The 576,716-nt window shown below is 36.6% G+C and overlaps 8 protein-coding genes, 2 long non-coding RNA genes, 1 other non-coding gene and 2 pseudogenes across 29 annotated transcripts; 8 read left to right on the top strand and 5 right to left on the bottom strand.

Moving 5' to 3' along the window:
* Positions 1 to 8,977: 8,977 nt before the first annotated feature.
* NLN (neurolysin) lies at positions 8,978 to 104,841 on the bottom strand. Of its 4 annotated transcripts, none has more exons than XM_070476754.1 (13): positions 104,648 to 104,840; positions 68,863 to 69,122; positions 64,779 to 64,927; positions 53,973 to 54,080; positions 52,414 to 52,516; positions 51,405 to 51,565; positions 47,439 to 47,574; positions 44,497 to 44,863; positions 35,654 to 35,801; positions 24,753 to 24,939; positions 24,100 to 24,228; positions 22,797 to 22,933; positions 8,978 to 10,926 (listed from the first exon to the last, which is right to left on the bottom strand). In XM_070476754.1, exons 1-13 carry the CDS (start codon positions 104,686 to 104,688, stop codon positions 10,792 to 10,794), a joined length of 2,061 nt encoding a protein of 686 aa, XP_070332855.1. In that variant the 5' UTR covers positions 104,689 to 104,840; the 3' UTR covers positions 8,978 to 10,791. The 4 variants fall into 4 exon arrangements, with proteins under 4 accessions (XP_070332855.1, XP_020766027.1, XP_070332857.1 ...); XM_020910368.2 differs by having other exon boundaries at positions 35,600 to 35,801; positions 104,648 to 104,839; XM_070476755.1 differs by lacking the exon at positions 8,978 to 10,926 and adding an exon at positions 15,440 to 15,988 and having other exon boundaries at positions 35,600 to 35,801; positions 104,648 to 104,841.
* On the top strand, positions 54,481 to 63,024 carry LOC139038277 (uncharacterized). Its single transcript, XR_011491256.1, has 2 exons — positions 54,481 to 54,807; positions 62,685 to 63,024. It is a non-coding gene; the product is annotated as an uncharacterized lncRNA (long non-coding RNA).
* A 68-nt stretch (positions 104,842 to 104,909) lies between the features above and the next one.
* SGTB (small glutamine rich tetratricopeptide repeat co-chaperone beta) lies at positions 104,910 to 153,207 on the top strand. The gene is made up of 11 exons (XM_020910367.2): positions 104,910 to 105,127; positions 106,270 to 106,389; positions 113,437 to 113,540; positions 116,482 to 116,551; positions 120,376 to 120,475; positions 141,026 to 141,130; positions 146,635 to 146,773; positions 146,870 to 146,932; positions 147,615 to 147,652; positions 148,487 to 148,570; positions 149,642 to 153,207. The coding sequence occupies exons 2-11, from the start codon at positions 106,290 to 106,292 to the stop codon at positions 149,751 to 149,753; spliced, it is 915 nt and encodes a 304-aa protein (XP_020766026.1). The 5' UTR covers positions 104,910 to 105,127; positions 106,270 to 106,289; the 3' UTR covers positions 149,754 to 153,207.
* On the bottom strand, positions 153,065 to 186,447 carry TRAPPC13 (trafficking protein particle complex subunit 13). 5 transcript variants are annotated; one of them, XM_020910362.2, is made up of 13 exons: positions 186,361 to 186,447; positions 176,990 to 177,058; positions 176,348 to 176,447; positions 174,644 to 174,728; positions 169,535 to 169,662; positions 166,613 to 166,685; positions 165,563 to 165,607; positions 162,275 to 162,292; positions 160,291 to 160,424; positions 158,852 to 159,050; positions 157,660 to 157,760; positions 154,814 to 154,964; positions 153,065 to 154,688 (listed from the first exon to the last, which is right to left on the bottom strand). In XM_020910362.2, the coding sequence occupies exons 1-13, from the start codon at positions 186,404 to 186,406 to the stop codon at positions 154,581 to 154,583; spliced, it is 1,257 nt and encodes a 418-aa protein (XP_020766021.1). In that variant the 5' UTR covers positions 186,407 to 186,447; the 3' UTR covers positions 153,065 to 154,580. The 5 variants fall into 5 exon arrangements, with proteins under 5 accessions (XP_020766021.1, XP_020766022.1, XP_020766025.1 ...); XM_020910363.2 differs by having other exon boundaries at positions 154,814 to 154,961; XM_020910366.2 differs by lacking the exon at positions 186,361 to 186,447 and adding an exon at positions 184,137 to 184,227.
* On the bottom strand, positions 181,248 to 186,447 carry SHLD3 (shieldin complex subunit 3). Its single transcript, XM_070476762.1, has 2 exons — positions 186,361 to 186,447; positions 181,248 to 182,730 (listed from the first exon to the last, which is right to left on the bottom strand). The coding sequence occupies exon 2, from the start codon at positions 182,611 to 182,613 to the stop codon at positions 181,855 to 181,857; it is 759 nt and encodes a 252-aa protein (XP_070332863.1). The 5' UTR covers positions 182,614 to 182,730; positions 186,361 to 186,447; the 3' UTR covers positions 181,248 to 181,854.
* Positions 186,448 to 187,095: 648 nt separating this feature from the next.
* On the top strand, positions 187,096 to 220,377 carry TRIM23 (tripartite motif containing 23). Of its 2 annotated transcripts, XM_020910360.2 has the most exons (11): positions 187,096 to 187,237; positions 193,824 to 193,986; positions 199,141 to 199,262; positions 201,209 to 201,487; positions 202,054 to 202,236; positions 205,057 to 205,272; positions 209,727 to 209,861; positions 212,944 to 213,073; positions 213,896 to 214,006; positions 215,264 to 215,388; positions 218,326 to 220,377. In XM_020910360.2, the coding sequence occupies exons 1-11, from the start codon at positions 187,157 to 187,159 to the stop codon at positions 218,503 to 218,505; spliced, it is 1,725 nt and encodes a 574-aa protein (XP_020766019.2). In that variant the 5' UTR covers positions 187,096 to 187,156; the 3' UTR covers positions 218,506 to 220,377. The 2 variants fall into 2 exon arrangements, with proteins under 2 accessions (XP_020766019.2, XP_070332858.1); XM_070476757.1 differs by lacking the exons at positions 187,096 to 187,237; positions 193,824 to 193,986; positions 199,141 to 199,262; positions 201,209 to 201,487; positions 202,054 to 202,236 and adding an exon at positions 203,003 to 203,149.
* A 2,506-nt stretch (positions 220,378 to 222,883) lies between these two features.
* On the bottom strand, positions 222,884 to 243,252 carry PPWD1 (peptidylprolyl isomerase domain and WD repeat containing 1). Of its 2 annotated transcripts, none has more exons than XM_020910351.2 (11): positions 243,029 to 243,252; positions 239,756 to 239,858; positions 238,814 to 238,914; positions 238,550 to 238,670; positions 235,410 to 235,857; positions 231,048 to 231,238; positions 230,018 to 230,207; positions 226,913 to 227,094; positions 225,635 to 225,716; positions 224,510 to 224,692; positions 222,884 to 223,186 (listed from the first exon to the last, which is right to left on the bottom strand). In XM_020910351.2, exons 1-11 carry the CDS (start codon positions 243,216 to 243,218, stop codon positions 223,043 to 223,045), a joined length of 1,935 nt encoding a protein of 644 aa, XP_020766010.1. In that variant the 5' UTR covers positions 243,219 to 243,252; the 3' UTR covers positions 222,884 to 223,042. The 2 variants fall into 2 exon arrangements, with proteins under 2 accessions (XP_020766010.1, XP_020766011.1); XM_020910352.2 differs by lacking the exon at positions 243,029 to 243,252 and adding an exon at positions 241,566 to 241,645.
* LOC139038276 (uncharacterized) lies at positions 227,028 to 228,453 on the top strand. Its single transcript, XR_011491255.1, has 2 exons — positions 227,028 to 227,114; positions 227,764 to 228,453. It is a non-coding gene; the product is annotated as an uncharacterized lncRNA (long non-coding RNA).
* A 75-nt stretch (positions 243,253 to 243,327) lies between the features above and the next one.
* CENPK (centromere protein K) lies at positions 243,328 to 274,988 on the top strand. Of its 5 annotated transcripts, none has more exons than XM_070476758.1 (11): positions 243,328 to 243,434; positions 248,034 to 248,185; positions 250,431 to 250,487; positions 254,890 to 254,962; positions 259,080 to 259,126; positions 263,449 to 263,531; positions 263,625 to 263,723; positions 264,051 to 264,177; positions 268,771 to 268,845; positions 270,406 to 270,459; positions 274,181 to 274,988. In XM_070476758.1, the coding sequence occupies exons 2-11, from the start codon at positions 248,069 to 248,071 to the stop codon at positions 274,337 to 274,339; spliced, it is 891 nt and encodes a 296-aa protein (XP_070332859.1). In that variant the 5' UTR covers positions 243,328 to 243,434; positions 248,034 to 248,068; the 3' UTR covers positions 274,340 to 274,988. The 5 variants fall into 5 exon arrangements, with proteins under 5 accessions (XP_070332859.1, XP_070332862.1, XP_020766013.2 ...); XM_070476761.1 differs by lacking the exon at positions 268,771 to 268,845 and adding an exon at positions 264,284 to 264,336 and having other exon boundaries at positions 274,181 to 274,266; XM_020910354.2 differs by lacking the exon at positions 268,771 to 268,845.
* Positions 274,989 to 277,598: 2,610 nt separating this feature from the next.
* LOC110148397 (WASH complex subunit 3 pseudogene) lies at positions 277,599 to 278,936 on the top strand (annotated as a pseudogene).
* A 103-nt stretch (positions 278,937 to 279,039) lies between these two features.
* Positions 279,040 to 279,111, bottom strand: TRNAW-CCA (transfer RNA tryptophan (anticodon CCA)). Its single transcript has one exon. It is a non-coding gene; the product is annotated as a tRNA-Trp (tRNA).
* A 2,413-nt stretch (positions 279,112 to 281,524) lies between these two features.
* ADAMTS6 (ADAM metallopeptidase with thrombospondin type 1 motif 6) lies at positions 281,525 to 569,726 on the top strand. Of its 6 annotated transcripts, none has more exons than XM_070476750.1 (25): positions 281,525 to 281,880; positions 295,241 to 295,613; positions 297,915 to 298,279; positions 309,874 to 310,042; positions 316,738 to 316,949; positions 317,385 to 317,468; positions 317,974 to 318,119; positions 395,677 to 395,720; positions 399,813 to 399,918; positions 421,856 to 422,002; positions 430,905 to 431,046; positions 456,507 to 456,614; positions 467,000 to 467,145; positions 469,279 to 469,342; positions 488,479 to 488,581; positions 494,989 to 495,122; positions 496,739 to 496,862; positions 497,367 to 497,447; positions 511,054 to 511,217; positions 511,633 to 511,771; positions 530,851 to 530,980; positions 539,925 to 540,129; positions 550,389 to 550,565; positions 553,218 to 553,374; positions 566,578 to 569,726. In XM_070476750.1, the coding sequence occupies exons 2-25, from the start codon at positions 295,517 to 295,519 to the stop codon at positions 566,685 to 566,687; spliced, it is 3,354 nt and encodes a 1,117-aa protein (XP_070332851.1). In that variant the 5' UTR covers positions 281,525 to 281,880; positions 295,241 to 295,516; the 3' UTR covers positions 566,688 to 569,726. The 6 variants fall into 6 exon arrangements, 5 of the variants coding, with proteins under 5 accessions (XP_070332851.1, XP_070332850.1, XP_070332852.1 ...); XM_070476749.1 differs by lacking the exon at positions 281,525 to 281,880 and adding an exon at positions 288,117 to 288,385; XR_011491254.1 differs by lacking the exons at positions 281,525 to 281,880; positions 553,218 to 553,374; positions 566,578 to 569,726 and adding exons at positions 288,117 to 288,385; positions 512,439 to 512,527 and having other exon boundaries at positions 550,389 to 550,475.
* On the top strand, positions 312,987 to 313,349 carry LOC110148398 (large ribosomal subunit protein eL38-like; annotated as a pseudogene).
* Positions 569,727 to 576,716: the final 6,990 nt, after the last annotated feature.

Below are 576,716 nucleotides of genomic sequence, written 5' to 3'. Positions count from 1 at the left end.
GTAGCTGTCTGGCTTTCCTAGAACAAGTATATAATCTTATTTAAAATTTAGTCGATGAGTTTTGAAAGAAGCCAAAGATTTATGCGCTCTCGCAGATTCTGTACAGACATCAAGGGAACTTCCCCAATCAGGGCCCCACTCCCCAAAGGAGGAAATATACTGGGGTGCATAAAGGCTTGATGAAGTGTGAGAAATTTCTCTCTTGCCACCTGATCCCAGTTGGAAATTCACTGGCTCGCTGTGCTGCTGACAGAACAAAACAGAGGATAATAGCCTCTGGCTGAAGATTTTATAATTGAAGCTGAGACAGAGTGGGCCATGTGCATGTTTAGAACAGTGATTTCATTGTGAATTATAACAGAAGTCCCACTTGTCAGTCACACAAACATTTAAGACCACAGAAAGGCATCTGATTTGAGACAGGGGATGACAAAATGGATCTTTTGGTTTTCTCTACTTTGCCCCGAATACAAAGGGACTGATGACGGCTTTGTTCTGGGATAAAGTCTTACATTCCTTTGGGGACCTACCCAATCATTAGTAGAGAAAGAAAATTCCTGTCTGGACTCACTCCTTCCATTTTCTAAAAGAAGTAAACTTTAGTCCTCATCAGCAATGGAGAAAGAAAGCAATTTAAATGATGTCACACCAGATATTTTGCTTTGTTTGCTGATCACTTTTCCTCAGTTATCTTTAGTGACTGCCTCAATGTTAAACAATTATTGTAAACATTATTTAAGAAATATGGCTACTTTGACAATATATCTCAACATTATTAACATGTCTCTACCCTCTGAGCAAGGAATTATACTTTTAAGAATTGGAGAGCTAAACTAACAGATTTGGAAAATGACATATTTACAGAGATAATCCTGGAAGCATTGTTTGTAACATCCAAACAGTGAAAATGACCAAATAGTTCATAGACAGGGAAATGATTAAATAAATTAATGCACATTTACACAAGGAAATAAGGTGTAAGTTGAAAGTCTAGTTCCGGTCCTTCTCATCAACCTGAAACTCTGAAGCATTTATAGTCCTTCACTGATCTAATGCTTAATTAGTTGTCATCCTCATATAAGGAGGTTACAAATACTGACAGTGAGGGACTAAAGAGTTGGGTGCTTTTCCTTTGGCTTTTATTGGTAGTAAATGAACATTAACGACACGGATGGAAGAAGGAAGGAAGGAATCTTGACTACTTTTGGACCTTCTCTAAATAGCTCAAAGGTCATCTTAGCCTGTCTTCCAGATTTATATGATGTAGCACTGCCTCTTTGGTATATAATATTTATCAGGTTAAGAAAAATCCCATACCATTCCTCTAATGGCTAGAGGTTTGATCACAATATGTAAAAATAGTTAAAGTAAACATTTTCATATATTGCTTATGAGTCCTTTAGACACAGAGTCTTAAAAACTGCTGGGTTTAACAGATAGTTACTCAGTTGTGTCTGATTCTTTGTGACCCGATGGACTGTAGCCCACCAGGCTCCTCTGTCCATGGAATTCTCCAGGCAAGATACTGGAGTGGGTTGCCATTTCCTACTCCAGGGGATCTTCGTGACCCAGGGATCAAACCTGGATCTCCTGCATTGCAGACAGTTTCTTTACCATCTGAGCCACCCCAGGTGAGAACACCGTTTAATCCCACTGGCAACAGGCAGGAAAGAGAGAGTCAATCATTATGTTAGAAAGAAATTTCTGGTGGTGGGTGGCTTTGCTGTTCAGTAGCCAAGTCGTAACCAACTCTTTTGCAACCCCATATACTGTAGCCCACCAGACTTCTGTCCATGGGATTTCCCAGGCAAGAATACTGGATGGTTGGCGTTTCCTTCTTCAGGGGATTTGCCCACACCAGGGATCAAACCTGAGTCTCCTGCTTTGGCAGGCAGTTCTTTACCACTGATCCACCTGGGATTTTGTGGCACAAAGATCTAACTGTATAATGAAATCAACCAGAGTTGGAGAAAAACATCAGAAAAGCTTTTAAACAGAACTTTCTTTTATAATTTTTCAACATATTATGAACTTAATTGCCTCCCTCATACATTGTAAGCAAATTGAGTTCAAGGTCGTCTGTCATTTTTGTATCCTCAGTACCAGGCACAGCACCTGATACATAATGGGTACTTTGCATCCTTCAAATTGAATCATAAAAACAAAAGTCTGAAAAAAAAATTAAGATAGTAGTTCTTAAAATTTTCTGATTACCGGAAGGGACACTTCCCCCAGAAAGTCTGCACTTATTCATGTATACAAGAATGTCAACATAATTTTAGGGCAATTGTGGACATGTGTTCTCTTCCTCGTTTTGTAGATCTTCTAATGAACTGGGGATTCTAGATTAAGACATTCTGAGGTTTAGAACATAATATAAAGTGGAGGAATCTTCAGAAACATTCTTCACTCCCTAAGTTTCCTTTTTTCAAACAGCATGCTTCTTCCATCTACTTCACACAGAAACTTTTTCAGGACACTATGGGAAGGGGTCTTTTCTTGTGGAAGATGCAAAAAAATTGATCTATGTCATTTTAGATTAATTTATAAATTAGATATTATATTTAGATATCTAGGTATAAATTAGATAATTTATAAATTAGATATCTAACTTATAAATTAGAGAGTAGAAAAAATGCTATAAGGATTTATAGCAAAAAGTAATCTCAAAGAAGATGTGTTTATTTAACAAATGTTTATGGACTATTCCCTATGAATCAAGAACTGTGGAAGACAGAGATAGAAACAATGACCCAAAGAGATGGCAATGAGGTGGAGTGCATGCATAATAAACTGAGTATTTGAGTTAGATTTTTTGCCTCTTTGTATGTTTGATGAAGAGCAGTGGGTGGAATGGACAGAGAGCAACTGTTAACTCTCTAAAGGAAGAAAAATAATTTTTATTCATTCTGTAAGAGGCTTTGGCTTTCTTATGGTCACATACGGCTCTTAACCTCCCATTCTCAGTTAACAGATTAACCACCAGGAAACAATAATGTCTAGATAAACATGGGCTGATCATGAATGAGGAGGAAGACAATGCTTCAACTATATCTCTGCAGTATAATGGAGCTGCAGTTATCTAAATGCCATTTCTAAGATCCAGCATTGTAAACGTTTCTTTCATCTCAGTGATGTTTTTCTGATGATTATTTGTTGCATCTTAAACTTTGAGGAAGAGATTTCAAAGTTGATCTGGCACGACTATCTACTCAAAGGAGCGATTCTCTCTTTAACACTATTGGTAGCCACAGGATTTGTTTGAACATTCATTAACAGCAGTAACATAATGTATTTGTAGTCAACAATAATCATTAGAAACTCATTCCTCATACTGAGCTAAAGTCTCATTAAAATTTTCAACTATTTCTCTAAAGCTTTGGCTTCTGAAGCAATGAAGAGTAACCTTATTCTCTCTTTCATACCCTTCAAGTATTTGAAAACAGTTATCACTTGTATGTGTGAATTCAACTCCAGACTGAATTTCCCTGATTCTTTTATGTAGTCTTCTTGAGAAGTCAAATCATCACCCTCCTGTTATTTATCCTTCCAAACTCTGTAATACGCACCCCAAATCTGCTTAAAATGTGACACCTCAATTGGAACACGATATTCTAACCGTGACTGATCTTAACATATTGGAGTCCAGTGGCACTATTTTTTGACCTGGACACACTCTCCCACTGACACCCTTTTATGAAGCTTTAGCTCTCGCCTCCTGTTCCCTCCCCAGGTGTGCAGTGCTGTGGGCTTATACTGGAATTTGGGCAGATAAAAATTCCAGGACATTTTTTCCAGAGTATACCACTATCCACTCAAGTTTGACATAGGCATGAAATGTGCCAAATTTTATCTTAAATTTGTCTCAGCAGTGAAATAGCTCTAAATCTTAATAATATCATATTTAACCACTCTAGTTCTGTTATCTGTAACTTTGATAATACCTTCTACAGAATATAGAAGCTTTCCTGGTGGATCAGATCATAAAGAGTCTGCCTGCAGTGCAGGATACTCAGGTTCCATCCCTGGGTCAGGAAGATCCCCTGGAGAAAGAAATGGCAACACACTCCAGTATTCTTGTCTGGAAAATCCCATGGACGGAGGAGCCTGGCAGGCTACAGTCCATGGGATCACAAAGCGTTGGACTCGACTGAGCAACTTCACTTTTCAATAGAATATAGAATACTTTCTATAGCATTCCTCATGGCTTCATCCAAAATTTCCTGCAGTTCAGTTCAGCTCAGTCACTCAGTTGTATCCTACTCTTTGCAACCCCATGAACTGCAGCACACCAGGCCTCCCTGTCCATCACCAACTTCTGGAGCTTGCTCAAACTCATGTCCATTGAGTCGGTGATGCCATCCAATCATCTCATCCTCTGTTGTCCCCTTCTCCTCCTGCCTTCAATCTTTCCCAGCATCAGGGTCTTTTCCAATGAGTCAGTTCTTCACATTAGGTGGCCAAAGTATTGGAGTTTCAGCTTCAGCATCAATCCTTCCAATGAACACCCAGGACTGATCTCCTTTAGGATGGACTGGTTGGATCTCCTTGCAGTCCAAGGGACTCTCAAGAGTCTTCTCCAACAACACAGTTCAAAAACATCAATTCTTCAGTGCTCAGCTTTCTTTATAGTCCAACTCTCACATCTATACATGACCACTGGAAAAACCATAACCTTGACTAGACTGACCTTTGTTGGCAAAGTAATGTCTCTGTTTTTTAACATACTGGCTAGGTTGGTCATAACTTTTCTTCCAAGGAGCAAGCGTCTTTTAATTTCATGGCTGCAGTCACCATCTGCAGTGATTTTGGAGCCTAAAAAGATAAAGTCTGTCACTGTTTCCATTGTTTCCCCATCCATTTGCCATGATTTCCCTCAATGTAATGTAAATTATTATTCAACTCATTCATTTTGTTTCAATAGCTAGGAATCCACCTGGTTAACAATTATCTTGTCATATCCTCCATCTTAGCCTTAAAGACATCAATAAACGTGTCAAGTGTCTTGTTGGATTCAATGAACACGTACCTTTAAAACATTCTAAGCCATACAGTTTCTTTGACAACAAATGCTGACATTTTATCATGGCAGTAAAATTTTAGGTGAGCCTTCAAGCTCTATGAAATAAGCAGCTAGAATGTCAACTCATATGGGCAGGAACAAAATAGCTTGTCATAGTCACTTTTTCCCTTTTCTTGTACACACATAGTGGACCTGATGCATTGGATCTATATTTTATCAGGAAAGGAAACTACAAGGTAAATGTAGTGAAATAAAAACTCAAGAATCATTCATTGGAGTGGATGTTTGAAGGGCTATTGTGTTCATTACCCCAACTTTTCAAAAAAAGTTTTTCTACAAAGTACCTGTTAATATAGCATTATTATGGCTCAGTTAACAAAGAATCTGCCTGCAATGCAGGAGACCTGCCTGAGTGCAGGAGACCTGGGTTCAATCTCTGGAGGGAGAAGACCCCCTGGAAAAGGATATGGCAACCCATTCTAGCACTCTTGTCTGAGAAATCCCATGGACAGAGGAGCCTGGGTGGGCTACAGTCCATGGGGTCACAAGAGTCAGACACTACTGAGCAATTAAACCACCATTGTGGTTATGCTGGAAAAGGCTACATTAACCTGGTATTTAGATTATATAACCTTTACTTTGATACAGTCAGTATTAGATAATGACTTAGGTGGATTTGTTTCTAGTGGAAATTTCTCCTTTAAAAATAATCTGATCACTCGCCATCTGAGATGGCCTATACCCATTCTTGAGATATCAAGAATCAGAGCTTTATTAGGTCCTAAACACAGGGCTCCCTCCCCCAGCCCCCACCTGTGGATGTGATGTTGGCTCTGGCTCTGTCCTGCTCTCTGTCCCTCCTCGTCCTCCTCTTGCCCCTGGCCATCCCTCAGGCATCTACATCAGTGAACACATATGCTTCCAACATCAGTTCAGTTCAGTTCAGTCGCTCAGTCAGTCGAACTCTTTGTGACCCCACGGACTGCAGGGGTCTGCGAGGCTTGCCTGTCCATCACCAACTCCTGGAGTCTACCCAAACCCATGTTCATTGAGTCAGTGATGCCATCCAGCCATCTCATCCTCTGTCATCCCCTTCTCCTCCTGCCCCTAATTCCTCCCAGCATCAGGGTCTTTTCCAATGAGTCAACTCTTTGCATGAGGTGGCCAAAGTATTGGAGTTTCAGCTTCAGCATCAGTCCTTCCAATGAACACTCAGGACTGATCTCCTTTAGGATGGACTGATTAGATCTCCTTGCAGTCCAAGGGACTCTCAAGAGTCTTCTCCAACACCACAGTTCAAAAGCATCAATTCTTCGGTGCTCAGGTTTCTTCACAGTCCAACTCTCACATCCATACATGACCACTGGAAAAATCATAGCCTTGACTAGACAAACTTTTATTGGCAAAGTAATGTTTCTCCTTTTTAATATGCTGTCTAGGTTGGTCATAACTTTTCTTCCAAGGAGTAAGCGTCTTTTAATTTCATGGCTGCAGTCACCATCTGCAGTGATTTTGGGGCCCAGAAAAATAAAGTCAGCCACTGTTTCCACTGTTTTCCCATCTATTTGCCATGAGGTGATGGGACCAGATGCCATGATCTTAGTTTTCTGAATGTTGAGCTTTAAGTCAACTTTTTCACTTTCCTCTTTCACTTTCATCAAGAGGCTCTTTAGTTCTTCTTCACTTTCTGCCATAATGGTGGTGTCATCTGCATATCTGAGGTTATTGATATTTCTCCCAGCAATCTTGATTCCAGCTTGTGCTTCATCCAGCCCAGCATTTCTCATGATGTACTCTGCATATAAGTTAAATAAGCAGGGTGACAATATACAGCCTTGACATATTCCTTTCCTATTTGGAACCAGTCTGTAGTTCCATGTCCAATTCTAACTGTTGCTTCCTGACCTGCATATGGGTTTCTCAGGAGGCAGGTCAGGTGGTCTGGTATTCCCATCTGTTTTAGAATTTTCCACAGTTTATTGTGATCCACACAGTCAAAGGCTTTGGCATAGTCAATAAAGCAGAAATAGATGTTTTTTGGAACTCTCCTGCTTTTTTGATGATCCAGCAGATGTTGGCAATTTGATCTCTGGTTCCTCTGCCTTTTCTAAAACCAGCTTGAACATCTGGAAGTTCATGGTTCACATATTGCTGAAGCGTGGCTTGGAGAATTTTGAGCATTACTTTACTAACATGTGAGATGAGTGCAGTTGTGGCACAGTTTGAGCATTCTTTGGCATTGCTTTTCTTTGGGATAGGAATGAAAACTGAAATTCTCCAGCCCTGTGGCCACTGCTGAGTTTTCCCAGTTTGCTGGCATGGTGAGTACAGCACTTTCATAGCATCATCGTTTAGGATTTGAAATAGCTCAACTGGAATTCCATCACCTCCACTATCTTTGTTCATAGTGATGCTTCCTAAGGCCCACTTGACTTCACATTCCAGGATGTCTGGCTCTAGGTGAGTGATCACACTATCGTGATTATCTGGGTCAGGAAGATCTTTTCTGTACCGTTCTTCTGTGTATTCTTGCCACCTCTTCTTAATATCTTCTGCTTCTGTTAGGTCCCTGCCATTTCTGTCCTTTATTGAGCCCATCTTTGCATGAAATGTTCCCTTGGTATCTCTAATTTTCTTGAAGAGATCTCTAGTCTTTCCCATTTTGTTGCTTTCCTGTTTCTTTGCACTGATCACTGAAGAAGGCTTTCTTATCTCTCCTTGCTATTCTTTGCGACTCTGCATTCAAACGGGTATATCTTTTCTTTTCTCCTTTGCTTTTCACTTCTCTTCTTTCACAGCTATTCGTAAGGCCTCCTCAGACAGCCATTTTGCTATTTTGCATTTCTTTTTCTTGGGGATGGTCTTGCTCCCTGTCTCCTGTACAATGTTAAAAACCTCTGTCCATAGTTCATCAGGCACTCTATCAGATCTAGTCCCTTGAATCTATTGTGGTCTAGTGGTTTTCCCTACTTTCATCACGTGCTTCTATAACTCGAGAGCCAATGTCTCCTCCGTCTGGAACTATGATGAGGTTCTACGAGCCATCACCTGCTACTTGCAGAGCTGTCAGCCTGTGAGAGAGGTGCTTTTTCTTACAAAACAGTGGAACCACACCTGTGAGCTGCAACCAGTGAAGCCAGGCTCCTGGGCATGCAAACTGGTCCTAGGACGTTCTCCAGAAGCTCAGAAACTGACCGCAATGGATGTTATGAAACTGATGGTGATGTGGTATGAAGGCGGGGAGTGGAGAATGATGACCCAGGATATCAAGCCCATCGGTTACATTCATCTGATTCTGCCCCACTCTCTCCAAATCATCCACATAGAGACCCATAGGTGAAACATAACCTGGACCATCTCTCAGGAATCCCACTACATTCAGAACGACGTGGAATACAGGGTTCGGTTAAGGTGCGCGGATCACAGCTGGGAGGACGCCCTGCTGCTGACGCTCAGGCAGAACCAGCAATGGATCTCCCTGGAGAATCTTGCTCCAGACACGGAATATGAGTTTCAGGTGCAGGCCAAGCCCCAGCTAGGCAGCCATGAGTTTTGGAGCCACTTGAGCCAGCCCCTGGCCTTCAGGACAGTCCCTCCAGTTGCTCTGAGACATGTGGGATCTTACAGGACTAGAGACTGAACTCGCGTCTCCTGCATCTGCAGGTGGATTCTCCACCTCTGAGCCACCAGGGAAGCTCCTTCCTATGGAATTTACGTTGCTATTGCATTTACTGTCTCTGCCCACCCAATATTGTGTGTGTGTGTGTGTGTGTGTGTGTGTGTGTGTGTGTGTGTATCACATCTTCTTTACCCATTCATCTGTTGGTAGACATTATGTTCTTTGATAGATTTTAAATATCAGATGTGAACCCTAAATAAAAATAATACCACAGTACTTCCATTTTCTTATGCATTTCAGTTTTAACATTAAAGTATAAAAGAAATGTCAATTCATTCTCTTGGATAATAATGTGATTTTATTGTGTGTAGACTTTCCCATACCAAATATTAGTTTTTCCACATGAAATAAGTTAAGATTTAAAATGATAAAAGTTATTGTTGTTAATGAGACACACTGGGCAATAGAAAAAGCTGAAGAGAGTTTTTGCCTGAAACTGGAAAACAGAACACTCTGGGGAAAAAAAGATATGAAAAAAGTACCATACGTTGCTAAGAAAAAAAAAAAAAAAAAAAAAGAACCAAAACAAAACAAAAACACCAGCTTTAAGGACCGGAGATGATGACACGGGATGAATATGGGGGTGAGAGGGCCAGGCAATTGTCTCAGAAGGGAGGGTGGGATTTCCTGTGATGTTTAGGGTACTTTGCTTGACAATAATAATCTGAATTTTCTTCTGTGTCACTACAGCTCTTGATTTTCCTGCTGTCTATAATTTGACTATGCAGCATAATATCTTTTTATTTAGCACAAAGTCCATTTGGATTAGAGAATGGAAAGGTTCTAATTTTGTTCCTGGCCAGCAAAGTCATACCTCAGTACACGCTGGGAAACAATTAGAAGTCCTATGCAGAATGCATACACTCCAAGTTAGTTTTTAATTAAAAAAAATTTTTATTATCCTATTTTGGTTTCCTCATTGAGTAGACTCCTAGAGGAAAAGTAAGTATGTAAGTTTCCTGGTTTGCAGAATTGGAATTTAGGCCCACAGTAAAGAGAGCTAAAGAGCTCCAAAGGCTCACTTAAAATCACCAGATAAAACAAGCCGTGGAGGAGCCTCCTCCCCATGGCTGAGTTGAAGTACACGTAACACTGGGAGCGGCCGTCCTCACAGACTCCTGTGCAGAATCCACTCATTTCCTGGGGTTTCTGGACTTTTTAGGCTTCAGTTCCGCTCTCTTCCTGCAGCACTTGAGATAGGTCTTTGTGACAATCTACCTGCCACTTCAGGTGAGGAGCCCAGTAAAGCAGGCAAAGACCTTGCTGTTTCTTAGAAACCCAAGAAGAGAAAAATAATCTTAGATCTGCTTTACTGTTCTAATTGGTAAACATGACAATCTTATATGCTGAAGTGGAAATGAACCTCTAAGCCAAGATCTCAAATTCTTTAACATGAAATATTAAAACTCATCGTATACATTAGGCCATTTCAGCTAAAACTCATTTTTTGGTACTCTCTGACTAGACATCAGACAGCAAAGACTAAACCAATTGGAGGAACATTAATCAAGTGTGGCAGAAAGTTGGAAATCATGAGGCCTGAAATACAAAGATACATGTATTACTGAGGCATAGTCCCCTGGCCCGGAGGTATGCAGGCAAAGAGGTCACACTTTACTGGAAGACAGAGAGTTAAAGTGGATGCAAAGCTCTGAGAAAATATTTATCAGAGGAATGTGATGATTCATTTATCAGCCGAGAAATCCCAAGTACAAAACTTTGAGATATAAGAAGGATCAAAGTAGATAATGTATATGATTCAATTAAAAAATTCTTAGCCCTCTTACATTATATTATCTAGATTATAATAGTAAAAAAATCAAATTGTATTCATATGAAACTTTTATAAAAAGAAATCACATCCATTTTTATGAAAGTTTATAGTACAATTATTTTCTAATGTATCTTTTCTTAGGTCACAGTATTTAGAATTCCATTTACATCTGTATAATTTTTCAAATTAAAAAACAAAGGAAGTTAATAGAAATCTACATTTTCATTTGCAAAACTCCCTTCAGTTTCCAGGCCAGTAACACGTGGTGATGTCGGCTTGTCGTCCAGACATGGACGGCTCCCAAAGAGCCCCAGTTCACTGAGCAGGCAGGCCTCGGCTCATTAGAAATGCTTTTTGGTTTGGCTCACGTGTCAAGAAATTTTGGAGCATGTCCATGCCGTCCAGAGATCCCCCAGGTTTCAGGATCAGGTTTCTGTATTTCATTCCAACCTAATAAAATAAAGCATGCCTAATAATTCATGGTTATAGCAATTTTCCAAATCTCCAGATGCAAAAGAGAGGAAAAAAAGGGACTTTAGCTTTACTCTGGATGTTCTCCTTCCCCTAGACTACAGCTTTGTAGTATTTATTTACTTTGGTAGCTAAGAGATCTGGAGCTTAGACCTCCGGTCTTTCACACTTCCCTTTATTACTGTCTTGTCTCCTTAGATCCACAGCAGCATGCTGACAGTATAAGCAAACAGACAAACAAACAAAAAATAGCCAAATGGAAGCTCGGACAGTCTTCTATTTGCTACCCCATCTAAAATGCGATTTCGAAAGGGTTAGCAAAACAGGAGTTCAATTAGGCTACAAACAGGGATTCTGTGTACCTGGAAACAGTAGCTCAGCTACCAGTGTCAAAACAGTTTCTGCCATAACTTTATGAAGGGCTCATAAAAAACACTCTTCTTCCTTATGGGTGGGGGTAAGGCCACAACCCATGTCCCATGGTGGAGGGTAGATAGTTTTGTGGGCTCAACACGAGGATGGAGGACCTTTGTAAATTTGCTGGGGACAAGGTCTAGAAGTTTAAAGCATACAACAGTTCCTCTGCCTTTATTTACACAAATACATAAGCAGACAAAGTGAAAGAAAACAACTGAAATTCAGTATCAGCATTTTTCAATATTTTCACTTCCTTTTCATTGTCCTTTTGAAATGCAAGACAATTCAATGAAGCTTATTTCTAAATCTATGTATAAAATAGCTCAGGGTTAAGACTCAAATTTATATCCATTATATCATTTGAACAGCGACTAATAGCCTCCCTGAGTACATAAATAGCTTGAGAATTTCCAGAAACAAAAGTAATCTCATTTTTGACTTATGACAATGATTCTGTTTGGTACAACCATCAGAGACGTCTAGTCAAACTGTTAAAGAAAATAAAATGTTGATGAGGGAAATCTACCAACTTAGATACAAAACTACTTAAAGGCCTACAAGGGTCACACACACAAAAAAATCTTTTCAGGTTTTGATTATAAACAGAAATCATCTGAAACTTATTAATGATCTATACGCACACAGCTAACTTCACAAATGAGTCTTAAACAGGAGTAAACAATTAGTGAAATGAAGTTACTTTCCATAAACTCTAGACAGCACTGTCCAGTAGAAATATAATGTGAGCCACATATATAACTTAAAATTTTCTAGTAATCAGATTTAAAAAGAGAAGAAAATAGGTAAAATTAATTTTAAAATTTACTTAAACCAGGAGGTCTATAATAGTATCCTTTCAACACGTATCAACTATTGGGATTTATTTTTTGTGGTATGTCTTCAAAATCTAGTGTGTTTTTTACATTTACAGCACATCTCAATTCTTCAAAAGCACCGGCCACATTTCAAGAGCTCAGTAGCTTTACAGGGCTGTGGCCTACTCTACAGGGCTGAGGCCTAGAATATGAGATGACTGACCCGTCGAGGGGCTTGTTAGACAATGTTCTAGTATGACACTGAAGAAGCAGTAGCAACCTTGTTGCCTTATTTACAGGTTTTGAATAAATTTTCTTAAAAAGGAGGGACCTGTAATCACTGATAATGGACTTCCTGAAAACCCTGGTAGTGACAGTTTAGAGTTAGGTTTAATTTTCTTTAGAAAGAAAAAAAAAAGAAGAGTGTCATTTCTGGTTTGTTCTGGAGCAATTAATTACTGTTTTAATAGTGATCTAGGACCTAAAACAGGAGTGTAACTAACTAAACCTTACCTAATCCACTGATTTAACGCTAGTCAAATCTGTCAAATTTAGACATGTTGGGCAATGAAAGAAAGGGAAGGGGCAAGCTGTATTGGGCTCAAGATCTCTGATCTGCTACTTTTTAGAATAATAAAGTCTGTAATAAGGATAGCCATCACTCGTGTTTTAGGTTCTAGATCACTATTAAAACAGTAATTAATTGCTGCAGACCAAGCAAGAAATGACAAATCTTTTAAACTGTCATTACCAGGGTTTTTATGAAGTCCATTATCAGTGTTTACAGGGCCCTCCTTTTTAAGAAAATTTATTCAAAACTTGTAAATAAGGCAAGAAGGTTGCTACCACTTCTTCAGTGTCATACTAGAACATTGTCTAACAAGCCCCTCTAAGGGTCACCTTATGTTCTAGGCCCCAGACCTATAGAGTTGCCAACAACACAAGAGACAGCTCTACACATGGACATCACCAGATGGTCAACACTGAAATCAGATTGATTACATTCTTTGTAGCCAAAGATGGAGAAGCTCTATACAGTCAGCAAAAACAGGACTGGGAGCTGACTGTGGCTCAGGTCATGAACTCCTTATTGTGAAATTCAGATGTAAATTGAAGAATGTAGGGAAAAACACTAGGCGATTCAGGTATGACCTAAATCAAATCCCTTACGATTCTACAGTGGAAGTGACAAATAGATTCATGGGATTAGATCTGATAAACAGAGTGCCTGAAGAATTATAGATGGAGGTCTGTGACATTGTACAAGAGGCAGTGATCAAAACCATCCCCAAGAAAAAGAAATGCAAAAAGGCAAAATGGTTGTCTGAGGAGGCCTTCCAAATAGCTGAGGAAAGAAGAGAAGCAAAAGGAAAAGGAGAAAAGGAAAGATATACCCATCTGAATGCAGGGCTCCAGAGAATAGCAAGGAGAGATGAGAGCCTTTTACAGTGGACAAGGCAAAGAAATAGAGGAAAACAATAGAATGGGAACGACTAGAGATCTCTTCAAGAAAACAAAAGATACCAAGAGAACATTTCATGCAAATAAAGGACAGAAATGGTATGGACCTAACAGAAAGAGAAAATATTAAGAAAATGTGGGAAATATACACAGAAGAACTATATAAAAAAGATCTTAATGAGCTGGATAACCATGATGGTGTGATCACTCACCCAGAGCTAGACCTCCTGGTGTGAAATCAAGTGGGCCTTGGAAGCATCAGTACAAACAAAGCTAGTGGAGGTGATGGAATTCCAGCTGAGTTATTTCAAATCCTAAAAGATGATGCTGTGAAAGTGCTGCACTCAATATGTCAGCAAATTTGGAAAACTCAGCAGTGGCCACAAGACTGGAAAAGGTCAGTTTTCATTCCAACCCCAAATAAGGGCAATGCCAAAGAATCTTTAAACTACCACACAATTGCATTCATTTCACATGCTAGAAAAGTAACGCTCAAAATACTTCAAGTTAGGCATCCGAAGTATGTGAACTGATAACTTTCAGATGTACAAGTTGGATTTAGAAAAGGCAGAGGAACCAGAGATCAAATTGCCAACATCCGTTGGATCAACAAAAAGCTAGTGAATTCCAGAAAAACATCTACTTCTGCTTAAAGCCTTTGACCGTGCCGATCACAACAAACTGTGGAAAATTCTTTAAGAGACAGGAATACCAGACCACCTTACCTGCCTCCTGTGAAACCTGTATGCAGGTCAAGAAGTAAAAGTTAGAACTGAACATGGGACAACAGACTGGTTCCAAATTGGGAAATGAGTATGTCAAGGCTGTATATTGTCACCCTGCTTATTTAACTTATATGCAGAAATGCGAAATGCTGGGCTGGGTGAAGCACAAGCTGGAATCAAGACTGCCAGGGGAAATATTAATAACCTCAGATATGCAGATGACACCATCCTTATGGAGGAAAGCAAAGAGGAATTAAAGAGCTTCTTGATGAAAGTGAAATAGGAGAGTGAAAAAACCTCAACATTCAAAAAACGAGGATCATGGCATCCGGTCCCATCACTTCATGGCAAATAGATGGAGAAACAATGCAAACGGTGACACTATTTTCTTGGGCTCCAAAATCACTTCGGATGGTGACTGCAATCTTGAAATTAAAAGATGTTTGCTCCTTGGAAGAAAAGAAATTATAAACCTAGACAGTGTATTTAAAAGGAAAGACATTACTTTGCCTATAAAGGTCCGTATGGTCAAAGCTATGGTTTTTCCAGTAGTCATGTACGGATGTGAGAGCTGAAAAATAAAAAAGGCTGAGCACCAAAGAATTGATGCCTTTGAACTGTGGTACTAGAGAAGACTCCTGAGAGTTCCCTGGACAGCAAAGAGATCAAACCAATCAATCCTAAAGGAAATCAACTCTGAATATTCACAGGAAGGACTGATGATGAAGCTGAAGCTCCAAAACTTTGGCCACCTGATGCGAGGAACTGACTCACTGGAAAAGAACCAGATGCTGGGAAAGACTGAAGGCATGGGAGAGGGGAACAGAGGATGAGGTGGTTGGATGGCATCACCGACTCAAAGGACGTGAGTCTGAGCAAACTCTGGGAGATGGTGAAGGACAGGGAAGCCTGGTGTGCTGCAGTCCATGGGGTCACAAAATGTTGGACACAACTGAGCAAGTGAACAACAACAAATCCGTAGGCGGGGGTTGGGGGGGGGAGGAAGGGCTGTTCTCCCTGGGTGAAGCAGTATAGGAACTTAGAAAATGTGAATTAAATTGATCTGAACATAAAAATAATTTAAGCCATTTATTATGGAAATATTTTCAATACATAGTAATCATCGAGACAAGAGGATAGTCAACCCTCTTGAACCTATCATGCAGCCTCAATTACTAGTATTTACCTGCAGAAATTCTTAATGCTCAAGATCTGAGAGTCTTTTTAAAGGGTGTATTTCATTGCACAGCTATAGGAAAAATAATGAAAATTTTAAAGTTAAAAAAAAATCGCCAAAATGTGGACGTCTGCCAGAACACTCCTGTTCTGCACCGAGAGCTGTAACTGCAGATAGTGAAGAACAGCGAGGCTGAGGGGGCTGCACACCGCTGTGAAGAGCCGGTTCTCATCTCCCTTGCCGGTAAGGTCACTGTACAGCTGGGCGCTGTTTAGTCTCACAGTACGTGGCTCAGAACAGCGCAGGTCCTCCCCTGCTTACAGCTCCACACAACTTGATTCAATTTCCTGAATTACAGAGCAATGGCCTCTTAATAGTTTCATTTCCTTGGCAATGAAGTTTGGAGAAGAGTTTAAGAGTCATTTTGGTAATAGGATCTTGCTTTTCTTTAAAAAAAAAAAAAACAACAGTTAAATGAATTTGTGTGTTAGGAAGGTACTGTTTCCCTGGGTGAGAGAACGCTGTCTGGGAGACAAATGCTACAGGTGGACAGAGTCTGTGGTGTGAGTGGTTCTCCTCTGTTTATATAATGGAGGCACCATAACTGTGAGCAAAGCAGGAAGAGAAGCTCTAAGACAACCACTAGAAACTTCCATGCTCGAAAAACCCTGCAGGAGGGTCTGTGCTGAGTAAGCGCTCCTATCAGTCACTCAGGGAAGGGAAAATCATCACTGGTCACCTTTGCGGTTTTTACTCCTGGAAGGTTAATATGTGTCTTTTGGCAACTGTGTAAATCCTCTGTAACACTGATGGTTTCTTTCTTTTTTTAAAAATATGTTCAGATTTCTTTATTTTTGCCTGCTCCCCACAGCAGGCAGGATCTTAGTTCTCCGAGTAGGGATCGAACCCATGTCCCCTGCAGTAGAAGCACAGAGTCTTAACAACTGGACCACCAGGCAAGTCCTCAACACTGATGTTTTTTAAGGCAAGATCAGGAGTTTTGGAGTCAGGCCCAGGTTAGAATCTTGGCTTCATCCTCAGCTATGTGGCCTTGGGCCTTAGTTCCCTTATCTGTAAGGTGGGAATATGCCTACCTCCCCCAGTATATGAGGAATCTGAGCAATGGTTTAGTACCTTACCTGCTCCCTAGAATCATTCCTGCTATATGGTGGTATTCAACAAACCTGACTCGTCATCTACCCCGCCTTTCATTTTCTTTCTCATACTGTCCCTAAGCTCAGTTACTCATGGACAGTCAGAGAAACAAATGCATTCCTGTTTCAGCATTTCCTTAAAATTGGTTCTGTCTCCTAATAAAGCTAGAAAAAAGCACAAGAGACTTCATCTCCACTATCAGTATAAAATATTATACTAAGTATACTAGCATACTGTAGTGTATGCTTCCCAGGTGATGCAGTGGTAAAGAATCCGCCTGCCAATGCAGGAGACACAGGACAGGGGGTTCAACCCCTGGGTCGGGGAGGCCCCCTGGAGTTGGAAATGGCAATTCATTCCAGTATTTTTACTCGAAAAATTCCATGGACAGAGGAGCCCGGTGGGCTACAGCCCATGGGGTCGCAAAGAGTCAGACATGACTGAGCATGCACACACAAGAATACTAAGCAGGAGAGACAAGGCACTCACTCTATGCAACAATCTTGTGTTAGCTGCTCAGCCATGTCTGACTCTTGGTGACCCCATGAACTGCAGCCCGCCAGGCTCTTCTGTCCATGGAATTCTCCAGGCAAGAACACTGGAGTGGGTAGCCGCTCCCTTCCCCAGGGGATCTTCCTGACCCAGGGATGGAACCCGGGTCTCCTTCATTGTAGGCAGCCTTTACCGTCTGAGCCGCCAAGGGAAGCCCTTCTGTGTTAGACGCCCAGTCGTGTCTGACTCTTTGTGACCCCATGGACGGCAGCCCGCCAGGCTCCTCTGTCCGTGGGATTCTCCAGGCAAGAACACTGCAGTGCGTTGCCATGCCCTTCTCCCTTTGTTTGAGCACTCATAATTATCTGAGTGAAGGACACCCACCGTCTACCAGTAACGAGCACACATACGTGGGACGCAGGCTGGGTCTCGCGCCACCCCTGGCGTCTCTGGAGGAGCACGCGCAGTCTGCCCGGCCTTCCAGCCCTCCCTTCCGCCTCCGTCCTGTAACTGAGTCTAGGCAGTAGAGTCAGGTGTCTCCTTCCTGCTCCGAGTAAGGGCATCAGGGCAGAGCGCGTCCGCCCAAGGACAAGCGACGCCAGTCAGGCGCCTAACAGGCTCACCAGCCCGCTTTTACAGTGCGTATTGAAACCTGTCCTTCCGTAGCTCATCTGTACACTTCTTCCCACAGCACTTCCTTTGTTTTCTATGAATGAGGGTGGGGAGGTTGTGAGTGGGAAAAAGAATGCCTTTGACGACAAAGAGGAAGGGGGGAGAAGGTGAAAGACTGGTGTTGGTAGTCAGAACAGGGTAGGAATCTCCCCTTGACTCAAAGAGGTCTTCTGGAGAACTTAAGTGAAGTTTCAATTTGTGAGGAGGGATGAGTAAATATTTACGGGGAGGGAGGAGACCTGGAGGAAAAAGGGCAGCCTGGTCAGTCCTGTGTATTAGGGGAACCGATGAGAGGAAGCAGGTTGGAGAGCTACCAGTTAGGTCCAGCAATATAAGTATTTTGATGCAGAGGACCAACACCAAAATGAATAAAACAGTTCCTATTACAAGAGCCTTATGATCCAGAAGGTGAGACAAAGAAATAGACAATTAGCAAGGCAGATTACTAGAGCTCTAACAGAAACACAAAGAAGGGCTGGAGGAACAGAAAAAGAAAGAAAAACTGCTTCCAGCTGGTTGGAATTCAAGGCTTAGAAGGTCTGGCGTTGTAAATATTCAAGAAGTAGGTTGAACATCAACCCCATTTCCTTTCTTTTTCCTTTAAATCTAGGCAGAATTTAACACTGTTAGAATAAGTTGAAGTGTAAGAAAAATTAGCTTTGGGGTGGTAGGTCAGAGAAGCTGAAACAGAATTTAATCCACTTGTAAGGCCCATCAGGAGAGCAAATTTCATGTTCTCTCCTAGCAACACATTTAAGCAGAAATTGGGCCTAGTCCCTGGAATACTTAGCTTTATAATACACTTTATCAGGTAATTTTTCTCTTTAGTTTTTTAGCTGCACCACACGGCATGTGGGATCTCAGTTCCCTGATCAGGGACCAAACCTGTGTCCCCTGCAGCGGAAGCATGGAGTCTTAACCACCGGACCACCAGGAAATTCCCTGTCACGTAATTCTTCTTCCTGTTTGGCCAAGATTCTTTGTTTCTCTGTCCATTATTGTATGCAAGATCTAGGTACTTCCTTATGGCATTGTGGACAGTTATACTCAACTATCTTTGACTTTCTCAGTATTCCCTTCTGCATGTGATACTTGGCTGTAATTCTTCTTCACTAATGGAAAAAAACCAAAGCTTAGCAATTACTCTAAATGCAGAAGAGGAGGAACATAATTCTAGCTTAACAATATAATTGCCTTTGAATCTGCATGTCTATTACTTTTTAGGAAATTTTCCCACAATGAAGCTGCATTATAAAAAGAAATGGCCCTTGTTAAAATGCCCTCATTCTTTCAACCCTACGATTAGCTGCTGGATTTTGAAACCATGTTTTGGAACCTTAAAGGGATCCTGAAAGAGCTCCTAGAGTTTGCTGGGAAACTGTTACTCCCAAGTAGCTCCCTCCATAGTTATTTAAGAGATGAATTGAAAAAGTAAAAGCTAAAGATATTTAAGAGGTGGGTTGAAAAAGTAAAAACTAAAGATACTGCTATATTTAACAAACTATACAGTTAAGATGTTATACCTAATTACTATGAAGATCAGAGAAAATTAGAGATAAAACCAGAGGTAGCAAACTTTCAGGCTATTTCAGGTAAGCAGCCAGTTCTAAACCTTTGATAGAGGCTATCAAACAACTGTACTATAAAATATTTGTTGCTAACACGTAGGGCACAGAAGACTGCAGGCTTATATTTGACCCCTCCTACTATTGTTTTCCCAGTGAGTAGCACAGTTTCTACAGTTCTGCTTGTTGAGATCTAAAATGGTTGTCAGACCCCAGGCTTTGCAGGATGGTAAGAGGTCAGAGGTAAGGCCTGGAGATGCTCTTCCGTTGATACTAATGACCATGAACAATAATGTCAATACATGATCTTTCAGCCCCCAGCCTCTCTAGAGCTTGGGGACTAAGAAAAGCAGGTACTGACTCCTTGATGGGCCATCCTGCTATTTTCTCAAAATGCTCCAAATATATGTACCAGGGAGGGTGAGGGGTCTTGAGACAACAAGATTGTGTGATATATTGTGCCTGCTCTGATATCCACAGCTTCAGATCAAATTCAGCACCTCTTCATCCCACAAGAATTCTTTCCCTTCATCATGACACAGTTGTAATAATGACAGAAGTTTCTGTAGAACAGGATTGTTATTCCAAAGTGTCAGTTTTTAAATAAATGGGTATTTGAATTGAAGAGCGTGAGGGTGGGTGCAGTGGATTCTTCTCAGCCTCTGGAGCCGGACTCACTATTGCTGTTCCAGCAGCGGGACAGGAAGCGACATGATGTTCCAGAGCATTTAACAGGAAGGAGAAAAGGAGGGATTAAAGCCAACTTCCTGGCATAAGTAATAATATATTGCACAGCTGAATCTAGAATTTCAAACTTAAAACAGGCTTTGACACCACAAGGCAACAACTCCAGGTCGTAGGGAATCTTGCTTCCTCCACGTTCAACCCTGCCCTTCTGTCTGAATTAAGAGCAGTCTGGCTGCCTGCCAAGCAGTGAAGCCTGAGAAGAAAGGAGGCACATAGAGGCGTGATGGCAGGGATCCCTCCTGCCGGAACTGCAAGTTCCTTGGGATCCACTGGAATCAGTCCTTTGACTGTTACTGTGACAGCCGAGAGAGGAGAGCAGACAGTGGAGGCTCCTGAGGTGTGGTCATGTGAGTGGAGCGGAGGCGACGTAGCACTTATGCCAGGAAGCCTCGCCAATGACTTAAGAGCTGGTGGAGGTCACAATTGTACTCTTACATACCTGGACCTTGTGTCTCTTTAAACACTGTTTTCTGACTTCTACAATAATTCATGCTCTATGTAAACATAAGGAAAAGCTCCATAAAAAGTACAGGAAAACACTGAGTAACCATAAACTTACCAAAGATAATAATGGAAAATATTTTGATGTACTTTTTTTCTAAATGCATATTTTAAAATCAGAATTCACATTCTATGGTGTAAAATATTTTATAACCTGATTTTGTCATTTTGTAAGATAATTTTATTAAACATTCCAGACACAAGAAAAAGCTTATTGAAACCGTATACCCCATGCCCAAGTTCACTCTTCTGTTCAGAGGATGGAAAGATCACTTCTGGTTTCAGTGATCTGGAAGACTTCATAAACGAGTGGCCGTTTGAATAGGGCCTTTATGAATGGCAGAGTTCTGGAGAGGCACAGACAAGGAAAGCATAGATTTTAGGTGGAAGAAGCAGAATGAATAAATTTGTGAAGGAGGAAAGACCCAAGGGGACACAGAAATCTGGCTGCCAGGCTGAGAGTTCTGGGAAGTACAGACGGGATCTGTTTGCTTAGCTGAGGGCTGTGACAAAGAGGAATACCAAGAGGCAGGAATAAAACAAGACAAAAGGTGGACGAGGGCCTTTGAGAGTTGGCAACTGGATCATCAGTGGTTACTCTGGAGGGGAGGGTAACAACTTTCCAATTCAGTTGCTGGAGGCCAAAGCCAGGAGGCAGAGGTGTGCAGAAACTGATTCTTACACCTAGACAGTAGGCTGTGAGAGGAAGGATGACTCAGTGGGGGCACTGAGATGATCAGTCAGTTTTTTTCCTGAGATGGTAAACCGGTGAGTCTTAGTATTACAGATCTGTCTTCTGAGACGGGAGGGAAGAAGTTAAATATTGAAGATGAAGGTACTCACTTTCAATGCTCTTAATGTCCTTAGTAGAGAGGACAGAGCATTTGCTGAGTGGGAGACAGGTGGTGGGGACCCCAATTAGAGAAGTGAGCAGGACTGTGGAGTTACGTTGGGGGTCCAGACAGCCGGACTCTGCAGTGGGGCATCAAATGGAGCCTCAGGATATTCTGCAGAAGGGGAATCTGAACCCCAAGGGTACCATCTCTAAATGAGATGGTAGAGGAATCCAGGATGGACACTGGCTGAAGGTCATGCAGAAGTCAGGGTATTTATGAGAATAGGCCAGTGGCTGATCGTTCTTTAAGTGGGGTTGCCAGGGGATGGAAGGAGACTTACAGGGACCTAAGAGCCTGGGTAGGACAGATGGAAGATGAAGGGATTGGAAAGGCTAGAGAAAAGAACGCAGGTGCCCTGAAGGTGCTGTTTTGGGGGCGAAGGGTGGCGAGAAGGGATGGTGGTCTACATCACATCTGTCATTTCAGAGCTCATGTGTAAGGCAGTATGCAATCCAGAAACACAAAGTTTTGAGAATAAGTCGGTTGAAATACACACAGAGAATCTGATTTTGACACTTTGTTCTTCTAATTTCTGCATCAAACAGAATGAAAAAAAACACTGGAAAATCATCAGCCCTGGAAATAATCTGACAGCTGAGTCTTCAACAAGAATGGAGACAGAGGGACTGCAACTCAGGAAGGCTTGGCTGGCAGCCACCTGGCAGTCAAGTCGCTGTTCACGGAAAGGAACGGCTCAGGTTAACAAAGCAGCTTAAAGTGCTCAGAGGCATTTAGGTTACACGCTCTGTGTTGTAGGTGGCGTGTGCCAGTCACAGAAAAAAGGGGGACTTCCACAGAAAACGTATAATGAAAGTGTGTAGAGTGTATCAAAACGTAGGCAGATCATTTATATCAGGAAGGAGTTTACCTTTCTTTCCCAGCCTATAAAACGAAAACACTGTACGGCACATGTCAAAACTAGCAGCTATAAATGCACAGATGCATAAACAAAGCTTTGAATTTTAATTATGCAATATAATGGAATGCTAATAAGAAGAAAATGCAGTAGGCTTTTTTTCCCCCCCCAAATTACAGAATTAATCACCTATACAAAGCAAATGTATGATGTATGATGATGTGAGAAGATGCTAGACTTTTAAAGTTAAAAGTTGTTACCAGATCTCTTACTCTCAAAATCTAGGTGTAAAAAATATTTCACACTAGGAGTTAAGGGGGATAGGGCAAGTATAGAAGTAAAAAAAGGAGGAAAAAAAACAATACAATACCTCAGGATTCATTATCCCTTCTTTTTTAAAACAGCTGTAAAACATGTCCGTGGAAAATACTTCACTCCAAAGATATCCATAATATTGGCCATCATACCCCCCAGCCAAATGTCCGAAAGTTGCTGGCATATTTGTGCCTTTAAAAAAAGATACATTTCAAACAATGTGATGTCAGAAGCTGAATATCAGGTTCTCAGCTAGCTAAGGCTTCCCTATGGGGAGTTGAGCTACAGGAGGAGACAGTGCTAGGTCCTCACTTCTAGTCACCTCTAGCACTCCCAGGGTTTATGGGTGTTTGTGGCCAAGATGTTTACAAACTTCTCTCCTCTGACAGCTCCACCTCAGAGATGGTTTCGGCCCTATGCTCTGGAATGCCTAACAATAGTTTCAGAGGCTTTGTCCACACCCAAGAGACAACTCAGTCCTTTCTTGTCCCTTAGACACCTATGTGTCTTATAAATATTCTAATAATATTGAGCCTTCTCTTTGTCACACCCATTTATATCTAAAATGGGTCAGAATGGTACTTACTTGAGGTTCATAATTACTGAAAAAGAACTCTTTACTTGCAAAGCTAAAAAAAGGTAGATTCAATCTACCTCCAGGGCCCAAAGTTTGCTGTTCAGTGTACTAGATCACAAAAGGAAGTGAGGGGCCTGGACAGACTCAGCGCTGTTGCGACCTTTATTATCACTAGAAAAGTGACTGCCTCAATTAGACAATAGCTTCTTTGATCGAAAAAAGTCACCTTTCCAACTATGTCTACATGCACAGCTACATGTTTGCTTGAAATAAATAAATATAAATGTAATGCCTGTGTCTGACCATCTCCCACCCACTCACATGAGTCTCATAAATCATATCAGGTTAGAAAATCAAACTGCCTGAACTGACCTCGGAAGCAGAATCAGACACAAGGCAGAAGTTTGCGCCTTCCTCTAAAATGTCCCTCGTGCCAGTGTCTTACTGAAATCCTACAGAAGTCACGGGGCACACAGGGAGGGCGGGGCCAGGCCATGCTCCCAAACTGAATGGCTTTCTCTGCCCTGGGTGGAGGCCAATTGCTCACGCCTGATTACACTAAAATGCTGCAGAGTTGGAGCCGCCTTCCCTTCAAGCACATTTGGACAGGATAACTCATAAGGACAAAAGTATGCTTATCTGAAAGTCATGGCCTGGTTTCAGAAATCAGAAATAAATTATATTAGGTAATCTGCCTGACACACTCTGCCTTCTCTAGCAGTGCTGAGCATACCCTGTGCTTCCCAGGAAGAAGGAACCTGCAGTGAGTATATTTACATACCTGGAGTAGCTGCAACACCTAAAATTTCTGTGCAGTATTTGGCATATTCACTTGCAGCATCCAGCGCAGTGTTGGTGTGGAGAGACTGATCAACTTTGCTCAAAACAATCTGGCGTAAGGTCAGGAGACCTAATAACATAAGAATGTTTCGGCAAGTTTGGGAGAAGAGAGAACTACATGTCCTAAAATCACAAGATCAGAGATTTCATGAACGGATTCTAACAGTATTCATTACAAGGTTGGAGCAAGCCACCTCATTCTATTTAAGATTTAAAAGGAAATGCATCTTTTTTTCTTGGATATAATTCCAGTGTTCAGTATTCCAACATGCTTAGTGGCCTTCCCAACTCATGTTAACACTCTGGGGTGCCACCATTACAAAAGAGGAAATAAATTCTATAGAAGAAGACGCCAGCCGGCCTCTTGCCTTCTGAGATGGCCTACACTCTGTCTGCGGAGTGTGTTTTTCTCACTGCTGTTCTCACTTTCTGACATGACCCCAGGCCCCGGAGCCACTCTTGCTTTTTGAAACGGTCCACATTCTGTCTATGGAAACTGTATTTCTCTAAATAAATCCACTTCTTACCTAAAAAAGATGCCACCAATTCTCCATGAAGCAATTCTAATTCATTTTCTAAAACGGTAAGTCATACCTGTGTTGACCAGTCTAGAAGCAACAAGCTTTTCAAGCAGATCATCTGTAATAGGGCTTCCATGTTTATAATGCTTAGATAGTCTTCGGAGGGAATCAGCGTCCCACACCCAGTTTTCAAGCATTTGTGATGGCACCTCTACGAAGTCAGTTTCCACATTTGTTCCACTAAATCGTGCAAAGTCAGTCTAGAAAGTAAACATAAAAATCTTTTTTAAAAAGCAGTGAATGAAAACTACATATATGATGATTTATAATCGACTCACCAAAACTTAAGTCAGAATCAGAGTCAACTTTGGATGAAGATGAGGATAACCTCAAATTTAAATGAAAATAAAACAAGTAGCCAAGCAGCCTGAAAAATAGTCCCCAAATATCTACATTAAAATAATATTTCATTCTTCTGAATCACAGACACACTTGAAACAATCATCAGGAAATCATAACTGAAAAAATTAGTGTAAGTTAAAAGAAACCTTAAGCATTGAAAGTAAAAATGTTTTAAAAGAATTTCCCAGGGACATCCCTGGTGGTCCAGTGATTTAGGACTCAGCGCTTTTACTACCAAGGGCGAAGGTTTAATCTCTGGTTGGGGAAACTAAGATTATGCAAGCTGAGCAGTTTGGCCAGAAAAAAAAGAGTTTCCCATTAAAATTGAAGAGATTCATTATCTAAGACAGTCTCTCCCTAGTTCCCCTTGCTATTTGCATATTTTTGTTTACTCAGTACATGCCTTTCTGGCGTATTTATCAATCTATTACTTAACTACTCAGGTTTTCATCAAAATCAGTTAAAGAGTTAAATTACAACATTATAGACTGATATCCCTTTCAGGTGTATGATGTTTGGTGCTTTAAGCTTTAAATAAGTTTTTCTAAAACAACCATATTGTAGAAAGCCTGAGTTGTACCTCTTAGATTGGGTAGAAGATGTTACCTTAAAACAAGAAGCCTCTACAGTATGAGTTAGCATCGTATAATAGTTGGTAAGTGAGGTGAGTTTAATGCAGCTATAAGAAAAACAAAGGATATACTCAGAAGTTACAGTACCCCTTGTAAAAATAAAGGACTTATTCTGAGGGTGTGGGTTAAGCATTAGAAAAAAAGTTTTATTTAAAAAAGGAAAGTTTAGTAAATTGTTGAATCAGATGTCAGGAAAGCTCTTAACCAGAAAGATGGGAATTCATTAGACAGGCTGGTGTTTTTCAGCCTTCACATCATCCAGAGAACTCACGTAAAATCGCTATTGGCAGAGGAATACTTAGCATTTACCCAACTGGGTCAGCTGCAGAATGGGAGTGATTCTATTATCTTCCTCTGAACCTCTGTCCTGCTTCCCTCTTTAGATGCTTCACATCCTGGTATTCTCTCCCTGACTTCATCATCCCCAGGGCTCTAAACGGAACGGAGGGAGAGGAGGGGGCGTCACCAGCGGAGGAGGCAGCAGATGGGCCATTCTGTTTTGGCCCAGGGCAGAGGCACAGATGTCAATGCCACCTCACATTCGGCCTCCCTCTCTTTATGCAAAAAAATGTTCTGCTTGACTTCCTATTATAACTGTGCTGATTCTAGATATGAAGAGCTTCAAATACTGATGGGCCAAGGGAAACTAAATTCACTAGGCAATGGAATTGGGTAACCTCTGTTTGAGGACATTCCAATAAAAAATTCTTACAGGGAAAAAGTCAAGGGCTCCAGAAAAACTGAATATTTTTGCCTCTTTCTTGTATATAATCTTCTAAAAATAACTACAGCCTACACTATAGAGAAAATAATTCTATACAATAATTATAATAGCCAACATCTATTGAGACTTTACTATGTTAGGTGTTTTGCTAGGCTTTTTCATGGATTATCTGATTTAAATTTCAAAACAACTGTATAATAATTGCAATCTCCATTTATGAGATGAGGAAATTGAGACATATTGAGATTAATGGTAGAACCTGGATATTAAACCAGGTGGTCTGAGTCAGAACTCCAATTTTAATCACAGATACTATAATATTCTCTTACAGAAAAAAATCAAAGGAAAAAAAAGTTAAATTATGATTTTACAAAATGGTGAAATCATTTTGGATCTAGTCTTATATCAAACTTGCCTTTATGTGAAGAGTAAAAGTGAAGTGTCAGTGTACTTCCTTAAAAACCCGATTTCCTCTAAGTACTGGAAGATTTTTCAAAGATCAAACATGACATTGAAGTGTAACAGCCAGCCTTTGTAACCATCTATCCTGGATTTGGGATTCTGTAATACTAACCGCATAACTTTCTAAAGATGGTATCTATAACTGCAAAATAAGTACTAACAGAGAAAATAAGGACAAAATTACACCATCAGATATTACTATACAGTATTTTGACAAAAAAATAAATAAATTTTGTACAGTCTGCATGTGTGAACATTTTTTGGTTAGTATTTGCTGGGAAGAGGGAAAATCTACCCCAAACAACAGTAAAATGTATGTGTATGTACGTGTTAGTGGTGGTGCCCCAGAATGTAGAAAAACATGAACAAATGAGTAAGTCGTGGGTTAAAATTAAAGAGAAGCAACGCCAGCTCCGTCATGCAGAGTAGAGAAGAGAGGGCTTATTCTATCTGAAGCCAGTTGGGGAAAGACCACAGCACATGAATGAACAGATCAACAATGTCTTCTAAAGAACAAAAGGAAATGTTTGCTAGGAGTAAAAGCTAAAAATAACTCTACTGCTTACTAATTTCCCGAAAGTCATGCTGTTTCTCTGTGTGCCCTTTGGGCAAGATCATTTAAATATTTTTCAAATGAGGAGGACAAAGAACTTATAAAATTCAAAAACTCAATTTCCCTGCAAATAGCTAAATTTGAAAAGGAAAGGAATCCACAGTCAGTCACTGTGTCCATTCACAAAGAAACCATGGGTAAGTCTTAGGAACCAGCAGCCTGTTGGGGGCCTGGTGAGCAAAACAGCCTGGCTTTGAGTGATGTTACTCTCTGACGACCAACAAATACCACTCCCACTACAGTTTTCAACTGTGGGTTCCAAAGAAGTGCTTTCTAGTTTTCAACATGAATAATTCAATGGTGTTGAATATAGACCTCAGGAGCATTATTGCTACAGGAAATACTTTAACAATAAAGCCTAGAAAACAAGGTAAACTTAGATTCCTATTTGGTTAGAAGTTTTTGAGAGGAAGAAAGCTGTCTAAAACTATGAGATGCTACAGACATTTGTTTCTCAATGGATATAACACAGTAAGACCTGGAGCAAAATTATATAAACTCAAGCTCAAAAAGTTATGTGAGCTTTTGTTATATTTAAGGACCAAATCTTATATAGGCTATTATTCTAATTAAGAGACTCACTCGTTGCTTTTAGCATTTACAAGTAAAGTGTTATTTTCATGAGGGCAAATCTCAACTCAAAGAAAAGGCAGCTGCTGAAATCAATAGGTGTACTCTGTTTAGGGAAAAGAACAGGGCTCAGAAGAGTGGACTTTGGCTGTCTGAGGTGATCCGCTAATGATTTCCTAGCAGTCATTCCATGTCCTGACCTGTCTGATCCAATCCTAAATCCAGGGATGATGAAGTTTAAGAAATAAGGCATTAAAAAAAGAAAAGTGCCACTGTCTCCTAGGCTTTGCCATAAACAGAGGGTTAAAGGTCACACTTTTAACTTCGCATATACCTAGCAATCATTGGTAATAATAACAGTAATAAAGAGAACCTGAATAACATGTTGTTAACTTTCACAACAGCCCTAGAGTTCCCCTGGTCAGTGTTACCATCATCATTTAAGACATATGAAACAACACATTATCTGGAGAAGTCTGTTTTTTGGGCTGTGTTGTGCAGCTTGTGAGATCTTAGTTCCCCGAATGGGGACAGAGCTCAGGTCCCAGCAGTGAGAGTGCCAAGTACCAGTCACTGCGCCCCCAGGAAACTCCCTACAAAAGTCACGAATACTGCACCTTAAGTTCACATATAAAGTTCTTCTTTGATGGCACTAGTGCTAAAGGATCTGCCTGCCAATGGAGGAGACATGGGTTCGATCCCTGGATGAACCTCTGGAGAAGGGAATGGCTATCCGCTCCAGTATTCTTGCTTGGAAAATTCCATGGATGGTGAGCCACAGTCCATGGGGTCGCAGAGAGTCGGACATGACTGAGCACTCTACTCCACTCAAACCCAACGCTAAGAACAACCTTATATGTATGAATCCCTCACTAACAACTGTACCTCCAAAATCCAGCACATGCTCAGAAAGTTGTGGATAGTCAATTAATCTTTGTGAAATAAATGAAGGTGTGAGGAGAATGTTTCTGTATGAAGCCCAAACCTGAAACAACCCTAAGAGATTTCTCTTGGTCTTATACTTGACCTGACCTCTTAGCTCCCAACCCAACATCACCTCTCCACTTTGTCTTCTTTCAATACTCAATCAGTAAATCAATATAAAATTTATATCACTTTACTTAATAATATTCTGATTTTAATTTTTTAATTGTTACATTTCATATCCTCACACTTTAGGCATTCAAGATACTATACCTTCTGAACCCCATTCTATCATATCTACTATAACATGTCAGACCCAATATATAATAACTGCTTCTAAGGAGTCGATAAAACATTTCTCTTTTAAACATATTTTTCTAATTATTTTTCAGAAATCACACACAGAAAACACAGTAAGGAAATTTTTTTAAAAAGTCTCCAAAGAGAAACAAATGATGTTGTATGGCATCACATTTGGTTCATGACGTCAGCATTTATTCTATGTACATATGTCTATGTGCTTGTGTATGTATAAACACACAAATATTCAAATAACAAAAATGGATCCTGAAAGAAACTGCTTCTAACACTGATGCTGGAAACTCTAATGGTGCAGGGTTGGGAGCAGGAAGCAGAGGCTAAAAGGTTGTTGATAGGTGTTCAGTGGACTTCAGGACCGAGACCAAAAAGGTCAACTTACACAAAGGGAAATGTGAAACTAGATAACCTCATCATTCCACACACATTTACAGGAGACGGATTTAGAGGGAATTCGATAGAAGAAACTCAGAAAGAAGAGGTCCATCCAATAGGAATACATACCTGGGAGCCCAAATGCAGACCCCATGACATAATGCTGTCTCCATCACAAGGATGGGGGTGCAAAGAATAGTTATAAGCAATAAAATAGAGGGATAAGGACCAGGGTGGTTAGATCCTGGGTGAACATTAACTTTCCTAAGTCTTAGTTTTTTCCACTTGAAAATGGGGGCAATATAGCCCATTCCAGTATTCTTGCCTGGAAAAATCCATGGACAGAGAAGCTTGGTGGACTGCAATCCATGGGGTTACATGACTGAGCCCGCATGCATGAGGCAGGTGGAGGGAGGTGGGTTGTTTGCAATAAACTAGTAGAACTTAAAAAAAAAAAGAAAAAGAAAATAGGGGCAATAATAGTATAGTAATAGAAGTAGACTGGTCAACCCACTTCTGAGAATATTGTATGTATAAAATTACAGAATGAATGTAAGGCCATGACTACAATGCCTGGCACATGGTCAGTGCTCAGTAAATCTTGGCCGCCATCACTCTTCCTGGCCTGCCCAGTATAGTCTTGGCTGGTCTGACCAAGCCTCTCCTTAGCTTCCTCCAAGCACCTATTCCTTGGTGTTAATGCTGAAGATAAATGGACCCAGATTTCCTTTCCACCTCTGCCAATACTCTAAATTGCTCAAACTGGGGAACTCCCTGGTCCAGTGGTTAGGACTCTACCCTCTCACTGCCAAGGGCCTGGGTTCAATCTTAGTCAGGGAACTAAGATCCTGTAAGCTGTACACACAACCCAAAAAAAAAAAAGATACTTTTAAAAAACAAATAAATGAATAAACAAAGTGCTCATTCTGCTCGAGCTCTAGGAACCAAACTTCTAAGTAGGCAGGAATCATTAAAACAAAACAAAAAGACAAATGTGATGGTTTCCAATCACCTTCCATAGATATTTACCCAATACCCATGGAGGGTAGGCATTTGTGAACTCTCTTAAATCTGAAGCGACAGTGCTTTTCTTCATGGCAATCTTTATAACCTTCTTAAATTATGACCTGTGTGCTACTTATTGATTTCAAAAGAGCTGAATTATATATAAGCATAGTTACAAGAACACTTCAGATATGTACGGCACTTTATTCTTTTCCAAGTACCTTTTCACACATTATTTAATCACATCAGCACTCCAGGGAAGTATATATGAGAATTGTTGTTGTTCCCATTTTATGAGTAACAAAAAAAGAGATAGCTCAAGGAGGTTGAAAGTGAAAATTTCTCAGTTGTGTCTGACTCTTTGTGACCCCATGGACTCCATGGAATTCTCCAGGCCAGAATTTTGGAGTGGGTAGCCTTTCCCTCCTCCAGGGGACCTTCCCAACCCAGGGATCGAACCCAGGTCTCCCGTATTGCAGGCGGATTCTTTACCAGCTGAGTCACCAGGGAAGCCCAAGAATACTGGAGTGGGTTGCCTGAAAAATGTGCCAAGAGTCAAACAGCCAGGCCCACAAATACATGAGTGATTTTTTAATCCAGTACTCTTTTTATAACAGTAGGGTGCTTCCTAACTGATATAGGCTATATTTATTTAAAATAGTAGTCTAATCCAAAATATTTAAAGCAAACAAAGTACTCTATTAGTTTTTAGATGAAATTGACAGATTATTTGAAATGTGAAGTTTTTCTTTCACTTTAATAAGGCTTTATTGTGATTCTTATGTGTTGCTTTAAAATAATGTCCTCTAACAGTTCAAAACTCATTATTGCTCTTAACGCACAACCAATACAGACAGCACAATGGAAGCTGTTAAGAAGCATTACTCTTCTTTTCTACAGAAGTTCAAAAGGCCAGCAATTACTGACAGCCCAAACCACAAAAAGGCCATGAAACAGGAACAGATACTAGAGATGCCACCTCCTGACTGCTATCGTCAAAATTATCTACCCTATAGTGTAAACACAAAGGTATGAGTGAAACTCATCTCCTGAATGATGAGAGAGTAGACACCTTGAACTAGTCCATCTACATGTTTGAAAACTGGATGTTCCTGCTGACTTATTTAAATATTACTATGACAAGCTCTAGCAAGCTCTTTTGGTCATCAAACTGGCAAACTGCCAGCCTGGAGAACTGAAACACTTGGCTGCCATATCTTAAAACCAATCTACTCAATATATATGGCAAATTAATAAATTCACTATATATTTCTCAGATAAGTCAGAAGTATTATTGCACACAAAAACTATTATACTGCTTTTTCATTGCCATCTACTTTAGGTCAGTACAAAAGGTTTTAAAATCATTATAAAGCAGCAAATATGTGGATCTCTGTGATTTTTAAGACAAAAGCAATGATCACTGGTTTCAAATACATTACTTTAAAAGATCTTAAAATATTATAGGACATTTGAAAGGATTAACAAACGAGATTTTTCAGTGATAATCTCATTAGGAGATGACCGAACAAGGGATTGTACTACATACACTATTCATCTGTATGACACATTTTATGTTCATGAAGGAGGTTAGGCAAAGTCTTTGAATATAGTCTACTGTTTCAAGAGATATTATTCACCATCAGTATACCAGTATATATACTGATTCATATATATTTGTTGTTGTTCACTTGCTAAGTTGTGTCTGACTCTTCGCGACCGCATGAAAGGCAGCACACCAGGCTCCTCTGTCCACCTCTAACTCTGAGAGTTTGCTCAAATACATGTCCATTGAGTCAATAATGCTATCTAACTATTTTATCCTCTGCCACCCCCTCCTCCTTTTGCCTTCAATCTTTCTCAGCTTCAGAGTCTTTTCCAATGAGTCGGCTCTTCACTGATTCATATATAGATAGTTGTCACATATAATTATATAGGTGCATACATAGTTCATTCATATATATGTATGTATATATATATATATGAAACATACATGTATTTCATTCATCAGTATATATATTGATCATCACTATATATACTATCATCAGTATATCAGTATACATATTGATTCATATATATTCATAAACATGTTCAGTCACATATATAATTATATATTCATATATAGTTCATCCATATAAGTGTATATATATTTCAGTCATGAGTCACAGAGCTTTAAAATGAAACAGTACCAAGAAATTTATTTTCCAGTACTAAAGTGGGTACTTCAAAGGATCAAAATTAATATAAGAAATAATGAGAATAACAGAATAGTAGAGAACTGCTTTGTGAATACATGATAAGCATATGATATTAAGGTTAAATGAGGGTCGTGTTTCAAAATAAGAACATGCATCAAAAACACAGAAAACCCTATTTGAGGATCAGTATTATTTTAATAAATGTGATTAAGACACCAAATGACTTCCTCATGAAATCATTAGCTGATAATTAACGTCCAAACAACGGAGGAAATAGTTCTTAACTTGGAATTCAGTATGACCTAGGCTTTAGGGGGTTAGCAGCCCTTTGAAATTCCATGTAAAAATTTGGTTGTGTAAATTTAGGTCCATTTTTCTTGAAGAGACTTCTATAGCTTAAATCAGATTTTCATAGGTTCTCAGATCCAAAGAAGATCTCCTGTTTATCTATGTACAAGTACATAACTGGATCTTAGATAATCTAAGTCACATAAGTCTGAAATTAAGAAAAATATTTGACTTTTCCAAATTATTCATAAAAATGTTTTAGAAAAATGGAATCTAGTTTTATTCTACTTAAAGGAAATGCCAGACACTGATGGAAAATAAATATTTCAGGAACCCTATTGCTGTGAAAATAAGACTTTAAAATTATCTAAGGAAGAAAATTTATGTTATTCTGAAAGCTTTATTTTCTTTGGATTAAATAGAGAGTAGAAATGGCTGTATTAGTATACCAGGATTTATTTATCTGAATAGATTCATATCCTATTCCCCTCTGCTTTTTAAAAATAGAACATGGAAGCACCAGGAAGTAAAGATAAAATGCTGAAGGAGTTAAATAGTTTTTTTTTTTCTTTTAACAAAAGTGATAGTCGTTTTCTGAAAAAGAATGGGTACATTTTTGGTTATTACAACAATTAGGGGCTACTCTAGGTGTGGGATGCTGGATGTCCAGCATTGAACTGCACATGTCAAGACAACATGCTATTTATAAGTCACCCAATCTATGGTATTCTGTTATATTAATAGCACTCTGAACCAAGACAAGTGGCTATACTACTCTTGGTCTTGAGTTGACAAAACCACTTATGTATCAGTCTGCAGTTTTTGCTGCAAGATTCAGGTTTATTCACATGTAACCTGAATTCTTCATTATGTCATACTACACTACCATGCCTAGGACTTGAAAAATGTAAACAAATGTTTTCTTTTATGTTCAGTGAGGATATTAAGGGGTTTTCCTGATGGCTCAATGGGTAAAGAATCTGCCTGCAATGCAGGAGACACAGGAGATGAGGGTTCGATCCTTGTTTGATCCAGGTCATGAAGATCCCCTGGAAAAGGAAATGGCAACCAATTCCAGTATTTCTGCCTGAAAATCCCATGGAAAGAAGAGCCTGGCGGGCCCAGAATTTGAAAAATATAAACAAAATGCTTTCGTTTATGTTTACTGAGGATATTACCTATATTTGAAAAAAAAAAATCTGTATAGAAAAGACAGTTTGGGAAAAACTAGAAAAATCCAAGTAAAGTGTTGAGTCTAACCACACCAAATTAGCTTCCTAGTTTTGGCAAATGTACTGTAAGATGTTAACAGTAAGGGAAACAAGGTGAGGAGTACTATCTTTGCAATTTTTCTCTAACTCTAAAACTATTCTAATAAAGAGTTTATTTCTAAAAAGTTCACCTTTAGAGATGAGTGGAGATTTCCAATTTGGAAAGCTGTCCCTCCATTTATGTAAATATCAATTTTAAAAACTGTTAGGTTGAACAACTGAACTAGATGTTTTCGTGTCAACAGTGGTTAAATATTAGCAAGTTCACATGGTTCATCCTAGAACAGTCTGGGCCTGGTTTACTGGACTATGTTATGAAGTTGAGAATAAATATACTTTTCATTTTTAGAAATAAAGAGAAATTAGTTGCAATCCATTGCACACACACATCTCTCTCTTGGTAAATTCCCCCCAGGGTTATACCATGTTATCTGTGATTTTAATTGACGCCTAGTAAAGGACGGTATAAGAAATTATTCATTATTTAAAAAGGAGTATAAAGTCTGGATGATTGAAAACCATTGAACTAAACAAAGCATTAATAAGCATAAGAGACAGATTACAGCACAGTTTATCTCTGAAGCTTACACCAAAGTCCTCTGAGGAAAAGATTTAAAAGGGAAAAAAAAAATTTGACACCCTTCCTTAACAATAGTTTTCTTTCTTTTTCCATAGGGTGGGGCTTCCAGGTGGCTCAGTGGTAAAGAAACCACCTGGCAATGCAGGAAACACCGGGGAGATGCAGGGTTTGAACCCTGGGTTGGGAAGATCCCCTGGAGAAGGAAATGGCAACCCACTGCAGTATTCTTGCCTGGAAAATTCCACAGACAAAGCCTGGCAGCCTGCAGTCCATGGGGTCGCAAGAGTCAGACACGACTGGGCACGCATGCACTCACGCCACAGGATGGGATTCAATGAAGCTCTTTCATCAGTGGCTGGATCTTGGAGTAAAAATATGTTGTGAAAGAGGACACAATCAGAAAAATGTGGTTTTGTATAGGCCTATGACATTTTTGAACATGTTCAGCTTCTGAGAAAAACATACTAAGAAACAAGTTGAGAAATCTGTGGGAAAAAAAATTCTGGAAAAGCAATTAGTAGGTTTACCATTAAAAAAACCAAACAAACAAGCACTCACCTGTGCACAAATCTGATGCATGACATGACCGAATTCATGGAAGTAAGTCCTCACCTCATCGTGTCTCAGGAGAGAGGGACGACCTGCTAGTGGCTGTGAGAAGTTCACCACGAGGGCAGCCACGGACATCATGCGGCTCCCGTCAGGCAGGAGGCATCCAGGCTGGAGACCAAAGCAGGCTGCGTGGTTATACTTCCCTTCCCTAAGGGACCAGAAGCATAGTTGGTGAGATTCACACACTCTTCTCTAGCAAGAACACTGGCATGGCCTCTCTCATTCTTTTGATAACAGAAGATGCTTTGAAACATTTAACTCACCTTTTATGAAGCAGGTCAACGTTCTGTCAAAATGAAACAATGAAAAACAAAAAACCCACTATCACTTGATATGAGGTATATTTCCAAGGTTTCTTGTGTTGAAATCTTAATGTAAGAATTAATATATACCTCAGATAGGGTATAGCTGAACGTCCAATTTATTTTAACACGCTCCTGCTTTTCATCTTCAAAGATGGAGTCATTAAACACTAAATAGCATTGAGGCAAATATGAGATAAAAGATACAGAGTTTGACTTACTAGGCACTTTTTCCTTAAAATTAAAATTGATTTAAAAAAACTGATAAAAACTAAAATCCAGATAGTAAAGTTGTTCTTTTATTCAATAAGGGGAGAATCAATACTCATAATTAAATGAGCTCCTTTTATAAACCAGACGGGCCTTTTTGGAAACAGAATGGTTTTAGTTAGTCTGGGAAAAAAAGCATAATTTATACTATAAAGTCATCTATGCTAGGACAATGTGAGATCTGTGATGATCTCTCCAGAAGCTAAGGGCTGTTAGACTTTGTTATAGGAATAGGTTTCCTCTTCTTTTCTTTGCTCAGAGCACTAAAATACATTTAAGTTTAGTTTGATGTTTTGATTTTTAAGTCTTTTTCTGTATTAATTTTTCTTGATGACTCATAACTTTTTTTCCTGCTGAAGTTATTCAGGTAAAACAAAAACAAACTAGTCTCTTTACAGCTTCCCATTAAGAAACAGCTTGATTAAGAATCAAGCTGAACAGGGCATTGATCCTATTCTTACAGCAACATGATGGACAACCTGCAAATCATGACTTTTCTTGAACCCATCATAAAGTGAAAGTTGAAGGGCAACCAACCTACAGTCTAAGACAGATGCCTCCAAGGATAGAGGGAAAGGAAGCAAACACTTATTTTTTTTTTTGCTTCTGTGTGTGTGTGTGTGTGTGTGTGTGTGTTTTAACCTGTAGACACCAGTAAGAGAATTTTTAACAAATTGATAAAGATTGATGGTGGATCAGCAAAAGTAGGGAACCACTAGGAGTTATTAGATAAGGGAAATTTTGCATCCATTTGCAAGGTCTTCTCCACAGATCTTACTGGGTACACACGAAAAAGTCAGGGGCAGGATGAGAGCGCTGAGAAAGAATCAGTGCTGACGCAGGCCTGGTGGAAGGGAGCCCTGCCCAGGTCTGTTTCATCTTTCTCCTAGAGAACATGAGTCTGGACCTTAAAGGCAAAAAACACTGTTGCCTTAAGAGCACTGCTAAAAACTCACTGCTACTGGGGGTTGGTAACAGAAAAACAAACAAACAAACAAAAAAAACTGTACTCTGAAGGAGGGGCAGGAAAACATCCTCGGCCCAGACCTACAGCTGAGGATGGGGCAGATTCACTGAATAGGCCCACTCCTAACACCCAGGGACCCAGAGCCTTCCTAAGACTGACCTTTAATCTGGACAACAGAAGCGACACTCCCCTAACAAGGCTAATAGGAATCCAGTAATAAGGAACAGCAGTCTACTACAAGGAGAGGAGCAAGCGCATGAAAAGAGACCTCTTTAAAGCACAGAACACATGGACAAACTCACATTGCGTGGGGAAAAGAGACTAAAAAAAAAACCTCTGGCAAATAAGCTCTCATCCTAAAAAAATACAGGAATCCGAGCTGAAGCTTTGGGTTCACTGAGGTTAACCATAGCAATAACAAGGCCCAATCTAGCTCCAGTACTAAATAGAATGAATCAGACACTCACATTAAAGGTCTAGCAAGTATGTGCCCACTGCTAGGTATAAAGACTATCTTAGTTTTTACTGTTTTATATAAGATATTTGACTTTAAAAAATTGTAAGGCATATGAAGACACAAGGAAAAAACACAATGTCAAGAGGCAAAAAGAGCAAGAAAAATAGATTCATATGACAAAAATGTTACAGCTATTAGAGTATTTAAAATAAATGGTTAAATGTTAAACATTCTTGAGGAAAAGGTAGACAGTCTGCACAGTCAGAAGGATAATTTTGGTAGAGAGCTGGAAACTATGAGAATACAATGAAAATGCTAGATGTGAAAAGCACAGTAATAAGGATGAAGAATGCCTGTGATAGTCTCATTGATGGACTTCTTACAGCCAAGGAAAGAATCACTAAATCCAAAGATAGGTCAAGAGAAATTACTAACATACAAACACACACACACACAAGAACAGAGAATCAAGACTTATAGGACAATATCAAATGACCTACTAAACATGCAACTGGACTTTCATAAGGAGGATAGAAGACAGAAGAAATATTTGAAGAATAGCTTAGAATCTTCCAAAATTAGGGGACTTCCTGGCGGTTCAGTGGTTAGGGCTCCACATTTTCACTGCCAAGGGCTTGGGTTCAATTCCCGGCTGGGGAACTAAGAGTCTGCAAGCTGTGCAGTATAGGCCAAAAAATCTAAACAAAACAAAAGAATAACTGAGAATTTTCCAAAATTAATGACACTAAGTCACAAATCCAGTAAGTTCAGAGAACACCAAGGAAGACAAACACAAAACAAAGAACCAGAAAAAAAAAAAAAAATCCTGTATTCCTAAGTGTATGAAACTGCTAAAAATGATGAACAAAGAGAAAATCTGGAAGGCAGTCAGAGGAAAAGAACACATTGCACGTAGTAGGACAAAGATAAGAATTACAGCCATCTCCTGTCAGAAGCTATGCAAGCCAGAAGACAATGGAATGCCATCTTTAAAGCACTAAACGAAAATACCTGTTAACACAGAATATTACTAAAGATAATAAGGAACATTATGTACTGATAAATGGGACAGTTCTCTAAGTGAATATAACAATTCTAAATATGCATATATCTAAAAGCAGAACTTCAAAATATATTAAGCAATTCAATATCCCATGATAAACCATAATAGAAAACAAAGAATGCACATATATATATAAAGAATGTGTATACATATATATATATATATATATATATATAATTGAATCACATTGTTGCACAGCAGAAATTAACACAACACTGTAAATCAACTATACTTCAATTTAAAAAAATACACAAAGCAAAAACTGATAGAACTGAAAGAAGAAACAGACAAGTCATTTAGAGGCTTCCTTTCTCAGTAATTAGCTGAACAGGCCAAGAGAAAATCAGCTGAGATACAAAAAACCTGAACAACATTATCTGTTATCTTCACCTAACTGGCATTTGTAGAACTCTCAACAACAGAAAAGAATACTCAAGTACACATGGAATATTCACCAAGACTAATTATATGCTGGACATAAATCAAAACAATTTAAAAGAACTGAAAAGATATAAAGTACACTCTCCAACAATAACAGAACCAAACCAGAAATAACAGAAGGCTATCTGGAAAATATCCAAATATTTGGAAATTAAAAATACACTTCTATAAATATAGTCAACTTCTTTTTGACAAAAGGGCAAAGGCTAGACAATTTTTTTCAACAAATGGTGCTGGAACAACTAGACATCCACATGCAAAAAAAATGAGTCTAGACACAGACCTTACACCCTTCACAAAAAATAACTCAAAAAATGGATCACAGACCTAAATGTAAAATGCAAAACTACGAAATTCCTAGAATACAACACAGAAGGAAATCTAGGAAATCTGGGTTTGGCAATGACTTTTTAGATGCAAGAAAGGCACAATCCATGAAAGAAAAAAAATTAATAAAGAGGATTTCACTGAAATGAAAATTTTCTGCTCTGAGAAAGACACTGTCAAGAAAATGATAAGATAGGCCATAGGCTAGGAGGAAATATTTACAAAAGAGATATCTGATAAAAGACTGTTACCACAAATATACAAAGAACTCTTAAAACTCATCAATAAGAAAATAAACAACCTGATTAAAAAATATACCAAAGACCTTAACAGACACCTCATCAAAGGAGACACAGAGATGGTAATTAAGTATATGAAAAGTTATTCCACATCATATGTCATCAGAGAAATGCAAATTAAAACAAGATACCACTACACACCTATTAAAATTACCAAAATCCAGAAAACCAACAACACCAAATGCTAACAGGATGTAGAACAACAGAAGCTCTCATTCATAGCTGGTGGTAATGCAAAATAGTACATCCATTCTGGCAGACAGTTTGGTAGTTTCTTACAAAACTAAACATAATCTTATCAAACAATATAGCAATTTCACTCTTTGGTATTTACCCAGAGGGACTGAAAATTTATATCCACACAAAAACCTGTACAAGGATGCTTAGATTAGAATTAGAGAGTCGCTTGGTCATGTCTGATTGTTTGAGACTCCATGGACCATACAGTCCATGGGATTCTCCAGGCCAGAATACTGGATTGGGTAGCTGTTCCCTTCTCCAGGGGATCTTCCTAACCTAGAGATCAAACCCAGGTCTCCCATATTGCAGCCAGATTCTTTACCAGCTGAGCCATCAGTGAAGCCCAAGAATACTGGAGTGGGTAGCCTATCCCTTCTCCAGCAGATCTTCCTGACCCAGGAATCAAACCGGGGTCTCCTGCATTGCAGGTGGATTCTTTACCCACTGAGCTACCAGGGAAGCCCTTTATGTTACAAGGATGCTTATGTCAGCTTCGTTCATAACTGCCAAAACTTGGGAGGCAATCAAGATGCCCTTTAGTAGATGAGTGAATAAACTGTGGTACATCCAGACAATGAAATATTATTTAGTGCTAAAAAGAAAAGAAATGAGCTATTAAGTCATGAAACACATGGAGGGACCTTAAATGCATAATGTTAAATGAAAGAAGCCAATCTGAAAAGGCTATATGATTCCATCTATATGATATTCCTGGAATAGGAAATGGCAGCCCACTCCAGTATTCTTGCCTGGAAAATCTCATGGACAGAGGAGCTTGACAGGCTAATGTCCATGGGTTTGCAAAGAATCAGACACTACCGAGTAACTAAGCACATATGACATTATTTCAGAAAAGGCAAAACTTCGGAGAAAGTAAAAACAGCAGTTGTTTCCAGGGATTGGTGTGACAGAGCAAGAAATGGATAGATAGAGCATAGAGGATTTTTAGGGCAGTGAAACTACTCTGTATGATACTCTGATGTTTTATAGACATTATATGCTTTTTCAAATCCAAAGAAAGTATAACATCAAGAGTGAACCCAAATATAATTTAGGTGATAATGATGTGTCAATGTAGGTTAATCAGTTGTTAGCAGATGTACCACTCTGGTGGGGGATGTTGATAATGGGGGAAACTATACCCGTGTGGGGGCAGGGAATATATGGGAAATGTCTGTCCTTTCTGGTCAGTTTTGTTGTGAATCTAGAAAGATAAAATAAAAGATAAAATCTATTTGAAATAAATAAGTAGAAGTAAGTCAACAACAACAAAAAGAATTTGATCAAGCCTGAGCTAGGAGCGAGCAGGGCAATGGGAAGGGAAGGCAGACAGAAGCGGAGAGGAAGGAAGAGAATCCATGGACATACACACCAGAAACCGTGCACTGAATTTCATAGCATTTTCAGCCAGCCAGTCTCTGGATGTTCAAAGGGCCCATCAGTGTTTCTACAATGATTTCATGTAGTTAGACTCCATTGTTTAAACAGGCAAACAGGTCTATAAATATTACTTTTAACAGGGAAAATGAACTAAAGTAATCTGAAAAGTGTTTATCCTGGTATACTTTATACCTTTTGGTCCATTATGAAAAGCCATAAAGACTGCTACTAATTTAAAAATCAGTGCCACCGAGGGGCTTTTAATCTTTCCTTTTAAAAAATAAACTTGATTCACTTAATTTCAGAGGTTTTCTTACTCCAAGATTACATCTTTACATTTTGTTTATAAAAGGACGGTGATTTAAAAAGATGCCCTTACCTGGCACTCTTATGTTGGAACTATTTGAGTTTTTGTTTCTTCTATTATTTGAGAATCTCAGGGTTTGATGAATTAAAATTGATATGTGATTTTTTTAAAAAAAGGAAATTAGTCTTTCCTAACCTACTACAAATATCCTCTTTTTGAGTCAAGTAGACAAAGAAAACAAGAAGCAAGCATGTCAGGTGACAGAAAGAGACTGTTAACTAGGTCATCACCCTCATGGAACATCACTCGAACATCACTCTCTGGTCCCCACAGGAGTGCTGGTAGCAATAACCAGATCTCCGAGTACAGAAGACGGCAGTTATATCTGGGACAAAGGAACAGCAGGATGGGCAGCAAGAACTGCTCCCTTTGGCCACAGAAGGCAAACTGAGGCACGGTTATCAGAGGCTATGATGTTGAAGGATTTCCCCTTGAAGAAATTCTTGGCCTCAAACTATATATCCTGACATCATTCAATTAAAAACAGACTTATCCACATCTGACATGGGTTTATCTTTAGATCATACCAGAAGTGAAAGAAAGTTCATAAAGCAGTCGGATAAGACAACTCTGCCTCCTGTCTGGCTGATGGGAGTTACCCAGCCCCTTCTTGAAGCCACCTCATCAGTAGATTATGAACTTGTATGTGTTGCTGATCTAGAGAGATGCTATTATTTACTCTGATTTAGGAAAATTGCAACAGTGTGGTTTTTGTTTTGGAAGGCAGCCCACAGAGAATAACCTAAATCCTTTCATGTCTGATGAAATACTGTGGAGTCCATAGTTATGACACGCTACAAAGATAATAATATTTTTAATTCTTACCATTGATTGAATAATCTAATGTACAGAACAATCCTGAAAAGGGAACATCATTCCCATATTACAGAGGTGGATAAAGAGACCCACAAAGGTTATGTCACTCAAGCATTCCACCTCAAGTCTGAATGATTGCCAAGATTTTCCTATTCCTTAATACTGTGCTGCCTTTCAGCCAGACTGAAGGGAGTGGTGACAGGTTTAAGAGTATTGGCAGAGTACCTGAAAAATAAACGCTCTGAGGTCAATTTTAAATTAAGAAATACAGAGACTTTCCTGGCAGTCCAGTGATTAGGACTCTGTGCTTCCACTATCGAGGGCCTGGGTTTGATTCATCAGCAAAAACATCTACTTTGGCTTTATTGACGACGCCAAAGCCTTTGACTGTGTGGATCACAATAAACTGTGGAAAATTCTTCAAGAGATGGGAATACCAGCCTCCTGAGAAATCTGTATGCAGGTCAAGAAGCAACAGTTAGAACTATACATGGAACAACAGACTGGATCCAAATTGGGAAAGGAGTATGTCAAGGCTGTATATTGTCACCCAGCTTATTTAACTTATATGCAGAGTACATCATGTGAAATGCCAGGCTGTATGAAGCACAAGCTGGAATCAAGATTGCCGGAAGAAATATCAATAACCTCAGATATGCAGATGACACCACCCTTATGGCAGAAAACAAAGAAGAGCTAAAGAGCCTCTTGATGAAAATGAGAGAGGAGAGTGAAAAAGTTGGCTTAAAACTCAACATTCAGAAAATGAAGATCATGGCATCTGTTCCCATCACCTCAAGGCAAATAGATGGGGAATCAATGGAAACAGTGAGAGACTTTATTTTCTTAGGCTCCAAAATCACTGTAGATGGTGAGTACAGCCATGAAATTGAAAGATACTTGCTTCTTGGAAGAAAAACTAGGACAAAACTAGATAGCATATTAAAAAGCAGAGACATTACTTTACCAACAAAGGTCTGTCTAGTCAAAGCTATGGCTTTTCCAGTAGTCATGTATGGATGTGAGAGTTGGACTATAAAGAAAGCTGAGCGCTAAAGAATTGATGCTTTTGAACTGTGGTGCTGGAGAAGACTCTTGAAAGTCCCTTGGACTGCAAGGAGATCCAGCAAGTGCATTCTAAAGGAAATCAGTCCTGAACATTCATTGGAAGGACTGATGCTGAAGCTGAAGCTCCAATGCTTTGGCCACCTGATGCGAAGAACCAACTCATTGGAGAAGACCTTGATGCTGGGAAAGATTGAAGGTGGGAGGAAAAGGGGACAACAGAGGATGAGATGGTTGGATGGTATCACCGACCTGACAGACATGAGTCTGAGTAGGCTCTGGGAGTTGGTGATGGACAGGGAAGCCTGGTGTGCTGCAGTCCATGGGGATGCAAAGAGTCAGACACGACTGAGCGACTGAACTGAACTGAACAGAGAACTAAGATACCGCAAGCCATGTGGCACAGTAAAAAAAAAAAAAAACCAAAACAACAGAATCTAATTATAAAAATAAATAAGTAAATTAAGAAATGCAGCACACAAACTAGATGATCATGATGGTGATGATGGAAGTAGCTCACACCTATCAAGCGCTTTTTGTGTTCTGAGCAGTCTTCTAAAATCTTTGCATATGATGAACCATTTCAGTCCTAATAACAACGTTACAAAGCAGGTATGATTGGTATTCCCATCCCATTCCCAAAGGACCTATAATACACATAAGGAAACTGAGGCAGAGAAAAATTAAGTAACTTGCCTAGTAAGTGATGGAGCTAGACATTCTGGCTTCAGAGCCCACATTTTTAATCCCTTTACTAGGAATCACGTATGAGAATTATGAAAGACAAGAGTCTCAATCTGGGTAGGAGGTGAATCTCTAAGGTCCCTTCACCACTGTGATCCTCAGTACCTTGGATAGAGGTCCAAGTAGAACTGTCCTAATACTTCTCCTGTAGCTTTATCCTTCACAGAGTAAAGAGTAACACTTTTATTCCAAACGTGAGCATCTGTCACTTGCTCAAATGAAAGTCCCAACAACTCCTGGTAGATGCTCAGTAAGCCTTCCGTGACCACTTCAATTGGGAAGTATTCCTTGAGAGTCTCCTGGTCTACCGAGTACTTGAGTTCCTCTGTCTGAGTCATGTAGTAGTGGAGGTCCCAGGCATTGATCTTCCCATCGTACTCAAAACCTCTCTCTTCACATTCCTTTTTCTTCAAGTTCAAGATGAACTCCCGCTCTGCTTCACCCAAGGGTTTTAACTTCTGGCTTAAATCATCTGTGAGGAAGAGGGAAAAGTTAGCAATCCGTTGCTCGTGGGAGCAAGCATAACCATACATACCACCAGTAGTTCAGCATGGTGCTTCCTCCTCCGTGACACTCAATACAGACAAATCAGGAGGAGGGAAAGAAGGAGAAGGAAAAAGAGGGAGGGAGAGAGGAAAGCAGGCTTTATTATGACAGCACTGCTGTTCTCTGCAGGGTAATTTATTTTATGGCTCTCTTTTTTGGGGGGGGCACCCCCCCAAATTAGGCCACAACTTCCTCACAGCATCAACAAAGCTGAAATTTATCTCACAGAACTCAACGAAGTGATAGTGAAACCAAATTACTCTTCATGAACATGATTATTTTTCAGTGAGGTCAGGCTCCTCTGTTCTGTTCCATGTGCCCAGCTGGGTCAACTCTGTGACCCCATGGACTATAGCCTGCAAGGCTACTCTGTTTATGGAATTTTCTAGGAAAGACATTGAAGTGGGTTGCCATGTCCTACTCCAGGGGATCTTCCCGACCCAGGAATCAAACCTGAGTCTCCTTGTGTCTCCCGCACTGCTGGCTCCTCAGAGCTAGGGAAGGCAAATCGGATGTGACCTATGATTGGAATTACTGGAAACTGCTCAGTTCCTCTGACAGTCATGCACTCAGTTAATAACTACTCCATTCCTATGCTGCTGATGCTGCTGCTGCTAAGTCGCTTCAGTCGTGTCCGACTCTGTGCCACCCCATAGACGGCAGCCCACCAGGCTCCCCCGTCCCTGGGATTCTCCAGGCAAGAACACTGGAGTGGGTTGCCATTTCCTTCTCCAAGGCATGAAAGTGAAAAGTGAAAGTGAAGTTGCTCAGTCGTGTCCGACTCTTCACGACCCCATGGACTGCAGCCCACCAGGCTCCTCCGTCCATGGGATTTTCCAGGCAAGAGTACTGGAGTGGTGTGCCGTTGCCTTCTCCACTATTCCTATGAAGAAGGTCTATTCAGACACAGGATTTCTACTTTTTAGGTGGACACTGCAATTTAATGTTGTGGTCAGTTTTTGACTATTTCACTGTATTTGGCTAAAGCAGTATGCTTTTATTATGTGTTTGGTCTCCACATTTCGTTACGTATGTAAGGTAAAAAGTGTTGGCTCTATAAGGGACGTGGATGTCTGGGAAGCATACCCATGATGAGTGAATGCAGAGGCTTGAGGAGGGCTGTGAGGTGAAAAGAGGAAACTCATGGAAGGTGCAGAGAGATGTCGTTCTGACTAGGCCTGTGAGAGAATCAGACAGGAATATGCCAATTTTAAAAAAGAGGGGAAACTGCTTTCAAAAATTAAGTTCATTAAGGAGATTGTTCAGTATGTACAGTCGTCAGCACTAAGGGAAACATTCTCGTCAAAGCTGTCAACTCCCTGAGCCATTTTCTTGTATAAAATACATCAGAACATATGGCAATCACCAGGTCACATTTCTATTGTTTCCACTCAGCGGAAAATTCATTAAGAAAAGAACCTCGTCTTAGTCTTTTCTATCATCCAACCATGCAGCATACACTCCGCTGGTGGCAGTTATTTTACAAATGTCTCATGAATGAATAGTGTAACAATGAATAGCTACCATTTATGGCACACCTGCTACATGTTATACCTGATGCCAGCATATACATTAGTAATTCAAGGTACTGCCATTGAGAACACAGAGGTCTAAGTTTCAGGCTGAACGCTGGTCTTGACACATTATTCATCGTCTCCAACTTAACTACGCTAATAAAATTATACACTGGTAGTTAGAAGTAAATAAAGTCTGAATGGGGTCAAAGAGAAAGTTGAAAAATAAATCATACTCTGGTAAACTCTGACTAGAGAAGATAAAAACAAAAATTAGTATCTTTCCAATGGGTATGTTATTCAACTATTTTCACTAAAATGAAAGAAAATCAGAGTGACTACTGGAATAGCGACACTGAGATTAAGAGGAGTAAGTATGACAGAGTGCCAGAGACTAAATGTCAAGGACATAAGAACTGTGGTTTTAAAAAGACTAATGAAAAAGTGATTTTAAATGAATGGGAAGACAGTTATTAAATAACAGTTTTGATGCCTATTATTTTATCTACTTTTATATATTAACAAGTGGCTTCTGGAACATAAAATATTCTTGTTCCTGTATGTTCTACTTTTCATTTTTGTCCTCTTTGTCAGCTTATTTCACACAAATTCATAAGCAGCCATGCTGTAACTAACAAACACCTAGTGATACTGAATAAAGCAAAAGGCTAATCTTCTTGTAGGTCTCTAGGTATCTTGCTAGGAATTAATACAGAAATCCCCATCAAGATACAGAGAGAATGAAGCAAGGACAAGGACTATAACCGAAATACAAACCACGAGTAACCCTTAGAACCAAGTACAGTATCTAATGCATAACAGGTGATCAATACATTTCTCTTGCATGAATGAAAAATAATATTTTCAAGGGCATGTTAGGTTTTGAGGCCCTCTGTCAAGTTGGTGCCGTGCAGCAAAATAGTCATTAGAAAAAAAAAAAAGAAGAAGAAACAGGAACATGTGAGAAATTAAGAAAAGAAGACTAACCGAGAAAGGTCGTTACATGCCTTGTACTCTGGGCAGTGTTCATCTCAAGGACAAAGTCAGCGTGTGTGCTATAGCCGAGCAGTGTGGCCACTTTGGCCCGCAGTGGGAGTAGCTGCTGCAGGATCACAGTGTTCTCCTGGTAACAAACAGCAATGGAAATCAAAATAAAGCTTAATAATTAAATGGATCCGAAGCACTAAAAAGAAGAGCTATTACGTTACTTTCAGGTTGGTAAGACTGTCAAATGTTTTTAGACATCTCAACTAGTAAGTTATTCCATTTCATTGTTATAGACTTTTTTTGGATTCATGATCCAGTTTTATTTCTGAAATTATAATTGACTTTTTAAATCTCAGGAGATAGCAATGAGGGTCCTAACAAAATTTTAGGTACTGTTAAGTTTATTTCCCTTTAAAAAAAGGGAAATAATGAGCATTGATGATGATGTAGAACATCTGGAACCTTTGTATATTGCTAATGAAAATGTAAAATGGTAAAGCTGCTATAAAAAACAGTATTATGATTTTTCAAAAAATTAAACAAAGAATTCCCATATGATTCAGTGATTCTACTTCTGGATATACATCCCAAAGAAATGGAAACAGAGACTCAAACAGATATTTGTATACCTGAGTTCACTGTGGCATTATTCATAATAGCCAAATGGTAGAAGCATCCTAAATGTCCATCAATAGATGAATGGATTAAAAAAATATAGTGCATATTACATATTATTCAGCCTTAACAGGGAAAGAAATTTTGACACATGCCAAATTATGGACACATCTAGAAGACATTGTGCTATGTGATGTAAGTTAGTTACAAAAGGATAATTACTGTATGATTCTACTTATATGCAGTTCCTAGAGTAGTTAAATTTATGGAGACCAGGAGTCGAATGATATATGCCAGGGGCTTGGTGGGTGGGGAGAGAGGGAAGTTTGTGTTCAATGGGTACAGAGTTTCAGTCGGGAAAGATGAAAAAGTTCTGGAGATATATGGCGATGGATGCACAATATGAATATACTTAATGCCACAGAACTCTATGCTTAAAAATGTTTTAGGGATTTTCTCAAATTATTACACATGTTTTACATATTTTATTTGTATTAAAATGCAAATAGTGATACTGCTTTATTGTTTTCTTAACAATAAAGGAAAAAATAATCTCCCAGAGAAAGGAAATAAATGTTGAGGTCAAAGAAAAACTGCTATTAAATCATCATTTATAGACATGTTTCTAAGGAAGATCACACTACCAAAATCTGGCTCCACCATTTACTTGTTGGCAAGTCACTCAATCTTCCTAAGCCTCAGTTTTCTCATCTGGCAGATGAACATAATAAAAGTAGCTACATTATAGAGTGATCATGAAGATTCAAGGGAGAATATAAATAAAGCACAGAGAAAAATGCCTGGTACAAATACCACATAATTATGCATAATTTTATAATTAATATTATTTTAAAACTAGAATGGAAACATGGATATGAGAAACACATAAGTTCTAAAGTTACCTAGTTTGAATCTGTCTTTCACCTTTTCCAGTCTCCTTAGACTGCCAGTTTTTCCCCAATACTATTCCCCCATTCTTCCTTTTAGTAGTAGAATTCTCTGAGCTTTTGGTGGGTACATGGTCACCTGTCTCCCTTTCCCAGCCCCTCTTAAAACTAGCTGTGGCCACGTGATACACAATGGGACAACAGAATATAAATGAGGTGATGAGTGAAATTTCTGGGTCATTATAGATCTCTGTCTTGCTAGCTGTGACCTGAAAGTGAGAACAATGACCTTGAAGCCACACACTAAGGACAGCAGAGCTATCTTCCAGCTCTGGACCACTCACCTTTGTACTGTTAGTTGCAAGAGATATAAACCTTTTTTAAAAAAGGTAGTAAAATACACCCAACACAAAATATACCATTTTAGCCAATTTTTAAGTGTACAATTCATGGCACCAATTACATTTATACTGTTGTGCAACCATTACCACTATTTGTTTCTAAGACGTTTCTAAACAGAAACTTGGTAACAATAATCTCCCAGTCTCCCTGGCCCCTGGTATCCACTAATCCTTCCCAAAGAAAAATAATTTTTATCTTATTTGAGTCACTGTGCTTTCAGCTGACTTTGTACATCGGTTTAACCTGTACCCTGACACCCACAGAGACTAAACATAGGAATAGAGTGCTGCTGTAACAGAAATGAAAAACCTACAGGAATGGAAGGTGAGGACACAGATGCTGTCATGTAGGAAACTGGTAATATTCAGTATACCATAGATAACATTTGTTAAAAAATTGTTGCTCACCATAACTTGGAAGGCAAACCAGTCACCTACCAAGTCTTAGCTCTGAGGGGATTGTTTGGGAAAACTAATAATGTTGGTGCAGGTTTGTTGGTATGTGCTGCTTTTGGAAAGATTACACAAGAGAGAAGAGCTCAAGTGAGAACTGGCCAGTTGGCAAAGACAGAGAGAAAAGAGTCCTGCTAAGAGAATTTTGCCCGTGGCCCCTGATCTGGGGCGTCAGATGACTGGAAAGGCAATTGCTCGGTCCTCCTGACACTCAGCGCTATTGAACTATGATTAGCGGTGAGGGTGCTGCCTTCCTCCTCAAGTCTATGGTTTTGGAGGTCCCTGAAGCAGACACTGTTAGATTGAGGACCAGAGGATGGACACTGTATAGAAGCCCACATACGAGAAAAAATTTGGAAGGTTTGGATATTGTTATTTCAACACGAATCTGGTTGTGCGCAAACAGAAAAGAAACCTATTAAGTTTCTGAGGGCATTTTATTACCAAATATAAGTTAGCCTGGCCTACAAAAATACCCCTCAGACTTCAAACTGGCATCAGTAGGAATGTACACCAGTAGTCATCTAGGATACAGTCATGGAGGATAATGGACAAGAAAGAATTCCCTGCAGGTGAAACCAGGGGCCACTGCATGCAACTGCTAAAGGAATTCTTGCTAGAAAGGAGACCCAAGTAAGTCCAACGGGCGATCCCGGGAAACTTCACAGAGCTCGAAATCCCTACAGTTTCTGCCAGACTGTTCCCGAGAATTGGTATGGGCCTGCTGTTTCCCACTCTTTCCTTTCTCAAATGGGAGTCTTTAGTGTGGTTTTCTGTTCCTATTCTACCACTGGGGCTGAGCGGGCCAGGCAAGCATTCCACCCTCTCACAGGCGGCCAGGTCATGAGAAGCTATAATTGGGGAGGACTGTATGCTGCTCAGAGATTCTGGTCTTTGAGCTAAAGGCAGTTAACTGGTTGGGATCTGACACATGGTCAATGGTTTCTGTGTGGGGGAAAGAAAAAAGGGTACTCATGATTATGTGGATAGCCAGAGAGGCAGACTGTTTGGTGGAGCTGGCTAGCTGACTCTTAGAATTCATTTCTAATTCTTCCTTTTTTCCTCTCAGTAATAGAGTGCCCTTTTTGTGATAGCTGACCAAATGGCTATCAACTGAAGATTCTACTTCCCAGCCTCCCCTGCAGTTGGATACCGTTATATGATGGAATTTAGGTCAATGGAATGTGAACAGAGTTGACGTGTCATTTTCAGGCCTTCTTAAAGATGCTTGCTCTGTATTTTATTTTCCCACTTCCCAACAGGCTTGAAAACGGTGACAAACTGGCCTTAGAAGTCACTTATTGACGAGAGTTATTCCACCAGCCCTGGACTGTTGACTTGGAAGAAGAATACGACCATTAGCTTCTGTAATCCATTCAATCTGTATTAGAACCGCTGAACCTGTGGCCACACTAAGAAGGTTGCCAAAAAACAAGCCAAAAGCTAAGTCTTGTAAGTCTGAGGATTTAGGAGGCATGACCTTCACACAAACATGTTTACGTGGAAAAATCGGAAGCCACTTCTGAGTTAACTTCAAGACTGGCGAACAGAGCAAACCCTTTTCTTAACATCTTCCATAAAAACAAAGGAAAGGCAAACATTTATAATACCTCTTTGCATCTTGTATTAAAAGCCATTTCCATCTTCCTTCTGGTTTCAGGTATACAACATTTCTTCATGACAGGAAAATAGTGTGGATATTTTAAAGTAATTTTATACTTGTCACCATCTGTCTTTTCTAAACTGTTAATGAAATCATCAGGAAGAGCACCTGCAAAAAATCATTTTCTCACACATCAGTTTTTCCACTCATGATTGGTTTATTTAGCACTGGCATGGTGCCTTTAAGAAGCTCCAGGGATTTTGTGGAGTAATTGAAATTCAAGTAAAATAATGACAATCCTTATAATATTGCTTTGATGTTACTGGAATGGGGTGGTGGTTAGAGGTCAGTGGCCTGGGAGATGGTAATTCAAAATATGAACAGGCCTCAATGCACTTGTACAGACGGCATTTTGATGAAGAGCAGGCAAAATTAAGCACCCCCTCCATCTCCCCGCGCAAATCCGTAACAAATAAGAAAAGGCTAGTTTAAGTGACAGGGGCTTCCCTGGTGCCTCAGTGATAAAGAATCTGCCTGCCAATGCAGGAGATGTGGGTTTGATTCCTGGGTCGGGGAGATCCATTGGAGAAGGAAATGGCAACCCACTCCAGTATTCTTGCCTGGGAAATCCTATGGACAGAGAAGCCTGGTGGGCTATAGTACGTGGAGTTGCAAAAGACTCAGACACAACTCAGTAACAAAATGCCAGTTTAAGTTACAATGCAGAGGACACTGTGAGGCAGAAAATTTTAAAAGTGCTGAAGGCTGTTAAACACCAGCATGAGTTGTCAAGCAAGATTATAAAATTTCTTCTAGACTGTCTCTACAAACAGTATATATTCTTGTGGCCTAAAAGTTAGGTGTGGTTTGCTTGTGTTTTTTCTACAAGGGGTGGTGGGTTCTGCAGAAGGTACATTTTTTTAAAGAATTCTTTTAACTTTGATTTGGTAAACTGTGGGGTGACATTATTTGTCTAAATTATGGACTTATTTTTAAAAAAAACAACAAAGTTTTACCAAGTTCAGCCTTGGAAAATACAAGGAAGGTATCATCCTCATTGAGGTTTTTGTTAAAGTCAATACATAGCTCACTCATTCTCTTCTTCATTGCTTTAATTTCCTGAAACAAAGATACAAATACAGGACAATAACAATAAAATGCAACTTTCATTCTTATCTCCATCAGTCAAGGAAGCTTCACTTTTATATGAAGACTAGGTTCTGTACCCAACTCTCAGGAAGTACTTTCTTAGAGATGTGCCTGATAACACAGTTTTCTGCAATTTTCTACATTGTGTCCATGAGAACCTGTATGTAATACGTACAGAAAGGTAATCCTGGTAATGTGTTAGACATCAGGTATGAATTTTTAAGAACTAAATACATCTAGGAGGTATAGTGAAAGCAGAGTCTGGCACATGGTACATGTACAGTAAGTAGCTGCTGAGTAAATGAATGGATCTCGTAGCCTATTGATAATGAATGCTTTTAATCGTTTCCAATCCAAAATTTTAATTTAGCAAATCAGTATTGGGTACTGAAGTAAATGAAGCGGTAAGAACTGAGTAATTAATTCCATGGTTCCTTAGGAAAACAGGCTATGTTTTAGTTTTATACAGCATTTGCAAATAAAGGTGATTTATGGGCCCTAACATTTGTATAAGAAGGACTAGATTGCAGGGGGGGGGGCGGGGGGGGGGGAGAAAGTACTAGGTGGGAGATCAAAGAAAGCAATAGGCAGGAAATCACAAGAAAACACATGAGATAATTTATTAACCTGTCCCACTCTTCTAAAAATTCTAGATTATAAAACTTACATAAACCACACAATTTCTCAAAGCATGCTTCTCACCAGTAGCATCAACATCACCTGGGAACTTGTTAGAAATGCCCACTCTGGAGACCCACATCATACCTGCTGAAGCACACACTCTCAAGAGGCGGGGTCCTGTATAATCAGAGCTTTAACAAGCCCTCCGGGTAATTAGGATGCACACTAAACTTGAGGCTGCTGACCTAACACATACTGTGCAGTATCCTCCTATCCTGAAGAATGAGTTAATTCTGTAGCTGAGTTTCTGAACCTGGAAGATCTCACTGGGTATTAGACAAAGGAGAATGTTTGAGAAGCTAATCTCTCCATTTTTATGGTGCGTATATTACTCAGAGGGTTTCATTCCAAAATGCTGGTTTTAAAACTTTCCATCATAAGGATTTTATTACCAGTGCCCTATCTCTGTATGCATAAAGGAATGACAATACAAGTTGACTATTAAGGCCTGAACTTGCTATCAGAGGATGTACAGCAGAATGGGGGGAGATAAACCCGGCACACATAAAGCAAATAAAATCCACACAGAATTAAAGAACAATTAAGTCATCAGCTGTTTCACAGTCAACACGAGGTTAATAGGAGTTGTGGAATTTAAAATCATTGACTACCAAATACATTGTAAATTCATTTGTATTATGAGTTATTTTCCATGTTACAAACATGTGTTTCCCAATTTCCTGTCTTTTCATTGCATTTTAAAAAATTTATTCTTTTGTTTTCTAATAAAAAGAAATAAACTCACATTTTGTACTTGTTCTGGAAGATGGAGCCCATTTCTTTTTCCCATTTTAACTGATTTTTCCAAGTATCGTCTTGCTTCAGGCTTTATCTTTTCCAGATCACAGGTTTCCTGAAATTAAACAGTGTGACAACCTCTTTCATTTCTGTTACAATAGTGTATGGGTAAATCATAAACTATGAGGCCAAAGTAAAATTTATTCATCATCTCTGGTGGGCTGTGAAAGCACACAGGTGATTATGAGGCAGCCCTTTTGGAAAACCTAAGTTCTTTTATGCTTTAGTGAGCTTCTTCTGCTCATTTAAAACAGAAAAAATGAAATAAAAAGCTAACCAGAACTTCCCTGCCTTGCATCAGAATCAAGTGTGCTGTACCACTTGAAAATATGATAATAGGAATATTTGCATAATCTCATTCTGAGTGTTCTTTATGACTGAGTGGTCTTTTTCACAAAACATCTTTCTTATCACAAAGCATCTGGATTTAATTTTCTATCGTTTGCTAACCTGGTTCCACTTGAGAGGCAAGAATAGAAATAATGGGCAAATTCCGCACAAGTGGAAGGTAGGACTCTCTTGCCAACATACCAAACTGGGACAGCTGGATAGAACACTAGCAAAAGGCTTCCAGCGCTTCAAAAATGCCTTACTATCGTTTGGCAAAAAAGATCAAGGGACCACGACAAGCTGCATGTGAACAAGTACCTGGGGAAAATGAGCTAGCACAGCACAAGGAGGAGAGCTAGACAGCACCTGTGAACCCGCACGCAGCAATGCACACACTGAAGAGGACCGAGCGCCCTGCAGACAGAGCGGAAAACTCCCCTGGCCGCAGCAAGGTAACAAACACACCAGATGTCTCTTTAACACATGGCTCATCTGGGTGGCTGGCTAGTTTCTGGTCCCTGGGAGGAAACAGGCTCCAGACAGACTCAGCAGGTGCAAAGGCTCCAGTGTGGCTGAGAGCTGACAAGGGCCTGTGATCTGGACGGCCTTAGCACCCTCTCAGCTTCAGAGAACGAAGACGGCTGCATTCTCTCTCCCTGAAAGACTTGGGCTGTTTACCTCAAGCTTTGTATTTTCCCACCTAATCATGTCTTTAAAATGCTCAGCTTTAGAGCCTGCATGTTGGACTGTTGGTAAAGAGCTCTTGCTGGAACACATCTGTAGTTTTTTACATTCTGTTGCCGCAGGCAAACAGAGTTGTACTTTAACCGAGGGTACGATTGGGGGTGGCCAGAAAGTTCATTCAGGTTTTCCTGTGAGATGGTATGAATCCAATCCAACCCAATACTTAATACAGCAACTTGGATCTCACTTTACCTACCAAAAAGCACTTTGTGCCATAGTACTAAAGTACTTATTGCGCATACATCACTCACAGTTTCCTCTGAGTTTGTTCTCAGTGGAGGCAGAGAACAGTGAGACTTCTTTTTCCACAATAATCCTTTCTGTGTCCCTGGAGAATTCCTGAGCCCGTTGGCACGAGTGGAGGTGGAGCCCCCCCAGCTGGTATCGGTACACACTGGGGTACCAGGAGCAGGTGGCTCGGGGGCAAGACCCCCGGAACGGCTAGGGGGATAGCCGAGCTGGGGGCTGATTCCCCCGAGATGGCCGGTCGTTCAAATTACAGTGTTCATGCGGATTTTTGATGAACGTGGGCGGCTGAGGCTGGCTTTAACAGTGCCAGGAAGTCTGTCCTGAGATGTGGGGCATGGCAACAAGAGTCTCCAGGCAGGAGGGCACCGTGGGTTGTAAGGCCGGGGAGAATCTAGGTGGCAGCTGTGTGCAGTGGAAGAGAGGAAAAAACAATCCCTGGTGAGAAGGGCCTGGCAAGGGCCAGGTACACGGTGAAGAACCCAAGGGGGCAGGCTGAGATCCAGGGCAGAGGGCCGTCCCATCTGGGCAGTGGTCAAGACAGAAGCAAGGCTCAGAGCTGGGCAGCCGCGTGGGTGCTCAGGTTCCTGGCATTCACCTGGTCACAGGTGGCCCTGAGCTTAGGACAGAGGCTCATCAGAGGCCTCGCCTGTGGATGTAAGCAGAATTCGTCCTCTCCTCCGGTGCTTGATCAGGAGGTGCCTCACACTCAGAGGGCTGGACTGGACATATCTGGTGGTTGCAGGGTGCTAGCTCAGAGAACCTGAAAGGGCACTCAGCACAGTCAACTCAAAACTCCAGATCTAAATTAGGTAACTACGTATCCTCCCCAAATAGGTAACCCACATGTCAACAGGTAGAATGATGTTCTGAGAAAAATCACTTCTGAATTAGGTATAATTAAAAACAACTAAACTACATGTACTGAAATATTTGACTTATCACCAAAATGACATTTAACAAAAGTCTGATTCGATTATAACCAGACACCCTTTGCCTTTCAGACTGAGGTCCTGGGAAATTTCCGGACGTCTCTGGTAGGAGTAAAGCACGTCTAAAATGTGCTTCGAAAGCACATTCCTATCCCAAAGCTGATCATAATAATATTCTCCCTTATAATCTCCAGGCAAGGTCAGAATTACTGCCCAAGGATTTTCTAAGAGGGAATCAGCAGACACTTCTGGACAGCTCTGATCCAGTTGTATCTTCCTTCCTGAAAAAGAATTTAATCTCCTTGAACCAGGTCTCAGGCCTCTTTGGTGTGGGCAGGCAGGGGCTAAAGTTCTCTGAAATCATTTTCAAATTTATATAATCTGACAGCAGGAGATCTTGCTTTATTATTTTTTTAAAAATGTATTATCTAAAAAATTTTTATTTTATATTGGAGTGGTAATTACAACAATGTAATAGTTTCAGGTGGTCAGCAAAGGGAGTCAGCCATACATACGCATGTATCCATTCTCAGGGGATCTTATTTTAAACTCTGTGGTAACAAGATTTAGTTTTTCCAACTTCCTCCTGTAACTAAGAACTTTTGTATACAAGTGTGAGCACACAAACACACATACTCTTACATGTATGCTTTTGGGCTTCCTTGGTGGCAAAGAATCTGCCTGCCAATGTAGGAGACATGGGTCTTGATCCCTTGGAAAAGGAAATGGAAACCCACTCCAGTATTCTTGTGAATACTGGAAATACCTGTGAAATCCCATGGACAGAGGACCCGGGTGGGCTACAGTCCATGGGGTTGCAAAAGAGTTGGATAAGACTTGACTTAATTAAATAACAAAATACTCACTTCACAGACAAGAAAACTGAGGTTAAATGATTTCCTCAATATCCCACAACTGATTAGCTGTAAAAGTGGGGATAGAAATAAATTCTTCTGTATTTGCAATGTCTTTCCCTTTCTTCCATGTTTCATTTTGGTTTCTTTTTTCAATCACTTTTACTTGCTGTCTTGGGGAAGCAACGGAAACAGTGAGAGACTTCATTTATATGGGCTCCAAAATCACTGCAGATGGTGAGTGCAGCCATGAAATTAAAAGACACTTGCTCCTTGGAAGGGAAGCTATGATCAACCTAGACAGCATATTAAAAAGCAGAGACATTACTTTGCCAACAAAGGTCTGTATGTCAAAAGTCAAAGCTGTGGTTTTTCCAGTAGTCATGTATGGATGTGAGAGTTGGACCATAAAGAAAGCTGAGTGACAAAGAATTGATGCTTTCGAACTGTGGTGGTGGAGAAGACTCTTGAGAGTCCCTTGGACTGCAAGGAGATCCAACCAGCCCATCCTAAATGAAATCAGTCATGAATATTCATTGGAGGGACTGATGCTGAAGCTGTAGCTCCAATGCTTTGGCTACTGGATGTGAAGAACTGACCCATTAGAAAAGACCCTGATGCTGGGAAAGACTGAAGGCAGGAGAAGCGGATGACAGAGGATGAGATGGTTGGATGGCATCACAGACTCATGGACATGAGTTTGAGCAAGCTCTGGGAGTTGGTGATGGGTCGACTGGGAAGCCTGGCATGCTGTAGTCCACAGCGTCACAAAGAGCCAGACAGGACTGAGCAACTGAACTGAACTGATACTCACTGTCAGATTTTTGCCCTACTAAGGTGAGGAGAGCGTTCTCAGGCAGCTGCCTGCACTCTGGGCAGGCGGGCTGCAGAAAGGCCTGCTTGCCAACTCCTATATGCTGTCAACAAGAGTCTGCATTTGTGTGGGCCACAGGCAGAGTGAGAAACTGCACTACATGAGGACACATTTATTTTTTTTTTAGACTTCCATTTATTTTTTTCCAGTTTTTTTTTTTTTAATATTTATGTATTTATTTGGCTGCTCCAGGTCTTAGCTGTAGTATGTGGGATCTAGTTCTCCGACCAGGGATCCAACCCTGGCCCCCTGAATTGGGAGCACAGAGTCCTAGCCACTGGACCACCAGGGAAGTTCCCATGAGGACACATTTTGACTGGGAATAGTTCTGTTCCATTCAACATCATTTATGGAGCTCCAATTAACAACAGGCACTAGGGAAACAAGACAGACTATCTCCTTGAAGCTCTTTGAGTCCCACAGAGGAAGAAAAGATACATCAGCAAACAATGTTAATCTGCAGTGAGTGAAAAGAAAGGTGAGTACTTGGGAAGCACAAGAGGACATTGGGCTAATGGAGAAACTAAGGCAAGGAAGTTGATGCTTTATTTTGGATCTATTGACTTTTAAGAGTCTGACAAAGGTCCAAGTTTCAGTAGTAGTATGACCAATGACTAGACTTGTACATTTCAAAATCAAGAAGGCGTGGTAAGCAGAGGGAATTACCACTGCCATGCTGAATTTTGGGCTGAGTTTTTCCTCTTTAAAATGTTTATTTGTATGTACACTCTTTCCTTTTTTTAAAATCATGGTTTTAAGATACTGGTTCTTGTATTTTAATTTGGAACCAAGTCTCCACAGTTGGTAGATCACATAATGCTTAAAAACATCTATACTTAATCCTGTGACCTATTCATTTACACTAACATTAAAACTTTCTTGTTGAAATCATTAATTGGCTAAAACAAACTGGCAAGACCAAAGCCCACAGCTCTGAAAAAAATATAAATAATATTATAATAGATAATTGCATTTCTCAATTTAGCATAATTCACTTAATTTCACTAAAGAATTCTTTTCCTATACTTCTTACTCAGCAGGCCACTATAATAAAATATTATACGCCTAGAGACATTGCACATTTTTCTCACCAATGTGGCTTTTTTTAATCTCTGCAGGCTTTTTAGCCAATGATTGAGAAGCCTTTGTCAGGACAGGGAAACACTAAGACTTGAGGCCATAGTTGCTGGCTTTTGATATTTGGACATTTTGTAGTTAAATGGATATGTTCATTTTTTTTTTCTTCTGATAGATATATAAGGATACATTAAATGTTATATTTCAATGTAATGTCTGAAATTTACAAATTATTATAACTACATATATATATTATGAAAACAAATTAAGTCCACCTTTAAACTTATGAAACAGAATATTAAAACACTGCTGCCTTTATCTGTGTAACAGGTAACCACTCTCTTGAATTTTGTGTTAAATATTTTCTACTAGTTTTACCACTTACATTTACATTGTTTAGATCTGCCCCAGTGGCTCAGCAGTTAAGAATCTTCCAGCAATGCTGGAGACTTGGGTTGGATTCCCAGGTCAGGAAGATCCCCTGAGGAAGGAAATGGCAACCCACTCTAGTATTCTTGCCTGGGAAATCCCATGGAAAAAAGAGCCTGGCAGGCTACAGTCCACGGGGTCACAGAAGTGTGGACACGACTTAGGAACTACACACTAAAATCCCACTAATACATTGCTTACTTTTGCTCCTTTTGGCCTTTTAAAATGGTATCTTGTTGTATGCAGTGTTATGTAGTTTCTTTTTTTCATTTGTTGTTACTAAGATTTTCCTCTGCCTTTTCTAAAGGCAGAACCAGAGATCAAACTGCCAACATCTGCTGGATCATTGAAAAAGCAAGAGAGTTCCAGAAAAACATCTATTTCTGCTTTATTGACTATGCCAAAGCCTTTGACTGTGTGAACCACAGCAAACTGTGGAAAATTCTTAAAGAGATGGGAATACCAGACCACCTGACCTCCCTCTTGAGAAATCTGTATTCAGGTCAGGAAGCAGCAATTATAACTGGACATGGAACAGACTGGTTCCAAATATGTAAAGTACATCAAGGCTATATCTTGTCACCCAGCTTATTTAACTTATATGCAGAGTATATCATGAGAAACACTGGGCTGGAGGAAGCACAAGCTGGAATCAAGATTGCTGGGAGAAATATCAATAACCTCAGATATGCAGATGACACCATCCTTATGGCAGAAAACAAAGAAGAACTAAAGAGCCTCTTGATGAAAGTGAGAGAGGAGAGTGAAAAAGTTGGCTTAAAACTCAACATACAGAAAACTAAGATCATGGCATCTGGTCCCATCACTTCATGGGAAATAGATGGGGAAACAGTGGAAACAGTGGCAGACTTTATTTTTTGGGGTTCTAAAATCACTGCAGATGGTGACTGCAGCCATGAAATTAAAAGACACTTGCTCCTTGGAAGAAAAGTTATGACCAATCTAGACAGCATATTAAAAAACAGAGACATTACTTTGTCAACAAAGGTCCGTCTAGTCAAGTTTTTCTAGTCATGGTTTTTCCAGTATGTATGTATGGATGTGAGAGTTGGATGGTGAAGAAAGCTGAGCACTGAAGAACTGATGCTTTTGAACTGTGGTGTTGGAGAAGACTCTTGAGAGTCCCTTGGACTGCAAGGAGATCCAACCAGTCCATCCTAGGGGAGATCAGTCCTGGGTGTTCATTGGAAGGACTGATGCTGAAGCTGAAACTCCAATACACTGGCCACCTGATTTGAAGAAATGACCCATTTGAAAAGGCCCTGATGTTGGGAAAGATTGAAGGCGGGAGGAGACGGGGATGACAGAGGATGAGATGGTTGGACAGCATCACCGACTCTATGGACATGAGTTTGAGTAAACTCCTGGAGTTGGTGATAGACAGGGAGGCCTGGTGTGCTGCAATCCATGGGGTCACAAAGAGTCAGACACAACTGAGAGGCTAAACTGAACTGAACTGAAGATTTAATCATGCTGTTGAATGTTGCTGTAGTTTATTTTCTTCACTAATATAAAACATTCTACTGTGAATATACTAGAGTGTATTGACCCATTTTCCTTTTGATGGAAATCTGAGTTGTTTCAGTGTTTTGCTATTATAGATAATGTTGTTATGAATACATGTTCAATTTCACCTGTGGACAAATGAAAACATATTTTTAGGTAAATACTGAACTGGGGATGGGGAGGGTATGCTACTTTACAGAGAATGTAAGATACAACTTCATAGGATTAGATTTTTTTCTGAATTAGTTATTACTATTATTTTAAAAATCAATTTACACATGTCTTAGCAGTGCACAAATATTCCCACTGATTCCTTTCTGCACAGATACTTGGCATTGTCAGACTCATTTTTGTCAATCTAGTTAGTGAAGAATCTTACTGCAGTCTTTATTTGAACTTCCCTGACTTAACGAGGTTACACATTTTTTTCTTGTTTAATTGCCATTTGTGTTTCATCTGAACCACCTTTTATGTCGTCTGCTCATTTTTCTATTGGGATGCTTGTCTTTTTTACTGATTAGAGTATCACTTTATATATCCTAAGTACAAATGCTTTGCTAGTTTCATGTTCTGCAAATTTCTTTCTTTAGTATTTCAGTTTTTTTTTTTTGTATCAGTGTCTTTTCACTTTATTAATAGAAGTTCTTTATTTGAATGTAGTCATGTTTATCAGACTTATAGTTAGCACTTTTGGTATCTTTTTTTAAGAAATACTTCCCGGCTCAGATGTCATAAAGGTTTATTTCCATATAAACTGCCAGAAACTTTAAAGTTTAGCTTTTTAAGACTTTAATCCATTAGGGATTGTTTTCCATTTGGTTGTGAGGAAGCAATATGATATTTTTTGCCCCACATGGATAGCTCATGTCCTTGCAACAATTACTGAAGGCCTGTTTTTTTAATTTGTCACCATTTCTCACTCTAGTTTCAGGAACATTTACTAAATATTTACTATACTTTGTACCAGGAACTCTGCCAAAGATGCAAAATAAAATCAAATGTGACACCTTTTTCCCTTGAGGGCTTTAACATAAAGTCTACATGACTTCTGGCAAGTATTTACCATCCACTTCCATGACTTGGAGAAGGAAAGGAAACCCACTCCAGTATTCTTGCCTGGGAAATCCCATGGAAGAGGAGCCTGGTGGTCTACAGTCTAGGGGGTCGCAAAGAGTTGGACATGACTGAAAGACTAACACTTTCACTTTCTTTCCATGACTCTTGGAAAGTTACCATTTCTGAGCCTTAGTTTCTCTACTTGTAAAAAGGGATACTTCACAAGATTGGTATGAGAGTTAAACTAGATAACTATATTGCTATATAACTGTAAAGCAGCATTACTAGCCATGGTTGGGAAGGAAGTTTGAAGACTACAGCATGCTGGTTAGTCTCACGCCCTACTATGATTTCAGTCATCCATTTAGTCAACAAATTGCTGATTTTAAAGGTTGTGAAATGAGACCGTGAATCAGATGATACTCCCTAGACTGTAATGCAGTGTCCCTTGAATCGGGAGATAGTCATGACTAGTCAGTCAACATGGTGCTGCAGAAGTGATGCTATGTGACTTCTGAGACAGGTCATAAAATGCAATGCAGCTTCTGTGCAGATTGCTGTAAAATCATGTTGAAGCCTTCTGTCTCCAGGAAAAGAAGTCCTGCCTGCTGCTGCCATGCTGGGAGGAAGTCCAGATTAGCCCACGTAGAGACACTACACGGAAGGGCCCAGAGGGGACATGAAGATAGAGGTATCTGGCTGGTCTACCTGCTCCGTCACCACGGCCTGAAATCTCATGCAAGACTCCAAGCCAGGGCTGCTCAACTGATACTTTCCTGAATTCCTGACCTATACAAACTATGAGAGAAGATAAAATGACTGCTACTATTTTTAGTCACTAAGTTTTAGAGTTACATGTTGTACATCAACAGATAACTAGAATGCTTACTGGGCACAGATTTTGCATTAAAGAACTGTGAAAGAAAGTAATTTCATGCTTCTATACATCAATCTTAAGTGAAAAATAACACAGGAGCTAAAATAGCATTTTATGTCTAACTAAGATAATACATTTGATTATTGGCTACATTGGTGGTACCTTGAGATTATTATTTAGAGCACCCTTGTTCAGGTAGAGCAAGCCCGAAATTGATGACTCTACATAAATTTAAAATCCTATTACTCAGTCTAATGAAGGCTTTAGGATTATATCATGGTTGCTCTATTTTCACTTAGAGGAAAATTAAAGGAGAAAATAAATAGAATATTTAGATACATCCAACTTTGTTAGCTATTAATGGTGTGAGATTTACCATCTATTCAAGTATCCAACTCAAGCAAAGAACTGAAACTGATAGTTCTAGATTTTTAAAAATACCAACTGAAAAATATTAATATTTGTCAAGGTAGGTACTTAAATTCACCAAATAAGGTCCAGTACATAAACAAGCACAATAGTTATTTAGTGGGATCAGAGGCCAATGCATACAAAATATAAAAGTTTAACAAAGAAATCTAAAGTGACAAGTCTCCCAGATCTTGATAATATTTATAAGAAATCAGAAAAGGTGGAAAAGTAACAAAAACAGTAGACTCAATTAATAACATTAAGATTGCAATACCTTTTTGAGGCTAGAAAATCCCAAATGAGAACTCAGAAATCAGGATAAAAAAATACTTAATCAAAGAAAACTAGAAATACTAGGGAAAATTTCTATAGTACATATATAATATCCAGATACAAAAGAAATTAGATTATTCTGGGATGAAATAAAAACCGGAAATTATAAGGGCCATGATTTGAATTGTATGGAATAACAACTGGAATCAAAAGTTGAAAAGAGAACAATTTAGTAAAAAAATAGTCATAGAGTTATTTTATGTTATTTTTGAAGTGCCAAAGATGAACAATTATGAGTCATCATAGATGAACACAAATTAAGGGTGAAAAATGTCTGACATGAAAAAATAGCACATATGTCTTACATGTCTAAATAAATTTTTGATTATACATGCCACAGTGAGGTACAAATAAAACGTTTGAAATAAAACGACTTTTTATTTCAATTCTTGTCATAATTTGCTAAAAAGAAAACAACCTTAGAGATACTGCATATGCAACATGCAAAATTAACAAAAATGCCTAGGATTGCAAAACCTTGGTTGTTTCCCAAACAAATTGCTGAGAACCATGAAAATGAAAATTCAAAGCAAAGACATGATGAAAATGCTAGGAAGCAAATCAACATTGGTGATGAAAAGAGTCAAAACACTCAAGGCAGACCCACCTAGAGATTTCATAATCCGTAATTTCTATGAGTCCTGAGAAATGTAAGAATGACAGAGAGGAATGGCTCCGGCACGCAGAATCAAACAGTAAGTCATCAGTTTTATGGCCAAAACCACATGATTATTTATAGACAACTCAACTCCATTTGAGGTGCAATTTTTTTAAAATTCAAAGAAGTTTTTTCATTAAACTATTAAAGTTCATGATAGTTAAAAAGTCTTAGATTTATACATGTACACTCTTTTATTATACTTGGTCTTAAAATTTTTAAATGAATATAATTAGTAGCTCAACTTAAACCTAAGTGGCATAATATAACACTATGTCGTGCCCTCTATTATAATAATTAGAAACAAAATCTAGGTGCATTCAAATACTTTTTATCACTGGTCAAATGCTTTTATGTCTTTATTGTTGGGTTTTTTCCTTTTAAAGGAATTGTAAGATCATTTACCTTTAAATGAACAATTCTCAGAAAGATATCTTGTCTCATGCTCATCTCAATATCAAAACGAGAAAGTCTTTTGTCTGCTTCTGTACTTGCAGCTCGTACTTCTTTGTCAGAGGAGACATGCTGGGGAAAGTCTAGCATGGTTCGTTCCACTGTTAATAGAGGAAAAAAACCACAGGGACCCATCAAGTCGGTATTAAGAAAAATACCTCATACATAGACGAATGATTATCCCAATATAAGTCTTTCATTATATATTTTCTCTAAAGGCTCCTCAGGCTTTTGAGAAACAGTGTCGAAAACAGGACTTCGCTATTCCAGGGGCATTGCTAAGAACAATAAGGGTGTATACTGAGTAATTAATGAAGTATGGTTAGAATGCAATTTATTAACTGGGAATGTAGGGGGAAAAAGATGTCCGTTTTTAAAAAAAAATTTTATTGGAGTATAGTTGACTTACAAAGTTGTGTTAGTTTCAGGAGTACAAAAAGGTGAATCAGTTATACATATAACCACTCTTTTTAGATTCTTTTCTCATACAGGCCATTACTTAGTATTAAGTAGAGCTCCCTGTGCTATACAGTAGGCTCTTCCTAGTATCTATTATATATATAGTACGTGTATACATCAATCACTCTTCAATTTAAAAGACATAGTTCTCATACTGAGGCATTTTATAGTCTGGGAGTTGGGGGTAGGCAACAGTACACGAAAAGGTAAACAATACCAGGACGGAGCAGCGTAGCTGTCAAATGAATGGGACAGGAGCTCAAAGGCAGCAATACCTAGGGCTGAGGCATTAAGCCATGCCCGTGGAGGAGGCTGGACCTTAGAGGGTGGGCCGGGCAGGAGGGAGCTCAGCTGGGGACTGCAGAAGTAGAGACGACAATCATGGGGGCTGGCAAAACAAGGCATGTTTAAGAAACAAGCAGGTGATTTAGAGGGATGGGTTTGTTTAGAAAAGGAGTTCTTAACCTTCACAATAGACTTTTAATTTGACCAAAGTCATGAACCCTCCCCCAAATGCAAGCATTCATACAAACATAAAAAGCTGCATATAATTTCAAATGATCCTCAGAAATCTCATATCCAATAAGCAGCTGAATACTGGGGCCCTTCCTGTTAAATATAGTGGTAATGTCTTCTGTTCTCACTTTCACATATCAAACTTGGTTGTTGGATTTTTCAAACATTTGTATTTTGACTTTCATTAGGCAAAAATCTGATGTCTTGAAATAATCCATACTACAGCCAAAAAAAAAAAAAAAAAAGAGAGAGTATCATTTACAGGGAAGTTGTGGCTAGGCTGTGACAATGAATATATTTTAATTTTATTCTTTAGCACTTTGAAGGTATTGTAAATAGGTAAAATTTACACATGTGATACATGGTAGACAGTAAAGCTACCCTTTACATACCAAGGAATTGTCCAGTTAAACAAGCTACCTTATGCATATCAGTCCTCTTAAAACATGGTTACAAAGAAAGCTATAAAAATGCCACAAGTATCTGAACAAATTCATAGTGTCTGTTTTTAAAAAGATTAAGTAATTATTATTTTATGATTTGACTGAATATATCATTTTTTATCCCTTGGTTAAAGAATGAATGGAACATATGATGTAGCATTTAATATTAATACATAGAGCATTTGTTTAAGTGAATTAACTAGAGAGTTATAATTTTTATTTATTTAATACTTTTTAAAGTTAGCTCAAAAAGATACTAAGAAGGAATCAAAATTGCTCAAGAGCTTAAATGAGCAGAATGAAATAAAGAGTCTGAAACTGGAAACATTCTTAAACAAACAATAATACTGAAAACCATTTCCTTCCTTACTTTCCTACAAAGACCTGGAGCCAGACTTAAGCTCTCACTTCCAAACTACAAACAATGCTGATGCCCAGTACCTGATGCTAGATAAAATGTGGTTTTAACAGCTATTGCAGGACGCTGAGAACATACACAGATAAGAGAAACTTTTAAAAAACCTATTCTGAAATTCAAACATTTTTATGATTAACCTATGAAAATAAATTCACAGGAGAGGGAGAACAAATATCACAAAACTAGTTATATTTAAAAGATGCATGATTTGGGCAGAAAAAGCAGAATTTAAGATCATTCTGTTTTAAAAGATTTCTTCTCCACCTATTTTTACATTTCTTAAATGCGTAAGCTGTTACCCTGGCACACCATCAGAGCCATAAGTGACTGAAAATGTGAGTGTGTGAACCAAGGACAAACCACTTACAGGGTAGAAGAGGAATATGAAACTGCCTGCTGAGAAAGTTCTGCTGAATGGGGACCAACTCCCTTCTTTCGACTAACTACAAGCCCAATCAGATCTTCTTTACTGAAGATTTTAAGCTCAAGGCTCATAGCAAAATTTAGTGGCCATTACTGAGAGTGAAAAAAAAAAAGTCACTGAGTTATGATTCTGTGTGACCCCACGGACTGTAGCCCAACAGACTCCTCTGTCTACGGAATTCAGGCAAGAATACTGGAGTGGGTAGCCATTCCCTTCTCCAGGGGATCTTCCTGACCCAGGGATGGAACCCTGTATTGTATGCAGATTCTTTACCATCTGACCCAACAGGCAGAAGAGGGTGGCAGAAGATGAGATGGTTAGATAGCATCACCAGCTCAATGCATATGAATTCGAGCAAGCTCTGGGAGATAGAGAAGGACAGGGAAGCCTGTGGTGCTGTAGTCCATGGGGTCGCAAAGAGTCAGACATGACTGAGCGACAACAGAAACAAGAGTGAAGAAGCCGGTAGTAAGCGGCAGAAACTGGAACAGAAATGCAGAGGGAAGAGAAAGTAGTCGAGTGCCTGTAGCTTAAGATTTTGGACAACCTTCCAAATTCCAGAATTCATACAAATGTTTATGATATTCAGTTATAGCCTATGTTCTTAGAAAGCCCAGTTACCACACAGTCAAGATTGTTTAGCCATAATTATCCTACAAAATTCTTTGCGATAATTGGCATGATTCTTCATTCCTTATCATTCAAAGGGTCTAACAGTTATATTGGGGGTTTCCCAGGTTGGGCAGTGGTAAAGAGTCCTCCAGCAATGCAGGAGATGCAAGAGGTGGGTTTGATCCCTGGGTCAAGAAGATCCCCTGGAGCAGGAAATGGCAACCTTTTCCAGTATTCTTGCCTGGAAAATTCCAGGGACAGAGGAGACTGGTGGGCTGCAGTCCATGGGGCTGCAAAGAGTCAGACATGACTGAGCAACTGAACACACAATAGTTAGATTATAAAAATAATATATTTTAAGTGTAGAAAATATGGAAAATAGAGAAAAGTATAAAGAGTAAATTAAAAATCAACTATAAACTGAGTACCCAAGATACTGGACATTATTAAAATTTGTTTTCTTTCTGTGTCCTTTTAATGTTACTAAATACTGCTCCTAACATGATTTTAATGCCTGTATACTGTTACAGAGGGTGAATGTATCATAATTTATTTAGCTATTCTACTAGTTGACACTTAGCAGTTAGTTGTTTTCAAGCTTTTGCTATGATAGAGTACCTGTTTATACATAAATTTATACATGATTTTTCCTGTATCTGATTATTTCTTAGATTATACCTAAATAGGGAATTAATTATTGGGCTAAGGTATGCACTTCTTAGGGCCTCCCTGATAGCTCAGTTGGTAAAGAATCTGCCTGCAATGCAGGAGACCCCAGTTCAATTCCTGGGTCAGAAAGATCCGCTGGAGAAGGGATAGGTTACCCACTCCAGTATTCTTGGGCTTCCTTTGTGGCTCAGCTGGTAAAGAATCCGCCCGCATGTCTTAAAAAGTTTTGATAGATATTGCTCTCCAGAAAGCAGCTCTAACAAGAGTGTATATTTTATAGCACCTCAGGCCACATAATAAAATTTTTTAACTTAGGTAATATAATTCTAAGCAATTATGAATCATTAATCATTTAAGTAATTACAAATCATTATGTAAAAATCAATGTCTTGTACAATTAGAAAATGAATTGTCGAGTCGGGAAGCATAAAATGGCTTATGATGCCCACAAAATGAAATATTGATATGCTTTTGCATCCTATGTATCCTACTCACCTATGTATTTCACTTCCACATCTGCTAGTGCCTGCAAACAGTTCTCGTAAGTTACCTCCTTAATGTCAAGCATTCCAATAGCATCGTACACCTGTTTGGTCTGCGAGATGAGCTCCTCAGTTCTTGTTTTGATTTGCTCTGGTGAAAGATCCCATCTTAAAACATTCCTACCAGCTGCCATATAGGAAGACATTGCCTGAAGGGGAGACATCTCTTCTCTTCCTAAAGTCATTCTGAATAAAACTCTGGAACCACCAACTCTAAAAAGAATCAGAAAAAGGATAAAAATTAGGCAATTTGTTGGTCCAAAGTCAACAGACAAATGTGTATTATTTAATTAAATTTTAAATTAGAAAGAATTTTTACTCAAATTGAGCAAATTTCTTTCAGGTGAATACATATTCATGAAACTAAATGCTCTTGTATTTACTGGTTTTCTTGACTAGTTACAGAGTTAATGGAATTTGGACTTTCCAAACACTGAACTACTTATGTAATTAAATCAGAGAGAGAAATAAAGTTAGGTGTCAAAGATATAATATTGATAATTGTCCTTTATAAATTAAACCAGTAGTCTTTCTTATTTAAACATTTTTTTTCTTGCTAATATTCACCTACTATATATGTAAACTCAATATTTTATATTCAGGAAGGAAGTATTTTCAAAATTCTCTTTATATTGAACAATTTAAAAAATGTATTACCAAAATTTCATGTAAATCAACTATGTTGATTTGAATTTATGACTTAAAAAATAAAATCTGGTATGGTATTATACTAAAAGATAAAGGGGGAAAAATTAAAAATTATACTAATCCTTTAGCCCCTTAAAATACTGAAACTAAAAATTGATGCCATATGCTTGCATATATAGTTATGTAATTCTAGAGCTTATAAGTAAAAATATTATGATAGCTAACATTTATTGTGTTTAGGTACTATACTGAATGCTTTCCAGTTAAAACTCACAATAACCCTATGAGATAGATATTGTGGTTATTTTTATTAGCCAAGGGGGTCACTAAAGCACAGAAAAGTTAAGTAACTTGCCCAAGGTCACACAGCTGGCGATATAGTGAGAGCTAGGATTAAAAACCAAGAAGTAGACAGCTGGAACCTACTCTCCTAACCACAATACTAAACTTAATTCCTATTATCTTACAAGACCCCCAAATGACCTTATGATGTAGACAGGACAATACTCCCCTTTAACAGATGATGCAGTTGAGGCTCAGAAAGGCTAAGTGACTGATTTAATGTCATTTGTTCAACAAATATTTATAAGCATACACTATGTCTACTCCTTGTTACAGGCACCAAAGATAAAAAGGCAAATTGACTGGGACCCTTCTATTTATAATATAAATAATTTATAATGTAGTGAAGACAAATTGATTAACAGGCAATTGTACTACATTGAGATGTGTTTTATAGGGTAAACAGGGAGAACTCTGAAATATCACAGAAGGAGCTTTTCTAGAAAGATTTTCTAAAAGGAACAGTGAGCAAGCCAAGATCTGAACAATGTATAGAAATTATCCAAAGGTAAAGACTGTAAGGAATGAAAAATCTGAAAAGCGTAAGTATGGACTAGAGAATGAACAGCCTTGGGAATCATTTAAGAGTTCAGACCTACTCTAAGGGTCACGACAAAGCCACTGAAGGGTTTTAATCAGGTGAGAGACGAGAAAAGATATGTGTTTTAAACAAATCCCTCAAATTATAATGAGTTGAAATGTTTAGAAAAGAGGGCTCATTCCAGAGGAAAGCTGTGATGGGAACTGGGGGATAATATTATGGAATACCTCACTAGGAAACAGGGGGAACTAGAGTGACTTAGAAGATATTCAGGAAGTTGAATCACTATGACTTGGTACTGAACGTATTTTAGGAAGAGGTGAGATGGTATCTAGCCTTCTCTCTTGAACGAGAGGGACGGACAGAGGCACCATTGCTAAAATAGGGAACTTAGACAAAGGAGGAGGCTCTCTGGTGGGACACAGAGAAATTTGGTTTTGGATGTGCCAAGTCTGAAGCAGCTGTGGTGCAAGTCAGCAAAATTCATTACTGTTGGATGTAATTGAAGCGACATGGGTGGTTGAACTGGCCCAAGGGAATCTGCAGAGGGAGAACAGACCAACCGGACTCTGACTCTAGTTTAATCATTGAAGTAGAAGGAAAGAAAACCAAGTAGGAAGGGTTCAAGGAATTGTGAAAAAGTGAACACTGAAAAAGGGAGGAGTGAATGACAGTATGAAATGTATGAATTTCAAGAAGACACAAAGTCTCTGTTGAATTCAGCAACAGGAATGTCACTGATGACTCTGGCGAGAGCAGTGTCAGCCGGGGGCAGGGGTGGAAGTCAGATTCCCACGACTGAGGGCGTGAAGAAGCGGAGAGCCTGCACTTCAGCAACTCTCCAGGGAGCTGGCTGTGAGAACAAGGAGACTGAGCGGTGTGAGTGTAAGGTGCTGAGACACAGAAAGGTACCTTATTAACACCGGAGAAGCCTTAGCCGTCTGACCCCTTAACCGTCTCTCCTAATAACTGATGTCTCCTATGTGAAACACACTGGTTGATGGTTACACTCAAGACTGGCAGACTATTTTCCAATGTATTTCCACATTTCTCCTTCAACCAGCTGAGTTATATATTCACCAAGAGTCAAGTTTATTTGTTACAAAACTGTTTATACTTATTATACTCATTTTCATGTAACTGAAGTATTTAACTGATTAAATGTGTGCCAAAAGAATGATCTGTTGTTTTGGTCAGCTATCTTGGGAATACTTTAAACATGACAGTTACTAAAAAGCCAACCAAAAACCTGCTGTTAGAGAAGATTTAAAACAGAATTAAAAAGATCCAGCAGGTTTCTTAACTCAGATCACTTATGTGTGTCTGGAGTGTTCCTGCTCCACTTTAAAGAGGCTGAAACTGGAAACGAAAAATAATGCATTTTTGGTAGAGTTTACTCAAGGACAGTGAGGAATGCTGATCAAGTGATTCACATTTAACAAAAAGGCCTTGCTCTTACATCAAAATATTTTTAAAATACTCATTTATGTTTTGTTTGAATATGTTATTTGAGAAATTTGTCATTTTTAATGATTCTGTGTGAAACCAGTTTTTTAAATTACTTATTAAATGACATCTGGGTTCAATCCCTGGTTTGTAAAGATCCCCTGGAGAAGGGAATGGCAACCCACTCCAGTATTCTTGCCTGGAAAATCCCATGGACAGAGGAGAGCCTGGGGGGCTACAGTCCATGGGGTCACAGAGAGTTGGACACGACTGAGCGACTTTCACTCACTCAGCCACTATTAAATGACATACGAAGTGGAACTTCCCTGGCGGTCCCATGGTTGAGACTATACTTCCACTGCAAGGAGCATGGGTTTGACCCCTGGTTGGGGAACTAAGATCCCACAAGCTGTATGGCTGGCCAAAAAAAAAAAGGGGGGACATATGGAGCAAGGTGCTAATGGAGGTAGGAAGAAGTGTCATGTGTCCCTGGGCAGAGCAGTTTGTATGATACAGGAAGAGAGACGATAGTCTCAGCAAAATCAATGAAACAGGTAATATGGAAGTAGTTAGGCTACAGTAGAAATGATAGATGTCTGAATTTAAGAAACCGAAGGTTAACCCTGACAAGGATATTTTCCTGGAACTGGATGGCTGATCTAAATGAGTTGAAGAGTGCAAAGAACCGACAGCTTGGTACTGGACAGACAGTCTTCGTGAACACTGGAGTCAGCAGTTTGAGGCTGGGCCTGGGAGCAGAAAGGAAGACTGAACCAGGAACTAAAATCATCAAAGAACTGGGGGGACCAACCAGGTGGGTGGGAGAGGACATCACAAGCAGGGTACTGTGAGCCTCAAAGGCATTTTTACGCTGCGGTGAAGAGGTGCTGGCCTATGAGCAGAGCTGGGGTAAGGAGGGAATCGGGAACAGAGAAGATATCAACCTTTCCTCCTTACTTTGTATGAGGTGTGGGAGAAAGAGGGATGTGGGGAAATACCTTCCTCAGAGCTAAATGGATTTCAATAAAGGTTAGGAAGAGAAAAGAGGATCCAGAGAATATGAAAAAATGGGGGAGTTTGCTTCCCATGGGACAAGGGTTCTGGAAATAACAAAGGATGAGCCCAATATGATCAATAGCTAAGCATGTGTTTTTTTTGTCCAGCTATTCACCTCTCCCCCATCTGATCATGCTTTCTTCCCAGGCCCCATGCATCCCTGACCCTCAGCACTGCTGTGAGAGAAAGTGGTCTCATTCCTCCTGAATGTAACTGAGCACGCTGCTGTCCTTGACCGCAGCTGACATCCATCTTAGAGAATGAGTGGAACCTGACTTAAACGATGAAACAAACATTGCGACTGGAAGAATAAAGGAAGGAAACCAAATATTTACTGACATCACTGATCCCTTAGAACAACTAATTCTGAAGTCTGACCTAGAGCTAGACTTTCCAGTTATGCAAGTCTATTGTTGAAAGCCAGTTTGATGTGGTTTTATGCTATTTGCCTCAAACAGGATCCTAGCTGAAAAGGGAATGAAAACTGATAAAGAAATGAGCAAAGAAAAAAACAGGAAGAAATGAGCAGAGAAAAAAACAAGACATACAGAGGTCAGAGTACAAGACCTTCCAAGCCTGGAGGGTCTCCCAGGCTTGGTGGTGGCCTAAAATAATAGGGAGGTGAAATGCGGTGTGTTGGCTGAAAATTTCCAAAATACATATTCCCACAATCCCTCATAGATACACAGAACTGAGGCCTTGAAGAAGGAGTGAGCCATGACCCTGATTGGTTGGACTTCCAAGGAAGTTGCAGGACAGATGAAGAGGCTGGCCATGGGATCATTGAGGTAAGGCATAATAAGAGGGACAATGATGAGTAAAACATAAGATTTCTACATCCCAATACCCTGCTTCTTTCACCACTCCTCTTAGTACAAACCAACTACTATGGACAAGTTTTCATTAATGCTAAATAGCTTTAAAAGAAAATTATGTCAAACATCTCACTGATATGATGACTTCCACTGGTTTTCATTTATTTCCTAACATTTATCAAAAGATGGAGTGTTTGGTCACAGCACACCTGATCTTAACTTGGTTAAACTGATGAAGATGTCAGCAGCTCTATCTTGGCTGAACGCTGATACCCATAGCCACCCTGTACGGCTTCTATGGCAACTAACAAGAAGCTACCTTAAAGTACTATGATTTCCTAAACGTAGATGCGGTAAGAAGAAAGCAACAGAGGTTAGAAATCATGATTTCATGGTCAACAGAACACATGACAATTTTAATCTTATGCCTTCCTTTCTCACCATCTGGGATTCTGTTGTAGTTCCATTCAGGCTTTATAATTCTTGTTACTGAAGAAAAGGAATGGGGACAGAAGGATTCCCTAATACTTCTAACTAAAACATTTCGACCTATTGAGGATTTTTCTCCCTGCATCGTGTCTGCTTTCTCTCTTCCACTGTTTTTTCGCTGAGTATCCCTTCTTTTCTCCTTTATTACGATTTCAGTCTCATTGGGTGCTGTGGATGCTGGTACACTGATCTGTTCCCTTCAGTCTCTGCAGCCCTGGGGACTGCACTTGGGAGGAAAACCAGTGCACCCGCAGTCTTTCTAGCAACTGTGCTTGTACCCTTGAGGATCTAGTGAGGATTTTTTATTGACTTTTTGCAACTCAGAGCTACAAAGTTTGAAAGCAGGCAACACACCATGATCTTGTCTTTCTCTACAGGAGTTATTACACGCAGTTATGTGAACACAAAAATCTAGATTAAATCCAAGATTCCTACAGTCTAATTAAACTCGAGCTTTCCTGCCCCCTCTCCACAAACTCCCAGGCTGTCTATTATTTCAGTCCCAACCACACCTTCATTTTCTCCTCTTTCTTTGAAGCACTTTCAACACACAGCTCTGAATTTCTAACCAAGAAATAATACAAAATACCATAGTAGAATTGACAGGAAGATGCATTTGCTGGGACTCTAGTATCCTGTGTCCAAAAATAAAATATTTAGGCAAAGAAAGCAAGCAGCACAGATTTTGATTGAGATTACCAGGCTAAAGAATTTTGTTTTGACAAATGAGCATGCCATTGTTACTGTGAGTTAATAATTGTCTGGAAAAGTTTAGCAAAATATTTTATGGAATGTACTTTCAGAAATGTTCTGATTGGGACTTCCCTGGTGGTCCAGTGGTTAAGAATTCACCTGTCAATGCAGGAACACGGGTCCCATCCCTGGTCCAGGAAGATCCCACATGCCACAGAGCAACTAAGTCCTCATGTCACAGCTAGAGAGAAAGGTCCATGCACTGCAACAAAAGATCGCGTGTGCTGCAACTAAGACCCAACAGAGCCAAAAAGAAATAAATATTATAAAGAAAGAAATACTCTAATTTACTGGGTTCATTTTCTTTCGAAGCATAGTTTAAAGGCCTCCATGTCCTTCCACAAGGTGTCCTTGACTGTGTCAGTTCATATAGATCTGAGCTTGTATCACCTTCTAGCTGTGGCATACATTTTAGACACTGAAGTAACTGTCATCCACTTGTTCAATTGGCTTGTGTTGTATGCTAAATCAGACTAGGACTTTTCTAGCACAATAACCATTGTACTTATCTGGTGTCACAACCCTACCATATTGCTGAGCGCACTGTAGATGCTTTATGTATTTGAAATGAGATGGTATTGATGCGGCTGAAACATTACCACAACACTATCTCCCTTCATTATCACAAATAAACATCCATACAGGAAAGTGTGTTTTATTAGGGCCAGGACTAGTGTGAAACTCCACTACGTAAAATGTCACAACTTCCATTTCCCAAGAATTTATATTTAATCCATGCTCCCATCCTTTCCCTATAGTGTTGCAGTCTACAGTTTGCATGGCATTTCCTGAAATTTGTCCCAATCCTTTAAAATACTTGGCAAGTATTTCCAGTATTTACCTTGGAACTAATGCTTCTCTACGAGCTATGAGGGCTGCATTTCATGAACCTCTCAACTGGAATTTCTGTGTCTCTTTTAGTTAGTTCTTCTCTGGTTATTTTGTCAGAACCATGCTGTTTCAACCTTGATTCCCGTTAGTCACAAAATTGTCTTTTTCAGTCACTGATCTAACTAAATCACCCCCGCCTTACAACTTAGAAGCCATAGCTCAAGTCCAGGTTCCTTTCAGCAGAGCATATGGGACTCCTTAATTTTGGATTTCAACAATGCCAAATCCCAGCCGTGCAACTCCCCAAGGCTCGCCTGTTCCTTTAGGCACCTAGCATTCTTCTACCTTGAAGCCTCGAGCCAAGCAGCACTTTATCCCCTACATCTATCTTTCTAACACAATAGCCACATGTGGTTATTTATAGTAAACAAAACAAAAAATTCAGTTCTTTAGTTGCACTAGGCACATTTCAACTGCTCAGTAGCCACCAAGGCAAGTGGCAACCATACTGGACAGTACAGACAGAATATTACCATCAGAGCAGATAGATCCACACGACAGTGCTGCGCTAGGTGATTGCCTTTCAGGAATGAGATGCATGCCTGTACCCTCCTATTGGTATCCTTTCTCTTTTCAACTCGCAAAGCAGTTCCCTGGTGTCTTCTTTGGAGGAAAGAAAGAACAGAGACAGTGAGGAAAGGAGGAGTCATTTACCAAGAAGTTTCTACGTGTCTGACTCTGCGACACCATGGACTGTACAGTCCATGAAATTCTCTGGGCCATAATACTGGAGTGGGTAGCCTTTCCCTTCTCCAGGGGATCTTCCCAACCCAGGGATTGAACCCAGGTCTTCCGCATTGCAGGCAGATTCGGGCTTCCCTCGTGGTTCAGCTGGTAAAGAATCCGCCTGCAATGCGGGAGACCTGGGTTTGATCCCTGGGTTGGGAAGATGTCCTGGAGAAGGGAAAGGCTACCCACTCCAGTATTCTGGCCTTGAGAATTCCATGGACAGTATAGCTCATGGGGTCACAAAGAGTCAGACACAAATGAGTGACTTTCACTTCCTATGTGTCAGGCAATGTTAAAAACACTTATTTAACTAACAACATTCTGAGAAATACGTCTGAGGAAGCACTATTTTCAAGAGCATTAGTGCAGAAGAAAAGACTTTATAGTTCTTTCCACAAGAAGCAGGCAGGGCCAAAAGACACCAAGAGTATAATTAAAATATAAAAAACACTTCCTATGAGATTGTTTGTGTATGTGTTACTCACTCAGTCGTGTCCGACTCTTTGTGACCCCATCGACTGTAGCCCACCTGTCTCCTCTGTCCATGGAATTCTCCAGGCAAGAATACTGGAGTAGGTTACCATTTCCTCCTCCAGGGGATCTTCTCGACCCAGGGATTGAACCCAGGTCTTCTGCACTGACAGGAGGATTCTTTACCACTGAGCCACCAGAGAAGCCCTTAGACCCATATATCTAATACCTGCTGGATAACTCCACCTGGATGTCAATGGTCACCTTGAATCCAGTATGTCTAAAATTAAAGAGACCAATCTTCCTTAGGTCCCACAACCAAACTTGTCTTCTTCTTGTACTCCTAACTAGTAAAAGGGGTACACTCAATGAAGATCACCAGTGTGCATCCAGTTGCCCAAGTCCAAAACCTCAGACTCTACAGATGTCTTCTGATCTACTTTCCAGACTGTCTGCAGATAATCTTCTTAAAAGGTAAGTTGGATCATGGGGCTCCTTCAGTGGCATAGTTCAGGATCAAGTTCTGACTTTACAGACTTCAGGATCAAGTTCAATCTGCTTAACATGCAAGGCCCCCTGGATCTGTCCCCTCTTCATGGCTTTCTCAACCATATTTCTGCCCTCAAATCTCAGCTCTAGGCATAAGCAACTACTTTCACATCTCCTAAAATTGTCAGGCTCTCTTCAGGCCTCTGCAGAGTTTTCCCTCTGCTTGGAACAACTTTCTTCTTCCTTACCTGAGGAGCAACACCTCTTCCATGTCTCATTTATCTTTCAGATCTCAGTTCAGACTTCATCTTCTCCAGGAAGGCTTCTTTGACCACCTCTAGCTGTTTTAGAATTTCTTTCTCTGTGCTCTTAATCTATTCTATGTGTCCAGTGAACAAAAGCATTCATCTCACCGAAGACTGTTCACCTACATACCCAGCTCTGTCATCCACAGACTCTGAGCAGACACTGGGTTTTAGTGATATCTGTAGACCCTGAACCTATCATAGTTTGTGGTACATGCACATTTTAACTGTGACAAGTTTACCCAAAATTTTTCTCTTAAAGTTATTTGGTTCATATTTTCCTTCTATCCACGTGTTTAATATAAAAGTAGTTCCATCTGAGAGTGTTTAACATCCATGGCGCACTATACAGATCCCTATTTTGCATTTAGGGACTACAGACCAGATAGAAGGGCTTCCCAGGTGGCGTGAGTGAGAAAGAACCACCTGCCAATTCAGGAGACACAAGAAACATGGGTTTGATCCCTGGATTGGGAAGATCCTCTGGAGGAGGGCATAGCAACCAACTCCAGTATTCTTGCCTGGAGAATCCCATGGACAGAAGAACCTGGTAGGCTACAGCTTCATGGGGTCGCTAAGTGTTGGACACAACTAAAGGAACTTACGTTGTTACGTGCACACACTCACGGAAACTAGACAGAATGGCAAATATTGGATACTCAACTATCCTGAATACTGCTAATAATTTTTCTTCTGAATGAATTGTTGCCACTAGGGAATCAGATTCAGGAGTAATATTCACCAGTTAGTTATTGAGCCTCCCAGTTTGCATACTTACATCAGGATTGCCAGGAGAAACATCAACAACCTCATATATGTAGATGATAACATTCTAATGGCCGAAAGCGAAGACAAACTAAAGAGCCTCTTGATGAGGGTGAAAGAGGAGAGTAAAAAAACTGGCTTGAAACTCAACATTCAAAAAATTAAGATCATGGCATCTGGTCCATCCCTTCATAGAAGGGGAAAAAGCGGAAGCGGTGACAGATTTTATTTTGTTGGGCTCCAAAATCACTATGGACAATGACCACAGCCATAAGAGACACTTCCTCTTTGGAATGAAAGCTATGACAAACCTAGACAGCATATTATAAAGCAGACACATCACTCTGCCAACAAAGGTCTGTATACTCAAAGTTACGGTTTTTCCAGTAGTCACGTATGGATGTGAGAGCTGGCTGAGTGCTCAAAAATCGATGCATTCAAATTGTGGTGCTGGTGAAAACTCTGAAGAGTCCCTTGGACAGAAAGAAGATCAAACCAGTCAATCCTCAAGGAAATCAACCCTTGAATATTCATTGGAAGGACTGATCCTGAAGCTCCAATACTTTGGCCACCTGATGCAAAGAGCTGACTCACTGGAAAAGACCCTGATGATGGGAAAGATTGAAGACAAAATGAGAAGGGGGCAGCAGAGGTTGAGATGGTTAGATGGCATCACTGACTCAATGGACATGAGTCTGAGCAAACTCTGGAAGATAGTGAAGGACAGGGAAGCCTGGCTGCTACAGTCCATGGGGTCACAAAGAGTCAGACATGACTTAGCGACTGAATGACAAGAAGCAGCAGCCCCTAACAAAGTTAAGCAACTGGTATTTGAGCCACTAGTGTTCCAGACAACAGCTTTTTCATTTTCAGACCTTTTAATTGGACTTAGGATCAAAATGTTTTATGAACAGAATGTTCTGGAATTAAATGCCTTAGGATAAGTCAACTTTAACAGCAAACAGAGAATCACATTCTTGGCCAAGACTGTTTCTTTTGATGGTTTTCAGTGGAATTAATGTCCAGAAAGACCATTCTGGCTTGCTTTTTCAGTTTACAGAAAATATAATTAAAATACAAAAAAATGGTACCTTCTATCTCCACTTATTCCCACTTTCTTTCTCTGAATTTTAAAGAAAGATGTGTCCCCTAAGTCATGGTCTTTGGCTTTTGAGTTCATGTAGTTTTCTCATGTACTGACTACACTGCCTTGTTTATCACTGATTCTTCCACCAAAAGAGCTCTGGCCATGTTGCTTTCTTCTTTCCTAGTCCTTCAAGTTTTCTGACCATTTCTTCTTAGTCTCCTTTGCTGGCTTCTCTTCCTGTAACCATTCAAAAAAGTTGGGTGTTTTCCATGAGTCCATCCAGATGTCAAACTGGGGCTCCAGACCCATAGATATCTAAAATGCAACACACTCAAAACATGATCTTTCTTCTAAATTCTGTCTCAGTTTACCACTCTTCACCTATGCTCCTAAGTTAGAAATTCTCAGTCTCAGTTTACCACTCTTCACCTATGCTCCTAAGTTAGAAACTGGTCACACATGTGAATAATGAGTATCATCATCACCCCTAATATTCATTGAAAGTCTATTAATATGCCAGGCACTATACCAAGAGCTTACATGCATTTTCTTATTTAATCCTCCCAACCAGCCAAGTCCATACCATTTCTGTCCTTTATTGAACCCATCTTTGCACGAAATGTTCCCTTGGTATCTCTAATTTTCTTCAAGAGATCTGTAGTCTTTCACATTCTGTTGTTTTCCTCTATTTCTTTTGCATTGATCGCTGAGGAACGCTTTCCTATCTCTCCTTGCTATTCTTTGAAACTCTGCATTCAAACTGGAATATCTTTTCTTTTCTCTTTTGCTTTTCGCTTCTTTTCACAGCTATTTGTAAGGCCTCCTCAGACAGCCATTTTGCTTTTTTGCATTTCTTTTCCATGGGGATGGTCTTGATCCTTGTCTCCTGTACAATGTCATGAACCTCAGTCCATAGTTCATCAGGCGCTCTGTCTATCAGATCTAGTCCCTTAAATCTATTTCTGACTTCCATTGTATAGTCATATGGGATTTGATTTAGGTCATACCTGAATAGCCTAAAGAAATGGCTTCAAGAAACTTAGAGATACCAAGGGAACATTTCATGCAAAGATGGGCTCAATAAAGGACAGAAATGGTATGGACCTAACAGAAGCAGAAGATACTAAGAATAGGTGGTAAGAATACACATAAGAACTATACAAAAAATATCTTCACAACCCAGATAATTGCAATGGTGTGATCACTCACCTAGGGCCAGACATCCTGGAGTGTGAAGTCAAGTGGGACTTTGGAAGCATCACTATGAACAAAGCTAGTGGAGGTGATGGAATTCCAGTTGAGCTATTTCAAATCCTAAAAGATGATGCTGTGAAAGTGCTGCACTCAATATGCCAGCAAATTTGGAAAACTCAGCAGTGGCCACAGGGCTGGAAAAGGTCAGTTTTCATCCCAACCCCAAAGAAAGACAATCCCAAAGAATGCTCAAACTACTGCACAATTGCACTCATCTCACACACTAGTAAAGTAATGCTCAAAATTCTCCAAGCCAGGCTTCAGCAATATGTGAACTTCCAGATGTTCAAGCTGGTTTTAGAAGAGGCAGAGGAACCAGAGATCAAATTGCCAACATCTGCTGGATCATCGAAAAAGAGAGTTCCAGAAAAACATCTATTTCTGCCTTAATGACTATGCCAAAGCCTTTGACTGTGTGGATCACAATAAACTGTGGAAAATTCTGAAAGAGATGGGAATACCAGACCACCTGACCTACCTTTTGAGAAATCTATATGCAGGTCAGGAAGCAATAGTTAGAACTGGACATGGAACAACAGACTGGTTCCAAGTAGGAAAAGGAGTACGTCAAGGCTGTATATTGTCACCCTGCTTATTTAACTTATATGCAGAGTACATCATGAGAAACACTGGGCTGGAAGAAGCACAAGCTGGAATCAAGATTGCTGGGAGAAAGATCAATAACCTCAGATATGCAGATAACACCACCCTTATGGCAGAAAGTGAAGAGGAACTAAAAGGCCTCTTGATGAAAGTGAAAGAGGAGAGTGAAAAAGTTGGCTTAAAGCTCAGCATTCAGAAAGCTAAGATCATGGCATCTGGTCCCATCACTTCATGGCAAATAGATGGGGAAACAGCAGAAACAGTGGCAGACTATTTTTTTGGACTCCAAGATCACTGTGGATGGTGATTGCAGCCATGAAATTAGATGCTTACTCCTTGGAAGGAAAGTTATGACGAACCTAGATAGCATATTAAAACGCAGAGACATTACTTTGCCAACAAAGGTCCGTCTAGTCAAGGCTATGGTTTTTCCAGTGGTCATGTATAGATGTGAGAGTTGGACTGTGAAGAAGGTTGAGCACTGAAGAATTGATGCTTTTGAACTGTGGTGTTGGAGAAGACCCTTGAGAGTCCCTTGGACTGCAAGGAGATCCAACCAGTCCATCCTAAAGGAGATCAGTCCTGGGTGTTCATTGGAAGGACTGATGATGAAGCTGAAACTCCAGTACTTTGGCCACCTCATGCGAAGAGTTGACTCATTGTAAAAGACCCTGATGCTGGGAGGGATTGGGGGCAGGAGGAGAAGGGGACGACAGAGGATGAGATGGCTGGATGGCATCACCAACTCTATGGACATGAGTGTGGGTAAACTCTGGGAGTTGGTGATGGACAGGGAGGACTGGCGTGCTGCGATTCATGGGGTCGCAAAGAGTTGGACATTACTGAGCGACTGAACTGACTGAACCAGCGAAGATGTAGGCATTATTAATGGAATTTTCCTGGGCAGAGAGAAATAGTGTGCTCAAGGTCACACAGCTGGTATGGAGCTGGAATTTAAACCCTAATTACAAAGCCCATGTTCTTAACTACTGTGCTATATTCATGTTGCACCTGAATCTTAGGGGAAAAAAATCAGATTTGTCACTATCTGCATCTCCCTGATTTTCCACCCTGATTGTAATGAGGAGAGAAGAAGGTAGGTAGCTAAAGCATATACACTGACATTACTTGTCTGATTTCTCTGTACCACTCTCTGAAGGGTTGCTGTCGGGACTGTGCAAGGGTGCCCCACTTCAGCTTTCATCCAGCTCTGAGAAACAGACCAAGCAGGCATGAGCACTTTTAGTTACCTATGTCTAAAGAGTTGTTGTTGTTGTTCTGTCACCCAGTCATGTCAGAGTCTTTGTGACCCCATGGACTGCAGCATGCCAGTCTCCTTGTCCCTTACCATCTCCCAGAGTTTGCCCAAGTTCAAGTTCATTGCATTGGTGATACCATCCAACCATCTCATCCTCTGATGCCCTCTTCTCCTTCTGCCTTCAACCTTTCCCAGAATCAGGGACTTTTCCAATGAGGTGTCTGTTTGCATCAGATGACAAAAATACTGGAGCTTCACCTTCAGCATCAGTCCTTCCAGTGAATATTCGGGATTGATCTCCCTTAAGACTGACTGGTTTGATTTCCTTGCTGTCTACAGTACTTTCAGGAGTCCTCCAGCATCACAGTTTGAAGGCATCAAAAGAGTAAAACAACTCAAACTGGGTCAAGCTGATGGCGACCCTTTGCACTCAGGCCTCACTTTTTCCAGAGTCCTTTGATTATTCTTAGGTAAGCAAGTATACCACTTGATGAAGTGTATGCCTAGCAAGTTCCAAATGCTTTCTTAAGGTACTCAGGCAAAACAATAATATACATTTCTTGAAGACAAGGTTCAGTTGAGGCATCCTATGCAATGAATGCTAGTTCTTTAATCCCTGGTGATTTCTCAGGTAAAGATACTGATTTGTTACCATCCTCTGTGAATATGCCTCCATTGGAGATTATATCTCTCACTCCCAAAAGGACTCATTATAAAGGGCTTTCCCAAGAAATAAATTATTTGATTTGCTCATTCCTTTAGTAAATACCGAGATTAGGAAGATGAATAAGATCACAGTTCCTGCCTTTCAGCTTATAGACTTGTGAAGAAGAGACACAGAGATAGATGAGAACATTAGGCAGCAAATTTTATACGAATAAAGTAATGGGGAATTTGTAAGACAGAACAAGTAACTCTACCTTGGAGAGATTCTTATATTTCTAAGCGTGCACACACACAAGGTTTTCCTCTTTTATATTCTTTGTATAAAATACTTTATTATTATTATTAGATGTCAGTAAACAGTTAATAGAATTTATACAGAATAGCTTGTGCTCAGTTGCTCCAGCCATGTCTGACTCTTTGCGATCCCATGGACTGTAGCTCAACAAGCTCCTCCGTCCATGGGATTTTCCAGGCAAGAATACTGGAGTGGGCTGCCATATCCTCCTCCCGGGGATCTTCCTGTTCCAGGGATCGAACCAGTGTCTCCTGCATTGCCAGTGGATTCTTTACCACTGAGCCCCTGGGGAAACCCCTAGAATAGCTTACTTTTATTTTATTTTGATTAGTATTTGTGGAAGGTCTTCTAAGTATATTCTAGGAAATGTTACTCACATTAGTTGCTTATAACTTCTAAATTCTAAGTTTAATGTTTTAGGGTCTATATGTCAACTGCATCTATAAAATCTGAATTGAAAATTTTAAAAATAAATGATACTTCTCCTGAAGAGTATTTTGGTCTTTTCTCTCTTTTTTTAAGTTCTGTTAGGAAAAAAGCACAAGTTTATAAATTAAGCTCCTCTATAGTACCTGGTAAATATTTGTTGAATGAACTAAAATCTGTGTGAATACTGAATGCCAGCCATAGGGTAGTTGGAGATCAACTAGGATGGCTGAGTGATCTGTTCTTCCCAGGCCAGGCCAAGAATGAAGAAAACATCCTCCTTCGCATTCCACTAGAAAGTAAGCTCTTTGAGAATGAAGACCATATCTTAGTTATCTTTTTACTTCTCGGCAAATGTGGAAGAATGTATCGGCACATAGCATATATGTTGCAACTGTTAAATCAAGTATAAGAAAGCAATAAAAATATCTAAATTAGCCTGCCTTATAATGATTATTAAATTCAGCCCCAGACACTAAGTAAATACATTGATAAAGCAATCAAGAGAAACTTCTTGGATAATAAAGTTGCTGAAGAAAAGTAATTAAAATAAGGGACATATCATAAAGATACTTTGAGTCATGGACAGATTATCTATGGGACATGCCAGTACACTTAGAAAGCAGTCTTACAATTCAACTGCTCTTGCTTCCACCTGCTGGCATAGGAAAGTAATTTTTAGATTGGGCAGAAAATGTTAAGCACCTCTAGAAAGAAACTATATGAAAAGTTTGAACTTTCAAAGTATTCTTGAAAAGGTAACAGTACGCTTCCTATAAACAGCCATTTACAAAAAAGTACACCATGAACTCAGCTACAAACATACTGAGTACAGAGCAGAATTATCCTAAACATGGAGATATTCCAGTGGTCTTTATTCTGAGTACTTCCAGTAGCTGATAAAGTCAAAAGCATTATCCATTTTCTCTCATTATGCCATCCCATTTTTATATTCACAAACATAGCACTTAAGTTTGATGACTAAAGTGACCAGGGAAACAATGATGGTTCAATCTCCATCTTACACAGTGAAAACACACTATTTGGAAACAGTACCACATATAATCTCAGTGTGTACAATTTTCTCTATCAACAAGGCTTAAGAGTAGACCTAATTATATTATATGAAGACTTCCCTGGGAATGAAGGATTCACTTCCAACTCTTTCTTAAAATGTTAGGAGCCATTTAGAAAAAAATGGAAAAAGTAATTTTATTTTAGATTTTGGAATGTAATGGAAGTAAATTTCTTATTTCCAAATTTCAATGCAAATAAATGAAAAAAGGACTCTTCAAAGTCATCTTTTCCAAGAAACAGGAATTTTAAAAAAAGTTTGAAAGAAATGGCTTAAGGTATTATGAAGCACTGTGATACTAGAGATGTTTCTAATATTTCTACTTTTAATAAACAGAACTTTAAGAAAAGGTTCCTATCACTAAGTTTTTATAGGATGAAATAGAAAAGTGGCAGATTCTGAAAAATAAGAAACATAATAGAATAATTGTAAAAATTGGCTTTCTTCTAGTTTCGTGTGGAGGACAGTGGTTTCCTAATTATAAATTTTAAATAAAGTTATTATAAATGGCCATGCAAAGACTTCTTTTCTTAAATCTTTTAACTGGCTTAAGAAAAGCCCCCTGAGACTCTGAAGCATCTAGAATAGAGTGCTGTGTCACAAATGAAATCAAGACTTCTTCAATAATTCATTAATAAAGGGTCTACCACATACATGGAAAACCACAACTCGAAAAGACATTCCATTTTTATTTTTCTCTAGGAGGATGAATAAATTGCTTCTGGCACATTTTATTGGTGTTTGGGGCATACTTTTCAGAATTGAAATCCTTAATAAATTACTCAGGAGAGAGATTTCTCTCCTCAGTACATTGCTTAGTACTTAGTCCATTTTTGGGGTCATCTACGTGTGGGTTTTGTTGAGTGAACAATGATGTCTAAATCCTCTTCCTAGGCCTGGGTAATAACTAGTTTGCTTTTCTTTTTAAAGACTGGTTCAACCACAAATGAATGTTCATTATTTTCACATGTGACAATGGTATTGTGATTATATATTTTTGAAAAAAGTTTATCTCAGAGCTACATGAAATACTTATGATCAAAGTAACATTGGGCATATATTTCAAAATAATTGGAGAGTGAAGAGGTACATGAAAAGAGTTTGGCCATGAGCTGACAATTAAAAAACATTTTTTTAATTGGAGGATAATTGCTTTACAATGTTGTGGTGGTTTCTGCTATACAACATGAATCAGCTCTAAGTGTACACATATCCCTCCCTCTTAGACCTCCCTCCCTCCCCCATCCCACGCCTTCAGGTCATCCAGAACACCAAGCTGAGTTCCCTGGGTTATACGGCAGCTTCCCAATACCTATCTATTTCACACACGGTAGTAAATATATTTCAATGCCGCTCTCAATTTATCCCCACTCTTCTTCCCCCACTGTGTCCACAAGTATGTTCTCTATGTCTGTGTCTGTATTCCTGCCCTGCAAACGGGTTCATCACTACCACTTTTCTATCTAGATTCTATATACAATGAGCTGACCATTTTAAAGCTATCCTAATTTCATGACTTTTAGTTATGACTGAAAATTTACACACTAAAAAGTAAAAAAAAAATAAATAAAAATAGCTCTAGTTGCTATTATAAACTCAGACATGTGATTTGAAAAACATGATAACTTAACATTAAAAAACCCACACAAGCTGACAAGCAGATTAAAAGGGATAATAAATGGAGTAAACCCCAAGAGGAAATTAAAGCACACATAAGAAGAAACTCGAGGCACTTCCCAGGTGGCACAATGGTAAAGAATCTGTCTGCCAATGTGGGAGATGCAAGAAATGCGGCTTATAATCCTTGGGTAGGGAAGACTCCCTGGAGAAGGAAATGGCAACCCCCTTCAGTATTCTTACTTGGAAAATTCCATGGACAGAGGAGCTTGGTGGGCTATAGTCCACAGGACCACAGAGAGTCAGACAGGCCTGAGTGACTGGGCATACACACACATAAGAAGAAACTAGAACACGAAATATATTTGACCAGAAAATGAAGATTCATAAATTCACAGTGGGAAGGGGCCTAAAAAATCAGCTGGTTCAAATTCTTGAATTCAGAACAAAGCTCAGTGATATTACATCAGGAAGTAATCATTGCAGATACAGCGAATGTTACATTATAAATGGATTATTAGAGAAGCTTCAAAGTGATACCGCTTCTTAGTGTATCTACAACTTAAGGCTGACAAGCTGGAGCACAAGTATTAGATGGCTGGCTTGCTACATCATCCAGTTAATGAATAAACCTCTAGTTGCTGTTTGGCCACTACCATCAGTAAAAACAACAATGTCAAACATTTACACAGCAGCCACTGCTTTACATACTTGAACTCATTTAATCTTTGAACAACACTGTGACAGAGACTCTATTATCTTCATTTTTAGAAATGAAACTGAGGCACAGGGAGGTCAAATCACTTGTCTAAGATCACTCATCCAAGGTAACTCCAGCATCAATGCTGTTAAATACATACCAGCAATCACACCAATCACTCTGGCAACTCGGCCATTCTCTTCAAGTTACCCATAGTTATTAACCCAACACCCATTACTTTTCTTGATTCCCTCCTGTCCTAATCGAGATAGGCAGAGACATAATCAGAGGACATGGTCCATGTGGCTCTATGTTGACCCATGCCATGTTCCAATTATCCTGCTGGTCTGGCCCTTCTTCTAGGGGGAATTCAAATGTCATTTACTTTTGTGAAAGTGAAAGTCGCTCATTCGTGTCCGACTCTTTGCGACTCCATGGACTATGCAATCCATGGAATTCTTCAGGCCAGAATACTGGAGTGGGTAGCTTCTCCCTTCTCCAGGGGATCTTCCCAACCCAAAAGCTACTCTTTAAAGCAGAGAAGAGTTTCCTCACCAATAAAATACAAAAAGGCAGGTTCTTAAAACATTTCCTAACAAAGATGAAAGTTGAGTTGCCAACCTTAGGTTCTTGAGCTTTGGAAGTCACACTGAAAGCAAAGGAAAGCGCCCACCTGAATATAATAGAAAGTCATTTATGTCCTTCTTAAGTCTCTAACTGTATCCATGCACTGTGCTGTTTTTTTATCCATTATCTCATTTAGTCATTATTCTACAGACGAAGAAACCAAGGCAGAGAAAGGTTGAGTTAGTCCTACCATAGTCACACAGCAAAGTAAGTAGCAGATCTGGGATGTGAACCAGGAAATCTCATTCCAGAGTCTGAAATCTTAACTATCAATATTTACTAAGCTGCCTCTTTCGACCTAAAACAGTTATATTATTGTGTGTAAGCCAAGCTGCTGCTTACCAATAGAATAATAGAGTTTCAGAACTGGAGGTCACCTAGACTCAATCTTTCTATAGCAGGCCCACAAGCCTTGGTGAAATGAGGGTGAGGGGAGAGAGAGAGTGTAAGATGACCATGTTGGTTTTGCCCGGATGTGGGTGACAGCTAGAGAGTTCGGGAAAAGTAGAGTTCCTTTCCTTTTCTTTTTTTGGGGGGGAGAGTGAGAAAGTTGGGGATGTGGGAGGTTCACTGACATTCAATTTTAGACATACTGAGTTAGTAATGCGGGTGAGATATCCATAGAGAGATGTGGAGTATGCATTTGGGGCTCAGGGGAAAGTGACCAGAGAGCTAGCTACTGAGGATAAAAGATGAATAAGGCCTCTGGCAAAAAAACATATTAGAATGAATGTAGCATATACTCATTGATCAGACATGTATCACACACAGATAACAATATAGTAAAAATGAAATTGTAGAATTACATACAAGATGGACAGAACACCAATACTCAACTCAGACTGGGGAGTCAGGGCAAGCTTCTTGTGGAGGGGGCATGAATAGGAATTATCCAGAAAAGGATGGGATGGCGTGTGTGAAGAAACACGGAATAGAGAATACAGCAAGCCTAGAACAAAGAATAGGATTAGCAAAGGCCCATTTTCAATCACTGGTTTAGCATATTACAAGAATTACAATCAATTTAGAAGTCAGAAATGGGAATTAGAAATGGGGTTGGAGAGGTTGATAGGCAAGATTCCACGGGTTTACTTATGTCATGCTGGAGACCTTAAACTTTGTATCAAAGGCAATGGGAAGCCTTTAGTGGGAAGGTGAGGTCTTTTTTTAATTTTTACTGAAGTATAGTTGAACTGCAATTATGTGTTAGTTTCTGGTATATAGTAACATTACTCAGTTGCATATATATTCTTTTTCATTATGGTATTACAGAATATTAAAGATATTAATAGTTCCCTGTGCTATACAAAAGGACCTTGTTGGTTATCCATTCTATATAAGAGACTGCATCTGCTAATCCCAAACTCCCATTCCTTCCCTCTCCCACGCCCCTCCCTCCTGGCAATCACGTCTGTTTGCGTCTGTGAGTCTGTTTCTGTTTTGTAGATAAGTTCATTTGTGTCAGATTTTAGATTTCACATATAAGTGATACCATATGGTATTTGTCTCTTTCTGACTTACTTCACTTAGTATGAAGCGTGGACCTCTAGGCCCATCCATGTAGCTGCATATGCCATTATTTCATTCTTTTTATGGATGGAATGTTCCACTGTATATACGTAACACATCTTTTTTTTAATCCATTCATCTGTTGATGGACATTTAGAGATGAATGGATAAAAAAAGATGTGTTACATATATACAATGGAATTATTACTCAGGTTGTTTCCATGTCTTGGTTATTGTAAACAGTGTTGCTATGAACACAGGTGTGCAAGTATAAGACCTATATTTTAGCTAGGTACTCTATCAGCTGTGGGGACTGTGAAAGTTCCATTTTAAGAGGCAAAGGAGAACCAGTTAGGAGGCTTCAATCCAGATAAACAACTAAGTTAAAGTGGTAGTAGCCATGGAAAAGGAAACAGTGGGTTCAAGAAATATTCAAGAGGTAAAACTGGCAGGACTTTATGAAAGACAGGATGTCATAGTTCCTAGTTTAGGTAGGTTTGGTGGGGACAGTAGCAAACTAACATAGCAAATTTACCCCTGAAAACAGAAAATACAAGGTCAGGTTTGGGGAAACATTACTAGGTAAGCTTCAGAAATGTTGATTTTTAAGTGCCTATGAGATACGAAAGGGTGTTAAAGCGTGGTGATCTGGCAATTGGATATATGAACCTAAAGGCAAGCACACAGCTACAGATGTCTTCAGATGTACAAATCTTTGAAGGGACTGGGGCCTCGCAGGACAGTATGCATATAAGAACACTGGGGAAGTCCGGAAAAAGTCGGGTAAGGAAGAGTGCATACCTGGTGGGCTGACGGAATGTTTCAGATGGAAATGTGTGTGGGAGAGACTCCAGCATGTACGTCTGCTCAAGGAAAGGTGTCCGAAAAGATTTACAGCAGAGAAAAGACTAGAGTTTGAGAGGCAGTGTCAGGAAAATAAAGCTTGAAAGAAATTTGAGGAATGTTCATAACAGAATAAAATTAGGAATTTGTTTCTCTGCAAATCAAGAAAGAACGAGTGGCCAACAGTGTAAATGTTACATGGAGACGGAGCAAAGGCAGGACTGAAAAGTTTGCACTGCATTTGGCAATAACACCCCAGACTTAGAGAGTCATCTGATTAGCAGTTCCTTCCTCTCTTGTTCTTCGGCAGCCACATCAAGCGACTGATTCACACTGAAACCGAAAAACAAGTCAAGGTTCTAAGTTTTTCCCATGGGCTGCTCTTACATCATCCTGCTCTCATACAGGTGATGTGTTTAGCTTACATATAAGATTTCATCTTGGATACTATTAAGAGTTTCCTCTTTAGAATGGTGTCCCAGGGACTTGAGATCCTCAGGAATTCTAATTTTTCACTACTAAGGTTTCACTAGTAGGTCTTTATATCCTGTTGAGTCACAGATAAAGCAGTTGTAACTTTCAATATCCATGAATATACACAGCCTTTGAATTACAAGGGCTAGATTTAAGATTCTCTGACTTATGATGGTGTGAAAAGCATTCCATAGAAACCATTCTTCAAACTCTGAATATTTACCTTTTCTCAGGCTAGTGCTACACGGGACGATAGTCATGGAGCTGGGCAGTAGGCTGCAGCCTCCAGTCAGCCATGTGATCACAAGGGTAAACAACCAATACACTTACAATCACTCTATACCCACACATCTGTTTTTCACCTTCAGTACAGTATTCAGTAAATTACACAAGACATTCAACACTTTATTATAAAATAGGCTTGTGCTAATGTAAGTGCTCTGAGAATGTTTAAGGGAGTCTAGGATGACGTGTAGATTAGGTGTATTAAAAGCATTCTGACTTTTCAGCTTACTATGCATTCATCATGACATGACCCTGCCATGAGTTGAAGATCGTAGTCAGTTCTTAATTATCTGGGTCCTTAGAACTACTTTTTTCTACCTTGAAAGGCGGGGAGAAAATGATAAGTTACTATGTACCATGGTATCAACCACTGTGCTAGCAGTTCTCATCTACACTAGTTCCTGCATGCCTTACAAAAATTATGAAAGGTAGTAAATGTTATCTTTATTTTAGGGTTGAAGAAACTGAGGCTTTGTGAGATTATACAAGCATCTAAAACCAGGTCTGCCTCCAAAGTCATGCTGTTTGCACATTTTTTTCGGGGGGGGAGGGGTAAATCTCCACACACTGAACTTTGTTCTTTTTCCAGCTTTACTGAGCTATAATTCCCGTATAACACAGTATAAGTTTAAGGTGCAGCAACATTCTTTTTCTTGGAGTCATTTCATTAGTTTTAGCATGTTTGCCTTAGATACTCAACTTACTGCAATGTGCCTGTTCCTACATTCTGGCAAATAGTCTTAGGGGAAGGGAACTCCCTCTCCCGGTCCTCCGATGTCCAGATCCTACCTTCAAGGACCAATTATGACTTTGTACTTTCTTTTATCCTGAAAGAAATCTCTCCGTCCCCTGAACTTCCATATCAACTTCTCTATTACTCTCCAGGGCACTTATCACCCTCTATCTTGAATTCTAATTATTTATGTATGTGCCTTATCACCCTTACAAGCTTGTATTGCCTTGGCCTTTTCAGTTCAGTTTGATTCAGTCACTCAGCTGTGTCCGACTGTTTGTGACCCCATGGACTGCAGCATGCCAGGCCTCCCTGTCCATCACCACCTCCCAGAGTTTACTCAAGCTCATGTCCGTTGAGTCAGTGACACCATCTGACCATCTCATCCTCTGTTGTCCCCTTCTCCTCCTGCCTTCAATCTTTCCCAGCATCAGGGTCTTTTCAAATAAGTCAGTTCTTCAAATCAGGAGGCCAAAGTATTGGAGTTTCAGCTTCAGGATCAGTCCTTCCAATGAATATTCAGGACTGATTTCATTTAGGATGGACTGGTTGAATCTCCTTGCAGTTCAAGGGACTTTCAAGAGTCTTCTCCAACACCATAGTTCAAAAGCATCAATTCTTCGGTGCTCAGCTTTCTTTGTAGTCCAACTCTCACAGCCATACATGACTACTGGAAAAACCATAGCTTTGACTAGACAGACCTTTGTTGGCAAAGTAATGTCTCTGCTTTTTAATATGCTGTCTAGGTTGATCATAACTTGGCCTTTTAAGAAAGATCAGAGTAAGAAATAGCCCATAAAAATCTACTTATACACATATATAATACATACATTATACTATTTAAGTATTCACTGCATTTACACAATTTCCCCTATATCATGCACATTTCACCACATGAAAATTGTATCTCACAAACAGTACCAGGAAAAACTCTGTTCCTGATCATTTTTAATGATATGTTTGTTTTTCCTTGTCTTTATTGCCAGGAAGCTCACATTACAATTCTGAGCCCAGTCAGAAGAACTAGACTGACCCTAATGTTTAAATTTTTTTTTTTTTGCCTAATACTCTTTTCCCTTTATTAATCTTAAGGTGTATTTTTTAGGCAAGTGATCATGAATTAAGTATGATAAAGTATAAATTAAGTATGACTGTATTAGCAAATACAGTCTAAGTACTTTGCAAATAGGACCTAAGTTTGTTACATCTACATTCCTAATGGTATGTAGCACAGTCCTGGCATAGAGTAACTGCATTCAGTTAATATTTGTGGTACGAGGGAATGAAGGTTTGAAAATTATATATAGGTTTCAATCGACCACATTCTACTATGTATCTCTTCTGTAACTTTATAATTTTTCAACGTCATTAAAAACATTTTTGATGAGCTGCTAAACACCTTACTGAGTAGCCTTGGGTCCTTTTTGCCATTCCGAGAAGGTTTATTCTGTCCTTACGTCCCTTCGGCTACCTCTGTGCAGTTATGGGAGCACAGCATTGACATTACACAGTCTAGATCTAGCGCAGCAGGAATGAGACGGGCTCCGGGACATGAACCCACATCCTGTCTCCTCCGCATTCTTCTGGGTACTTCGTCCACCAGGCAGGGCAAGTGCATGTTATTACCTTCCTGGTCTGAACAACAAGTAAGTATTTTGGCTTTTCTCAGGATTATGCTCTGCTTAATGTTATGAGTTTCCCCAGGCCCGAGCAGCTCCCAGGTCATAGAAGTCCAAAGAGTCTGGCTTCCCTGGCTTGGGCCAGTCAAGACCCACTCATGAGAAGTTCACTTTCTGTTCCTCGTCAGGCAGGTTGCTTCTGACCCACTACTGCAGAACCTGGTACCGTCTTCAACTTCTTCCATATCCAGGTTGACATATGTAGAATAAGCTTTGCTATTAATATATTAAAGTATATTAACATATACTGTGTGCTCACTCGCTCAGTGGTGTCTGACTCTTTGTGATCCTGTGAACCACAGCCCACCAGGCTCCTCAGTTCCTGGGATTTTCCAGGAAAGAATACTGGAGTGGCTTGCCATTTCTTCCTCTAGGGGATCTTCCCGGCCCAGGGACCCAACCTGTTTCTCCTGCACTGACAGGCAGATTCTTTACCACTGAGCCCCCTGGGAAGCCCGTATTAATACATATAGTATTCATTAATTAGACTGTTACTGCACAGAGCCATCAACTGGGTTTGTAAGGCACTGAGTCACTATTTGGATGTCCCCTGTGGTGACAAGAGAATATGACAAAGATCATGTCTTTTAATGTGTAGCTACTTTTCGGCCTCATAGTCAGCTGGTATGCACTCAAAATTCTCATGAGTCTGCTGGTCAGGTTAGCTTCCTGCTGCATACTACTCCACACTATAATTTTTTATTACACAACTAGATAATAGAAATTTCCTCTGGCAACTTCTTTTTTTTTTTTTTTTGCGTAAAGAAATTCACGGTGAGCTATTTCATAAAGAGTTTGAAATATTTACTTTCAAGCAACTCCTCCAGCTCAACTCCAGAAAAATAAATGACCCAATCAAAAAATGGGCCAAAGAACTAAACAGACATTTCTCCAAGGAAGACATACGGATGGCAAAAAAACACATGAAAAGATGCTCAACATCACTCATTATCAGAGAAATGCAAATCAAAACCACAATGAGGTACCATTACACACCAGTCAGGATGGCTGCTATCCAAAAGTCTACAAGCAATAAATGCTGGAGAGGGTGTGGAGAAAAGGGAACCCTCTTACACTGTTGGTGGGAATGCAAACTAGTACAGCCGCTATGGAAAACAGTGTGGAGATTTCTTAAAAAGCTGGAAATAGAACTGCCATATGACCCAGCAATACCACTTCTAGGCATACACACTGAGGAAACCAGATCCGAAAGAGACATGTGCACCCCAATGTTCATCGCAGCACTGTTTATAATTGCCAGGACATGGAAGCAACCTAGATGCTCATCAGCAGACGAATGGATGAGGAAGCTGTGGTACATATACACCATGGAATATTACTCAGCCATTAAAAAGAATTCATTTGAATCAGTTCTAATGAGATGGGTGAAACTGGAGCCCATTATACAGAGCGAAGTAAGCCAGAAAGATAAAGACCATTACAGTATACTAACACATATATATGGAATTTAGAAAGATGGTAACGATAACCCTATATGCAAAAAAAGAAAAAGAGACTCAGATGTATAGAACAGACTTGTGGACTCTGGGAGAAGGCGAGGGTGGGATGTTTCAAGAGAACAGCATCGAAACATGTATATTATCTAGGGTGAAACAGATCACCAGCCCAGGTTGGGTGCATGAGACAAGTGCTCGGGCCTGGTGCACTGGGAAGACCCAGAGGGATGGGGTGGAGAGGGAGGTGGGAGGGGGGACCGGGATGGGGAATACATATAAATCCATGGCTAATTCATTTCAATGTATGACAAAAACTACTGTAATGATGTAAAGTAATTAGCCTCCAACTAATAAAAATAAATGGAAAAAAAAATTTACTTTCTAGTAGAAGTTGTAACTGTCATTGTCGATTTAAAAATGCCAAATCTAGGCCTATGCTGCTGCTCCTGCTGCTGCTAAGTCGCTTCGGTCCTGTCTGACTCTGTGCGACCCCATGGATGGCAGCCCACCAGACTCCCCCGTCCCTGGGATTCTCCAGGCAAGAACACTGGAGTGGGGTGCCATTTCCTTTTCCAATGCATGAAAGTGAAAAGTGAAAGTAAAGTTGCTCAGTCATGTCCAACTCTTCGTGATCCCATGGATTGTAGCCTACCAGGCTCCTCCGTCCATGGGATTTTCTGGGCAAGAGTACTGGAGTGGGGTGTCATTTCCTTCTCCAATCTAGGCCTATATTCCTTAGATATCAGGAATGAATGCTGAATTTTAAGTCATTATCACTGATGACATATTTTCATCCATCCATTCACTAAATATATTTTTTAAGCAACTACTCTGAGAACACCATGAATTCTCTGGCTAAAATACTGAGTAAGAGAAGCCAGGAGAGCTAAGTCATGGTCAGACTGCATAGGGCTTTATAAACCATATGACTGAGTTTTGGTTTTATCCTAAGATTCATGGCAATCAAAAGAAGAATTTTAAGAGTGTGATGCATCACATTCACATTTCATAAAGATCTTGATTTTCATAAGGAAAGTATATAAATAAGAAGCAAAAACTGTGGCTAAGACTGATGATGAAGATTTGGATTATAGTGGTGGCACCTCAAATAAAGAAGAGAAAGAACTTGAAGACTTGGGAGTTGATAGGAAAGTTAGAGAGAAAAAGGCGAGGAACAAGTCTTTTGACTTGGGTAACTGGTGATATACATTGAGACAGAGGACAATGGCCAAAGAGAGGATTTATAGGAATGTTGTAAATATAGTTTAGGATAAAGTGGCATTGAGATTAAACAGTAATGTAGTAGATACTCAATAAATATTTGTAAAATGACTGAATAAACCTCCAAAAAAGCTGTCAAATTTGTAGTTGGAATCTAATATCATTCATCTTCTCTTTTACTTAAATAGTTAAGAGTTTCTTTATGTTGTGCCTTGGCAGAAAATGCCTATGAGAATCTGAATGCTGTATAAATGTATAATTTTCAGTGTTAGAATGATAAGATCTGACAATGTAGCTTTATAGTATATATGTCATCCATTGTGGCAAGCAGGTGTTACCTGAAAGCTATGATTATTTCAGTCCCCATAGCTCTGCCTATAATGTGAGGCAGAAAAAGAATTTTCTCCTGGTCTTTATGACAAATAAGATTAAGTATCAAAGATACCAGCTACGTGTGGCAAGAAATATGAGACTATCCTTTTGAATGCTAAGCAGGAGGTATACATAATCTCAGAGTAGGTGGAAAAGGACAGGGTCTTCGAAAGTAAGCTATGGTAAATCAGAAACCCATATTTAGTAAGCTGACCTTTCTCTTATACTTACTGTAGTTTCTGTGCTGATTTCCATTTTGGTTCACTTAATAATTAGAAAAAGTCTTTCCAAAAAAAAGGTCAGTCTTCATGACAGAGAAAGGGTTTAACTGTGAAAAATGAAACGTAAGAGTACTATAAGAAATGTAGGTAATCTAAAAAACTTCCAGCCTTGGGGTAGGACAGGGCTTTCTAGGCATGAGACCAAGACAGAAGTCATAAAGGAAAAAAGACTGATATGTCTTATTACAGTAAAAATGTAAACTTCTATAGGGCAAAAAAGCAAAAAGCAATAACAACCCACCCCGAAATTCAAAGACAAAAAAAAACTGTGACATCTAGAAGGGCTCTTACAAGTTATTAATCTCAGTTTAAAACCCCCAAAATACAACTAGGCAATTCACAAATATAAAAATAATATCTAATATTTGGGGGCTTTTGTGTGCCAATGTGGTAGTTTACTAAATGGCTAAAATGGCCCCATCCCTCTACATATTTATACCTTCCTATAATTTGAGTCTGCTGTTCCCTCCCATCAAAAGTCAGGATCTATTTTCCCATTGTTTGAATCTGAGATGGCTTTATGACTTGCTTTGGCCAGTCCAGTAAGCTGTGGCAGAGCTGACAGAATCCCAGTTCTAAGCCTAGGCCTCCGGAGGTCTTTATACAATCCTATGCTCATGGAAGCCTGCCCTGCCATGAAAGCAAGCCAGTTAGTCTCCTGGAGGATGAGAGATACTGTGGAAGGGAGCCAAGTGGCCTCAGCTTTGGCCACCCTAGATCCCCAAACATGTTAGAGAGCTTGGCCAAGATCAGCAGAACTGCCTACACAACCCGTGGCTGACTCGAGGTGCAGAATGAGCCCAGTCAGGGCCAGAAAAACTGCCCAACAAACATATGGATTTGTCAGCAAAAATAAATATTTATCCTGGTTCTCCACTGAGATTTAATTTGTTATATGCATTATTGGGGCCATAGTAATGGATTTAGCCTAACAATGTTCAAAGCCCTCTACATGTATTCTCTCTCAATCTAAAAAGGTGATGTGAATTAACAGAAAATAGATGCATATTGTTCTCTGGCCCTGGTTCCTGACACAGAGCTCCTAAAACACTTGTAAATCCCTAAGCTGGTAAGAGCTTCTTTTGTTCTAATATTCCATCTCTGACCCTGGTTCCTGATACAAGGCTCCTGAAGCCCTGGAGTCTTTTGTTCTCATGAGGGGACTCTGGATGGGCTCCGGGATGAGGGTTGGTCACTAGAAAGACCAAGCCATGATTTCAAGCTTGGAATTTTCAGCCCCAGGTCCCATTCTCTTGAGAAGGGAGAAGGACTGAAAAATGGAGTTAGTGACTGATCATGCCTACCTGATGGAAGATGCCATAAAACCCCTTCGGAGGCCTTCCACAAGTGAACACACCCACACTGCGGGGGGAGGACACCCCAGCTCCAAGGGGACGGAACCTCCTGGGCTTGGGATTCTTGAAGACCTTGCCTTATGCATCTCCTTCTCTGGTTGCTCATCTGTATCCTGAAAATGTCCTTTAATAAAGTGGCAAATGTGTTTCCCTGAATTCATTCTGTGAACCGCTCTAGCAAATTAATAAAACCCAAGGTGACTAAGCAACTTTCACTTCACTTCACTTTAGGAGACGGTTGCGGGAACCTCAGATTTACAGCCCATGGGTCAGAAGCAGAGGTGAGAACATGGATGTGCAACTACCTTCTGAGGAGGGCGGGAGCGGTCTTGTGGGACTGAGTCCTTGAGCTGTGGAATCTGACGCTATCTCCAGGTAGAAAGGGGCAGAACTGAGCTAAATTACTGGATACCTAGTTAAGAGAATTGCTCGTTGTGGTAAAATACCTCACACACATCGTGACCAGAAGCGTTGGGAGTGAACTGTTCTGTGGGAATAGTAGAGGAGACTCTCAGCAGAAGGGAGAACTAGGTCTTCTAGTCCAGCTGAGGACAATTTCCCCCTCTTGTCTCATCCCCTGCCCTCCTATCTGAAATGTATTCCATTCTAGTCACAATGGCCTCTTTGCTTTTTCAAACGTAGTATTTGAGGCACAGAAAGGCCTTCTCAGTGAGCCCTTTTCAGTCATCTCTGTAATTTTGGGGTGCCCTGTTTCTGGCTTTACTCTTGCTCTTTAAAAAAAAAATATTTATTTGATTTTATTCACTCATTGCTGCACGTGGGCCTTCTCTGAATGCACAGGATTCTCATTGCAGTGGCTTCTGGCTTCTCTTGTGGCGCACAGGCTCTCAGCGTGGGCTCAGGAGTGGAGGCAGACGGGCTTAGTTGGCACGTGGGATCTTTCTGGACCAGGGATTGAACCCATGTCCCCTGCACTGGCAGGCAGACTCCCAATCACTGGACCACCAGAAAGTCCCTACTCTTGTTCTTGGCACAATTCCCCATCTAACATACTCTATATTTTCCTTAGTAACGTCTTCTGCAAAGGTAAGCTCCATGAACACAAGGTATATTGGCTGCTGTGTTCACTGTTGTATCCTTAGACTGGAATCCTATCTGGCACACATTAGATGCTCAGTAAATATTTGGTGAGTGAAGAAACCAGCCAATCAATTCCCAATGAAGAGATGAAGAAAAAGATACAGAGAAGTTAAGCAGCTTTGCCTGCGATCACAGTGTTAGTGAGTGGCAGAGCCAGCATACAAATTGAAGCAACCTGGCTCCAGATGACTATAGCCTGTATAATCTAGTCTAGACTGCCTGGCCATAGGCATTCCTAATGCAGAGGCTTATGGATGTATTGTACAATATGTACTCAATAAACATCAACTTCCTTGGTTCTTCAGATTTTAATCTAGGTGCTTCTCCCTATGGAAGTTCTGTGTGTTGTGTGTTAGTCCCTCAGTCATGTCCGACTCTCTGCAACCCCACAGACTGTAGCCCACCAGGCTCCTCTGTCCATGAGATTCTCCAGGCAGGAATACTGGAGTGGGTTGCCATTTCCTTCTCCAGGAAAGTTCTGTGCTTTGTCTTAATCGAAGAGGTGACAGAACAAAAACAACAAAGATCAAAATAAATCTTCCAACTTTTAAAAATCCATTTTTATAAATAATTTCAGCCTAGCCTTTGATAATTGTTAACTATTAACCTTTCCTTTTATTAGTCAATTTTTCTTTTTCTAGCACCATTGCTCTAAAAATTTGGGGCATGTATATATTGGATTTGGGGGGAGAACTTCAATTTTATTTAATTATAATCAGATACATAAATATTGTTTAAGTTATAGATGGCTGTAATTTAATTTGTCTGACTTTCTAAGATTTCCCATATGAATAAATTCTCATATCAGAAAGCAAACAAATTTTATAATAAGTTTCCACTTATCAAATTGGTAAGGATAAAAAATACTAAAATGCTCAGTGTTGGCAAAGGTGTAGGAAACTAACATTGCACATTCTGCTGATAAAAGCATACTTTGGTAGAAATATTTTGGCGGAGAATATGTGGCAAGCACCAAAAACCTGAAGGACACGCATACCGTTTGATGTTCAAATTCCATCATTAAGAACTCTTGCTATGGAAATAATTAAGGACGTAAGAAAAATTTGATAGCTAGAATGTTGATCTAAGCACTGTTACTCATAGTATAAAGTTGGAAATAGTTGATATGTCCAAAAAGTAGAGTTTATTGGATTACCAAACCTCCCACAAATGAACTACATTATAGATATTTGTATTATGGAATGATGTTTATATTACAGAAAGATTATAGAATAAGTATTATATAATCTCATATTTGTAAAAATATGTCTGTATACAAAAAATATTTTAGAAGCTATTAATGACTGGTTCTTCTGGATAGGTGAATTGTGTATACTTTCTTTTGCTTATCAATAGATAGTTAGGTTAGATAGCATCACCAACTCAACGGATCTGAATTTGCACAAACTCCAGGAGATGGTGAAGGACAGGGGAGCCTGGTGTGCTACAGTTCATAGGGTCACAAAGAGTCAGATATGACTTAGTGACTGAACAACAACTACTACAGGGAACATGTATTGCTATCATAACTTTACAAATAAAGGTTCTTTGTTTAATGGAAAGATGAAATTAGCACTATCATAGCTATAATTTGGACTAAGCACTGTTGAATCATTTCTCTCATTTCTCTGACCATCTCAACAATCCCTTACTTTATAATATACATCAGATTTTGCTTGGCTCACATGCTCTGTCTGCAATCTGGCCTCCATGAGGGGAAATTCTCCTGGTTTAATTGCAATGACAACAAGAGCTGAAAGAAATCTTAGACATCATTTAACCTACTCCTTTTCATTTTACAAAATAAGAAATTCAAGAGAAATCCAAGAAATTGGGTGATTTAATTAAGGTCACAAGGTTAGATGAACAGCAACTACAATTCAATCTCCAGATTCCCAGTCTACTTATTCCCAAGAAATTGGCTAAAACCCCACATCAATGATCCTGGCTGCCATGCTGACTTTGGAAAGGGGGTCTGTAATAACTCTGGCTTCAGGAAAACCCAAGAGAAATCATAAGCCAGTTACCTAGTTACTCATGTAACACTAAATGAATTCCCAAGTGTCAGAGGGAACAGGAAAAAGATTAGGGGCACACAGAGGGCCTTCCATGTGGTCAAGTACTTACTCTTTAAGGAAGATACAGGTTTTGAAACAGAGATTCTGTTATTAAGTCACTTTTAAGAGCCTGGGGTTGATGACTACTGGACCATCATAGAGTACACTGATTAACTGCAATATATGCCCTTGAGTAACAAAACAGTTGGTACACTCATGGTAGATTGCTAGCTCCTAAAAAAGTAACAACTGTATGGCTTTTTAGGTTTATTTCCTTCCATGCATAAACAAAGAATCTGCATAACACGTATCAGTGGTTCTCAAAATGTGGTCTGCATTACTGGATGAGCATATGGGCAGTAGTTCTTGAGACCATTTTAAGGAGTACGTGAGGTTGAAAGAATTTCATAAAAATACTAAGACATTATCTGCCTTTTTCACTTGGTTGACATCTGCACTGATAGTGAAAAGCAATGGTAGATAAAACTCTAGGCACCTTAGAATATTAGAAAGATATGTGTAACACAGTGAGCCACAATTTTCCTAATGATAAGTGTCTGATATTACAAAATCATGTATAGGTTAAAGATTCATTCAAAGTGTAAGACAGACCCATGAATTTTAACGTAACAGTAAGAAAAAAAAGTACATTAATAGTTTCATAATTCACATGGCAACCACCCTTCAAAAACTACCACTTGTCAAACTGATGTGATATCAAAGAATATCCATGATTATCTAAAAAATTCTATTAAAATACTTCTCTTTTTACAACTACACATGGTGGGTTGGATTTTCTCAATTTTCTTAAACCAAAAAAAACCAATACAACAGAAAAAATGTGGAAGGAAGCAGATGTAAGAATCCAGCTATCTTCTATTAAGTCATACATTTGTTTTGCAAAAGTACAAAACAGTGCCACTCCTAGGATGGTTTTTATTTAAAAAAAAAAAAAAAAGCAGAACAGAAAATAAGTGTTGATGAAGATGCAAAAAAAACTGGAACTCCTATGCTTTGCCAAAGGAGTGTAAAAAGGTATAGCTACTGTGGAAAACAGTATGCTGGTTCCTCAAAAATTAAACATAAAATTACCATATGATTCAGTGATCCCCCTTCTAGGCACATATCCTGGAGAACTGAAAAGAGACACTGAAGCAGATACGTGCACACCAATGATCACAGCAGCATTATTCAAAACAGCTAGAAAGTAGGAACAACCCAACATCCGTGGATGGGTAACTGGACAAATAAAATCCGTACTCCAGAGTAATATTCAGCCTTAAAAAGGAAGGATATTCTGACACATGCTACAACATGGATGAAGTTTAAAGACACACTGCTGAGTGATATAAGCCACTCATAGAAGAACAGATATTCTAAGACTCCACTAGTATAAAGAACCTAAAATAGTCACATTCAAAGAGAGAGACAGAATAGTGATTGCCAGAGACTGGAAAAGGGGATAATGAAAAGTTATTGTTTAATCCCCATACAGAGTTTCAGTTTGGAATAATAAAGAAGTTCTGGAGATGAATAGTGGCGATGGTTACATAACAATGTGAATGCACTTAATGTCACTGAATTATGCACTTAAAGATGATTAAAATGGTAAATTTTATTTATATATTACCCCCCCCCCCCACACACACACAAACCCAAGGGGGGGGGAATCCATAATGTCACCCTTCTCAGTGATTTTTTTTTAGGAAACATTTTGGAAAATGGTTATTTTTTATTAAAAATCTTTGGCATGTAACAAATGTATTACTGTTAAAAAAAAAACTAATAAAACCTTTTAAATCTCCCTGGTTTCATTTCTAATACAGTAAATATGGAAAGATATAACCCATATAAACAGAAGTTCTTAGGTCTTCAGTAATTTTTGAGTGGTAAAGAGATCCTGAGATTAAAAAGTTTGAGAACTACTGTCTTATATGAAATTTATTCTTTCTTCTTACACCTGTGTTACATTTCCTCATTTGCTGGTATAGCTTCATTTGACAGCTCTACCACCTGCAGCCTGCAGACTAAAAGGACAGCTTGAAATATGGCCAAAACCATCACACGAACTCTTTATGATTGTTTTATGGTTCCCAATGCACCAAAACTATGAAGACTGAACAGCGTAAGATGAGTGACAACGTACAACAGAAAACTGTTAAAAAGCTTACACGCTGACTGCTATGTTCTAAAGTGGGTTTATAAGGATCTAGCGAGAAACACACATTTCCCTTTTTCTGTTGGTTCTTCACTCGGATTTCAGTTGAAAGCTAGATTTGGGAATGCGGGTGATAGTCGCATTGTTTCTGAAAACCACTCCATCTGTCTCAGCGGGGAAAAGAATTTTCATTCTCTCATTCACCATCTTGCTACTAGTCTATTGCAGAGGGGTGTGGTTAGGCGCTAAGCAGTCTATCCAAAACAGCGCTGAAGCTGCCCCAAACCGTGTCCAAGCAATCTTTTCCTCCATTTTGGGCCATGTCAATTTGCCCCGGCAAGAAGCAGAATGTTTTATATGGAAGAAGTAAATGAAAAGGAAATTAGAAAGCATGGACAGAAATAAGCAGCAAAATCACTGCGATTCCATTCCGCGTGGATGTTAAACGATGTGTGTGCCAACGATGCACACGAGGAGTAAATGAGAATTGTTATCTGAGTCTACAGCTGCCCTCACTTTTAACGACAGGTCTGCAGTTCCGGATGGGGGCGAATGTCCAACGATTTTATCCCCATCATCTTTCTGCACTCCTTCGGGCCGGGCCTGTGACCAGTCTGACTGCTTGCAGTCGAGGCAGTCCCAAACAAAGGGAATGGATGCCCTCCCGAGGGAGCAGAGGAAGGAAAGGTGGCCCCACGTTCCCGCGCCAGGTGTCCCTTGGGGTAGACCAAGAGGGCGGTGGGGAGGGAAGTTTCCAAGAGCGTCGTAGGGGTGCTGTTGTGAAAGACTGGGCCCGGGGCGCCCGGCACTGACCAGGCAGAAGACCCCCGCCCACGGTCAAGGTTAACCCGCGCACAGGAGGTACCTGTGGAGGCCTCGCACAGCCAAAAGGCACTGGACGATCATGGGAGAGCCGGGAGGCGACGGTGGCTGCGGGCGCGGTGTCCTCCGGTCTGGGGGTGGGGGTGGCGGGGCGCCTGGAAGCAGTGCGGTGGCCTAGCGCAGGAGGCAACCGTGGCGGCGGCTGCCAGCTGGGCCTGAACCCTCCCACGTGCGGCAGCCCCACGCTGGCGCCCACTTCAGCCCCGCCCCGGCCCCGCCCCGGCTCCGCCCCATGCGTCTCGCACCGCCCCAGGGGCGGTTCTGGCGAGACAGCGGCCGGGAGCCAGGCGCAGCGAGGAGTGGGCGGAGGGGCGGCGGCGGTCTGGGAGCCGGGGAAGTTTGGGCCACCTCTGGCGGCGGTGCTGCGCTCCCGAGCCAGGCTGAAGCCCGGAGAACCAGGGGCAGGCGGACACCCTTACGGACGCCCTCGGGCTGCTGCCACCGTTTCGCATCCTCTTCCCTGGTAAGGGGCTGCTCTCTGGGAAGGGTGCGTCTCTCGCCGCCCCAGTCCGGGCCTGCACGGCTCACCCGCAGCAAACGCTATTGAGGCTAAGGCCAGGCCCGGGTAACGAAGGGAGGGAGAAGGAGGTCTATGTGCTCCGGGGAAAGGAGCGGGGAGAAGCCTGGAGGAGGTTGGGCTTCTTCATTTTGCCTCGCGTCCCCTCTCCCCCTCCCCATTCTTTTTGCACCCTTCTGCCCTGGGTCCTTATTTAGGACTTGCAACCCCGTGGCCTATAGGCTGGGCTCTCTTTTAAAATAAGCACACGAGTAATAAACGTCTTCGCGGTGGGTACCACACCCTGGCTTTGAATTAGGGAACCTGGGGAGCAGATGGATGATGCGATTTAGTGGAAATAAGCCATTAATGCCGGCTGGCCCTGCGCCACTGTTTGGATGCGATAGTATTCCATGTGAATGAACATGACCCGGAGCGTTCAGTCTGTCCACGAGAGCACAGCTACTGCAGAGAGCATTGGTCGGCTTGTAGTATCCATCGACTTGGGCAGTGATTATCTGACATGTCTGTTGATTGAATAGAAATGGCATTTTTATTAAAAATGACCCTCAATGGTTGAACAACCTTTCACTAATGCATTTCCTCATCCCGTAACTGTCTCCACCTACGAAAGTAGGTGGACTGTAAATTATGCATACATTTGAAAAAAAATCTCATGCAATAAAGGAATATGCCCTGCGTGGATTGGCTTCTGAGTCAGCAGTATGAAATCTCCCTCAAAATAGTACTAAAGCCTTTTGGGGATTTCTGTATCTGTACCCCTATCCTTATCTGTATCTGTACCATATAAACTGTTAAGATATAGTGAACTGTTCAGTGAGAATGCAAGCTTATATTGTACATGTTTTGAGAAAAAATTTACTTTTGCAAGTTTTAGCATAACCTAGTATTCCTAGGTGTAAATGAAAATGTTATATATTACCATATCAATATTTTGTGCTCTCTTGACTTTAAAAGAAAGGAGTGAAAGTAATACAGGCTTTTGTTTTTGCTTTTTACCTTTAATATAATCTATGACCTTTGTGATTTATAATCTTCTTCACTACTTTAAAATTACTTAGTTCAGTGTTTTCCTTTTTCTAATCAAGGAAAAGTTTAAGCTTTAAACATGTCATCCATCAAGCACCTAGTTTATGCAGTTATTCGTTTCTTACGGGAACAAAGTCAGATGGATGCTTATACCTCAGATGAGCAAGAAAGTTTGGAAGGTAAGCACCTGTTTTCTGTGTTCATTTGTGTTATGATTATAAAGACTAAACTATCTATAAGTCTGACTGTATGATCTGTTGTTTCAAAATCAGAATATCTTGTTGATTTTTCAGGAAGAGAGATCTTATGTAAGGTTGTAATGTTTTCATTCTCTGAGGCTTTTTTTTTTTTTTCAGTTAACAACAAGATAAGAGGACTTTTGTTTATTTATTGAACAACTATTATGTGTCAGAACTATGCTATTCATATTATAGGGAAATTTTTCTCCATGGTAACTGTTAAGTTAGTTATTATCCCCATTCAACAGAGAAGTAAGTGAAACCTGATAGATTAAGTAATCTAACACAGCTAATATGTGACAAAGCTGAGATTTAAATCCTCGTTCTTACTCTGAAGATCCTCTCTTTTAATAGAAAAGCATCCAGTTTAGAATCAATATCTGAAAACACCTTAGTCATTATTAAAGCACTATGCAAAAGTCTAATAACTATTAATCTCTGACAACTTCCTACTGGGGGACTTGAAATAAGAGGATATCACCCTTGTTTTATGTTATCTTTAAATATTAGATTTGGTAATCTGTAAAGTTGAGCAGGACTTGGATGATAGCATCACATGTTTCCTTGACACCATCTTTTCTGCTTCATGCTTATGCATTAGAAAATTTAAATTCAGTATAACCATAAGAAGATAGAATTCTGCAGATGGGCTCATGAAGGTTCAGTGAGCCAGCTTTCTTGTGGCCTAAAGACTTAATTATTTCAATAAGATAGTACATTGGGGAGAATTTAATACATAACAGTAGAATTTGAATTTTCCATCTTGAGCTGTTTCTCCTATAAAGGGGGACACATCTATTAATTTCAACAAGTACTTCCCCTGTGAATATGCTTTAGGAGGTGGGGATGAAAATTGAACATGTGCTCTAAATCTGCTTGCAATCTGGTGAGATAATCTTTCCAGGTGGCAGTGAGAGAAGCTTGTGACTCGCAGTTGGAGATTGCAATCAGTCCATTAAGGTCTTTTTGTCCTCCTTGGATGTTAGACCGTGTGAAGATAAAGGGGACTGGTTATCTAAGGAAAATGTTGTTTATAGTTACTCTGTAGCAAACAGATAATAGAATCATTTAATTAAAGATGTTTGTTTTCTCATCAAAGGCAGTATAATACTTTCAAGGGCCTGAAAGAAAATCGAGAGTTTTTTAAAAACCAAGATGTTGTGTCCTATTTTGAGGGTAGTATTCAGCCAAAAATATGTGCCTTCAGCTGTGTGTTATATATGGCAGTCAGAAATGGTGCCAGTTGTTTTTGACCGACCCCTATTTTTGACTCAGTGAGTCTAATTTAATTGAACATAAAATCATGTGGTAATGTCTGCCCACCTTCTAGACATTTAAAAAAGCTCTCGGAGAGGAGCCTGAGTTCTCATACTAGCTTTACCACTCCAGGGAAGCTAGTATATTAGCATCAGCTTTGAACCTTGTCATCTGATTATGTCACCCACTCCTCTTAATTGTCATCTGCTGACATCTGCTTCATGTTTTGACTATCTGGCTCCTGCTCACTGTCTCTCTAACACTATCCTGTCTTAATTCTTGACGATTGTAATACATTCATTCATAATGCTTTCAGTTCTCTCCCACTAAGTTCCTTGACCTTCTCTACACCAAGTGATCTCACCACTCACTTGCTTGGTCATAACCTAGACCAGTGGTTCTCAGTTTGGGGTGATTTTATAGTATCTAGAGATATTTTGATTGTTGTGATGGGAGTGGGGATAGTGATATCTAGTTGGTAGAGGCCACAAATAAAGATACCACAGATGTTCAAGATGGACCCCAACAATAAAGAGTTGTCTAGTCCAAAATATCAGTTGCCAAGGTTGAGAAATTCTTCCCTAGGCCTTGTTATTGTTATTCTCCATAAACTCTGCCTTAAACGTTTCACTTCTGCTGCCTGTTTGTCCAACTCACTCCTTATAGAATTCATACTCCATCAGTTCTTTGACCCTACCAATACCTCCAAGCTGTTGATCCCTTACCTTTCCACACCCCTCTTTTTTTTTTTTTTTTTTTGCTTTCTTTTTTTCTTGGAATATAATTGCTTTACAATGTTGTGTTAGTTTCTGCTGTACAGCAGTGTGAATCGGCCGTATGTATATATCTCCACTCTCTTGAGCCTCCCTCCCACCCCCCCACCCCTCCCCTCTAGGTCATCACAGAGCACTGAGCTGAGTCCCTATGCTATATAGGCCCTCACTAGCTGTTTATTCTACACGTGGTAGTGTGTATATGTCACTGCTAGTCTCTGCTTGTTCCACCTTCTCCTTCCCCACCCCAGGTCACAAGTCCAATCTCTACAGCTGTGCCTCTATTCCTGCCCTGCAAATAGGTTCATCAGTAACATTTTTCTAGATTTCATATATGTGTGGTCATATATGATACTCGTTTTTCTCTTTCTGACTTACTTCACTCCCCCAGCTTAAAGTCCGTGGTTGATCATTATAATCACACTGGTGTACATGGCTCCCTTTCTTGCAAAACCCAGCCTTGTTTGAATCTGACCCTCCACCTACTCTTGCCCCTATCTCTGTGACTGTGTATAGATGGAATGGCACACAGCCTTACTGACTAGTCCTACTTTGAGTTCATGACCACAAGCCTCAAGGGAACCTTTAATGCCGCCCTCTGTTCCAAGTTCATTCACATTTGTGCTCTCCTTGATGAACTTTAACACTTTTCATGCCTTCTCAAAACCCCAAATCTTCTCCCTTGTACTCATTTTTTTGTTGATGTCCTTGCTTCTTACTCCATCAAGAAATTGAAGTAATAAGAAAATTCCAGAGACTCCCTCTGCTCCATCTACCTGCCACCAGCATCTATACACACATATTCTGTCTGCCTGTTACCATATACTATGGACTAAATATCTGTGTCCTCCCAAAATTCATATGTTGAGACCTAATGCCCAGTGTGATGGTATTAGGAAGTGGGGTCCTAGTGACTGGGATTAGTGCCGCCAGAGAGTTCCCTCTCTCCTTCTACCGTGTAAGGACAAAGTAAAAAGGTGCTGTCTGTGAACCAGAAAGCAGATCCTCACCAGATATTGAATCTCCTGGCATCTTGATCTTGAACTTCCCAATCTCCAGACTGATAAGCCACCCGGGTCTGTGGTATTCTGTCATAGAAGCCCAGAACACCATAGATGAACTATCCATTGTCCTTTCTAAATGAAACCCCTCTACCCACAGACTAGTTCTCATCCTGTCTCCCCTACTCCAGGCTCTCACTGTAGTTATTTTACCCTCCTTCACTTACATGAGCAAATTTTCAATCTCTTCTAGGTCATTTCCATCAGAATATAAACTTCCTCCCTTCTTAAAAAAATCAAAACCCAACTAATTACTCTTGCCAGACTACTACCCACCCCTCCCCCACTGAACTAGTGCCTGCTTTTTTTGTCTCCCTTTTGCTGGAAATTTTTTTGAAAGAATTGTCCATACTTGCTTGCTGCAATTCCTCTCCTCTCCTTTCTTAAACTCACCTCAGATAGGCCTTTGTCTCCATCTCTCCACTCACTGTTCTCATGAAGGTCATCAGTGATTTCTATGGTATGTAGTTCAAATGTTCAGTTTTCAGTCTTCATCTCACTTATTAGCAGTCTCTGATAAAGTTGATGATGGCTCCCTCATTCCCTCTCCCCCCTTATGCTTTATTCACTTGGCTTCCAGGATACCTCATACTCTTCTTGGTTTTCTTCTGATCTCATTGTTTGCTCTTTCTCTGTCTCCTTTGCTGATTCCTCTTTTCCCTGCCCTGGAATATACTAGGAATATACTGGTCACTCAGCTGGTAAAGAATCTGCCTGCAATGCAGGAGACCTGGCTTTGATCCCTGGATATATCCAGGGTCCAGTGCTTGATCCTCTTCTCTTCATTATGTGCGCTCACTTTGCTGGTGTTATAGTTCAGCCTCTTGGCTTTAACTATCCTTTTTTATATGTTGTTATCTGTCAAATGTATACCCTCAGGCCAGACCTTTCTTCTGAACTCCAGGCTTCTACATCCAACTGCCTACTAGCTCTCTTCATCTGTATGTCTAACAGGCATCTCAAGTTGAATATTTCCAAAACTGAACTCCTGATCCTCCCACCCAAAATCTGTTCTATTTCACAACTTCCCTAACTCAGTTCCCTAACTCCATCTTTTCAGTTCTTAGGCTAGAAGTTTTCTTATCATTGTGAACTCTTCTCTTTCTCTTAGACTCTGCATCTAATTATTCAATAAATCCTGTTGGCTGTCCCTTCCAAATATATCTTGACATTTTCCCACCTCCACCAATATTACCTATGGATAGAACTAAATACTTATTTACAGTGATGGCCTCTAACTAGTCTCTCTGCTTCTATATTTGCTGCTTCATTGACTCATCTTAATGCAGCCACCAGTGATCCTGTAAAACAGACTATGTCAGATCTATGTCAGTTCATAGACTCCTTCTCTTTCTCACTTGGCTTTAGTCAAATTAGCTTTCTCGCTCTGAATGCACCAAATCCTCTTTCCTAAGTCTTTTGCAGGACTTCTGTGGCGGTCCAGTGGTTAAGACTTTACCTTCCAATGCAGGGGGTGCGGGTTGATCCCTGGTTTGGAAGCTGGGATCCCGCATACCTCGGGGCCAAAAAACCAAAACATAAAACAGAAGCAATGTTGTAACTAATTCAACAAAGACTTTAAAATGGTCCATATCAAAATAAATATATAAAGACTTTTGTTACATCTGTTTTCTCTGCCTAGTATGTTCTTCCCCTAGATAACCGTAATATCCCCATCTCCAGGTCCTCTTTTCTGAATGAGGCCTTCGCTGAGCACTCCGTTAAATCTGGAACCTGCTTCCCGCCTCTGCCTTCTGCATTCCCATCCTTTTTGCCCTGTTGTACTTTTTATCATTTTTTGTTTACAGTCTTCTTCTCCATCTCCCAGTAGAATGACCGCCCCGAGAGGTTGGGAGTTTTTTTCTGTTCACTGATATATAAAAAGGGCCTTAAAAAGGACCTGACACATGGTAGGTGCTCAATAAATATTTGCTGAATTGAACTGATGAATTAAATCCAGTGATCCTGGGCATCCTAGTTAGTCTGTATCTTAATTTCTAATAGGTGGAGTTCTTTTCCCGCTTCATCTAATAGATGTGTCAAAAGAATCAGAATTGGTGATGGCAGGTGTTTGGCATATGGAAGCTTTAGTATAAGGTGCTTTATAGATGGGATGTGGTATCATTGAATAGAATTCTTTGCTTTTCCTTATCATCAGCAGCATCAGACTCTTACTGTTTGGTGTAAGAGTGGAGCAAACTTGTGTACAGAATTTCTCTAGATTTTTATGATTTATTCCTGAAAGGAGGACCATATGTAATAATCCCTGTTTCATAAATGAGAATGTTGAGGTAAAAGTGAGATAAATTGTTGTACCCAGGTTATTAGATTTTAATTTTCTGGATTAATAATGATAATGAGAGTCCTGAGTTCCAAGGCTGTGGTGGCTTTTTTTTTAACTAATCCATATGTCTCTCTAAATATGTGTTAGTGTTGAACACTAAACATTTTGGCAGCAAATTTACTTATTAAAACAACTGTGCTTACTTTAATGTGGAATCTAGAACAATCAAATGCGTAAAAGTGTAAAAACAGAGAGCGCGATGGTGGTTACCAGTGCTGGGGTAAGAGGAGATGGGGAAGTAATGGTCAAAGGGCACAACGTTTCAGCTATACTAAATAAATAAGTTCTGGAGATCTTTTCAGCATAGGGCCTATAGCTAACTGGATCGTACTTAAAATTTGGTAAGAGGGTCAGCCATAAAAAGGAACAAATTTGAGTGCGTTCTAGTAAGGTGGATGAACCCTATTGTGCAGAGTGAAGTAAGAAAGAGGAAAACAAATGTTGCGTATATATGAAACCTAGAAAAATGGTACTGCTGAATCTATTTGCAGGGAAGGAATAGAGACACAGACATGAACAGACTTGTGGACACAGCAGAGGAGGCAGGGGGGACAAATTGAGAGAGTAGCTTTGAAACATGTATATTACCATCTGTAAAATAGACAGCTAGTGGACAGTTGCTATATAACACAGGGAGCTCAACCTGGTGCTCTGTGACATCGGGGGCGGGATGGGGTCGGGGGTGGGAGGGAGCCTCAAGAGGGAGGGGACATGTGAATACTTTTGGCTGATTCATGTTGTATGGCAAAAACCAACACAATATTGTAAACCAAGTATCCTCTAATTAGAAATAAATTTTAAAAATTTGATAAGAGGGTAGATCTTATGTTAAGTGTTCTTAACACACACACACACACACACACACCAGTAAAGGGGACAAGCTCATTAAAATGTGCACTTTCTTACATGTCAATCATGTTTCAGTAGAGTGGTTTCAAAACAAACAATTGTGTTTGTCTGCCTCCTTCTATTAAGGGTAAGCTTCATCATGTGGATTGTGATTTTTGTGCTAACTGTTGTATCTCTGCCACCTTGTAAGGGCACCTTGCACATAGTAGGTGCTTGGTAAATTTGCATACCTGAGTGAGTTTTTAAAAGCCAAACTATCTTCACCTAAGTAAGTACATCAGGATAATATTTAGTGGTTCCTACATGCCAGAGACTATTTCTCTTACTATTTTTAATCAGATTGAGAATTCTATTTTTCACATTAAAAAAAGATAGTTTTTTAAAGTTTTATTTAAGATATTGGTAATGGGGAATATGTTAAGGACTTGCTTTGAAAAGAATATGATGTAATACACATATTGAGATATTATATTCTAGGTAACATTTTTCTTAAAGTGAAGAAAAAGAAGCCAAGTTGTCTTCCCTCAGTAGCTGGTCTATAAACAGAAATCTCTATGCAGCTGAACCATTTAGTTTTCCTTATGTTCTGTGATCAAAATGCTGAATTACCACAGATTGCAGAGTGCAGATTTCTACCAGAAAAAAAAATTGTTTCTATTTTTATATTGCTAATTTTTTTTTCACTATTAAACTTTATTTCAAGTTGCAATTCAGTGCTTGGAGACAGTTTTTAAAATCAGTGCAGAAGATACACATCTAGCAGTTTCACAGCCTTTGACAGAAATGTTCACAAATTCCTTCTGTAAGGTAAGCTCTCATCCTTTTCTCATTAGTATGGGATTATCTAAATGTGACTACAATATTATGTTGGATTGTTAATATTTGAGGGGCCAGGCTTAGGTAACTAACTTCTTCCTGGGTATAAGATAGTTGGTCCACATGGATGATTTGGGACCTAAAAATGTAACTTTTAATGTGCATTAGATTTTCATATTAGTAACTCTGCTCATCCTCTCACCTTCTTTTATGTTTAATGATATATATTAGTTGACTTCTTAAGTCTTTTGTAGTATTTGGGTGTTTTTAAATTTCTGACATCTGATTGAATGTTCCCCTAAAACGTGAAATACAAATTAAAAATAAAAATCTTAATGTTTAAGAAAAAACTATATAAAAAAGGCATCATCATTTTGAGACAGATTTTTATCAAATTTGGCTGTTAATGGGGCTCTTTAAACAGGCAAAGTTTCTGTGCTCTGTGTGCAAAACCAAGACTGAAATCCAAGGATGCTGCTCCCTGCTCCCTGGGATTGTTTATGTGGTCTCTGGTTTCTGACCTTTGCAGGAAATATGATAAGAATGAAAACTCTTAAGGTTGGTGAGTTTAGGGCCCCAGCAGGACCTCCCATGTGTTTTTTCATTACATTTTGGTGCCACGTGAATCTCTTTTAGTATTCTCACTGGGTATTCGAGCTTCAGTACAGATTGAGGAACTCAGGAGAGGAGCTGAAACATGCAGGATATCTTCAGCCTGGCAGGTACATTGCTGAGAATACCACACAAACTGTTTCTAGAATTCACTGGGAAGAGGTCCTTAGAGTTGCATTGAAAATGGTGATTTGGCAGTGAGCTGCTTCCTCCTTTTATACTTGGAAAAAGGATAACACAGTTACACGTTAATTCATCAAATAGATGAATCCCAATTATCTGAGAAGGTGTAAGGAGATAGTGGCATGTCTCCGTGGTGCTTTTCTTCTCTTCGGCTCGCTCTCCTCTGGGAGCCCTGTTTCAGAGGCTAGGCATGGCAGCGGCAGGGCTGACCTTACTCCAGCATGCAGGAGAGGCTTGTGCTTGAGACAGTGCTTGGGTTTGCTCACTCTTTTTGCTCCTGTCATCACTGACTAGTACTGAAGAGATCAAGACTTTTTTTCTTCCCCGGAAACTCAGATTGATTTTTACCCTCTGTTTGAATAGAGCTCTTTTTTTTTTTTTCTATTTCTGATTGGATTTACTTGTAAAATTTTGTTGCTTACTATTTTAAATATATAGTTTCTTAAAACTGGCTCCATAGTATATCTACATGGGGTTATTTATGGTATCAGTCCTTTCAGAGTCCTATTAACAGGTGTGACTTCATTGTGTAGGTGTCTGTTAGCAGATTATGGCAGAGAAAGTCTAAAACTTGTTTGAAGCAGCAGCGAGACTGTTATAATTAGAGAAATCACTGCTCTTCCAATTGTATTTGGTTGTTATGTTGGACAGTTTATTTTTAGGATACTGCTTTCCTCCCCAATTAACTTCATATACTAAATGGATTCTTTCCTTCTATATAAAGTAGACAACACTTGTCCTCACATTGTGGACTGCTCAAATGTTTTCATGAACATGAGAATTAATTTTCAAAGTTGTGAAACTTTGGCAATTTCATTAAAATCATTCAGAAGGATTTAGAAGACAGAATGGACTATAATCCATTTTTCAATATGCCATTTTTTGACCCCCCCCAAAGTCACTTTTCACACATAAACTACTTCGGCTTGTTAGGAGATCTGAAATGGAAGGAACTCTAAAAGCAAGTACTGCAGGGCAGCAATGCATCTTTGAACTGCACTTACATCCTGAGTAGCTGAACCAGTCCATTTTAAGTAGTGATCTCTACTTATTAATGTTCCTATTTGATTCTGTACTTTTTTTCCCTAATACTTTGCTTAGAAAAAATGATTGATAAAGATTAAAAAAAATAAGCACAACTTACATACCTTATAGTGATTTTGTACCTTTGAAGATTTGTGTATAATTAAAAAAGTGTATTTCCAGTGTTAGAGCTATCAAGTTTATTGCCATTTTACTCAAAGGTAATGGTGAATATATTTTAAATATGATACATAGGTATATTGACTCCAAATTATGCCTTTTTGAAAATTATAAACATTTATGAACTTCAGAGTCAAGTTTAAAAACAACACAATTTAAAAAGAATCTTACCAAACTGAGAAAATACATTATATTCCTATTACCACTCAAGACATTTCTAAATTTTTATTTAGTTTTCATAAGTACTTTGGTTTGAACTTTATTATTGCAAAAGAGGTTTGAGGATGATAGTAGGTGCTAAAAGCAGGAATCTTATACTGTTTTTCATCTTATGAGGAATTTATGACCATTGTTTTTAAAAGTTTAAACAATATGGAATGATATAAAAAAGACTGAAAATCTTACTTCCAAATATTCCTACTGTTAACTTTTCATGTGTACCTTACCATTCTTTGATTTTCAGCCAGCATGTGTATGAATATTTGTGTTTAAATAATAGGATCATATTATAAATGCTTTTTTGGTACCTGTGAATTTGACTTAGTGGGTTTTCTCTTGGAATATTAGCACTGTTTCTGAATTTTCACTAAACAATCCCTTGAACATATTTTTATTACTATTCTTTGTATATTGATTCCATTCTTTATTCATGAAGTAGGATTTCTAGATTTAGTGAAAGCAAGTAAAAACAATTGATTCATAGTTGTTCAGTTTTTTCTAGGAAAATTCCACATATTCATTTTTCTAATAAACGTATGTGAGGGGACTTTTTCCTTATTTCTTGTTAACACTGTTATTTAGATGGTAAATTTCGTGACATGAAATTATAGATGATGTACTAAATAATGGTTAAGTCATTATTGCTGTAACTTATAGTTCTCTGGGATGACTCTATGTAGCTAAATGAAGTACATTGTATTTTATTTAATTTCAGAATGACATTCTGCCTCTCTCAAACTCAGTGCCCGAAGATATGGGAAAAGCTGACCAATTAAAAGATGAAGGTAAATATTTCATAGAAAAATTACTTATTTAGTAAAAGTTTCTGCAGTGGTAGGGAAAGTGACTATGAACTGGTAAGATTCTGGTTTATACTGCCAAGACTGGATTGTCATAAGTCCTCCTGGCACTTGTGAAACAGGAATGAATGTGATAGGGAAGAAGCCTGGAAATACAGAATAGCTTGTGAACGATACAAGTATAGCTTGTTTCAAGAGAAGCAGATCTGTTGTGAGGAAAACTTGCAAAACAAATCACTTAAGGGGTGATTCTTGCACCTGCATTTGCTATGTGTACTCCAGGATCGCAAATTCTTTATGCTAAATAAAAGACATAAAATGGGTTTCAGTATCGTTTTTAAGTTTCCTGTATTTAGTGTTTTTGAGTTCTTTGACATGTGTTAATGTATGTATATGGCACTTAAGGGTTTATTAGCTAGCACATTTGATTACTATGTTATTAAATTTTCTAGTAGTGGCTCTAGAAAGCATGAATGTGAAAGTGTTAGTTGCTCAGTCATGTCTGACTGTTTGTAACCCCATGGATTGTAGCCTGCCAGGCTCCTTTGTCCATGGAATTCTCCAGGCAAGAATGCTGGAGTGGGTTGCCATTTCCTTCTCCAGAGGATTTTCCTGACCCAGGGATTGAACCTGCGTCTCCCACTTTGCAGGCGGGTTCTTAACCATCTGAGCCACGAGGGAAGTTATTGAAGCATGCTTGATTTTTATAAATAAGTCGGCACTGAGAATCTGGGTTCAATTTTTCCATCATGGTCAGTTATGTTAAGCTATAGAGGCAAGCCAGGCAGGCCTATAAGATTTGTAGTAAGGAGCTGTAGGGCAGATCCCTGATCTTCACCAGTGAATGAGCGTCAGAAAAGACCCTGTCCAATGGGCAGAGAGTTATTAGGGAATTTGTAATGTTCAGAAGCTGTACGAAAATGTTTTTATTTTCTGGCCTTTTTTTTTTAGTTCATACTCTGAATAGGACAGTTGAGTTTTTTTAAAAAATCAGTTGGTGTCTAAAAAGTAGATATGAAAAAGAATATGCTTTTCCCATTTTTCAAGCATGGTTCTCTCTATTAGGTCTATAAATTATACTCTATCAGTGTTTTTAATGGCTGCATAGTATTTCATGATACTGTGAGACCATGATTTACACACCTAGATAGATAATTTTTTAATCTTAAGTAACATTGTCTTTGTATCTTTGTCTATATTTACTTTCACTATTGTGTGATTATCTTCTTTGGATTACATTAGAAAGTGCTGTGTTCAGTTTTCAATTTTTTATTTTTCTCTAAGAAATCTTATTACTACAGTGACTTAAAATTTTAGAATTAGGACTTTCATAAATTACCCATAGAATAAAGTAACAGTCAAATCCTCATTCCTGTTTGAATTGCAGTGTTCCCCAAACACTGAGTTTAAACTATCTAGATACAAATGCATTTTGATATATTATTCTAATTGAAGCAATTTAATCTGATTTTTTTTTCTTTCACTTAGACTTTTGTAGTGTGTGAAATCCTCAGCGATGTATAATATTATATGCTTTGCTAAGCATTTTGCTTTTGTAGCTCTCTTGCTCTAGCTCTAGTCCTAAATGGCCAGTTGACGTTTTATTTTTTGTCCTCATATTTACTCCATCTGCATGGCAGAACCCCGGGAGTCTGCATTTCCTCGAGTTTATTTTGATACAATGAATGTTAGTAAGTTGAGGGTGGAAGGAGCTGCGGAGTGAGGCTCATTTACCATGGCACCATGGGTAGACTGAATTACTTAACTGCTTTCACCTCTAACCAAAAGCTCCTATCCTTTGCTTTTCCCTAGGACATGTCACATCTAGGACACATTACCCATAAAGTTAAAGCAGCTGTCATACAGATTTTGCTGTTCTTGTGAAAATAGATGGCTGTGGTAGATGGTCAAGCATAGTTATTCTAGGCTGCGTGTTATACTTACCTGTGTTAATCAAGGTTTCTAGCTAGCTAGTACCTTCCTGGAAGGTTGCTTTCAAATATTTTTGTGTGCTTTGCTTCTGAAAAGCTGCAATAAGATCAGACAAAACCAGTAAGTGTTCATTGCTGTCGTTCCCTGCCTTGTTTCAGAAGTAAAGACATATCTCAAAGGGTTGTCTTGAGGAATAAAGGGGACAGGAGAGCACTGTGTTTAAGTGTGCTGTGCAGTGCCCACTTATAGTTAGCTTCACAAATATCTGTGTCCCGAGTTTTTGTATATTGAATATTTTCTGACTTGAATCTTTTTATCATTAATATCACTATCTGTCTATCTAGACATAGATACATTTTATATCTATACACTTGATGTGGTTTATGGGAAAAGACATACTATAGGTTTTAATACAACCCAAGAGAGGTCATGGATACATGATCCATGTTGGACACAAAGATCCAACAAAAAAGAAAATCCACATAACCCAGAAAATTTAAATCTTTTACATGGAACAAGCTAATCTATTTAAGTACTGAGTAGTTAAAGTACTAATGTAGTAATTTCTTACCCAATCATAAAAACTATGTAATCCTTTTCTCTTCCTTAGAGGCTTTATACTCATTTCTTATGGAAGGTGGGATTTAATTTAATTTTTTGACTTTTAAAGAAAGCGTTAATGAGCTATAATTAACATACCACATGATATACTGTGACATATATTAATTCATTGGTTTCTAGTAGATTAACAGAGTTGTGTAGCCATCACCACAACTATAGAACATTTTTCTCATCCCTAAGAGAAATCATGTAGAAATCACTTTATATCCTTTTAGCGATCATTCTTTATATCCATTTCTGCTTCTTAATTTGCAGTAACTTCTGTATGATTTTAGATGTCTTTTCTTTAATCTTCCTGTTCTCTGCAAATTTACATTCTTCTACATACCATTAAGTATGTAATGATCTGTTAAAAAAAAAAGGCTAATAGGAGAGCTTCTAGTTTAGAGATAACTGGAAGTAGTAATACAGGCTTTTGTTATATAAATCCTTCCCTGTAATTCCAGTGTTTTAAATATTTCCATTTGAGCATTGGTTATTATAAGTGAGCATGCCGCTTTTTTTTTCTGTTTAATGGAATACAGAAGATAGCCACAGAAAAATCCCTTATTTTGCTGACAAGTTGTTAACGTAGCTAAATTGTTACTAGATGTATCTGCAGATACCCTTCCTGAAGCTCAGTATCCTGTGGGCTAGCTGTGGTATCTGAAATGCTGTCTTGCTAGAAATTAATCTCCCATAATCTCCTTTAAAAAAGAATATATCTCTGGAAAGGATAACACATAAAAAATATTATCTGCCAATAACATATTGACACAGTTAGTTTTTCTAGCTTACCTCCACAGCATGTTCGGAGGGCTTGCTCATTAGCAGTTGTATGTTTTGACAGGGCAGGAATGGAGGACCAGGTCCAGACTGAGATAGCGATTGTACTGGGTGGTCCAGCTGGAAGGGGGTTGGGCAGCTCCAAAAGGGAAGAGGGAGATGAAGATAAGGAAAGTGAGAAGAGATTAGATTTTGCCAAGAGATAATCATTACTGTAGCATTTACTCACTTATTGAAGTCTGTTTTTATAAGATAGTCAAACATTAATATTTTTGAATATTAATGTACTTCAAAATCATTCAAACATACTGAGGGCTAAGGAGTATCAGTTCTACAGTACTATATAAAATTTATCCCCAGTGTGACTGAAAAATCATGTTATTGTCCTTCGTATTACTGTAATTTTTTATGATTAAAATTTATCTTAAAATTTATCTTCCATTTTTTCCTGTATATTGCACTTACTGTACCTGTTGATTACTTTGTTTTAGGCAATAATCACATGAAAGAAGAAAATTATGCTGCTGCAGTGGATTGTTACACACAGGCGATAGAATTGGATCCAAATAATGCAGTTTATTATTGTAACAGGTAAACTGGCATGATTGTGGCAGGTTCACAGTTCTTAAACATTTACACTAATAGCTCTGAAGGAGTTTTTTAATAGCTCTGTAAAATTTGTTTTTTTATTTAGAAAACTTTGAAAGTTTAGAAATGTATAAAGTAAACTCATAAACTCATAATCTTACCACTTACAGGCAACTGCTGTTACTAATAACCTTTTGGCATATGTTGTATGGTGTAAGTGTAATCAATTTCAGGTTCATCTTTTATTTACTGGGCATATCACAAACATGTCCTTAGTTTATTTAAATCCTTCGTAAACATTATTTAAATAGATATGAATTAGTCGGCTGTTACTTCCTAATCTTTTTTATATTTCCAGTACCTTTCATTGTGGCTGGCAAACAAACAGGACTGTTTTTTGATAAATGGATGAATGTACCTTACTTTGCTTAACTCTTGACCTACTGATGGACATTGAAATTGTCCATTTTTTCCCAATACTATACAGCTGCAATGAACATCTTTATTTCTAAAATTATTTTCTGGACTTAAGATTTTCTAGACTCTGGATCTATCCTTGGAAATATACTTGGTTGGTCTAATGATATATAAAAGTATGGAAAATGTTAAAAAATTTGCTGATGCTAATTTCAAAATTATTTCAGCTTCTTTGAAAATATTTGAAAATTCTTTTCCACCCCTAGGATATATGAATGTGTCTGTTTTTATCACACCCTTATGAACACTGTGTATTTGAATTAGTATTTATTATTATTAACATAATAATACTCTTGTTTTAAGAGTGTTATTACTTATATTTAGTTACTGGTGAGGTTGGACATTTTTCAAATATTAGCCATTTGTGGGTTTCCCCCCCCCTCTAAATTATCTATTTGTATCTGTGGCAGGCCTCACGCTGTTTGACCTCAGATTTGTTTCTTTCCTCCCCTGTTCTTTCCTTTTCCATGAGGGTTTCACCACTGTGGTCTGCATTTCCTAGGACCCTCTCACACCTGGGTTTTGTCTGTGTTCAGTCAGCCATGCGAGGCACGGCAGGAAATGGAGGGCAGAAGGAAGGGAGAAGTTGGGTATTTCTTGCCCTCTTTTTCCATCAGGGTATTCATCCATCAGAGGCTGCTTCTCTTCCTTGTCTCCAGCTCCCACCTAAGATATCTGCCATGGCCCCAGCTTATACCAGCTGACATTGGGTTCTGGACTGTGCACTCTGTTCTGTCTTAGGGATGGTAGTGGCTTCCTGCTGTTGCTAATCTCTGGATTCCTGCACAACACCCTGTTAGGTATCTCAGCTCTTCTATTAGCTATGTAATGAATTCTCTGCACTAAATTATTCTGTTTTAGATATTAAAATTCCAGTAGAACATTCTGCAGTGATGGAAATGTTCTGTATCTGCATTGTCCAGTAGAGTAGCTACCGAGTACAGTAGCTATTGAGCACTGGGAATATGGCTAGTGCGATGGAGAAACTAAAATTTCAATGGTTCATTAATTTAAGATGAGTTTAAATTAATTTAAATTTAAATAGGCATATGTGACTGGTAGTTTGTGTTATGTAGTCTGGGCTTCCCTGGTGGCTCAGATGGTAAAAGAATCTGCCAGCAATGCAGGAGAACCAGATTTGAACCCTGCATTTAATTCAGATGACTATTATATCTACTGCTGTGGGCAAGAATCCTTTAAGAAATGGAGTAGCCCTCACAGTCAAAAAAAGAGTCCAAAATGCAGTACTTGGGTACAATCTGAAAAACAACAGAATGATCATGGTTCATTTCCAAGGCAAACCATTCAACATCAAAGTAATCCAAGTCTATGACCCAACCACTAAAGCTGAAGAAGCTGAACAGTTCTGTGAAGACTGACAAGACCTTATAGAAATAACACCTCCCACCCCCCGCCAAAAAAAAAAGATGTCCTTTCATCATAGGGGGCTGGGGTGCAAAAGTAAGAAGTCAATAGATACTTGGAATACTAGGCAGTTTTGGCCTTGGAGTACAAAATGAAGCAGAGCAAAGGCTAACAGAATTTTGCCAAGAGAACACACTGGTCATAGCAAACACCCTCTTCCAAAAACACAAGAGACAACTCTACACATAGTCAATACCAAATGGCCAATACCAAAATCAGATTGATTATAAATATTTGTAGCTGAAGATGGAGAAGCTCTATACAGTCAGCCAAAACAAGACCTGGAGCTGGCTGTGGCTCAGTTCATGAGCTCCTTGTTGTGAAATTCAGACTTAAATTGAAGATAGTAGGGAAAACCACTAGGCCTTTCAGGTATGACCTAAATCAAATCCCTTATGATTATACAGTGGAGGTGACAAATAGATTCAGGGGATTATATCTGATAGACAGAGTGCCTAAAGAACTATGAACGGAGGTTCATAACATTGTTTAGGAGGCGGTGACCAAAACCATCCATAAGAAGAAGAAATGCAAGAAGGCAAAGTGGCCGTCTGAGGAGGCCTTACAAATAGCTGAAAAAAGAAGTGAAAGGCAAAGGAGAAAGGGAAAGATATACCCAACTGAAAGCAGAGTTCTCAGAGAATAGCAAGGAGAGATCAGAAAGCCTTCTTAAGCTAACAATGCAAAGAAATAGAGGAAAGCAATAGAATGAGAAAGACTCAAGATCTATTCAAGAAAACTAGAGATACCAAGGGAACATTTCATGCAAAGATGGGCACAATAAAGGACAGAAATGGTAACGACCTAACAGAAGCAGAAGATATTAAGAAGATGTGGCAAGAATACACAAAAGAACTATACTAAAAAGTTCTTAATGACCCAGATAACCACGATGATGTGGTCACTCACCTAGAACCAGTCATCCTGGAGTGTGAAGTCAAGTGGGCCTTAGCAAGCATTACTATGAACAAAGCTAGTAGAGGTGATGGAATTCCAGTTGAGCTATTTCAAATCCTAAAAGATGATGCTGTGAAAGTGTTGCACTCAGTATACCAGCAAATTTGGAACACTCAGCAGTGGCCACAGGACTGGAAAAGGTCAGTTTTCATTCCAATCCCAAAGAAGGGCAACTCCAAAGAATGTTCAAACTACTGCACAGTTGCACTTATTTCACATGCTGGCAAGGTTATGCTCAAAATCCTATAAGCTAGGCTTCAGCAGTATATAAACTAAGAGCTTCCAGATATATAAGCTGGATTTAGAAAAGGCAGAGGAACCAGAGATCAAATTGCCAACATCACTTGGAACAGAAAAAGCAAGGGAATTCCAGAAAAACATCTGCTTCATTCATACACTAAAGCTTTTGCGTGAATCACAGCAAACTGTGGAAAATTCTTCAAGGGATGGGAATACCAGACCACCTTCCTTGTCTCCTGAGAAACCTGTATGCAGGTCAAGAAGCAGCAGTTAGAACCGGACATGAAACAACAGACTGGTTCAAAACTGGGAAATGACTACGTCAAGGTTGTATATTGTCACCCTGCTTATTTAACTTATATGTAGAGTACATCATGCGAAAAGCCAGGCTGGATGAATTATAGGCTGGGATCAAGATTGCTGGGAGAAATATCAATAACCTCAGATATGCAGATGACACCACTCTAATGGCAGAAAGTGAAGAGGAACTAGAGAGTCTCTTGATGAGGGTAAAAGAGGAGTGTGAAAAAGCTGGCTTAAAACTCAACATTCAAAAAATTAAGATCATGGCATCTGGTCCCATCACTTCATGGCAAATAGATGGGGAAAAAGTGAAAACAGTGGCAAATTTTATTTTCTTGGGCTCCAAAATCATTGCAGATGGTGACTGTAGCCATAAAATTAAAGAACGCTTGCACCTTGGAAGAAAAACTATGACAAAGCTAGACAGTGTGTTAAAATGCAGAGATATCACTTTGCCGACAAAGGTCCGATAATCAAAGCAACTACTTGTTTTTCCAGTAGTCATGTACAGATGTGAGAATTGGAGTATAAAGAAGGCTAACACCAAAGAATTGATGCTTTCCAATTGTGGTGCTGGAGAATACTCTTGGGAGTCCCTTGGACAGCAACAAGATCAAGCCATTCAATCCTAAAGGAAATCAACCCCAAATATTCATTGGAAGGACTGATGCTGAAGCTGAAGCTCCAGTATTTTGGCCACATGATGGGAAGAGCTGACTCATTGGATAGGACCTTGATGCTGGGAAAGATTGGAGGCAAAAGGAGGAGGCAGCAGATGGTTAGATAGCATCACCGACTTAACAGTCGTGAATTTGAGCAAACTTTGGAACATAGTGGAAGTTAGGGAAGCCTGACATGCCGTGGTCCTGGGGTCGCAGTCTGACAGAGCCTGGTGACTGAACAGCAGCCACACTGTGACTTCTGGCTGCCGTATTGGACACTGAGCTGTGTATTAGGGCTAAAACCTCTTTATCATAATTGCACAGCCTATTGTTTGCCTTTTAATGTTTTTCACATGTGAACGTTTTAAATATTTATATAGACATATTTGTTTTTCTTTTCTTTTGAATTCTATTACAGTGTTTTTAGGCTGACAACTCTGTTTACAGACTTGGCAGATAACTTCTAGTTTCTTATTTTTCCTTTACATTTAAATTTTATCATGCCAAGTCTATTTTGGTCACTGGTATAACCATTTGAATCAATTTGAAGCTTTTCATGACTGAGATTTATAAAAATTACCTTTTATTATTTAAGTACTTGGACTTGAAAGCAATCTTTATGTTAATTTGGCCCAATCTTTCATTGAGTTTTTTTTTTTTTTAAGTCATACTTAGTGTATTCTTACTCTTCTGAGATATCTGTTCTCCCCCACCTTTTCTCTTGTGGTTATTTCTGTTAGAAAATTCTTCCTTGCTGATGCTGATTTCGTTTTCCCTGTAGCTTCTGTAGCTTCTCTCAATTGACTTATTTTTATTCTAATGGCAGTTACAGAATAACTGTGATTCTTCTTTTTCATGACAGTACCCTTACATTTTTTAACTTTGTTACTATGCTCATTTGAGTTCTTTTCTCGACATCAAATGTTCATGGCTTCTTCAATTTTACCTCACATAGTTCAGCTTTAAATCTTGCACTTTTGCTCTAAACTTCTCCGGTTTACCTGTATCTATTACTCTGTACTTCCCAGAAGTTAACATATCCAGCATTGGCTTGACTTAAACAGTCTTCTAGGGTTCTCATTTAATCTACTTCCAGGTGATAGTTATATATTAGTGTTTTGTAGCATTCTTTATTAAATTTATCTTTTGCTTTTGGCTTATTGAATCCTGTCCTCCTTTTTCACACACTCTGTCCTGCCACTCAGTTGTATATTCGTTTGACAGGTTCTTGCCCAACACATGCTGTGCATCGGTGTTGTCTCAGGAGATAAAGTTGGTTGTTTGGACTCAAATACAGGATCTTATATTTTATCCCTATCGAATTTTATCTCATTCTAGTCTTCTATTTATATGTTCCTTAATTGTTTGGGATAATTTGTAATGTATCTGCTTTTGGTCCTAGCTTCATGTCATCCGCAGACTTGAGAAGAGCACCATATATTACATTGCATGAGTTACAGAGCCAGCTAGGGGAGCAGTCGTGGGGAAGTAGTTAAGAATAGGGGTTCTGACTCACACTCTTTGAATTCTACTTTCTGGCTCTTCCACTTACATATATGTGACCTTGAGCAAATTACCCTAACATCTTAGTTGCCCCATTGGTAGAATTGTGGATAATAGTATTTATCTTATCACATTGTTGTAGAGATTAAATAGTTAGTACATATGAACTGGTAGAATAGTGTCTAGTAAAGACTGTTGTACACAGCAATAGCTATTATCATTGTTGTTTATGTAATCTGGGGGTTTGCTTTAATCAGAATATGAAGAGAGAGCCAAATTTATCGGGATCCAAATATGTTGTCAGTTATTTTTCTCTGAGTCACCAGTCTGGTAGTAATCCTGTTAAAATAGAAAAGAAATTATGTTAGTCTTATAGGACTTGTTCTGAATTAATCTAGTGTTGTTGTTTTTTTTTCCCATTTTTTGGGGATCTCAAACATTTTTAGTGAAAATTTATGAAATTGAAAGTTTACAGTGAATATGCATATGTCCACACCAAGATTTTGCCACTAATATTTTAGTTTACTTGCTGTATCCCATTTATTCATTTATTTGTGCCTCTCTTATTTTTGATGCATTTCAAGGTAAACTGCAGCTATTGGTATACTTTCCCCTTAAATATTTTATATGCATATCATTAACTAGAGTTCAGGATTTTACATTCTTTTCTTTTGAGGTAAAATTTACATGCAATAAAAAGCACAAATCTTAACTATATGTTCACTGAGTATTGACAAGTGCATACACCTATGTAACTCAACACCCCTGTCATTATAGTGAAAATTACCCCAAGCCCAGGAAGTTCCACCTACCCTTCAGAGTCAGGTACCTAAAATACTCATTGGAGAAAACTATTTTTTTTCCATAGATAATATTTGTCTCTGTTAGAATCTCATAAAAAAAGGAACCATACCATACATACCCTTTTGTATGAGACCTCTTTTGATCAACATAGTGATTTTGGCATTCAGTCTCATTGTTGCGTGGTTCTTTCTTTTTAACTACTGAGTATTGATTCTTTGAATGCATCACAGGTTGTCTAGGCATTTTCCTTTTCACAGGCACCTGGGCCACCTTTAATCGTTGTTGGTGGTTTTGTATTGTCCAACATTTATAGTTGTTACCTTTGGGAGAGTTGGATCCATAAGGAATTTCATCTGGCCATACTGAAAGCCTACATTTTCTCTCTCCACAAAAAAAATTGCTTTACTGACCTGTTCTAATAATTCAGGTCAGAAAAATAGAAAATCCAAATAATTTGTGGAGAATTAATTCCCCAAACTCTACTTTGATGTTTGAATTTTATCCTTTGTAGTCAGATGACTGGACAAGTTTTCATTTAGCATATGAAATCTTCAAATAAATACATTTAATACTGTCACAGAACATTATGACCAGATATAAATGTTAACATAAAATAGATTATTTATAGAGCTCAGTAAGGCATGTACTCTTAACCATAAATATGGTGAATTGGAGGCAAAATAAAGAATTTATTTTTAATGAGATTATCATTTATTAATAGTCATTATGTCCACTAGTTCTGTAATAGGAGAAATTCTTGACAATTCCTATCTTGCATTTCATTTAATTATTGTTAAATTGAAATGAATAATTATGCTCCTATTTTGCATTTGAGTAGTATCTTCTTCCTTGAGAAACTCAGTAATAGTGTATGAAATTTAACATTAAATAATTAGAAAACTTTATTTGTATTTTATTAGAAATGTGAAAGCTTTAGGATTTTTTTAGACTCTGGTGGCTATAAATATCTCAGTAGCCTGTAGTCTTGCCAACTACTCCTTGCCATTTTTCTCAGCCAGCTGACTGCCAAAAGTTGGAAGCTCAGAATAGCAGATCTAAATCTTTCTTTTGATCTTCATTTTCACAGTTCATTATTAATCAAAATATTGTTTACATGTTAAACTTGCTAGGATGAACCAAAGTTTACTTTTTATAAAAATGATTTTTTTATATGTTTGAAAACAATCATTTGGTATATTTCTTAAGCATGTCTTTGTTTTCTAGACTTAATTGTCTATTTGGGGCCTTTTAGGATTCTAATGATGCTTAAGGCTCGGCTTGGATACCAGGAAAACATGAGTCCTTTCTTGAAAACTCATGATTTAGTTTTACTTTTTTTGTCTATGTTCCTAGCACTTACCATGATGTATAACACTTACACAGGTTTATCATATATGTTCCGCCTTGTAATTATACGCATGCATGCATGTTCAGTCGCTTCGGTTGTGTCCACCTCTTTGCGATTCTGTGGACTGTAGCCCACAAGGCTCCTCTGTCCATGGGATTCTCCAGGCAAGAATACTGGCATGGGTTGCCGTGCCCTCCTCCAGAGGATTTTCCCAACCCAGGGGTTGAACTAGCATCTCCTGTGTCTCCTGCATTGCAGGCGAATTCTTTACCACTGAGCCACCAGGGAAGCCCCAATTATGTGCATACTTGTTTACTTCAGCTGAGGGGCAGATATTCTATCTATTCATATTCCCTATAGTACTCAGCATTGTACCTCACAGAGTTTAGCCAGTTTTTGTCAGATGCATGGAAGACTGTAGAAGAAATATAAGGAATTTCCAGTAATGTTGAAGTGACCAGACACTTAGATTAACACTTGTATACATAAAACAGCAAATGATTTACAGGTCTAAAACATTTCCAAGTACTTTATAATATGAAATGGTATTTCATATGAAACTGGCTAGTTTTTTGTTTTCTATCCCTGAAGAGTACAGATCTTTCTCAGCTTGTGATGTTACATCCCAATAAACTTGGAAATGTCGTTAAGTTGAAGATGCATTTAATACACCTAATTTACTGACCCATTTTAGCCTGGTCTACCTTAAACATGCTCAGAACACTTATATCAGTCTCACAGTTGGGTAGAATCATCTAACACAAAGCCTATTTTATAGTAAAAGTGTTGAATGTCTTGTGTAATTTATTGAATACTGTACTGAAAGTGAAAAGCAGAATGGTTGCATGGGTACAGAATGGTTCTAAGTTTATCAGCTGTTTACTCTCATGATCACAGGGTTGACTGGGAGCTGAAGCTCCCTGTCACTACCCAGGGTCACGACGGAGTTTCATATCACATATCACTAGCCCAGGAAAGGATCAAAATTCAAAATTTGAAGTATGGTTTCTACTGTGTGGGTACTGCTTTTGCCGCACTGTAAAGTCAAAAATTGTAAGTTAAATCATTGTAAATCAGGGCCATCTGTATTCTTACAGGTCTTTTCATTTGTACAGCCTCATGGCTGAGTACATTACCTTACCCAGAGTCGTGTCATGTTTTGGGGATGGATACATGGTTGAATGACTGAAGCAATAAATGAAATTAAAATATTGGAAAAGAGAGCATGATGGAAAAAAGTCATCGGGAAGGACTGTCACGTGATAGGAATTTGAGTTGAAGGTGGATTTGATGGACAGGTAGAACAATGGTAAACAGAGGAGAGGGAAATGTATTTTATGTTGGAGAGCATGGTTTAACAGGAAAATTAGAAAGCATCAGGTTGTTGTACCGAGGAATGCTTAGAGACTGCATGAGCTCCCAGAAAGATGGAAACGGAGACCACATTGTTCCACATTTTGTTTTCTTCCACCTCCATAAGCAGCATGTAGTCATTAGGTTCTCTGGGGCTTGGAATTAAAAATATCAGGAAAGAGAAGGAGCGTGATGGAGAAAATTTATCTGGAAGGCCTCTCACTTGATGGGAATTTGAGTTAAGGTGGATTTGATGGTTTGTTGAACTTGGAGTTGAATCTCAGTTAAGCCACTAACTAGCTGTGTGACCTTGGGTAGCCTTACTAAACCGTTTTGAGCCTCAATATCCTCACTTGTAAAGTAGAGGTAATACTAACCATTTCATAGAGTAGTTGTGAGGAGTAATGATACGTATGTGTGTGTGTGTATATATATAGTTATAGTTCTAGGTTTTCAATATTTGTTTTTTTCAAAAACTGTAATTCCTAACTGTAAGAATAGGTTTTGCTATAACATATATGTATATATATAATATACAGTATGTGAAATGTTAGATACCTGTAAATTTTTTTCTGCCTGTTTTTTCCTATAAAAATCACAAGTTATATTCATGCTCTTGCTCTAACAAGGTAATGAAAGTGAGGGTGTCTGAAAACATGAGGACGCCAGCTGCTTTGTTCTGTTGGAGTTTCTTTAGTTATGCCCTGATAATCAGACAGCAGGGCCAGAGAGAGCAGACCACATTGTTATTCAGTTCAGACACTGATGTGTTTGGCTGCATCTCAGAAGAGTCAAATATAGCCTGATTTCTGTTTCCTTTCCTAGTTGCAGATTCAGATGCTTCTCCTCTTTCTTTTGTGAACTGCACAAATCTTTCATCTCAGCTTGCAGTTTGTGATCTAAAGCTCAAGCTATCAGGATTGAAATACAGTCACACTCATTCTTTCTGCCCACTCTTTCTTTCTGGGTCTGATTCTCTGTGCTTTATTCCCTGATACCAGTATCTGAAGGTAAGTATCAGGGAATCTTCCTCTTTGTTTTCTTTCTCTCTTTTTTTTTTCATTTATTAGTGGGAGGTTAATTACTTTACAATATTGTAGTGGTTTTTGCCATACATTGACATGAATCAGCCATGGATTTACTTGTGTTCCCCATCCTGAACCCCCCTCCCATCTCCCTCTGCATCCCATCCCTCTGGGTCTTCCCAGTGCACCAGCCCTGAACACTTGTCTCATGCATCCAACCTGGACTGGCGATCTGTTTCACACTTGATAATATACATGTTTCAATGCTGTTGTCTCAGATCATCCCACCCTCGCCTTCTCCCATACCTCTTTGTTTTTTTTTATCATACACCTCCCAAGTAGCTCATTTGCTCCTTCCTTCATTTGCATCCAGATTCTTAACTTTGGCTAAACTAGTACACTAGTAACTGCAGTTGGCTTCCCATTTCCATTCTCTACTCCAGTCTTCTGCCAAAAGGATTGTTCTAAAATATGAAATTAATCATCCACCTCTTGCTTTGTGTTCACTAGTTCCAGATTACCAACATGATCAAATTTGAGCTTCTCTGAATGACGCTTCAGATGTTTTATAGTATAGGCTCTCTCTTTTCTTTTAACTTTATTATCCTCACTTTTCTTACCCAATCCTTCTTTACTCTCTATGCACATGTAATGTGAAATTTACTGACTTCCTAAAAATGCCATCTTGGGATATTTCTTCATGCTTTTATGTGCTCTTCCTTGCAGAGAATACTTCCCACCTTATCTAATTGGTCAAATGCTACTCATCCTTCAAGACCCTGTTAGATGTTGCATATCTAGGGAAGACTTTTCTTAATTTCTTCTCTCCTCAACCTCTCCTTCTCTGCCATGGCCTATGGAGTGGTGCTGTCCAATATGGTAGCTCCAAGCCACATATGGCTATTCAAATATAAATTAATTACAATTAGTAAAATAAAATATTCAGTTCCTTAATTGCACAACATATTCAGATGTTCTTTAGACATACATGGCTAGGGATTTCTGTATTGGGCAGCACTTGTCAATTACAGAAAGTTCTATTGGACAGAAAGAAGTTCTGTTAATCATACCTTACTGTATAGGGTTAATCGTACCTTACTCTTTATTACCTCTTCCTTTGATATTTCCATTGTTGCACTTACCATATTGTTTATTTATTTACTTATCCATTTCCCTATTAGAGAGTGAATGTTTAGAGGGCAAAGATATATCCTCTTCAGTTCTGTATATTTGCTTTTGAGCTGTGTTAACATATTGTAGGTATTCAACAAAATTTTGAGTTGAATTGATTCAGTGAATTTTAGAAGGCAGAATTGCCTCTAGTTGAAGACTTCTAATGGTGAGACAGTGACACGGCAGCATATTGCATATATATATTTGTAAATAATACTTATTATATATACTGTTTTTATTTATGTTTATTAGTTTAGGTAAATGAATTTAAACCAATTTAAACTTACTTCTAATTAATGAACATCTATATATGTTTACCCTGGAGATAACAGTAGCTAATGTTTTGCCATGTTTGCTTCCTCTCTCTCTCTTTTTTTCTCTATAGATGTATATATACATACAGAAATTTCTTGCTGATCCTAAATTCTTCAGTTGTATTACAAAGAATAAGATATACTCTGTATAACTATCATGTCATTCACATGTAAGAAAATTAGCATTAATATTGAGATTTCTTCAGTTGTTCCCCAAACACCATCTACAGTTATGTTTTTGATTCAGAATCCAATCAAGAATCATGCATTGCTTTTTTTTTAAATATCACTTCAGTTTCTTTTAATCTGGAAAGTATCCCTGTCTTTTTTGATTATGTTTCATGACAGATTTTTTCAAAGAGTTAAGCCAGTGATCTTACAGAATGTATCATGTTCTCAATATGTGTGATTGCTTCCTCATGATTAAATTTAGGTCACATTTTGACATAAAGCCTACATAAATAATTATGTATACTATTCATTACATTATATTAAGAGACCCATAATTTCAAACAGTCCTGTTGATAGTGATTCTGAGTTTGATATCTTAAGGTGGTGACTACAATGCCTTTCTATTACTCTTCTTTTTTTTTTTTTAATTTTGACTGTGCCAGGTCTTAGTTGTGACATGTGGGATCTAGTTCCTTGACCAGGGATCGAATGTGGGTCCTCTGCATTGGAAGTGCAGAGTCTTAGCCACTTGCCTACCAGGGAAGTCCCTCTATTACTCTTTTATAATTAAAGATATGGGGTGCTTCCTCAAGATAGCTGAGTACGAAGATGCTGAACTCACCTCCTCCCAGTGGCATATGAAAATTAGAACTACTAACAGAGTGAATATATAAGAGGATGACCTGAACATTAGCAGAAAAGATATAAAGTAAAGATATAAAGAAGGAGGGGTGGAAATGTGATATAGGCACAATCCTAGGTCAATGACCCACATGCAGGAAAGATACTGTAATTGCAGAGACCCTCCCCAAGGAGTGAGGGGTCCAAGCCCCACCTTGGGCTCCCCAGCCCAGAGGTCCTGCACAAGCTAGGTGAGTCACCAGAAAGTCTGGCTTTGAAAACTAGCAGGGATTATATTCAGGAGAGCCAGAGCACTCCAGGAAAGAGAGGCTCTACTTTTAATGGGTGCAGGGAAAATCTAACAGTCTCCAAGTCCCAGTGCAGAGGCAGTTGTTTGAAGGGAGCTGGGTTAGACCCACTTGAACGATCTTGAAGAGCCTCTCAAGAATGAGCTAGGTAGAGATAGAAAATATGAACAGACCAATTACTAGTAATGGAATTGAATCAGTAATTAAAAACAACAACAAAACACTTCCCAACAAACAAAAGCCCAGGACCAGGTGACTTTTCAGGTGAATTGTATAGAATATTTAAAGAACAGTTGACACCTATCCTCAAAAATTTAAAGAGGAAGATATACTTCTAACTTATTTTATGAGGCCAGCATTGCCTTGATACCAAAACCAGACAAACGCACTACAGAGAAAGAAAATTATAGGCCAGTCTCACTGATGATATTAAGCACAGCACAGCACAGCACATCACTGAAGAACATAGATGCAAAAATTCTCAGCAAAATATTAGCTATTTGAATTCAGCAATACATTAAAAGAATCATACATCACAATCAAGTGGGTATCCCAGTGCAATAAGGATGGTTAAATATTTGCAAATCAATCAATGTGATATACCACTGAAGATAAAACTCAGCAAATTAAAGAATAAAAGTCATATGGCCATCTCAACAGATGCAGAAAGAGCTTTTGACAAAATTCAACATCCATTTATGATAAAAGCTTTCAACAAAGTGGGTATAGAGGGAACATACCTCAACATAATTAAGGCCATCTACCTGAACTGCCTCTTGAGAAACCTATATGCAGGTCAGGAAGCAACAGTTAGAACTGGACATGGAACAACAGACTGGTTCCAAGTAGGAAAAGGAGTACGTCAAGGCTGTATATTGTCACCCTGCTTGTTTAACTTATATGCAAAGTACATCATGAGAAACACTGAACTGGAAGAAGCACAAGCTGGAATCAAGATTGCCGGGAGAAATATCAATAATCTCAGATATGCAGATGACACCACCCTTATGGCAGAAAGTGAAGAGGAACTAAAAAGCCTCTTGATGAAAGTGAAAGGGGAGAGTGAAAAAGTTGGCTTAAAGCTCAACATTGAGAAAACTAAGATCATGGCATCTGGTCCCATCACTTCATGGCAAATAGATGGGGAAACAGTGGACACAGTGTCAGACTTTATTTTTGGGGGCTCCAAAATCACTGCAGATGGTGATTGCAGCCCTGAAATTAAAAGACACTTACTCCTTGGAAGGAAAGTTATGACCAATCTAGACAGCATATTAAAAAGCAGAGACATTACTTTGCCAACAAAGGTCCGTCTGGTTAAGGCTATGGTTTTTCCAGTGGTCATGTATGGATCTGAGAGTTGGACTGTGAAGAAAGCTGAGCGCCACAGAATTGATGCTTTTGAACTGTGGTGTTGGAGAAGACTCTTGAGAGTCCCTTGGACTGCAAGGAGATCCAGTCAGTCCATCCTAAAGGAGATCAGTCCTGGTTGTTCATTGGAAGGACTGATGCTGAAGCTGAAACTCCAATACTTTGGCCACCTCATGCGAAGAGTTGACTCATTGGAAAAGACCCTGATGCTGGGAGGGATTGGGGGCAGGAGGAGAAGGGGACAACAGAGCATAAGATGGCTGGATGGCATCACCGATTCAATGGACATGAGTTTGAGTAAACCCTGGGAGTTGGTGATGGACAGGGAAGCCTGGTGTGCTGTGATTCATGGGGTCGCAAAGAGGCGGGCATGACTGAGCACTGAACTGAACTGAACTGAACTGAACTGTGGCAAACCCATAGCCAGCATCATCTTTAGTGGTAAAAAGCTAAAATCAGTTCTTCTAAAATCAGGAACAAGACACCAAGGACTTGTTTATCTTACCACTTTTATTCAACATAGTTTTGGAAGTCTTAGCCAGAGCAATCAGACAAGAAAAAGAAATAATGGGAATCTGAATTATAAAGTAACAAGTAACACTGTCACTGTTTACAGATGACATGATACTGTATATAAAAAACCCTCAAGACACCACCAGAATCTACTGTAACTAATAAATGAATTCATTTAAGTTGAAGAATATGAAATTAAAATATAGAAATATGCTGCATTTTTATACACTATAGACAGACTAACAAAAAGAGAAATTAAGAAAACAATACCATTTACAGTTGCATTAAAAAAAAAAATAAAGAAGCCACCTGCAATGCAGGAGACCCAGGTTCAATCCTTGGGTCAAGAAGATCCCCTGGAGAAGGGAATAGCAACCCACTCCAGTATTTTTGCATAGAGAATTCCATGGACAGAGGATCCTAATAGGCTACAATTCACAGGGTCGCAAAGAGTCGGATACAACTGAAGTGGCTTAGTATGCAAAAAAGAATAAAATACTTAGAAATATTTCTAACTAAGAAGATAAAAGACCTATACTCAGAAAACTATAAGACACTGGTGAAAGAAATTGAAGATGACACTAACAGATGGAAAGATACACTGTGCTCATGGATTAGAAAAATTAATACTGTTAAAATGATCATTCTACTCAAGGCAATATACAGATTCAGTACAATCCCTATTAAAATAACAATGACAATTTCTACAGAAGTATAACAATTCCATAATTTGTATGGAAACACAAAAGACCCCAAATAGCCAAATCATTCTTGAGAAAAAAGAACAAATCTGGAGGCATCATGTTGCCTGTTTTCAAACTATTCTACGAAGTGAAAGTAATCAAAACAGTATGGTGTTGGCGCAAAACCAGACACAAATCAATGAAACAGAAAAGAGCCCAGAAGCAAGCCCACACTTAACATGGTCAGTTAATCTATAACAGAGGAAGTAAGAATACACAGTGAAGAAAAGACAGTCTCTTTAATATTGTATTGGGAAAACTGGATACCCACATGCAAAAGCATGAAACTGGACCAGTTTCTCACACTATGTGTGTGTTTAGTCACTCAGTTGTGTCCGACTCTTTGTGACCCCGTGGTTCCTCTGTCCATAAAATTCTCCAGGCAAGGATACTGGAGTGGGTTGCCATTCCCTTCTCCAGGGAGTCTTCCCAATATGGGGATCAAACCTGGGTCTCCTGCATTGTAGGCAGATTCTTTACCATCTGAGACACTAGGGAAGCCCCAAACAAAAGGTAATGTTTAAAAACAGAGACAATCTGCAAAAAATACCGGAGTTGGTTCTTGCAGTGTATGAATAGCAGAGACAAAGGTTGGGGGTGGGGCAGGGAGGAAGATTGGCAAGAAAAAAAGATTTTGTGAGATTAAAGGTGGGGGAGGAAGAAATCAGAAGTAAAACAGAGAACTACAGATACAGTCAGAACTTTTTAAAAACCTTAAGTGAATATAAGTATTATGAACCTTGGACAAAATGGGCAGTTTCCTAAAAGTTGTAGCTTACTAAATCTGACTCAAGAAGAAATAGCAATTTTTCATACTACATGCAAAAATAAACTCAAAATGAATCCAAGACTTTTTTTTTCCAATCCAAGACCTAAATGTAAGACTTGAAATCATGAAACTCCTCAAAGAAAACATGGGCGGTACACTCTTTGATATAAGTCTTAGCAATATTTTTTGGCATCTGTCTCTTCATGCTAGGGAGATAAAAGCAAAATAAACAAATGGGACTGTATTAAACTAAGCAGTTGTCATACAGCAGAGGATGTGACGGAAGTGACTTAGCATGCAAAAAGAGTAATTCTAACTGCTAAATGAAGAGGCAGCCTGCTGAATGGAAGAAGAGAGTTGCAAACTATGTTTATCAGATAATTGCTTACTGTACATAAAAAACTCATACCCAACCAAGTGAGCAGAGGACTGGAATAAATATTTTTTCTGAAGAAGTCACAGTTGGCCAGGAAACACATGAAAAGATACTCAACATCACTAATCATCATGTAAATGCAAATCAAAACCACAATGGTATTGAACGGCTATCAGCAAAAGTGAAGTGAAGTCGCTCAGTCGTGTCCGACTCTTTGAGACCCTGTGGACTGTAGCCCACCATGGGGTTCTCCCAGCAAGAATACTAGAGTGGGTTGCCAGTTCCTTCTCTAGTAGATCTTCCTGACCCAGGGATCAAACCCAGGTCTCCTGCATTGTGGGCAGACGCTTTAACCTCTGAGCCACCAGGGAAGCCCATGTGACAAGTATTGGTGAGGATGTATACAAGGGGGAATTCTCATGCACTGTTTGTGGGTGTGTAATTTGGTGTATCCACTCTGTAAAACAGTATGGAATTTTCTCAAAAAAATAAAAATAGAACTACTGTACAGTCCACCAGTTTCAGTTCTAGGTATTTATACGAAGAAAAGAAAAGCAGTAATTTGGGGAAATGAAGCCCAGTATTCATTGTATTAATAGCATTATATACAGTCCCCAAGATATGGAAGTAACCTAAGTGTCCATTGATAGATGAAGGGACAAAGAAGATATGGTTTTATATATATACAATGGAAATTATTCAGCCATAAATACTTCTAAATCTTGCCATTTGCAATGATGTGGCTAGATCTAGAGGGTATCAAATAAGTGCAATAAGTCAGAGAAAGACAAACATTCTATGATCTCACTTATATGTGGAATCTAAAAATCAAAACAAATAAGCAAACAATATGAGAATAGATTCATAGATATGGAGAACAAATGGGTGTTTGCCAGAGGGGAGTGGAATGGTGGGTTGGGTGAAATAGATGAAGGGAATTAAGAGGTGCAAACTTCCAATTATAAAATAAATAAGCCAGAGGATAAAATATACAGCATAAGGAATGTGGTATATAATTTTGTCATAACTTTGTACAGGGATGGTTGTATACTAGAATTATTGTGATCATTTCATAACAAATATAAATGTTGAATCACTATGTAGTTCACCTGAAACATAAAATTGTACATAATTATATTTCAGTTAAAAAAGGTAAAAACTATACGGTCAAATCATGTTAATATCCTGTTCACCAACAGTCTTTTACTCAATGTTTTGTTATCCATTCATGAACTGTCCCTGAATCATTATTACATAAATGGTTACAAAATAGTAATTTTCTAATTTTGTCTTTTCCTTTACCTATATTTCCTCATGTATTTCTATAAAGAAGAGTTTTCTTTCCTTTTCACCTTTTTCAGCTTCTCTCTCCGTCTTCTCAAAGTATCATATGGACTCATGAATTTTAAAAAATCCACTATTCAGTGTGTTCTAATAAATTACCTACTTATCATTTTGACCCTTAAATTATCCTATATTTGTCTAGTGGGAGCCTTTTAACTGGTTGTCCTTTTATATACCTTCATTTGTTTTTGAACACTTTCTTGCTTTCTGGGAGAACAAGGTATTCCAGATATGCCTTCTACTTTCTCTGTCCTTAAACCTGGGGTCAACTATTTCTGCAAGGAACTCCTTTTAGGGAAAATTGTGTATAGAAACCAAGATCTGATTGCAAGGCATGATAGCTTCTACTGAAGTGTTACTGCTTCAGGTCCTTTCAAAGGACAGAGCTAGAAAATAATATTTTTTGAAACGTCATCATTTTATCCAAATGTTCTCAGTTCACATCTAGTGTCACAGAGATTTTCCTTACCTTCCCTCATTTTGTATTTGTATCTCTCTCCAGAAGAGAGCCCTGCTTTCCAACAGCACCAGTGTACTTCCTGATAAGCTCTGTTCTTCAGCTGGTATTGGGTTTCCCAGGTGGTTCAGTGGTAAAGAATCTGCTTGCCAGTACGGGAGATGCAGGAGACGTAGGTTCCATCCCTGGGTCAGGAAGATCCCCTGGAGGAGGAAATGGCAACCTACTCCATTCTAGTGTTCTTGCCTAGAAAATCCCATGGACAGAGGAGCCTGGCGGGCTCGAGTCCATGGGTTGCAAAGAGCTGGACATGGCTGAGCACACACACATGCTGTCAACACACTCTGGCAGGCTCACTAAGGAAACTTCAGGATTTCTTTGCAGTCTACTTTTTGTTCATAGAATGCATCTTACTAAGGCTGTATACTCAGAATACTGTGTTTGAATTACTTGAATTCTTGCTTTTGATATATAGTTAGGGTTATTTGCTTCTGTTTTATTCTGTTTGAAGGTTTACTTTTTCATCCTTTTTGAAGTGTCATTCTCGTTTCTATCCCATCTACCCCATTGCCAACCATCCTCTAGAGGATGAGCATGAGGCTTTTAATATATGTCTGACTTCTGAGTCATGTAAACATGTTTTGTAAAATTGAACTAAAAAAGAATGTTAATAAATGATGACTTGGTAGCCTTAATAAGGTCCTTTGCCTTATTTCTATTGTTAATGTTTCTGTAACAGCTTTCTTTTGCTTGGTTTGTAGTTTACCTCATTGTCTTTTTCTATCCCTTTAACTTCAACTTGTGCGTGCTTATTTTGTAAGTGATATGTATACAGCTGGAGAAATTGATATTAATCTAGGCAGTTTTGTCCTTCCTTGTATTTTTGAATTTTTCCTGCTAGCTTTTATTTTGTTTTGTTCTCCCTCTCCCTCACTCTGTTTTCTCTTTTGCTTTCTATTGATTGTTAGTTTTACTTGATTTTCTCTAATTATTTGGAAGTGATAGCATTCTATATCTCTTCTTTTAATTTTTTTTTCAAATTTTATTTGTTTACTTTTGGCTGTGCTGGGTCTTCATTACTGCTAGGGCTTTTCTCTAATCCGGGAGAGCAGGGGCTAATCTTCAGTTGTGGCGCAGGAGCTCCTCACGCAGGCTTCAGTCGCTGTGGCTCTGGGGCGCTAGAGCTCAGGCTCAGAAGTTGGGGTGCACAGGTTCCCATGGCATGTGGGACCTTCCTGGATCAGGGATCGAACTTGCATCTCCTGCATTGGCAGGCAGATTCTTTACCACTGAGCCAGCAGGGAAGCCCTTAATGGTCATTTGTAATGGACATTCTTGTCATCCTGTTAGTTTTGTAGTGAGTATTCAGTCAAATCAACCATACCACTTTTTTACATGAACCACCAAAACAGGTTTGTTGAATCCTCTACTTTCATATTTATATTTTTAAACTCAAGCAAAGAAGATTATGTTTATTTTTTCAAATTTTACAATCTTAATTTGAGTAGTCTTATTCATGCAGTGTAAACAAAGGTTGATGGGAATCTGAACTCACCACAGCCTTTCTTTTATAGTCTGCTAGCCCTCAGCCCTGCTTCCCCACCAGAATATAATTATGATTATTGTTCTGTCCATTATGTCTAGAAAAGTAGATATGCATTAGCGTTCCCTTAACAGATAGATTAGTTGAGCGAATAAACTAGAAAGACAGTCTGGAGGAGAAGGTATGGGGTAATGGTTGGGATGGAGGGCAGGAGACCTTATGGAACCATTCAATCTGAAGGATGTGCAGTCCTTAATCGCTCTGAGATTCTATACTAAGTAGATTTAATACATTGCCATACTCATTCTACAGTCAGGTTTAGGCACATAGGTTAAGTTTCATTTTTCATCTTTGACTTGTAGATGATCTTAACCTCATGTGATCATTTAATAGCACAACACTCTGAGTGGCCATTCACAGCCATCACTCTGTATGCCTCCCAAGTAATCCCAAATGTCCTGCTGTTTTCAGTTTTCTGTTTGGACAAATTAGAAAGCAGGTAAACCAGTTGTAGGGTTCTCATATTTTATCTTTTCTATAGCAAAGCAAACTGGGGGAAGCAAAGTACATATTTTCTCTGAATTTTGTTTCTGAATTTTCACTTGATTATAGAATTATCTTAGTTTTATTTAGATATTTATTGGGAGTGGTATGCAAATTGGGACAAGGAAAATATAGTTTTATTAGCACCTGGAAATCTACATTAGTGCCATGAATGCTTCTTATGATAAAAATCTCTTCTCTTTCTCTTAGGGCTGCTGCTCAGAGTAAATTAGGTCACTACACAGATGCAATAAAGGATTGTGAAAAAGCAATAGCGATTGATTCAAAGTACAGCAAGGCCTATGGGAGAATGGGGTAAGTTATGGAGAATGTTCAAAGTACTACCAGGTAGTATCAGATATGCTGTTCTTAATGGCTTGGTTTTGAATTTCCTGCTTCATATGCACCCTCTGGACTAATAAGATAAATATAACATTGAGGGAGGAAATGACTGCAATTCTGTCTTGGAGGGGAGATGATTAGTGTATGATGAATGGGTGGTTGTTGGAGAAAATCATAACAACCATACTGAGTAGGCCTACTTCATATTCAAGGTTACAAATCTCAAGCACACAGTATTTTGGCGGCTAATCCTACTATACTTCTAAATTCACCTTACCCCTCTCTGAGTTGACTGTTTCATACATACTCTTTTCAAATTTTCACTGCATGTTCCAGGTCCTTGCAACCTTTTACTAAACTGATAAAATAGATGCATTTAGAAAAAAATTCACCTTCTTAACTTGCAAATCCACCAGTTTACCCACATGTGTATTTGCACAGATAGCCGTTTTTTCCTATTCAAATGGAAGGGGTATTATCTAAGACTAATGCATTCACTCATGCTTTAGATCTCATGTGTTTGGACCAAGGACTTTACATTTGTAATCTTCTCCTGTATCTCCTACAACACCAGTTTCCCCATGTCTAACAGTGATGATGACTACATGTGAAAAGATCATAAAAAACCATCTGTTAGAACCATCCTTTTACCCAGCTACATCATTCCTCTGTTCCTCTTTCTCTGCAGAGCCCCTCATAGTTGTCTGTACTTGCTGTCTGGTCTTCATCATCTCTTACTCTTTCAGCTCACTCCAGTAGGACATTTATCTGTATCACTCTGTTGAGAACTCTATTCAAGGTCACCAGTTGTCTGTATTTTTCCAAGGTCAGTATTCAGTTCTGTATTCTCATCCTACCCCATCTTTTAGTATGTGGCATGATTTTTTTTTTTTCTTTTTTTGCTGTACTGCACGGCTTGTGGGATCTCAGTTCCCCCACCAGGAATTGAACCCAGGCCAAGGCAGTGTTTAGCCCTAACCACTGGTCAATCAGGGAATTCCCAGGATTAACTTCTTTTTGAAATACTTCATTCTCTATACCTCTGGGACACCATGCTCTCTGGTTTTCCTTCTACTTCACTGGATGTTCTTTTTCAGTCGCTAATACTGGCTCTTCCTCCTCTGCCACCTCTAAATAATGATATGCTACAGGGCTCTTTCCTTTGCTGCTGCTCGCTCTCTGTCTATATTTTCTCTCTGATTTCATCCTGTCCCATGTTTTAAAATTTCATCTGTTGTCAATACTCTGTATTAATGGATCCAAATCTGTACTCAGTATGCTTTGTGGGCATCTGCTGAATGGCGAAAATCTTGTCACCTGATGTACAAGATCTCAGTTGAGGTCAGATAAGGCAGTGCTCAATCTTTTTTGTTTCAGCTCTCATGCTCTAAAATGAGTATCTTTTTCACAGTCTAGTTAGTGCTATATTTTTTGCATGTTTGTGTTTTTATTTACAGTGGCTGCCCAGACACAGGCTGAAGTGTTGTCTAGTGTTTCTGTGTGCAAGGAGGCTGTAGTGTGCCTCACCAAGAAGATACCTGAGTTAGATAAGCTTTGTTCAGGCATGAGTTAGTACAATTGACTGTGAATCAATTACATAAGGTTTCTTTAAACAGAAACACACATAAAAACAAGTTGTGTATTGATTGGTTGATGAAAATGTTGTGACCAGAGGCTCACAGGAACATAACATTACATTTCCCCTAGGAGCAATTGTTCAGTGTTTGCTAATTTAGTGTTTGCAGTGTCCTTGTAGCGCATAATTACTATAGATAATGAAAATCAACTGTATATGTTTATGAATCTCTTAAGTTATATGTCTAAACTCCATACTCATATAATCAGCTCTTTTTCATCTCCACTTAGATTTTTAATAAACATTTAAATGTAACATGTCCCAAACAGAACTCCTGTTCCCTTAAATCCTTCTCCTTTCAGTAAATATACTGTCATTCTACCTACCCATAACTTCGTTCAAAACCCTTGGAATCATCCTTCATTCCTATTATACCTGACACATCTAACCTATCAGGATGTCCTACGAATTCTAGTTTCCACATATTTTTTGAATTCAAGCATTGATTGCTGTCTTGTTTACAACTCTAGTCCAAATTGCCATCTCTTATCTAGGCTACTGCAGTAGCCTAACTCATTTCCCTGCGTTCACTCTACTCTCTCCACCCACGTCGATCCTCTGCAGAGAAGCCAGAGTGAGCTTTTTAAAGCATAAATCAAATCATGTCATTCTGTTGCAACCAGGATAAAATCCAGACTCCAAATCGTGGTTCCATAATACTCCCTGACATCATCTCTTCCCACACTTTGTTTTCGGTGCTCCCACCTGAGCCTTTGTCCTTTTCCTTAAGCATACTAAACTTGCATCATTCTCGGGGCCTTGGTGTTCATTGTTGCTTCTATTTAAAATGTTTCTCCTCTAATTTGCTTATGACTGCTTTCTTCTCATTGTTTAGTGCCCCTATTCATTCTCTTTAATATTATGTTTTTTTATTTGCATGTTTATTGCTTGTCCTCCCCTGATAGAATAAAATTTTCTTAAACCCAAGAACTTTACCATTTTCACTGAGGAATCTAAAATAGCGCCTGGTACATAGTACGATTCCAATAAGCATATATTGACTTAATTAATTGAGGATTGTGATAAAGTATCTTTCATGATTTGGAGAAAACTAATTAGGTTCAGAGATTTTCCTCTATGATTAGGCATTATATATTATCTAGATCAGAAGTCTGTGAGGTAAGTGAGTCAAGAAAGAATTGGAGTAATTTGTTAAAAATAAACTTAGAAAAAATAAAACCCTCAATACTCTCTCCATATACACCATTAGTTTTTAGTTCTGAAATAATTTTCCAGTAAATAAATCCTAATTAGGTAGAGGAAAACATTAAATTTAGTAATTAACTCTTTGACTTGTGCCTGGGATAATGTGTGTTATTTGAGGCATAAGGATTGCCAGTTTTATCTATTAAAAAACGAACATGTCTTATTCAAGAGTAGTTAGCTGACACGTCACAGCTTACTTTTTTAACTTTTTATGGTAAAGTGATATTTATTGTGGTTCAGTGTCTCTGTTAAGAAGGAAGAAAGTGGGCCGTAGTGAAGGACAAATTTAGTTTGGAGTTCTTGAAGTAGTTTTAGCATCATGCAGTTATATGACCACAGAACTGTTAGTCAGCTCACATTTTTGTGTAGCTTAATCATTCATAAAGCAAATTAGTTCACACAGTAAGCTTAAAAGTGGAAGGGTATGTAAGATTCATTTCTAATCATTACGTTTTTTAAAAATTTATTTTTAATGGAAGGATGATTGCTTTACAGTGTTGTTGGTTTCTGTGTACATCAACATGAATCAGCCACAGGCATACATGTGACCTCCCTCCCACCTGCCACCCACCCACCCCGCTAGAATGGCACAGAGCCCTGGTTTGGGTTCCCTGAATCGCACTGCAGATTCCCACTGGCTGTCTGTCTTACGTATGGTAGTGTATGTGTTTTCCTGCCGCTCTCTCCATTCGCCCCACTCTCTCCTTCCCCCACTCCTGCCATATTCACACGTCTGTTCTCTGCTTCTGTGGCTCCATTGCTCCCCTGCAAACAGGTTCATAAGTACCATCTTTGTAGATTCCTTATATATGTGTGAATATGATACCTGTTTTTCTCTTTCTGACTTACATCACTCTGTATAATAATTTCTTTTTAAAAAATAATTATTTTTATTGAAGTATAGTTGAGTCACACACGACTTAGCAACTAAACAATAGTTGATTTACAATGTTGTGTTCGTTTCAGGTGTATAGCAGTGATTCAGTTCAGTTCAGTTCAGTCGCTCAGTCGTGTCCGACTCTTTGTGACCCCATGAATCGCAGCATGCCAGGCCTCCCTGTTTGTGTCACCAGCTCCCAGAGTTTACCCAAACTCATGTCCATTGAGTCGGTGATGCCATCTAACTACTCATCTTCTGTCGTCCCCTCCTCTTCCTGCCTTCAATCTTTCCCAACATCAGGGTCTTTTCAAATGAGTCAGCTCTTCGCATCAGGTGGCCAAAGTATTGGAGTTTCAGCTTCAACATCAGTCCTTCCAATGAATATTCAGGACTTATTTCCTTTAGGATGGACTGGTTGGATCTCCTTGCAGTCCAAGGGACTCTCAGGAGTCTTCTCCAACACCACAGTTCAAAAGCATCAATTCTTCAGCACTCAGCTTTCTTTATAGTCCAACTCTCACATCCGTACATGACTGCTGGAAAAACCATAGCCTTGACTAGACGGACCTTTGTTGGCAAAGTAATGTCTCTGTTTTTTTTTTTTTTTTTAATTTTTTTTTAAACTAGAGCAATTGTCTCTGTTTTTTAATATGCTGTCTAGGTTGGTCATAACCTTCCTTCCAAGGAGTAAGCGTCTTTTAATTTCATGGCTGCAGTCACCATCTGCAGTGATTTTGGAGCCCCCCAAAATAAAGTCAGCCACTGTTTCCACTGTTTCCCTATCTATTTCCCATGAAGTGATGGGACCAGCTGCCATGATCTTAGTTTTCTCAATGTTGAGCTTTAAGCCAACTTTTTGACTCTCCTCTTTCACTTTCATCAAGAGGCTGTTTAGTTCTTCACTTTCTGCCATAAGGGTGGTGTCATCTGCATATCTGAGGTTATTGATATTTCTCCCAGCAATCTTGATTCCAGCTTGTGCTTCTTCCAGGCCAGCATTTCTCATGATGTACTCTGCATATAAGTTAAATAAGCAGGGTGACAATATACAACCTTGACATACTCCTTTTCCTATTTGGAACCAGTCTGTTGTTTCATGTCCAGTTATGTAGTTATATGTGATTCACTTATACATACATAAATATTTATTTTTTGTTGTTGCTCTATTTTGGTTTTTTGTTTTGGCCATGCTGCAAAGCTTGCAGAATCTTAGTTCCCTGACCAGGAATTAAACCCAGGCCCTCAGCAGTGAAACCACTGGGCCACTAGGGAATTCTAATCATTACGTTCTTGATTCATGTAGGACAACTGAGGTTGGCACAAAGCAGAATGGAGAGAATCCAGACTTACAGAATCTTGGAGTTAAAAAGAAGTGATACTCCTGTGAACCATACTATAGTTGATCCTTGAACAATGTGGATGTTAGGAATACTGACCCTCTGCGTTCAAGAACGTGCATGTAACTTAGTCAACTGTTGTATCCACAGTTCCTTCACATCTATGGTTCCTCTGTGTCTGCAGATATAACCAACCTCAGATTGTACAGTACTATATAGTATTTATTGTTGGAAAAAATTTATGTGTAAGTGGGTTTTTGCTATTCAAATCCATGCTGTTCAGGGGTCAACTGTACAATGAATAAATAAAGTGTGATCTGGACTCAAACTGAATACCAAGATAGACTTTGATGACATTTGTGGTGTCCTAATGTTCTTCAGTCATATAGCTTATACTCTCAAAATGTATTCTTTTCAGGCTGGCCCTCACTGCCATGAATAAATTTCAAGAAGCAGTTACAAGTTATCAGAAGGCATTAGATCTTGACCCTGAAAATGATTCCTATAAATCAAATCTGAAAATAGCAGAACAGAAGTTAAGAGAGGGATCTAGTCCTGTAAGTTACTAATGCCAAATAAGTGAAATATTTCATCATTCACAATTATCAAATTGTAGTGTTTAAGAGTAATTTTCAGATATAATTGTTTTACAGACAGGAACGGGACTGAGCTTTGACATGGCTAGCTTAATAAATAATCCAGCCTTCATTAGTATGGTGAGTATATTTCCTTTTCTGCTTTGCTGGCTCTATTTCCCTTTAGAACTATATAGTTCCAAAGTTTTTAGAAACAAGTAAGAGAGCTTTTGCGATGGCAGTGGTAGCAGTGGTGGTATGTTATCACTGAAGTTTTTAACCTACTCATGCACTGTTTTGTGAAAAAGCCATGGGTGAACTTCAGGAAGCCCATGGATTCCTTGGAACTGTAGATGAAACTTTGTATGCATATGGATATGTGCGTTTTTCTAGGGAGAGAATCATATTTTTCATGAGATTGGCAAAGGGATCTGCAGATCTACAGAAGGCTAAAAAAATACCCTCTTAGGTGAAAGTGACCCTAGGAAGGTATCTAGTATTTGAAGTCTGAGGATTTTGGCTATTGTGGTTTCCTAAGCTCTTTTGGCTTTATTTGTCTGATCAGTAGGAGGAAGTAAAGTGCTGCCAATATCCTTAGTTTATAGTGTTTGTAATCTCTTTATTGTGCAATGTAATGTTAATACCATTTTTCCTAGTACCTCCTCTTTTTTACATTTCCACTCACTTTGTATAGCACACCAAATCTCTGTAAAATGTTAGTATATACATGATCTAGCTTCTCTCTGCTTGAAAAAGAAAAGCTTTTTAAAAGATCCCTAAATATTAACTGCCTTTGATGAGAGATACCATTTTTCAATTCTAGGCAGCAAGTTTAATGCAGAATCCTCAAGTACAACAGCTGTAAGTATACAGAAAGAGTATATTACATTTCTCCCTTCCACTTGTCAGGCTCCTAGTTTGAGCACAGTAGCTCCAAAATGATACCTAATTGTCAGTCAATTGGCACTTAAAGTCACACTCATCTGGCCTACCCAATGTGGGTATATCTACCTGCTTTCCTTGGCTGGTATTCTGCCTGTTAAAAATATATGCCAACTCATTGAAAAAGACACATGTACCCCAATGTCTGTTGCAGCACTGTTTACAATACCTAGGACATGGAAGCAACCTAGATGTCCATCGACATATGAATGGATGAAGAAGTTGTGGTACACATATACAATGGAATATTAGTCAGACATAAAAAGGAATGCATTTGAGTCATTTCTAATGTTGTGGATGTACTTGGAGCGTGTTATACAGAGTGAAGTTAGAGAAAAAAAGCAAATGTTGTGTATTAACACATATATATGGAATCTAGAAAAATGGTACTAATGAACCTATTTGCAGCATAGCAATAGAGGCAGACACAGAGAAGAGACTTGTGGACCCAGTGGAAGAAGGAGAGAGTGGGATGAATGGAGGGAACAGCATGGGAACATATACATTACCATATGTAAATAGATAGCCAGTGGGAATTTGCAAACTCGGGTGCTCTGTGACAACATGGAGAGGTGGTATGGGGTGGGAGGTGGAGGGAGGTTCAAGAGGGAGGGGACATACGTATCCCTATGGCTGGTTTCATGCTGATGTGTGGCAGAGACCAACACAACATGGTAAAGCAATTATCCTCCAATTTAAAATATTTAAAAAAGAGAATATATGCCAATTTGATTTATCTCTTGCCTACTCTAGAATGTCAGGAATGATGACAAATGCTATTGGGGGGCCTGCTGCTGGTGTTGGGGGCCTAACTGACCTGTCTAGCCTCATCCAAGCGTAAGTTGTATTTAGAATAGAAATAGTTAAAAAACCAAAAAAGGTATTTTATGTTTTACAGTTTGAGTACTTTATGTTTTACCATTTGTCTCTAAGGTAAGGGGACCAAGGCTTTCTTTTTAAATTTTTATCTTTCACTGTTAGTTATCAATGACCTCATTAGTTATTAAATTTAGAAGTGGTTCATAAATTGAAATTTTCTGCCTGAAGGGCAGGTGTCCAGAAGATTGGATCCAAGAAAAACGTTTTAAGCAAATCAGATGACAAATATCTACTTAATGAGTTTTATGTACACATATGTATTTAAAAATCATATATTGCCTAGGATTTAGGATACTTTAATTCAGACTTTTGCAGTGCATGTCATTGCTAAAGGAACTCATTTTATTTTCTCATTATTTGAACACATTACTTCTACCTCCATCCAAGTTGCTTAGGCTACTGTGCTTTTTGAATCTGTGTGATGCTGTTACTGGAAATGTTACATGAAGTGACAGATATCATTTTTTGCTTGTGATCACAACTGTGTAAACCCACTTGCAATATGGCATTTTTAGAGTGATCTTTAAGTGGCATGATTTTAGTGATACCGAACACTTGCAATTGGGAGGTTCACACTCAGTAGTTTGGATTAAATCTCTGCCTTTAGAAAACTCAGTTCTGTTATGTGACTTCATAAGCATTCTCAAATAGGTGTGACACCTGCCATATGAGACTGACTTGATTACAAGAACAAATACCTTGCATTATATTTGCACACATATAATAAAAGGCATATTCTTTTTAGCCCTTTGTGTGTCTGTAGTTAGGCACTGGGTGAAGGAGGGGTGGATTTCACTCAATTCAGGAACTCACTTGTTAGCTTGGGTGTTTGATTTCTCATAAAGAACACTGCAGTGTATTCATGGTATATGGGGGTGCTGGTACACTTGCAGATAAGTCATGAATCTAAAACTTGTTTTTATAGAAAGCATTCCCTTTGGGTAGTATGCACATCGTTTGCAGCTCTTTTTGTGTTGGTATTGTGTGGTTGGAAATTCCCTAATTCATACTACTTTTTCTTTACTGCAGGGGACAGCAGTTTGCTCAGCAGATACAGCAACAGAATCCCGAACTCATAGAGCAACTTAGAAATCACATCCGGAGCAGGTCATTCAGCAGCAGCGCTGAAGAACACTCCTGACCCGACCGGGCCCCCAGCCAGAATGCAGTTGGTGATGGCCCGCAAGTGTCCGCTGTAGATAGTGGCCAAAACAAAAACAGATCTAACACATACTCTGTCTAGACAATAGGTGTATCACAAACAGATAACATAACATGACTGTGTTATGTTGACTTGACCATAACATGATTCCTTTGTAAGCAGGTGATCCGTAGCCTTGTTAAGTGCCAGTATAGCACTTAACTGGACACGGTTCCATTTTCAAATCTTCATTGTATTTGTATACTAGACTTAATAGCAGAGTATATTTATTGAACAGTAGGGCTGTTTACTGGTGAGTTCTCTAGCACCAAATTCCCAGAAGCAAACTTTTTGAAAGGGGAGATAACTAAGAGGAAAGGATTCTCATGCTGATTTAGGAGAAATATACTTGCCACTGAGTAGCGTCTTTGGAGAAGAAATTCGTTCCTGGGTTTAGCTTTGATAGTGCTATCAGTAGTGAAGATATGACAGGGGCCAGTACTGTCTTTAATGCTGCTTACTTTGTTGGGTGACAAAATCTTAAGAGCTGGTGGAAAGCAGTATTCGGTGTTGTTTAGGAAAGGAAAAAATAGATGCTGTGAATGTATAGAAAGTGAATGTAGGGTGCTCAGGTTCTTTGCATAGTTCTTAACTAATCTTGCCTACAGTTTGGTATAGATAACATTAGCATGGCCACTTATGCTAAGTACATAATAAAATACATTTAGAAATCCTTAATAATATTGGTTAGGTCAGTTGTATAACTATTCAATTCCACTCGCACAATTTATCTAGTGACCTTACCATGGAAACTTTCAAATATATCTACATTTAAATAAGCCAATAGCTTGGCACTTAAGGATTTCCTAAGTGGCATTTAATTATGTGCCTGCAGACACTGATTTTTTAAGCTTGTAATTATGTGACAGGTCACAAAAAGTATCTGTCATTAACACTTCTTGTTCATGCTCATCCTCTGCTTTAATTTGGCTTGGCATGTCACTTCTATGCTTCTTCTTAATTTGATGCAGCTTAACATAACAGGGGACTTGAAATATTGTACTGAAATTAGAATACATATTAGTTAGTGAAGAGAAGTGGCATTAAGTATTGGAATGTCTTTAACTAGAGTGATGGATGAGGCTGTTCTAATTCTAGTTGAAATTTCTTTGGCTTGTTAATTATAAAATTGGTAAAGCTGGTGGACACATAATGAATTTCACAAGTGTTGTGAAAGAAAACTGAAACAGCAATACAAAATTAAATCAGTAATACTGATGACTGATTTAATTTTGTATTACTATAACTCTTCATCTCAAAAGGCTAATTACTTGGTATCTTAAAATTTAAAAACCTACTTTCCCTTCTTTCCCTTTGTTGGATTAGAACAGTTCGATAATTTTACTGTAAGAATCAGCTTGGAATTCATTAAAAAATCCAGATTCAGGGGCATACTTTTCAACTTTATCAGGTCCTATATAATGAGGTCTGGGAATCACCATTCCACACAGCACACCAAGTGGTTCTGATGTAGGTCCCAAGGGCTCTTGTTGAAAGGGCTCTTGCTCTTGTTGAAAGCAACACTAGGTTAGAGATTTCTCCTCTTTTAGGTCAGCAAATATCTAAAATGCCTGGGCTCAGGATACAAGGAAGAGCTACATGAACCTACAGTTCTTTTCCAGGGAAAATTAGGACTTAAGCCTTCTGAATTGTCTCCTATATTGCACTTAAATGAACTTGGGTGCTGATCTAGTGGTTAAGACACCATACTTCCAATGCAGAGGATGCTGGTTCAATCCCTACTCAAGGAACTAAGATTCTGCCAGCCTACGGTGTGGGCAAAAAAAAAAAAAAAGTCAATTCTTGCTGGTGTTGCATAAGAAAAGGTTCCTAGCATAATTATCTTGAACGCATTACAGATGCTTTCAAATTGATAAAACTGGTAAGCCTCTGAGTAGGAAAATAAAGAGAATATTAATCAACAGTAAGAGAAGTGAAAGAAGGGATATCACTGCAGACCATGTAGACAATTAGATAATTAAACAATTAGATAATTAGAAAATACTATGATCAACTATAGGTCCATATCCATGAAACAGGCAAATTCTTTAAAGATACAAACTACCATAACTGACTGAAGAAATAAGGTACCTCCTGAAAACCACAGGCCCAGACAATTTCAATGGTGAATTCTACCAAACACTTAATATTAAATCTACACAATCTCTTCCAGCAGAAGAGGAAACACTTCCCAACTTCATTTTATTTTGCCAACTTTGATACCAACATCAGACATTATAAGCAAAAATACTTACAATGTCTTTACTAATATCTGTAGGTAAAGTAGCCATTCTTTTTACATGAAGGAATGTGAATTGGTTGTATTTCTTCCATTTCATGTTTCTCGTTTGTTTCTTTTCTAATGTATCTCCCATAACACATCTAGGTAATGTATCCACTTACCTGGATTTCCATTCTATTCAAGCCACTTTTGCTTTTTAAGTACTTTCATCACTTTGAAATTACTCCATTGCATGCTATTTCAAGAAGGTTTTGTGTAGCTGTATTGTGTTAGCTACTCTTAAAATTATAAAGAATGCTCCAAAAGTTATTTTGCTTGTCTGAAACAAGAGGGCATTAAAGTAAATCTTTATTTACATTCTACTTAGGAATGATTGATTTCCATTAACCACTTTTCATTATAGTAGCTGTAATTGTTATGATGCTATGTAAAATTTTTTATTGTTGTTCGGTCGCTAAGTCATGTCTGATTCTTTGTGAACCCATGGACTGTAACACGCCAGGTTCCTCTGTCCTTCACTATCTCTTGGAGTTTGCTCAACTTCATGTCCATTGAGTTGGTGATGTTATCTAACCATCTCATCCTTTGCTGCCCCCTTCGCCTTTTGCCTTCAATCTTTTCCAGCATCAGGGTCTTTTCCATTGTAAATGTAAAATTTACAATGTCCTTTGTATGCAAATGACATTTCTACTTAATGTACCAAATTGTTTATCTAATTTTTATAATATGGTTTACAGATCCTTTCTAAGATGACATTATGTAACCTTTACTTAGCGAAGGAACAATATGTGTCTAGGTTATTGCTTATAAAAAAGGGAGTCTTAGCAGAATCCCAAGTGACCATCATATGTTAGTTTTAAAATTTGAATGGAGTGAAACAGAAGGTTCAGTCATGAGAAGACACCTTGAAAGCTACTGAAGTATCCAGTGCAGGGGCTATAAAGTCTTATTTCATCATTTAATCAATTGTACTCATTTTGGAGAAAAGACTGTCTTTCGACAAAGACAATTTTACACTGCTTGCACTTTATTTTGCACGGACGTTTCATTAATTACCTCTTCAATTTAAGGGCAAATCTCATTCTGAAGACAGCTTTCATTTTGGACCAAACAATTTGTCATGGCAATAAATAATTATGCATTTAAGAAAAACCAATTTTTGTATTTGACTTAATGCATTTACATTTAAGCAGTTATATACACATGCTTGAATTTCAACTTGTTTTTATTTAACAGCGTTAGTTTTTGTTTTGTTTCAAAATACTGAAACTTTTATTACATCCATGTTGCAAAGTTGTTTATAGTCTTAATTTCCTCACTGTTTTGTATATGACGTAAGTAAATTAATGTGATTACATGCAGAAACAGTTTTGTAATAATAATACATGATGGAGAGTTCAAAATCAAGTATCAGAAGCTGGAAATCCTTTAAGTATGCCCTTAAAAAAAAAGTGGTTTATTTTTCAATGGGAAAAAAACAGGACTTTCTTGGCTTAGAATTAGAAAATGATCAGGCTTCTTAGCTTAGAGTTATCAGAGTAATTGACAGTTTAAGAAATAAAACAAATTCTGATCTGCTTTTAGTAACTGAAAGTTAGATGTGTGTGTATGCACACAAAAATACAGATGCCAATATGATAATTTTTAAAACAACTAGAAAAATTCATACTGTGTTAGCAAATACAAGATTATATGAGGACCACCCCAGTTGTTTTAAACTTATTTTGTTGACTGAGGAAAAAAGCTGGGGTTAACGAAAATACTTCTAAATAAAGTATGATGAGAATTCTAAAGTTTTAAGAAACAACTGTATCTTCTAGATTGAAGTCAGCAAACTATGGCCTGCAGGTCAGATCTGACCAGCTGCTTGTTTTTGTAAATGCTGTGGTACAATTTTTGCCTAAAGTGAAAGTCGCTCAGGCGTTTCCGACCCTTTGCAACCCCATGGACTGTAGCCTGCCAGGCCCCTTTGTCCATTGAGTTCTCCAGGAAGAATACGGGTGTGGGTAGCCAGTCCCTTCTCCAGGGGATCTTCCTGACCCAGGGATTGAACCTGGGTCCCCTGCACTGCAGGCAGACTCTTTACCGTCTGAGTCACTAGAGCCTGCTGGCCGCTTCTGTATTAGAACCGCAGAGTAATTTCAGCAGAAACCTCCTGGCCTGCAAGGTCTAAAATATGAAGTGTCTGGTCCTCTACATGAAAAGTTTACTGACCATTGTTCAAGATACCTGCTAGGGACACATGGCCTCAAATATAGAGCTTCTGGAGAACAAAGTCCAGTGGTCATTTAAAGTGAAACAAAATCACATGTGTGTAGAAAATATACAAATGTTCATTTGGAATATAACTCACAAGATAAAATCAGTAGATGGTTCTTTTCAAAACAAATATTTAATATTTTAACTTTTATAGGAAAGAAATTTAAATAACATACTTATTTTTACTGTTGATCATTTTACAAAGGTGGCAAAAATGCAGAAAATTCTGGGCAACTCAATGAAAAGTGTAACATTGGACATTTTCTTCAACTTTCCACTTTAATGGCCGAAGATACCACACAGACTTGTGCGATGTCATCATATTCGTATGTTCTCTTTAAGAATGTGTCTGTTAGTCTTAAGCCAGAGACGCTCTATTGAGAGAAAAATATAGAAACAAGTTTTCATTCATTGGTAATGACCAGAGAAAGAATGGATATAATAAATGACTGTGGGTTAATAGCCCCTAAATACTGAAATTACTGAAAAGAGAGCATACTTGCAGTCCTTGTACTGAAGACAGTAGTGTGAGGGCAAGGCAGAGAGAGGAACTTGGATGGAGCTTTCCAAGTTGTCTTCCTGAAATGCCACACCAGTGGATAGAATTGGTATTGCACATTTCCAAAACTAGATCCATTGTTCTTTCACTGCTGGAGGAATCAGAAAAATAGGAATAAATCTTGTTCCTTTCACAAAGGGATACTGCAATATTTCTAAATCACATTTCGAAAACAAGATCCATCGTTCTTTCATTGCTGGAGGAATCAGAAAAACAGGAATAAATCTTGTTCACAAAGGGATACTGCAATGTTTCTAAAGCACTATTGCCAGTGACTTTCTTTTCATGGTATCCAGCTGCAAACCAGGAACAGAAATGAAAATCCATCATATCGTTTTTATTTCACTTGAGACAGAATCAGGAAAATGAAAGATGGTTTTGGTCTGGAGTTTACAGTAGCACTAAGACTAATCTGCCTGTCTGGATGCAGGCCTTCTGGTTCTGTTACTGAACACTGGCTCCCTGACGCTCATCTGTTAAAAATAGTTTGGCCTTCTCTGGGAGACTTCCAGACATCTGTGTCTAATTTTGTTGCTATGTATCCTTCCAATTTCTGTTAGATGCTCTGTAGGAAAGAGAATGAAAAACTGAGGCTGGTCCAGTGCTTTTTCTATTTAATCTATGTTCCTTTACCATGCAGTGTTTGCTCAGTCACTTCAGCTGTGCCCGACTCTTTGTGACCCTATAGACTGTAGCTCACCAAGCTTCTCTGTCCATGGGATTCTCCAGGCAAAAATACTGGAGTGGGTTGCTGTGCCCTCCTCCAGGAGGTCTTCCCTACACAGGGATCAAACCCGTGTCTCCTGCACTGCAGGAAGATTCTTTACCCACTGAGTCACCTGGGAAGCCCTTACCACGTAGATAACATAGCAAATGACTGGCAAGATTTACAAGTAAAACTATTCAGGTATTCACTTGACATGAAAAAGACTGCTTCTCCTTATAATTGATACCACCAGTTCAATTAAACTTATTAAGTTAAAAAAACACTTTTAGTGAAAGTATGTGCATTGTTTTTAAAACAAAACAAAACCAAAAGTTTCATAATGAAAAATGGTCTGCTACTCTACCACCATGCTTGACTTGCTTTCAATTCTTTAAGCTCTTTTTCTCTCCTTAGCTGGCTCCACATTTAAAATACTCATTTAAAATTTAAATTTTAAACTTGAATTTTAGATGTATTGATTTAATGATCTTTAGCTTTTATGTGTCTCTGTCTCCCGTCTAAAATTTGAAATGTTCACTGTGTGCCCCAGACCAGTTTAGGTGCAATGCATGAATTTCCTCATTACATTTCACAAAAATCCAGTAAGAGTAGACTGCATGTATGTGTCTGTGTGTGTTGTGGGTTAAGGGTAATCCCATTTTTATAGATGAAGAAACTGAAGATCTAAGAAATAAGTGCTTTTTAGAAAACTTATTTGAATTACCAAAAGGTAAGTTAATACTCAAACTGTTATTTCTTTATTTATTATAGCACTTTGTCATTTGGTCAATAACTGATTTTTTATAACTCAAGAAACACAAAACAAATAATCCAAAAGCACACCCATAAAGGGTACATGTAGCACAAGGTCTTTATCCTGTGTGTGTTGTTTACTGAGCTCCTATGATGTGGCAGGCACTGCACTTATAATGCTGGTAAGACATGATCTCTTCTCTTAAATTATTTGCAATTCAATACAGAAGAGACTAGTGATCAATTATAGGAATGTATCAGTATCACAAAAAAACATATTACAATTTGCTATGATTATGTATGAGAAGGTCTGGGAAGCTTCACAGGGTAAGTAGGTATTTTGTAATTTTGAAGGATAAATACTTCTTATCTTCCTAATACCATAAAGTTGTAAGGGATATAGAATTATACATTCAGGCTATGATGATTTGGATTCATTACTGTGATATTATCAAAATGCTCCAATGGCAACTCACTCTAGTATTCTTTTTTTTTTCCATTTATTTTTATTAGTTGGAGGCTAATTACTTTACATCATTGCAGTGGTTTTTGTCATACATTGAAATGAATTAGCCATGGATTTACTCACTCTAGTATTCTTGCCTGGCAAGGCTAAGGTCCATAGGGCTGAAAATGACTTAGCATGAAAGCACGAAATAGTACTACAAGGAGTAGAGAAGTGATAGGACTGGGATTTAATCCTCATTTTTCTGGCCTCAAACCCTGTGCTTTTACCTCTCAATAGCCAGATTACACTCTTTATCAAAGTCCTGTTTTCCAGTCTGTGGCTATCCCTTCTATTAAATTCATAACTACTTTTTAGTTTCTTAATACTAAAGATACAGCTCAGGTATAAATATGGCTCAGAAAAATCTACCTTATTATAGTAAATCTATAATGCATTATTTGATAAGAACCTACTAGTTCATGTTTGGTAATCTGAAGTGTGAAAGGAGTGTAAATAATGAAATGAACACGGACCTTGAAGTCAAATACACTGGTTTCAAATTCTGATCCCATCTTTTCTAGCTCTCTGAGACTGAATAAGCCACAAGCTCTGAGTTAGCTTGCTCTTGCAAAGAATGTGAATAATTAACACCTACCTCACAGGTATGGAAATAAAATATTAAAAAATGCCTAATACAGTAGGACCTCTAAGATATGTAACATTAGCTACCAGATGAAGAACTTTACAGTATTCAATGGCAATGTCAGAGATGACTATATGGCAAGAGGAAACTTACAAGAAGATAGCATATTTAAAAGCTTTAAGAAGTCTCTCTTAGGTAAAAAGGAAAGGATATCCATCCACACATATTGGCATTACCTGCAGTTTGTTATTTTACAAGTAATATGAAAAGGTTCTTCTAGGTTTACAGTATCTGGGATTGCCTCCAAAGACAACCTAACATCTCCATAACCTGGAGCCTATGAGAAAAAGAAATACAGTTAACATGTATCTATTATAAAAACCTTTCCATTTTAAGAGAGTACTACAGTCCTACTATTAGCCATTCTAACTTCTTTTGCTGCTACTACTTGTAAAATAGCACTAGAGGCCCTGACTGTTTTTGTTATAATTACTCCATGTTTAGTAAAGTTGAAATGAATCTCACAGGCAAATAGGAAACCAATTTCAGGGGGTCTGATCTTAAGGGAAAGCTTCCAAAGATACTGTAGCTTATAGAAACATAACTCTGCATAGATAAGGTATTGCCTAAACAGGTAGAGGAAGACACTGAAATAACTGAAGAAGCAAATCACGTCTGTTTCACAAGATACACTGATATGGACAGACAGTAGAATCAAAATGCCATGGCAGGATGATAGCTAATGGCTATGTTTTAAACTAGGCCCAGTGGTAATCTCTCTTTTTTCAATTTTTACCTCAAATAGTAAAAGTAAATTTTAGAATGTATCTCAGCAGGTAATATTCAGTATAAATAGAGGATTCTATAGTATATTTCCACTAGCACAAGAAAAAGAAGGCTGGTCGCTATCCATACTCTCAGAGTAGAAATTAGATAAAAGATCCAACCAGGTTTATAAAATAATTTGAGTGGGACTCCCATGAGTTTCAGATGACTGACATTTTAAACATCTTTAAAGAAGGAATGAACTGAGTAGGTAAATGCAGTATAAATCTAAGAGTTCCAAGACATTGCAAAAAGAAAGAGATAACTCTAATATAGTGGAAGTCAGATGACAATGAGCATGAATTACTATAGGAGGAAACAACTGATATGCAGTTATTTTAATTTGCTTGGTAAAGTAAAAAAGTTCTTTACATGGTAGAAAATCATGTATGATGGATAAATTAATATCTGAACACTTCCCATTCATATCAATACCAATTTTCTACCTAGGTATCAGTGAAATTATTTCTTTCATTCTCTGGTAATATTAATTCCTTTTACAGTGCTCTGATTTTTAGTGACAGACCTAGAGAAATTTAACTTGTTCTAACTATCTGACCCCCAACACACCAAAACCCCCATCAATGTTTTTTCTAGACTCACCATTCTTTGAAGTTGGCTGGTCTGTAATCTTCCCCTTTCACCTAGATTTGTTTTCCATACTATATCCAATTTTCCAATTACCGTTACTCCCTTAATGATGCCTGCTTTTTCTGCAAACTCCTTCTTGGGTTTTAAGCAGTATAAGTACTGGCGTGTATCCATTGGCTGCAAATATGCTCTTGACCCAAATGTAGTTACACTGAGGGGTGAAGACAGAGATGGAAAAAATTCTCTAGAATCTTTTAAAAGAAAAACCATAGCTGTGATTGTTCCTTTGGATAGGACCTGAATGATCTACCATCCAAAGATCTAGAATACAACAGGTCAGTGGTTTCAATACAAATGAAAAGAACTTGAACTGAAAGGACTTACTTTTCTTTAATTTTTTTCAGTTGATTTGGAAAATCTTCAGATTCTTTACAATAGAATGCAATATATTACCTAAAGTATTGGACATACATCAACTAACTGAAAAAATGCAAGAGAATTCAGAACCTTAAATATCCTGTCCCTTTTCTCTAAAACTATGAAAGAAAATAAAGAAACATACCATTCTAAACTAAGTAATCATTTTCAAAATGAATAAAAGGATCAGGCCAAGAGGGGAAAATTATTGTTTTCCTCTGTGGGGGTATGAGAGGCTACAAACTTTACTGTATTCTAACATAATAAAAGTAAAATTTCCATTCTTGGTTAATAAAATCAGGTATTCCTCCAGCTATTACCTTCTTATCTATATTAATGTCAATCTTACATTTACTTATTCTTCTTTTTCTAAATTACTCATAGATGTCTATTTCATTTTTCTAAAACATTAAATCATCTATTTCTATGCTCGCTCCTTTTGATGTTGAGAGAATACATTGTGTTGAAACTCATTGTTCACTCTAACTTCTCCATCATTCCTTCCCATGCCTCAATTTTATCATTTGCAGGATAAAGGATGAAATGTCCCATATTTATCTCACTGAATTATTATGAAAATTGAAAGAATAAGTGCTCCAGGTACAAATGGTGAAGATCTTATTTTTATGTGAAGGGAGAGCTTGATGGGCCATGAGAGACTTTAAGGGCAGTGAAATTATTTTATAAGGTAAAGTCATGATGGCTCTGTCATTACATTTGTCAAAGCTCATAGAATGCACAACACAAAGAGTGAACATGAATGTAAACTGGATTTTAGTTAATAGTAAGTATCAATATTGATTCACTGATTGTAAAAAATGCACCAAGTTAAAATGTAAACAATATGCGACCCTGTAAGTGGGGAGGACATGTAAGAATGCTGCACTTTCTGATAAATTTTTCTGTAAATTTAAAAATTCTCTTATAAAATAAAGTCTATTAATTAAAAAAATCATAAATCACCCAAGAGTAACAATGATAGAAAAGTTCATGTCTTTTAAAATAAAAATAAACAGTTCACAATTCATATTTACCATTCTCCAGCTTGGTTGACTGAATTTAATTCTGCTACATTGTACATTATTGATGGCTCCAATGAAACCTTCTCCATAAACATGGGTGAGGTTGTAATATTCTGAATCTGGGCTTCAAGAAATACTTCATCAGTCTGAAAAAAAAAATCCACCAAAGGATGATGGTGTTTAAAGTATTTACCTCAACAACATCTGATTTATATGAAGAAAAACATTAACCATAAATGTGATTAGTTCATGCCTGCAAATCAAAGTTATCATAATTAATGCAAGAAAAGAAATCTTTATCCTAACATAATTAACAGGGGCAAAGTGAAGTGTTAGTCAACTGATAAGTTATCAAACAATGGATGGGGGATAACTATAATATTTTTTGTATTGACATCCAAAAATGTTTAACTGGAATTTCATTCACACATATCCTAAATTTTCTGGTAAGTCATTAAAATGTGAAAATGCAATCTAGGATAATGAATATACCTATGCACTTAGCATTTCAGAATTAGGTCTTTGTTATAATATTACAGCATAATTTAATTTTCATATTATTTCAAATTAGATAGTAAAGTGAATAATCTATTTTATAATCTTATAGGATTTAACTTTATAAAGCAATTATTGTAGTGTTCATTAGTGATTTCCCAGTTCATTAAGTGTTTATTTAGGGCAAAAAAAAAGTGAATTATACTTGAAATCTTTGAGTTTTTAAATCAAAGAAAAGGTACTTTGTAGTCTTACTGACAGATACAGCAGTATTTCAATCATGGGGTAATTTACATATGTACTTTTACATAATTTTTAAAATTCCCTAATTATGCTAAACATTCTTCCTTTTATGCTATTGTGTTATTTTGGGGGGCATATAAGCGCAGGATAACAGACAACTTGCCTCTTTTTTGATACAAATTTACATATAAAATGGTATACTAAGGATATTCTAGAATTACTTTATTCAAAAGTTTCATAGTAATATATATATGCAGAAATAAAACAAAATAAACTATGACCAAAAAATGTTGGCACTTAGCTTTTTTAACACTAAATCCAGAAAAATGGAAATTATTTGCAAAAATATAATGATGGAGTTATAATTTAATATATTATTATCTAAAACAAAACAGATTTTTTTTGTCCTGGGTACATGTGTCCTAATAAAATAGAAATACTATAATTTATCAGTTTAAAAGAAGGTACACATTCAAAGGCCTTTTGTTATTTTTTTCTCAAAAAAACAAAAAGTAAATATATCCCATCAATCCATTGCTTAAAAAAAAAATAACCAGAGACCCACATTTCAAATTTAAAAATTCAATTTCTGCATAAGTTTAGAAGAGCTTAGATAAAATGAAAGGAAAAACAAGCAGCATAATGGAAAATTAAGTTAGTTTGAACAGTTAGTATAGAGTTACTTGACATGTAAAAAATTAAGAATTCAGTGCTAAGGCAGTTTTTATTGTGTATATAATATGTTTTAAGCAAATGTTGCTTATATTAAACAGAAATTTGAAAATATGATTTTAACCAACTTGGGAAAATTTAATTTTCTTCAGTTTGCTGTTAAAGGGCCATCTTCACCTGACCCAGAATTAAGACTAAAACCAATGTGCATTTGAAGATGAATTTCAACTACACAGTTCATTCAAAGATGTGGAGGATCACAGGATATTTTATGTTAAGATGTTGATAATTCAAAGGCTATTTAAACAAGGCTAACAAGGCCTCTTAAAAAATATCTACAGAAAATCACACTAAAATAAGAATATAATTGTTTCAATATGACAATTTAATCTTTGATGTATATTTTCTCATAAATAAGACAATCAATATAAAAAGTACAAATTATATACATATTTTCAAAGTCATATAAGTATATTCACAACTAACTTTGTTTTTCCACTATGTTTGTATGGAGAGATTAATTAAGCAAAGTCAAAAAGTGGTAAGTAAGAAAAGCATATAAATTTATAATAAAAAATCAAATTACCACAGAACTGAGGTCACTCTAATGGAAAAATAAAAAGAAAAATTAGAAAAATCAGATTAAATGTTAAAGGAAAAGAATAACTTTAAAATAAAATGCATTTCTGCATTTTTAAAATTTACTAAACAAGACAGCATTAGTAAAACAAGGACGTAAACAGAAAGCAACACAAAGAAATATGACAAATCATTTTTCTAAAAAGGTGAAACTGCTAAGGTTAAATGAATAGAGAAGAACACTGCAGGTGGACACTTAAACAGGAGCAATAGTCAAGGGCATATCCTGGGGGAGAAAGGCATATCCCATGCCTTTCTAATTCTTTAAATTCTTACCCACTTTGTAATTCTTCATAGATTACTTAGGATGGGTATACAAATATCTGCCACATTCAGGACAGATACTGTATAGCTTCTTCTAAATTTATCTAATAATGGGATCTTACACTTCAGGGAATGCTGAACTAGACCATCAAACAATTGAGAGTTAACAGATTTCATAGTTCGTCTTCTTTTCATATATATATACATATAGCTAAAGTTACTTATTTCCCAAGGGCCATCTCAAATGTCAGCTCTTCATCAAACATCAAGCTGGAAATAATTTTTCACCTATGTTCCCAGAGTATAAGTACACTTGATGATCAGGGTGGGTGGGGGTGATTACACTGTGATATGAAGTCATATCAAGTGCTAAGTCACTTCAGTCATGTGACCCCATGTATTGCAGCCCACCAGGCTCCTCTGTCCATGAGATTTTCCAAGCGAGAATACTGGAATGGGTTGCCACTTCCTTCTCCAGGGGATCTTCCCCACCCAGGTGATTGAACCTGGGTCTCCTGCACTGCAGGCAGACTCTTTACCATCTGAGCCCCCAGGGAAGCACTGTTATGTCTCCTCCACTAAATCTAAGTGCTATGAGGATAGGGAAGATGTTCAGTTTATATTTATTTCTCTTCCATACCTGGCACAGAGCACTGTATTCAGCAGGTGACCAAAGGTTTGAAGCCTAGCTTCTTATGTCATTTTTTTTTTCCTAGCAAAGCTTTCTTATTTTAGAAGACTACAACAAAGTTTCTCACAAAGCTTGTTTTCCTTTTGGTGAAGCACATAGTATTAAAATTTTTAGATGCAGCATTTGTTTGCGACAAATGTGGGGCTAACAATAGTTGTCAGGTAAGGTCTATGGAATAGTGCAATAAACTATTGATACTAGTGTGCTTAACTAACTCCCAAATTTCCTAGTTGGGGTTAATAGAATCTGCCTTATGCTAAAGGCAGAACAGAATTAGTTTACCTAATAGGTAATACCAAATGTATTAGAAAGATCCTAAATGCTATTTGCTCACTTCTCATTTTTAAAGAAATGTCACTTTCAAAAGTTCAGAATTTTATGAAAATTTTTTAGCTGAAGTTGGTTGGCAAAGTCTACACTAAAGATTATGTCTATATTTAATGTTAATTGAAAAAGCAAAATTGTTACTATGATTATAAGAACAGAATATTATATATAAATGAAGAGAAGTATAAATGAAAGAGAAAACTGGTTAATGAAGAACCAATTACTTTTTGCTGTGGTAGAATTGTGGGTTTCTTCCTTTCTTCTTGGGGAGTATGTTACTTTTATGTTATTTATGGAATTATTAGCAATTTAAAAAAATTTGCAATTCACCCATAATATTGGTGTGATAAAACTACTTGACAAGTACCCTCATGTACCACTATATTTCAACAAAGAAAACTTAAAAATAGTTTAGTATGGGCTTTCCTAGGAACCGATTACAGGAAAAAAAGACCAACCTACATATTTGTTTTTAATTTTCCAAACTACTTTTTCTAATAAAATAGTTAGCAGTCTCCCCTCATACTATGAATGAAATCTTTCCCAGCAAAATAATAAATTAAGACTATTTAAGTACAGAGCTATACTGTAATTAATCAATGATATCTTGTTAATAATAAAAAAAGGTAGAACAAATATGTATTATCCTAATTCTCCTATCCCTCCCCACAAAGAAACATCAACTCTTTAAACATCTAATAATCTCCTTGATGAGACTGAATCCTCCCACCAAATACTGATATGTATACACTTCACTACATATTCAATGTTCCACTTGCAACTCTGGTTGGAATGCCTTCACTGCTCTGACACTACATTTCCAGCACCTATTACTTCTACACTCTGAGGCAGTTCTCTTTCTTTACTATGAAGCTTTCTTAAGACTACTCCAAAATCTCATTCCCAGAGTTCCTGTATCACATCTTTTTGTACCAGTCTTTCTAGTCTCACCATACACTATACTAGTAACTTTTTTATTTTATGCACTTTTTTCTTTTCTCCTGATAGGTTTTTACTTCAAGGTTAGGTTCCTTATCTTAGATGTTTTAGTATGCCCAGTTGTAGCACAAACTTTATAGTGAATAAAAACTCTGAGATGCTGATGGTAAAAATAATATTATCAAATTTGACATGAGACTACAAATTTCTTATCACCTGGTTTTGGGTAATAGACATAATTTGCATTTCAAAATGCTATATTTGAATATCTCTTGAGTTTATCATTATGATCTGAAACACATTATTTTACAGGGTAAGAGGCCCATTAGGAAATCTGTTTTTTCTGGAATTCTAGATACCAGAATAAAACAAAATTTTGTAAAAGAAATTCAAGCAATAAAACCTTTTCCTTATGACAAATTCTGTTCTATATCTTTTGTTAGAACAGAAGATAATCTTCTATTCTAAAAGTTACTCCTTTCTATATTTTTGCCAAATTTGTTTCTCCTAAGGAGACGTTCAAATCATTCACTAAACTTAGCAATCTCACACTGACTTTTCAGGACAAAGAATTTAATGTATTGAGTTCTACTTAATATTTTTCTATATAAATATTAAATATTTTTTGAAGGTTTAGATTTACTACTTCAATTTTTATAATATCACAACCACATTTATAAATATTTAACAGATTGCTAATGTTTTTAGACAGGAACAACAACTATTAAATGGAAGCACAGGGTCGTCATTTAATGAAAGGAGGTAAAAGCCTCAAAGTTAATGAGAATAAAAATCAAGGCATATTGATTCCATGTAAATTGAAAACAGCAGATTAAAAGAGATCTACAGTGAAATTAATCACTTGTGATTTAACTTTATGCTCATTTTCCACAAGTAATTTGTAGTCATATCAGCAATTTACTCTGATATGAAAAGAAATATAATACATGAGAATTTTAGTCAGGTAAGATCTTAATGTTGAACATGAAATCCCATTAAGTGCTCCACACTTACCTCTGCATTGTAAAATTTGGTTTTCACATCCAATGGTTTGAGAACCTAGTTGAATAAAGCATACCAATCAAAGAAGATTATTATCATTTGACCATTTATTTTGCTTATTTGTTTTAAATCTTGGGTTTAAGCTTGTCAAAGGCATTTTCCAATTTTAATTGTAACAGACTTTTCAAATGGGTATGCAATATTCTTGTAAAAACAAAAACAAACAAAAACAATCCCAAAGGAATTTTTAAAAAAAGCTACCATAATTTCTTGACTGGGTGACAATTACATGAGTTATATGGATTTGTCCTTCACAGTATTTGCTAAACTGAACACATATGTATGTATGTTTGTGTATTTTTCTCTATATCAAAATAAGCAATCAAACCTTTCATTTTCTTTTAAAAGGCATGCAAAATCTTAAAGAGATGAGTGATAACAAAAGCAATAACAACAAAGCAATAGCAATTTTTTTCTTCCTATCAACAGTACTTTTTCTTCCACATACAGAGGAATGAAAAATATATATAGTGTCATATCTAGATCTACATAACTGTATATGGTCATCTCATTTCCCTATCTATACACACAGATGTGTTAAAACAGTGGTTTTATTCTTTGATTATGGACTTTGAAAACTGCATATAAATAAAAACTTCTAACTGCAATTTCAGTGACTCATGATTTCTCTGAAGGAAGCTTGGTCCACTTAACCCAAATCAATAATCCTTCATTTAAATATGTCTTTAGAAATCTGATATTATTTACACTTATTTTGTCTGGATTTTCCAGTCATTTTATCCATCTTCTGGATTTTTGCCTTTTGTCAAGGCATGAAAACCAAACAATTTTTTTAAAAATAAAAACATTATACTGCCAATGATAATTTCTGTTTTTATTTAACTTAGTCTGACTTTAGGTTGCTAGTAACATGATAAATTCAAAAACATTAGGGTATTTGCTTTATTTGGAGTCTGTTTTTACTGCAGATAAATAGGTGTTAATTTCCTGGGGGCAGGGGTAAGGCATCTATACACAATTTACCACCATCAGATTTAATACCTGAAACTTGAAGAATTTTCTAAAATACATTTTTTCTCCACCCTGAGTTGTGTAACTCACTGCACACACCAAGCTGAAACAGAAAGATGTATTAATGATTTCTGAATCATTTTCAATTTTGTTTCTTAATAGTTAACCTACTACATTTCAACTCTATCAACAAATCTGGAAAATATACCAATGATGTGAAAGTGTAGTCAAATGAGCCTAGAGCAGGAAAAAAAGTTTCAGTACATATAGATATAATTCCATGAACAAGAAAGCTATGATTAGTAAAATAAGATACACCATTTTTAAAGCTGGAAGTCAGAAAGTGACTTTTTTTTCTTCAAAAAGTGAAGCATGATCCAAAATAAATACCAGGATAACTAAACAGTTGAATATTAAAAATAAGTTCACATAAACTAGCAGAAAATACAAATTTTTAAATAATTCCAAGATGAGGAAAGCCTTTTTAATATAAATCCAATGGAAAGGATAACCTCTACAAATTTACAAACTGGATAAATCAAAGACATGAAAACAAAATTTTAAAAAGGACAACATATTGGGATAAAAGGCTTCTAACAATATCAAGCTTTGTAGGCATAACGTTGATATCTCACTCAAAATAGGAGAAAAGAATATATATATAAATCACAGTAGCATGATTTACTAACAAAAATGTGAAAATATTTACCCTTACAAGTAGTCAAAGAAACAAATTACAAAAAAAAAAAAAAAAGAAACAAATTACAATAATGAGGTAAGATTTTTCCCCACCTTAGGATCTGGCAAAAATTCTTTCCAAGAAATAACAGGGTTGTTGAAGGTTTAGAGAAACTGACTCTCTTTCTACTGCTACTGGTTATAAAAATTGAGAAAACAATCCTTCAGGAAAGGAGTCTTAAAAATGTTTATACGCTCCTATAGTAAACCCATTTGAAGCAATCTATCACAGGAAATATTAAGGTGTTCATCACTGTGTTATTTATACACTGAACAGGTGGAAATAATCTAAAATTTAACATCAGAGTAAACAAATTACAGTACATGGTCCAAGAGTGTAGATAAAATCATTTTAAGAAAAATCTTTTCAAAAATTACTGACTCAAGTGGGAAACTGTTTTTGGTGCATTAAAAAAGATTAAGCCATAGATAATTTTATCAAAATTTTATAAAATATTATTTACTTATACATATCTGTTATATATGCACATAAAAAGACTGAAGTATACCAGTATTTTAATAGTGGTTATGCTAGGTGGTGACATTATAGGTAATTTAATTTCTCTCTTATATCTATCTGTACCTAGTACTAAACTAGGTGCTAGGGATTTAGAGTTGATCAAAACTCAATACCTGCTCTCCTAGTGCTCTCGGTTGGAAACAAAGTACAGATTTTGAAGCTAGATTTGAGCTCCATGCCGTTATTTACCAGCTATTTAATTCTACAAGAGTCTCGTTTTCTGTAAAATGGGGATTTTACACATTTATTATCGTTCAAATAAACTCAATTTCAACAAATGTTGACCATTATTTCTCTGCTAAATTCTGAGGATACAGCCGACTTTGTGCAGTTCATACTTTGATCACCAGGCACTCAGTGAGTGATTTCAAGTACAAAAGACATAGAATATTTGAAGAAGTAGAATTAAACTAAACAAAATGACACAGGTAAGAGAAGGATACATTTCAAGTTGTGGAGGAATTCAGAGGTAAAAGAATCCAACATAACTGCAGTGTAAAGCTGTGATGTGTAAAGTATGTGTAAAGTATGATGAAAGGTGGACTAGAGTATTTGGTAAGGATTAGGTATGGAGAGCTCTGCAAAACCTATATAAAGTTAGAATTTCCTAAGGGTAATGGGAGCTCACTGAAGTGTCAGGTGACTGATTCAAGATCACATAGTTAAATAAAGGATCGAGCTAACATCTGAATTCCAGAAAATCTGACACCAAAGCTTATACCAACCACAGAATATATATTAGTGTTAGTTGCTCAGTCATGTCCAACTTTATGCGATCCCATGGATTGCCTCCTCTGTTCATGGGATTCTCCAGGCAAGCCAACTGGAGTGAATTGTCACTCCCTTCTCCAGAGGATCTTTCAGACCCAGGAATCGAACCTGGATCTCCTGCATTGCGGGCAGACTCTTTACGGTTTGATCCACCAAGGAAGCCCAGAATATATTTCAGAAAGTGCCTAAACAGAGCCTGTCACTAAAATGAATTAAACGATAGACAGTATCACATGAACTGCTTTAACACAAGAAAGAGAAACAGAAATGGTGATGTAACAAGAGATGGAGAGAGCTGCTGAGAGGTAATTAACAAGAATAGGACTTTGTGAATCAACTATATGTGGGAGTGTTAAGGCATATAGAGAAGTCTAAAATTACTTTAGGTGGCTCTGAAATGTTCATTTTCACCTCTCAGACAAAGAAAAACAGAGCATTCACATTCAAATACCTATACAGGCCAAGGATACAGACTTTGACATTTCTTTTTCCCTCATAGTTTGTTTTATTTTGGTTCACTACTTTTGAACTCTCAGGATAGAGTGTATTTATATAGTTAAACCCAGAACTGAAAAGCTGTGAATTTAAAAATAAACGTTATTAACATCAGTTGTTAGCATTCCAAAAGAGTAAACATACTTTTAGAGTACCACCTGGGTTTTAAAGGTTTGCAGCATGGATTTTTATTTTTCAGTCAGATTGCAGATGCAAAAATAAAACTACAGATAAATGAAGAGTTTCTTTTCCCTTACACAATAAATATTTTGTTTAAAGTCTGTTTCTGGCAAACATATAAACATGGCACATAAAACTCCTTCTGAAGTAGTATTTCAGGCTTGATAATAAGTGGAAATAAAGCAAAAATTTCAAATAAAGGCTTTTATAAGTAAAAGCCTTTGAAATGTAGTAAAATTAATTCTTACATGTGTGTTCCAATTTCCTTTACTTCATGGTGTATGACATCATCAATACAACAATCGGGTTTAAGTTCGGCCACTGCAGCGTTAGAGGCTGAAAGATTCAAACGCTGAGAACTTGTCTGAAGATCAGCCTTGAAAGAAAGAGAGAATAAAATACAAGTGAACTTGGTTACCTACAGGCTGTGGGTGAGCATGGGTAGAAGGAACAGGGGAACAGGAACAAAGCAGTAGGGATGAAAGGAGAGCGACACTTCTCTGTACACATCTCTCTGTATAGATGTCACATTTCTCTGATGCTTAGAAAAGAGTAATGGTTCAGACAAATGCACACCTGAAAATAAATAAAATCAGCCATGAAGTTGGGGGAAATCCAAAATGGAATCCATACAGCATCAAATGAACTTGACTCTACTGCAAATGAATACAACCACACCAAGAGTAAAGGAAAAGTAAGAACCAATTAAGTTTGGCAAACAAAAACTAAAAACAAAAAGAATGGCACGCAAATGTTTTACTCTTGAACATCTGCTTTTTGGCAGGGGTACCTGTAGATTAGCAATTCTAAAACTTTTATTTGTATACCAGGATTAAACAAAAAATATACACATTATGGGTAGCAAGAGACAGGTTTCTGATCTTTGGAGACAAAAAAGTACAAATAAGAATAGTGAGAAGGCTACAATGACACCTTTGGTACTGGACTGGAATTTGGGGCATCCATATGAACCTATGGTTTTAAAATTTATATATATACAGATGGATATTACAGGAACATATACAGATGTGTACACATGTGTTAGTATATAGCACTAAAAGGTAAACAGTCATTCAAAACAACATTAGATGTCAGAAACCAACTGATTTGTAGAAGTAGAGATCAACATTCAAGTCCTCAACTAAGAAAGAACCAACTTCTCTAACTTAGCAACCTGCCTCCACTAAGTTACTTTCCACCATATTCCCTGCTAATTTCTTTTGTAACATTTATTACCATCTATAATTACCTTATGATTTTTTGTCCACCTGTTTCCTTCCATCTCCCCTACCAAAAATGTAAGGTCTATTGAGGTGGGAACCTCTTGTCTTCTCTTCTTCACTGCTATAACAGTGAACTGGTGCCTGGCACACAGTAAGTAATTAATAAATGTTTGTCAAATAATTAAATTATGATAAAACTTCAAGGCAAATGTCAAGAAAAATACAGATAAAGCAAAGGTCATATTAAGTCACAGGGAGTGGAAGTGGTTTTGTCTTTAAGAGCTAAGACTTTTAAAAGATTTTGTTTAAAAAAATTCAGTTAAGGTTTTGGCTGTAAATTCTAACCAAACATTCTTAATGCAGGCACTTCAAAGTGGGATATTTATTATATCCCTCTCTTTTGTTATTATATTCAGTTACTAAACAGTAATAGTAGCTCACATTTATTGGGCCCCTACCATGTGCAAGGCCCCGTTCTAAGCACATTACTCATTTGATGCCTGCTACAAGCTTCAACAGTATGTGAACTGAGACCTTTCCGATGTACAAGCTGGATTTAGAAAAGGCAGAGGAAACAGAGATCAAATTGCCAACATCCGCTGGACATAAAAAAAGCAAGGGAATGCCAGAAAAACATTTACATCTGCTTCACTGACTATGCTAAAGCCTTTGACCGTGTGGATCACAACAAACTGGAAAATTCTTAAAGAGATGGGAATACCAGACCACCTGATCTGCCTCCTGAGAAATCTGTATGCATGTCAAGAAGCAACAGTTAGAACCAGACATGGAACAACAGACTGGTTCAAAATTGGAAAAGGAGTACATCAAGGTGTATACTGTCACCCTGTTTATTTAACTTATATGCAGAGTGCATCATGTGAAATGCCAGGCTAGAGCAATCACAAGATGGAATCAAGATTGCTGTGAAAAATGTCAACAACATCAGATATGCAGATGATACCACCCTAATGGCAGAAAGTGAAGAGAAACTAAAGAGTCTCTTGCTTAAGGTGAAAGAAGAAAGTAAAAAAGCTGGCTAAGTGTACAAATCACTGATGGCATGTGGTAAGGATGTGCTTTCACACTTGTTACCATGTATTAAAATTTGCAAAGTGTAGATTATACAGCTAATCAGGTACGTACCAGGCACTGATGTGCTAATACACTGATCAGGTTTATGCAACAAGCTTTAGTTGTGTTCTTGTTAATCCTCTAACGTTGTTGGTTTCTAGTTTGTAATTAATGACACAGTTGATATTCACTATTAGTTATAGCAACATACTGTGACTTTTAATTAGACAGTCATGCAGATTTATTGCTCTAAGAATGAAATTCTGTCTTTTGACACCATAGTGCCCTTTCTATGGTTTTTTTTAAAACTTAATATTCTTCTTGGCCTTATCCTATTTAAATCCCTATGCAATTAATGTTTTATATCTGCATTGTTTTTTTTAAAAATAGATGTTATATAAGTGATTCTCATATGTAGCACCTATATTGCTTTTCCAATAAAAAAAAACATTAGAAAAAAAAAAAAAGCTGGCTTAAAACTCAACATTCTAAAAACTACAATCATGGCATCTGGTCCCATTACTTCATGGCAAACAGATGGGGAAAAAATGGAAACAGTGGCAGATTTTATTTTCTTGGGCTCCAAAATCACTGCAGATGGTGACTGTAGCCATGAAATTAAAAAGATGCTTACTTCTTGGAAGAAAAGTTATGACAAACCTAGACAGCATATTAAAAAAGCAGAGACATCAGTTTGTTGACAAAGGTCTGTACCATCAAAGCTATGGTTTTTCTAGTAGTCATGTACAGATGTGAGAGTTGGATCATGAAGAAGGCTGAATGCAGAAGAATTGATGCTTTCAAGCTGTGGTACTGGAGAAGACTCTTCAGAGTCCCTTGGACAGCAAGATCAAACCAATCAATCCTGAAGGAAATCAACCCTGAATATTCATTTAGGAAGAACTGATGACTGAAGCTGAAGCACCAATACTTTGGCCACCTGATGCAAAGAGCTGACTCACTGGAAAAGACCCTGATGATGGGAAAGATCGTGGGCAGGAGGAAAAGGTGGCAACAGACAATGAGATGTTTGGATCGCATCACTGAATCAACAGACATGCTAATGCTGCTGCTAAGTCGCTTCAGTCATGTCCAACTCTGTGCGACCCCATAGACGGCTGCCCACCAGGCCCTGCCGTCCCTGGGATTTTCCAGGCAAGAACACTGGAGTCGGTTGCCATTTCCTTCTCCAATGCATGAAAGTGAAAAGTGAAAGTGAAGTCGCTCAGTCGTGTCCGACTCCTCGTGACCCCACAGACTGCAGCCCACCAGGCTCCTCTGTCCATGGGATTCTCCAGGCAAGAATACTGGAGCGGGGTGCCATTGCCTTCTCCATCAACGGACATGAATTTGAGCAAATTCCAAAAGGTAGTGTAGGACACAGAAGCCTGGCGTCCTGCAGTCCTTGGGTCGTTGCAAATAGTGGGACACAAGTTAGTGACTGAATAAACCCTGAAGCATGTAATTGTACCATCCCTGTTTTACATACAAGTGAAAAAACACAGAAAGAACAACTCCCCATAGGTTATACAACTAATAAGAAATGAAACTTAAATCCAGAATTCTTTAACATTTTAGGCATTAAAGAAGGAGGAGGGAAAGAAAAGAAAACAGTCAAACCCATGGGCTTTCTGTCCAATTTGTTTCCCTATGTATTATCTGTTAAACATTAATCATAACTACAGTATGTATTTTATATATATAGGTAAACACTTTCACCTTTTTCCTTTTCCATGTTATAACTGCTGCACTTAACATTTATTTCCTAATTACCATCAGGACTTTTCCAGGAATTGGAGATAAAGCAGTGAACAAAAGAGACCAAAATCTCTGTTCCTATGGAATTTAAATGTTTGGGGAAGATAATACAGAGTAAAGGAGGAATGGCTGGCTGGCTTGAGGAAGGGGAATACAATTACAGGGTAGGTTTCATGCTCCAAATTGGTTTTTGGATGAACAGGATTTAAAAAGGGATGTTTTCTCTTCTTTACCACTATAACACAGAGCCTGGCACACAGTATGCAATTAATAAGTGTTTGTCAAATAATGAATGAAATTATGATAAAACTTCAAGGCAAATGTCAAGAAAAATACAGAGAAAGCAAAGATCACATTAAGTCATGGGGCGTGGCAGTGGTTTTGTCTGTAAGAGTTAAGACTTTTAAAAAGATTTTGTTTAAAAAAAAAAATCAGCAAGCTTTCTGCAGTAAATTCTAACCTAATATTTCTTAATTCAGGGACTTCAAAGTGGGGTATGTATTAGTATTGTCTCTTTTGTTATTATAAATGCCATGTGAATACAGATTTGACAATGAATTTTTTTCTTTTTCATGCTCTTTCTCTTTGTGAATATATCCAAGGTGTTTAACTGAGCTAGCATATTCTATCTCTTGATTCTCAAAACTGTAAGATTCTTCTAACTGGCTTATTTCCTACAAACCAGCCCATACAATGCTTTTGTGTCAGCCTTCCAACACGAACCTCTGCTCAAAAGTCTCCACTGATTGCACACTGTCTTACCTCAGCCTTAGTCTGGCTTTTAAGATGCTCACTTACTGTATGGTTACTGCCGATCTATCTGTACAACCTTACTTGCTCTTACTAAGTGAATTCTGTTCACTGCTGCAAGAACACATTACATATTCCTATGTTTCTGCTTCCAATCACCATGCCCCTCTTCTGTCTTGTCTTGGAAACCCTGCCATTCTGTCAGCACCCTGTGCTCCCCCTCCTTCAACAGCCCTCCCCGAATGATGCGATCTCCAGTGATGGTCTTTCCTCTTTCAAACTTTATTACGTTAATCATAAATCATTAACAGAAATTTAAGTGCTAATTACCTTTGGTATATTTTCTCATCCAAGCTATCACAAACTTTGAGGATAAAGAATAATGATTCTATGCATAGCATATCTTATAACTTAGGGTGTTCAATTAATGCTTGCTGTTAATAACAATTAAAAAGTCAGTATCAAACATGTATTTTAATGAAGTCTCAAAATATAAGAATAGAAATTAAAAAGTAAAAAAAAAAAATTATCCCCAAAAAGAATGCCACTTACTTTAACCAATATATCTTTTACAACTTGATTGCTATCATTATGGACGCTGATATAACTGGAAAAGGTCTCTCCCAAAAATATATTCCTGTGAAATAAAATAAATTTTTACACAGAAATCCATTCAAGTTTTATCACAAATATTCTAATTATGCACCACTGAGAATATCAAAGGAGAAGTTACTTAAGGATAGTAATCCCTTCATGGATTACAGCCTTGTCATGGCAGAGTGGCTTCCATAACTCAGGTGAAATACTATTTCAATATTTCTTCATTTACACTAGGCTGCTCACTCATTATCTAGTGCAATTCAAAATACAGATTTAATCTATAAAGCATAACTTGACTCTCAACTACTGCCCAAACTAACAGCCCTCCTAAAAATAAGTCACTGAAATCAGATCCACGTTAAAAGTCTTAAGATTTGTTAATAAGGAGGCTACAAAAGGCAATATTTGAAATAACTTATGCCCTGAATCTAGAAGGGATCGAGTTATTGATCTCAGAGTAGTTTTACCAATTTATTTTATTTTTCTAACTTATTCTAATTAAAATGACTAGTGGCATTACTTTATAAGTAGTGACTTTATAGGAGCTTATAAGCTCAGTCATGTCCAACTCTTTGCGACCCCATGTCCTACGCAGTCCATGGAAGTCTCCAGGCCAGGATACTGGAGTGGGGAGTCGTTCCCTTCTCCAGGGGATCTTCCCAACCCCGGGATCAAAGCCAGGTCTCCTCCAATGCAGGTGGACTCTTTACCAGCTGAGCCACAGGGAAGCCCAAGAGTGTTGGAGTGGGCGGCCTATGCCTTTTCCAGTGGATCTTCCCGACCCAGGAACTGAACAGGGGTCTCCTGCGTTGCAGGCAGATTCTTTACCAGCTGAGCTACCAGGGAAGCCTCAGTATATATTATATATAATGCATATTAACATATAAATGTATGTAGGTTTATATACAAATATTTTAATATGAACATTTTTTACATGAATATATTTCTAAGCTCTCAAGACACTAATCAATGACCAAATTCTATAAACCTTTAAAAATTATCTTGGTTGCAAAAAGAGTGGAACCAAGGGCTTTTACCTCAGTAATAATCTAAAATAAGAGAATAACAAAGAGCAAGAGAAGGAATAAAACATTTAGAGTTCCTAATAAGCTGACAAGTCCAATAACTTATGTTGGTAAAGGGCCGTGAAGGTGAAGAAAAGAGCTGATTTTGGAAGACACTGAGATGGAACCCTTTAAAATGAAAGGAATACACGGGCATTTAAAAAGCTCTATAGGCTTGTCTACTGGCTCAGTTGGTAAAGAATCTGCCTGCAATGCAGGAGATGCAGGCTCAATCCCTGGGTAGGGAAGATATCCTGGAGAAGGAAATGGCAACCCACTCCAATAATTTTGCCTGGAAAATCCCATGAACAGAGGAGCCTAGAGCCACAGTCCATGGGGTCACAAACTGGACTTAGCAACTAAACCACCACCACCAAAGAAGAAAGTTAAAATTCTACCACCTTAGAATCCACTATTAATACTTTGGTATGCATTTATTAAAAAAAAAAAAAAAACCAGAATCACATAGTACAATTTCAACCAATTAAATGTATCATGAGCATTTTTCCATCCTTTAGTTATCTTTTGAAAACATGATTTGTGATGGCTTCAGAGTGCTACTGTATTTCAAATGTGAGCATACGATTCTTACCCAAAATTCTGTGGTAAGGTCAACATTTCTCCCAACATTAAAATTTCTGCACCATTTACAGTTGAAGGATCATCTCTCATAAGTTGGTTAAAGAGATCTCCTGTAGAAAGAGAAAAACATCAAATTCTAACATTGACCTTGTAAATAACTTATTTATGTGAAGAAATCGTTTTGAGAGATATTTTAAAAAATAATCTCACAGCAAAAATTATATTTAAAAAAACCTAATTTCTAATCTTCATTACAACAATGCACACCAAAAAATTCTGTTTCTACAGAAAATGAACACTTTACGGACAAAGGAAAATGTAGGTCATGAGATATAAAATACAGAAGCTCCAATAATTTTAAACAAAGGGAATGCTAACATACATTGATGGAACATGTGAGGATAAACAAATTTTAATAGCATTAATACAAGAAATGTGTTTTTACTAAAACTAAAAGTGTCTGTTGCCATGGGATATCAATAGTATCTTGATTTATAGATTATGAGTGAGACTTACTGCTCAGATGGCCATATTTACATGCATAAAAACAAGCAATGAAGGATACAGCAGTCAATGTAAGATTGGCAAGGCTAGGCTTATTCCCAAGGTAATGCAACTCTTTCCTAGGTACAAGAAGAATAAAGTGTCATACCAGGTAAGTCTTTCTCTTCACATGTTACTGGAATATTGGTGAATAAAGTAGGCTTGGTCAACCGCATTACTGTCAATTAGAAAAGTAGGGAAAAAAAGAAAGAAAGTATTAATATTTTATTCCAGTGTTCCCAAGTTGAATCTATGATATTAATCAATTTTATACTACAGTAAAATATAATCTAAATACTACCTAAACTTAGTATAATATTATTTCCCAAGATTACTATACAGCAATAATTCACTCAAAATGTTAATATGTAACAAGAAGAATTTTATATATGACAAAAACAATTTTGCTTTTACTTACAATCTAAAGAATTATAAAAACCATATGCAAATGTAGTATGTCTCATTATACAAAAAGGAGAAAATAAAAGAACTTGAAAACTTCAGGTGCAATAGGAGGACAGACTTTAAAAAGAGCCTGAGTGGCTTCACTGTGAACAATGCCAACAAATTATCACTAACCAACATTAGTCTGACAGGGAAAAACGTTAGGATGTGCCATTTTGAATATGAAACAACACTTTTACGCCAAAAGGATTTTTGTAAACTTTATCCATGTGTTATAATCATGGATCACTGAGGTTCAGTAAGTAGCCCTTTAAGTAATATTAATTCTCTGTAAACATTATGAAAGTATCAGTAAATGTGTAGGTTTATAGAATTCCAACCAAAACTAGTATTTGTCTGTGGAAAATAACAAAACGTATCTAAAGTTTATCTAGAAAAACAAAAGTAAGCTATAGAAATTCATAGGAAACAATGAGAAAAAAATGGACATAATAGCAAAACATGTGAGTCCATAATCAACTAATAGGCTTATTAACATAAGACTATACAGATATGTTAGAAAATTTTAAGAAGCCAAACCAATCAATACTAATAGTATTAGGAAACTGGCTCACTATCTGGGAAAAATGAAATTTAGTTTACATTTTAAATATCAAATACTGTTATGTATCAAATAATAGACAAAAATTAAGTAATAGAGAACCAGAAAAAGTGAAAATTTATTACACCTAATCTAGCAAGGATAGGACATTCTAATTAAAAAATCTTTTCAATTATTTCCAAAAGATTACTTTTCACCACATCAAAATAAAGACAAATATATAGAAGTAAAAATCATACAAACTCTATTACAGAAAATGAATCCTAGAACTTTTATTAAAATGTTCATTCAAATCTAAAACCCAAAACTTTATTGACCTAGGAGCTTCCCTGGTGGCTCAGTGGTGAAGAATTCAGCTGCCAAGGCAGGAGACATCGGTTCAATACCTGATCTGGGAAGATCCCATATTCCATGGAGTGACTAAGCCTATGTGCCACAACTACTGAGCCTGTGCTCTAGAGAACTGCAGCCACAACTACTGAGGCCGCCGCGCATCTCTCATAGCACCTTATATTTATCATGAACTATGTTTACTCACTTATTAGTTTATAGCACTCCTATTCAAACTCCTTGTAGTTTAAGCTCTTATGTATCATGTTCAGTTTCGTAGCCTTGCCACAGGTTCTTGCAGAATTAGCACCTCATGCCTAATCCTCACATAAGTGGTATTTTTGAAGATTTAACTTTCATGAATTGAGGCCATTAAACAATGTTATATTGAATAGATGGCTGCTGAGATAGTAAAAAAAAAAAAGCTAACCTTAAAATTTCTAAAGCCACTTGTGTAGTTGATATTTACTGAACATTTACTAGTGCCAGACTTCATGCTAAATACAATGTACTGACACATTTAATTCTCAAAACTATAAGGTTGAAATTATCATTATCCTCCTATAACAGATAAGGATGGTGCCTTGAGAAGGTAATTTATATATAAAAGATTATAAAGCAGATAGATGCCAGAACTAGACTCTGATGACTTCATTCTGCTCGAAAATAATTTTCCCTATTAGTAATTATAAGCCCAGGGTCATAAACCTGGAATGTCAAGCTTTATTAGAAACATCTCATGGGAATTCAAAGTCCATCTCTCTCTCAGAACATTAACGAGTTGCACATCAGTGACATGGAAAAGAAGTGAATGGGGAAGTGTTTCAAACCTCTTTCACTCTTACTTTTAACTAGGAAAACAGATTAAAACCTGAAGAGGATACAGGCATTTGATTTACATTTGATTAGGAAACTCAGATTTCAGCTAAAATTTTCCAAAAAAAAAAAAAACAACTTTTAAAAGTCTTCAATAAATTAAAATATTAAAAAAAGGTTGGCTTGATGTTATTAATTAATGAATGTGGCTAGTTCAACTTGCATATACATTCATCTTGGCCAGAACATTAAAAAAAATTATGTCGAATCCTTAGAATTCTTACCATATTTAGTTTTACTTGTCTAGTTCCTGAAGGCATTCAATTTTGTGAACCTTGGAATAATCTGGGATATTTTGAGCAGATTAAATAAGTGAATCATGCAGGAACACATCTGAGAAATTCATGTGATACCCTTCACATCTGTTTTCTTGGAATGAATTACATTCATTACATTGACAGAGAAAAATAAAATTATGGTATTGTTGCCTCTTTCCTAGAGAGTAAATGCTTTGGGATTCTCCGGGCCAGAATACTGTAGTGGGTAGCCGCTCCCTTCTCCAAGGGATTTTCCCAACCCAGAAATCGAACCAGGGTCTCCTGCACTGTAGGCAGATTCTTTCCCAGCTGAGCTAACAGGGAAGCCCTAAATGCTTTGGCATTTCACCAAATGCCCTCAGATCCGCCTTCCTGTACATGTTTTTGTTTCCTCAATTTATTCCCATTGATGACTTAACAGTGGAACCTACAAATATTGCTGAGCCGTACTATCAGTGCTAGAATCATCAGTCCCAAGGCTTTAAATACTCTTAAAAAGGCTTCAAAGATGTGGCAGTGCACTCTCAAACCTTTGTCTAGGAAGATGAGAAATGAATTGCTTCTTCCTTTAAGATGACATTATTTGCAGTAAAACTCATTTTCCCAGTTCTGATTCACCTTTTCATTGTTTCTCAAAAGGGAAGAAAGCAATTTATATAGAGTAAATTAGAGAAATTTACATCTGCCACATAAGACGAAGAAGCTCTTTTTAATGTGATTCTTGAATTAAAAAGCTGCTCATAAGAAGCTCGTAAGAAAATATTCCTAAGAATATTTCAGTTCTGTGTATTATCATTTTAAAATAATAACAATGTATTATAAAAGAAACACTGTGGTCTATGTAAGTGACCCTGTCTTATGATTACTTAACTTTTACCCCTTGATTAACAACCTAATGCTGTGTAAGACCTGAACAACAACAAAAATGTTTATGATTGCCTAATAACATTGTTGCTGCTGTTTAGTCACTAAGTCACGTCTGACCCTTTTGTGACTCCAAGGACTGTAGCCCACCAAGCTCCTCTGTCCATAGGATTTCCCAGGCAAGAATACTGGAATGTGTTGCCATTTCCTTCTCCAGGGGATCTTCCCGACCCAGGGATCGAACCCTGTTCTCAGTGGCAGTTTCTCTCCCACTGAGCCACCTGCAAAGATCGCTGGTAAAAATGAATAATTTCTGACTTTTCACCAGCAGTTTTGGCTGCAAAGATGACTAATGAAAGAGGAAGTAATTACTGAAGAAGTTATCTTGGAAACTCCCTCTATACCCGGTGATTTTTTTCATTTGAAGATTTTTGGAAGCATTCATGTACATGATGATTGTTTTCTACAGAGCAGTCTCCTTTGAGACAATAAAAAAGGTGCTAATAGTTGAAAAGAAAAAAGTGTTTGAACAGTGTGAAACCTAATTAGAAAAGATAACCTCTTCAGTTAAAAACTGGTAGACTTCTCAGGTTTTAAGGAACCTCAAGAGGCATGTTATGAGAAACCCTCCAAAGGACACATTTACCTTGCCAGGCACTTTGCCACAAGGCAAGCATGTTTTTGCCTTCCTAATGAATATAGTCTTACTGATTTTTTTACAGATAGACTTTAAATATTAATAATAGTGTCTATATGTTAGCTCTGTGAGGGCAGGGTCCATATTTGTCCCTTCTCCACTTTACTCTAGCACCTATTTCATGGTAGGCATTCAAATTTGTTAAATATACTTTCTAATAAAACTTTTATTATATAACCACTTTGGAGATTTTTATAAAATGATGTGTAAATCCATTAACATTTTGCTATGGGAAACCCACAGTGAGCCCAAGACCCAGAGAACTAGTGATCAGCATTACCAATATTAGACTGAATTATCTGTATTAAACAAAGAATAAATTGATCTCTTATCCATATTTGATACTTCACTTCAAAAAATGTTTATTGCCTTAAATATATATTACGGTCTTAGACAAATTATACATTTTGTACTTTTGTTTCAAAACAGCACATCAGCCATCGTCTATTACATATCTTTGGCCATAATAAGCAGAATATGGGCTGGTCTTTCAATCTGAATTACACTATGCCACATGAGTATCATTCCCAATAGAACTGGTTTCAGTTTTATTTTTTAAAAAAATCATTACACTCAGGCGAGTTAAGAAAAAAATCCTATAAAATTAGATTCTGGGAATTTACCAAAATCCAAACCATTCACTGTAATTCACAGGAATATCTAATTGAACTAGTGGAAAAGCAGTAACAGAACAAAAAGAGTAGAACATTTTACCTCTAAATTCAGTTTGAATAATAATTCATCACAATTCATTTAAAGGAAAGCTGCTCAAAGCAGAACCCAGAAAGTTCCTGACTTAATTGGAAAGCCTAGGAATGCACCTGATATTTACTTCTGGGACACAAATTGTATACATAACCACACACTTAAAAATTTATTCATCTGTTTCACTTCCTACTCGGTTCATTCAGAATATTCTTTTTTTGGATAATCACTGTAATTCATTACATACTAAAAACAACACCATATTTATGCACAAATAAATTAATTTTCCCAGTAAGAGCTAATCTTCCTTTAAGATGATTCCCCACATATTCACAGTACATAATATCACAGAACACCCATATCTGGCCTAAATGTCTCTGAATTGTAGCATTACAAGATGGAAGTTCATTGTGCCTGATAATTCGATTGAGTTTTGCCCAAACGTCTTCCAGAGTCTGGCTGTTACAAATAGTGTGATCTATTGTCCATCTTGCTCTATAAAATGAGTGCAAATTTAGTGCCTTTAGATTATCTTGCAATTTTTTAGACAAAGGAAAAACATTTTCAGTACAATTACTGCTGGGAAGTGATGATACACTCCAAGACCTTTTCTTGTGCCGTTTTTCTTTTTCTGCCTGTTTCTCCAGACTTCCAGAATTAGTCTGTTCATTCAGCGTGTATGATTGGATTAAGTGCTTCTTTCTTTTCAAATTGGGTTGAAACTCCAACAGATCTACTGTGCAATCATAACTCTGTGATTTAATACTACATTCTGAAATGGCTAAGTACTGTCTCACATCTTCAGCTGCCTCTTCAGAAATCCCAGGTGGTGATCTTTTAGGTTTGAGTGGAAGTCTGGACCCATCATGTGGAAACCAAGGAATAAATCTCAATAGCGGACGTGTAGGAAAGTCTTGAATTGCTTTCTCTGCAATTTTTGGCAGTTGCGTGGGATCACTCTCATATGGTCGATAATGTAATATTACTTCTGTAGTCATTCTGCAGTAATCCTTCTATTCTTAATGAAGAGAAAATTTCTTAGCTGAGCTCCTCAGAGCTAGAATGTAATTTATAATTACAAGACTCTCTCTTTCCAAATCAGAGGGAAACAGGACCTAAAGTGGAAGTATTACAAAGAATAAGATATAGCAGGGAGAGCCTATATACAGATAGGCAGGGAAAAAAAGAAAAAACAAAACCAATTCTAATATGATATTTTATCAAAGTGTTACTGGTAAATGTGAATGCAGTCCACAAAACTGGAAGCCCTTTCTCTCAAGAAAATAAGGAATCTGGATTACACACCCTTAACATCCTTTTAGCTTAAAACTTCTACTAATCAACATATTTAACTGAACAGATGTAACAGATTTGGAAGTACTGCTATTAACATATTAATATATAATCTTAACACTATAGCAAAAACAAAAGGTAAAATAAGATTTTTAAAATACTAGAGTCACATGAAGGTAATGAACAAAAGGCAATACTACTTAAAAATCTGAAATGTGAATTGAGGACAACAAAAATCACTGTAATTTTTAATCTACCTTGAAGAAAATGGATCCTCTCATACTTTAAAATTACATGAATTCTACCAAATAGAATACTTAAATGATTTTATTTCATTCTCAGAAGTAAACACTTGAAGTGGAAATGCAAATTAAAACATGAAAATGGTTTAACTTTGCATTTTAATCAGACTAGGAACTAGTTTCATGACAAAGTCTCATCTATATAATTGGGGCACTTAAGCAGTGTCAAAACCTTAGCAGCATGGCTCCTGAATTACAGTTGGGAGAATGAACAGGAAGGCTAGAGCCTCAGAGCCTTAGCTCCTCTTAGAACACAGAAGTCTTCAAGTTACACCAAATCAAGTCATCGAAAGTAAGTGCCAGTACACAACACACAGTTCAATAATGGAGCCTTCTCTGGATCTGCAAGTTAGACTTCCTAATTGGGCCCAAAGCTGCGAAAGTCATAATGCAGGCTCTTTTAAATCTTAGCTTCTGGAGTTAAAAACAAGAGGTTGGGGCTTCCCTGGTGGCTCAGTGGTAAAGAATCTGGCTGCTAATGCAGGAGACACAGGTTTGATTCCTGATCTGGAGGTCCCACGTGTGGTGGAGCAACTATGCTCCTATGGCACAACTCCCGAGCCTGCGCCCTGCAGCAAGAGAAACCACCACGGTGAGAAGCCCGCGCACTGTAATAAGAGGGCAGCCCCCGCCCGCCGCAACCAGGGGAAAGCCCGAGCAGCGATGAAGACCCAACCGTGTGTGCGCTTAGTCGCTCAGCTGTGTCCGACTCTTGCGACCCCACAGACCGTTGCCTGCCAGGCTCCTCTGTCCATGGGACTCTCCTAGCAAGAATACTGAAGTGGGTTGCCATTTCCTTCTCCACGGGACCTTCCCCACCCAGGAATCGAACCCGGGTCTCTTGTACTGCAGGCAGACTCTGTACCGACTGAGCTATGAGGGATGCCCTAGCACAACAATAAATAAATAAAAATTTAAAAACCAACAAAAAAGAGGTTGAATCATTTCTTCCAAAAATCATTAGAGAACTACGCGATGACGGTTCTCCCGTTGCCACGATGACTGTGAGTGGAGGCTCCCTGTCATGACGTCACAACACTCATTTGACCAATGTTCTGAAAAGTCAAAAGTAACCAATCTCATAATGATTCTTTTCCCTACTCTTAATGTTCACTGACTAACAGATTTGACAACTCTTAAATTTGAAATGACTGTGATCCTTAACATCCATTTTTAACATGGTTCTAAATATAGATAGCATATTCTTTCACAGACTTAACAATGCTTTCAGTTTTACTTCCTTTCATTTTTACATTCCAAGATATGGCATTGAGAATTCTTTCACTGTTGTCTGAGCTTATTCAGTGTTGTATTCCAGGGACACTGAAGTTGTGGGAACACGTTAATATTTTATAAATATATGAAAGCAAACTTGATATATTTGGCATTCAATGATTAGAACTTGTGAAAATTCTTGGATAATTAGGACAATGGAGAAAATGGGTCCAAAGAGCTTTAAGAAAGCTGAAACTAACAGTGACTTTCAAAGAACTTGTCCTTTCAGGTTGCCAAAATACTCCTTCTCAGGAACCTTCTGTTTTGGAAAATAAAAAATACCTGGCTGGGAAAGACTACTGTAGCAGCCTAAAATGACAATGGCAGTTAGCCTCCACATCACTGGAATTTAACTGTATATAATATCCTTGAATGTGTATAAAATGACATCTAGTAGCTAACAGAACTTCTCCAAATTCCCATCAAAATATTAAGGGAATGAGAGCATCTGAAAATGCTCTTTCCTTCATTTGGAGGCAACATGGAGTCTTCGAAAGATGAAGGTCTAATGTTGAAATAACCTCAATCACCTACCAGCTTTGTGATCTGGAAAAAGTTTAACTGGGAGTTAAGCAATATATATTCTACATATCTGATATAAGACTGAGATTAAAAAACATGACAATTTCTCTTCTTTCTTTCAGAAATAAGCCATTTTAGAACAGGCCATTTGCTCAGGCTAAGCTCACAGGTCTTACTGCTATTAGGTAACATTTCAAATTCTTAGTTCCATAGTCAGAGACAGTTCTGATGACCCCAACTATCAGTACATGCTTTTTGTACAAATGAAACTGATGAGCTCCTGGAATGTCTGATGCTTACAGCATAAGTGAGGGGGTAAGAATCCCTCAAAACGGATACCACAAGAAAGGTTAAGTGCACTTCAGCTGAATTCACATGTCTACCGAGCATCTTTTCAGTTCAGTCCAAGAAGATACTGGTAACCACAGAGTAGTGCGCCCAAGAAATAAGTCCATATGTGGCAGTAGAAAACAGATGAAATAAAGCTAAAGGCATTTCAAATAAAAGATCTCAGAGAACAATCTGAGATCCTCAGAACAATTCCTCAGAGATCTCAGGAATATTAGAGAAAGTATGTCATGCTGATTCTCCCTAAATAATAATCCAATCAAATCATCAAACTTACTCAAAACTGTATGCTGTACACAGAAAATGAAAATTGATACCAATTTTCCCATACACAATACCCTGAAGTAAACTGCAGTGAGTTTTAACGAACCTAGATTATATGTTGTAGTACTACGCATTTCTAAATGCTTGGCACAATACTAGACTAATTTCACAGGTAAAGCTGAAGCCTGGTAAATTTGTCACTGCCGAATGAAGAGACAAGAAACAGGAGGAAAAACCACTTTAGATACCGGCTATTAATCATCTCGGTTCACACACGGCTCTCCCCGGGTAGGGTGGGAACTTCAGCATCTGCGGCTAAAATCTGTTTGGTGGCTTCAGCAACATACAACAGGGTAAGTAATTTACCAGGTATCTATTTCATTCTAAGCGGAGTAGGAAATGGCAACCCACTCCATAATTCTTGCCTGGAAAATACCAAGGATAAAGAGCCTGGCGGGCTATAGTCTATGTAGTTGCAAAGAGTCGGACATGACTGGCTGACTTAGCACACATATTCCATTCCGTCGCAGGGAGGAAAGGGGGTCTCAAACCTAAAAAGCGAAGAAGAAAATAGCTTCCTATCGCTCCACGGCAAGAAACTGAACAGGAGGGCGAGCACTGACTGTTTTAAGAAAAACGAGGTCTACATCCCAGGGGCCAGGTCTACGTGCCAAAAGCTGCAAGAACCAGGAAGAAAAGGAGAGAAAACAGTGTAGAGGGAGCGGGTTCGCAAAAATTTACCTTTCAGGGCCAGTAGGTGCTCCTGTTTGGGGGGATTCACCTCCATTTTGACCGGCACTTTGAACCCACTGCCTACGGAGGCTGAAGAGGTTCACTTAGCTCGGAAGAAACCAGAAAGCGCACGTTCCGGAAGACAGGGCATCACATTCCCAATAGTTTCTTCTCTGCCGGTGGTGCCTTAAATTCTCTTCTTACCACGTCCTTTAGCGACTCAACGGCTTCTTTTTACCAAAGCCGTCTCTTGCCTCTTAGAGACTATACATAAAATACTTCTCTATTTTCCAGCCACAATCACACACCGCAACTTCAAGAAACCACTCCTCGGAGACAATACGCCGCCCAGCAAATACCTACATCTCCGAGTAAATGCTGTAGAATGCGGCATGCTGGGATTTGTAGTTTCAAAAGCCGCATGGCATGCAGGGAGATGCAGTCTCCTTTCGTCCAGTCCATTTTACAACTAGGGAGAAAAGATCGTTACTGGAGCAAGAATTTCACCCCCAAACCTTACTTCTGTTTTAGCCCTTATTTTTTGCTTTAATTTTACTCCTCCCATCAATCTGATGGAAGTCTGACGGAGACTGAAAATCTCCAGACTCTTTAATAAAACAACAAAGCTCCCATGCGCAAGCTTCTGCTGGCGTGAAAGGGTGCAAGGAAGCCGCCTCAGCTGCGCCCGGCGTCTTACTGCGCCTGTGCGCCAGCGGCAAGCGCCGAGGCTTCTGGGTAGGTGGCTTTACCCCGCCTCTCCTGTGAAGGCCTTCGCGGCTGCTTCAGTGGCGAGGCTCCTCCTAGGATGGCTGCTCAGGTTGTAAACAAGCCTGGAGCGGGACTAGACAGTGGTCGTCAGGGCAGCCGGGGGACGGCCGTGGTGAAGGTGAGGGACCTTGCGTGCTCTTTTCTCCGCCATCGGCCTCTCTTCGGTTCATCCCGGAGATGTGGCTTTTTTTTGGGCGGGTTGCGCGGACTCGGGTCCCTTTCGGCTTTACAAGCCTATGCTTCCCCTCCGGACCTTTATCCCTGCAGGCCTGAGGTTACCTGGCCTCCTGGTCATTCTAGTCTTCTGTAGTCGCCAACGGGGACTTTTGTGAAAAGGAGCCGATAGGCCTGTGAGAGTGACCTGGGCTGATCTTTCCCCAGGCCCTCTGTTTTTAGCTAAGACCAACAGGCATTAATAAGATTATTTTTATGAAATTGATCCATTATTATTGACTGATACTGTTTTAGATATTTTACCTCGTTAATATCTATTTATGAAGTAATTGTTGATTGTAGTTTTACAAGTGAGGAAACTCAGGTTTCGGTTAACACTGTCGCTGAGCCACAGTTGACTGCTCTGAGTTATTCTTTTCGTTACTGCACTACTTTGTAATCAGACCTCTGTTATTGGTTGACCTGCCCTCCTCTTTTGGTAGTACGGGTGTGTCAACAGCCCCGTTATTGCTCGGCAATATGAATTACCCTATGTTTGAAGTTTGAAACTCTGCCATATTTAAATGCTCTAAAATGGGTTTACCAAAAATTCAGTTGAAATAAGGTAGAATTCACTTTTCCGTATATAGATAGATCTGGAAGGGAGAACTGATTTTGATAACCTTCAGGATCCCCTGTAATCTCAGATAGTGGTAATTCTTATTCCTGGTTACATATTACTGAGGACTTTAAAAAAAAAAACCAAACGATTTAATCCCCCAGTTCTACTTAATCAGTATTTTTTTTTTGCATTCCTAGAATGCTTTTAATGTGCAGCTAGGGTTCAAAACCATTGGAGGAGGTATCTGAAGTTCTTTTAAGGTCTTGAGAAATAGGCACCTGTGGTTTTTCATCTAATGTTGGTTTCATATGACAGCGAATGATACATTTTTGCCTTCAACTGTATTATCGATCAGTATTGGTGGTTGTTGATTCATCTTTTAAATATTAATAAAGTTATTTTGAAGATACATAGCATATCAGAGATGTGAAGGTGCCCTCATTATTTGGCTTGTATGGTTGAGATTTTATTTATTGAATTGTGCTTTTTCTAAGTAGAGAATACCTGAAGATTATTTTGTGAAATAACTTGAATTAAGAAGTAATAGGAATAGATATTACTGCTGTGTCTGCTTTTGTTACCTTGTTTGCCTTAAAATCTGAAAAATATACCAAAACCTGACGTAACTCCAGTTTATTAACGCACAGAGTTTGATAAATTAGAGGCTCATTTTGTTAATTTTCATTTTTATATGTAAAATGTGACTGAGATGTGCAATAGGATAGTCCTTTCTGGCAAGATCCTCATTCTGTAATTTGTAAGACAAATTACAAATTAAATTTTCAAAAATCTCATGGCCATTGTTATAGATGAAAGCAAGAAGTGTTCATTGGAAGGGAAAGTTGAAATTTAGAATGCTAATGTTTGCATATGTAAAATGACTTCCTGCTTAATGAACAAGTTGATATTGATAGAGTTTTCTCGTTAAGAAAAACAGACCAAAATTGGGTATGAAATTATTTATGTTCACAAAAGAAGTGTGAGCTGCCTTAGTCCTGTGAAAATATGGCCTGCTTTATTAAAGTTTAATTTACATGTGATAAGTTTGAAGCCCTCTTCGGCGTATTGTGAAGTTTGTAAAACTAAGAGCTTTTTTCCTATCTAGGACTTAAATTCTTATGCTGTTAGCCACAATTCCTATTCATAAATACTGAAGAAAAAAATTTCTTACTCTCTTATTTACTGAGATGAGGCAGAATAGTCTAGTAACTGTGGTTTACTAATCAATGGAATTTTACTAGTGCTTTTTGAAAAAAACCTATGGTAGTAATGAGTGATGATGCTGTTAAAGATACAAGATAAGAATGAGAAAAGTAAAATTTTAATTTGGTTCTTTGGAGTTTATTGTCATATATAATTGTAATATATTATGGTGTCTCTGTAGTGAGAACATTTATTTAAAATGTTTCACTGACTTTGTAATATCTAATTTCTATTGTGAATGTCTTTTCTGTAATTTGATATTGAAGATTTTTTTCTTTTGTTCTTTTTTTAAGTGAAGATATTTAAGTGATACTTTTTTACTGACTAGTTAAAAAAATGCAGGATAATATGAAGTGTGTATATTGTATATATGTGTGTGTAAATATACATTAGTTGAGTTAGTTCAGCTACTCAGTCGTGTCCAACTCTTGTGACCCCATGAATCACAGCACGCCAGGCCTCCCTGTCCATCACCAACTCCCGGGGATTATTCAAACTCATGTCCATTGAGTCTGTGATGCCATCCAACCATCTCATCCTCCGTCGTCCCCTTCTCCTCCTGCCCCCGATGCATCCCAGCATCAGGGTCTTTTCCAGTGAGTCAACTCTTCGCATGAGGTGGCCAAAGTTTTGGAGTTTCAGCTTCAGCATCAGTCCTTCCAATGAACACCCAGGACTGATCTCCTTTAGGATGGACTGGTTGGATCTCCTTGCAGTCCAAGGGACTCGCAAGAGTCTTCTGCAACACCACAGTTCAAAAGCATCAATTTTTCGGCGCAGCCTTCTTCACGGTCCAACTCTCAGATCCATACATGACCACTGGAAAAACTATAGCCTTGACTAGATGGACCTTAGTTGGCAAAGTAATGTCTCTGCTTTTTAATATGCTATCTGGGTTAGTCATAACTTTCCTTCCAAGGAGTAAGCGTCTTTTAATTTCATGGCTGCAATCACCATCTGCAGTGATTTTGGAGCCCCAAAAAATAAAGTCTGCCACTGCTTCCACTGTTTCCCCATCTATTTGCCATGAAGTGATGGGACCAGATGCCATGATGTTAGTTTTCTGAATGTTGAGCTTTAAGCCAACTTTTTCACTCTCCCCTTTCACTTTCATCAAGAGGCTTTTTAGTTCCTCTTCACTTTCTGCCATAAGGGTGGTGTCATCTGCATATCTGAGATTATTGATATTTCCCCCGGCAATCTTGATTCCAGCGTGTGCTTCTTCCAGCCCAGCGTTTCTCATGATGTACTCTGCATATAAGTTAAATAAGCAGGGTGACAATATACAGCCTTGACGTACTCCTTTTCTTATTTGGAACCAGTCTATTGGTCCATGTCCAGTTCTAACTGTTGCTTCCTGACCTGCATATAGGTTTCTCAAGAGGCGGGTCAGGTGGTCTGGTATTCCCATTTCTTAGAATTTTCCAGTTTATTGTGATCCACACAGTCAAAGGCTTTGGCATAGTCAATAAAGCAGAAATAGATGTTTTTCTGGAACTCTCTTGCTTTTTTGATGATCCAGTGGATGTTGGCAATTTGATCTCTGGTTCCTCTGCCTTTTCTAAAACCAGCTTGAACATCTGGAAGTTCACGGTTCACATATTGCTGAAGCCTGGCTTGGAGAATTTTGAGCATTACTTTACTAGTGTATGAGATGAGTGCATTTGTGCAGTAGTTTGAGCATTCTTTGGGATTGCCTTTCTTTGGGATTTAAATGAAAACTAACCTTTTCCAGTCCTGTGACCACTGCTTAGTTTTCCCAGTTTGCTGGCATATTGAGTGCAGCACTTTCAGAGCATCCTCTTTTAGGATTTGGAATAGCTCAACTGGAATTCCATCACCTCCACTAGCTTTGTTTGTAGTGATGCTTTCTAAGGCCCACCTGACTTCACATTCTAGGATGTCTGGCTCTAGGTGAGTGATCACACCATCATGATTATCTGGGTTGTGAAGATCTTTTTTGTACAGTTCTTGTGTGTATTCTTGCCACCTCTTCTTAATATCTGCTGCTTCTGTTAGGTCCATACCATTTCTGTCCTTTATCGAACCCATCTTTGCATGAAATACTCCCTTGGTATCTCTAATTTTCTTGAAGAGATCTCTAGTCTTTCCCATTCTATTGTTTTTGCCTATTTCTTTGCATTGATCTCTGAGGAAGGCTTTTTTCTCTCTCCTTGCTATTCTTTGGAACTCTGCATTCAAACATACATATATATGTGATTTATGTGTAGTTATTCCCCAGCTGTTTCCATTCTTCAAAGAGAACTACAGTTCCAATGTAATGTTTCCTGTGTATCATGCCAGAAAGATAGTATGCTTGTAAAATAATATATATATAAATATATATTCTCTTTAGCTCCCCGAAGGTAGTATACTTGCAAAACAGTGTATATAAAAAATGTGCCTCTTTTATATCTTCTCCATCATGCAGAAGTTAAATATTTTATATGTCATTTTTCACTTTGCTTTATTGATATGGAATCATACTGTGTATACATAAAAAGTTTCCTAACTTTTCCTCCCTAGCCTGCATGTGTGCGTGCGTGCTCAGTCGTGTCCAACCCTGTGACTCTATGGACTGTAGCCCGTCAGGCTTCTCCTCCATGGGATTTTCCAGGCAAGAATACAGGAGTGGGTTGCTGTTTCCTCCCTCAGGGGATCTTTCCAAGCCAGGAATCGAACCTGCGTCTCCTGCGTTTCCTGCATTGCAGGTGGATTCTGTACTGCTGAGCCATCAGGAAATCTCCCCACTAGACTGCATAGTTTTGCAGTGTATGAATGTTGCTTAATTTATTTTCTGTGTATATTTACTTTGTTTTCAGTATTTTGCTAATGCAAAAGATGCTTGAAGGAATGATATATATTCTTATACATATGTGATACATTTATAGGGTAAATTCCTGAAAGTAGAATTACTAAGCTATTCATACTGTTGATAGGTTTTGTCAAATTGCCTTCCATGGGGGCTGTATCAGTCAATACACAGTTCACAGCAACTGGCAGTTTATCTACTCTCCCACACTTTCATCAGTAGAAAGTGTTACCCGCTTTTTAAAATATAATCTGAAAAAAGTATATTGGTATAGCTTCGACTGATTTCAAAATGTTTTGAGTGAGATTGGACATCTTTTCGTATAATTAAAGATCTGTTTTCATTGCCTTTTTCTGTGAACTATGTATTACATTTAAGCTTCTTCTGGACCATACTGGGATGCAAGCCAGTCATGAATTATCAGTTTATTTACAGTGAAAAACATTAGCATTTCATGTGCTGACTCCAACTTGATTGTAGAGTTAATATTAAAGTTTTACTGGATTAAGTCTGATTTTCACTCTGGGTTTTCTGTGTGTGTGTTTTTGTTTTTTTTTTTTTTTTAACCTTGTGGTATGTATTTGTTGGGGGGTGGTGGTTGGCTGAACTGTTTTAAAATTTTTATTTTGTTGGACTTTATTAACCTAAGCACATTGGTGCTTGGTATTTGGAATACCCTATTCCTGAGGGCTTTGATCTAACAGGGTAAAACAGGCTGGAAAGCCAATTAAAGTATTAAAAGTGTTTTGGGTATTGAAATTAACACTTATCCATGGTACATGGGAACCCTAAGGATAGTGTGTTTATCTAGAAATTTGTGTGTTTATTAATGTGAAAAAAGAATCCCTAGGAAAATGTCTGTTTAGCTGTTTCTTGAGTGTTAACATAAAGAAAGAAAACAGTTTGGTATGTGCTGTGAACTGCAGGTTGTTTGATACAGTTTGAGAATAGAATTTGAATGAGAAGAGAAGCAATAGAACAGCTGTGCTGCGTTAGGTCACAGATGGTGGTCCTGGAATTTGGGGTACGATCAAACAGTTCAGTGTGGGTATGTTTAAAAAATTTATTAAATTGTGAAAAACTTCAAATATGTTAAGAAATAACCTTCATTGATATAAATATAGTTTGTTGACTAATTATAAAACAAACTCATGGGCTGAAGAATTAGAATATGCCAATTCTTGTCACCCTTCTTTTTTTTTTTTATTGAAGTATGCCTTTTTTTTTTCTTTTTTACTTGAAGTATAGTTGATTTGTCATCTTTCCTATGACTGACTCCATGGACTTTCGTAAGTCAGGTACCTGTGATTGGAACTAGATAAACAAAAAACTTTCTAACCCAGGGACATTATTAATTGAGAACAAGGAATTGAAATTTAAGTCTAACTGCATTCTTACATTGTATGATGTAAGTGTATGTTAGAAGATACTTGAAAATTACTCATAGTCTTGTCTTAACAACTTCTTTATCATTTACAAGGTAAGTTGTCATCCTAGCACATTTATCAAATTATTTTTGTCCATATTAATGATGGGTTTTCTGAGAGTTAGTTAATTGCAGAGAAATTGTTTAAGAACCCACCTTTGGTAGAGTTACATACTGTTAGGGATTCACATATAATGAATCATGTCATAATTTTCAAAACTTAAGATGTTAACTTACAACATTATTTTGATCCCTGACACTTATCCTTCCAAGGAGATTTCACTGTGATGTAATTTTGGTGAGATCTGTCAGATGAAGTGACAAAAGATTATTTAAGATTTTACACCTAGACAGTTTTTTTTTTTCATGGAGGAATAAAGTAATTTAAGAAGATTGATTCATTAAATAAGATCAGACTTTTTTTTTAGCCTAAAATATTTATGCTTTGAAGTCATTTAAAGAGCACATATGTTCTTTCCCATTATTAGGTGCTGGAATGTGGAGTTTGTGAAGATGTCTTTTCTTTGCAAGGAGACAAAGTTCCTCGCCTTCTGCTTTGTGGCCACACAGTTTGTCACGACTGTCTCACTCGACTGCCTCTTCATGGAAGAGCAATCCGTTGCCCTTTTGATCGGCAAGTAACAGACCTAGGTAGGAAAAAAATACATATATATAATTGTTCATGTAATACAAATGTCATAGTAGACAATTTCTTCCTGCTTGATTTTAAAAATTATAAAATTCTGGGAGTTCCCTGGCAGTCCAGTGGTTAGGACTCTGTGCTTCTACTGCAGGGCGAATGGGGTCTTTTCCTGATCGGGAAACATGGTAACGTGTGGCCAAAACAATAAAAAGAAACATAAAATTCCAAGAAGGTTTCAGTTTCTTTTAAAACCAGTAGTCCTGAAGCTATAAACTAACCCACTCTTGGGGGCTAACTTTATTTCATCTTGTGGGATTTTTATATTCAGTACTTATAGATCAATAGTTTTAAGACACCTGAGAAAGTGATGCTAACCTTTTCCAATTTGCTGTAAAACAGGATTTACCTTAGACAAGAATAGGCCATTAAGGAAAATACAGATAAGTACTTGGAGTTTCAACATGTTATTTATTGATATCAGAGACAGAAGTATTTTTAGCATTTGATAACTACTAACTACTTCTTGTTCTCTGTTAAGATGTATTTAAAGGTCTGATGGATTTTCAGTTTTTTGCATACTTTTAAAACTTTGCTTTATAGTTTTCAAAATGAGTTATTACAAAAAAACAAAAAACACAATGAGTTATTACTATAGGATACCAGATTTGGAAATGACATTTATTAACATTTGAACAGTTATCTGACAACTGTAAATTCTGTGTTTATTTTTTTTAATGGTGGAATTTTCTCCAAAATTAATAGTTTAAGGTTGTCATTTATTTTTAGTTCAGTAGCACTGTTTAAGACTGTTCAGACTGTATATCACATGGAACACATTTGAAATAATTAAATCATCAGGAAAACAAGCAAGAGTGCTCCCATTTTTAGACCAGAAAGCTTTAAAATGCTAAGAAACATTGTTTTAAAATATTTTCTTATAAGGGTAGGATAGAATGGGTTTTTTAAGATTTTGGTAGACTTTGATCTAACTAAGTAGTATTCTCATTTGCCAGAAAACTAATATTAGACAGTGTTAGTATTATTATGGGTAGCATATAAGGTTCAGGGGGGAGATGTCTTTATTTTGACATTGTTTTTATTGTCCTTTTATTCTGTAATTTATATATATTATACCATCTTCTTTATATAAAACTGTATAGACATAGCAATACTTTGCAAATGTAAGATGGACCCTTTCTTCCTCTTGAAGGGCACTGTATACCACAGTGTGGGTTGTTACTACCCTCACTGTGATAAACTAGGAATTCGTGACAGATAATGGTTAGTGATAGCCTAGTTGAAATCAATCAAACGAATAACTTTGCCTTGAATGTAGGTTGTGATTTCTGTGTTCTTGTTCAGTGACTAAGTCATGTCCAGTTCTTTGTGACCCTATGGCACACCAGGCTTCCCTGTCCTTCACTATCTCCATGAGTTTTCAAACTCATGCCCATTGAGTTGGTGATGCCATCCAACCATCTCATCCTCTTTTGAGGATCCATCTCATCTTCATCAGCTTCTTATCTCATCCTTCTCCACCTCTGCTCAATCTTTCCCATCTTCTGGGTCTTTTCTGGTGAGTTGGATATTCACTTCAGCTGGACAAAGTATTGGGCCTTCGGTTTCAGCATTAGTCCTTCCAATGAATATTCAGGGTTGATTTCCCTTAGTATTGACTGGTTTGATCTCCTTGCTTTCCAAGGGACTCTCAAGAGTCTTCTCCAGCACCACAATTTGAAAGCATTAGTTCTTCAGCGCTCAGCCTTCTTTATGGTCCAGCTCTCACATCTGTACATGACTACTGGAAAAACCATAGCGTTGACTATATGAACCTTTGTCGGCAAAGTGATGTCTCTGCTTTTTGATACACTGTCTAGGTTCATCATCGCTTTTCTTCCAAGGAGCCACTGTCTTTTATTTTTTTTTTTCCATTTATTTTTATTAGTTGGAGGCTAATTACTTTACATCATTACAGTAGTTTTTGTTATACATTGAAATGAATTAGCCATGGATTTACATGTATTCCCCATCCCAGTCCCCCCTCCCACCTCCCTCTCCACCCGATCCCTCTGGGTCTTCCCAGTGCACCAGGCCCTAGCACTTGTCTCATGTACCCAACCTGGGCTGGTTATCTGTTTCACCCTAGATAATATAGATGTTTCAATGCTGTTCTCTTGAAACATCCCACCCTCGCCTTCTCCCAGAGTCCACAAGTCTGTTCTATACATCTGAGTCTCTTTTTCTGTTTTGCATATAGGGTTATCGTTACCATCTTTCTAAAGTCCATATATATGTGTTAGTATACTGTAATGGTCTTTATCTTTCTGGCTTACTTCTGCTCTGTATAATGGGCTCCAGTTTCATCCATCTCATTAGAACTGATTCAAATGAATTCTTTTTAATGGCTGAGTAATATTCCATGGTGTATATGTACCACAGCTTCCTCATCCATTCGTCTGCTGATGGGCATCTGGGTTGCTTCCATGTCCTGGCTATTATAAACAGTGCTGCGATGAACATGCCACTGTCTTTTAATTTCATGGCTGCAGTCACTGTCTGCAGTGATTTTGGAGCCTGAGAAAATAAAGTAGGTCACTGTTTCCACTTTTTTCTCCATCTGTATGCCATGAAGTGATGGGACTGGATGCCATGATCTTAGTTTTTTGAATGTAGAGTTTAAGCCAGCTTTTTCTCTCTCCTCTTTCACCCTCAAGAGGCTCTTTAGTTCCTTCTCGTTTTCTGCCATTAGAATGTTGTCATCCACACATCTGAGGTTGTTACTATTTCTCCTGGCAATCTTGATCCCAGCTTGTGATTCATCTAGTCTGGCATTTTGCATGATGTATAGTAATTACTATACCTTGTAGCTTAGAATTTTACTCTAATTCAAGCCTATGGAATATGTGTTAATGACCCTTGATATAGTTTGATGTCATTATTTTTTAATTTATGTTTAAAATCTATTATAGAAATTATATATATATATAAACTGCATAAAATTTGGAGAATCTATTAAAAAGTATAACAAAAATCATTTGTATTTCCTGCTTATAAAATCAAGTTACTGTTTTTTTTTCTTTTCCATTATGACTTATTACAGGATATTGAATAGAATTCTCTGTGCTATACAGTAGGACCTTGTCATTTATCCATTCTATATATAATAGTTTATATCTACTAATCCCAAACTCCCAAGCCATCCCTCCCTTCTACAACCCCAGTCCCCATGAAATGCTGTTAATGTGAAAGAATCAAAATTAGAATTCTTCTTTAGTATCAGTTGTTGTTTATCATAGTTGTTAGTACTGGTCAGCATTATTTATGGTTCTTCTCTTCTTTCCTCATGGTAAAATTACACCTCCCTGCTCTCTTATGATCAGGTAGGCAGAACTGTGTGATTTTCCTTAAACTAGTGAAATTATGAGTAGAAGTGAAATGTTAACTTCCAGGTAGAAGCTGTTAAGAATGGATTTATGATAGTTTGTAGTAAATCGTTTTTCCTGCTATAGTGAGGTGATACAGGTGGTTGGAGCCTCAGTGGCCTGTGTCCTTGATCATGGACAGTAGGGAACAGAATCTCTCGTGTCTTCACCAACCCCTGAGATGTTATATGAGCAGAAAGCAAATCTTTGTTGTTTTAAGTCATTGAGATATTAGATTTATTTTGATAGTCACAGAAAAATTAAGTCATATCTTAGGCAGTAGATAGATACTGTTTAAATACTACTAGGAGTTTATGTGTTTGTGTTTAATATATAATTAAAGTATTTGGATACTGTCAAGATAATACTTTTAAATAAAGGACTTAGTGTACTTCTTAATCTTTTATAAACAAAGTAGATAGAACTCAGTTTGAGGTAGAATATGTGTGAAAAATTAAATCAGTTGAGAAAGCCTTGGTAGGGTGGCAAGACAGGTGGAGATGCTGGGTAGAGGATGCATAAAGATACTTGGGAAAGGAGGTCACAGAAATCAGAGAGGAGGGTAAAGATATTTAGCCTAGTTTAAAAAAGTTTTTTGGAGAACCATAACTAGAAATGGCTTTTTTCCTTACCTTTTCTTCCAACTTTCCTTCTTCCTTCCTTTTTTTCTTCCTTCCCTTCCTCCCTTAGAAAAGAGGGGCCAAGAAGGACGGAAGCCTTGTAAACATTGACTTCATCGTTCTTTTTGTTTTTACAGTGAATATGTATTAGGTGGCAGCTTTGTGTCAGATGGTATTTGTTGTATAGAAGCTCAGCATAGCAGATATTCCTTCTAATTTCTGGAGGATCTATCTTTTATTTACAGTCTTAGGAAGAGTTTGTATTTGTGTGTGGCTTATGTGTGTGGCCACATATGCATGCACATATGTATGTTCACCTGGCCTTTTATGGTCAGTTCTGGGGAAGAAAGGCATTGGTCCTTATTCAGATGTGCCCTAAAGTCTTATCTACCTAAAAGGGAGTATCGTCAGACTTTAGTGTGAAACTCTGTGTATGTGTGTGAGAAGGAGTTTATATGTTTATTGATTACTCTTAGGGTTCTAGGTTAGATGAGGTGGGGAAAATGTCTTTAGCTGCTCTAGTTCCAGTTTAGAGATGGATTTATTTTAGGTTAAGTGTATCTTTCATACTGTGGTTTTCAAACATGCATCATATTTTATGACCATATTTGTGGTCATAAAATCAGTTAAATTTTCTGTGAGTAAGATTTTTTAAAAAGAAATAGGATAAAACTAATCAATGTGTTGCACACTGTGAGGGTGAATTTTGGTTTGTAAATCTTCTGTTTCAGTTGTGTATGTGTGTGTTATACTGTGTTGCAATGTAAAATGTATTTCTTACTGTAGGTTCTGTTAAAAATATTTAAAGCACTTGTTTTAGTATATATAGAAAAAAGTCAGTAAGGAAATAGGATTTATAAATTATTTTGAAGTTAAATTATAGAAAAAGAATAAGAGTTTTAAAAAATGTTTCTACTTAGAATGCTAAGGAGTTCTGTGTTTTAAAGAGAATATTAAGATTGCTGTTATAGAATTAACAGGAAATGGAGAAATTTTTAATTTTCAAAATTTAAACATTATTAATTATTGAACTGTGAGACATTGAAATTACTATCAGGATATGGGGTAAAATAAATAATATTCCATTTTGTTAGATTTAGTTTATATGTTTATATTCTAGGAGATTCAGGTGTCTGGGGACTGAAAAAAAATTTTGCTTTATTGGAGCTTTTGGAACGACTGCAGAATGGACATATTGGTCAGTATGGAGCTGCAGAAGAAGCCATTGGGATATCTGGAGAGGTATTGATTGAACTGTTGAAATATTTGTTATGACCATGAATTTTTTCTTTTAAAATATTTGCCATTATATGCCCAATATTACCTCACTTACCCTATAAAGTAGGATTCCAGAGACACAACTTTTCATTACATTATAGTTCTGAAGGCAACAGAATCCCCAACTGAACAGAAGCAAAACTGAAGCTTGAAATCTCTGAAAATACTATAGCAAACTGTGTTTTTGTATAAACTTGTTTCCTTATCATCAGTAGCTCTACATAGGGTAGAGTGGAAAGTGACAGAGTAGGGTTGTGGGTGAGCGCAGAGGGTATGTAGCCTACATTAAAGCAGAGGGTGCAGAAGCGGGTCGTTCAGCAGTTAAAGCACAGAGAGATAAAGAGGAGCGCAGTGAAAGGGACCTTTCAGCGTAGAGACTAAATGCCTTAGAGGTGGCCACTGCGCCTGCTGCTGCTGCTGCTGAGTCGCTTCAGCCGTGTCCGACCCTGTGCGACCGCATAGCCGGCAGCCCAGCAGGCCCCCCGTCCCTGGGATTCTCCAGGCAGGAGCACTGGAGTGGGTGCCGTTGCCCTCTCCGGTAGCTCCTGAGGGAGTTACTATTAAATATCTTCATGAAAAGCTGCGTTGTATGTAGATGTGCTCTCTTCATCTAGACAGGTTGGTGTCCAATAATTATTAGAAAGAAGACCATTAACACAAAATACATTTTTAGCATAAAATTTATCTACATAACTCATAGACTGTTCTGAATATAGGAATAGTTGTTTAGTAAATAGTTAATAATTTTGATGAACACCTTGAAAACCACATGTTTAGTATCAAGGAAAATGACAGATTGACTTTTTACTTCTCTTTTATTAGATCATGATTTCCTATATAAAGTGAATCAGTGAAAGTAATCTCAAACTGAAGCACTGTTTTCTAAAAATTTTGCAGTTCTTTCCCATGATTTATCTTTTACCTTTATTTTGAAAGACATTGAGGATTATCTAACATTGATCTTACAAATTTGTCAGCTCTAGAAAGCAGACATGACTCTTTAATTTTATACATATGCATTTCTCATAGTTGCAAATAAAGTTGTTTAACTTTGGATTCATTTTTTATTTACTGTGATACTTAATGACACCATTGGTATATTTTCTAATTTTTATTTCTACAGAAATACAGAGTATTTCTCAGGTTGGAGTCTAAGCATCTATGTTTTTAAAAGCTTCACTTGGTTATCTAAATAGTAAAATTTGTGCTTCTCTTTTTACCTGTGTTATGCTGACAAGCATATTGAAAGCAGGGGGAAGCACTTACTATCAGTCCTTCCAGTCTTAAATAGAGACTTGTTTCCACCCTCTGCTGTCCGTCTGTGTGTCAGGTGAGGCGATGTTGCAGTGGATGCCTTTGCACTGATAGTGAATCTAAAACAGTGGTTGTATTTTTGGCCTCAATTTCATAGCATATATTGATGATCAATTTTGGAAATAGCTTTCACTTACCTATAGAAGTGAGTAGTGAATGACCTTTTTATTTAATTATCAGTTTATTTATGTATATGTAAAGACTGTGGACTTTTATATTTCAAAATTTTGCATGTTATCATGATTGGGGTTTAGTTAAAAAATTTTTTAAATCAAAGTATAGTTAATTTATAATATTATGTTAGTTTCAAACATACATCAACATGATTTGGTTACCTATACACAGACACACACACACACACATATTCGTTTTCAGGTTTTTTTCCGTTATAGATTATTATAAGATACCGAGTGTAGTTCCCTGTGTTGTACAGTAGGTCCTTGTTTACCTGTTTTATATATAGTAGTGTGTAATTTATTTCTCCTCTCTCTCCCTTGGTATCTCCTTTGGTAACCCTAAGTTTATTTTCTGTGTCTCAGTCAGTTTCTGTTTAGTAAAGGGGTTCAGTTTTAATACATTACTTTTTTGTTTATCAGAGCATCATTCGTTGTGATGAAGATGAAGCTCATGTTGCATCTGTATATTGCACTGTATGTGCAACTCATTTGTGTTCAGAGTGTTCCCAAGTTACTCATTCTACAAAGACACTAGCAAAGCACAGGAGAGTGCCTCTAGCTGATAAACCTCATGAGAAGACCATGTGCTCTCAGCATCAAGTGCATGCCATTGAGTTTGTTTGCTTGGAAGATGGCTGTCAAACTAGCCCGCTCATGTGTTGTGTCTGCAAAGAATATGGAAAACACCAAGGTCACAAGGTATGAATGTAGTTAAACTTGATAACTTCACCTGCTTTACCAGCCTACTGTTTATTTTGACTGACTTGGTTCTTTATAGTAAAAGCAGAAACTGAAGAAGAGCTAAATGATAAATGAGTTGAGCTTGGTAGCATGAAAAGAGAGGTTTATTTTCTGAATGACTTATCAAAAATTTCAGAGTCCTCATGATTCATTCTTTATTGAAAATGGCTTTCTAGCAGGAAACAAAAAGTTCTTTTCTTTGTGTGCATGTTTTTGTAAAGCACTGCATTGTGTTGATAATGTATCTGTTGATGAACTAATGCTTGTGATCAAATTTTAGAGAAGATTTCTTGATTTCTTAGCAGTATATGGAATTCCAAATTTAAAATCATTTCTTTGAAGGATAAATAATTTTGGAATGAAGGCAGATTAGTATTTCTTCATGCTGTGATTTTGTAAATATGTTATAAAACCCACTTGCAACTAATGCTTTGTTTTTTTATTAATAGGAGCCAGTTAAGTAGCATTTTATATCATTAGTCAATACTGTGAGTTCTTTTCTATAATTATGTTGCACCTTATAGCATTCAGTATTGGAACCAGAAGCTAACCAGATCCGAGCATCAATTTTAGATATGGCTCATTGCATACGGACCTTCACTGAGGAAATTTCAGATTATTCCAGAAAATTAGTTGGAATCGTTCAGCACATTGAAGGAGGAGAACAAATAGTAGAAGATGGAATTGGAATGGCGCACACAGAACATGTATGGATTTTTTTCCTCCTTACCCTTTCTCCTTCTTACTTTTTCACCTTGTAGGATTTATTGAGCAATTCCATTGTACCAGTACTGCATTAGTCAGTGGAAATAAGTTTTTTGAAAAGTCTCTGTCTTTACGGAAATTTATAATCCATCATGGAAGAGTTTCAAGTGTGGTAACTGTTTACTTTGTGGGGGAAATGCAGGATGCCCTGGCAGTGTGCATAAAAACATCATTAACTTAGGTAAGTCTTGGAAGGCTTTCTAGAAGATGTGATGTCTAAACTGAGATTTGAAGGAATTTAGTCAGGGAGAAGAGTGAGGTGGGGAGAGAGCTGTTCCAGAGAGGGAAGCCTATGTTAAAATACCTGGAAGTGAGAATTGGACATATTGTAGAAACTTAACTAAGTTCACTGTGGTTGAAGCTTTGAATATTGGGGTGGCACATGGTAAGAAAAGATGTTGGAGAATTAAGGGCCAAATTGTGCAGCATCTTGTTAGCTGTGTTAAAGAGTTTGGACTTTATCTCACAGGCAGTGATGAGCCATTGAAGAATTGTCATAGGAATAACATAATCAAATTTGCATTAAGAAAGGTTGCTGTTTAATATAAAAAATGAATTGGAGGAACAACAAGATTGGAAGCAAGGAGACCTCTTGTGAGGTTGCTGAAAGTATCTACTTGAGAATTGTTTGTGGCCCATAATACTGCAGTATTGAGGATGGAGAGAAGCACATGGCTTTGAGATGTTAAAGAAGTAGAATAGGTAGGTCATAGTGATTGATTGATAATATTGATTGATAGGTAACTTGCAGGGTCAAGCATGATGCCTAGGTTTCCACCTTGCCCAGCCTGGCGGATGGTTGTGCTCTAAACGGGGAGGAAGAAGAATTTGGGAGGGGATGATGAGACCAAGGTGGTAAGTTTAATTTGGATGTTGAGTTTGTTGTATCTGTGAAATAAACAGAAATACCCCCAACCCCCCACAGCAAGGTGAAGAGTAAGTGGGTATTAGGAGGTGAGTGTGTCTAACTTCTAAGAGTTTGGCTATGAAGAGAAGGAAGGGACTTAAGCAGCAGTGGTAATTGCTTTTAAAAATTGAATTATAGAGGAGAAGCATTGGGCTTCCCAGGTGGCACTAGTGGTAAAGAACCCACTTGCCAGTGCAGGAGTCTTAAGAGATGTGGGCTCAATCCCTGGATGAGGAAGATCCCCTGGAAGAGGGCATGGCAACCCACTGCATTATTCTTGCCTGGAGAATTCCGTGGACAGAGGATCCTGGAGAGCTACAGTCCTGGTCACAAAGAGTTGGACATGACTGAAGCGACTTAACACACATGTGTAGAGAAGAAAGGGATATTTTCAGACAGGAATATAAAACACAGGGTCAAACAAAGTATAGTGGTTTTTTTTTGGTAATCAAAATTAAAGCCAAGTCATAGGGAATAATTGCTAGAATAATGTTCTGTCAAACTAGTAGCCAGTAGCCTCATGTGGATATTTAAGTTTAAATTATTTATCAATCCCAAGAAATACAAAATTTACTTTCTCAGTCTCACTAGCTACATTTGAAGTACATTTTATGTGTGTGTATCTAGTGGCTACCATATTGGTCAGCACAGATATAGAACATGTCTGTCATCACATAAAATTCTATTGGATATTGTTGTACTATGGTGGAAGTATTTATGCCCTTAGTAAATATTTATTGAACATATCTCAAGTGCTAAACACTAATCTAGCTAAGGAGACACCACTGTACAAGTCAAAAATATCACCTATGCGGAGTTTGCATTCTAATGTGGGAAGAGAGACAATATATAAATAAAATATGGCATAAGTATCTTATTAGGTGCTTTGGAGAAAAATCCAGAAAAGGTGGTATTTGAGGACAGGTTTCCTGAGAAGGGGCATTGAGCATTGACCTAAAGGAGCTGAGAAAAGGGAGCCATATTAATATTTGGGGAAAGAACATTCTAGATCAAGAACAGAGGCCCTGCAGTTGGAGTGTGTCTCGTGTTCTTAAGAAACTTCGTGGAGGCTGAGTGTAGCTAAAACAGAATGATTGATGGAAAGCATAGCTGGAATTGAGGTCAGAAAGGGCCTAATAGGCACTTGCTTTAATTTATTCCAGGAATGCTCTTCTTCAAAATGTTCGTGTGGTTCCCTCTTCCTACCTCCTTCAGATCTTAGCTCAGATGTCTTTTTCTCAGGGATTCTGTCATTGAACATCCCATATAAAGGACTTTGGCATTTACTCTGTATGGGAAACCACGGAGTGTTTTGAGCATAGTAATAATTAACATTCTGACTTAACATTGTAAAATGATCAGTCTGGCTTCTGGATGGAGAATACATTACAGGGAGCAGGGGTGGATCTAGTGAGCTGAGTTAGAAGGCTATTACAATGATCAAGTGAGAGATGACAATGGCTTTGATTAGGTTGGTAGCGGTAGGGATGGTGAGGCATGATCAGATTCTAGATATATTTTGAAGTCAGCAGAATTCAGTAAGAAACTAGTTGAGAGATAAAAAAGAGAAGTGTTAAGGGTGACTCCAGTTTTTTTAGCTTGAACAACCCGGAAGTTGTAGTTGCTGTTTATTGAGATAGAAAAAACTAGGTTTGCGGTTGAGGGAGACTTGTTTTTTTGAAATGTCATTTAAACAGTTGGATATCCAAAGGTTGTGTTTAAGGGGAAAAGTCTTCTGTGGAGATATACATTTTGGGATTTTTAAGGTTATATAGATGGTATTGAAATTTTCATTATTTCACATAAAAAATCTTTTTTAAGGTTACAGTTGCTGAAATTATTTTTATTGCCCAAGGTACCAGGTACTGCAGAGAATGCCCGATCGTGTGTCCGAGCTTATTTTTCTGATCTGCATGAAACTCTGTGTCGTCAAGAAGAAATGGCTCTAAGTGTTGTTGATGCTCATGTTCGAGAAAAATTGATTTGGCTCAGGCAGCAACAAGAAGATATGACTGTTTTGTTATCTCAGGTTTCAACAGCCTGTCTCCATTGTGAAAAGACTTTGCAACAGGTACATGGTTTAAAACATGGTTAGGACATGGTTTAAGAAGGAGAATTTGTAAGCTTAATCAAATCATTACTGGAAGTACATACTAGTCTATTTTATTAATTTAATAGATATTTTTATACTATTCCTGTATGTTACTGTGGGCTTTAATGTGGACTGTGCTTAGGACATGATCTCTAACCTTGAATTGCTCCAGTCAGCCATATCAATGCCCTCTCTTTTTAGTGTTCTCCCCACCATAAAACCATAGGTTCTAGAACCTGCTTAACTTCTTGTCATTCTTTATTCATCCCAAGTCCTTTAACCCTTTTTTTCCAAATGTATACTATTCTTTCAGCTTGGTGGGCTTATGTCTCCCTTTTTTAATATTGGAAATCTTTCTTCAAATGTTTATTGTTGTTTGAAGTTCCTTTTTCTTGCTGTTTTTGTTCATTGGTTTTTGGTGGGGGAGATGGGGAGTGCATCTGTAACACGAACTACCCATCTCTGCTCTAATTTATTGGTTCTTAACTTTGATGTCACAGAAAATCCATTTTTTTTTTGATGCATGATGTATTATAAGCAATTTGTTACCCATTTTGCAGATAATATGCTTTTAAAATGAATTAGACTTAAGGTTATTCTAACAAAAATGTCAGTCTTATTCATTACTGTTTTGGCTCTGCCTTCATAAATGTGCAAATTAAGACTTACTGTTGCCCTGGGAATATGCAGACCCTCTCATCTTTTGGTATATTGCTGATGATTGTGTTGATATCAAATCATTAGAGAGAGAAACTTTCTACCATTGTAGAGCTTTTTCTCTTAGAAATCTGATAGGCTAGGCTGTAAGCACATCAACCTTGCGTCCTTTAGTCCTTGTCACATTGAATTGTAATAATTGATGTTTTTGCCATCTATTAAGTTGTCTTCGTGCTCCAGTCCTGTTCTTCTGTCCTCTCCTTTGTGATGCTGAGATTGGAACGCTGAAAGCCTGCTCCGCCAGCTGGTTCCATGTTATTTTAGGCTCTGCCCGTAGGGGGCAGTAGAGGGAGGCTGAAAGGTGGACGTGATTTCCTGTGGGTTCCCGTTTGCTTGGGGTTCATGTGAATGTCGCTGCTTACACGAGGAGACCACTTTCCTTCGAGATCTGAGTTTCAGCTCCATGGGATCCCTCCTATAAGTGTCTAAGTTTTAATAATTCTAACATCTCTCCTTTATTCCCCCAGCCCTGAGAGTGGTAGCTATTTCTTACAGTTGTTTCCTCCATGAGACCTCCGAGCTCTTTTTACACTTTCAGTTGCCTTGTTAATTACTACACCTAGTTAACAGTTCTTCATATTAGTTTTTCTGTTCACATGATTGTTGGCGTTTTTGTCTCCTGATTTGAGTCTAATGATAGATTATGCACAATTGTCCTTCTGAATGTTGGCTGAATGTATCTTTGTATCTAAATTCTTTGTATCTGGATAGAAAGAGCTTAATATATACTTGTTCAGCTCAAGCTACACAGCAGAATTACAAACGGAGCATGTTCTAAATCATAGTTAAGTGACTACTTCAAAATATTTTTATATTTATTTAATTTAAAAGTATGCTCATGGCTACTGAAATATTCAGAAGTATTTTAGAGTTTCTGAAGCATTTTGTCAAAGTGACTGATAAATGTTAATGACAGCGTATTATCTCCCTGGGTTAATGCAAATGAAATTGGGGTCTTGGATTCATTCTTCATATGTACTTATTAGTTTCATTCTGATTTATGGCCACAGAACCCTAATCTCAGCCAGTAGTCTTAAAAGTTCCTGCCACAGAGATACCTTAACAGAGGAATGGATGGAACATCACATATTTATTACCAATTTTGATGATAAAATTTAATCATCCCTCCCCTCCAAAATAATTGATGCATCATGTAAGGCATGATGCCGCTTGGTTAGGATTTATTTATGAGGCAGACATTTTTTTTTTTTGTGCCTGCTATGTGCCATGTAAATGCTAGGTACATGGAATACGCCAATAAGCAAAATAGGCCAAAAGCCATAATTTTGTGGAGTTAGCATCTTAGCAAGAAGACAGTACAATAAGCCATAACCATTTCTAATAAGTAAATTATATAGTATGTTAAAAAGTGATAAGAGCTAAGGGAAAAGGAAAATGTGTGAAGGTACAGCAGATTGCATTTTGAAATAGGGTAAGCATCATTGAGAAAAGGTGAGATTTAATCAGACTCAAAAGGGAAGAAGGTGAAGGGAACTATCTCACACCTTAATGAGGAAGATTTTAGTAGAGGAAATGGTTAGTGCAAAAACCCTAGGGTGACATGTATTTGAGGAACAGCAAAAGAGGGCACTATGGCTGGAATAGATGGATAGTAATAAGCGATGGCAGAGAAGGCAGTGGCACCCCACTCCAGTACTCTTGCCCAGAAAATCCCATGGATGGAGGAGCTTGGTGGGCTGCAGTCCATGGGGTGCTAAGAGTTGGACATGACTGAGCAACTTCACTTTCACGCATTGGAGAAGGAAATGGCAACCCACTCCAGTGTTCTTGCCTGGAGAATCCCAGGGATGGGGGAGCCTGGTGGGCTGCCGTCTGTGGGGTCGCACAAAGTCGGACACGACTGAAGTGACTTAGCAGCAGCAGCACCAGCAGCAATAAGCGATGGAGAGAGTAATAGGAGCTGAAATGAGAGGAAATAGGGAATGATATATAAGGAGAGCCTTGTGGCCATTGGAAGGATTTCAGCTTTTACTGATTGAATTGGAGAAACCATTGTGAGGTTTTGAGCACAAGCATTCTTTAATCTTACTTAAAAGGATCTGGCTGATGTGAAAAGGGCAAAGAGAAGGGAAGGAGTTCAATAGTTAGGGACTATTGTGGCATTCCAAGTGAGAGAGAATGGTAGCTTGGATAGTAGGGGCTAGAAGTACCCAGATTTTGGAAATCCAGTAGGATTTGTGACAAATACATGTGAAAATGAGGAAGGAGAAGACAAGAGGGACTTCAGGGTTTTTGTTCTGGGGATTGGAACAGCCAGATTGCTGTCACCTCATATGAATATGGCTTCCCTTGTAGCTCAGTTGGTAAAGAATCTGCCTGCAATGCAGGAGACCCAGTTCGATTCCTGGGTTGGAAAGATCCCCTGGAGAAGGGAAAGGCTACCCATTCCAGTATTCTGGCCCAGAAAAGTCCATGGACTGTATAGTCCATGGGGTCGCAAAGAGTCGGACACTACTGAACGACTTTCACTTTCTTTCTTTTCATATGAATATACAACAGTGAGCAAAAACTGACAATGCTATTTCTTTCATGGAGTTTATATATTGTTGGAAAATCTATATCTTATGAAAAATACACTGGCATATGTATAGAATATTTCTGGAATAATATTTGAGCAACTGGAAGGAAAGAGCCTGGGACTCTAGAGTGAGACAGAGACATCACAGTTTGACCTTTAGTCCTTTGTTTTTGGAACCAATAAGTGTATCTTACATTATTTTGAAAAACTTTTATAGGAGTACTATATATATGTGTGTATATATATACACACATAGAAATATATACATACACGCTCAACTTGCTGTATTTTAGGACTGGACATTGCTATGTAACCAGCATTCAGATCCAGTAACAGGGCATTACCAGGACCCCAGAAGACCCTCAGACTCTCTTCTAATAACTACCTGCCTTTCCTCCTAAGGATAAACGACTGTCCTGATTTCTAATGTATACTTTTTTTTTGCCTGTTTTGATAATTAATAAAAGTTGGAATCATACAATAAGAACTCTTCATGTCATTTCTACCCTTATTTCGTGTGAAATTCATTTTGTCAAAATGTAATTGTAGTTCATTTTTATTGTGATAGTGTTGCGTTTGTGGACACAAAATTATTTATCTGTTCTTATGTTGATGGATGGGCTCTTAAATTATTTATTAATGTCTGACTATTGTTATCTTAGTCAAATTTACACATAAGTTAACTTTGAATGTTGTTGTTGAGTGTTCAACCCTTGTGACCCCATGGATTGTAGCATGCCTAGATCCTCTGTCCTCCACTGTTTCCCAGAGTTTGCTCAAATTCATGTCTGTTGAGTCAGTGATGCTGTCTAATCATCTCATCCTCAGCCATCCTCTTTTCCTTTTGCATTCAATCTTTCCCAGCATCAGGGCCTTTTCCTGTGAATTAACTCTTTGCATCAGGTGGCCAAAGTTTTGGAGCTTCAGCTTCAGCATGAGTCCTTCCAGTGAATATTCACAGTTGATTTCATTTAGGATTGACTGGTTTGATCTGCTTTCAGTCCAAGGGACTGTAAAGAGTCTTCTCCTCCAGCACCGCAATTCAAAAGCATCAAATCTTCAGCGGCTAACTTTGAATACTGTAATGTTAAATGAGCTTTTCTTGAGTTTTAGTGATATCTCTTTTTTTCTGATTTCTTTAAAAGGTTTATAAGAAATATCATCTTCTCCTTTCTAGGATGATTGTAGAGTTGTCTTGGCAAAACAAGAAATTACAAGGTTACTAGAAACGTTGCAAAAGCAGCAGCAGCAGTTTACAGAAGTTGCAGATCACGTTCAGTTGGACGCCAGCATCCCTGTCACCTTTACAAAGGTAATGTATTCTGTGCTTCATGTTTAGGTGTGGTTTTGAACAAATCATAATTGTTTTACCTTCCATGGCAATTAGCTTGAAGAGACAACTAAAAAATTAATGAACCATAGGATTAAAAAAGAAAACTTTATCAGTGGAAAATAGAAGGTGGTGTAATGAATCTTCTATACTCATCACCACCTACTGGAACAGTTAATAACTTTTTATTTCACCTACCCTTCTCCCAGTCTCTTTCTACCTACAATCTCCCAGGTTATTTTAAAACAAATCTCAACATATTTCATCCCAACATCAAATAATTCTTAAAATACAATAAAAATACCATTACCACACCTAAGAAATTAAATACATCTTTAATATTACCCATTATCGAATTATATTCAGATTTCCTAGATTGTTAAATAAATTTGTTTAGGTCTGAGACTGAATCCAACAAGGTATGTATTTGGCATTTTTTGATATGTTTTGGCCTCTTTTCAAGCGGATTCCCCCGAATTTAAAAAGGTACATGTGTTTCATTTTGCTCTCTATTTTTGAGTGGCTTTAAAATTGTTTTTAATCTTGTTTTATAATTATGTGAAGCATTCACATGGTCCAGAGTCGTATCTACAAAGCAAAGTACATTCAGTGAAGTCTAACTTAAATTCCTGGCCCCTCCACCCGTTTCTTCCCTTTGCCATAGAAAACTATTAAGAATTTTTCTTAGTTTTATTCATCATTAAAAAAAAAATAGAGAAATATGTTTGCATGTACTCTCCACCTATTTAAAGGTAGAGTACTGTACTCACTTCTCCACCTTGCGTTTTAACTTGAGGGCACATCCTAGAGGTCACTCCATAGCAGTATATAGTGACCTTTTCCATTTCTTTTTGCATCTAGAAGGTTCTTGATTGTGAGTATGTACTTTTTTTTTTATTATGGTAAAAAACAAATTTTTTTACCATCTTAACCATTTTTTAAGTGTATAGTTCAGTATTGTTAGGTATATTCACACTGTGTGAAACATTTTCAGAAATTTTTCATCTTGAAAAACTGAAACTATACCTTATAAGCAACCAATCCCTTCTTCCCTGCTTCTCCTCATATCTTGGTAACCACTGTTCTACTTTCTGTTTCTTTGAATTTGACTACTATAAATTTAGTGTATACGTGGATAGTATTTGTCTTTTTGTGACTGGGTTTATTTCACTTAGTATTATGTCCTCAGAGCTCACCTGTGTTGTAGTATGTGACAGAATATCCTTTTAAGTCTAAATAATATTTCATTGTTTGTATATGCCACATTTTGTGTATACATTCATCTATCAGTGGATATTTGGGTTACTTTACCTCTTGGTTATTGTGAATAGTGCTGCTGTGAACATGATTGTATAGACATCTCTTTCAGGCTTTGTTTCCAATTCTTTTGGATAAATAACCAGAAATGGGACTAATGGTTTATATAGTAGTTCTGTTTTTAATTTTCTGAGGAAATGTCATACTGTTTCCTTAGTGATTGCATCACATGATAGAAATCCCACCAAAAGTGCATGAGGATTCCAATTTCTCCACATTTTCACTTATTATTTTCTATTTGTTTGATTTGTTTTTGATAGTAGCTATCCTGATTGGTGTAAAGTGATATCTTATTGTGGTATTGATTTGCGTTTCTCTGATGATCAGTGATATTAAGCATCTTTTCATATGCTTCTTGGTCAGTTCTGTGGAGAATTTTTTACAAGTCCTTTTGCCTATTTTTCTGTTTCTGTCTTTTTGTTGTTGAGTTATAGGAGTTCTTTATGTATTCTGGATATGAACCCATTATCAGATACATGATTTGCAAGTATCTTCTCCCATTCTATAGTTTTCTTCTTCACTCTCTTGATTGTGTCCTCTGATTCACAAAAGCTTTTAACATTGATCTAGTCCCATCTATGTATTTTTGCTTCTGTTGTTTTTTATGTCATATCTAAGAAAATCATTGCCAAACCCAGTGTCATGAAGCTTTTCTGCTGTTCTACGAGTTTTATAGCTTTGGTTCTTATCTTTAGGGCTTTAATCTATTTATTTATAATCCAGATATTTAGAATTATTATATATTGTTTATAAACCTTCCATTTTTCCATTATATAATGAACTTGTCCCTTATAACAGTTTCTGACTTAAAAATCTATTTTATCTGATATTAGGATGGCCAGCCCTGCTTTCTTTTGGGTATGATTTGCATCCCAAAGAGATTTGCATCTTTACCATCCTTTCACTTTCAAACGTGTGTTTCCTTAGATATAAAGTGAGTCTCTTTTGTAAATAGCATATTTTTAGATCTTGGTTTTTCACCCATTAGGTCACACTATGTCTTTCAAGTGGAGAGTTACGTCTATTTATATTTAAAGTAATTATTGTTAAGTAAACCCTTACTGTTGTCATTTTGTTCATTTTCTGCCTAACTTGATAAGGTTTTTTTTTTGTTTCACCTTTCCTCATTCATTGCCTTTTGTGTTTTATTGATTTTTTTTTATAGTGTCATGGTTTGATTTCCTTCTCATTTCCTTTTGTTTATATTCTATGGATTTTGTGTGTGTGTGTGAGGTTATCATTGCAATTACATAAAATATCTTAGTTGTAACATTCTGTTTTAAATTGATAACAAATTAACTTCAATTGCATACAAAAATTCTATTTCTCCACAGCTCCACCCCCTGTACTTTATGTTATTGATGTCACAAATTATATCTTTATATACTTTATATATCTTTATTTTAATTAATATATTTAGCACAGCATGAAAAATCTTATTTAAAGAAGATTCAGTTGAGCTAGGAAATCTGGGAAAGATAAGTGTGTGTGTGTGTATTTTTTAGCTTACATAGTATGTAGTAAGTTTTACTAAGCCAAGATTTAACAAAACAGTGAGGATACATTTCCTCTTTCTAAATATCAGAATCAGGGTATTTTAATATGGGAATAGAACTCTGATTTTAATGAGTTGAGGAATGAGTAGGAGACAAAGTAATTAGCAAAGGTATTTTATAAATAAAAGTGTAAGTGCTAATACTTTTAACTCCATATCAAAATAAAAAGATTTGTTTTTTTAAAAATATAGGACAATAGAGTTCATATTGGACCCAAAATGGAAATTCGAGTTGTTACATTAGGATTGGATGGTGCTGGAAAAACTACTATTTTGTTTAAATTAAAACAGGATGAGTTCATGCAGCCTATTCCAACAATTGGTAAGTGTGCGTATTGCTTTTACCTTAATGAATATTTTATAGGAAAAAACCCTAACTTACAGATGAGTTCTCAGAGCCTTACTTTATGCCCATCTGATGTGGAGATTGGCTGTAAGACATCAGCATTTCAGAGGAAAAATGCAAGGTTCAGTGACTGTGGGATTGAAATGTGGATTGAGGAGGGATAGTAAGAAAGAACAGAATATTGGTGGGACAGTTGGAAGGAATAAAGAAAGTATTGATGACTCTGGCTGAAGATTAGGGATGAGGAGGTGGTGGTGTTGCAGAGCTGGTACTCGGCTGTCAAGGTCTTAAGGACTCTATTGGATTAGGGGGCTAACCCTGGTTAAAGGTATACATTTCCCCCATGTATGTTTATTACAAGTGGAGTTGGTTAGATAGTGCTGTATGAAGATGATTTGTAAGTCACAGTTACAAATCGGGCTGCCTGTTTTTGGTGTGTCACTCATAAGTCAGTTTTTTAATTTATTTTTTATTATTTTTTTTTCCATTTATTTTTTTTAGTTGGAGGCTAATTACTTTACAGTATTGTAGTGGTTTTTGCCATACATTGACATGAATCAGCCATGGATTTACATGTATTCCCCATCCCGGTCCCCCCTCCCACCTCCCTCTCCACCCGATTCCTCTGGGTCTTCCCAGTGCACCAGGCCCGAGCACTTGTCTCATGCATCCAGCTTGGGCTGGTGATCTCTTTCACCCTTGATAATATACATGTTTCAGTGCTGTTCTCTCAAAACATCCCACCCTCGCCTTCCCACAGTCAGTATTAAAGTAAGTTTTTTTTTTTTTTTAAAACAGGTTTTAATGTGGAAACTGTAGAATATAAAAATCTAAAGTTCACCATTTGGGATGTAGGTGGAAAACACAAATTAAGACCATTGTGGAAACATTATTACCTTAATACCCAAGGTAAGAGTGTAAAAATTACATCTTAATTTTTCAAATTTTTAGAATGTCAGTCCAGTTTTCAGTGCATTGATTTAGCTAATAAAACTGATATTTTAGCATTGATTAAATATATGACCATACTATTACATATTGGTAGCACGCCCCACACTATTAAGAAAATTAAGCTAGATAGACTGGGATATGTACTCTGGTATATTTCATGAAAAATGATAACAATATTTATCTTATACATGTAAGCAATTAAGGGTACTATCTTCTTGGTATTCTTAACAAAGAGTATTATTAGTGTTCATATGAGTATAATCATTGGCAGTAGTGTGGTATAGGGTAGAATTTGTGGTGTATAGTTCTATTGCTCTATTCAGTTCAATTCAACTCAACATTTATCCCATTATAATCTCTAAATAGCTCCACTCCTTTATTTTCATTCACAATTAGTTATCATCAGCAGAAGAACCCATAGTGGTTTGATTTTAACCAAACCCTGTTATGTGACATACATTCCACTTAGCATTTATTCACATAAATGAATTGTACATTTTGCCTCCTGTACCCCAGCATAAAGCTTTGTTCATGCTCCCTGTTCCATATATCGTCCTGTTTTCCAGCTGGAAGAAAGATCAGATAATTTTTACTTTGAAATTTTTGATATTAGGTTAGTATGAGCCAGTGATTAAGGGGAAGAAATGGAATTTTGAACATGAGGAATGGTTGAAAGCCTAGGATGTTTAGCTGCCATTAGATAGCTGGAAAGGTTTCAATAGACAATTCAGTAGATATTCATCAAGTTTCTGCTGTGTATTTTGAGTACAATTTATGGAAAGTGCTGTGCCAGGCACCTAAAGAGAATACCTTGGAGAGATAAAGTTGGTGACTTATTTATTTTTAAAAGACTATCTTTTGGTAAAGGAAGTAGAGTAATCAAAGTAAAGTAATCAAAGAAGGAGCATCAGTAGGTAGATCATGAGAAGTACATTTTCATTCATTAAGAGAAAAATATTAAATGATATGCAAAGCAATATGTGTTTGGTAGTGCAAATGTTGTAAATCCTGTTATTAATGAGGAAGAAATAGACCAAAAGTTAGGTGAACTGCTTGAGATCATATCATTAATTATTCCTAGGTGCTCCTATAATAGGCAGCCTTCCTGTGAAAATAAATGATGGTAGACTCACCATAATATAACATTAAAATATTTAGCCCACTTACTGAAATTGAACAAGCGACTAAATGAATATTTCTGTCTTTTTTTGATAGCTGTTGTGTTTGTTGTTGATAGCAGTCATAGAGACAGAGTTAGTGAAGCACACAGTGAACTTGCAAAGTTGTTAACGGAAAAAGAACTCCGAGATGCTTTACTCCTGATTTTTGCTAACAAACAGGTAATATATTTGTATTTCAGAATATTTATTTTAGCATTCCACATTATAAGGTAACTGTTAAGATTTTGAGAGAAATAACTCAGAAGATATAAAGTTTCTGCATTGTATTTTGAATGCAGTCTATATGGAAGGTGCTGTACTTGGTACCTTGGAGTATACAGAAAGAAATAAGGTAGTTGATACTCACCAGAAACTCCTATGTATTTAGGTTTGCCTGTTAAGTGTTTATTTCTGATACTGCTAAGTGCAGATTAATAAGAAGACTGCTAAGTGACTTCAGTAATATTAAAGTATTATGGAAAATTAGAGAGTAGTTCTAAAGGTTGTATTTTCTAAGATTTATAAAAAGTAGGATTTGAATTGAAATTATAGATAATACTTTGAATTAGTATGTGAAGCAAAGAACAACTACAGACAGAAAAAATAAAAACATGAATATTTTTAGAGCGCATCATGGAGACCAATATATGCCAGCAAATTTGAAAAATTCAGCAGTGACCACAGGACTGGAAAAGGTCAGTTTTCGTTCCAGTCCCAAAGAAAGGTTATGCCAGAGAATGTTCAAACTACATATGGTTGCATTCATTTCACATGCTAGCAAGGTAATGCTCAAAATCCTTCAGGCTAGGCTTCAACAGTATCGAGACTCGAGAACTTCCACATGTACAAGTGGGATTTAGAAAGGCAGAAGAACCAGAGATCAAATTGACAACATCCATTGGATCATAGAAAAAAGCAAAAGAATTCCAGAAAAATATCTACTTCTGCTTCACTGACTATGCTAAAGCCTTTGCTGTGTGAATCACAGTTAACTGTGGAAATTCTTAAAGAGCTGGGAATACCAGACCACCTTACCTGTCTCCTGAGAAACCTGTATCAGGACAAGAAGCAGCAGTTAGAACCAGACATGGAACAACAGACTGGTTCCAGATTGGGAAAGTAGTATGCCACACAGCTGTGTGTTGTCACATCATGCGAAATGCCGGGCTGAATGACTCAAACTAGAATCAAGATTGATGGGAGAAATATCAACAACCTCAGATATGCAGATGATACCACTCTAATGGCAGAAAGCAAAGAGGAACTAAAAAGCTTCTTGATGAGGATGAAAGAGAAGAATGAAAAAGCTGGTTTAAAACTCAACATTCAAAAAACTAAGATCATCACTTCATGGCAAATAGACAGGGAAAAAGTGGAAACAGTGACAAATTTTATTTTCCTGGGCTCCAGAATCACTGTGGACAATAACTGCAGCCACGAAATTTTATGCTTGCTCCTTGGAAGAAAAACTATGACAAACCTAGACGACTTAGTAAAGCAGAGATAGCACTTTCCTAACAAAGGTCCATATAGTCAAAGCTATGATTTTTTTCAGTAGTCATGTATGGATGTGAGAGTTGGACCATTAAGAATGCTGAGCACCAAAGAACTGATACTTTCAAACTGTGGCAGCTGAAGATTCTTAGATTTTGACACAGCTTCTAGGAGGATAAGAATGCTTTTCTTTAGAGTGATAAAGTGGCTTAGATGTCATAAGAAGGAAGAGTTGGGTAGACAGTAAGGATTTTCCCCTTAATTTAAAAAAATGGCAAGCTATTAAGAACTGATACACTTCACTTTATGATTAAAGATATGCAAATAAGGCAGAGTGAAATACCATTTCCCATTTATCATCTTGTTAAAGATGAAAATGTTTGATAATCCTCAGACATGGATACACTGCTGGTGTGGTTATTAATGTGAGATATTTTCTTGGAGGGCAATATGGCAGTACTTTGTCAAAGTACTGCACATAAAAAGTACTGTTTAGATGCATATACCCTTTTACCCTGTAATTCTCTAGTAATGTATTCTGTAGACAGATATCCTAAGGTTGTCTTAGAGATAATTTTGCAAGTGTATGTATTTAAAAACATGTTTACCTACATGTATATGCATATGTAATAGCACATAAGCACATATTTTCAATGTAAATATTCAGTATAGGACTGGTTAAGAAAATTATGTTACACCTACAGTAGAATGCAATACAGAAGTTAAAAATACTGGTGGAAAATTTTTTCTGCTTGTCCTGACAATGGAAAGGTATCTTTATTTTCAATATATGTGTTAAGAAAACAAACAAACAAAAAAAAACTAGAATGTGTCCTGTTCATTTACATGAGTGTGCATAGAAGTTTTCTGGGAAAATATGAAAGAAATTGTTACTGATGGCTGCTTCTGGGAAGAAGGGTATTCAGGGCTCTTTGGAGAGATTTTTGTTGTTGGCCTTGCTGCACAGCTTGCAGGATCTTAGTTCCCCTACTAGGGACTATACTTGGGTCCCTGGCAGTGAAAGCAGTGAGTCCTATCCACTGGACCGTCAGAGAATTTCCTGGGAGAGTTTAATAAACTCTTTATAAACCCTACATAAGAGCCATTTCTTATGATATACATGTATTAATTTCCTTTTAAGTAGATGCCTTATAATGACACGGGCAGTCTCTTTCATTCAGGGGGCACAGCCTTCATTGATTTCATTGCAAGACTATTGCATGGTGGTCCAGTGGTTAAGAATCTGGCTTGCAGCGCAGGGGATGCTGGTGTGCTCCCTGTTTGGGGAGTAAGATCCCCCATGCCTGAAGCAGCTAAAACCTTGTGCCACAGCTACAGTCCATGTGCTCCAGTGCAGCATCCCACGTGACAGAAGGATGATCCTGTGAGCTCATGCAGCCAAGTGTTTTTTTTTTAAAGACTGTTCTTTCAGACTGTTATAACCAAAACAATTCTTTTTCTGTTCTCGTTAATCTCTGAATAATTACTGAAAGTTGAATTTAGGTTTTAACTTTAGGCTTCTGTTAAAAGTGATATCAGCAGAACTGTATATAGCAATAATTACAAAAATGCTAATTTGCATAGACTTACGAAAAATTTTTTTGATGTATATATATCTTTTAGGATGTTGCTGGAGCTCTGTCAGTAGAAGAAATCACTGAGCTTCTTAGTCTCCATAAATTGTGCTGTGGCCGAAGCTGGTATATTCAGGGCTGTGATGCTCGAAGTGGTACAGGACTGTATGAAGGATTGGACTGGCTCTCACGCCAACTTGTGGCTGCTGGAGTATTGGACGTTGCCTGATTTTAAATGTAGCAGTTGTTTAAAGTTTTGTGGTTAAGAGTTATTTTGCACATAACATGATGTAAGAAATTCTACATCTGAAAGATAGTTAATTTACGATATATATATAGGAATCTTGGATTGGGAATTCAGTACAATATTGCTTTTAAAAACTCTGTAGTAAAATTTAAATAGCTGATTGAGCAGATTAAATTGGATTAAACAGGGACTTACTGGATATGCATTTTTTTAAAACATACATTTGTTAAGTTTTTCAGATTACGTGTGTACACACAGATTACTTAGCACACACACATGCATGTTCTACTTATTGTTGGTACTACTGGTATGAATAACTGGGATCCATTAGTATTCAATCCAGCATTGGGAGGTAAGTAGTCACAGTGAAAGAGCAGGTGAAGGTTTATTCATTCAAAGAAAGAATAGCCAACCAAGTGTCTAATGGACTCTCTGTATGAAGCAGGTGAAGCATGGCTTCTTAACTTGCCTTTTCATTGGATTTTGGCAGTATGCAGTAGCAAAAAAGGCAGTGACTTAATGAGATAAAATCCAAACTGCATCTTTGGGTAATAGGATTACTTTAATATTCAGTATAACAGAACATCTTTAATGCTAAGAACTATAAGCTATAGAAGATTAATATTTTATACAGTATTTGATTAAAGCTCTCTTAAAGCCTTTTGTATAAAACCCAGTAAGTTAGAATGAAATGTAATCCAACTAGGCCTGATGTTGTCAGGTCAGTACTACACTGAAGAACAATTAATAAAAAACTGTGAAAGTCAGTTATATTCTAGTTGATCTTCACTTATGAAAAGACTGATTTGCAGAGCTGAACCTGGATGTATTACTTCCAAGGTCAGAGTTCTAAATTCGTGCTTCTATTTTTCAATATAAAGTACTTAGTAGTGTGTTTTTTAAAAATAATATTGCATCTTTAAGGAGAATGACTATAGGTAAAATGTAGTAAGTTATACGCAGAAGCCAGTGTTGGTCTTACATAAAAGGTAGAGATCGAAGTAGATATTACCTCTACCTCAAGAGAAGTTATTTAAGCAGTGGAAATGATTACCTTAAAATGTTTTCCCAAAATAAGTGCATTTATTTAAACAATAAAATGTGATCAAGGATTTTCATGATAAGGCCTTAAGAGGTGGTTTGAGAGAAACATGTCTACGAAAGGAAAAGAAGAAATGTATAAAAAGTTTATTTCACATTTATTACAGGGTTGTGAGTAAAAAATTTAAAGTGTGTGCTCTTTACTGTTTTTCACTTTTTAAGGACATTCCCTTATTATGGCAGTCTAATTTTATATTTAAAAATACCTAGATTGGGTTTTATAGGTTTTTTTTTAATGCTCTTTATACTTTAGATGAAGTGCTTCCCAGAGGGCTCTTTGATAAAGAATCTACATGCCATCATAGGAGACACGGGTTCAGTACCTGGGTTGGGAAGATCCCCTGGAGATGGGAATGGCAGGCCACTCCAGTATTCTTGCCTGGAGAATCCCATGGACAGAGGAGCCTGGTGGGCTACTGTCCATGGAGTCACAGAGCCAGGTATGACTCAGCACATACTTTAGGATGAGGTTAAATCCTTACAATGGCTGATGACAAGATGTGACTTCTGGATGGCACTGTTTTGGTTGTCTTTTCAAATATATTTCATTTAAAAACAACGAAACTTTTAGAAAACAAAGCATTAAAAAAATCCATCAGTTATGGGCAGTGTGTAAGCAAGTAAATGTAATATCTCATTCTTTATTTTTCAAGAAAAGGTCATGCTGTTACTAGTTTGTGCATATAATACTTCTGAATTAAATTAATATTTGATTGCAATAACTGTGAAAAATAAAAAAACGTGTTACATTTGCCTGTGAGCCCTTGAACTGTTTTGTCTACTAGGTAATTCAAAAACAGTCTAACACTAATATGTAAACTTGCTTTCTTCTGTAAATTTATTTTACCAGTTTTGCTTGACTTTTAAATCACATTCCTAGCATATTTCTACAACACAATTTAAAAATTGTGCTTAGACCTGATTATAATGTATCTAGTAGTAGTATTTATTATTTTTTAAGAAGTTTTTTTCAGGCTCTTATTTCTATTTCTGGTTGTACTTTCACTAATTATTAGCAAGACTGCGCTAGTTCCCGCTGGGAAATGTCAAACTTGAGAGGTTTTAAATACAGTCTATTTGGATTTGCCTCCTGGCACTGAATTTCTGTATTAAGCTAAATACTATTGTATAGTTTACGTAAAGCAGGTTTTTCAAGTGTATAGTCTTGGTCTGTAATTCTGGAATGCTTTATAATCACCAGAAGCCATTATTTGCATTATACAAATCATCAGAATGGATAGCAATAAAATGTTAAGATCACTTTAAAGAAATCCTATCATCTTTCTAAAAATTCTTGAATCATCTATATAGTAGTATTGCTAGTAACCAATTAAAGTCATATTTGTGCTGTGGTTAAGAGAAACAAAACAAAATGGGATAGGGATTGACTTCAATGTCAAATTGAGATAGTTTATTAAAAGTTTAGAAATGTTATTCTTTATTTGCAACTTACGTCACATTTAAATATGTATTAAAACTGTAGTGTTTTTTAAAGGAGAGCTAAAATTCTGCACTGACTAAAGTGAAATAGTTGCTTTTAAAATTTTTAATTTAACCTGTTTCACACAGAGTATCATATTTTAAGTAACTGTTTTCAGAAAAGGCCTTGGAAAACCTAGTTATATCCTGAGCTAATATTGCTAAAAGAAAGACTTTTTATGTAACACTGAGATACTTCTCAATTTGCAAGGTGGTAATAAGGAAGAAAATAGCTGTACTTTTCCCTATAAAGAGTAATAAGTGAAAAGGGCTAATGAGTAAGCATCAGTATCTTGCTAATAGTTTACAACATGCTTTAAAATAGACATATGGCAATGTATATTTTTTAGGTCTACTGATTATGGTAAATTTGTGACATAGAATAGAAAAATTCATTAATCAAACATGATTTCCTCTCAAAGCAAAAATAATTGTATTTTGGGGAGGAGGCATCACCACCACCACTTGGTGGTAGTTATCACCCAAAGTTTAGGATTAAGCTTTTATGAATGAATTGATAGGTAAGTCTAAACACCTAAAATTAGGGGGAAAAGGTAAATGTCATAGTGGAAAGTCATTTTGTGTCCCAGTTTTAGTTCTTTTTAAAAGGAGGACACAGTATTAGAAGTTAAGGCATGTTCTTCCATCAGTTTGTGGTACAAAATGGGTAAAGGAAGTAATCCTGCTGATCAGTAGAAGGAAAAGTATAAGCTTAGATATGAGAATGTGAATTTCCTAAACAGGTCTGTTGAACATGTTCCTCCTGTAAGTTCCTAAGAGTTTGTTTGGAAAGTAGAAGCAGTCATTCTGAAGTTATGAAGTAATTTATGAGGGTGGGTGAAGAAATCAGTTTAAGACTTAAACTCACATTGTTCTAATTTCTACTAATCTCTCCCTTGTTAGATATTAACATTTTTACTCAATATGTAGTTTTCTTGATGATGTATTTTGTAAGATAAGAAGAGATAACTATAACCTGAAGACAAAAGTTGTTTGGCTACAATGATGTGAAAATAGTAAATGAACTATTATATAAAACCATGGACTCAGGTATTCATTTATTCTGATTCTTTTATTTGAAGAATATTTCATAATTATTCAGGAATTTAACACTTTTGACCAGAGGAACTTACTGTTTATTTAAATTTTGCTTACCACTTAGACTCTTGAGAGTCCCTTGGACTGCAAGGAGGTCAAACCTGTCAGTCCTAAAGGAAATCAGTCCTGAATTAGAAGGGCTGATGCTGAAGCTCCAATACTTTGGCCACCTGATGCAAAGAACTGACTCACTGGAAAAGACCCTGATGCCGGGAAAGATTGAAGGCAGGAGGAGAAAGGGACAACAGAGGATGAGATGGTTGGATGGTATCACTGACTCGATGGACATGAGTTTGAACAAGCTCCAGGAGTTGGTGATGGACAGGGAAGCCTGGCATGCTGCAGTCCACGGGATCGGAAAGAGTTGGACATAACTGAGTGACAGAACTGTGAGTGCTCAAAAGACAAAACTATTTGGTGTGAAAGACAAACCTTGTAAAAAATGAAATAGTATATCACCAAAGATGCCCTTTATTAAGATCTAAAGAAACATTTGAGGGCAGACTATTTGGCATGTTTTTAAAAAGCTGAGGAACAAATGCATACCATTCTCATTATTTAATATGTTTTTTAAGACTTGAGAAATTATGTATAAAGAGTGCTATTTGCTTGAGTTTTAGTCCATTTGAGTTTATCACCTCTTAGGATGAGAAATACTGCAAGAAAACTCAAGAGGCAGAGCTTTTAAAAAATAGCCTTTAATGAAAAATACACAAATATAATACTGAATCCCTGAAACATGATTTGTACATTCAGCAAATCTTGACCTTCCTTATGTAAAATAATCCTGTGTTTAATGTATGTGTATTTTTATTTATACAGACAATGAGACAAATCTATTTTACTTGACAGTAATATTTATGATGCTGACATCCTCATAGGGCTTATCTGTTTTGGGATTGACTTTGACATTGGAGATCCTTTGTACAACTTCCATTCCTTTAGTCACTCGTCCAAACACTGTGTGCTTATTATCAAGCCAAGGCTGTGTTGGAGGACAAATAGAAAATCTTGGTAAACCCTAAATTCTTAAATCACTTCCACTGGATGAGCAAATTACTTTAGGCATCATGTGCTCTGGCATCAGAGATAGGAGTTCAGACTATGGCTCTGCTACTTACTTGACCTTTGGCAAGTTCATCAGGTCTCACTGTTTCCTCATCTGTTTTTTAAAACTTGCTTCCCTGGTGGCTCAGAAGGTAAAGAATCTGCCTGCAATGCAGGAGACCCAGGCTTGATTCCTGGGTGGGGAAGATCCCCTGGAGAAGGAAATGGCAACCCACTCCGGTATTCCTGCCTGGAGAATCCCATGGATAGAGGAGCCTGATGGGCTACAGTCCATGGGGTTGCAAAGAGTCGGACATGACTGAGGGACTAACACTTTCACTTTCATAATAATACCTAGAAGTATTGTGAAGATTACATGAGATCATGTACCTGGCAGACAGTAGTTATAAATTGTTTTCTTTATTTAATTCTAAAAAATAAAAGAGTTTTTGTAATTTTGTAGAACTGCATAGCAATAGAGCTAGATATTCTTACATGTATTTCATGAAAGCTACAGTTTGATTAAAAAGAATTAAACTTTGGCTTCATTTTAAAATATAATTAAAAGATGTATTTTCACTTAGAAGCTTTTAAGAGCAGTTCCATGTTATAATAAAAAATAAAAAAGCTTAATGTTTAATATCTGCATCTTTTAGATCAAAGGGAGCTGGAAAATGCATTCTGATTTCAGAGATAGAAAAATGTGGGAAAAAATGTATTAAAATCGGGAATTCTTATACTCTAATCCTACTATTCTAAAGATGAGGAAACAAGCCCAGAGGTAGAATAATTTGTTAGTCCCTCAAATAGTGCAAAGCTGACTTAAACTCACGTGGCCTGAATTACAAAAGTATTGTTTATAAAGTAAAGTCTTATCTGTTAGGTAATTTTCCATTTTCCTTTCTAAATTGTTTTCATTTTTATATCCTAGCATATATAAATAATAAGAGAATAATAAAGCTCTCTTTTCCACTGAATTCACTCTCTTAGATCAAAACCCATGAATCTTTGGCTTACAGAAAATGCCTCCCAGGTGGCGCAAGTAGAAAAGAAACTGCCTGTCAATGCAGGAGAGATAAGAGACATGGGTTCGATCCCTGAGTTGGGACGATCCCCTGGAGGAAGCATGGCATCCCACTCCAGTACTCTTGACTGGAGAATCCCATGGACAGAGGAGCCTGGCAGGCTACAGTCCATCGAGCTGCAAAGAGTCAAACATGACTGAAGCGATTTAGCACACACACATGCATGTTCTACTTACTGTTGGTACTACTGTTATGAAAAACTGGGATCCGTTAGTATTCGATCCAGCATTGGCCATGCTGAGTGTATATGGTCTGTCATGTCGTAATGTTGAATGAAATTCATCTTCAAATTCTCCTCCCCATATACTTTCTCCTCCCATACCAGTACCTGTTGGATCTCCTGTCTGAATCATGAAGCCCTTAACAGAAAGTAGACAAAGTAATATTACACATATTACATATATGTATGCTTTGGAGTCATAGGTTTGTCAAGAGTGCTTTATATTGAATAAAATCTTAACAGTCATTCTATAAACTGATTTTAAAGTAAACCCTTGGTTATACTTTAATTTAGATTATATATTTTCATTGCATTACTGCCATCTTATCTCAATGATGGAAACAAAAATGTAAAAGTCTTTCCATTTATAGACAGGCACTATCTCACTCAATAATCTTTAATTAAAGCCAATTAATAGGGTAGGTAAGTTTTAGGATCTTGTTTAATGTGTTAGGTCTTATATAATTGGCTCACTCTTTTCTCTCCCCTTTCCCTAGACACTCTGAATGTCCTAGTCAGTCACTTCACCAATTCCTTCAGAACTCTGAAATCTAATTTTTCCATCTGACATTTCTTCTGCCATTTCTGACCTGCCAGTAATCAAGAACTACCTCACTGCTCCATACATTGCATGGAATGTTACTCAACAAAAACCTGGGCTGAATTCATTCTGTTCATCAGGTATTAGTGGTAGTTTTCACAGATAAACGGGCAGATAAAGTGGCAACATGGCTCTTCTAACACTTAATCTTCTAGATCTAGACCTTATCTAGCCACTAGAAACAGGTTACCTTGGCTGTTGATTTTATCTCAGCAAGACCCTTTACTCATTACCTGATCCTTTCCTTTAACTGCTGACAAAAGACTGCTGCAGTGTTTCTAAAAAGGCTACCATGCTACTGTCCCTATCCTTGATTTTATATCTGATTTTCATGATCATCCATTATTCTTTTGACTTCCATAGTCCATTTTTCCTATTCCTAATAAAGTGCTAAGTGTGAATGAGATTCCTTAGGTTCTAAACCTCTTGTTATACAATAACATACTTTTCCTTCAATCATATAAAATTTGCATAACTTACCTTAATTATGCGGTGAAATGTGTGTCCATTATAATAACCATTTCTGCTGTGAACGCAGAAATTTTCCACTGTCTTCGGGCACCTAGTGAGACATATATTAAAAATATGAAAATTTAATGGAGCATCTTAGGAAAGTTTTCTTTGTAGTTTGGCTTCCCAATGGTATTTTCAGAATCTTTTCAATGTTTCAGGACAGTCCTTTTTTTTCATAATTTCTTCTGATCTCAGCAGAAGCAAGAGCTGACAGGGCATATAGGCAGTAGCCTGTTCTTATAGTTTATATAATATACCATCTTTAGATCACAACTGCTTATTTTACTTCAATTTGAGAGTATTTAGGTTCCAAAGTCATTTAGTATTTTTTAAAAATATAACCATAGCACCATAACCCACTGTATATAGTCCTGGGAAAGGTAATTTTCTTATAAAAACAATGTTATAGGATGGTGACATTTCCTGACCAAGGACTTATTCACTGCTATGACAGCAACTAAATCTAATAAACTTTAAATGATAGTCACACACTCAGATACACTTTCTAAATAATATTAACTAATCTTATGAGATGATTTAATACTGTATATTATCATATAATAGCTCCCAACACTAAGAATGGCAGAGAGAATCAAGAGAATCTTGTACCAAGCACATCAGGGAACAGGATTAGTGGATGCATGGGTTCTCTACTTAAAATGAGATAGTCCAGGTGTCTAGAATTGCCTAGTTTTTTGTCCAGTGTCAAGATACGGTAAAATATTGGACATAAAACATCCATATCAAAATAACAAAAGTACTTTAAATCAAGGCACTGTAAAAGATGTCTTCTTTTGGATCAAGAATAACCAGTTGTATTGCATTGTATTTGGTACTGTATGTTCATTCTGCAAACTCAAATGTCAGGAAGGAAAAATAATTATCCTCCCCTTAAAGATTTGAGAGGAAAGCCAGTTATAACAAGTGAACCACAAAACCTATAGTTGGCATGTGTAGTTGATGGCAGCAGGAATATACATTTGTATGTCAGTCTATAGTTTACATTCAGCACTGTCATATCTACTATATTTTGTCCTCATAATAATAAACGTGTGAAATATGTGTATGTATGTATAAAATTTTCACATTTTCTAATGTAACAATTATCAGAGAGCTCAGGAAAGATGTTTTATCTAACACAGTTCAATTTCTCAAAATACCTTAAGTCGAAATAAGAAGTTGAAGTTCCTTCAAATATACACATTTACACTGGTATTTACTTACAACAACAGACACAGTACATACTCAACAGGGAAGAGTTTGATGTGAATGTCTCCCATGCTTGTGTGGATAATGGCGCTATCTGACACTCGTTTAGGTCCCTCAGCTTGAGTAGCTGCCATGACTTCTTCTTTAGAAGGTTTCTCATTAAAAACATCTCGGTCAGAATCTGCACTTTTTGTATCTTCTGGTTCTCGTTTAGTAAACTCAAGGAGGAAAATAAAAAGTAAGTAAATGAGTTAAATTTTTCATCTGGTTAAAATTTATGAACAAGAAAATTGCATTTATAATGAAGTATTTGAGGAAACTAAGAATTTACATTTATAGAATAAATGCTTATTTCAGGAATTGCTTCCAATCATAGGATGTGCAAGACAACTAAATTTCTACATTTGCCTAATGAGAAAATTCATATGATGAAGGTGAATGATTTCAAATGGAATTTAATATCTTTTTTGGTGAAAATTTTTTGGGGTACCCATTTAAAAAATAGGCAGTTTTTAGGTAGCTCTCTGCTTCTGCCTTCTAGTATGTCCTACGTAACCTGCCATCTATTGCTTGCTTTTCACAATTTAGATTGCCTGGGTTTGAATTGTAGTTTGCCACTTAGCTAATTACATGACTTTGGGGAAGTAAATTCATTACTTTCATCTTCTTACTCATAAAAGAGGATGATAATAATAAATACCTCAAAATGACACCTGATATGAAGATTAAATGAAGGATATAAAGTGTTTAGAGAATAGTGCCTAACACAGAAGGCAATATATACATCTTAGTAATTGTTATTACTATGAACAGGACCTGGTGCTGGTAGGATGAGGATTCAAAGATGAATCAGTAGTGGACCTTGACCTTCTCTTTTTTTTGGACAGAGTCCCATCTGATCTATCTAAACCTTGAAGCTTGGAAGAAAGGACGTACAGTACATTTTGAATGAAGCAGAAATCTCAGGATCCTCAAGTCTACAGAGAATTGAGAAAAAACTTTCAGTTGTTAAAATTCTGGACTTCTAAAGGCCTACTCTTTGACTCTCAGTAAGCAGAAATCTTTTCTCCCTAAGAAAGGTGATGCTAACTGAGCTCCAGAAAGGTCCATCTAGAGCCCATGCTCTGTTTGCCTAATGGTAGGCCCTGGTCTGCCTGGAGCAACTCCAGATGAGGGAACAACTAAGCCAGCACGTCACTGCTTTAACAGTATTCTCCAGTTCCCAGAGAATGGCATGTTTGTTCCACTGTTTAGTTATATGAATTTTTAAAATTATCTTGATTTAGTTCACATATAGAACTATTAAAGTTCAAATTTTATACAATTTTATGGTACTGGATTTCAAAAAAGGGATATAAAATTTGTATGTATGAATACCATTTTAGTTTTATTTAAGAATATGTACATCTAATAAATCATGAAAATGTTAGCAGTATAAATACTCAGTGAGTGACTTACTTTTTTATTTTTCTTTTTCTTCAGAATTTCTAAGGAACATGTGTGGTTTAATCAACAAACTGGGGAAAGACAATTTTTAAATAAAGTGGATGAAAATTAAATTTAGTGTATATTAAGAACTGTCTCTTATGATTTCTTTTCACCTTCAAAACAGTTAAATTATAGCTAATAACAAGAAAAAGTATTTTTCTTTAACATATATATTAATAAATCTTTAGCAGTGAATTTGAAAGTTTATAAGCAAAATTCTTATCTTAAAAGAATATATCCATTTTAGGCTAAAAGCTTGGCTGGAGTAGATAAATTGCTATTTCCCACATTTACCAAATGCTGGTAACCTTCAGAGCATCACAGCTGCTTGTAAATTGTCAGATCAATGAATGAGTATCCTATAATGGGTCAGACGATTCACCAAACTCTGTGGAGTTTGGTATGTGAAGAAAACACAGTGCTCTGTATTTATGGATTTTATATTATCTTGAGGAAGAGAGGACAGTGTCAGAGACCCCCTCCGACCCCCCCCCCCCCCCAAATCACCAAATTATTCCAAAAAGTGTGACATGTACACAAGCAGGCACACCTAATCCAGACTTGATGTCAGGAGAAGGCTTCCCAGCTGAGACCTGAAGTATGGAAAGGAACTGGGGAGAGGTTTGTGGCTGACAGAAGGAATAGCCTGGGCAAATACCAAGTAAAAATAACATCAAGTCCTGCAAGTGGGATCAAGTTCAGTATAGCCAATGAACTAAAAATGAAGAAAGATAAACTAGGAAAGTGGTTAATATAGACAGCTGGGGAGTCATTTAAGGATTTTAGGCAAAAAAATAATCACACCTGGTTTTAGAAAGTTGTTAAGCGTAAAAGACAGATACAGAGGCAGAGGTCTCTACACTTCAGATTTTTCTGCTTGACTAAACAAAATTAAAACAGTGTTACTCCTAGATAGCTTAGTAGTTTGATTTTGAGTCCAATCTTACTTAACATGGAAAGTACTTTTAATTTTTCCAGAAGAAAAATATCTCTCAGGAATGTACACCACAGTAGCATCATTACAATGGAATCAAAAGATGAAAAAAGATTTGTATCTAGAGAAGGAAATGTGCAAGTCATGTTGAAGAATAAAAGGTGAATAATACTAAAACAGAAGAATTTTTAAAAGTCCACAGGAAAAATAAATTTTGGATGCAATTATTACCACAGCCACTTACTTCCTATTGTCTTAGACAACACAAATAGTTGTAGAAGCTAGGTTGAAAACTAGTTCAAAACAGGATGTAAAACAGTACAGAAATACTTAAACCCTAGTTAAAGAGTCTACAATACTAATGTTATAAGATGGTATTCTGGTTGTTTAGAAAGTCTGCTATTATGGCCAACATTCTCTTCAGTTGAAAGTGAAAGTGAAGTGGCTCAGTCGTGTCCGACTCTTTGTGACCCTGTGGACTGTAGCCCACCAGGCTCCTCCGTCCATGGGATTCTCCAGGCAAGAATACTGGAGTAGGTTGCCATTTCCTTCTCCAGGGGATCTTCCCGACCCAGGGATTGAACCCAGGTCTCCCGAACTGCAGGCAGACGCTTTAACCTCTGAGCTACCAGGGAAAAGCACAAGCTAAAAAAATAAAACTCCAGTCAAGCTGGAAGAAACATTAAACACTATCTCCTGGTATTGATACTTCCACATACCATATAAAATCTATTCTTTTTGAAGGATGTACAGACTATTGTTGGATCAGCTTGAATATTCTGAAGAACTGGGTTTTCAGAAGCTTTCATTTCTATAGTAGTTGCAGCACGATGTTTTTTGGCTATTCCCTGGAACAAAGCCAATTGCATCACTCTAATATTTTCTTGCTTGCCTAAGATCCGCACACACCTGGAAAATACATATAATAAAATTATCAGGATTAACTCCAATTATACCAACTCTGCAGATAAAAGCTAGGAATCAACTATCTTTTATTTTTGTACAAAATAACCAGTAAAAGGTTTTTAAAAAGTATTTTTCTGCCTCTCCCACTCCCCCCAAAAAGTTATTTTCAATTGGTAGGTGTTTATAATTTTCAGATTAAAAAAATAAAATCATTCAGTTAAACAGTTTTAACCTATCCCTATCATTTTAATCTTTCTTCAAGCCTTCAAAGATTCTGTATTGCCAAGAACTACAATATAAATTTGTTTATATGTGAAAATAATGTACAGCACAAGATTTTTTTCCTTTAAATATACTGTAAGTTCTTTTCATTTACATTCAGTGATAGTATCTGATTATAGCAATTTTGTTCTAAGACCAAATGGGCTATTTGCACAAAAGGCTTATTGTGGTTTCATGCATTTTAACTTCTGATTTTATGTCTAGCAGGATGTAGTGCTGAATTCTGTGGTTAAGATATTTGGCAACATTTAACATGAAACAGGCTAATTTAAATCAATAAGCAAAAGACAGACTGAAACTTGTTAAAAAAAAAAACAACAACTTGAAACTATGCATATCTTTCTTCCATTTCTTTAACAAACATGAGTGGAAACTTTTTACATAAGATTATAAACAACCAAAAGACCACAGAAAAATCCAGTCAAAACATTTGGTTAAGTTTAGACATCTGGGACCATTCCACTTGTCTTGGAACAAACAAAACCCCCATTGTTTCCCCAAAGGAGGAAATGGTCCTTTAGAAGTAAATTTTTAAAAAGCATATGTGATATTAAAGCTTACCGGTTTGTTTCTACGTTTATAACTTTAATGCCCAGCATTGTTCCATACAGCACAAAGTGTCCAGTTTCATCAAAAACTATATTAATTAATCTTACTGCATCCACCTTCTCCAATTCACGTTCTACAGCCATCCGTCGACCGAATTCCATGTCTGGTAGCTGTTGCCTCATCTGCTGCAGTTCAGTAAACATCTAGGAAACAAACCATTTATTAACAAAAATAATGTTACATGATAAAGGGAAGGGGAATTTAAATAAAAGCAGAGTGTCCAATAATAGCCACTGACAGTTTATGTACTTATATATCTTCTTAAGGAGTACTCTAAACACTATAAGCAGGAACTGAATTAGAAAATTCAATCATAAAACATAGTATTTATATTAGCTGCTGCTGCTAAGTCACTTCAGTCGTGTTCGACCCTGTGCGACCCCATAGACAGCAGCCCACCAGGTTCCCCTGTCTGTGGGATTCTCAAGGCAAGAACACGAGTGGGTTATACTAGCTGGTTCTTCTAATTAAAAAAAAGTAAGAGTTAAGATACTGCTTTTTCTGCAGAAACAATATATCTGCTGCATTTTATAAGCCACAGATTAGCACTTTCCAATATAAACCATATATGTAATTTTGAATTTTTTAGTAGCTATGTTAAAGCAAAAATGAACATGAAATTAACCTTTTATTCAACCCAATATATCTAAAATATTATCAAAAGACATTAAGCAAAATCAATAATACAAAAAAGCGACATAAAGACATTAAAATATTGAGCAATATTTAAAAATTGAAATCTTTTTTCCTTCCTATATTAAGTCTTTGAAGTCCAGTATGTATTTTATACTTTTAGTCCAGCTCAATTTGGACTAGTCACATGCCAAGTGTTCAGCAACCCTATGTGGCTAGTGGCTATTAAGCTGCACAATGCAGATATGGACTGTGAGCTCTTGTTCCAGGATCATGGACCTGCCATTTAACAAGCACTCAAATTTTATTTTTTATGATTTCACTAATTTATAACAATTTCATATTTCAGAAAATGTTTCAAGTTATTTTGAAGCAACACTATATATTTAGATTATCATTAAGTAAATGTGACTTAGGATGGATGAATTTTATGAGTGCCCTTTAGTTTGGACATTTGGTTTACTTTTCTTTTGATATTTAATACACAACTTTCAAGATAAGGGTCATATCTCAGTTACTATGTACAATCACACTACCAGCCTCCCCAAAGATGTGATCTTTACATTCAGTTTTCCTGACATTTAGGGCATCAAACTGCAGAAATCAAAAGTGTCTCTCTATTGCAAATGAAAAGAAGTCAGTCAGGCTTATGTCCCACCTACTACTTTTTTTCATGCTTGCATTAACAAAACCTCTGGGTTTTCTAGATATGGAAAGAACAACAATATATGTAACTCCAAAAATGAAAAGGAGGTATACATGTTAGGGAACATTAGGGTTTCTTGCTGCCAGTCTCTGAACTGATATATTATTGCTTTATTCATTTGCCAGAAATAGCCTAGATGGTAGACTACATATTTGTAGTATGGGAGCCTTGATTATTTTTGCTAGAAAGAAGATTCATTTTCAAGAAATAGAGTTTATAGATGGTCATCTGCCCATGTAAAAGTAATAAATGCTAATTAACCTTTTAAGCACATCAATATCTTTTAAAAAATTAATTTCTTTTAATTGGAGGATAATTACTTTTCAATATTGTGGTTTCTGCCATACATTGACATCAATCAGCCATAGGTGTACATGTGTCCCCCCATCCTGAAACCCCCTCCCACCTTCCCATCCCATCCCTCTGGGTTGTCCCGGAGCACCAGCTTTGACGGCCTTGCTTCATGCATCAAATTTGAACTTGTATTTCACATATGGTAATATACATGTTTCAATGCGCTTCTCTCAAATCATCCCACCCTCACCTTCTCCCACATAGTCCAAAAGTCTTTACATCTGTGTCCCTTTTGCTGCCTTGCATATAGGATTGTTGTTACCGTCTTTCTAAATTCCATATATATGCATTAATATACTGTATTGGTGGTTTTTTTTTTTTTTACAATATTCTAGCTTTAACAGCTGCATCTCTGGTCATCTCATCATCTCTGTATGGCCATATGCAGTACTCCTGATTAATAAAATACCAAAAGATACAACTTTACACCATCCAATTAAATCTGTCTATTAAACTAGGACTCTTAACTAATTAGAACCCTTAACATGGAACTATGAGATCATTCACTAACTAATCACTAGCATTATTACTAAATTAATTGGCATTTGCACCAATTGCAAATGGCGCAAACTTTTTTTTTTTGGCAAACTCCCTCATCCTGAATCTCAACTTCTGTCCTATACTTTGCTACTGATCTTATCACACTAATCCTATAATTTCAACAAATATTAAAGACAACAATGAAATAGAGTGAATTCAACAGTTCATATATGTATATATGTTAAACAATTTATATCCAGAGAATAGATTTGTTTTCTTAAGGAATCTAGGAAGAGTTGCAAATTGTGAAGAGTTTTAAAATATTTAAGTTGAAGCCACTATTAAAGAAGAAAACATCAGAAGGTTTCTCCTTTTCCCAAAAGCATAATGGAAAACTATATTCTTCCAATAAGAAAATGAGTTATGAGGATAATTTGACTAGCATACAAACCTTCCCTTTTGTCTGGATTCCTGTTCTTTCAGGCAGCTAATTCACCTAACTTATTACCACATCACTAATAAGGTGACAGCATTTTTGAAGCACTTAATGCAAGGAATCTATTATAAATTGGTGACTACAAAGGCTATAGAATTGACACTGTTGTACAATAAACACTATTGTTACAAAGGTTTGACCCACAGACTTTTGGAGAATTCAACATACCAATAGCAGTTAGAGAACCACAAGATGGAAACATGATGAGACTCAAATATCCACAAAACCAATTATCTTTGCATGGATAAAAACTCATTCTACAGCTACATGCTCTAATAAATACTTCTTTTCTTCCCCCTGTTTTTTGGCTACGCCATAAGGCATTCAGGATCTTCATTCTCCAACCAGGGATTGAACCCATGCCCCCTGCAATGGAAGTGCTGTATTTTAACCACTGGACCACTAGCAAAGTCCCAATAAATTCTTGTTAGCAGTAATTACATGTCAGGTATCATTCTTAGTGCTGGAGATTCAATCACGAGCAAAACAGAGAGAAGACCATAAATGACACACAGTTTAATCTACTGGGGGGGTGGGTTGGTACACATTAATCAAATAATAAGACTAAATATTCTAAAAGAAAATAAATAGTGATACACTACCACATTAAAAATTATAAGTAGTCTGAGGCTGGAAGAATAGTGGAAGATCACTGGCGGAAATGATTCTTTGAGATTTGAAGGATGAGTTCAATAGGTAAGGGGAGGAATGAGGATTAATGGGACTAGGGGTCACTCCAAGCAGGACGGTCAGCATATGCAAAGGCGCTGTGGTGGGAGACGTAGTCAAGAAACTGAAAGAAGGCCTGATTGGGTACAGCAGAGGCAGGGAGGGAGGTGAATTAGAGTAGGTGGAAGTGGTAGTGAGGGGTACAATATGGTAGGCCACGATTTTGGTCTTGATCCTAAAAACAACAGGTAGTCACTGAAAGATTCAAAGGATGACATGATAAGATAATGTATTTTGAAAAGATTCCTCTGGGTGGAGCATGCATAACAGGTTAGGAAGAGGCTAGAATAGATACAGGGAGTAGGCCATGCAATAGGCCAGGCAACAGATTATAAGCTAGGGTAGTCACAGCTGTGCTAAAAGGAAATGTATGTATTTAAAGTATATGTAGAAAGTAAAATTGACAGGACTCATGAAGGATTAAATAGACGGGTAAGGAAAAAGTTAAAGATGACTCAGATTTCTGGCTTGTGCAAGCAGATACATGTTGGTGCCATTCATGAAGACGGCAAAAATAAATAAATTAAAAGGATAGGGCCAGGTCTGTTTATAATAGAAAGCTGGAGAAATAAAATTTTAAGTAGTCATACGGAAGACAGGAGTGAAGAGAATGAGAAGAGAAGGAGGCCCAGCGTGGATTTTAAGGATCTCAGAAGAATGAGCCTTCAAACAACAAAACTACAAAAACAGCCACTTAAGTGTAAGAAAAACTGGTTCAGAAAATATCACATCATAAACCTAGAGAAGAGAGTTTTGAAGAGTAACAATGCAAGACAGCAGACAGTCTCTTTAATGTGATAAGCAAATTAATCATCAATCTAAATGTCCATGTCTAGAAAAAAATCTTTTAAGAAATAGCATAAACTAAAGACATTTTCAGGAAAGTAAAATCTGATTAAATTTATATGGTACTTACACTTAGTGATTCATCAAAGACTCTCATGAGTTTTCCAGTTAAGAATCTGAAAATTCTAACTTTTCTGTCAGAACCAATAGTGGCTATTTTCTTCCCATCAGGTGAAAAACATATGCTGGTTGGATAAGCCTTGCATTTGGCAAATTCATATAAATCTGTGTCAGTTTTATATTCCCAGTTCACATTTTTGGGGAATTTATACTCATAAGGAGGACCAGTCCAGTATTCAATCATTCCAGATTTGTCAGAAGACACTACTGCTTTGTAAACTGGGTTTAGCCGTATCTGAGTAAGAGGTGATGTATGGAGTTTGTCAAAGATATGCAGTGGCTGGTTATCTCCTCGACCATCATAAATGAAAATTTTTCCTGTACTTTTCTCAGAAGCAGCAACTGAAGATATGGCATCCCCCGGGCAATAAATCCACTCACACTGTCCAGGGAAATACCTAAAATAGTAAAGAATTGAGGGGGATAAGAAGAGGCCAAAACAAGTTGTAAACATCCTTACTCATTCCCATCACCAAAAAATGTCCCCGCCAGTGATTTAGCCAATTTTAGATTCTTTGATCAAAAGTAGCAGCGAGATACAGAATGGGGAAGAATAGGAAAAGTTACTAATTTTTCTCTTTCTGATCTCATAAATGAATGATAATAACTTCTGAGGACTGATCAAACCACAAGAAGAGAACTCATACAGCAAGTATTTACAAGGAAACCGAACAGACCTGGTTCTTATATTGAGTCAATTTTTTTTTTTTTTTGGATCTCCATGTCTCTGTCTATGTATGTGCTATTCTAAGTCACTTCAGTTGTATCCGACTGGGATACAATGAACTGTGGCCTGCCAGGCTCCTCTCTCCATGGGATTCTCCAGGCAAGAATACTGGATTGGGTTGCCACGGCCAGGTCCTCCAGGGGATCTCTCCTACCCAGGGATCAGACATGGCATCTCTTATGTCTCCTGCATTGGCAGGCAGGTTCTTTACCATTAGCTCCACCTGGGAAGCCCCTGTCTATGTATAGCTTATTTTTAAATAGGTTAGCATGTTAGTATACTTTACAAATCCATTCTTGAAATATTTAAAATATTTTAGTCATGGTTTTGCTCAAAAGAAAAACATTCTGGTATCACTCTCTCATTATCAGTAGCTTGATCTTAACACTGTGAGCTTTTAACATGTTACCTGATAAAGTGTAAAAAACTGGACAGATGTAATCAACATACTAAACTTATGTATTCAATTGTGTGTTGTCTCCTTCAAAATCATCAGTCTGAGAAGTTACAGTTATTCCAATGACAGAGCTAACACTCAAAACTTTTTGAGGACTCTCAGAATTCCTATCAAATCTTAAAAGACACAGGTATAGCTTGGAGATGTTGCAGGTTTGGTTTCAGATCACAAAAATTGAAAATTGCAATAATGTGAGCCATATGGATTTTCTTTGTTTTCCTAGTGCACAATAAATGTTTGTTTACACTACCTGTATTTCTATTAAAGTGTGAAATCACATTATGTCTAAAAAATTACATGTATATATACATATCTTAATTTAAAAACTTTATTGCTTAAAAAATGCTAATTATCATATGAGGCTTCCATAAGTTGTAATCTTTTTGTAACAATAACATCAAAGATCATTGATCACTGTAACAAATATAATAATAATGAAAAATGAAATATTATGAGAATTACTAGATGTGAAATGACACAAACTGAGCAAATGCCATTGGAACAAATGGTGAGTACAGACTTGCTCCAAGCAGGGTTGCCACAAACTTGTTATTTAAAAAAAAAAAAAACCTGTGTGTGCAAAGTGCAACAAAACAAGATATGCCTGTTCTCTTTCAATACCCTCAAAGGTGGCAAATGTTCAATATTTATTTGATTAAAAATATAAAAACAGCTGAAGTCTGGGGGAAACAAAGCAGGGAATATGACACATGATCAATAGGTATTTCTATTTGTAGTCAAAAAATAAGTTTTTAATCATAAATAATGAGACTGACTTCTTTTAGTGGTTCATAAACTGGTTTTGAAGGAAATTCCCAAAAAGTACTGTCACATACTGAACTATGTAGTTCTAAACCCCACCTTCCTCCAGTTCACATGGTGAAGCCCTCATCCCCAAAGTTACTGTATCTGGAGAAAGGGTTTTAAAGAGGTAATTAAATGAGGTCAGAAAGGTGGGGCCCTAATCCAACAGGCCTTTGGCCTTCTAAGAAGTAGAAGAGCAAAATATTCCACTCTTTCCCCTGTACTTAATGAGGACAAAGTGTGAAACCCGGAAAAGTCCTCACCAGAAAACACACACTGCTGGAACACTGATTTTGGACTTTCCACCTCCAGAAGTTTTGGACTTTCCAATCTCCTCATTGGAAAAGACCCTGATGCTGGGAAAGAATGAAGGCAGGAGGAGAAGTGGATGACAGAGGATGAGATAGTTGGATGGCATCACTGACTTGATGGACATGAGTTTGAGTGTGCTCCAGGAGTTGGTGATGGACACGGAAGCCTGGCATGCTGCAGTCAATGGGGTTGCAAAGAGTCAGACAACTGAGCGACTGAACTGAACTGAACATCCAGAAGCGTGAGAAAAATATATTTCTGTTGCTTAAGCTACGCAGCCCATGGTCTTCTGTTTAATTTCGTTACTGCACAGTCTAACCATATAGTTTGGCTATCAATATACTCTAAAGTTTAAAATCACCAACAATTCCAAAAATGAGCATAAGCCTTATAAAAACACAATGCTATATTACTGAAATAAGCATTACAAGGAAGTTAATTTAAATGCCAGTAAATTAGACATGATGGATACTCATTAAATTATTAAGTAGTGTAAAATGGATATAATTAATCCTTGTTATGGTTCTACTTGGACATCTCTGTTGCAGTTAACGACAAAACTCACAGCAGAAGCCCACAAACAACATCATAACGAAGAGTCATAATACTTAATTTTCCCAAGCAAAATATAAAGGCACATTTTTTAATGGAATGGTAATATATTCTGTTTAGAAATACCTATGAAACGGTGAAGTTTAGTTCAAGAATTCTTTCATTACGTTTAAAATATATATAGATATATGTATATATATATATATATACACACACACACTTAAAAAAATAGACTTACCCAAGCTTCAGCATATTGATCATGTCAAAGTTCACTACATCAAACACCTTCATTGCTTTATCATCACCCACGGAACAGAATAAAGCTCCCTCAGAGCTAATTGCAATACTCTCAATAACTCCTATTTAAAGAAACCAAATCAAAACATTCTAGTAAACACCAAAGAAATGGATATAATTAAAAGGAAAAAAAATGTAAAAAGAAACTTTAATCAATACAGTTGAAATACAGCAAAAAAAAAAAAAAAAAAAGTGAAATTCTTACCTAGGTGACTACGAAAATGTTTAACAAATTCAATTCCCTCTTCTATTTTTTTCCAGAATTTAACATGTCCATCATGACTAGCAGTAATAATAAAGTCTGTCCTGCATATAAAATTGTAGAAGTTACTTTCTAAAACAGATGCAAAAATCACTTTGTGCCTATTTAAATTAAATATCTTTATATTCCTTTTATGGAATAATTTTGACCAAATATTAGCTCTTTTCCTAGTAGAAAGTTATCAGTTAATAAGGCAGCATATAGGACTAGCTTTCTATCACTCCAAGTTTCTTTGTTTAACCTAAGGCAGCAAACTATAACAGAAAGATTTTTGAAGATTTTATCGAAATCTAGTGTTTTGAAGTTTATACACACACATGCCTGTTTCCTTATCTATAAAAAGGAGATGGATACTACTTGTAAGACTGTTAAGATAAATGGGACAATTAATGAAAAAGCTTAAAATCTTTTAATGAAAAAGCCTTGACACAGGACCTAGACATAATATGAGCTCAGCAAAGAGTAGAGTATTACTATTCTTTCTACAAAACCCTATTCAGCCATTTTGAAGGTTCTGTGACATTTCCAGAATGTTTTGGATTGCATCATTTTCCCCATTTGTACTGAAAAGGCCAGCTACCAATTACTCCCAAATTATTAGCACACTCTCCTTCACGGCAGCTCTACTACTACCCAGATTATCCCCTACTGGCATTTGTCTCCAAAAGACATGTACACAAAGTAGGGAATTTGGTCTTAGAGAATGCATCTTTGGATGATATAGGAAAGAGCCTGTAGATCTTTATTTAATAAACTATTTAAAAACCTATGGAATAAAATAGAAATCCTCAATATCCTAAAGCTACTTCTACAATTCACCTCAAAACTGAAGTATTTTTTAAAAAAAACAACAAACTGCTCAGAAAAAAATACAGACAGACTTACTTGGTGCACACCACATGGGTGATAACATCTCTATGCATGTAACTGCGTTCATACATGGATGCACTGGGGAGATTATCAAGATAGACTTTTTCAAACTCTAGAACTAAGGGGAAAAAGTAAAGAAAAATATTTTTTAACAACTGGAACTAAATACTATTTTATATTTTCTTTTAGATTTTAACTTCTCTCAATTCATGCATCATGAAAAACATCCAGTGTCTGTTATGTCAGTTGTAACTTATTATTTCATGGTACTGAATAGAACCATTATTTATTTGGTCATGAATCATTCTCAGGTATTATACAGATGCTTAACTGTGTCCCAGAACTTAAGAATTGAGTGGCTCTGGCTTAACATACAAGTTCCATTAAAAGACAAAAATCTTAAGTTTCATGAAAATATCACAACCAACTTTCCAACCATGTAGATCCAATTATTACTGCTAATTTAAATAAGCAGTACGAGGTCAAAGGCCATCCAGAACATCCCAGTTTATCTTGAAGGCAATGATCGTCTTTGAAGTAACTGATACTCGGTTTGAGTAAATGTAATAAATGCTTGGATTTTTGGAGCTGAGAAAATCCTAGAGAATGTCCAGTTGAGTGCTTCTCAAACTTTTTCCAAGGGCAAAACATTTTTAAGAGTGGTAATCTGAGGAAATATTTCATGATATGAGCTATAAAAAATATACTAGTAAAAAAATGACATACTTGTACCTAAAAACAATCCAATGAAGGCCAAACATGCCCATAAAAAGTTCATAAATTAAGCATGATCGTTTCATGGCTTTTCATCTCTGCTATTTAGCAAGCTCAAAGTTGTGTCCAACAAATTACTTCTCTCTTCATTTTCAGTAACAGAACCTCCATTTTCATATGGGAGTACTGACATCCAGCTATAGTATCTTCCTCACCTTCTCTGAAGTTAGGAGTGACTAAGTACCAATGAAATAAAAGTGGAAGTGTTCAGCAACAGTCAAGAAGTCTCCCTCAAGAGTTGTGCTGTTCTTTCTTTCCCCAGTCTGACAGTTTGAAACTGGGAGATAACCATCAAGGACAAACATGAGGTCCATATCCTAGTGATGTTGGGGCAGAAAACCAGGAAGGAAGACCCTTTGGAGCCTCCACACCAATCCCAGACTGTCTACTTTAGGACTTTTATCTTTATTGTCATTTTTGGATTTTTTTCTTTATTTATTGTCCTTTGGATTTTTCTGTAATATATAGCTAAATTTAATCCTGATGCATATTCCTTTTGCTGTTTGTTAGTTCACTTGTTGAACAGATATTTACTGAAAACAAACTAGGTTCCAAGGGACATGGACATGAAGAGTTAACACTGTCTTGAGAAAACCATCATTGGTAAAGCCATATAATATATAACACATATACAGAGAGAGCACCATATAATATAAGGTAGAGCCATATAACCATTTATAGTATCTTTCTGAAAATGTGTACAAAAGTCCAATGTCCAAACAACATGTTAAAGGGGATGGTTTCATTTCTACTAAGTTTTAAACCCCTATCCTTTTAGATAAAATCTTCAGTGATATTTTTCTAATATTTTATACATGTTTTTGAATTTCAACTTTTTCTTCAAACTGAATACACTACTGATTAATTTGAATAAGCATCTCACTGTCTCAAGTGTATTAAGTTTATAAGCTTTTCGTTAATGCTAATATCAGCACTTTGATATTTTTGGACTTTTCCATTCCCACTCATTTCCACAAAAAAGGACCTGTATCAACTGCAAGAAAATAACTGTGAACCTACACAGAGTAATATTCATTCATTCAATACTTACTGAGTACTCGCTATATGGAAAGCACTGTACCAAGCACTGGAGGAAAATAGGCATGGTCTTTGCTCTTATATGCTTACAGTCTTAACAGTAAAGAGAAACATTCATCAGACAATCACATGAACAAACATACAATTTAAAAATGTAGCAAGTGCAATGAGGAAACAACTGTTATGGAAACATTTAACTTAAAACACTTAGCAGTAAAAAAGGTAACAGCACTTCAAGGGTGTTAAGGAACAATTTTCAAAAAGTAGCTTCTTCAAAATTTGGATACATAAAATTTTGCTGTATCTGTATCCAAATTGTACTCAAAATTTGGATACATGAAATTTTCACTCTGATAAATACATCTCATACTTAAGATCAATGTACTTTAGAAACTCAGCCCAGACTGGAAAAGTCATGTTTTCCAGAGAAAGTAACAGCTGAGCTAAAGGTTGAAAGACAGTAGGTTAAGTTAAGTGGGTGAGGAAAATTATTCCAGGTAGACCTTGTGACACCCACGTAGACATTCGCAGCTGTTAAAGGGCATGCCCCATTCTCTAGTGTTATATTATGGCTTGGACAAAGAATAAGGAGGATCAAGGATTTGGCCGAGGAAGTAATGGAAATGTGCTGAAGGACGAATCATATCAAGGGCATTACATGCTATATTAGGGAGTTTGGACATTGTTTTAAAAATAATGAGAAATCACTTAAAATTTTTAAGTTGGAAGAGTAATAAAGATTTGAGCTTTCATTAAGATCACATTTTAATGGTCTTATACGTTTAAGGAAAACATTCCAAAGAACCTGAAAAATAAGAACATTTTTATGTGACCCTTTCACCAACATCTCCCCCTTTTTTTGGATCACCCTTTTTATTTGATAAAATTTTATCACTATTACACGCTAGTGGCAAAATGCTTCAGGCCATGGTATCTCACGAGTATGGTTTGAAAACCACAGATCTTGGTTTTTGGGTGAAAAACTTGTAATCCAGGAAAGTTTTGTAATTGTCAGAAAACTCATTACTGGTGGAATCAGGAATTAAATTATTCTTATTTATTCCTTAAGACTCTAAATAGGCACCACCTTCCCAGGTGGCCAAATACACTACCACCACTCTTCAACTAAAAATCTTAAATAGAAACAGTTTTCTTTTCCACATCTGCTAAACGGGATTAAAACTTCCAACCTCATACCGCAGCTGTACGGATTAAATAAGCGGTGTCAAACACGTAAGTTATGGCAAGTTAGCTCTAGCCACTATTGTAACAAACCAGAGATTGTTAGGTACTATTAAAAAGAAGCTTTACTCTGTCCAAATCACTATTTCGGAGTAAAGAACGGCCAGAAGTGAGAAGACGACCCTCGACATAAATCCCCACAATCACACACCCTCCGTTTTGGGGTCTGGTTTGAACTCTCCCACTCGGAGGACACAGTATTTCATCTCGCCCTGTGCCTGTCTCTGTAGCTACCTTTCCTTTTCTTCGCCAATGTTGCCTCTACAGGTAAAGGCCCAACCCAGCGCTCTTCATTTTCTTCTTCGTTCTGATGAGGCACTGCCACTACCAGCTCTCGAGCGCTGAGTTCCGTATTTTCCGGTTCCTCCGGGTCCCGGCGCCTTCTTCTCCTCAGCTGTGAATCGCTACCACACTCGGCCGCCATGTTGTCCTAACCGTCAGAAAATGCGCGACACTCACAGCTGCTCGGCTACCAATCCCGAAGCAGCGGCGCGGCCTTCTCGTCAGCGGCCGAGCAAGTTCCAGATTGGGTGGAGTGGGTGGAAGCAGATCCACTCAGCAATCAGCGCGCGCGGGTTCTGGGCCATAGAGCCGCTTCTGGAGTAGGCTGAGGCCACCTGAGCTCTGAGGTGTGGAGGAGGTAAGCGTTTGACCCGGAGAGGGTTTTAACGGTTGAAACTTACTCCCGGGGTTGACAACTCCTAGGATATGGAGCTGCAGACCCCCACGGTGGGACCCTTTCCTCCGAGAAACCGGATCCCTGTCGTCCCACCAGGCCTGAGTCCCGTTCTTCTCCGGCTCTAGAATCTCACCTGTTAGGAGAGAAAGATATAAGGGTGGGGAATTTGAAAGAACTAGTTAACTTTCGGGCCTCCCTTCGGGTTTGCCAAACATCTTATTTCCTGAGCTTCTTGATTCTTTCACACACAGTCTGAAGAAGATAATGAGCGCTTGTTACTGTGGGGGTTGAGTGGGGAGGGAGGGACTGGGCAGAAATCCAGTCACGCCGAAGTGGCCCAGGCAGGACCATTTACCTTCTGGACTAGGTTTCCATCTCTTAGTGGATTTCTGGACTTAAGCTCTCTTATTTAAAAAGGAAAAAAAAATTTTTTTACTATGGTAAAAAAAACATATATACAAAATTTACCATAAAAATTGAGATATAATTGACATATATTAGTTTCAGGTGTACAGTGTAATGATTTAATATTTGTCTGTTGTATGTATTGGGAAATGATCACCACAGTAAGTCTAACATCCATTACTGTACATATTTTACAGAATGGTTTTTACCCCCTGTGGTGAGAACTTTTTAAGTCTACTCTCTTAGCAACTTTCATATATGCTTTCATATAGTATTATTTTCTGTAGTCACCGTGCTATACATTGTTCTCATGACTTACTTATTTTGTAACTGAGTTTGTACCTTTCAACCCTCTCCACCCATTTGCATGGCCCACCTGCCTGTCTTTGACAACCACCAATCTGTTTTTTTTTTTAATCTGTGAGCTTGTCCTTTTTATTATTATTTTTAGATACCACATGTAAGTGAGATCATGTGGTATGTCTTTCTCTGTCCGACTTATTTCACCTAGCATATGCCCTCAAGGTCCATTGGTGTTGCAGGTGAGGAGATTTCATTCTTCTTTATGGCGGAATAAAATTTACTGATATATGTCTGTCTGTATTATAAGGCATTTTCTTTATTCATCAGTCGATAGACACTTAGGTTGTCCTGGCTGTTGTAAATTATGCTGCCACAAACATGAGACTGCATATATATTTTTGAATTAATGTTTTCTCTTCCTTTGGATGAACACCCAGAAGTGGAATTGCTGGATCATATGGTAGTTTTGTCTTTACCTTTTTGAAGAACCTTTATAATATTTCCCATAGTGGCCACACCAATTTATGTTTTCACCAACAGTGAACAAGGAATTCCTTTTTCCCCACATCCTGGCCAACACTTGTTTCATAATTGCCACTCTAACATCTCATTGTGGTTTTTCTAAAAAAATTATTTTAATTGGAGGCTAATTACTTTATAATATTGTAATGGTTTTTGCCATACATCGACATGAATCAGCCACGGGCGCACATGTGTTCCCCATCCAGACCCCCCCTCCCACTTCCCTCCCCATCCCATCCCTCTGGGTCATCCCAGTGCACCAGCCCTGAGCACCCTGTCTCATGCATCAAACCTGGACTGGTGATCCACTTCACATATGATAATATACATGTTTCATCTGTACTCTCTCAGATCATCCCACCCTTGCCTTCTCCCACACAGTCCGAAAGACTGTTCTTCACATCTATGTCTCTTTCGCTGTCTCGCATATAGGGTAATCGGTACCATCTTTCTAAATTCCATATATATGCGTTAGTATACTGTATTGGCTTTTTTCTTTCTGACTTATTTCACTCTGTATAATAGGCTCCAGTTTCATCCACCTCATTAGAACTGATTCAAATGCATTCTTTTTAATGGCTGAGTAATATTCTATCATGTATATATACCACAGCTTTCTTATTCATTCGTCTGCCTTTGGGCATGTAGGTTGCTTCCATCTCCTGGCTGTTGTAAACAGTGCTGTGATGAACATTGGGGTACATGTGTCTCTTTCAATTCTGGTTTCCTCAGTGTATATGCCCAGCCGTGGGTTTGCTGGGTTGTATGGCAGTTCTATTTCCAGTTTTTTAAGGAATCTCCACACTGTTCTCCATAGTGGCTGTACTAGTTTGCATTCCCACCAAGAGTGTAGGAGGGTTCCTTTTTCTCTGCACCCTCTCCAGCATTTATTGTTTGTAGACTTTTTGATAGCAGCCATTCTGACTGGAGTGAGATGATACCTCATTGTGGTTTTGATTTGCATTTACTTGATAATAAGTACTTTTTCATGTAACTGTTGGTCATCTGTATGTCTTCTTTGGAACATTTTCATTTTTAAGTCACATTACTTTTTGGTATTGACTTGTCTGAGTTTTTTATGTATTTTGGATAGTAACCTCATATCAGATATATGATTTGCAAATATTTTCCTCCATTCAGTTAGTTGCCTTTTCATCCTGTTAGTGGTTTCCTTTGCTGTGCAGAGGCTTTATGGTTTAATATAGTCGTATTTGTTTATTTTTGCTTTTTTGCCAAACTCCCCAAATCATCACCAAGACCGATGACAAGGAAGTCGCCACTTATGTCTTCTTCTAGGAGTCTTAGAGTTTTGAGTGTTACATTCAAGTCTTTTAACCATTTTGAGTTAATTTTTGTGTGTGGTATAAAATAGTGGTCCAGTTTCATTCTTTTGTGTGTGGCTGTCTAGTTTTTCCAACACCATTATTGAGAAGACTCTCCCTGTCATGTATTCTTGGCTCATTTGTCATAAAATTAATTGACCTTATATGTGTGGGTTTATTTCAGGGCTCTTTATTCTGTTTTGTTGACCTATGTGTAAAATTTGCCATCTTAATCTTTTTTATCTAATAAATATAACTTGTCAAATGGTCTCCCTAAAACACTTCCTCCGGAAGCCCACTCAGAAGGCATCTGGGTGCCTGTTTCAAACCAGATAAATTGCTTCTTTGCTTTTACTTTGTGGTAGACCCCAGATGGGCTTTTCCTGGTAGCTCAGCAGTAAAGAATCCACCTGCAATGAAGGAGTCACAGTAGACATGGGTTTGATTCCTGGGTGGGAGAAGATCCCCTGGAGGAGGGCATGGCAGCCCACTCCAGTATTCTTGCCTGGAGAATCCCATGGACAGAGGAGCCTGGCGGGCTACAGCCCACAGGGTTGCAGAGTCAGACACAACTGAGGCAACTTAGCACGCACGCACACACAGACCCAAAATATGGGGAGATAATTGCCCATAGGGAATACTTCTTAAAGGGTCCCCCCTCTCCTAAACTTTAAATTCCCCCTGACTTCCCAGGTGACTCAGTGATAGAGAGTTTACCTGGTAATGCAGGAGATGTGGGTTGGATCCCTGGGTGGGGAAGATACCCTGGAGAAGGAAACGGTAACTCACTCCAGTACTCTTGCCTGGGAAATCCCACAGATAGAGGAGCCTGGTGGGCTGCAGTCCACAGGGTCTCGAAGAGTCGGACATGACTGAGTGACTTTACTTTCACTTTTCACTCTGGTGCATTGGAGAAAGAAATGGCAACCCACTCCAGTGTTCTTGCCTGGAGAATCCCAGGGACAGAGGAGCCTGGTAGGCTGCCGTCTCTGGAGTCACACAGAGTCGGACACGACTGAAGTGACTTAGCAGCAGCAAACTGGATTCTTAATCAGCATTATCTCATGTCTTGCTAATTTGGTTTCTTTGATCATCTTCCCCATCTTGGTAACTGGCAACTCCATCTTTCCAATTGCTTAGGCCCAAACTTTTAAAATAATAATTGATTCATCTTTTTCTTTGACACTCTATGAACAGACTGTTAGGAAATCCTTTTGGCTCTGTCTTGGAAATATATTTAGAATTGGACATTTTGTACCATCTCAATATTATCCTGGTCCCCATCTTACTTGGATCATTTCAGTAGCATCTTAACTGATTTGCCTACTTCTCTCCTTACCGGCTGTAGTTACTCAGAGTTACAGTGTTAAAATATAATTCAAATCTTATTATTCCTCTTTTCAAAACTCTGATCATTTCTCATTTCAGCCTATGTCCTTAAAATGACCTGTAAAACCCACATAATCTCATCCCTGTTATGTCTGTGACCTCATCTTGTTTTCTCTGCCTTACTCTGCTCTAATCACAGTGGCTTCTTTACTGCTTTAGGAAACAGCAGTCATGTTACTTCCCCAGGGCCTTTGTACTTTCAGTTCCCTCTGCCTGAAGCCTCTTCTCCTAAATATCCACGTGTCTTACTTCCTTCTCTCTGTATTTTTGCTAAGTTGTCTCATTGACCTTATATGACCACCTTGTGAAAAATCATGTTGCCCCTGTCTGAGCATTCCGTATGTTTCTTCCTTGTCTTGCTTTTCTTCATAGTACTTTAAACTATTTGATATATAACACATGGTATAGTTAATCTTTTATTGTATTTATAGTTTATATTTATTTATATTTGTTTTGATCTTTTTTGAGTTTATTTTGTTTTCCTCAAGTGAAATGTAAGCTCCTTGGTTGGAGGAATATTTGCCTGTTTTCTTCACTGTTACATCTTTAGCTTCTAGGTGAGTATCTGGCAGGTAGTGGGTATCAATGAATATTGTTAAATGGATATTTTTTACTTTAGTTTTTCTTACAAGGTTAACAAAAATCATAAGGCACATGTCAGTGAATCAGCAAGATTTAGATCCAGATAGTACTACAGATGTGGAAGATGTTGCTGATGCTGAAGAAGAACTTATTAAAAAATGTGAAGAAATGTGGAAAGATATGGAAGAAGTAAGTATCAAGACATAAAAGTGATATACTAATTAATTACTGTAAGGTTGAATTCTATTTCAGTTATAGACTTAAGAAAGAATTACACTGGTTTCTGAAAGCAATTATGCATGTGTGCAGTTGTGTCCGACTCTTTGTGACCCTATGGACTGTAGCCATATGTGACCCTCTGGACCTGTCAGGCTCCTCTGTCCATGAGATTTTCCAGACAAGAATACTGGAGTGGGTTGCCATGCCCTCCTCCAGGGGATCTTCATGACCCAGGGATCGAACCCGCATCTCCTGCATCATCTGTATTGGCAGGCAGATTCTTTACTGCTAAGCCACCAGGGAAGCCTGAAAGCTGTTATATTATATGATAACTACTTACATATTTTTTAGACTTATAAGCATTCATTTTAGAAATTTTATACTAGATGAGCTGTAGAAGGAGAAAAAATTATGGCAGTCCCTGCCCTCAAGGAGATTATCATCTAATGCAGGCAATCACAAATTATAATATGGTGGTAAAGTTTAAAGATTATACTTAAGAGGAGTACTAAGCCTAGCCTGAAAGTGTCAAAGATAGCTTTCTTAAAGAGGAAATAATACTGAATTCATTTCAAAAGGATAAATAGTTAGCCTGTGAAAGTGGGAGAGGTATACAAAGTTATACTTTGTTCTTTATAAGAACAAAATATATAAATGTTGGGAGAATTTAGAGAACTCTAAGTAGAATAGTATGACATTTAAATTAGGAGAAGAAGGATTTGTAGAGTGAGACTGGAGAGGTAATTAGGGGCAAGCACATGAAGGACTTTGTTGAATGAATATTATGGGGAACTATTAAAGGATTATAAACATGAAGTGGCATTATGAGATACCTTGTTTGAGGAAATAACTCTGGTGGTTTTGAAGAAGATGGAATGTAGAAAAGTGAGACTACAGAAGGAAAGAATATTCAGGAGGCTGTAGTAGTGGTCCTGTAAGAAGTACTAAAGCCAGAGTCTTGTCATTGCGAATAGAAGAATGGATTCAAGAGGTACTAAGAAGATTGGACTTAAAGGACCTGGAGGTTAATTGTTGTGAAATGGTGATGGGGAATTACAGATAGTTTTAGGTTCCTAGCTTGGGCCATTGAGTGGTTAGTGGTTTTTATTTTCCAAGATAGAGAATAGAAAGGGTAAGAAGACTTTATACTTAATGGAGTTTGAATGAAAATATGAATTAATTTATAAAATTTGATTGAATTATTTGTACATTTTCTGAGTTAATGAGATAGAATCACTCTGGTGCACTATAGTATACTGGTAAAAATTTGTTTTACTCAAAATAGTGTGATATATGATACAAGCCATAGACATTTTTTTTACATCTTATTCCCAGTAAAATTTTACATTAAGGCAGGTTAATGTTTTTTTATTTTTTTCCTTTTTAAAAAATTATTATTTTTTAAGCATATATCCTTGGTACTCTGTGATTACTGAATTTTTAAGGTACTTCGTGTTGCTTTTGAAATATTTTCAATATAGAATTTTGAATTTAAAAAGTAACATGAGACAAGTGCTTGGGCCTGGTCCACTGGGAAGACCCAGAGGAATCGGGTGGAGAGGGAGGTGGGAGGGGGGATCGGGATGGGGAATACATGTAACTCCATGGCTGATTCATGTCAGTGTATGACAAAACCCACTGCAATGTTGTGAAGTAATTAGCCTCCAACTAATAAAAATAAATGAAAAAAAAAAAGTAACAAAACATTTTTATGGAAAAGTATTGCAATTAGAAATAAGCACAATTAAAATTTAAGTTGCCCATATTTTTACTTAGATATAATCACTATTAACAATTGTGAATTCTTTTTTCAATAGCATAGTAGCAATGTCTCCTGATGATTTTATTTTCTTATGATTTTAATTGTCTTCTTGTTATCTTTCTGTAGTGCTTTCCCCCTTGTTCTATTATTTCCTATTTTTCCATTATCTAGTTTCTAATTCACCCTAGCTATTTTTGTTTTTTTTATGCTCATTTTTTCATTCTGTGTTGAGTCAAGAGTCCACTTGTACTTTTGTTGTGTTCATGTTGGGACCTGTTTGACTTCCTTCTTGATCCTCTTGCTTAGGAAGTAAGGATTTTAAAGATTGCTGTCATACATAAGATATTTGTATATTGTTTTAGAGGAATAGTACATTGATATAAAAGGATAGAGAAAAGAAATTGTCTATGGTATATACTGTGTGATTTGTTTTTCTTTACTTTTTAAATCAAGTGTCAAAACAAATTATCACTTACTGGAACTGAGACACTCACTGATTCAAATGCTCAGGTATGATTCCTTTTGTCCTTCCTAAAAGTAGAATACATTGTGTTTTAGGTACAAAATGTGTTTGTATTTATGCCAAGTATAACATTTTTGTTACTGCCTGTATACTTAATGATTTGGAAAATTTTCTCTTCTTTCTGATTTAAGAGAAATATTCTAAAAGCTTTTTGAATAATCTGTTATAAGTAAATTCTTTATTATTTATGTTTTAACAACTGTGCATGCATTCATTATGGAGTGAATTGCTCATTGGCTGCTATCGTGATACCTTGTTAAAAATTAGAACAAAGACTGTCCTATGTTGTGTTAGGTACACTAGCCACAGTTATTTACTTTCTGTGTGGAATTTTTAACTAATTTTACCCTAAGGTTCATAAAAGGATTAAACTATTCATCTGAATAATCAAAGACCTATGGAATTAGTTTAGAAATACACCAGTGGTTCAGTGCAACAGGTTAAAAATTTAAAGTGTGACAGAGATGACAGCACAATCTTTGGGAAAGGGATGAATTAGTTAGTAAAGAATAGTGGTACAACTAGATATTCATCTGGAGAAAATAAAATTGGACTTCTATGTTTTATTATAGAAACATAAGTTCTAGATGAATTGCTATGAAAACCTAAGAAAAGCTGGAGACTGTGCAGTCTTGGTAGAGACAAAAGAAAATGGCTTGGCTAATAATAGAAATCTAGACATGGTAAAAGAAAATTTAGATGCATTTGACCATATAAAAAGTTAAAAATGTTTTTATAATAAAAATTCTAAGAACAGTTAAATGTGCAAATAATTCCAATGAAAGTTCTCCAGAAATACTGGGAGCATGTCAAAAGACATTGGGACCTATTGAAGGCACTCAGCTGTCCATATTTGGTATCATGTGAGCATCAAAAAAAGGCTTCAGCTGTTTATAACAATATGAAAACATTAAAATCTATGAGCATAATGCTCCTAAGTAATAAATGAGAATGAGTGAGAAAGAGACAAGGAAAATGCTAGTTTGTCACTTTGAAAAGTGCTTATTACAGCAGATGTTTGAAAACTGGTCATAAAAAATCAAGTCATCTTTTGTAAAAAGGTTTGTATCCATCAATAAGTAAATAATGTTCTTTTGTACAGGGTAAAACTGAATTATATTTGGGAAATCATTGTACAATAAATAAATTATCTAGTTTCCTTGGGAAATGTGATGCTTTTCTTGTAGAAATTGAGACCTACTGAATCAGAATCACTAGTTAAGTTTCCTGAATGATTTTCAGGCAATAAGCCAAACATCAGTTTTGAGGGAAGTGCTTAGGTAGTGGTAAATAATCAGAATCCTGAGATAGTCAATAATAACATTATCCAAAGATTCCACAAAATGTCTTTTCCTATTGTATTGGGGGTCTCCAACATTCCTCCCAGGTTTTATGATTCTATACAATTATTCAGAGGGCTCAGTCTGTAGTCGTCATATTCATGACTGAGATAATTATTGCATTGAAATGATACAGAATAAAATCAGCAAAGGGAAAAGAAGCATGGGTTTAAGTCCAGAGGAAACCAGGCATGAGCTTTCAGGACCCTTTCCCAGTGGAGTCACAGAAGACATACTTAAATACCCCAGTGAGTTGTGATGAGTGTGAAACATTGTCTACCAGGGAAGCTTATTAGAGACTCAGTCCAAAGTTTTTTGTGGGAGGTAGTTAACATAGGCCAGAGAAAGCAATGGCACCCCATTCCAGTACTCTTGCCTGGAAAAATCCCATGAACAGAGGAGCCTGGCAGGCTGCAGTCCATGACGTCGCTAAGAGTTGGACATGACTGAGCGACTTCACTTTCACTTTTCACTTTCATGCACTGGAGAAGGAAATGGCAACCCACTCCAGTGTTCTTGCCTGGAGAATCCCAGGGACGGGGGAGCCTGGTGGGCTGCCGTCTATGGGGTCGCACAGGGTCGGACACGACTGAAGCGACTTAGCAGCAGCAGCAGTTACATAGGCACCCTTTAGCCTGTCAGTTATCAAAATACCAGACCCTTAGGAGGAAAGCAGGTGTTCAGTATAAATTGTATTTTCTCACAGTTTAGGCACAGAGAGCCACTCTTGTCAGATTGGTGGGAACCTACTTAAGATCCAGGCTCCTAGATGCCAGGGGCCAACCTTGCAAGCAGGCCTTTAAGGATAATTTCAGGCTTGCTTAGTTTATTCTTTCCAGCATATCTATTCATTTCAAACATTCAGTATTAAAGCTTAGTCCATTTTCTAAAGCAAGAAATTAAATGGGAAAATGGTAGGATTTCTCAAATTTTTTAAAAATCACTTTAGAAATACTACTTTTTTCTTTGTTAGAAAGGGTTTAATTTTATAGCAGTATCAGATATAATTTGCGTATTTGCCTTAGCTGGGCTTTAAAAGGTAAGAGCTGAGTTTCATCAGTATAGTATGAGGTTAAATTATATTTTTTAATAGGTTAAAAAAATGAATGTCGGTAACTTTATGTATTTTGATCTAATATTTTCAGGAAAAGTGATATAGAGTCCTTACCATTTTGATAGTTTTGCCTAGTTTAAATTTTACTTTTTAAGGATTTGTTATGCTTCTATAGTAATAATAATAATTAGCATTTATAAGTGACTTTATAGTTCTCAAAAACTTTTTTACATTCTTGTTTAATTATCTCTAAGAAAATTATGTTATACTCTTCTTTGGTAAAAATTTGTAATACCTATAGATGAATTTTTATATAATTAAGTAAATCTTTCAGAGACTAGGTTTTTCCATCTGACTATTCAACAGCCAGTGTTATGATTCAGAGTAGGGTCTTGAAGCTTCCTGATCTGTATTTTAAAAATTGATTAAACAAGAGTACTTGAGGGACTTCCTGGTGGGTCAGTGATTGGAATTCGCCTGCCAATGCAGGGGCTGTTAATTTAATCTGTGGTCTGGTCTATGGGTCCAGAACTAAAATCCCACCTGCTAGAGCGCAACTAGACCCTTGCACTGCAGCTGCTGAAGTTAGTGCACTGTCGAGCCCAACTGCTCAGCAACAAGAGCAGTTCCTGGTTCCTGCAGCTAGAGGAAGCCTCAGCAACAAAGAGCCCCTGCACCACGGCAAAGCACAGCCAAAAATAAATACATATGTTTTAATTATTAAAAAAAAAGAGTACTTGGTAACTTTTTAATATAGTTATTGCAGCAATATTTATTGCATTTTTAAAAATATATATATATTTTTTAAATTTTTGACTGTGTTGAGTCTTCTGCTGTGTGAGGGTTTTTCCCTAGTTGTGCAGAGCAGGGGCTGCTGTTTAGTTGCGATATGTGGGCCTCTTGTTGTGGTGGCTTCTCTTGTTGTGGAGCATGAGGCTGTAGGCACACTGGCTTCAGTAGGGGTGGCTTGAGAGCTCTAGAGCACAGGCTCAGTAGTTGTGACACATGGGCTTGGTTGTTCTGTGGCATGTGGGATCTTCCTTCACCAGGGTTAGAACCAGCATTCCCTTCATTGCAAGGCGAAGTCTTAACCACTGGACCACCAGGGAAGCCTCCCTATTGCATTTTTGAAATGTAAGTTTTTGATCTGTTTGGCTACCTATAAAAGTTATGTAGAAGAATAAAAATGTTCTGAAATTTAAGCATGTGTTAGTCACTCAGTTGCGTCTGACTCTTTGCAACCCTGTGGACTTTAGTCTACCAGGCTCCTATGTCCATGGGGTTTCCCAGGCAAAAATGCTGGAGTGGGTTGACATTTCCTTCTCCAGAAATTTAAGCATACATTGATGTTAATTTTATGGTCTAATCTGGTAACACATTTATCACATAGATTTGTAATTTATCAAGATTAAAATGATTGGAATCACCTAATATCAGAAACATTTATTTTAATTTATTTTTGGCTAAAGGGATATACAATTTACAAATTTTGGTATAGTAAAACTTTTTTTGTGTGTGAGTGTGTGATTTGTGGAATAAGTCTCATTTTATAATTGTTTTTATATATGTATTTAACTGCTCAGTTAAACTAGTTGCAGTTTTGCTAAAAGTGCATAGAAAGAGGAAAAAAGCATCTTTCAAGCAAATTTGTCTTTAAAAATTGGCAAGAAATAACTTTTTTTTTTAAAGAATATTACTTCAGAGAATAAACTTAATGTACTTAGTTGTTTTAGGTTGAATGCTGAAATTAGAAATGATCATTTTTAGGACTGTATTGCTGCTATAATGGCAATTTATAGGCTATAATTAATGTGACTTAAAGGAAAATTATGTTGGGAGTAATAATTTTTTATAGTTTAGATGGCTGTTACATTAGCCACTTATTTTAGGGACTTGTATTAAAGTATTAAGACTGTTTACACATTCATCTATGAATAGATATGAATATTCCATAGGAAATAACTTTGTTTTATTCTCTTCTTTTTTTTTAAATAGCTGTCATTATTAATTATGCAAGTGAAATGTTTGACTGCTGAACTTAGTCAGTGGCAGAAAGAAACTCCTGAAAGTAAGATTCTTATTTTTAGATTTATATTTTTATAAGCAAATTAATGTTGAATTAATTTAAGGATCACAAGAAGAATTCAAGATGTGTTTAACTTTCTTGAAATTGGTCTATATTCCATTGCTATAAGGAAGTCACCTTAGTTTTCTTTTTTTACACACAGAATTTCATACTTCTTTTTTTTTTTTTCATTTATTTTTATTAGTTGGAGACTAATTACTTCACAACATTGCAGTGGGTTTTGTCATACATTTCTTTATTATTATAGATGAGCATGTCTGCCTCACATTAGAATATAGTAATCTTGATTATGGAGACTTTATTATAGCCATCACTTTATCCTCATAGACACTATTTTATATGCTCAGTAGAAACCGTATTGTTTCCTAATGAATGAAACTTACATAGTGGAAGAGAGAAATTATTTTAGATACTTGCATTAAAAGCTACATAAATTTTATGTTGCCTTTTGATTTGTCCAACAGTATTTTTGCCTTTAGTTGAGAAACTGAAAATTACTTAGAAATCTGTGGTTATAATACCCAGCTAGGAGATATTTTTCTGTTATTAAAGATTGCATTCCTTTTAGTGGTATGTCTGTCTGTATTCAATCTTCCATATGGATTGTACTCTCTTTTTTCGTTTAGGTCTCCCTTCTGCTTTCTTCTACCCCTCTGTTTCCTTTCTAACTTTCTTTGTTTCCTCTCCATTTTCTTTCAGTTATCAGAATTCTTTTTTCTCATTCTCTTCCTAAACAATTTTATCTGCATTCTTGTTTTAAACTATTAGGTTGATGCAAAAGTAATAGCAGTTTTGCAGTGTTGAACCTTGCCATTTAATATTGGAATATAATCTTAAATAAATGTGGTTATGTTATACATTTAATGCACATTTCTAGCTTTATGGGTTTTTTTTGCTAATGGCATTACTTGCTGCTTATTTTACATTTATTTTAGACTAGAGAAATGGTGTTAGACAAAAAGGAAGTTCTAGTGGTTTTTCTTATATGAGTTCAGAATGGTGATGAAGCAGCGGAGATAACTTGCAGCATCAACAATGCATTTTTCTCAGGAACTGCTAATAAACGTATAGTGCAGTGGTGGTTCAAGAAGTTTAGCAAAGGAGATGAGAGCCTTGAAGATGAGGAGCACATGGCCAGCCATCAGAAGTTGACAACAACTAGTTGAAAGGATCATTGAAGCTGATCCTCTTACAACTACACAAGAAGTTGTGGAAGAACTCAACGTTGGCCATTCTATGGTTGTTCAGTATTTGAAGTAAATTGAAAAGGTGAAAAAGCTCGTTAAGTGAATACCTCATGAGCTGACTGAAAGTAAAAAAAAAAATCGTCATTCTAAGTATTTTCTTACTGTACACAACAATGAACCATTTCTCAATCGAATTGTGACATGTAATGAAAAGTTGATTTTATATGACAACCAGTGATGACCAGCTCAGTGGCTGGACCAACAAGAAGCCCCAAAGCACTTAAAGCCAAACTTGCCCAAAAAAGGTCATGGTCACTGGTGGTCTGCTGCTGGTCTAATCCACTGCAGCTTGCTGAGTCCTAGTGAAACTATTACATCTGAGAAGTATGCTCAGCAAATTGATGAGATGCACTGTGCACCTGCAACTGGCATTGGTCAACAGAAAGGGCCCAGTTCTTCTCTATAACAGCACCTGACTGCACAGCACACAGCCAGTGCTTCCAGAGTTGAATGAACTGGGCTATGATGCTTTGCCACATCCACCATATTCACCTGATTTCTTGCCAATGGACTACCACTTCTTCAAGCATCTTGACAACTTTTGCAGGGAAAATGCTTCCACAACCAGCAGGAGGCAGAAAATGCTTTCCAAGAGTGTCAAATCCTGAAGCCTGGATTTTTATGCTACAGGAGTAAACTTATTTCTCATTGGCAAAAATATATTGATTGTAATGGTTCCTATTTTGATTAATAAAGATATGTTTGAGCCTAGTTATAATGATTTAAAATTCACAGTCTGAAACTGCATTTACATTTGCTCAACCTAATATTATGTTCATGCCAATGTCCACCATTGTTTTATGTCTTCACTACTACCTAGTAGTCTTTTTAATTTCAGCACCTCTGATATGTATGTATATACAATTGTGATTTTAATTTACATTCAACCTTATATCTTGTTGCCTCCTCTAGCATTATATTGGGCATCTCAAAGACTGCTCATACTCTGCTATTAAAATGTTGGTGTTCAGTGCTTTTTGCTTCTTACTCTATATGCTATTTCAACATTATATTTTTATGCTCCTATTTTAATGTGATATATCTGTATTAATGACTTCTATATTAGTTTGTTAGTGCTGCCATAACAAAGTAGCATGACCGAGTTGCTTAAACAACAGAAGCTTTTTTCCCCCGTCACAATTCTGGAGGATAGAAGTCCAAGATCAAAGTGTTGGCAGGGTTGGTTTCTTCTGAGGCCTCTCTTCTTGACCAGTAGACTGCCTGCCATCTTCTTCCTATGTCTTCACATGGTCACCCATCTGTGTTCTAATCTCTTTGTATAAGCCATTAATAATGGAGTAGGGTCCACCCTGTTGACCTTATTTTAACTTAATTATGATCCAGCTCCAATGCAGTCATGTTTTGAGGTACTAGAACTTAGGACGTCAAAATATGAAATTTGGTGGAGTGGGAATGGATGGGAGGATAGGGAGAGGACACAAAATTTCCACAGTTTTCATGTCTGTATATCCATAGCAGACTTCTCTGTAACATCACACTTGTATATCTCTCTACCTTCCAGACGTCTTACAGTCTTACATAAAGACCTTGAACTGCTAGCACTGAACACACTGACTTGTTGGTCAAATACCCACCTTGCCTAAGTTTGTGAATCCCATAGGCTGCCACACTGGAAAGAGTTTTAAAATCTTTATAGTCTTAGAGCCTGCCATATTGGTTGAAATGTTTGTTTGAATATGAAGTGCTACTTTTAGTCACACTTGTCAAAAGGGACATTTTTAAACTTTATATTCTTAGAATCCTTTTCATTGTATAGCTATCCCAGGGCTGCCTATAGTTAGTCCTATTTAGTTATACAGGGCCTATGAATTACATAGCTCTTTTCTGTTAGAAAACCCTTTAGCATGGAAGAAAGCTTAGGAAGTTTCCCGTAGTGTATCATTTGAGAAATTTTAGTAACACTTCATTAGGAAAAGTAAATTAAGTATAAGAATTGAACTTTTGTAAGTATAAGGATTTGATTTTGTTATATGAAAATAGAATATTAATTTATAATCATCCTACTGGCAGAATTTTTAAAAGAGTTTAATAATATTTTTGCTGTTTCGTAGTCATTGCTTCCAGAAGATTAAAAAAAAAGAATCTAGCATCCTATTTTAAAATTCAAAATACACATTTTCTTCTGTGAAATTCACTTTCTGGGAATCTATCCCACAGAAATGAAAGAATCAATGTATAAGGACATAAATAAAAGAATGTTTCCTGCATCATTGTTTTTTGAGGCTAAACTCTAGACACAAAGTCAGTGCTCAATCAATAGTTAAATTGCTCAACACATTTGATGAACTTACCCTGTGGAATATTATGCAGTGATTTAGAATTATGAATTTGACTTACTCCTGATGAATGTACAGGATTTCCATGTGGGTTCAGTTGAGTGAAAATAAGAGTAATGTGTATGGTATGATCTCATTCTAGTAAAACTGGGAATGACAAAATTAATCATCCTTTGTTTGTATATGTACAAATATGCATAGACTGTATACATTGGATCTGTGTTTGTATGCATAGAATCATTTAACCAGAGAGAAATATTTAAGAAACACGCTGTAGAATATTGATTTTGTTTTTGATGGATTGGGAAAATAAGAGAAAAAGGCACTAAAAACAAAATGTGAAAATATGACATTTGTCTAATGTGATACATAATTTGGCTATATATGCAAAGGTGTTAAATAAAAATGTTTATAAAAACTGAACACATCTCATAAACATTCTATTGTATATAAATGAAAAGGGAAAGCAGTATCTTAGAAACTACAAAATCAAATTCTTAATTTTTGAGAGATAACTAAGCATATGTATAATTTTTGTTTGTTTTGTTACTGTAGTGATTCCCCTGAATGAAGAAATTCTGGTAACATTAGGAAAAGAAGAGGTAAGTCACTGAGTGAATTTGTAGTAATCCAGAATAGCTTATGACAGAAAGTATTTTGGATAAGTTCATGCCATAACGAGTGAGATGAAACCATTTTAAAATTGTATTAATTATGTTTTAGGATTCTTCAGATTTTTGAATTTTGAAATAAATATATAAACTTTACTTTTGTATTTAATTTTTGTTGATTAAACTTCATAATAAATGCTAAAAGTTTAAATATAAATGATTATACATAAACATCTGTCGTTAAAACCTAACATAAAGGTCAATAAAGATGTTTTTTAAAGCATCAGTTTATTAGATCAAAGTTTAGGAGGTAAGATAGAAGCAAACAAGAATTTTAAATAAAGTTATAGAGCATTGAAATAGATAAATATCTATATTCTTAGAGACAGAATCTGCTGAATAGAACTGAAGAAAGGCTTTGGATTTGAAGGAACCTGGTACTTGAAAATTCAGGGTTCAACTGTAGAGCTTAAAATAAGATTTCTTTAAAGTAAGAACAGACCTCTTGGCCTTTTCTCTCTCTCTTGCAATCAAGTGGCTAACTTTCACCCACACACCTGAAACTGGAGGTATGTTATATGGAGACATTAAACTATTGAGGCTTTGACCTCAGCACACCAGGTTTAATAAGGTTGGTATGAGGTCAAAAGTCAGAAAGTTCAAGTTAACATTTGTAATACTGTGTTGTAGAAGTACCAGCTCCTTCCCTTGATCTATCTACAGGGTTCCTTTGTTGTTGTTAAGTTGCCAAGTTGTGCCAGTCTCTGTAACCTCATGAACTGTACCATGCCAGGCCTTCCTGTTCTTCACTGTCTCCCTGAGTGCTCAAACTCTTGTCCATTGAATCATTGATGCCATCCAACCATTTCATCCTCTGTCACCCCCTGCGCCTCTTGTCCTCAATCTTTCCCAGCATCAGGGTCTTTTTCACTGAGTTGGCTCTTCACATCAGGTGGCCAAAATATTGGAGCTCCAGCTTCAGCATCAGTCCTTCCTACGACTATTCAGGGTTGATTTCCTTTAGGGGTCCTACAGTATGGTATAAAAGTAGCCTCAAACTATAGTTAAAATAACCTCTGGAAAGTGTAATGGCCCTAGAAAAAAGGTCTATAAGTATTAATACAGGGGGGTTCCCAGTGGAAAGCAGGATGGATGTTCATCAAATAGTAGTTTATGAATGGAGTTTGTTTTTGAGCTTTAAATGTGAATTACCAAATTTCATTCAACATAGTGTTGGAGTTCCTAGACTCAACAATCAGTCAAGAAAAAGAAATAGAAGGATGCTAAATTGGAAAGGAAGAAGTAAAACTATCACTGTAGATGACATGATATTATACATGGAAAATCCTAAAGACACTACTAGAAAACTACTAGAACACTTCAGTGTATTTGGTTAAGTTTCAGAATACAGAATTAATACAAAGAGATATATTACCTTTCTCTACACTAACAAGGAACTAATGTAGACATGTAAGACAGTCCAGAAAGAAACCCACACATTTTTGGTCATTTAATCTACAACAAAGGAGAGAAGAATTTACAATGGAGAAAAGACTGTCTCTTCAGTGAGTGGTGCTGGGACATCCATAAATTAAAAAAGTAAAACTAGAACATTCTCTATCACCATATACAAAGTAAACTCAAAACAGATTAAAGACAGAAAAGTAAGACCAGAAACCATCAATCTCCTAGAGGAAAATATGGATAGAACACTCTGACATAAATCGTAGCAATGTTTTTTTAGCTTTGTCTCCTAAGGTAAAGGAAATAAAAGCAACAGTAAACAAATAGGACCTTATTAAATTTAAAAGCTTTTGCACAGCAAAAGAAAACATCAACAAAATGAAAAGGCAACCTACTGAGTGGGAGAAAACATTACCAAATGCTATGATTGATAAGGGGTTAATATCCAACTTACATAAATGACTTATACAAGTCAACATCCCCCCCAAAAAAAACACCTAGGATTTCCCTAGCAGACCAGTGGTTAAGACTGCATTTCCACTGCATGGGGCCTGGGTTCAATCCCTGGTTGGGGAACTAAGATCCTGAATGCCACGTGGAAACAATCCCCCCAAAATTAAAAAAAAAAAAACAAGCTGATTAAAATGATAATACCTCCTGCTTGTCAGTATGACTTGTCAAAAAGAATACAAATAACAAATGGTGAGGACATGGAGAAAAGGGAACCCTCAGACACTCTTGGAAACATAAATTAGTGCATCCTCTGTGAAAAACAGTAAGGCAGTTTCTCAAAAATCTAGACTACCATATTACCCAGCAACTCCACTCCTGGGTATATATCTGAATAAAACAAAAATACTAATTCAGAAAGATACATGCACCTCATTGTTCGTCAGTTCAGTCACTCAGTCATGTCCGACTCTTAGTGACCCATGGACCACAGCACACCAGGCCTCCCTGTCCATCACCAACTCATGGAACTTACTCAAACTCATGTCCATCGAATCAGTGATGCTATCCAACTATCTCATTCTCTGTCGTCCCCTTCTCCCACCTTCAATCTTTCCCAGCATCAGGATCTTTGCAGATGAGTCAGTTCTTCACATCAGGTGGCCAACGTATTGGAGCTTCAGTATTACTCCTTCCAATGAATATTCAGGACTGATTTCCTTTAGGATGGACTGGTTGGATCTCCTTGCAGTCCAAGGGACTCTCAAGAGTCTTCTCCAACACCACAGTTCAAAAGCATCAATTCGTCGGTGCTCAGTCTTGTTTATGGTCCACCTCTCACATCCATCCATACATGACTACTGGAAAAACCATAGCTTTAACTAGACAGACCTTTGTTCGCAAGGTAATGTCTCTTGCTTTTTAATACGCTGTCTAGGTTGGTCATAGCTTTTCTTCCAAGGAGCAAGTGTCTTTTCATTTCATGGCTGCAGTCACCATCTACAGTGATTTTTGGAGCCCCAAAAAATAAAGTATGTCACTGTTTCCATTGTTTCCTCATCTATTTGCCATGAAGTAATGGGACCAGATGCCATGATCTTCATTTTCTGAATGTTGAGCGTTAAGCCATCTTTTTCACTCTCCTCTTTCACTTTCATCAAGAGGCTCTTTAGTTCTTTGCTTTCTGCCATAAGGGTGGTGTCATCTGCATATCTGGGGTTGTTGATATTTCTCCCGTCAATCTTGATTCCAGCTTGCGCTTCATTTAGCCTGGTGTTTCACGTGATGTACTCCACATATAAGTTAAATAAGCAGGGTGACAATATACAGCCTGACCACTCCCTTCCTGATTTGGAACCAGTCTGTTGTTCCATGTCCAGTTCTAACTGTTGCTTCTTGACCTGTATACAGATTTCTCAGGAGGCAGGTAAGGTGATCTGGTGTTCCCACCTCTTTAAGTGTTTTCCATAGTTTGTTGTGATCCATATAGCCAAAGGCTTTGGCATATTCAATAAAGCAGAAGTAGATGTTTTTCTGGAACTCTGTTGCTTTTTTGATGATCCAGATGTTCAAGCTGGATTTAGAGAGCTTTCTTTTTTCTTTTTCTCTTTTTTCTAATACAGGCTTTTAGTGGTGTAAATTCTTATCTGAATACTTCTTTTGCTTTATTCCAGAAACTTTAATCTTACTTTTATTTTCAAATAGTTCATCATAATTTCTTATTTTTCTGAGGATTGTGTTTTTGACCCATGGATTATTTGCAAGTTATTTTTAGCATCCAAATTTTCACATTTTTCAAATAAATTATTTGATTATTAATTTAAGTCCATTATTGGACCATATTTGATGTGCTATCAGTGTTGTCTATATCATACCTAAAAATGCCATCCCTGCTCCCCATTTCTGTACTCTTGCTTTGACCTATTTTTACAATATCGTATTTATCCCTTTCTGGAGTTTCAAGTTTGTTTCTTTGTTTGGATTCCCCTCTTTGTTCTGTTCACTTTTGCATCCCTGACTCCTTCAATAGTACCTAATGTTAACAATTGATCAAGAAATATTTGTTGAATGAGTGATACTCTTCTGTGTCTGTTTAGTATAGTCTCCTTAGAAAAGAGACCTAATATGCCTGGTTACTGAAAATTTTCCATAGAATTGCCTTTCAGTATGAAATTACAATTTATTGCTCAAAACCTCTTATATTTTTAAATTTAACAGTGCAGTATTACATAGAACTTAGTACCTGGTGTATATTTACCTTTCAAAGACTTTTTTGCTAGCCTTTTTTTGCTGTTGATTTCTGAATGTATATCCTAGTATGTAAATTTCACTATTGTTCAGACATATAACTATCTACAAGATTAAAGATTAAACAATTAATTTTATTTATTTTGTTCTAGTTCCAAAAATTGAGACATGATCTTGAATTGGTGCTATCTACTATTCAGTCAAATAATGAAAAATTAAAGGAAGACTTAGAAAGGTATATTTATAATTGCCATTAGTCTTTTATATATATTGAATTAGCATTAATGTTTATTTGACTATTGTTTGTTTTGCTTTTTCATGTTCAAAGGGAGCAAAAATGGTTGGATGAACAGCAACAGATACTGGAATCTCTTAATGTACTACAAAATGAATTGAAACAGCAGGTTGTGACATTTTCTGAATCAAGGTATTGATTTTGTGTTCTAGGTTTTCAAAATAGGAGAAATTATTTCCTTTTTTATGTTGTATGAAATGCATAGATGAAAAGCAGGTGAATTTTACCAGAAATTGTCTTACCCTGACTTTTACTAATTGCTAAAAGTTACATAATCTTTTATTAATAATTTGACTTTTAGTTTTCCTATGTTAAATAGACTATCTCATAAAGCTAGTTATTTGATTTGAGCAATGAAGATTGAATAGAGTATTTGATTAATTTTATGAATAACCAATTCTTTATATCTAAGTGTTTTATCAACAAATTAATTATCTTATTTAAAAAAAATCTTTCTAGAATTTTTAATGAGCTGAAAACAAAAATGCGTGATATAAAAGAATATAAGGAGAAACTCTTGGTTACCCTGGGTGAGTTTCTCGAAGACCATTTTCCTCTGCCTGATAGAAACGTTAAAAAGAAAAAGGTAAGTTGTAGAGAAGACATTCTTGTAGATATTCATATATGAAATTATTGTAGTAAGTTCAAATGTAAATTTTCTGATGAATTTTCTTGTTTAATACGCACTTCAGAGATATAAGCTTGCATCCCTGGTGGCTCAGATGGTAAAGCGTCTGTCTGCAATGTAGGCGACCTGGGTTCGATCCCTGGGTTGGGAAGATCCCCTGGAGAAGGAAATGGCAACCAACTCCAGTACTCTTGCCTGGAAAATCCCATGGATGGAGGAGCCTGGTAGGCTACAGTCCATGGGGTCGCAAAGAATTGGACATGGCTGAGTGGCTTCACTTTCTTTCTTTCTTTCTTTCTTTTCTTTTCAAAGATATAAACAAATAGGTACATGTACAGAAGTATTCCATCATCACGTTATGGTATTTATTGAAAAATTAGAAGCAATCTAGTTATTCAATAAACTATAAACATAATTTTTTTACATTGTATTCATATAGTGGAGAAAATGGAGATTTTAAAAATAATGTATTGAAAAAAAAATAATACTATCAAAGAAATTGATGAAATGCTAACAAATTTTTGTGAGAGGATAAAGCATATATGATTAAATTGTATACCAAAAAGTCTAATTGGTACCAAAAAGTGTAACATTGCTTTATGCCTGGGACTAAGATTGTAGGTGAGACTTGTTTTTGTTTTCATTTTCATTATTTTCCAAATTTTCTATAATAAACATATGTAACTTAAAATCAGAAGATACCTATAGCTGAGGTAAGTTATTGACTATTTTAATAGTAGTTTTGATGAAATAAAACTTTTTCACAGAAGCAAATAAATATTTCATTGAGTGACAGAAGGTTGGAAACAAGCACTTTAATTCATTTTTAAAAAGAAAAATGGGGTATAAATAATAAGAACTTGTGGGCGTAGGATAGGCATTGAAACTGGTTCCAGAATGATCTTCCTAAAAGTTACATATTTAATAATTTATTTAATCATATATTTAAAAATATACATATTTTAATCTTTTTAACATAAAACTTTTTTTTTTCCCAACATAAAACTTTTGATCCCACCCTCTGGGATGAAGTCTATAAACTCCTTAGAGTAATGAATTTGTATTCTGAATTTTGTCTATGTCTGTAGCCTCCTTTCCATCTTTATCCATCTCTTGTATGAGTCCATTCATCCATGCTGTTGGAGCATATGTACAGTTTGACCTGTCACTTTTTTGTGCCTTATACGTGCTATTCCCTCTGGTTACAAGAGATTTCGTATCTGATGAGGATAGTAAATTCCTTCTTAAAGCAACTCAAACATCTTTTGTATGAGGCACTGAATGAAGGTTAGGTGTCATCTTACTAGCATTTATTAGATGATTTTATAGTAACAATTTATGTCTCTCTCTTCACCTACCATGCTCTGTGAGCTGCTTGCTTTGTTTAATTCGTATTTGTATTTGTACTGTCTTTCATACCTAATTGTAGTACCTCTGAGTTCATGTTTCTTGAATTACTGTGCACATGCTAGGGAAAGGAGAAAGTTTTGTTTTCTTATAATCTGTGTTTGTTTATTCTTCTCTTTCTTCTTTGTAATTATCAGTAGGCTTTACATTTGTTATGGAATATTTTTCTGATTCTGTCTGTTATTATTTATACCCATTAGTCGTTTCTGAAATTGTTGACAGGCTTCTGTTAACCATTTCAGTTAATTAGGATCCATCACGTCTTAATGATCATAGTCTTTCATTTTTTCCCAGTTATTTTTATTAGCTGGAGGCTGATTGCTTCACAGTACCGTGGTGGTCTTGCCGCACACTGGCAGGAGTCAGCCGTGGAGCTGACGTGTCCCGTCCTGAGCCCCTTGGTGATCACAGTCGTAACTCGGTGGTTTATTTCTGATTCTAGCCTCCCTTTTTCCACCTGTTTTTTTGTTTGTTTTAAACCTCTTAAGGTTCTCCGCTAATAGAACCAGAGATTTGAGATATTCTTAAAAGGAAGCACATATTACCAGAAGTTATCATGAATTTGTTAAGTCATATTGGATAAGCTCAGTTTTTTTAAATGAAGTATATGAACTATTGATACATATTACAAAATGATAGGTTACTTTCTCTGTCAAGCTAGAAAAATGGATGTATTAGTGGTCTCAAGCTGCTATAACAAAATACCAAAGATTAGGTGGCTTAAACAAAAGAAATTTATTTTCTCACGGTTTTGGTGGCCAGACGTCTAAAGTGCCTTCAGTTTATTTAAAATGAGTAAATTGTATTATTTATTTTTAACTTTCCCAGTTTTATTGCATTTATATTTTGTTCTATACCATCATTCATGTATACATTTAGTCTTTATTGTACATTGTTAGATTCCATTCTTATTTTACCTTTGATTTTTGAAGTTTTAAGTTTAATCCATTATTTGCTATGATGGGTTTCTTTAACAATTAGTGTGTTCAAGAAGAATTCCTGGGTGTTTTATTTTTGAAATTTTAACTGCTGACATAGTTTGCTGTATAATTAGAGGCTTATCTTTGGCAGAGATTTAAAAAAATCAAAAGACTTGGTAGTGGGTTTCTCCATTTTTCTTAGATGGAAATGTGCTGTGGAGAAGTTGAGGCCAACCTGTAGATGTTTTTTGGCATGACTACTTACCTGAAAGATTCTTTATGTCTGATCTTCAGTAACTTAATGAGGATATGTCACCATGTTGATCATTCAGTATCAGTTTTGCTTTGATGATATATTGTTTCTTGGGGCAGATTTAGGTCACATTTCATTTCATGAAAATTTTATTATATTTTGTACTGCTTTTGTTGTTCAGTCGCTAGGTAGTGTCCGACTCTGTGTGACCTCATCTTCTCTATCCTTTACTATCTCTCTGAGTTTGCTCAAACTCATGTCCATTGAGTCGGTGATGCTGTCCAACCATCTCATCCTCTGTCACCACCTCCTCCTCTTGCTGTCAATCTTTGCCAGTATCAGCGTCTTTCCCAAAGAGTCGGGTCTTCAGGTGGCCAAAGTACTGGAGCTTCAGCTTCAGCATCAGTCCTTCTAATGCATATTCATGGTTAATTTCCCTTAGGATTGACTGGTTTTATTTCTTTGCTGTACTAGGGACTCTCAAAGGTCTTCTCCTGCACCACAGTTTGAAAGCATCAATTCTTTGTTTCTCAGACTTTTTTATGTTTCCATTCTCACGTCCATGCATAGCTACTAGAAAAACCATAGCTTTGACTATATGGATCTTTGTCAGCAAAGTGATGTCTCTGCTTTTTAATGTGCTGTCTGTGTTTGTCATAGTTTTTCCTCCAAGACGCAAGCATCTTTTAATTTCATGGCTGCAATCACCATCTGCAGTGATTTTGGAGCCCCAGAAATTAAATCTGTCACTGTTTCCAGTTTTCCCCCATTTATATGCCATGAAGTGATGGGATCAGATGCTGTGATCTTCATTTTTTGAATGTTGGGTTTTAAGCTGGCCTTTTCACTCTCTGCTTTCACATTCATTAGGAGGTTCTTTAGTTCGTCTTCGCTTTCTGCCATTAAAGTGGTATCCTCTGTATAACTGAGTTTGTTGATACTTCTCCCTGCAATCTTGATTCCAACTTGTGAATCTTCTAGCCCGACATTTAGCATGATGTACTTACTTTGCATATAAATTAAATAATCAGGGTGACAGTATACGGCCTTGACGTATTCCTTTCTCAGTAACATTGAACCAGTCCGCTGTTCCATATCCAGTTCTAACTGTTGCTTCTTGTCCTGCCACACAGGTTTCTTAGGACACAGGTAAGGTGGTCTGGCATTTCCATCTTTTTAAGAGTTTTCTACAGTTTGTTATGATTCACACAGTCAAAGGCTTTAGTGTAGTCAGTGAAGCAGAAATAGATTTTTTTAAAAATTCCTTGCTTTTTCTATGATCCAGTAGATCTTTGCAATTTGTTCTCTGTTTCCTCTGTCTTTTCTAAATCCATCTCATACACCTGGAAGTTCTCGGTTCACATACTGCTGAAGCCTAGCTTGAAGGATTTTGAGCATCGTCTTACTAGTATGTGAAATGAGAGCAGTTGTAACGTAATTTGAACTTTCTTTGGCATTACCATTCTTTGGGATTGAAATGAAAAGTTATCTTTTCCAGTTCTGTGGCCACCACTGAGTTTTCCAAATTTGCTGGCATATTGAGTGCAGCACTTTCATAGTATCATCTTTTAGGATCTGAAATAGCTTAGCTAGAATCCCATCATCTCCACTAGCTTTATTCATAGTAGTACTTCCTAAGGCTCATGAGACTTCACACTCCAGGATGTCTGGCTCTAGGTGAGTGACCACACCATTGTGGTTAGCTGGGTCATTAAGACCTTTTTTGTAAAGTTCTGTGTATTCTTGCCACCTCTTCTTAATCTCTTCTGTTTCCTTTAGGTTCTTGCTGTTTATGTACTTTATTATATGTTGTTATAACATTGCCTTTATTATTTAATTATATTGCCATTTCTGTCCTTTATTATATGCTTATCATATCTTGATGTTTAAACATTTTTTGTTTCATTATAATTTTTTTTCTCTGCATTTTCTTTGATTGTCTCAAACCTTTATATTTTTATCTGTGCCTAGCTGCTGCTTCAGAGAAGGCAATGGCACCCCACTCCAGTACTCTTGCATGGAAAATCCCATGGACGGAGGAGCCTGGTAGGCTGCAGTCCTTGGGGTCGCTAAGAGTCGGAAATAACTGAGTGACTTCACTTTCCCTTTTCACTTTTCTGCACTGGAGAAGGAAATGGCAACCCACTCCAGCGTTCTTGCCTGGAGAATCCCAGGGACAGGTGAGCCTGGTGGGCTGCCGTCTATGGGGTCGCACAGAGTCGGACACGACTGAAGCGACTTAGCAGCAGCAGCAGCAGCTGCTTCTTACTTCTTTATCAGTTTGGTAATTGTATTTGCTTTCATCACTAGTGAATCATATGCTGCTTTTTACCTCTCTTCCATTTAGTAAGGTATTAGGGGGACAGGAGATGATGATCTCCAGTTTTACCATCTTTACTAAGTAATCACATTTGTTTTTGTCAGGATTATTTTACTATTTCTTTTATATATTTGTATTTCTATAAGACCTTATAAGGACTCTGTGGTAATCTTTGACTGCTGTCAGGAAAGTACTGGATTTCACTATAGTAGGAAATGTAGGTAATTGAATATCTGAACTCAAAATCTCCTGGTTTCACTTAGTACACTGTCTTGGAAGATTTCCCATAGAACCTTATCCTATTGAATATTTTTAGCAGTAATTTGGATAGAAGTAGAGAACATAGTCATCAAAGTTTGTAAATGATATGAAACTGAAGAGGACTAGAGAGTAAATTTTTTGGATGATAAAATTAAAACTGTATTTTTTAATTGCCATGATAAAGTAGTATAGTCTGAATAAAATAGAACGATATTTAGTGGAAGTACATAAAATATCTTTCTTGGGTTTAAAACATTAAAGAATAAAGGAGACATATCTTAGCTAGATACAATGAAACTCTAGAATGGAACTGGAATGAGATCTATTCTCTGTCATTCCAGGAAAAAAAGAACTAGTGAGTTGAGTTAATATTAGGAACCATCAAGAACTGTGAAAAGATGAGCAAATCTCCCCAGGAAGCAAGTTTTCTGTCCTGAAACTGTATCATTTCTGTCCTGAAACTGTATCATTTCAGTCTAAAATGTCATTTGCTTGGCTATTTCGATTGGGGTGGTTCAAAAATTAGATTTTCCTTTATATGAGTATATATAATATGTGTAATATACTTTACCCATTATATATTTATAGATAGGTAGGTAGGTAGTCTGAATTGTATGTTTTAGTAATTACAAAAGATTTCCCTGTCTTAGAGAATGTTTCAGCTGTATTTTTATGAACCTTAATATTTAGTACAACAGGTTGTTTTCTTTCAGAATTCTTTTTTTATATATAAATTAATTAATTTATTTATTTTACTTTACAACATTGTATTGTTTTTGCCATACATTGACTTGAATCTGCCGTGGGTATACATGTGTTCCCCATCCTGAGCCCCCCTCCCACCTCCCTCCCCACAGAATTCTTTTAAAGTCATCTCATTTTAAATGTTTGGTTTTAGTGTATCTTGTATCATTGCAATCGAGAGATATTAATTTAAAAGATTTAAAAAATTTTTTAATAGTCTAATAGCTTGCCATTGTCAGAACTGAAATTTTAATTCCTTATTATTCACATTTCCCTCAAAGAAAGACATTCAAGAATCAACTGCACAGCTGATAACACTGCATGAAATGTTAGAGGTAAGTGTTTTGTGTAGTTGTTTTGTCTTCAAGATTTGTCTTGATTAGTGATTTATCGACAATTATACACAAACTTGGGGCTTCCCAGGTGGCTCAGTTGTAAAGAATCCACCTGCCAATGAAGGTATGAGTGTTTGATCCCTGAACAGGGATGATCCCGTGGAGGAGTAAGTGGCAACCCTCTCCAGTATTCTTGCCTGAAAAATTCCCATGGACAGAGGAGCCTGACCGGCCACAGTGTATGGGGATTGCAAAGAGTTGGATGCAACTGAGTGACTAAGTACAGGCACATACTCAGGTTTGAAAAAGAAAAAAAGGCTGCTTTAGTTTTTAAGGTATACACCAAATTTTATTACATATATTAATTTATCTTTAGTATAAAATTAGTTTCTATTTTCTGTGTAGTAAGAAAGAATATTTTTTAAGAGCAGATGAAACTAAAATCTTACCCTTAATTGTGTTCCAGATTATTACTTTAAGAAAATTTTTATATTGGGATGGGGAATACATGTAAATCCATGGCTGATTCGTGTCAATGTATGACAAAACCCACTGCAATATTGTGAGGTGATTAGCCTCCAACTAATAAAAATAAATGAAAAAAAAATTTTTATGATGTTATTTAGTATCTACACAGTGAAATCCTTTGCTGTTATGTAATCTATACATACTTTCTCTGCCTGACATTTACTTTTTTTTTTAAGGAATATCTTTGACCCTTAAAAAAAGTTTTTGAGCTTTGGCCAAGTTATCAACTTTATTAAATACTTTAGATCTTGATATGACGACCTATTGCAAATTGGGTGAACAGGAAGGTAGATGGTCTGTGAAGAGCTGTTTAACAATTAATGTGACTTTTTAAAATAATTGATAAGCTTAGAATAAAGTGATTTCAGAAAAGTTGCTTCATAGTAATTTTATGAAAAGTCTTTGTCTAGTTAAAGTCTTCATTTATCTAGCTAAGTGTTTTTGAATACTAAAGTCTTTAGCTAAGTGGTTATGGTACTTCTACTTTCCTGTTTACCCAATTTGCAATAGGTTGTCATATCAAGATCTGAAGTATTTAATATAGTTGATAATTTGGCCAAAGTTCAAAAACTTTTTTAAAGGGTCAAAGATATTTGTGGGGACAAAAAAAAAAAGTAAATGTCAGGCAGAGAAAGCATGTACCTTTGATACCTCAGGATATCTTAATATAGAATATTATTACTTTGAAAAGCAAAATACAGATTTTTTTATTTTTATTTTTTCCATTTATTTTTATTAGTTGGAGGCTAATTACCTTACAATATTGTAGTGGTTTTTGCCATACACTGACATGAATCAGCCATGGATTTACATGTGTTCCCCATCCCGATCCCCCCTCCTGCCTCCCTCTCCATCCCATCCCTCTGGGTCTTCCCAGTGCACCAGCCCTGAGCACTTGTCTCATGCAAATGAGGTACCATTACACGCCAGTCAGAATGACTGCTATCCAAAAGTCTACAAGCAATAAATGCTGGAGAGGGTGTGGAGAAAAGGGAACCCTCTTACACTCTTGGTGGGAATGCAAACTAGTACAGCCACTATGGAAAACAGTGTGGAGATTCCTTAAAAAACTGGAAATAGAACTGCCATATGACCCAGCAATCCCACTCCTGGGCATACATACCGAGGAAACCAGAACTGAAAGAGACACGTGTACCCCAGTGTTCATCACAGCACTGTTTATAATAGCCAGGACATGGAAGCAACCTAGATGCCCATCAACAGATTTTTTTAGATTGTAATTTGAGTCTTTCAGCATATTCCAGTTTGCTTCCAATTTATACTGAAACTAAAACTACTATTTCTCATGGATGACTTGATTTTTTTTAAAATAAAGATTGTCATATGTGTGGCAAGTATTGACAGTTAACTTGGAAATACATGTGTAATTTTTGAATAGTGCACTATGGGATACCATATAAAGCTTAGATTTAGGAGCCATTACATACCAAGGCTTGTATTATCAATGATAACTGTAAACTAAATTTATACTGCTGTTCAATGAAAAGTAAAATAATATATACATATTCACTTCAAAGTAGGATTTTTAACATTTAATTATTTCTGGCATTTAGTAGGATTTTGATTGATATTATTTTATATAGCAATGAAAAGTTAGATTTTAAATTATATTAAAATTTGAGCAAATTGCTCTAAAATGGGAATAATATCTTATTCTCTTATGATCATACCTAAAATAAATGAGACCAACAGCTTTTTTCTCTAGGATGTGGTTCTTGAAATAACTAAAATTAGGGAATTCCCTGGTGGCCTGGTGGTTAGCATTCTGGGTTTTCACTGCCACAGTCCATGTTCAGTCCCTGGTTGAGGGACTGAGATTCTGCACTGTCACAGCCAAAAAAAGAAGAATAATTAGCTAAAATTTATGACAGATGAAATTTTACTTTAAGAATTGGAATGTTAAACAAAAATTATGGTGCTGATATTATCATGAAATGTGATTGAGATGAGAACTTAGTAGTTTAATTATATTTCTATGACACTTTTACTGTTGTTAGCTGTTAAGTCGTGTCCAACTCTTTTATGACCCATGGACTATAGCCCGGCAGGCTCCTTTGTACATGGAATTTTCCAGCAAGAATACTGGAGTGGGTTGCCATTTTCTTCTTCAGGGGATCTTTCCAACCCAGGGATCGAACCCATGTCTCCTGCATTGCAGGCAGATTCTTTACTGCTATGATATAAATTTAATTTTTCCTTTTCTGTGTTTCTTAAAATAATATCTTAAAAAAAATAATATCTTTAAGTTAAAACTTTGGCATGGCAGTTCAAAGATATGGGTTGTAATCTATTATCTTTTACTAATTATGTACCCCTTGAGGAATCTTTTAACCCTTATGAATCCTGGTTTTGTAATTTTTGAAGGCACTTTGTGGGAACTGAGGAGGTAGAGTAATAATTGATACATATTTAACATTTTTCATTATATCTCATAGAATATTAATGTTTAAATATTTAATGTGTGTTTCTCACAACACTTTTCTAATGCCCCGAATCTGGGAAAGATGAATCATTCTCAGTGCATATTAGCATCTTTCTTGAGCTTATTTAACCACAGAACCCTGTTACTCCATGCTGAGAGTATTGCTAGGGAGACCAATTTCATGGAATGTGGTTCAAGAAATGTTAGTCTTATATAATTTACTACAGGTATTGAAAACTTCTCAATATCCTTAGTGAAGAGATCAAAGATGTTTGAGATAATTTGAAGGAAATAATGATGATAGAATTTTTGTTTTGAAGGTTTATCAGATGAATAAGTGGCTTTGAGTGGAGGGGGAAGATTGGTGTTTTCTATTTCCCTGAAATATTAAGATGTGTACAATTTTTTGAACTTTGTTTTTCAATTTGAAGAAATGGTTATAATCAAATTTCTAACATAAATTATTAATATTTAGAGAAGTGGGAGAATTGTAAATGCTTTTTAACACGTTTTTAGGAAATGTTTTAAAAATTCAGAGGCAAAGATTCATTTTAAAGCTATTTCCATTCAGTAATATTTGTAGTTTTTTAAAAAAGAGAATCAACTATTTAATACATAGAAATTATGATTAAACAATTATTCAAAGAGAAAAGAGATCAACATTCTTTGGTTTAAGAAAAAAACTGTTTTAATATATGTATCAATTTTTTTTTCCAAGTAAGATATATCTTGAATGATGTTTTTTCCTAGATTCTTTTAAATAGATTATTTGGTGTTCCACATGACCCATATGTCAAAATTAGTGATTCTTTTTGGCCACCTTATATTGAGCTGCTCCTGCGTAATGGAATTGCCTTGAGACATCCGGAAGATCCAACCCGAATAAGATTGGAAGCCTTCCATCAGTAAAAAGGTGGTGTTTTTTTCACACAGTACATAAAGAATCTTGTTGTTCAAGGGTAATGGAAACACTGAGAATTACTTGGATAAAGAGCGTTATTTGCTAACCAAAGCACATAATATAGTCCATTTTCCTTTCATGCTTAAAATGACTCATGCTGCCATCTACTATTCACTTAAAAATGATAGCTTCATAGTCAGTGCTTTGTGTTTTCAACTGAGTTGACAAGAATAAGTAAAAAACATTCTAGACTTAATCATTATAATACTTTAAATATACCTTACTTCTGCAGTATTCTTTGGAAAATTCTTTGTTAATTATATTCCTAATGTAATGTTTTTCTCTTAAAATATATGCCAGTTTATTTTATGCATTTCAAGTTCTATTTGGTGCTTACATCCTTTAAATTTATAAATTATGGTGAAAGGCCATAATTTGCTGGAGGTTAAAAAACTGACTTAGTATCTTAATGTATAATGTAGCATAATTTTTAAGTATATAGTACATCTGTTCCATGTATACTACAATATTTCTAGGTTTGTTAAAAATTGGAATATTAAAAAATAATGAATAAAGGTAGCATGAAAACTATTTTAATGTGTATTATATTACAAGTGATATATATATTAAACCTTTCTTGATTCTGTTAATTACTAATGATATTGTGTTCATAAAATTTTTTTAATCCTCTGTGACATTTTTGTAAATAAAATTCTCATTTAAAATTCTTTAGCTTTTTTGGGGATGTGGCATGATATTTTAATAAATAGACTTTATCATAGGTAGATAAGTGACAATATAATTAAATAAGTGACAATATAATTAAACTACATATATGTATAAGTATATACATATAACTAGAGAATTCCAAACACTTTTTATATCATTAGTTTTCAGAGTGGACTTGGTGTATATTTTTATTTTTTGAAATTGATTTCTACTGCATTATATTATTCAAGTTTATTTACCTTGAATACTAAATCTCTCTTAAAACAGGCAAAAACTTCCAAGTATACCGTGTCCCTTTTGTAGAAAATACAAATGCTGTTACATTTTAGAAAACTTGCAAGTTCTTTTTCAGGAAGCTGACATACAAAAATACCTTACTAGAATACTCTAGTTGAGATTCAGAGGAATGAGCAACTTAATATTCCTTGAAGTTACTAGAAAAAGGAAAATGGTGGTGGCAGAATAAGTTTGACAGTATTTCTACAGAGCAGATAATACTGTTGTTTGTGAACTTCTCTGTGTTGTGAATTACAAAAATCAATAGATAAAAGCAGTAAACAATTTGATGATTTATTTGATAAGTCTTGATTTCACATTTATTAAGTTGGATCTTTTTACCACAGCATCTTTTGTAAAATTTTTTTTATATAATTTAATTTATTTATTACTTTTGACTGTACTGAGTCTTCATTGCTGTGCGGCCTTTCACTTGTTGCAGCAAGCAAGGGCTCCTCTCTCGTTGTGGTGCACAGGCTTCTCATTGTGGTGGCTTCTCTTCTTGCCGAGCATGGGCTCTAGGGTGCATGGGCTTGTGTAAAGTTTTAAAGAAAACTATGATGATTGCATCCTACTTTTTAATTTGCTAATCCAGCCTTCTTATATAGCACAGTTTTTTGCCCACTTTTCATCTCAATCATAAACAAAGTAAATTACAGTAGAATTAGTCTTGATTTGTACCCCATCTAAGCTTACAGGCCTTGAAGGGGTTTTTTTGCTGTTGTTTTTGTGTGTGTGTATGGTTTTGAGTATGTTGGAGAAAATGTTTTAAGTTTTTGAGAACTTGTATGTAGGGGCCATCACTGTGGATCCCAGGAACATTAAGAGGGTAATGAGTATTATGAATAACTGTCCTCATAAATGTTATAAATTAGATGAACTGGACCAATTTTATGGAAGACACAACCTACTAAAATTCACACAAGGAAAAATCGCCACTTTGCATAAGCCTATATATTAAAGAAATTGAATCAATAATTATTAAACTTTAAAAACAGAAAACATCAGACCCAAATGGTTTCACTGGTGAATTCTGTCAAATATTTGAGAAGAAAATGATGACAGTTCTGTACAATCTGTTCCAAAAAATAGAAGCTTATTCTTTCTATGAGGCTGGCATTATCCTAATACCAAAACCAGACATTACATTATCCTAATACTAGAACCAAAGACTTTTTAAGAAAGGGCAACTACAGATATCTTTTATGAACACAGGCACAAATATCCTCAACAAAATAATCAAATTCAACAATATATTAAAAGAATTATGCACCACAGCCAAGTGGTATTTATTCCAAATATTCAAGACTGGTTCAACATTCAAATATCAATTAATGTAAACCATCATATTATCAAAATAGAAAATAGAAAAATCATACAATTACACCAGTAGGTTATTAAAAAGCTATGTGACAAAATCAAATACCTATTCATGGTGAAAGCTCTCAGCAAGCTAGAAATAGCAACTTCCTTAGCTTGATAAAGAGCATCCACCATCTTGTACATTATTACTTATTCTTTTAAAAAAAATTATAGCAAATGTACAGCTAACATGCTTAGTGGTGAGAAACCAAATGCTTTTTCTCTAAGATCAGGAACAGGGCAAGAATATGTCCTCTCACCAGTGCTATTCAGCATTGTACTGGAAGTTGAATAAATTTATATGGAAAGACAAAAGACCCAGAATATCTGCCATATTGAAGAAGAACAATGTGGAAGAACTGACAGCAACCTTAAGATTCATTGTAAATCTGTAGTAACCAATATTGTGAAGTTGGTGCAAAATCAGATAATGGATCACGGCAACAGAATAGAGAGCTCAGAAGCAGACCCATACAAATATGATCAGCTAATCTTTGACAAAGAGGAAAGTCAATCCAATGGAGAAAGCTCTGTCTTTTTCAACAAATGGTGATAGAACTGTACATGCATATGCAAAGAAAGAAAGCTGGGCACTGCTATAGTGACATTACACCTTTAAATTAACTCAAAATTAATCATAGACCTAAATATAAAATGCACAACTACAAAACTTCTAGAAAATAATATAAAATCTAGTGTGACTTTGAGTTTGGTGAAGACTTAAAAAATTTATAAACTGGATTTTATTAAAATTAAAATTTTTGTTCTGTTAAAAACAAAGTGTAGAAAATGTTTGCAGAACACATATACCAAAAAGATAAAAGATAGAACTCACCAAAATACAGAAAACTCAACAATAAGAACAAACATCCCAGTTAAAAAGAGGGCAGATTACCGGGTTGGGCGGGTCGGGCTGGGGAGGGGTTTGGGGGTGAGCCCTGGGTCCCCCACCTGTTGAGGAGATGGATGAGGATGGGCTCCCTCTCATGGGCTCAGGCATAGACCTGACTAAGGTGCCAGTTATTCAACAGAAAAGAACGGTGGCGTTTCTAAGCCAGTTTGTGGTGCACACTGTACAGTTCCTCAACCGCTTTTCTAGTTTGTGAGGAGAAACTAGCAGACCTTTCTCTTCGTATCCAGCAGATTGAAACAACTCCCAATGTTTTAGATGCAAAGTTATCATCTATCCCGGGCCTAGATGATGTCACATTTGAAGTACCTCCTGTAAATGTCACTAGGATCACAAATGGAACATACTCTGAAGCCACTTCAGAGCAATCACAGCAGAACAGTTTATAAGACTCTGGACCACAGGAAAGTGAAGTAACACCAGAAAGTATCTTAACTGTAGCCAAAGATCCAAGATATGCTAGATATCTCAAAATGGTTCAAGTGGGTGTTCCAGTGATGGCAATAAGAAACAAAATGATATCGGAAGGACTAGACACAGATCTTCTTGAGAGGCCAGATGCTCCAGTGCCTGATGGTGAAGGTGAAAAAAACAGAAGAAAGTTCAGATAATGAATCTTCTTTTAGTGACTAAGTTTAATTTTCATAACAATTACATATACATATGTGAGTGTACCTTTACATTCTATAAGAGAGCCTGAACTGTAATTAGTTATAACAACATCAAGTGGCTACAGATCTGCTACCAAGCTTCCTCTGTGTTAAAAAAAATAGAGCATTTATAATATATATTAAAAAAAAAGAGGGCAAAATGTCTAAACTGACACCTGTCCAAACAAGATAAACAGCAAGTAAGAAGAAAAGATTTCCACATTGTATGTCATCAAGAAAATGCAAATTGAAAAACAGTGAGATACCACTAAACACCCATCAGAATGACCACATGCTGACAGTGTGGAACAACAGAAACTCATTTATTGCTGGTGGGAATGCAAAATACAGTCATTTGGGAAAAAATGTACTAAGCATACTCTTACTATGCAGTCCACCGATTATGCTTCTTGGTATTTACCCAAATGAGTTGAAAACTTAACATTCACACAAAATCTTGCACACCAATTAGTTTAGCAGTCTTTTTCATGATTGTCGAAAATTGGAAGCAATCCAGGTGTTCTTCAGTAATTGAATGGACAAATCATGGGACAATGGATTACAATGGCTTATTCAGATATGAAAACAAATGAACTGTCAAGCCCCCAAAAAGGATGAAGGAAACTTAAATGCATATTCCCAAGTGAAAGAAAAGTGAAGTCACTCAGTTGTGTCCAACTCTTTGCAGCCCCGTGAACTGTAGCCTACCAGGCTCCTCTGTCCATGGGATTCTCCAGGCAAGAATACTGGAGTGGGTTGCCATTTCCTTCTCCAGGGGATCTTCCCAACCCAGGGATCGAACCCGGGTCTCCCGCATTGGAGGCAGATGCTTTAACCTCTGAGCCACCAGGGAAGCCTCTGAAAAGCCTACATACTGTATGATTCCAGCTGTCTGATATTCTGGAAAAGGCAAAAATATGAAGACAGTTGAAAGATGATTGATTGTGGTTTTAGGGGATTGTTAGTGGGTAGGGCAGGAGGGGTGGGATGAATAGGTGGATTACAGGTGATTTTCAGGGCATTGAAACTATTCTTTATGATAAGTCTATTGGTGGATACATAACATTATGCATTTATTAAAACCCATAGAACTATACAAAAAAATGAATCCTGATGTAAACTGGACTTTAGTTAATAATAATGTATCAATATTAATTCATCAGTTTTAACAAGTGTAACACCAAATATAAGATGTTAATGATAGTGGAAACTATGCGCAAAGGAAAGGAAGTATATGGGAACTGAGGAATTGGGGAAAGATTTTTCTTATTGATTTTAAAAAATAAACATGAAACGGTTTGTGGTGTTCTGGTGGATGTTATTACATCTGCATGAAATATCTATGAGTCTTTAGCCATTTTGTAACCATTTGGAGAGCTGCCATGGAAGAATCTGGCATATTTAGTGTGGCAGTATCTCAAAAAAGTAACAAATCCTGATGTTATTGAACCAGGTAATTGACCATAGAGCTGCGGTACTAGGGAGCATGATTTACAAGAAAATGCATTTTCCTTCTGAGGCAGATTTTGTTTGTTTTTTGAAACTGAAGGCATTCTACCAATGTAACCAAACCATCAAATGGAACTTTAACTTGCTGAAATTAATTTTATGAAACAGTCTGACAAAGACTTTAAAATGGGTATTTTGAGGTTGCTGGGAGAAATTAATTTACATTGTAATACAAAAATAGGAACAAATGAAACATCATTTGGTTATAAATAGGAATTAATTGTATGTCCCATATATGATTAAATATAATGACTTAAATACAGATTCTACAAGTAGGATAAACTCTTGATTGGATAGAGTTACAGATTGAATTAGTTAATTGAAAGATAATTTGAAGAATTCATCCAGAAAAATTTAAAAAAATTATGAAGAGCAGATAAAAAAGAACAAATTGAGGCACTTCGACATAGAAGTTCCTGCTGGAAAGAATAGTAGGAATGATAGATGAGCAATATTTGAATAGATAATAGCTGAAAACTTTTCTGCAGAAGAACTAAAAGCCTCAGAAAAATGTACACTGAATACTGTGCAGGATAAGCCACACTGTGAAACAGTTTATAAAGCTGTAAAATATCAAAGAAAAAGAATTTTCAAAGATACTAAAGAGAAAAGATAGTTTACAAAGACAAAAATAGCAATTACATCATTCATTTGCAAAAATAGAAGGGCTGAGGGGGTCTCTGTATGGTTTCTTTTATAAGAAGACTCATCCCGTTTATGAGTGTTTTATCCTCATGACCTAAGCATCTCCTCAAAGCCTCACCTCCTAATACAGTCACATCAGGCATTAGGATTTCCAGAAGTTGGGAGCAATCAACTGAATTGAATGTCGTTGGGAGTTCAAGTGAGAACTAAAAAATCGACCACAAAATTTGTCTGCATGTATGTCCAAAAAGGGCTTCCCTGGTGGCTCAGAGGGTAAAGCGTCTGCCTACAATGTGGGATACCTGGGTTCAATCCCTGGCTCGGGAAGATCCCCTGGAGAAGGAAATGGCAACGCACTCCAGTACTCTTACCTGGAAAATCCCATGGACTGAGAAGGCTGGTAGGCTACAGTCCACAGGTGGCAAAGAGTTGGACACGACTGAGCAACTTCACTTTCACTTTCATGTCCGAAAAAATCATTATTTAGGCTGCACTGAGTTATCTTGTTTGAAGCCCATCGTACTTACTCATTAAATTATGTAAATTATTGCAGTCCATCTGTAACTTTATTGAGGGGAAGAACCTTGCCTTTTATTTTTATACTCTTGCTCTCTGCACAGTGCTGAAGAGTAGGCAGTTGTTATTGGCATATCAGGGTCTTTGCTATTGTTGTTCAGTCGCTAAGTCATGTTGGACTCTGCGACCCCATGGAACTGCAGCACACCAGGCTTCCCTGTCCTTCACTATCTCCTAGAGTTTTGGTCAAACTCATGTCCATTGAGTCAGTGATGCTATCTAACCATCTCATCCTCTGTCATCCCCTTCTCTTGCCCCCAGTCTTTCCTGGCATCAAGGCCTTTGCTGTTAGCTCAGTGATATTCTTTGACTTTTTCTTCTCCTTTCTGAATAATAGATATTTGTATAATACAGTTAAAAATAATTGGTTATACACACACTTTTCTTAGCAAGTTAAAAAAAAATCCTGCAATTGATCTCATACTCAATAAGTTAAATAAAGAAAGAAAAGTTAAAGTGAAATTATTTTTTTGTCACTATCTGTAGTAAAAAGTTTTAGATATAAAGACTGACTGAAATTATAAAATAAAACACAATACATGAATTTTAGTGAGCTTTGCTCACCCATAATGTATCATTATATTGCTGATTGCAAATTTAAAATATTTTTGAAATTGCCAGGTAAATGCTAACAACAAATCACAGTAATCTTTTCCCCTTTTTTATAAAGTTGCATTTTTAAAAATTATATAGAGATTAAAATTAATACATACCCATGTACACTCAATACCCTGAATTAGTAGCTGTTAACATTTTGTGGTAATTCAAGTTGTTTTTCAAACAGAATTTTATAGATTAGCTGATGCTCACTTTGTACTCCTTAATTCTATCCTCTTTCTCTCCTAGGTAAGTATGATCCCTGAGATACTATGTTCTTCCTCTGCAGCCTTTGGTAAGTTTGAGATATATATTTAGTGTTAAAAATATTTATAATTAAAGCTTTATATACATATAGTCATATATCTACATCCTATCCCAATTTGAATCATAATGTATCTTATTGCAGTATTTCAACTTAATGTTATATAATTTATCCATGTTGATGTATGTGCCTTTAGTCCATCATTTAACTGCTATATAATACTCCAATGTAGAAATAGATTACAACTTTTTTTCCCCTATTGATAGCCATTTTGGTTATTTCATTTATTCACTGCTACAAATAATGTTCCCTTACTTATTATTGTGGATGCTCATCTGCAAGAATTTCTTAGGGTTATGTATTTAAAAATGAAATGGTTGGGTCAAAAATGCACGTCTTCTTCTGGATTAGATATTGCCAAATTTGCTCTTTGTGGTGTTTGCACTTAATTTACACTTTCATCAGCAATATATTAGATGTCACCTCACACCAGTCAGAATGACCATCATGAAAAAATCTACAAACAATAAATGCTAGAGAGTGTTGAGAAAAGGGAACCCTCCTACACTGTTGGTGAGAATGTAAATTAGTACAGCCACTATGGAGAACAGCCTGGAAGTTCCTTAACACTCTAAAAGTAGAGCTACCATATCATCCTGCAGTCCCACTCCTGGGCATATATCTGAAGAAAACTGTAATTCAGAAGGAATCATGCACCCCATTGTTTATTGCAGCACTATTTGCAATATTTAAGACACATAAGCAACCTAAATGTCTATTGACAGATGAATGGATAAAGAAAACATGGTGTGTGGGTGTGTGTGTGTATGTAAATACATATATACAATGGAATACTATTCAACCATTAAAAAGAATGAAATAATGCCATTCAAAGTAACATGAATGGATTTGGAGATTATTATACTAAGTGAAGTTAGATAGATGAAGAAAAATATCATACAGTATCATTTATATGTGGAATCTGAAAAAAGAGTTGCAAATGAACTTATTTATAAAACAGAAACAGGCTCACAGACATAGAGAAAGAACTTATATTTATCAAGGGAGAAGTGTAAGGGGGGAGGGATAGATTAGGAGTTTGGGATTGACATATATACACTGCTATTTAAAATAGATAACCAACAAGGATGAACTGTGTAGCATTAGGAACTCTGCTCAATATTCTGTAATAACCTAAATGGGAATAGAACTTGAAAAAGAATAGAGACATGTACATGTATAACTGAATCACCGGAAACTAACACAACATTGTTACTCAACTGTACTCCAGTATAAAATAAAACATTTTTAAAAATAATAAATAATTTTTTAAAAAGAGGAAAAAACCCCAAATATTATATGTCCAGTTTGCCCAGTCCTCCCAAACACTTGATATTATCAAATTGTAACATTTTTGTCACTCTGATGAAAGAAACATTTCCATTTCTATGATTGCTAGCAAGATTGAACATTTCATTACTCATTTATTGGTCCTCAGGTTTTTTTCTCCTGCTACTTTCCTGTTTATACCATTAAAAAATTTTTTGACCTGTCCCTTGTATACTCTTGCCTGGAAAATCCCATGGACAGAGGAGCCTGGTAGGCTACAAGTCCATGGGGTCACAAAGAGTTGGACACGACTGAGTTACTTCACTTTCACTTTCTATAGATTTGTGAGAGTTCTTTCAATATTCTTGATATTTATTATGCTTCAGTTATATTGTTAAAATTTTTCTCCCACTTTCTGGTTTATGCTTTTTAAAATGTTTTAAAATTTTTCATTAATAAGTTTAAACTTACCAATCTTTTCCTTTATTGCTTTGAACTTTTGCACATTACCTAAGAAATCCTAGAGTAGTCTTTCAAAGATTAGAAGATATTTATTTTAACTATGTCAAATTCAAATCCAGTCCTATTGAAAGAATAAAATGTTTTGTATAGAAAGTGTATGGAATCTGGTTTTAATGTCTGTGAGGTAAATTTAAAACTCATCATCTTTAGAGATAGTCACCTGCTTCAATTTAATAATTTCAAACAAACACAAAATCAGAATTCTTCATCTCATTTTTTTCTGAAAATACAAGAAAACACAGTAACTTTAAGACATGGCTTGATTTTTAACTAAAAAAATTTAATTTATATGCTAATAATACATTAATAAACTACCTTACAATTTTTATTACCCTTAAAATTCCCTTGGTCCTTCTTCTCTGACTCTCAATCTCTTCTACCTTTGTTTTTCAGTCTCTGAAATGAATACACACATGTGTGCAATATATGTGTGTAGGTGTACAAGTTTCTTCCTCTCCCATATTTCCATTCATTTCATCTTTGATTTCCTGAAAGTGTCCATTTATTTGCATTTAATTATATTTTTAAAACTGATAGCAGAGATATTTTTAGGTAGGGAGATTGCTATCTATTCCACTTTGCCCATAATCTTTATTTCTTTTCAAAATTTTAAAATTAATTTTTACTATTATTTTTTAAAGCCAATGTGTCTCCCACTGAGAAGTGAGTGCTTTGTATACACTCTTTTTATATTCCTTTCCACTATGGTTTATCACAGAATATTGAATATAGTTCCCTGTTCTATGTAGTATGACCTTGTTGTTTATCCATTCTACATATAATAGTTTGCATTTGCCAAACTCCCATTCCATCTCTCCTCTACCCCGATTCCTCCGTCATTTTAAAATGAAATGGTGAAAAGAGAAAGAAAGCTGGAGCAAAAACTTAACGTCTAAGAGTAGGGGATTGTTCGTTATAAAAATTAAAAAAAATTTTTAAAGAATTCCTGTTGCAACTTAAATTCAATTCAGGGTTTGATTTAAATTTGTTACATATAATTCAGCTAAAAAATAGTGTCTGGGTAGTGCACTAAAACATTTCCATGCTAATGGAAGTGGTATGTATAGTGTTAGGAGGGCAAAATATTATACAGTGTTTACATTGCACGATAAGGAAGGCATGTGCTCTTAGTCGCGTCCAGCTCTTTGGGACCTATGGGCTGTAGCCTCCCAGGCTCCTCTGTCCATGGGATTCTCGAGGCAAGAATACTAGAGTGGATAGCTATTCCAGTCTCCAGGGGATCTTCCTGACCCAGGGATTGAACCTGGGTCTCCTGCATTTCAGGCAAATTCTTTACCAGCCTAGCCAGCAGGGAGGCCTGATAAGAAATGAGGGGGATCCAACAGATTAAAAGTTACATGGTTACACTCGTAGCTTCTTTTTGTGAAAATACATTAGGATAACACTTTCATCAAGATATATTTATGTACTTTTATTTATGAATATTCTACTTCATTAAAAGTTCTTTAAAAAGAAGACATAAGAGATCAACCTCATGCAATGTATAGATCTGATTCCAATAAGTTTTTTTTTTTTTTTTAGATTTCTCCAATAAGTTTTTTAAGCCTTTATTTGCCATTGAGGAAATCTAGTACTTAATGAAATTAAGGGATTGGTGTTTTAAGTTAGTAGTGTAGTAGTGGCTATTTTTTTAGTCCTTATATTTTATATTTTAGAAATACAGTAAATATTTAATGAATGAAATGAGATGTTATCTGAGTTTGGCTTTAAGGTAATCTAGTGGGGTGGAACCAGTAATAGGAAAAGTGGACATGATTTGATACTTGTTAAAACTGGATAATGGATACATTGGGATTCATTGTACTATTTTTCTGCTTTTGAATGTGTGTGAATTTTCTGTCATATAGTGAAAATGTACACACACACACAGAGTTAAACTGAGAATTCATCATTTCTTATGCTGATAATTTTTTACCCTTATTCTTGCTATTTTTCTTAGGTCATTTGAAGGATAGGATGGGAATTTCTTGGAAATTTTTCATTACTCTGTTTAGACGCAGGATGGCACTCTTTGAATAAGTAATTAGCCAAAGTCCACCGCTCATTGAATAAGCTCCTTTCCTTTACAGTACTGATGTTTCCGAAGGCAGTTTGTCTTAGATGAGAGTAAAAACTTTCCAGTCAGCCTATAGACATGATTACTGCTCAAACCTTAACTTTAAATTTTCTCTGCTGGCTGTGTCCACTACCAGGTTTTGAAAAATTAAGGATAAGTTTCAACTACTATTTCAAAGGTGGTTTGATGCAAAGCCAGCTCTGTGCCCACTCTTATTTTTAGTATTTACATTTATTGCTAAGAGATTAGCCAACTTGTATTCAGCTCAGTTCGGTCGCTCAGTCGTGTCCAACTCTTTGCGACCCCACGTACTGCCAACTTGTATTTTTGATGCAAATATCTATCTATATATCTCCATATGAATCATCTTTATTTAAAACTGTCAGTTCCAACCTCAGGTCATGTTTCTACATTTTAAATGGAATTGAGCCAGACATAACTGATTGAGGTCAAGATGCAAACTATTGACTGTGGACAGATGCTTTCCCCTTTCAGTCCTCAAAGAAGAATAGAAATAACTGTATTCTTGGATGTTCTCAGTCTGATTCATGCCTTCTTTAGCCAACTATTCATGTATTCACCAGAAGTATTACACCTACTACCTCCGGTGTAGGAAGAAAAAAAAAAAAAAATCAAATGAGCAATAGTGTTAACAGAAGCTTGAAACTTAAGAGCTGGTATTCAGAAACGCCCTCCTCCCCATCACCTTCCCTCCGGTCCAATTCCCCTTTCTGGTTCTGGCCATCGGAAATTGACTTGGCATTAACAGCGAACTGGAATTTCGAGGCGTCAATTCCCAGCCTCCCTCCCCCACCCCCCACTCCCCTCCCCTCGGAAACTCTTAAACCTCTCCCTACCCTCCTCTTAACGGTAGAGACAGATAAATGATGCAGCAGATTACACCGCTGAAAGGCAACATTTGTCCTGAGCTATTCTCACATTTTTTTCCTGTTTCCGATTTGTGTGCCAGACTTTGTTTGCTTTCTTAGGACATGGAAAACATATTTGGGCATTTCACTCACAGTTTAATGCCAGTGGCTTTTCCCCAGCAAATGAAAGTGAAAGTGCTACGTTGTAGCCTTGTTTTATCCTTAAAGTGTGGACGGGCAGCTGGTGTGTATGGAGTTGGTGGGGGAGGGGTTGGATTAGGAAACTTGAAGAACCAGTTTTCAGGTTTTGTTTGTTTATCTTGAGATAGCAGGAGGGTATCTGTCCCCTCCCCCGACTCTGGGGTCTGATTTGGGATTTATTTTCATTGGGGCAGTCATTGAAGTTTCATTCAATATACTGTCTTAAAAAAATATATACTTGTAGCTTTCCCCGGTTGCACTTTAAAACACCATCCAGTCTCACCCTCATCTGGAAATAATGCAAGCTTCTCTCTCTTCCCCCGCTCTCTCTCCTCCCCCACTTTTTTTTTTTTCTTTTAAAGCCCCACATAACCTGAAGTCAGTAATCAGATGGAAAATGTGCTGGTCTTAGTTTATTTTAGTCTACTTTCCCTTTTGTTGGCAATTTTGCTTGTTGAGGTATATTAAGGGGGAGAAAAAGCTCACACACAGGCATTTTGTGCACTTGTAGCTACCGAGTCTTGAAATCTGCCACTGATTGATGTTTACTATCGTTTCCTCAGAGACACTGTTTATGTGAAACTTTTAACATTGTTGAGCGGACTTTAAAAAAAAAATACACGAAGGATACCAGAGATCTTAACAGTGACATTAGTTCATCTAAAGCCATTCATCCTCCCTCCCCCTTGCCTTTTCCAAGAAACTACTAATCACAAACCAAGCTAGAATTTCTAAAAAGAGGTTAGAGGAAGAGGAGGAAACGAGGCGGAGTGGGGAAGGGGATTGAGGTGAGAAGGGCCAGGATCTCTCTCATTCACGGGGTGGAAAAGTTGACATTGTCTACACCCTTCTGAATGGCTGGTAGTTGGTTACCCCGATTGTACCTCCACCTCCCCTCCCCCTCCACGTGACGGCCCAGGACACATGCGCACCCGACGCAGCCCGGCACATCTGCAGACTGACGTCAGTGTGCTCTGCCTCTGAGGAAAAGCTGCCAAAATTTTCTACTGCTGCAATTCAAGTTGGCTGGGGGCCGGTAGTGAGATCTAGGGCTACTTCAACAAAACTTTGCTGCCCTTCCTGCTCTTCTTGTCTTCTTTTCTCCTGATACCTTTTGATGCTCTTCACATGTTATTTGCATAGCAAAGGCACTAAGCTGTCCAGGAAGAGAGGGCACCACTTCCACCCCCAATAAGTCTTTTTTTTTTCTTCCTTCCTTTCTTTTTTTTTCTTTCCTTTTTTTTTTTTTTTGGAGGGAGGGGGTGCGGGAGAGAAAGGGGGTTTGCAAAGGCAGCATCTCAGGATGATAGCCTGGATGTATTGAAGGCATCTTTTTTTCTGCCAAATCGGAAAGTCCGTTCTCTAAAGCCCGGGTTAGCCAGACTATAGGGTTTTATTCTGGCTGCAGAATAACTAACTCAGTGCTGTGGCTTTGCAAAGGGGGGCAGAAAAAAAGAGGAGAGGGAGTACGTGAGTCGTCCAGTGCAATCTCTATTGTTTGAAACTTACTTTTTATCAGAATTTGAAGATGAAAACGGTAAGGAAGAGTTCACAATATTCAATGAAACCGGTTTTTTTAAAATTAAAACTTGTGCTTTGCTTGTCTTCCGAATAACGCGTAGAAAACTTTTTTCTGTGTGTGCTTTTTTTTTTTCTTTTTCTTTTTTTTTTTTTAATGGCAATGAGTGAGCTTGACTGAACTCATTTTACAGATAGAAATCTTTTAACTCCAGACTAGTCGGGGGTTGGAGAATTCTGGGTCTTGCAAATATTTTATGATGCACAAAGAAATATATGTTTATTATACAAATAGACATGTTTTGTGAATTATGACTTGATTATGATTTTTGTGGTCTTTGATCACCAAGTAGTAATTGGGAAAGTAATAATGATGTGATTTTAATCTGGTTTTCAGTTCTTAAAAAAAGACCTGCATTTTACAGTTTGAAGTCAGTGTCTTAAGTAGTCAGACAAGTGCATATTTTATGCCTGGGCTCAGAGGGCAGAATTAATGTGCTAGCTATAGTCCCGATGCTCTAGATATGTTAAGCTCTTAATAGGCTAATCAAAGAGATGGAAACGTGTGTTTTTGATTTACTTTTGGCCACTTGGGACATGGTAGGCTCATAACCTTCTGGAGCCTTGAATATCGGGATATGTCCGTGTGTATGGTATATGGGATCAAAGTTCAGAGACTGGAGAGGGGATTGTGCTGGAGGGGTTATTGGAAAGCTGCCTTCAGATAGTGTTTACTATAATTCCTGTCTTTGGTAATTTCTTTCCTTGTTGTAGTGGAAGCAGAGAGAGGGAGAGAGTGAGAAAGCGCACTGAGAGGGAACAAGAGAGTGAGTTTCTTACTCTTGTTTTTATTTGAGCTGCCGGTGCAACGCGTTTGGGCCAAGTGCCAACTGTCTGGGTCACACGCGTTTTATCCAAATAGATTTAGCGCTGCTGTCTGGAAATGGGCTGCTGAATGTTAACTTTAGGATCAACTCAACCAGGGCAGCTCAGACTGTTACCCTCTGTCTGGGTGAAGTGGGGTGGGGGTGGGGGGGTTGGAGGGGGGGCGAGAGTGAGCAGAATGACGGAGGAAAGGGGAAACTGAACTATTGCTTGGAACTTTTAAAAACACACTGGAGTGTGATTTTCAACATACTCTTATGTTCAAATTTCTCAGACAATTTTTTTTCTTTCCTTTTTTAGGTTATGTTGATTAGACTGAAACTTAGATGTGTGAATGACAGCTCTCAAAATTCATGACAGGAAAACAAATGTAACATAAGACTGGTGTAGTTGAAAGGAAATTGGGAAAATTAATTTTGGAGATGATTGTTTTCCTGTGTTTTGCCGAAGTGGTAGCTGCAGTTCCAGTTTATATTAATTTAGTGTTTATATGTGATCATTGGTATTTTAGATTTTTGAAGAATAGCTATAGAGGCAAATAAGCTGATTTCAAACAAATCAACTTCATTCAATTTCTTACAAATGGCAGCAAATGAAATCTGTGTTGTGGTATGAATAGTTTTGTGATTCTCAAGGGCAAAACTCTCTAACCTCAAGACTTGAAATACTTTAATACTTTTCATGTCTGAGCCATTGCATGTACGATTAATTATTATTCTTGTCTATTCTTACTACTTCCTCTTCATTTCCTTAGCAACCATTAGTAGTTGCTGGTGCTTTGGGATAGTCCTCTATAGTCCTCTATGCCAAATCTTATGCTGTGTGTGACTTTTGTGAGAGAATAAAGAGAGTTAACATATTAAGAGAGTTGATAGCACATTCTCTGGAACATTTCTGGGGAGAAGAGTAAAAGGTGGAAGAAGTGGATAGCTCTCTTGGTTCTACTAAAGGATTATCAACATTTTGAGCTAATGTCAAGAGAAAAAGGTGTTTCTGTTTTTCAGGAGAGAAGTTATAATACAGATAACATATTTAACTTGCCACCTGGAAAAAACAGTTGGGCACTATATGTAATTTGGGACTTGATTTTTATAGAATAATATTGTGTAATTTTGCTTTTGGCTCATTTGCTTTTCTTGTTAGGTAAGTTTTAAGTCTCCTTAACTACACCTTTCCTTGGAAAGCAGTCTCACAGAATTTATAAATGACCTGTAAACTTTTGTATTTCAAGCCTTAGCATATAATGGTGGTGGTTTTGTTGCTAAGTTGTGTCTGACTCTTGCTACCCCATGGACTGCAGCCCGCCAGGCTCCTCTGTCCATAGGATTTCCCAGGCAAGAATACTGGAGTGGGTCACCATTTCCTTCGCCAGGAATCATGCCGACCCAGGGATCGAATCCGTGTCTCCTGCATTGCAGGTGGATTCTTTACTAATTGAGTCACCAGGGTAGCTAAATATTTGTTGAATGAATAATTGGAAAATGAAATGAGAAATTAATTTTCGCATATAAAAAAGTAAGTACCTGAAGGAAGTGTAGTATTATTGCTTCCTCAGTGAAGACGAAATCAGCTTTAAAAATATAATCAGAATTAAGATGAATGAAAGAAGTCAAGAAGGATGTTATATGTGTTCTTTAGCTTCATAACGATAGTTCTTGAGAGGAAATTATTACCTTGGCTACTCCTAAATCATTTGAGTCGGAAGTACAGATGATAGAGGAAAAAGACAAGCAAGTACCCTTCAACCAGGGTGGACTAGTGAGGAAATCAGTAAAGTTTAAGTTGTTTAAAATCATTTCTCCTTAGTGTCGCTTTGATTGATGGAAGCAGGTAAATGATCCTTTAACTCTACTGATTGGTGCATTTGTCTTAGGGGAAAAAGTTATGTAAAATCAATGTAAAATGGAAGTTTTGATTCTGTTTTCAAATTTAAAGTAGTTGTAAGTCCAGTTATCATGACGTAAATTCTTTACTCTTCGCTCTAATAGATAATATGACCTAGTTGATTCCATCATCATATCCAACTGTTCCACATTCTTAAGGGATGGAGGAACATGAAACTCCTTGAAGGAAGGCCTTTGAAAAATGATGAGTCAGATATTGAGGAGAAGGGGACTAATATTTATTTAACTATTGAGGTGAAGCATGTGGACACTTTACATCATGTATAATCTAATCTCTCAGCAAGCCCTTGTAAGGTAGATATCATAATCATGTTATTATAGATGAGGAAACATCTATTAGAGTTAAGTAACTCACAGCTAAAACAGGACTCAAAACCTTTTGTATTTTCCACAGCATAATGCTTCTGCTGTCCAATGTAAGGACATTATGCTTTTTGGATAATTATGCACTATTTTAATATTAATCTGAATTTTGGAAACTATATCTGGAAAAGTTAGTACCTATACATATTTGCTTATGATGTCCAGATTAAATTCTCCAGTAGGTGTCAGAAAGTAAGTTCAGCTGTTCATTTTTATTGCATAGGTGACTAAGAGTGGTTAGATATATTAGTTGTTGTTGGCCTTAATTAAACTTGAGCCCACTAATTTACTTATTATTAAATTTCTTCATTGGCACTGGAAGCTTGAAAAATGTGAGGAGGGCAGGAATGAATGAGAATGGAGAAAGAGACTGAAATTTATTGAGTGCCTATGTGCCAGATACTGTAGCCAATGGTAGAACCAGGACTATAGCACTGGTTTGTTTATCTTCAAAACTTCTGCTCTTTCTATTATGCATCAGTGTTCTTTTTTACTACAAGTTCTTAAATCAAATGTTAGTGTACTTTTGGCCAGGTAATTCATACTGCTTTTTCTCTGAATGTTATACTTGCTTACTTAACTTGGGCACTTATAAGATAGTGGTAGTAATGGTAAAGTAGAGGTTAAAAAACTGTGAAGAGCAGGAAATTTCTCAAGGGGAAAAAACAGTTGTTTCCTAAACCTGGCTCATTATAAGTTTGTCAGTTTTAGAGCCTAGGAAAATAGGAAAAAAAAGGATAAATATGATTCAATACAAATCTATCATCACTTACTAGAAATTAACTCAAATATGTTTATTATATATTCCTCTTTAAAGGAAGATTAAAGTATATGAGGGACACACTTAATGTCATATATTTTTATGCCCAACACTCAAGTAATCTGAAAAAACAATAACAAAGAGTAAATGTTTATGAAGCATCAGTTAAGCAGTTGGAGACTACATAAATAGGCTGGGAATCAAGATAACTGGATTATTTTCTTTACTGTTGACCTTGTACAACACAGGTTTGAGCTATAAGTCCACATATACAAGAATTTTTTTTTCAATAATAATACTATAGTACTACACTATCCTTGATTAGTTGAATCTATTATGGAGAAGTCGCATATGTAGAGGGCCTCCTGTAGTTTATAATTCACATTTTTGCAGAAACTGGGTACTGCCCACTCACATTATTCAAAGGTCCGTTGTGCTGTTATTGAATGATGGTGTAATTTAATCTCTTTATAGATTTTTGCCTGGAAAGAATATATAGTGCCTGTTGTTTTGCCTAAATTACTGTAGAAGAAATTTTGAGATAAAACAGTTATTGTGTATCAAGTTGCTTAAAATTTCATGTTAATTAACATCACTTATGAATATTTACTTTGATACTGGTCATATGCAATTGCTATTGAATATTAAGTTAGAATAATTTTAAATGGAAATGTGATATAATAGAAAGAATTTAGACTTTAAAGCCAGATAATCTTATATATGACTCGGTGCCCTGCTGTTTTCAAGTTATGTGGCCACTATGAGCTTCAACTTCTTTATCTGTAAATTAGCAGCTGTATTAGTTATCAGTTGGTGCAAAAATTATCACCATAAATTTAGCAGCTTAGAGAACACACATTTATTAACAGTATCTGTGAGTCAGGAACCTGAGCATGGCTTCCTCTGTCTTGTGCTTCAGAGTCTCTCAAGAGGCTATAGTTAAAGTGTTGGCAAGGACTAAGGGCACCAGTGAACACCTGAGTGGGGAGGAATATGCTTATCCGCTCACATATTCAAGATTTAGTTCCTTGCAAGCAATAGCATTGAGGGCTGCATTTCTTAACCAGTGATTATCTGAAGGCTGCCCTCAGTTCCTTGCCATGTGAGCCTATCCATATGGCAACTTGTTTCATTAAAGTCCAGTAAGGGAGTCTACCGTTAAGACAGAAGTCAGAATCTTTTGTAATCTAATCATGGAAGTGACATCCTCTCACTGTTGAGGTGTTATATTAGTTAGAATCAAATTACTCCAAGGAAGGAGGTTACAAAATGGCATGGGTATTAGGAGGCAGGATCACTGGGGCTATTCCTCACACAGGGGCAATAATACCTACTTTATAAGATTGTAATGAATATTAAAAGGAGTAACATATATTTAAAGTTCTCTTTGTTTTTAGACCTGACCTTAAACAACCTTTCTAGATAATACCTGTCTTCTGCATAGGAACCAAACTTACTATCATTACTAATAATATTTTCCATTTTTTCTTGCCATCTATACTTTGTGGAATCTGTTTCTTTAATTTGTAATGATTGCCCCCAGAAACTTGACTTGTCAAATTCTGTTCATCTTCCAGGGTGTATCTCAAATGTTATTTTTTTTTCATAACATTTCCTTCACCTATCTTTCTTTGACTCATAAGTCATCCCCTTCATCTGATCTCTTATAAATACTTTTGTAAGTTTATTATGGCATATGTCAGTCTGTGTTGATTTTTTTCTTTTTTCTTAGGTTATGATTGCCTAAAGATTGTGTCTTAATCTTTTCTTATCTCCATGTTGTTATAGCATCATTTTTAAAACATATAAGACAACAGTTATTGATTGGTTGAATTAGTTTTTCACGGTTTATCAATTTAATAATTTATAGACACAGACTTAAGAAACTTGAAATGATTGTGGGTTTTTTATACATTGTAATAGCCAATATTTCTAGCACTATAGGGGATGAAATATTCCAAATAAGTTAATTTTATAGTTAACCTTTTGAATATCAGATATTTAGCTATAACACAGTCATATACACAATATGAACTGTTAAGCTATGTAAGGACCATTTGTCTCTACCTTCAATGGATTACTTTGGGTTTCTAAAGCTACTTTTTGGTTTTTCCTCTTTTTTTGGTTAACTTCTGTTGTCTTTACTGAGCTACTTTTTAGTCCTTTTTTTGTTTCCTTATTCTAAAGTGCTGTGTGCTAGAAACTCAGGTAGCCAATTACGCCAGTGTTCTGTGTAAAATGTGAAATCATGGCCTCTGAGTGAAGTTGTTAAGTCAGAAGAAAAGTACATGAGATAGGACATGAAATCTGTTGTGTTACCTGAACTGAATTTTTAAAAATTCTTTTCAGAAAACAAATTACTTTTCTTTATACTTATATTCTAGATAAATTGTCTCATATGTGTTGCTTTATGAGTCAAAAGATTTTCAGATAAAGTCAAAGGTTACAGTAAATATGCTTCAGCTTTTCAGAAGTTTAATTTATGCTACTGTCTGAATTTTCACAAATAGCTGCTTAATACCACTGTGTATTTGTAGATCTACTCTCTAAGAAAAAAATGATAGTCAACAAATCAAACGCTAGATAGAGGTATACTAAATGTTAAAGAATACAGTCACATACTGTTTATCACTTTCATAAAATGAACTTTGTGAAGTCAGCCTGGTTTATATCAAAAGGTTAGTCACTATACATTGTTATTTTCAAAGTTTTAAGAAGAGAATTTTTATGATCCTGTTTAGGTTCCTTCTTTGATTATTAAGTAGCTTTGGTATTATCCTTCTAAACATTTAGGTTTCCAGTTTGGTACTTAGTCTTGTGAATGTTTATTTACACTATGAAGGACAACAGTGGTCTGATTTAATTATGTAATTTTGTAGTATATGTCCTTTGGCAAGCATTCTGCAGTATTGATCTGTCCATTCAGAATGTTTATCAATTAACCTTAATTTTTTTTTTCTAGGTTAAAAAATGGCCATACTTTAGTGACTATTCAGCCTAATGCCCTGCTTATGAAAATTTCCATCATTCTTTTTTTCATTTTGGATTGAGAAAATGAATCCAAATATTGAAGCAAGTACGAGATGTTGGGAAAAAATACCTGCTAAATAGTGGAACATCTAATAACTAATCTGCAAGAAGTTGTAAAGAAACAAAATTGTTATGCTTCGATTTTGGTATGGTATTGACTCTCTAGAACATAGGTAGCCCTCTAAAAAATCATCCAGTTTTCTAAATTATGGAAATTTTGTGGAAGACGTTGACCTGGATTTTGAGCCTCGTCATGGCTTCATCGGAATTTCATAGTGACTACAGGCTTTCATACAGTTCTCAAGGTAGGATTCCTGCTTTTGAAACTGACAAAAAAATATTGCTATTAATCTAACAAGGAAAGATTCTGAATATTTAGTTGAATGAACATTTTCTTTGAGATGTATAATGGTAGGAGCAGAGACCTACTGTGTCAATTCAGTGCTAGTTTCAGCAATGTTCATGACTATAATAGTCTTTTAACTTTTCCTACTAGTATTTAACATCTAGTGCATTTTAGAGTTGACTGGTCTTCCTTAGAAGACCCTGGCCTCTTCTTCTGATTCTTAACTTTACTGATATACTCATTGTCAGGGTTTACAGTAAAGATCATGTTCAAAAGGAATCCAAAAGTTATTGCTATAGAAGAATAGAAACCAAATTCTGACATAAGATCCTTGTGGACCCTGAATATAAAGATGTGTTTCCAAACTTAAGAATTCTGATCTAAGGACTAGAAGCTAGATAAAAGAATTAGAAGAAGTTCAACTTGTCAAGTTCTAATCCATGTTTGAAAGTCGCTCAGTTGTGTCAGACTCTTTGCGACACCGTGATCTATACAGTCCATGGAATTCTCTAGGCCAGGATACTGGAGTGGGTAGCCTTTCCCTTCCACAGGGGATCTTCCCAACCTGGGGATTAAAGCCAGGTCTCCCGCATTGCAGGTGGATTCTTAACCAATGGAACCACAAGGGAAGCCCATAATTTTAGTCCATAAAATTGAACTTTTTGTCATAGAAAAGATGTTACCAGAGGTCCTAGAAATGAAGATCATTTTGTTTTCCACAGACCAGTCCAAATCTTAAAGAGTTATTGAAAGCATACGTTTTTGAATTGTCCTCCCATGAATGTATAGTAACAGATCTTTTTTTTTTGTCCTGATAAGCCAGATTTTCAGGACCATTATGGATTGATATATATATCTAAGAAGTCCATATGTACAAAATGTGGCTCTCAAATCAACAAAGCCATAGCATTTAATATAAACTGTTATTTATAAGTGAAATAAGTATTATTTTTAAATTTTTTTCCATTTGGTCATGGTTTCATGGGAGTTTATATTTGTGGATGAACTTCATATTTAGACAGTGAAGCAGTGTGCAGACATTTGGTTCTGCCTTAGGGATAAACTTAGCTAAAAGAAGATATGGTTAAGAAGGTAAATTGGTAATATTTAGTGCATCTAAGTGAGGGAAATATATTTAATAGTCTTCTGAATTTTATATCGATCTAATAATTTTTAAACAGCTGTACTGTAATATACATACCATATAATCACCCATTTAAAGTATACAATTCCTTGGTTTATAGTTACTCACAGAGTCGTACAACTATCATCACAATCAAATTTAGAACATTTTTATCAACCCCAAAAGAAACTCTGAACTCATTAACGGTCACTCCCCACTTCTCTCCAAACCACCTTATCCCCAGTCCTAGGCAACCTCTGGTCTGTTTTTGTCACATAGAGGTTTGCCTGTTCTGTATGTTTTATATAAATGGATCATATGTGACTGGTTCTTTTCATTTAGCCTAGGGTTTTTATAGTATTAGATAATGAACTTTGATTATGAAGGCTGTTATGAAGATTCATTCATGTCATAACATGTTTTAGTATTCCTTTTTATTGTACAATAATTTGCTGTATGAATACATCACATATTATTCATCCATTCATTCATTTATCAATTGATGGACATTTGGGTTATTTACCACTTTTAGTTATTATGAATAATGCTGCTGTGAACATTTTTGTGCAAGTTTTTGTGTGGATGTATGTTTTAATTTCTCTTGTAAAAATACCTGAGAGTGAAATTGCTGGGTCAGATGGTCGTTCTATGGTTAACTTTTTGAGGAACTGCCAGGCTGTTTTCCAAAGTGGTTGCTGTATTTTACATTGTGACTGATAATTTTTTTAAAAAGTTCGACAAGATTGTAGAGATTCTGTGTACTCTTTTGGGTAACTTTCATAACATTTTATCTGAATGAAATTCTTTTGTTTTTCATATGTGTACTTTTACCAATATTCTTATGTATTGTAGAATTTAGCTCTTAGAATTCATGTTTTCAAATTAAATTTAAAAAAAAAGCGCCTTTCAAAAAACTTTAAAATACTTTTTTAAGGAATGGAATATTTGGAACTTAATTCATCTTGAGATTTTAAACTTTTGCTTTTTCATTTTTGCTTAATATGTTTTCCCATACTTCACATATAATGATGCATAGTTTTAAGGAATATAGTTGCTTATACTGCTACTTCTTTGATCTGTTAAATTTTCTTTTCTTCCATGTGTTTTTTCTGGATTTTCTGCCTTGTGATTACAAAGAGGAATTCCTGACTTATCTAGAACACTACCAGCTAACTATTCCAATAAGAGTTGATCAAAATGGAGCTTTTCTCAGCTTTACTGTGAAAAATGATAAACACTCCAGGAGAAGACGGAGTATGGACCCTATTGATCCACAACAGGCAGTATCTAAGTTATTTTTTAAACTTTCAGCCTATGGCAAGCACTTTCACCTAAACTTGACTCTCAACACAGATTTTGTGTCCAAACATTTTACAGTAGAATATTGGGGAAAAGATGGACCCCAGTGGAAGCATGATTTTTTAGACAACTGTCATTACACAGGATACTTGCAAGATCAACGTAGTACAACTAAAGTGGCTTTAAGCAATTGTGTTGGGTTGGTAAGTAGATGTTATAATTTTAAATTTCTGATGGGGAAATAAATTCACAATGTAAATGTCTTTTCTCAGATTAATAATATACACAAATATATTTATATGGTTTATCTAGGGAAGGAAACATTCTAAAACTTTTGTTATTTCTATTGCCTTTGCTTTTGATAATCTTTTTCATAATGTTTGCATTGAACTTTCAAAGTAGGAACAATTTTTAAAACCCTGTATTATTAGTAGAGGAGTGAATGAAACCTCTCATTTCCTTTTAGAGTTATATTTTTCTGATCAAATACTATATGCTTAATGCATAGACAAAACTCAGTCATTGATGAGGAACTTAAGGGTATTGTGTGTATGTATGTATTTGTATTATGCAGGAAACCATGACACTGATTACCTCTTTAAGTTTCTTTCGTGTCTTTCTCTGGTAATCAACATAACTTAAAATTAGTTATGACCTATTTAAGTTTATAAGTCCTTGAAGCAAAATCTTATGTATCAATCAATGTCTCTTTAGAAAATATTTTTTTCCTACATTTATCTGGTAATTGATAATCTTATTTTATCCTGAAACTGGATTTCAAGAGTATAGGTTCTATGCTGGGCATTTAAGTCCATTCTAGTCTAATGGTAAATACACAGTTCAAGGTTGCACATAGTAATGATTGTAGAACAAAGACATTCTTCCATTTCTACTTCCTATATTTCACACTTCATCTACTGCTTTTCAGGCTAGTGTAGATGTTCTGTTAAAGCTTTATTGGTTTAAAAGAGTACAGACATTTTGATGCTCAACTCACATTTTCAGAAGCTGTTTTTTTCCCTTATTCTATCATATCCATATCCTCAATCTTATTTCAGTATAAAAAAGTGTATGGAGTTGAGTTTAGATAGGTTTTAAATTTCAAAGAAGTATTAAGAACTACATAGTGGAGAAAAATTTTTGCTATAGGTATATATAAGAATTTGCTCAAATGTCAATTTTCTGTAATGTTAATAAGTCAAAATGATTACTTAGATTTTAGTATTTGGGTTAATTCCTATAATATAGACACATTGAATATATTCATCACTAGTTTCTTTGTCTCTAAGCAACTTTAAACTTTATATACAAAAGAGATTCCTCTTTTTGAATAAATTATCTAAAATATTTTAAAACTTATGATATTTGCTGTTAAATATGATAGAAAAATACTGTTCTTAGTCATTAACCAAGCTCTTTAAATTTGGCATTAACATTAATTATGCCATTGATCATTTTAACACGGTGGTCAAATGAACATATCTGAGATTTAGGGAAAAAGCTAATTCCACTGTGAAAGTTGAGGGAAGAGGAGTGAGTGGAGATACGAAGATGAGTTAGATTGTATAGGAGATAATGAAGGTCTATACCAAGACTATGGCACTGGGAATGGAGCAGATAGAATGAATTTGAACCTCATTTGGGGGAGAAAATTTATAGGATTTGTGTCTTATTGATTTTTCTTCCCTAGCATATAGTACATAGTGGATATTTAATAATATTTTAAAAAATTGAAATATCATTGAATTGGATGTGAAATGGAGGAGAGAAAGCAATTGAAGATGATTGAGATTTCACTTTTGGATGGGGCTGTATATGAATTTTACTAATAGAGAAAAGTCATGATAGTGGAATGCTAGATTTTAAAGGAAGATGAAGATAATGATTTTGATATAGTAAATGTGAAGAATCTGAAGAAATAAAGGTTAAAGATTCTAGTTGGCTTTTGGAAAATATAGCTTTGAAATTTAGAAAAGAATTTTATTCCGGAAACAAATAATTTGAGAGTTGCTGATATAAGTGACTGCTGATGGAATGGTGAAAGACGTTGATAAGGCAAAGGTGAGAAGAAGGTTCTAAAGGGAATCTGTACTTAAGGGAATAGCAGAGTGTCACTCATCCATTTTTCATCCTCATTGAAACTTTCTGTGTCTCTCGTTCTCTTTTTTTTCCTATTCATTAGCACCTGTTTTGGGCTTCCCTTGTGGCTCAGCTGGTAAAGAATCTGCCTGCAATGCGGGAGACCTGGGTTTGACCCCTGGGTTCGGAAGATCCCCTGGAGAAGGGAATGGCTACCCACTCCAGTATTCTGCCCTGGAGAATTCCGTGGACTGTAGGGGTCGTAAAGAGTCGGACCTGACTGAGCGACTTTCACTTTCACTTTTAGCACCTGTTTTACTTTGCTTCCTATTGAAACTGTGTGGTGTTGATTCACTTTGATTTCTTGATTTAGGGGTGGTCTACCAGGTTTATAACTGAAGTTTCCATTTCTCTTTGGCAACTAATAAGGAATTTGTGAGCAGATACTATGTAATTATCCTTCCTCATCACACTTTTATTCACCAGTTTTAGTAATTCTCACGTTTATTCTTATTTTACATCATGTTATTTTTAAAATGTGTCCAACTCTGTGACCCCATAGACTGTAGCCTGCCAGGCTTCCTCTGTCCATGGAATTCTCCAGGCAAAAATCCTGAAGTGGTTAGCCATTCTGTTCTCCAGGGGATCTTCCCAACCCGAGATTGAACCTGAGTCTCCTGCATTGCAGGCGGATTCTTTACCATCTAACCCAGCAGGGAAGCCCTATATCATGTTACATTTTTAATCAAATGGAATATATAAATAAGTTTTTCTAAAATCCCATTTTTCTAAGGTCCTTTCTAACAAATTTTGTTTTTAATTGTTCTATATAAAATAGTTTTCAATGTGGAGATTATTGGTGCCTTCTAATCATATTTCCTTACCCATAATTTCAATTTTACAGTGCTTATACCACTCATCCATTTCCTTAGCCCTTGTATCTATTGCTTGAAATATATTCCATTCTTCTCTGGAGGTATTTTTCTTGGAGTATATGGGTTAATCAATTTCTTAAGCTAGTAATAGCTCAAGATCTTGGGGTTTCTTTTTTCCTAGGTTAGTTCCACATTTTCTTTTTGTTTACAGAATTTGTATACTTGTTTTGTTGGAGAACATTGTTAAGTAATTATCTCAGAAAATGTGCCTGAGAAGTAAAATTTCTGAGTCTTTGCCTGTTTCAAAGTGACTTTATGTTGCCCTCTTGTTTGGTTAATAATTTAGCTATATATAGAATTCTAGGTTCAAAAATAGTTTTCCTTTAGGACCATGGATGGTAGAATTGGAAAAGGCAAATATGAGGTATCAAACTTATCTCTGTGGTTTTATATCTTAGGAAAAGATTTAAAAATTAGCACTGATTTATTTTGGTGGCAGATAAAAGTCTACTTCTTTTTCTTTTCTTTAAAAGTTTTTCTTTCTTCAAAATGGTATGCTTTTCTTTTTATCCTCTTTGTTTCAGGGATTGTATAATAATGTGGTGAGCTGTGTGTCTTCTGTCCTTACTCCGACTTTGTATTTGATAAGCACTTTCAATTTAAAGACTCTCCTTCAACTGAGAGGTATATAAAAAAAAATTTCTTAGTAACTTTCTCTCCTTGTCCCCCACCATCCCATTCTGTAATTGGTTCTCCTTTTTCTACCCCCCACTTTTTTCATTTTTGTTCTAAGGTCTATGAAATTTTCCCACTTTTGCTTTCTTTTTCTTTAATTTATTTAAAAATTATAGCAGTCATATTTCTTATTTTTAACAGATCTTTTCCAGATTGTTTCTTTCTTCGTATTTTGTTCTTACTTCATGAAAACTTATTTTCTTTTATCTCTCTAAGATACTAAATACTATACACACAGTTAGAAAAGACTAACTACCGCATTAGACTTTCTGTTCATTTAGTTATATTCACAGTTGCCTCTACATTTTTCATTATCAATTCATCCATTCATCAAATGATTATAAGTACTTATCATGTAAGAGGCACTGTTCTAGGTGATAGGAGTACAACAGTGAGCAAAACAAGAATCCATGTAATCATATAGCTTGCATTCTAGTGGAGGAGATGCACAATTAAGTAAGTAAGAATCAATATGTTGGATAGTGATAAGTTCTAAGGTAGAAAAAATATTTACTTAAGACCTTAAAAGGAATAAGAAAAGGAATGATGACATCTGAGAGATAAGATTTCCAGGTGGAAATCTTTAAATACAAAGGTCTGATTTGAGAGTGTTTGAGGAACACCAAGATTACCATGGCTAGAGCTAAGTGAGAGAGAGCAAGAGTAATGGAAGGTGAAGTTAGAAAGAGAACTGGGGGCAGATGTTAGGCTTTAGAGAACACAGTAAGGAAAGAATCAGTGATGATTCCAAGCTTGGGGCCTGAGCAACTAGAATATATTAATAGCAGCCATCAATGAGATGAGAAAGATGTAGGTATTAATTGAGATGGAAAGCTGTAGGGGTACTAGGTTGGGGGGTTTTATATATCATAATTTCACATGTTGAACTTGAGATACTATATAGGATGCTGGATATGCAAGCCTGGAGTTTAGGAGAGAGATGTGAGTTGTGAACTTATTTTGGGAATAATCTTATCTATGTATCTGTATCTATCTATATATATGGCATTTAAAGCCAGGAGGTAATATGAACTTGCTTTGAGATAGTATATATAGAATAAATTAGAGGTCTAAGGACTGAGCCTTTGGGTGCTCCAAGAGGTTAGGGAGATCAAAAAGATGTGGAGGGGACATCTAAGAACAGTGGAGCAAGAAGGCTGAAGAAAAACCAGGCAAATATCCTAAAAGCTAATAGAGGGAAATATTTAAAGGGAAATATGCTGCTGAGTCAAAATAAGAGTAGACTGAAGACCAATAATTGAATTTATCAGTGGCTTCTCTCCTAGACCTCCAGAGGGATTCAGAGCACATACACAAATACAAATATTAAGAACCAATGATATAAGAAAATACTCAAGTCAACAATTATTCAGGAATGGCATTGCAGTGAGTGACAATGATCCAGAAGCTAAGGTCTTTGAGGAGTGATGAAAGTGACTTTGCGTCAGTAGTTGTCTAGTACTTGTAGAGGGAAAAGGTGATGGTATGGGATTTGAAGGGTATGGAATTTTTTTTTTTTGAGAACAGGGTGATAATTGCTTAGAAATGACATTGAGTACAAGAAATCTTAACCCTCCCTCCAGGTCCAATAGGAGGCATGTAGGAGAGAAAGTAGCCACCATTCCAGATTACAGGGAAGGAAAAATGTTATTTAGGGAGATTCAGGCTTTTGTTTGAATATGATGAAATTAACATTCACAGATGAGGCAGAGGGTATATATCAATTATATGTAATTGACCTTGAGTTTGAGAGGATATAATCGCAGTTTTTTAAATGGTGAAGGGGGAAGTAGAAGATGAGATCACAAAATGTGATGAAACCATATGAACCTAACCATATGGGGAATGGAATCCAGGGGATGAGCCTTGGGGTTTTTGGAGGGACTGGCATGTCAGGGAAAGGAGGAGACTCCCATCATCTGACCTCCAGCACATAATCCTTTCCCCTTTCCCTCCCACTATCCACAGAGCTCCTTCTCAAATACTGTGTGCATGCTTCTGTCCTGTTGTTTCTGCATTTGCCATTCCCACTGTCTGATTGGCTCTTTTCTAAGATGTCTGGCATACTCCTTCACTTTATTCTGGTTTCTGTTCAAATGCCACCTTATTATAGAGGATGTTCCTGACCATCCTAAATAGTTTGTATAATTCTCTCTGTCCTCTGATTACTTTCTCTCCTCTTACTGCTTTATTTCTCTTTTTGATATTTCTTGCTACCTGATTGGTCATTTATTTATATAATGAATGAATGACTTTTTTTCAAGTTCTTCCCCAAAGAATATAAGCTTCATGAAAGGGCCAAAACTCTTTTTTCACTTTTGTACTCCTACCACCTAGAACAGTACCTGTCATGTGGTAGGCTCTCAAAGCATACTTTTTAAATAAATAGATGAAGTTAAAAGCAACCCTCAGACTAAGGGCATTATAATATAGTGACTAAGACTTCATTTCAAAGATAGTTGAGTGAATGTTACTGAACTTTGCTCAATATAATTTTCTTATCTGCCAAATAGTAGTACCTACTTTATAGAGATACTAAGACTAAATGGGATAATGTGTATAAACATTTTACAGACTACTTAACACATCAGATTTCTGGATTTTCTTCCAGGACCTTTACCTTCTTGAAATTAGAGATTTTATTTACCAGGTTTCTGACTGTTTTTCTCCAGCAGCTTGAGTTTCTTGTTTTTGACATCTACCCACAGTCCAGCATCTAGACTCTGCTTCCTACACTTCATGCTTATCAAAATGTCTTATATAATCCCTCCCTTCTGCATGCACCCTCTTTTCTTCAGGAGACTTGCTCAGTTTTTTATTGCTTTGTTAATCTTCTTGGTAAAGTAATTCATAATCAGATATTAGGGTTTCAGTTCAGTTCAGTTGCTCAGTTGTGTCTGACTCTTTGCGACCCCATGAACCGCAGCATGCCAGGCCTCCCTGTCCATCACCAACTCCTGGTGTCCACCCAAATGCACGTCCTTTGAGTTGGTAAGGCCATCCAGCCATCTTATCCTCTGTCGTCCCCTTCTCCTCCTCCCCTCAATCTTTCCCAGCATCAGGGTCTTTTTAAATAAGTCAGCTCTTCGCATCAGGTGACCAAAGTACTGGAGTTTCAGCTTTAACATCAGTCCTTCCAATGAACATCCAGGACTGATCTCCTTTAGGATGAACTGGTTGGATCTCCTTGCAATCCAAGAGACTCTCAAGAGTCTTCTCCAACCCCACAGTTCAAAAGCATCAATTCTTCGGCACTCAGCTTTCTTCACAGTCCAACTCTCACATCCATACATGACCACTGGAAAAACCATAACCTTGACTAGATGGACCTTTGTTGGCAAAGTAATGTCTCTACTTTTTAATATGCTGCCTAGGTTGGTCATAACTTTCCTTCCAAGAATTAAGCGTCTTTTAATTTCATGGCTACAATCACCATCTGTGGTGATTTTGGAGCCCAGAAAAATAAAGTCAGCCACTGTTTCCACTGTTTCCCCATCTATTTGCCATGAAGTGATGGGACTGGATGCCATGATCTTCGTTTTCTGAATGTTGAGCTTTAAGCCAACTTTTTCATTCTCCTCTTTCACTTTCATCAAGAGGCTCTTTAGTTCTTCTTCACTTTCTGCCATAAGGGTAGTGTCATCTGCATATCTGAGGTTATTGATATTTCTCCCGGCAATCTTGATTCCAGCTTGATCCAGCCCAACATTTCTCATGATGTACTCTGCATATAAGTTAAATAAGCAGGGTGACAATACACAGCCTTGACGTACTCCTTTTCCTATTTGGAACCAGTCTGTAGTTCCATGTCCAGTTCTAAGTGTTGCTTACTGACCTGCATCCAGGTTTCTCAAGAGGTCAGGTGGTCTGGTATTTTCCATCTCTTTCAGAATTTTCCACAGTTTATTGTGATCCATACAGTCAAAGGCTTTGGCATAGTCAATAAAGCAGAAATAGATGTTTTTCTGGAACTCTCTTGCTTTTTTGATGATGCCAGCAGATGTTGGCAATTTGATCTCTGGTTCCTCTGCCTTTTCTAAAACCAGCTTGAACATATTAGGATTTGTTAGTGGCCTATTCTGTTATTCCTGTCAGTTGTTGTTATTTACTCGCTAAGTTGTGTCTGACTCTTTTGCAACCCCATGGACTGTAGAGGGCCAGTCTCCTCTATTCATGAGATTTCTTAGGTAAGAATACTGGAGTTGGTTGCCATTTCCTTGTTCATGAGTTCTTCCCAAGTCAAGGATTGAACCCACATCTCTTACATTGGTAGGCAGATGTTTTTATCATTGAGCCACCAGGGAAGCATTCCTGTCAGTATTTCTATTTAATTTAGGGACTAATATCCTTAAATAAAGCCAACAATAGTGAAAATGATGTGAAGTGACTAGGCTGCTTTTTTGTTTTTTTGCGTTATTGTTGTTCAGTCTCAAGTTGTGTCCGACTCTTTGTGACCCCGTGGTTTGCAGCACACCAGGCTCCCCTGTGCTTCACTATTTCTTGAAGTTTGCTCAAATTCCTATCCATTGAGTCAGTGATGCTATCTAACCATCTCATTCTCTGCCACCCCCTTCTCCTTCTGCCCTCAATCTTTCCCAGCATCAGGGTGTTTTCCAATGAATGGGCTCTTCAATATCAGGTGGTCAAAGTATTAGAGCTTCAGCTTCAGCATCAGTCCTTTCAATGAATATTCACTGTTGATTTCCTTTAGGATTGACTGGTTTTATCTCCTTACAGTCCAAGGGACTCTCAAGAGTCTTCTCGAGTGTAATTTGAAAGCATCAGATCTTTGGCACTAAACCTTACTTCTGGTCTAACTCTCACATCCATATGTGACTACTGGAAAAACCATAGCTTTGACTACATGGACCTTTGTCGGCAAAGTGATATCTCTGTTTTTAATATGCTGTCTACATTTGTCATAGCTTTCCTTCCAAGGAACAAGTGCCTTTTAATTTCATGACTACAGTTACTGTCCACAGTGATTTTGGAGCCAAAGAAAATAAAATACGTCACTGTTTCCACCATTCCCTTTCTATTTGCCATGAAGTGATGGGACTGGATGCCATGATGTTAGATTTTTGAATGTTGAGTTTTAAGCCAGCTTTTTCACTTGCCTCTCCTCTTTCGCCCTTATTGAGAGGCACTTTAGTTCATCTTCACTCTCCGCCATGAGTGGTATTATCTGCATATCTGACGTTGTTGATATTTTTCCTGGCAATCTTGATTCCAGCTTGTGAGTCTGGCATGCTGTACTCTGCGTAGAAGTAAATAAGCAGGGTGACAATCAACCTTGATGTACTTGTTTCCCATTTTGGAACCAGTCCATTGTTCCATGTCTGGTTCTCACTGTTACTTCTTGACCTGCATATAGATTTCTCAGAAGACAGGTAAGATAGTCTGATATTCTTATCTCTTTAAGAATTCTACAGTTTGTTGTGATCCACACAGTTAAAAGTTTCAGTGTAGTCAATAAAGCAGTAGATGTTTTTCTGGAATTCCCTTGTGTTCTCAATGATCCAACAAATGTTGCCAATTTAATCTTTGGTTTCTCTGTCTTTTCTAAACCCAGCTTGTACATCTTGAAGTTCTTAGTTCACATGCTCCTGAAGCTTAGCTTGAAGGATTTTGAGCATAACCTTGCTAGCATGTAAAATGAGTGCAATTGTATAATAGTTTGAACATTCTTTGTTATTGCCCTTCTTTGGGACTGGAATGAAAACTGACCTTTTCCGGTCTTGTGGCCACTGCTGAGTTTTCCAGATTTGCTGGCATATTGAGTGAAGCATTTTAACAGAATCATCTTTTAGGAATTGAAATAGCTCAGCTGGAATCCCATCACCTCTACTAGCTTTGTTTGTAGTAATGCTTCTTAAGGCCCAGTTAACTTCACACTCCAGGTTGTCTGGCTCTAGGTGAGTGACTACACCATCATGATTATCTGGGTCATTAAGACCTTTTTTTGTTTAGTTATTCTGTGTATTCTCACCACCTCTTCTTAACCTCTTCTGCTTCTATTAGGTCCCTGCCATTTCTGTCCTTTATCATGCCTATCCTTGCATGAAATGCTCCCTTGTTGTCTCCATGTTTTCTGAAGAGATCTCTAGTCTTTCTCATTCTATTTTCCTATATTTCATTGCATTATTTGTTTAAGAAGGGCTTCTTATCTCTCCTTGCTATTCTCTGAAACTCTGCATTTAGTTGGGTATATCTTTCCCTTTTTCACTTGCTTTTTGCTTCTCTTCTTTAACTCATTTCTTTTAGCTCATTTCATGTAGGTGACAGCCCGCTTCATCTATTAATTAGAGTAGCTCTGATTATGTCTTATTTTTCTCTTCTAGCATGTGGTACTTAGCATGAATTTCCCTAAACAGAATCATAGAGGTTTGTATTCAAAGGGATCTTAGAGATTATCTGCACCAGAGGCTTTCAGCTTTTTTCTTTTTCTTTTTAAAGCAGCAAAATTCTTTTCTCAAATGAAATGTTATGTGGAAACTTAATATATAGATTAATAAAGCACAGCTGATTCCTAAGCCTAGCAATCCAAGCCATGTAGGTCTCCCTTTGTTGTCTGTGGCAATCTCCTGAAGGCACTTCCTTGGAACCCTTAGGGCTCCCTAGAGTGCTGTTTTAAAAGCACTAATTTACAGCAACCCTTTCATTTTTCCAGCTGAGGAAATACGCTCAGTTTGTGTTTTATCCAATGTTACAGGGTAAATTAGTTGGATTAAGAACAGTCCTTACATGTGCCATTCTTAGGAAAACACTGTTAGACAAGGCTGGAAGTTCTTGTTTCTGATGCAGATAACTTACTATCACATTTATTTTAATCAGCTATTTTTTTTTTTTTTTTTTGCTATATATACTACATATGGAACACTTTCTTTGCCTGTAACTGATACAAGAAACCCTTTTCCAGCATTTAATAGATGGGGATTGGAGAGATAAGAAGTGTCCCAATCTCTGTTTAAGAGAGCACATAGTATGCTTGGGAAAAGAAAACATGCAGTTGAAAAGTTAAAAATTGATTCAAGACTTGAGATGTAGCAATGCAGTGTTGAATTAATTAAGCATAAATGATACCAACAGTAAGCTCTCTTGGAGTTCAGAAGAGTGAAGCTACTCCAGTTGGGCTCAAAGACGTTTTAAAGAAAAATGATGACTGAGCTAAGTAGGACTTGACTAAGTAAACAGATGTAAGTCAATATAATATTGCAAATAAGAGCAGAGCTTTGTGTGACTGCCAGCTCCTTCACTTACCTCTGTCTAATATTGGACAGGTTCTTAACCTCTGAACCTAGTACTTCATCTGCAAAATGGAGATGTATGGCATGTATATGAATTAAGGACATATATATTGGTGTAACATAGAGCTTTAAATATGAGAAGTTTATCACAATAAAAGTTTATTTCTCCCGTATATGTGTCTAGACTGGACAGCTTTCCATGAGGTGTCTTAGGGACCCAAGTTCTTTTTTGGCTTCCACTTTTCCTAGGTTTTCTCTTAGAAAGAGTGGAGAATTCCAGTGGAGACGCTCATAGGGGCTTGGCCTGAAAGTCATATATGCTCTGCCTATTTTCTATTGGTCACAATTCGACTATAAAGCACAATTCGACTATAAAGCACAATTCGACTATAAAGCACAATTCGACGTACCTAAGCACATATGATTTAGTTAAGTTGTGTGCACAATTTGGAAAGGAAATTAGTCTTAGTGAATATATAAAGCCGGAGAAGGTAATGGCAACTCACTCCACTATTCTTGAGTGGAAAATCCCATGGACAGAGGAGCCTAGCAGGCTGTAGTCCATGGGGTTGCAAAGAGTCAGACAACTGAGTGACTGAGCATGCACCACACGAACATACAGAGATCTCTACTATCTCACTTTGTTATTGGGAAGATTGGAGGAAATAATTTATGTTTTATGCTTAGTACAAGGCAAAGCATGTAAAGGTATTTAAGCATCCTTTTTAAAGAATAGCAAAATACATGTGTTTTAGCCTCCTTTTTGGAGAGTTATCACCTTATTTTTGACTCTTGGCAGTAGTAGTAATTAATATTTAAAATGATTCTTCTTCTTAAATTCTTTGCTTCTTTTTCTTTTAGCATGGTGTTATTGCTACAGAAGATGAAGAATATTTTATTGAACCATTAAAGAATACCACAGCAGATTCCAAACATTTTAGTTATGAAAATGGCCATCCTCATGTCATTTACAAGAAGTCTACCCTTCAGCAAAGGCATCTATATGATCACTCTCATTGTGGGGTCTCGGGTGAGTGTGTGGCTTTTAGAAAGTATAGTCTTGTATTGCCACTTTCTTCTGGCACATATGGTAAGATTAATAATAAAAGATAAATAGGAATTTGAGTAGTTAGGATGATAATATCCAGAGTTTACTTAAAAGATGTCGCCTGTCAATAATTTCAAGTCAATTTTGGAAGCTTTTTAAGAAGCCTGTAAAATACAAGTCTCTGTAAAAGTTGGTATTTTTTTTCTCTGAAAGTGTTAGTTGCTCAGTCATGTCCATCTCTTTGCAACCCCGTGGACTGTAGCCCATCAGGCTTCTCTGTCCATGGAATTCTCCAGGGAAGAGCACTGGAGCGAGTAGCCATTCCCTTCTCCAGGGGATCTTCCCGACCCAGGGATGGAACGCTGCATTGCAGGCAGATTCTTAACTGTCTGAGCCACTAGGGAAACCTGTTTCTTTGAAGGGGAAACCTTATTTTATCCAGGTAATAGTTACAGCTGTCATGCACAGGTGTTCTGTAGTACTCTTTGCTGTTTGGTTTGCCTGATATAAGAATCTAAACACTTGAATAAAACTTGAAGAGTCTTAAAGGTAGTATTCAAAAATAGTGTTAGTTCAGGTACTATGGAGATACATAAGAGAGACAACAAACCTAGACTTCAGTGGTTAAAGAAGGCTTCACGGGGGAAGTGAATTTTAAGCTGAGGGAGTAATGGGTAGAGTGTTCCATATAAAAGGAATAACATTTACAAAGGTTGTAAACCAAAAGAGAAAACATCACATTCCTGAAACTGACAGTTGATATAACTGGATATTAGAATATGGATTGGAGAGAAGGGGTGAGATTCATAGTGGTTTGGGGTGAGTGCTTGTGAGAGGTGAAACTGTAAAGAAGTGGCCTGGTCACAAAAGGCTTGTAAACTTTGTTGAAGAGTTTGTTTATCTTAGGAGAAGGCAATGACACCCCACTCCAGTACTCTTACCTGGAAAATCCCATGGACGGAGGAGCCTGGTAGGCTGCAGTCCATGGGGTTGCGAAGAGTCCGGACACGACTGAGCGACTTCACTTTCACTTTTCACTTTTATGCATTGGAGAAGGAAATGCAACCCACTCCAGTGTACTTGCCTGGAGAATCCCAGGGATGGGGTCGCACAGAAGGACACGACTGAAGTGGCTTAGCAGTAGCACTTGTTTATCTTAAGTGTACTGCTATCCCACTGAAAGGTTTTATGCAGTGAAAATGAGATGATTAGATTTGGGTTTTAAAAAGCTTACTCTGGCAGCCTTATGGAGACTGAATTGGGCAGAAGAGAAAGACTAGAGGTAAGGGGCTAGGAGGCTATTTAGTCTAAAGATTAGGAACTTGGAGAAATAGAGGATATAGCATACTATAGTAGAAAGAACATGGGCTGTGGCATATTTGTGGACAAATTACCCAACCCTCTGAGTACTCCTCTCAGCAAACATTAGTTACTCAGTCCAGTAGCAGCAGCCATCATTATTACTGGGATGACCTTTGAGACACTATATTTTAAAAAAGAGTAGATTTGTTCCATGTATACAGTTCTGGTAGCTGGAAGTAGGAGCAGAGTATTTCAGAGACAGCTTTCAGCTTAATACAAAGAAGAATTCACCAACCAGTAACAGGTAGATCTGTAAAAGTGGAATAGTTTACCTTGCAAGTTAGTGAATGCATCATCCTCTGTTTCTTCTCTGTATCCTTCATAGGCTTTTTTTCTTCTGCTTCAAGTACAAGTTTTCTTTGGAATTCTTTCCTCAGCTTACTGTTCTTGTTCTCCATACTCTCTTCCTGAGTAATTTCTGAGGCTTTTAATTGTGGGAGATTCTTATTGGTCAAGAATAATTGGTCCTAAAAAAGATCACTTAAAGTGAATCTACCTGAGAGATGAAATACAACATCATAGTAAATAATGAAAAAAAGTTTGATTTGTCTTTGGATTGAATAATGAAACTAAACAGTATGGGAATCATTTATTTATCTTATAGTTAACAAAATTTAGGGCTTAAGTGACAACCTTATATAAATTCTTTAAAAAGCAGGATTCACATATTTAGCTGTTTATTGTGATATAACTTTCCCACCATTTTTTCCTTAACATGACATTCTCCACATCATGATTGTAAAGATCACCTTTGCAAAAACATTTAAAAATTTCATATTCTGAAAAGTATCTCTTAACTATCTGAGATTCAAATTATCAACTTTTGCAGTGCCTATTTTGTTAATAATTGACGTTTATTTTTCAATGGTTGAGACATGAATCAGGCAATTCTATTTTTATTATCATAAAATTCTGTCCTCTTGGGAGAAGATTTTTATATTCTACAATCTCTTTCCCTAGATTATGGAAATTGTTTCCCAAATGGTCTTTGCTTTTAAATGCATCCTTTCATTAGCCGTTTCTGCTACCTCTAACACTGGTCCATGTAGCTTGAACCCTCATTATCTCTTGCTTAGACCATTGTCATGTGTTTCTATCTAGTCTTTCTATCTCCAGGTTTGTCCATTTCTGTCTTTTGTCAGGTTTGTCTCCTAATTCTGGCTTACACACCTTCCCACTGGCATCCCAATAGTGGGAATATAGTAGTAGTAGTAGTTCCCTAAATTCCATGGATATGTCACTAGATATTATTGGGGAAAAAAGCATTTTGCATTTAATAGGTTTGAGAAATGTCTGGTTAAGAACTACTGATGTTAATTTTAATACTAGTTCAATGGTATAGTTCAGTAAAGTGAGATGTGCATTTACAGGTATACACTGCCTGTTATCAGGAATTCAAGTTTATATTAAAATATATAAAAACTGTTGACAGTGGGTATATTTATCTCAAATTAAAATATAGATTTTCCCATTCTAGTTAGATTTAAGCTGTTGATTAAAAAACTTTTTATGGAGCTCAAAGTGAGTCTTTCAGGTCAGGTCCCGCTCCCTGCGCTTAGTCACCATGCCTTACCAAATTTAGGAAATCAAGGACTTTCTGCTCACAGCCAGGTGAAGGGACACCAGATCTGTCAAGATCAAGAAAAATAAGGATAATGCAAAGTTTAAAGTTCCATGCAGCAGATACCTTTATACCTTCATCTTCTCAGACAAAGAGAAGGAAAAGAAGCAGTCCTTGCCCCTAGGTTTGACAGTGAAGGAGCTAAAATGAACCACACAAATTAATTTGAACTGTATTAAATTTTTAAAAATTAAAAAGAAAACTTTTTGTGAAAGAAATGTCTGTTCTTTGTAGAAATTTAGAAAATACAGGGTGAAAAGAAAAAAAAGAAGTTGCTCTTATACCACTACCCAGAGATAACTGAATGCTTTTATAGTATGTTCATACAGATATGTCTTTATACCTGCATTATCTACTAATATATATTAAGTAAATACTCATTTGTCATGCATGCACAAGACTATTCTCAGTGCTGGGATGCAGCAACAAATAAAGCAGAAAAAGTTCGTGCTTCCTGGAATCTTATATTCTAGTGAGGAGAGTGTTACTCAGTTGTGTCCGACTCTTTGCCACTCCATGGACTATAGCCCACCAGGCTCTTTGTCCATGTAATTCTCCAGGCAAGAATACCAGAGTGGGTTGCCATTTCCTTCTCCAGAGGATCTTCCCCACCCAGGATTCAAAACTAGGTCTCCTGCATTGCAGGCAGACTCTTTACCGTCTGAGCCACAAGGGAAGCCCAGTGAGGAGAGACAGTTACTAAATATGCATTTAAATAAACAAATAACTACGTGGCCAACTGTCAAGAAGTAGTAATGAAAAATAAAGCAGATCAATGAGATAATTTTGCATGGCTGTATATATTAAAAATGTTTTGATATTGATCAAAAACTTAAAATTCTACTTTAGATAACGAAGAGAGCTATGTATTTGGCTTTGGGGGTAAAGTTCTTCATTGTACAATATATGTTTGTGGAAGAATGTTTTCTTTAACATTCTATACTCAATCCAGGATTGAGTGTAATCCAGGATTACACTGAGCAAGCCACATGTAATGAATATCATTTGAAAAACTACTTATCTCTGTTTTGAAACAAAACAAGTCAGTTGTGTATTCTACTTCACACTAAAAAGGATGTTGATTACAAATCATTTAACTTAATGTTAAGCAGTTAGTTTACAATTGTAAAATGTAGATAATGTTTTGTAATGATCTAATCACATGGGAGAGATTTTAATTAATCTTTAAATTTTATTCATTCAGAATACATGCATTGTTTATTACATATATTTATCAGACTACAAGTCTTTTAAGGGTTACATTTTTTCATTTATGAATGTCCATCAAGGACATTGTGAATATATATTTCTGATGGAGCAGTAGCCAAGCAAACTAACATTTAAAAGCCCTAAAAGTTGAAAGTTGTGAAAATGGCAATAACAAAAGTTACCTTATGCTAAACGCTATAAAATGAGAAACACTGTTGCTAATGTTTATTTTGCCCAATTATGTCTAATTCTTTATATAATACTTTAAATGAAAATAAGGAGAAATTGAATGAGAAGTGAAAATGATAAAAACAATGGAAATTCTGTCCTGTGTTTAGACCTTTAAGCTGTCCAGCCAGAGGAAGAAGAAAACTAAGCATGATTTGAATGCATGAGTGGTTTCATGATCACAAAAGACTGAGCAAGAGAAATTGGGAGTAATATTAATGCAGAAAAGATTTTGGCTGTCTCATATCGATATTACCACAAACCCAATGGCTTAAGCAATATACTTTTATTATCTTGCGTTTTCTGTGGACCAGAAGTTTGTGTATGGATAGGTTATTTATTTAGCCTCAACCAGGCCTGGGTTCTCATCCAGAGTTTTTACTGGGGAAGAATTCACTTCCTCACTCCCATAGTTGTTGGCAGCATTCAGTTTCTTGCTGTTATATGACTGAAAGCTTTAGTTTTGGCTTATTGTCTGCCAGAGTCCACCTGCAGTGCCTCAGCATGTACAGTTTACCAACTTGGTTGGTTCCTTCCTGTAAGTCAGCAAGGGAACAACTGTAGTAAGAGAGATGCTACAATATTATATAACGTAGATATGTAGGCATATACACATAATCATGTACATCTTATCATTTTTCCTGTTTTCTGTTAGAAGCTAGTCACAGTTCCAGCTCATACTCAAGGGAGGAGATAAGGACACAGGCGGTTATGGGAACTACCTTAAGAGTGTCTGCCACAATGTACATAGAGGAATACTTACTGACTGTCTTGGGTATATGCTGTTGAATTAAGAAGTAGAATGTTTCTGTCTTTCTTGACCTTTAGGAATAGATACTCATTTAATTTATTTGAGTTTCAAAGTATTTGACTGATACTTCCTGTGGTTATTTCTCTTATTTCTTAAAATTTATAACTTCTCTCAAAGTCATTTTTAAAAAGGAAAAGCTGAAAAGAGAGTAATGCCACTACTTTTTATCAAGTAGATTACTCTAATTTTTCCTCACTAAATTTTTCGATAAGTGATGGTTAGAAAGATTTCCTGTTCAGTCTGAGGATCCAAAAGTGGGGTATATAGGGACTTCCCTGGTGGTCCAGCTGTTAAGAATCTGCATTTCTAAGGCAGGGGACACAGGTTTAATCCCTGGTCGGGGGAACTAAGATTTCACATGCTGTGAGGCAACTAAACCTACAAGCCTCAGTGAAGACCCTGCACAGCCAAAATAATAATAATAAAAAAGAATGAATCTATAGTTAAAAATCTTCCCTTAAAAGAAAAAGAAAATGTGTACAAAGGATCTGTACTTGCTCAAGTTTACTAAATGAAGATGAATATAAGTTAGCAAGTGTTTACAAATGCCATAGTACTAAAAGGCCTCTGTGCTGAAGGACCAAATATCTAGAAATCAAAAGAAAAGCTACAATCCACACTGAAATCTGGTTCAAAGTGAGTCATGTTGGAATCATTGTCTTTCAACTCTGATTCTAATCCCATTTACCTCTAGAGTTTGGAAAAGGAATATATTGGATACTTTGTCAGGATGAAGAGTTCTAGACTGTGAAACTAAATGAAAAAGATAATTATCTTTTTTGAACTGAGATTTCTAGAGCATTTGTTGTTGTTCAGTCACTAAGTCATGTCTGTCTCTTTGCGACCCCATGAACTGTAGGACAGGTTTCCCTGTCCTTCGCTATCTCCCAGTTTGCTCAAACTCATATCCATTGAGTCAGGGTCTTTATCTAAAGCATTAAAATTGCTCTATTTAAAATAGTTTAATAAAAGCATCTTATTTTAAAATAAATGCTTGCAGAACATCTTAGGAATAGATTTTTGCAATATTAATATTCTTCATCAGAACTGTCTTAGGCTGTTTAGAAAGTTAATGCTTAATAGTTGCTTTTTAAACAACTTGAAATGATGTTTTAAAGTATAGATTTAAAATTTAAAAGTATTATGACATAATCACTCACTGGAAAAATATGAACTGATTATTTGAAGATTCCTTTTTTAAAGTTAACTATTAGATTTATTTTGTTTTCATGAACAGTTTAATGTTATTAATTTTTTCAGATAAGATTATTTTGAAAAATTTCAAGAGTTTAATTTTTTCACTGCTGCATTTCCTCATCCCCTTCCCTCACTTTGAAAAATCTTAATATGTTAGAGAATTTGAGAAGCATGTCTGCATGAAAGTTCTATGAATAAGTAGGTTAAATTAGTTAACCTATGTGAACTATGTAATTGTTTTTATTGTAGACCTCCTAAGAAGTGGCAAACCTTGGTGGTTGAATGAGACATCTGCTTTTCCTTCTTCACTACCAAATAATGGCACACATATCCACCAGAGACAGAAGAGATCAGTAAGCATTGAGCGGTTTGTGGAGACCCTAGTAGTGGCAGACAAAATGATGGTGGGCTACCATGGCCGCAAAGACATTGAACATTACATTTTGAGTGTGATGAATATTGTAAGTTTGATCCCTCTATATAATTTTTTAACTTAATAATTTGTTGTGATTTTTGACTAAGGTCATGGATTTTTATTGTGAAATAATTTTAAGAACTAGCTCATCGAAAGTTAGAATTTATCTATTAGTGTTTCAGTTCTACAGAAGATGAATTTAAAGGTTATTTTATTATTCATTTAGATTGACTCACCCTCTTAGTTACTATGTTGTAGTTCATCTTTAGAAGAAAATTTTTCTTGAAGTAGATTTGTATAACAAACCTTTTACTAAGATGTCTTGAGGGTAGAGTTCTAAGTGATATGAGATAAAAGAATACCTTTTTATACACACAGTGGTTAATTTGATGAAAAATTGTTCTACCACTCTAAAAAAATTGAACAATCACTTTGTGATTTTTGTCTGACTTTGTGTCTTTTCTTATTTTCTGGAGGTCAGGTTGCCAAACTTTACCGTGATTCCAGCCTAGGAAACGTTGTGAATATTATAGTGGCCCGTTTAATTGTTCTCACAGAAGATCAGGTAAGAATGAATTAGTTTATAAGTCTAAAACTCTTAACAGACAGACTGTAGAAATATTAAAAAGTATATTTTATTGTTGCTATTCTAAGAAAGTACTAGCTGAATATGACTTTCAGCTCTAAGCACTTAATATTTTAAGCAAATTTGAAATAGTTTACAAGAATATATCTCGTATGTACAAAATGTATATATGTGTGTTAGCTATATGTTTCAGTATAAAGATGTGCATTTGTATGGCAGACCTTGTAACAGTGGTTTTGGTTGGTTTTGTAGGCTGATAATCACATATATTCACATTATCTTTAAAGTTGAAACTGGAAAGAATATCTGTTCAATAATACACTAAATTAATTCTAGGCCAGATATGAAAGAGATGAAAATTGGCAAGAGGTTATTCCTAGAAACCACTATGTCTAATTATAGTCCCACTTTAGTCTTCAAAAGTTTTAACAACTGACCTTAGTAATTTGTTTGGAACATTTCTGGTATGCATGTTGTATTGCAGCCAAACTTGGAGATAAACCACCATGCAGACAAGTCCCTCGATAGCTTCTGTAAATGGCAGAAATCCATTCTCTCCCACCAAAGTGATGGAAACACCATTCCAGAAAATGGGATTGCCCACCACGATAATGCAGTTCTTATTACTAGGTATGGTTTGTTGAAAGTATTTTACCTTTGATTGTTGTGTTTGATATTGTAACTATATTTGGTTCTGTCTAAAGCCTCATTCAGGTAATGAGTGTAGAGAAAGCAAAATGGTACTTTATTATTCACCACTGAGAAAGAATATATTACACTGTTATTGTGTTTGCATTGAATGAACCAAATAAGAGAAAAGAAAAGATTTAGAGTTAACTTAGAAATTTAGTAAATATCTTTCTTCTATTAAGGTCTGTTCATAAAGTTTAACTGGAAACACATACATGTTTTGTTGATTGAACAAAATATTTGTTAAAGCAAGATTGAAAAGTATGAGAAAAATCTGTCTTAAACATAAAAGTGGGCTATTACTCTTGTTTATAAAATATATTAATTATTCTTACCTCCAAATTGTTAAAAGGGAAGACTTCAGTAGTTACACAGTATATTTAGATGAATGCTTATTTAATTAAACATTTTAATTAAGAGATACATAAAGAGGCATATTTGCTACACTGTATGTTGACTAGCTTGTCTTTCAGGCAGAATTATTACTTGATGATAACTCAATGAATTCATATATTTTTTTCCAGTTTTATAAACCTATATTCAGATCTACATTATTTCTTAGTCTTCAACAAAAACTCTGTGAAGTAGATATTGTTATTATTTTTCTCATGTAAGAAATGAGGTAACCAGTTCAAAATATTTAAGTAAAAGAGAAGGGCTCAAGTCCAGGCTGTCTGTCTTAGTTTTGTAATACTTTGATTATGGTTGGTTAGAACCATACTTAAATCAACTAAAGATGCTTTTCTTTTGATCTCTTATTAGTATTTAAAAATGAAAATAAAATAAGTTATAACAAATAGACAATTAAGCAAAATGAAAGCATTATTTTATCTTTGCAAGTGGATTACTTTTTTTTTAATTTGCAAGGCCATATTTAACATCAGCATCATCTATGGTATACCCAGTGACTCCACGTTAGACTCTCTAGAGGGGGAGTAAAAAGTATGTAGGATCAGAACTGTGAGGCCCAGTGTGATAATGTGACTTTAGTTTTTTGAAAAATATTCCTGTTAATAGAATTGTCAAGTTTCTGATTTCACCTTTATTTATGATTACAATCGACTTCATCTACCTCACATTGTAAACCAAAAAAAATTTTTATGACATGCTTGCTGAATAAAACCAAAGTTCTGTGTTCATGTATGTTGACTCATCAGGCTGATAAATTCTTCAATTCTTCAGAGTCTTATGGTCTGGTGTGATTCCCAAATATATTTGAGGAGTTAAAAATATACTAGGAATTGTGCAAATATAGAAACTTTTATATAAAGGTATATATGATATGATTGGTTTCTATGAAATTACTAGAGGAATATATTTATTATATATGTTTAGCAGAATGATCACAGATACTTGCATTGGTATCTGTAATCATAGTACTTATATTTATAAACGCTACCTCTCCCCAAAAGGTTCCTGATGATTCATATTTTTGCTATTGTATCTGCACTGGATTTTCAACATTTTAAAAAATCTATTTATTTATTTACTTTACTGTGCCATATCGCATGGCTTGCAGGATCTTAGTTCCCCTTCCAGAGGGTTGAACCTTGGCCCCTCCACAGTGAAAGGACAAAGTCCTAACCACTGGACTGCCAAGGAATTCTTGGATTTTTAACTTTTCCATCAAATGACAGGAGTTATACTAAGAGTGCAAAATTATAAGTATTCAAGTAGGGAAATACATCTGGGCAGTTAGCCACCCTATCTTTACACTGGCTACAGCATTCAACTGTCTGACTTTTTACTCTGAATTGGCCCGGATATTTTTGCGATCCTCTGTAGAACTCTTCTTTGCTTCTATAAGCTACTTTGAGTGCCTGTTTGATGTCTGAGATTTGAACACAAAATTTTCTTTTAAAATTTTCCTCCTAATGTTCAGAAAGCACTAGAAATGATCTCAGGACTTAAAGGTCAATACTACAAAGAATTCGTATATCATATAATTTTAGATTGGTTTTATAATGGAGGTTAGGAAAATGCCCTTTAGGACTGCATAGAATACCTTTTTGATTGTTACTAAAGTCTCAAAATAACTTTCACCTTAATTAAAATCTGTAATTATCTTTATTAGGGCCACAGAATGGCTTATATAAATGAGTTTCTGAATATTATTTAGATTTTTAATGGTTGGAAGTTTTACCAGTTCTTGACTCTCTGTTGTATATTTTTGATTTGAGAAATTGAATATATGCTTATATCATAGTGCCACTTCTAATAAAAGTAATTATGACACTTACCTAGATGATTTTATATTAACTTTGAAAATTGCTTCATGTAACTCATTTGTTGACATGTTCAAGATTGTGACTCCACCATTTGGAGGTAAGATCGTGATTTATGCTTGTTTGAAATGTCAGCTCACTAGGGAGAGTGTATAATGTGTTCATCGAGAGTTCCAGAGGAAAAAACTCAAAATGTTATCTCCTCTTATCAAATGATCTTTTATTGATATAAATTTAAAACAAGCCACTGTACAAAGCTATCAGACTACCTTAAGTAGACAGAAAGAAAATAAAGAAAATTAAAAAATAAAATTTTGCTGTTTTATCTGGTATCAGCAGTATTGAATTAACACTAAAGAGCATATTAAAAATGATTAATATATACATATATTTTAAAATGTTTATATACTTTTTTTGTGTGTAAGCATATATGTATATATAATATATAGTGAAATTTGTTATACCTCAACTAGCTTTAGCTAACTTTTTTTTAAAACCTGAAGCTGAGAATTCCTTGGCAGTCCAGTGATTAGTGGGGCTTCCCAGATAATACTAGTGGTAAAGAACCTGTCTGCCAGTGTAGGAGATGTGGGTTTGATCCATGGGTTGGGAAGATCCCCTGGAGGAGGGCATGGCAACCCACTCCAGTATTCTTGCCTAGAGAATCCCATGTATAGGTCACAAAGAGTCAGACATGACTGAGGCAACTTAGCATGCATGCACCAGTGGTTAGGTTTTGGTCTTTTCACTGGGAGAGGCTTGGTTCAATCCCTGGTGAAGGAACTAAGATTCCACAAGGCGTGTAGCATGTCCAAAATGAACAAGAAAAACTGAAGTATAACTAACAAGCAAAATTATGTATATTTAAAGTGTACAATGTGATGATTTGATATACATATACATTATGAGCTGATATACATATTTGTGGATATATATGTATATATCCATTGTTGAAAGTGAAATATTAAAATTCCTACTAGTATTGCATTGCATCCTATTTCTGCCTTCTGATCTTCCAATATTTGCTTAATATGTTAAGGTGCTCTGATTTTGAAGTACGTATATATTTTCAGTTAAATACTCTTGATGAATTGATCCCTTTATCATTATATCATGACCTTCTTTGTCTCTTTTTCAGCTTTTGACTTAAAAAGTCTGTTTTGTCTAATATAAGTTTATCTTTTCTCTGTACATGAAATACCTTTTATATGTTTTTCCCTCCCTCCACTTTCAGTCTGTATGTATCCTTAGAGCTAAATCATTTCTAGCTCTGGAGAAGGTCCAGCAGTATAGTCTTCATGCAGCTTTATCAGTTGCAGTTAGCATTGGTGAAGATTTCAGGGGTCCGCAATGGTCAAGACCCCTGCAGCAGCAGCAAAGGCTGCTGGAGACCAGCTGACCTCTTTTTCTCTCACAAGGGATATCATTGTGCAAGGGATTCCTCTTGGTGTTGGGTCTGGCTTGGAAGAGTTGGTGTCCGATGTGTGGGCACCTGTGGAGCAGTCATGGAGCTGGGGACTGGAATGCTGGTGCTTGCAGAGTGACAGTGGCTCTGGGGTTGGTGTGCTGGCTGTACCACAGCAGCAGTGATGTATGAGTTGCAGATATGTGTGAATTAGCCATGTAGATGGAGTCTGAAGCATGGCACTTAGAGAGCAATGGTGGCATTTGGGTCCAGGTGCTAGCTAGCTGGAAGTGACAGTGCCTCCAAGTCTTGAGATGTGGTCATGTGTGGACCTGTGACAGAGCTGGAGTCTGGTGCATGGCTGCCACAAAGTGGCCCTAGATCCAGGTCTGGCATGTGGGAACAAGGGGAGCAACTATGACTCTGTAGTGTCCGGGATGTGCTCAGGGTCGGGGAGTGCTGGAAGTTCTTTTCCCAGGCCAGCATAATAGTGGCTCTTTTTTGGGGTAAGCACAGTGACATCTTCTTCCCCAAGATCTGTGACAGCAATAACTTAATTACTTGGGTGGTAAAAACTGCCAGTCTCCTCGGGAGCAGCTGTTGGGAGGGCTCCTCAGTCTTGTGCCTGATAGTTTCCACCTTTCCTGTTTGTTCCTAGTTGCCTTTAGACATCTTCAGTAAGCTGATCTCCCCAGGGATCCTTTCTGTGCAGTTACCCTTTATTTTTTGCCCTATTATGTTACTGTAGTTTCTTAATTAGACTTAATTAGACTCAAGCCCTTTCAGGACCATTTTCATTTGTGGATTGCTATCTAATTGTCTTCTGTTGGGTGATGGAGGTTGATATTTCCTACTTCACCATCTTGCTGATATTACTCTCCTTGCTTTATTCAATCTTAACATTATGTCCCATCAAAGAGCAGTTTCATGTCACTTTCTGAACTGATATACCTGCGTTGATCACTTCTCTATGGTATATCAACTACCTGACATTATAGTTTTGAATACCAGAGAAAGTGCTGTAATGTATAAATTTGTCAAAATATGACCCTGTGATGCTTTTTTGAATAATGGTGCATTATTGAAACTTATCTTCCATTTTTGTGATCTGTTTATAGTTAAAATAGTAGTAACTTACATTGCTTGCTTCTATAGGATAAATCTGTTTGGATTATCTCACAGTTATTAGTGCTCATCTAAATCAACTTGACATTTATTAACTCTTTCAAAATAATGGAGTATGACATGATATAATTAGTTTAAGAAGTGATTAATAGTTTGTACCTGATACTCTAGAAACAGAATTTAAGAAGATAGCATAGAACTGTGTGTACACTTAAAATGTTACACTTGCTACAAAGATTTTAGATAATCCTTATTATTGGCATCGAAATTGTTAATTAATGCTATTTAGGAGTAAAACTCTACAATTTGACAAATTTTTAAAAAATTATTTATATTTCTACATGAACTCAGGAAATATCCACCACAAATTTAAAGTCAAGTCAATTTTTAAATTTATCTTGAGTCAAAGACATTCAAGAAATCTATTTGTAGTCTGAAAATAAGTAGAAAAATTTAGTGACATATAGTGTACTTGCATCATTGTTTTGAGCAAATTAACATGAATAATGCATATATTTCATGGTTTTCTCCCCTAAACATGCATCAGAATCATATTTTGCATCTTTAAGATATTATATAACAGTATATATTTTGAATAGATATTATAATCTAAGTTCTCCCCTTTTGGTAATGGCTTTATTGAAATAATATTTCATAGACCATACAGTTTACCCATTTAAAGTGTATGATTCAGTAGTCTTAGTATATTCACAGGGTTGTACAGCCATCACATAATTTTAGAACATCTTCCCCATTCCCTTCATCCTCCCCACCCTAGCTCCAGCCTGAGGCAAGTGGTAATTTACTTTAGCTTTGCTTATTATAAACTTTTCATATAAAGGGAATCATACAGTGTATAGTTGAGATGGTGACTGCAGCCATGAAATTAAAAGATGCTTGCTCCTTGGAAGAAAAGTTATGACCAACCTAGACAGCATATTAAAAAGCAGAGACATTACTTTCCCAACAAAGGTCTGTCTAGTCAAAGCTATGATTTTTCCAGTAGTCACATATGGATGTGAGACTTGGACTATAAAGAAAGGTGAGCGCCGAAGAATTGATGCTTTTGAACTGTGCTGTTGGAGAGACTCTTGAGAGTCCCTTGAACTGCAAGGAGATCCAACTGGTCCATCCTAAATGAGATAAGTCCTAAATATTCATTGGAAGGACTGATGCTGAAGCTGAAACTCCAATACGTTGGCCACCTCATGTAAAGAGCTGACTCACTGGAAAAGACGCTGATGCTGGGAAAGATTGAAGGTAGGAGAAGAAGGGGACAGCAGAGGATGAGATGGTTGGATGGTATCACTGACTCAATGGACATGAGTTTGAGCAAGCTCCGAGCGTTGGTGATGGACAGGGAGGCTAAGTGTGCTGCAGTCCATGGAGTCACAAAGAGTTGGACACAACTGAGTGACTGAGCTGAACTGACAGTGTATAGTCTTTTGTGACTGGCATAAATACAACTTTCATAGTACACACAGGGTGGATATTTGATACACAGAACATTAAGATTTGGGGTGGAGATTCTGTGGGTTAGATATGGAGCTCACATATTTAATATTCCTATTTTAAATTACCATTGTTAGTATGAGGAGAATGCAGTGGTAGTCCTTGGCCTATTTTTAAACTAGCATAATAAGCCTAGTCATACCATTCAGTATGTTTGCTTTTTAAAATAAGTAACCACAATTACTGGAATCCACCTGCCAAAGCAGGAGACACAGGTTTGATCCTTGGGTTGGGAAGATCCCTGGAGTTGGAAGTAGCAACCCACTTCAGTATTCTTGCCTGGAAAATTCCATGGACTGAGGAGCCTGGCAGGCTACAGTTCATGGGGTTGCAAAGAGTTGGACACAACTGAGCGACTGAAGAACTCTTTTACTTTGTATGGTTTTTCAAGGTTCATCCTATAGTAGCACATACCAGGACTCTTTTTCCCTATTATCTTAAATTCTTGGAAAATTCAAGGTACAGCTCTTTTAAAAGTGTCTCTGTCAATAGGCTTTTCTTCAAAATATATACACTCTTTTCAATTTTTCATTAATGAAATGTACATGATATGTTAATACTACTCAAAGTACAGATGCAAAAATTATACACCAAGTGACATAATTTAGTCTTTAATTAAAATCAGCATATTTATCCTCTTAAGGGATCATGACTATTTGCTTTGATGCTGCTGGGTTTTAAAGGGATTAGAATTTCCAAAGTCAACTAATGTTTTCAGGTGGGAGATTAAAAATAACTATAAAAATGGTTTCTTGAAAACTTGGCCTGTAGTGTACAGATTTAAATAAATTTTTAAAAAATTTTAAAGACTTTCAGAATTATATATAGACTTTTTGATTATACACTAAAAACAGAGGAAAGGGAAATTAAATATGATACCTTAATATTTATTTGGTATTCATTTATGGATTTTTTAATCCTTAAGGAAATGCCAGTTATGCTTTTTATGAAGTATTGTTAAGCTTTTAAGAATATGCTGTGTTTACAGGCAAAAAAGGAATCTTGACTTCATGTTGTGGGTATGTTGATTTTTTTGTTTTGACATTTTGAAGCATTTATTATTCTCTACCATTCTTACCTGTCCTGCTGCCTACCTTTCTTCCTTTTTCAGGTTGTTTGTTGTTTTTTTCTTTTTTTCTTTATCCCTGGCTTGTTTGTCCCTTATGTAGATGTGTTTATCTAGATTCAGTTTCCATTCCATTTGAGGATTATGACACACTTGTGTGACCCTAATTTTTGTGCAATCTGGGACTCTTTAAGAGTCAAAGAGGGTACCATTGACAGTTTTGGCTAAATAATAGGCACAAAACTAGTATCAGGTAAACAGGATTATGGTCATCCCAGACATTATGTATGTTTGCTTGTTAAAATTTGGTTAAAAAATGGAAATAAGACTATACCTTTTCTTCAGTCCATGAAGATTAAATAGCATGCAATTTAGTAAATTGTCTTTGTATACATCTTGCCTAAAACTGTGTTTTATTTATAATGGGCATCATTAAATAGTTAAATCTAAGAAGGATATGTTATAATCAACACTTTAATAGTAAATAAATTTTTATGTTGTTTGTATGGATGTATTATGCAATTTTTTATTATGTGTCAAATACTTGGTGCTTTACAGAATTATATTTAATCATTTAAACTTCTTAACAACTGCATGAGATAGATTCTATCATTATCTCTATTTTATAGATGAGGAAGCTGAGGCATGGAGAAATTAAATGATTGGCAAGCTCACACGTTAGTTAGAAGACGTAGAATGTAAACCAGGTAGTTTGCTTCCAGAGTACTTGTAGAGGATTTACAAGGCTATTCAACAAAAATTAATATGGAGATACTTTACTAATATTGGTGCCCGTGGTAGGCAGTCTTCTAAGATGGTTCCCAGCTATCTCTGCCTCCTGATGTTCATGACTTTGTGCAATCAACTTCTCTTGGATTTGAGCTGGACCTTGTGATATCTTAATAATGAGACTTCTTCCTACCTACAGCCAGGGTATATTTTTTCATTTCTTTAGGTCTTTAATTTCTCAGGAATGTTTTGTGGTTTTCAGTGTTTTCACACCTCTTGTCTTTTTTTTGATGTTATTGTAAATGATACTGTTTTTTAAAATCCAGTTATTAATTGTTCATCACCAGCATATTCACTTTCACTTTTAGTATATAAAAATGCAGTTGATTTTGTATAACCGTGCTGAGTTTATTGCTTTAAGTGAAAGTTGCTCAGTTGTGTCCGACTCTTTGCAACCCCATGGACTATACAGTCCATGGAATTCTCCAGGCCAGAATACTGGAGTGGGTAGCCGTTCCCTTCTCCAGGGAATCTTTCCAACCCAGGGATCAAACCCAGGTCTCCAGCATTGCAGGCAGATTCTTTACCAGCTGAGCCACAAGGGAAGCCCTTATTACTTTAAGTAGTTTTTTTTTTTTTTTTAAAAGATTCCAGAGGTATTTTCTACAAAGATGATAATGATTTTTGAGATTAGAGATATTTTTACTTTTCTCTTTTAATCATGAAAGATATTTTTTCTTGCCTGTTTCACTGGCTATACTCTCTAGTACAATGTGGAACAAAGCTGGCTGTATTGCAGCGCCAGTTGTCTTGCTGTATCTCATTGTGTGCATTGTTCACTGAACCTATGGTAGGCAAGGCCGTGATCTGAGAGACTCGAAGAAAATTCGAGGAGCTGTAGGAACTGCAGACACATTTATTCTCTTCTGGCTGACAGAGCAGCCATAACAGTGTTCTCTCCTGGCTGACATAGCAGCCATATCAGTAGACAGGCTGTCTTCTCTCCTCTCGTGGCTGACCCAATGGACACAGTCGTGATGCCGCAGTATTGCCGCCACTTTTTAGGTGGAGCCCTTAAAACAGCGGTAGCCTGTGTCTGAGGGAGTACCTTGTGATGCTCATGCTCAGTGCTTTAAATGATCTCAGCTGTTACATAGTAATTATTTACAAAATGTGGAGCATGAGAGCCTAAACATGCCATCTTGGCTAGTTTACTTTCTCCCCACAGTGGCAAAAGCAGGCATCATTGTCTTGTTCCTTCCTGATCTTAGTGGGAAAGCATTTCGTCTTTTATTATTAAGTGTGATGTTAGTTGTAGGGTTATTGTAAATGGCCTTCAGTCAGGCTAGCAAAGTTCTCTTGTGTACCTAGTTCTCTGAGAGTTTTTATCAGGAGTGAATGTTGAATTTTGTCAATAGCCTTTTCTGCATCTATTGGGATGATTATATATATGGTTTTTCAATCTTTAGCTTAATACAGTGAATTGCACTGATTGCTTTAGAACATTGTATCAACTTAAGTTTCTGAGATAAGCCCAATTTGGTCATGATGTATGTTATTTTTTTAGTATGCCATTAGGTAAGATTTGCCAAAATTTTATTTATAGTTTTTTGCATCTATATGCAAAATGGGCTTCCCACATGGTATTACGGATGAGCTTCCCAAGTGGCTCATTGGTAAAAAATCTGCCTGCATTGTGCATTGTAGAAGCTGCAGGCACAGCAACCCATTCTAGCATTCTTGCCTGGAGAATCCCATGGACAGAGGAGCCTGCCAGGTTATAGTCCATAGTGTCTCAAAGAGTTGGACACAACTAAAGCGACTTAGCACGCACACATGCATGTTTGAGGGATATTGTCCTGTAGTGTTTGTTAATAATATCTTTATCTGGTCTTGGTATTAAGAGGGTAATGTTGACCTCGAAGTGTGAGTTAGAGAACATTGTTTCCTTTTCAATTTTCTGGAAAAACTCACATAGAATCAATATTGTTTTGCTGTAAATGTTTTATAGAATTCACAAATGAAGCTCTCTGGACCTGGAATTTTCTTTGTGGGGTAGTTTTTAGCGACCAGTTCAAATCTTTCAGAGATATAGGCTTTTAAAAAATATACATGTATTTGTTTATTTATTTACTTGGCTGCATCTGGTCTTAGTTGCAACATGTGACATCTTTTCTTTGAGGCATATGAGCTCTTAGTTCCCTGACTAAGGATCAAGCCTTTGTCCCCTGCATTGGAAGGCGGAGCACCAGAGACATCCATGGAGGTATTAAGACTATCTTATTCAATGTGGTTTGGTAGTTTCAGTCTTTCAGGAAATATATTTCATCTAAATTGTAGAATGTATTGACAAAATTCTTCATAATTCTTTTAAGTAGGTGGTACCTTGTAGGGAGGCATAGTGATAATTTGGAGCTGTTACTAACTGTATGTTAGATACAATCAGGTTTTGAGAAGAAAAAGAATTAGCTTCTATTTTCTTTACATAATGGATGATACTGTAGAAATTTAAGCAGAAAAGTGACATGAGCAAATTCAAAATATGTCCCTGGAAGGGGTATGAAGATAGATTTTGTGTGTGTTGGGGGGGGGGGGTGGGGAGAGAGAGAGAGAGAGAGTGCTAATATATGCAAAGCAGTGAAAAATGGGTAGGAAAAAAAATTCAATGCCTCTTTTCTCTCCAGTTTACAAAGCCTTTTTAGAACCATTTGAATTAGCATTTCACTTTCCTTTTTCTTGTTATCCTGAAGAATGGGATGCCAGGCAAAAATCTCTTGAGTTTTGGTGTTGGAAGATGAGGACTTCTTGATGAGTGATGTAAAAGGGTAAAGGAGAAAGAGAAAAAGGAGATTTGGGGCTTAAAAAAGGGGAAAACTCCACTTAAAGTTTACAGTAGGTTCTTCCTCTTTTTTGGTAATTTTACACTCGATTCTTTTGGGACAATATTTACTAAATTGGCGTTATCTTTCTTATCTACTCCCCCAAAAGTTATCAAAAATCAGCATCCTTATAAATGATATCTTTCTCATTTCATAAATTCTCAGCATCTTAATAATAGGCCTATGTTAAAGAAATGTTGATAGAAATAATTCTGAAAAACTTTTCTGGAATAAGAAAAAGTACTGTTTATGTCTTTTACCAATTTCTCTCACAGTCTCTTCCCAGCTTGCATTTACTTTTAGCGATCTTATTTATTTATTTTTCCTCCATGATTTTAAGTACCATCTATAGGGTTAGGTATGTATACAGCTTTAAGCACGACTTATATTTAAATATACATCATCAGCTGGGTCCCTCCCCTAAACTCTGTATTTTTTTTTTTTATGAAGTTGCATAGTTGACATCTCCATGTGTCTCAAACTAGACCAGATTCCCAGTCTTTCCTTTAAACCTGCTCTTTCTGCAACTTTTCTTATTTCAGGTTGTCCCTGAATGGCAATAATAGTATTTTTTCCTGTCATAAAAAGTGAATGAGGTTCCAGTTAGGGAACTAATATTGAGAAATTATAACATGATACTGGGAAATTAATATATATTTAGCTATTACAGAATTTTCAAGCATTTCCTCTATTTCCTTGCTTTAAATTGATATTTTTTGTTTGCTAATCTCTCATATCTTTGTTCCTGCCTCCTCATAGTTTATGTATGTCATGAGCTATATTAGCAAAATATACAAACTTAAAAACACTATTAAGAGGAAAGAAGATGAATTATGGTTCTTGTAAAGGTAAATGATGTATTCAGGGGATCCTGCCAACCAGTCCATTTCTCTGAAGTTTTGGGTTTAAATTCTGAATGAATTTAGGGGCCTAAAAGAAACACTTGAAATGATATAGTAACTTTTCAAAAGTTTTCTTCAAAAAATAAACTTTTTCCATTTTACTGATGACAAAGGGTAATTGAGAAAGCAAAAACTAAGAAGAGATGTTTATTGGGTTCTATAGGGCTGCAGTGGAAAAAGAAATAAGTAAACAATTTAAAAATATTCTTGAAGTGTAAAAAAATTGTTCTCTCTTTCTTCTAAGAAATATCTTAAAGCTGCATTTATTCATTCACTAAGACATTCTACAACATTAACATATATTCAGCATTTATGGAGTGCTTACTGTGTGTAAATTGTTGGGATCACAGTGACTGAGTTAAAAATCTGGGCACAGCTTATATTGTGCAGAGAGAAATAGATTATAAATAAGTAAACAAAGAAATGCATGTGATATAAACTATGAAAAGTCTCTTTAATAAGGTGACTTGGTTTAAAATTTCTGAAGGATGAAGCCTACTGGAGGAGGAAATGACAAGGGCACTTATATGTTTTAGGCAAAGGAAACAGCACATGCAAATAATAAACACTAGCAAGTAAAAGAAGTGGTAAAGAGTTTAGCTTCTATGAGAATATTTCCTATAAGTACAAGCACACTAACTCTTTTCTCACTTATTTGTGCTTTGTCTTTCCATGAGCACCCTTAGCTGTCTATATTGAAAAAATGCTAATTGGGAACCTTACATTGGGTCGGGCTTGTTGAGGGCTTCCTTAAGGTGATTTCAAGTTGTTTAACTTTTTGTGTGTGTGGGAGCAAAAGTGTCAGTGTTTTGAGGGCTCTTCTCTGAGATCATGCTTTTTCTCCAGAAAATAACCAAGAGTTCCTGCCCATTTGCACATGTTCTGAAAGCAAGATGGATGGAGGGAGTGAAAAGATTCCATGTATGCACATTCTCATTTTTTAGCCTTAGGCTTTACCTTTGCCTTCCACTGAGTAAAATATGCTTGAAAATGAGCCTCTCTATTTTTGTTTCTTCATATAACAAAACTGGAGGTTAGGGCTATTTTCTAGACTTGTAGAAATACCTAATTTTCTGTGTACAGATTTTTGTACCAATACCAGTTTTCAACCTCTTGTCTCAGTCCTTTCAGAGGTGGTTAATTTTTTTGTTTTCTTTGGTAATTGCCACATTCTGGCTCTCCATTGTGGCACAGGGGTTTAGTTGCCCTGAGGCATGTGGGATCTTAGTTCCCACACCAGGGATTGAACCCATGTCCCCTGCATTGCAAGGTGGATTCTTAAACACTGGACCACCAAGGAAGTCCCAGAGATGGCTAATTTTTAATTTCCTACTTCCTTTTTGCAAAGATAATGTATTTAAATCTTTCAGAAATATAGAACAAATGTTGATAATGATAGCTGAAGTTAGCTATCATAATGATAATTGCTTCCCTAGTGGCTTTGCTGGTAAAGAATCCACCTGCAATGCAGGAGACCTGGGTTTATCCCTGGGTTGGGAAGATCTCATGGAGAAGGGAACAGTTACCCACTACAGTATTCTGGCCGGGAGAATTGCATGGACTCTGTAGTCCATGGGGTTGTAAATAGTGAGACACGACTGAGCAACTTTCACTTCACTTAAAGTGATATTGATAACGAAGTATGTGGAATAGACAAAATTTGTTAACTTTGAGATAAGTTAATATTAAGTATAGTTTTGTGACTTCATGGAAACTATCCTTGAGTAAACAGGTATTAAAATGTCTACTTTCTTAAAATACTGCCTATAAAATCAAACATGATTGGAGTGCATAGTTTGTAGTATTTTATAATTTTGTTTATAAAATCTTGATTATTTAAATAGAATTATTGTGTATGTTTTCCATGTCAGATGTATTACTAGCCTTCCATTTATTGACTTTTTAAAAAAACACATCCAATTTAAAGATTTAATTTTGTCTTGTTACTTAGGGTTGGTTAATTCTGAGTAATCATTCAGTAGTATGATGATAAATAATATGTATATAATAAATTTATTTTTATTTCCCACTGACTCTGTTCCTTCCAATGACAATTTTTCACTTCCTCAATTTTTTTCTTTTTTTTAAAAAAAATTTTTTTTTTTTTAATTTTTATTAGTTGGAGGCTAATTACTTTACATCATTACAGTAGTTTTTGTTATACATTGAAATGAATTAGCCATGGATTTACATGTATTCCCCATCCCAATCCCCCCTCCCACCTCCCTCTCCACCCGATCCCTCTGGGTCTTCCCAGTGCACCAGGCCCGAGCACTTGTCTCATGTACCCAACCTGGGCTGGTTATCTGTTTCACCCTAGATAATATACATGTTTCAATGCTGTTCTCTTGAAACATCCCACCCTCGCCTTCTCCCAGAGTCCACAAGTCTGTTCTATACATCTGAAGTAGTTGGTTATGATACTTAATCTAGTTAGAAGGAAAGCTTTGTTTTCCTACTGATACTTAATCTAGTTAGAAAGAAAGCTTTGATTTCCTACTGTTTGTGCTGAGGTCAATTCAGAATAGACTGAACATCCCTTTGGATTTCTGCCAGGTAAACTCTAGAAAATCATCAGGGTTGCTAGTAAAGTACTTTGGTGTGTAACATAGTCCTTAGGAAAGTTCAAATATGTAAAATAAGTTAATAATTTTCAGAAAAAAAACAAGTAACTTTATCTACAGTGAAGGTTCAGTTCTGTTCAGTTCATTCACTCAGTCGTGTCTGACTCTTTGTGACCTCTTGTACTGCAGTATGCCAGGCTTCCCTGTCCATCACCAACTCCTGGGACTTGCTCAAACTCTTGTGCATCAAGTTGGTGATGCCATCCAACCATCTCATCCTCTGATGTCCCCTTCTCCTCCCACCTTCAATCTTTCCTAGTGTTGGGGTCTTTTCTAATGACTCAGTTCTTCACATCTAGTAGCCAAAATTTTGGAGCTTCAGCATCAGTCCTTCCAATGAATATTCAGGACTGATCTCCTTCAGGATGGACTGGTTTGATCTCCTTGCTGTCCAAGGGACTCCCAAGAGCCTTCTCCAACAGCACAGTTCAAAAGCATCAATTCTTCGGCACTCAACTTTCTTTATGGTCCAACATCCATACATGACTAGTGGAAAAACCATAGCTTTGACTGGATGGACCTTTGTAGGCAAAGTAATATCTCTGCTTTTTATTACATTGTCTAGGTTTGTCATAGCTTTTCTTCCAAGGAGCAAGCATCTATTAATTTCATGACTGCAGTCACCATCTGCAGTGATTTTGGAGCCCAAGAAAATAAAGTCTGTCACTGTTTCCATTGTTTCCCCTTCTTTTTGCTGTTAAGTGATGTGACTGGATGCCATGATCTTAGTTTTTTGAGTGTTGAGTTTTAAGCCAGCTTTTTCACTCTCCTCTTTCACTTTAACCCAATGTGGGTACAACATGTAAATTACTGAGTCATTTCAGTGCTTATTGGGCAGGCACTCCTTGAAGCCCTTTGTTTCTCTCTGGCTTTCTTCCTTTGGCATGTAAGTCCTTTTACTTTTCCATAGAGTTTGTAGAAAGATAATGATTATATTCTTGATGCTGAATGTTTTATTTAATGAAGGTGACTAAAAATAGTAACACTGTGTGCTTAGTGAACCTTTTGTTGACTTTAAAAAAAATGAACAATGTGAGAGTTGCAAGTTATGCTTTATTTGGGGCTAAATTAGGACTGCAGTCTAGAAGACAGCTCCTCAGATAGCTCTGAGAACCTGCTCCAAAGAGGCAGGGGGCAAGATCAGTATATATGTGATTTTAGTGAAATGGGAATACATGCAGTCAAGCGCATATTTTTTCCAAAAGTTTCTGCTAGTCTCCTGAAATTTTTTGCTAGTCATGAGGAATAGTCATCACCATGAAGGATTTTAGTGCTTTTCTAGGTAAGAGGACATCTAAAAGTTGGGCTCTTAAAACTGCTCCTGAAAATATATAACTATTTGAAGACCTGTCTTGCCACCCATACTTGCCCACCCCCAAGTACAGAGTGCCTCATTTCTGCTCTTACCCTGCACTTCTTTCAGGGAATGGTGGAGGTCAGCAACTGCAGCAGCACATAATGTAATCCTTGTAGAGGTGGATGGCAAGTGCCCCTGGGAAATGCCAATTTGTAGTTGACACTGTCTATAGGAAATAGTTGGGCAGTCATGTCCAACTCTTTGGGACCAGTGTGAATAAAGACAATGATTAAAATGACTTTTGAGCTTCTGAAGTACACTTTTTATATTATAATTCCTTTTTATAAATAATTCCTTTTTCCCTTAAATTTTATTTATTTATTGACTCTTCATCTTCATTGCTGCATGGGCTTTATCTAGTTGTGCCGAATGGGAGCTACTCTTTATTGCAATGCGCAGGTTTCTCATTATAGTGGATTCTCTTGTTGAGGAGCATGGGCTCTAGGGCACGTGGGCTTCAGTAGTTGTGATGCATGAACTTTGTTACCCCACACAAGTGGGATCTTCCCAGACCAGGGGTCAAACCCATTTCTCCTGCATTGGGAGGCAGATTCTTAACCACTAGACCACCAGGGAAGTCCCTCCTTTTTCATAAATAATTTCTTAGAGCAAGAGGGGTTTGTAATGAAAATTCATGTATTAACTTAATTGTGATTAGAATTTTGACTAGTTATATTTTCTCATTTTCAAAACTTACCATTTTTACCCTAGGAGTATAGCTTTAAGTTAAAGAAAAAAAAATTTTTTTCAAATATTGTTCTGAGTCATATTGGCATTTTGACCTACACCTGCATTTAGCTGTATTTGGCTATCTATATACTTTTAATTTAAACTTTGGGGTTTTTTTTTGTATACTAAATATGATATTTGTGCTGTCAGTAAGCTCTCTTCTGTTGAGCCCCTGAAGTTCCCCTTCTGTCCCATCTGATCTCCCTGCTGGTTAAGAAACTTTCCCAGATGCAGGAACCTTTCCTTACCCTCAGTGCTATGCCAGGGGAGCAGGTTCTGTCCTACTTCCTCTCCTCTTCTTCCCTTTTCTTTCTTACATTCTACTCAGTTATGTGGGGATCTTTTAAGTGTCTGAGGCCCTCTGCTAGTGTTCCACAGGTGCTCTGTGAGAATTGTTTGATTTGTAGATGTTTTCTTGATGTGTGTGTAGGGAAATGAACTGCATGTCCTCCTACTCCTCTGCCATATTAGAAAGTTTTCTCGTCCTCATCCTCATTATAAGCCTACTTTGAGTTTTTGGCTAGTTGATCCCATTTCTCTCCTGACAGGATCACACAACATTAGAGCTGAACATAAGGAAAAGTGGGGCCAAGCTTATTGTGCAGTTCACAGCTACTTCCAAACAGATTCTGAACCAATTTTAGCAGTTGTTATGGGAAAACTGTGACTTTTAAAACTTTTGGTTTATTTAAGTGATTTTATGACTGCAGTGATAAAGAGTGGACACTGATAGGAAGAAGACGCTTTGAGAATTCATATAATGTTGCATGTTGGCTTTTAAATTACTTGTTAAAGATTTATTTATAAATCGGCATTATAAATGTGTTGAATCCTAGTAAGGGCTCTGCTGGAGCTTCAGAAATTATTAAGAAACAGAGCTCAGAGAGCAAGACCCATCTATAGTGGGAATCAGCTTTAGAGGCTAAAAAACACTGGGCACTTAAGATAGAAAGGAGGATAGAGAACAGTTGGACAGCTTTATATTGATGAGTTTTTAGTATCACATTTGTGGGAGAATGAAGGTAATAATGAGGGAGACAAGTCAGAGACCCTGAGAAATTTATGTGGAAGAATTTTGTGAGGACTGGTGGGACTGAGTGATTGGATGGATGGACTCTTGGAGATGATATTAGGGTAAAGAGACCAGAAAGAAAGAGTTACATTGGATGAAAGATTGGTAATGAATTTCTAAAATGCTTTTTTATTTATAGAAAATGAATTGGTTACCGCTGTTCTATGTCTGATATTAAACCTTGGTTAAAACATTCTTATGAGTTTGGTTTAAGAGAACGCAAAAGTCAAAAGAGGTTCTCAGAGATTTAAATCTAAAATGCCAATTTACAGGTATTTAAAACAAATAACAGCTTTCCTTTTGGCTCAGATGGTAAAGAGTCTGACTGCAATGCAGGAGACTCGGGTTTGATTCCTGCGTTCAGAAGAGCCAGTAGAGAAGGGAATGGCAGCCCACTCCAGTATTCTTGCCTGGAGAATTCCATGGACAGAGGAGCCTGGCGAGATACCATCCATGGGTTCGCAACGAGTTGGACACAACCGAGTGACTAACACTTTCACTTCACTTTTAAAAGCAACTAAGATAATTGGTTTTAATATTAAAGACCAGTTACCAATAGGATTTTATCCAAATTTGACTGTATTACTATTAGGAAAATTGGAGAACCTAAACAGAATTTTATCTTTAATTCATTAACTCATGTGACTTCTTTGATGCTTATTTAGAGGAAATTTGGTTTTTTTAAATAATAAGCTATTGATATTGTATCCTATAATTTTTCTTCCTTACTATTATCTTCAGTTGTAATCTTTTGTTCTTTAAATAATATTGAAATTTTGCACTAGAATTCAATTAAGAATTGGGTAAAATATTCAGTAGCCATTTCTTCATAGAAGATAGCAAATGGCTGACAAGCACATGAAAAGATGTTCAGCATCATTGGTCATTAGGGAAAAGCAAATCAAACTACAATTAGAAAGGACTTCACCAGACTAGGATGATTGTAATCAAAGTGACAGAAGAACAAGTTTTGGTGATAGTGTGGAGAAATTGGAACCCTCTTGTATTGCTGATGTAGATGCACAGTGGTACAGTCATTTTGGAAAACAGTTTGAATTTGTTGGAAAAAAAACAATGTGGGAGTTATTCAAGGGTTAAATGTAGAATTACTGTATGATTCAATAATTCCATTCTTAGGCATAAATCTAAGAGAATTGAAAATTTAATGTCCAAACTTGTCCACTATTACTAATAACAACATTATTCATAATAGTCAAAAAGAGGATACAATATCCCAAAATCCAACAGATCAATGAAAGCTACAGTGTAGTATATCCATTCATTGTTATAATATTCATTTATAAAAAGGAATGAAGAAATGTTTCATGCTGCAGTATTAATGAATATTGAAGGCATTATATTATGTGAAAGAAGTCAAATAGAAAGGCTCTGTGTGTGTGTGTATATATATATATATATATATATATACATACATACATACATACATGCATATATATTCTATGGTTCCATTTATATGAAATGTCCAGAATAAAAGAAAATAGAGAAACAAATCATAGATTAGGTGTTGCTTGGGGCTAAGAAGAAATGCAGAGTGACTGCTCATGGGTACAAAGTTTCTTTTGCTATGATGATGAAAATATTCTGGACCATTTTTTGAATACAGTAAAATGACAGAATTGTACACTTTTTAAAAAAATTTATTTTAATTGGAGTTTAATTACTTTACAGTATTGTGGTGGTTTTTGCCATACGTTGACATAAGTCAGCCACGGGTGTACATGTGTCCCCCCATCCTGAAACCCCCTCCCATCTCCCTCCCCATCCCATCACTCTGGGTTGTCCCAGTGCACTGGCTTTGAGTGCTCAGCTTCATGCATCAAACTTGGACTGGTCATCTATTTCACATATGGTAATATACATGTTTCAATGCTATTCTCTCAAATCATCTCACCCTCACCTTCTCCCAGAGTCCAAAAGTCTGTTCTTCACATCTGTGTCTCTTTTGCTGTCTTGCATATAGGGTCGTTATTATCATCTTTCTAAATTCCATATATATGCATTAGTATACTGTATTGGTGTTTTTTTCTGACTTCACTCTGTATCATAGGCTCCAGTTTCATCCACCTCATTAGAACCTACCTATGTGTTCTTTTTTATAGCTGAATAACATTCCATTGTTTATATGTACCACAACTTTCTTATCCATTTGTCTGCCGATGGACATCTAGGTTGCTTCCATGTCCTGGCTATTGTAAACAGTGCTGCAATGAACATTGGGGTACATGTGTCTCTTTCAGTCCTGGTTTTCTCAGTGTGTATGCCCAGTAGTGGGATTGCTTGGGTCATATGGCAGTTCTGTTTTCAGTTTTTTAAGCAGTCTCCACACTTTTCTCTATAGTGGCTGTACTAGTTTGCATTCCCACCAACAGTATAAGAGGGTTCCCTTTTCTCCACACCCTCTCGAGCATTTACTGTTTATAGACTTGGATGGCAGCCATTCTGACCGGCATGAGATGGAACCTTATTGTGGCTTTGGTTTGTATTCTCTGATAATGAGTGATGTTGAGCGTCTTTTCATATGTTTGTTAGCCATCTGTATGTCTTCTTTGGGGAAATGTCTTTTTAGTTCTTTGGCCCATTTTTGGATTGGGTCATTTATTTTTCTGGTATTGAGCTGCGTGAGCTGCTTGTATATTTTGGAGATTAATTCTTTGTCAGTTGTTTTGTTTGCTTTTATTTTCTCCCATTCTGAAGGCTGCCTTTTCACCTTGCTTATAGTTTCCTTAGTTGTGCAAAAGCTTTTCAGTTTAATTAGGTTGCATTTGTTTATTTTTGCTTTTATTTCCATTACTCTGGGAGGTGGGTCATAAAGTATCTTGCTGTGATTTATGTCAGAGAGTGTTCTGCCAATGTTTTCCTCTAGGAGTTTTATAGTTTCTGGTCTTACATTTAGATATTTAATCTATTTTGAGTTTATTTTTGTGTATGATGTTAGAAAGTATTCTAGTTTCATTCTTTTACAGGTGGTTGACCAGTTTTCCCAGCACCACTTGTTAAAGAGGTTGTCTTTTTTCCATTGTATATTTTTGCCTCCTTTGTCAAATATAAGGTGTCCGTAGGTGTGTGGAATTATCTCTGGGCTTTCTGTCTTGTTCTGTTGATCTATATTTCTGTCTTTGTGTCAGTAGCATACTGTCTTGATGACTGTAGCTTTGTAGTATAGTCTGAAGTCAGATAGGTTGATTCCTTCAGTTCCATTCTTCTTTCTCAAGATCGCTTTGGCTATGAGAGATTTTTTTGTGTTTCCATACAAATTGTGAAATTATTTGTTCTAGTCCTGTGAAAAATACCATTGGTAGCTTGATAGGGATTGCATTGAATCTGTAGATTGCTTTGGATGGTATACCCATTTTCACTATATTGATTCTTCTGATCTGTGAACATGGTATATTTCTCCATCTATCTGTGTCATCTTTGATTTCTTTCATCAGTGGCTTATAGTTTTCTATATATAGGTCTTTTGTTTCTTTAGGTAAATTTATTCCTAAATATTGTATTCTTTTTGTTGCAATGGTGAGTGGGATTGTTTCCTTAATTTTGCTTTCTGTTTTCTCATTGTCAGTGTATAGGAATGCAAGGGATTTCTTTGTATTAATTTTGCATCCTGCAATTTACCATATTCATTGATTAGCTCTAGTAATTTTCTGATGGTGTCTTTAGGGTTTTCTATGTAGAGAATCATGTCATCTGCAAACTGAGAGTTTTACTTCTTCTTTTCCAATCTGGATTCCTTTTGTTTCTTTTTCTTTTCTGATTGCTGTGGTTAGGACTTCCAAAACTATGTTGAATAGTAGTGGTGAGAGTGGGCACCCTTGTCTTGTTCCTGATTTTAGGGGAAATGCTTTCAATTATTCATCATTGAGGATAATGTTTGCTGTGGGTTTGTCATAGATGGCTTTTATTATGTTGAGGTATATTCTTTCTATGCTTGCTTGCTGGAGGGTTTTTGTCATAAATGTGTGTTAAATTTTGTCTAAGACTTTCTCTGCATCTATTGAGACAATCATATGGCTTTTATCTTCCAATTTGTTAATATGGTATATCACATTGATTGATTTGCAAATATTGATGTATCCTTGCATCCCTGGTATAAAGCCCACTTGGTCATGATGTATGATCTTTTTAATATGTTGTTGGGTTCTGTTTGCTAGAATTTTATTGAGGATTTTTGCATCTGTGTTCATCAGTTATATTGGCCTATAGTTTTCTTTTTTTGTGGCATCTTTGTCTGGTGTTGGTATTGGGGTGATGGTGGCTTCATAGAATGAGTTTGGGAATTTACCATCCTCTGCAATTTTCTGAAAGAGTTTGGGTAGGAGGTGTTAGCTCTTCTCTAAATTTTTTATAGAATTCACCTGTGAAGTGAATTCACATCTGATCCTGGGCTTTTTTTTGTTGGAAGATTTTTTTTATTACTGCTTTGATTTCTGTGCTTCTGATGGGTCTGTTAAGATTTCCTACTTCTTCCTGGTTCAGTTTTGGAAGGTTATACTTTTCTAAGAATTTGTCCATTTTTTTCTAAGTTGTTCCATTCTGTTGGCATATAGTTGCTGATAGTAGTCTCATGATCGTTTGTATTTCTGTGTTGTCTGTTGTGATTTCTCCAGTTTCATTTCTAATTTTATTGATTTGATTCTTCTCCCTTTTTTTCTTGATGAGTCTGGCTAATATGTTCTCAAGGAACCAGCTTCTAGTTTTGTTGATTTTTGCTATAGTTTCCTTCATTTCTTTTTCATTTGTTTCTGCTTTGATTTTTATGATTTTTTTCCCTTCTACTAACTTTGGCAAATAAATGGGAAACAGTGGACACAGTGGCTGACTTTATTTTTCTGGTCTCCAGAATCACTGCAGATGGTTATTGCAGCCATGAATTTAAAAGACGCTTACTCCTTGGAAGGAAAGTTATGACAAACCTAGACAGCATATTAAAAAGCAGAGACATTACTTTGTCAACAAAGGTCCGTCTAGTCCAGGCTATGGTTTTGCCAGCAGTCATGTATGGATGTGAGTTGGACTATAAAGAAAGGTAAGCGCTGAAGAATTGATGCTTTCGAACTGTGGTGTTGGAGAAGACTCTTGAGAGTCCCTTGGACTGCAAGGAGATCCAACCAGTCCATCCTAAAGGAGATCAGTCCTGGGTGTTCATTGGTAGGACTGATTTTGAAGGTGAAACTCCAATACTTTGGCCACCTGATGGGAAGAGCCAACTCATTGGAAAAGACCCCGATTTTGGGAAAGATTGAGGGTGGGAGAAGAAGGGGACAACAGAGGATGAGATGGTTGGATGGCATCACCAACTCAATGGACATGGGTTTGGGTGGACTCTGGGAGTTGGTGATGGACAGGGAGGTTTGGCGTGCAGCGGTTCATGGGGTCGCAAAGAGTTGGACACAACTGGGCGACTGAACTGAACTGAATTTTCGGGTTCTTCATTTCTTCTTTTTCTAGTTGCTTTAGGTATAAATTTAGGTTATTTATTTGATGTTTCTCTTGTTTCTGGAGGTAAGCTTGTATTGCTATGAACCTTCCTCTTAGCACTGCTTTCACTACATCACATAGGTTTTGGGTTGTCGTGTTTTCATTTTCATTTGTTTCGCATATTTTGATTTCCTTTTTGATTTCTTCTGTGATCTGTTGGTTATTCAGAAGCATGTTGTTTAGCCTCCATATGTTTGTATTTTTAATAGTTTTTTTTTTCCCCTATAACTGACATCTAATCTTGCCACATTGTGATCAGAAAAGATGCTTGAAATGATTTCAATTTTTTAAAAATTTACCAAGGCTAGATTTATGGCCCAGGATGTGATCTGTCCTGGAGAATGTTCTGTGTGCACTTGAGAAATAGGTGAAATTCATTGCTTTTGGGTGATTTGCCCTGTAGATATCAGTTAGGTCTAACTGGTCCATTGTATCATTTAAAGCTTGTGTTTCCTTGCTAATTTTCTGTTTGGTTGATCTAACCATAGGTGTGAATGGGGTATTTAAGTCTCACACTTTTATTGTGTTACTGTTAATTTCCCTTCTCATACTTGTTAGCATTTGCCTTATATTGAGGTGCTTCTACGTTGGGTGCATATATATTTATGATTGTTATATATTCTACTTGAATTGATCCTTTGATCATTATGTAGTGTTCTTCTTTGTCTCTTTCCATGGTCTTTATTTCAAAGTCTTTTATCTGATATGAGTATTGCTACTCTTGGTTTTTTTTGGTCACCATTTGTGTGGAATATCTTTTTCCAGCCCTTCACTTTCAGTTTGTATATGTTCCTTGGTTTGAGGTGCGTCTCTTGTAGACAGCATATATAGGGGTTAAGTTTCTTTAGAGAAACCATTCTCATTTGAGAGGATGTCCTGCTGAGTGTGCTTATAGTTGTAGCCAGTAATTCTTTAAGAAGATATAGAGGCCTGTTGTAAGGTTTTATAAGGTCATTTTCAGAGGCTACAAATTGATCAAAACTACAGATTCTTCCTTTGGTGCTACAGAGAATAAATACAGCTCTGTGAACTTTGATCTTTAATATGTAGATTAGGGCTGTTTATTAGCAAACTACATAGCACTTTATAGAGGTTCCCAAGTGGTGCTAGTGGTAAAGAAGCCATGTACCAATGCAGGTGATGTAAGAGACGCAGGTTCCATCCCAGAGTTGGGGAGATCCCCTGGAGGAGGGCATGGCAACCCATTTTCGTATTTCTGCCTGGAGATTCCCGTGGACAGAGGAGTCTGGCAGACTACAGTCCATAGCGTTGCAAAGAGTCAGACATGACTGAAGTGACTTAGCACACACAAGCAAGTTATAGAGATTTAGGAAAACTTAGTATTCATAAAATTAAGCAATACAGTAGAAAGTACTAAGATAACACATGATCAGGGACTTGTATTTTAACATTGAACAGTTTCCAGCTCTATATAGTTAAATTTTCAGAAAACATTATATCAGTGTTATTTTGAATAGTTTTCAGTAAATTCATTGTTTTCAATTGCATTATTTAGTTTAATTTTGTTATTTGATACCAAGTATATGTTTTGCATGAACAGTCTTTTCTTTTGTTTTTTATATGTAATATCCCAATAATTTAGCTATCATATCTCAATATGAATCATCTGTAACTTTATTGCTAAAGCAGATGTATGTAAACTACCCTCTACTCAAAGTTTACTTATGTAGGCATATATTATTGGTGACATGTGCTATGAATGTGTAACATGAAAACAGGTTACAACATACTCTCATAGTAAGAGTAATAAAATTATTGCTTTAAAATATTTAAAGGACATTGTTACACAATATGAAATTATATGTATATGGTTAATGCATGTATGTGTGCTTGCACTCAAACATGCTTATACATGACTTTACAACCATAGATCACCCCACCAAGGACCGACTGTTGATGATTGAGACTCTGCATTCGTCTTTGTCATTCTACTCTTAAAACATTGTTTCTTGGTTCTAAAAGCTTTTAGCTTTTGATAATTGTATTTTCACCTTTGAAAATATATATTCTCCCAGAATATATGTCACATCGTAATCATTTGTTAAATTAAAGATCCCCCTTGCTTTCCTGTGTGTCCTTGGACAGATTATTTCTTTGTGCTTAATTTTCTCACCTATAAAATAGGGATTGTAATAATGAGTTACCTCACCGTGTGATTATGATGATTAAATAATTCTTGTATTTAAGAGCAGTGCCTGGTATAAATTAGCACTCAATAAATGACAACTGTTGTTAATATTTAGCACCCTAGTGAGGTTAATTGATTTAGTAGGAGACTTACAAATGGAATATATTGTAGAACAGCTCTAATTCCCTATTTCCCTACCCTTAAGGGCATAGTAATATGGTCTACAGGAGAACCTACAACTTCTAGCTTGTGACAGCCTTCAAGAAATACATAATATCTTTCAAGGCTTCTGTGTACTGCAGTTTTAATATCCATGTTTATTTTAATAATAAATGTTTTCTGTTAACTTTTAAGTTGTTTTTTTCTTTCCCCAGTGTACCCCTATCTTTGAATAAAATTGAATGAACAGGAAGAGGCACCATATTTAGCTTATGACTTTGCATACTTTATGGCAGCCTGCCAAGCTCCTCTCATTACTCATACTCCAATTTGAGAAGTAACAGAGACTAGATAGACTATGAGGAGGACAGATTGGTAGCAAAAGGTAGGAGGTAGTTGGAATAGGAATCAAATGCTTATGAAAGAAATAGTAGAATTCTGTTATGAGTTATTTATATAAATTTAACTTTTAAATATATTTTTTTCCACTTAAGTTGTTTTAGCTCAAGATGCAAGTGACAAAATACCACAGATTGGGAGGCTTAAAAAGCAGGAATTTATCTCTCACAGGAGGCTGAGAAGTTCCAAAATCAAGGTGACAGTCAGTTCTGTTCCCTGATTTTGCTTTGCCTTGCAGGCAGCCACTATTCTGCTGTGCCCTAATGGGGGAAAGGAAGAGGGAGTGAGAGAGAGAGAGGTGGTCTCTTTTTCTTTTGAGGACACTAATCTTATCATGAAGACCCATCCTTATGACATCAACTAAATCTAATTGCTTTTTTAAGGCCCAACCTCCAAGTACCATCATATTGAACGTTAGGGCTTCAACATATAAATTTTGGGGAGGACACAAATATTCAATCTACAACATAAGAAAAAGAATGCTAGCAACTATTATTAGCTCTAACTTGTATCTGTAATTTATTTGACTTAATGAATTATGCATGGGCCAATAAACTGTTACATGATTGGATTTGTATGTAATAATAATTTATATAAGGATAAATGTTATTTTTTATAGTAAACAGACATGTTTCTTAATTGGTTACCAGTAATGTCCAGGACTTGAGCACTTATGACATGGCCAACTTTGTCAGTGGGGCTCCAAGTTTCTCTTTTTGATGCCCTTTCTCATTCTTTCCTTGCTCCTACTGTTACCTGGGACTACAAGTATATTTTTAGGAAATAATGTGATAAATTCAACCAAATGGAGTTGTAAGTATTCCTCTGAAATTACAAATACTATGTTTTCTCTTCAAGTATGTGATTTTCATAGAGACCAAAGCATTTAAGTAACCTACGTGTTTATATTAAAAACTGAGTCAAATATATTTTCTTAATTCATTGATTAATTAATATCAATACTAAAATGTGAAACTTTATTCTAATTTTTTTAGGATTTATTATCACATCTAATAGACAACCTGGATGAAGACTCTTAAAAGTGATTTTAAATTGGGATAAAGTGTAATATTCGTTATTTTTTTCAAGCCCTTATGTACGATGCATTCTAAGAGCTGAAGTACAATGATGAGCAAACAAAATTCCTCCTGTCTTTGGGGGAGCTTGCATTTAAATTGGGGACACAGGTGAAAAGCAAGATAAATAAATACAGAATAAATTGCTAGTTCTAACTGTGTGAAGACATTAGAGTCAAGAGAGTCACAGTATGTGTTTGTGTGTGTGTGTGTAGGAATTGCTATTTTATGTTATGTGGTCAGGAGGCTTCTCTTAAGGTGAGATTCAATTTTAGAGACTCAGTCGAAGTGATAGAGTAAGCCAGGTAGATATTGGGAGATAGTAGGAGAAAGGCACCAGGTCAAGTGAAACAGGGAGAATAAAGGCCTTGAGGCAGGAGCAAGTTAAACATATTCAAGGGAAAATCTAGGGACCAGTGTGGCAGGAGTTGAGTAAATGATAGGAATAGGGAGAGGTAGAAGGCAAGATCAGAGAGGTTCAGGGACTAGATCACTTATGAACTTGGAGACCAAAGTAAAGATAATATTTACTCTAAGTGAGAGAGAAAAGCACTGCAAAATAATTTTGACTTCTAGGTGGATGCTGCTGCTGCTGCTGCTGAGGTGCTTCAGTCATGTCCAACTCTGTGCGACCCCATAGATGGTAGCCCACCAGGCTCTACCGTCCCTGGTATTTTCCAGGCAAGAACACTGGAGTGGGTTGCCATTTCCTTCTCCAATGCATGAAAGTGAAAAGTGAAAGTGAAGTCGCTCAGTCGTGTCCGACTCTTTGCGACCCCATGGACTGCAGCCTCCCAAGCTCCTCTGTCCATGGGATTTCCAGGCAAGGGTACTGGAGTGGGGTGCCATTGCCTTCTCGGTCTAGGTGGATAACATGCTCTAAAAAGAACAAGGGTGAAAGTCGAGTTACCAGTTATAAGTTATTCAGCACTTCCAATAAGACGTGATAGGAGCTTGAACCAGTATTGTGGCAATGGTATTACATTCTAAATAAATGCTTAGAAGGCAGAGTTAATGGAATTATGCCAGTGTATTGTATAGGGGCCAGTGGTATTAGATAAAGAAAGGAGTAAATGAAAGCTCCAAAGTTTTAGGCTGACTAAGTGATTGAATGGAAGGTTTTTAGAAGGAAAACCAAGAGTTCTTGGTCTTACTAATTTTAAGATGCTTATTTTTATCAGTTCAGTTCAGTCACTCAGTCATGTCCAACTCTTTGCAGCCCCATGGACTGCAGCACGCCAGTTGTCCATCACCAACTCCCAGAGTTTACTCAAACTCATGTCCATTGAGTTGGTGATGCCATCCAACCATCTCCTCTGTCATCCCCTTCTCCTCCGGTGTTCAATCTTTTCCAGCATCAGGGTCTTTTCAAATGAGTCAGTTCTTCCGGTGGCCAAAGTATTGGAGTTTTGAGGAACTAACTCAGGGGCTTATTTATATAGCCAAGAGAAAATGTTAAGATACACAAGTCTTGATTTTAGTAGGCAAAATAGCACTGTAGTTAAACATTTGAGAAAATTTTTAGGAGTTAAGCAAAACAAAACTAAAGTTAAATTTCAAGAATGGTTGTGGTACATCAAAAAAAAGCATCCATTGGAATTTAAGGAAGAATGATGTCCCATTCATCATAGATATATGCTATTTATATAAAATTCACAACTTTCTGCTCTGAAATCTCTAATTGTTGAAGAGGAAGTTGGAGAGCTAAAAATAGAAACAGAAGAGAGGTTGACAGTATGAACCAGATGGGTTAGGTCAGGAGTGACCAGGGGATAAACTGGGTGGCCGTAGATAGGAAACGTCTGCTCCAATCAGATAGTAGTGTAGTTTTCTTCCTTATCTCAAATCAAGACATTTTAAGTCCTGTAAATTTTATCATAATGTTTCTTTTTCTGAACTTAAATGTTTTACTTAGATAAAATTTATCTCGTTCCAGTTCTTGGCAAGAATTATTAAAAGATTGTATGCATGCATAAAAATGGGCACGGAAACTAGAAATGACATCATCTCAACTGTTTTTATGTATTTTCCCAAAAAAGGAGGAAGGGACAAAATGTTTTTAGAGGTCTAGTTTTCTTCCTTGAAATAGTTTACCTTATTATCTTTTTTTCTATGTAAATTTTCTGGAGGGAAATAATCAGGTTAAACTCTCTTGGCATATTACCTTGATTGTATTTATTAGTTATTTTTTTAGGCACTGAAGTGCCATTCTAATGATTAAGCCAGTGCATTGTGGCCTGTGGTGGGCTAACATGACAAGTGTGTAACTTGAAGCCAGTGATGTGTCTGTTGTAATAGTACAGCTTATTGTTTAACTATCAAAGTGTAAGCTGTGTGGTTTCTTTGTACCATCAGTTGGAGGAATTTTTTTGGTGTATATTTTCAATGTTGCAGAAGGGACTAGGGATTTACAGTAGAACTACAGAAGCTTTAAAATATTAACAGCCCATTAAGTACAGGATATGGTTCATGAGTTTTAATGGGAAGTTGTTAAAAGGAGATGGAACTATTCCAATGGTGAGGGAGGGGTGGTTAGTAGGGCAAAGAATAAAAAAACTTTTTTTCCTATAATCAATCAATGTTTGGGTACACTGAACAGAAACAACAGTAGCAACAAATATCTTCCATCCTGATAAGCAGTACTTGGAGTTCTAGGAGATTTCCATTTGGTCCATATGTTAATCTTCCTTTTTGGAGGATCTCCAGCAATGTTGTGTTAAAAAAATTTCCTGTCGATTTGAGATGCTTGGCATTCATTAAATCAAAACTTTGGACTTTGAAATAGCACCTACTTTGTTTAATGTTTAAAAAATTATAAGGCTCCTGAGACTATTCCTTGGAATAGCCTTTGGTGATTATCCAGAGAATAATTTTTAAAAAAAGTAAGTTTTTCAGGGGAGGGTTTTTTAAAGCAAAGGTGTATAACATTTAAGAGCATAATATTTAATATACACCTGAGTCTTCGTTTTTTGGAGAGTGGCAAATTTCCAGCATATATCACATGGTCAGTGACAGAGTCTCTCATATCATGTTGCTCCATACATGTACTTTTGTCTTGAATCCCAGGTCAGGCTAGCAGATCAAGTCTTCTACTTGTTTGGATTAAAAACATTTCCCACCCCCCAGCTCTTCAATTCTAAGCAACCTATGTATCTTCTCTGAGTCTCAATTTTCTCACTATGAGGCTCTGCTACTTCACAGGATTATTTATAAGATCAAATGAAATCATGTGCATGAAAGCACTTTGTAAATTACAAAGTATATATATCATATTAATATATTAGAGTAGGTAAATCAGAATCTAAGTCTCTGGAACTTTGGCGATAGATCCAGTTGTTGGAATCATAACTCTATTTAATGCTGCTGCTAACTCTTTCTAGCAGACCAAAGTTAGCTTTACCACGTATTCTTCATGATTTTTTTTTTTTTTTTGCTTAGATCAACATTATCTAATCAACTGAATGAATGAACTTTGAGGAAAACTGAGAGCCCTATGGACACTTGAATGAGAATTATAATAAACATTCAGCATGGTTTTCGTACCTTCAATTTTTTACCTGACTCCTTTTCTGACCAGGCCATGGTGTTACTCACTATTCACTGTCTGGAATACAAACATGTTATGTGGCATAACATCACCCCACAACTTAGTGGCTTAGAGCACCTGTCATTTCTGTTATTGTTCATGGATTCTCTGGGTCAGAATTTGAGAAGTGTTCAGCTGGGCCATTGTTTCTTGTTCTCTAATGCATTTGCAGGTAGACTGTGGCCAGAGTTGATAAAGGCAGTCGATGCAGCTGAAGGCTGACTCTGCGTCTTTGTTTCTTCATGTAGCTTTTTCTTGTGATCTCTTGGGTGTTTCTCACAGCATGCTGACTTTAGGGCAGCCAGCCTGTTCACAGGAGAATCCAAAAGATAGTGTCCTGAGCGAAACAGGAGGAAATGTGATGCCTTTTATGACCTCACGTCTGAGGTCACAAACCTGTTAAGATTCCAGAGGAAGAAACATATCTCACCTCTTGAGAGGAGTGTCAAAATCACAGGTGCATTAGAGATGTTATTATGACCATCTTTGGAAAAAATAATCTACCATATGAATGATGATTGACCTATTATTTCATATATAGCTCTTGCTACCTGTTATCCTGACTTCTCTGGAACCACAATATTGAATGACTTAGTTTCAACTTTTTTTTTTTTTTGTAATTAAACAAATTTCCTGCTACATATGAATAAGGAAGAAACAAAAACTAAGTAGCAGTAATAGGACTACTCTCTTAAAACAGTCTTAAATCTAAATTCAGCATCATTTTGGAAAGATTATTGACAGAGCTAATGGAAAAAACCCTCAATTTTATTTGGAGTCATATTTATTTATTAAAAGTGTGCTACTAAATATTAGTTTGGAAAGCACATGTTAAAAGTATGCATTGCCATTGGTTTGCATTGAAACTCCAGACACTTTTATTGGGGAGAACAGTTTGTACTATGATAGATAGTGATGATGTTTATTCTTATTTCCTTTACCTTATGTGCATGTTATCGTATTTGTTACTTTATACTATGTTATAGTTATGTGAATATCGTCTTCAGAATATGTTGTCATCTCTTTATAAGTAAAATTAATTGCTGATTTATCACTGTGTAGGTACTTGATAAACATTTGTTGAATTTGATGATCTGTATTTTCAGGGAGTTGACAGGAATAGCTTTTGGGATAGAGATGAACATCCTGACTCCTCTACAACCATTGGCTAGTGCCCATAGGTAGTGACAGTTATTCAGTATTAAAGAACATTAGTTATTAGCCCATTTCTGGTTTTTAAACCCCCCTGCTGGTTTAGACAGTAGTCTCCCTGCCTGCAGTGTGGGAGACTTGGGTTCGATCCCTGGGTCTGGAAGATCCCCTGGAGAAGAAAATGGCAACCCACTCCAGTATTCTTGCTTGAAAAATCCCATGGACGGAGAAACCTGGCAGGCTACAGTCCATGTGGTTGCAAAGAGTCAGAAATGACTGAGCAACTAACATTTTCACTTTCTGTTTCAGAGATTAATTGGTATTTTACCCACACTAAATACCTACTCTATTCTGTTTCTCCCCCGCCCCAAGTTTATTGTGATATAAGTGACCTATAGCATTGTGTAAGTTTAGTATGTACAAAGCAACAATCTGATATGTATATATTATAGAATGATTACCACAATAAAGTTAGCTAACATCTATCACTTCACATAGCTACCTTTTTTGTTTTTCTTTTTGTGAAGAGAACTTTCAAGATCTACTTTCTTAGTAACTTTCAGGTTTACAGTAAAGTTTTGCTACTGTAAATAGAAGAGAAATAGAGGCTCTTGCTTATAATACAATGCTAAGGGCTAATTGTAAATACCACGAGTGGAGTTTGAAAATCATCACAGTAAAGAGAGATCAGGGAAGGATCATGTATGGATGATAAATCTAGGGCACAATTTGGATGAGAAGCTGGATGTTTGATTGACTTCAAGTGTGAGTCTACTACGTAGGCTGCAATTAGAGAAATATCCATAATATGTGTGGAGAAATCATGCAACAACTTGACCATGTGACTAAAATTTATAGAATGAATGAAGGACAGTTAGACCTGGTATGTCTCCAGCTGTGACATTCTGGTCAAGAATGCTTAACTTCATCCTAATCATATCAGACAAATGCAAAATGAGGAATGTTTTATTTAAAGAAAGGAGTGAGCACTGTGTCCTTTAAAAATGTCAATGTCAAATAGACAAAGACTGTGGAAATGTTCAGAGATTGAAGAGACATGACAACTAAATATAATACCTAACCCTAAACTGTTTCTAGTGCTGGAGGAGAGAAAAATAAATACTATAAACAGCATTATTAAGTCAACTAACATTTAGAATATTAGATACAAGTATGTTTATCAATATATAATGTATGCAGTTTATAATTTTTGTGGTTAGATAAGAGAGTATCCATAAGTAGATTTCTTAGGAAATACCCTAGGGGTATTTTAGGGGTAATTTAGGGTCCATTAGGGGTAATGGACCATGGTTATGTAACTTACCATTAAATAGTTCAAACAATATTTTATATATGTGTATAGAGAGCTTGGTGCAAATAATAAAGCAAATAGGGTAAAAGGTTTAACAATAGAGGAGTCTGAACATACGTGTTCATTGTGCTCCTTTTGTTTTGGTAGCTTTGTATAAATTTGAAATTTTCAATTAAGATTTGTTTTTGTTTGTTTTTTAGGGAACAGAAAACCTAGCTGATGTTAGAATTAAAAGATAAAATAAAGCAAAAGGAAATAATTTCAATTAATAAGCTAGTAGGAGATCCATTACTTTGAGACATTTGAAATTATATCTCAAAGATATTAAAGAGATCATTTCATGAAGGTATCAAAGTGAACAATATGATGGAATTTCTTCTTCTGTCTGTGGTTCTTTCTGTGATTTTGGCAACTGGTATAATCAAAGCTGTGAGAAAAGATCAAGGAAAAAGTGAGCTGATTGGTAATGTCCTAACTTTTTTCTATTATTTTGAGGTATTCAAATGTGTAAGCAAGAAAAAGAAACTCAAACTACTATCCTTTCTTCTAGAATTGTAGAATTAGAGAACAATATGTATTATTTTCAGTGACCTGAATGACTATGAATTTATGCTGTTACTTGTGAAAATAGTTGCTTGTCAATCTGTGCTGCCGTATTAACCATCCTTTTGCTTGTATCTTGCTTTGAAAGCTCCCTTTACTTCTGTTCTGCAGCCCTGTAATTAGATTCATTAATTTTCTAATCTACCCTAATTTTCTCCAGTTTACTGAAATCTCTGGCAGCCTACTGTATCAGTGCCTTTCTTACTTATGTTCCCCTCTTGTCTTTGACCCAGTGGTAAAAGTTCCTCTTAAGAACTAGTCAGGAGGAATTCTGACCAACTGAAGCAGTTTTAAAATGCTTGACTAGGCAAGTCATAACACATTAGACCTGGAGGCCTGGTCTGTGATGAAATTTGTCATATCTATGGCTTTGTTAATTTTAACATGCTTATATCAAATTCTTTATGGGAAGAGGTTATAATTAAATGAATAAAACTAGTTTGTTTTCAGTGACTTTCTACATCTACTTTCAGGATGTTAGGGCTAGAGTTACTTTGTAACCTGCTAAGCCCTAATTGCTGCTGCTTCTAAGAAGTTGTATGAGTCTTAAGCTTTGAGAGTTCCCTTGAATACCTGACATCCTATTCTCTTCGTTGAACCAAAGACATACATATGTAATGATAATTTTTCAAGAATGGCCATTAAAGGTGACTTTTTTTTCACTTAAAGCTATGACAATTACGACAATTTTGGGGGACAGTGTGATCTAGAACACAAATACCAAAGCAGCACTGACACTACATCCTGGTACTTTAAGATGTTCACTCACTTTACATGCTTATTTTTTATTTTTTAATCATACTTGTGTTTATTTTTTATCATACTTGGGTTCATTATTTTAAAAGATTGTTCTCAAAATGAAAATATAAAACAAAAACAATTAAGTAAATCTGTGACCGGAAGGAGTTTATGCACTCCCAGGATGAGAGACACTACATTATCAGATTTAATCATTACTTAAACCCTAGGTTGATATTATTTTTTACCATTTTATAGATGAGAGTGAGGTTCAGAGAAGTTAAATAACTTGCTTTAAATCATATCATAGAAAGTAGATTTAGGAGAACCCTTAGATGCAACAAACTACAGAAGGGTGGTAGTGGAGGAATGATAAGTGTTGGATTGCATATTATCTTACTGTATATACTTGCATATTATGCTTGCTTACTATACCAGTCTTACAATATTTATTGTACAATTTCTACCATCTATTTCCTTCTTTGGTCTCCTACCTTATGTAAGTATTCTTAGGCAAAAGAATGTGGTGTAAATATTGTTTCAATTCTCTGAATAGTCTTATATGGTAGCATATGGTAAACTATTTACCAACAAACCTCACTATGAAAATTTTCAGGGTAACTCATGAGTTTACTCCACATGAGATGCGCATCAAAAAGCTTATTAATAATGGTCTCCTTCATTATAACCTTCTGGAATCATAAATATCACTTCTATAAAACTGCTGATGATTACATGCTTAGAAATTAAGAAATTTGTTCCTGCTGTCCAGTGCCCTGTTCCACCACTCAGATATCAGTTTGGCTTGACTTAACCATGAATCTGAAGTTTACAGTGACCTTACTGACAGCCTGTCACACACTTTAAAATCTTTGATTTAAAAGGTACACTGTCACCATATATAAAGTATAAAATTCTTGTCCTATGCTGAAGATAGAATTATAAAGTTTGAAAAATGTGTTACTGAACATCTATTCATAATGGTTTAATGACTAAGGAATGAAGTCTTTAGCTAATCTATGAGTTACATTTTTATCTCTTATTATGGATATGCTTTAGATGACGTGACTATGAATATGCTTTTTGTGGTTTAGGGTAATTGCATATATATGTGTGTGTGTGTGTGTCTATACATACATATGTATATATATGCAGCTAGTTGTACAGCTTCCACACTAAAATTCAGACTAATAGCATAAGTTTTGTTTCTTAGCGCTGATAATTTTTTTTTAATAAATCACCTATGCTGAGATCAATAAATGTCAGTTATCATACATACTGCCCCATGTTTTGAACCAAAGAGTAACTCTACTGAAGGAAGAACTTCGGATACCATGGAAGGACAACGTGAGATAATTTTAAAGTTGTACAGTTTCCAAATGACTAACATAGAAACCAGCTTGCATTATTGTTCTCCCTTCCATAACAAATCCAATGAAATCATCTTTGTTTCTCACTAATCATTTTATGTTCATCAAGACCTAAAAGGTAATAGTAATTGCTTGTTAAGATGTTAATTACAGAAGCTAATAGCAATGTTTATTAAGGTATTGTGTCAATCCCCCTCATGTCCCCTGTGTTTGATAGTATAAATTGGTTTAAGATTACCAAAAGGCATTTTATCAATATGAATTAATGGCATTAACATTTATATATCTTTAGATCCATCAAGTGCATTTCTTGGAATCCCTTTTAAGGATGTAAACAGATACGTCATTAAAGATTTGTGAAAAAGAGATGTTCATTACCATATTATTTATATAGAAGAAAATAGGATGCAACTTAAAAATCAAGTAAAGGAGGATGTTTAAGTGTAAAATTTCAAATGAACACAAAAATAGAGTAGATGTACTCATTACCTATTGTTAAAAAATGAGATATTTTCAATCCTCAGGGAAAATGTAATAATATATAGGTTAAAATTCAATTAGAAGAAACATATCTAAAGATGTAGCCAAGACACCAATGCTGTAATTTTTGTAGAGTACCCATGACTCTGGTAAATTATAGCTTAATTAGTAAATTACAGAGCCTCTATTGTGAAAATACTCAAATATCAGACGAGAGGAGTTCTGATAAAATCTGGTCACCATAAACAGCTTCTCTTCTCTCTGACCATAGAGGTCATCACTGCCCCATAATTCTTAGTGCTTCCTCTATGCTCAGCCAAAATGAGTAGTGGTAAATTTTAAGGACCACATTGAAACTTAAATGTGCAGTCTTATACTCTGAGATATTTTTCATGCTACACTATTCCTTTTGATAATTTTTAAATTCCTACAACCACTCCTCAGGTATAGAACTGTATGTATTTGTCCTTTTTTTTTGTAAAATATTCAATACTTGGGTATAATATCATGCCATAGTAAATATGAATAACAAGCGTCCTTCTGTCCTGATGCCTTTAAAATTTATTGGGAATCAGAATTAGTTTTGAGAAATTATTGATCTTTATATGGAAAGAATTGTTCATAAAATATAAATACTATAAGAATTAATAAAAATGTGAATAACAATAAATACAGTAAATTGATAGTAATGGATTTTTCTTTTTTTTTTTACTAAGTAATACTATGAACTAGTCCTGCTAAGCACTTTATATATATTTAATGGAGTTTTTAAAGAGGATTCACATGTTGGTAAGAAGTGAAGAAAACAGTATATTTGAAATGGATTGTCTGAGGAGACAATCCTCCTTTCAAGGAGGATTTCAAGGACAATCCTCCTTGAAAGTAGGAGGATGCCAATTCAGAGACTATTGAAACAAATCTGACTCAATGGATTAAACTGAATTAGGGCCATCTTGAAAGAAAGGTTGATAGATGTAAAAAGAATAAGTCAAAAATCAAAGACATCTGGGAGCATGGAAAAATTTTGTAAGAGAAAATACTGCATTTTATATTTGATGGGATAATTAGATATCTAATTTGCAATATCCATTTGTCATATGCTATGTGGGTTGGATTTCATCCCTCTAAAAAAGACATGTTTAAGTCTTAACCACTAGTTCCCCAATGACCTTACTTGGAAATAGGGTCATTGCAAATGTCATTACTTAAGATGAATTCTTGTGGGAATAACATGAGCCCTTGATATGACTGGTGTCTTTATAAGAAGAGGAGAAGAGACAAAGAGATAGAGATACACAGGGAGAAAATGGCCATGTGATGATGGAGTCAGATATTGGAGTGAGGTATATATATACAAGGCAAGGAGCCCCATGGATCACAGGCAAATGCCAGAAGCTACAAAAGGCAAAGAATGATTCTCTCCTGTAGATTTCAGAGGGAATATGGCCCTGCTCACACTTTGATTTCAAACTTCTATTCTCCAGAAATATGAGGCAATAAATTTCTGTTGTGTTAAACCACGGAGTTTGCAGTGCTGTGGTGTGGCAGCCACAGGAAACTAATACAGATGCTGATGCTATTCTTTGATTTTTTTAAATTAATTGATTTATTTGGCTGCACTGGGTCTTAGTTGTGGCACATGGGATCTAGTTCCCTGACCAGGAATTAAACCCAGTCCCCTGCATTGGGAGCCCAGAGTCTCAGCCGCTGGACCACAAGGGTCATCCCTGATTCTTCTTTTTAACTATTCCTTTCCCCTAACTTCCTCCTTGGGAAAAATGTACAAAAACACAAATAAGTAAATGGAGTCAAAATTAGAGAGAACAGTTTATTAACTTTTAAAAATAATCTGTTCATTTATTAGTATTTTATTCACTTAATATCATCATTCTTAAATGGGATTTTAATGTGGGCCAAGTCATCTTGTTGGGTTGTGCAGGGATATGTCATTGGGATATGTGCATATGCTTTTAGGGAATAAAGGTAATAAGTCTTTCTAGCTTATTTGGCAATCTAAAATCCCATTACCTACATTTTCAAGAATATCAGATGTCAGAATAAAGTGGAAATATAGCCATATGAAGTGGGGAGAATATGGGAATCACAAAATGAGGAAAGAGAGCATGAGTCACAGAGCATGTGGGTAATGGCATATGCTCAGATGCTTTGGGGACTTGATGTAATAAAAGAAAAAAAGGACAAGTAAGTACTTGTCCTTGTCACTGTCTCTGAAGAGGTCCTGTGTATTAGTGCTATTGTCTTAACTGACAAATTCAATTTTTTAATGATTGAAGTGATATAAAGGTTGTATCTAATTTTAGACACTGTTCCCTTTCCCCTTGATCTGCATTTTTGACTTGGTTTCTGATATATATGTCTTCCAAGCAGGAATACCTTCTTTTTATTTTCTTCGTTACATTTTGGAGATTGGTCAGTTAGGCTACCAAATAACTGAAGTAATTTGGAAAGTTAAAAACTTTTAAGTGCATGTGAACATTTGCTTTTTTGGAACTCCTCATGCCTAAGCCACATTTTTTATTTTTTTAGTGAAAATACAGACTGGGGAAGGCTTTCGTATTTCTCTTGCTATTCTTTGGAACTCTGCATTCAAATGGGAGTATCTTTCCTTTTCTCCTTTGCTTTTTGCTTCTCTCCTTTTCACAGTTATTTGTAAGGCCTCCTCAGACAACCATTTTGCTTTTTTGCATTTCTTTTTCATGGGGATGGTCTTGATCCCTGTCTCCTGTACAATGTCACAAACCTCTGTCCGTAATTCATCAGGTGCTCTGTCTATCAGATCTGGTCCCTTAAATTTATTTCTCACTTCCATTGTATAATCATAAGGGATTTAATTTAGGTCATACCTGAATGGTGTAGTGGTTTTCCCCACTTTCTTCAATTTCAGTCTGAATTTGGGAATAAGGAGTTCATGATCTGAGCCACAGTCAGCTCCTGGTCTTGTTTTTGCTGACTGTATAGAGCTTCTCCATCTTTGGCTGCAAAGAATATAATCAGTCTGACTTCGGTGTTGACCACTTTCATAATTTTCTTGTTTCTATTTCATTTCATTCTTTTCTTTTCCATTTAAAGAAGTCCCTTTCCTAATGAAACTTAAAAGCTTTTGCACAACAAAGGAAACTATAAGCAAGGTGAAAAGACAGCCCTCAGATTGGGAGAAAATAATAGCAAATGAAGCAACAGACAAAGGATTAATCTCAAAAATATACAAGCAACTCCTCCAGCTCAACTCCAGAAAAATAAATGACCCAATCAAAAACTGGGCCAAAGAACTAAACAGACATTTCTCCAAGGAAGACATACAGATGGCTAACAAACACGTGAAAAGATGCTCAACATCACTCATTATCAGAGAAATGCAAATCAAAACCACAATGAGGTACCATTACACGCCAGTCAGGATGGCTGCTATCCAAAAGTCTACAAGCAATAAATGCTGGAGAGGGTGTGGAGAAAAGGGAACCCTCTTACACTGTTGGTGGGAATGCAAATTAGTACAGCCACTATGGAGAACAGTGTGGAGATTTCTTAAAAAACTGGAAATAGAACTGCCATATGACCCAGCAATCCCACTTCTGGGCATACAACACCAAGGAAACCAGATCTGAAAGAGACACGTGCACCCCAATGTTCATTGCAGCACTGTTTATAATAGCCAGGACATGGAAGCAACCTAGATGCCCATCAGCAGATGAATGGATGAGGAAGCTGTGGTACATATACACCATGGAATATTACTCAGCCATTAAAAAGAATTCATTTGAATCAGTTCTAATGAGATGGATGAAACTGGAGCCCATTATACAGAGCGAAGTAAGCCAGAAAGATAAAGACCATTACAGTATACTAACACATATATATGGAATTTAGAAAGATGGTAACGATAACCCTACATGCAAAACAGAAAAAGAGACTCAGATGTATAGAACAGACTTGTGGACTCTGGGAGAAGGTGAGGGTGGGATGTTTCAAGAGAACAGCATCGAAACATGTATATTATCTATGGTGAAACAGATCACCAGCCCAGGTTGGGTGCAGGAGACAAGTGCTCAGGCCTGGCACACTGGGAAGACCCAGAGGGATCGGGTGGAGAGGGAGGTGGGAGGGGGGACCGGGATGGGGAATACATGTAAATCCATGGCTAATTCATTTCAATGTATGACAAAAACCACTGCAATGATGTAAAGTAATTAGCCTCCAACTAATAAAAATAAATGGAAAAAAAAAAAAAAAGAAGTCCCTTTATCTTGTATGGGCTGGCTTAGTGATGATAAACTCCTTTAGGCTTTGTTTGTCTGTAAGCTTTTTATTTTTTCTTAAATTCTGTATGATAATCTTGCTGGGTAGAGTATTCTTTGTTCTAAGTTTTTTCCATTTAGTACTTTGAATATATATTGCCAGTACTTTCTGACCTGTAAAATTTCTGCTGAAAAATCAGCTAACAGTCTTACAGAATTCTCTTGTATATAACTGGCTATTTTTTTTCTACAGCTTTTATGATTCTCTAACTTTTGGCATTTAAAAAAATATTTATTGATTGCTTGGCTTCATCGAGTCATACTTGAGGCACTTGCTGCATATGGGCTTAGTTGCCTTGTAACTTGTGGGATCTTATTTCCCCAACCAGGGATCAAACCCATGTCCCCTGCATTACACGGTTGATTCTTCACTTTTGGACCACAGGGAAGTCCCCATCTTTTGGCATTTTAATTATAATATGTCTTGGTGTGAGTCTTTTCAGTTCATTTTGCTTGCACTTTCAGTACTTCTTTGACTTGGATGTCTGCTCCCTTTACTAAGTTAGAAGAATTTCCAGCCATTATTGTTTCAGGTAGGATTTCTGTCTTATTTTTCTCTCCCTTCTACTTCTAGGACCTCTATGGTGCAAATGTTGCTATGCTTGATGTTATACAAGAGGTCGTTAAATCATCTTCATTAAACAATTTCTTTTTTCTTTTTGCTGTTGCCATTGGGTGATATTCATTACTCGGTTTTTGGATCACTAATCAAATGTTTCTGCATCCTCTACTGGTGATTCCCTCTTGTTTATTTTTCATTTCCCTTATTGTATTCTTCAGTTCTGATTATTTCTCTTTTATATATTCTACCTCTTTTTTGATTACTCAGAGTTCATCCATTCTTCCTCCAAGTTTTTGAACATCTTAATGCCTGTATCTTTGAACTCAGGTTAGTTGCTTATCTTCATTTCATTTAGTTCTTTTTCTGAGGTTTTATCTTGCTCTTTTGTTGAAAAGTATTCTCTTGTCTCATTTTCCCTAACTCTCTTCTATGTGTAGCAGGTATTTAAGCTACAGTTCATGACTTTATGTAGTGGATGTCCTGTGGGACCCAGTAACAAAATCCCCATGCTCACGAGAGACAGATCCTCTCAAGGGATATCCTGTATGTGAGCAGGGTGCCCCTTCTGTTGTAATTGGACTGTGACTGCTGCAGGTGGGCTGGTGGTTGTGACTGGCCCCTTGAAGTGGGAGATACTTTTGAGGTGCCAGTGCTGGCCAGTGATGCCCACTGGGTGTGGTAGTTTGGGGGCCATTTTGTAGGGGCATCAGTGCTGGCTGTTTATCAGATCTATAGACAGAGTGACTGAAGAACTATGGATGGAGATTTGTAACATTGTACAGGAGGCAGGGATCAAGACCACCCCCAAGGAAAGGAAATGCAAAGAGGCAAAATGGTTGTCTGAGGAGGCCTTATGAATAGCTGTGAATAGAAGAGAAGCTAAAGACAAAGGAGAAAAGGAAAGATATACCCATTTGAATGCAGAGTTCCAAAGAATAGCAGGGAGAGATAAGAAAGCATTCCTCAGCAATCAATGCAAAGAAATAGAGGACAACAATAGAATGGGAAAGTCTAGAGATCTCTTCAAGAAAATTGTAGATACCAAGGGAATATTTCATGCAAAGATGGGCTCAATAAAGGACAGAAATGGTATGGACCTAACAGAAGCAGAAGATATTAAGAAGAGGTGGCAAGAATACACAGAAGAACTGTACAAAATAAGATCTTCATGACCCATTTAATCACAATGGTGTGATCACTCAAATAGAGCCAGACATCCTGGAATGTGAAGTCAAGTGGGCCTTAGGAAGCATCACTACGAACAAACCTAGTGGAGGTGATGGAATTCCAGTTGAGCTATTTCAAATCCTAAAAGATGATGCTGTGAAAGTGCTGCACTCCATATGCCAGCAAATTTGGAAAACTCAGCAGTGGCCACAGGACTGGAAAAGGTCAGTTTTCATTCCAATGCCAAAGAAAGGCAATCCCAAAGAATGCTCAAACTACTGCACAGTTGCACTCATCTCACATGCTAGTAAAGTAATGCTCAAAATTCTCCAAGCCAGGCTTCAGTAGTACGTGAACCATGAACTTCCAGATGTTCAAGCTGGTTTTAGAAGAGGCAGAGGAACCAGAGATCAAATTGCCAACATCCATTGGATCATCAAAAAAGCAAGAGAGTTCCAGAAAAACATCTATTTCTGCTTTATTGACTATGCCAAAGCTTTTGACTGTGTGGACCACAGCAAAGTGTGGAGAATTCTGAAAGAGATGGGAATACCAAACCACCTGAACTGCCTCTTGAGAAATCTATATGCTGATCAGTAAGTAACAGTTAGAACTGGCCATGGAACAACAGACTGGTTCCAAATTGAGAAAGGAGTACATCAGGGCTGTATATTGTCACCCAGCTTATTTAACTGATATGCAGAGTACATCATGAGAAGTGCTCGGCTGGATGAAGCACAAACTGGAATCAAGATTCCTGGGAGAAATATCAATAACGTCAGATATGCAGATGACACCACCCTTCTGGCAGAAAGTGAAGAAGAACTAAAAAGCCTCTAGATGAAAGTGAAAGAGGAGAGTGAAAAAGTTGGCTGAAAACTCAACATTCAGAAAACTAAGATCATGGCATCCAGTCCCATCACTTCATGGCTAATAGATGGGGAAACAATGGAAACACTGAGAGCCTTTATTTTCTTGGCTCCAGTATCAACACAGATGGCGACTGCAGCCATGAAATTAAAAGACGCTTGCTCCTTGGAAGAAAAGTTATGACAAACCTAGACAGCATATTAAAAAGCAGAGACATTACTTTGTCAACAAAGGTCTGTCTAGTCAAAGCTATGGTTTTTCCAGTAGTCATGTATGGATGTGAGCGTTGGGCTATAAAGAAAGCTGAGCACTGAAGAACTGATGGTTTTGAACTGTGATGTTGGGGAAGACTTGTAAGAGTCCTTTGGATCGCAAGGAGATCCAACCAGTCCATCCTAAAGGAAATCAATCCTGAATTTCCATTGGAAGGACTGATGCTGAAGCTGAAGCTCCATTCCTTTGGCTGCCTGATGCAAGGAACTGAATCTATGGAAAAGACCCTGATTCTGGGAAAGATTGAAGGCAGGAGAAGAAGGGGATGACAGAAGATGAGATGGTTGGATGGCATCACCGAATCAATGGACATGAGTTTGAGTAAACTCCGGGAGTTCGCGATGGACAGGAAGGCCTGATGTGCTGCAGTCTGTGGGGTTGCAAACAGCCGGACACGACTGAGCAACTGAACTGACTGACTGATAGTGCTGGCTGAGGTGGCCTACCAGATAGAATGAGGCAGGGGCAACTTTAGAAGTATTGGGGTTGGTGTTTTGGGCAGGGCTAATTCTGGAATGCTAGAGTGGGGCATTAACTTATGTTCACTGTGTTAGCTAGGTTGATAGTGAGTGACAGAAATGATGCCTGCCATCTCAAGACCTATGGGAGAAAGAAGAGTAAAAAAAGAAAAAATGTTACCTACCAGTGCTTCATCCACAGAGTTCCACCAGATCCCTGCCTCTCTGGCACATGTCCTAAAATGAATTTCCTTCTTGTATGAACCGTGTGCTCTTCAGGCTGTTGCCCCTGTGCTGAGTTTGTGCATGACCTCTTCAAGAGCTGATTTGCTGTCTCCCACAGCTCTCTGACTCTCCAGGACATGAGCCCCACTGGTTTCAAAGCTGGGTGTATGAGGACTCCTTTTCCTCCCAGGCTGGGGGCCTGATGTACAGCTCGGACCACTCACTCCTCAGAGGCAGCTTTTAGAGTCTGACATCCCTCCTTGTGGGTTGCCACACTAGGAGTGTAGATTCTCATTGGACAGTGCTCTTCTTAGTTGTCTTGATGTGGCCATTTCTTTATATCCTTCTTTGTGGAAAATCTGTTCTGTTAGTCTTTAATTTGCTCTCAGAGATAGTTGTCTTTTATGTAGTTATAGTTTTGGTGTGTCTGTGGGAGGAGGTAAGTTCAAGGTCTGCTTACTCCATACCCTTGTGATTACTTAAAAAGAAAAAAACAACAAGCCTGAATTAAGAAAAAAGAATTTTGTGTACTCAGATGTGATATAGTATGATCATAAATAGGATTTTACGTGATTGGTTATATATGTAGTCTTGTTTGATTTATATAAGTAATCTTGTTTGATTTATCTACAGTAGTTGCAGGTTGGTTCCCTGGAAGCAGGATCAACATGCTGGATGTTGTTAGTGAGAACTTTTGGGATTTATAGCAATGGTTAAAAGGAAGGAAGCAGAATTGAGCTGAAGGAGAAATAGGGCTGTGCTGCTTCAATCAGAACAATAGCCTTAGCCAAACCTACAGGGAGGCAGGCAGTTCAGAGCTGATGTAAGGGGAAGTAAGCGGGCTGGATCTTTGTTCCCCTACATTGATAAGTCATTTGATGTAAGCTGCCACCAAGAGGTGGTGTAATCTTAAACAAAGTGATCTGTAGAACTGAGAGTAATTCTTGGAGGGGGCTGACAGTTGAGGGCTAATAGCCATTTGCAGAATAAATTCTTCAAATTTAACATTGTAACCATGAGAAAATCAGATTTAACTTACAAATTTTTTTTTACATTACAGTTTTTAGGAATATTACCCATGCTGAGTGCAAAATCTACAGATATATGTACTTTTTAAAATTGAGGTAGAATTGATTTGCAGTGTTGAGCCCATTTTACTGATATGTGCTTTTATTTAAGGCTCTTGAACTATTAAAAAGTGACTTATTCTAATAAACAGGTTTTTTTTTTAAGATTAGTATGAACTTCACTTTAGTCTCCCCTGCCTTCAGAAATGTTAATTGTATTAAATCACATTTGTAATATCATTCTGCATATGTTGAATACTAAGTAAGAATAGTGACTTGTTTTTCAATTTTTTTAGTTTTAAATTTAATCTACTCATGGGAATATTCATTTTAGTGCATTTCCATAATTATCTCTGTAGTATTTTTAAGAATTATGTTTGACATCATTCTCTTTTCCTGCCTCATAAATTAACTGGTCTGTATTAGAAGAATCCCTCCTTGCTTCCCATTCTTTTTCTTGGAATGGAAGCTTAATAGAGAGACTTTGTCTTGGTTGTTATCTGTACCCTCCTTGCCTCTTGGTTAAGCTGTTATAATTTATTTTCTTTTGGACTTTCCCTGAAATTCATCCAGAAGCAACAGTATTTATAGAACAGAGCAGCTTACTACTGAACCTAGTAGGGGGTAGAGGGTGGGGATATCTTGTACTGACTACAATGACAGCAATAAGATGGATTGAATTTAGATTTCACAGATTTTACACTTAGAATAACGTGCACTTTAAGTCTATAGCCAGTTTGTGAGAACATGGGATCAGTAAAATAATTTTATGAACATGGATTTTTATAACAAGACACACTAGTTATAAGAGAGTCTTACACATCTTAAATAACAAGGTTACGCTTTTTGGAGTGTAAATCCACAAGGCCAAAAAAAATCAGTAATGATTTAAGCTTCATTTTACTTAGCTTCCTTTGGCTTTGTTCTTCTTGTACTCCGGGATTCAAATAAGATTGGTAGATTTTGGCTGACTTTCTATATTAAGTATTTTCTTCTTCCTTCTCTCACTCTTCTTTCTCTTTGGCAGTTTGAACACACAATCAGAATGGAAGTTACAGAGATGCTATTTTTTTAGGCCTGCCAAACTTTTTACCATTATCATTAGCAAACAATTTAGACTAACTGATGTAGGGTTCTCTGAATAATAATTCTCAACTTCTGCCTTTATGTAGCATGAAAAATTATGTATCCCTTTGTTCCTTATGAGGTTGCATTTATGAAGTTAACTCCTTTTTTCAGGTTAGTTTCCGTAAATCTAATGAAATAGTCTGGTTTGGACTTGGAGAAAATGGATTTTTGGTTTTTCAGTTTAGTTGATGACTTTGTGCCTATGGCATTAAAAGAGATGTTTTTCATTTCATGTGATGACTGTGAAGTCCAAAAGCAGAAATAGATGTTTGTCTACTAGCATTTGTTTATATAGGAATGCTTATTCTCTGAAACTATAGATACAGTAAATCTCTAATGTGCTAAAGTCTGTACATAAGTAAAATAATTAGCAGGTAAAAACACTGTTGTGCATGATAATCTAGTAATTGTTATTCTACCTGGTAGAAAGAGTGACAATGCTTGCTTCTTTAATTCAATTTGAGCTAGTTTTACATAAAAAATGACCCATCTAAGAGACCCTAAATATAGTATGTGCCGTGCATATATATGCTCAGTCACTCAGTCCTGTCCACCTCCTTGCGACTCCATGGACTGAAGCCCATGCGAGAATACTGAAGTAGGTTGCCATCTTCCTCCAGGGTTCTTCTCGACCCAGGTATTAAACCCATATCTCCTGCATTAATGGATAGATTCTTTTACCATTGAGTCAACTGGGAAACCCCAGTACTTAGAACAAATAGACTCTTGGAAATTCTGTTCCAAATAGTTTACTTAACATTGCTATATTCAAATAATATTGAGAAGACTTAAAAAAATTTTTTAAAGTATGGTTGATTTACAATGTTCCAGTTCAGTTCAGTTTCAGTCGCTCAGTTCTGTCCGACTCTTTGTGACCCCATGGACCGCAGTACGACAGGCTTCCCTGTCCATCACCAACTCCCAGAGTTTACTCAAACTCATATCCATCGAGTCGGTGATGCCATCCAGCCATCTCATCGTCTGTTGTCCCCTTCTCCTCCCACCTGCAATCTTTCCCAGCATCAGGGTCTTTTCTAAGGAGTCAGTTCTTCACATCACGTGGCCAAAGGATTGGAGCTTCAGCTTCAGCATCAGTCCTTCCAATGAATATTCAGGACTGATTTTCTTTAGGATTGACTGGTTTGATCTCTTTGCAGTCCAAGGGACTCTCGAGTCTTCTCCAGCACTGCAGTTCAAAAGCATCAGTTCTTCGGCTCTCAGCTTTCTTTATAGTCCAACTCTCACATCCATACATGACTACTGGAAAAGCCATAGCTTTGACTAGACGGACCTTTGTTGTCAAAGTAATGTCTCTGCTTTTTAATATGCTGTCTAGGTTTGTCATAACTTTTCTTCCAAGGAGCAAGCGTCTTTTAATTTCATGGCTGCAGTCACCGTCTGCGGTGATACTGGAGCCAAGAAAATAAAGTCTCTCAGTGTTTCCATTGTTTCCCCATCTATTAGCCATGAAGTGATGGGACTGGATGCCATGATCTTAGTTTTCTGAATGTTGAGTTTTCAGCCAACCTTTTCACTGTCCTCTTTCCAGGAAAGTTCCAGGTATACAGAAAAGTGATTCAGTTACATATAATCTCTAGGAGCATTCATGTTGCTACAAATGGCATTATTTTATTCTTATTAAAAAAAATTATTTATTTTTAATTGGAGAATAATTGTTTTGCAGTATTGTGTTGGTTTCTGCCATACATCAACATGAATCACCCATAAGTATGCATATCTCCCATCCCTCCTGAAGCTCCCTTCCACCTCCCACTCATTCCACCCCTCTAGGTTGTCACAGAGCAACAGGTTGAGCTCCCTGTGTTATACAGCAAATTCTCATCAGCTATCTGTTTTACATATGACAATGTATATGTTTCAATGCTACTCTCTCAGTTCATCCCACCCTCTCTTGTCCCTGCTGTGTCTATAAGTGCTTTATGTCTGAGTCTCTATTCCTGTTCTGAAAATAGGTTCCCCAGTACCATATTTCTAGACTCCATCTATATGAGTTAATGTACATTTTTCTTTATAAAGTATGTTTTTATTTATTTTCTTCTTTTTTTTTCATTTATTTTTATTAGTTGGAGGCTAATTACTTTACAATATTGTAGTGGTTTTTGTCATACATTGACATGAATCAGCCATGGATTTACATGTATTCCCGATCCCCCCTCCCACCCCCTCTCTCCCCGATCCCTCTGGGTCTTCCCAGTGCACCAGGCCCGAGCACTTGTCTCATGCACCCAACCTGGGCTGGTGATCTGTTTCACCATAGATAATATACATGTTTCAATGCTGTTCTCTCAAAACATCCCACCCTCGCCTTCTCGCACAGAGTCCAAAAGTCTGTTCTGTACATCTGTGTCTCTTTTTCTGTTTTGCATGTAGGGTTATCATTACCATCTTTCTAAATTGCATATATATGTGTTAGTATGCTGTAAATGGTCTTTATCTTTCTGGCTTACTTCACTCTGTATAATGGGCTCCAGTTTCATCCATCTCATTAGAACTGATTCAAATGAATTCTTTTTAATGGCCCAATCAAAAACTGGGCCAAAGAACTAAACAGACATTTCTCCAAAGAAGACATACAGATGGCTAACAAACACATGAAAAGATGCTCAACATCACTCATTATCAGAGAAATGCAAATCAAAACCACAATGAGGTACCATTATATGCCAGTCAGGATGGCTGCTATCCAAAAGTCTACAGGCAATAAATGCTGGAGAGGGTATGGAGAAAAGGGAACCCTCTTACACCATTGGTGGGAATGCAAACTAGTACAGCCACTATGGAGAACAGTGTGGAGATTTCTTAAAAAACTGGAAATAGAACTGCCATATGACCCAGCAATACCACTTCTGGGCAAACACACTGAGGAAACCAGATCTGAAAGAGACACATGCACCCCAATGTTCATCGCAGCACTGTTTATAATAGCCAGGACATGGAAGCAACCCAGATGCCCATCAGCAGATGAATGGATGAGGAAGCTGTGGTAAATATACACCATGGAGTATTACTCAGCCATTAAAAAGAATTCATCTAATGAGATGGATGAAACGAGCCCATTATACAGAGTGAAGTAAGCCAGAATGATAAAGAACATTGACCAAGTGGACTTTATCCCAGGAATGCAAGGATTCTTTAATATCTGCAAATCAATGTAATACACCACATTAACAAATTGAAAGATAAAAACCATATGATTATCTCAATAGATGCAGAGAAAGCCTTTGACAAAATTCAACACCCATTTATGATTAAAACTCTCCAGAAAGCAGGGATAGAAGGAACATACCTCAACATAATAAAAACTATATATGACGAGCCCACAGCAAGCATTACCCTCAATGGTGAAAAACTGAAAGCATTTTCCCTAAAATCAGGAACAAGACAAGGGTGCCCACTCTTACCACTACTATTCAACATAGTTTTGGAAGTTTTGGCCAGAGCAATCAGAGCAGAAAAAGAAGTAAAAGGAATCCAGATAGGAAAAGAAGTGAAACTCTCGCTGTTTGCAGATGACATGATCCTCTACGTAGAAAACCCTAAAGACTCTACCAGAAAATTACTAGAGCTAATCAACGAATATAGTAAAGTTGCAGGATATAAAATTAACACACAGAAATCCCTTGCATTCCTATACACTAACAATGAGAAAACAGAAAGAGAAATTAAGGAAACAATACCATTCACCATTGCAACAAAAAGAATAAAATACTTAGTATATCTACCTAAAGAAACAAAAGACCTATACATAGAAAACTATAAAACACTGATGAAAGAAATCAAAGAGGACACAAACAGATGGAGAAATATACCGTCTTCATGGATTGGAAGAATCAATATTGTCAAAATGGCTATTCTACCCAAAGCAATCTATAGATTCAATGCAATCCCTATCAAGCTACCAATGGTATTTTTCACAGAACTAGAAGTACATTTGTTTTTATCACTTACTTTTCTCTGCATAACAGGTACATTCACCTCACTCCAACTGACTCAAATTCATTCCTTTTAATGGCTGAGTGAGATTCCCATTGTTTATATGTACCATAAATTTATACATTCACCTCTTGATGGATATCTAGGTTGCTTCAATGTCCTGACTATTGTTAATAATGCTTCAGTTAACATTAGGATACATGTGTCTTTTTCAGTTATAGCTTTCTCAGGATATTTGCCCAGTAGTGGGATTGCATCTTATGGTATTTTTAGTCCTAGTTTTTAAAGAAATAGCCATACTCCATAATGGCTGTATCAGTTTATATCCCACCAGCAGTACCAGTCCTTCTAATGAATATTCAGGGTTGATTTCCTTTAGGATAGACAGATTTGATCTGCTTATAGTCCAAGGGACTCTTGGGAGTCTTCTCCAGCAGCACAGTTCAAAAGCATCGATTCTTTGGTGATCAGCCTTCTTTATGATCCAACTCTCACATCCATACCTGACTACTGGAAGAACCATAGCTTTGCCTATACAGACCTTTGTTGGCACAGTGCTGTCTCTGCTTTTTAACACGCTGTCTAGGTTTATCATAGCTTTCCTTCTGAAGAGCAAGTGTTTTTTAATTTCATGGCTGTAGACACTGTCCACAGTGATTTTGGAGCCCATGATACTAAAATGTGTCACTGTTTCCACTTTTTCCCAATGAAGTTATGGGACCAGATGGCATGATCTTAGTTTTGTAGGTTATAAGAGATGTAGGTCTTTATGAGGCTCCCAAGAAGTATAAAGTGATAAGGTGGTCTAATCTAGGCAGCATATCTAAGGTAGATAGATTATCTCAAAACAAACCAGGATTTCATAATCAGGAGCTTATCAGGGAGTCAAAAAAGATTTTACAATAATGGTAATATCAGGGCTAAGTTTCGAAATTCCAAGGGGAATTCTCATTCATATTGTATTCTCTTTGAATGTTATCCTGTAGAGTTGTGCAACATGGCAGTACTCCATGATGTATTAGGAATACTAAAAGACAGTAGTTATTTGGTGAGGATGCTCTGAAGACTGAAGTGTTTTATTCTGGCTAACTCTGATAATCAGTAAATCATTTTCCCAGACAGAATCCTTTGATCTTAAAAGACTGAGGTCAACTCTCACAGCTGCAGTTTCTCCAGGGAAAAATGGTCCTTGTATTTTGCCAAAAGACTTTCATATCAATATTTGAAGAGAGAGAACCATTCCCTGTAGTTAAATTGAGAATATGTATGCCCCTTCCAAACACAGAGTGGTTGACTTTTTAGATGGTGAACTGTTTGTCAAAGTGACAAGAGTTCAGAACACCAGAATCTTTACCATATATTTGTGTGATGTTTGCGCTTCAATTTTTCAAAATAGATTGTGAAGGTAACTCTCAATTACCTCTGAGAACTTTGTTATGGCTTAGATCAACTTGAAATATCCTGAGATGATTTTTAAATGATTCATAATTAGATACAAGTTTTTTGTGATATTAACATTTCTATTTGGTACAGAAAATTTTTCCTTTTGAATAGCTGATGATTTATTTTTATTTGAAACTATAAATTTCAAAGATAATTTTACCAGGAACTCTGTGTGGTTTGGCAGGTGGCTCTCCATAAAGATTATTTAAAAGTCTCTTACCTTTAATTGAATACGTTACATAGCATAAAAGTGCACTAATCAAGATGCAGAAACATGCTTTGCCAAAAGAATATGAAATACTGGTCTGAAATAAATTAACAATAAACTTTGTATCTTATATCAGAAAGTATCATTTTGGAGGAAAAATTTAATTTTTAGAAACTCATGTTAATGCTAAAATTTTCTTTTGCTTTCCTAATGCTAACTTTAAAATTTGCCAAAATACCATTATTTGCTGTCTGGGCATAAAGGATATGTAATTTTGCTACCATAAAAGAGGTTGAAGCTCTTGCTACAACCTTTTTGGCATTGATTACTATCTTTGTATCTCATTTTGACTTACAAGTAGGAAAACTGGGAAACCAGTAACTGAAGCACCTTAAGTGCTTCTTCTATTTGAATCGCCTATTACATCAGTAGCATGCTGGAGTATTCTCTATTTCTTTCTTCAAAAAGATGGATTATTTGGCATTTTATTTATATGAGAATTATATTTTTTCTATGCATTGGGGACTTCCCAGGTGGCACAGTTGGTAGAGAATCCTCCTGTTAATCCAGGAGATGCAAGAGATGCAGGTTTGATCCCCGGGTCAGGAAGACCTACTGGAATAGGAAATGGCACCCACTTCAGTTATCTTGCCTGTAGAATTCCATGGACTGAGAAGCCTGGTGGACTACAGTCCATGGAATCGCAAAGAGTCGGACATTAATGAGCGACAGGATGCATACGCATGCATGCATGTATCCATGGATTAATATGTATTCATAAAACTAGGCTACAGTAAATACTTGTATGAGAATTACTTTGAATATATTTTAATACATGATGCATCAGAAATCTTGATAGGCTCCTGCATTGTCTTGGGTATATCTTTTTGAATTTTAGATATTATACAAAATTATGGGAAAGTGCTGGTTGTGTTAATTTTACCTGTTGGATTTTGGATAACTGGGATTTGTTATGTATTCCTTCTGCATTCTGTGATGTCATATTTTTTGAAAGAAATTATTTTTATTCAGTGACATTTAAAATATTCCTTCTTTAAAAAGTTTACTACTGAAACAGGATAATTATCTTTGGTTTTAAAATCACATATATGAATGTCTTATTTCCTGGAAATTCGTAGACTGGGCTTTGTTTGTCTCTTCCTCAACTGAAGGCAGAAATCTTTTCTGAAGTCAAGAAAAATTTAGCGAGAGAGAAATAAAATATGTGATTAGAAGAATTGAGTCCAGTAATTCCTGGTATTATGTTAACTTTCATATGAAACATGTGGGATACTCTTCAAGCTCTATTTTCTATTGTTGAATTAATATAATAAATATCTACAGAATATGATTTGAATAGTGTTTCCTCTTCTAGATTGATAATTTGATCTTTTGAGAAACCACCTTAGAAAAGTACTTAGCCTTGGGAAATTTTTTGGAGAATAAATAATATTCATTGACAGAATTCTCTGTGGGTTAAAAAAAAAAAACAAAATGCAGTTACCTTTTATTAATTTTGGTTCACTAGTTTATTATATTCATGGAGTACTTTTCTGTACATGTGGAATATTTCATCTGGCTCTCCTGGCAGGATACTATGAAGTCGAGAGAGCCAGTATGAGAAAGTTATGGCACAGTGAGGTGACTTGTCAAGGGAATATAACTAGATGCTGATAGCACCAGAACTAGAACTCAGATCTTCTGACAGGCTAACTTCTTGTTCTCTTTAGCCAATCACAGTCTCCTTTTGTAGCCTATTGATCACTGTGATCTAAAGTTTTACCATTATAAAAATTCACTCTTTCAAAAATCTATCAGAATGATTCCTTTAGGTACACTACCATTAGTTCATATAAAGCTGGTTTTTTGAGTGATAAATACAAAATTACCATGGTAAAAATAATTTTTGCTCAAAAAGATAGAGAATGGAAATAAGGTGATGCATTTGGTTAAGGCACCAATTTCTAGCACAACCAACTTAGATCTTTATCCTGGCATGAATTTGGTGGCACCTCCTAGTCCCTCATGGATGTTTTTCCACATCAGACAAAACCACTGGATGGTTTTGTGCAGTCTGGCAGGATTGTTAGTTGCAGTGGTGTAGAAACGGAAACAATTTGGGAGTTGTAGGTTGAAACTGAGGTGCCTAGTTCTATGAAGTGGTATTGGTACTGAACTTTGAGTACTAAATTTGTGTATATACTTAAAACAATTTTTTTTTAAGGTAGATGGCAGTGGTGGCTATTTGAGTGTCTTTGGAATACTGAGGCATTTGACATAATTGTACATCTTTTAAAGAGGAATTTTGGAGCAGGGTGGCTTATAAATTCACTGCAAATTTAGAATCCAAACAAAACTCGTTTCATGTTTGTATAAACTATTTTAAGCCATCTTGCTCTTACTGAAATTTTTTTCCTATAGTCTGTAGTTTTTGTGTGTAAGGCTAGCTTCCACTTTTCACTATGGGGTTCATATTCAAGGGTCTGATGAATCACTTCTAGATGGTCCCAAAGGAGGTTTATGCTATGCTATCTGGTTACATACTTTATAGTCTTTATTTGCAAGTTGTTTGTGAGGATTCATAGTTTTCACTAAGTTCTTAGAAGAGCTTACATCATAGAGAGAAGATATGATCAATACCTTCCAAAAGGTTACTTTAAAGGAATATGAGGCCAGCATGGCTAACTACCAAAAAATATAAAACATTTAATAAAAGAGACACAACATTACAGTTGTATTTTAACAGCTTCTACAGATGAAATGGCTTCCCTTGTGGCTCAGTTGTTAAAGAATCCACCTGCAATGCAGGATACCTGGGTTAGATCCCTCAGTTGGGAAGATCCGCTGGAGAAGGGAAAGGCTACCCACTCCAGTATTCTGGCCTAGAGAATTCCATGGACTGTATAGTTAAATTTGCAGTTCTTTTGATGACATACTGTCTTTCTCCTCTTAATTCTGTTTAACATTCACTGTATTTCTTAGGTCTCTGGGACAAAGGACTATTCAAAGTGCATTGTTATGGTAATTTCTCAATGTGTGAATGAAATAATAAAAATGGTTTTGAATTACAAATATGATAGTACCTTAGAATCTACAGTTTCATTAATTTTTTACAAGACCATCTTATCTAATTGCTTCTCACGTACCATAACACATGGAGTAGCTTTTTTGTTTTTTTCAAGCCTTATTAAAATTTAATTGATGTACAGTATGTTGCATTTGTACAATATAGTGATTTGTAATTTTTAAAAATTATACTCCATTTACACTTATAAAATATTGGCTATATTCTGTGTTGTATAGTATATATTCTTGTACTTTATTTTCTATGTAACAGTTTGTACTGCTTAATTTCCTACCCCTAGCTTGCCCTCCCTGCTTCCCTTTCCCCTTGGTAATCACTAGTTCTCTGTATCTGTGAGTCTGCTTCTTTTTCTGAGATATTCACTAGTTTGTTGTATTTTTAGATTCCACATGTAAGTAATACCATACAGTATATCTTTCTCTGTCTGACTTATTTCACTTAGCATAATACTCTTCAAGTCCTTCCATGCCATTGCATATGGCAACATTTAATTATTTTTATGGCTGAATAGTATTCCATTGTGTGTGTGTGTGTGTGTGTATGTGTTTGTGTGTAGCACATATATAACACATCTCCTTCATCCATTCATCTGTTTATGGACACTCAGGTTACTTCCATATTTTGGCTATTGTAAATAATGCTGCTGTGAATGTTGGGGTGCATATATCTTTTCAAATTAGTATTTTTGTTCATTTTGGATATATACCCAGGAGTGAAATTGCTGGGTCATATGGTAGCTGTCTAGTTTTTGAGAAACCTCCCTACTGAGGTTGCACATCCTACAGAGGCTTCACCAATTTATATTCCCACCCACAGAGTATGAGGATTCCTTTTTTCCCACATCCTCACTAACATTTATTGTTTTTGTTCTTTTATGACAGTAGCTGTTCTGACAGATGTGAGGTGATATCTCATTATACTTTTGATTTGCATGTTCCTGATGATTAGTTATGTTGAGTATCTTTTCATGTACTTGTTTGTCATCTCCATTTCCTCTTTGGAAAGATGTCTGTTCAGGTCTTCTGCCCATTTTTTGATTGGGTGGTTCATTTTTTGATGTTGAGTTGCATAAGCTGTTTAGATATATTGGACAGTAACCCCTTATCAGTCATATTATTTGCAAATATTTTCTCCTAGTCAGAGGTTGTCTTTTTGTTTTCTCAATGGTTTCCTTTGCTATACAAAAGCTTTTAAGTTTAGGTCCTGTTTGCTTATTTTTTATTTCCTTTGCTTTAGAAGATAGGTCAAAAAGATATTGTGATGATTTATGTCAAGTAGTGTTCTGCCTGTGTTTCTCTCTAGGAGTTTTATGGTTTCCACTCTAACATAGAGGTCTTTAATCCATTTTGAGTTTATTTTTATATTTGGTGTTAGAGAATGTTCTAATTTAACTCATTTGCATGTAGCTGTCCAGTTTTGCAGCATCACTTACTGAAGCAACTGCCTTTTCTCTATTGGATGTTCTTGCCTCCTTTATTGTAGTTTAATTGACTATAAATATGTAGGTCATGGAGTAGTTTTATACATAGTTTTGAGTGTAACAAATTCTGTTAATATTTAATTATCTGACACTTTTTTTTTCATTTATTTTTATTAGTTGGAGGCTAATTACTTTATAATATTGTAGTGGTTTTTGTCATACATTGACATGAATCAGCCATGGATTTACACGTATTCCGCATCCGATCCCCCCTCCCACCCCCGTCTCTACCCGATCCCTCTGGGTCTTCCCAGTGCACCAGGCCCAAGCACTTGTCTCATGCACCCAACCTGGGCTGGTGATCTGTTTCACCATAGATAATATACATGTTTCAATGCTGTTCTCTCGAAACATCCCACCCTCACCTTCTCGCACAGAGTCCAAAAGTCTGTTCTGTACATCTGTGTCTCTTTTTCTGTTTGGCATATAGGGTTATCATTACCATCTTTCTAAATTGCATATATATGTGTTAGTATGCTGTAACATTCTTTATCTTTCTGGCTTACTTCACTCTGTATAATGGGCTCCAGTTTCATCCATCTCATTAGAACTGATTCAAATGAATTCTTTTTAATGGCTGAGTAGTATTCCATGGTGTATATGTACCACAGCTTCCTCATCCATTCGTCTGCTGATGGGCATCTAGGTTGCTTCCATGTCCTGGCTATTATAAACAGTGCTGTGATGAACATTGGGGTGCATGTGTCTCTATCAGATCTGGTTTCCTCGGTGTGTATGCCCAGAAGTGGGATTGCTGGGTCATATGGCAGTTCTATTTCCAGTTTTTTAAGAAATCTCCACACTGTTTTCCATAGTGGCTGTACTAGTTTGCATTCCCACCAATGGTGTAAGAGGGTTCCCTTTTCTCTACACCCTCTCCAGCATTTATTGCTTATAGACTTTTGGATAGCAGCCATCCTGACTGGCATGTAATGGTACCTCATTGTGGTTTTGATTTGCATTTCTCTGATAATGAGTGATGTTGAGCATCTTTTCATGTGTTTGTTAGCCATCTGTATGTCTTCTTTGGAGAAATGTCTGTTTAGTTCTTTGGCCCAGTTTTTGATTGGGTCATTTATTTTTCTGGAATGGAGCTGCAGGAGTTACTTGTATATTTTTGAGATTAATCCTTTGTCTGTTGCTTCGTTTGCTATTACTTTCTCCCAATCTGAGGGCTGTCTTTTCACCTTGCTTATAGTTTCCTTTGTTGTGCAAAAGCTTTTAAGTTTCATTAGGTCCCATTTGTTTATTTTTGCTTTTATTTCCAATATTCTGGGAGGTGGGTCATAGAGGATCCTGCTGTGATTTATGTCGGAGAGTGTTTTGCCTATGTTCTCCTCTAGGAGTTTTATAGTTTCTGGCCTTACATTTAGATCTTTAATCCATTTTGAGTTTATTTTTGTGTATGGTGTTAGAAGGTGTTCTAGTTTCATTCTTTTACAAGTGGTTGACCAGTTTTCCCAGCACCACTTGTTAAAGAGGTTGTCTTTTTTCCATTGTATATCCTTGCCTCCTTTGTCGAAGATAAGGTGTCCATAGGTTCGTGGATTTATCTCTGGGCTTTCTCTTCTGTTCCATTGATCTATATTTCTGTCTTTGTGCCAGTACCATACTGTCTTGATGACTGAGGCTTTGTAGTATAGTCTGAAATCAGGCAGGTTGATTCCTGCAGTTCCATTCTTCTTTCTTAAGATTACTTTGGCTATTCGAGGTTTTTTGTATTTCCATACAAATTGTGAAATTATTTGTTCTAGTTCTGTGAAAAATACCATTGGTAGCTTGATAGGGATTGCATTGAATCTATAGATTGCCTTGGGTAGAATAGCCATTTTGACAATATTGATTCTTCCAATCCATGAAGACGGTATATTTCTCCATCTGTTTGTGTCCTCTTTGATTTCTTTCATCAGTGTTTTATAGTTTTCTATGTATAGGTCTTTTGTTTCTTTAGGTAGATATACTAAGTATTTTATTCTTTTTGTTGCAATGGTGAATGGTATTGTTTCCTTAATTTCTCTTTCTGTTTTCTCATTGTTAGTGTATAGGAATGCAAGGGATTTCTGTGTGTTAATTTTATATCCTGCAACTTTACTATATTCGTTGATTAGCTCTAGTAATTTTCTGGTAGAGTCTTTAGGGTTTTCTACGTAGAGGATCATGTCATCTGCAAACAGCGAGAGTTTCACTTCTTTTCCTATCTGGATTCCTTTTACTTCTTTTTCTGCTCTGATTGCTCTGGCCAAAACTTCCAAAACTATGTTGAATAGTAGTGGTAAGAGTGGGCACCCTTGTCTTGTTCCTGATTTTAGGGAAAATGCTTTCAGTTTTTCACCATTGAGGGTAATGCTTGCTGTGGGCTCGTCATATATAGTTTTTATTATGTTGAGGTATGTTCCTTCTATCCCTGCTTTCTGGAGAGTTTTAATCATAAATGGGTGTTGAATTTTGTCAAAGGCTTTCTCTGCATCTATTGAGATAATCATATGGTTTTTATCTTTCAATTTGTTAATGTGGTGTATTACATTGATTTGCAGATATTAAAGAATCCTTGCATTCCTGGGATAAAGCCCACTTGGTCATGGTGTATGATTTTTTTTTAATATGTTGTTCGGTTCTGTTTGCTTGAATTTTGTTAAGGATTTTTGCATCTATGTTCATCAGTGATACTGGCCTGTAGTTTTCTTTTTTTGTGGCATCTCTGTCTGGTTTTGGAATTAGGGTGATGGTGGCCTCACAGAATGAGTTTGGAAGTTTACCTTCTTCTGCAATTTTCTGGAAGAGTTTGAGTAAGATAGGTGTTAGCTCTTCTCTAAATTTTTGGTAGAATTCAGCTGTGAAGCCATCTGGTCCTGGGCTTTTGTTTGCTGGAAGATTTCTGATTACAGTTTCTATTTCCTTGCTTGTGATGGGTCTGTTAAGATCTTCTATTTCTTTCTGGTTCAGTTTTGGAAAGTTATACTTTTCTAAGAATTTCTCCATTTCTTCCAAGTTGTCCATTTTATTGGCATAGAGCTGCTGGTAGTAGTCTCTTATGATCCTTTGTGTGTCAGTGTTGTCTGTTGTGATCTCTCCATTTTCATTTCTAGTTTTGTTAATTTGGTTCTTCTCCCTTTGTTTCTTAATGAGTCTTGCTAATGGTTTGTCAGTTTTGTTTATTTTTTTCAAAAAACCAGCTTTTAGCTTTGTTGATTTTTGCTATGGTCTCTTTAGTTTCTTTTGCATTTATTTCTGCCCTAATTTTTAAGATTTCTTTCCTTCTACTAACCCTGGGGTTCTTCATTTCTTCCTTCTCTAGTTGCTTTATGTGTAGAGTTAGGTTATTTATTTGACTTTTTTCTTGTTTCTTGAGGTAAGCCTGTAATGCTATGAACCTTCCCCTTAGCACTGCTTTTACAGTGTCCCATAGGTTTTGGGTTGTTATTTTTTCATTTTCACTCATTTCTATGCATATTTTGATTTCTTTTTTGATTTCTTCTGTGATTTGTTGGTTATTCAGAAGTGTGTTATTTGGTCTCCATATGTTTGAATTTTTAATAATTTTTTTCCTGTAATTGAGATCTAATCTTACTGCACTGTGGTCGGAAAAGATGACTGGAATGATTTCAATTTTTTTGAATTTACCAAGACTAGATTTATGGCCCAGGATGTGATTCTGGAGAAGGTTCCGTGTGCACTTGAGAAAAAGGTGAAGTTGATTGTTTTGGGGTGAAATGTCCTATAGATATCAATTAGGTCTAGCTGGTCCATTGTGTCATTTAAAGTTTGTGTTTCCTTGTTAATTTTTTGTATAGTTGATCTATCCATAGTTGTGAGTGGGGTATTAAAGTCTCCCACTATTATTGTGTTACTATTAATTTTCTCTTTCATACTCATTAACGTTTGCCTTACATATTGTGGTGCTCCTATGTTGGGTGCATATATATTTATAATTGTTATATCTTCTTCTTGGATTGATCCTTTGATCATTATGTAGTGTCATTCTTTGTCTCTTTTCACAGCCTTTATTTGAAAGTTTATTTTATCTGAAATGAGTATTGCGACTCCTGCTTTCTTTTGGTCTCCGTTTGTGTGAAATATTTTTTTCCAGCCCTTCACTTTTAGTCTGTATGTGTCCCTTGTTTTGAGGTGGGTCTCTTGTAGACAGCATATATAGGGGTCTTGTTTTTGTATCCATTCAGCCAGCCTTTGTCTTTTGGTTGGGTCATTCAGCCCATTTACATTTAAGGTAATTATTGATAGGTATGGTCCCGTTGCCATTTACTTTGTTGTTTTGGGTTCATGTTTATACAACCTTTCTGTGCTTCCTGTCTAGAGAAGATCCTTTAGCATTTGTTGAAGAGCTGGTTTGGTGGTGCTGAATTCTCTCAGCTTTTGCTTGTCTGTAAAGCTTTTGAGTTCTCCTTCATATCTGAATGAGATCCTTGCTGGGTAGAGTAATCTAGGTTGTAGGTTATTCTCTTTCATTACTTGAAGTATGTCCTGCCATTCCCTTCTGGCCTGAAGGGTTTCTATTGATAGATCAGCTGTTATCCTTTTGGGAATCCCGTTGTGTGTTATTTGTTGTTTCTCCCTTGCTGCTTTTAATATTTGTTCTTTGTGTTTGATCTTTGTTAATTTGATTAATATCTCTGATTAATATGTCTGACACTCTTCTTTACTTTCACTGCAACAGCAAACTCAACAGCAAACTCTATGCCAAACCAGCAAACTCTATGCCAAACCAGGTTAGTTCCTTCCAATCTGCACTAGAAGCTATTACATTATTAATTTTATCATTCCTGAAAAATGTATGTTATCTTCATTTAAAACTGAAAGCTAAATAAAAGTGTGTTCATATATGGAAGGAAAGCAGAGGTAGGAACCTGAACACCTTTATTTTTCATTCTCCAAAACACACAATTTTGACATACCCTTAAAATTTCAGGGAGCAGCTGCATCAATATTTGGTTGGAACTTAAAATCTCTCATAAATTCCAACTTCCCAGCAAAATAGAATTTGAGCAAAGTGATAAATGTTAGTATGGTATCATTGGCTTGGATTAATCAGAAGAGACATACACAGGGGGCATCCTTGGCAGGGATGAAAAAATATTTGAAGAAAAGATATTAAATACTAAACAGGAAAAAGTGCAAAATGCATTCTCTCAGACAAGAACTGAAAAGCATAGCTCTTTGGGGCTGGCCAGCTGCTCTCTGGATCTTGGGAGGTAGGGTTCTGTTGTTTGCCTCATGCTTTCATACTGCATGCCTTCCATTATTATAGACTCTGCTTTTGAGGTAACAAGAGGGAAAGAATAGCACTCTTCATCTGACATAGTTGTGGAAAGGTTCACTGACAAACCACAATCAAGAACGGGATGTAGTTCTCCTATTTGCCTAGATCAGAGCTTTTTTGAGAACACTAGTTAGAAAGAGACCTACAAAAATGTTTTATTTTCAAGATAAAATGTTTGTAACTGAGATTATTTCAGTGGATTATTATTGAAATGGGCCTTGCTTTAAGTTTTTATGATTTATTTTTCTGGCTATCAAGCTTGCAAAATAAATATATCGATGAATTGGAAGTATGAAATATATTGACAAAATCTGAAAAAAGGTATATACATTTTTAATTATTTAAATGTAAGCTAATAATATGTCTACTAAAAGTAGGACTCTGGTATTTAAAAAAAAAATCTCTTATTACATGAATGGTTTCTTAACATCACTTTGTTGTATGAATGTGTGTGTGTTTGAACTAGTATTGAGAAATGTGATGATGAGATTAGGGGATGGAAGAGAGCAAATTTAAAAAAATTAAGAAACTGATTTAAAATATATAGTTTAATGTTTGACAGCAATTATTACTCCAGACATATTTATAAAATATTCTCATACCTGAAGAGTATGTACTGTTAGTATCATTAAAATGTTCCTAGACCTATTTGAAGCTGATAGTTTTATTAAAATATCCTTGTGGCCATGCATTGGCGAGGGTGTTTGATTTCCTTGGTTACTCATTTCTCTTGGGTCAAGTAAACCCAGTTCTGTTTATCCAAGGTGATTTTGTTTTATGTCTCAAGTGGTCATTAATTTTAAACCTGTGTGGCTTGGTGCCAGGCTAAAGAAGGATTTAGAGAAGTCATTTGATTTCAATGAGTAAAATACTATCTTTACTTTGGTTAAACCTTTTTTCCTTGGTTCATTGATGCCAAATGTGAATGTCACAGTTCAATTGCCCTTTTGCCATAATAGTTCCTTGGTGAGAGTAGAATCATGTCCTATATAGCATAAGTTCATAATGGAAGTTGAAACTTTGAGTGAAGAGACATTTTTTAACTATCTTGGTATTTTGAAGATTATTATGCATTCTAGAATTTCACTCTTTGTCTCTAAAAAATGATCTCACCTTTGATTATCGCCTTGTCTTTGTATAGTTTTAACATAACATTATCATTGTACCTTTTAACTATTTACACAGTGATTCATTTTCGTGTTATATTCACATAGTGATGTGAATATCATTGTTTTGTGACAGAACATTACCACATTACATTGTGACATACCTTTTGGGTTATAATGAATCCACAAAAGTGGCCATTAGGACTTTTGCTCAGAAAAATTTTTAGTCTTGGAAGCAATACAAGCGGCAAAGAACAAGAGGAAAATACTAGAAGATATACTAGATTTGGCCAAAAAAACAGCAAGAACACTTTGGGGATTTAAAATTTGATTTATACCTCTTCTAGAAAAAAAGCTGACTATGTTTACAGTGCTCACGAGACTAAGAGAATAGTGGTTTTGGAAGAAAGGTGAAGTATTCTTTAAATTGGCAGATAGAAAAAATTTACCAGCCAAACCGGCCTTCATACTTGCCACAGAACCTTTCTTGACACTTCATTTATCTTAACTGCATTAGGGCTAATAATTTTTTAGTTTGGCAACTTCCAAGGAAACCTTGTTGAATATTCAGAATAAATTTCAAGGTGGTTCCTAGCTTGCTATTAGTTACATTATAATTTTATAAATATCATCTTTCAATGGATGCTTTGTGAATTCAGTTAAGAGGGAATCTGCAGAAAGTAAAATATTGTTAATTGCTTCATAATATTCAATAAAAAAGTTATTATTTTTAGATTATGCAGTTTTTACTGATGTGAAATTTGGAATTTGTGATTAAGTTTTAATAAGAGATGAAGAATTTTAACACCAAAGTAATGTATTACACTGGTACTAACAATTGTCTTTTGTCCTATTCCTTCTCAGCTGTTACTTCTGAGAGTTAGTGCTCTGTCTATAAAAAATATGATTTTTATGATAGCTTTTTGATTTGTCAATTTGATTTTCTCTTTTATTTGCTTCTTTTATGGATAATAACTTCACTGATTTAAACTACTGACTTTATTCCCATCTTCCTAATATAATCATTTTAAATTTAAACAATAAATTAACCTTTGTTTCTTATTTATAACGGAAAAGTTAAATGTCTTTTGCTTTTGCACTTTGTAGAAGACAGTATTTGTGTCCATTTGATACTTTTAAAAGTTGTGTGGAACAGCTTTGTTCAGATAAAGCATAGAACACCATGATTATTTTTCTTCATGGCATTTATGTACTGATCTTTGTTTTTCATCTCTTAAGTACATTTACTCTTCAACAGTATTTAATATGGAGAAGGCAATGGCACCCCACTCCAGTACCCTTGCCTGGAAAATCCCATGGACAGAGGAGCCTGGTAGGCTGCAGTCCATGGGGTCTCGAAGAGTCGAACATGACTGAGCGACTTCACTTTCACTTTTCACTTTCATGCATTGGAGAAGGAATTGGCAACCCACTCCAGTATTCTTGCCTGGCAGATCCCAGGGACAGACGAACCTGGTGGACTGCTGTCTATGAGGTCGCACAGAGTTGGACACGACTGAAGCGGCTTAGCCTAAGCAGCAGCAGCAGTGTTTAATATATAATTCATGTCTGTGTGATAACAATAGGTGACTTGATGAATTTTATCTGGCTATATATACTTCCATCATAATAAATTCCTACCCAGTGGAAACCAGGTCAGTTTAATTTACTTGGTATTTTATTTGATATAGCTCTACATATAATAAGGTCATTATGAAAGTGTTTTTTTTTATTAGTAAACTTATTCAAACAAATCTTGTTCTGTTAATGACAGAATGGAAGGCCTGCCTAGTAGAGAGCAAGGAAACCCAAATAGTTATAATGTGTTGTGATCCTGAAAGCTGTTTATTGTTTTCGCAAAAGGAACTGGTCAGTATATTGGGAAAATTTTAACGTAGCTCTTTGAGACCTTTGGAAATTATGAAAGCATTTTGGTCCATCGTATATTCTACCCTCTAGCTCCTGAGATGGACAGTTTGAGCCTGGGACCTGAAGGTGATGAAACAAATTTGACAAGATCTCTGTGATCGTACTTTTTAAGAGGATGAATTCTGACATTCCTTTTTTTTTTTTTTAAGAACACCTCATCCCCTCTTACAGATATGTAGTGATTACTTATTTTAATATTCTTGATAAAATATTTGAAGTTGATATTGGAGAGAAATATGGCAAGAGACATCAATACCTTACTATATCAGAGTTAGAAAGTAGTGTTAGACTAAAATAATTTAGTAATGGAATATAGATTAGAAACTAGGATAATGAGGTGGGAGGGGGGACCGGGATGGGGAATACATGTAAATCCATGGCTAATTCATTTCAATGTATGACAAAAACCACTGCAATGTTGTAAAGTAATTAGCCTCCAACTAATAAAAATAAATGGGGAAAAAAAAAAATGCCATTTTCCACAACATTTCGTGAATTAAAAAAAAAAAAAAGAAACTAGGATAATGAAATATTGTAGGGGACAGATATAAAGCAATGTGATTAGAGATGAAAAATATCATGAACTCCAAAGAATAAATAACTGAATTTAAGTAAAGTTAGAAGACCCCTCAGTAATAAAGAAATAATAAGGTTATTATGGGTTAACAATTATGGGTTAACATTATGTAATGTTGTGGTTAAAGCAAGCACATTATAAGGTCATATAAATAAGAATAAAAAATGTGGGAAACTTGAGATTATTTCCCCATTGTACTTGCCGTGGTCAGAACGTTTTGAGAGCATTGTTTCTGGTTCTGGCCTCTACCACTAAAGAAGGACATGGAGAACTTGGAGGAAGTTCAGAGGGGGACCACAAAGATGATTAAAGGGTTGAAAAAGAAACCTAAAAGAAGAATTTTAAAGTAGCAGGGATTTTTATTATTCCAGAGATGACTTAGAGGTATTTAATATGCATTAAAGTATGGAGAACAGATTGTCTCAATCTTCACTGAAGGTCAAACAAGAAATCAATTTAAACTGTGTCATGAAGGGTTTAGATTAGATATGAGGAAAATTTTACGGATAGAATGATAAAATAAATGACTATAGATATGTGAAACCTTTTGCACCACTGTAGATCCTTACTGATTACATCAAAGGGCATTTGAGGCACTTGTGATCACAGTAGCTTATTAGGTAAGTCTGCATCTTTTCGTTGTTTTTTTTTTTCCCTAAGGAAATATAACAGTTAATTCTGATTTACGATCAGTCTTTTGGAAAATGTTTCTAATTGACTTGATAGAGGTAATATAATTCAAGTTATAATCAATTCTGTTAATAGCAGTGTAGTATAATGTTCTGTTAAATCAGAATAGTCAATATGACCTCTTCGCCCACTTTCTTTAACTAGACCGTGCTTTAGAAGACAAATGACAGCTGTTCATTGGTTTTATTGTGAATATCAATAAAAGAGAGAAATGATTAGTTTGAAGTTTCAAAACAGATTTCTATTTAATATACGTATTTATAAATGATAAAATGCTACAGTGGTATCTTTTTCTAAGAGTAGCCCTTTTATATATATTTTGAAAATGTAGTCAGATTTTTAAAATCAATGACATAAAATAGTTTGCTGGCCATAAATAAATAATATTTATCTTTGCAAATCAACTACTAAAGTACTGACAGACAGAACTAGACTATTGGTTGCTTGTGGCTAGATATAAAAGACCCACATACTAACAACAGAAAAATTCTTCTCCCTATTGAGCAGTGCTTTACATGTATATTATGCTTTTCCTTTTTTGCTTTAAATAGCTTCTTTGGTTTTGAGGTTTTTGAGGAAAAAGACAAAATAAGCTATGTACTTTATTTTAAGGCAGAGAGCTCTTGTGGTCTATCATGTTCCATAAAACTAAAAAGATGCTACTGTAGTAAAAATATAGAAAGAAAAAGCATTTTAGATGTAGTAAGTATGTAAAGTTATTTGTATAAAGTATCCTTATATTATTGATAATATAAAATGGACTGATGGATTTTTCATTGTTTATAAAGCATTTTCATTCTAAATTGATATCAAAAGTAATTTTTTTCTTAGTACTAAAGGAAGTTGTATTTTTTTACAGGCAGCTAATTAATTTTCTAACCAAAGAGAAATTTTATTTTTTAGAAAACCAACCTTTTTTTTCATTCAACAATCTTATCCCTTTTTGATTTTAAATATTTTAATATTGAAAATATATGATGTGGGGGGCTTCCCCAGTGGTCCAGTGGTAAAGACTCTGCACTGCTACTGCTGGGGGTGTGTATTTGGCACTGGTTGTGGAACTAAGATCCCACATATCACATAGCAAGAAAAAAAGCGAAGAAAGAAATGACGTGTTTGTTCATGCATCTGCAAATTCAGTTCAGTTCAGTCACTCAGTCGTGTCCAACTCTTTGTGACCCCATGAACTGCAGCACACCAGGCCTCCCTGTCCATCACCAACTCCCGGAGTTTACCCAAACTCATGTCCATTGAGTCAGTGATGCCATCCAACCATCTCATACTCTGTTGTCCCCTTCTCCTCCTGCCCTCAATCTTTCCCAGCATCTGGGTCTTTTCAAATGAGTCAGCTCTACACATCAGGTGGCCAAAGTATTGGAGTTTCAGCTTCAACATCAGTCCTTCCAGTGAACACCCAGGACTGATCTCTTTTAGGATGGACTGGTTGGATCTCCTTGCAACTGCAAGAGAATATTGAAATTTGTATTTACTTTCTAAAGAAGAAAGTATATATCTCAGCGTGGCATTTGTTAATTAGATGAATTTAGATACTCTAGAACTTGGTGCTTAACATTGGAGATTTAAAAAGCTGATTTTTGTCAGCATTCAATTCCACTTTTAAAGATTTACTCACAATTGACCAAAGTTTTGAAACTGATCTATACGAAATAAAAGTGCCCCATTTATTACTAATTTACAGTAACAAATATGACTAAACTGTACAAGTTAACAAGTTTTTCCTCCTTGTTGGCTAAATCACATGAAAAGCTTAATCATAATCTGAGCACCATTTAATAATTTTGCAGTGATAAATACAGATATCCCAAGGATAAAAAATCCATCAAATCCTCATCATTATTGTCTTTTGTTCTCTTTCTCTCTCTCTTTTTTTTGGAGGGATATAATGATGGGTGGATTTTATTATAATTCCTCAATACTGATGAAAATGAAGTTTATATAAGTATTTATGGTGTAAAGCAACAATGTAAAACATAAATAAGCTGTAATAATTAGATAAGGAATAGATCACATCAGGCATAATGCAGGATGAGATATTTGAAATGAGCTTAAAGTATCTCTAGAATTACACTATATAAATGGGAGAGAATATTGCATCATCAAAGTATGGGTTACAGGAAAATTGAGGGCCTTTTAAAAAGTATTTTTAAACTTATTTTGTAGTGAACTATAGCCAATTTACAATATTGTGATAGTTCCACATGAACAGTGAAGGGACTCAGCCATATGTTTATATTTATCCATTCTCCACCAAACTCTTGTCCTATCCAGGCTGCCACATAACACTAAGCCGAATTCCATGTGCTATGCTGCAGGTCCTTGTGGTTATCCGTTTTAAATATAGCAGTGTGTACATGTACATCCCAAACTCTCTAACTGTCCCTGCCCTCATCCTTCCCCCAGCAACCATAGGTTCACCCTCTAAGTCTGTGGGTCTTTTTCTGTTTTGTAAGTTCATTTGTATCATTTCTTTTTAGATTCCACATATGAAAAATGTCATATGATAGTTCTCCTTCTCTATCTGACTTGCTTCACTCTGACACTCACTAGGTCCATCCATGCAATTGGCCTTATCTCATTCTTTTTAATGGCTGATTAATAGCCCGTTGTATATATGTACCACGTCATCTTTACCCATTCCTCTGTGGATGGACATTTAGCTTGCTTCCATGTTTTGGCTATTGTAAACAGTGCTGCCATGAACACTGGGGTGCATATATCCTTTTGGCTCATGTTTTTCTCTGGATATATGGCCAGGAGTGGGATTTCAGTGTCATATGGTAGCTCTAATTTTAGTTTTTTAAGAAACCTCCATATTGTTCTTCATAGTGGCTATAGCAATTTACATTCCTACCACTTTTTAGACAGTGGTGAATATCATGTCAAATTTAGCTAAAATAAAAGATGTATGTAGGGAGAAGTAAAAGGTAGTTGTAGAGGGTCTTGAACTCCAAGCTAAAGTGTTTAGACTTTTTGGAGACAGTTGAGTTTTTGAGTGGGAGAATGGTATGAGTAGAGCTAAGCTTTAAGTATTATAATAATAATAATATAAGGTACAGTTTAAAAGATATTTGCATTCACCCCAACAAAAGATACATAGCATATAAATTAGGGAGTTATGAGTAGAGTTGAAACTCAGAGGAAGCATATAGCTAACCTGGGAAAAGGTTATTTACTTCTTATTAAAAAACAAAGGAAAAGTAGGGCACAAAAATAACTAAAATGACTAAAGTTGAGTCCAATAAATTGTACTCCACTGATGTAAAAGACTGAAATGATTTGCTACTGATCTTAGAAAAGCTTCTAAACTTCTTCAGATGAGAAATACGTTAGTCTTGCCCATGTTTTTCCCTACCCCAACACATGGTAAACTCTCAGTAAATAATTTTTCAAAAAATGAGTTAATTTTCTAAATTTATTAATATGAGAGTCTTTTAGTAGATAATTTTTTAAACAAATCAAACTTATTCCATTATATAGGCATTTCTATGTTAAATGTACCTTTAAAAAAATTCTGCTTCCCTGAAAAACACACAAGAACTTCATTAGTTAACTTTGTTTTAGTACCTTAAAATAACTTTCTCCTCATTAACTAGTGGCAAGTGCATTGGGAAATATGCTTGCAGAAGCATAAACTGACAAATGAATAAATTTTCTCCTTGATTTTCTTTCTAAATCATGATATATTATTTACCATGAATAAATTGTTTCTATATTTCTACATGGTCACAAAAATGGGATATTTTTCTAGAGGACATTAATTCTGTAAACACTAAATACCTATTGTGTGCCAGGCCTTTTGCTGGGTACTGGGATACAGTAGTGAGCAAACAGTCTAGTCTCTAATCTCAAAGAATTTGCAATCTAGTGGGAAGACATACATATTGAAACACCCATCTGATGGAAAAGAGAAGGTATGGGAAGGCGTGAGGAGAACTTTAGGGAGTCCCACGGGTACTGGTCAGGGAACCTCGTCTAGTCAGGGAGGACTTCCTTGAGGAACTGTACTGACTAGGAATGTGAAAGATTAGTAAGAGTGACTCAGCAAAGAGAGCAGGGTGGGTTGAACAGTGTTTCAAATAGAGGAAAGAGCAAGATCAGAGTTCGTGAAGTGGGGGAAAATATGATATGTTCAGGAAACCAAAAGAAGACAAATACAACTTGATTGTAGAGAGGGGACAGAGATAGACCTAAGGTTATTGAAGTGAGCAAGGATGAGATCATTACGATATGAATGATACTCCTTAAATGTGTTTCTTTTCTAGGATTTTAATATGAAAAAAATTATCAGATAAATGTGCCAAAACATAGTGATGTTCATTGCAGTTAAGTTTATATCAGCGAAAACTTAGGAACCGTTTATGTTTTCAATGATAGAAAATTGTTTAAATAAATTTTATTACAGTAGAATTTGATAAAATCATTAAAATGACATGCATATTTCTTTACTAACTTAAAAAGAAGCTCAAAATATATTGTTAACTAACAGACAGAATGCAAACAATGCAATATCCTGATTTTTGTGAATGTGTAGTAATATAGAAACAGTTTATTCATGGAAAATAATATATCATGATTTTAGTGACAAAACAATCAAGGAGAAAACTTGTCAGTTAACCAGGAGATGTAGATAGATTGAAATGCTATTGAGGATAGACCCGGAGGACCAAAATGATGATCTTTTGAATTGAGGCTACTGGTTATTGTAAAGTAATAAAAATCCTGTGTTGGTAGGCCTTTTATAACTTACATAGAAAGTTCCAATCTTGTCAGGTAGATCAACATTTTGCTATAATAGTTTGGAGACTGTTTTGCAAAATCATTCTTTGCTAACTATCTTTATGCTTCCCAATAGAAAAATCCTAGTAGACTGAATGGAAAATTCATATTATAATGTGAATAACCAGAGTTGTGTTTTACAGTTTGAAGGTAAATCTTTATTTCATCCCATGAGCAAAAACATGGGTAACCTGTGATATAAGACAGGAATTAGTAGCTAAATATGTCTAATATTTATTAAACAAATAACTGACATATCTTTGAGGACTAATGTATAAGGTATTCACATAATAATAATTATGTCCCCTTATCAGATAACATACTTATGGTTAGTCTTGCATTTTAGGAGTTCAAAAATATTAGCAAGTAACTTTTCCAAGATAGTTAAGGTCATTTGGATAAAGAGATAAGTATTATAAAACGTGCAATTTGGGGAAAAAATATAACTTGTGAAGTGAAGTTCATAAATTGAATCAAATTTGCTGTTTAAAGTAGTGTTGTAGACTGAATGTGGTCCCCTAAAATACATATGTCATCATCTTAACCCCCAGGGTTATAGTATTAGGAGGTAAGACCTTTAGGAAGTAATTAGATTAGATGAGGTTTTGAGAGTAGAGCCCCCATGATGAAATTGGTGCCCATATAAGATGGCAATACCAGAGCGCCCCCCCTCTCTGCCATGTGAGATTATAGTAAAGAGGTGGTTGTCTGTGAGTTGGTAAGAGTGCCTTCACCAGACCTAGGATCTGCCAGCACCTTGATCTTGGTGCTAGCTCCGGAAATATGAGAAATAAATATTTGTTGATAAAGCCTCTCAGTCTCTGGTATTTTGTTACACAGCCCAAGCTGACTTAATTCAGCAGTTGGCACTGAGAAGTGGGGTAGGTTTAAAACTGGGTAGTGTGTAAAGACTGAAAAAGTTTTAAGGTGCCTGCTAGAAGAAGCTAAGTTGCTATGAAGGGGATTTTAAGGGTGATTCTGGTGAGAGATCATAAAAAGAGGAGAGTTAGTTGTAGAGAAAGCTTCAATGTTCTTAGAGAATACATAATTGTGAGCAGAATGTTGATAAAAATATGGATAGAAAGACCATTTTGGCAATGTCTCTGTCAGAGGTGAGGGTTATTGGACAATGGAGAAAAGGTGAATCTTACTGAAACTTGTCATAAAGTGGCAAAAAAAAAGCTTGGCCAAATTATGTTCGTGTTCCATCACTATCTCCATGAATTTGCTCAGATTCATGTCCATTGAGTCAGTGATGTCATCCAACCATCTCATCCTCTGTCACCCCTTTCTCCTCTTTCTCTCAGTTTATCCCAGCTTCAGGGTCTAGTCCAGTGAGTCAGCTCTTTGCATCAAGTGGCCAGAGTATTGGAGCTTCAGCTTCAGCATCAGTCCTTCCAATGAATATTCAGGGTTGATTTCCTTTAGTATTGACTGGCTTGATCTCCTTACAGTCCAAGGGACCCTCAAGAGTCTTCTCCAGCACCACAGTTCGAAAGCGTCAATTCTTTTGCTCTCAGCCTTCTTTATGGGCCAACTCTCACATCCATATGTGACTATTGGAAAAACCATAGCTTTGACTTACATGGACCTTTGTCAGCAAAGTGATGTCTCTGCTTTTTAAAACACTGTCCAGGTTTCTTTCTTTCTTTTTTTTTAAAATATATTTTTTAATTGAAGGATAATTCAATTTAAAGAATTTTTAAAGAATTTTGTCAGTTTCTATCAAACATCAACATCAGTCAGCCATAGATATACACTATGTCACCTCCCTCTTGAACCTCCCTCCCATTTCCATCTTCATCTCACCAATACAAAGCCCCTGTTTGAGTTCCCTACATTATACAGCAAATTCCCATTGGCCATCTATTTTGCATATGGTAATATAAGTTTCCATGTTACTCTCTCCATACATTTCACCACTATCTAGCTTTGACATAGCTGTTCTTCCAAGGAGCAAGTGTCTTCTAATTTCGTGGCTGCAGTCACCATCTGCATTTATTCTGGAGCCCAAGTAAATGAAATCTGACACTGTTTCCACATTTTCCTGATCTATTTGCCGTGATGTGATAGGACAACAGCTTTTTCACTCTCCTCTTTGACCTTCATCAAAAGGCTTTTAGTTCCTCTTCACTTTCTGCCATTAAAGTGGTATCATCTGCATATCTGAGGTTATTGATATTTTTCCTGGTAATCTTGATTCCAGCTTGTGATTCATCTAGCCCAGCATTTCAAATAATGTACTCTGCATATAAGTTAAATAAGCAGGATGACAATATACAGCCTTGACATACTGCTTTCCCAATTTTGAACCTGTTCATTGTTCCATGTCCAGTTCTACCTGTTACTTTTTGTCCTACATACAGGTTTCTCAGAAGGCAGGTAACATGTATTAAACATTGATTAGGCTAGTTATCAGTTATCTCTTGTGTTGATAATCAGAGGCCCATATAGCCAAAATGCTTTCTGATTAAATCTTGGCTAAATAAAAATTTATTAGGCTTCCCTGGTGCCTCAGACAGTAAGGAAATCTGCCTGCAGTACGGGATACCCAGGTTCAATCCTTGGGTCAGGCAGATCCCTGGAGAAGAGAGTGGCAACCCACTCCACTGTTCTTGCCTGGAATTTCCATGGACAGAGGAGCCTAGTGGGCTACAGTCCATGGGGTCTCAAAGTGTCAGACATGACTCAGCGACTAATAATTAGGGAGGATGTAATAGAGTATACATTGCCTGGTTAGTTCAGTCATTGGAGCATCAGACTTAATCGGAGGGTCCAGGGTTCATGTCCCTGTTCAGATGCTAAGGCCTCATATTTTTTTTTTTATTTTTAGGAGACTTCCCTGTAGCTCAAATGATAAACAATCTGCCTTCAAGGCAGAAGACCAGAGGTCGATCCCTGGGTTGGGAAGTTCCTCTGGAGAAGGGAATGGCCATCCACTCCAGTATTCTTGCCTGGAGAATTCCACGGACAGCGCTACAGTCCATGGGGTCGTAGAGAGTCTAACATGACTGAGCAACAAACGCACACATAGTAAAAAGAGTAAAAATCATTATATTCTCCCCACTCTTGCACCTCCCACTCTCAGATACCCACCATTTACCTTCCACACTTATCTGTATGCAAACTTAACCTGTATACACATTCATATAAACATACTTAAAAAATGTTTCCTATTGTGCAAACTTGTTTTTAAGTTTCTTTTGCCTATATGAAAAAAAAAAAAAAAAACTGTTTGGCATTCAGGGTATTTAATACTGTAGCCTTCCCACAACAACTCCCCAAATTTGTATTCTGATATTTTACCCTATACTTTGAGTGTTTCAGCCTCTCTGAACTTTTCATAGTTCCCTGCACATGCCATACCCTTTCCAAACTCTGCTTCTTTGACTATTTTGTTATCTACCTAGAATGCGTTTACTTTTCTATTTTATCTATCTAGATCTTTGAAATCCATTTCAGATGTTATGTTCTATATGCATCTGTTTCCTAGTTTTCTATTACGGAATCTTTCCTTCATCTGTATTTCCACAGTATTTTGTTTATAACTTGATAGTGACAATAATCTTAATTATAATAGCTAGCAAATATTGGCTCTATTATGTGTAAGTTTAGCTTTTTAACATTTATTTAATCATCTTTTCACATTTTGTAACTTATCTGCTTATGTGTCTTTTCCCAAATAGACTATAGCTTACTTGTTCATTTTCAGGTTCAAGTATATGGCACTATATCTGGGCACATGCTAGGTACTCAGTACATCTGTATATAAAAGAATGAATGTAAAAATGTTGCTTTTAGTACTTGATATTATAGGTGAAGCATAGGTCATAATTGTTCTCTGTGAGTATACAATAGAGAAGGATAGAGTGTGAATTGAATGAAGAAGCCAATAAGAAATGATGTCTTTTCTCTATAGAATGGCTTATAGAAAATGCTATAGATATATTACAAGGATTGGAGAAAGCTGAAGAAAATGCAAATAGAAATATCTTAGTCTAGGATGTTTTAGCTTTTATTATTGGTGTCTTTAGCCTTTGTGTAAGTTTTTTTGTAGTCATGACAGAATGAAATAATATTCATCATGAGTGTAATATAAAGGGTATAGGCAAAATGAGAACAAGGAAAGAAGATAAGAAAGGACTGCTAAGAGGTGGAAATATAAGTTGTTTGTGCTTTTCCAATTTTTTGCTTAATTTGACCCATAAAATAATTTTGAGAAATGATGTACCACTTTTCATATTTTAAATCTAAAATACTTTTAATTGCAAGTTTAAGTAGCTACAGAGACTATAGCTAAAAACATATATTGTGTATATGCTTCAAATAAATTTTTTCAAAACTTTGGAGGTGCCTGTTTCATTCTCATGAAAAAATGTCTACATAAAATCTAACTGACTACATCATTCCTGGAGAGGGAAATGGCAACCCACTCCAGTATTCTTGCCTGGAGAATCCCAGGGACAGGGGAGCCTGGTGGGCTGCCATCTATGGGGTCGCACAGAGTCGGACACAACTGAAGTGACTTAGCAGCAGCAGCACATCATTCCTAGCTTCCAAACTACTTAGCTAAGTCAAACTTTGATGTCTTTATTTTATAGATCAACTCAGCCTGTTAATACACTCCATGACAACCATCTCACTTCTGAATTCGTTATGAGATAGATAGATAGATTTACTTATAAACAGTCAGATAGACTGACAGACACAGGATCTTCCCAGGATGAAACAAGCATCATCCCCTTCAGTTTTTCTTGCTTTTCACATAAAGGATTGTCCTCTAGGATCAATGCATTCTTGAATTATCCACTTGCATTATACTCAGGAGACTTTTATCCCCAGGGGAACAATGCACAGTGACAAGGTTTGGGATGGGTGAGAAGTATGCTTTCTTTTTTTTTTTTTTGTAAAGTAGAAACAGGCTAATTATGAAAAGTGAAAGAGGAACAGAATATTGGTGACTTGCAGATGCATTTTCAGCAAATCAACTTTAGGAAAGGGTACAAATGGAAGCTAATGGTTTGGAAATAGGCTCCGTTTAATAGGTAATGGACTTCCCTGGTGGCTCAGACGGTAAAGCGTCTGCCTACAATGTGGGAGACCTGGGTTCGATCCCTGGGTCGGGAAGATCCCCTGGAGAAGCAAATGGCAACCCACTCTAGTACTCTTGCCTGGAAAATCCCATGGATGGAGGAGCATGGTGGGCTACTGTCCACATGGTCACAAAGAGACATGACTAAGAGGCTTCACTTCACTAATAGGTAATGCATTTGTATCTGCATTACCAATGAGAGGTCTGTTTATGTTATGTTGAAGACTGCTGGTTTGGGTGGTGTCTATGTAATGTCATAGGCATTTCACATATAATCACAAGATAAATTGATTGTGACACCCAGAATATATTTTCTGGTGCTTTGATAAGTACACCGAGTACCCTTTCTCTTATATTCAAGAGTGTACTAGGTACTGGTATCCATCTTATATTTATGAGTGTACCAGATACTGCGATCCTGTGGTTTACTAATTACAGGAAAAGAGGGCGTGAATGTGTGAATGGTCAGAAGATAAAGTTATGCAAGAAGAGAAGAAATCCCTTTTCTCAGATATAAAGTCATCAAGATCAGATTTTGAAATTCAAAAGTAGGCAAAAGGAATCTTCAGGGATTTTAATGAAATAACCAACAGTATAATATTTGTTTCTTGAAAATACATTTTGATCTGATGAACAAGAATGAGATTGATTATTAACCCCTTCTTCAAGTGATATGGACTAACCATTTATATACAATAAAAAAAAAACTTTTCCAACAGATTTTCCTGTAGTTGGTGAAAGTTTATTCTTTTTTCCAAAACAACTTTTCATTTCTAGCATAAATTGTAGGCAAACAAAAATGTTCAGTCTTTTTAACTTTATTTTTTATTTTCACTTTAGTACTTTGAATACTTTTGATTTAAGAGATTAGATTAAAAAGATATTATAAAAGTACTTAAATGTCTGCATCAATATTGATTTAGCATTCTAAATGTAATATATATTAAAATATGCAGTATTATGGATTCCATTTTTTATATTGAGTTTTAATGTAGTACAGCATTGGAATAAGTATCTGACCAATATTAGGAAAGCTTTCTATTGAGCTATTTTTTTAGTTCTTTGTAAAATGTTTGTGTTTTAACCACACTAAATTATTGGTATACAAACTAGGAAAACTATATGATATCAATTTTATTCCCATTGTTGTTTTGCCCTATTTAAAAAAAAAAACAACAAAACAAGAACCTGTGTTAGAGTTGAAGGAATTCCAAATATTGCTCAGAAGTATAAAATATTGTCTGTGGCTATAATAAAACAAAATGTTCTAGCAGGTCCAAAAGATATTGGGAATAAAAAGCCACCCGTTTGCGTTTTGTAGAAGCAGTAGCAATCTGCAGACAAGCTATTCTAGCTTCAAAACAGTATGGTAGATGGTTTTATGGAACTTGCAATTACAAAAATCCACTTTAACCTTTCTTTCTTACTGGCAGGTGTCCCATTGGCTCGCAGCCAGAGGCTGTGAGTGTAGTACGGCCGGCGTGTCCCCCAGAGTGCTGAAAATGCCGACACTCCAGCTGGCTGTTTATAATTGCACTGATTGTGGTCTGACAACCAGAGCTACATGAAAGAAATGTGATGAATATATAAAATATTCAAAAAGTTTGACCAGATTACAAATTTCGTTTCTCTTTTTCTCCTCTATAGATATGATATCTGCACTTATAAAAATAAGCCCTGTGGAACACTGGGTAAGTTTTTTATAAAGGGAGGATAGTTCAGATTGTCTTTTTGGTCCAATAGTTTTACTTTTTAATCATTATTAATTTGGTAATTTTCGTTTCTGGCGCATCTGAAATTATTCCTATAAAGTATTAAACCTGACCTTTGTGGATATGTCACTGATTAGGAAACAAGTAGAACGATGATTAAAAACAAATTAGAAGGTGTTTCAAAATCATCACACAGTAATACTAAATCAAAAGTTACCACTCATTTTCATGTAGTCCATCTCTGTAATGTATTCTCCAAAAATACTGAGAGTTTGAGGGCAAATTAAAGCACCTTCAAATCTCAGGAAAGGAAAGGAAAAAGAAACTTGGGAGATACTTCATGCAGAGACATTAAGAACAGTACTTCTTTTGGTCCAATTTTGTGGAAAGATTATGTCCTCGTAAATTAAGATATTATTGGAAAATTTTATTACCCGTACAGAGAAAAATCAAATTTTGTAAAATATTACAGCCAGACTTAGAGAGAGAGCAGAATTATCTTCCTTGTTCTTCCCAAATATCATATTTTTAGGTCAGTTCTATACTATTCTAGAATTTAAAAAATTATGATTGTTGTGGAGCATAACTTCATAGTGGTTAAAAGTTAACTGAAAATACAAATGAGGGAAAATTGTAGCTTTCAAGTCAACTAAATTGTTAAGCAACTAGAATTACTTTAAAAAAGGAGTAAAAAAGGAGTCTTTTCTATGTTTTTTTTTTCAGTGTCATAGTGACTTTTTACAGACCTAGAAGTTAAGCAACTGAAGGTGAATTCTCTAGACTCTCTAACAAGTTCTCACTTTTCTTATCTGTAAAGGAATAGTTATAAATCTGTTCCTATGCACTTCATGAGAATTTTGAGAAGATCAAATTTAAAGTAGAGGTGGGAGAAAAGGTATTACCTGACTCCCTGAGGAGGTCAGTGAAATACCCCTTTAGAAATTAAAATTTCTCTTGATGATTTTACCTGCTTTCCCAGGCTTCTCCTTCACCATTTCCCTCAGGCCATTTCCCTCAGGATTTATGGTGAAAGAAGAAATCCCAGTTTGCCAATGACAAGTATTATGGTGGAGAAGTTTGCTAGTTAAAATCATAACGGAGAAAGAGCTCTTTTTTCTGAGAAAGCTCACATCAGAAAGGTTTTCTTCATAGTATTTTAGGTTAACAAGACCAACAATAATCGAAAGGAAGGGAACCTGAGCTAAAAACCAACCACTGCCTTTGACAGTTTTAGTGCATTACCTTTTACAGTTTATTTAGCTCTTTGTTCTTCAATTTCCTTGTCTATGAAGTTAAGAGTAATATCTGCCCTTATGCTGCAAGGATATTGTTAAAGTCACTTAAGGAAATATAAGTGTGTTTACTATAGAAACGAACTGGTATTATTTAATGTAGAAATTATCTATACTGTTTAACTTATTCCCTCCATTATTGTGCAAATTCTGTAAGCCTTTATTAAGTGCTTAATCAGTTTTAGGTACAGTATCCTAAGTCCCAAAGAGGATACCAGCTATAGCTTGTATTCTCTAGCGAATATGCTGTGAGGAAATAAATATGTAGAGCTATATTTATATGTAGGATCTGTACATAGTCTATTCTGCTTCTTAAAAGCAGTTTATTTATACTTGAGATACTTTCTTCATTGGTACGTAAATAATAACACTGCCTAATGCTTTGGAATATTTTATTGTCCAGAATCAATATATTAATACTTGGGTACATGTCAATGTATATTCAATCATAATATAAATTATATTTTTCAAATTATAAACTATTATGAATTTATTTTTATACTATCTCTTATGCTGAAGATTGAATGAACTGCATTATATATACATGTGTTGATTTTAATATGTGGCAAATACGTTCTCAGCACGGTTGATCAGGTTTTTTTCTTTTTGAGTGGTCTTTTTAGTAACTTTCATATTGATTTTATGCCAGTTCTTGGATATTGTCTTGCTTAGTACTGCTGGTGACTAATTGTGACATGGCTAAGTAGATTTAAGCATGCAAACTGGCCATCAAACTGAGGAAATCTAAATGACCTGATGGTAATCAAACCCTTATTAACACAATCACACATAAAAACTGACAGCTTCAATTTTACAAAAATAGAAAAAATGGTGGGGAGTTGTAAAAAAATATATTAGCATCTAAATTATTTATTTTAGTTAAGATATACCTTGTATTTTCAATAAATTGTAGTTATTTCCCAGAACTGTTCTTTCTTAGATTGTTCTTTTAGTAGAGCTAACAATTTTATAGCAGGTGCAGAAGTAAATCTGTGCTTGCAAATACACCTTGGGGAGTCATTTAGAATTCTCAATTAAAAATAGGGCTATATGGCACATACAAAACAAGAACAACAATAACAAAAAAAAGATAACCTTTTGAATAATATATTTGGGAAATATAAATAATGTTAATTTGGCAATAAATATTAGCAATTTTTAAACCAGATTTCATAAAGTTCAAAAGAGAAACAATATTCAAATAGAGTGGCTTTATTTTTCTCATATTATAGATCATATTGAACACAGTAGCTTAAAAAAGATAATGGACTGCAAACTTTTTCATATTTTCCCTCCCTCTCTTTTTCTCTCTGTAGAGTTTAGAAGTAATATTCATTAAATTTTTTTGATTAACCAAAAAAAAAGAATTAAGTCATCTTGCCCAACTTCAAGTCTCAAGACTTCTAGTTGAATGGAAGAGCAGAACAAAGTTATCACTATTAACTCTGTGAGACAGAAATTACCTCCTTCCCCAATTCCTGCCTACACCCCAACATAAAACAGTAAGAAAAGCAAACAGTCTATTAGCAAATCTAATACTAACCTCAACTTTGTTCCAATATGGTAGTAAGTGTTGATATTTCAATAGAAACGCAATTTCTAGAGTTTTCTTGTCAGTAAGAATATGAATTGGATAGCTTTCACTGTTCCAAATTAGTGCAACTGGGATATTGCTCCTAGCACAGAACATTGTTTATTGCATTCAGTAAGTATTAATTGAATTAGATTGAAATCACTTTTCATGGGAAGATAATTATTAATACCTGGGTGATAGTAGACTATTAATATATGAAATTTTTTTTTACTGTTTCTTCAGTTTATTCTAAATAACTTAAGTACATATGTGTGTTAAGTATGACTTGGCATCTATTTCCTTATAACACATGAAATTTTATCTTTCACACAAATTTTTTTTTTCTCAGCACTGTTTTAAAATTATGGACTAATCACAGAGCATGGTATTCATTTGGAAATAAATATTAAAAATTTTACATAATAAAATTACCAAGAGAAGAATGCCTTCAGTAACATAACATTTCACCAGAATCAGTGAATTAACACCATAGTTTTTGCCTTATTACTAAAACTACTTCATTTAGGGGAATGAGAGAGGGGAGAACCACACGAATGTGTGAATGACTTTCTGTCCATTAAAATACTTAAAGAAATTGTTGCATCACTTGCAGTACTAATTTCAGAAAATTAAAAACAATGCAAAAATAAATAAATAAATAAATAAAAACAATGCAAAAACCTCCCATCTTTAACAGTTCTTTTTTCTGTTTTGAATCATTCATTTATGTTTTTATAAAAATGTCATTTTAAAAAACCATTTGGGATTCTCTTTTTTTTGTAACTAAAAAGTTGCTTGTATATTTTTATGAACCCACTAAACTTAAACAGATCTCTTTAGAAAAATAATGTGGATATATTTTGCTTTCTACAGCCTGAAGAATGTTAAAATAGAAATGCTTTCTTGAATTCCCTCTTCTGGCTCAAGTTACTAGGTGGTCCCAAGTTACCAGAAGTAAAATTTATAAATCTAACCCCTAGTCTAGACATTTTCCAGCACTGACTGCAGTTCAAAAAATATTAATGTCTAGCCGGCAAAGTGAAACTCCCCCCAGTGATTTTGCAAATGACTAGAAAGTTAACCTTTTGCCAACTGCTCCTTCTGTGCATGGAGGTTATTAAAAAGAATCCAGGCATTTATAAGTATGGGCTTTTTAAGACTGAAACACCTTGGCTTGACCCTTTGTGTCTCCTTCTGTTTATTCAGGCTTGGCCTCTGTGGCTGGAATGTGTGAGCCTGAAAGGAGCTGCAGCATTAATGAAGACATTGGCCTGGGTTCAGCTTTTACCATTGCACATGAGATTGGTCACAAGTGAGTGAGTTTAAGAAAATCAAAATAAATTTTAGAGCTCCATTTTTTTGAGCAATTCATAAATAACTACTATGTGAAATGCCCGTACTCAACCATATTTTATGCCTTTTTGTCTGATTTCAGTAGAGAGTGTTATCATTTAAGGTACTGGGATAAATCATCTTAAGAATTGGAGACTTGTTAAATAGTCTCTCTGATTCAGTGATTAGTGTCCTCAGAGTAGTGAATGCACTACACTTAAGTTTTTTTTATATACATTTGAAACAATTTAGCTTTACCATGATCCACTCAACACCCAATTTCTCACAGTCAAATTGTTTAAATGATCTTTCATTTCCTTAAGTGAAAATACATATATATTTAAAAATCGTTATTGACATCATTATCATAAAGTGTACTTTGATTTTTCACTATTCATACAGCTATGAGCATGGCCTTTTCTAGGTTTGTGTAATTACTGCTGTGCAATTTGCATTTTCAGGTATACTTGTATGTCAGTAAAAAGCAAAATCCTGATATTACAGTAGTGAGATATCATTCTCACTACTTTTTAGGAGGATCTGAAGTTTTTAATATTTGTTTTCAAGAAATCTGTGCCAAAAACTATACTATGACTTTCCCCTCCCCCAATCCACCACCCAGTCACAATAAAACCCTCACTTTATTTCAAGCAACAGGCAATAGTAAATGTAAAAGCTTGCTGATGTGGAGAGAGAGAAGTTTGACTGCTTTAAAAAGATAGTCAAACATTTTAAACTAAAAGAAGCAGGCTATTTGCAAGAACTTCTGATGTTGTTTTTATGACTTAAATTTTTTATAGTCTGTTTTTTTTTTGTAGAAAAATGGATGGGAGAAAAGACCAAACAAAATGAATGTTTATTGTATACCTGCCTCAGAGGTCATTCCTGAGATAAATCTGTAGTTCATTTTTTTTCCCTAGGTGAAGAGTAAACTTGGGTCAGTCTCTTGTGTTACTTTGAAAGTTGCAATTTAAATTTTACCACATTGGTATTGATTTATGTGTGAATTCAAGTAACCAACAAGTTTCAAACCTGACTTAATTCAGACACAAGGAAAAGTCAGTATTACACTTTTAATGAAGTCCTAAAAATATTGGTATTCTAGTTTCCATTGCAGTAACAGCAGGGAAACAAAAGGAAAAGCCCTCTTAACCAGGCAGTTTATCTTGAACTCACTTAAAAATCTGACTCATTAATGACTGTCATAATCTTATGCAACCAGACTGAATTTAATAGGGTCTTTTAGGTTCAATTAAATTGAAAGGTTAGGACAAGTAACATGCCGCAAATGAATAATATGTCAATGAGGGCACTATTACCTCATGCAACCACAAGTTAGTCAATGTCAACATATGCATTACAAGCCCCATTCTTATATGCACTTAAATAGGCAAGGTGAGGGTTTATCTCTTTTGTATTTTTTATTAGATTCTAACTGAGCTACTCTAAGCTTATTACATTTTTTTGTTGACCTTAGGGATAAATCCTTGTAATTCTTCCTAAAATGAATGGTTTGTACCCTACATAGAAGAAATGTACAAGAGAAGTAGAATATACCTATTAAGAAGTATGTGCCTTGGAGTAACTATTTCACAGCTAATTCTTGTTTGATGATGTGAGGGAAAATTGGGGGAAAATCCACAAAATGCTTTATATTGAAAGCCAGAATGCTTCAATTCAAAAACGGTATTTGAAACACTAGAAATTAGCTTTCTTTCCATGTTGATTCCTATGTCACTATCCCCTTATCCCTTTATCTTCAGACAACTAGGTACGGTATGCTAAACATACTGCCTATTCATGGATGAAAATTTTTTTACTTGCTTCTAAGATCGTAGGGTTGAACTTTAAGGAAGGTCAACTCTGGTACAACTCATGTCATTATTAAAATAAAGTGCTGAAACAAAATAATATGGTAAATATATCAGGTACCTTTCAGAGTATAATGAGCTCTATATAGAGTATAAGGCAAAAGTTTTTATCATTTTTATCATTTAGTAAGATAAATGTTAAGTGACTATGAAAAATCTTTGACCATGAATTTGTGAGAAGTGCCTCTTCTATGTTACTAGACTGTGAATATTTTGTACTAATTTTTAGGTTGTGTATTAATAGAATATGGTTTTGCACCCAGGGTATACTTATGTACTGGAGAAGGAAACGGCACCCCACTCCAGTATTCTTGCCTGGAAAATCGCATGGACAGAGGAGCCTGTTGACACTATAGTTCATGGGGTCACAAAGAATAAAACATGACTGAGCACATACACATACTTATGTGGGGATGGTATATTTTAAACAGCAGTGGATAGCTAAGACTAGACCATGTTCATTCCCTTATGCAAGCAAGAAATCAGCTTCCTTGTCAAATGAAAAACTGATCTGTATGCTTTATTTAAAGGTGTCTGGCTTTAACGCAGGCCATAAGCTATCAACACTTTATGAAACCTTAGAGAAAAGAGTCTTCTTTGATTTTTTTTATTAATTATGTAACTGCCATAGGCTTTAGAAATTGAAAAAAAGTATGTTGAAGAGAATTCACAAGAATTCAATCAGGCATGTATATATTGAGAAAGCTAGATAGTATATTTTACTGTGCAAAAACAGATAATCTTAAAAAGAAATCTTTTAAGAAATCAATATTTTTTTAGAGATATATGTTGAAGTATATGTGATTCAAGTAGCAAGGGCATCTGAGATTTGCTTGTTAAAGAAAGAAGAAGAAAAGAGAAAGATGAAACAAAAATAATAACACTTTGAATTTGTAATCTTGATGGTATGTGGCTGGGATGAGAATTCATTATGTTACTCTACCATTATATATGTCTGATTTTTTTTTCACAAAAAATGAATAGGTTTTGCAATCATAAAACTTCTAGATTTGACTTAACTCATTTATTAATTAATAGCAATTGAGTGAACTATAGTTCTAATTTTGGAAGAATTGTCGAAAGTTGTATTGAAAGCTGCAGGGATATATAAGTCTTGCTTTTGGAAATCAGTATCAGTATTTCGTCTCCAGTAGAGATATACTTTTTAAAGAAGATTGGTTAGGAGATGAATTTTTTTAAAGAAAGAAAAATGTAGCAAGACTTCAGGATAAAATTGTAAATTAGATTACTTTTGTTAGGAAGCTATTATTATTGTTCTCTTTATCCAAATTTCCCCTTTCCTGCTTCAAATATCTATGTATCTTTAATTTTTTTAATAATTTTATGTATTTATTTTTGACTATGCTGGGTCTTCATTGTTGCATGCGGGCTTTTTCTATAGTTGTGGTGAGTAAGGGCTACTCTTTAGTTGTGCTTGGGCCTCTCATTGCAGTGGCTTCTCTTGTTGCAGAGCATAAGTTCTAGGGCTCATGGGCTTCAGTATTTGTGGCATGCATGCTCAGTAGGTGCAGCTCCCGGACTAGAGCACAGGCTCAATAGTTGTGATGCGTGGGCTTAATCGCTCTGTGGCACATGAGATCTTCCCTGACCAGGGATCAAACCTGTGTCTCCTGCATTGCCAGGCAGATTCTTTACCAATGAGCCACCATGGAAACCCCCTAAGTATCTTTAAATGTTTGATCAGTGCTGTGTTTTTTTTTTCTTTTTTTGGTGGATATAGAATATATAGAGACTTTATTTTTTCTTTATATATATATATATATATTTTTTTTTAACTTTTTGTTTCATATTGGAGTATAGTTGATTAACAATGTGTGGTAGTTTCAGGTGTACAGCAAAGTGATTCAGTTATACATATACATATGACTATTCTTCTTCAAATTCTTTTCCCGTTTAGGTTGTTACATAATGAGCACAATTCCCTGTGCTACATAGTAGGTCTTTGTTGGTTATACATTTTAAATATAGCAATGTGTACAAGTGTGGTATTTTCTTGATAGAAGGCTAATAATAAACACACACTAAGGTAGTTGGTACTTGAATGCCTTCGTCTCATTTTGGTATCAAAATAGTGTTAGTCTTATAAAATGAGTTAAGTATTCAGTTTTTTCAAAGTGTTTGCTTTCCCATGGGTAAGTTTTAAAACGGTTAGGTATAATTTGTATACAGTAAATATGCATCCATTTTGTGTACAGTCTAATGAATTTTGACAAATGTATATAATCATGTACCCATCACAACAATCAGGATATCAACACGAATATTACCTGAGAAAAGTCCCTCTGCTCCCTTTTACAGTCAGTGTCCACACTCCTACACCTTTCCTTGGCCCCAGACAACCACAGATCTAGTTTCTATCTTTATAGATTAAACTCGTCTTTCTTGAAGTTTCCTGTAGTTTTAAGTAGACTCATATAGTGGGTACCCTTTTGTGACTAGCTTTCTTCCCTCAGCACAGGTTTGAGATTCATTTCATGTTGTTGTTGTGTGTATCGATAGTTCTTTTTTTTGTGAAGAGTATTCCATATCATAATAGCATACATCACATTTTAGGCTATTTCGTCTGGAGCTATTTTAAATAGATTTTGTGTAAACATCCATGTATAAGAATTTGTATGGGCATATGTTCTCATTTCTTGGGTAGTCCTGCTGGTAGTATGGTATATATGAGTTTCACTTTATGATAAACAAACTCTAATTCAAAATGGCTGTATACCATTTTGCGTTCCCACTAGCAGTCTATGGGAATTCCAGTTACTTCAGATCCTTGCTGGCATTTATTATTATGTCTTTTTGATTTACCCATAATTATACATTTTAGTGGTATCTCATTGTGGCTTTAATTAGTTAATTATCTATTTTCTGATAAATAGTGATGATACACATCTTTTCATGTGCATATTTGTTATTATCTTCTGAAATGTCTACTCAAATTCTTTTCCCATTTGAAAAAAAAAAACAAACTGAGGTGTTTCTTATTGAGCTGCAAGTATTCTCAATATATTCTGGATAAAAGTCTTTATCATATATATGCAATGTGAATATTTTCTCCAAGTCTTTTGCTTGTCATTCATTTTTTAATGATGTCTTGTGAAAAAGTAGAATTTTAAAATTTTGATGAAATCTTATTTATAATTTTTGTATGGTTTGTGTTTTTGTGTCCTAAGAAATCTTTGTCTACTTCAAGATTGTGAAGATTTTCTTCAATATTTTTGTCTCAGTTTTATACTTTTAGCTTTTATATTAAGATCTATAATGCACTTTGAGTTAACTTTTTTTGTATGATGTGAGGTAAGGGTTGAAGATCCTCTTCTTCCTCATAGGAAGATCCAGTTATTTCAGTCCAATTTGTCAAAAAATTGTTGGTTTGTAGCTTTCTTTTAATTTCTTTGACTAGTTTTGGTATCAGAATAAAGTTAGTCTTATAAATTGAATTAAGAAGTGTTCTGTTTCCTAGAAGAGTTTGTATACGTAAGTTTGATATTATTTCATTTTTAATGTTTAATAGACTTTACCAATGAAGCCATCTGAACCTGGAATTTCATTTGTAGGACTATTATTAATAATTTAATTTTTAAATTAGATGTGAGATAACATATTTATTTAAATCTTTGAGTCTTTTTTTTTTTTTTTTGGTTAACTTTGTCTTTCAACATACTTGACTCAGCAAGATTACCAATTTTGTTTTACAGTTGTTCTTAATATTATTGTCTTTTTTAATGTCTATAATATAAATAATGACATTTCATCATTTACTCTTGATATTTGTAATTTGTGTTTTCTCCTTTTTTTCCAGCTTTATTGAGATATAATTGACATATAACATTGTATAAGTTTAAGGTGTACAGCGTGGTGATTTGATACACGTATATATTACGAAATGATTACCATGATAAGGTTAGTTAACAGATCCAGCACATCATATAATTGCTTCTTTGTGTGGGTATGGTGAGAATATTTAAGATTGATTCTGTTAGCAAATTTCAAGTATACAATATAAGGTGCTTGCATGCGTGCTAAGTTGCTTCAGTCATGTCCAACTCTGTACGACCCTATCTATGGACTGTAGCCCATCAGGCTCCTCTGTCCGTGGGATTCTCCAGGCAAGAATACTGGAGTGGGTTGCCATGCCTCCTCCAGGAGATCTTCCCATCACAAAGACCGAACCTGTGTCTCCTGCATCTCCTGCATTGCAGCAGATTCTTTACTGCTGAGCCACAAGGGAAGCCCATACAATACAGTATTTTGACTATAGTCAGCCATGCTTTCCTGAGACCCCCAGAACTTATTCATCTCATAACTGGAAGTTTGTACACTTTGAACAACAACATCTTCCCACTTCTTCCAGACCCCAACCCCCTGACACTCACCAGTCTACTCTGTTAGAGTTCAGCTTTTTTAGATTCCACATATATCATGAGATCAAACAGTGTTTGTCTTTGTCTGACTTATTTCACTATCATAAAGCCCCAAGTTTCATCCATGTTGCAAATATTTGCTTCCTTTCATAGAATCCCTTTTATTTTGTTGATTGTTTCTTTTGCTATACAGAAGGGAATGGCAGAATTTCCTTTTTTTATGACTGTATAATATTCCTCTGTGTGAGAGGGGATGTGTATCACATTTCCTTTATCCATTCGTTCATTGGTGGATACTTGGTATGCTTTCATATGTTGGCTGTTGTGAGCAATGCTGCGATGAAGATGAGACTTTAGATATCTGTTTGAAATAGAGATTTTATTTCCTCTGACTACATATCCAGAAGTGGGATGGCTGGATCATATGATAGTTCTATTTTCAATTTTTTTGAGAAAACTTAATACTGTTTTCCATAGTAGCTATACCAGTTTACATTCTCACCAACAGTGCAAAGTAGTTCCCTTTTCTCCACATCCTTGCCAGCACTTGTACCCTCTTATTAGCCATTCTAACAGATATAAAATTATATCTCATTGTTGTTTTGATTTTCCCAGGTGATTAGTGATGTGAGCATCTTTTCAAGTGCTTGTTGGCCCTCTGTATGTCTTCTTTGGATCCAGTTTATAGTGCTGTTCAGGTCAACTGTATCCTTACTGATTTTTGACTCCTGTTTGATCTAACAGTTATTGGGAAAGGGATGTTTAAGGCTCCAATTATAGTGATGGATTTGTTTATTTCCCCATACTTTTGTATCAGTTTTGACTCAAATGTTTGACACTATTATTAAATGCATACATTCTTGTCAAGCTTTTTGTCTCTTTGGAGAAATGATCTCTAAATTATTATTTAATATTTTTATCCTGAGAATTTCTCCTTTCTGAAGTGTTCTTTGTCTACAATTAATATAGCTTCTCCAGTTTTCTCTTGATTCATGTGAGCAAGTGTATCTGTTTCTGTCCATCCCTTTAGCTTCACTGGGTCTTTATATTTATAGTGGATTTCTTATATTCAGTATATAATTGGTTCTTGTATCTTTATTCACTCTTGATAGTTTCTCTTTTAATTGATATATTTAAACCATTTATATTTAAAGTGATTATTAATGTGGTTGAATTAATATCTACTATTTTTGTAACTTTTCTCTTTGTTGCAGTTTCTTATCCTTCTCTTTTTCTCCTTTCTCTGGTTTTAATTGAGCATTTTACATGGTTTCATTTTATCTCTTCTCATAGCTTGTCAATTATGCTTCTTTTAAAAATTTTAATGGTTTCTCTTGAGTTTTAGCATAAAAATTTTATATAAAATTTATATATTTATTTACTTATTTTTAATTAACTGATTTATTTAATTTTCCTTTTCCCTGAAGCACTTCTTTTAACATTTCTTTCAGCACAGGTCTACTGATAATAGCTTCCCTCAGTTTTTGTTTGAGAAAGTATTTATCCTTCAGAGCTTTTGAAGAATGATTTTACTGGATATAGAATTTGCATGATGTCTGATGAAAAATTGCTGCTGTTCCTATCCTTGTCCTCTGGAAGATATTTCTTTAAGATTTTGTGTCTTTTGTCTTCTTCAATTTGAGTCAATATAAGTAGATATCGATTTTTTTTAGTATTTATCCTGTTTGATATTCTCTGAACTTCCTGAGTCTGTTGTTGGTATCTGTTCATTTTAGAAAATGCTTGATCATTACTTCAAACATTTATTCGACCGTAGTCTTTCTTTATTCTATTTCTGGTATTTTCATTACATACATGTAATACCTTCAGATATTGTTCCAGAGTTCATGGATGTTTTATTCTGTTTCGGGGTGGGGGGGCATCTCTTTCATTCTTTTTTCTCTCTGCATTTCAATTTTGGCAGGTTCTGTTGAGCTGTCATCAGGCTCACTGATTATTTCCTCAGTTAGTCTAGTCTACTTATGAGATCATCAAAGGAATTCTACATTTCTATTACACTGGTTTTGGTTTCTTGATTTTCTTTTGATTTTTTTCTTAGAGCTTTCATCTTTCTGCTTGTTACCTGTCTTTTCTTCTATATTGGCTACTTTTTTCATTACAGCCCTTAAATATTAATTATAATTATCTTTAATTCCCATTCGGTTAATTCCAAAATTTGTATAATATCTGAGTCTAGTTTTGATGATTGCTTCTTCCCTTTTGACTGTGTTTCAGCATGTCTTGCCATTGTTTATTTAAAGCCAGACATGATGTATTGGGTAATAGGGACTGAGGTAAATAGTACTTTAATGTGCGGTAATAGGCATTCTGTCGATAATTGTTAATGAATGAATAAATGATTGAATGATAAATGTTCATATTACAAGGTCTAACTCTAAAATGAACGTTGTGGTTCCTTTAAGGTTTTATACCCTTTGGAAAAAGCAATGAACTTATTTTTTTTCTAATATAGAAATATTTTATTCAATGGAAGATGACAAACATTTTACTCTGTCAGTTGATTCAGCTTTAGAGCTGTATGGTGCCATTGTTATTTGCCTAAACTAGTAATACCATGTATGGTATAATATGCCTGTTTCTTCCTATTTGTATTAGATTTTATGAATCTACTATAAAATTTTTATATATTTCAAATTAGAACATATTGCTATTATTATTAGAATGCTACTCCATTACTATCAGGTCTAGGAAGAAGCCAAAATTATGTTACCTGCCTGTCTACATATGCATACATGCACAGATGTACACATACATATATATATATATGTTATATATATTAATACAATATTCATTTTAATATATAGGCTGTCACGTATGTAGACATACTCCCAATAATAGCTAAAACAATGATAGTAACATTAAGATTTTTTAAGAAACGTTCTTATAATAAATTCTAACAAATTGAATTATTTCAATGATTAAGTCTTTGCTATGACATGCAGTAATACAAAAGTAGGTAAAACCAATCAGGTAATTACTGAATTAAATGTCTAGAATTACAGGACAGAATAGGTGTATGTATGTGTGTGTTATATAAATATTAAACCTACTGAAGTAGAATTCAGTCACTCTCAACTTTAAGAACTTTGAAAAGGCACTGTCTTCATTTTGCAAGAAAAACAAAGAATGAATTTATAGGCAGACATGATTGTACTAATTGGTTGACATAAATTTCAGATGCCATAATGAATTGTTACATTTTGCTCATAGTACATGGAAGATTATAACAACAAAGTTTTCCTTGTTTCAGCTACCTTCCCTATCTTTGCCGTGATTTTCTGTCTTCCCTACCTTTCACTGTGCATGCACACACACAAATGCACGTACATGTACACACCTCGCCCAAAATCTCAGTATATTTCAAATAACTTGTTTCCTCTGACCCCTACCATCTTTGTAGTTAGGTGAAAGGAAAGAAGTGTGAAGTAGAAGTAGAAAAGATGTAAATGCATTATAGTGATATCATTGGCTTTAGAAACCTAACTTTCAACTCAGAAATGTTTATACTAAATGTGAACATTGCTTTCTACACATGTGGAAAGAGTCTAGGTCCTAGATTCTTTTAGGCACCTTGCTTGTTAAATATCTTCCTAAATAAGTTCAGAATCTTGAGTTCACTTAGTTTAGTAAATTGTATATAAAGCCCAAAAGTAGAAGTGAATTCCAAACTCTGTTTTAGAAAACACATGAACAAATGGCAATAGCTATCCTAGTGGGTAACTGTTAAATCTAAAAATGTTTGCCAGATGTGGGTAGAGAAGTTTCTGACTACATCCCTTAAATTTCATCTTTGCTTTTTTATAACAAGTGATTCATAGCCAAGATCAGTTATGACTAAGAACAGATCAAAGAGAATAAATGGAAAATAATTGTAAAGAAAGATGTCTCTTTGTTCCTTTGTATTTTTCTGCTACAATGAAAAGACGTAGTTTTGAGATTTTTTAATTGTCACAATTTAGACTATAATTATTTCATCACTTTCTGAAGAGAAATTTAATCATATTGAAAATGTTAGGCAACTATTCTTTTTGTAATTGTAAATGTGTTCTATTATTTTTGAAGAACTGAGTAGTCATCTACTTATTTTAGTGAAAAATTTATATTTAATAAAATGAAAGGCAGAGTTTAAAGTACCATGGTTTTCTAAAAAGAACAATGATGTTAATATATTAGCAATATGGCAAAATTAACTGCTTAGACAAAAAACTGAATTAAGCATTTTAAGATTTTCCTTAGCTATATAGATTTCTGTTAGGTTTGAAAACATCTGTTTTGATTTTTAGAAGAAATCCTGACAATGCATATTCAATTTTTACTCAGTAGTCTATATTTACGCTTTTTCATTTTTACCAATCTTCCAAAAGAACCAGTATTAATTGTGTACCAGAATCAAAAGTAAATTGTTGTTTTGTGTTACAAGAGATGCATGTTCAATCCCTGGGTTGAGAAGATGCCCTGGAGTAGGAAATGGCAGCCTGCTCCAGTATTCTTGCCTAGAAAATTCCATTGGACAGAGGAGTCTGGTGGGCTAGAGTCTGTAGGGTCACAAAAAGTCAGACAGGATTGAGAGCATGCGTGTGTGCGTGCGCGCGCGCACACACACACACACACACATTGTATTACTTTTGCAATGTTAAATGGTCATATAATATATGGTGAAATGACATAAAATGTAATCACAAATGAGCTGCCTTGTATATATCTTGAAACATAAGACATTCTTTCCTAAGATATATCTCTTCATATCTGTCTATCATAGAAAGGGGAAGTTTGTTTTGTTAAATATAGTTTCAAATGAAAAAATACCACTCGCATAGAAAACTATGTACATATATTTGAGAAAAGCATGTGTAACAATAGATTAATATGTATGATCAATTCCTCAGTTACAGAAACTTAATGGTAGCCTTTATTGCTTATCTCTTGGTCTCTATATAGCAACCACCTTGCCTCTGACTGATGATGCCATTTATTTTGACCTGAAACCTGCCCTCTAGCCCATTTATTGCTGCTTATATGATAGTACATACTTTCAGTATATTACTCACCATCAAGGGAGGTATAAATGTATGATACTTCACAAATTATGTCTGTTATGGTTCACAATTGATCAGTATGTACTGTCTCACTGATGTACAATTTATTTGATTCCAGAGATTTACTGAGCAGCTGCTATATTTACCAAATATATAATGTATTATGGATACATTGATAATGAAAACAGTCTTCTCTTCTGAAGGAACATGTCTTTTTATCACTCTCTCTTTTCCTCTTTTCCTTGGTCAGTTTTCCAACTCTTGATTGTTTCAAGAACATCTTCTAACTCACTCTTTTCTTTGTATTCTTTTTTTCTTTCATAATAATACTAAGAATATTTTTGTTGTTTCCTCTGATTGTACAAAAACAGTGCTGAGTATGTACTGGCACTTTAGCTTGAATCTAGGCAACCATACTAATAGTCATTGTATTTGTTACCATCACCCCAGTTTCACTTAAAAATGTCTTTAATAAAAGAGAAGAATTATTAATTTTATTCAATCATGACCCTTAAGTACATGTTTTTTAACAAATCATCTGTTTCACAAAATGGGAAGTATATAAACCTCGTTTTGCTTCATGTCTTAGTCTGTTGGTTGTTACAATGAAAAGCACTTGTGCAGTTGTTTGAGGTGAACTAGCTGCTTTTTCCCGGAACACAATTTTTTTACTTAAAAGAACAAATGAGAAACTATGGGTGGTTAGCAGAAATTCACTTGAAAAATGAACAAAAGAGCTTACTATTCAAGGAAAACAACCAATCCTGTTTATTGCCAATGGTAAAATTTGAACTTTTTTGAGTGAAAATTCAAATTTAATAAAAGTTCTGTCATTGTGAACCTGACAGCTTCCTAATACTTAAAGACTTTTCCAATGAGATTGGTGATAATTAATGAAACAGGATGCAAAGAGATCATTGATAACGGTTTCAGAATCTGCATTGCAACTAAAACTTTTCAAGAAATTTCTAGTTGTCAAGTTTTGTTGTAGAATCAAAAAAAAACTACCATTATCTGAAAGGACTAATGAAAATACTATTTCCTTTTCTAACTATATGTTAATGTAAGGCTAGATTTCCATCATATACTTCACCAAACCAAAAGAGCACAATAGATTGAATGAAGAATCAAATATGAAAATCCAGTTGTCTTCTAATAAGCCAAATACTAAAGAGATTAGCAAAAATATAATTAAACAATGCTATTATTCTCAGTGACATTCTTCTGTTTTAGAAGATTTTTCAAATTAAAGTCGTTATTTATGTTAGCATGTATTGGGTTATTAATGAATCTAATCATTTAATTATTAAAATGAGTTAATAACTTTAAAATTTTTCTCAGTTTTAATTTTTATTATGATAAATATCATTACCCACAACCTCATAAACAAAAGGTCTTTGGGGGTCACTCATACTTTTAAGAGTGTAAAGGATACCAAAAATTTAAGAAGCTATTGTAGAGATATTCTTACATATGTGGCCAGGATATTTAAGAATCCTCATAGTAGCATTGTCCATAGTAGCCCCATATCAAGAACTACAGCAAATTCTTCATCATTGAATGGATAATTAAATGGTGTATTTACAGTGGAAATCTATATAGCAGTGAGAATAAATGGTGTGTATAGGTAGGCAGCTCAGCAGAGATGATGCTTTCTAACAGACTGTTAAATAAAAGAAGCAAGTTATAAAAGAATATGTACACTGTGATTCCACTTTTATAAATTTTAAAGCCAGGCAGAGTTAACATATATTGTGTTAGAGTTGCATAGGGAATGATTACCCCAGAAGTCAGGATAGTGGTTCTCTCTCAGGGTAAAAAGAAGGATATAACTGTTAAGGTGAGTACAGGAGACAAGTTCTTATTATTCTGAAAATGTGTGTCTTAAATTTGGTGGAGATATCGTGGATGTTTGCTTTATAATTTTTCTCTAAAATGTAAAAATATGTTTTATTCTCTCTTATATCATATAGTATGAACACAAGAGGATAAAATTAACCTCCCCAGAAAAACAAAGCAGCAAACAAGAAAATGTGATTAAGAAATATAAGGGAGTTGATGTGACTGGTGACTAAATTCCCGTGTGTTGTATGTACTGCCTGCTATGAAACTCAGAGTCAATAAGCCACCACACCTTTACATTGTTTTTAAACAGAGCTGGAGTTTATCCTGAAGCAGTTGTTATAAGAATGATTCATAAGACCTCTGTTTCTTGTGGTCTTATTCAAAATGACTTTATACTCAGTTTGGCTGGAGACTTTTCCTAGGCACTGCTCTGTTTTGTGCTGTATTAAATGTCACTGTGGAGAAATCTGAGGTTCATCTGATTATTTTACTATTACATGTAATTTGTTCTTTTTCCCTGAGTTGCCCCAAATATATTTTATTTTTGATGTCCAGTAATTTTACTAGGATATGACCCAGTGTGGATGCACCTGTGTCAGTTTTTCCTAGGATGCAGAATAATTCACGTTTGATGAGATTTGAGCCATTTTTATTTCTTGAAAGTTTTCTTTTACTTTTAAATCACTTTTCTTAGTGTTTATTATTTTGATTCTTCTCTTTGGGAATAATAATGATACGTATATTGGATACTTTTACTTTGATCCTCTTAAACTCTGCTCTTTTTACTTCTAGAGGAATATTTTTAGCAGTTGCCTGTTTTTCTTTTTGTTACCTCAGTGCGGCCTTTTTCTTGTAATAGTTTTATTCTCCCCCTCCTCCATTTATTCCCTCTGACAGTTCATGTTTTCATCTCTTGTCTTACCATATCTTCCCTGATTACTTCTATCTCTGCATTGAATTCTTGTTTTTCTGAAATGATGACTTCGTTAAGTTTGGGTTCATAGGTGTCCAATTTTTATCTTTTCTGTAGCAATATTTTTTTCTGCCAGATGTCCTTCATATTCTGTTTGTATTTTCCTGTTCTTTTTTTATTTTAAATATTTAATATATTTGTAGACACACTTCGTTTTCCTTTTGAACCACACATCTTTGAATGAGTTTGATTTTTATGGATAAACTACTTGTAGAAGGACTTGTAGAGGGACCAGAGCTACTTTGTCAACAGAAATGTGTTAATGATATACAGTGTTGCATGACTAAAATTCTTTAACCCTGTTTTTTTTTTTTTTATAACTACTGGCAAGGTAGAATCTCTCTTTCACCTTTCCTCACTGACAGACTGATTCCTACAAATATGGTTTGTTTGACTCCCCAGTTAGCCCCATCTACTCTTCTGACAACTAGAATAAGGGTGTATAGTCCAGCAGTTTGCACCGTTATTGCAGTTGTTTATAAGAAAGTATTGTTGGTTCTATCCCTCAGGTTGTTGCACTTAACTTCGGAGAACGTGCTCTACTCATTTTAGCTTAGGTCAATTATTATTGACCCCTCTGTGTCCTTCTTCATTCTTCTTTGATTTTTCCGTATTTAGTCACCCTTCCACATACATTATGACATGGTGGTTTATGGTTTTACAAGTTTTCTACTTTTCATTGAATGTGGAGTTTATATTTCTTTTTTCCCATTTTTTTATTGCTTTTGAGTGATATATTACAGGAAAAGGGAAAATTGTTTACTCACAGTGTAGAAATAAGAGTGTCCTTTAAACTTTTGAGATAAAATCAGAAGTACTAAGATATGAGAAAGTGAATTCCTAGTCGTTCATTTGTATCGCCTGGGAGAGGTTTAGCTGAAAATGTTCATCAAACAATTTATTTTCCTGGGAAAGAAAGAAAGCAAAAAGCTTACTTTGTTTTAATAGATTTTGTACTTCCTTTTTTTGAAAAGTTAAGAATAATTTTGTAGTACTTTGGTTTCAAGATTACTTAGCTTTCCATAATTGGCTATGCTATCCTTGTTATTATTTAATCACTAAGTTGTGTGACTCTTTGCAACCCTATGGCCTGTAGCCCACCAGCCTCCTCTGTCCATGGAATTTCCCAGGCAAGAACACTGGAGTGGGTTGCTGTCTCCTAATGATGTTATCCTAATCTAGTACAAACCTCTATCATTGGATTTGAGATTTGTTTTTGCATTATTTTTAAGTCAGTAAGTTAGCTTATTACTGTTGCATGGATGCTAGCAAAAGGCGTGAGTTCCTGGATCAGACACTTAAGCACAGCAAGCAGTATAAGCATTAGCATACTTATTTTGGTTCATTTTGGAAGGAACCCAAAATCCCACATGGGCAGCACAGTATGGCCTCAGATAAATGCCACACAAGTAGTGAGTTTATATCAAAACTGAGAAACAATGAGTTTGAGAAATCTAATACTTCTATGTGTGCTATGTTGCTTCAGTCATGTCCAACTCTTTGCAACCCTATGGACTGTAGCCAGGCTCCTCTGTCCTTGGGATTCTCCAGGCAAGAAAATACTTGAGTAGGTTGCCATTTCCTTCTCCAGGGGATCTTCCCAACCCAGGGATTAAACCTGAGTCTCTTGTCTCCTGCATTGGCAGACAGGTTCTTTACCACTAGGGCCACCTGGGAAGCCCAATACTTTTATGACAAGTAATAAGTAAACCTGCTGTTTGTCCAGGGGGGTGTAACCTCATTTCTCAAAGTTATTCTGAGGAATGTCCTGGGGCCTGGGTTAAAAGCAAGCCTTGCAGACTTACCATACTCAGCAAAATGTGGAAAACCACAAAAGCATCTCTCCCATTTCTCTCTCTCTACCTATATGTGTCTTTATCTCTCTCTGTCAAACAAATGAGAATCATTACCTAATCTGAAGTATTTTATTAAACACATAAAACCAACCATGATAATGTTCTCTTCCTATCACTATTCTTTCAGTGGAGTGGGCACCAGGTTCACCAACTCTCCTTTGTTCTTCTTTTTTTTTTTTTAAATTATTATTTACCTCAGGAGCAGTGAGCTGAGTTTATTTTATATCTACCTATCTATCTTTCCTTAGGTCTTGACACATCATCATTATAAGTCCCAGCAAGAACCCTTCTTGTTTAAATATGTGTTGTGCTTAGCTACTCAGTTGTATCCAACTCTTTGCAACCCCATGGACTGTAGCCTACCAGGCTCCTCTGTCCATGGGGATTCTAGGCAGGAATACTGAAGTGGGTTGCCATGCCCTCCTCCAGGGGATCTTCCCAATCCAGGGATTGAACCCACGTCTCTCACATTGCAGATGGATTCTTGACCATCTGAGCCACGAAGGAAGCCCAAGAATACTGGAATGAGTCGCCTATCCTTTCTCCAGGGGAACTTCCCAACCCAGGAATTGAACTGGGGTCTCCTGCATTGCAGGCAGATTCTTTACCAGCTGAGCTACCAGGGAAGCCCTGTTTTAATATATGTAAATGCATATTTCTATAGTCCCGTTTTCACTCCCATTTCTTCCCTCTTTCCTTTAATAAATTTGATACCTATATCTGGGCTCCCCAGGTGGCACTAGTGGTAAAGAACACCTCCCAGTGCAGGAAGCATAAAGGATGAGGGTTGGATCCCTGGGAAGATACCCTGGAGAATGGAATGGCAACCCACTCCAGTATCCTTGCCTGGAGAATCACCATGGACACTTGGTAGACTACAGTCCATGGGATCACAAAGAGTCAGACATGAATGAAGTGACTTAGCATATTTGAAATCCTATGTATCCTTGCAAAATATTATAGATTGTTTTATATATGTCTTTGTTTTTTGACTTTTTAAGTTTGAAATGTTTTCAAAGTTATGAAGAAAATGATATAGTAGAAAGAGTTCCCATATGTCCTTGAGTCATATTTTTTTAATTGTTAATATTTTGCAGCATTTCTTTCTCTTTTTGTATATGTATGTGTATTTTTTTCTGTACTATTTGAAAATAAGTTGAAGACATGTCCTCTATCGCTAAATATTTCAGTATCTTTCCTAAGAAGAAAAAACAATCTCTTATATAACCACAGTATGATTATCAAGTTACTCTAACATTGATACACTATTATTATCTGATATGTATTTCATATTCAAATTTCCTCAATTGTCTCAGCAGTGTCTTTTTTAACTTTTCCCTCCTCCAATCACGTTTCTGTTGCATTTGCTCATGTCTCTTCAGTCTAACTCTCTGGAACAGTTCCTTGACCTTGCTTTGTTATTTGATAATATGTATGTAATTTTTGTTTGTATGATATACTGCTATAGACCTTGTTCCTTTTCTCAATTTTTCAGTGTTTCTAAGACCCACCTATATTTATGTATAGACGTCTATCTTGTTTGTTATTTCCAACTTCTGCCTAGTTTTCCATAGTATGCACCTGCCAAAGTTTACTTATCTATTCCCCAGTGACAAACACCTATATTGTCTTCAACTCCTTGCTATCGTAAATAATTCTGTCACTGACATCCTCATACATGTTCCTTTGAGGAATATTTCTGGAATACCTCTCCAAGAATAGAATTGCTGGGTCATAATGTTTTTTCTATTTAATCAAAGTACTGCTGAATTGCCCTATGGAACAGCTGCCTGACCACACTTTAACTGTTGTATACAAAGATCTCAGTTTCTCTATACCACTGCCAATATTTAGTCCTAGGTAACGTTCTCATTTTTGCTAATATGATGGTTTAAAGTTTGCTCTCATTTATTTTCTCTAATCACTAGTGAGTTTCATTTCTTTTGCCAAGCGCCTCACTGATAGAGTTTCCTCAGGAAGGAACTTTTCTGTAATACACACACCGCAGTCGTGCACATACACACACACACACACACTCCAGCCTAGTCAATGTACTAGAGGGATATTTTGAAGCTGACCTCATGAATGGCAGTTGTAAAGTCCCATTTCACTTTGTGTCGCTGTCAGTAAACCAGTTGATATTAGTCATATCATTTCTCAGATTTCTTACATTTTAAATATAATTTGTAAAAGTATACATTCTCCTAGACAACTGAAACCAAGATCCTTAAGACAGCTGTCTGCACCTGACCCTTAAACTATGAATATTGTGTAGAAATAGAATTTAAGATTTACTTTTTCAGATACTTGAATTCATCAATTTTCAAATCTTTTACCTTATTTACTTCTGAATTTTTATTTATTTTTTTTTGAATTTTTAAAAACTATATATCCTATTGATTATTTTTCAGTTGGTGTCCAAAATTTGTTATGTCTAACTAATTGCAAAAGATAGAATTTCTAGAGTAATGCAAAAATTACTATGTAAAAAGTAAAAATCTCCTTAAATATACCTGATTGAATCTAAATGCCATAGCTATTTGATAACTATCATTATGCATTTTAAAAATACACTAATAGGTTCTTCTGGTTTTTGTTTCTTATTTTTACAATGTTGTGTTGGTTTCTATCATATAGCTATAGTTATAGTTATACATACATCCCCTCCCTCCATCGCATCCCTCCAGGTCATCACGGAGCACAGGACCGGGCTCCCTGTGCTACACAACAACTTCTCACCAGCTGTCCATCTTACGCCTGATAGTGCATACATGCTGATGCCACTTTCTCCATCCCTCTCACACTCCCTGTCCCGACTGTGTCCGCAAGTCCATTCTCTACATCTGTGTCTCCATTCCTTCCCTGCAAGTAGGTTCAAAAGTGCCATTTTCTAGGCATTAATATACTATATATGTTTTTCTCTTTCTGACTTACTTTATTTAACAGGCTCTAGGTTCATCCACTTCACTAGAACTTACTCATTCTTTTTTATGGCTAAGAAATAGTCTATTGTGTATGTGAACCACAGCTTCTTTATCCATTTGGTTCTTCTTTTATAGTCAGATTTACATCTTTTTTTCCCCTTCTTTAGCTCAGTGTTTCTGCTGCTCCTTTCCCTCCGAGAATATCATTCCTAATGCATATTTTAATATTTCTTAATATTTTTTAAAAACATGTTTTTATGTTTAAAAGTATTTCAATTATGTAAAATATCTACAACAAAAAATTTAAGTTACAAGTACATTTTAAAAATTTCCTGTGATCATAAAAAATCTTTTTCCTAGATTATATGTTCATTGCATTACAATTATTAACAATTGATTAGAAGAATATATGCATATTATGAATTTTAATAAATAGTTAAATATAAAAGTAAAGTTTATGTTAGAAAATATATCTTTACTAGACTTGATTTTAGCCAAAAGACCAAGAAGCAATAGAAGATCTATCTTTAAATGTATAGATTCAATTATTGTATTTACCTCTGTACTGTTAGAATAAGACAGGATTTCAGCACCAATTCAGTTTCTTTGTTTTTTTTCTATAGATGTGAATGTTGAGAAAATTGGATCACATAAGTAGTTGAGATGGAGAGATTTTATTATAGAAATATCACTCAATTCTTTAAACTTCTTTTGAATCATTTGTTAAAACATAACCTTGGGGATCTATCAAAATTTTTAACAACCCATCAGCTGTTAACTTGATTATATCATCCTATAAACTTGATGAAACCAAGAAACTACATATGTTAATCACTGAAATCACTCTTCTTCTTAGTGCTGACACTGTTTCTAATTGTCTCTTTCCTTGACACCCATGTTTTTATACCCTGAGGCAATGAATACAAAATTATGGATGAGTGAAAGGTAAATTTTTCTGTTGTAAGGTGGGAGAAATATGATTTCAAAAGAAACTTTACTTTCTTTTTTTTTTTTTTCCATTTATTTTTATTAGTTGGAGGCTAATTACTTTACATCATTACAGTAGTTTTTGTTATACATTGAAATGAATTAGCCATGTATTTACATGTATTCCCCATCCCAGTCCCCCCTCCCATCTCCCTCTCCACCCGATCCCTCTGGGTCTTCCCAGTGCACCAGGCCCGAGCACTTGTCTCATGTACCCAACCTGGGCTGGTTATCTGTTTCACCCTAGATAATATACATGGAAACTTTACTTTCATAGAAAAGAGTAAATAAGAAATTATGGAATCTTTGAAAAATGATTTTCTTAAGCCATTTCTATGCCTGCATACACCTATCTTAACATAAGTCAGGGATTTGTATGAGACTGCTGCTAAACAGAAATGATATTTTTAAAGCTGTCATTATTCCAAAAAAATCACAGTAGCATCAACCTTTGTGAGAAATATAGACTTAAGTTTATTTAATTATAAATTTACAGTAGGGAACTTTTTAATGTAAATCTATAGCTGTAAATTTATATATGTTTTGACAAAATGTATATCTAATTCAACAAACAGTGTACTCCATCATTATGTTCCTGGAAGAGGTTGACTTGAGTGTGTTGATGTCAAACCCAAGACTAGGTATTGATATTCTTGGAAGGTTATTTGGTGGTTTCATTTAGGGCTCTCATATAATTCTCTTCTTTTGCTTATGTTAGTCCCTACACCTGAATAATTAGTTCCTCCTCCCTCTCCCCACCATATCTGTCTTAGTGATAGCTCTTTTATATTATATTTGTGAATTCACCTTCCCATACATGTCTCAAATCCAATCCCTCTTCTCTATCCCGTGCCCTCATTCAGATCTACATCATTTCTCAACTGGTTATCATCTTTTATCTGTGCTCCCTGGCTCTATTCTCTTTCCACTCCATTGTCTCCACCACAGAATTACTATAATAATTTTTCTAAAATTTGGATCAATTCCATATTATCCTGCTTAGAAATCTTCAGTTGCTCTTACTGACAAATCTTTAAAGTCTGTGCACTTCCAAAAGTGTTGATACTTTCTTACATTTATTAGCTTGAGACTATCTGTTCTCAATTACTTTTCCAAATTTTTCTCCAGCAACTATTCTTATCTGTTTTTTACTTGTGTCACACAAATTACTTATTTCCTTGAACAGATATAATGGTGCACTTACTAGAATGTCACAGTGGACAGAACCAGGATATTTTTTAGTGATTTTACCTGAACTTCTGGCTACTTGTGATGAAAGACTTAAATTTATTCATATGCAGTGATCCTTTACAGAAAAATTTTATGATTTATCATTGAGATATGTTTTTAGATCACATTGATAGCACTCAGCATGGCTATTGGACACAGGAAAAAATAACAAAGAAAAGCTTTAAAAAACCAGAGAGGCCATGTTAAAGCAAAGACTATATTCATAATCCTTAAATGTATCAAGATTTTTCAAAAGGTGATTTGAAAGCACATACACACACAAACATAAATTACATAATGCATTGAATTCTCCTTTATACATATTAATGAGAAGAGTTTTTTATGTTTGGCCTATAATGTAGAAGTCTATGGATCATAACTATCTTTTCATAATTCCATTTTGGATTCAGCATTGTGAAGTAGCTTGAACTCTAGAGAGCAGGTTTTAGATAGGTTCTACTAACAATTTCAACACTTAGTAACTATGATTTTTATGGGTCAATTATATATCCCCTGTTTGTTCAAGGAGAGACTGTATCATATGAGATAACATTTGAGAGTATATTATAAATTTAAACAGATTTAGAAGCACATTATATCATTGAATTATTCCTTAATCTCTTTACACTAATCCTATATTTCCTTAGAGAATCTAGTCTATCTTGATAGAAGCCATATGTTGATAGGGCTAATAAATGATCCAATAAGGAAATAAAACATATTGAGGGTTTGTTTTATTTATTTTTTTCTTATTTTTTCTTTTATGTTTCTTATGTTTCTTCCTCGTCAAAACAGTTTTGGTATGAACCATGATGGAATTGGAAATTCTTGTGGGACAAAAGGTCATGAAGCAGCAAAACTTATGGCAGCTCACATTACTGCAAATACCAATCCCTTTTCCTGGTCTGCCTGCAGTCGAGACTATATCACCAGCTTTCTAGAGTAAGTAGTCTCTGGAGAGTGATGATGAATTGCTCCAGAAGTAAGCCATTGATGGAAGCCTCATACGTAGCGCTTCAAACTTTGCATAATGAGTAACTTTTATAGGTCCCAGTGATAATTCAGACTGTTCCCCCAAATACTTTAACATATCATTGTGGCGAATTTTTGATTTTTTATTCGTACTCAAATAGAACACAGACTAAATTAGGGGGACACAAACAGATTAAAGAACTGGAGTAAGACTGTAAAAGGGGTTGATGATGTGAGTTAGAAATGTTAAATAAATGGGAAGGAATGTCAGAAAGAATTTAGATTTACATAATTTAGTAATGCATAAGCCAAGCCTTAATTCAGTGATTAGATATTTCATTTTGTTGGTTAAAAAAATAACTGAGTTCTGTCGAAATGCCAAAGTATCTAATAGTAACAAACAACAACAACAAAAAACCAAACACCCAGGAAATGAAAATAAGAAAGTGAAAATTTGTCTTTGAAAATATATTAAATTGACTCCTTTTTCTCCAGTTTGAGAACTTCTTTGCTGGTCCTTTAACGTATATTCTAAGTGTCCGGTTATTTAAATTTGAAGACTATAAATTAGCTCAGGTGTAACTATGTTTAGGAAAGCAGATGTTTTTCCATATTTCACCTGCATAGAACTTTAATAAGATTAGCCTTTGGAAATTGTTAGACTTAGGGCTCACTCTCTAACAGTGTGACCTTGGTCATGTTTGTTACTTAAACTTTCTAATATTCAGTGACTTCATTTGTTGAATAAATTTAGGTAATGATACATATATCGTCAAGTTGTCATGTAAATAATTATGTATAACACTATAATGAGTATATTTATAATATAATATAATATACTAAGTTATATTTATAGTTTATATAAGTATATAAAACACTTAATAGACATTCATTATGTGGTATATTAAATAATATCAAGGTTTTAAGCACTGTTGTTCTATCATTACCTTCAACTGTTTTCTGCCATTTTTTTCTGAGGAGGAGAGATTAAGTATTCTGAAAAAGCTGGTCATACACAAAGTACAGGAGAGCAACAGAAATCCTTTTTAAAACCTATCTTTGTTTAAAGTTCACTTTAACATGATTATAGTGTAACGTTTTAGAAATTGAGAGGGAGACCTGGGTTTGATCCCTGGGCCGGGAAGATCACCTAGGGAAGGGAATGGCTATCTACTCCAGTATTCTTGCCTGGAAAATTCCATGGACAGAGGAGCCTGGCAAGCTATAGTCCATGGGTTGCAAAGAGTTGGATACAACTGAGCAACCAACATTTTCTGTCTAACACTATGTAGGGTAACATTACTTATTAAGATTTTGGTTCATATCTGCTAAGAACCAAATTATATTCTTAAAACTTATAATCGCATATTTTTAAAAGCCCCAGACAAGAGATTTTATTAATAAATTACTGAGAGAAATGCTTTGCTCAATCAAAGATCAAAAGACAAGTGTTTAAAATGGGCTCTTTTGAATTAATGTGATAATGAAATTGAAAGAATTGGAAGTATTTTTAGAAGGTAGCTCTTCTGAATAGCTATACTATAACCTAACAATTTTTAATCTTTGTAATAGATAAATTATAATACTTGCCTTGTGCCAAAACTGGGTGAAGGACCACAGAAAATTTGACATCTTTTTGTAGTTTTTTAATACAAAGCACTAGCAATATCATTTTCTGAGATGTTTTAACAAGATCATATAACCTAAATTTTAAGCACTGTTAAAGATCTACTCTCCCCAGAAATCAAGCCAGATCTGGAATTTCTCCCTTGACTTGGCTCATGTTTTTATAATGGAATCTTAGTGTCTATATCCAGAAAGACAAACTATATGAATGCTCAGTATTCCTGTGCATTTTTGAAGACTTTCCTCTGCTTGTTATTTTTTTTTTTCTTCCCCAAGTACATCATTTCTCTCTCCTCTGTCTTGTTTCTGTTGTACAGCCCATTTGCTAGGAATATCTCTTTATACTAAATACAAGGACTGGTTTTGATCTCTTGCCAGACCCTGTGTAGTTAAAACTGTGTTAAGGCTGTTAAAACTTTCCAAAAGGGAATCCCTAAATTGCTGATAAAATACAGTTAAGAAATCACTACTGGTTTGGTGAGAGATGTAAAATTATTACTAGTTGCAATAAATCATTCCACTGAATTAATTGAAAGAATTAATCCAAAAAGCATTATGTAAGCCTTATTGCCTCTTTGCATTTTCTATGTGTAAGCATAATTAGTGTTGACAGGGTTCTAGTGAGTTTATTATCCTGTATTTTATAAGAATATTTCTGTTGCATCTTCACGGGAATGCTCACAAAGTTAAAGCCATTAGTAAAAGATAGATGTGAAAGACAATGGGTAGGAATTTGGGGAGAAGTTGGCATCTTTTCCCCCTCTCTTTAATAGTAAACTAAACAACTCTGATTGTAATCTGACCAAGCAATAAAGGTTTTTTAAACACAAGGCCCTTTAAAAATGTCAGTTCACTGGAGCACAAAGATATAATAGTAACTTTCTTGAACTTCTTTGTTCCTCTTTATTAAAGCAGGGGACTTAATTGCTTTAACAGCTTTGTGTGATATTTATAAAAATCCAGTGATATTTTGATTAGGGATTGAGGTTACATTTATGTTTTATAGTTGGCTCAAAAAGACTCATAACATTTTATTTTAGTTTCTCTTCTCAAGAAAAAGAAATCTTGAAAGATGAATTGTTTAGGAACTGCAGCCCTGCCAACAGAATGCATACTTTTCTCTACTTAGTGACTATATAGGCCAAAGATGATGGTGGATTTTAACAATAAGCTTTCTATGATTTATAGAGATTCACTATTCACTATGTTAAGCAATTCCATGGGCTTTAAATGCCAATAGAGTAAAAAAGTCTCTCGTGTCATTCTGAAACACTAGGTGCTATTGATCAATCAGGAGGTGGTGTTTACCAACTCCCAATATTTTTTTTCAGATTTCTTAAACTCGGTGATTCAATAAGTGGTTCATGAATCGCCCAGAAGCCGTCCTGATTAAATAATAAAGAACCCATTACCGTTAAAATGGACGTGTTATGCCAGCTTCTGATGTTTTCGACGACGGCTTTGCAGGTAGTGTCCTTCCTATCTGCCTGCGGGACTTATTTATTTATTTATTCATTTATTTATTTATTTAGAAACTAGAGAAGATGAACCTGGTATTATGGCTCACATTCATTGATGTCTATGGGCTAATTTACCAGGCAGTAGAAGGCAGCCAGAAGTAATTGAGGCCAGTTTTTCATATATTTTCCACCACTTAGTGGTAGTACAGAGTAATTTCATGTAGTCTTCAAAAATCCTGGGGCCTCTGTGAATCAACTCTTGCTCTATTTAAATTAAAGTCTGTTATATTGTTTGAACTGTCAGAGATCCGTAGCAAAATTTCCTACAGTTCCAAATTAAATATTTTCACAGAAAGGATGGAAGCTGAAAAAAAGAGAAGCAATATTATGGTTGAAGATGAACTAGAAAGAAAGGTAGAGCTGCAAGAGAAGTGATATAAGATAAACAGGACAAGTAAGGCACTTAACAATTCTTCTAGAGCAATTACTTTTGAAGGTCACTATCAATAGTCTATTAGACAGAAACAACTTTTATAGATGGGACCTCTTTTTTATGTGGAGCCAAAAAAGAGCTTAGCAAAACAAATTTCTCCTCCTTCCATATTATCTGACATTTTTGGGGGACTTCACTCTAACCCATAAATATCTTTGATAAGTCATAATTACATATGGAGAAAAAGAGCATAACTTAGTAAACATGATTAGCATAGTGTTTGCATAATGGAAGCCTCTAGTTCAGTTGTGTTCAAGTATCCCAGGCCTATAGAGGGCAAGAGATAAAGGTCTGACTTAGAGTAATTCATTTTAAAGGTAATGTATTGTTAGTTTTCTGAAGATTGGTAGAGCAATTTATGAAAATGTAGTAGGTAAGACACTTGACTTGCCATAGATGAGACACCTAATTCATTTTTGCTTAATTTATGTATGTTAGCACAACTTTATAGAAAAAAGTAGATGTTATATTATCTGTTAACTTTTTGTTGTTGTTGTTAAGAAACTGTTCAGATATAATCAGGGTTATATAGAAAGAATTATTTCTTAGATTGACCCACTGTTACAGGCTGAAGATCTGTACTTTATAGTGTAATTGTTTAACTGAAAAATAAATCTAAAATTGCAGTTATGTTTTCATGTGTTCTGGAAACAAAGCCAAGACACCATATTTTACATAAGAATCTGTACATTTTAATTGAAGACACAAATCTGGCTCATGTTCCTATTTTCAAGGCTAATTTTTGAACTCTGTAAATAAGACTTCTCTAAATTAGAAGTAGAATACGTAAAATATGACTTTGCTATCATTCTGTAAGGATTTCTGGAAATGTAAATATACTTTGATTTACTGAGAGTTTCATAATCAAGGGAAAAGCATGTTCTCAAACTAATACACATTTTTTGCCTTGTCTTAGAAGCATAAACAAGAGTGGAGGGTATTAGTTCAATAATTACCTATATTGCTGTAAATATTAACCAGGATTAGACTTTTAGTTGTGAAATATGTGCTGCTAGGGAACTAATCATAGTTCTGCTTTTATGGAGTATACAGTTTTGCTCAGGACAAGTATATCTTGTCCCGAGCAATAGTAAGTTGTAATAACATCTTATCGGTGGAATGTACAATGTTCTCCATTCCATTTATTAATGAGTGAGGTTTATGTTTTCTGAGTGAAAAAATTCACCTATGACTCTAGGGCACAAGCTCACTATGTTTAAAAGTGACATTTTATGAGAAAATTCAAGAAAATTTATATATAATATTACCACTATTAATTTTAAAATAGCATAAATAGCATTAGGCTCAGTATCATAATTATATGATTATATTGATTAATTGGAACCTTAGATTAGTAAAAATTACTCATAGCTTCTTTTTGTTAAAAGGAAACAACTATAAAATATATGTAATTAACTCATATCTAATATTTTTAAGAAAATCATTTATACCAGAAGACAGTACAAAATGATTTATATCAGCATAATTTGCAATTTCTAGAAATTAGAAATAATTTAAACACTTGTTAATAGAAGTGACATAGTCTTAAATGGAATATCAAAGGACAATATAAATGAAGAGCTTACAGTTGCACACCTCAACATGGATGTGTCTCACATTCATAGCATTGAGTAGAAGGATAAAGTCATAAAAGAAAACCTACAAAATGACTCATTTTATGTAGAATCCAAGAGCTGTCAGATTAATAAATTGAGAGATGAATAATTACTGAGAAAACCAAAGAGATTATTATTTTAAAAATCAGGCAAAAATAGTTATTTTAAAAATCATTAATTGCATCTTCTTCTCTATAGATTCATATTTTATACCTTTTATTTATTTGGAGAATGAAAATGTAATATGTGGACATTAGAAATTTGAATTACACAGAAAAAATCATTAATTCCTTGGGAGACAAAGAGAGTTGTGATTGAGCACTTAAATTTTCTAAGGGGAACAAAACCAAAGAAAACACATCTTAGAGTTAAATGTACATCTCTCGGGTTTATGTCCTCTATCTTCTTTCTATACCTATATCTGTGATATTTCATAATGGCAGTTGATGGCACAGAGGCATGAAAATATCCAGAATTATTATCTTCTAAGGGCTTCCCTGGTGGCTCGGGGCTAAAGAATTTGCCTGCCCAATGCAAGAGATGCGGGCACAATCCCTGCGAAAGATCCCTGGAAGAAGGAAATGGCAACCCACTCTAGTATTCTTGCCTGTGAAATCCAATGGACAGAGCAGTCTGGCAGGCTGCAGGGTCTCTTAAGGGTCAGACACAGCTTGAGCCACTAAAGAGTTAATTAATACTTACTGTTTATAGGTTTAACTTACTTGAAAATAACCAAAAAGTAACAGACAGATTTTAGTAACATCATGCAAAAACTGTTTTTGTAGCTTAACCCTCAGTTAAGAATTGAAGTATGAAGACTATCTTACCCCTCAAATACTTCAGTCAAGGTTTTACTGTATGTAATATTTATCATTACTAGAAGGAAAATATGTAGGTACATTTTCTACCCAAAATGTAGAAACAGTTTAAATCAACCTTGCAGATATCACACACTTACTCTCCTAGAGCCAATACTAGTAGGTAAAACACTTGACTTGCAAGCATTGATATTTTGTACAACTATAGCCAAATCCATTTTAAAAGGTTTTTGTTGATGCTGTATACCTAAATACATGTTTATTATTTAAAGATCTGTTATTTTTTTCACTTGTATTTCATGTGGTGTTTCTTCTACAAAAAAATATATATTGGGAAGAGAATGACATGTCTAGATAACTAACTAGACCACATCAATACAAAGCAATTGAAATACAAATCACTTTTGGGATAGACTTTCTCAGAAAGATTTTCCCACAGGGGACCACAGTACATGGCATTCTTCATTGTCTGGAGGCTCCTGCAATAATCATCTGATTTGGTAGTTTTTAAAGAATGTCAAGCAGTATTGAAAGTGAAAAGAAAAAGTGAAAGTCACTTAGTTGTGTCTGACTCTTTGTGACACCATGGACTGTACTGGAATTCTCCAGCTCAGAATACTGGAGTAGCTAGCCTTTCCCTTCTCCAGGGGATCTTTCCAACCCAGGGATCGAGCTGGGGTCTCCTGAAGGTGGATTCTTTACCAACTGAGCTACTGGGAAAGCCCACCAACCATGATTTGTAGACCATTAATACCTGGGAACAAGAACTTTAAAGGAAGTAATTATTGTTGTTTCTTCCTAGGTTGAACCAGTTCTGTTAGCTATCAGGAAAGAATTTTTTCCAAGTTTTATTTTTTTCCTCAGGTTATCCTGTTTGTAAACTTTTGGGGGGTCCACATACTTCTTCCTCTTAAGTTTTTGGGTTAATTTTAGGTACTAAAAATAATCATGTGTACTAATTTTTAATGGATTTTGAGTTGGTGCCAACTCAAATTAAGTGAATATATCTTATACTTTCTTTGTTATGCTATTGGCAAATATTTAATATCTGTAGGATCCTGTACTTAAGTATGTCAGTGTTTAAAATTTTTCCATTAATTTTATAGAACTTAGCTTGATATTTTATTTTTATTACATATTTAGCTCCTTTCAGAGAGACTTTTATAATTTGGCTGTAGATAGAGATGAAATTTATAATTTAGGAAGAAAATTAGGAAATAAAACTACTAATGGAATTATCTAATAAATTCTTCTTTTGTTATACTTTCACACTGACCTCTTTATCACTAACCTTAGTATAAATTTCGAATTTACTAGTAGAATTTTATTTGGCTAAAATTTGCATACCTATGTGAAGCTATTTTATATAATAAAAAGAGCTTACTAGTTTTAAAATTCATCTGGAAATGGTCTTTCTTAGTATATGTCAATTTCTAAAAGCATTGTGAACAGAAAATAAAAAACATTCTGTCATGAAATATGGATAGCTGGGTGAAAAAATTTCTCTATTAGCTAGACACCCAGAGCAGTGACAAATGAAATGATTATAATAGCCAATAATAACATCCATCTATTCAGTACTACATTTATTATTCCACCTAAATGTCATTATTGTTTAAAAATTAATCAAAAAAGAAAACAAAATTAAAAAATTAATCAAGAGGCATAAATTAAAGAAAAAGGGGTTTTTGAATCTATCACCTTATGAATAGCATGGCTCAGTTTTTGAAAGGTATTTATTTGCTTCTATGCAAATATATATTAGTATATAATATTTACTTTCGCATTACAAGAATGATAAACTTTGAAGTGAATATGAAATTTATTTTTATGCTTGTTTTTTTCTTGCTTACCTATAAATGAAAATTTGTACTGTCCTAAATAATAGTTGAGGAACTTCTACTTGTGAAATTATTTTCCTTTGGCAAAGTGGATGGAAAAGATTTGGAAAAAAAAACACAAGTGCTGGCACAATTGACAGGAATGTTGGAAAAAAGTTTTAAATGTTGGCATAGGAATTCTTTAAAAATTCTAACTTACTCACATGTGAAATGAAAGTAAAAAAGCATCTGTCCTATTTTATGCACACTGACTAAATAAAAAGAACAATTATATTTAGCAAAGTATAAAGCTCCTTAAACTAAGATATTCTGTCTGACTTTTGGCGATCTTTATGTTATTTGTTCCACTGAATTAAATATTATGTTTGAATGAAGCATACTTTGAAAAGCAGAAATTATAGAGAGGAGAACATTCTCTTTTCCAATTCTGATGGTCCTAGATGAAATATGAAATTTTTGAGAGACTAAACACTTTTAATGTACTTGAGAAGAGAATTTGGATCTTGGCCTCATCTGTCATTCAGCCCACTTGTTATTGAAATATTTCAAGAACCTTTGGACATGTGTTACCACACCATCTATTTGTTCTACCCGAGGTGGAAGTTAGGTTAGGTTAGGTCTTTAAGGATCACAACCAGTTTTTTTCCCATATTTTGTCTTTGATTCCACTACCAGATATGGTTATGTTTTCATTGAAAACAAACAAGAAGCTTAGAGCAGTATGAAATTGTTTTGATTCCTCCAGAAATTAGTTTAAATCAGTGTTTAAAGGCCAACCTGACATTTTAAAATTATTTTGTAAGATGCTTTTATTGTGTCTTAGTTCTGGAAAAAACTATTGGAGCTCTTATTCAAGTTTTAGTAAAGTTATTCTATTTTGCCATGATTATATATTGATAGAATATATTGTTTTTCATGCATCAATTATTAAAGTAAAGAACTCAATACATGGTTTCATGACTGAGATTGAAATAGTCCAAAGTGTACCTAATCTCCTTTGATCCTTTATGTTGAACAGTTCAGGCCGTGGTACTTGCCTTGATAATGAGCCTCCCAAGCGTGACTTTCTTTATCCAGCTGTGGCTCCAGGTCAGGTGTATGATGCCGATGAACAATGCCGTTTCCAGTATGGAGCAACATCTCGCCAATGTAAATATGGGGTAAGAAGTCCTAATCCTTCTGTTTAGTCATTTATGTTTTTTTTTAATGACACAATTGCTAAGATGGAATTTTGATGAATGTGATTTCTCTGGTATCAGTATTAACACAAGTATGGCCTTTGACATTGCTCCTTTTCTGAAATCATTTGTATAATATTTATTCTAAATGTTTGAATAATCCTTTAATTAAATAAATTTCAAATGTCTTGGGAGGGATGCAGATAGAATTTAAAAATTTTCCATTGTATTTCTTTTTTAAGTTCTGAGTTTATAATGCCAACTTTTGTCTTTAAAATGTTATGATTTTGAAACCTCCCCCACTTCCCACCTTTTCTGGTACTGTAATAACTGGGTTAAGGGCATTTTCACTTTGACTCAGAGTTTTCAACTTATACTTTTAGTATTGAGTCATTGCAAGTTGCCCACATTCTGACATAGTAACTGAGTGGGGAAAAAATGACATTAGGCTAAATAGAGAAACAAGAAAAATTGCTATCGGAAAATAATGGAGGTATCATGGTTTACTCTTCTCGTCTGTCTAAAAAAGTTTAAGGATCCACCACAGAAGATATTAAAAAATAATTCTTTTTAAATTTTCGTAGAGAAAGATTTCAGTGTCTAATATAGGGAGACGTTCATAGTAGATACACAATGTAAACATATTGAATGAATGTATAGGATTTTTAAATGATGAATTGTATGTCAAAAAATTTTGAAAGTAACTTTAAAGGCTTTCTCCCAATTTTTTGTAAACAGTGTGTTTAAAATCCCTTTTAAGAAAATAATAACGATAAAAGGTAGTTAAGACTAAATGATACACACTTAGTACTCTACCAGTTATTCTTCTTGGGTGCAGTACAAAGGAAAGTGATTTTTTAAATATTCTTTGAGTGACAAGTAGACTATTATTCCTAGGAGGCTTTGGCAGCACATTTTGTGCATTAGATTTAAAGATTGTGTGCAACTATCTAAAGATATAGAGCCTTAAGTAAAGCTTTGTCTCTCTATAAAGAATCTTTACTTCTATTCTTGTTTCTGTATGGTTTTAGTTACTTTTTTCCCTTGGTTGCTTTTTCCCTCAGAAAAAGCCAAACTTTAATCACAATCTTTGTATATGCTTGTAGCTTCAGCTCAGTTCAGTTCAGTCGCTCAGTCATGTCCGACTCTTTGCGACCCCATGAATCGCAGCACACCAGGCCTCCCTGTCCATCACAAGCTCCCAGAGTTTACTCAAACTCATGCCCATCGAGTCGGTGATGCCATCCAGCCATCTCATCCTCTGTCGTCCCCTTCTCCTCCTGCCCCCATCCCTCCCAGCATTAGGGTCTTTTACAATGAGTCAACTCTTCGCATGAGGTGGCCAAAGTATTGGGGTTTCAGCTTCAGGATGAGCTGAAGTACTCCAGCTGAAGTACTGGAGTTTTAGCTTCAACATCAGTCCTTCCAATGAACACCCAGGACTGATCTCCTTCAGGATGGACTGGTTGGATCTCCTTGCAGTTCAAGGGACTCTGCAGAGTCTTCTCCAACACCACAGTTCAAAAGCATCAGTTCTTTGACAGTCAGCTTTCTTCACGGTCCAACTCTCAGATCCATACATGACTACTGGAAAAACCATAGCCTTGACTAGACGGGCCATTGTTGGCAAAGTAATGTCTCTGCTTTTTAATATGCTTTCTAGGTTGCTCATAACTTTTCTTCAAAGGAGTAAGCTTTTTAATTTCATGGCTGCAGTCACCATTTGCAGTGACTGTTTCCCCATCTATTTGCCATGAAGTGATGGGACCAGATGCCATGATCTTCATTTTCTGAATGTTGAGCTTTAAGCCAACTTTTTCACTCTCTTCTTTCACTTTCACCAAGAGGCTTTTTAGATCCTCTTCACTTTCTGCCATAAGGGTGGTGTCATCTGCATATCTGATGTTGTTGATACTTCTCCTGGCAATCTTGATTCCATCTTGTGCTTCATCCAGCCCAGCGTTTCTCATGATGTACTCTACATATAGGTTAAATAAGCAGGGTGACAATATATAGCCTTGTATATTGTCACAGATATAGCATCATCAACAGATGCAGCATCATCTTTTAGTATTTGCAATAGCTCAACTGGAATTCCATCACCTCCACTAGCTTTGTTTGTAGTGATGCTTCCTAAGGCCCACTTGACTTCACATTCCAGGATGTCTGGCTCTACGTGAGTGATCACACCATCGTGATTATCTGGGTCATGAAGATCTTTTTTGTACAGTTCTTCTGTGTATTCTTGCCACCTCTTCTTAATATCTTCTGCTTCTGTTAGGTCCATACCATGTCTGTCCTTTATTGAGCCCATCTTAACATTAAATGTTCCCTTGGTATCTCTAATTTTCTTTTTTCTTTTTTTTTTCTAATTTTCTTGAAGAGATCTCTAGTCTTTCCCATTCTGTTGTTTCCTCTATTTCTTTGCACTGATCACTGAGGAAGGCTTTCTTATCTCTCCTTGCTATTCTTTGGAACCCTGCATTCAAATGGGAATATCTTCCCTTTTCTCCTTTGCTTTTTACTTCTCTTCTTTTCACAGCTATTTGTAAGGGCTCCTCAGACAGCCATTTTGCTTTCTTGCATTTCTTTTTCTTAGGGATGGTCTTGATCCCTGTCTCCCGTACTATGTCCTGACCTCCGTCCATAGTTCATCAGGCACTCTATCAGATCTAGTCCCTTAAATCTATTTCTCACTTCTATTGTATAATCATAAGGGATTTGATTTAGGTCATACCTGAATGGCCTAGTGGTTTTCCCCACTTTCTTCAATTTCAGTCTGAATTAGGCAATAAGGAGTTCATGATCTGAGCCACAGTCAGCTCCCGGTCTTGTTTTTGCTGACTGTATAGAGCTTCTCCATCTTTGGCTGCAGAGAATATAATCAACCTGATTTTGGTATTGACCATCTGGTGATGTCCACATATAGAGTCTTCTCTTGTGTTGTTGGAAGAGGGTGTTAGCTATGACCAGTGCATTCTCTTGACTGAACTCTATTAGCCTTTGCCCTGCTTCTTTCTGTACTCCAAAGCCAAATTTGCCTGTTACTCCAGGTATTTATTGACTTCCTACTTCCACATTCCAGTCTCCTATAATGAAAAGGACATCTTTTTTGGATGTAAGTTCTAGAAGGTCTTGTAGGTCTTCATAGAACCATTCAAGTTCAGCTACTTTAGCAGTACTGGTGAGGGCATAGACTTGGATTACTGTGATATTGAATAGTTTGCAAACTTGGAAACGAACAGAGATCATTCTGTCGTTTTTGAGATTGCATCCAAGTATTGCAAATTCACACTCTTTTGTTGACCATGATGGCTAATCCATTCCTTCTAAGGGATTCTTGCCCACAGTAGTAGATATAATGGTCATCTGAGTTAAATTTACTCATTCCAGTCGATTTTAATTCGCTGATTCCTAGAATGTTGATGTTCACTCTTGCCATCTCCTGTTTGACTACTTCCAATTTGCCTTGATTCATGGAACTGACAGTCCAGGTTCCTAAGCAGTATTGCTCTTTACAGCATCAGACCTTGCTTCCATCACAAGTCACATCTACAACTGGGTGTTGTTTTTGCTTTGGCTCTGTCTCTTCATTCTTTCTGGAGTTATTTCTCCACTGATCTACAGTACCATATTGGGCACCTACAGGCCCGGAGAGTTCATATTTCAGTGTCCTATCTTTTGCCTTTTCATACTGTTCATGGGGTTCTCAAGGCAAGAATACTGAAGTGGTTTGCCATTCCTTTCTCCAGTGGACCACATTTTGTCAGAACTCTCCACCATGACCCTACATGACAAGGCTCATAGTTTCATCGAGTTAGACAAGGCTGTGGTCCATGTGATTAGATTTGTTAGTTTTCTGTGATTGTGATTTTCAGTTTCTCTGCCCTCTGATGGAGAAGGATAAGAGGTTTATGGAAGCTTCCTAATGGGAGAGACTGACTGAGGGGGAAACTGGGTCTTGTTCTCATGGGTGGGTACATGCTTAGTAAATCTTTATCCAATTTTCTGTTGATGGGTGGAGCTGAGTCAAGAGAAAGGATAGCCTCTTCAATAAAAGACTCTGGAAAAACTGGACAACCACATTCATAAGAATAAAACTGGACTGTTAGTTTACACCATATTGCAAAAATTAACTCAAAGTGGACTAAAGACTGAAATGTAAGACTGGAAACTATAAAACTCCTAGAAGAAAATATAGGAGAAAAGCTTCTTGATCTTGGTCTTGGCAGTGGTTTCTTGATATGAAAAGCAGGCAACAAAAGTAACTATAGATGAGTGGGATTACATCAAAATAGAAAGCTCCACACAGCAAATCAGTCAACAAAATGAAAAGCCAGTTTATGGAATTTGCAGAAATTATTTGCAAACCATATATCTGATGAAGGGATAATGTCCATAGTATATAAGAAACTCTTACAGTTTTAGCAAAAAAAGCAAATAATCCAATTTAAAAATGGACAAAGGAACTTAATAGACATTTCTCAAAAGAAGACATACAAATGAACCATTATATGAAAAGGTATAAACCTCACTAATCATCAGGAAAATACAAATCGAAACAGCAATGAGATAACACCTTACACCTGTTAGGATGGTTATTATTTAAAAACTGATAATTAGTGTTGACAAAAATGTGTAAAAAAGAGAATTCTTACACACAGTTGGTGAAAATGTAAATTTGTGCAGCCACCATGGAAAACAATATGGAACTTTCTTAAAAAATTAAAAATAAAACTGCCATGTGATCTAGGAATCCTACCCCTGGGTATATATCCAGAGGTACTGAAATCAGGATCTTCAAGATGGTATGTACTGTCATATTTATTGCAACATTATTCAAAATAGCTCAGACGTGGAAGCAACATAAATGTTCATTGACCACCAAGAGATTTTACTCAGCCACTTTTTACAGTGAACATCAGCTAACTTGTTCTTGAAGACTTCAAAAAGCTAACGAGTCTGACAAGCATACTTTTCATTTACCTTTCACATGGTAGACGTTCAATACCTATTTCCCTATCCTCTGTGAGTATCTATGTCATCCATGATGCCATCCTATATAACTAGTATGCTAGTAGTGCTTTAGGAGAATCTGAGCCGTCTGTACTTTGGGGGGTATGTTAACATACTCTAAGGGTCACATTTTGACTAAATTTCATCCTTCGATCTCAGCTCACATGCAGTTTCTCTGCAGGCTGGCCTTCAGTCTGATCCATCTATATGAAAAGTCTTCTCCCAGTTACTTACATTTATGCTCCCAGTTAAAGCATAAAGGAAATTATGCTTTTTATTTTCTTCACAGCACTTACTAGTCCATATTCATTTTACTTATTTGATTACTTGTTAGCTAGTTAAATGTGATCTTCTAAGTAAGGCCTGCCCTACCGACCTTATCTGAAACTGCACACAGACACACACACATACACAAACACACTTCATGTAATTTTTTCTGAGTTTTTTTTCTTCCTTATTATTTGTTACTGATACTTTCTAACATACTGTATATTTTGTTCATTTCGTTGCTGCCTGCCTATTTGCTCATGGCTGTTTATAAAGTGAATTACACAGTGTCTGCCTTATAATAGGAGCTCGGAAAATATTTGGTGGATAAATGTGTGACAGTATGGAATGAAGCAGGGCAAAGGCTAATAGAGTTTTGCCAAGAGAACGCACTGGTCATGGCAAACACCGTCTTCCAACAACAAAGAGAAGACTCTACACATGGACATCACCAGATGGTCAACACCAAAATCAGATTGATTATATTCTTTGCAGCCAAAGTTGGAGAAGCTCTATACAGTCAGCAAAAACAAGACCAGGAGCTGACTGTGGCCCAAATCATGAACTCCTTATTGCCAAATTCAGACTGAAATTGAAGAAAGTGGGGAAAACCACTAGGCCATTCAGGTATGACCTAAATCAAATCCCTTATGATTATACAGTGGAAGTGAGAAATAGATTTAAGGGACTAGATCTGATAGACAAGAGAGCCTGATGAACTATGGACAGAGGTTCGTGACATTGTAAAGGAGACAGGGATCAAGACCATCCCCATGGAAAAGAAATGCAAAAAGGCAAAATGGTTGTCTGAGGAGGACTTACAAATAGCTGTGAAAAGAAGAGAAGTGAAAAGCAAAGGAGAAATGGAAAGATATTCCCATTTGAATGCAGAGTTCCAAAGAATAGCAAGGAGAGATAAGAAAGCCTTCCTCAGTGATCAGTGCAAAGAAATAGAGGAAAACAATAGAATGGGAAAGACTAGAGATCTCTTCAAGAAAATTAGAGATACCAAGGGAACATTGCATGCAAAGATGGGCTTAATAAAGGACAGAAATGGTAGGCACCTAACAGAAGCAGAAGATATTAAGAAGAGGTGGCAAGAATACACAGAAGAACTGACAAAAGATCTTCACGACCCAGATGATCGCGATGGTGTGATCACTCATGTAGAGCCAGACCTCCTGGAATGTGAAGTCAAGTGGGCCTTAGAAAGCATCACTACGAACAAAGCTAGTGGAGGTGATGGAATACAATTGAGCTACTTCAAATCCTTAAAGATGAGGCTGTGAAAGTGCTGCACTCAATATGCCAGCAAATTTGGAACACTCAGCACTGGCCTCAGGACTGAAAAAGGTCAGTTTTCATTCCAATGTCAAAGAAAGGTAATGCCAAAGAATGCTCAAACTACCACACAATTGCACTCATCTCACACGCTAGTAAAGTGATGCTCAAAATTCTCTAAGCCAGGCTTCAGCAATACGTGCACCGTGAACTTCCAGATGTTCAAGCTGATTTTAGAAAAGACAGAGGAACCAAAGATCAAATTGCCAACATCCGCTGGATCATCGAAATAATAAGAGAATTCCAGAAAAACATCTATTTCTGCTTTATTGACTATGCCAAAGCCTTTGACTGTATGGATCACAATAAACTGTGGAAAATTCTGAAGGAGATGGGAATACCAGACCACCTGACTTGCCTCTTGAGAAACCTATATGCAGGTCAGGAAGCAACAGTTAGAACTGGACATGGAACAACAGACTGGTTCCAAATAGGAAAAGGAGTACGTCAAGGCTGTATATTGTCACCCTGCTTATTTAACTTATATGCAGAGTACATCATGAGAAATGCTGGGCTGGAAGAAGCACAAGCTGGAATCAAGATTGCCAGGAGAAATATCAATAACCCCATATATGCAGACAACACCACCCTTATGGTAGAAAGTGAAGAGGATCTAAAAAGCCTCTTTGTGAAAGTGAAAGGGGAGAGTGAAAAAGTTGGCTTAAAGCTCATCATTCATGAGATCATGGCATCTGGACCTATCACTTCATGGGAAATAAATGGAGAAACTGTGGAAACAGTGTCAGACTTTATTTTGGGGGGCTCCAAAATCACTGCAGATGGTGATTGCAGCCATGAAATTAAAAGACGCTTACTCCTTGGAAGGAAAGTTATGACCAACCTAGACAGCATATTAAAAAGCAGAGACGTTACTTTGCCAACAAAGGTCCCTCTAGTCAAGGCTATGGTTTTTCCAGTGGTCATGTACGGATGTGAGACTTGGACCATGAAGAAAGCGGAGCGCCGAAAAATTGATGCTTTTGAACTGTGGTGTTGTGCTCGCTTCAGCAGCACATATACTAAATGAACTGTGGTGTTGGAGAAGACTCTTGAGAGTCTCTTTTACTTCAAGGAGATCCAACCAGTCCATCCTAAAGGAGATCAGTCCTGGGTGTTCATTGGAAAGACTGATGTTGAAGCTGAAACTGCAATACTTGGCCACCTGATGTGAAGAGCTGACTCATTTGAAAAGACCCTGATGCTGGGAGAGATTGGGGGAAGGAGGAGAAAGGGACTACAGAGGATGAGATGGCTGGATGGCATCACCGACTCGATGGGCATGAGTTTGAGTAAACTCTGGGAGTTGGTGATGGACAGGGAGGCCTGGCATGCTGCGATTCATGGGGTTGCAAAGAGGCGGACACGATTGAGCAACTGAACTGAACTGAACTGAAATGAGTGAGAATTATCTGGTGAAGAGATAGAGGAGAGAAGACTCTAGTGAAGACCCTGAGGCTGTGTATTTGAAGAGCTGAGAAGGCCAGTGTGACTGACGCCCTTAAAGCAGCCGTCATGTACATGAGGCAAGAAAAGAGTAGGATCCAAATCAAACTTCCAGCCTTTGTTAAGAATTCTAGGTTTTTATCTTAATAGCAATAGAAAACAAAAGATTTTTAATGAATGAGACCAGGAGAACTTATTGAGAACTTACTGATGAACAGAGGATCACAAAATTTCAAAGACACATTATCTTAGGAAATATAATTTTATATAGGACAGTATAAATTATTTTTATCAACATATTAATGTCTTTATATTTTTAATTATTAATTTTAATTGGAGGCTAATTACTTTACAGTATTGTAGTAATTAATATCTTTAAGAAGCCTTCCATCAAGCTGTGTCTGCCTGAAGTATAGCTCTTTGCAGTAAGGGTAACCTGCTAGAGATAAGATATTGGAGTTATTTAATCAAGGTATTATCTCCATGGAGTGTACTTAAGACTGACTTATTTTGTCTCTTAGACTCACTTTTTAATACTTTCATGCTTACTCTCTTTTGTTTATTATTTTATCACTATGAGTTAGCTAAGGTTCAAGTAATTTTTACTTTCTCATTGAGAATCATTTCACTAAAAATACTTTTTATTAGCCTTTTTTGGGTACTTTTGACTACCTCCATAATTTTTTTAAGAGATTCAGATAACTTGAGAGAGGGTAATAGTGAAATACTTACAAGTACATATAAGGGAAATTTAAAGAAATTGAGTTTGAGTAGCCTGTAAGAAAGAAAGCTAAATGTTGGCTTCAAAATCACTTTCAGGCTTTGGAACATTTATTATAGTTTGATTGCTGGTAACAAATTGTTCTCCTTCCCCACCAAGAGCATAAAAAAGCACAGTTGCCTTAATTTTTACAGCTGGAAGGTTGTCAGTTAGGTAGTAGGAAGAATTTCAATTTATTAAATACTGGAATTTTGTACTGAGGGAAATTGTAGAATCACTTTCCTTGAGGATTTTAAGGTGACATAAATATTCCACAATATGGTTTCATATGGGCTTAGGGAATAAAAGACATGGAATTGTTTTAACACCTCAATATTCTTTTGGAGGGCAAACGTATGTATTAGGCATATACTTGACAAGAAGTTGATTTAATTTTTATTTTTCCTCAAATTTCAAGCCCAACTCAGGTTTATAATCATTTGTATTCTTGGAGATCAGTAGTTTCTACTCTGGGTTTGCTTCTTCTTACTCTGGGTTTCTAAAGAATCCGCCTGTGTTGCAGGAGACCCAGGTTTGATCCTGGGTTGAGAAGATCCCCTGGAGAAGGACATGGCAACCCACTCCAGTGTTCTTGCCTGGAGAATCCCATGGACAGAGGACTGTGCAGGCTACAGTCCACGGGGTCTCAAAGTGTCAGACACAACTGAGCGACTGACACTTTCACTTGCTTCCTAGAAGTGTTTTTATAAACCATTTAATAATTTTTAATCCCTTTACATTGATAGTTATTTAATCTGAATTTCTAGGCTAGTCTTTTGTTTATATGTATGTGTGTGTATTTAATGTATATGTATAAAATACGCAAGTGACTATATATATATATATATATATACATATATAGGTATGGCTTTTTTTTTTAACCTTCTTAGGATCTCTTGCACTTAAATTACACACGTAACAGGATTAATCTGTTTAAAAGTGAAATAAGGGTGCATTATTCTCTTTCTTCAGATGGTTACTAAGCACCTGGAGCCAGGCCGCAGGGTCACCATGTGCTGGTTTTCAGTTTTCCTTTGGGTGATAAAATGATAAGTAACCTTTCCAATCACCGATGTCCTTCTTGACCTCTTAGTGCTCTGCTCTCCCCTTTGGCCATTAGGATCTTTTATTGCAAACAGCTGTTGAGAGATTCACCAATAGGATGATGAGGACAAAGAGAATGTTTCATATCCAGAACCAGGGACCCACGATGTCATAGGGTTAGGATTTCACAAGGGCAAAAAATTTGTGTATGTCTCTTAATTGATCTTTAGAGTTGTTTAAAAAATTGAAAACAAAAACCATCTAGCAGTAAAAACATCATTTGCTCTTCTTATACTGTTTTAATTTCTTAATGATATAATAATTATGAAATGGTTTTGTGTTTTTATAACATCCCTTTCCCCTATTGGAGAAGGAAATGGCAACCCACCCCAGTATTCTTGTCTGGAAAATTCCGTGGGCTACAATCCGTGGGGTCACAAAGAGTTGGGCACTACTGAGGGACTTCACTTTCACTTTTCACTTTCCCTTTCCCCCATGTCAGCTGCTAATTTTAATTTTCTCAGGTAAATCAAAGGGCCTTTCTTCCCCCTTTTTCTTTAGCATCATTTAACAACTATAGTTACTTGAAAAGGATGGAAACACTAAGAAAGATAATTCTAATATCTTTGACTATAAAATAACAAATTATTCTATTTTGATCAAAGGAGCCCAAGTTCAGTCCTTTATAAAGTTACTTTCTTGATATCAGGTAATTATTTTTCATAATTAGATGACTACTTTAAAACTCTACTCTCTTTATGTATTTTTGATTATGATTTATACTTGCTAATATTTTTATTGTTATTAATGTTTGCAAACTTCCATCATTTGAAAAATCAAATGGAGTAGAAATCTTGGAGTTGATATAAAATTTTAGATAAGTTTTGAAGAGTATGTTAATAGGATCTTTAATTACATTGGAGATGTACATTCTAATGTACATGACAATGTTACATTCAGAAGTTCCAATAATAATAATGTATAAGTTGATGCCTAAGCTCATACTTTGAAAGTGAAAGTGTTAGTCGCTCAGTTGTGTCCAACTCTGTGTGGCCCTATCTATGGACTGTAGCCTACCAAGCTCCTGTCCATGGGATTCTCCAGGGGGGTCTTCCCAACTCAGGAATCGAACCCAGGTCTCCCACATTGCAGGCAGATTCTTTACCATCTGAGCCTCCAGGGAAGCCCTCAAGCTCATATATTGAATGAATATATTATGACTTAGTACATAATAATATTTTTAGTATACATTTATTTTAATTGGAGGCTAATTAATATTAAGTTGAAGTATCTTCCTTTAAAATACAGGTAAAGTGTAGGGTTATGATTATGTTCATAAAGGACATGAATATTGAGTGGGGTTTTGTATGATGTTGTTGTTGTAAGTAAACCTTTACTAATCAGCCTTAATTGACCAATGACTTTATTCAGTTTTGATACACTTAGAAGAAACTGAAAAGTAGCTTAATTGTGTGGAGATATTTTAGGCATTGATATTAGACAACTGATTGAAATCTAGGTTTAGGTAGGATTGAAGCAACTGCTAAGTCTTTCTGAGCTTATGTTTCTCACACTTTCTAAAAGATTGTCATGATGAAATGAGATACAGATATGAAGATGCCTAGCACAGTAGTTGCCAGTATACCCTGAAAAATTATTAGTTTCTTTCTTTTTTCATGCCTACAACATTGCTGCTGAGAAGTTATTTAGTGTATGCTGCATTATCTCCAATGATTAGGAAATTATGATTGTTTCAGGTCTGACTTTTGGAAGATTTTTCTGTACATTAAAGCGATCTGCATAGTCTCCAGCTTTTTTTTAAACCTTTTTCCCCAGTTTTATTGAAAAATAATTGGCATAGATTACTGTATAAGTTTAAAGTGTACAGCATGATGATTTGATTTACATATGTTTAGCTAGCATCTTATCATTTCATATGGGCGTCCCCAGTGGCTCAGCATTAAAGAATCTGCAATGCAGGAGATTGAGGAGATGTAGGTTCGATTCCCGCATCGAGAAGATCCCCTGGAGGAGGGCATGGCAAGCCACTCCAGTATTCTTGCCTGGAGAATCCCAGGGACAGAGGAGCCCAGTGGGCTACAGTCCACAGTGTTGTAAAGATTCGGACGTGACTGAAGTGACTTGCGTATGCATGCACGCATCATCTCATGTGGGCTTCCCAGGTGGCTCACTGGTAAAGAATCCTCCAGCCAGTGCAGGAGACATGGGTTTGACCCCTGACTTGGAAAATCCCCTGGAGAATGAAATCACAACCCATCCTAGTATTCTTGCCTGGGAAATCCCATGGACAGAGGAGTCTGGCAGGCTCCAGTACACGTGGTCACAAAAGAATCAGACACGACTTAGCGACTAAAACAACAATCATCTCATAGAGATAAAATAAAAAGAAAAGAAAAAAATTGTTCCCTTGTGATGAGAACTTTTAGAATCTACTCTTTTTTTTAAGTTTTTTTTTTTTTTTAATGTGGACCATTTTTTAAGTCTTTATGGAATTTGTAACAGTATTCCTTCTGTTGTTTATTTTCTGCTTTTGGGGCCTGTGAGGCATGTGGGATCTTAGCTCCTCAACCATGGATCAAATCTGTACCCACTGTATTGGAAATTGAATTCTTAACCACCAGGAAAGTTCTTTAGGATCTACTCTTTTAACAAATTTCCTGTGTACCTTCTACCTTTTATCCATTAGTTGAACTGACTTCTAAGTCAGCATACATATTTTATCTCCCATCCTATATATAATGTTTATTTTAAAGTCGTGTTTCAAAAACATGATTGAAGTAACAATCACTTCTTCAGGTACAAAAACATAAAATAGTAGATAAGTAAAACTAACAAAGGGCTTCTCAGTTTGTGCTAGGGTTAAGCAACCCACCTGCCAATGCAATAGATGCAATTTGAGATGCAATTTGATCTCTGGGTCAGGAAGATCCCCTGGACGAGGACACGAGAACTCACTCCAGTATACTTGCCTGGAGAGTCCCATGGACAGAGTTGCCTGGCTGACTGTGATTCATAGGGTTGTAAAAAATCAGACACGACTGAAGCAACTTAATATGCATGCACACAGAACTAACAAAATATAATTAAATATCATTTTTTTAGCTTCAGCATGTACTTCTCTGATGAGGAGAGGCACAGGTAAATTTGATGTATTGTGGAATGATGCTAGTATAATGCATAAATCTTGTTTGTTCACTTAGATTGTTTCTAAGTGCATTAATGGTATGAAGCTATCAGGCAAATTTTCTTACAAAGAGAAAAATCTGTAGCAATAACATTAGATTCTTAGAAACATTTGAGAGTCCTATAGAATGGCCTCTTTACTGGACACAGATAGCTTAGTAGCTTGATATCCAAAACTAAGATGATGAAGTCATTAAGGCAAGTGAAGAATCTGTAAAGATGCATTCTTTGTTTAATTTTTAAAACATTGATAGAAGCTATATCTGGAAGCCACTTACTAATATTTATGACACTGATATCTCTTGGAGGTAAAGACCTACATCTCTAAAAAGGAAGTATTGCAAGCCACAGAGTTTAAGCCTACAAAAGATCAATTGATGTGGAAAATATGGAAAGATATTAAGAGACGTGAGTTAGAATGAGTAGTCCAATGTAAGTTGAATAGGAAGTTCTAGAAGAAAGAATGGAGAAGAGGTATATTAAAAGATTTAAAGACTAAACTAATAATTTTTCCAAAACAAAGATACAAATCCTCAAAGCATAGATAAATAAAAAGAACACATAGTTACAGTGGTGAGACTGCTCTAAAGCAGAAGCAAAGAGAACTCTTGAAAGCGACTAGAAAGACTTTGTCAGAGAGAAACAGCAATTAGACTGGCAAGTGATTTTTCATCAGCCTCTGTAAAGTCCAGGTGTCAATGAACTTAATATCTTCAAAGGCAGATGTAAGATACACAGCTCCTAGGACTCTATATTTGACTAAAATATTATTTTTGAAATGAAAGTAAAACAAAGATATTTTCAGACAAATAAGAATGAGTCCCTTGCTATTTTCAGTTCAGTTCAGTCACTCAAGTCATGTCCGACTCTTTGTGACCCCGTGAGCTGCAGCACGCCAGGCCTCCCTGTCCATCACCAACTCCCGGAGTCCACCCAAACCCATGTCCATTGAGTCAGTGATGCCATCCAACCATCTCATCTTCCATCATCGCCTTCTCTTCCTGCCCTCAGTTTTTCCCAGCGTCAGGGTCTTTTCAAATTAGTCAGCTCTTCACATCAGGTGGCCAAAGTATTGCAGTTTAAGCTTCAAAATCAGTCCTTCCAATGAACATCCAAAACTGATCTCCTTTAGCATGGACTGGTTGGATCTCCTTGCAGTCCAAGGGACTCTCAAGAGTCTTCTCCAACACCACAGTTCAAAAGCATCAATTCTTCGGCAGTCAGCTTTCTTTATAGTCCAACTCTCACATCCATACATGACTGCTGGCAAAACCGTAGCCTTGACTAGATGGACCTTTGTTGACAAAGTAATGTCTCTGCTTTTTAATATGCTGTCTAGGTTGGACATAACTTTCCTTCCAAGGAGTAAGCGTCTTTTAATTTCATGGCTGCAATCACCATCTGCAGTGATTTTGGAACCCCCAAAAATGAAGTCTGACACTGTGTCCACTGTTTCCCCATCTATTTGCCATGAAGTGACGGGGCCAGATGCCATGATCTTAGTTTTCTGAATCTTGAGCTTTAAGCCAACTTTTTCACTCTCCTCTTTCACTTTCATCAAGAGGTTCTTAAGTTCTTCTTCACTTTCTGCCATGAGGGTGGTGTCATCTGCATATCAGGTTATTGATATTTCTCCCGGAAATCTTGATTCCAGCTTGTGCTTCTTCCAGCCCAGCGTTTCTCATGATGTACTCTGGAAATAAGCTAAATAAGCAGGGTGACAATATACAGCCTTGACGTACTCCTTTTCTTACTTGGAACCAGTCTGTTGTTCCATGTCCTGTTCTAACTGTTGCTTCCTGACCTGCATACAGGTTTCTTAAGAGGTGGGTCAGTTGGTTTGGTATTCCCATCTCTTTCAGAATTTTCCACAGTTTATTGTGATCCACACAGTCAAAGGCTTTGGCATAGTCAATAAGTAAAAATAGATGTTTTTCTGGAACTCTTGCTATTTCGATGATCCCGCGGATGTTGGCAATTTGATCTCTGGTTTCTCTGCCTTTTGTAAAACCAGCTTGAACATCTGGAAGTTCACAGTTCACATACTACTGAAGCCTGGCTTGGAGAATTTTGAGCATTACTTTACTAGCATGTGAGATGAGTGCAACTGTGCAGTAGTTTGAGCATTCTTTGGGATTGCCTTTCTTTGGCATTGGAATGAAAACTGACCTTTTCCAGTCCTGTGGCCACTGCTGAGTGTTCCAAATTTGCTGGCATATTGAGTGCAGCACTTTCACAGCATCATCTTTTAGGATTTGAAATGGCTCAACTGGAATTCCATCACCTCCACTAGCTTTGTTTGTAGTGATGCTTTCTAAGGCCCACTTGACTTCACATTCCAGGAGGTCTGGCTCTACATGAGTGATCACACCATCGCGATCATCTGGGTCATGAAGATCTTTTTTGTCAGTTCTTCTGTGTATTCTTGCCCCCTCTTCTTAATATCTTCTGCTTCTGTTAGGTGCCTACCATTTCTGTCCTTTATTAAGCCCATCTTTGCATGCAATGTTCCCTTGGTATCTCTAATTTTCTTGAAGAGATCTCTAGTCTTTCCCATTCTATTGTTTTCCTCTATTTCTTTGCACTGATCACTGAGGAAGGCTTTCTTATCTCTCCTTGCTATTCTTTGGAACTCTGCATTCAAATGGGAATATCTTTCCTTTTCTCTTTTGCTTTTTGCTTCTCTCCTTTTCACAGCTATTTGTAAGACCTCCTCAGACAGCCATTTTTCTTTTTTTGCATTTCTTTTTCTTGGGAAGGTCTTGATTCCTGTCTCCTGTTCAATGTCCCGAACCTCCGTCCATCATTAATCAGGCACTCTTGTCTTTTTGATCTAGTTCCTTAAATCTATTTCTCACTTCCACTGTATAGTCATAAGGGATTTGATTTAGGTCATACCTGAATGGTCTAGTGGTTTTCCCCACTTACTTCAATTTCAGTCTGTATTTGGCAATAAGGAGTTCATGATCTGAGCCACAGTCAGCTCCCGGTCTTGTTTTTGCTGACTGTATAGAGCGCCTCCATTTTTGGCTCAAATAATATAATCAATCTGATTTTGGTGTTGACCATCTGGTGATGTCCACGTGTAACATCTTCTCTTGTGTTGTTGGAAGAGGGTGTTTGCTACTATCAGTGTGTTCTCTTGGCAGAACCCTATTAATTAGCCTTTGCTCTGGTTCATTCTGTATTCCAAGACCAAATTTGCCTGTTACTCCAGGTGTTTCTTGACTTCCTACTTTTGCATTCCAGTCCCCTATAGTGAAAATGACATCTTTTTTGGATGTTCTTTCTAGAAGGTCTTGCAGGTCTTCATAAAACCGTTCTACTTCAGCTTCTTCAGCGTTACTGGTCGGGGCATAGACTTTGATTACCGTGATATTGGATGGTTTGCAAACTTGGAAATGAACAGAGATCATTCTGTCATTTTTGAGATTGCATCCAAGTACTGCATTTCAAATTCTTTTGTTGTCTATGATGGCTACTCCATTGCTTCTAAGGGATTTCTGCCCACGGTAATAAATATAATGGTCATCTGAGTTAAATTCACCATTCAAGTCCATCTTAGTTTGCTGATTCCTAGAATGTCAACGTTCACTCTTGCAGTCTCCTATTTGACCACTTCCAAATGCTATTTTAATTACTGAAGAATGTATGCTGGAAGAAAGAAGTTGAATTCAGAAGATAGTGGTGGGATATAAGAAACAATTGGTTATTAAAGGCATTGGTAAACACAGAGCTATATCTAAGCACACATTTGGTTAATGATGGAGGGTCACAAACTTAGATTTTTTGATGCTAGGAAAATTTTTCTCCAAAAGTTAACACACCAGCATAGGGGTGCTACCTCTCACATTTCCCAAGTGGGAACATTTTTATAAAGATTGCCATAAGCACACATACCCTGCACTGAGAAATTTTACAGTCTTTTGAAATTTAGACAGTAAAAATAGTAAAATTTAATAAATAAGGACAGTTCATTAAAATGCAAAATTAGTGAAAAATCTAAGTATATTGATAGTATTCTTCTAATTTCTTTCCTGAGTATTAATTACTTTATCACAGAGCATTACCAATTCATGGCAGTTGGGTTACATGTCTAATTATATCCTACCTTCTCCTGTTTCTCATAAATTCTATGTGATAGTATTATTTTTTCATAACACTAACTATATTACCTGGTGAATAGTGGATGCTCAACAAATATTCTTGAATCAATGGGAAATAAGCTGTTACTTGTTTTACCATGCAATTCTCCTAACTGGTTAAATGTTGATCCTATGAGGTTAGAAACACCATTTCCAATTTTCTGTGTAATGTAATAAATTTCCCCTAATGAAGATTGTTGAGGACTTCTCTCTCCTTCCTTAATTTCAAGGGCAAACATTAACACCCAAGTTTCTCCTAGAGAGCCTTCTCAAATGAATTGTAGGTTAACTGAAGGGAAATGATTACCATAAGAAATAGGCATTTATTAGTTCATAGAGGTTGTGAAACTAATCTTTAAAAAATCTTACCTTATCCTATGAAGAATAATGCATATGTGAAAGAGAACTATGTTTTTTTAGAGCTAAGCTGGTGGGTAATAAAAAAAAAAGTCATCAATGCCTCACACTAACTGTACTATATTTTTCACTGTTCAGTCACCCAGTCATGTTCTATACTCTATCACCTTATATATTTTATTTAGGGAAATTAACCTACCTACTATGATTACTATACAATTTCTCCAAGAGTAAAATTGTTTCAGTATTCATTTAATTTAATTAGAGGTTGGGACCTACCTTTTGATGCTTATTCAGCAATTGATATACATATGCAATTGGAACTGATATTCGTATGCAAATATATCAACTGTGGTGTAGGATTCAGTTTAGAGAAAAAAGGGTATTTCTGAAAGTGTGAAATTGTTCTCAAATTCTTTCAGAAAATGTACCTCTTACTCTCTCAGTAAGAAATAAAATTTCCTTGTTTTTTTTTTTTTTTTTGTCTTCCAAGACAGTATTTTTTATCTTGGTATTCTTAATTGGGATTTCAAAATCTTTCTTATTCAAGCTGGTATTTTAGATGAGAGGTCTATTTGAAAACTCTGCAGAGTCTCCTCCAAGACTAGTTTAACATTTTGAACATTTCCCCATACGTCGATTTCTTGTCCCATACTTTATTTATTTATTTTTTTTTTAAATTTTTATTAGTTGGAGGCTAATTACTTTACATCATTACAGTAGTTTTTGTTATACATTGAAATGAATTAGCCATGGATTTACATGTATTCCCCATCCCAGTCCCCCCTCCCGCCTCCCTCTCCACCTGATCCCTCTGGGTCTTCCCAGTGCACCAGGCCTGAGCACTTGTCTCATGTACCCAACCTGAGCTGGTTATCTGTTTCACCCTAGATAATATACATGTTTCAATGCTGTTCTTTTGAAACATCCCACCCTCGCCTTCTCCCAGAGTCCACAAGTCTGTTCTATACATCAGAGTCTCTTTTTCTGTTTTGCATATAGGGTTATCGTTATCATCTTTCTAAAGTCCATATATATGTGTTAGTATACTGTAATGGTCTTTATCTTTCTGGCTTACTTCGCTCTGTATAATGGGCTCCAGTTTCATCCATCTCATTAGAACTGATTCAAATGAATTCTTTTTAATGGCTGAGTAATATTCCATGGTGTATATGTACCACAGCTTCCTCATCCATTCATCTGCTGATGGGCATCTGGGTTGCTTCCATGTCCTGGCTATTATAAACAGTGCTGCGATGAACATTGGGGTGCACGTGTCTCTTTCAGATCTGGTTTCCTTGGTGTGTATGCCCAGAAGTGGGATTGCTGGGTCATATGGCAGTTCTATTTCCAGCTTTTTAAGAAATCTCCACACTGTTTTCCATAGTGGCTGTACTAATTTGCATTCCCACCAACCTCTTTAACAAGTGGTGCTGGGAAAACTGGTCAACCACCTGTAAAAGAATGAAACTAGAACACTTTCTAACACCATACACAAAAATAAACTCAAAATGGATTAAAGATCTAAATGTAAGACCAGAAACTATAAAACTCCTAGAGGAGAACATAGGCAAAACACTCTCCGACATAAATCACAGCAGGATCCTCTATGACCCACATCCCAGAATTTCAGAAATAAAAGCAAAAATAAACAAATGGGACCTAATGAAACTTAAAAGCTTTTGCACAACAAAGGAAACTATAAGCAAGGTGAAAAGACAGCCCTCAGATTGGGAGAAAATAATAGCAAACGAAGCAACAGACAAAGGATTAATCTCAAAACTATACAAGCAACTCCTCCAGCTCAACTCCAGAAAAATAAATGACCCAATCCAAAAATGGGCCAAAGAACTCAACAGACATTTCTCCAAGGAAGACATACAGATGGCTAACAAACACATGAAAAGATGCTCAACATCACTCATTATCAGAGAAATGTCCCATACTTTAAACAGCAATATGTGAGAAGTTAATACCTAGAAGATTCAAATTCCCAGGAGCCCACTAACATAATAAAATCTTTTTTTAAGAGTGGGAATCAAACTTTCAAAATGTGTTATTCCCTGAAGCATATGAGTGCTTTATCAGAGGACTCAATTGTAGAATCTTGTGATTAAATTTTTGGAAAGAATATCTTAAGCACTTGCCATTTTAGGGTAGAGATTTTCAAGAAACTTTTGGAAAATATCAATAGAGTTCTATAACTTGACTAAATAGTGTGTTTTCCTAATAGATACTATGAATATTGTCCTTTTCAATGATAGGATTTTCTTTGCATCAGTTCAGTTCAGTTGCTCACTCGTGTCCAACTCTTTGTGACCCCATGCATCACAGCATGCCAGGCCTCCGTGTCCATCACCAACTCCTGGAGTCTACCCAAAACCATGTCCATTGAGTAGGTGATACTATCCAGCCATCTCATCCTCTGTCGTCCCCTTCTCCTTCTGCCCCCAATCCTTCCCAGCATTAGAGTCTTTTCCTATGAGTCAACTCTTCTCATGAGGTGGCCAAAGTATTGGAGTTTCAGCTTCAGCATCAGTCCTTCCAGTGAACACACAGGACTGATCTCCTTTAGGATGGACTGGTTGGATCTTCTTGCATGCCAAGGGACTCTCAAGAGTTTTCGCCAACACCACAATTCAAAAGCATTAATTCTTCAGCGCTCAGTTTTCTTCACTGTCCAACTCTCACATCTACACATGACTACTGGAAAAACCATAGCCTTGACTAGATGGACCTTTGTTGGCAGAGTAATGCCTCTGCTTTTAAATATGCTATCCAGGTTGGTCATAACTTTCCTTCCAAGGAGTAAGCGTCTTTTAATTTCATGGCTGTATGCAACCACCATGTCCATTCCGCAGTACGTGAACCATGAACTTCAGATGTTCAAGCTGGTTTTAGAAAAGGCAGAGGAACCAGAGATCAAATTGCCAACATCCTCTATATCATCAAAAAAGCAAGAGAGTTCCAGAAAAACATCTATTTCTGCTTTATTGACTATGCCAAAGCCTTTGACTGTGTGGATCACAATAAACTGTGGAAAATTTTTCAAGAGATGGGAATACCAGACCATCTGACCTGTCTTTTGAGAAACCTGTATGCAGGTCAGGAAGCAACATTTAGAACTGGACATGGAACAACAGACTGGTTCCAAATAAGAAAAGGAGTATGTCAAGGCTGTAGAATGTCACCCTGCTTATTTAAGTTATGTGCAGAGTACATCATGAGAAATGCTGGGCTAGAAGAAGCACAAGCCAGAATCAAGATTGCCGGGAGAAATATCAACAACCCCAGATATGCAGATGACACCACGCTTATGGCAGAAAGTGAAGAAGAACTAAAAAGCCTCTTGATGAAAGTGAAGGAGGAGAGTGAAAAAGTTGGCTTAAAGCTCAGCATTCAGAAAGCTAAGATCATGGCATCTGGTCCCATCACTTCATGGGAAATAGGTGGGGAAACAGTAGACACAGTGTCAGACTTTATTTTTTTGGGCTCCAGTCTAAAGAAATTTTAGGCTTCTTTTCTTCTGTCTAAAGTAAGATTTAGACCTAAGGAAGATGTTAGTCAGTTGTGTCAGACTCTTTGTGATCCCATGGACTATGGCCGGCCAGACTCCTCTATCCATGGAATTCTCCAGGCAAGAATACTGCAGTGGGTAGCCATTCCCTTCTCCAGGGGATCTTCCCAACCCAGGGATTGAACCCAGGTAGATTCTTTACTGTAGATTCTTTACTGCAGAAAGATTCTTTACTCTCTGAGCCACCAGAGAATCTCTTATACCTAATAAAAATAATAAAATATCAAGAATATGGTCAAGGATTATAACATTATCCTAACAATGCTTTCTGTTTTTGTGAATATATTTCTCTTTGAAATGAGAGTTTTTTTATATTTGTATTGAGTATTTTTGATAATATTTTGAAAATATATTTTGATAATATATTTGATTCTTGAAGTGAGTATTTTTGATGTATGATATATTTTAAGAGCATAAAATATTAATCCTACTGCTTTTAAATAAACTAAGAGAATATATTTAGGACCATATAGTAAAAAACCATCTCCTGTGGAAAAGGAAGAATAAATGAGTACAAATAGCTTTCTATTTAAACAGAAACTGAAACTTTGAAAGAAAGAAGAATTTGTAATATGTTGGACTGTAGGACAGGAAAGTTTTATCTTTATATTATGATCCACAGCACATGTTTTTCTTTTCTGGGGTTTTAACTTTCTTCTGGGTCAATAATTCTCCACATGGGATTTAAAGTAGATAGATTAGGTATAATAGATGAATTTTTTAGAGTATTTTAAAAGTCTGATATAAATTTTGCTTCTTTCTCTGCCTGGTGGAGTGAAACACCTTAAAGAGGGGCCCCAAAAGATCCTTCCCTTTTGCTGTGTTCTGTGGGGCATCTCTGTTTGTAGCAATGATTAACTAGTGAATTCAGTATGTTACCGCTGTATTTCTGAATTGTGTTTATGTGGCAAAAATTATTTTTTAAAAGTTTTAATTAAGATACAGTTGACAAATAACATAATATTAGTTTCAGGTGTACAACATAATGATTCAATATTTGTATATATTGCAAAATTATCATGACAATAAATATTAACATGTATCACCATAAACAGAATTTTTTTTCTTGTGATATGTGGTATAAGTTCTTATATTTATGCTTTGAGAATCAAAGAGCAGTTGGGGAGTAATAGCAATAGAATTGAATGTTGCATATAAATGCATCTTTAGACTCCAGATTAATATGTTCTTACTGCAAATTTATATATTATATATTGGTTCCAGTTTAAATTGAAAACTTTTAATGTCACTAATGATGCTAGTTTGTTGTTGTTTTTCAGTTGCTCAGTCGTGTCCAACTCTTTGCAACCCCGTGGATTGTAGCACGCTAGGCTTCCCTGTCCTTCACCATCTCCCGGAGTTTGCTAAAACTTGTGTCCGTTGATTCAGAAATGCCATCCAACCATCTGATCTTCTCTCATCCATCCTCCTCCTTCCTTGAGTCTTTCCCAGCATCAGGATCTTTTCCAATGAGTTGACTCTACCCATCAGGTGGCCTGACTATTGGAGTTTCAGCATCAGCCATTCCAATTAATATTCAGGGTTGATTTCCTTTGGATTGACTGGTTTGATCTCCTGGCTGTTCAAGGCACTCTTAAGAGTCTTCTCCAACATCACAGTTCAAAGGTATTAATTCTTCAGCACTCTCCCTTTTTTATTGTCCAGCTCTCACATCCGTACATGACTGCTGGAAAAACGATAGCTTTGACTATACGAACCTTTGTAGGCAAACTAATGTCTTTGCCTTTTAGTACACTATCTAGGTTTGTCCTAGCTTTTCTTCCAAGGAGCAAGCGTCTTTTAATTTCATGGCTGCAGTCACCGTCCACAGTGATTTTGGAGCCCCAGAAAGTAAAGTCCACCACTGTTTCCATTGTTTTTGCCTTGAAGTGATGGGACCAGATGCCATGATCTTTGTGTTTTGAATGTTGAGTTTTAAGCCAGTTTTTTCGCTCTCCTCTTTCATCTTCATCAAGAGTCTCTTTAGTTCCTCTTTGCTTTCTGCCATAAGGGTGGTGTCATCTGCATATCTGACGTTATTGATGTTTCTACTGGCAATCTTGATTCCAGCTTGTGCTTCATCCAACCCGGCATTTCACATGATTACGCTGTGTGTAAGTTAAGTAAGCAGGGTGACAGTAAATAGCCTTGACATACTCCTTTTCCAATTTGGACCCAGTCCATTGTTCATGTCCAGTTCTTTTGCTTCTTGACCTGCATACAGGTTTCTCAGGCAGATCAGGTAGTCTCGTATTCCCATCTCTTTAAGAATTTTCCACAGTTTTTTGTGATCTACGTAGTCAAAGGCTTTAGCATAATCAATGAAACAGAAGTAGATGTTTTTCTGGAATTCTCTAGCTTTTTCTGTGATCCAGTGGATGTTGGCAATTTGATCTCTGATTCCTCTGCCTTTTGTAAACCCAGCTTGAATGTCTAGAAGTTCTCGGTTCACGTACTTTGAAACCTAATGTGGGGGATTATGAGCATTACTTTGTTAGTGTGTTTAATGAGTGCAATTAGGCAACAGTTTGAACAGTCTTTGGTGTTGCCCTTCTTTGGAATTGGTATGAAAACTGACCTTTTCCAGTCCTGTGGCCACTGCTGAGTTTTCCAAATTTGCTGGCATATTGAGTGCAGCACTTCAACAGCATCATCTTTTAGATTTGAAATAGCTCAGCTGGAATTTCATCACCTTCACTAGCTTTGCTTGTAATGATACTTCCTAAGGCCCTCTTGACTTCACACTCCAGGGTGTCTGGCTCTAGGTGAGTGATCATACCATCGTGATTTTCTGGGTCATTAATATCTTTTTTGTATAGTTCTTGTGTGTATTCTTGCCCCCTCTTCTTAATATCTTCTGCTTCTGTTAGGTCCATACTGTCTCTGTCCTTTATTATTCTCATCTTTGCATGGACTGTTCCCTTGGTTTCTCTAATTTTCTTGAAGAGATCTCTGGTCTTTCCCTTCTATTATATTCCTTTATTTCTTTGCATTATTCACTTAAAAACACTTTCTTATCTCTCCTTACTGTTCTCTGGAACTCTACATTCAGATGGGTATACGTTTCCCTTTCTCCTTTGCCTTTTGCTTCTCTTCTTTTCTCAGTTATTTTTAAGGCCTCCTTAGACAACCATTTTGCCTTTTTTGCATTTCTTTTCTTGGGGATGCTTTTGATCACTGCCTCCTGCTGGTTGGTGAGCATATATTAGAAACACCTAAAAATTTTCAGTATTTTCTCCAAAGTAATCTTTTTGGCCATTCTGTTCAAACACTTTATTTTGGTATATGTTAGACAGCTTATTTTAAAATCTGCTAGATTAATATGGGCATGCGTGCTCAGTCAGTTCAGTTGTGTCCGACTCTTTGCAACTCCATGGACTGTAGCCTTCCAGGCTCCTCTGTCCATGCGATTCTGCAGTCAAGAACACTGGAGTGGGTTGCCATGCCCTTCTCCAGGAGGTCTTCCTGGCCCAAGGATTGAACCTGTAGCTCTGTGTCTCCTGCATTGCAGGCAGATTCTTTACCCACTGAGCCACCTTGGATGTGTGAACAAAATGAGATATTTTAACTTGCCAGCGTTACAGTTAAATGTTGTAATTCTCCTGTGCTGGAGTGGGGTAGTGAGAAGTCATAATCAAGGAGACAGAACAGCTCCAAATAACATCGGAAATATATCAGTTATGGAAATGGCACATAAATAGCAGCATTTGTTCAAAACCAAATTTCCCTTTCATGAAAGTGGGCTACATTGATGAACTGCAAATAACATTGCTAGATTGTTCTTTTGGCATATAATAATTTTAGAAATCACTCCCTGTACATTCCCATAGTCTCTCTTTTTTAAAAAATACTCTTTAGTAGAATATTTCATTAGGTCTAGGAAATTACCTACTTGCCAACTCTATTAGTTTGAAAGTTTGTGCTATCGTATGTTTGGGGGACTAATAAACATATGTGTCCTTTCCACATATTCTTTCCTTCTCACTACTCTCTATTAATAGAATTTGTGTACATTATTTTAAAAAGAGTCTGATCAGTATTTAAAATGAAGATATACTTTATCTATTGAAAAAAGAATTATGAAGACATATATTAAAAAGTATTCTGTGAAACGGGTAACCTACCTTCCAAAAGGACCTCCTCTAAAATCCTCATCTCTGATGCTTCAGTACCAGCAAGAGAAAAGTAACGCTTAATATGGCTTATATACTGTGGGTATTTTTTATGGACAAGTGGATATGATTTTAGTCTCTACTTCTGATCAACTTGCTTTTGCCTTCTTTCCTAGGAAGTGTGTAGAGAGCTCTGGTGTCTCAGCAAAAGCAACCGCTGTGTCACCAACAGTATTCCCGCAGCCGAGGGAACACTCTGTCAAACTGGGAATATTGAAAAGGGGGTAAGCTCAAAAGATTCATTAGCTTTTAATATGTAGACTAAATTGACAGATTTCTAGTTTTTATATTCAGCCACTAGAAAATCATGCATACTAATTAAAATGTGCTTGAGAAGATAGCAATTTTCTAGCCTAATGAATTATCTTGATATCTGCAAATATGCATTGTTTAGGAAAGTATAGTGAGTATTTTGTGAGTCAGTTTCATCTTTCTATATGTATATGTTTGAGCTATAGTCTCACAAAAAAAGCCCAACAGCAGTCTTATTTAATAGAGTCTGTTTATCCATATGGCTGTTTTTTGCAACAATTTCCAAGAAAATTATGTGATCCTAAAATAGATTTTACAACTGTAGTCTAATGAATCATTTTTAAATTATGAGAGAAATATCTAATAGTAGAAGAATAATTTATTGAGCATAGAAATGATTGCTAAATAATTTTTAGTATCATCAGCCTAGTTTTCAAAACCTGTAATTATTAGGAATTGTTTAAACAGATAAGAATATTTTAGGCTATCCTTGAAATTCTTTAGGAATTGCTATATATGTGATTCTAACATTTATTGCTATGGACTGAGTTTACAACAGTAACTACACTATCATCTCTTCTCAGTTCTGACTTCTTCCATGTTAGCTGATCTAGTTTCAACAAAGATTATAGTGAATTTCAGCTTGACATCTGATGTTTAAATAAAAAGAATGAAAGCTTTTGGGCAGCTGTCACAGTTTATTAATCCTTGCTGATGGCTTCATTCAGGACCCATGACCTAGTGCCATGTTGATGGTTTTTCCATGCTGAGTTTGAAAATGTTGGTAAATTATGCTAAATGTATAAATTGATAGAGTCATTTTTAAAAGATTAAGAATCTTTTTTTGAAACTTTTGAAAGTAGCCAATAAAAATACAGAGACCTTCACACACTATCAAAAATTCCTTCTGTTTTTTCATAGATGTAATAGAAATATTAGGAACCACGTTCTTGAAACAATAGTCTAGGTTTTTTCTGGAACCAACAATTCTTGTCAATGACAAGTAGCAATTTACCTCAATCTGTACTTAGAAGAAATACACAACTGTAAAGGGAAAGTCACAGTGAGAATCTGTTTCTTTACTTGCCATTGATTGATGATTATTCTTGTGATTTACACCAGCAGCTCACTGTTTCTATTTGCCTGTAATAATACTGTCACTAGACCTGATACCTCTTTTTATTTTACTTTAATTTTTAACCCAAAGCATGAAAAACTCATTCTTTTAAACACTTAAGAGCTCTCCTGAAAGCATCTGTAAATTATATGATCACTCTAATTAGGTAAACCACAAGTAGTGGCTATCTGAGAACCCAACTCAGTCATCTTTATGGCAAACACAGTTAATATCTCATAATTTGTGCTTAACAGCAGGGCTCTGAAATATCATATTTTAAAGCTTATGTGCATATAATTGATAGAGATGTCATTTACATATGCATTACAGTTTTGAAGGCTACTTAGAAAATGTTCTAAATAATATAAAAGCTAACAATATTGAATTTAAACTTAGATGAGCAAATAGAAGGGAAATATAATTATTTCTAAGCATAAGTAGGAATAAACAGACAAGAGAAAGTAAATCAAATGGGGCAAAAATGTATTTGATTTCTAAAGATTCAATTTCTTAATCTAGGCTAATGGTTGTCAACTTTTTAATCGTTAAATACTTTGTTTAAATGCATTCTACATAATTCTGTTATATACATTTGAAAACAATGGAAATGCTTAGGTTAAAAGAACCCCTTGCCTGCCTCCTTACCCTCTCCTTATAATCGTCTCAGCTTCCTGCGGACTTTGGCACAACTTGCACTCCGTTAAAGTCTATTTAAGAACTTTTAAGTGTAGCAAAGTTTGCCTACCAAGAGGTCATTAATATTCACAACAGTAGAGTACAGTTTCATAAAGTCAATACTTTGGATTTCATCATCTCAAATTAATATGTAAAACAAATCTTAGCTGTTCTTCCAAAGTCATGGAAGGTCTATAGATAGAATAGCCTTAGGAGATTTTTAAATGAATGAATGAAAAAACAAATAAACATAAAAACTCTTAGAAAAAGAAAGGACAGAGTGCTAGGAGAAGACTCTCAAAATATCCCTATCATTAATTTTGAATTTATGAAAAAATTTTGAAAGCTAGATCAACTTACATTTTTTTCCCAACTTACATTTTTAAGGGAGAAAAGTACAAAGAACTATTCATGTGAGCTGAATTTATTTTATTTTTCACTTACTGCATTTGCTTTGTTATCTGTTTATGAATTTTTATTGTTGTTGATCTCAAGCTGCTTTTTTCCTTAGAGAAGCATGGTACTATTAACAAATGCAGATTTTCCTCTTAAAGCTATACCTATTTGGGTATTAGGGCTTCCCAGGTGTCACTAGAGGTAAAGAACCCACCTGCCAGTGCAGGAGACATAAGAGACAAAGGTTCAATCCCTGGGTTGGAAAGATCCCTTGGAGGAGGGCATAGCAACCCACTCTAGCATTCTTGCCTGGAGAATGGCTCCTAAGCACAGAGGAGCCTGGCAGGCTGCAATCCATAGGGTTGCAGAGTTGGACAGGATTGAAGCAACTGGGCATGCACACAAAGTTGGATATTAAATAAGAGCCCAAAATTTAATTCAAACAAAAATAGCCATGCAAACACTTAGTAACAAAATTAAAGCAAAGTTTTCAGTTGGTCTGGTCAACTTTGTGTAACCAGTCTGTATTCGTGCCATCTATACATAGTTGACATTATCAGTAATAATGGTTATAAATGATAATGAATAGTTTTATACTTACACTGTGCCAAGCACATATTTGTTCTGTTTACTATTGACAAAAATCTTCTACAGTGGGTACTGTTTTAATTCCATTTTACAGATAAAGAAAGTAAAACTTGAAAGCCTAAGGTTACATAGCAATTGAATAGTAAAGCTGAGATTCTAGCCCAGGTCTTTCTGATTCCAAAGTTGAAAACTGTCCCTCTCTACTGCCTCTGATTATATTTTACTTTCAAATGGGAAATTATTTGGAATAAAAGGCAAATTTTCACTCTCAGAGGAATGCTGAGTCACTGAGCCTGAAATGGTTTAACAATATGTTTTACCCCTTATTACTAAGTGGATTTTTCATTTATTTACTTGTAACAGTTTGTTATCTCTGGAATCACAATAAAAAGGCCCCTGGACAGAACATTGAGCTAAATATATATGGTAGTTGGCAAAATAATGAATTGGCAAAATAGTGAATCTTACTTTAAAGTGAGAGAAAATCTATTTTTACATATTTCATAGAGATAGAGTGAGAATGGAATGAGATACTATCTTGGTGAGCTTTTTGTTGGCTTCCTCAGAGGAATGGTGCTAATATATGTTACTAGAACATCTTCATTACTTTTCATTATTATGTGCCAACCTTAGATGGTGGTGGGCAGAAAATTATTTGCCAGACTGTCTTAACTGGTAGTAATGAGCATCACAGACTGTAAGCATGAGTTTGTGTGTCTCAGAAGCATGAATAGTATATCCACAACCTCTGATCTTAATTCTGAATTTCAAAACTACTCTCAGCAGAAGGAACAAGAAAGAACCTATATCCTGTCTAGCCAGCAGGATAAAACCAAAGCTGCTCATAGTTTTTTAAATAAATCTTTTTTTTAAAAGTTTGGGGGAGGGGAGAAATATGGCTCAAGTGATAGCATAGACATATCCAGAGGACTGGATCCACAATGATCTCGTCAAACTCTGGCTGCAAAAGATACGGGATCTTTGCCCGGGGGCGCAGTTCCACAAATGTTCCATGTAAGTATGGGAACTGTTCCATGCACATTTAGCAGATGGAGTAAGAAATATGGCCAAAAAATTAAAAACTGATCTTTGCGTGAGTCCTGGGGGGTCTGACATCGCTATTACAGCCATTGGATGTTTGCCTGAATAAGCCATTCAAGGGCTGAATAAGAACCATATGGTCTGAATGGATGTGCTCTGGGACAGTAGCATTAACCAAAGGAGGAAATTTGATGAGCCCAGACAGTGCACTGGTACTGTATGTCCATGGGTCATACTCCTACAAATCAGTCAGTATAACTTGTAGTAAAAGAGTTTTCATTAGACATGCCATCAGCAATAGCCCTTTGGACAGAACTCGGAGGGATGCCATATTTGTTGAAATAGTAAACAAAGATCTACACTATAAAAATTCTGATAGTAGTGTTGGCATTGTTACTAAACAGGATATTAAGGATAATCAAAACCCAGCTCTTGTAAGCTCTGATGGTGACCACAAAGAACATTTCATATACTTGGTTTATTGCCAAAATATTAATTTAATGATTCTACAAGACCCAATTAGAGAGACAGTCCAGAATTTAGGCTTACATATACATGACATTGATTCCTAGTATTTTTGCATGGTAAACACAAGACTAGATTAGAATAGAGTTATTAAATGTCCTTTTAAAGCACCAGCTATATAATTGGACATTTGCAGTCTTAGATCTTCATTCTCTTAGAGTAGAATTTAATATGTTTTGACTGGGTCCCAAACTATAAACACAGGAAGTGAAGAAAGAATAACTCTTCCAATTGCTCTAGAAATTTGAATTGTATGGGATGACAAGTTCTGATTTAGGATTTGGGCTGAAATAAACTTTAGTATTCCCACACCTGCACAGCGAAAGATAAGCCTTCTAATAGCACTGTGCTCCAACTCTCAGGTTTTCTGATTTGGGAAGAATGTTCTATATTGAATCACCAATATTATATCCTTTAAAATCTTAGGATTTCCTTAGAATTATCTTATTCCAGATGCTGGCTAGACCCAGTGCTGGCTATGGTACAAGATCTACCATAATTACATCCTAAAATATATCTAGTTTAAAAAATTTATTTTAAAATACTGTGTGTATACTTATTCTGAAATTTTACTTTGTAGAATTCTGACAAATTTTCAAAGTTAGATTGTTTGATTTATAATATTAATAAAATTCGGTGGCTTAACAGAAAAAAATGTTTAATGATGAATAAGTGTTTCTTAAGAAAAATTTTAAAGCCTCACTGGAATATATCGTCTTTCTAGATAGTTTTAAAGACATATTTCTTTTATTTAGAAGGAATGTGAAAAGCAAGAATGAACAGTACGAGATTTTATGTTTGTAATGTGATAGTTTCACTTCTTTCACCTTTCTGAATCTGGCTAAACACACCTGAATTAGCGAAAAGAAGGCCAAATTTATCTACTGTATCTGGATAGTTTAGGCTAAAGTAATATGACTGATAATTAGAATAGTACAAAATCACTAGATTGGATATAACCCTTGAGAATAAAAATTAAAAACTAGTTTCCCTCTGAATATTTAACTTTTGTAGTTTAAGAAATGAAGTAAAACTCTATGCCTGTGGAAATAGAACTTTTACAGTTTGGGCATCTTCAGGTTAAAAAAGGATAAAAATAGAAAATACAAATCTCAGAATTCTCACCTTTAGTGTGCTTATAGGATTTGTGTACTTAAAGTTTATTTGGTATAATCTAATTATATTAATTATGACTTACATTAAAATCTTAGTATAGATTGATTAATATCGTCATCTAGAAAATTAGCTCAAATAACTTGATCCACATGTAGTTCCCTATAGGTTTCTTAAAAAACTTATTAAGTTAAATGAGTTTCTTCTCTTAAAATCATGTACTACATTAAGATACATAATACTACCAGGAGAGGTAGCAAAAATTCCAGAGATCCTTTCCTGTAAACACAAGGTTAAGAGGAAAGTAAACAAGCACAAAAGAACATTTTGCCAGAGAGCAAACCTAAACAAGTCATTTGATAGATTTTTAACTTCTTTGAAGGTATGTCTGTATAGAACTAATTTCCATAGTCATCCTAATCCAAACCATATTATAATCAAAAACTGGAATTAATCCCCATTTTGTAGTTAGGGAAATTAAAGAAAAGAAACAAAGGACTTGCTTTGGACCGAAGAAGGATGCTGCTAAAATGAGAATTGAAGCTTGTAACAGGCTCCACACAGACTTTTCCCTGGTGGGCTTCCCTGGAGGCTCAGATGGTAAAGAATCTGCCTGCAGTGTGGGAGACCTGGGTTTGATCCCTGGGTTGGGAAGATCCCCTGGATCTTGGCAACCCACTCCAGTATTCTTGCCATGGAGAATCCCCATGGACAGAGGAGCCTGGTGGGCTATAGTCCATGGGGTGGCAAAGAATCTGACCCGACTGAGGGACTAAAATCAACACACTGACTGAAGACTAAGTTGTTAATTAATTATTAAACTAGACACTAGTCTCTTGTCAACTGCTAAATCGCTGATACTTATTATTATGAATTCTTCATTCTTTTACCCATTAATTTATGTTATTTAACTTTATGATATAATTGTCTATTATGTTATGACTGTAGAATAGATATAATCAATAGCATGAATTTTCACGATAAAAGGTTTTAGCAAACCACTTACAGAATACTTCTGCTGTGTATATATTAATTAATGGTAAAAACTGAGCAACATTTTACAAACTGAATATTTGTATTTATCTTGTACCTTAAGTATACATTTTAAAAGGAAAACAAGAGACTTTATGTGATTTCTTTGCCCGTGCTGTATTTTGTGAGCATCTAGAAAACATGTGAAAAAACATTTAATATTTTAGAACCTAACATCTTTCAGTGTTTTTGTGGCCTTCACAATTTCATGCCCTAAAAAATGCACAAAGTGGAATTTTTTCCTCTACTAATTATAAGACTGTTCAAGGAGATATGAAAAAACATATATATATATACTTGCAGCTAATTGAATTTTTAAAAACTCTCTAGTGTTATTTTGTATTTTATGTAGTAAAAACAGTTTGATAAAGTATATTAGCATATTCTTTAATGTCTTCAGATATATAGTCCTACACCTCCACTTGATTTTTCCCCACATTTTTTATGTGTATTTGGACAGCAAATGCTTTTCTCTCAGTAAGTGATCTTGGGCAGGTCAACCTTCTTAGATTCTAGTTGCCTCATATGAAAAAATGAAGTGCTTAGACCACATAAATTTTAAAGTCTCTTTGAGCTTTAAGTGCAGCTCTGTGATTATATAAGATAAATGTAAAATCAAATTTTATTCTTATTTGAAATCAGTAACGCTAAGTTTCCGACTTAAAAAATATGCAAATTTTAATATTTGGAATTTTTAAGTGTTCAGTCAGTTCAGTCACTCTGCCGTGTCTGACTCTTTGCGACCCCATGGACTGCAGTACACCAGACTTCCCTGTCCATCACGAACTCCCGGAGCTTACTCAAGCTCATGTCCATTGAGTCGGTGATGTCATCCACCCAACTCATCCTCTTTCATCCCCTTCTCCTGCCGCCTTCAATCAGTCCCAGTATCAGGGTCTTTTCAAATGAGTCAGGTATTCGCATCAGGTAGCCAAAGTATTGGAGTTTCAGTTTCAACATCAGTCCTTCCAGACCACAGTGGGGAAAAACAGTAATTGCTGATTAATACTACATTACTCAGTTACTCTCATAGGAAAACAGGTGAGGCATAAATATTTTTACACGTAGCTACTTGTAATAACATTTGTAATACCAAAAATATAAAACCAGAGGATATTTGGTTCACTGTTATGATTTTTATATAGATGAAGATCTAACACAATTGATATACCATTATACAAACTGGTTGGTCTTCAAGATCAATTAGGTAAATCACAAGCTGGCACCTTGAACATTCTCCCTCTCACATGTACATAATGAGCGGCCCTGCTTCCAGAGTTGGTGCTGTATTATCGGCTCAGCCAACTACCTCTGCTACATCATTTTAGACAGATGTTTTTTTTCTCTTCATAATACTTTTTAATTGCCCAAAACTCATTATCTTTTTTAATGCACTACTTTAACATTTATTCGATTTAGGATCAGAATGTTTGGCCCTATATAGTCAACCAAATTTTAACTTCCTCTTGCCTAATTTTTTATGGACAAATGATAATTCCTTTGCACTTTTCTTAAAAAGTCCTTATGTTGTTACAACTACTGAAACATTCTCTGAATGCCAACTACCAAGGACGAAAAGATGAATTTGACTTTCTTTACTCTCCAGTATCTCCAGTTCCTTCTTGAAATATAGTAACCAAAATGGGACACAGAATTCAATAATTTAATTAATGTATTCATTCATTCAATAAAGCTTTGTTAAATATCCACTACATTCTGGGCACTATTCTAGACATTCAGCAATTTCAATTAGAACATTCTGTGATGACAGAAATGTTCTGTGTCTACTCTGTCAAGTATCATAGCCACTAGACACATGTGGCTATGGAATCCTAGAAGGGGTCTCAGGAACAGAATTTTCAATTTTAATTAATTTAAATTTGAATAGCCGCATGTGGCTCTTAAGGCTTTTGTATACTAAAGAGAGTAGACAATAAAAGTAATAAAATATAATTTGAAGAATAAGTTATTCCTGTTCAGTGGCTAAGTCATGTCTGACTCTTTGTAACTCCGTGGGCTGTAGCATGCCATGCTTCCCTGTCCTTCTCTATCTCCTGGATTTTGCTCAAGTTCATGTCCACTGAATCAGTGATGTTATCTAACCCATTTCATCTTCTGCCATGGATAATTTAAATGAGTGGTAAAGGGGACTAAAACAGGAAGATGTAATCTCTGTACATGCTGGAGTAGGAGGAGGGGAGGGCCGCAGGGGTAGTGAGGTACAGACCCTTCATAGTAAGAGTGGTCAGGGAAAGATGGCCCCCTCTTTGAATGACACTTGACCTGAGACCAAATGAGGAGAAGACTACAATAGAAGGAATTAGAAGAGTATTTCTGGGAGGACCAGCAAATCCAAGTACCCTGAGCAGAGAACAAGTTTAGTGTATTGAGGAACAGAAAGAAAGCCAGTGTGTCTGGAGCATTCTGTACCGGAAAGAGAATAAGGCTGGAGAGGGAGGCAGGGGCGAGGTCACAAAAGTCACTGTTGACCTTGGGGAAGAGGAAACCATTACAGTCTTTTGAGGAAAAGAGTAACATGATACCATAGTATGTTTTAAAAGAGTTCTCTGATAGCTCCCTGGAGAATAGGTCAATTACAGATAGAAGAAAGTGAGGCAGGGGGACCAGATAACAAGCTATTCCGTTTGCCAGTTTGGTCTAGAGTGATAGCAGTACAAATGGTGAAAGTGAAAGAATTCTGGATATATGGAATTAATTAATAAATTGATTACTTTTAAAACATCACATGTCATAAACCCTTTACATTTTAATATAAAGTTGAATTTTTATTTAACAGTCTAACATTGCTGACAGTTACTCAACTCTGATAATGTTCACTATTGTTATTCACCATATAAGCAAAGAACTCTCATATCATCAGCATGCTGCTTAGTCACTCACTTGTGTCCGACTCTTTGTGACCCCATGAACAGTAGCCCACCAGGCTCCTCTGTCCATGGGATTCTCCAGGTAAGAATACTGGAGTGGGTTGCTATTTCCTTCTCCAAGCGTCAGCATGGTTCATCAAATTTTGATAACTCAGAAAAAATGCGCTAATAAAAGCCTTGCATAGTGCTTGGTTTATTTAAAAACGGCTTTCATTTTTACCATATTCTGCAAATAAGATTTATCATGTTAGAGTTATGAGCTGATTATGCGATGTCTGCATCTCGATAAATTATTCCTGGCTTTCTACTTATGTACAGTATGTGTGGTTTATTGCAGTAAAGCTGAGAATTCCAGTTCACATGTTCATGTAAGGGCTATACACATGGCTAGTCAGTGTATATAAGGGGTTTTTTGTATCCTGTCCCTAGTGTCTTGGCATTACTTTTATTATGTCTGCAGTACTCATGTAGATGAAATGCCACAACACATTCTTTTACTATTGTAGCCTCAATCGGCTTTTTTTTTTTTTTTTTTAAGAGAAAGCAATTGCCATCATAAAAATTCCTTACTGGGGAACTTTCCATATTGCGTTATCATTCCATGAGTCTAATAATAGTGGAATATAAAGAAAAAAATGTTATAATACTAAAATATCTAAAAAAGACTTTTGAGGTCTCTATAATGAGAAAACACCAAAAGTCTGGAGGAGGAGAAAGAAGGAAAAAAAGAAGTAAAGTCAAGTTTTTTAGATGCCTGGTATTTGTTAGAGATTTATAAATCATTGCTTAGCTAAAGATAATTTGCAGATCACATGCACCTTTACCAATGTCTAAACACAGTTAAAGAACTCTCAGTCTGTTATCTATTGGGAGAATGCTAATGCCTATAATTGGTCAGTGCCTGACCCTTATGTATTTATTTCTATCCTGGTAGCCCTGTCTGCCTAAAAGCTAATTCTGTGTTTTCTGTGAAATCTTGCAGTGGTGTTATCAGGGAGATTGTGTTCCTTTTGGCACTTGGCCCCAGAGCATAGATGGGGGCTGGGGTCCCTGGTCACTATGGGGAGAGTGCAGCAGGACCTGCGGGGGAGGCGTCTCCTCATCCCTAAGACACTGTGACAGTCCAGCGTAAGTAGCTAAAGTAAGCCGGAGCCAACAAAAAGACACAGTTGGAAATGATTCAAAGCTGTGGTTTCACATGTTATCTGTAAAAACGTTTCGCCAGTGAGCCAAGTGCTTGTCTTCAGAACAAGCAATAGGCACAGGAAAGTGCAGGAGCCTTGTTAGACAGACTTTCTTTTTCTTCTTTTCACCTTACTGTGTAACTAAAAAAAAAGAAAAGCATTGTGTATCTATCCCAGGTATAGCCAGACTTTTAATCTAGTAATAATCAGATAGATTTCCTCCTCCAAAAACTACTGAATTATGGATGAAACCAGTTCTGGTCTTAGCTACATTACCATTATTCCCAGGAAACCTAAGGTCTTTTCACATGTCACATAAAATTATTACTGCTACATTAGTATTAAAAAGACCAATGAGAGCACTTCAAGGGTTGAAATGCCTTGATTCGCATCACAAATCACAATGAAAAGAATACTGCCCATGTGTTAAAATAGTTTCCATTCACATGCCCCCATTAATCATCTTCCGGAACTGCCACCACTTTTCTCCTCATGACTGTTTTATGCAGGTCAGACTGCTCCTCTCCCACCACTCTTTCTCTAGCCAGAGTCCCCCTGGCATAAAGCCAGCCCATCCGTATTCCTTGCTAAGCTGTATTGCTTCTCCCTCCCACCAGTGCCCATTACAGGTGGATGATTTCTCTAGTTGGTCTTTTGTGTCCTACCAGAGACTAAACTGCTCCTTAGCTGTTTCATGTCAAGTGCTCCCATTTTTATCTAGAACTCAGGTTAAGGACCTTCTTGCTGACAATTATTTGGTGCAGAATGATGTTATGATATCACCTCTGCTTTTTCCCCCTACTGGGGTAAAAGATGGTCTATTTTTATTTTTTCCCATTTTAACTTAGTATCCCTGTCTTTGGTTCCTCCCTCTAAATGTGTCTTCTCTTTTCTTCTTTTTTAGTTTGAAATCGTTTCCCTTTGTATTACTTCTGTTTTTTCATTCTGTTAAACAGAGCTCACTGTCACCCACTCATAAAACAACAGTGCCACCACTATTCCCACTACCTTGTTTTTGTCTGACCAACCCATTTCTCCCATCCTGGCTCAAACTGGGCCATTTTTTTCCCCTTGTTTAAAGTCAGCATTCACTGTCATTCAAAATATATTCAAAGTATAACTTTAATTATCTCATTTGTAATTAATATCAATGAGATAATTGATAATGTAATAAATTGATAATAGTTATCAGTGAACCAAAATTATAATTGAGACTTGATCTTTTCAAAACAAGTGCAGAATAATGAAGTTCAGCTCCAAGCTACTGTAATTTAATAACCAAAAGTATAAAACCCTATGGTAGTAAACAATATACCGAAATACTTAAGAGAATGACTTGGACCACTTTTGAAACAAGAAGTTAGTTTTTTCCATTCAAATATTACATGCCAAAATAATAGCATATGACTTTCTCTAATGTTAAATACTCCAGAAATTAATTTAATTAATTTATTAATTAATTAAACAAGTATTTAACGCCCTAATTGAGTGTACTATAAAGTATCTATATAATACAAGCCTATCTGATGTTTAGATTTAATTCTTTTAAACTTTATATAATATTTGAAATGAGATAGAGATTTATTTCTGCATTATATACTCTGAACTGAAGCTATTTCCAGAGAGTTATTTAGTGTCTTCTCCTTATTTCTAGTCTATAAAAACAAACTTTCCACTTCCTACTTTATAAACATATAGTATCAGATTATGTGTTTTGTTGAATATGATTCAAATGGCTTTTCATTATAAATGATTTTTAAACTCATTATGTTGAACTGAATACCTGTTTACTATATTAATTAGAAAGTACATTGATTTAATCACATTTTCTTAAGAATGTATATATCATCACAATTAAAAGCCTAATAAAATTACTTATAAAATTACTCATAGTAAATTGTCTTAATTTTTGTTTAACAATCATAATCATTATTGTTATCACAATGATTATTATTTTAATAACTAATAAAATGTCAAATTTTTTATTAAATGTCAATATGTTTTCATCAAGCAATTTATGTAATCTTTATGTGGTTAGATATATTACATTCATATGTTAAACAAAATGTGTTTTCAGACCTTCAGGAGGTGGAAAATATTGCCTTGGGGAAAGGAAACGGTATCGCTCCTGCAACACAGATGTAAGTAAAACCAAATTTTGGTATGAAAAGTTAGCTTACATTTCCCCTAGAGCAGGGAAACTTTTTAAACTGAGAACTAGTTTGATCAGAAATCCATGTGTGTGAGGGTCACATGAATTTTGGAAATTGGATGGAACCAGCCTTTTAGGTCCATTAATTCCATGGACAAGAGTCAAGAGGAAGCTCCAGCACTAGGAGCAAATATGCTGTCCTGAAAAGGAATCAAGAGACAGACACACACCCCCTGAACTTCTAGCCCCTCATTACTCATAACCTTGCCACCATTATCTTTCTTGAGTTCAAGAAATAAGGATTAATCTTAGTATGGCCTTTATTCCATTTTACGCTTGCCACTTCAAGAAGTCCCAGACTTCCACATCATTCCTTGTCTCTTTCCATTCAATTCCATAAATCTTTGCATATCCCTGCTGTTACCTATACCTTCCCAACCACTGAAACTCCTCTGTGCCCCCAGAAACTCGTGATTCATCATCAGCAAAATCCCTTATATCTTGAAGTCTCTGAATTTTCTTTCATTTTACCTTCTTGTTCTAATGGAAACTGGCTTTCCTCTCAAGATACTGCTTCCTTTGCAGGCCTCTAAAATTAAGGACTTGTGTTTTCTCCCCAGCCCATGATTGATTGGGCCTGGAAGTGAATTGACTGTCTTTTTTATATCTTATTAGTGTGTGTTAGTTGCTCAGTCATGTCCGGCTCTCTGTGACCCCATGGACTGTAGCCCACCAGGCTCCTCTGTCCGTGGGATTCTCCAGGCAAGAATACTGGAGTGGGTTTCCATTTCCTGCTCCAGGGGATCTTCCCCAACCAGGGATCAAACCTGCGTCTGTTGCATCTCCTGCATTGAAGGCGAATTCTTTCCCACTGTGCCACCAGGGAGGCCCATACCCAGTCATTATATCTTATTACTCCTTCCAAATAGTTTTTCCTTTCTCCTATCTAAAAATCACAGCTTTTAATTTGTTATCGTATCATGAGACTATTACCCACACTCCTACACTATTCCTCATTCATATGCTCTTCTGTGTTTCCTGTGTCTCCTGCATTACAGGTGGATTTTTTAACCACTGAACCATCAGGGAAGTTGTCCCCCATCTTTCCCTGGGTTATTCTAAATAGCTTTTTCAGTGAATTTCCTGATATTACTATTGCTCCCTACAGTGCTCAATATAAGAGGCAGAGTTTCGGTGTATTTTACCCAACACCTTTCAATGGCTCTCTGTTTTACTGAAATCCAAACTCATACAGATGTCTGCAAGGCCTGCACAATCTGGGCTTCTGTTACTTCTCTGAACTCATCTTTTACTGTTTTCCTCCTTATTCACCCTGCTGCAGGCACACGGTCTCCCTCCTTGTACATGCCAGGCATGCTCCCACCTTAGGACTTTTGCACTAGCTGTTCTCTTTGCCTTATATACTCTTCCAACCCAGATATCTACACCACTGACTCCCTTACCTCACCTTTACTCAACTGATCATCTTCTCAGTGAGGCCTAATTCATTTAAAATTGCAACCCTCCCTTCTCCCTACAACCCTGGGATTCCTAATCTTCCTTACCCTACTCTATTTCTCCTCATATTATTGCTAACACACTCGTATTTATAGCTTATGATATTTAGTTCTATTAAACTTATTTTTAATAATACATGTAGATTCAATTTAATAATTAGATGTAGCTTCAATTACAATGATTATATTAAATTTCCAGCATTAATTAACAAGTAATTGAGTGCCTACTTTTATCAGACTATGCTAGAGTGAGAGAGTCTATGCCTTCAAGGATTTTATAATTTCTTAGGAAGTCACAGAAAATCACAAGGCAGGGTGAAAAGTGATATGATAAAATAAGTATGGAATGCTATAAAAACATGTGGAATTGGCACATAGCCTAATTAGGGAGTTAAGGATTTCTTCTCGTAGGAAGCTAAAGACCTGAAGGGCAAATTGGAAAAGAAAAGAAGTAAGACACATTGAGAGCTTTCTAGGCACAAATAAAATTAAGTGCAAAGTGTGTAGGTTAAAATTTAGTCTCAGATTTATGCTTTAGATGAAAATGGGTTAGAGAAAGGTGAGACTGCAACAGAACAGCAAACAAGTCAAGAAGAATTTCAGGATACTGGTGAGTCATGCACTGCACACTAGGGAGTGACAAGGAGTCTATAAAGAGGGCTAGCAGGGAGAAAGTTAGATCTCTAACTTTGAAAAACCCATAAAAATGAAAGAACCAGGGTTGCAGGATAAACAGGGTGAAAGAGATGGCAAGTCACAGGATCCAAGAGTGGAATGTATTAACATTTGAATTTAAGATGTGAGAAGTGATACTGTTCTCATTGAGGTCAGATCTAGAGTGTGGTCATGGGAGTGCTCGCCCAATGTTGAATGGAGGTCAAAGAGTTCAAGGATTGTTAAGGGTAGGGAGTTTGGGGAGTCTTCCATGTGGGTGACGTTAGGACTTGGAGCATATAGTGAAACTGTGAAGTAGGTATGAAGCTCTTTAACCAATGATGGGAAGTGGTCATCATGAGGTTAGTAAAAAGCAATGATGAAACCAAATAGTGATTTGGATGAATAACATAAATCTCGGAAAATAGAGGTTTTATGCATGAGAAGAAGGGAGTCCTACTGTATATTAGACTGTGTTACCTAGGAGTGTGAAAGCCCAACCACCTCTCAGTCCCCATCTATTTCTATTATATAGTTGTAGAGGTGGGCCCACATTTTGGGCCGAATAACACAAGTGCTATATAATATGAATAATGTATGGTAGGTAATAAAAAAACAGATAAAGATGAACCAGACACACATGCCAAGCTTGTTTTATTTTTACCCACATTTTATATGCTCAGAGTTTTTATAAAGCTTGCTGTTGGTCACTTGACATTTCTATTAGTATCTTTGTCTTCTGTTTCAGCTTTCATCAAATGTTAAGGAGATATATTTAAGAGATATATATATATAAAATGGATATACAAATAATGTTTTTTCTTTAATCTTGTCTCTGCTAGTTCAGAATTTGAGACAATTACCACACCAAAATTTATTTTCATGCTATCCAAGTTAATAAAGCTATCTGAGCATAAATTGTGCAAGCTGGAGCCTTTTAAAATTTAATCTAATTGAAAATTTAAACTTTCTAGACACATAATCTAGCCCAGCACTGTCCCAAGAGAATGGTCTTCAATGATGGAAACATTCTATATACGCACTGTCTAGTGCATAGTCAGATTAGCTGTTGAGCACTTGAAATTCATCTAGTGCAACAGAAGAACAGAATCTTTAATTAATTTAATGTGGCGAGTGACAGCTGTATTAAACAGCACAAAGCTAGTCTGGCTTTGCAGTAGAAAACTAATTATTATAAAGAAGATTGTATTTGTTATTCCCAAATTCCTAATTTAACCTTCTCCCTTCTTCTTTTGCTAACCTTAAGGTTTTTTTTCTATGTCTGTTGAGTCTATTTTTGGTTTGAAGGACCTATATTCAATATCTTGACTATATTCAATATCTTGTAATAACCAATAGTGAAAAAGAATCTGAAGAATATATATATAGATAGATACAACTGAATCACTTTGCTGTACACCTGAAGCATTGTAAATATAAACTTTAAAAAAAACAATAAAAAAGACTATAAATAGTATGTATAAAATTCTTTAATTAAGTCAATCTTAGTTCATTTTAGAAACAAATGTGAAACCTGCTTTTGGTAATGACATTACTCTGACAAAAAAATTTTTTTAGATTGCTGAATAAGATTTTTTTTCAACATTTTAAAATCAGCAAAGAGCTGACCAGATAGTAAGGAAAATATCCTAAGATCGTATTTTTTTAAAGGAAACTGAAAAGCATCAAAAAGGGAGCAACGGAACAACTAAGGTACTTTTCCCTGACAATATTCAGAGGAAGAGAAGAGATAAAGTACTCCCGTGTGTCTTTCTTAAGTATATGAAAAGTTTTTACCAAAGCTTCTTCCCTGCTCCCTCAGCAGACCTCCTTCATGTTTTGTTGGTCAAGACGCCACATGTCCACCCTTAACCCAATCACAAGCAAAAGGAACGATATTACCATAACTGGTTTCAGCTAATACAGATAAGTCCTTAAAATGGGGTTAGGATCATCTTCTCTGAGAAGTAGATTCCTGAGCAAAAATTAGAATTCTGTTTAGAAAAGTCAGAGGAACCAGAGATCAAATTGGGAACATTTGCAGGATCATAGAGAAAGGAAGGGAATTCCAGAAAAACATCCACTTTTTTTTCATTGACTACACTAAAGCCTTTGACTGTGTGGACCATAACTGTGAAAACTCTTTAAGAGATGATAATATGAGACCATCTTACCTGTCTCCTGAGAAACCTGTATGAGGGTCAAGAACAGTTGGAAGCAAACATGGAGCAGCTGACTGGTCCAGAATGGAGAAAGGAGTAAAGCAAAGCAGCATGTTGTCACCCTGCCTGTTTAACTTCCGTGCAGAGTGCATTATGCAAACTGCCAGGCTGCATGAGTTACAGGCTGGAATCAAAATTGCCAGGAAAAATATCAGCAACCTCAGATATGCAGGTGATACCACTTTAATGGCAGAAGGTGAAGAGGAACTAAAGAGCCTCTCGATGAGGGTGAAAGAGGAGAGTGAAAAAGCTGACTTAAAACTCAGTGTTAAAAAAACTAAGATCATGGCATCCAGTCCCATCACTTCATGGCAAATAGAAGGGAGAAAGGTGGAAGCAGTGACAGATTTCCTCTTCTTGGGCTCTAAAATCACTGTGGATGGTGACTGCAGCCATGAACTTAGAAGATGCTTGCTTCTTGGAAGGAAACCTCTGACAAACCTAAACAGTGTGTTAAAAAGCAAAGACATCACTTTGCCAACAAAAGTCCATATAGTCAAGGCTATGGTCTTTCCCTGGTGGCTCAGTGGTAAAGAATCCATCTGCCAAGCAGGAAACTCAGGTTTGATCCCTGATTCGGGAAGATCTCCTGGAGAAGGAAATGGCACTATACTTGCCTGGGAAATCCCATGGGCAGAGGAGCCTGGAGGGGTACAGTTCCTGGAATCGTGAAAGAGTTAGACACAACTTAGCGACTAAACAATAATGGTCTTTCCAGTAGTCATGTACGGATGTGAGAGTTGGACCATAAAGAAGGTTGAGTGCCAAAGAATTGATGCTTTCAAACTGTGGTGCTGGAAAAGAGTCTTGAGAATCCCTTGAACAGCAAGAGATCAAACCAGTCAAGCTTAAAGGAAATCAACCTTGAATACTCATTAGAAGGATTGATGTGAAACTGAAGCTCCAATACTTTGGCCATCTGATGCAAAGAGCTGACTCATCAGAAAAGACCCTGATGCTGCAAAAGACTGAAGACAGAAAGAGAAGAGGACAACAGAGGATGAGATGGTTGGATGGCATCACCAATTCAATGAACGTGAACCTGGGCAAACTCTGGGAGATGGTGAAGGACAGGGAAGCTTGGCGTGCTGCAGTCCATGAGTCTCAAGGAGCTGGACACGACTTGGTGACTGAACAACAACAACAAGCAAGCAAGAAAGTAGGGAGTGATAGGTGTTGAGTATACCTCAGATGTCTGCAGCAGAACTCATTTAGTTTCTACCTTTCAGCAACAAAAGTAGTAGCATCAGTAACAGGACTAGTACTAATAGCAATACCAGCAGTACCCGCAGCAACACTAGTAGTAATAGCTGTAGCTGCTGCTAACATTTATTGAGCACTTTCTACATACTAGACCTATTATTTTAACCTTATTTTCTGTACTCACCACTTCTCAGTGGTGACTTGACTTATAGGATAATTTTAATTTCCCTTTGTTCAATAGAAATCTAGAAAAACCATGCTATAAACTTGTGTTATAGTCTGTTTTTTTACAGCCTTGTTTCTACAACACAAATTAGTTCATAAGTGATTTATTTTGTGCCACTAAGAAATACAGCAAAATACATTACTGAATTCAAAATACATTTTGACTTTATACAGCTGAATAGCAGGTGAAATTATGAAAGTATGATAACACATTTATAAGAGACTTGGAAAATTTAAAATAAGGTTACATATATTTCTACTATATATCAAACTTATTTTTTAAGTAGATAAATTAAGATTTTTTTAGTTGGAGTTTCAATATCAAACTCTCAAAAATTATTAAGATGAATATACAGAAAAGTGTAAGGGCATAGTAGACCTGAAAAACATCATGAACCAGTTCAACATAATTAAGATTTATACAATTTTCTTACAACAGTAGGATACAAATTATATTCAGGTACACATAGACTCTAAACTAGGAGACAGTGGAACATATCCAGGGACATAAAACAGGGTACAAGAATTTCATTGTCTAAAGGTATTGAAATCATACAGAGTCTGTTCTCTTGTCACTGTAGAATTATGTTAGAAGTCAATATCAAAAGATATTTGAAAATAACCCACATATTTTCAAATGTAATGTGACATTTAGCAAGAGAGATCTTTGACTTAGCCATTGAAAGCCACAATAAAGTTAGAAGACTGAAAAAACACAGATGGTGGTTGCAGAAAAGAAAACATTTAAATGAGAAATTAATATTAAAATGAGAAATTAATATCAAAGATACCTTAAAGCCCCATGTATTTAAAAAATTAAATGTTCACTTTTAAATGATGGGTATGTCTAAGAAGCTATTAATATAGCAAGAAATATTAGAAAATATTTGTAATGGAATAAAAATGAGAAGAGAATTTACCAGAATTTGTTGCATGCAGCTGAAGCTGCTTAATGCAACTAAATACAACGTGGAATCTTGAATAAGGTATGAAAACAAATAATGGCCACTACTGTAACGTTTTGTGAAATTGGAACAAAATTTGCATGTTAATACTGTATGAAAAATATAATAATTATACTGTATGAGGTTAATTTCCTGTTTGTTTTTTTTTAACAACAGTATTTCTTTATATTCTTAGAACTGGATTAGAAGTTTCCAGCCTCATTCAAATTTTCTTTTAAAGATCACTAAGATAGTAGACTTTCTAGTCTTTTAACAGTAATATTAGATGCCAGAATACATGAACTGTATCAAACTTTTGAGTGAATATAAATTAGAAATTAAGCATTCTTTTCATACTAAGTCAAACAAGTGGAATCAAAATGTCATAAATTTTTTAGCTAGGCAAAATTTCATAGATTTTCTAAAGTATATATCATATTATACATACTATTTATATGTATGTGTGTGTGTGTACAAAAGCTTTTCTACTACTCTTGAAGGCTTGAGAAAGAACACCAATAAAAAGAGACACAAAAATTGGAAACATAAACTAAATGAAGTGAGAGTATTGAATATGAAATAGAATAAATGAAACAAACTAGATAAAATCATCATATAGTCCAGTTGTTTTTAAACATGGATGCTCATTAGAAACACATCTGGAGCTCTGGAGGAAAAAAGCAATACCTGGACATTTGTATTTTTCAAAAATTTCAAGATAATTCTGATATGCATCTGGAATTTTAAAAAGTGATTACCAGTTTTCCTATTAAATGATAGTTTTAGTGATATAGAATTATATCATTTTCTGTTGACCAATCATAATACAGTGTTATTAAGCAGATAATAGTTAAATAATCACAGTAGTAAAAGAAGTTTAGCAATTTTCACAATCAATAGTCAGACAAAAATGATAATTACAGTTGCAAGCTATAATGGAAACATGATTAACCTAACAATGTAAAATGATTACATATAATTTGGGGGTGTAAGTAGAGTGATGTGGTAAGTGGAAGTACATCCATGCACATGTTTCATCCATCCAGCCAGCCTATGTCTTTTGTTAGTACTTTTAATCCATTTATATTTAAGATAATTATTGATATCTATGAGCTTATTACCATTTTGTTAATTTTCTTGTGTTTATTTTGTGTAGGTCTTTTACTTGTCTTATGTTTCTTGATAGAGGCAACTTATAAAGAGAGAATCTCAGTCTGTAAGATTTTTAAATAAAGCAAGCTATAAAATTGCTCTGACCACTCTCAACAGCAGCATGACCAGCCTAGAGGCCAAAGCTATATCGCACGATAGACTCAGGCTGGCTGGCTGCATCAGGGTGTGTTAGATGTGTAGTATGTTCCCTGTATTAGGAGCCTCTGGCATCTAGACAAGGATTCTTTCTATGATATTCACATCATTGTTTCTAGGACAGAATAGCAGGTGGCAGGAACAATGAATATGCTTCTTGCCTTGAAGCTACTGAGAAACTAAGGGATTGAACCCAGGTCTCCCACATTGCAGGTGATTCTTTACCAGCTGAGCCACAAGAGAAGCCCTAGAAGGCATCTGTTAAAGACAGGATAATTAGATGAATTTTGGTCTCACCATTAAACAGGAACTTCAAGAGAATATTTGGAATCATAAACTAATCTAATAGACATGGTCTTACGGAACTTGGGTTTGGAGAGCAGAGCTTTATGGAAGCTATGATGCTGTGGGTTCATTGGTTGAGGACAGTTGCCCTCTTTGGACTTAAATGATCGATAAGGTCCTGGCAGTGTTTATAAATGAGCACAGGTAGGAGATAACATGATTATCCAGTAGTGCCATTATGAGAAATAAAGATCCAGATATGTACTCAGTCTTCTAAAAGTGTTTACTCAAGTACTGCTCAAAAAATACTTTATTTTGTATATGGAATCTTCTTTTTATTGGCATAAAAGAATATTGACTGTTAAGCAGACATTTCTGCTTTCCTGAGAAACTTTTCACTGCAGTCACTTAAAACTATTATGTAAAATTTCTAAGAAGGTAAAAATTGGTGTACATAGTATTTTAAGTAGAAGAATTTGTACCTCAGTGTGGTAAATACTCAAACTTGATTTTTGTCATGGGTAAAAAATATACCTACATTAAGGTTATAAGCCAAACTTTATATCAAAGCCTAAAGAGGAAATATTAGCTACAGTACAAAGAACTTTTCTACATTTCTAAAAAGAGTGTTCTGGTATTGTTAGCCATTTTCCAGAAAATCCTTAAGTTTTTCTTCCCATACTATTTGTGATTTGCCTGTCTGCTTGAAAATGTGACTAGGATAGAACTTCTGGTGAAAAACCTAAGCTCCATCTTGGTTAGGATGCAATCATATTATTATTACATCTTAAGTATATCATTTCCTCCTTTATTTTATGCATCAAAACTATAAAAAATTATGGAGACAAAGGATTTTCCAGTTCACCTGTGGTTTGTTCTAAAATTTAAGCATAGTTTATGTAGTACATGGATGTTTTTTCAGGCTACTTTGCTAGAGGTGCATGCTGTCTGCAGTTCTTTACTTCCATTCATTGCTTAAGGTCAGTTAAATGGTGTAATTGCCCTGGTTGTGGTACACAGGAAAAGTATAGCCTATATTCGGAGGTAAGACTATAGTGAAAGAAGTATGGACTTTGGATTAGAATTGACTTAAATTTAATCCTGGTTGTTGCTATTTTACCCTGGCAAGATACCTAACATCACTAAATTTTTAAGGAACACCTGTATAAATAGAGTATAATTATATCAAACTTGCAGGTCTGTTTGAGAATTAAAAGAAGTAACACTTTAATCAGGCTTCCCAGGTGGTTCAGTGGTAAAGAATCCACCAGCCAATGCAGGAGACACAGGAGATGACGGTTTGATCCCTGGATTGTGAATATCCCCTGGAGTAGAAAATAGCAACCCAGTCCATTATTCTCATCTGGAAAATTCCATGGATAGAGGAGCCTGGCAGGCTGCAGTCCATGGGGTCACAAAGAATCAGCTGCGATGGAGCACAAACACTTTAAAACATCTAGTGCTATTCCTAGTACTTAATCTTTACTCAATCAGTGCAGCTATTACTGTATACATTTATGTTTTAGAGATTACAAAGTACTTTTATATATTTTAAAAAGTACTCATTAAATCTTCAAATCACTTTCATAAAGGGAAAGACAGGGTTGGTTTTTTGTTTTCTTTTATTTTTCTGACCGTGCTGTGCGGCATGTGGGATTTTAGTTCCACCAACCAGGGAAGCTGTGCCCGCTGCATTGGAAGCACAGTCTTAACCACTGAACTGCCCAGAAAAGTGCCTTGTTTGTTTGTTTGTTTTTTAATATTTTTAAATGAGGAACTAAAGCTTAGCAATAGGCTAGTGCCATGGTAAGGATTCAATAAGGCATAGAATTTCCGGATGCTGCTCTAGCCTCCTTAAAAAAGATGGAGCCTTTGGGAGGTGGGTGTGGCAAAGTAAGCTCTGAGTTTAGTCACCTTTGACATTGTCTTACTTCCAGTTTAACCTTAACCTGCAGCAGAACCAGATAGCTGAGAAAATTATGAAACTACAGACCTTGCCCCCAGGGAAAGGTATGGGGTAAGTGATGAGTTGATAAGTACAGAGTTGATCTATTAACTAACAGTGTTATAACTGTATCCCAAGTTATAATTAGAAATCAAATATGTATCAACCACATTATTCTTTTAAGTACACTTCAATATACTTATAAAAGTTTATTTTCATGTATATGTATGTATGTGTCTATATATATATAAGATGGCAAAAAATAGCAGAAGCAGTGTCATTAACCTTTAGGGTAGTATGAATTTTATAGTGTGTATCTTGTTTTCAGAAATAAAGACTAGCTTTAAGCATAGAAAAAAACTTGCTTTTTATTTTCTTCTTTAAAGAGACATTTTTAAAATCACACAGTAAAAGTTTGTTTCTTAACATTTTTACATGCTTAGAGAAAAGGGTCATGCTACGGATAGAAGGCATTTAAATAAAATACAGGCTATACAAGGCATCTAAAAACAGCTTTAATTTTGAAAACTTGTATAAGAGACTATAATATCAAACATGAGATTTAAATTTTTCTAGACAATGTAGGATTATCAGACTTTTGTTTTCTTCAAAGGTAAAAGTATAGCGCAATTGCTCCCATAAAACCAGAAACTCTTTGGGAGAGAAAAGATGAGAAGTTTATATTTAAACTAGGGTTGATATCCCAGTGTTCATCACAGCACTATTTACAATAGCCAGGACATGGAAGCAACCTAGATGTCCATCAGCAGACGAATGGATAAGAAAGCTGTGGTACATATACACAATGGAATATTACTCAGCTATTAAAAAGAATGCATTTGAATCAGTTTTAATGAGGTGGATGAAACTGGAGCCTATTATACAGAGCAAAGTATGTCAGAAAAACACTAATACAGTATATTAACACATATATATGGAATTTAGAAAGATGGTAAAGATGACCCTATATGCGAGACAGTGAAAGAGACACAGATGTAAAGAACAGACTTTTGGACTCGGAGGGAGAAGGCGAGGGTGGGATGATTTGAGAGAATAGCATTGAAACATGTATATTATCATATGTGAAGCAGATCACCAGTCCAGCTTGGATGCGTGAGACAGGGTGCTCAGGGCTGGTGCACTGGAATGACCCAGAGGGATGGGATGGGGAGGGAGGTGGGAGGGGGGTTCAGGTTTGGAAACACATGTACACCCATAGCTGATTCATGTCAATGTATGGCAAAAACCACCACAATATTGTAAAGTAATTCGCCTCCAATTAAAATAAAGAAAAAAACTGGGGTTGAAATGATTCACTACATATATTGAACACTAAATTTAACCTTGGAAATGCCTTTGTGAATTTTTTAATGAGATAATAAAACAGTTCCTGGTAATTAAGAAATCAGTAATTTTGTTTGGAACTTAGAGGCATGTGGTATCTTTATGTATATGACACCTGTCTGGATGAATGAACAGCAATATGTCCCTTTTACATAATTCCATGTCAAATGCATGCCTTGCTAAGTAATGCAAGGGTCAGACTCCAACCTCCACTTCTGCTTCTTCAAGTAATAGGGTATAAGTGGCTAAAAATATGTTTCTATCTTGGAGAGAAAGAACATTAAATTTGGGCAATGTATAAAGTTGGTCTAGTGTAATAGTGAAGAAATACGAGTGCATTTGGCATGCATGTAAGAAAGAAAGACAAAACAGAAGGTGGAAAAGAGAAAAGACCAACAAAATGCTCATTTTGTTGTTTTTCCTGAGGCTATAGGATTCCTCCTGTCTTCTTAGACTTCCCATCTCTTTTAGGAAGAAAAGAGGAAAGGGAAAAGTGGGGGGAGAGGACCAACTTTATTCTCAGCTTGCTTCTCATTCTTTATTACCCATAAGACAAGGAAATAAAGAGTCTCTTGTTGAGGGTGAAAGAGGAGAGTGGAAAAGCTGGCTTAAAACTCGGTTTTCAAAATCATTGCATCCAGTCCCATCACTTCATGGCAAATAGATGGAGACAAAAGTGGAAACAGTGACAGATTGTATTTTCTTGGGCTCCAAAATCACTGCAGCTGCTGAATGTAGCCATGAATTTAAAAGACACTTGCTTCTTGGAAGAAAAGTTATGACAAACCTAGACAGTGTATTTAAAAGCAAAGATATCACTTTGCTGACAAAGGTCTCTATAGTCAAAGCTATGGTTTTTCCAGTAATCATATATAGATGTGAGAGTTGGAAGGTTGAGCGCCGAGGAATTTATGCCTTCGAACTGTGATGCTGGCAAAGACCCTTGAGATTCCCTTGGACAGCAAGGAGATCAAACCAGTCAATCCTAAAGGAAATCAGTCCTGAATATTCATTGGGAGGGCTGATGCTGAAGCTGAAGCTCCAGTACTCTGGCCACCTGATGCAAAGAGCCGACTCATTGGAAAAGACCATGATGCTGGGAAAGATTGAGGGCAAGAGGAGAAGAGGGCAACAGAGCATGAGACAGTTGGATGGCATCACTGACTCAATGGACCTCAGTTTGAGCAAACTTCAGGAGATGATGAAAGACAGGGAAGCCTGGCATGCTGCTGTCCATGGGGTCACAAAGAATCAGACACAAGTGAGTGACTGAACAACAACAAAAAGACTTAATTCAGTATTTGCAGAACTTTCCTCATTTGCAAACATATTGGGATGTATTGCTCTTGAAGGTAAGGACATTTGGGGTGTATTTTGCAAATGAAAGAAGGCACAAAGAGATCCCAGGAATTTCCAAGGTCACCCTATTTTTTGGAATAAAATGAAGATTTCAACTCTAGTAGTAGAAAAACCCCAGGACAGTTTGTCAGCGAAAGCTGAGATTTCTCTTTATAACACTTTATGCCCCAATGAATTACTCTCTTTTTTTTAGATTTTTCTACCAATAAAAAGTATTGTGAAAGCAGATTCTTATAATCTGTCAACATGATTGGAAGCCTAAGATAGTCCATAGAATGTGCTAACATACACATTTCTCTAAAAAAAAAAAAAGTGAGGAAAAAGATGCTAATATTAAGTTTTTTCGTATATTTGAAAATACTAAGATCAAAAGATAACTGAGACCTGCCGTGTTGCTTTCTAGATTTATGTGGGGCCCTGCTGGTTGCTTTTTAGAAGGAGAGGATGCTTGATTAGTGTTAACACTAGAAAGCTGAAAACCTGTCAAGCTTTACATAAAAAATTTGTTGCCTATGCCTATTTCCTGTTACAGTTTTGACATAGTGTCAGCATTTATTATACTTAAATAATATAAAAAACATTGCTCCCTAAACTCGCCACTATTCTTAAACAAAACAAAAATATATTTTATGGAATTTTTCCTTAAAAAATTACTCTTTTCTTTGCTCTCTCTCATTCTTTGCAACCAGAATATACAACTCCTCGTAAGCTTATTTCTAATCAACACAGATTCAGAGCATCCACTGAAGGAAACAATTAAATCAAATCATAACACTAGCTGATGTATTCTAGAAACAGAAAGGTATAAGATCAAGTCCCCAAGTCTGCTGCAGTTTCCAATTTACAAGACCTTCCATCTTCCATGTTATTTTGTGAATTTCCCAAACACATTCCTGCCTCAGACCCTTTGCATTTAATGTTTCCTGGAATATTGTTTTAAAGATATGTACATGAGTTATGTCCTCAGTTTTTTAACTCTCTGCTTCAGTGCCACCTTATCAGAGAGAATTTCTCTTAGTCTACCATTTAAAACAACTTCCCCCAACCTCCAGCTAACGACCATCTTAGTACCCTGCATTGTTTTTCTTCTTTCTCATCTCCAACTACAGTGAGCTCCATGAAAGCAGGGGCCTATTCTGTTTTCTGTACTGCATTATCTCCAGAGCCTAGATCATATGTGATACATAAAATATTTTTTTATATATAGTTACTGAATATAAAAAAAGACCCTTAAGGCCAGTTCTTGGTGCCTGGTTTTAAAAGTACTAATGATAATTTGTTATGTCCCCATAAGAAAGCCATCAAGGTCTAGATACCTTTCAGTTAGGGATTAGATTTGTTCAGAAGAAAGGCACAAGACCACTGGGTTGTAGGAAAACAGATTTTGGCTGAAAGAAAGAGCTGGATAATAATTGTGGTCATCTGAAAAGTATTTTATGTATCTTTCTGTAGATTATACAGAGTGTATGACCCCTATGGGGATAATTGAACAGGAAGTTTAAGCATTTTATGCAAATTATTTTATAATCTGACATCAGTTCTTTAAAGTGTATGATTCTGTATTGACTCAAAAATTAATAATTGAGCTTGGTTCTTCTGCACAATGCTGACATACAGATGTATCTATATGTTAACATCCTGAATCAGGGATTGGCAAATTGTGCCTGCTGGGTCAAATTTGACCCATCGCCTCTTTTTGTAAATAAGATTTTAGTCGAACACAGCCCTATCATTTACATATTGTCTATGTCTTCTTTAAAAAATGTAATGGCACATTTGAGTAGTTGTAACAGATGATATAGACTCCCCAAGTGGTGCTGGTGGTGAAGAACCCGCCTGCCAATGCAGGAGACAAGAGAAGCGAGTTCAGTCCCTGGGTCAGGAAGATCCCCTGGAGGAGGAAATGGCAACCCACTCCAGTATTCTTGCCTGGAGAATTCCATGGACAGAGGAGCGTGGTGGTACAGTCCCTGAGGTCACAACGAGTTGGACACATCTGAGCGACTAACACAATGTATATTGAAATATTTTAAAAAGGGGAAAGATTCCACTGGATTAGTACATTAGAAAAATAAAATGTTTGTTTATTTGTAAAATTTCCTGGGCATCTTTTATTTTGGTCAGTAACAAGGAGTCAGACACAGATCTCAAAGAACAGATACGACTGAAGCAACCGAGCACGCACACACACAACAGAGATTATACGGCCCACGAAGTCTGAAATATTTACTGTGTGGCCCTTGACAGAAGTGTGCCAATCTCTGCCCTTAGCCAATAAATTGCAAAATATAATCCAAGGAAACATATCTCTCAAGTACCAATACCATTACTATCATTTCCTCCTTTTTCTTCTCTTTTTTTTCTCATTATTCCTCTTCATCATCATTATCATCATCAACTGTAGTATCTGTGAAGATCCAACCATAATAATACGAACCTCTGAATATTTGAATTGAGGGAATTTAATGCAAAGGATTGGCTACATGAATAATGGAAGAGGCTGACAAGCCCATAGATCAGCATCAGCAGAAAGATACCACCCCTTCTACCAGAAAAACAGGAAGGAGGTAGTTTTATTACATGCTAGAGACTGAAATCACACAGCTGAATCTGGAACCATAGGATTGAGGGTAAGGGTGGCTATTTGATGTTGAAGCCACAAAAGTACTCTGCTTCTGCCTAAGATGCTGCCGGAGGTAGAGAAGAAATGAAATACCCTGGCTTCTCCCACTAGTGCCTTCTAGTGCCTGAACTCAACTAGAAGGCAACTGACAGAATCCTGTGAAATAGAGCCTGCAGATTTGTTCTCCTGAAATAAAGAGCAGACCAACAGGAGGGTGAGGAATGAGTCTAAGGATGCCTAGACCAAAGATCACGCAACTGCTAGTAGTTATTGAGTGCTACCACCATCAGGTGGCAAGCTCCAGGAGTTGGTTATGGACACAGAAGCCTGGCGCGCTGCAGTCCGTGGGGTCGCAAAGAGTCGGACGCGACTGAGCGACTGAACTGAACTGAGCCACTGCCAGGTACAGAACCAAACAGTTTACATAAATCCTCACCTACAGAGTAAATACTAGTATTATCCCTAGATTATAGATGAGACCTGGAAAGTTGAATACATTGCTGAAGGCGGTAAATGAAATAAATCAGTTAGAATCAAATCTGTCTTCTGTCTGAAAATTCATACTTTAACCCTCTCATTTTATAAATAAGAAAAAAGTAGTTAGAGCAGATAAACTTGCAGCTGGTAAAGACAAGGCTAGGTCTAGAACCCAAGTTACTCTTATTAGGTTTTTGTACGTTGTAAGAGCTAAAAACCTATGTTGTTATTGTAGCATTTACAGAGTCCGGTGGAAGCCCCCACTCAGATGAAGGCAGTGTCTTTGCACATTGAAACTATTACTAAGCAGACTGTAATAAAATATAATTTATTCAGTTGTAAATTGAGATTTCTAATTATAACCACCTCAAGAGTGGTGAGAGAACTTATAATAGATCTAGAGACCTCTGAACAGTGTGCCATGGAATAGGTACTTACTAAATGCTCAGAAAAACGTAAATATGTTTACTGTTAATATTTTTATTATGCTGACCCTGGGAGTGGTTATCACAAGAAAAGAATAAGTCAGAAATCTTATGAAATGTTATCCAAATATGTCATTAAACTAATCTTCTTTTGGACTTTTTACTTCTCTGCTGTTTAGGATGTTACAAGATGGTCAAGAATAGGATTTTTGTTTCTTTTTTGTTTTTTTTTTAAGTGAGTGTCCCTCAGCTTCATTTATTATTTCAGGGCTTTTTTTTTTTAAACCAATTTTTATCTGTGAAATGTTAACTTACATGCTTCTATACAGTTCCTTTCTTTCATCCAGGATGGCCTTTATCCAACTATTCCCAAAATTGACCTTTTCTTTTCTTTCCCCATGGCTTTACTTGGCTTAATTCTTTTTTTTTTTTTTTTTGGCCATGCTGGTTCTTAGTTGTGGCACACGGGATCTTTTGTTGCAGCGTATGAGATCTAGTTCCCTGAACCTGGCTCCCCTTGCATTGGGAATGTGCAGTCTTAACCATTGGACCACAGAGAAGTCCTGGCTTCATTCTTAATAGAAGTCTGTTTTCTTTCTTAAGCAGCTCAATTCCTATAATATTTTAATATTTTATAATGTTATAAAGAGTAAGTATGTATGACACTTTTATTATAATTCTTATGATGCACTCAAGATTTTCTTCCTCAACAAATATTTCCCTGATGCATTTGACACTTCAGTCTTTCACCTATATACAGCACCTGTAGACAACATAATGTGCTGTCATATACTTATTGCCTCAGATAGGATTGTAGTTTTTCCATTTTTATATTTTACTCCAAACAGATTGAAAGACATGCCTGGATGAAGTTTTTAGGTGGTTGAATACAAATTCTTAAGTATTGTGTGAAAACTTATATTTCTTTTCTTTCTTTCTTTCTTTCTTTTTTTTTTTTTTTTTGTATTTCAAATTACTTGTATTTGGTAAAATTGAGGATGTTTTCTTTAAAACTAGTCTTGCTGCATACAAAGCCACTGGTAACCTTGGTCATTTTCTGGGGTTTCCTGAAAATGTCTTGTAATGGGAAGCTTTTCTTTATTACAAAAACTAGCACACCATAAAACAAAAGATGGTGGAAGCATATCTTTCTAGTGTGATGCATTGCAAAGCCTATGTGAATAGTTCTTTTTCATTTTTTTTAAAGGGCAAATATGAAGGATAATTTGATAAGTAAAACCATTGGATTTAGCATTGCAGTGTCATATTTTAATGTGCAGAAAATATCTTAAAATGCAAGGCTCATAACAGAATGTAGACCTGCTGCCACTACTTTCAGAATCTGAGGCTTTAAACTTGATATGGTGGAATTTCAAACCTCAGTATATAGCAAGTAATGATGACCTTGCACATGTTTGAACATTGTAGCCTCATTATTTTTTGCACTTGATTTAAAGGACATTTGCAATGGACTGATCTCAGAAAACTGTATCAAGGAAATGTAGAGCTCTAAGGGAGGGTAGTAAAATGTCCTCAAAATGATCTCTGAGAATGTAACATATTTGTTCACAGTTGAGAATTTCATCTAATAACTTGTTTTGTTCTGTCATGTTTAAGGGAAATATTTTCTCCATCCCTGTTTCAAAAGTAATACTTAGTTTTTTAGATGCTACTGGTACAGAACGCTAAAAGATAAGTCAAATTAGGTCATATTTCCTTAACATTATGAGAAGTTCTATTTTTAATTCTTTGTGAACTTTAAGTTTAGGATGGCCCTAAATAATGTGTAATTTGGAATCTAGACCTAGCTAGATTGGCAAGATTTTCGTCTCTAAAAAACTTAGGTAGAAAAAGCTTTCCAATCTTTTAAAAACAAATAATCCTCTCTTCACTCTCTCAACATCCTTCTCTTCTCCAACAACCAACACATGCACACGTTCTGAAAATTTTATTTTCCGTGATGTAAATAGATTAAATGTAAATCTTAATAAGTCCAAATTCCTTGATTTAAAGGTGTTTAGACTTGAGGCCTAGGATTTTGCCCAGTTCATTCCACATCTCAAAATATGGTTTTTGTCAGGACTAGACAGTAAACAGCTATAGTAGTTGAGATCCAAACCACAATTAATAGTGCTGAATGTCATGTTACAAACCTGCCTCTTGATTTCTTAAAATAAAGAGCTGGGAGTAGTTGTGGCAACTGGACTTTTCAAATACTGTTACCAAAAAGGATTTTGTGTTTTAGTTTCTTCACCTAGTTTTTACATCTGTTTATAAGGAGATACCTAATTAAATTGATTGATTGCAAAGTGGACTATGATATGCATCTGAGTGTAAAGTTATATGGAAACTGTCTAACACTTAACTTTGTTTAAATTACTTCAGTTATTTCTTCTGTGGCTAAGATTACAATTCAGACACTTCAGTCAGAATACTGGTTGTAAAACAGTAAAGCAAATGCCAGAATTATAGCCCAAGGATAAGGGAGTGAGCTAATGTGTTGGGAGTTCAGACATTTTTAATTATAGGGGCATTGTCCCTTGGTTTTGGTATTTTTCAAAAATCATGCTGTTTATTATTTTATTTTATTTTAGCCTTGTCCTTTGGGGGCCCGAGATTTTCGAGAGAAACAATGTGCAGACTTTGACAATATGCCTTTCCGTGGAAAGTATTATAACTGGAAACCCTATACTGGAGGTAATGTATAACCTGGCAGAGTTTTCATTATGGTTGAGAGCTTTGCAAATATAAGAGAATATATAAATACATACAAACATACCCATACATTCATATACAGACTAATAAAAATTAATGTTTACAAATCAAAGCAGGAAAGTGCTCTAGTACTAAAAAGGTCTCCTGTTTTATTAATAGTTTCCCTGTAGTAAAGTTAATATGTTAGTACAAATGATCAGAAATCATTTTTTAAAACCTAATTCTATTTAGATACAGAGTTCCTAGAAAGGGTGTAAATCCAAATATTTCTGAATTCTTGAGACTTCCTTGAGGTGTATAGACATAATTTATAATTATCAAATATTTGGAAATGTCACCCTGATATAAATCAGCTCAAAAGAAGCTAAGAAAATGTGTTTCTCTCTTGGCCAAAGGCCAAGAATCTTTTTTTTTTTTTAATGTTGGCTATTATTTTTATTGTTATTTTTATTGTTAATCCAGCCCTTTGAATGGAAGGCCAAGGATCTTTACACAGGTGATTATTGTTCTTTTTTAGGGAAACATGTTTTGCTCTAATTTAGGCAAGCATCAGACCTAATTGCTCGGTAAGCACAAGTTTTCTTATGCTCCCAAAGCACAAACTAAAATTTGTTCAAATTTTCTCTTAGAAAAATAAAATGTACTCTTTAAAAAAACTTTTATTTATTGTTTTTCCAACATCTTACTTTTTTTTCTCTCTTGGCTATACCATGCAGCTAGGGGATTTTAGTTCCTCAAGCAGGGATTGAACTCAGGCCCCAGCAGTGGGAGTGCTGAGTCCTAACCACTAGACCACCAGGAAATTCCCTCAACATCCTACTCTGAAAACTTTCCAACACAGAGCAATGTTAAAATAATTTTTCAGTGACAACTGTATATGTACCACCAAGATTCTATCATTAATATTTTAATATACTTACTACATGTCTAGTCATCTCTTTATCCATTCAATTTATTCTGTTTTTCAGGTGCATTTCAAAGTAAATTATAGTCATCAGTATACTTTCCTCTCTAAATACTTCAGCATGCATAAGATTAACTGCAGTTCAATATTTATTTTTCTTTTGAGGGAAGATTATGTACAATGAAGCACACAGATCTTAACCTACCTAACTGTACTTTCCCTGAGTTTTGACAAACACGTGCACCTATAAAACCTTACTGAGTTATAGAACTTTACCACTGCCTCCAAAATTCTCATAGTCCTCATCCTTCTTATTCAGCAACTGGCTCCACCTACTTACAAGAGACAACCAGTTCTAACTTTTTTTCCCCTATCAATTAGTTTTGTCTGTTAGAACTTTGTGTAAATAAAATCATGCCATATTTACTCTCATGTAAGGCTTCTCTAAGCCTGATGTTTTTGAGATCCATCCATATCATTGCAAATGTAATTAGTTCATTCTTTTTTATTGCTGAGCAGTATTCCATTGTACTAACCAGTTTGTTTTTCCATTCTGCTATTGATGGAAACCTGTATTGTTTCTAGTTTTCAGCAGCTATCAATAAGCTGCTTAAACATTTGTGTATGTCTTCTTACGGGCATAGTTTTCATTTTTCTTAGGTAAATATTTAGGGGTGGGATTGCTAGGCCATAGGATAGCTGTGAGTTTAGTTTTAAAAGAAACTTGCAGATGTTTTTCCAAAGTACTGTACCAAACACTCTCCTACCAGCAATGTATGAGAGTTCTGTTTGCTCCTCACGCTTGCCAGCATTTGGTGTTCGCAGTCTTCTTTTGGGTCTATTATAATGTTGTCTCAATGAAGTTTTAATTTGTGTTTTCTGACTGTTGAATGTGTTGAGCACATTTTCATGTGCTTATTGAGCATTTCTATATCTTCTCTTATAAAATGTTTGTTCGAACCCTTTGCTTATTTTTGAATTGGATATTTATCTTTTTATTTTCAAGTGGTTCATTTATAAATTTTATAAGTATTTTCTCATAGCTTAGGGGAAAATATTTCTTTACTTTTACTTTATTTTTCATTATGTTTTAAATAATATTTTGGATGAATATAAGATTTTAATTTTGATGACTTCTAATTTTTTAGCTTTTAAACATTTTATAGTCATTGTGTTCTCTGTCCTGTCCTAGAAATCTTTGCCTCCCTTAACTCAGGAAGATATTTTTTTATGTTTCTTTTAAAACCTTATGTTTTTGGTCTTTAGATCAACACTCTAAAAATAACTTGGGGGTATGATATATATTTGTAGTATATTTACAGACTCTGTTTTGTTTCATTGATGTATTTGTCAGTCCTATCCTGGTGTCATACTGACTTAATTACTTTAACTGTATAGTCTTGAACATAGGTAGTATAAGCTTTTCTACTTGGGTCTTTTTTTCAAGAGCTCTTTGGATATTCTAAGGGTTTTGCATTTCCACATAAGTTTTAGAGTCAGTTGTTAATTTTTACAGAAGGACATGTTGGACTTATGATTGTTGTCCTGTTGAATCTATGCATCAATAGAGGGTGAACTACTATGCTAACTATTGAATTTTCCAGTTTATGAACATGGTATCTCTCTCCATGTTTTACTTAACTTCTCTCAGCTGTGTTTTATAGTTTTAGGTTTAAGGTCATGCACATCTTCTAGTAAATCTTTTCCTGAGCAATTTATGATTTTGACAGTATTGTAAATAAAGATTTAAAATTTTTCATTTTCAATAGTTTGCTCTAATATATACAAATAAGATTGATTTTTATATATTAACTTACATATTCTGTGACCCTTCTAAATTTCCTTACAAGTTCTAATAGTTGTTTTGTAGATTGTTTAGAATTTTCTTGGTAAGTTGTCATGCTATCTGGAGATAGGTACTATTTTTTTTCCCAATCTTTTGCCTTTTTATTTTATTTTCTTCCCTTAATTAACTGACTTGGCCCTTCAGTACAGTTTATGCATGTGTCAATTTTATGTGTTTTCTTCTTTATTCTGTTAATAGAGTGACTTAGTTGATAGATTTTATAATGCCAAACCAACATTTGCTTTTCACATTAAACCCCAGGTGTTGATGACCTTTTTTATATGTTATTGGGCTTAATAGCTTATATTTAATTAAGGATGTTTGCATCTATCTTCATAAGGAATATTTATTTGTAAATTTTTTCTTGTCATGGTTTTGACAAGTTTTGGTGTCAAAGTTAATCTGGCTTCCAGAAATAGAATTCTTATTTACTTTGAAAGTGTTCGTAGGGTTGATAATATTTCCTCCTTAGAACAGATTTTACTAATTAAACCATCCAGGCTCAGTATTTTCTTTGTGAAAAGAATTTTTTTTTTTATTTTAAACTCAACTCCATTAATAGATACAGAGTTATTCACATTTTTTATTTTTATGTCCGTTTTTGAGTTTGTCTTCAGGAAATGTATGTTACTTCCATGTTGCCAATTTATTGGCAGAAAACTATCATAACATTCTCTTATTATCCTGTTTAATATCTGTAGGATCTGTAGTGATATATACTGTTGTATTTCTGATATTGATGATACGTATCCTCTCTCTTTTTCTTGATCAGTCTTGCTTGAAGTTTATCAATTTTATTACTCTTTTCAAAGGAAAAAAAGTTTTTATCCTTTTTTCTAATTAGTTTTTCGCTCTTATTATTATTTTGGTTGAGGGGTTTATTTTGCTATCTTGCATTCCCAAAATTCTATTTATTTTTATTTCCTTCAGTTAAAAATATTTTTTTATTTAAATTGTGATTTCTTCTTTGGCCCATGTATTATTTAAAGCTATGTTATTTTTATTTCTAAATAATTTAAAATTTTCTAGATTCTTTGGTTATTGATTTATAATTTATTTATATTATGATCAGTAATAGTCTACATGATTTAAATTTTTAAAATTAGTTAAAATTTGTTTTATGATACAGCTTCTTGTCCAGTTTGATGAATGTTCTATGTATACTTGAAAAGGATGTATTTTCTCCAATTTTTGGATATTGTATTCTATATGATCATCATGTCAAGTTGACATAATATTGTTCAGGTCTTTTATATAATCCTTATGATTTTCTTTTGCTCTGGTTTTTTAATTAGTTCCTGAGAGAAGTGTCTTAAAATCTTCAAGTATTCTACGGCTTTTCTTTTTATGTGTGGTTGAAGGTTTTGCTTCATGTATTTTGAATTGCTTTTATTAGATACATATACATTTGGGATTGTTTTTGTCTTACTGTAGAAGTAAGTCTCTGAAATAGTTCACAGATTTAATCACTAGCATCTTGATAATTGTGTGCTTAGTAAATTAACCCTAAATTCATAATGAGCTTTAAATGAAGGTAACTGATAATGTGAACTTCAATTCAATCATCTTAAATCCCTTCTTGAAATAGTAACATTACCTCTTCTAAAAACCTATTGTAGTGGAGGAAGCTGAACACATCTTCAACAATAAAAGAAGAATAAATTTATTTGTATTATTATCATATAGCATAGTGGGCTAAGGAATATACCATAGCATTTATATGTCCTGCCTATCAAATACTGCCTTACATAATTAATGCTAAAATTGTATAAATAAAAGACTCAGGTTCTCTGTTTAAAACCTGATGCATGAAAACTGCATTAAATTCCAAAGCATTGCAATAAAGAGATGGGGAAAGAACTATATTGGGTAGTAATGAAAAAAAATTCCCAGTAAGATCTGTGGAAATTTAGAGCAATTTTATTCACAAGAATCTTATAAAAATAAATATAATACCTTGATTATCAGTTCAGGAAGAAATTATTTTATTTATTACTTGTTATTTCTGTGCTTAGTAGAGCAAAATGTATCATTAACCTAAGCCTAATAATAACATTATAAGTTATATAGACGTTCTATAGCCTGTACACATTGAAAATGGAAGAAAACATGGAATTCAGCCAGAAGTTGTAAACTGGCAGTTCAGGAACCGTTTTTACTTATATACATGTTTTAAATTCCACAGTATTTTTGAAAACTTTAGATGAGTTGCCAAGAAGAGTTTATAGTTTTAAAATCTAGGTTTTTATCTTCTCTTGAAAAAACAGAAGGTCTGGCAATATTGGGCCGTCTTCTTACATGCCAAACGTCAACAGTGATCTCCTCTAATGGATTGTTCTCTCTTATTGCCTCCTCTACTCAGCTGGCTTCTCTTTTACTTCACTCTGTAGAGATCTGGCTTCTACCTTCACTAAGACCTAGGCATGTCATCTTCCTGCCTAATTTTCTTGTTTAGAACTAGTCTCTTTTTATTTCAAAGATAAATTTTATAAGGTCATTATAATAAGACCAAAGCAAGAGTTCAAAAGAAAGCATTTTAAAATAATTATGTATTTATTAATAGCTTTTTTATGTGTAGTTTTGAATAAAATAAATTCATATTTATTGCTGCTTTTCCAGTATACTGAGAAGTTATGATATGCACTCTGCTTATTTTTTAAATTGCTACTATTTATATCTATTTTTACCTGTTTCACATCAACCTTGAAAAATACATACAACCATTGAAATACAGATTTCAGTGACAAAAATGCTTGAGTTACTATATGCATTTATTCACAGTATAAAATTAGGTTTTTATTCATTTATTTATTTTTAGATTTTTAATTAAAGTTTATTTTTAAGTTTTTATTCAGTTTATTTAAGATAAAATACATATGATGCTATGCAATATTTCTTTAATTTATTGATCTCATAGAATTATTCAAATTTAATATATTTTTATCTTTGATTTAATGATCTCATAAGAATTTATCTCCATGCTAAAGCCATATTCATGGAATATATTTATTTATTTATTTATTTATTTATTTTATGTTTTTAATTTTTACTTTTTGGCAGCACCAGGCGGCATGTGGGACCTTAGTCCCCCAACTTAACCTGCGCCCCCTACAGTGGAAGCACAGAGTCTTAAACTCCAGCTGTGAGGGAAGCCCCTGATATTTTTAAAGCAGGTTTAAGTTTGATTTTACAATTACCGTATCTCTGCCTGAAGTACCAGTTTTTGTATCATCTTCAGTAACAAGTGATATCATTTGCATAAATTTGTATTTGTCTTACGAGGTCATTCTCAAGGTCTTCTTAAGCTTTTTTTTTTTTTAGTTTTTAAAAATTGCTTTTATTTCCTCCATTTCTTTTCAATATTTACTTACCTCCACTATGATCCCTTTTGACCTGAAATATATTGAAAATATATATGGGAAATACCTGAAATTTTAAAACCATAATATTACTCAGCAGATCCTCCGTCAAGTTGCACAAGCAATGCAAATAAACATGAAATTTTAGCAAAGAAAGCGATAGAATAGAGAGTGATGTCTATATCAATCATAAATTTGCCATGGATAATATTGAATCACTGTTCCTTAGGAACACTCCATTTACTTTCTTCTACTGTCTCTCCATTTATTACTCTTCCAGGTGGGGTAAAACCTTGTGCATTGAACTGCTTGGCTGAAGGTTACAATTTCTACACTGAACGTTCCCCTGCGGTGATTGATGGGACTCAGTGCAATGCGGATTCACTGGATATCTGTATCAATGGAGAATGCAAGGTTGCTCAGATTTTGAATCTCACTCCATTTTTGTCGGGGTTTTTGAGGCTGTTATATTTTTTTCTCAGATAGTAGCTCCTAATTAATACTGTGCTAATTTTTAATACAAAGAGCAGTATTCTGGACTCATTTGATTTTCTATAAGAAATGTACACAGTTAAAGGTAGAATTATCCATTCACAAGCACCTTGCAAATGTGATTTATTCTGGTGTTCTAGTTAGAGGAATTGCTAGAGCTATGAAAATATTTTGGAATTTAATTTTCATTATTCTTATGTTCTGTTTATAAACAAGATGATAGCAAAAGAGAAGGAATGAGGATTCAATTCTTATTTGTATGGCCACTGTGTGTTCTCAATGAAAGAATATTTGATGTATTTCATAGCAAAATATTTCCTCAAAATGTAAAATAGCTATGCTCTGCTCATTTTGTCTTCTTTCGAAGCATTTATAGTGGTTTTCATTATAGAATTAGTCTTACCTTTTTAAAGCGTTTACTTCAGAGAATTGGCCAGACCAGTCAGTTGGAAATTGCAGGAGCAAATCCATGGTGTTTTCCTAGAACTGTGTATGAATCTTATCGTAAGAAAAGCCACAAAAGCCACTATTCTCTTAACTTTTTTCCTTGTCTGCTTTTGTTTTACCTTAAAGATAAGTATAAACTGAATGCCAGAAACTGAGAAAGATAAGATTTAAAAACAAAGAAAAACCACTGTCTACTTTAATTAATGTTATAATTTCTTGCAAATTCTGTCTTTATTAACTTGCCTCCAAATGTACCTTATGTATCAGATGATACAGTGTGTGTGTGTGTGTGTGTGTGTGTGTGTGTGTGTGTGTGTATTTACGTATTTACTTGAAGAAAAACTTGTTTCTGGGATAGTATAAAAATGTTTTTCAGATAAAAAAGACCCTGGCACAGGTTATATTCCGAGACTACATGCCTAGTATTAATGGCTAAAAGACAAGTTACAAATAAAGTGCCAAAATTTGCCAAAAATATAGATACAAATTGTATTTCTATGATTAAATGCAAAACAGAAAGGTAGACTTTCAGATTCTAAAATTACATGTTTGCATCTTTTTCTTTATGATAATTTTATTCAGTTGATGGAAACAGGTATTCACTTGTAGGGATTTACCTAGGCACCAATTCCACAGCTAGTCTTTGACATTAATACTAACAATTGGATATCCTAAAGGGTCAGTGGTTTAGAAAGGGCAAACCATAATGCTCAGTAAACACTCTTGTTGTTATCACCCATGTTGTATAGGACCATATGCCATTTTTCTTAATTAATTGAGGTTATAAATAAGAGCCCATTGCCAACAAATTATAATATTTTAAGAATTGAAGCATGGTATCTATAAATGAAGAAGAAATCTAGTCTAGAAATGTAGGTATACATTCCTGGGGAATCAGAATATTTTTCTTTCAAATTATGTGTTGAGAAATCCTGGCTAGAATTAGCAGAGAATGAAGGTAGAAGCGGTTCACGTTTCCTGTTTAGACCTCCTTTGCTGGAAAGGCAAGTGGACAAGTAGGCTGCACTCGTTTGACTAGTGGGTCCAGAGTTCCTGCTTTTGGCACACTGAATATTCTTCTCTGTTTTCAGCACGTAGGTTGTGATAATATTTTGGGATCCGATGCTAGGGAAGATAGATGTCGAGTCTGTGGAGGGGATGGAAGCACATGTGATGCCATTGAAGGGTTCTTCAATGATTCGTTGCCCAGAGGAGGTGAGTGTGTAGAAAGAACTCTTCCTCACACCTCTGGTGTACTTGAAATAGACAAATTACTTGATTTCCCCCTTATTTTAAAAATTTCTTTATTTAAGCAGACAGTGATTTCTCCCCAAATTGCATTCAATCTTTTAAGTACTAAATGTGGCTTCAGATTAGTTGTTTTAAGGAAATATTATTCCATTTCTACTTGGCTTCATTTAGTAATGTTTCTTTAAGATGGGAATTCCCATAGAGCCTGTGTTGAGGAAGAAAAAAAAAGGCATGAACCAATATTATATGTTTTGAGGCTTTGAAGATATTTTGAGATGATTTAGAGAAAAATAATACTCTAGATGTATTCATGAACCCAAAGGGGAATTTACTCATTACTTATAATTTATAAAGTGCATAGAAAGAATGGAAGAATAAGGAAACTTAACTGCTGACTGGTTACTAAACACTCATTTTCTGATGCAAGCTCCAGATGCTGCTTATTACTGGTAATCTTCTGTGTTCCAGGCTATATGGAAGTAGTGCAGATACCAAGAGGCTCTGTTCACATTGAAGTCAGAGAAGTTGCCATGTCAAAGAACTATATTGGTAAGTAGCATATTTTGCTAGATTTTAAATTTTAATGAGGAAAAGCAGCACAGGAAAAGACATACTGCTTTGAGGTAGAACACTTTGGTGTTAAAAAAGAAGTTGCACATGAAAGAACTAAACAAAAAATTAGCAGTTTACACCTTACTCTTTACGGGTGGTTTGATTTTTAAAAAACAATTTGCATAAAATAAAATGAATTCTTTGTAAGTGTATAGTTCAGTTCATTTCTTTTTTATTGCCAAATGGCCTTCCACTGTATGAATATACCATCATTTATTTATCCACTCATTTGTTGATGGATATTTGAATCTTTGCTGTCTTCAACTATGATGAATAAAACTTCTTTGCACATTCACAGACAAGCTATATATGGACATGTATTTTAATTTCTCCTGGATAAAAAGCCTAAGAGTGAAATATCTGGTCATGTGATAAATATATGTTTAACCTATTAAGAGTGCTTCCTGGTGGCTTGGAAGTAAAGAATCTGCCTGCCAATGGAGGAGACATGAGTTCAATCCCTGGATCTGCAATATTCCCTGGAAAAGGAAATGGCAATCCACCCTAGTATTTTTGCCTGGAAAATCCCATTGTCAGAGGAACCTGGCAGGCTATAATGAGGTCACGAAAGAGTTGGACATGACTTAGTGACTAAACAAAAACAAACAAGAAAACCTTATAAGAAATTGATTGAATTAACTGTTTTAAAAGTGATTGTATCATTTATATTCCCACCAGGAATGTAAAAGAGTTCCAGTTGTTCTATGTCCTCATCAATTCTTGGCATTGTCAGTCTTTTTAACTGTACCCATAGAGAGATTTTTTGTGTGTGAAGTACCTAAACAAATATTTTACCTATTTACTTTTTTAAAATTTATAAAGTTGTAAGTTATTTATAAATACTAGCTATAAATCCCTGCTCAAGTATATGTTTTATGAATATTTTCTTCTAGTCTGTGGCTTGTTCTTAATTGTGTCTTTTAGTTTTGATAAGATATAATGTGTAAATTTTTTTATGGTTTGTGCCTTCACATCTTACCTTAAAATTTTTTCCTACCCTAAGGTTGCAAAGACTGTCTTCAGTGTGTCTTAAATAAATTATGAGTTTAGCTTTTACATTTAGATATTTGGTCCATTTTGAATCTTTATGTAAGGTATGAAGTAAGGATTTAGGTTAAATTATTTTCACATAGATATTCAATTGCTGTAGCACATTTATTTAAGACAATTGTTTCCCCCTTCAACTACCTTGACATTTCTGTGAGAGGTCAATCTCACATAACTGTATGGGTCTGTTGATGTTCCCTCCCCTTAAACCAAAACCACATTGTATGTTAATAGAGATGTCCATTAAGTCTTGAAAATAAGAAGCATTAGGTCTTCAAATTTGTTCTTTCTCAAAATTATTTTAGCTTCACTGCTGCTGCTAAGTCGCATCAGTAGTGTCTGACTCTGTACCATCCCATAGACGGCAGCCCACCAGGCTCCTCCGTCCCTGGGATTCTCCAGGCAAGAACAATGGAGTGGGTTGCCATTTCCTTCTCCAATGCATGAAAGTGAAAAGTGAAAATTGAAAGTGAAGTTGCTCAGTCATGTCCGACTCTTAGCGACCCCATGGACTGCAGCCTACCAAGCTCCTCTGTCCATGGGATTTTCCAGGCAAGAGTACTGGAGTGGGTGCCATTGCCTTCTCCATTTGCTTCACTAGGTCCCTTACATTTCTATGTACTTTTTTGAATCAACTTGTTAATTTCTACAAAATGAGATTATTTGGGATCTATAGATCAATTTGGGGAGAATTGATATCTTACAAATATTGTCTTCCACACATGTTAGCCCAGTGTTCATTACAGCACCATTTACAATAGCCAGGACATGGAAGCAACCTAGATGTCCATCAACAGATGAATGGATAAAGAAGTTGTGGTACATATACACAATGGAATATTACTCAACCATAATAAGAAATGAATTTGAGTCAGTTCTAGTGAGGTGGATGAACCTAAAGTTTGTTATACAGAGTGAAGTAAGTCAGAAAGAGTAAAACAAATATTGTATATTAATGCATATATATAGAATCTTTAGAAAACTGGTACTGATGAACCTATTTGTAGGGCAACAATAGAGATACAGACATAGAGAACGGACTTATGGACACAGTGGAGGAAGGAGAGGATGGGACAAATTGAGAGGGTAGCACTGATACATACATCTTACCAGTGTATGTATGTAAAATAGGTAGCCAGTGGGAATTTGCTGTATGATGCAGGAAGCTCAACCCAATGCTTCTTGACAACCTAGAGGGGTGGCATGGGGTGGGAGATATGAAGGAATTTCAAGAAAGAGAGGACATATATATATACCTATGATTCATTCATGTTGATGTATGGCATAAACCAACACAGCATTGTAAAGCAGTTATCCTCCAATTATAAATAAACTGTGAAGCCTGGTGTTTTCTGTGTGGGAAGTTTTTAATTAAAAATTCAGTTTTTGTAATAGCTATAAAGTTGTTGAAATTATTGGCTTAATCTTTGTGTAATATTACCTAATTATCCTCTTTGAATGCCTGTAGGATCCACAGTGATAGCTCTTCTCTCATTCTTCACATTGGTGATTGGTGTCTTCTTTTTCTTAATCATTCTAGTATTCTTTCAGTTCAGTTCAGTCGCTCAGTCGTGTCAGACTCTTTGCGACCCCATGAATCACAGCATGCCAGGCCTCCCTGTCCATCACCAACTCCCAGAGTTTACTCAAACTCATGCCCATCGAGTCGGCAATGCCATCAAGCAATCTCATCCTCTGTCATCCCCTTCTCCTCCTGCCCCCAATCCCTCCCAGCATCAGGGTCTTTTCCAATGAGTCAACTCTTCACATGAGATGGCCAAAGTACTGGAGTTTCAGCTTCAGTGTCAGTCCTTCCAATGAACACCCAGGACTGATCTCCTTTAGGATGGACTGGTTGGATCTCCTTGTAGTCCAAGGGACTCTCAAGAGTCTTCTCCAACACCATAGCTCAAAAGCATCAATTTTTTGGCCCTCAGCTTTCTTCACAGTCCAACTCTCACATCCATACATGACCACTGGAAAAACCATAGCCTTGACCGGACAGACCTTTGTTGGCGAAGTAATGTCTCTGCTTTTTAATATGCTATCTAGGTTGGTCATAACTTTCCTTCCAAGGAGTAAGCGTCTTTTAATTTCATGGCTGCAGTCACTACTGCAGTGATTTTGGAGCCCCAAAAAATAAAGTCTGACACTGTTGCCACTGTCTCCCCATCTATTTCCCATGAGGTGATGGGACCAGATGCCATGATCTTAGTTTTCTGAATGTTAAGCTTTAAACCAACTTTTTCACTCTCCTCTTTCACTTTCATCAAGAGGCTTTTCAGTTCCTCTTCACTCTCGGCCATAAGGGTGGTGTCATCTGCATATCTGAGGTTACTGATATTTCTCCCAGCAATCTTGATTCCAGCTTGTGCTTCTTCTAGCCCAGCATTTCTCATAATGTACTCTGCATATAAGTTAAATAAGCAGGGTGACTATATACAGCCTTGACGTACTCCTTTTCCTATTTGAAACCAGTCTGTTGTTCCATGTCCAGTTCTAACTGTTGCTTCCTGACCCGCATACAGGTTTCTCAAGAGGCAGGTCAGGTGGTCTGTATTCCCATCTCTTTCAGAATTTTCCACAGTTTATTGTGATCCACACAGTCAAAGGCTTTTGCATAGTCAATAAAGCAGAAATAGATGTTTTTCTGGAACTCTCTTGCTTTTTCGATGACCCAGCGGATATTGGCAATTTGATCTCTGGTTCCTCTGCCTTTTGTAAAACCAGCTTGAACATCTGGAAGTTCACAGTTCACATATTGCTGAAGCCTGGCTTGGAGAATTTTGAGCATTACTTTACTAGCGTGTAAGATGAGAGCAATTGTGTGGTAGTTTGAGCATTCTTTGGGATTGCCTTTCTTAGGGATTGGAATGAAAACTGACCTTTTCCAGTCCTGTGGCCACTGCTGAGTTTTCCAAATTTGTTGGCATACTGAATGCAGCACTTTCACAGCATCTTCTTTCGGGATTTGAAATAGCTCATCTGGAATTCCATCACCTCCACTAGCTTTGTTCATAGTGATGCTTTCTAAGGCCCATTTGACTTCACATTCCAGGATGTCTGGCTCTAGGTGAGTTATCACACCACTGTGATTATCTGGCTTGTGAAGATCTTTTTTGTACAGTTCTTCTGTGTATTCTTGCCACCTCTTCTTAATATCTTCTGCTTCTGTTAGGTCCATACCATTTCTGTGCTTTATCGAACCCATCTTTGCCTGAAATGTTCCCTTGATATCTCTAATTTTCTTGAAGAGATCTCTAGTCTTTCCCATTCTGTTGTTTTCCTCTATTTCTTTGCATTGATCGCTGAGGAAGGCTTTCTTATCTCTCCTGGCTAATCTTTGGAACTCTGCATTCAAATGGGAATATCCTTCCTTTTCTCCTTTGCTTTAGTATTCCATAAATTATTTAGTGTTCTGTAAATGTCAATTAGATTAAATTGATTAGTAGTTTTTGTTTATTAGTTTTATTGTCTTTTCAAAGAACTGGCTTTTGATTTAATGACTTTCCTATTATTTCTCCATTTTCCATCATATTGATTCCCATTCTTCTCTTTATTATCTCTTTATTGTTATTTCTTCTCTTTATTATCGTGTGAGTCACACAAAGTGATTCAGTTTGTGTTTAATTTGTTATTTTTCTATCTTATCAAGATGGAAACTTAGATTATTGATTTTTAAAGTCTGTTTTCTACTCTAAAATAAACAGTTTGCACTATAAATTTCCCTATAAGCATTGCTTTAACTTCATCCCATATACTTTTGATATGTTGTTTTCTCATTAACACTCAGTTTAAAATGTTTTCTTATTTACCATAAATCATGGCTTAAAAGGTATTATTCCATTTCTAAATATTTGGGGGGACTCCAGATGTCATTTTTCATTTTTATTTTAATTTAATTTTGTATGATTTTAGTTCTTTTGTTGAGGTTTGTTTTATGTCCCAGAGCATAGACTCTTTTAGTGAATGTTCCATGTGCCCTTGAGAAGAATATGTATTATGGTGGTATTAGATTTAGTATTCCAGAAATGTCAATTAGATTAAATTGGTTCATAGTTTTGTTGAAGTCTTGTACATTTTTTTTTTATTTTCTGCCTGTTTGTTTCAGCAAATACTGAAAGATTCATGTTAAAATGTCCAACTGGAATTGTGGATTTGTTTATTTCTCCCATTAGTTTGTAAGGTTTTGCTGCATTTATTTTCAAACTTTGTTGTTAGGTGTGTAGACATTCAAGATTGTTAGATTTTATTAATGTATTGAACATTTTATCATTATCCTATATTCTTCTTTATTTCTGATGGTATTCTTTGATCCACATCTGTTTTGACTGGTACTAATCTAGCAACTCAGATTTCTTCTATTAGTGCTTGCATAGTAAATTCTGTTCATCCACTTTTCATATGTAGGTGTTTATGAACCTTAAATATGTTTCTTCTAGGCAACATGTTGTTTGATTCTCACTTCTTATGGTATCTAACAGTCTTTGGTTTTTCAAATACAATCTCTGTATGCAGGGGCTTGACAAACTTTTTCTGTAATGGGCCACACGTGGTAAATATTTCCAACTTTATAGGACATGAAGACTTTATCTCAGACAGCTATGTCTGAATCATTTGTATTTTGTAGGATTATTAAAATCATTGGATTTAAGTCTGTCATGCTGTTTTTCTATTCTGTCCTTGTATTTTCCCCTTTATTCTCCTTTTATTTTTTCTTTTTGTTTTATCAAATGTGTTTTGGTATTACAAGTAATGGACTTCTCTGGTGGCTTAGGCAGTAAAGAATCAGCCTGCAGTGCAGGAGACCTAAGTTCAGTTCCTGGGTCGGGAGGATCTTCTAGAGAAGGGAATGGCTGCCCATTCAGTATTCTTGCCTGGAAAGTCCCATGGACAGAAGAGTCTGGCAGGCTACAGTCCATGAGCTCCCAAAGAGTCGGACACAACTGAGCGACTAAGCGCACACACACACAATGACTTATTAGTTATATTGCTTTGTTCTATTTAAATAGTAGTTGCTCTAGAATTTACAAAATGCATCTTTATTACAATATACCTTCAAATAATATTACAACATTTATGTATGATACAAGACTCTTACAACAGATTACTTCCATTGTATTCCACATTCCTTTGTGTTGTTTTTTAAAAGCACATTTTACTTCTTTGTATGTTATAAACACAATACATTGTTGTTATTTTTTATTTAAAGAGTCAGTTACTCTTTTAAAAAATTTAAAATAAGAATTATTTTCTGTTTACCTACATATTTACTGTATCTGTCATACCTTCTTTCTTTGTGTTGACCTGAGCATCCATCTATAATATATATATATATATATATATATATATATATCTTCCAGTTTTTTTCACTAGATTTGTTTTCCCTTAAAGTTCTTGAGTATATTTATAATAGTTGTTTGAAAGTTATTTTCTACTGATTCTATAATTTCTGTCATTTCTGAGTCTCTTGCTTTTACTTGGCTTTCTTGGTTTAGACCATATTTTCCTCCTCCTTGCCATTTGTAGTAGTTTTTCATTAGATATTGTACATTGTGAATGTTTTCTTACTGAGAGTGTGGATTTTTTTATTGTTTTTTTTTCCTTTGATGTGTTAAGTAACTTGTAGGTGAGCTTGGTCTTTTTGAGGCTTGTTTTTGAGCATTGTTGAGATGAGTCCAGAGTAGCCTTTATTCCAGAGTTGCTCGGCCCCACTAAGAAGGCATTATTCTCTGATGAATGCCCTAGTGCTTGAAACTTCTGAATTCTTGCTCTAGAAATTTTTCTGCTTATGATTATCTAGTATTAGGGTGGGGAGGTCTGGCCTCATGGAATTTTATCCTGTGTATACATAAACTACTATTCAGTAACAGATTCCCTCCTTTTACTCTGATTTTCTGGTTCTGCAAATTCCAGCTATTTTAGCCTTCCTAGTTTCTGATCTTTGTCTCCTAACTCAATGAGACCACCATGTTCTGCTTTGGTTCTCCTGGTCTACACAGACAGAAAGTGCCTCCAGTCAGAAAGGAAGGGAAATGATATGACTCACTTTGTGTTCCTTTTTGCGTGTCACAGCCCTTCACCATCCTGGCCAGTGTCTAAAAACAATTGCTTCATATATTTCATGAGTTTTCTAGTTGTTTATAATTGGAGGGCAAGCCCAGTCCCAGTTATTTCCCATGTAAGAAAATGGAAATTCTGTTTATTTGATGTTTGATTCCTTGAGATGGATGTAGACTCTGTTATGGCCCTTATGAGTTCTTACTCCCCTTAAAATATCACCTCTTTTTCCTTAAATCTTTAAAAAATAAGACTATATCTAGACTGTACCTTTAGATAGAATATCAGTATCATCAGACTCTTCCTTTCTTTGTTTAAGAAGACTTTTTTATTTTTACAGCATAATTTTAGATTCCTTTGTGCAACAGAAGAATCAAAACAAAAATAAGACTTCTAACATCAGATGTTTTACCTTTGATAATTCTCTGTCCGTAATGCCACATCCTCCTCACATCCTCCTCCCTTAGCAAATTTTTGTTCAGTCCTTCACATGTTTGGTGTTGCTCTGAAATACATTATGATACTAGCAAAGGTGACTTAGGATTCCTAATCTGAGTAGATAAGAAAATGGAAAAGTGAAAGCTTAAATTGAAGGAGAATTCAAAGCTGCTAGATGTCTTGTTTTTATTTTTGTTTTCACTGTTTTGTATTGTGCAGATTCAGATATACTTATATTTGTTGTTGTTAATCACTCAGTCATGTCTGACTGTTTGCAACCCCATGTACTTCATCATGCCAGGCTTTCCTGTCCTTCACTATCTCCTGGAGTCTGCTCAAACTCATGTCCATTGAGTCAGTGATACCATCCAAACATTTCATCCTCTGTCACCCCCTTCTCCACCTGCCCTCAATCTTTTCCTGGCATCTGGGTCTTTTCTAATGTGTCAGCTCTTTCTGGTCAAAGTATTGGCACTTCAGCTTCAGCATCAGTCCTTCCAATGAATATTCACAGTTGATTTCTTTTAGGATTGACTGGTTTGATATCCTTGCTGTCCAACGGACTCTAAAGAGTCTTCTCCAACACCACATTTCAAAAGCATTAATTCTTCAGGGCTCAGTCTTCTTTATGGTCCAGCTGTCACATCCGTACATGGCTATTGGAAAAACCATAGCTTTTACTAGACGGACTTTGTGGACAAAGTGATGTCTCTGCTTTTTAATACGTTGTCTAGGTTTGTCATAGCTTTTCTTCCAAGGAGTAAGTGTCTTTAATTTCATGTCTACATTCAGCAGCTACAGTGATTTGGGGTCCCAAGAAAGTAAAGTCTGTCACTGTTTCCATTGTTTCTCCGTCTATTTGCCATGAAGTGATGGGACCAATTGGCATGATCTTAGTTTTTTGAATGTTGAGTTTTAAGCCAACTTTTTCACTCTTCTCTTTCACTTTTATCAAGAGGTTCTTTAGTTCCTCTTCACTTTCTGCCACTAAGGTGGTGTCATTTGCATATCTGAGGTTATTAATATTTCTCCCAGCAATCTTGATTCCAGCTGTACTTCATCCACCTCAGCATTTCATATGATGTACTCTGCATATAAGTTAAATAAGCAGGATGACAGTATACAGCCTTGATGAACTCCTTCCCCGATTTGAAACCAACCTGTTGTTTCATGTCTGCTTCTAACTGTTGCTTCTTGACCTGCATACAGGTTTCTTAGGAGCCTGGTCAGGTGGTCTGGTATTCCCATCTCTTGAAGAATTTTCCACAGTTTGTTGTGATCCACATAGTCAAAGGCTTTAGCGAAGTCAGTGAAGTAGAAGTAGATATTTATATGGAATTCTGTTGATCCAACAGATGTTGGCAATTTGATCTCTGGTCCTCTGCCTTTTCTAAATCCAACTTGTACATCTGGAAGTTCTCAGATCATATTCTTTGAAACCTCGTTTGAAGGATTTTGAGCATTACCTTGCCAGCATGTGAAATGAGCACAGTTGTATGGTGGTTTGAGCTTTCTTTGGCATTGCCCTTTTTTGGGATTGCAATGAAAACTGACCTTTTCCAGTCTTGTGGCCACTGCTGAGTTTTCCAAATTTTGCTGCCATATTGAGCATGGTACTTTAACAGCATCATATTTTAGGATTTGAATTAGCTCTGATGAAATGCCATCACCTCCTCTAGCTTTGTTCATAGTGATGCTTCCTAAGGCTCACTTGACTTCATAATCACAGGATGTCTATCTCTAGGCAAGTGATTACACCATGGTGGTTATCTGGGTCATTAAGACCTTCTTTGTATAATTGTTCTATGTATTCTTGCTACCTCTTCTTAATCTCTTCAGCTTTGTTCAATTCAGTTCAGCTGATCAGTCGTATCCAACTCTTTGCAACCCCATGGACTGCAGCACGCCAGGCTTCCCTGTCCATCACCAACTCCTGGAGTTTTCTCAAGCTCATGTCCATTGAGTCAGTGATGCCATCCAACCATCTCATCCTCTGTTGTCCCCTTCTCCTCCCGTCTTCAATCTTTCCCAGATCAGGGTCTTTTCAAATGAGCCAATTCTTTGCATCAGGTATACTTTGCCAAAGTATAAGAGTTTCGGCTTCAACATTAGTCCTTCCAATGAATATTCAGGACTGATTTCCTTTAGGATGGACTGGTTGGATCTCTTTGCAGTCCAAGGGACTCTCAAGAGCCTTCTCCAACACCACAGTTCAAAAGCATCAATTCTTCAGTGCTCAGCTTTCTTTATAGTCCAACTCTCAACACCCATACATGACTACTGGAAAAACCATAGCTTTGACTAGACAGACTTTTGTTGGCAAAATAAAGCTGTCTATGTTGGTCATAACTTTTCTTCCAAGGAGTCAGCGTCTTTTAATTTCATGGCTGCAGTCACTATCTGCAGTGATTTTGAAGCCCCCCAAAAATAATGTCTGTCACTGTTTCCACTGTTTTCCCATCTATTTACCATGAAGTGATGGGACCAGATGGCATGATCTTAGTTTTTTGAATGTTGAGTTTTAAGCCAACTTTCCCTCTCCTCTTTCACATTCATCAGAGGCTCTTTAGATCTTCTTCTCTTTCTGCCTTAAGGGTGGTGTCATCTGCATATCTGAGGTTATTGATATTTCTCCTGGCAGTTTGATTCCAGCTTGTGCTTCATCCAGCCCAGCGTTTCTCATGATGTTACTCTGCCTATAAGTTAAATAAGCAGAGTGACAATATACAGCCTTGACGTACTCCTTTCCCTATTTGGAACCAGTCTGTTGTTCGACGTTACATTCTAACTGTTACTTCCTGACTTGCATACAGATTTCTCAAGAGGGAGGTCAGATGGTCTGATAGTCCCATCTCTTTCAGAATTTTCCAGTTTGTTTTGATTCAGCTTAGTTAAGTCCATACAATTTATGTCCTTTATTGTGTCCATCTTTGCATGAAATGTCCCCTTGATATCTTTTACTTTTCTTGAAGAGGTCTCTAGCCTTTCTCATTTTATTGTTTTCCTCTATTTCTTTGCATTATTCACTTAAGAAAACTTTATCTCTCCTTACTATTCTTTGGAACTCTGAGTTCAGTTGGGTATATGTTTCCCTTTCTCTTTTGCCTTTTCCTTCTCTTCTCTTCTCAGCTATTTGTAAGGCCTCCTCAGACAGCCATTTTGCCTTCTTGCATTTCTTTTTCTTGGGGACAGTTTTGGTCACTGCCTCTTGTACATTGTTACAAACCTCTGTCCATAGTTCTTCAGGCACTCTATCTATCAGATCTAATCCCTTGAATCTATTTGTCGCTTCCACTATATAATCATAAGGGATTTGATTTAGGTCACACCTGAATGACCTAGTGGTTTCCCCTATTTTCTTCAATTTAAGTCTGAATTTTGCAATAAGGAGTTCATTATCTGAGCCACAATCAGCTCCCAGTCTTGTTTTTGCTGACTGTATAGAGCTTCTCCATCTTTGGCTGCAAAGAATATAATCAATCTGATTTCAACATTGACCGTCTGGTAATGTCCATGTGTAGAGTCGTCTCTTGTGTTTTTGGAAGAGGGTGTTTGCTATGACCAGTGTATTCTCTTGACAGAACTCTGTTAGCCTTTACCCTGCTTCATTTTGTCCTTATATTGCCTAGGTAATTTTGGTGTTTCAAATGAGACAGAATCACTGTGATAGTTGAAAATAAAAAATTTTAAATATAAGACAAATTTGAGACTAATTTTTAGCTAGCATGTTCCTGTCTCCAAAGTTTAGACTTTTTTTGACAGTCAAATGAATTTACAACATATTTGAAGTCAAGAAGGTACAGATATATTTTCCAGGCAGTTAGGGATTAGAGAATGAAAATGATCTATACTCCTAAGGATAAGTGGTAGATTTCCAGAGTCAGAGACTCTGCACCATGACCCTTTCAGTCCTTTGGGGCTGCATGATCATCTGGTCTCAGGAAGTTTTGTTGTTGCTGTTGTTGTTGTTGTTGTTTTCATTTATTTTTATTAGTTGAAGGCTAATTACAATATTGTAGTGGTTTTTGCCATACATTGACATGAATCAGCCATTGATTTACATGTGTCCCCCGTCCTGATACCCCTTCCTGCCTCCCTCCCCATCCCATCCCTCTGGGTCATCCCAGTGCACCAGCCCCGAGCACTTGTCTCATGCATCCAACCTGGGCTGGTGCTCTGTTTCACACTTGGTAATATACATGTTTCAATGCTATTCTCTCAGATCATCCCACCCTCGCCTTCTCCCACAGAATCCAGAAGTTTGTTCTATACACCTGTGTCTCTTTTTCTGTCCTGCATATAGGGTTATCATTACCATCTTCTTAAATTCCACATATATGTGTTAGGTATACTGTATTGGTGTTTATCTTTCTGGCTTACTTCAGTCTGTATAATGGGCTCCAGTTTCATCCATCTCATTAGAACTGATTCAAATGTATTCTTTTTAATAGCTGAGTAATATTCCATTGTGTATATGTACCATAACTTTCTTATCCATTCGTCTGCTGAGGAGCATCTAGGTTGCTTCCCTGGCCTCAGAAAGTTTTTGAATAAGTTATCAAATTAACAGAAAGATTAAGCTGACATGTTTGTCACTGTCAAAGCATGATAATTATTATCAAAATTATCATTCATTTATAGAAGTTTTTATGTAGTAGTGCTGATCAACATTTTTGTATTACATATTTTTAAACTTTTTTATATATTTTTTTCCTAAGGAGGTTTAAAAAATGATGCTAATCTTTTTCTTTATACTTTCTGAGGTTTTGATCATGCTTACAAAAGCCTTTCAATTCCCCAACATTATTTTTTTTTAAATATTCCCACATTTTCTCCTAACATTTTATGACTTAACTATATTTACATTTAAATAATTACACATCTGGCATTTATTCTTTTCTCTCCTTTTCTTTAAACTTTGTTTTTATTGAAGTAAGATTCAAATAATATAGAATTCAAACATTTTAAAATGAACAACACAGTGGCATTTAATACATTCCAAAATATTTTCATCATTCCAGAAACAACCCCATGTCCATTAAGCAGTTACTTCCCATCCCCTAGCCTCTGGCAGCGACCAGTTTGCTCCTTGTCCCTATGGATATACCTATTCTAGATATTTCTTGTAAATAGAAGAGTAAAATAGGTGATCTTTTCTGTCTAGCTTCTTTCACTTAGTGTAATTTTTTTTTTTTAGTTTCATCCTCATTGAGTCATGTATAGTACTTCATTCTTTTCTATGGCCGAATTTTATTCCATTGTCTGGTATATGCCCCAATTTGTTTATCCAGTCATTCACTGATGATCATTTGGGTTGTTTCCACCTTTGGCTACTGGTAACTACTACTATAAGCTTGTGTATACAAATATTTGAGTACTAATTTTCATTTATTTTGGATATATACCTAGAATGGAGTTGTGATAGCTATTCTTATATAAAGAATGAGATAAATTCAGCATTTTTTTTTTTTTTTTTGCCTAAAATCTAGCCTTTTGCCTTAGTTCCATTTCTTGTTATCTTTCCTCTACTAATTTAGGATGCTTCCTTTGTTATACATTAACTCCCTATTGTACTTGTGTTTATTTCTTAGCTGTCCATTTTGTTCTATTTTTCTGTCCAGCTGTCTACCAGACCACAGGTTGCCCCACCCCTGTCTTTGTATAATTACTGTTTTAACATTTGGACAGGAAAGTCGGCTCCTCACCCCTACTCCCATCCTTTAGTCATAATTTCCCTTGCTTGTTCCATATTTTTATTCTTTCAGATAAGCCTTTCATTCTTTTCTATCAATAGCATTATAGATACTCAATATCTTCTTGACATTCACATGCAAAATTACTATTTTAAATTGAACTTAAGAAAATGGTCAAGAATCCCATATCTAAATGAAAATGAATATTCATTGTACACTTCAGTGCAGTCATTAATCAGTTACATTGTAGTGAATGAAGTTTCACATTTTAGCTAAAGTGGTGTTTTTTTGTTTTTTTTTTTTAGCTTTAAAATCTGAAGGGGATGATTACTATATTAATGGTGCCTGGACTATTGACTGGCCGAGGAAATTTGATGTTGCTGGGACAGCTTTTCACTATAAGAGACCAACTGATGAACCAGAATCCTTAGAAGCTTTAGGTCCCACCTCGGAAAATCTCATTGTCATGGTACATGTGCCTGTGCCACTTCATTTCTCCTCTTTGTAATCTGTCCTTTGAAGTAGGATGGGGCAGGATTTATTATCTAAAATTAAAGTGATGAAGTTAAATAATGGTAAAATGCCCAAGAGTGAAAAAATCTGTGTAAAGTTAAGACTGTGCTGCTCTTTCCATGTGACTGATCTTTTCAATACTTGCCTGAATAATAGTTGTATAACCAAACAAGGCAAATGAGAGAAATGGCTTCAAATTACCCATGAAAATGGAAGGAGAATATTCAATATAAGTACATGTGTTCTAAAAGTTGTCTTAAATTTCCCTTAAGACTTAGATTATGACATTTTCTTCTTCAAAAGAAATAATAAATATCTGAATACAGGCTCATTGTGTTTTAATTATCTTCACCAGTTGTTTTCAATGGCAGGTTCTGCTTCAGGAACAGAATTTGGGAATTAGGTATAAATTCAATGTTCCCATCACCCGGACGGGCAGTGGAGACAATGAAGTTGGCTTTACATGGAATCATCAGCCTTGGTCAGAATGCTCGGCTACTTGCGCTGGAGGTAAGACACCCACTAGGCAGCCCACCCAGAGGGCAGGATGGAAAGCAAAACATTCTGAGCTATGCTTTGTGTTTGCTAAAGAAGCTAATTGGAAACATTTCTTGCAGGTTTGCTTCAAGCTGTAATTTAGCAAAAGAAACTTTGCTTTAATTGCATTATATTCCGTTTGTTTTTAACCTCATGTAATTTGTACAGATTTGTTGGTAAAATACATCTTGGCACAATGAGTGTCTCTGCTGGTGCTTCTCCCAAGACTATCTTGAAGGTGGGCTGTTTGCTTTCCGTGAACACTTTCTTGGTAAAGAACATCAAGAGTTTTAAATGAGAAAATGAGCAAGAATCAGACGGCACAGATGCAACATCTTGTAATGGGGGATGAGAATGTATGTCTGTGTGCTTGTATGTTTGTGTTTGTGTGCTTGTGTGTTTCCCACAATCCTATTCAAACTCCCTTCTGCAGCCATCCAAGTTAAGGGGCTATATTCTGGGATACTACAATAATTACTGGTCTGGGTCTCTGGCTTAATGGTGTTTGCAGACCCCATGGTAGTCCCTCAGAGAGGTAGCTGCTAGGCGGTGGTTGGTGATGTGTTGGTTGTCCCATGTGCGTTTTTCATGGGTGCCTTTTCCCCACAATTTACTCTATTCCTAATCCTCCTCCCTCTAGTGGCCACCAATGCAATTCTTTACCTCTGGCTGGGAGAGCAGGACAGTTGGCTTCCTTCAAAGCCAACACCCTTGCTGCTGCATGGACTGGTGAGTAGAAGTGCTGTGCAAGCAGCATCTTCCTTCTCTCTGGAGACTAAATGCATCGCCTCCACCGTACACCTTGATCCTAATAGGCGAGAAAACAAACGTATCCCTCAGGTCTGTGCTGGACTAGAGCACCTCACCATTCCAAAAGCAAAGGTGGAATTTTGAATAGTGATATATAGAATGGGAGAGATGGAACTAAAGTTAATCATCCCATTTTACCCCGTATTCCAATTACCTATTTTTCCTTTCTAAACTACTGAGAAACACGTGGTTTACATAGACTTTATCCTACTAGTCCTGTACTCACTGATTCTCTAAATACTTCTGATTCTCAAAGCTTGAATCATAGAAATTATTTTTCACAGAAGTGAATAATCACAATAATAGATTCAGTAATTTTAAACTCATATAGAATTAAATCATGGATTAACTCCAACTACTGTAGTAAGCACCATAGAAAAAAAAAACAAATGAATAATAATAATTTTTCCTTCTGTGTGAAGTGTCATGAAACATGGTTATGTGTAATCTGTGGCATATTTATAAAGATCTCTAATTCCCATCCGTTTTATGTGTGAAATGGCTGGTGATTTATAAAATTTTAAAACCAAAGGGCATTACTACTTCTTTTAATAAAGTAAAGAATATTTGAAATGAATCATTCAAGTGAATGCCATTATATTATAGTGGCATTTGTACATATATCTTTCTTTGTTTCAATTAAATTCCTTTTAATTTAATCCATAAATTAACTTTCCCCTTTTCACATACCAAAAAGAAATCTTCATGATAACAGTAAATACATAATTCAGGCCCTGAGGTAAGGTGGGATAAGCTTATTAAAGAAGAGTCAAAAGAATTTAAGTTTAGGAAATCTAATGAAGTTTAAATGTCGAGGTTGATTATCTCAGAGAAGAGAAGGCTGAGGGAAAGTATATTAGTTTCTTCAAGTATGTGACAGAATGTTGAATGGGAAATTCTTAGTGCCTATTCATCTTTGTACTGACAATTGCTATATTTGGGGATGGTTTAGATATAGTCTTGTCTGAGGCCAAGGAGGGATTAAGTAAATTCTCAATGTTCCTTCTAACTCTGATTCTTTTGTTCAGAAAGGAGATAGTCTAACAAAAAAGGGGACTGGATTTAGGAGAGAAACTATGATTTTATTAAAGTAAAGAAGTATGAAAAATCTGAATGTGTGTTCTTCTTTTCCATGACCCTAGTTTTGAGAAATCATAAAAGAAGATAGACTTCTTGTGCTAGGAGATAAAACAAAAGAAAAACAAGGAGGAAGCAAAACCATTGCAAAGAGAATTTTCTCTTTGTTGTTTGTACTTCTTTCTTCTCTTGTGGGGCTACCATCCTAGATATTTGAGGTGGTTCTGGAAACTAGAATTCTGCTCAGTTATGAGTGACAAGCCTTTAAAAGGCCATTGCCTTCTTTGGAAGAGAGATGTACAGTGTTTGAAAATTGGCAGGCATAGTGTGATGAGCTGTTATTTCTTGCTAAGTAGTTTGCAAAGTGTGGTCACCAGACCAGCAGCATCAGTGTTACCTGAGAATTTATTAGAAATGCTAATTTGGGACCCATCTCAGACCTACCCGATAACATCTCTCTGGATGGGGCCCCAAACTCTGTTTTAACAAGTTCTCCAAGTGATTCTGATACTCACTCAGATTTCAGTACCACTGGTCCTAGTTCACAGAGAATCTGAAACCTGGTGCTCTAGACACACAGAATTCACATCCTTATCACTGAAGTCTATGCATCTCACTAGATTCATTTTGCATCTAAAACAATTTCTGGAGCATACTAGGAACTCAGGAAATGTTTATAGTAAGTGAATGAGCAAAAGGAGTGAATTACTTTTTACAATTTTATATTTGTGTTATTCTTTCCAGTGGGGGAAATTAGAGTTTAGAATTGCTGTTTTTCCTGTAAGGTGGATCAAAGCAATTTCTAGAGAAAGACAGTATAATTTTGATTATAGTCTTTTGTTTGAATAGGTTGAAAATATTTCCTAGAATGTAGAGTATAGATATCAATTATTAGAGTTATTCTTCCTATACATAACCCCACTTTTAACCCTAGGTTCTTTAAATATTGGAGGCTTAGGGCTGAGTGAAGGAAAATCCCCTAGGGCTCCAGGAATCTTGGTCAAAGAGCCAGAGTCTGTGCTCAGTGATGGTAAATGGAGCTTCATCTGTGGTTACGGAGTCTTTCAGGGAAAGTCGTATCTTCTCAGTTTCACTCAGAAACTAAAGCTGAATACTAAACATGAGTTTTTAATTGGAATACTCTATGCTCATCTTTCCAGGGTGGTGCTAGGTATCTTGAAACTGCCAAAACTTTTTAAAATGTAAAACAAAGGAACAGGAAAGATCTCAAAGAACTTTCTATTGCTCGTCAGCTCATGCCTCATCAGTGTTCTCACCTATGCTGTCCTGCAAATGTCTAATTAATAGCAAGACCTTTGGACTTTGAGTTTGGGAGCAATGTTGGTATTTTCTCATATGAAATCTTTCAAGATAAGAAGTTTTGAGACTGTTTTTCTGTTGCTTAGCAGACATAATGACAAATCTAAGACTGCAGGAAACATTACTGGTGATTCAGTCCAAGAAATGGTCTTTTCTCTGAGTCAGTGATGACACACTTCCTTAGCCTGAATAAAAACATTGAGATGCTGTGGGGTGTTGTCTTCAGGATAAATGTGATTTTTAAGATACAGTTGTGACTCTTCCTCTCTGAGAGAATTAAAACTTGACTATTTTCTAAACCATTGTTATTCCCACTATTGTGGGAATTCCTTATCCAAAATATTGTATACTCTGTAATTAATCTGACTTCTAAACTTATATACTACTACTGTATTCATGATTAATGTGTTAATTGATAAAGCTTGGCCAGGTAGTGAGAACTGTACTATTTTAAAATACAAAACTTTAGGAGTTTTTTAAGTAGCAATTTATGATGATATGCCTTTGCTATGACATTTAAACATTTAAATAATAAATAACATTTCTTATTTAAATATTTGCTCAGGCTATAAAGAATCCGCCTGTAATGCAAGAGACCTGGGTTTGATTCCTGGGTTAGGAAGATCCCCCGGAAGAGGGCATGGCAACCCACTCCAGTATTCTTGCCTGGAGAATCCCCATAGACAGAGGAGACTGGTGGGCTGCAGTCCATGGGGTCACGAAGAGTCAGATATGACTGAGTTACTAAGCCCACACAATAAATAATATATGTTTATCTTTTGATTTTAGTTGTATATGCTCTCTTTTTACTGATGTTTGGGTAGATGTATGGTTTTCAAGTTGTAGCATGCATCAGAATCACCTGGAAGGCTTGTTCAAACAAGATTGCTAGATTCTGCCTCCATTTTCTGATTTGGTACGTCTGGGGCAGACTCCAAGAATTTGCATTTCTAACAAATTTTCAACTGATGCTGGTAATACCAGCATTCACTGGTATCAGTGAACCATACTTTAAGAAATCATACTTCAAGAAACAATGGGCTAGATGCTTAGATTTTATAAAGTAAATTATTAAACTGATAAATCTTTTAGATAATAATCCATATTACAGTTGTAATCACATTACAACTAATCTTTTTAATGATAAATGGTTCTAGCTCATCTATGTAATAACAAATAAAATTTTACAGTTCATGAAACATTTTTTGGTGCCCTGTTTCATTTTTTCATTCTAAATAGCACCAGGAGATAGGTAAAACTTGAGTTTTAACTTGCTGAAATCAAGACTTCAAACTAGTGATTTTCTAAGTGTAGCATTTTCTTATAATAAAAATGGTCCTTTACCTTGAAGAGAGCTTTTTCATCAGTTGACATTATCAGTAGAGCAACAGGCCTACCTTTGCATGAAATGTTCCCTTGGTGTCTCTTAATTTCCTATTCTATTGTTTTCCTCTATTTTTTTGCATTATTCACTGAATGAGGCTTTCTTATCTCACCTTGCTATTCTTTGGAACTCTGCATTCACTTGGGTATATGTTTCGCTTTCTCCTTTGGCTTTTACTTCTCCTCTTTTCTCAGCTATTTATAAGGCCTCCTCAGACAACCATTTTGCCTTCTTGCATTTCTTTTTCTTGGGGATAGTTTTGGTCACCACCTCTTGTACAATATTATGAACCTCTGTCTATAGCTCTTCAGGCACTCTATCAGATCTAATCTCTTGAATCTATTTGTCACTTCCATGGTATAATCATAAGGGATTTGATTTAGGTCATACCTGAATGACCTAGTGGTTTTCCCTACTTTCTTCAATTTAAGCCTGAATTTTGCAATAAGGAGTTCATGATCTGAGCCATAGTCAGCTCCCAGTCTTGTTTTTGCTGACTGTATAGAGCTTCTCCATCTTTGGCTGCAAAGAATATAATCAATCTGATTTCACCATTGACGGTTTGATGATGTCTATGTGTAGAATCATCTCTCATGTTGTTGGAAGAGGGTGTTTGCTATGACCAGTGTGTTCTCTTGATAAAACTCGGTTTGCCTTTACCCTGCTTCATTTTGCCCTCCAAGGCCAAACTTGCCTGTTACTCCATGTATCTCTTGACTTCCTACTTTTGAATTACAATCCCCTATGATGAAAAGAACATCTTTTTTTGGTGTTAGTTCTAGAAGGTCTTGTAGGTCTTCATAGAACCATTCAACTTCAGCTTTTTTGGCATTTTGTTTGGGGCATAGACTTGGATGACTGTGGTGTTGAATGGTTTGCCTTAGAACTGACCAGAGATCATTCTGTCATTTTTGAGACTGCACCGGAGTACTGCATTTTGGACTCTTGTTGACTGTGAGGACTACTCCATTTCTTCTAAGGGATTCTTGTCCACAGTAGTAGATACAATGGTCATCTGAATTAAACTTGCCCATTCCTGTCCATTTTAGTTCACTGATTCCTAAAATGTCGATGTTTGTTCATTCTTGCCATCTGTTTGACCACATTCAATTTACCTTGATTCATGGACCTAACATTCCAAGTTCCAATGCAATATTGTTCTTTACAGCATTGGACTTTATTTTTACCACCAGACTCGATATTGTTTCCACTTTGGCTCAGCGTCTTCATTCTTTCTGAAGCTCTTTCTCCACTCTTCTCCAGTAGCATATTGGATACCTTCCAGTGTCATATCTTTTCACCTTTTTGTACTATTCATGTGGTTCTCGAGACAAGAATACTGGAGTGGTTTGCCATTCTCTCCTCCAGTGGACTGTGTTCTGTCAGAACTCTCCACCATGACCTGTCTGTCTTGGATGGCCCTGCACAGCACGGCTCATAGTTTCACTGAGTTAGACAAGCCTGTGATCCATGTGATCATTTTGGTTAGTTTTCCGTATTGTGGTTTTCGTTCTGGAGGCTGACTCACTGGGAAAGACCCTGATGCTGGGAAAAATTGAGGGCAGGAGTAGAAGGGGGTGACAGAGGATGAGATGGTTGGATGGCCTCATTGACTCAATGGATATGAGTTTGAGCAAACTCCAGGAGTCAGTGAAGGACAGGAAAGCCTGGCTGCTACAGTCCATGGGGTCGCAAACAGTCAGACGTGACTTAGTGACCAAACAGCAGTAGAGCAGCATGATATGTTCCCCACTAATAATTCCTCCTTTACTAGCTTGAAATTTCATTTTTTCAAATGTTTTTCCTAAAGTGGTGATTCTCAGCTTTGACTGTTCATTGGAATTACTTAGGGAGCTTTAAACAACTTTGACACTCGGTCCTGCCCCCAGATATGCCAGTCTAATTGTTTAGGAATATTGCCTGGGCATCAGATTTTTAAAAGCTCCATTGCTAAGTCTAATGTGTAGCCATGGCTAAGTACTGCCTTTGAGGCTGATTGAAGGTTTATTTAGTCTTCAAATTGCATTCAGATGCAAACACCTCTCGAAGCATTACCCACATCTCTGTTATTAATTGGCTCCTAGTGGACTGCAAAGGTTAATGAGCTTTTGGTATAAGTATCTGGGGTGGAAAAGTAACTAGAGGCATCAGAAAAGGGAATGAAAAGAGTGCTAGAATACTAACTAATTTCGTAATTTTGTTTAGTGTGGTCATTGTCCTTGGACTTGTCTTTAGAAACTTATGGTAGTTTATTTACATGCTTTCTTCTTTACCTAATAAATCATTTATAAGCATCTAAATAATGCTTTTAAAACTGACTGAAATTGTGTTAAATATCATATTTTAACCTTTTGGCTAAGATCAAGTGAAATTATACTAAAGAGATTTTGCAAAACCCTTTTTTCTCATTTCAAGTTTCTGTGTTACTTAGGGAGCTAAAATGAATAAGTAATATATATACTCAACCAACTTTAATTTAGACGCACAAGTCAGAATATAAGGCCTCTGTTTTAACATGAAAAACTGATAACAGACTTTTTTTTTTCTCTCTTTGTGGCTAAAAGTTCTAATCAGAGAAGGCCTTTTATTGTTTTAGGAAATTAATGTTTTTGTTAGGGAATGAATTTTTGCAAAATGCAGCAGTATTCATGATAATTTCCTCCCCTATCTTTCTAGATGTATTCTCATTTCCCACTATTCAAACCAGTCCCTTTACACCTCACCCCCCAAGTCCTCCTTTATTTAATACAACCCTTAGACTTTAAAGCTTCCCTGCTTGCAATGCAGGAGACCCTGGTTTGATCGCTGGGTCGGGTAGTCCCCCTGGACAAGGAAATGGCAACCTGCTCCAATATTCTTGCCTGGGAAATCCTGTGGACAGAGGAGCATAGTGGTCTACAGTCCGTGGGTCACAAAGAGTCAGATGGGGCTGAGAAGCTAACAAAGACTTTAAAGCAAAACATTCCAAAACAGCTAACAGAGCTGCTGCTGTAGTGCTGTACCTGTCCTGGTACAGTTCAGGAATCTTAAGGATGCTTTAGTTGTGCCAAGAAGGGTCAGCCATACATATCTATTTTAATGCGTTAGTTTTACATTTATACTCTAGATATACAGTCTTTGTCCTGAAATCCTGTCCTTCAAATTGTTTTTTCTAGGCTTTTCTTTCTCTTTGTACTGAAGTACAAAATTTATATACCAATTTGGTCAGGTTTCTGCTGACAAAGCATCTCTCTGCTAGCTATTCATTATTTAGCAGCTCAGGGAAAAAAAGGAAAAAGAAAAGCTAAAGCTTTGCTTAGATGGAGGACTGGAAGAGTGAGACAGATTTATTTTTAGAGGCAATTTTGATTTTGTTTGACGATCAAAGAGCACGGATTTTTCTTATACAATGGAGTGTTTAAGGAATGTTTCTGATCAATTGTCTTTGACTATTTAAAATATTATCAGTTTTTCTTTTGCATTCACATAGTCTGTTTAATTTTATTATTTGTTTGATGCCTAAATTTTATATAGATGCTTATTTTACTTGTTATTCTTTTTCCTCCCTGGATATCATCTTAAGCCTAATGTGTGTGTGTGTGTGTGTGTGTGTGTGTGTGTGTGTGTGTGTATGTGAATAGCATATAAATTTTAAAAAGAAATTCTATGTTTTTCGTCTAAGACAAATTTTTTTATTTTACTCTTTGTGGTTTTACCTGGCTCACCTAGATTCTTGTATGTATTGGAACTGTTTCTACTTTTTAAGATTTTTAAGATGCTTTACATAGTTTCCAGTTACTAGTTTGTATTTTCCTGATTTAGGGTCCTATTTTTCACACCGCACTGTGATTCCCCAGGACTCTACAGCAAACTCACAGAGGCACTGCTAAATATTGTACATATCCAATGGAAACACAATGACATAGGTCATACACTAAACAAATTATTACTTTTGAGTTGTTTGGACCTAACTATTTAATAATTGAAGCTCTTATTTTTTTTCTTCCTGGGAGAGCTCTGAAAAAATTATTGGGACACTAATGGTGCTGTGAACCAAGAAAATCTGAGAACTTTTAATTTAGACTTAAAATGAGTATCAGTAAAGTTGGACAAAAATTAGTCACCTCACTTCCTTTCAGTAGATGGTGAATTTTATTTCATACAAGGAAAAAATGTATAAAAACTTCTTATTCAGGGTCTTAGTGATGTTCAGAGTTTAAAAATGGAGACTCTTATGCTCTTTCACTAAGAAACTAGGGCTTTTGAGTAGTATGTAAATCTCTCCTTCATGTCTGTGTTATTTTTTCTGATGTGCCCTGCTTGAATGTTTCCTTCCTCTGTGTTAGTTCAGTTTCAAGTTATTAAAACAAAAGAAAATGAAAAAGAAAGAAAGAGAAAAGAAAAAAAAAACTATATATTAAAAGAGCCCCTAATAGCAAATTCCTCTTTGCAATTTACTACCTAACAAGTTTATGTAATAATATACACTATTCTATTTGCTAATAATAGACTTTTCAGATTGTTTTAGTGAATCTTTCATGCAGATTACCTGGTCCCTTTAGAAAGTTAAATATTTCTACCTTGCTTCTATAAAAGCACTTAATGTTACATATTTTATTGTTTTCAAGAATGATGCAACACAACCATAATTGTACACTTAAAAATAAAATAAATCCATTCTAAAATAACAATTTTGAAAAGTAATTATTAGAAAAATATAATGCAATCCTTATGCCAGTACTAATTTCTGGCTGAAAGAGACCAGCTCTCAAAGGACTAGATAGAACAAAGGCAAATGCTTTATATATTCACAGATGTCCTTTTAATTTCTTTGCCGATTCTGTTAGTGATGTTAAATATGCCTAAGATATTTAACATCACTAATAATGGTCATTTGACATTATTAGTGAACTAACAGAATATGCTTCATACAAACAAGGGTTTTGAAACTTGACTTTTATAGACTTAGTAAAGATAATAATGACTAACACTTGTATTGCAGCTTGTAAATGACACATACACTATAACATGGAAACAAACTCAAAGTGGATGGGGTCCCAAAATGAAACAGAAGAAAACAAAATTCAATTATTTTTTGAGTTTCAAGATAGACTTGACTGGAATGAAGTGTGAAAGACTTTAATAAGTCATATAATTGTTTTCTTCCCTTTGATATAGAATTACCATCCATAAGTTACTTTCAGAGTTAAGTAAAAGATAAGAGATGGAAATTTTAGTTTAAATTAAAAACTAAAATTAAAACTAAACTGGTTTTTAATTAAAAACCTATTAGTCATTGTCATTTCTTTCCCTTTGAAGAAATATAGAATTAGTTTTTAGGAAATATGGAAATTAGTTTTTTAGGAAATATAGAATTAGATTTTAGGAAAATTCCCTATAAAAGATATTTTCTGTTTAAGGTTTGTATTGTGTTTGGTTTGAAACTATGAGGGTCCTGTTACATTTGGTTCCTGTATATACCAAACTTAGACATAAAGCAGATCACTGTGATATTTTTTAATGATCCAAGGCCTTTGTAAAAACTGACTTGAGTTTACAAGGAATTAAAGATTTTCACGAGCTTTGTTCATTAGTCCCTAATTTTCGCTTTGCTCTTTGAAAAATAAAATATTTGTTAGACTAGACAATAGTCTATCATTGTATTGACTGTGGCATTCCCCTACTCACTCTTTCTCATCATCCCCTTCTTTCAATTTACTTTCAATGTTGAGAAGGAAGAGTACACTTTAACATACGGGGTTAGTTGTACCAGGCTCATAGCAGGGCGCTTGTGAACATCACAGCTCCTAAAAGCCTATGCTATGTAGAGGAGAGTGAAAAAGCTGGCTTAAAACTCAACATTCAAAAAATGAAGATCATGGCATTCAGCCTCATCACTTCATGGCAGATGGGTGGGGAAACAATGGAAATAGTGACAGACTTTACTTTCTTGGGCTCCAAAATCACTGCAGATGGTGACTGCAGCCATGAAATTAAAAGATGCTTGCTCCTTAGAAGAAAAGCTATGACAAGCCTAGACAGCATATTAAAAAGCAGAGACATCACTTTGCCGATAAAGGTCCGTCTAGTCAAAGCTATGGTTTTTCCAGTTGTCATGTATAGATGTGAGAGGTTGGACTGTAAAGAAGGCTGAGTGCTGAAGAATCAATGCTTTTGAACTGTGGTGTTGGAGAAGACTCTTGAGAGTCCCTTGGACTGCAAGATCAACCCAGTCAATCCTAAAGGAAATCAATCCTGAATATTCTTTGGAGGGACTGATGCTGAGGCTGAAGCTCCAATACTTAGACCACCTGATGCGAAGAGCCGACTCATTAGAAAAGACCCTGATGCTGGGAAAGATTAAAGCAGAGGGAGAAGAGGATGACAGAGAATTTTTGGATGGCATCACCAACTCAATGGACATGAGTTTGAGCTCATGAGCAAGCTCCAGAAGTTGGTGATGGACAGGGAAGCCTGATGTACTGCATGCAGTCCATGGGGTCTCAAAGGGCTAGACACCACTGAGCAAATGAGCACCAAATGTAGCCATCAACTGCATTTAGCTTAGTTTTCATGTGACATGCCCTTCAGAGGAGTGTTCCGCTAGGTAAACTCATACTCTTAGCTGATTCACACTTCTGGAAGCTAATATGGTTTTTTCTTTTATTTTTCTAATTATTTCTATTTATCATTTTTCTTATGTGGCTTCCCCTATGGAATATACTTTCTAAAAAATTCTTTGAATTCTACTCTGTATTTTCAATATAACTTAAGCTTTCTAACTTCTTGTAAAAAATCTTGCATGTGAAAGTTTAGTTTGAGAACCTGACATTTTTTACTGTTTACCCTTGCATACTGTGGCTTGCGTTTTCTCTAATGTTAAGATTTATAACTGAGGGCAAGAAATCTCTGCTAACCTAAAATATTCCTCCTAATGCTGTTTTCCTTCCTCTTTCATTTTGTTTCTATTGCTTTAGAGATTGTGTTCTTCCTTAACATAAATAAGGCATGCGTATATATTTACTCATTGAAAAACTTGGATAGGACTGAAAGCAATGTTTGAGTGCATTCCTGTTGTATTAATGATCTATGTGTCACAGGTCATGTTTCACTTCACAAAAATTTTGTCCCAAATCTCATTTTTGACAGTCATAACATTATGCATGTTTACAAGGTATTGTGCATAAAATACTTTTGGAGAAAAATAAAGCTTCTTATAATGATAAGCATTATCACAATTTTATAGGATCTTATGATATTACTACTCCCATTTTTTTACGTAAACAAAATTAAGATTTTACTTTAAAAACTGTACAGCTTGTTTATGATTGTGTCCTTGTTATAGTTTAAATCTGAAATATTTGCTTTTTGATTCCAAGAAAAGGATTTTACATATAATTAAAGAAAAGCTTCTTTATTTGGTAATGAATAAAAGAAGCTCAAAATCTTCTTGTACTCCAGCATCATTCCTCTAAGATTTTTAATGAAATACCCAAAACAAATAAACTCCTACTAAAGTTCATGGAAATACCTTTTTAGGATAATATGAGTTAATTCTTTATATTAGGAAACTTGCCTCTCATAAAGTCTTTTGTTTCTAGTGTTCTGCCTCTTGATGTGTCTGACTCCTTTGCTATATACCTCACACTGCTAAGAACTGAGACATTTAAACAACTCAAAACCAAATGTAATCTTATCAAACGCCTGTTCTCCAGACTTATATTCTGTAGAATATAGGAGAAAAGCAGACATAGAAGGGGGAAAAATGAAAAATTAAATTGTGGGGGGAAAAAAAGAAAAGCCAGCTTTCATAGAATTTTGGATCTGAAAGAAACATTGGAAATCATCTAATTTTTTTATCTCATTCTACAAATGAGAATGAAAACTTGCCTTAGATCATTTACCTACACTGCTAGAACTCAAAAAGTGGTGGTAACTAAATATGGCAGAAATTGGAGTGAAAAAAATATATCATAAAAAGATAAAGTGAAAGGAGATGACCACACAGACATTTGGCTATGAGAATTCTTAAGATCCACGAATATCAAGGAAAAAGAAATCAGACAGCAACTTAACAAAATGAGAGGACTATAAAATTAACAATATTAGGTCTGAAAAGGCATGATCTTATTAGATAAGGTAGCTTCCAAAATATAATTGTAATTGCTTTATCCTCTCCCTTTGTTATTAATGTAATCTCATTGAAGTCAAGTCTGTCTCACTCATTTTCCCCCTTATGATAATAGAAAATCCATGACTTAAACTTAGTAGGAATTCAGTGAGTTAAGTTAGACTCTTTCCATGGAAGAGATTACTGTTGATTTGTAATGAGTAGTAGGAATTCCCTCTAAGGGTAATGTGATTTCCAATAAACACAGTATTTGTGTGTTCCACCCTATCTAACCATCACTAAACACAGTTGCTCTAGAAAAATAAATATTTTTAGAGCTTTATTTTCCTTTTCTTAATCCTGCTTTCTTAGGATGTTAAATTTTCCTCAAGACAGAAGGGAAGACACTGGAAAGACAGAGAAAGGAAACCTTTGGAAGATAAAAAACTAGCACGAGGCTCTTCAGAAGGAAGCAAATGGGTGGAGCTGATTGGTACCCTGATGCCAGCTGTTAGATCCAAGGCAGATGGGCTTTGCTCTGCCCTATGAATGCTTATGTCTGGCCAATAATCATAGCACAGCAGCCAGATTCCCGCAGAGCAGAGAGACATTTTTTTTCCTGGCACTTTTTGCTCTCTGGATGCTATCTTCACTAAAGGTTTAGATTAAATTAATATTGTTGGCCATATGTTCTGTATACTGTGGTTATATAGTGTTGTCTTAGTTGTTAGCTACTTTGGATGCTGCGGTTAAGCAAATTGTTGCCTTAGCCACCAACCACATTTTTACTATAATCTCTGACTTACTAACCTCCCCCCTCTTCTTCAGAAAAACTGTTTCTTGGGTAAATATGATATGCTTTGCCACTAGATTAAATTATCTAAATGTTGATTAGCCCATCAATCCTAAAGTTGCACTTTTTCTCTCTCTCTTTCCCTTATACTCACATGTAGTTATAGACTACACACCAATTGAATGGTCTAGAACTGAAATGCTGGTTCTTATGAATAGATTTGAGAAGATCTAAAATATCTTTCTCTTGCCCTTAATGTCTCTCCCATCCTTCTTAGTTTAATACATATCACTCTTTTAAATGAAATTCAAGTGGTTATTTCTGTGCACTAAGTGCCTTCTCTCTATTTTTAAGATGAATTGCCCAGTTCAGTTCAGTTCAGTAGCTCAGTTGTGTCTGACTCTTTGCAACCCCATGGACTGCAGCACACCAGGCTTCCCTGTCCATCACCAACTCCCAGAGCTTGCTCAAACTCATGTCCATCGAGTCAATGTTGCCATCCAACCACTTCATCCTCTGTCATCCCCTTCTCCCCTGCCTTCAAAGACCCAGCATCAGGGTCTTTCCAGTGAGTCAGTTCTTTGCATCAGGTGGCCAAAGGATTGGAGCTTCAGCTTCATCTCCAGTCCTTCCAGTGAATATTCAGGATTGATTTCCTTTAGGATTGACTGGTTTTATCTCCTTGCAGTCCAAGGAACTCTCAAGAGTCTTCTCCAACACCACGGTTCAAAAATGTAAATCCTTCGGCACTCAGCTTTCTTTATGGTCCAACTCTCACATCCATACCTGACTACTGAAAAAACCATAGCTTTGACTAGATAGACCTTTGTCGGCAAAGTAATGTCTCTGCTTTTTAATATGCTGTCTAGGTTGGTCATAGCTTTTCTTTCAAGGAGCAAGCATCTTTTAATTTCATGGCTGCTTCACCATCTGCAGTGATTTTGGAGCCCAAGAAAATAAACGTCTGCCACTGTTGCCATTGTTTCCCTATCTATTTGCCTTGAAGTGATGGGACCGGATGCCAAGATCTTAGTTTGTTGATCATGGCATTTGAAAAAAAAATGCCCTGAGAAAAGCAATAAATTGATAAATATTTTTACACATGTATGTATAAAATGATTTAATTATCTGAAAGAAGAGAGACGGGACATAAGAACTCTGAGCAGCTTATAAGAGGGATAGAAGAGGGACTGAAAAGGATGCCAGAAATGAGAAGTAGGAAAGTTCTCTAAAGTCTTCACTCAGGGTTGGCCCTATGACTGCAACTGCTGAGCAAAAGACCCTGTATTCTAGAACCATCACCATTTCCTAGAATAAGCACAGAAGATTGAAGGATTCCATCCAGGACTTCTTGCTCATTTTCCTATGGTATATGCTATTTCCAATACTAAATGCCATTTCTTCATGTGTACCTTGAGCAGTGATTCATGCTGTGTACTCCTTCCTCCTATTGGACAACATAACTTTTGATGGGCAAGTAGATCATCTGTAACCTTTAACTACTGGCAGAAATGAAATAAAAGATCTGTCAAATTTAAGCTTCCAAGCTAAAAATAAAGGTTATGTTTCTATGTTAAGAAACATGTTTGCTGCCCTGTAGTTCAAATGGTAAAGAATCTTCCTGCAACGCAGGACACCTGGTTTCAATTCCTGTGTCAGGAAGATCCTCTGGCAAAGGGAATGGCAATCCACTCCAGTATTCTTGCCTGGAGAATGGACAGAGGAGCCTGGCGGGCTACAGTCTGTGGAATTGCAGAATTGGACATGACTGAGCAACTCACACTGCTACTACTACTACTAACCAAAATGATAAACAAAAGACTCTAAACAGGATACACTCATTTTATAGAGTTTAGAGTAAATGTGGTAGTCATATCTTTGTACTTAAATTTTGTAATGTGAAAGCAGTGAAGTTTTTTTTTTTTTAACATGGAAGAGGAATTGCATTTAAAACCAGAATTAGGTATAGAATTTGCATGCTTGTAACTTCATGTGTTTAAGAATAAAATACAATTGGTGCAGTTTTAAGTTTGACCAATTAAATTCTGCTGAACACCTGCATATCTCCAGGGGATATGGGCACTAAACCACCAGAATTTTATTTTTGACTAGGCATGTACTGACTGGTCATACGGACATTTTATGTTTTGGGTTATAAACTATACGTCTTTAGATTTGGAAGCATAGTGGTTTTGTATAACGGGATGTAGTTATTCCTGAAAAGGTTTAAATCAATTTCTTAGCAATGTTTTACAGATTACTTTAAAAGAAGCTATGTACAAGAGGGTTAATCATATAAAAGATTCTAAACTCAATCATTTCTCTTGTTGATTTAGTTTAGATTATTTCCAGTTGATTTAAATTTTCTAACGCTAAAAGCTGCATTTTCCTTAATCCATAAGTATGTGTTGAAAAATCCATTCAATTAAGTGCATTGCCTTTGAGAGTTACTCCGTTGCTACTGACTTAAAGAGAAAAAAAATCTGTAAACCTGCCAAGTGTGGGGGTATAAGTTGGAAGATTTGTGCTGTTGAAGGAAGATAGTTCAGCATTGTAGGAAGATTTGGAATAGATTACTGGTATAGTCAGTTCTTGAGTGTGAAATACCACACTGTCTAATGTGACATTTTAGAAGAAAATTAATAAAAGATGAATGCAAGGAAAATGTGTCTTTGTAAAATAGTTATTTCAGCTGCTTACTCAAGAACTTTAATTTTTGCTTCATAAAAAACAGCATTCTGAAATTGTGAAACTGAAATGCACCCCTAAATACCCTAAATTCTAGTTGTTAAGAAACTAGACATGAGAAAATTAAGTCAATTTGTAATTCTTCACACTTAGCTCAGTATCACATAAGAAGTACAGTGCCTTGTATTCAGTAATTATTCTCTGTTGAATGAATGAATGGATGAGTTAAAGAATGAATGACCCACCAACCACGTTTCGCTGGCCTTTTTAGTTTGTGTACTATATAATTTTAATTACTGGATCCCACCAAAGAAAGAAGTAGCCTTAAAAATAAAGATCCAAGGCAGAGATATGAGATTGTGGATAATTTTTATTTTGCTCTTTCTGTTTTTGTGTATTTTCCAAATTTTTGACAATTAATGTTATGTAGTTGAATTTTTTTCAAGATTGTACATGGATAGAATTTATCTTAAAATCAAATGTAAGTCTTACCTCTAATAACTAGTATCTCATCTGTGATTCAAATTGCAGAGGCCTTGCTTTTATAATTAAGGCTACTTTTAAAAACTAATATCATTATAACCAAACAACATTTCTAAGATTTTTTAAGAAAGTAGAATTTTATCTTAACCTGTAGAAACTGAATTGTTATTTCTGCCACTGATATCAAGCAATATCAGTCACATTTTGTAGTGTTGAAAATGTTTATCCTGCCTCAATAAACATAAAATTAAATTAAAATTAAAAGCTTATCCTTTTCTGAAAAACACCCAAGATACTGGATTGAATGACAACTTTCTTATTGCAAGTATAATTGTATTTTTTAAATTATTAAATATATTTATAAAAGTTAGTTAAAGTTGTAAGTCCTTTGGGTAAGTGGATATTTTGAGTCCCCCCACTTCAAGTATAATCATATTTGAATGACTTTTTAAAAATAACCATGCTAACCTATAAAAACAATTCCCTGCTCTTCCTGATAGGAACAAAGTATTGAAGCCGGGCGGATATATATTCTGAGCCATTGTGGCATTTGGTAGTTGAATCTGATGACTAATAATAGAGATTTTTGTCTAGGTGAATCACATGCACTTAGTTATCTGCCCACTGGAATGACACAATGAGGAGCTATCTGGTAAATATTGTGGAACATCTGTGAATGGGTCAAAGATATGCCTGATATGAATCATTCTTCCCTCAAAAATCTTAAGTTTAATAGTTAAAAAATTCCAAACTGTTGTTGCATAAACTGAGATGTTTGGCCTGTTCAATGGGTTGGGAAGGAATGAATACAACACATACTCTGAGACATTTTACCAGTAAGTTGTTTGGCTGTGCTTTAAAGCTCTAAATTTAGGAAAACCAAAAAACTTGTTGAAGATGATTAGTAAGAACCACTGCAAGTAATCAAATACATCTTCTTCAACTGCTCACCACCATTGTGGAGACTATGGGACATAATAGTTTTCCCTATCAGGGAAATAGATTTCCCATCTTCAAATTCAAAGGGCTTAGTTAAAAGTGTGCATAGCCTGATAGCTATGGCACTCCCATCTGCAGAGGTCTCATGCATGCAAGGGAACTTGAGAAAGCATTTTGTGCATACCTCTTTAGGTGACAGTTTCATTCATTGAGTGATCCTGTTTCACATTGATTTCCCTAATCTGGGGTCAAACTCTTTTCTTTAGAGCACTGTAAAAGCAACTGAGAAAAAAAGAAAAACTAAAGGTTTGTATAGGTTTAGCCTGGTATGAAGCTATAGTTTCCTGGATACTGCTAATGCTGCTTTTACAACTCGTTCTGGGTAATTTAGCCTACCTGGTTATAGAAATGAGGTGGGTGGTTGGGGGGGTAGCTTAGTTTGTGCTTTTATTTTCAGTTCTGGGAGTAAGCTACTACCCCTATAAGATCTGAAATATTTAGCGTTGTCTTGCAGATTGACTTTTCTCTGAGACTTTGATAAACCTTATCTTTGCTTCTTTTGATTCTTCCCCACTGAAGAGAAAATGAATCTGCACAAAGTCTATTTCCAGGCATGCTTACAAATAAGAGTGTGTTTGTGTGTGTCCTTGTATTTTGTGAAATGTGAGCAAGTTGTGGTGGATATCTTTGCCAAAAATAATAAACATATATTTAGAACTTTACAACTTTTATGAGAATGTTTTTAGTTGTGTGCAAACAAGTTATATAGACCAATATTTAAGGATGAAAAGTATTTTGTAAGTTAATATTTGATGGAATATGTATATATCTGTTTGACGATGGTGTGATCAACAGGGCCAACTCTACAAAAGCAAACAGAGTACTTAATGTGTTGCAGTTCAAAGAGGCTCACTGCTGTCTTTAAATTCTAGACTCTGGGCTTTCAGAGAAATAAACCTTTTTTAAATGGAAGGGAGAAAAATGAAATGTGTGAATGTTATGTGTTCCTAACAAAGACTAAATTGATTGGATTTGTCCTACAAAATATTAAAATGTAAATTTGTCCCTAATGTTTTGTTTTTAAATAGATCTATAACCATTGTTTTGCATTGAAATGTATATTCATACATTTTATCTGATGATATTTTGGGAAAATAAAGTTTCTTTTTTTAAAGGAAAGCATGAAGAAGAATATACATATGGATATACGAATTGTTTAAAATTACCAATAGTTTCTTTTCTGAACTTGAAAACAGTTATGTTTCTAAATATGAGAACAGTGATTTTGCCTAAATTTGCAATATAATGACCAGGACTTCTCTCCTTTTTAGAGAAGCAGTCAAGTATTCTGGAACAGATAAGACAGCATCGATCCAGTGAGGTTGATTCCCCACAGAAGAAAGCTATGCATACCTAACTTGCTGGAAGGTAAACTACTCTTCAATTAATGATGTCCTCCTTTTCTCAAGGTGTCCAAAGACAGGAGGTGGTCTGTAAAAGGTTGGATGACAACTCCATTGTCCAGAACAATTACTGTGACCCTGATAGTAAGCCACCTGAAAATCAAAGAACCTGCAACACTGAGCCCTGCCCACCTGAGTAAGTAAGAGAAAGAAGTGAGAAATATTTTCAAGTGCAAAGAGAAAAACATTAGATATTCTTATCTGGAAACATACATTCATATGATATTAATAAATTAAGCTAAGAAAATCAAGTAAAACAGCACAGAGGGTAAGATTTTGATTCCTATTTATTCACAAAATTTAGTAAGTAACCCCTTTAGAGCAGGAACTTCAGTAGATTGACCCTGGCATAGTGCTGGCAGTTGTCATATTTCCTTAATTCTAAAGCACATATCTTTCACATTTTAACATCTCCGAAATTAGATTCATTTTGCAATTGATGGTGTCTTACAGTAATAATCAGCATTATTTTTGTTTAATGGTATATAAAATAATGATATCTTAGATTCAGTAAACTATGAAAGATTGGCATGCAGTCCTATCTTTTCCAGATATTTATCTTAAAGGCTTAAAGACTTTTTCAGTTGTTTAGAAATATTCTGTAGCAGAATATCAGTGCTTTAATTTGCTGACCCGGTTTTAAATTCTGTCATCCTAAGGCATCCTGTCTTCTAAGTGTTGAGCACAGGCATCGACGTGTACTTCAGTCCCTTTCCTTTGATTAATGTAGCAATTACAACTTACTATAAAGAGAGGCAGAAGAAGAGAGCCCATTCATCTTAATGATGACTTTAAAAAATTCAAAAATGTGAGACATGCTGTCAGTGGCCACACTCTATAATATGAAAGAAAGGTTTTTTGATTGAGCAAAAGGCAATAATTATGTGCAAAAAGACAAAGATAATGAGTTAATCCTTATCATGGATGGAAGACAGAACATGTATGGAAGGCATTTCATTCTTCTTTCAGAAATCGGAGTAACATTATCCCAAAGTTAGCTAATTATTCCCAACATGAAATTTATTTAAAAAAAAGAAAGTAAGCAAAGGAATTTATGTATTCCAGGCTCTCTAGAACTGAAGAGAGAAATTCTATAACGAAGTAATTCTTTCTCTAAAACTAAGAGTCACAAAAATCTGAGACTTAAAATGGATAAAGAATTCTGGTCCCTCATTTGGTTTAAAAAAAGTCTATGGCATAGACAGAAAGCAAAGAGGAACTAAAGAGCCTCTTGATGAAGGTGAAAGAGGAGAGTGAAAAAGCTGGCCTAAAACTCAACATTCAATCTTTCTCTATGTTGTTTCCTATTTTATTTATTTTTAATTTGAGTTTATTTTTTTTTCATTTATATGTTTTTTTTTTTTTTAATTAATTTATTTTAGTTGGAGGCTAATTACTTTACAATACTGTAGTGGGTTTTGCCATACATTGACATGACATACATGTCATGGTTTTTGCCATACCTATGACATAATACATAGAAAATTTTTTAAATAAATAAGTAAAATCTGTTTTTAAGAACACTACACATTGCCCATTTTTTTGGGGGGGGGGACCTCAACATTCAAAAAACAAAGATCATCACATCTAGTCCCATCACTTCATGGTAAATAGATGGAGAAACAGTGGAAACAGTGACAGACTTTATTTTCTTGGGCTCCAAAATCACTGTAGATGGTGACTGCAGTCACGAAATTAAAAGGCGCTTGCTCCTTGGAAGAAAAGCTATGACAAACCTGAACAGCATATTAAAAAGCAAAGACATTGCTCTGCCAACAAAGGGCCGTCTAGTCAGAGCTATGCTTTTTCCAATAGTCATGTATAGATTAATGAGAGTTGGACCATAAAGAAAGCTGAGCACTGAAGAATTGATGTTTTTGAACTGTGGTGTTGGAAAGACTCTTGAGAGTCCCTTGGACTTCAGGGAGATCAAGCCAGTCAATCCTAAAGGAAATCAGTCCTGAATATTCATTGGAAGGACTGATGCTGAAGCTGAAACTCCAATACTTTGGCCACCTGATGTGAAGAGCCAGCTCTTTAGAAAAAACCCTGATGCTGGGAAAGATCAAAGGCAGGAGGAGCAGAGGACAACAGAGGACGAGATGGCTGGATGGCATCACTGATTCAATGGACATTAGTTTGAGCAAGCTCTGGAAGAAGGACATCGAAGCCTGGCATGCTGCAGTCCATGGGGTTGCAAAGAATCAGACATGACCTAGTGACTAAACAACAGCAACAAAGTGTGGTTAAATCAGGATACATTTATCGATATTTGTTCCAAAACAATAATACCTTCTGAACTTTCAATAGCCAGAGTCAGTATCTGCCTGAATATTTTAATCTTTAAGGGAAACTGTGGTTCAGACGGTAAAGCGTCTGTACAATGCAGGAGACCTGGGTTCGATCCCTGGGTTGGGAAGATCCTCTGGAGAAGGAAATGGCAACTCACTCCAGTACTGTTGCCTGGAAAATCCCATGGATGGAAGAGCCCAGTAGGCTACAGTCCATGGGGTCACAAAGAGTCAGACACGACTGAGCGACTTCACTTCAGTCTCTGGAAAAGTTTAGTGGCTGCCAAATAAGGAGCAGACAGAATCTAGGGTGATAGAAGTTTTTATTTTAGAATTTATTTTATTTTGAAATTTCATGTCTCTTCTTTTTCAAATGTGATCACTTTATAACTAACACCTTAAAATCCAGACATGGAAAAGTATAGAAATACAACCTATGGTATGTATTGCAAAGACAAGATATTTAATTATTTTTTATTTTCCTTTCTTCTGCTAGTTATTTTTGTAAATTTGTCTCAACAGAAACTGAAAAGCTATATAAAATAAAGTGATGCTCAAAGTGCACAAGCTGTTTTTTGACATTTCTAAAGACCTAAGTATATTTCCATATAATTGTGAGCCTCAACCTAGTTAAGTTACTTCCCTAACACTCAGTACTTTTAAGTATTATGTTTATCATGATAGGCCATTTAAGGCATTTGAATGGGCATGGTCACACTTGTCTTTGGGCCTCAGCCTTTTCAGTTAAGTTCAAATGCATGCTATTCAAGCATCCTTTGAGATTTTGGTGGTTGGTCATTCCATCCCATATATTACATGCTTGTATATTACATTGGAGTTTTTTGGTAACACTTTAAGGATAATTGACATATTGGAATTAACCTAAGCAATTAAAATTGTTTTGTATTTCCCTTTCTTTTGTAGTTCTAAAATAAAAAGTTACTTATTAACTTTTTTGTTGTTTGGAGATAAGAGAATGGAATTTGAAAAAGAAAATTCAGTCAGTTTTCTTTGTTGAAAAGAGCTAATATACATATTTAAAATATCCTTTATTAGTGTAGTTTTTCTTGTTAGTTCCTTTTTAATTTCTTCCTTATTTCCTTGAATTCAGACTATGAAAAAGGAATTTTTTTAATTTAATTTTTATTTTTTATACCCCAATACCAAATGAATAAGGAAATCTTAGTAAACTATCCAGAATGGTTATCATATGTAATAAGATTCCCATTACATTGGTATTATAGAGATAAGGCTCACTGAAAGACTACTGAATTCAAAAAGACTTAAAATGAGTGTGGGAGAAAGAAGTTTTTTCAGATGACAATGTGACAATCGTGTTTGGTTTTTGCAATACATGTTAAAGCATAAAATTCCTTAAATACAGATAAATAGAAAGAAGAAAATTTAAAAACTTAATAATACTTGTAAGATCATGGTTAATATTTTTCATCTTTTTTAATATCTACATTGGCACATATATATAACAAAGTGGTATTATATTATTTGGGCTTCCTTGGTGGCTCAGTGGTAAAAAAAAAATACACCTGCCAATATAGGAAATGTGGGTTCAGTCCAGGGATCGGGAAGATCCACTGCAGAAAGAAGAGGCAACCCACTCTACTATTCTTGCCTGAGAAATCCTATGGGCAGAGGACTCTGGCAGGCTACAGTCCATGGGGTTGCAAAAGGGTCAGACACAACTTAGCAACTAAACAACAGTTATTTATGATGTCTTGTAGTCAGTTCTCAGCATATTGAACATTACGTTGTTCTGAACATTAAACACTGTCTACAACATTTAGTAGATATGTCATGTTTATTTGAATTGACTTTCCACTGTAGAACAATCTTCTCTGGGCCCTAGCTTTTGATCCCTTTCTATTCCACAGCATTAACCATTTTTGCTTCTCAAATTTCTGGTGTAAACGGAATTATCTTTAACCCTCTGGGACACATTATCATATCACTCTCTAGAAAGAATGTATAAAAGTGTATTCTCACTGATAGTGTGTACATAAGACTGTTGTTTCCCTAACCTGAACTACACTTGGTAATATTATTTTTAAAACAATCTTTAACTATTTAAAGGGGAAAAAAAAACCTTGATATCTAATTGCTGTTTTATTTTTTGTACTTCTAGAATTGTTGATGCAGCTAAACATTTAAAAATTATGTTCAATGGTCATTTCTTTTTTGTTTTTCCTCTTCATGGCCTGTGCCATTTTTTCTATCAAAGTGCTTATCATTTTGTTATTGTTTTGTATGAAGTCTTAATGTATTAAGTATATTAACTTTTTATTTTTTCCTAGTTTGTTATGATCTAGTTTTACTTAATGAAAGTTTTTTTTTTAATACTATGTAGGAAAACTATCTAACTTCTATTTCTTTCATTGGTATAATGTTAAGAAGGCCTTATCCACGTTATACTTATGCTTTCAAAGTCTTTTTTTTTTTTTTATGTAAACTCTAATCTATCTGAAATATATTTGCCTGCTTGGAGGAAAGGATCTATATTTATTTTCAAATATTACTGTTTTCCCAATACCATTAATTTATAATCCTAAATGGTGGTTTTTAATCAGAAATTATCTTTTCAAATAATGAAATATTTTAAATGTCCTTTAGTCATATTGGAGACTTTATAAGTAGAGAATGGGGGAAAAAAAGAGGGCAATAAGATTTGTCCTTATATTACGTAAAGAAAATGACAGGGACTAGGAAGAATAGACAAAAGAGACATTGATGAAGAAATACTGATAATCGTGTTTATTTGAAAGACTTTAAAAAGCCAAAGGAAGCCTTGCTGGGAAAAAGTAATGTGGTCAGAGGAGCAACTCTTTTATGAGAATAATAGTCAAGGTGGTGAGTGACTAAGGAGAGAGAAAAAAAAAAAAAACAAGAATTCTAGAGGCTTTGAATGAAAATGGTGGGATTCATGACATAGGCAGAAATCATTAGGAAAAGGAAAAGGGAGGAGTTGATATTAAAGAGCATGACTGATAGGAAGTTGGTGCCTCACCATAGGAAAAGGAAGTAATGTTGAGTTAGAATCCAAAGAGAAAGGCCAAGAGTTCAGTTTTGACCATGCTGTCTTTTAATAGCAAAAATATTTCTGTATATGACCTCATGTGAAGAATCGTTAAATACTGAATATAATTCCTGTATGTAACTTTGATTTTTAAATTTGAAAATCAGAGAGGTGAAAGCAATAGAATACAGTACATGGTGCTGTACTGTGCTTCGTCCTATCCGACTCTTTACAACCCCATGTACTGTAGCCCACCAGGCTCCCCTGTCCATGGGGATTTTCCAGGCAGGGATACTGGCCTGGGTTGCCATACCTTCCTCCAGGGGACCTTCCCAACCCAGTGATCAAACCCAGGTCTCTCGCATTGCAGGCGGATTCCTTACCTACCCACCAGGGAAGCCCTATAAAAATAACTATAGTACAAGGCAAAATATGTTAAGTATGATAAGAGTTATAAGCGAAAAGAGTCAGACTGGAGAGAGATTTTTACCCAGGGGCAAGGTTTTCTTTAATAGTATCTTTTTATTTTGAGTCATTGCACCTCACTCCCATGTACAACTATACTCTGTTATAAGTTTAGGAAAAGATCATCAGATTCCTGTATAAAACTCCAAAATGTCAGACCTGGGAGGGATCCTAGAAGTCAACTCCCGTCATCTCATTCCCTTCCCCCAGTATTATTGTTTATCCTCTTAATGTACAGATACTGTAGATTGGATTACACAGGCTATATCAAGCCACTCTTATTTCAGACACTCAAAAATGAATCCCACTAACTGTATAGCTTCTTCATCCTGGTGAGAATGAAGACAATTTTATTGTAGGTTCTTCAGCTCAGAAAGAAATAGCCCCAGTACTATGCAGATTATAATGATTCAGCAGTTGATAATCTCTGAGAATTTTTATGCTCATATTTTACCACTGAATCTAGAGAATGAAAAAAGAGAAATAGGGAGAATGTCAGCAGAGGGTCAAATACATGGAAAATGATGGAGGAAACAGTCTGTCTTAAACTGGACAGAAGAGTGGTGAAACTGGGACTAGTAGATATAGTGGTAAAATTGCAAAACTACTTAAATATCTGGATGGTGATTTAATCCTTTAGAGAGACATGGGAAGGGATGATTTGCTGAGCAATAAAGATACAACAGGGAGGGACTGAGTGTGAAGCCTGAAATCAAAGTTAAAGTCAGAAGGGAAATTGGGAGGGGAGATAATGTTTTTACTTTCATATATTCCGAGTTAAATGCTAGAGTGATACATCTAGGCTAAGAGATGGTTGGTGATAAGAGAGAGGATGAAGAATAAAAAGGCAGAGGTGGCCCTGGCCTTGTGAGCAAAAGTAACAGCAACACCTCCTGAATCATTGCTGTTACTCTGGGCACCTGTGTTTAATTTGAAGGCCTCCATCCCTCTTACATTATGAGACCTAATGAGATCATGGCTGGAGGTGGTATGACTGAACTTTTTGTGGCTGAGTTATACACATTACTGTTTTATCCCCTAATCTTGGTGATGAAATCATTGTTTCGAATTGAATCAGAGTTTCACTATGGCTGGCATGCAAGTTATTATTCTCAGTACACATTTTCCTCTTTACCAAAAATGGTACTAACAACTTAGGATCCTATTCATCTGTGGAAAACAAAATGGAAAGAATATGAAAATCACTTTAAATCTCCTCTGGAAAATGACTTAGAAAAAAGATGTTAATGTCAGATTTCTAAAATTCCAGATTAAATTGTCACTCTTTAAGTAAATGTTAGATTGAAAAATTATAAATTTTTGACAAAATATATTTTAAGTTTGGGAAACTGGTTAATTATGATATTTCTAAATGCTGGTTTCCCTCTGTCAGTAAAGATAATAAAAATAATAATGAACAAAGGCCATTGTGGCTTATTTGGCTGAGTGTAGGCTCAAATTTAGGATATTAGTACTCTGACTTCACTAAGGTATTATCTTCCACATATAAAACTGGCACAAATGAATTAAGCTCATGGAAAGAGGTGACATTTGTTCTTAACTATTATACTCTTCTCTCTGGTTAGTCTCCTACCCAAGAGCATGAGCATCTCCATTTAGGATGTATGCATGATTTATAAGCATGGATTGAAGAAAATGTCTTTTGGCCTCATGTTTCTGGTTTAGAATCTACTATTTGTTAGAAATGTTGAATTGTTGGAAGTGAAATTCAGTGGATAACAGTGGATGCAGGATCTAGTTCTAGCTCCATCATTGCACTTATCATGATTTTGGAAAACTCCTTTCCTAACACAGTGTCTTACTTTCTTCTATGAAACAAAGCACAGTGCCTTTAGCATAGTAGGCATTCAGCATATATTCATGACATTAAATACAATAATGTATCAGTCAGCACTCTGGTGAAACTAGCACAATTTCAACTTTGGCTAGCTTCTGCACTGAAGAGAATTATATTAACAAAGCTAAGGGAAGTGTAAGAGTGGACCTAGCTTCAGGAATGGCTGGAATCAAGCACTCAAATACTTTCAAGGCTGTAGCTCCTCCCCTGCATTCTTTCAGATCAGTTAATTCCACTTGACAGGGAATATGGCCAGCATCAGCTCTTATATCTTTATACACCCTTGTGACCAGAAAGGAAAGTATTCCTTTTGCTTACATTTAGATGTAGAAATTCTAAAGCTGAATTCTTCTTGGTTTGGCTGGGATCATGATTCATACCCTTGGACCAATTAATGTGCCCAAAAAAGTGAGTCCTGCAGAAATATGACACAAACATACACCTGAGATTGCATATATGAAAGTTCATTGATGACTTCAGGCGTGGTATACCTTCAAATATGAGATATGTTCTTTTATTAAGACATTTCTGTTTCTTCCCACATTAGCTGTAGAAGCTGGTTTTAGGCGTAAAGGAGGTCAAAGCAAGGGATCTCCATGTTTTCACAGACCTGGCTCAGGACTCTACTCCTACTGCAGAGTTTTCAGCACTCCCATGTCTTCTGAATGGATACCTGGGCCATCTCTGCCCCTAGAAGGACAGTAAAGACTTCTGTCTTATGCAGAGCGTGATGTACAATTCTGGGAATCAGGAAACAAATCCCTTGCTCCTGCAGGGTGGTTTTATCACCAAACACTCAACTGAGGGAGAACTGCTCTCAATATAATAATAAAAATGGCTTCTGTTTCTTGTTTGTTGTGTGTCACATGTTGTTAGAAGCTCCTGAGACCCTATGACTATATAGGGTATAGCATATCTTCTCTTGGTCATGTTCAGGGTGATAGCTTGAATTTGTCCATAACGAAGTATCTGTATCACAAAAACTGGCAAATGCAATGGATCAGGACTGTCTCCCTCCCAGGAGGAGCCAGTTTTTAACATTTACCAGCACGTGGCTTGGAGCTTCATATGTACCTTGCTTAATCCTCATGAAAATCTCATGATTGGTAGTTATCCTCATTTTAGAAACTAGTTAACAAAAAAGAAAAAAGGAGAAAAAGAAGTTTAAAAACACATAATGCTTTGCTTGTTTGAACCTGGATTTGCCTTCTGCAAAGCCCATCACTGTACTCTAGAAAGCAGCTAACAGTGGTTTATCTTTTCCTTATGTATATGGAAGAAGTTCTTCTGTTTGTCATTTGTCACATCAACAAACACTGAAATGTTAGCTCTTCTGGGAAGAGGAGGTAGTCCACTGATAACAGTGCTTTCACTCTGCTGAAATCTCTGGCTGCACTGAGGGAATGCTTTTCTGTGTTTCTTTCACTTCTTGCTGCAGGTGGTTCATTGGGGACTGGTTGGAATGTAGCAAGACTTGTGATGGTGGGATGCGCACAAGGGCAGTACTCTGCATCAGGAAGATTGGACCTTCTGAGGAGGAGACACTGGACTACAGTGGTTGTTTAACACACCGGCCTATTGAAAAAGAGCCCTGCAACAACCAGTCGTGTCCACCTCAGTGGGTGGCTTTGGACTGGTCAGAAGTAAGGAAATCTGAGGCTGTATGTTTTGAGATGTCTTAACTATCAATACCAAAGCATTTAATATTAAGGACACCTGAGCGTGTGAGCATCTTAGAACTTAACAAGTAAGGACTGCATAACAGTGAATTTGGCCATGTTATATTTTTTTGCTGCTTGCCAGGAACTAAAGGTTTTGGGGGTCAGGAAACTCAATGAGAAAATAGTAATCAACTTGATTAAAAACAAACCTGAATTGAATTTGAGAGACTATTATAGTGAGTTAAGATTTATATATATATACATATATATACCTTATGTATATTTTTCTCTTTTTTTTTCTTTTTCTTTGCTATTATTGAACAGCATTTATAGGCTTAAAATGAGTGATATGTTTCTTTTTTTCAAAGTAATGTTCAAGCCTAACTATATAACTCTTAGATATGAATTTGTTAATTTATTGTCACATGTTATATTCTATATATATTTTAATTGCTTCTGTGGAAGAAATATGGAGTTGAGGGTTATAACATATCAAAAAGTCAAATTCAGATTTTATCATTACCTCCAGTTACATGATCAGTGAGGAAGAGCTGACTAAGATAATGTTTTTGTGGCATACATGTAAAGAGTCAAATATAATCCCAAAGCCTCAGAGAAACGGTCTTATGAGAAATGAGGTAAGAAGTAGAGTTAATTGACTCTTCATTCTGCATGAGACATACACATATACATATTGTACCATTCTCTACTTTTCCTAAAGAAGAACTGAATCTTTCTCAAGTGTTGTTTAGTGTTAGAAAGGATGAGTATCTGGCTATATAACTAAAGGTCATTTTTCTAAGTTAGCAAAACAGGATGCATTTCCTGCTGGAAACATTGTGGTACTTGCTTTAGGTATTTCCTGTAGACCTCATAAGTTTGTCAAAAAATAAACAAAAATAATTAAACATTGTTCTTTAGGAACCTATGGATGTAACTTTTCTCCCTGTGAATCTTACTACTTGAGTGGCCTTATTTTGTTAGAGGGCTGGGGTTGAAAGAGAGACTGTGTTTAAGATGGTACATGGAAATGGAGATTCTGACCAGTTGTGGTTATCTGTGGAATCTTTGGGAGAAGTTGGGAGTGTTCTCCCAAGTTTCCTGGCCATAGTCCAGCTTCAGTAATTATATTCTGCCTACATAACTTTTATTTGTGTTTCAGTCAAATGTAGAGATATTCCCAGTATCATTCACTCAGTGGTTATGGAAAAGGTATGAACTCTTCTGTTACCTACAGTGGGCAGATTAACTCCTAAATTCATTTGGAAGATAAAATCCATTGATAAAGAAGAGACATTTTACAGAATTGTACATGTTAGTAGTTGTTTTACTTGCAAGTCAGTGCCCAAAACCCTTGTAGAAATTCATAAATAGTTGTTGATAATGATGGCAACATTGCTACTGGAAAATCATAATGGGAAACCTGATGATTGGCTGCAATGTTTGAAGGATTTTAGGCCAACTCAATAAGTATAATTGGGTGCTTTCTAACCTTATTGGGATAGGGATTAAGGAGAATTCAAAAGAATCTCATAAACTTGGGAAAATAAGGAATATCTATGAAACAACTGGAGAATAACATAAGAGAGTGTTTAACACAATGATGGATTGTAAAAGTGATACAGAAATTCAGAGCTAAGAAGGTCAGAATAGCCTGGAGTAGAATCAGAAGGCTTTTTAGTTGATGAGAGTTGAACTGAATATTGCAGGAGTGTAAAATTTGAAGCAGGGAAGAGAACTGAGAAACTGGAGAAGTATTCTGATAAGAGAAACAACAAAAACACAAAGAATATGTGGTGAAAATAGGGTGGGAGGAAAGGATTTGTTTTAAAGAATAAGTGAAAGATAAGATTGAAAAAGTAGTGATAGGTTAAAGAAAGCTTGAATACAGAACTTTATATCACATCATTCTTCTGCAAAAAGTAGAGAAAAACAGACAAGTTCAAAAACAAAAACTAGAAAAAACTTCTGCCAATCACTAAATCAGCAAAACCTTCTCATGTGCAGACTCACTTCACATTGGTCTGTGGACCTACATTTTTCTGTGTCATTATATTTTTATTTTAACATAAAACACCAAATGTTATCACCTTAAAAAAATAGATTGTGTGAACTACTGTATATTTCCATTTCAAATACCATTTTAAGATTTTCTTCCTAATTCAACCTCATGTCGGTTGTAATTACCCTACTCTTAGCATTTCGATTCTCATTTCTCCAGTCTTATAAGTGACTTGCTCAAATGATTCTATGAGGCTGTTAGGCACTCCTGGAATCTGCCTGAAGAAATATATGTAAGTGAAGGGGACTTCTAATCACATTTCTGCTATCTCTTTAAGATAGCTGAGTCAAAGCTTAGGGGAGAGAAGTAGAGGGCATGGAGTACACATGTTGGGACTATCACCACTCCCCCCACCCCCCAAAAAATTAGTGGGCTATTGTCTCTCTACAGGCAATGCAGGAAAACTGTTCTGGGGTAAGCATGAGTCAGGATATTCTGCCATTACCATCTCAAAGATTCCAGTTGAACATCATCAATACCATCATGTTGACCCTTTGTTCTGGAGGAGAGAGGATTTTTGCCCCATTCAGTCTCTCCTGTGTATTTTCCAAAGGAGAAGGTGTACTCTCACTGTTCTACTTCATTTACCACAAAACCTACCTCTTCTCTAGATGAATTAAAGATAAGTAAAAGTAAATAACATTAAGTGAAAAAATGTTTCAGTAGCTGTGGAGAACAAAGTGAGCACAAGGAGCCTGATCTTCCCAGAGGAACGTAACATCTCCCACTAATGAAAAGAGGGGGTCCCAGCAGAGGAGCAGGCAGTGTTCAGGCTCTTTCACTTTACTTTTGCAAAGATATTTCACACAATAGCTTTCTGACACGCCCGTGAAAAACTTTCCTTCTCTTTCTGCCCCCTTCCCACTTCCAACTATCAGCTGTCTGAGCTCTGCTAATCACAAGGGTGAGGTTCAACTGGTGAAAACATGTTGCAGTAAGAGGAATGTACCCTCTGACCTTTCTTCTTTTCTTTGCCGGCTGCTCTCACATAAAATTTCCATTGTTGCAAAGCCAGGAACCATTTTCCCCATCAGTGAATCCCACCCCAAGATTATGGTAAAAAAAAAAAAAAAATTCAGCCAAGTTACCTTCGTGGAAAATGACTTTTCTGCAGTCTTTTGTGGAACTAATGAAGCCATGGCTTTCCCATTTCCTACAGTCTAGCCTCACTCCTGGGATCACCCATGCTATGTTGGACTTTGGCTTTCTGTTTTTGCCCTGTCTTGGCATGTGACTCTGAAAGCATTGCTGTGTACTGTAGATGGTCTCCAGCAATTCCCAGCCATTCTTTTGATGTATAAGAATGGTTTCTTTTGACTCCCACAGAGTACCCATTGAAAAAGGTCTGTTTCTTGTACTTATTCTTTGACAAGTGGATGACTGGCATCATACTCAATTGACTTTATGGGATTCACATTTAGGTAGCATTACTTAAGAAGGATGGGGGTGGGGGGAAATATACCTCCAAGTCATTCTTTGTTTTAGTAGATACTTATGCTATCACCGGGTTTACTCCGAGGTTCTACTCTGGTGCCATAACTAAGTAAATTAAACCCACTTATCCAGAGAGAATTCGGTCTAACACCAAAATGTTAATGTTTCTATCCTTTATAAGTGAGAGCCAAATTATTTTCCCTGGTGTGGTTTCAAAATTTTTTCTGCAAAATGTGTTTTTGCTTCTTAATCATAAAATGTTAAACTGAAATATAAATGTATCTCTTGTAAAAATCACTGTCTATATCCAACTGAGATAAGAACAAAAAACAAATGGTCTGATCAATAGTTGTAAGATTCTGATTATATGAATAAAAGAAGAAAGATAGATGTTTTATAATATATACAATAAGGAGAAATAGTGAGAAATAATTTTACTAAAGAATCATTATCGGGACTTCCCTGCTGGCCCAGTGGTTAAGACTCTGAGCTCCCAATGGAGGGGGCCCAGGTTCGATCCCTGGTCAGGGAACTAGATCCCACATGCTGCAACTAAGACCTGGGGCAGCCAAATAAATGAATAAATAAAAAAATAAAAAAAAAAGAATCATTATCCACTGAATTACCTTCGGCCCAGCTATCATAAGAATGAATTGTGGAGAAGGAAATGGTAACCCACTCCAGTACTCTTGCCTGGAGAATCCCAGGGATGGCAGAGCCTGGTGGGCTGCCATCTATGGGGTTGCACAGAGTCAGACACGACTGAAGCGACTTAGCAGCAGCAGCAGCAGTCTGATAGAATGCTGTAGTAATTGAACTGCTGGTTGTTAACAGACAACATGAGCAGTGATTTGGAGGAAATTATTCATTTGTTACATCTTTGACTACAAACTTTACTGTCCAGTGAAATGATTAACTTATGCTGAACAGAAGACAATAATTGGAGATAGAAACAGTACCCATGTAATCTTTGGCTGATACTGTTTTCAGTCTGTTGTACCAAAATAATTCACAAAGATGGTTTCAGGTGGTCTCTTGTATACAAGGTCTGCATCATGAGATGACTGAACATTGATTTGTGAAATCTTCCCATGTGTTCCCTGCAGCCCAAAGCAAGTTCTCATTCGTGCTATGGTCCCTGCCTGGTTCTAGAGATTGATCCACTTCTGTTTTGAAATTTTGTAGATCCATGTAACTGAGGACCTGAGAGACAAAGATGACATCATAGAGTAACATGAATAGACATTCTAGATTTGATCATCTGAGCTCCTATGTACAGACTTTTTTTGCTCCAATTATTAGTTAGACTTTACATTTGGAGACTGTGGCTAAGTAGTAAAGTTTATATTTACTAAAGCAATAAAAATCATGTTTGCATATTTTAGCATGTTTAAAAAAAGAATGAATTGAATGGATTTTGACATTTATAACTAGACTTTAGTCTAAAAAATGACCTTATTCCTGAGCTAAGTATTCATTTATTTCTAATGAATTTTACTGCATACTCAAAAAATGTGCAAAAATATGCCCTTTACATGAGTATAGACTAATATTGTCTTTAAAAAATGCTCTGAATCATTCATGATTAATTTACTGCCTACTAATCATATGCATAATCATGGTTACTCTTGATTTTCTAGGATTTCTTATTTTTTTGATAACTAAATAAAACTGAGGCTGTCAGATAGATAAACATCTTTATTCATCAGAAGGCTAGAGAGGCAAAGATGAAATGTAGCCTAAATAAAGCAGAGGGACAAAGTAAAAATAAAAACAAGCTGAGGGATGTCTCTGCTTGAGCATCGCTGACATAAGGTCAGAAGAATTTGCAGGATGAAGCACTACTTAAATCAAAGCCAGTCTAAGTGACATCCCCGTGCCTTTATTATTTTTTACAAGCATATTTAAACACTTAATTTTACAATCACTCTCTGAAGAGTTGAGATTATGACTATAGACATGTAATATTCATGGCTAGATCTTCAGGGCTTGGGGACGTTGTATTCATTGAATCTTAATGTAGTTCTCAGTCATTCACTATTTTGAGAATCCAATTGATTATCTCTTTATTTCCAGTGCTACAGGATAGAATATCCATAGCTTATTTAGTGGAGCTTGGGCTATAATTTTCTAAAATTATTTCTGGCCTCAATAGAAGATATATGTTAAGCTTTGCATATAACTTCACATTGTCCCACAGAGGATTTGTACATTTATCTTTCAGATCATTAACTTTTTCAGAACTGCCATGTGAATTTATCTGCACTACTCAATACTTCAGCTTCCCACTAGTAAAATGAGTGTGAAAACAGCACTTTGTGAGGTTTCTGTGAAGATTAGGTAGATCATGATATGCAGAGAGCTTAGCACACTTAATAAATTTCAGTGTTGCTTTCTCTTTTTATTCTTCTCCCTATTGTCAGCGATCTCATTTGTTTTGTTTTGTCTTTGGTTCCCTGGGGACTTCTCAGAGACAAATGAATGAATCGTCTGTCTTTGCATTGTCTGCTTCCCCTAATTGTAAACAGGACTTTGGCACAGGCTCTTAGGGAAGACTGCTAGATATCACTACAGTGTTCAAATAAGAGCAGAAGCTTCTTGCTACTGTAAAAAGATATTAGAATAAACAAGAGACTTATGTCCCAGGCTTTAATTAACTTTATTTTTTAATTGCGATATCATTGATTAACAGTGTTGTACAGACCTCTGCTATCCAGCACAGTGACTCAGTTACACCCATATAGACATTCTTTTATCTGAGGCTTTAATATACATGCATATGCTTTTAAAATACGAAGAGAGAAAGAGAAAGGCTTGAGCGCGTTTTTCAATAAATTTTCCCAATGTAGAAAATTAATCATAGCCTCAAAATATTGACTGAACACTAAACTGAATACTAAATACTAATTGGAATTCCCTGTACATCCTGTATGTCTCGGCTCATATCCCTAAAGTCTGAAGTACCCCTCTATCCTCTTGTACTTCACCTTATTTATTTTTATAATAATTAATACTAATGTATTCATGAGACTTTGTTTCTATGAATGCTAAGAGCTAAAGTATGGATCAGAACAGAAGCCTTAGAATTTAGTTCCAGCTCTACCATTTGCTATCTGTTTAACCTCAATTAAATTGTTTACGCTCCCTGTTAAAGACTCAAAAATATATATGAGAATAATGTACTGAACTGTGAAACTCAGTGGAATATAAAGCAGTAGGATTATCATTATCAGTAATAATATTAAACATTAAGAGAGTGACAGAAATTCTCTAAGGTTGTGTCTTCTAACTCTGATAAATGGTAGAAGAGACTTGTGTGAAGTCAAGAGGACCAAACACAAGTGGAGCAAGCTCAAGAGACTCAAATCAGGACATTCTACAGAATGCATGATTGCAAGATAGTGTTGCATGTCTAATGACTTGAAATATAAAGTAAATATATCTTGAAATATAAAGTAAAATATTTTGAAATATAAAGTAACACGGCTGTGGTGAGGATTAAATGACATAATATATACAAAGTTCATGGTGTAGGGTCTGACATCCAGGAAACACTCAATAGGTGTTAACATTAGGTCTGCCATTTAATCACTGCATGTTTTTGTACCAATCACTTACCCTAAGGTTTTTTCTTCCTTTTAAACATAATTGTCATCTCATAGAATTTTTGTGAGAACTTTGTGAATTACAGCACTTAGCATAGCACTTGATGCCTATCCCTTCTCCAGCGGATCTTCCCAACCCAGGAGTTGAGCCAGGGTCTCCTGCATTGCAATCGAATTCTTTACCAGCTGAGCTACTAGGGAAGCCATTGATATCTAGAGTATTTATTAAATGGTGGCTGCTATCATAATTATCATTATTAATAGCAGCAGTAGTCATAGGACTAAGTCTCCCCAGGTGGCTCAGTGGTAAAGAAACCGCCTGCCAGTGCAGGAGATGAAGGAGACTCAGGTTTGACCCCCAGGTCAGGAAGATTCCCCTGGAGTAGGAAATGGCAGCCCCCTCCAGTATTCTTGCCTGAAAACTTCCATGGACAGAAGAGCCTGGCAAGCTGCAGTCCACGAGGTTACAAAGAGTCAGACACAACTGAATACACACACACACACACACACACACACACACACACACAGTCATAGTAGTAGCAGCAGCATTGGCTTTCTGCCTATTGAAGTGAATCTGGAAAGGTAAGCAGAGCCTTCCTATCAGTGTATAGTAAGCATATTTAAAGAGTTTGAGTTTATATCTTGAAGACCACTGTAGGATTTTTTTTTTAATCAAAATAGAACATAATCAGATATGTGCTTTAGAGAATGAATTGAAGTAAGACAAGAGCAAGAAACAGACCTGGTAGAAAGTCACTGCATTATTACATTCAAGAAATGATGTTTGTTGGTAGTAGGGTTAGTGGCAGTGGAGACAGAAATCAACAGATGTGAGAGAGGTTTAGGAATTCGGTTAATAGAACCTAGTGACTGATTATATGGGTAGAATGAAGCTGCAGCTGTAAAGAAGGATGTTGACTTGGCTGTAAAACATAATAACAGGGATCAGGAATTTCTCTCTTGACCTCTAAATCCTTAACTAAAGCCTTTTTTGGAACCATATTGGAAAAAACTGGATGTGATTCTCCTTCAACTGTATCTTAATTAAATGTTTTCTAAGTTGGAGGAAATGCACTCTGTTACTACATTCATTATGATGAAGAGTGTTCATGGGTCCTTGATTTACACATGAAAAATTTGTGTTATTTTTCTTTCTCTGTATGACATGTGACCAGTTCAAGATTGCACCGACAAACCGCTCAGGGGAGAGTGTACATTGTTCCTTAAGACATTCCTATCCCATGGCTAGTAGGTCTTGATTTACCTAAAAATAAATCAAACCATCATCTTTGCAAATATATTTATATTTTGAAGATATTTCCAATATCTTTACTGAGTGCATTCTCAAAGTCCTCTGTTGGACCCTGAGGATGGGGTGAGGTTGTATATGAAGATGAAGCAGAGATGAAATGATTTTAAGCTTATAGTCTGATAGGAATGAGAGGACATATGAATTCATAATCATAAAATAGGTAGATGATGACTAAGGGCACAAAAATTTATATATTCTTACATTCTCTTTAATGTTACTTATTCTTATGTTCACATGTATATCTCCTTCATTAAAACCATGAGCTCCTTGAGATACAAACTGACTTATTCATTCTTAGGTCTCCCTTCCCCCTACAGTCTACACTATACTACAGTCTAGTGTAGTTACTGTAGGAAATGTGATAGTAGTTTTTGAATGAAAGATGTAGAAACAGGGCTTCAAATTATTGTGGGTAAGGGTCTCACTTCACTGACAAGTACAGATTTTAAGGAAAGGCTCAGATGTTCAGGGGAGAAAGCTGGAGGACTTCAGCCAGCCACCATGTTGAGTAGGTAACTCCTGAACAGTAACTCTAGAGCACTCCAATTAACTTCAAAAAGAGGTAAATAATAGACTTTGTGACAGGAAGAAGGATCTTTTCCTCAGTGTGTAAGAGCTTACTGGTCCAACTAAAGAATCATCAAATTCATTATGTTTAACTGATGGACAAGGAAGAATCCAGATATTCTCTGTGCAATAAATCTTTACCTGTGATCATGTATTCTTAGCTACCGCATACTAAGAGTACATTTGGTCTGCTATATCTCCAGGGGTTCCACATTCACAGATTCAACCAACCCACGATCAAAAATATTTGGGAAAAAAATTCCAGAAGGTTCCAAAAAGTAAAATGTGAATTTTCCACACTGGCACCTATTTGCATAGTGTTTATATTGTATTAGGTATCATAAGTAGTCTAAAGATGATCTAAAGTTCACAGGAGGATGTGTGTAGGTTATATGCCAGTACTGTGTCATTTTATACAAGGGACTTGATCATCAACAGGTTTTGGTGTCCTCCAGGGTCCTGAAATTGTCCCCTGATGATCCTGAGGGCCAACTGTGCACATCTAAATCAATCCTTAGCTTGCTTCACAAAGGTAATTTCTCATGGCCCTCTAGTACCCATAAGAATTTTTTTCAGAAGACTACACCTCAGTTCAGTTCAGTCACTCAGTCGTGTCTGACTCTTTGCGACCCCATGGACCTCAGCACACCAGGCCTCCCTGTCCATCACCAACCCAAAACTCTTGTCATTGAGTCAGTGATGCCATCCAACCATTTCATCCTCTGTCGTCCCCTTCTCCTCCCACCTTCAGTCTTTCCCAGCATCAGGGTCTTTTCCAGTGAGTCAGTTCTTCGCATCAGGTGACCAGAATATTGGAATTTCAGCTTCAACATCATTCCTTTCATTGAGTACTCAGGACTGATCTCCTTTAGGATGGACTGGTTGGATCTCCTTGCAGTCCAAGGGACTCTCAAAAGAAACCAAGAATTCCACATTCCAAAAATCAGCAGCATCTTACCACAAACTGAATATGGCCAAGGATAGGGAGGAGTCAAAAGAAATAAACCTTCATGCAATAACAGAAGATAAGCTGCCAAGAAAAGCAAACTCTGGATTTAGCTTTTAAAGACCTTAGGGCAAAAGATAGAAGTTCTTCTATTTAAAAACTTAAGGAATTTTCATATCTGTTAAGACTTTGCTTAAGATTTAGTACATGTGTATGTTGTTTACTCAAATACACATTTAGTTGGAGAAAGATTTCCCTCAAATTTTTCTCTATCTTTAGCCTATCATTATTCATTAATATGTGTTTTATTTACAGTGTACTCCCAAATGTGGTCCAGGATTCAAGCATCGGATTGTTCTGTGCAAGAGCAGTGACCTTTCTAAAACATTCCCAGCAACACAGTGTTCCGAGGAGAACAAACCCCCTGTCCGCATCCGCTGCAGTTTGGGCCGCTGCCCTCCTCCTCGCTGGGTGACAGGAGACTGGGGCCAGGTAAGGCAGTTGGACTGTGGGCCCCTGCTGAAGCAGCAGCTTGAGACACTCGAGGTTCCTGACTGGGTCATGATAGGGGCTTGCGACATGAGTAACAGACCTACAGGTGTGAGACGTGGATGTGAAACAGTGCACAGGCCGCCGCACTCATGTAGACACCCTGAGCCATGCTTCTCCCACACCTACACACTTCCCACGTTCACCCACTTCTCGGATTCTAACGTTTTAACTTAAAGAGAAATAATCTAGATGACCAGAGATTTGACCAGAACTTTGGCTTCTACTGCCAACTCTCTCAACTGTTTCAAGAACAAATCAGTTAACACCATTTTCTTAATTTTCACACTAAGAAAATGAATCCTCTTAACCTCACAGAAAACATGTAAGGATCTTAATTAGGTTTTGTCTTTTTTTTTTTTATGGCTGCGCTGGGTCTTCATTGCTGTGAGCAGCCTTTCTTCAGTCAGGGTGAGCAGGCACTGTTCTTCATTTTGGTGCAAGGGTTTCTCACTGCTGTGGCGTCTCTCGTTGCACAGCATAGGCCCCAGCACGAAGGCTTCGGCAGTTGTAGCACCTGGGCTCAGTAGTTGTGGCATACGAGCTTAGCTGCTCCGCAGCATGTGGGATCTTCCTGAAGCAGGAGTCGAACCTGTGTCCGCTGCACTGGCAGGCGGAGTCCTGTCCACTGTACTGCCAGGACGTCCCTGTGGTTTTATATTAATTGGATCCATTTATATTTTCTCTTCCAATTCCTATTGTTTTCTTTCTCAGTTTTTAATTATGTTATCTTGCTGAAGGTCCTCTTAAATCCTTTGAAAGCAAATTGGTATATTTGGATAGAAGGCAAATTAAGTATTGTTCTTTTGAAAGTCGAAAAGGAACCCTATTTAGGTTATATTAAACAATAATGCTCCAGAAAATAAATTTCTAGTGACTCAATGGCCTTTTCCTGTGGTTTTACAATTAACCTTGTAGCTAGTTATTTTCTAATATCTGAGAGCCCAAGTAAATTGTAGTGGCATATAACTACACCAGCATGATTTTGTCTGTGCTCTGGGCCTGCCATTACTTAGTAGGAATGGCATTTCATAGAATTACCAAAACTGTGGCCAAAATGCATTATTGCCAGAGTGTAGCTGTATCTACAGACTTCTCTGGGGAGTGGGCAAAGATTTTCAGTCTCCATTAAGGCAAATAAATATTCTTGGTCTATGCTCAGCCCTGTGGGGAAATAAAAGAAGTGTGACCATAAAATAATTAACATTTGCATTTGTCTAACAAATAATTAATAATGTTCTTTCATATAATGATATTTAGTTTAATTTACAAAGTGCTCAAGTGGAATATACATCAGAAGCTTAAGTAAGAATCGAATGCAGTTAAGTATTTATCTGTAGACGTGTGATAGTTTCACAATTTATAATTGATATTATGCTATTAAAGAATCAGAGCAGACATACTCTTATGATTTTTATTTAAATCAGATAGGAATTTCCTTTCTTATATATTCTTTGTTGCAATGTACTGGTATATAGAGGTCATGTAGAAGTTTTTGCATGTTAATAATTTCACCAAATTTCCCTGTTTGAGTTTATTCTTTTAAATGTTGTCAAGTCCTTTTCTTCTCCTCTATACTTTCAATTCAGTTTCCTAAAATTGAAATTAACCAGTGAAAATACCTTTCAAAGATGCTTTATTACATCTTTATGGTGCATTTACTCATCATTCTGTATTTAGAAAGTTAAAAATAAAAGTATCTGTGAATATCATGGCAAGTCCTATAAGTGCCTTGAGAGTTTTTGCAAATTAGTCCAACAGGGCCTCGGTCTATTTATCTTGTAAATATCACCATCACCTATCTTTGCACAAGTAGTTCCTCATCTCCTTGATCCCAAATCTCACAGGCTTTCCAGTATTCTGAGTGGCAGGCCCCGGAAATAGACCACAGCTTCACTCTTCAGCCCGGACAGCTGATCAGGCCCAGCTGAGTCCTAAGCCCTCAGAGAGCACTTCAGTTCTAAAGTGAATGATCCCAAGCAGGTGGAAAAGGGAAGGGAGACATGCTAACTGGCTAGCTACAGGCCTCTTCTCAGATTTGTCTCAGATTTGTATACCTTACAAAACAAGGTACTTATTTAATGTCTCTTTTCTTTTTTTTTTTCAAACTGGCCTCATCACCAGGGCCCACAATGGTCACTGCTGTTAGACTGAGCTAATATTTTAATCAAATTCAGAGTACTCCAGTAGACCACTGATTTGTCTTCCTACAAGTCTTTAATAAATAGGGAGCAATAGTGATGTCCCAGCCCTAGAGTCTCTTGACTATTTTACTTCATCACAGGTATTTGCTCTTTATACTCTTGTTTAACTTCATTGGCACTGCTTGACACTGTTGGAATAACAGCCCAAGAAATCTCCATCTGTTGTCTTCTGGAAACTATATTACTTCTATATTCTAGGGTAATGACACGATCCTTGAGTTTCCAAACCAATGCTATGTAATAGAATGATTTAATCATATACCTCTCCAAGATGAACTACATATGAGCTTGAAAAGCTAATATATATAGTATTTGAAATGACATAGTATCTATTTTCTCTCCTGAAAATTGTTGAGAACAGTATTTTGTCTCTTCTTGTCTTTTGGTTTAGTGTTCTGCTCAGTGTGGCCTTGGACAGCAAATGCGGACTGTGCAATGTCTTTCCTACACTGGACAGGCATCAGGTGACTGTCCAGAAACTAGTAGACCTCCATCAATGCAGCAGTGTGAAAGTAAATGTGACAGTACCCCCATCTCCAGTACTGAAGGTAAGTTCCCCAGTACCTCCAGTACAGATGGTAAGGGAACTGTAATCTCTAGTGATTTAACTAGTGTATTGACTTACAGTGTTCAAAGAGCCCCATAAAACCACTGTTGTATTGTGTTGGCATAGAGTATTTGTGAAAGCTATACATGTACTGGATATATAATCAGGAAACCTAAGTTGTTTTTTTTTCCCCTGACTCTTCCACTAACTGTATGACCTTATTAAGTCACTTAACATTTCTGGAGCTAAGTTTACTTATCTATACAATGAAAGACTGGAATGGAGATAATCTCTAAGGTTCTGTCCAACCTAGCATTTTATGTTTGACTTGTGCTAGAAAGATAGAAATGATTTCTAATGAACCAAGCTTGAAAGTAAAAACTTGTTTCTTTTTGGCTATAACAATGGATTTATGCTATTGGAAAGATTAAATTCATGCTTGTTATACATATAATGAAAGCATATGTTTGGAACGTCTTAGGTTTTAAATACTAATTTTCTCATTGAAGAAAAATAGAAGAATGTTATTGTATAGCTGTTTATATAGGAGGACAATGTCTTCAGACTCAGAAAATTTTCTGTTACATATGGGGTAGTCTCTGTATTAACAGCAGATACCCATCTAAATTCTGAACTTTCTTATATCATATTTAAATGAATGTACTTTGTTTCCTCAATCAAGCATCCATTTGAAATCTCCTGAATGCTACTTTGTGCAAGACACTATCACAGAAACTGGAGAGTCCAGAGACAACCGTGGCATAGTCAGGAAGTTCAGACTGCCTTCTCATATATAAACGTCTGAAGCCATGAATTTTAATTATGTAAGACACCCAGCTATAGGGCTCTACTTAAAAAAAAAAAAAAGATAAAGGGCTATGCTGACTATAATTTGTTAATATTTATCAAATGAAAATGATATGGTAACTAATCTATTAAAAAGAGATTGTACATTTTGATAAAAATCTATCCAGTTTGAGGGATAATTTTTAATCTTATTTTTCAATATTTCCATGAGGAATTTCATTTTAGGAAGAGCAAGCCTCTTGCATGACAAGATGCAGAAAACTTGCATCTTTGCAAGTCACCCGTTTCTTATATATGAACAATATGAAAAGTGAAAGTGTTAGTCGTTCAGTCATGTCTTGACTCTTTGTGACCTCTTGGACCGTAGCCCTCCAGGCTCCTCTGTCCATGGAATTATCTAGGCAAGGATACCGGAGTGGGGTGCCATTTCCTTCTCCAAGGGATCTTCCCAACCCAGGGATCAAACCCGGGTCTTCTGCACTGCAGGCAGATTCTTTGCCATCTGCGCCACTAGGAACCTCCCTAGTGGCTCAATACAGTATGCTTACTATATAGTTTACTGTTTCGAAGAAGTATAGCTTTACCCTACATTAATTCAAAATCACAATTTTAATTGGCAGAATTTCTGGCTGTAATGCCATCTCCTTTTTTCCCTTTGGTAAGGGATATTTTATAAATCTAGCTTTCCTTCTCTTGAGAACGGCTCAAAAATCTATGACAAACAGAAGTACTTTTCATAGCAAAACTATTTTCCTTAAATGATCTAAAATTTAAAGATTTCTTTAAGCCTTGCAGCAAACAAGTCTTCATCTATTGTAAATTATTGGCTATCAGTCAGTTCATGTGGGTTTGGGAGTCTGTTTTTCAGAGTTGAAAGATAAAATATTAAGGTGGGAAAGAGGATATAACTATCATAGTAAAGTATGTTGGGTATTATGTTAGGCCCTTTGTATTTTTTATCCATTATATATATATCTCATGTACATAAATATCTATGTGTATTATATAATCATGATAACAACCTTTTGAGAGTTGGTATTACTGATGTGGAAACTAAGGCACAGAGAGAGTGACTAACCCGCATTACAAAAGGAGGATGTAGAAGAACCAGGATTTGAACATAGATTTGGAAGAGCCCTACCTAGGGCATATCATTTTCAGTTACACTTATGTGCTGTTTGTAATTTACTCTTAAAATCAAGAATTTTAACATGAAAACAGAGCTTCTGATTGTGAAGTACAGAGACTTCTGGCATGACTGTCAACGGATTAAGGCTTAATAATTGTTGAAAGACCTGGCTTTTTGACATGCCCACAATAATGAGTGTTGAAATTATATTTATAACTTTATTTTAGGCCATTTTAGTAATTTCTCCAAACAGTTCTCTACAGTGGATAATTATCGTACGTAAACTTTGCAGCTGAAGATGTAAGGCTGTTTTTATAGTGAGCAGAATATCTTATGCAACTGTACTTATTTCTGCCTTAAAAGATCCTCTTAAAATGGATAGGTTTAATCTGATATTTCTTGGATTATTTGGAAAAATACTTCATAGTTATTTCTGTCTGGCCAAATCACCTTTTGATCACTGTAATCTGAAGTATGCAGTTAGGACAATATATTTAGCCTTCTCAGTAAAGAAGGAAACTTTTAGGAAATTATTAATCCTGCAAAGTATGACTAATCTTAGAATTGTTATTCCCTAAAGCTGTTGACTCATTTAAGACAGGATAAAATTAGAATTAAAGGAGAAATAGTATAGCTGTTGTAACTTGTTTTGTGTTCTCCTTAGCTTCCCAATAGCATATGTATTGAGTATATTAAAATGTCTGAAACTATCTGTTCATTCCATCAGAAACTACTTATTGAATGCTTGCTGTGGCCAGCCTCTGCCATCTATTATGGCAATTCAAATATGCTTGTAAGCTCATAGTGCTACAGGGAAGATACTTCTTTAAAAAAAAAAAAAAAAAGCAAGATGGAATGTGTTATGTGGAACCATTTACACAAATGCTAAGAGTGCTCACTGCTGACTCTAATGTTTGGATCAGGGAAGCTTCATAGACTAAGTGGTCTGTGAGCCAGTTGTAATCTGTAGTTGGAAAAATACAGATGAAACAGTTGATTTAAGTCATAACTTGTCATCCATAGAGATATGAAATGCACAGATAATATGGATTTCAAAAGAGAAAAGGCTCTTACATGAAAGTAATGTAAGAGTGACCTGATACGGTTTCTGGAAATCAGATCAAGGAGAGAGGAAGTTGCTCTTACAAAGGGGAAACTGGGACGAAGGTCCAGTTGTGGGGGAAGGTTACGCAGGTCAAGTTCTGGTTATCGCAGGAGGTAAAAGAGGACTGCTTTTTTCTACCAGAGTCAGGTTCCCTTGTTTCTTAGAAAAGGGGCTAGTGAGAAGTCAGTCCATCTCTACTCCAAGCAGGACAGAGTAGGACTGAGGAAGATCTCTTGGGAACTAAAAGACCATCTTTCAGTGGGATCTCTATGGGTAACATGAGCCACTAATAAAATCTTGATTATTGTTTCAACTACTGAAGTTTAGGAGATGGTTCCCCTCCTGATATCTTATTTTAAAATAATAAAAACTTTCAAACATACAGCAAAGTTGAAAGAAGTTTATAATGAATATCCACCATCTAGATTCTATCATTAATATTTTACTGAACTTGCCTTATCACATAGAAATATATCTGTCCATTTGTCAAGCGATGGTGTTTAAATAATGTGCTTTCCAGTCATCCAACCAATAAATTCATTTAACTTGCAAACATGCCTCCCATGTGCCAGCCACTGAGGCTACAAAAGATTCCTGCCCTCAAAGGAAGCACAGTTTAGTAGGGGTGACAACATGCAAGCAAATAGTTTTCACCCTATGACCAGTACTGTAATGGGGTAGACAGAAGCTCCCAGGTGTACACAGAGGAAGGGGGTATCAGCAGAAGCATCTCTGGGCAGGGCACTGGAAGGCGAAACAGTTGGCCGAGAAGATGTTGAGATGCTGGGCATTCCTGGCAGAAGGTGAGTGTGTGCAGTCACAGAGTGGTGGAGTCAAACATAGTTCAGTATGGCTGCAGACAGTGGCAGATGAGCAGGCAGTGGAGATGAGGCTACAAAGAGACAGGGACTTGGTTTGGGGGGTTCCTGTATGCAGTGGAAGGAAGGTAAGACTCTATCTACCAGTTCTGGGAACAAGTGAAGGAAATTGGGGAGTGACAGACTGGCAGGTGTATAAAGGGGCAGAGGGAAGATAGCCTTGTGTGGGAGAAGCGTTACAAAGTTGTGCCAAGAGTCCAGGCTAGAGATGATGAAGGCTTGAACTCAAGCAGATGTGGTAAGGATCAAAAAGAGGGCAATGGTGACAATCTAGAAGGCTGGAATGCTGAGGGAGATGGGAGGCAGGTTCAGGAGGGATGGGACATGGGTGTACCAATGGCTGATTCTTGTTGATGTATGAAAGAAAACCACAAAATTCTGTAAAGCAATATCATTCAATTTAAAAAGGTGGCAAAAAAAGAGGGTAATGAATTGAAAAAAAAAAAAAAAAAGGACAAAATAGAAAGGAGAAGAAAAAGACCCTGATGAACATTTGGACATAAGAATGAGAATATGTTGTGGAAGTATTATATATGACTCTCAAGTGTCAGATTTAGGGAACTGGATACTATTAATCATGGTATGGAATTTAGGCATCTATATGGAAATTAAGCACATTAGTCCCCCAAAGCCATAATAAAATAATGGAATTTGAATAAAGTTTTAAAAAATAAAAATAAACAATGGAGAGAGATTGAAGAAATGGAGGAAGGTTAAGACAACAAAGGGTAGTAAGAGAAAGAGAATCAGAAGTGGAGCATCAAAAAATTAAATGGTGAGAGGGAGCTAGGAGGAAGAAGAAGGAAGATACAATTTGCCACGTTTAACATCTGCTTTAGCTTTTTATTCCTAAAAACCTTCGGCTAAGAGTAAAGGCATTATAGCCTGATTTTGACAGACTGCCACTGATGAGGGTAACACTACATTGTTGCTAAGAGTGAATTATAGACACACTGGGTATCACTGCATTTGAAATACTACTCAGAGTACTTTTTTAAAGTTTGTCTGGCAGCTGAGAATAGCCTCCTCAAGCTCACCTGAAATTCTATCCCAAATGCCACTTTATTCATCTTTATGCGGTTTCAGATTCCCTTGTAGTTTATGTGGTGAGTCTTTTCAGCTTCTCAGTTTCACAAAGCACCCTGTCATCTAGTATTTATTGCTGCCAGGTAATGATTCATGGTGTGGAAAGGTGAGCAGGAAAGGTGTGGCTAGTGTACATTGGTTTACCAGACCAGGCTGTCTAACGGTGCCTTTGGCGGGTTTCAGTTCCCCTTAAGTAAATGACTCTGAGCTGCCTAAGCAACTCCAGCAATCTCCTGAGATTCATGGAACAAAACAGCTACTGAATTTGGGTTTTAAGGTGGCATCTGATATATTAAAATCAGTGAAAGGAATGAATGGTGAAGCTCATTTGGACTTTGAGTTCAAGCAGGTGAGGAAGACCAGACATTTTTGTTGCCATTTTAAAGAGCTCATACTCCACCATAACATTCAGGGTCACATTCCTGCTGTCTAGTTTGGAGGGAACCCTGGATTTGTATTGGATCAAAGCACCTCAAGTTGACTGTGGGTGGCATCCAGAGAATAAGACTGGGTAAGAAGAAACCAAGATAGTAAAGAGAGAAAGAAATGGCTTAGTCCATGGTAAGGTGGACTCAAAATGAAGTCCCATAGTTGATATTACCTTGCTCCACTAGTAAAAGTCAGTGGACTGTTCCCACTGAAATGAATGCTATCAAATTCCCAAGCAAAACATGTTATTTCATCCTTTTCCAGTTTGAATACGTAAAATACTAAGGACTCAAGTTTCGTCAGGAAAAGTATGCTGATTTCACATCCCCTACCCCTGACTCTTGCACCATACATGTACATGCATAGCCTTTGCCTCTCTCTTCTCACCAGGATCTGCATCTCCATGGGCTCTTTGACAAAAGTATAGCTGGTTTTACTTTTGTAATCCAAAGGATAGACCCTTAGATGAGAGTCATAACTCTGCTTACTGTATTCTCCCTCTGAATTTCATAAAGAACTTACAGGCACAGAGAACATGCATTCTCCAGAGAAAAATCCTGAATGGTCCAACTTGGTCATGGAAGAATATGTCCTATGTATCCCAACTCCTCCATTAATAGAATTTAAGCCTGATTTAGGCAGGCTTGGCAGTGTTTTATGAAATAAATATAGGAACACTGCATTTCAGGAGTTGCTCTTATATTCCTTGGATTAAGTCAAGCCATCAAAGTCACAGTGAATCTCAATCCATTTGCATCCTAAATTCATAAGCTTATGTTCAGTGTGAGTAGTTCAAAATCATGTCTTTTAGGTCAGAGTTTTGAAAGATTAATGTAAAGTACCTGGGGAAAAACCATTGGCACATCAATGATAAGTAAATTCATGTGTTGCCTATGAAACAGGTTAATTTTATTGTTCAACTCTATCAGAACCCAGATTATCAGTGAGACCCACTCCAGCATACCTGGCAAGTTACTTAAGATTCTAATAGTGGGTCTAATTCATATCATAAGGCCTAGAAGCTGGCTTTCAGCCCTTGATTTATCCCTAAGTCTCTCTGAGAAGAATTTAGAAATAGTCCATGAATTGTCCCTCCAAAAATCTCTCACCTTGGATAAAGTGAAACTTTATTTTAGGGCAGGGAGGTGAGAGGAGATGTTAAAAAAGGAGAGACTAGTTAGGTTCACAAAATATTTCCCAGAAACCACACTGTAAGGACCTCTCACCCTTCTAATAGCCTCAGAAGAAAAAAGAAAGAGTGTCTTCTCATTCTCCTCCCCAGAGAGTGCTTAGCTGGTACATGATGATAGTAGAAGAAAAATATCAGACTCTGTCATCTTCAAATCTTTGACCTGCTAGCTCAGATTCCACTGCTTTAAAAGCAGTAGATATAAGTGTATCTGCATGAAGAAAACATGATAGTAAAGACCAGACCTTCAAAGTAGATCAGTTACAAAGAGATTATATTACAAAAAGATTCTACCTAAAAAAAAGGATTCCTTTCAGTAGTTTTCCTAGTATAATTGTTTATGTGCAGATTATGTATTACTTGGATATAGAGAAACCAATTTTTAGATATTTTAGATATTAGCTAGAAATCAATGTCAACTGAGGATCATTCAGAAATCCAGTCAAAACATAGCTGTCATTGTTTTTTTTAAAAAATATTTACCCCTTCTTTTGGATGGCAGAGCAGACCTCCTAATAATGATGTCCCAAAAAGATTGACTTATCAGAGTTATCAGCTGAGAATAAGTATTGACAGGCAGAAACTCTTTTGCATTAAGATGAGAAGAATGCTGCCAAAATAGAGTAGTTTTGGAATCAGACAAACCTGAGTTCTGATCCCACTTCTTAGACCAACCAGCTGTGTGACACAGAATGAGTTTCGTATGTAGCCTTTTTGAGCCTCAGATTTTCCATCTGTATAAAGCTGACATTTTACTTACTTAAAATGGTTGTTGTTGTTGTTTAGTCACTAAGTCATGTCTGACCCTTTTGCAACCCCATGAACTGTAGTCTGCCAAGCTCCTCTGTACATGGGATTTGCCAGGCAAGAATACTGGAGTGGATTACCATTTCTTTCTCCAGAGGATCTTCCTGACTCAGGGATCGAACCCACATCTCCTGCATTGGCAGGTGGATTCTTTACCACTGACCCATCAGGGAAGCCCACTTAAAATGATTAAATATATATAAATATGTAAAACTGCCCAAGTCAATGCCTGGGATAAAGGAAGCACCTGATAAATTATTTTTAATGTTATCATTACTAGATTAATCCCTCATGGACTTAAAAGACAAAGAATGAAAGACTGGTCATGGTTGATCTTCTTTGATGAGCATTTTTACCTCTCTGAAAACGAATTCTTCCAGTGTAGGTAGTCCCTAGGCATCACTATGAACAAAGCTAGTAGAGGTGATGGGATTCCAGCTGAGCTATGTCAAATGCTAAAAGACGATGCTGTGAAAGTGCTGCACTCAATATGCCACCACATTTGGAAAACTCAGCAGTGGCCACAGGACTGGAAAAGGTCAGTTTTCATTCCAATCCCAAAGCAAGGCAATGCCAAAGAATATTCAAACTACCACACAATTACACTCATCTCACGCACTAGCAAAGTAATGCTCAAAATTCTCCAAGCAAGGCTTTAACAGTATGTGAACTGAGAACTTCCAAATGTTCAAGCTGGATTTAGAAAAGGCAGAGGAACTGGAAATCAAATTGCCGACATCTGTTGAATCACAGAAAAAGCAAGAAAATTCCAGAAGAAACATCTATTTCTGCTTCATTGACTATGCCAAAGCCTTTGACTGAGTGGATCACAATAAACTGTGGAAAATTCTTTAAGAGATGGGAATAGCAGACCACCTTATCTGCCTCCTTAGAAATCTGCCTGCAGGTCAAGAAGCAACAGTTAGAACACGGAACAACATGTTCACATGGAACAACAGACTGGTTCCAAATTGGGAAAGGAGTCAGTCAAGGCTGTATATTGTCATCCTGCTTATTCAACTTATATGCAGAGTACATCATGCAAAATGCCAGGCTGGATGAAGCACAAACTGGAATCAAGATTGTTGGGAGAAATATCAATAACCTCAGATATGCAGATGACACCACCCTTATGGCAGAAAGCGAAGAAGAACTAAAGAGCCTCTTGATAGTAAGAGGAGAGTGAAAAATCTGGCTTAAAACTCAACATTCAAAAAACGAAGATCATCACATCTCATCCCATCATTTCATGGCAAATAGATGGGGAAACAGTGAAAACAGTGACAGACTTTATTTTCTTGGGCTCCTAAATCACTGCAGATGGTGACTGCTTCCATGAAATTAAAAGATGCTTGCTCCTGGAAGAAAAGCTGCAACAAGCCTAGACAGATTATTTAAAAACATAGACATTACTTTGCTGACAAAGATCCATTTAGTCAAAGCCATGGTTTTTCCAGTAGTCATGTATGGATGTGAGAGCTGGACCATAAAGAAAGCTGAGTGCTGTCAAGAATTGATGCTTTCGAACTGTGGGGTTGGAGAAGCCTCTTGAGAGTCCCTTGGACTGCAAGGAGCTCCAGCCAGTCAATCTCAGAGGAAATCAATCCTAAATATTCATTGGAAGGACTGATGCTGAAGCTGAAGCTCCAATACTTGGGCCACCTGATGTGAAGAACTGACTGATTGGAAAAGACCCTGATGCTGGGAAAGTTTGAAGGCAGGAGGAGAAGGGGATGATAGAGAATGAGATGGTTGGATGGTATCACCGACTTGATGGACATGAGTTTGAGCAAGGTCTGGGAGTTGGTGATAGACAGGGAAGCATGCCGTACTGCAGTCCATGGGGTCACACAAAAAGCTGGACACAACTGAGCGACTGAACTGAACTGAAGCAATCCCTAGAAGGTAAAACCATAATATAGGAATGGAATCTTCCTCAGGGCCCCTTCTTCATGGGAGCCCCTGGCACTCCATCAATACTGAGTGTCCTTCCATAGCCCAAGAATCACCATTTAATATCTCATCAAGGCCCATTATCTGCTTGGCAGTCTTCAACCCTGGTACTTACCCCAGATTACTCCTCACCTCATCATAATTTACCTGCTCTCTCTTAAAATCTTATTGTTAATTTACATATTCATGCCAGTGAAGAGCCTATATATTTTTGACAGGGATCCCAGAGAAATAATACAGGATGGTTGTTCTCAAATGTGTTATTGGTAGCAGTAATGAGAGCTGATAAATTGAGTGCTCACTCTTGTGCCAAGTCACACATGTGTTGTAGATGGTACCTCATACGAGCTTCACAACATCCTATGAGCTTCGTTTCACAGATGAAGAAACCGAGGTTTAGAGAGATGAAGTCACTTGGCCAAGGACAAACAAATACTGGGAAGAGGCAATGCTGGAATTCACCCCTGGATCTGCCACTCTCACCAGTGATCCTCTCAGGTCCTGGGATGTCCCTGCCTCCCTAAGCTTGATCCTGCTCCTAGGACCCAAATGAATTCCTGCTTTCAGTCAAGTTACTCGGAATCAAGGTAGTTGAGAGCTACCTCAAAAGAGGTGTTGGGAAGTTCAGAGGGTACATCCTGGCAGTGGGCCTCCAGGCTGCCCCTAGACTATACACGGCTCCAGCCAAAGGGCCATGCTGGGACCTTTGTGTCCCAGGAGCTAAATCCTGAATATTTTATTTGTAATGGCCTGAATGGGTGACTGGTTGGAGGAAGAAGTAATTTATGAATATTTTGTTTCATTCATTATCTACTATTGAATCAAATTCTAAAGTCTAAATCTAAAAGAAAAATCTGTAAATTTTCTTGTATTTTGCTCATCTCAGAATTTTCCTGGTTCAGAAACTCTTCAACAATGGAGTAATGAACCTCCCAATAAACTTGCACCTCAGGAAATATTCTTTGTCTTCAAACTGACTTGTGTCTGTAGGACAGCATTTTCTAAGTAGTAATCTAAGTATCGCATCCTTGTTGAGAAATTCAGAGCACCACATACTTGTCTTCTGGTGGTAAAAGGTAGTGATAACTAATAGTAGTAATAGTAATTCAATATTTTACACTTATTGAGAGCCGATAACCATTCTGTGCATTGTGCTAGGCAGAATCATTGGATATACATGCTACATGTGGGAGTGGGAACAGTCATCTTTCTTATTCACAGGTGAGGATGCTTAACCTCTTAGGCACCGAGAGGTTAGGAAATTTGTTCAGTCATAAAGTTTGTAAATAGAAAGCTGGTCTTAAATCCAAGTAGTCTGACTGCTAATTTTATTTCCTTGTACTGTTAAAAGAGCCAGTTCTCCTCTATCCATTTATCAACTAAATCATTTATATATTTTGGCAAAGAAGATGAAAGCCAAAGTTTATTTGGAACTTTCAGCAGTCCCACCAAACCCTGTTACAGTGGTGAGAGTGATGGTCTCCACTGGAGGGCTACCCTATTAGGATGGCGTTTTGAAATTAAAGATGAGTGATATAATATCAGCTTTCCTCATCCTTTCAGTTCATTTCAGTCGCTCTTTGCAACTCTTTGCGACCCCATGGCCTGCAGCACACCAGGCCTCCCTGTCCATCACCAACTCCTGGAGTTTACTCATACTCCATCCAACCATCTCATCCTCTGTTGTCCCCTTCTCCTACCACCTTCAATCTTTCCCAGCATCAGGATCTTTTCAAATGAGTCAGCTCTTTGCATCAGGTGGCCAAAGTATTGGAGTTTCAGCTTCAACATCAGTCCTTCCAATGAACACTCATGACTAATCTCCTTTAGGATGGACTGATTGGATCTCCTTGCAGTCCAAGGGACTCTCAAGAGTCTTCTCCAACACCCTAGTTCAAAAGCATCAATTCTTCAGTGCTCAGGTTTCTTTATAGTCCAACTCTTACATCCATACATGACCACTGGAAAAACCATAGCCTCAACTAGACGGACCTTTGTTGGCAAAGTAATGTCTCTGCTTTTTAATATGCTGTCTAGGTTGCCTCATCCTTTATGCTTAGCTTTTCTCATCATTTTAATAACTTCACTATCTGGATAATATATTCCTCTAGGTAACACTGATACAACTCTTTTTGTACAACACAAAACAAAAATATTCTTTTTTATGGAAAATATACAACACAAAAATATCCTTAGTCTAAAATTTTGGGGTTACTTTTCACTGATCGTGACAGAGAAGAAAAAGAAAATAACAGGTGACCTCCAAATTAAAATATATGGAGATACTTTCACCTCAAATTCAAACTTGATTCACCAAATATCTGATTTTTTTAGCACAAAGTTTAAAGAAATTTTTAATGTCTCTCCTACCTTTTTTCAGCCAAAACTTAAATTTATTGAGAATCTTAGTATAGAAAGTTTCTATTCCAATTTATAACAATTATTCTTTTTGAAAATCAGAACTCAAGGGAGTCCTATGGTGGCAGAGCTTATGCCTTCATAAGATTAAAGGTTACAGTTTAAAATTTTAAGTCTTTCACTGAAAAAGCCTTGAAAGTGAGGTCAATAAAATTGTTACCTTACTTTTTAACAATAATGATTAGAAATTTTTCCATTTCTTTGCATTTAATTTTCCATGTTTATCATATGGCTTATGTACCATGCATATGATCTCTTGAACTTTAGTGGATTTAAGAAGCCAAGGAAAAAAATAGGCAAATAAAGAAACAACAACAACTCTGTTCTGTTACACTAAACATTTCCCAGTGTTCTGCCTGATTCTAATTACCTTAAACAATTTACCCAGGATGCTTCAGTATAACCACCTGGAAAAATGAGGGTGGAACTTTGATCCTGGGAGGCATATGGAAATTTAATTGCTAGATTTACAAAGTATTTTAAAACCCCCAGATAAAATTGACCAGAGGACTGGAGAAGAATATCCTCATTAGCAGTAGTGGGGTTATATGCAATGGTGGGAGTTTCTGAGACTCAAAAGCCTGTGTCTATTTTGCTACATTGGCCCCTCAGCCCCATCTTCTACAACCAGCCTCAAGGGGAAGTGGAGAAAGAATCATTTATTCACCTTCTGGCTGCAAGAACTGCAGATTTCAACTGTGGCAGTTCTAGCACTGAGGAGAAAACACACATAGGAAAAAAGAAGGCCATGTCTCACTTCCAAATTAAAAAAAGACATTTCTACATGTTTCCATAACCCACAGACTGCTGCCATTTGAGGCCAACCCCCTCCAAGTTTTCCTCTTTGTCTAATGTAGTTGCTAAATCTAGGCCACTGTCAGCAGTCCTTTTCATTCACCCAGGCCCATCCCCACACCCCACAGATGCAGATTCTCTGGAGACATGTGTACTCTGGTATCAAACAATGCAACTCATGTTTGATTTTGGATAACCTTGCACTGCTGAATAAAATAACCCTTGAGAAAGAAGCAATAAAAGCACTGTAAGAAAAATGACTCATGTTTCCAAGCTGTCTAAAGTGATCACTTATCCCAACAAATGGTAATTCTTTCAAGACACAGTGGGCATGCACCATACTTATAAAAGTCTGGGAGAAAAGCCTTGCAAATCATTTTTTTTAAAATTCGTGTTAAAATGTATCAAAAGAATATTTCTGGTAGGGTGTACCAGACAGGGTATGCTTGAAAACAAAAACCACATGGATGTGAAAGCCAAGGTGCTTTGGCCCAGGGAGGCAGTGGGGTGGGGTGGGGGTGGGGTCTCTGCCGAGCATCCACACTTATTGTTTGTGTACTTGTTTATGTGTCTCTGATTGTTTTCCCTTTTCTTCCCCCACTTGTTAGAGTGCAAAGATGTGAACAAAGTGGCTTACTGCCCACTGGTGCTGAAGTTCAAGTTCTGTAGTCGAGCATACTTCAGACAGATGTGTTGTAAGACCTGCCAAGGACACTGACCCGCGGAAAGCCAGAGAGCGCCTTGTCACTTCATCGTGGAAATGTATCCATCACAGAGAGCCACCCAGAGGAAGAGGATTGATGTCCTTGCAAATGCATTACCCTGTGGAAAACGTAACCACTGGTCAGCCGTAGCTGACAGGATTTCAATATTATTTTAACTTCTGTGAAGTGGGATTTATTGATCCAAAGTGCTGGACACGGTAGTAGGAGGGAATGCCAGATTGGAGAGATCCAAACAACACAGGGAGACTTGCTTACTGTGGAACCTTTGTGTTCTTTCGAGTAAATCCAATAGCCTGTTTACCTCCTTGGACCATTAAGATAATTTTTATTATGGACTTAGCAATGACACTGAATCCATTTGTGTTTAAAACTGTTTAAAATGTAGCTGTTTTGACTTGGTCAACTATTGAAGTAAAGAAGATTCAGAAATCTTAAGTCATAGCTTAAAAATATTTACTATACTTTATCTCACTACAACAGCACCACAATTTAAATTCTAAAATGGGCTTTGAACTGTAATTTAAGGAGCAATTATAAATCAGAAGTAATGAAAGTTTGTATTATTTTTCTTCATTCCACTTAATTTCCTTGGGAATAATCCCCCTGTTCTGAACACTGCTGTGAGCCGTATATAAACTATATTAAACTGAACAACAATGAAGGACTTAGTTTAAAGCAGTGCATCAGTTACTGCGGCTGTGCAAGTCTATAAATTCACTGCTCAAAGACTGTGGCCAACTTGCCATTGTGCAAGTGAAGCTGAGATTTCCATTAAAACTTTAAGAGAAAAACATGTCAGTTTCATGCAGAAGCAGACCTGGGGTATGGTAGAGACTGAAGCACCAGGCCTTTTGCTGCCAGCACACAGGCTGCCTCAGTTCTCATTTGAGTCACCCCAACTCACTCGTGTTTACACCCTCTCCAGCCACAGACGGCTTCTGCCCTGTTGGATCGTTGCATATGCACGCTGAGCTTGCTGAGATGATACCATGCAAAAGACAGACTGGCTCGGTGACGGCCAGGCAGACCCTTTTGCTGACAATTATGATGGGTTCCAGATGTCCCTTCTTTGATATGGCAGAGGGGCATTTATTTATATGAGAGCAAGTGTGTGTGTGTGTGTGTGTGTGGGCGCTTTTGAGTGTGTGGGTAGATGAGTGTGCTTGCACATAGATGTGCTATTTCTGTGAGTTCTAAGGTAGGCAAGGGACAATAACCAAAGAAGAAAAACTCATGAAGACTAGAGATCATAAAGCATCATTTTAGTAGTCACCTAACCAAGGATTTTGTATTTTTTATGGATACTCTGAATGGCAATTAAATGTGAAACCCAGTTTCTTGGGTAGCTCAAATTCTAGAATCAAATCCACCTAAATTAAATTGACTAGCTCACATTTTCCCTGTCCACAAGTTTCACATCATGCTCATTAAAAAGATTTGACAGTGAGATTTTTTAAGAAGAGAAACAAAAAGAGGGTACTTGCTTATATGAATATGTTGTACTTGAACACTTGCAGCAGGATCTTGACGAATGTGTTTTGTGTCCAAAACACGAGTGCACCATGTGACACCAACACCTCAAACTCAAACCAAATGGCTACTTTGCAAGATACTACTTGCAGCTAAAGAGTGTGTTTGAGTTAAACCCTCACTGTGCTCTGAAATGACATGTCAGGTGTATCATACACCGTGACCTAAGAGTGGTTGGTTAGGTTTTTCAGAAAGGAAGAGAAACTCATACTCTTCAAAAACCAAACTGAACGTCAGGTTTGCTGTGGACAGGCAGCCTGGGACGTTTATTGCTTGGCATGCCCAGTCATGGTCGTCTGTGTCTCCTCGCCTGCTTTCTCTCTCAACACCACAGCTCACATCCCTGAGTTTCCAGAGAGGGCTGTTGACAGTGGACGAGAGTGGCCAGTGCGTCTCTCTCCGCTGCCTTGGAAGACAGCCCAGGTGCCACCTCAGCCAATCAGTGAAGGGCAGGCAGCCCGCAAGCACTGACTTCCTTTGGTCCCTTGCAAAAAGCAGTTAACTCGGTGCTAACGTGCCTGGTGAAATAAAATAGACCAACAAAGGACAGGTGGTTTCTGTGGCACCTTTTAGACATAGGTTTGCTGTCAGGATTTGCTTTTTTCCAACGTAAATGCCAGCTTATGTTTTTATTTCAAGAAGATTTCTTACATTGCTGACTAGAGGCTCCTTTCCCCCTCACCCAGGAACTAACATTGTAATGGCCATAACCCTGGGCCCCCTGCAGCTCCCCAGCTGGTGCTAGAAAGGAGGGTAGCCGTGTCCCTCTGGGGGCTGTGCAGTGGCAAGGCCAGGGGGCAGAGAGCACCTGGAAACAGCATCAGATTACTTTCTGGAAAGATCGAAGCACAGAATATACAACAGGACTAAACTTTCGATTGGCCTCGGGTTTATACCTGATTGAGAAAGTCATATTCCATATCACATCACAACATTGCTGCTGCTCTCTTGTCCATCACCTGGCTGCCTGATGCCCTGTTCCTAAATATTAACAATAGGATTGTCTGTGGAGGCTGAGCCACCCTGGCAGGCCCTCCAAAAGAAGTGAGCTATGTAGGCTACTTAGAGAAGCCTAAGGAAACTGGCACCCCATGACTGAGAGCAGTATCTGCCACTGCATAGAGACCCACCAAAAAAGGCAAGGTAAGCGTAGCCAACTGACTCCCCGAACAGTCCATTTCATTAGGAATTTTATTATTTGAGTGAATGTCACATAGGTATCCTTAATAATACAGAATGAAATTACCTTTGTATTATTGTGATTAGTTGTTGCTTATTTTATATTCAGTATTAATGTGGTACACTGTTACTTTTTTTTGCTTTGTAAATTATATTCTAATTTATTGCCATGTTTCCTAACACTTGTTCTACATTCAGTCTCCTGCTTGTAATGAAAATGAAAAAGTCATTGTAACACTTGATGGAGTGAAATTCCACACCAGGCACAGATTTTTTTAACATAGATTATTTAGTAAAAATAAAAATTCAGCTTGTAAGAATGATTCAGATGGAAGTTGTCTATTCCCTGAAAGGCTGGTGTTAAACTCACGGTAGGAGAACTCTCTCCCTTGCAATACCATACTGCAGTGAAAGTGAAATGGAAGTGTTAGTCACGTCTGACTCTTTGCAACCTATGGACTGTAGCCCGCCAGGCTCCTTTGTCCATGGGATTCTCCAGGCGAGAATACTGGAATGGGTAACTGTTCCCTTCTCCAGGGGATCTTCCAAATCCAGGGATCAAACCCACATCTCCTGCACTACAGACAAATTCTTTACCATCTGTCACCAAGGAAGCCCCTACATTGTCTAAATTTTCCAGGAAGTGTCTGGATTGAGATAACTTGCTGCATTCTTTTTTCTCTTTTTGGCCACACTGCAAAGAATGCAGGATCTTAGTTCCCTGACCAAGGATCAAACCCGCACCCCCAGCAGTGGAAGCTCCGAGTCTCAACTGCTGGACTGCCAGGGAAGTCCCACTTGTTGCCTTCTTATTACCCTCCTCACGATTACATCGACTTGTATGTCAGTAACATCTAAATGCAGGCCTCGGTTATTTCTGGTGGGCTATATCCCCAGATGCCACCAGCCGGCTGTTCTAAGGCCGGAAGGGAAGCCAGGTTGGCCTCTGCCACGCAACTTTAGTCACACGGCCCACAACTCTTTTGCCCTCTCCTTTTTGCCTTACATGTAAGCTCTTTAGCATAGACACAAGGTATTTCATTGGAGAAAGGGTGCTGAACAAAGAATTTATGCTTGAAGGGTTTTTCTATTCATATTCAACTAGGAACAAAGAACATGATAGGCATACTTTGCTACCTTCAGATGTTTCCTCTTAGGCTGAGCCACTTTGCTGAACTGGGGGATCCTATCATATGGAAAGGCAACAGTTAATAGGAAGCTTAGCAACTAATAAGTTGTCCCTCCTGCATGCTTAGCTATTTCAGTACTTTCATAATGACAACTTCATCAGTTATATTAAAAGATGTGCACTGTCCAAAACATCTTTGTGCTTCAATCCACTCACTCCCATATCCCTACCCTACACATTCAATTGTATACGTTAGAAGGAATCAAATAAGGTGATTAGATAGCCCTGGGGGCTGCTTCCTGAAAGTCATCTCAGTAGCTGAGAACAGTGAAGTATTGTGAATGCTCAGTTAATAAGAAGGCCCTGGCACCGACTTATTTCAGCCTCCCACTGCGTCTGCTACCATGGGTCAGGGAGGGGGAATATCAACCAAGAAATGTCTTGCTGTAGCTTTGATTCCTCAGATTCAAATCTGTCTTTTCATCTACAGTTGTTTTCAAGCTTCTGGTTAAATGTTTCTCCCCTTGTGAAATACCTAACTGTCACTATCTTGCCTAGGTCACTGACCCCAAGGACAGTCTGCCTTTCTAAAGATTTTGCCACTGCTGGAGGAGCAGTGTGACCCTTCAGCCTTATGCTCCAAGAGGCCAGGTGACATTTTTTTCAAGTAAATTAGGAAGAAATTTGGGTATTGATCTTGGTAACAAAAATAATGTGAATTTGTGTGGCAAGGGTAAGATTCATTCCTTTTAAAAGAAGGGAAAAGAAATGTAATTCAGGGAGAAGTTAAAAAAAAGTCATAGCCCAGAAGGACTGGAAAATTCTAAATAAGTGGTCACAGAAAAAAGATCACTCACTGAATTTAAAAAGTTATATTATTTTTTGCAATTCTGTCTCATTCATATCATCAGAATGTGTGGACTAAACTAACACATGGTTTTAAAAAAAGCAGCTGTTCACAATGGTTTTGTGCCTTAGACTTCAAAACCTCAGGCTGGAACTTAAAAGGAAAATGGTCTCTTCTCCCGTTTCTTTCTCAGAGGGTTATTTCTAGCCTCGTTCATCCCTCATTTCATCCACAGACGATATCTAAGGCCAGAAATGGAACAGTGGTTTGAGGGCTGGCTCGGCTCTGTGGAGCAAACCAAGGTTATGCCTATATTGTCTCTTGGTCAGTGGCTTTCCTTAGCACTCTGAAAGCCTTGAACTCTATAGGTGCTTCTTAAATTTTTGACTTGGATACCTTACCTTACCAAGAGGTTTCACATAAAAAGGGGCAAGGCCTCCTAGAACTCAAGAGTGCTTTTTCAGGTCAGTGGCTCAAAAGTTGGTGGCATCAACCAGCCCAAGACTGATGTAGTTCTTGGGAGGCCTGCTCTGTGGCCCTGGCAAGGGCACTTGTGGATAGCAGGTTACCGTATGGGCTCACAGAGCAGCAATTATAAGATGACGCCCCTGAAATCCCAAGCAAACATGGCCACAGGAAGTTCCATTCCAGGCCAGGTGTGCCCACTGTGTCTGGAGATTGGCATTAGCCATGGGCATTCGTTTATATCAGTATTTGCTGAGGCCCTATTGTGACCAGGTTCTGTGCTATGCACTTCGCATATGCTGTCCCGTGGAATGTTCTCTCAACAAATCTGTGAGGACAATACTGTCAATCCCCATTTACAGATGCCAAAACTGAGGCTCAGAGAGGTTGAGTAAGCTACAAATAGCCACAGGCCAGTGAGGAAATGTCACTTGTTTGGCACCTGGCCCACCTCTGGGACAAGGAAGCTCCTCTACCAAAGAGAAAACGACTCACCAGGCCAGAGGCGATGGGGTCCTACTTCCTGGGAAGCAGTGGGCCCGAGGCCATGGGAGGGGCCTCAGGGGTCACCGAAGGGTGAACTTTGGGCTCCAGTCTGGTAGGTGGTGGTGTTCACTCTGAAAATTCCTATGTCTGGTGACAAAATTACAGGTGGGGACCAGAAGTGGTTTCCGAGCATGTGGTTAGAGTTCGTGGGAAGAGGAGGAGAAGGAAGGTCAAAGATATTGGAGGATGTGGCGGCAGCCAAGCAACGCAAAGGCTGTCACCGCTCCTGAAACGTCCTGTTTGGAACCATGGAGCCTGTCCCTGCCTGACAGCCCCCCACGCTATTTCTAGATGAGCCAGATGGCCTTGCTGACCCGTATCCACTCAGCTGGAGCAGAATGAGTCCCGTGTTGGCTTTGGGGTAAGTTCTGAAGAAGGAAGGTGGGATTCTCTGTGTTTCAGTCAGAGCAGGACCATAGGGACTGGAAAGCCCAGGCCATGGGGCTGCTGCCAGACAGCACATTCTTTGACCTTCTGTGGTGGGTCCACAGAGTGGAACCAGGTGTTCTTTTAGCCCATGCCAGAATGTATTGGCTGTCCGAATGGCCACCTGCCTCCACCCCACTGACAGGGCTTTGGCTGGCCCCCTACCAAACAGCTGTGCTGGGAGCCACAGGTGGCCGCCCACGCTTGTGCCCAGGCCAGCAGCTGCATCGGCCTGACTCAGCCTGGCGAGATGGACCTCATGTGCCTCTGCCCTCCACCCCAGCTCCTCCCTAAGCCAGGTCACTCAACAGGCTGCAGAAAAGGAAAACCAAAGTGTACACACACTAAGGACTTGCTTTTGTGGTCCAAAGGCAAGCAAAAAGCATGCTGTTCTCTTCCCCTTCTTTCAATATCATCAACTTTGGTATTTTATTTTTAACCATTCAAATCCAATATAAATGAATCAACATTTAGTTCCTGTTTGTTGCTTATGTTGTTGTTAGAATAAAAAAAAACCCCGATGCTTTGTATCTATACAAATATAAAGGCAAAGGAGGATGACATCCAAGTTAAGAGATAATATGTACTTATTATCTAGATAGTAATAAGCATGGCTTGATATTTTTTAAAAAAACACTCCCAGAAGTGACTAAAATGTTAGTTTGAATTAAAATGGGTAGGGGAAAAAAGTTCTCACAGCTGACCTAAATGCAATAAAGACAAATTTAAGAGCTTTAAACTTTGAAAGAGAGAAAAAGTAAAATTGAGAAATTAAATACATTTTATTTTGAGATTTAAAAGAGGAAGTATATATTGAAATTATAAAACAAGATAATAACCTGGAACGCCACATTTAGCTTTCAGGATTTTTCTGGATGCAGGCTGAGTCAGGAAGACGTTATTATTTACTGTGCCCAGGAGCCAAGTCCCCACCAACGTGGGAAGCTCCTGCTGAAGGGAAGGAGGAGGGACCCCACTGTTTCATTTTTTCCCATATTTAATCTCAACTGCAGAAACTACATGTACCAGCTATCTCCTATGTCTGGCTTTTAAAATCAATACATTAGAACTTAACTCTCCAAATGAGTGCTGTTCCCTTCAGTGTAAGCACTGGAGATCACTCTGTACTCATCCTAAGAGCAAAATCATCACTCAAAGCGGTCTTAAAATTGCTTGTTTAGACTATCTCCCCGAGTAAGACGGATTTGATTTTCACAAAATTTCAAAACCAGATCTGATGAGTAATTTGCATATAATCATTTTGGCTACAAATATCTTCTGACTTACAAATTGATCCCAAGTGATACCACAAAAACAACTCCAAATACGCTTTGAGCAAGTGACTCTTTTGAAGGATTTCACTCATTTGGATGCAAAAGTGCTGGTGTTTTGTCTAAAAATTATTGGCATTACTTTATAATACAATTTAAGACTGATATAATACATGCTTTTGCCAAATGTCCCTATTTCCAATTCTAAAATTAGTTGAAACCTGGACCACCTAACCTGATGTGTTATCTATTAGGGAGAAGAAAGATCTCTGACCTTTGTTAACTCTTAAATACAGGAAGCAGAACCACTTCTCAGACCCTGGAGGTTAGCATACAGCTGTCCTTTCAGGATTCCCTTCCAGAGGGCTAATTAACCAAGGTCTATCAGCACTGCTAGCGAAGCTGCCGCCAAGTGTACAAGACTTGGTGCTCTGCTTCCTCACCATAGGGATGTGCCACAAGTTTACACAACTGTCTGTGTGTTGCATTCCTGCAGCTCAAGTCATCTCCCATTTTCTTAAATGATAATTCCAAAATGAGCCTTGTCCTCTGAACTGAATTGGCTGCATGTGGGGCTGACAAGCCAGCACTGAGTGTCTTCGCCCTTAGTCTGCCTCCCTCCTAGAGTTTTCAAGGAAGTTGTTAATGATGTGTAAACAGATACTCAAACATATGGGGTCGACTGCTACTGTAAGGAATTCCAAGTGGTCTTTTGAAGAAGATAGTTACTCCCTTATTTATTCAACTTTGAAGTGTGAATTTTTACCATGAGTTTTTTTTATGTATAAAACAGATACCCATGTAAATATCAAGACACAAACCAAAAAAAATTTTTCCCAAGATTTTTGCTGGAACATGCCTTAAAATTCACAATTTTTGTATCTTCTTTCCCACCCTCCCCCACCCCCACCAAAGTCTGGAAAATTCCATGGACAGAGGAGCCTGGTGGGCTATAGTCCATGGGGTCACAAAGAGGAGAACATCACTGGGCACACAACACTCCACTCCCCACCCCCAAAGAGCCAGATCATTTTAAATTCATACCCTCTCTTTCCAAACAGCTTCAAAAAGGCTCCTTGGGTGGCCAGGAATTCTTGTTCCTCAAAATTAGTGATGACAGCTATGGTCAGGGACACTTTTGGAGTCCACTGTCACTCCAAATCAAAAAGAAAACTTCACTTCAAACCTGCTTACAGTCTCCCCTCCCCCCACCACCAAGAGTCTAACCAAATGGATCTTTTTCATCCAGTTCATAGTAATTAAGTTGCTGATAATTGCCTAGGAGAAAAGCTCTGATAAGACAGATGGGATCCCTTTAAGAAGTGTATGAAGAAAATAACAAGTGATAGTGCATTTATTTAATGTAATATGTTTTATAAAAATAAGGGGTGCTGAGAAATTAGAATTCTTTCCCACACTGTTGAAGACATTTAATTTTATTTCTTTTTCTTTAGGCAGAAAAGTAAGTATCAACTTTGTTTATTTTGTTTTAATTTATTTTGAAAATTTTCATGCATATGCAAAGAGCTGAGAGACTTGTTTAACTACTCAGCCTTCTTCACCCAAGTTCTGGCAGTTATCAACACATGACCAGCCTTTTTTCCATCTATATTCCTCTACTGTGGATTATTTAAGCAAAATCATTTCATCATTAAATATTTTAGAATATGGCCCTAAAAGATAAAGACTTTGAAAAGAGACCAGACTACTATTTTATAAACACTTATATTTTCATTGTGAAATTGCATTTGCTGTTTTTAAAACTGTTGTCCTCAAACTTAAGAAAGTAAAAAAATTGTATATGCCACTTAATGAGCACATACTGTATGCTCTATTCCAGGTCAGGTTGTATTAGTCCCTTTCTGTCCATTATCTTATCATAATAATTATTGATTTTATCAAAGAGGAAACTGAGGCTGAGAGAGGATGAGAGACTCATCCGCTGGCATGTCGTGCCCAGCAGGACTGTAGAAAACCAGGATTTATGAGAAAACAATTCTGCTACTGCCAGTGCCTATGCTTTCTTTGTTGCAAATCACATTTAGGAAGAGGAACATCCAACACTCCTCTCTGTTTGTTGGTCCCAGAAGAGTGGTCCAAAAACAAGTAACTCGTGGAGAAAACAATCCCCCTCTTCTGGACCTTCTGGACCATGGGTGCTTCCAGCCTGTGCTTCGAAAGACAGTGTTGCCTTCCTGTAACTGCCTTGTTGCTGCAAATGATTTCAGCCATATTTTTTTTACAATCAGTGAGTCAAAAGCTCCCCTAGTTAATGAAACTTCTCTCAAATTCCAACTCCACTGCAAAATTTCTGACTGTAACCATACGTAATTAACTGTAGCAAGTTCAATGGTGTCATTAAAAGTTATCTGTAGGGAAGTGTTGTGATGTTTGCAAATAGCTTTCAAAGAATTGATTTTTTCAAATGGGGCAGGTGTACAGAGAGAACAACAATAAAACAAATATAGCAAATGTTAATAATTGGTAAATATAGGTGATGGGGAAATAGGAAGAATGTTCATCCCCACAGAATGTGTGTGCATGCGTGCATGTATTGCATGTGTATACATGTATATGTGTGTTCATGTGTGTGTGTGTATGTTTAGAGAGCATGAGAAGGAATGAGCGA

The sequence above is a fragment of the Odocoileus virginianus genome, chromosome 14, assembly GCF_023699985.2.
Source record: "Odocoileus virginianus isolate 20LAN1187 ecotype Illinois chromosome 14, Ovbor_1.2, whole genome shotgun sequence".
NCBI lineage: Eukaryota > Metazoa > Chordata > Mammalia > Artiodactyla > Cervidae > Odocoileus > Odocoileus virginianus.
This window is presented reverse-complemented; position numbering and strand designations above follow the sequence as displayed.

Bases quoted from the DNA above. Each gene is read 5' to 3' on its own strand.
- ADAMTS6 (XM_070476750.1), top strand. From the start codon at position 295,517: ATGGAAATTTTGTGGAAGACGTTGACCTGGATTTTGAGCCTCGTCATG. The intron at 431,047-456,506 runs GTAAGAAGTCCT...CTTCTTTCCTAG, and splicing joins CTCGCCAATGTAAATATGGG to GAAGTGTGTAGAGAGCTCTG. The intron at 469,343-488,478 runs GTAAGTAAAACC...ATTTTATTTTAG, and splicing joins ATCGCTCCTGCAACACAGAT to CCTTGTCCTTTGGGGGCCCG.
- NLN (XM_020910368.2), bottom strand. From the start codon at position 104,688: ATGATCGTCCAGTGCCTTTTGGCTGTGCGAGGCCTCCACAG. The intron at 35,802-44,496 runs GTACTGAGGATC...CTGGTCCCTTAG, and splicing joins TACTTGGACCTCTATCCAAG to GGAAGGGAAGTATAACCACG. The intron at 24,940-35,599 runs GTGAGTGCTTGT...TTTACTTTCTAG, and splicing joins TGCATCAGATTTGTGCACAG to ACTGACTTTGCACGATTTAG.
- CENPK (XM_070476758.1), top strand. From the start codon at position 248,069: ATGTCAGTGAATCAGCAAGATTTAGATCCAGATAGTACTACAGATGTG. The intron at 248,186-250,430 runs GTAAGTATCAAG...TTTTAAATCAAG, and splicing joins TGTGGAAAGATATGGAAGAA to TGTCAAAACAAATTATCACT. The intron at 264,178-268,770 runs GTAAGTTGTAGA...ATCTGTGCCTAG, and splicing joins GAAACGTTAAAAAGAAAAAG to CTGCTGCTTCAGAGAAGGCA.
- PPWD1 (XM_020910351.2), bottom strand. From the start codon at position 243,218: ATGGCGGCCGAGTGTGGTAGCGATTCACAGCTGAGGAGAAGAAGGCGC. The intron at 239,859-243,028 runs GTAGCTACAGAG...TTTTCCCCTTAG, and splicing joins ATTGGCGAAGAAAAGGAAAG to TTCTAGAGTTTGAAAAAGTC. The intron at 238,671-238,813 runs GTAAGAATTTCA...TTCTTTAAATAG, and splicing joins ACATTTTCGTAGTCACCTAG to GAGTTATTGAGAGTATTGCA.
- TRAPPC13 (XM_020910362.2), bottom strand. From the start codon at position 186,406: ATGGAGGTGAATCCCCCCAAACAGGAGCACCTACTGGCCCTGAAAG. The intron at 166,686-169,534 runs GTAAGAATTAAT...TTTCTGTTTCAG, and splicing joins AAGGAAATTGGAACACACAT to CTTGGTGTGTGCAGTGAGTT. The intron at 154,689-154,813 runs GTATGCTCTCTT...TTCTCTCAATAG, and splicing joins CTTCAGTACAAGGACTGCAA to AGCGTCTCTGGCTTAAGACT.
- TRIM23 (XM_020910360.2), top strand. From the start codon at position 187,157: ATGGCTGCTCAGGTTGTAAACAAGCCTGGAGCGGGACTAGACAGTGGT. The intron at 209,862-212,943 runs GTAATGTATTCT...TTAAAAATATAG, and splicing joins TCCCTGTCACCTTTACAAAG to GACAATAGAGTTCATATTGG. The intron at 213,074-213,895 runs GTAAGTGTGCGT...TTTTTAAAACAG, and splicing joins GCAGCCTATTCCAACAATTG to GTTTTAATGTGGAAACTGTA.
- SHLD3 (XM_070476762.1), bottom strand. From the start codon at position 182,613: ATGACTACAGAAGTAATATTACATTATCGACCATATGAGAGTGATCCC.
- SGTB (XM_020910367.2), top strand. From the start codon at position 106,290: ATGTCATCCATCAAGCACCTAGTTTATGCAGTTATTCGTTTCTTACGG. The intron at 113,541-116,481 runs GTAAGCTCTCAT...ATTTAATTTCAG, and splicing joins TCACAAATTCCTTCTGTAAG to AATGACATTCTGCCTCTCTC. The intron at 147,653-148,486 runs GTAAGTATACAG...TGCCTACTCTAG, and splicing joins AATCCTCAAGTACAACAGCT to AATGTCAGGAATGATGACAA.